Source organism: Arvicola amphibius, chromosome 4, assembly GCF_903992535.2.
Source record: "Arvicola amphibius chromosome 4, mArvAmp1.2, whole genome shotgun sequence".
NCBI classification, from domain to species: Eukaryota; Metazoa; Chordata; class Mammalia; order Rodentia; family Cricetidae; genus Arvicola; species Arvicola amphibius.
The window spans coordinates 40,470,944-41,005,910 of NC_052050.1; the positions used below are offsets into that span (position 1 = coordinate 40,470,944).

The window sequence follows — 534,967 nt, forward strand, 5'->3', positions numbered from 1 at the left end:
GGGTTCCAATGAGTTCTCAGGTCAGAAAAGTGCCCGCTATCAGAAGGTGGCCTCGGATGCTGGTGATTCCAGCATTCTGGAATCTAAGGCAGGAGAATCACAAATTCAAGGCTGCAATTTCAAAAAACCAACCATAAGAAAGCGCCTCTCATTTTTTCAATATTTGCAAAACAGATTCCAGAAATAAAGGGGCACAAAGATGTCACTGCTGCAAGAGGAAGCACTTTTACTGTAGTGTCAACACAAGTGCCTGACTCTTCTTAAGTGTACACACACACATGCACACGCACACACACACACACACACACACACACACACGCACAGCACCTACAAGATTTCCCAGCTCTCTCCTCCCCTCAGTTCTCACACATTCTGCCATATACCCACATATAAACTTGACTCAATAACCACACATCTGAGGAAAACAGAACAAGTTTACTATTCACCTAGTGGTTGTAAAGGAAAATTGCAGGCACAGTGATAAAAAGGGAAACAATCAACTTCATATCCCTCGGCTTCTAACACAAATGGGAAACAGGAAGACACAGGGTATGGGGGTGGGTGGTGAGGGGGCTCGGATGCTTCAGGGACCAGGTTCTGTACATAAACCAGCCAGGGGAGTTCAAGGATCACCCAAAGAGGTGATCCTAGCCTAGTTCTGATTGTTTTCTAAAACGCAGACCCGAGTTGCCACACCTTGATTTTCAGAAGCCAGGAATTCTAATTTAATGTAAAGCCTCTTGATTCTTAGAGGGCCACTCAGTTTTTTTGGAAACATGAAATGCACTAAACCTAGCAGTTCTAGTGCAGCTTTCCGCATTCTGCTGGCGCGGTCCAAGGCATCTCCCCTAACTGTGGTATTACACTGCCACTCGCCAGCCACCGTCTGCCATTGCAGCGGAGGCATCCAGGCTCTCAGCTTTGCTCTGCACCGGGGGGCTGGATGCCAGAGCCCCAGAGAACAACTCGATCTACAGGAAGTGGAAGGCTCGGCAGAGCCAGGCAGGGGCAGGGACCAGAGCCTTGCAGATTAAATGGCCGACTGTTCCTGCAGGAAACCCTCAGGGTTGGGAAGGCCTTTATCTGGCTCAGAAGCCAGGGCTGCCTCTCGGAGGACTTCCAGGTGCTCCTCAGCAGCAGACAGAGACTGGTCGATCCAATCCAGGCCCCCGGTGAGGTGGCAGGCATTCCTGGTCACTAGCACCAAGTGACTGACGGATAGAAGCAGGGCAGTTGTCCTAGGTTAAAAAGAAAAGAAATTATATGGGTAGTAGAAAAAGACAATGTCTCCTGAGTAAATTGGGAGCATGGGGACCTTGGGAGAGGGTTGAAGGGGAGGGGAGAGGCAGGGAGGGGAGCAGAGAAGAATGTAGAGCTCATTAAAAAAATCAATAAAAAAAAAAAGAAAAAGATCAGGGGGAACTTTGCACAAAAGCCCACATGGGTGCACACTCTATATTAGTGTTCCCCAAACCAGAGATCCCCATCCTGGAAGGTGAGCGGTTATGTAACATAATGGGTCCACACTGAAACATATAGGGGATGGCCGCCTTAAATAAGGTTAACTGTCTTGGAGCCTTTGATGAGTTTGACAAAACTCCAAAGGGAAACCGGAGAGCTGTGTCTGGTAAACATATTTAAGATGGTGGAAGAGGCTTTCAGCAACACAGCCGTTAACAGCTCCCAGAAGGGTGTTTTCTGCACGAGTTTAGATGTGGTCAATTGGATGAGCGGATCTCCAACTGCTGCCCACTTAAAGATGGGCTATACATATCCCTCTTCAGTGAACATCTCTTATTGATCCCAAATCAATAAGTCCAGGGCTGGCTTACTCAATGCTAAGGAAAATATAATTGAAAATCAAATTGAGGAGGAGGGTTTTGTTTGTTGTTGTTATTTCTGAGAGGTTTTTTTTTTGTTTGTTTTGTTTTTTTTTTGGTTTTTCGAGACAGGGTTTCCCTGTAGTTTCTAGAGCCTGTGCTGGAACTATCTCTTGTAGACCAGGCTGGCCTCGAACTCAGAGATCCGCCTGCCTCTGCCTCCCAAAGGCTGGGATTAAAGGCGTGCACCACCACTGCCAGGCTGAGAGGTTTTTTTTTAACTGAAAAATTTACTAGGAAATAATTTTTATATGGTAAGAATGCCAGATGTGTTCAGGACTCCATTATTGATTACTAACCCATGGAGAAAGCTGAGAAGCAATAGGAATTGGGCAAAGAAACCAAAGCAGACATGTCGTGACTTACTGGCCACCTGGCAACCACCACACAACATGTCCATGGGAGTCTCACAAGTCAAACAGAGACGACACGTAGGTATTTAAAGGGTTTACATTTGGTTTTTTTTTTTTTTTTTTTTCGAGACAGGGTTTCCCTGTAGTTTCTAGAGCCTGTCCCGGAACTAGCTCTTGTAGACCAGGCTGGCCTCGAACTCAGAGATCCGCCTGCCTCTGCCTCCCGAGTGCTGGGATTAAAGGCGTGCGCCACCACCGCCCGGCGGGTTTACATTTGGTAGGGCTGAGTACACTCTGCCGTGGAGGAGGGTCCAGAGATCCTGGGATGCCTAATGGGGAGTGAGTTCCACCTGTGGCTGACCTATTACCCGTTCTTGTTGCTGGGCTCACCACAGCCCTACCAGGCAGTGCTTCCAGCAAGGTGTGGCTGTTTTCGAGTCCAAAGATCAGAGGGAGGAATGGGGAGTGAAGGGCAGGGAGGCCCGGGTAGCAGAGCCAGTTAAGATTGCAGAGCCAAGACTGACTCTTAACTTGCTCCCCCCTCCCAGGGAGTCAAGGAAGAAGTCCTTCACTCTTTCACCTGCTAGGCTCAAGCCACTGGTTGGCTCAGTGTTGCCCTGGCAGGGGATGAATCCAGAGCCAGGGGTGGCCTTGGAAATCTGGAACAACATCCTCTTTAAACGGCAGGTGATCAACCTGGCAGGCTTGATATCAGTGACCCTGAAGAGTGATGAGTGGACCCTCCTCCCCTCTCACCGTGCATCCAGGAGTTTGGGGTCCAGTGGCGGGTACATTGACTTCACGACATCGTCCACTCTGAGGGGAGGCAATAGGGACAACTGTCAATATTTCACCTCCTTGTCCCCTTTTCTCCCTCTTTACTTCCCATTCTCATGCCAGACTTCTCTGTTGGTGTTACACACCCACTCTTCGGGGGTCGTTTCTCTCCCTCCTTCCTTCCTTCATCATGCAAGACTTCTCTGTTGGTATTACACACCAACCCTTCAGGGGTCCTTTCTCTAACTACTTTTGCATACCCACACAGAGTCTAGCAGAAAGGCTTCAGGTTCTGCTTGGAAAATATTCTGTTCTCTGCTTTTGCTTTCATTCCAATGGCTAAAATGTGTGAAGTCACACATATGGAGTGATGCTCAGGATTACGACTAAACTGAAAAGGTAATCGGCAAGCAGAAGCATGATGTATTCTCCTGCATACATAATTATAAAAAATAAACCAAGGCTATGAAATGCAAGAGGGAAGGTCTAGAGGAATGCTCACCATTTGATGGTGGCTGTGTCCCTGAATTGGGCAGGGAGGAATCAGGGCACATCCCACTTTTCAGATAATCTATTCCTGAAGTAGATTAACTTTTTTTTTTCTTTTTTTCTTTTTTGGTTTTTAGAGACAGGGAGCATTTTTTTTTTACTTTTGTGTTTTTTAAAAGATGATAAGCTGGGCGGTGGTGGCGCACGCCTTTAATCCCAGCACTCGGGAGGCAGAGGCAGGCGGATCTCTGTGAGTTTGAGGCCAGCCTGGTCTACAAGAGCTAGTTCCAGGACAGGCTCTAAAAAAAAGCTGCAGAGAAACCCTGTCTTGAAAAAAAAAAAAAAAAAAAAAACAAAACAAAAAAACAAAAAAACAAAAAAAAAAAAGATGATAATACAGTGATATAGAGCACTTAAAAAAAAAGTCACAGCCTAAATTGGGTTCAAACTGCTCTGCTGCATGTCTTTTCCCTAATGCATAGTCCATGACTAATATTTAAGTTAAATTTCCACCTGTCCTGATTTGTGGGATGCGAGATTTTGCGCCCATGGATCACTTGGTAAAAAGAAAAGAATGAAAGCTGTGTTGTTAGAAGCGCTAAGAAAAACGCCACCCTCATTCTCCCTCAGGCTTGAGGAGCTGGCAGGCAAGCAGGTGAGAGGCATGGTGGGCCTCAGCATCTACCCCAGCTAGCTCCTTCCCTCTCTGCAGAGCCCAAGGCAGAAGCCGCTCTCCCTGGACTAATAAATCATCAGCGTGGCAGGTGGAGAAAACAAAACTGGGAGGACATGGGAGCTAACATCAGCCAGAGGGAGAACTCGTGAGGGCAAATAAAGAAAACAAGAGAATTCGGGCAAGAAACATGAAGGAGGTTGTGGCAGGGACTCGGCAGAGAGCTCTACCCTCCTGGCAATGCCACACTCTCACCATGGCACACTGTTAACTATGTCCCCTCTGAGAAATCGCAGCACCCTAACACCCTGTTGACAACCTGCACCTCCGAGCCTCTCTGGCCAGGCCCTGTGAATGGGTCATAGAAGTGAGAAGAAGCACAAGGAAGGGTCCAGCAGATGCAAGCATTGCACAGTCTAAAACTGTCTGGCACAAGTTGGAGCCTGGGCAGGGGTGTCTCGTGCAGGGCCTGGTGCAAACCAGGTAGTAGCACCCATGGGGCATCTCCAGAGCCAGGAGCTATTCTGGCCTGCATTCTCCCTCTCCCTTTCTCTACTTCACTGAACTACCTAGACAGAGTTCAAGTACACCAAGTCTTGTTTTTCTCAGAGGATCTTACAGGCTGCTCCTTCTGAGCTTTACGAGCTTATTCGAGACCAAAAAAAAAGGGGGGGGGGTTGGTTGCTTGTGATTTAACCCAGGCACCAGGAATGCACAGAGGAGGCCATTCAAGGCATAGAGGTCAGGTGACTGATAAGAACACTTTCCTGGAGTGGGTCATTTGACAGCAAATCCACATACCAGCCACCAGGTGGCAGCACATATTTAGAGCCGCCTTTGGCTCCAAAAAAAAAAAAAAAAAAAAGGCCTTATTTTTCTTTGCAAAATCCAGTCCAGCTGAGGGGGTGTAGTTGTTGACTGGGGCTCTGCTGGGTGCCTCCCACAAGGGATTTTGCAGACAGCCTGGAATTCAGGAGGTCTGAATGCTCTGTGGCTTTACCTCCTACCCAGGGCTAGGCTGAGGACTGAGCAGCAACTGAGAGCCACCAGGAAAGGAAGGGAATCCTCAAACTAGTTCCCAGGACAGCTAACTGGGCTGGACCTAAGGGCATGGCTGGGAAGTCACTGGAAACAGTATCATAGGAGCCTGTGGGAAATGGACCTGCTGGGTGCCACAGTGTAGCGAGGGAAGGGAGGCTGGCCTGGTAAGAGCCAGAGTGGTCACTGTGCAGCTGCAGGCTGGCAGCACAGTCATCCTGGAGCTGTTAAAGGACTTGTGCTGGTAATGGGGGATGGCGGGTGACCTCCTCAGCTTAGGAATGCCCGTACTAGGCTGTCTGTATACACCAGCATCCTGATAACTGAGGCCTGCTGTTTTACAGCATTGCTTAGCCTCGCTGGCTCCCTTAGCTTCCCCTGTGGAGTGTGGGACCACTGACCACTCACCTGGGGCTAATCCGCTTGGCCACCACAATGATGTCACTGACACTTGCTGAAGTCTTCATCTTGGCCCCAGAACCCATTGTCATGGCAACAAGTTTTTCTGTCAGAGTGTGACAAATCTAATACAACAAGAGGGAAAGAGGTAATGAGGGGGTGGCCTGGCTCCCCACTCCACACTGAGGACTCTACCACCCTGACAAAGACAAGTCTGGCCCCACCCTGGGTACTGCGACTAAGCTGGCTCCTACCCTAATGAGGAGAGGAAATGGAGTGGAAAGGGGCAAAAGCCAAGAGCCTGGGTGATAGTTGAGGTCATGGGGGGCACTCAGATCAAGGGCAGAACTTCAGCTCAATGAGGACTAAGCTGGAATAATCCACCTAAGGAAAATCATGCGCTCTAATTTCACCATCTTGGTAGGGAGTGTTTTCTATCCCCTCCTCTCACAGCTTAGACTTCCAAATGGATAGTATCTCCAGTGGGGAGCCCGTAGAAATGGGGCTGAATGACGGGCAACCGTTCTCTTCAGGCACAGTTTTTGAGGGTCATATACTAGGAGCACGTTTGTCCAGGTGGTAATGAAACGGCCCTGGAAAACGCAGGGCAAAGGCAAAATGACAACACCAGCACTGCTGGCCACCTCCGAGGCTCACTGCTTCTTTCTGTATCCCTCATGCTGAAAGCAAGCATGCCTCTGTCCCTGCAAAGAAGTATCCGCTGTACTGGAAAACAAAAGCAGGAAGAAGCCCAGGAGGCCACCAGGGAAGAAGGAACCGTGCTCCCCTTCTTACTCTGGAGAGATGATGGAGCAAAGGCATTCTGGGCTCTCAAGAGGAAGCTCAGAAGCCCTTTTCTTTATTCATGCTCCCCAATCCAAGAACTAGGGCCCTCCCCCTCTGATGGAGAAGGACAGAAGGAAAAAAAAAAAAGCAAGGTCCAGGACACATCATGGCTGGGCAAAGGGAAATGTAAGATGGTTTATTGTTCCAGTCAGTGTAGCTAGCTATCTGTGTCTACAATATCTGTATTTGTAGCCATATTTATAAACCCAAGGAGCTTCTGGATTCCCAGGCAACAATTTCTTATATAGGTAGCCAAGGGAGCAGCAGATAAAGGACTTTTTAATATCCTGTGCTGAGTGACCCTAGAGAGGAGCCCAAGTTGTCTCTTGGAATCTTGAATAATTAGTAGACAAAGAGACAGGGTCACTGACATGCAGAAACCTACGTTTGCATTTTGTTAAATATTTGCATGTTATTCTTATCCTATTGGGAAGGATAATATCAGGCAAGAGCTGAGAAATGGATGTTGGAACTATGAAGATGGCTAACACGCAGTTTGGATGTAATTTTCCAAAGGCTTCAGGCCTTCAAAGACCAAAGTCTGCCTCCAAGTGGAAGAACTTGCCCTTTGGGTTTTTGTCTTTTTAACTCTGGTTATCCCTTTTGTCTGACTACAGACACCAAAGAAGCCAGGGAAGACTTTCTAGCAACTGAAACCCAAATCCAGAATGCATTCCATGGACTGAGCTGGGTGTAAATAAACAAAGGATCCCAGGGAGGCCAGAGCCTCATTTTCTTCAGCAACTCCAAGGCCTCAGACATCCAGTTTTCCCCGAGGTTTGTAAAATTATTACCCCCCCCAAGCTGTCCTTTCCACGGGTCACTGTGTTGAGAGGACCAGATGTGATAGAACCTAGAGAGAACTTTAAGAATGCTGAAGTAAAACAGACCCACTAGGGAAAGACGGAAGCAGACTGTAGAAATACAGCATGAGGCTGACTGGGGCTGCCTGCCAGGTCAACTCCGTGTACACACGGGGTGCTCCAGCAACGCCCTTGGCCTCACAGGGAAACCAGAGTATTACCTTCAAGATAGCGATGCAGTGGGACATGAGGCCCCTGAGGAGACAAGAGGGAAGTGTTAGTGCCGCTCTAAAGAGCCCGGCTCCTTCTGGATACCCCACACCGCTCTTCAGCCAGCACCAGGAGCTCTGTAGGAAACCGTCTCCAAGCGGAATCCCCCAGCGCTATAGTGTACACACCCACCCACCTCCCCAGTCGGCTCTGTCCCACCTGCCAAGTCCAACATTTTATATCGCTGTGTACTCAATGCGCCCTTTCCCCTAGATTCAGTGAGTTCCTCTTTCAGTAAACCCAATCAAAAGGCACCCATTCAAGGGAGGGGCTTATGAGGCCCTACCCTCCATAAGGGCTCATAGGCAGTTAATGGTTCTTGGGTAAAGGAAAAGGAGAAACATTTTCTTTCATTAGTGCTGTAGACACTTTGGGATGGCCATACTCCTACAAATAATTCCTGTAAGCAGCCCCAGTTAAAGTAAATGGGGGGGGGGGCACACACACACGTATATGGGCACGCGCATGCACAAACATGCACACACAGAAAAGACATGAAAGAAGAAGGTGTAAGTGGCACTACTCAGGAAGAGAAGGGTATCATAGAGGTAGGAGGGGAACAAGAAATGTAATGGATGAATATATTAAAATACATGGTATACAGGTATGAAAATGTCAACGTGAAACTCATTAAGTACAATATAAAATGTTTTTCAAAAGGCACCCCTCTGGGACAGGCTTCATCAAAGCTCCCTTGATCTCCTTACCCCAGACAGACCTGGACACCTTCTCACTCCCCGTACCACTCCTCATGCGCAGAGACCCCCTAGTCTCTCTATGACACTGGCTTTGGTGCAGTTCCAGCTCTCTGTCACTCTGACATCCACAGGGCCCGGTATACAGTGCCCTATAAACGTATGTCAGTAGACAGAAAGATAAAGGAGTAATGAGAGGAAGCAGCATGCACTTCTGTGGGACAGACAGCCCTCTGTGGGACACTGATAGCAAAGGCCACCTGGAGCTGACTCAAAATCCCTGGACAGTCCAAGAATAACCCGACCACGCTGGGGGACTTTATAATGATGCCTGCCACACAGCGAACTGCCCGGGCATTCAAGTCTACAAAGTAAGGGGAATGAGACAAGAACAAACACTGTCATGCCCTATGCTGACATCACTCACGACAAGGACAGGGAAGAGCTCTGAGTGCACAGCGCAGTGTTCTGGTAAAGGAACCCAGAAGCCCCTTTGCCATCCCTAAGGGCTAGAAAGCCAAAGTTCCCCTGAGGCCTTACGAGGCATCTTCAATCCAGTCTTCATTCTCCAGAATGGCCTCGATGTGGGGGTTGGTAATGACAACATCATCCAGCTCTAGCTCGGAGGGCTCAGACTGGGTCTCCATCGCACCAATGAGGTCCACAATGGGCCTAGAAGGAATGCCACTATTAGGATTTCATGACAAGTGACTGTGGCTGACCCTCTTCTCATCATAGCCACTGCTATAGTTTAGGTGTTGAATGTCCCCCAAAGGCCTGAGTGTTAAAGGCTTGGTCCCCAGGATGGCACTCTTGGGAGGTGGGTCCTTTAAGAGTGGAGCCTAGTGGGAGGGCTTTAAGTCTTTGAGGCTGGACCCTAAAGGGGATGATAAGACATTGGCTTTCTCCTTTTCTTCTTTTTCTGCATTCTGACCATGAGGTGAGCAGTTTGCCTCCCCACAAACTCCCATCTGGCATCCGATGTCTAGAGCGACGAGCCTACCTGATTGTGAATCAGAACCATTAAACCCATGAATCCAAAAGAAACCTTTTCTCTTTACACTAAGTTATCACGTGCATTTTGTTATGGTGACAAAGGCGTAGAGAATTCAGAGGCGAGGCCACTTGTCTGGGTAGAGACCTAACTATAATGGGCTCATAGCACAAGACAAGGCACACGGCTATACCCTGAGACAAGAAGGCAGACCGAAATGCAAGCGAGACAGGATGAGGTGAATGGCTGGAGAAAGGGCAGCGCTAGCATGATTGCAGAGATGTCCTAGACAGGACTGGCAATCTTCCTTTCTTTCCTTTCAAGCCTATGTTAGTACGGGTATGTTGTCATTCTGATCAGCCCTGTGTCCCTAACTGGTATACAGAATCACTCTTGGGAACCACTCCTCCCCTCTGAATAAAACTACCTCCTCCTTCATGGCAGGGTTTGGCAGAACCTAACTACAGAGACATTCCTTGCAAAGCAGAGCCTTCCTGGGGGCGGTGGAAACATCTAAGTGGGCATTTACAGGTTGTTAACCACTCAGCGGAGACGCTAACCTAGTTAAGATCAAGAAACATCAGAAGCCTAAGGTTGGTTGCTAATATCCTTTATGGTTCTCTCCACTCAAAATCCCTAAAATGACCTTGCTTGCAAAATCAATCTCACACAACAATGCATGATGAAGGAGACAGGCATCCATATGCCAGGACTGCAAGATTTGGAACATCTGCTGCTTAGGTGTGTGCCTCAGTGTGGGGATCAGATTGCCGTTTCCAGAGTTTTAGCTGGAAAGGAATTTGGCTCATCTCCTGCCAAATGAGGTGGCCGACATCACAAAGATGGGGCTTTCATGTCAGGCAAACACATTCAGTGACTTCTCTGTAACTGAAGGAACGGAAAAAGTAGTGTCCCAGGATGCTGGTGGGCTTAAGCAAGGTTGTTTTGGTTTTCGTTTGTTTGATTTTTTTGAGACAGAGTTTCTCTGTGTAACAGCTCTGACTGTCCTAGAACTCACTCTGTAGACCAAGTTGGACTTCAACTCAGAGATCCACCTACCTCTGCCTCCCAAGTACTGGGATTAAGTTGTGCACCACCCAGAGGAATCTCCCAGGAGTCTACAGGGAGGACCCCAACTTAGACTCCCAGTCATAGCGGATAAGTAGTCTGAACTGACCAAATTGGTGCCTGGCCCAACTGTCATCAGGGAGGTGCCACCCAGCAACTGATGGAAGCAGATGCAGACCCACAGTCAAACATCAGGCAGAGCTCAGGAATGCAACAGAGGAGGAGGAGAAAGGCGTGTAGAAGCCAGAGGGGTCAAGGACACCACAGGAAGGCTCACACAATTATTTAACCTGGGCTCATAGGGGTTGGCAGAGACTGACAGACAACAGGGAGCCTGCATGGGACTGACAAAGGCCCTCTGAATATATGTTACAGCAGTGTAGCTTGGTCCTCTTGTGTGACTCCTAACAGTGGGAACAGGGGCTGTTTCTAACTCTTTTACTGGCTTTTGGGACCCTACTCCTCTTACTGGGTCGCCTTGCCCAGTGTCAATACATGGAGAAGTGTTTAGTCTTATTGCAATTCATTATGCCATGTTTTACTGATACTCTAGAGACCTGCCCTTTCCTGGATGGGCATTGTGGTGTTGGAGCAGAGAGGCGGGGACTGGAAGGGGAGGATGGGAGAGGCTGTGGCCAAGATGAAATAGATGAATAAAAAAATTTAGAAAGGTATGCGCCACCACTGCATGGCTTAAGGAACGCTCTTAAGCTCTGAAGTCTTTATAGAGAAGTGTGACCTGCAGGAACCATTTAAGAGAGAATAGGTTGAACTGAAGTGGCCCAGCACCAAATTGCTCTGTCCCTCTCTTTTTCTGCTGCCTGGGCTCTCCTCCCTCCGCACCTCAGCCCACTCACTTGGAATCATAGCGCTGTAGCAGGTCTCGGGGCCGGCAGTAGCGCTGCCTACACACCACCACCAAGGCAGCAAACGAGGCCAGGAAGATGGTAGCCAGCACACCTATGGCGACGATCACCACCGTCTCCATGCTTCCAGGGGCTCCCGAATACAGTCCACTCACATCCTCTGAGCAGGTGGAAGCTGGGGGGACCAAAACATAAAGCCGATGTGTAAAGACAAGGCAAAGAAGGGAGGGACGGCTGGGTCTTCCCTGCCAGAAACGGCAAATGAGGATGGAATGGGTAGCATGGCACCCTCAAGTCTCCTGCAAACCCAAGGGACCTTAATGCAAAGCCCAAATTTCCCTTCTCCTTTATGATAAGTGGTTATTCTCTAGTTAGACTGAGATAGCTTGGGACACATTTGCACCGGCATTGGTGATTTCCCATTGCAAAACACGTGAGTGAAAGAAAAACCAAGACAGCGTGAGCAGAAGGGAGGCGTGTACCTGGTGAGGAGCCCCTCCGGATCAGACACCCTGTGTGTGTTAACTTGTCTACCAACAGCCATCCGAGGCAGGTATTGACATCTCTACTTTATGATTAAGAAACTGAGGGTCCAGGAGGGTGAGGAAGTTGTCCAAGTCTACATAGCTGGCCTGCCTAATCTGAAATCGGCAGTCACCTTCCTTCCCCTTCCTAAGGAAGATTGAAGTCTCCGCAGTGGGTTCTGGTGGCCACTTCCAGTGTTGGAAACGTACAAGCAGAGCGGAGTGTTCCTTGCCTCTCACCGTGCGGGAGGTTCTTTCACATCAGCAGTCAGGTATGATTTAACGACATGCTTTTGTTCTGAGAAATGTATCACCAGGTGTCGTGGTCACGGTCAAATGCCCAGATCGAACTTACACAAGCCAATACATGATGCAATTCTATAGGACCACCATTCTGTATGTGAGTCACCACTCACTGATATGTGATGTGGCCTGTCGGTGTATGTTAAACTCAAGTCAGGGCACCTTACCCTTTGCAGCATCCTTTCAGGCCTCCCATCTGCATCCCTCTGAGCAATCTCCTCCCCTCCCTGGGTTTAGTTTATTCGCCTACAAAAAGGAGGGCTCTGCCTTAGCAATCCCTATGACCCCGGGATGGTCCATCACTTCCATTTGCTGTGTCTCCGGGATTTCAAACTCTGATGGTCACTTGATCATGCAACAAACACTGAATTCCGAAGACTAAAGAGAAGAAGGTGCGGACCCCTCCCCCACCGCCACCATGTTAACTAGTGGGGAAGAAGGATTCTGCTCTCTGTAAATGGGCTGGGTGCAGACTTGGACAGTAAAGAGATTACATTTGTATGATACTTTCTAGAAAAGCCCTCTTCACAGGCCTGGGTATGCTTGAAGTGGGTTTTGAGGGATGGGCAAGAGTTCCAGGTAGACAGAATGGGGGGTTTACTGGCTTAAATTGTCAAGGAAGCCTCCTCAGAGTTCTCCAGGGCTGCTCTCTCCGAAAGATTTTTTTTAACATCTTGTACCTCTGTTGGGAAACTAGGAAGAGAGAGGTACAAGGGTCTAGAGACACTCTTTATAGTCCTTCCTTGTCTACCCATGTTAACCCTTTTCCTTCCTCCCTATTCTTGTCTTCCTTTCTAGACTTTTTCCTCCGGTATCCCATTCTCCGGGCTTCCCACATCCTCTCTCCCATGTCCCCATTCCTCCCCACTGCCTTCCTCTTCTCTCTTAGTTTCCAGCGTTTCTCTGAGCGTCTGTGCTCTCTTGAACTTTCCCTCCGCCTTCCTTTGCGATCCCTCTGTGTGGGCGTTCCTTTGTGCGCTTTTCTTTCTTTGTGTGTTTTCTGTTATCTCGGTGACTTTTCCTCTCTCCTAGATCTCTCTTTCTCGCTCCATCCCCTTCTCTCCTTCCCCCTCCATTTAGTTCTAAACCCATCAGGATTAAATTCCATGACCTTCTTTCCCTTCCTTGGCCCTGCCAGCCGCCACTTGGGAAGGCTGCCACTGCTCTAAGCGCGCGCTCAAGTTTGGTCCCCAACTTGTGAGCTGCCCCGCATCCGCCGCCCAGCAAAACAAAGCAGGGTCCGGGCAGCCCGCAGGGAGCCCTCCCGCCTTCCGGTCCGCGTGCTCACCCACCTCAACTGGGGCTCCGTTCCGGAGCGTGCCGGCTCCCCGCGGTCCCCCAAGGCCAAGTCCGAGTGCTGCCCGCAGCGGCCAGCAGCGGGGCATGCCGGGAGCGCGGGCGGGCCGAAGACCCAGATCCACCCCCGGTGGGGCGGCCCAGCCAGCGCACCCAAATCCCCCGCTGCCAGGCGCCGCCGTCCCCGCCAGGCCCCTGGCCGCCCGGGGATTGGCTTCGCGGGAGGCCAGGGCAGCTGGGAGACAGTCACTGGCGACCCGAAAACCCCTCCACGTGCGCCCACGGAGGCCAGGGCAGAAGGGTGGCGCGAGGGCCGTGCGCTCACACCCGCTGTGCTCCAGCTGGCCCACCAGGGAGGGGGTAGAAGCCTCCGTAGCTGTACAGTGTTGGGTCGTTGCCCCAGCCTGCTGTCTACAGATTGATTGTAGCTACTAGCTGTGAGCAATTCGATCTCCATTCTCTGTGCCTTGGTGCCCTCCTCTGTAAGGATCCTGGGAATTGGTGTCAGGGTCAATGACATAAAGCATGCATTTTCTTGGGAAGAGCCGAGCCCAGGGCTAACAGCCTGGCATAAGACTCTTGCTGATCATGCTAATCACTATCTAGCCAGGACCCTGGCAGGCAATCGTGCCCATGATCCCATCTTTGATATCCCACTGCAAAGAGGCCACACCTCACTGGTCAGGAAACAGTCCAGTCACCAGTTAGGCTGCCCTTCAGGCCTAAAGATCCTAGCTGATGGCAACTGCTTAGGATCCCAGAGGTCCCCACAGGCCTAGGAAACAGACTGAGGACTATTTGGGCAGGGATGCCAAGGTCGAGAGCAGTGGTTCTCAACCTGTGGGTAGCAGGACCGTTTCACAGGGGTCACCTAAGACTGTCAGAAAACACAGATACTTACATTATGATTCATAACAATAGCAACATTACAGTTATGAAGTAGCAATGTAAATAATTTATGCTGAGGGTCACCATAACACGAGGAACTGTACTAAAGGGCTGCAGTCGTTAGGAAAAGTTGAGAATCACTGCTCTAGTGTATCAAGACCATGTTTTACAAGGGAAAATGAATGGACTCCAGCTGATCACATCCTTGGTCTGTCCTGAGGAAAAGGGCAGAGCCTGAGTGGGCCGAGCGAAACATGGGTGTTGTTCAGCTCTAAAATAAGACTACTTACAAGGGCCCAAGATGACAAGGAACACAGGCTATAGATTAGGTCTCCATCAATATGATACAGTGTCTGCAACCAGAGCCTGTAGGCTCATCCAGACCCCAGGGGTTTTGTTTATTTTGGTTTGTCTGTGCTCCTGCTTTGCTTTGTTTTGTTCTGCTAGCGGTTGAACATAGGGCTTCCTATATTCATGTGGTAAGCATGTTCCACCTACTGTAAGGGGTGCCACTGGACCTGAGTTGTATAAGAAAGCAGACTGAAGCCGGGCGGTGGTGGCGCACGCCTTTAATCCCAGCACTCGGGAGGCAGAGGTAGGCGGATCTCTGTGAGTTCGAGACCAGCCTGGTCTACAAGAGCTAGTTCCAGGACAGGCTCCAAAGCTACAGAGAAACCCTGTCTCGAAAAACAAAAAAAAAAAAAAAAAAAAAAAAAAAAGAAAGCAGACTGAGCAATCCATGAAGAGCAAGCCAGTAAGCAACACGCCTCTGAGGTCTCTGCTTCAGTTCCTGCCTCCAGGTTCCTTCCCTGACTTCCTTTCACGAAGGACTGCAGCCTGTAAGGTGGAATGAACCCTGTGTCCCTCAAGTTGCTTTGGGTCACGGTACTCACAGCAATAGAAACCTAACTACTACAAGAAGACACAACCAGCTTTCACGGGCACAGCCTAGTGGTAGAGTGAAGCCAGCCGGCGAGCACAAAGCCCTGAGTTTGATCCCTAGCACTGGGAGGAAGGAGAAGCATGAGCTTTGCTTCTAATTCTAGGTGTCTTCTCTAGAAGAGAAGGCTGTGGAGTGGTTGTAGCACCCTCTGAAGTGCTTTCATGAAGACTTTTGGAGCACTATGGCTGTGCAGGAAAGTTCATAGCTCAGCAGCAAGTATCAGAAAGGGGCATGAGGGGCAGTGTTTTCATTGCCTGGAGATTCTCCAAGATGAATTGTTTCTGTTTGTCTTGGTTGGATGATGCAGTTAAAATATATGATCCTTGTGGCCAGCTCTGAGATGTTATGGCCACACAAGAAATGAAATAACCTTGAAGCATTCATTAAACAGATGAACATTTTCCAAAAAAGAAAGTAAACATATAAACAGCCACCTGGAGCTGATGGTATGAACTCACCCCAGCGAACCTCATGTTACCCATTCATCAGGCAGACAAGGGGCTCTAGATGCTGCAAATCTTTCCCAGCCAACTGGTCTAGAACTTCTGACATCCCAACACCCCTGAAGCATCTCTAGATGCATCAGAGAAGACTGTGTCTGGCATTCAGCATTCTCCCTTGACAATAACAGAACCCGGTACAGTGTCCCACATGGAAGTGGGACCTGTGGAAAGGACATCGGTGCCCAGAGTATCATCAGGAGAGTAAGGATCCATGTTAGGAAGTGGGCAGGCTCTAGGGACTGTACACCTGAACCCGCAAAGGTTCTGACCATTCCTTACAACTTTGTCCTTTGAGCCCAAGTGCTGGGTAGGGCCTAGGAAGCAGAAAGAGAAGGGGTGGGGCAGGAAATGACAGAGAAAGAAGAGAGAGCAAGGGACACAGTAATCTTCAAGCACATGCCCCCAGTGACCTACTTCTTTAACTAGGCTCCACATCCTAAAGTTTCCATATCCTCCCTATAGACCAATAAGCTATGAATCTACTGATGAATTAGCCCATTGTAGAAGTCAGAGTCCTCATGATCTAATACACTCCCAAAGGCTTCACCTCTCAACATTGTTGTACTGGGGACCAGTCCTTCAACATCTGAGCCTTGGAGGGACATTTCTTATCTATCATGGTTGGTTTTAATGTCAACTTGCCACAAATCAGAATCACCTGAGGAGGGAGAGAACCCCAAGTGAAGAACTGTCCTGATTGATTTGATTGATGTGGTAAGACTTGCCCCGACTGTGTGTGGCACCTTCTGGTAGCTGCACAAATTCAGAAAAGGAGAGGACACATCAGGGAGCTGGAGATATGCTGAGCAGTGAAAATCATTGACTGCTCTTCCAGAGGACCTAGGTTCAGTTCCCACCACCAAGGTGGCTCACAGACATCTACAAACTCCAGTTATAGGGGATCTGATGCCAACTTCTGACCCTTTCTGGCACTAGGCTTGTGTGTGTGTGTGTGTGTAGGCAAAGACAGACATATGTATAAAATTTAAAGTCTAAATAAACACATTTTCAGTTTTTAAAAAGGGTATGTTAGAAGGAAGATCATCTTTCATTTGGCCTTCCCTCTTGCCTCAGACTTATTTGTCCTCCTCCTTCTACTGCTGCTGCTGCTGCTGCTGCTGCTGCTGATGATGATGATGATGATGATGATGGTGATGATGGTGGTGATGGTGATGATGGTGGTGATGATGGTGATAACGATGATGGTGATGATGATGGTGGTGATGATAGTTATGATGATGCTGGCTGTGGTGATGATAATGGTGATGATGGTGGTGGTGGTGGTGATTCTGGTGATGATGATGGTAGTGATGATGATGATGGTGATGATGATGGTGGTGATGATGATGGTGGTGGTGGTGGTGATTCTGGTGATGATGATGGTGGTGGTGATGGTGATGATGATGATAGTGGTGATGATGATGATGGTGGTGGTGGTGGTGGTGGTGATGGTGATGATGATGGTAGTGATGATGATGATGGTGGTGGTGGTGGTGATGATAGTGATGATGATGGTGATGATGATGGTGGTGGTGGTGGTGGTGATGGTGATGATGATGATGGTATGATGATTCCTGCACTAATAGCAGAACTGTTTCCAAGATTTTTCTCAAGACTAGGGATCAGCAGCTCTTAGCTTTCCAGGAAACTTCTGGGCTTCCAGTGCCCGATTGGAATTACTGAGGCATCCCATCTTGTGGACTGAATAATTATCAGTTCTCAAACTCAATGAGATAGCTGTTATGGGACTACTCTGACTGTTAAGGCATTCAGCCTCCAGGGCCATGTAGCTATGGGGTTCTCAGCTTCTCGGGTATAATTTGGCTCTTGTTACTACTTTAAAGCTAACTTAATAAATTCTGATATGTGTGTGTGTGTGCATATATATTTTTTCTTCTCCTTGGTTCTGTCCCTCTAGAGAACCCTTACTAAAACAATATCCAAAGCATAACAGTGTTCATTACATAAAAAGTAAAATAATAGTAGCCACTGGGGTGAGGGAGAGGCATAACTCCACACTACAGCTCTCACAACCTGAGAAGTATTCTTAATCTTCTAGGAATCTCAATTCAAGTAAATGGGATTCTTGACTTCAGCACAGAAAAAAAAAAAAGTGGGGCAAGACAGTATGAAGCGGAGTTGGAGTTTATTAAAAATAGAGAGGGCTGGGGAGATGGCTCAGTCAATGAAGAGTCTGCTGTAAAAGCGTGAGGGCCTGAGTTTGGATTCTTAGCAGCCAGGTAAAGGCTAAGCATGGTGGCTGCGCCTCATTTCTGGAGATGCAAAGACAGAAGAACCCCAGAAGTTCATTGTCCAGCAAGCCTAGTCAAGCTGAGGAGCTCTTGGTTCACAGAGACCTTGTCTTTTAAATAAGGTGAACAGGGGGCAGGAGAGACAGTCAAGTGGTTAAGAGTACTGGCAGCTCTTCCAGAGGCCCAGGATTCAATTGCCAGCATCCAGATGGTGGCTCACAACCATCTGTAACGCCTCCCAGGGAGTTCAACACCCTTTTGTGCCGTCCTTAGGCATCAGGCACACATGTAGTCCACATACATTCATTCATGTAGGCAAAACAGTCCCACACATAAAAAGTTTAAAATAAAGGAAAAATAAGGTGGACAGCAATAAAGGGAGATACACAACGTTGACCTCTAGACTTCACATATACACACATATGCACACAAACACATGCAAACACCGAGAGATACACAACATTGACCTCTAGACTTCACATATACACACATATGCACACAAACACATGCAAACACCGAGAGAGATACACAATGTTGACCTCTAGACTTCACATATACACACATATGCTCACAAACACATGCAAACACCGAGAGATACACAACATTGACCTCTAGACTTCACATATACACACATATGCACACAAACACATGCAAACACCGAGAGATACACAACGTTGACCTCTAGACTTCACATATACACACATATGCACACAAGCACATGCAAACACCGAGAGATACACAACATTCCTCTAGACTTTACATATACACACATATGCACACAAACACATGCAAACACCGAGAGATACACAACATTGACCTCTAGACTTCATATATACACACATATGCACACAAACACGTGCAAACACCGAGAGAGAGAGAGAGAGAGAGAGAGAGAGAGAGAGAGAGAGAGAGAGAGAGAGAGAGAGAGAGAGAGAGAGAAGTGTTCGGGAAAAGCCTAAGGCATACCCGAGAGCATGGGTATTGGCTTCTCAAAGACAGTCACACTTAAGTGTCCAGCAGTAGTCACATATGACATCGTGGTGTCTCTACAACTCAAATAACTGCAAAAAATTAGTTTTACATTCATTTTGTGTGTGTGTGTGTGTGTGTGTGTGTGTGTGTGTGTGTGCTGACTGTTGACACACATGTGCCATGACATATAGGTAGCGGTCAGGGAACAACTTGCAGGAGTTGGCCCTCTTTTCTGGGCATCAAACTCAGCTCATCAGGAATGGTGGCAAGTATCCTTACCCCCTCACACTCCTTCATACTCCAGGAATTCCTTTCTATCTTCTTTGATATATGTGATTATAAAATGGCTCCAGAGGTGCCTTGGGTGGAATTGCAATGTGACAAGATAAAATCAGGAGCCACTGGGTTTAGGCTGTGTCCTTTCACTGTTAAAGGGGTTTTCTGGTGAGATCCCTAAAATATTGCAGGTTTTCAGCTAAGAAAAGGAAAGGGTCTTAAGCAAATGTTAATTATGTTGGAATTCTTGATTTTCAGCTGGCTAGAGGCTTCAGCCAGACTCTGGAGGTTCCTTCCCCTGCCATGCCTCATAGTTTTCTGTCTTTCTATCTTGCCTTAGGAAGACTTATTGTGGAATGGATCCAGAGGTTTGGTTTAAGAAAAGGAAAAGAAAAAAGAAAGTCCTGGGGATGGATTGTGGCGGTGTCTATACAAAACACAAATGCCTAGAGAAACCGTCTCCAAAAAATAAAAAAACAACCAACAAACAAGAAGTAAAATGCAAATGCCTTAAGGGTAGTGAGTTGTGTATTTAAAAGTGGTGTAAGTGGTCGACGTTTGTATTTTTTTTTTCAAAATTAAATAAGTGCTCCTCATAGGATAGCATAGAAAAAAGGGTCAAACATCAAGTTCACCTAATGTCAGGCCTTGGTATTCCCTATCTGGAACAGTCACTCCATTATCCCAGTGGCTTCCCCCTCCCTCTGCTTAGGTGTCTACTCATGCCTCCCCTGAGAAGCCCACCTGGGTCATCCTCCCATCATTCCTGTTCCCCGCCCTAGACATGTGTTTTTAATGGAGCATCTCACTGCTGATTCTACTGTTCACAATGTCTCCCTTTTCAGGATGTAATGTCTGCAAGGGCTGGGACTTCACTTTCCTGTTCTCTGCTGACCACTGGCATCTAGCATAGTACCTGGCACTTAGTTGGTACTTAGTTGTGCAAAGAACGAATGGGAAGGTGAGCCACTGTCACAGTCCAGAGGGAGATGGGACTTAAGACCCACATCCAGTCTAGAAGGCCTGCCAGACTGTGTGTGAGCCCCAGGGGTGGAGTGGGGGCAGAAGAAATAAGTACCCAGGAAACTCTTGGGAACACTGAGGAACTAGGACTAAACAGAGCAAGAAGGCCAGTCTGAATTAAAGGGGCACAACTTGAAAACCCTGTTTGGACTCTCAGTCCATTTGTTTTCTGTGTCTGGGCCCTTTTCCGGACTTGGCTTTCCAAGGAGAACCGCATCAATCAGGGAGGGGCTTGTGTACACACACAGATCAGACCTTCTCTGAGACCTTGCAGGAGCAAAGCCAGCAAGCAGAACCTCTCAGGCAAACAACTGCTAGAGCTGGCCAGAGCGCAGTGGGTAGGACCAGGAAGCAAACAATACCGGAAAAGCTGGTAGGAAGGCAAAGCACTAACAGGGCAGGCTACCCAGGGTCCCCACTGGGCTACAGGTCAAGTGTGCATTTCCTCTCAGTTAATGTGACTGGACCAAAAGTCATAGAGACCCTCTTCAGGGATTTCCCCTGAAGTCATTAGGTCGTACGTACTACAGCAACTGGGAGGGTGGAAAGATAGACTCTTGGCAAAGATTCTTAAAACTTTCAAAAGACTGCTGGAAGCACTCTGCAGACAGATTGCACAGCCGTCCTCTCTTGCCTCTTCTAGATTTGTGCCGCATCCCACTCCAGAGCAAATGGAAACCTCTCTTGCTTTAAATATCTAGAGAGTGACAGTTAGGTGTGTATAAGGGGAAATAGCATCCCGTATTTTATTTAATGCGCATGAAGTTGGCTTAAAGATGGATTGGATGCTTTAATTAAGTCATTTGCTTCTCTGGTTCTATTTGATGCACCAACATGGTAATAACTGTAATTGCTGCCACTTCTGGGTGTGGTTTGTAGGTTTGTGTGAGTTCAGAGTCTCTACCTCAAAGGGGCCCTTCTTTATGTGCCCAAAGAAGCCCTCCAAATTCTGACCTTGCCATTTCCATCTCGAGTACTGAGATTACAGGCAGGAGTCACCACACCCAATTTATGCAGGCCTGGGTATCAAAGCCAGGGTTTCACACAAGTTAAGCTCTACCAACTGAACCAGCCCTGGGGTTGTAAGTATTTCACATTAAGTTCTAGATAACATTATAATTCAAGTCCCAGTGTGTAACACTTACTAGCTGTGAAATAACTTCTCGGGTCCTAGTTTCCTATGTCAAGTTATGAAGAATAATGGTCTATTTTAAGGGATTGTTATACTAATCATGGAATTTCTACAAAGTCCCTATCATAGCAGCTGCCTGGCTCATAATCAATTTCCCTGACATCATTTTGCATGACCCCAATCGGTGAATTTCCAGGATAGCATTTACTGAGTGCCTACTCTGTTCCTGGTGCTCCATACATGAAACCTGACCTGTCTCAATAGCTCTGGGAGGAAAGGATTAATGCCTTGTAGACCCTCACTGAGTGTCTGAGAGGGCCAGGGCATGCTGCAAGAGTGACAGCTAGTAACTGGGAGCTGGGGTGTAAAGGCAATTCGGCCTGTCTCAAGACTTGTGTGTTTCTCCTGTACCCACCTCTCTGTGTGTTCTCCCGGTCTTAGGAGACACCAGCTGTCACTTTGTCACTACAGTCACACTGCTATGGAGTTTCTCTTTCTCCTTCAATCTTGCGACATATGTGTGGTATAAATACCTGATAGTGCAGCCTTAAGTATTTACGTCAGAACAGCAAAAAAAAAAGTGTGGGGCCTAAAAGGTGTTGCAAAAGGAACTCCCCTATGTTGATCCTCTGTACTTTGCCCTTGGGTAGAAGGAGCTCAGACGGGGGCTGGGGAGAGCTCAGTGACTAAGACATTTGTTTTTTGCAGAGGACCTGGCACCCACATGGTAGTTCACAATCCTCTATAACGCCAGTCCCAGGATGCACACAATATACAGACATAGGTGAGAAAAACACCCATACGCATAAAGTAAAATAAATCTAAGCAAAAACTAAAAACTAAAAAGAGCCTGTATTGCTCTTGCAGAAGACTCAGTTTAGCTCCCATCACCCACATCGGTCAGCAGCTCCAGATCCTGGCACTTGCACTCATGTATGTATGTGCACGCACATTACGCGCATTCCCCCCTCTCCCTCCCTCCCTCTCTCTCTCTCTCTCTCTCTCTCTCTCTCTCTCTCTCTCTCTCTCTCACTCACACACACACACATACACACACACAATTAAAAATAGTAAGATAAATAATTTTAAAAAGATGCATTTTATTTTATGTGTTTTGCCTGCTTATATGTAAGTGTGCCACATTCCTGCCTGGTGCCCACAGAGGTCAGAAGAGGGCATTGGGTCCTTCTGAACTGGAGTCACAGATGGTTGTGAAGCCACCATGTAGGTGCTGGGATCTGGACCTGAGTCCTCTGCAAGAGCAGCAAGTCCTCGTAACTGCTAAGCTATCTCTTCGGCCCCAAATCTTTTTATCCCTATTTCCTAAAGACTAGCCTCTAATTAAGGGATATCCAGCTCCTTAGCCTGCAAGTCCAACCCAGGACTTGTGACAGGTATCAAATGGATACAGACTTGTAGAGGGACCTATGAATCTCTAGATAAAGCAGATCTTAGTGCAGGGGACAAACAGAGCCGAGGACAGTATGATGTCTTAAGCCCAGAAGGAAGAGCACTCTTTGGAGGTGATGGAGAAGGGGACAGTCCTCACTCAGCTCTTGCATCAGCCAAGAGGTAAATACCCCAGGATTGCTGTGAAAGAGAAGAGTCTATGCGCTGCCCAGCATTTGTTTGAACCTGGACAGGGCTTTAGAATGTCCCAGCATTCAGGAATCAGGGACCTAGAGGAGAAGTGGATGTCTGGGCTCTGGAGCTAACAGCCCCAGATTATTTTGGGTGTCTTTGCACTCCCCTCCAAGCTATCCCACCACACAACACTTCACCACCTTGGGAATGCTAGGGTGCAGGCACAGAATCCTGCAAGAGATAGCTGGGAGTGTGCAAAGCGTTTCTGAGTAGAGCAAAAAGAGAACAGCCTCCTGGAGATCTGCTCCCAGCCCACACCCAACAAGGTGCACTTCGAGGAGCCGTCACTGGGTGTCACCACTGCATCTCAGGTATGTGTTCTTCCCCAGCTGTTAGCTTACATGCCAGAGCTCACGCAACAAGAAAAGTTCTCCATGGAGGCCCAGATGAAAGGATTGTGGCTCCTGTACTTCCCATGAGCTCTGTGGCATTCCTACGCCCCTCATACCCTGGCTCTTCTGGAAGGCCTGGGCTAAATAGTCCAACAGCGAGTTAATCCTCTTTTGTCACTTGGCAGAGCCTTAAATCTATCTCTTCCAACTGACACCATGTATTGCAGTAGAGATCTGCAATCACACAGATCTGGCTTCAATTTCAATTTATGATCACAAATCTCAGCCAGGTACTCGTGGCTGGGTAGCCATCTGTTCATGTATGTCCAGGTCTCACTGCCTAACAGTTCAGTTTTACTTGATGGTGGTGGTGGTAATGGTGGTGGTGGTAATGGTGGTGGTGGTGGTGATGGTGATGGTGGTGGTGATGGTGGTGGCGGTGATGATGGTGGTGGTGGTGATGGTGGTGGTGATGGTGGTGGTGGCAGTGATGGTAGTGGTGGTAATGGTGTCAGTGATGGTGATGGTGGTGGTGGTTGTCGTGTTGGTGGTGATGGTGGTAGTGGTGGCGATGGTGGCAGTGATGGTGGTGGTGGTGATGGTGGCAGCAGTGATGGTGGTGGTAATGGTGGTAACAGTGATGGATAGGGGTCTCACAGCATATGTGTGGAAGCCAAAGGACAACTTTCAGGAACTGGTTCTTTCCTTCCACCTTGCTGAGGGTGCGCTACTACCACCTGGCTAAAACCACAAAAACAATAATAATAGTGATAATGATAATAATTTTTATTATTATTTTATGCCAAGTGGCTCTCTAGTTACCTGCCTTGCCTATATATCTTCAGTCCCTTTTAGTACTGGGTGCCTATCTCCTTTCATCTTAAAAAAAATTAACATTTGCCTAATTATTGTGTGTATGTGTGTGTGCCTGAGTGTGTGTCTGAGAATGTGTCCACACTCATGTGCAAGAGTATATGTATGACAAGACATGTGTGAAAATGAGGGGACAATTTGGGAGAGTCAGTTCTCTCCTTCCACCACCTTATGGGTGCCAGGGCTAGAACTCAAGTCCTCAGGATTGGTGGAAAGCTCCTTGACCCACGGAGCCATCATGCTGGCTCTCTCCTTTTATCTCAGCACAACCAAAGCGTGCTTCTCTACTAACACCTATTCTCTTCAACTTGCTCCTCTGTTCCACACTAGCCCTACTCACCTTGCCCCACCAAGGTGACTTTTTAAGGTTGCCATGACCTTTAAATCACCAGATGCAATGAGATGACTTTTCAAGGTCACCATGACTTCCGAATCACCAGTCGCAGCAGATACAAATATTCTCTTTTGGCATTTTCCTCACATACCTTGATTGTGCACACCAGACGGAAACATATTCTTCTTTTATGCTTCCCTATTCTTGGTGCACACCAGATGGGATTTATATATATGCCCTTCTATTCTTGGATTTTTTTTCACCTTGGTTAAGTTTGAATCTAAAATGTTCCCCATAGGCTCATGGTTTGAATGCTTGTTCCCCAGATGGTGGTGGTGTTTGGAGAAGCTGTAGAAGCAGTAGTTGGTTGGGACTTGGCTGGCAGAGGTAGGTCCGTCCCCAGGGGCAGGAAGTCTATCTGGTCCCTGGGTCTGGGCATGTTCTCTGTTTCTTGCCTCCCACAGGTTCCAACTCCACTATACCTTCTCCACAATGATGGACTGTACTTTCTGCGACCATGGGCACAAATAAACCATATTTCTGACATGTATTTTGCTTGCAACAACGAAAAGACTTCTTTTGTCGGTATCTCCGCCCTGATTATAAATACTTATAACTTCTGTTCCAATCCTGGCTTGTTTCTGCATTTCCGCACTACCTCACTTTACTAGACAATGCCATCCACGGGACAGATTTCCATATCTAAGCAGCCACTTCTCAACTGTGGATCTTTGACCCACGCCTATCTAGTTGCCATCCCTACCTGTATCTAACGGGCCCAGAATGGAATGATCCATTCTTCCCTCTCTTGGAAAGCCAGTTCTTCATTTCACTTGTTCCATCTCTACAGAGGGGACCACGGCCAGCCACACTGCTCACACTCTGCAGCTCGGGATCTGTACCTGTCTTCACCCCTCCCATGCACGCCGAGAGTAAGTCTAATTACTTTTATCTCTAGCATTGGTTTCTCTTTTCCCACTGACCTCTGTCCCTACTGAGATTCTGCTCAGGTACAGGCCAGGACCTCCACTCAACCAAAGAGATGCGAAACATTTCAAACTCCCCTTCCTTCCCCCACACACACTCCATCTACTCTCAACACCCCAGCAACAAAGAGCCTGAGAAACTAAGCCTGGGATGGACACCTTCTGTCTCTTAGTCTGAGTATTCACGCATAGAACTCTAAGGAGGGTTGACTATCTATGCACTTTACCACAGGTGTTGATTCAACTAAAGCACAAAATCAAACCACAAAGCCAAAGGTGTCCATTCCCTGGGTAAAATTCCTCAGCAGCGCCTTTCTGAATTCAGGTAAAAGACCACTCCCTGCAGGCTCAGCCCCCAGTGGGTCTTCTTCTCCAGTCTGCCTCCCACGGCACTTCCTCTCACTAGTAGAGCAGCTGCTCTGGCTTCACTTGGTTTCTTCAAGAGGCCCAAAGCCATCTGCCTGCTGGGGAGCCTTTGCTCAAGAACTTCCCTCCATCCTTTCCAGTCCCAGCACCTTCTCCTTCCTCTCACCCAGCTAGGCTTTCTCAGAATTCCATGTGGTCCCATGTAGTCTTTGTGTGACATACTCATTGCCTTGTTATTATATTGTTTTGCTTTTTCCACAGTTTGGAGCGGCTTTGGCTTTGGCCCACATTTAATTCGTACATTTCTGTCCCGTGTAAGTGCAGCCTAGACAACCAATACCACGAGTCTGTGAGCAAAATGCCCTCTCCCTTTCTAAAGCCCTCTGTGTCATGGCAGAGGTGCTTAAATACCTATCCTTCCCCTCCCCCAGGAGTCCAAATGGGTCCCTTTAGGCACTCCTAAGTGCTCTAGCAATTTATCTGCTGAGCTGCAGTAAAAGGGAAGAGTGTGACCAAAGACATAGGTGGGGGAGGGATTCTGGTAGACTAGGCCACAAGCAGAGACAGCCATAGTCTGGTAGACTACGCCACACTGCAAGCCTGGCGATGCTGTTTCCTTTCCAGTGACCCCATGCCTGGATTCAACTCACTGAAGCCCTTCTCCCCACACCCCCACCAGTCATCTCCACTGAGACAGGGCGCTAGTTTCCACCCCCAAGTCTAGAGAGAGGTGGTGGGGCCCCATGTTATCAGCTGAACTGTATCCTCCAAAAACACAGTAGGACACCTCAAAGCAGGGGAGAAACAAGGAAGTTAAAAAGCCACAGATGAACACAACACAACACACACACACACACACACACACACACACACTATACATGGGTGGGTCTAAATGATTTCACAATAGAAGTTAAAGGCTAGGCACAGGTACCTGAGGCCGGGCAAGCAGCAGTAAACTCCCAATACTGCAGGTGATTTTTCAGACACTTGTCCTTCAGAGCAGCCCTCTGACATAGCTGAGTTTTTGTCATTGTTATTGTTTTGTTTTGTTTTGCTTGACAAGTGTAGTCATTTCAACTCCAGGGCCATTCAGGGCAGCCTCATTTACTCAAAAGCTCTTCTGAGAGGCTCCAAATGATTGCTACAAGGACATCTCTGTGGATGACAGATCTTCTGAAGTTGTTCAAAGATGGTCTCAATGCCTTCAGGCTCCCCTGATCCAGGTGCCAATCATCCAGACAGCCCAGTATGTCCAAGATATTAGGAGCATTCACTGAAGCTGGGTGACTTTGGGAGAGAAATGGCATGGGGTGAGACAGACATTTTCACAGTGAACAGCTCAGGGTATACCTCAACACCCAGCCCTCAGCGTTACTGTGGATTCCAGCATACACAGAACAACTCAAACCATCCAGAAGGACAGCGGCGGGGACATGATAAAGAGACTAGACAGTTGCACTTATCAGACTCTTGTAAAAAGGAAGAGAGGAAGAGAAAGGAGAGCGTGCAACTGGTGAGAAAGATAGCCCTTGTTATGAAGAAACAGACCAACTCCAGCTACATCAACTTTCATCCTGGATTTTTTCCAAATAGAAGCAGAGCGAATATCTAATACTCCCAAAGACGGAGGACACTCTTTTTGTTTAGAAAGCACTTTGCACTTTGTGTTTGTGGGCATTTTCCTTTAAGGTTTCTCAGTTGCCTGCCAGCTTTCCTTCCCACCACTTCCTTGTGAGATTTGATTTGGAGCCAAGTGGGAAACCCTGCTCTTCCTCTGCTGGGTCCTGTGCTTCACATCCCTACCACACCAGTGCCCAGCTCCACCTTTCAAATCCTGCCCTTTCTTTAGCACTCAAGTGCCACCTCTGGTTGATTTGTGTCTCCTTCCACTGAGGGTCATGGCACTCTGTTTCTGGGGCCTGTATGATTTGTGTTGTGAGTATATGACTTACATCCTCTTACCCGCAGTTTGTTTGTTTGTTTCTTTTTCTTTCTTTCCTTCTTTCCTTCATTCCTTCTTCCTTTCCTTTCCTTTTCATTTTTCGTGAAAGGAAAGACTGGAGGTAGGAGTCAGAGTGTCCCTCATGCTAATCTTTTAGAAATACTTCTCAACCCTCCTTCATACTGGCAGATACAGAACCCATTTGCAATAGAAATGTCGTTTCTCATTTTCTTTTTTTAGTTGTACAGATCTTTAAATTTTAATTTTCTTTAAAATTTTTAAAGATTTATGTATTTATTATATATGTTACCCACCCCACGCATGTGTGTGTGTGTGTGTGTGTGTGTGTGTATGTGTATTCCTTTGTGAGTTTATATGTACCACATGTATTCACAAGTCCTCAGAGGTCATCAGAACCCAAGAACTGTCATTACAGGTGATTATGAGCCACCATATGGTTCTCTCCTTCCACCATGTGGGTCCTGGGATTTGAACTCAGGTCTTCAGTCTTGGCAGGAAGTGCCTTTACCCACTGAGCCATCTTACCAGCCCAGTTTCTTATTTTCAACTTGACTGACTGCATTTAGAATCCCAATGCAAACATACCAACGAGTAGGTCTAGAAAGGTGCCTTTAAAAGGTACCCTATTTAACTAAGGGAAGACCAATCCTGACCATTCATAGGGCTGGGCTGAATGAAAAGGAGGAAAACAAGCGGAAGCATCTTCCTTTGTTTCCTGACTATAGACACAATGCAGCTAGCTGCCTCAAGCTCCTGCCACCACAGTTAGAGGCACTGGTACCACCATGTCCTGCCTAGACATGATGGCCCGTACCATTATCCATGACCCAAAACAAACCCTCCCTAATATAGCTCCATCTGAGTTCCCACAGCAGACTTGGGAGCCACAATGATACTCAGTACATCAGTACATCCAATATCTTTTTTAATCCTCATCCCACCATGAGAAGCTGGCCTCAGGTTCAGACTCAAGCCTTTAGAAGTCTGAGGCATGCCGGGCCCACATTCGTGACAAGCGGACCAAGACTCCTTATCGTATGGAAGAGTGTTGAAAATGCCCAGAGGACTTAGTCTGAGTCCTCACACAGACAGCCTTTTCAGCCTCATGCAGCCCTGCAAGCCAGGATTCATATTTGAAGACAATCTTGCCCTCTGAGAAATACTTGGCAATGTCTGGGACCATTTTCAGTTGTCATTCTGGGAGAGATGAGGCTACTGGTATCTAGTGGGTAGAGGGTACAGATACTTCTTAATACCGTACAGTGTACAGGACCATCCCACACAACAAAAAGCTGCCTCGCCCTAAGATGTCCACAGTGCTGTGAAAGACACACCTTGCTCAGTATAAGGTGTTAAGCACCTAACACATAGCCTGCGACATAGTTTAGGGCCTATAAACCTCAAGAACAGTGCCGTCGGCCTGTTATTATCTGTTAGTCCCGCCATCGTGACTTTGATCGGGACCAGTGGCCGGGAAAAGAACGTTGTAGTTTCCTTGATCTTTTCTTTGGACACCTCCTTTCTTTAAAATTCTCTTACAGATCGGTTGGTTTATGTCATACCAGTCGCTTCCTTGTAGCTGGTAGACATACCTTGCTCAGTATATCATATGCTTTCTCTCCTCCTACCCTCCATTTTATTCTCTTCTTCTATAAGGAACATACTCCAAATGACATTACCGGACTCTGAGTCAGACAGAACATTTAGGTTTTTTATTTTTGTTTGTTTGTCACTTTTTTTTGGTCCTGGGGAAACACAGCAAGTACTATACCACTAAGCTACATTCCCAACCCTTCAATACCGGACCATTCTATGATGATACAAGAAAGTATCCAACTTTACTGGCCATAATGAAGCAAAATTCAAAAATCAAACTCTAGCTCATCTTTCATTGAACTTCTTTACATTTTTGGAAGTTCCCCATCACTTGAAGGGGAAGGAGCACCCAAGAGCTCTTTGCTGCGGGAGATGGTTCTGAGCACAGTGGGATGTTGGGCAACATCCATTCCCTCCACCCAGCAGTAGATGCCAGTAACTTCATCCCTCCCAGAATGACAGTCAAGAATGTCCCCAGGCATAGCCAAGTCACTCTTGGAGGGCAAAATTGCCCCCAGTTGTCAACCACTGCTACCAGGCCAGCCCTATTTTCTTTTCCACAGTGGGTGTGCCCTGGGGTGAGATTGAGTGGGCAGGAGGAAGAAATGAAAACACCTGCTACCCAGCTAAGGAATGTTCCAGCATCATTTGATGAAAGCCTGGGACACCCAACTCTTCGAACCTCCAGCTCACACTAGACTGCAGGCAAAGGAGACAGCATTTAAGAATCAGCTTACAGACTGTCGATTAAGGGAAGAGAGAGATGCTAGAGACTCAGGTGTTTGCTGCCAACAGAGAGAAAGCCGAGTGGGAGAGATAGCGGCCATCAGTGGATCCAGTTCACAGAAACTGTCTGCTAATAACTTCTAAGGAGTACGGTGTGTGAAGGGCACTCATATCAGAGGAGTCAAAGTCAAGAACACGCCAGGGCCTCCAACATGATACCTCTCTTGGCCATTCTCAGCTTGCACAGAGAGGCCAGCTCACAGCTGTGGAATTCCGAAACTAACAAGGACAGGCTTTCTCCCTCCTCTTGTCTCTCTTCTCCCCAGTGGTTGAGTTAGGCCACTCACTCCTACTTCTTTCTGACTGGGATATAAACTTTAATTTGTTTCCTCAGGGAACTAGCAGATACGAAAGGGTGTGCTGTCTCTCTCTCTCTCTCTCTCTCTCTCTCTCTCTCTCTCTCTCTCTCTCTCTCTGTATTCCAGGCTGGCCTTAAACTCACTATGTAGCCATGAATGACCTTGAATTTCTGACTCTACTGTCTGTACCTAGAAAACTATGGGATTACAAGTGTGCACCACCATGCCCCGCCCATTCTGTGGTGCTGGGGATTGAACTCGGGGCTTTACGTGTGCTGACATCGAGCTACTTAGTACAATGGTGATCAGTTTATCAGGCAACACTCAGCCAGAAGTTGCTCTTTTCATGTGCCTGACTCCGTGTGTTTTCATTCCAGTAGTTCTTAGCCACTAAAAATCTCAATTCAAAATCACTGGAGCTGTAATTTGCTAAAACAAATTGAATGACCAGCCAGATTCGGAATTCACTCCCCCGAGAAACCTTTCTAGAACAGCTTTGTAAATCTGAGGGTGGGAAGAAAAGGGTAGCCGTTTACAGGGGCTGCACTCACACCCTGGGCCTCCATATTTGCCTGGGAGAAAAACAAATACCTCATGAGAGGCAAGGGTGCCTGGTTATGCAACAGCACTGGCAGCTCAGGTGACAAAACCTGACTAGAAAAGCAGGAAGTCACTGTACCTTTAAGACTGAAACATTGAGAAACTGTAGCTGGAGAGGCAGTGAATTCCCTGCAATTAGTGTAACACCCCAGCTACAAGGAAGTGACTGGTGTGACATAAACCAACTGATTAAGAGAATTTTAAAGAAAGAAGGTGTCCAATGAAAAGATCAAGGAAACTAGAATGTTGTTTTCCCAGGTCACTGGTCCCCATCAAAGCCACGAGGGTGGGGCTGGCAATGATCACAGGACTGACAGCCCTGTTCTTGGGGTTTATCGACCCTAAACTGTGTCCCAGGCTATGTGTTAAGTGCTTTATATTTTATCTGCTTTAATTGTGATAGCAACCACTAGAAGTGAGGAATCAGAACTATTCTCACTTTACAGAGGAGGAACTAGGCTTTCAGGGCTGAAGTGACTTGCCCAGGGTCACATAGAGCATTTATGTGACAGAGCTAGCCCCACAATTTTTGCTTCTAGCTCTATGCTCTACTGCCTTTAAACTCCAAATGCCACAGACCACATCCATAGATCCTCGTTTTCTGTGGGTTCTGAATGCATGGATTTAGCCAATCACACATTGAAAGTATTTGGAAAAATGATTGTATCTATGCAGAAAACATGGGCATCCTATTATTAGTCTCTAGATAACAGAAGGTAGCAACTGATTTTGTATCACTTGTGCTGTATGAGGTCCTATAAACAACCTTGAGATGTCTTAACCTGGAGAGGTGGCTCAGCATTAACAAGACTTGTTACCCTTTCAAAGGACCCGGACTCAGTTCTCAACACCCACATAGAGGCTCATAACTATCCATAACTCCAATTCCAGGGGATCCAATGTCTCTTTTGACCTCTAAGGACTCCTACACACATGTGTACATTCATACAATCAAGCTCACACATGTACACTTACAATTAATAAAAACTTTTTCAAAATGTTAAGCAGATAGGAGGGTGTGTTCGATTATATGCAATCAGAAAGTCATGTTATATAAAGGATTTGAACACCCATAGAGCTAGTATCTACACAAATCCTTCTCTCCCCACAGTTGCCAAGAGACAGCTGCAGGGCTTGGGATGTAGTTCAGTTGGTACATCCTTGCTTAACATGTACAGAGCCCGGGGTTACAGAGTCTCAGGAGTGTTGTTCACAGAATCCAGCACAGGGAGTTCCTCAACTACCTAGAAAGTTCACGGCCAATCTGAGATATATGAGAACACCCTCCCCCCCTTTTTTGAGAAGGGTTTCTCTGTAGCTTTGGAGCCCATCCTGGAACTAGCTCTTGTAGACCAGGCTGGCCTCGAGCTCACAGAGATCTGCCTCCCAAACGCTGGGATTAAAGGCTTACGCAACCAATGCCCAGCAAGACTGCTACTTAAGAGAGAATCAACAACCCATGTGTGCTCTGAATAGCTGATACATATACTTATTCATTGATGAGAATGTCAGATGAAACCTATCCACATTTCAGGATCAGTTCTTCTTAACTACTGCTTGGCTGCTCTTTTAAGAGTCCTGAAGTAAAATAAATAGAAATCTCAAAGAACATCTAAATTAACAATAACAGCAAAAACTGAACACTTATGCAAGGCAAAAAGGAGTCTCTATTGACTGTTTGACAAAGCTACGGCTCCCACCTTCTATCCAACCCTTACTCTCGTGCCATCAGCCTCATTGCTACGAGGCATGTATTTGTGTGGGTGTGTATGAGTATGTGTTTGCCTGTGTATGTTTATATGGAAGCCAGAGATTGATGCTGGGGATTTATTTATTTATTTATTTATTTAGACAGAGTCTTTTACTAAACCTGGAGCCTGCTCTCTCAACTGAACCAGCTTGCCAGTAAGTCTCTGGGATCTGCGAGTCTCTGTCCCCCCACTATTGTGCCCAGCTGGATCCCCAGCTGCTGGGGATTCGAACTCAGGTATAACAAGCACCTCACCAAAAGAGCTGTCTTCTCAAGCTATGAACACATGCTATACTAGAATCTGAGGCTCTAACGCTCTGTGGGATTGCAATCTTCACACTGAATGGGGAAATGAGAAGGGCTGGGAAGGTAGGAAATTGATTGTTAGTGTATGGCAAAAGGATACTGGAGAACATGTGGGAAGGGAAGAAAGACAGATTTGATGTTGCAGGGGTGGGAGATGGGTAACATAAAGGACCCAGCCAGATGGCCTTCAGCCATAAAAAAAATATTTAGTAGATTTTTATTACCTGCTGATTTCAAAGTTCATCATGGCTTTGCATGGGCATGACAATAAACTATCCCTAAGAACCAAGAGTCACATAGGGAAAAATAAGACTCACAGGCAGCAGAGAGCCCAACCTGCTCAAAAAGATATGCAGAGAGAAGATGGTTCTGAAGTTAAGAGCACTAGCTAGACCCCCCCTCCCCCATGTCCTATTCTGGCCTCTGTGGGTACCAAACACTCATACAATGTTCATACGTACATAAAAGTATGCAAAAACTCATACACATAAAATGAGACATTTTTCTTTTTAGTTTTAAAGGACATGCAATAAATTATTGTCATCGAAGAGCATTCATGTTCTGGAGAGAAAGGAAGAAACACACTTATAGCAACGCTAGCTTGTGTTTAACTAGCATTTGCCACCTGCCTGGAATTAAATGAAGCGTCTTATAGATGTCCCTTTGTTTTGTGGTTCTAACACACTGAGATGGATTTTTATCATCTGTTTATTCAAAATGAAGGCACTGGGGCTTATAAAAATGAGCTAATAAGCCTGAGGCAGTATAACTAGTAGGTGGCAAAGTTCAAATTTGTACTCCCAAATAAACACTCCTCCACAGCATGCCTCTGGTCACGTGCGGCAGAATCTCCTGGGGTGCTATTAAAGTTCAGGCTTAACGTCCTACCCTACACTGGTGGTACAGGCGCTTAATGCGTAAATACCACCTTCACGAGAATGAATAGCATGCTAGTCTGCCAAATTCCAAGCAATACAGGGGACTAAGGGTACTAGATAGACTAGAAATACTCCATACTAGAGAATGAGGTAGGAAGGGAACCTTAGGAGAACGTGTCTGCGACATTATTAAGAGACAAGCAAGGTCAGACTGAGACATTGAGAAAGTGGCTCAGGGGGGAAAGAAGAGGAATGATGCCGAACCTGCAAACCCAGCACGTGGAAAGTAGAGGCAGAAAGATCAAGAGTTCAAAATCATATTTAGCCGTAGTGCAAGTTCAAGGCCAGCCTGGGCTACTTTAAATCCTGTCTCAAGAATAGTATAGCAAAGGAAAAGAAATCAGTGAAGACAGAGCCAGAATCCTTTGGATAAAAGGGCCAAAAGGGAGGTCTACTTGAGAAAAACAGGTTTTTTGGCCCTGACCTTGACTCCCCAACCTGATTATCCCTCACTGCCACCTGGTCTTATCTCGATGGCATATCAGATCTAAAGGACAAACTAAGCTCATAAACAGAAGTCAATAAGTAACAAGATGAGAGGATAGGACAGTTGAGAGCTGGTTTGCATATGGGCAGGGGTGGGCGTGCGGAGTAATGATGGCGTGAGGGTGTGTCCATGTGAAGACATTTGCTGGGCACGGGGGAAGCCTGAGTGGCACAGAGAGGCCTAGAGAGAACGGTGGATTAGACAAGGGATTCAGGTGCTGGAGGGGATATTGGGTTACATGACCTCTGAGGTTTCCTAGGTTTTGCTGATCCAGCCTTTAAATAATTGAAACTTTCCCTTGTCTCTGTTCTTTCGGGTTCAGTTGTCAGAATTTAGATACAACTATGGCTTGTATTGTGTCTACCTCCCGAGAGTGTGAAGTGTGGAACCGGAAAAAGCCCAAGAGTCACACTTCAGTTGAACGTCATCTCATTTCATGATCTTGTGTGTGTACACATATGTGTGCGGTCGCATGTATTTATGCAGGTGTACATACACCTGTGTGCGTGTCTGTGTTAAGGACAGATGTTGACATCAGGTGTCTTCCTCAATCATTCACTGCCATATTTTTGTTTTTGAAGAAGAAGAATCTCTTGCTGAACCTAAAGCCGCCAACTCAGCTAGAGCAGCCGGTCAACAAGACTTCTCCTGTCCATACCTCTCCTGAGCAGGGACTCTTGATGTGGACTTGCCTTCTGGATGCTATGAATAGGTTTTATTAACATTGGTTATTAAAGAAGCTGTTGCGGCCAGTGGCTTAGTAGACTAAAACCAGGTAGGAAATCTGAACAGAGATATAGAGAGAAAGGAGGCAAAGTCAAGGAGATGCCATGTAGTTGCCGAAGGAGAAAGATGCCAGCCGCCAGCCAGAACCTTAATGGTAGGTCACATCCTTGTGGCAATACACAGATTAATAGAAATGGGTTAATTTAAGATGTAAGAGTTAGTTAAATATAAGCCTAAGGTGATGTAGGTGTGTCTTCTATCTATCTGATGATTTCATTGGATAATTAATAAAGAAACTGCCTGGCCCATCTGATAGACCGGCCCTTAGGTGGGTGGAGTAGACAGAACAGGAAGAAGGAAGTGAGGTAGATGGCTCAGTCAGATGCCACGCCTCTCTTAAGTTAGGCAGACCGCCGTGCCTCTCCTCAGAGAGATGCCAGATGCGATGAAGCTCCAGCCCAAGATGGACACACGCTAGAATCTACCTGGTAAGGCACCACTTTGTGGTGCTACACAGATTATTAGATATGGGCTAGTCAAGATGTGAATAAGAGCCTGAAAATAATGGGCCAGGCAGTATTTAAAAGAATACAGTTTCCGTGTAATTATTTCAGGTATAAAGCTAACCATGCAGGAGGCAGGCGGCCAGGAGTGGGGCAGCGGGATCTGCCCACAGCTCCTCACTACACTAAGGTATTGGCCTAACAGTGTTGTAATTGATACAGTTTTTGTATTATGATTCAGTCTGGGTGGCTGGGAAATGAACAGTCTCTGCTTACAGACTATAGTGTGTCTATTGCTCCACTGTCTTCTCACATGGGTGGAGGAGGTAGAGCTCAGGTCCTCTTTGCACTGCAAGGGCTTTACCAGCTCAGCCATCTCCCCGGCCTCATTTCATGATCTAAACTCTAGGTGATGGGTACCACTTTAGCTCATTAGTCGAAAAACAGGGATTATAGATGTAGTCAGGAAGAAAGGAATCTGGGGGAGACTAGATGTCATGGTACATTTGTCCCAAAACATTGATTTTGAAGCTATTCTGATACTAATAGAAGAATCCAGACTCAGTTTCTTTTATTCTACAGTCACATCACAGATTATTTCTGGCAGCAGAGACTGCCTCCCCACTACCACAAGCAGTTCTGCAGCAATGGATACCTGATGGGTCCGATTCTAACACTTACTTACCTGTCAGAGTGTAAGAGAGACTTATCCTCATGATCACCTCCACTGAGATGCCAACCAGAAGCCCCAAGCTTCTTTACCAATGGTTCCAAATGAACGCTATCAACCAAAGTCACCTCGGTGCTTTTCTTGGGTTTCATTTGCTAGATTATCTCCTAGAACTCATGGAAACACATTTGCTAGATATATACATAACACACATGCAGAGAGAGAGAGAGAGAGAGAGAGAGAGAGAACTACAAAAGGGTACAGATGCAAAGACTGAAGGGCTACGCATGTGGGAGGAGCATAAATTCCTTTGTGTGCCACCCTCCAGGACTTGCCATGTGTTGTAGAATATTATTTTAAAATGTGTTGCATTTGTTTATGCTCTGAAACATTTGTTTTTGTGATGCAAGGATGTGTTCCATTCTTTTATGCTGCATTTGTTTAACTCTGTGAAGCTGTGTTACTTTGCCTGTCTAAAACACCCATTGGTCTAAGAGTAAAAGTAAGATTACAGAAATAAGAAAAGGAAAATGTCCAGGGGCAAAAGGTAGAAGGGTTAATTTAAGCTAAGAAAAGCTGGCTAGAAACCAACCAAGACTGGGCATTCATAAGTAAGGAAAAAAAGATGCCTTGTGCAATTTATTCGGGATCTGGGTTGTGGAATCAACTACCCCCACCCCAGACCAAAGAACAAAAGAGAGAAAAAAAAAAGGTAAAAAACAACCAACAACATTTTGGCATTCCAACGTGGGGCTAGAGTAAAAGAAAATCTAACAACTGCCATGCGTTCAGCTAACCAGAAGATCCCTGAAACCTATTTGGGTTTTCATAGAGAGCTTGTTGCACAGATGGATTGGATTGAAGCATGGAGACAATCTTGTAGAAACATAGCTGGACAGAAAGGGCACGACTCATGTTAGTAGGCTGGAGGAGACACCCAGCAAGGCCCGGCGTGTCCACAGTTTTCCTGTACCACACGTCAGGGTAGGACCTTCGAAGAGGGTCTGTGTCTTAGCATATACTATCAGGTAGGGTCCGTGTCTTAGTGTATACTATCGGATAGGAAGTCACAAGAGGTATTCTTTTTCTCCAAGACAGACAAGTGGAAGACTGGTGTTTCTCTGACTCACCTAGGGGAAGAGGAATTCTATTTTCTAAGCCTCAGGGAGGGAGTTGGGAGTCAGGAGTCATGGACATCACAAAAATATACAAGTGACTAAATTAGAACTGCTTGCTGTTTTGTCAGAGGGAAGAAAGGGGTTGGGATGTTTTTTTTTTTCCTTCCTTAAAAAAAAAAAAAAAGCCTCCCATGTAAACTGCCCTCTGAAAGAAGGAAGTAAAGGAAGGCAACAGCTTCCCATTCCAGAGTGGGTTAGAAACAGGTCGCCAAGAGATCTAGTCTGCTGTTCTTCCTTGATGGTCTTCGCTTTTCCTCTCACATTTTTTTTATCATCAACAACAATCTCTTCATGAGATGTCTATGTTAGGTTTGTAAAAGAAGCTATCCATGTAGTTCATGCATGTAACCTCAGCACTCAGGAGGCGGAGACAAAAGGGTTGCCACGTGTCCCAGGCCAAATAGGACAATACAGTGAGGCCCTGCTGAAGCCAAGTAAGAAAATAAAAAAATCAATTGGTTCTAGATTTCCCAATCACAGTCTGTATTTTGACCAGGTCACTAAATGACTCTCACATGCTCTAAACTGGAGACATCTTACCAAAAGGCACTGTCAACTCATGAATGGATTGGAAAATTATTCTCCCTCTCATATCGTCGGATCTACTGGTTCTAGGAATAGTTCCAAAGGTCAGAAGAGCTAGAGACTTAGTAATCGCCTGGCTGGATGCTTAGAGAAAAGGCCTTGTGATAGAATGCATTCACACAAATCTGTTTGTTAGTTAATTACCTTGATAATTAATGTACCTACTGAGCACCAGACAAAGTTTGAGGATCATGTGCCCTTTCTAGCTAGCTTAGGGGACATGCTTAAATAGTCAACTCCAACCCAGTGCAATAAATACTTGGCAGCTAAGAAAGGTGTGGGCTGGGGAATGTAGCTCAGTGGTAGAGTACTCTCCTCGCGTATGCAAGGCCCAACATCTGGTCCCTGGAATGGGGGTGGGGGGTGGGGGTGGGGGGTGGGTAGAGTTTAGGGTCAGGGAGGATATACTCCTTGAGATTCTGGATGTTTCTCTTCGGATATATCACAAGCAGAAACAGTTCTAGAGGCAATTCTAGGCTATGTTCACATCCTCTATGTGACTCTGTCTTGCCTGTGGCCTGAAATCTGTGCAGGCAAATTGTTGGGACAGTCCCTTTTTGGTGACTCACAGGACCCTGATGGTAATTTCCCTACACTCTTCTTCCTTCTCCGGTGGTGAGGACTTATAGTGAGAGCTTCCCCTTAGCGCAAGGCTTCCCAATTTGGAGTCCACAAAGAGATCACCTCGAGGAGCAGAAGAGAGGAGGCAGTCTGCACAGAAAACCATTTCATGTATGTGTTTTATACAGTCACCTCAGGAAACAAAGTCCACAAGTTTTTAGTAAAGCATGATGTCTTAGTTAGGAACTCTATTGCTGTGCAGAAACACCATGACCATAACAACTCTTAAAAAGGAAAAGATTGAATTGGAGCTGGCTTACAGTTCAGAGGTTTAGTCCATTATCATCATGGTAGGAAGCATGATGACATGTAGGCACACATGGTGCTGGAGAGGGAACAGGGGGTTCTACATTGGGATTGGCAGCTAGCTTATAAGGTAAGTATAAAATGTCCTTTAAGTATTCTTCATGGCTGGTTTTTTGTTTTTTTTTAAATTGATTCTGTTTTGTTAGACTCATGATGGAAAAAAAAAACCTTGTCTTGCTGGGATGCAGAGCCCTGGCAGAAGGAGATAAAAGTAGGGTGGGTGCTAGCGAAACTGAAAGAGAGCAAACATTCAAAGCAGATCACCCAGACTTGATTTTCATTGATAACCCAGTAGCCCTTGAGTTGGGGCTAGTTATTACAGAGAGCCTGACAGGGCCTGCACACTGTGTGTTTACACTGACCAAAAGTGGGCATTCTGAAAGTCCTTTGTACCAAGCAGTTTGAGATACCATACCTTTTATAAGCAAAGACTTTAACAGATGTCTGCTTAGAACAAGATGCTCTCTTATGAAGCCTCAGCATAGCAATTGAATTTACGAACATTAATTAACATTGACACCTTCTAACATATAGTCAATTGCATCCATTTTTCCAACAGCTCTCTCACCTTCTCCTGGTTTGAGGATCACACATTGTCTTCAGTTGTGATGTTGTGGAATATTATTTTAAGATGTGTTATATTCATTTATGCTTTGGAATACTTGTTTAATGATGCAAAGATGTGTTGCGCTGTTTTATGTTGCATTTATTTAACTCTGTGAAGCTGTGTCACTTTGCCTGCCTAAAACACCTGATTGGTCTAATAAAGAACTGAATGGCCAATAGTTAGGCAGGAGAGGGACAGGCGGGGCTGCCAGGCAGAAAGTATAAAGAGAAAAGAGAAGAAGCAGGAAGGAGGAGTGAGAAAAGGAGGAGAGGAGGATGCCAGGGGCCAGTCACCCAGTCAGCCACCCAGACACGGAATAAGAAGGGAAAAAAAAGATATACAAAAGTAGAGAAAGGTAAAAATCTAGAGGCAAAAGGTAGATGGGATAATTTAAAATAAAGCTAGCTAGAAACAAGCCAAGCTAACGCCAGGCGTTCCTAAGTAAAAATAAGTCTCATGTATTGATTTGGGAACTGGGTGGTGGGCTCCCAACGAGCCAACAAGTAAAAACAAACAAACAAACAAAAACAAACAACAAACCCTACAAACTGATCTTGGCCAGTGTCTTGGCATCTTTGTCTTTCACACCATCGGTATTTTCCATGGGTGCTGATCTGTTGTTTCACAGGATGCTCCTTGCTCTGGGTTTGCTTCATGTTTCTCTTCCCAACCACAGTCAGCTTGTGGGTTTCCAGCATAGTTCCAGGGTAGCCAGGACTATTACACAGAGAAACTCTGTCTCATAAACAAACAAACAAAAAACAAAATCTCAAAACCAAAAGCAACAACAAAAAGCATATAACAAAAGGTACAGATTCAAATGTGTCTCTATTCTCTTTTTATCATGAAGGAGACTCGTAATGAGCTAAACTGCTCTGGTTTAGCGTACATGAATACAGTTCTTGACACTTAGTCTTCCTTGTTGTTTCTGCCTTGTGGGATCACTGATTCATAAGGATGCAGCTGGCCACTAGAAGGCCGGCTATAAAACTGTACAGAGGGGGCTGGAGAGATGGCTCAGCGGTTAAGAGCACTGACTGCTCTTCCAGAGGACCCGGGTTCAATTCCCAGCACCCACATGGCAGCTCACAACTGTCTGAAAATGCAGTTCCACGAGATCTGACACCTTCACACCAATGTACATAAAATTAAATAAATCATTTAAAAAAAAAAACTGTACAGAGGCCGGATGGTGGTGGTGCACACATTCAATTCCAGCACCCGTGAAGCAGAGACAGGTGGATCTCTGTGATTTTGAGGTCAGCCTGGTCTACAGAGGGAGTTCCAGGATAGGCTCCAAAAGCTACAGAGAAACTCTGTCTAGAGAAACCTAAAAAACAAAACAAAACAAACTATACAAGTAACAAATTACCACTGAATACATAAATCAGAATTCTCTTTATATTTGAATAACTCAACCACCTAAAAAAGTTAGGCCAGAATCTAGAAGCTGATTTAAGTTGGTTAACAGTGGGCCTTACTTGATAGCTCTGAGTTCACCAAAAGAAACTCATTGGTCACAGTGCCTGACTTTATACTAACCTGGACTCATACAAGAATTTACAGAATATCTTTGCACAGATTATATATACATTTTAGACCTGAGGCTCCTGTTCAAGACAATGACTATAATAAAGTTCTCCAAATTAGCCATTTGAAAACCACATAGCACCCTGCTATAGCTCCCAGTCCCTGCGTATTCTTGTATTCTGCTGGTTTTCGTGTCTCTTTTCCTGGTTCCTAGAATTTTACCCTGATCCTCAATAACTGCAGGACTCAGGGAACACACACACACATGCACGGGGCATACACACATATCCACTTACTGCTATGACTTGGGGTCTGTTTCCAAGGGCACAGACTCTGAGATCTGTCTCTTTCCATTTACAAATTCAGTCCTGCTTGCATTGAAGTACGCTGATATGAACAGTGTCGGGATACAGAGTCATTCTAATCCTAGACAATCTGTCTAAGGGTCTCCTCAGCCACTCGTCCACTCTCACAAATGACCCAAGCCTAGGACAGTCCTACCTTGGAAGTATTATCCCAGCGTTCTTCCTCTACAAACAAGCACAACGAGATCCAAACATCTTGTGAAGAAAGCAAGCTTCACACAGTAACCACACTGCAGCCCAGCTAGCTCCACTGTGCCAGGGATCGGGGTGGCTTTCTGACGGCTGAGGTGCTCCATGAAAATGATCAAGGCACCGTCCCCTCTCTTGGCAAGTGTGGGTTGTTGGCAGCTGAAGCATGCCAAGGTCCTTCAGTCTTATTTACTCATCTCAAATTCAGCCACAGAGCTGAAGCCCAGCCAGGTCCTGGAGGCCTCTAGATTTCCTAATAGATTCTGTACTGAAGATGGCCCTAAAAGGGACACAGACCTGTAGAGGTGCAGGTGCTGGCGATGCCCCTTATAATGTATTTCCATCAGGAAAATATAGTCTATGTTTGAAAAAAAAAAACATTTGAAGATCACCCAGGGTGTCTTTAAGTTGGAGATCACACATACAACTCATAACAACTCGTGGAACTAATTTCATGGTTATATTATATATAATACAACCCCATACAATAGCTACTTGGAAGGTATGGGGTGTGTGGGGAGATATCAAGAAGTTCAGGACACGGTCTTCTGTCCTAAAAGCCTGCAATCATCCTGAGGAGACGATTCAAACATATATTAAAAACTTGCTAGAACAAGGTAAAGTCTGATGGTATGCTCTGATGAATGGAAGAAAAAAAAAGGACCACTGCGAACGGAGGAACAGTATATCACGTGGCTGAATGCTGGGGTTCATAAATCAAATGACCTCCATGAAGCCGCAGCTTTTCCACTTCCTAGCAGTGTGACAAGTTACTTAAGTTTGCTAAAGCACTTAGGTCAACTCTGAGCATTTTGGTGACCTGGAAGTGATCGCTATTGTTGCCATCTCTATTCAGTCACCACTTCAAGGGTGGGTAGTACATGAGCCCAGGAGAGTGTGCCAGAATCATAATGGATAATTCGCTCCAAAGCTGCTCAAGTTACGTTTGTAACTTTGTTGGTATCTACTAGGCAGGGGTTGAAGAAGACAGCAAGGCCTATTTCACGCAGAGTCTGCACACAGCACCCTTCCACGCGAGATGCTCGTGCCTGTCTTTAGGGGGCGCTGAGGCTCAGCCGCCGCGGCTGGCCCAGAGCGCGTCCCCGCCCCGCGCGTGCGCGACGCCCAGGTGAGGAGGCGGCTGGGCCGCGGCTGGGCGGGATCCTCCGGGGGGGGCGGAGCCTGAGCGGCCAGGGCGGGGCCCAGCCGGACCCAGGCTAGAGGCGGGACCAGCCGCCGCCGTCTCCGTCTCGCCACCACGGCCCCCACACACCCCGCAGTCACCGCGGGAGGAGCGGAAGCCGCCGGCCTCGCCCGTCCAGAGCCGAGCCGTCCCGAGCACTGACGAGCGCCCGCCGCCTCTCTCCGGCCCGACCCCTCCCGATCGTGCGGTTCGCCCCAGCCCCGGCCCGAGCGCGCCCACCTGAGGCCGCGCGCCCACCTGAGCGAGCACCATGGCGGAGCAAGAGAGCCTGGAATTCGGCAAGGCGGACTTCGTGCTGATGGACACCGTCTCCATGCCCGAGTTCATGGCCAACCTTAGGCTCAGGTGAGCGCGTCGCGGCTGCCATGCTGGGGTTTCCCTGGAGGGGGCGCTGCTGAGGTGCCTCGGGATTCGGGGTGCACCGAGCAAGCAGTGCCCGCGAAGGAGTGCGCCGGGGTGACAAGGGGTCCGCGGCGCGGGGTGGTCACGCCTCCCCGAGAGAGGACGCCTCCGTGGTGCGGCCTTGGGACTCCAGGGTGTGACGAGGTCTCGGGCTGCAGTTTTAGGGGTCTGGGGTCGTCCCTGAGTGGTGTCCGGATTGGGGGCGATAGAGGCAGGCTGAGCTTGAGCTCGCCTGGGGCAGCACCAGCCTGCCCTGCGCCAGGTAAGTGATGTGGGCGGTACCGGATGACTTAATGGAACAAAAATAAAGAAAAAGGAAAACTTTCAGGAGCGGTGTAGTGGCCCTGGCGGCCCTAGGAAAACGGGAGGGCTGTTTTAAAAAGAGACTGGCATCTCTTCCCGTTTTCAAACTTGCTTTTCTTTTCCTTTCTTCTTCTCCCCTTCTCCTCCCCTGGCGTGGTTCTATCCTGCCATTCAGGATGCTATGGAGTGAACCCTGAGCTGTCTGTTCCGGGACACGGGCTATTTTTTTAGTTACTCGTTCGACGTAATTAGACACGTTTCCAGACATCGAAGAGACTGCTGTACTTGCCAGTGCCAAGATAAACTGTCTGAATTTGACAAGGCGTCCATGGTTTCAGTTTTTTCAAGGAGTTATGGATGGAGCCCTTGTATTACTGACATCTTTGAGAATTTAGTCACAACTCAATGCCCCAAAATGGGCTTCCAAAAGAACTTATTTTAAAGTCTTCTATTTGAGATTATTTCATTTTCGATAGAGCAATATGTAAGCTGAGCATTAAAGCAGTTTGACTTTTAAAAAGTGAAACCAAGTTTCTAAATAGCTTAAAGTGTGTGTGTGTTCGTTCGTTCGTTCCCAGAAGCTTTGCTTTGTCTATTGCTTATAAACTTTATAGCCAAATATCACTTCGTAAACTTAAAACCTGAAGATCGTAATTAGATTTCGATGTTTAACTAACTTCATTTTTCACTATCAACCTTAATTTCACAATTTAAAAAACCCTGTTTACTCTTTGAACCTACAAAACAGTTTCATCCATTCTTTTCTGCCGTGCCTCTTAGGGTAACCTTGAACTTTTGATCCTCCTACCTCTACTTCCTGTGTACTGGGCATGCAGAACGTACACTACCACACCTGATATATGTAGAGCTGGGACTCAAACCCAGAGCTTGGTACATTAGGCAGGAGTCACTCCAGCAACAGACAAACGGGCTACATCGTCAGCCCTCATTTGTTCTGTACCAGGCTTCCTAATGGCTGGAGCAAGAGTGCGGAGTAGGAGCACCAGCCTGAATGCTACACCTTCCTACCATAAACTGTGGGCCTCCGTTTCTTAGTTATAAAGTAACAAGGATCTCCAGGAGTTTTCAGCAGTTACATTCTCCACCTCCCCAAGTTTCCTAGGGTAGTAGTCTCAAAGGACACAACGTATTCTAAATAGAGTGTTACATAGACTATGTAGTTCCTTAGTGTCCTCAGAAAGGCCATTTCAAGAGTCTCTAGGGATTCTAAAATTTGAGGATGCTTACCTACAGTCCCAACTACTTTAGAGGGCAGTGCTGGAGAATGTTCATTTGAGGCCAGTCTGGACAATTTATCAAGACTGCATTAAACATTATGATTAGAGGATGCCTGAATCCTTAGTGTAAACTGACAAAAGTAGCTTCTTCGTGTCTGTGGGACATGTATTACAAGAAACCCCCTGGTGGATAAGCCCTATTTACTGTTTTCTCATATAACTACAAGCCTATGATCAACTTTATAAATTCAACACAGTAAGAGATTTTTAAAAAAAATACTGATATAAAACAGAACTATTACAGCAATGTACTATAATAAAAGTTAGGTCGAGTTTCTTGTGGTTTCTCATTCAAAAGATGGTTTTATGTCATATTCACCCTCACTGATAGCATATAGCTGAATGCATAAAATGAAGTTTTGGATAAGGGAGTTCTGTTTGTATAGCCTCTATTACACATATCTTCCTGTATTTTCTTCTTTGCAGTCCCAAGGATTGAACTCAGGGCCTTGTGTGCACTTGGCAAGTGCTTTACCCCCGAGCTGCACATCTAGTCCCTCCTGTGTTCCTTAAATCATATCTAGGTTGCTTATAATACCTAACACAGTGTAATGCTCTGTAAATAGTTATATTATATTATATTATTAGGGGATAATGACAAGAAAAGTCTGAACTTGATCAGCGCTGATACCGTGATACAATGTTTTCTCCAAGTCTTTTCAGTTCTCAGTTGATTGAGAATATAGAACCAGCAATTATAGAAAGCCAACTATAGATTGTATTCATAGTACTAGAATAGCTTGTTGCACTTTTTTTGTTGTTTGGTTGTTGTTTTTATTTTACTTATTTATTTATTAATAGTCTCCCTATGTGTAGCCTCAGACTTAAAGCAATCCTCTTTAGTCTCCTGAGTCTCATTTGACACCATGTTTTATATGTTAATTTTAAGCCAAAATTTAGATGCCCAACCTTTTTTTTTCCTTTTGCCTTTTTGAGACAGAGTTTCTCTGTGTAGCTTTGGCACCTGTCCTGCAACTCGCTCTGTAGACCAGGCTGGTCTCTACCTCCCAAGTGCTGGGATTAAAGGCATGTGCTACCACCACCCGCCTAGATGCCCAACTTTTATATAAATGGCATCAAATGTCATCTTAATCAAAATGATATAATTACAGTTATAAGCAGTACTATGGTGGTTCAGAGTCAATGGCCAAGATTCAGGTTCTCATTTTACTACTTTCTTGCTATGGTCTAAAGATTTCTTATTTAAACATCTCTGTATCCTTATCATTTTTTAAAAATAGGTCATCTTTAGGTTAAATTCTTTAATATATATAATTCCAAAGCTACTTCCTGGCAAATATTTATTAGCAATACTGTTCAAAGTTTTCTCAGATATACATAGCATAGAGAGTTATGTAAAATAATAATTTCACCAATTAAACTTGTTCAAAATTATTTGAGATGCTACCCTTTCCCCATGATGGAGCTGTGTGCTTTGAGAAGTCTTTTTATAATTAAGCTGCTGTCAATTACTAATCATTTCAGTTTATCAGACATCAAGTACATCTGCTAAGTATATACTACACACAAGACACAATTGTAACACTTGAATATGGTGTCTTATTTTAAGTTCCATACAGCATATGTACGACACACATGGCATGATATTAGCCAGAACTTTGAGGAATTTTCTGAGTTTGAAGTTGAAGGTTTAGAGTCTGAGTTAAACTAGTTTTTAAAACTTCCTTTTTGCCAGATATGGTAGCTGACTCCTGTAATCCTAGCACTCAGAAGGTTGAGGCAGGAAGCTTGCAAATTCAAGTTTAACATGGGGTACATAGTGAAATCCTGTCTTACAAACTTCCCCCATTCCAACAGACAAGAAAGGCAAAGCAAAGAAAGACACCTCCCCATCCCTCTATAATAGAGTTAAGTGGTTGTGGCTTTTAAAAATTAGCACCATCTTTATTCCTATTGTCAGTGTTGTGTGTCTGACCAGGCTTTTGCATGCCTAGGAAGTATTCTACTATGAGTTTGACCTGCAGCCTTTTTTAAAAAAAGTAAATTGAAGGACAGTATTTAGAATTTGTTTCAAAGACTTTCACATTCATTGGTTGCAAGCTTTCAGAGGTTTGAATTAGTAGATCTTTAGGGAGAACCTGACGTCTGTGTGCACAGAAGAGAATGGTATAATTGAACTTTGCTTAAGGTACTCTGGAGGATGAGATGGGTGGATGCAAAGAATTATGAGTGTGATCTGTTCCTTATCTTTAAGAGGCGCTATGTCAGTGAATGCCAGGAGATAGGTGACAATTGCTATTAATTTAGAAAACAGAAAAACAGATAAGCTTTATAGAGCTAAGGTGGCTGGCTATTTGCCAAGTAATTCTATGAACTTAATTGTTCTAGAAGTTTGAAAGAGGGACAAACCCCACAGGTTGACTCAGAAACACCCTGAAGAGAAGTTGAGCTAAGCTCCAGAGAATGAGTAATGCTCATCTAGGTGGACCTGTGGGTGGAGAACATTCCAGGTGGATACAGTGGCATGAATGAGTAGGGAGGGTGGCAAGAAAGCCAGCTGTGTATTTAGATGATAGTGAATGAGCTGTGCTGTCTGCAGAGGAGTTGGTATTGGGGATCTGTGGGAGGAATCATGAGCTCTTGTTAGCAGGATTCCTGACTGGTGCTCAGATTTCCAGTCTGCCTTTTCCCTGCCAGTCAGAATCCTGGATGGTTAGATACCTATATGTGTTTGGGTGGTTGGGACTCACTACATCACCAAGGCTGACCTCCAACTCATAATCCTCCTGTTTCTTCTTCCACGTGCTAGGATGATAGGTGTGTGTCACCACAGCCAGCATTTGTGTGTGTGTGTGTAACTCTGACAGTTGGCTGTAATTCTCACTACACAGACCATCGGCTCCTCAGTTGTTAATTCCCTGAAGCCTTAAACATAGTGTCAGCGAAGGGTGGCCCCATACCTTCTTTTAGAGCTATAAATCCCAACCCAGATTTATAACCACCCTCTCTGATAGTTTAAACTTCCGGTCATAGTGACATTCCCCCTCCCTGACTGTATTTAGCTGTGAGTTCCTGGAATTTGTTGCTGTGTCCTTTGGTTTTTCAATTCACTTTATTTAGAGATGACCAAGAATCTCCATGGCAGACCAAATACTAACATGAGATGTTAATAAGTTTTCAGTGTGAGTGCCTTGGGCTACAGCAGGTATATTCCTTTGGCTGTCAGCAGGTGAAATGGGAGGTGTCTGTTTGAGGCGTGGATGCAGGGATGCAAATGAAATTCCTGAAGATGTTCCTATTACTCCTGCCCTCCTCATGCTGGCTCCAGTTTGTGATCCTTATTCTGGAATGTCTGGCCCTGTGATTTCTGCCTGGTTTTTCCGCATGGACCGCTTCCGTCCTTTTTAGGATCTGTAACATACATGAAGTATCTAAGGCTGCAGTTACTTCAGGGGTCTGTGACATCAAAACTTGATTTTAATTTTCTCAACAGTGGAAATTTTCCATCACCGTGCTGGGCACACAGTACATTCCTTTGGGATAACAGTTTCCGTATTGTGGATAGAGAAGAAAGGAAGTTTTCAGTTACTTTCAGTAAAACTTTTATGGCCTTGGGTGTGGAGGTGCACACCTGTCAATCCCAGCACCTAGGAGTCCAAGTGAGGAGAATTTTGAGTTCAAGCCAGCTTGGACTACATAATAAGACTTTGCCTAAATAGTCAATCAAATACATAATTTAGAAACTTTAAAAATATCGTTTTCAGTTTGGAACTGTCTTTTCAGAGCTAGTGTTGTAGGTCTTCAGTGTGATCACCTAGCATTTGCAAGGCCCTGGCTTTCCTCCCTAGCACCATCTAAAGGAAAAGACAGTAACAACAATTGGACTGTTCGCTGCTTTTCCTCTGTTGGAACTAAAGCTTGATTTTTGAACATTTACTCCAATCACTGTAACTTCACTCTGTTTATACTACCTGTGCGTGCATGCATGTGTGTATGTGTGTATGCGTGCATGCATGTGTGTATGCGTGTTTGTGTGTGTGTGTGTGTGTGTGTGTGTGTGTGTGTGTGTGTGTGTGTGTTTGTGTGTGTGTAAGGCCAACTCCCGGTGCTATTTTAAAAATTTTTTGAGACAGGGTCTCTCACTAGCTTGGAGCTCACCAAATAAGCTAGGCCGGTTAACCAGCAAGCCCCAGGGGTCAACTTATGATTGCCTTCCCAGCGCTGGGGTTACAAGTGCCACCACACCTGGGATTTTTACTTGCATTCAGGTTCCAACTTGGAACTTAATTGTAAGGCAAACACTCTACCGACTGAGCTATCTCCTCAGCCCCACATCTACAGGTGAATGTACTTGAGTGTGTGTATGTGGACAGGGTAACGTTAAAGAGCTGGTGCGGATTAATGTGAGTAAGCATATCTGAGAAGATTCCATTTGTATTTCTTGCTCTTGTAACAAAATCTCCCCGGGTCTTGAGGCTCCCTTCCCTTCCTCCCAGAAGTCTCCTGTGAGAGGAAGAGACTTGTTCTGTTATTTCTCTTTAATTTTCCAGTGGAGGTGGTGGTGGCAAGGTGCTTTCTGTTTCTAAAGGATCTGTGCCCAGGAGTAAGATTCCTGTCAACCCTCTTCTGACACTCAGGCCACATTCTGCTTCCCTTTTAGCTACTTGTTTGGGGCAGGGAGCCCTTGCTTCCTCCCTTTTTAGCCTGACCCATTCCTGTTCCTGAGTCTTTCTAGCATCCCAGCAGCTTCTAACCCTATCTGAGTGCACTGTTGGGTGGATAGGGGAACACCTAGCTCTTCTGAGCACACTGTTGGGTGGATGGGGGAACACCTAGCTCTTCTGAGCGCACTGTTGGGTGGATGGGGGAACACCTAGCTCTTTTGAGTGCATTGTTAGGTGGATTGGGGAACACCTTGCTCTTCTGAGCGCACTGTTGGGTGGATGGGGGAACACCTAGCTCTTCTGAGTGCACTGTTAGGTGGATTGGGGAACTAAAGTAGTCAAACATTGAATAATTGGTCTTCAGCAAGAACTCTCAATTCTAAGTGTATATCAGAGCCTGGTGTTGCAGGCCTATAATCCCAGTTACTCGGGAGACTGAAGCAGGGTGATTAAAAGCAAGGTCTGTATGAGCTCAGAGTGAGGTGAAGGACAGACTTGAAATTTATGGAGATTCTATCTCAAATTGCAAAGAAAAAAGAGGGCTGTGGTTAGGCATAGTAGCAATGCCAGCAATCCCAGGATTTGGGAAGCAGAGGCAGGAGGATCAGGAGTTCAGAACCAGTGTTGGCTCATGAGTTTGATGCCAGCCTGGACTATATGGAACCCCCCCACACACATACCCACACCCTTATATACATTTTCTCTCTCTCTCTCTCTCTCTCTCTCTCTCTCTCTCTCTCTCTCTCTCTCTCTCAAACACCCAAGATAAGAGAGAAAGCTAGGGATGTAGCTCAGTAGAGAGTAGAGTACTTGCCTAGCACTCAGAGGCTCCAGATTCAATCTTGAGTACCACCCTCCCCTACAAAGAGGAACAAAAGGCATATAACCTTCTCAGTGTTGTTCTTGATTGTGGACTGGGGAGGAGAGGAGTTATGGATCGAATAGGCAGACAGCAGCTAGGGGCTCATGCTGCCATAGAACTCTGCCCACACCCAGTAAGCCATTGGGTCATCGGAAACTTTGGCAAACAAGGTTTTCCCTTCCTTACCAGACCCTGGGTGGTCTTCACACAACGTAAACCCACCATGGGTTCAGTGCTTCAGTTCAAACTTTTTCTCCTTAGATTTAGAGGAGAGGTGAATGGCACACTAAATCTTTTTGGCTTCCATATAAAATTCTTTGGCAACTGCCTTTGGAAACGGACAGTCTGCTCTGTGCCTGTTTTGCACATTGGCTTCAGATTGGAACAAAAATGGGAACTTGGGTTTTGGAGCTGCCATTTGGAGTGAATCACCCCCACCGCCTTGTTTCCTCTCCTCTGTGACAGACTTCCAAGACTATTTTTATTCAGGGTCATTTCTTGACCCTGTAGACTTCTGCTGAGTTTAGCTCCCAAATACAGCCAGATGTGGATGGAATCAAACACTCAGAAGTCACTACTGGTTTCTTTCATTACAGGCTTCTGAAGGGATTGACTCTTGACTTTGATATGGATGGACACGTTTGCACAATGATCTGCATGCACTTCACTTCACTGAGCTAGCCTTATGTGGAGAGCTAGCTGCTCACCAGTGTTCTCACCAAATGTCTGAGTCAATCTAGCAAACAGAACCGTGATCAAACACAAACCCCAGTTTTTTATAATTTCCTAAAGATAGGATTGGGCCATTGTGTCATTGCCCAGCCACTGCCAAGTTGGTTGAGAGGGGAACTCTGGTCCTCAGTGACTCTAGACCTATGGTAGCTTCCCCCATGCATGCAACCACTGACATCACTCAAATGCCAACCCTGTTCATAGAGGTTGGAGTGAGAGGGCAAGCCTCCTTCTAATTGTCTTTTAAATCCCTTGATTGATTTGACAGTTTTATTTCCTGGGGAAACAGGCTTCTTTCATCCAACTGCTCTATAATTATTGGTTAGGGCTCTTGAAAAGATCTATGTTTTCCATACTTTAGTTTGGGGGCATTTGTGTGGTAGAAGAGAAGGGAAAATGTGCTTGCCACAGGCTTTGAGGTCTGCCTGACCCAACTCCCAATCTCATTATGATTTAGGTTCCCTAGACCTCAATGTCATTGTGTGTGGACAGTGATCACCTACGGTTACTGCGATGAAATCATCTGTGTGGAAAAGGTCTGGTCAGAGCTTAGTTTAATTTCCACTTAACTCATGTTGACTCTTCCCTACTCCTTCCCATATTGTCTTCCCTCCCTGTCCTGCCTTACCCCTGTGAGTACTGAAGTAGCTGTGTTCTTCCTCCTCCAGTAAAATGGGGGAGTCAATTGTTTTGTTTTCATCTGGGAAGCAAGGATGAAAAAGGTCCTGGGAGGAATTCTGGTTGCCCGTGGAGAAAGAAAGATGTTTTCCATGTTCTACCTGGTTCCTCGAAGCCTCCCTTGTGGGAATAATGGACTATTGTGAAGTTAATGATAGCATCTGAATAGGTGGCCAGAACACAACAGGTCTTCAGTGAATGCTTAACCTCTGGTCCAGCCCCTTGGACTGAACATTCCCTGGCCATGTTCAGTTCGTTCTGTAACCGCCACCTGAAACAATCACGCAATGTTTACTTCCTGAAAACCATCTCAAACTCTCCATAGCAAGCACTTCTGCTGCCTTTTATTCTGTGTGCCATGTTCTCTGCTCTCCTACGAGTTGGCAGCATTGATCCTCAGATTTAGGCACTGATAGCCATGTGATAAACTTGTAAGCAGAGTCTTTAAAAATAAAACCATTCTGAAACCAAATTTCCTTACCTAGCTGTGGAATGATTTTCTTTCCTTTTTTTTTTTTTTTTTTTTTTTTTTGGTTTTTTGAGACAGGGTTTCCCTGTAGTTTCTAGAGCCTGTCCTGGAACTAGCTCTTGTAGACCAGGCTGGCCTCGAACTCAGAGATCCGCCTGCCTCTGCCTCCCGAGTGCTGGGATTAAAGGCATGCACCACCACCGCCCGGCCTCCATATGATTTTCTTATACTCTCCAGTATCAAGCTGAAGACCACTGTGCTGAGTACTTACTGGGGCTTTCTTGTGGAAGTCACTCTTTGAGAGATAGCTTGCTGGGGTAAAGGATGCATTAATGAATGAATCAACGTGAAATGAAATATGGAGCCGAAGTAAACAGTGCAGATAATTCATCATTCTAAGTACTCCCTAGACAGAAGGAATCAACATACCATATTTTTTAAAAGAACTGATGACAACATAATTAAGATCTGTACATATGAATATATTACAGCCCAGGGGGGATTGAAAAATGAGATTGGAAGTGGCTTGGGCATACTCTCTAGAAGAGGTACAACCTAAGCAGATCCTTGATAGAAAAGAACTGTCTCTCATTTGGAAACTGTTTTTCCTGCTGCCTTCTATCCCTGGATGGCTTTTCTTCTTTTTCTACCTGCTCAGAGTGAGTGGGCTGGCCTTGCTCCTAGCCAGCTTCCATTGCGCAAGGCTGCTCTCCCCCATATGTCTGCACCTTTTTAGTCTTCTCTTATAATGTCTTATAATTAGAGATTAAGTTGAATTGATAAAAATTCTCTTAGACAGTCACTACCACCAGGCGTGATTAAGCTTGTGCTTATAATCCCAGTCCTCAAGACAGTCTGAGGCAGGATAACCCTGAGTTAAAAGCCTCTCTAGGTAGGCCAGCTTAGGATATAGAGTATATTTTATAAAATCAAAAAGAGAACAAGACATTCATATTCATACACACCCCCTTTCTGGAATCACATCCTTCTGAAGCAGCCCAGGCACATTTGTGTCCATTGGCCTAGTCTGGTTACTCTCTTTCGTGCCTCTCTGTGGCCCTTCACTGGAATGAAAGACTGGAGTTTTCGTTTCTGAGAAGTGGTGTTGATGGGACGGATCTGGGATGGAGTGCTAAATGCCACTCTGAAGGATGTGCATGGTAATGTAGTTCAGTTTATTCTTGGGGAGGCAAGTCCTTGTGATGAGGAAGGATGGCCAAGGAAAACTTTACATAATTACGATTGCTGGCTCATCTCTGAGTCTAGAAGAGGATGGGGAACAGGAAATCTCCCCTCCCTTATTCTTATGCTCAATGACTGAACTTCTGAGACTCAGCACCCAGACTGTTGTGTACTGTGATCATGACATTGAGGGTGGGAGGTGTCTGTGAGCCAGCCTGTGAATTAGATCACGGCTTCCAACATTTCCTGATGAAATAGTGGAAAGCAGGGCATTTACAGCAAAAGATTCCAGTAACAGACTTGAATAGCTGGAAAAGTCTATCAAGGCCGTCATCTGACTCCTTGTTCATACTTCGCCTCCCTTCCAGTTCCCCCCATGTCCTAGCTCTATCCTTGTAGGTACCCAAACTTACAGTCCCCACACAACTGCTTCATGGATGTTGCCGTTCTGACTGACTAGGACTCCATCTCCCCCACATTCTACTCGACTCACAACATAGCAGTAGGTTCACTTTAGTGTGACTGAAGCTTTAACTCTAACATGGCTGTTTTGCTTTACTAGAAAGACTGCTTATTGCTGAGCAAGATTTTTTCCTAGAGGAGCCACAGGCTAGTACAAAGTTCTAATATGTCCTTTTGGAATGATTGGAAGGCATTCGAAGGAGCAAACAAAACACAGCTTCCTTTTAATTTCTTCTTTCCATATCTCTCCCATGATTATATTACTGTCTTGATTTAAAAAAAATTATTTGCCATTTATTTATAGAAGGTTCACATAAACAATAGAAGCAATTGAATTGGTCCCAAAAAAATAGTTTCACCTAAAACAATGAAGCAAACACCAAGAGAAACTCAAACAATTTTTCTTTCTGTGACCACAAAGTCGGCTTTGAGGACTTATACAATGGAGAATCGTCTGGAGCAACTGTCTGAGACTGCTGGCCTATCTCAGTCCACCGCTTTGTATGTAGCATCAAGTCAGGAAAAAAAGCCGTAGTCAATTTTCAAAAAGGTCAAACACTGTTGAAAACACTTAGACTTATTTAGAATGATTCTACTGTTAGTCTTGTTTTGGTTCTGACTTACATAGATATCTGGATCATTTTGAGTTTTTTATAGGAAGAGTTGTTAATAATATCAGGTTGAGTTATCAGATTCTGTTATCTTTCTCTAAATTCTTGTGATTAATAAGAGAAGCTTTTAACAAAACAGAGGGTTCAAAGTCAAGCCTGGGCTACGTGAGACCCTATCCCCAAATCCCAAACAAACAAAAATCTCTAGGCTAGTTTAAATGTAAGTTACAACTACGAGAACTTGTAATCATATTCAGCTAGTTTTTCTGTCAGTTTGTGTTTGTGTCTTAGCCTCTGTGTCCTGAGGGCCATGCAAAGGCTAATCTCTAAAGGCCTATTTGCATTAAGGGCAAAGATGATTTTACATGCATATATGAATGAATAAATAAATTCACAGTATTTAAGCATCTTTGTTTCCTTGTTAAACTATGCATTTTTGTTTTCTAAAAGATATGAATTTAGCCCTAGCTGGCATGGAACTTACTATTGTAGACAAAGCAGTCCTTGAACTTGTGATGATCCTTCTACCTCTGCCTCTAGAGTGCTGGGATTTCAGGCCTGTGTCACTGGGCCCTGCTTCATTTACTGTGTTTAATGTATGCCTTTTACTTCTTGTGTTTTGTGTATCATGACTTTTCTGTTGTAACTTCAGTCTTTGGGAATATAGGAAAATAAAATGACCATTACTCTCAGAGTATGAGGTTCTGCAATATATCTGGGACTCTCTGGAAAGTGGTGACGACCTCCTTTTCTTTCCAAGTTTGTAAAGGGGCTGGAATTTTTTTTTTTTTTTTTTTTTTTTTTTTTTTTTTTTTTTTTTTTTTTTTTTTTTTTTTTTTGTAAACGGCTCAGGAATTAAGAGCTCTTGCAACTCTTCTAGAGGACCTGAGTTTGGATCCCAGCACGCACATTGGACAGCTTTACAACCACCTGTAACTCTAGCTCTGAGAGGATTCCACATCATCCTCTGGCTTCCCTAGACACTATATACATGTGGCGTGTTCTCTCTCTCTCTCTCTCTCTCTCTCTCTCTCTCTCTCTCTCTCTCTCTCTCTCTCTCTCTCTCTTTCTCTCTCTCTCTGAAGTAAGTCTTAGGAAAGAGTTGTAGAACTCAGGATGTGATGCCTGAGCCATAAGATAAAGTGGACACCATGGCCAAGGGTCACTGTCGCCCCCTTTAGCCAGTTAACTGTGTTTCCACCACGCTCCCCAGGCTTTCACAGCACCGTGATGCCTTCATTCAGTTTCTATCAGTTGTCGAATGTCCACAAGGCGGACACTTCAGTATAGCAAGTCCAGTGATGCTGATTCTGGTGGTGTCTGTATTATTCCTTACCAAGGAGGAGCCTAAGGAGCAGCCTGGGATTCCAAGTGGGGTCCAATAGGGCTTTAGGCCACCTGCCTTTCTGTGGCTCTCAACAGAGCAGCTTCACTATGGACTGGGGTTCCAGGGAATTAATTCTCCATTTGGAAAAGCACCAGCCAGTGAGAAATCAGCTTATAAACTACTGCTTCGGGTTTAGAGCTTTAGCCTCAGAAACATGTGCACCCTCAAAATTAGAGGTACTCCCAACAAAAAGCAAAAGTGGAGTGCCATATAAAACAAACCCAGGAGACAGTGAGTTCTGTAGTTACACATGGCTGCACCACTTGGTGTTTTGGTTCTCAGGTTAGCCTGTATGGCCTAACCTTAAAGTGTGAATGATTCTCACATTATAAGGCTGTTACCAAGTGAGATGTGTGTTGTTTGTTTTGAGACAGGGTCTCACTATGTAGGCCTGGCTGTCCTAGAATTCCTATGTGGAAGCTCTTGACTCTCCCTCCTGAGTGCTGGGATTAAAGGCCTGAACCACCATGCCCAGCTGGAGTGTTTAATTCTTAACATGTTGCAAATGCTCAGGTGTAAATATTTCCTCAGTTTTGCTTCTTTGAAGAAAATATGAAGTTGGGCATGGTGACACATGTATAATCCCAGATCTTTGGAGGCAGAGGCAGGTGAATCTCTGAGTTTGAGGCCAACCTGGTCAACAGAGTGAGTTCCAGAACAGCCAGGGCTACACAGAGAAACCCTATTTCAAAAAAAAAAAACAAAAAACAAAAAACAAAAAAACTATTCTTTTGGGCTGGAGACACAACAAGAAGAGATTGCCCAGTGGTTAAGAGCACTGGCTGTTCTTCCAGGGGACCTAGGTTCAGTTCCCAGCACCCACATGGCAACTCACAACTGTCTGTAACTCCAGTTCCAGGGGATCCGACACCCTCATACAGACTTACATGCAGGCAAAACATCAATGCACATTAAAAAGAGAAGAAAATGTAAATATATGATTTCACTTTTTCTTCAGTAACTCATCATCGTGGCCATAATTTTGAATAGTTTTTTCAAGCCATTGTTGTATGTAATCCTTTCCTCCCCAAATTAATGTAAATAATTTAACCTTTAGAGTATATTGTTGTTGGAGGCCGCTTGTTCATTCACTGATGCTCAGACCCAAAATAACCACACAGAATCTGTATTAATTAAATCACTGCTTGGCCTATTAGCTCTAGTTTCTTATTGGCTATCTCTTACGTCTTAAATTAACCCATTTCTATTAATCTGTGCATTGCCATGCGACTGTGGCTTACCGGCAAGGTTCCAGTGTCTCTGTCTCCTGCGAGTGGCTACATGGTGTCTTCTGATTCTGGCTTCTTTCTCCCAGCATTCAGTTTACTTTTCCTGCCTAGCTTTACTCTGTTAAGCCATTGGCTGAAAGTAGGTTCTTTATTAACCAATAGCAATAAAACATATTCACAATATGCAGAGGGAAATCCCACATCAGTATATGGTTAAGTCTACACGATTTATTTCAGTTTGCCTCCCTGTAAATCTTCTCTGCCCTCTTAATGTACAAATCTAATCAGTTCTGGGTTCGGCAGTCAGATAAGCTCATTAGGAGGAGTATGTTCTGATTAGACAGATCTTGTGTGTCAGTTGTGTGACATCAGTTTTAAGAAGCCTGTGTCTTGTCTTTGCAGCTGAGGGCCCTTTTTCTATTGCTTTGGTATGTTGGTTTAGGAAGCTGAGTTCTAGGTAGGTGCCATGCCACTTGAAACTTATTCCTGTCCTTGGCATTTGAATTTATGTGTGTGGTTGAACAAACTTGGCTTATGAGTGGAATTTTCCATCCTGTGAGCATTTTGATTGCTTGCTGACTTGTGGCAAGTAGCTGCCATGTGTCTATTTGCATCTCTGACCTCTTAGGCTCCTGTTTTAATCTGAAACCTTTAATGAAGAAGAACTTCTTTAATGTTGTCTTAGTTTGTCCTAGACAGGTGTTGCACATAACCTGAATTGTGTCAGAAGTGCCCAGCTTTAGAGAGACTTCCTGGGCTCCATTTCCTGGAGACTGCTTTCCTGAGTCTCATGATGCCCAGGTGATTCTTGTGTACAGCCAGGTCAGTAACCACTATCCAGGCAACTGTGCTTTCAGCCCAGGGTTGTGCTTTGATGAAGCAGAATTGGGCATGACTGTGATATGAGCTGACTGGCATATTAGCATATATAACAGCCAAATAGTCATGGTTGCTATTTGTTGCAGTTTAGTTGTTTAATAGTCGTGTACTATTCTCTATCTTTGCGTTACGTTTTCATCCTATGAACAGGCCTCTCTTCCACTTTTGCTATGCTGTATGTTGTTTTACTTTCTGCGTCCAGGTAGTTGTTGTTTTGGTTTCTTGTGACAGGCTTTCTCTGTGTAACCCTGACAGTCTTGAAACTCACTTTGTAAACTAGGCTGGCCTTGAACTCCTGCCTCTCCCTCCTGAGTGCTGGGATTTAAGGCATAGACCACCATGCCCAGTCTGTGTCTAGGTTCTTAAATAAAAAAAAAAATCTGGAGGAGGTAGATGACTCAGTGGGTAAAATGCCTGCTTCACAAGCACAAAGACCTGAGTGGATCCCAGTGGTGCCTAACACTGGAGGGATGGGGAGAGAAGAGTGCAGAGATAGGCAGATCCCTGGAACTCACTGGTTAGCCAGTCCAGCCAATCAGATGAGTTCTGGAGTCACTGAGACTATCTAAAACAATAAGATGGGACATAGAGGAAGACATCTGCCCACTGACCTCTGATTTCCACCTGCATGTTGTATGTGCCCATCCATAAATGTGTGTATATACCTATAATGTAACATCTGACACATTCCCTTTGTAATGTATATATTGTTTTAAATATCTATATTTGTAAATGTATATATACTGTTTTAAAATTTGGAACCCTCAGTTTTCCTTAAGAGTATGGCCCTTGGCAGGTTAAGCATGTGCCAGTGGATGACCCCATACCCTTGAGTATATTAGCAGTACAAATAAAGGGAAGATACGTAGTTGGGAAGGGGTGGAGTGGAACTGGGAAGAGTTAGGGGAGAAGCAGGGGATGAATATAATCAAAATACATTGTATGCGTGTGTGAAATTTTCAAAGAATAAAAATATTTAAAATTTTGGACTCTTTTTACTTACTCAATGTGTAGTTTTGTAAACTGCTTTCTTATTTAGCATAGTATCATTTGTGCTTTCCCATGGCATTAGGGGTCTTTGGAAGAATGATGACCATCATGTGTTCTCTATTCTTTCTGTGTAAGAGTGACTGGGGATACTATGACTCCTGCGCTTATGAAGCTGATCAGCCAGCAGGGAGACATACTAATTTGGTAAACAATGAGAAAGGTTGAAGGAATCATTCAGGGTTTCCTCGTCAGGGAGGTGTAACATATGTGCAAGTGTAAGAGTGTGCCACAGAAAAGGCCCTGCGTGGGGAAGTTGTCTTTAGCTGAGATCAGAAGGATGAGGAATCTGTGTGTGTCAGAGGGTGGGAGGGAGGGAAAGAATCAGATGGGGAGGGGTCCAGGCCAGGCAGAATTAGTCACATGTGCATAGTAGAGAGAAAGAAATCAGTTAAGACAAGCAGACTCTGCACATGTTTTCAAAACTGCAAAGTGTCCAGTGATACTAGAATCTGGTGGGATGAAGCAAGCGAAGTGGGGACAGGTGACAGTGGGGGACTAAGAAGCCACACTCGTGAAGGCCTTGAGAAGTGATGGCTCAGACTTTCAGTGCAGTGGAAGCTATCAACTACATCTTGTAACAAGATGGCAGTATCGGGTGAAAGCGTACTTTTACACATGCTTGCTTTAGTTTTACTGCCAAAACCCCCCAGGTCTCCTAGCTGTTCCGAATGTTTGTTTTCATCAAGACGGTGAATTGAGCACAGATTTGGCAGTTGCTTTCTCCATGTTTCCTCTAGTGTGATCGTAAACATAAATAAGCGCCTAGGTGTGCTCTCTAGGGCAACAAAGCTGTTCTTGACTTGAAGTGAATCTTGATAATGCATAATTGGGATTTTTTTTTCTGCTTCAATTGAGAGAGTATTTCTGAGCCATGAATTCTCTGAGAAGTCTCTGAGTCAAAATTTAACACCAGAAGAGGGTACTCCAGATTTTTCACTCCTGTACAAACACACAAAATGAGAAACAGCATGCAGTGGTAACATGGTCCACAAGTAAAGTACCAACTCTGTATTCATTTTTCTGCTCCTCCTCTTTTCCTATCGCAGATTGTAATCTAGTAACTCTTCAACTTCCTTTGTTATTATTTAAAAGAAATATTCCTAATAAAGATCTGAACACTTGTAACAATGGAAAGGAAACAATGTGAGTGAAAAGTAACCAGTAGTTCTTTAGTGACTACTAATTGAACAATACAAACAGAAAGTAACCTTTAGAGGGGAGCCGATGAGGGGTTCAGTAGACTATACTATGTATCAACATTGTTCCTGGCCCTATCCACCTCACCTGGAGGGAAGAGTAGTCCCACGCTCATCCTGTGTCAGTTTGAATGCAGTTGACTGCAGGTGAAAAGAAGTCCTGACCACAGTGGCTTAAATCAAAAGGAAACACAAAAACTAAACCAAGCAGTCTGGAGATGAGAGGCTTTGGCCATGTCCTGAGGGCCCAGCCTGTGACTCCCTTGGTCCTGTCCTTCTGGTGCTTCTCATTCTCTTCCTGGTGCAGATCATTGCTGTAATTCTGTGCATCCCACTTGGACACAGTCACCTCCAAAGGAAAGAGAGGGACTACCTGATGTCTTATCTTCCAGCTCTGCCCTCAGTAGACCTCTTCATACATGTAATTTGTCAATATTTTGTTGCATGCCCATTATAAAACCTGCCAGAGAGGCGCATGAATATCAAGGTTAGTTTAGAATCCTTGGGAACTGAGGACACAATTTGCTTCTGTTTAACTTGGCTGTGTAGACGGGACTCTGTATCTGAACAGCCAGGTTCTTTTAGAAAAGAAAGAACTGAATGGGTGGAATAGTGTTAGGAGGTGACCAAGAGTATCTCCTCTATGTACTTTCATAAGCTATGCATACAGGACAGAGTTTGTTCAGAAAAGAATGCTTCCTGTGTAGGCATACTTGAAATTAAATCATGTAAGGAGTGACTGAAGAAAAGGAGATATAGATCATGATTTAAAAAACAAACTACAATATTTGAGTAGGAACTGGTTGTGTTATTTTGGATGATTCCAGAAGATAGAATCTGTACTTGTAGGTAAAAGTGCTTCTCCTGAAGGCAGAGTGATGTAAGTATCTATGTCAAGGGTAGGGGAGCCACAGGGCCCAACATTAGGGTTTGGAGCCCAAGCTGAATGAAGGGGGTTCATACCTGAGGAGCTGGTGTGGGGAAGAGAGCCTCTGAGCAGACAGGGTCCTGGGGACAGCAGTTAGCTTAATTCTTAGACTGATACTGTCACAGTGCTTATGTTCAAGTAGCCCTCAGAATGGCATGTGATTTAAGATTTACAAATTGTGTATTTCTGGAATTTTCCATTCAGTATTTTTGGGTTATAAGTTGACCACCGGTAATTGGAACCACCGAAAAGGAAACCGCAGAAGGGGGGAAGCTACTGTAGTTTGGGAAGCAGGACCAGCTTCTGTGAAAGGGAAAGTAGGAATCAATTATTTACCGAGATAACTGCTAGGTATCTGGAACTAAATTTGAAGGGTTTTTTTTTATTCCTTATCTCTTTTAATCTGCTCAGCTTTACACAATAGGCTTTATATAGATGTGAAACCCACAGTGAATTAGAGGCAGTTGGTAATTTGAAACCAAATTGGCTTGAGTTCAAACCCATGACCTATCAACTACTGACCAGCGCTGCTTCCTAATATGATAAGGGCTGCAGACGGCTGTAAGATACTGAGCACTCAAGTTGATATGGAGGGGATCATAGAACACACATATTAGACCAAAAAAAGCAATAAATGCGAGCAAATGGCCAGTGGATGAACCTTTAGAAACATATTTATTTGCTTGTGTGTAGGGGCTTTGAGGATTACACTCAAGTCATCAGGCTTGGGTGACTAGTATTTTTAGATGCCTTGGTTCAAGAAGCATATATCCTATACAGAACTGTCAGTAATAATGACCTTAAGAGGAATCAGAAGAGGAGTGTCCAGGGAGATTGGAAGAAAGCCAGCAAGTGTGGTGGTATAGGATTCAAGAGAAGAACAGAATGGTTGACAAAGGTGGACACCCCAGAAATGTCTAGGGAGAGATACACAATGACTACCCATTAGATACAGTCTTAAGGAGAGCCTTGGTGCCATCAGAGAATGGCTTCAGTAGAGGTAGAAAGTAATCTGTAGTGGTTGAACAGTGAGTGCTGATAAGGCCTTCTAAAAGACTGCTGTGCAGGGAGAGCAAGATGTCACCAATGTCACCATGGGAGCCTGAATATGGGTTGAATTGGGGTTATATTTTAAGCCTAAGGAGTTGAGCGTAGATAATGGTATAACAGAGCGGGAGGGAAAGAGTGTGGAGGGAGGGGAGAGAAGTTAAGAGACTGAGATTAAAAGAAAAGAGAGGTATAAGATGGGTCTAAATGTGTTCTTTGCCCAAATTGTCCATTTCTCTCCACCATAAAGCAGAAACCTTGCTGTGTGAGGAAGGGTGTTCGCCGTCTAGCTGCGGTGTGCTCTACAAAACTGTTCCCAAAAATAGTAAGCCAAGACGTGTCTTAGTTAGGGTTTCTGTTGCTGTGAAGAGACACCATGACTATGGCCACTCTTATAAAGGAAAACATTTCATTGGAGCTGGCTTACAGTTCAGAGGTTTAGTCCATTATCATCATGGCAGGAAACATGGCAGCATGAAGGCAGACACAGTGCTGGAGAGGGGCTGAGCGTTCTACATCTAGAACTGCAGACAGCAGGAAATGACAGTGACACATTGGCCAGGCTCGAGCTTCTGGTACCTTAAAGCCCACCTGCTTAGTGTCACACCTTCTCCAACAAAGCCACACCTACTCCAGTAAGGCCACACCTCCTAATAGTGCCACTCCTTATAGGCCTATGGGGGCCATCTTTATTCAGAGCACCACAGCATGTATTTATATGCATATTCTGAGTGGAGGCAGCTACGATATTTTCCTTATAAAGCTGTTCAATTCCGTACCGTTTTCCTGGTGTGATCTCATCAGAAATGCCTTCTTACAAGGAAGAGGAGAACAGGCATTAAAAGTGAATACACTCTTAGCCAATAAAAGCTAGCCCTAAAGACTACTGTCCTATAACCAAAGAAAGTCAGTGCTTCAGACCCATTCATCCAAAGAACTCTCTCCCACGTTTTTCGGGGCTGAGTATGTTTTGCAACATGCATTGTTTACTCTGTCATGGTCACACTCCCTGCCATTTAGCTTGGTTCTGAAGAACTGTTTTGATCTGTATGTTGAGAAGGTCTTAGAGGTGTGCTAAAGCAATGTGATATAGTGGGGGAAATGGAAGTATTAGGTTTAGTGTTAAAGTGTAATACGGAATAAGTCAAAACCTGGCAAGCACACAAGTGTCTGTCAGCTTGGGATGGGAAAGTGAGTTTTGGTATTGAAAGAATACTACATAGCAGCAACAGCAATGAACTATAGCTATACAACGCAGCATGAATCACTTCACAACACTGAGCAAATGAAGCTGGGCACCAAGCAGTACCTATCCCACACCTCCCTTGCCAAGTTCAGAAACAAGCAGCACGGATTGGTAGTATTGGAGTTATGACGATGGCTCTTTTTGAGAGGGGAAAGAAAGCAATAGTGGAGAAGGCAACTGAAGGCTTCCAGAGTGCTGTGAGTTTGTTCCCCACACATATGGAGTGTGCTCATCAAATCTACACTTTGGATCTTTGCCTTCTTGTAATTTTATACTTCAATACAAATGTACATAAAGGAAGACTGACAACAGGGGCCTTCTGGGAGGTGGTAAGGAAACTACAAAACTTGGACAGTAATTGAAAATAGGTAGAAGGCCTTTCATCTTATACGATGAATCCCCTCCAGCTAATAAAGATTAGCCTACACTCTTTTAATGTTAGTTGGCGGTATGTCATGGCTTTAGTGAATTTACATTGACTGGATGAGGTATGTATGTCCACAGTTCCCCAGAAATGAATGTATATTTGTGTACCATACATCGGTGTTTCCATAGCAACTATACCAGCACTGCCTCTGCATTAGAGTGTATTCAGGTAGTGCACCCATCCAAGGGAGTGTCTCAGCTCTAACCTCCAGTTCATGTGTGTTCCATTGCTATGGTTACAATCTGTTTATCCTGCATTCATTGCTTCTCATGTTTCTCTCTAGTTTCATACTGAATTAGATGCCTTTCAGAAATTGCGTACTTATGGGGTTCTTCCTCATGGGCTATGTTGAACTCAGTTGGGCAGTATACAGGAAGTACAAACTATCTGACATTATTATTTCTTTGTCAAATAAAATGTCATTTGCCATCCTGAACAAACTGTATACTGTGCTGCAAGGTTAAGCAATAATCACTTTGGATTATTTGTTTGCTATTGGCTTCCTTTGTGATTCTTCTTTTTACCCAGCAGACACTGCAGCTGGTTTCCATAGATGTGCAGACTTCACATCCAGGTTTATTTCAGGTGGAACCTTAAGCTTTTCTTGGCAGGAGGTGACTTGCCCGTGGGGAATCTTGAATGCTTAAATAAGGAAGAGATCTGTTTTTCAGAGTTTCATAACTTTTTACTAGTCACTACTTTGCCAAGATGCATTTTATTCCTTTAAAAACCCCCTGTGAGTTTGAGCTTCCTGATAATTTTTTTTTTTTTTTTTTTTTGGTTTTTCAAGACAGGGTTTCTCTGCAGCTTTAGAGCCTGTCCTGGAGCTAGCTCTTGTAGACCAGTAAAGTTTAGCAAGGCACGTGTGTGTTTGAAATGAAAAGTAACTTTCCCTGAGATGAAAAGAGATTTTATTTTTCTTTGGCTTGTACTAATTCCAGTATGGTGAAGTTGTTGAATTGCTAATAAAGAGAATATTTGTTATTTTTCTGTTTTTAGAAAACTAAGGTAATTTTCGCCTATTTTTGAAACCAGTAGCTATAAAAGGTGCCTTTCAGGCTTTTTCTTTAGAAGAAGGAAAAGGGCATTGTGGGAAGGTTTTCATGAACCTACTTAAGATCTTGCATGCTGTTAGCACAGTGGTTCTCAACCTTCCTAACGCTGCAGTCCTTTAATACAGTTCCTCATGTTGTGGTGACCCCCAACCATAATTTTTTTCTTGCTACTTCATAACTGTAATTTTGCTACTGTTATGAATCTTAATGCAAATTTCTATGTTTTCTGGTAGTCTTAGTCAACTCCTGTAAAAAGGGTCTTTGACCCTCCAAAGGGGTCATAACCTACAGGTTGAGAATCACTGATCCTACCCTGTGCCTGTAAGCCAAACTATTCATTAAAGTATTTGTACATTTGATTATCTGTCGGCTATAAGCTATGTGTTAGAGGCACAAAGATGAACAAACTCTGTATTTAGGAAAAAACAGACAAAAATGTAGTTCTAGGAACATGAGTCATAATGTGGTAGGAGTGAAGATGGCAGGCTGTGGGAACTCGGAGGAGGACACCCCTGCTTTGGAAGGGCAAAGTGGAGTTTTCCAGAGGAGATATTTGAACTAAGGGGTGAGTAGGAGGCTTCCAGTGGACACCGAATAATAAGTTCATTAAGCCCCATGCTAAGAACTTTTTATTTTATTGCATGGTGATGGGTTGCCATTGAAGAAGTTTTTAAGCAGGGGAATAACTTGATCCAATTTACACATCAGAAAAATGACTGTGTTGTTAATGAAGAGGATAATTGTGTGCCTAAGGCTAGAGGTAAAGACAGCATTTAGGAAACTACTGTTTAAACAGTTCAGGCGAAGTTTTGAGGATATAGTTCAGTGGTTTAGTGCTTGGTTAGCATATGTTAAACTCTGGATTTGATACCTAGCACCACCTTCAAACCCTGTAACCCCCAAAATAAAAAAAGTTTAGGTGAGACTTGTGAGGAAGTAGGAAGAGAAAAGGAAGTGTATTCCGGAGATAGACTGGATTGGCCTTGTTATGAGTCTTTGATTGGATGTTGATGGAGTCTTGTATGATTCATCTACTTGCCCAGAATAGAAATTTCAGGAAGGCAGAGCTGTCTATAAAGGAGTGGAGATTTGGGATGTTAGTTAAGAGCAAGACAGCAAGTTGAAGTTGTTACTCATTGGGTCTTCACATGGAACATCTAGTGGACAGGTGGCAGTGGCATTCTGAAGCTGAGGAGGGAGTGTGTGCTGGTGATATGGTTTGAGAACCTTCTGTAATGGCACTGAGACTTCAGAAGTGTGTGAAATGACCTTTTGGAAAATGTATTGAGTAAGAAGTGAAGGTGAATACCACTTTTCCAAACAAGAGTTTGACCCTCAGTTTCTTTTTTAAAATGTTCGTTTTTTCCTTCATAATAGGTAAATGATATACATGATCCTTATGGACAGCTTGGAAATTCACAAGAAAATCACTTCTAGTATTTTAATATTTTCTTTCAGACCTTTTCCCCTATGTATTTTCCATGCAATTTAACTAAAACTAAACAGCATCATAGTTTTGGTATGTAGCATTACTGTAAGTCCAAACATAGCACCATCTTTTATCATAAGTAACCTACTATTAAATGCTTCTGTGCAAGGATTACTTCTACTATTGATGATCACAATTGTTTTAACTCGGGTTCTGTTGTTGTGATGAAATACCATGACCAAAAATCAAGTTGGGGAAGAAATGGTTTATTTGGCTTACACTTCCACACAGCATTCCATCACTGAAGGAAGCAGGGCTGGAATTCAAAGCAGGAGCCCGGAGACAGGAGCTGATGTAGAGGCCATGGAGGTATGCTGCTTAATGGCTTGCAACTCATTGCTTGCTCAGCCTGCTTTCTTAGAGAGCCAGGACCACTTGCCCAAGGGTGGCCCCACCCACAATGGGTTGGGCCTTCCCCCATCAATCAGTAATTATGAAAATGCCTCAAGTTAGCAGTGGTGGTGCACTGCCTTTAATTCCACCACTCAGGAGGCAGAAGCAGGAGGATCTCTGTGAGTTCAAAGTCAGCCTGGTCTACAGAGTGAGTTTCAGGACAGCCAGGGCTATAAAGAGAAACACTGTCTCTAAAATGGGTGTGTGTGGGGGGGTAGGAATGAATGCTTCATAGGTTTGCTTATGGAGGCATTTCTCAATTGAGGCTCCTTCTTCTCTGATGACTCTACCTTGTGTCAAGTGACATAAAACTAGCCAGGACAGCAATGTTATCTTATATGAATTTCTATAAGTGACATAATTTGATTAAAGGTGTGACCCATTGGGAAATATTTTATCTAATCAATAATTTTTCCACGTAGTTGTATAAATGTATACTACTAACAATAAGTCCTAACATTTCATGGTTTTATGGAAGGAAAACTCCATACAAGAAATAAGTTGAACCAGAAAATAATGGTATGAAAAGAAACCAGTGGATCTATGAGGATTTCTAGATCAAAGCATCAGTAGTAGAAGATGCTGAAGAGAGGTCACATTTTTTTAAAGTATATGGATTCATTGGATTTGGTGATGAGAGATGCCAGTATAGTGGTAAAGAGTTAGCTAGGTTACAGTGAGCTGAGGCATACTTGAAATGGATAGTTTATTGCAGATATTTACTTTAAAGAGACAAGGTGGGGAAGGGGAAGAGTTCTTAAGTAGAGGGACAACAGACTTGATGGAAGATATTGTGGTAGTTGTAATATGAGTGAGTTTTAAGCACATTTGTGGGACTAGGAGTTGGTAATGGGTAGAACAAGGCATGGGAAGTGAGTCGATGTGGGGTCTAAGCTCTGAGTAGGACAATGGATGGTTAATGTGCAAGTAAATGATGTATTAAGTGGCTGGAGGGGATTGGAGGAGTTTCTAATAGATCTCATTTTGATCTAATAGATGAGATATTTTTTTTCCCAGTGAGGAATGGTAGAAACATCAGCTTTTGAAGTAAGAGCAAATGGGTTTATCTTCTGATGTGGGTAGCAGTCAAGTACATACCTCATCAAGCTGTGCCAAGCTATATCAAGCCTTTCTGCCATTGAAAACCACAGATTGATCATAGAGCTTCCAACTTGCCAATCGGGTAGGTGGTTTGTTATCTGCCCGCCCCCCCCCCCCCCAAGAACTTAGCAGTCCAGGTTAAGGGGAAAGACAAGGTAACCAACCAATGTGCCTCTATGAACTGTGTGGGCTGTTTGCTTGGTTGTTTTAACACATTCACTTATCTAACCATAAAGTAGGTATAGGAAGATTTGATGGTCTGGTAAATTAGATAAACAGATTGACTCACATGATATATTAGTTACTTTGCTCATCCCTGCAACCAAATACCTGACAAATGCAGTTTCTTGACTTTCAGTTGGAGGGTACAGTTCATCCAGGGAGAGAACAAGAGGCTGCTGGTCATACTGTGTCCACACTCAGCACGCAGAGAGATGAACGCTAGCGCTCAGCTGGCGATCTCCTTTTACCCTTTTTATTCTGTGACCCTAGCCCAGGGATGCTGCTGCCTGTATTCAGGGTGGGTCTTACCTGCTCAGGTAAACCTCTCTAGAAAGACCTGAGGTGTGTTTTCTGGGTGGTCCCAGATCAGACAGGTCAACAGTGCAATTTAAGCAGCACACAGAGCAAGCTGGTTTACCAAGCTCTAACCAAGCCTTGGCAAGACCCTTTTCCTCAAATTCACTATGCTGTAATTAAGCTTTAGAAACATTTGTATATCCTTGTTATTACTGAGCTTAAACTAACAAAGAAAAGCTAGGATGTGTATCATATTGAGTAGAAAGGAATAAAAGCATTTCCAGGTTATTTCTTTTTAGAGAGTTTATGTGTTGTGAGAAGCGCAAATGTGGAGAGCCAGTTGAGAAGGCAGCGAATGAAACACCCACAAAGCCCTCTCATTTTTATATTTCTCAGACATTTTTATGTAAAGAGTTTTTTACTTTTAGAAAAATTATATGAGACACAATGTTTTGTTTTTTGAGGCAGGGTTTCACTTTGTAGTTCTGGCTATCCTGGAACTCACTCTGTAGACCAGGCTGCCCTCAAACTCATGGAGATCCATCTGCCTCTGCCTCCAAAGTGCCGGGATTAAAGGTGTGCACCACCATTGCCCAGAGAAACACAATTTTGTATCAAAGTAAGGTGTCTGCCTTCTTCGGTATATGTAACTGGGAAAAGCATGGCAGTATCAGGAGGCCTAGTTGGTTATTGTTGGAAGAAGGACAATATGTACTTAACCTTAGTGGATTCATTTAAGAGAAAAGTCCACATGGTTTGGTTCTCCTACTGTGTTGTGAAGGAGTCATATTTTCTTTATCAGGCTTGCTCTCACTGTGTCTCTTACAGGACTTTAGTGACATCAGTGCTCAGTGGACATAAACAACATCCCCCAAGAACAGTAACTATTAAAGTAGATTTGAAAACCTCTTGACAATGATGAAAAAAAGAGTTACTTCCCAGAGGATTATTCAAAGACTGATGCTTCTTGTGCCAGCAAAGGGCCAGTTTTTAACCACAAAAATTTCCCTGTAACCTTTCATGATTGAAAACATATTACTTGCTATTCAAAAACACAGGCAAATTAGTGAGGAGTGTTTCTAAAATAAGCTCCAGGGTTAGACATATAATTTGTGGATGACAACTCATGACACAAAGTGTGTCTCCTTCTGTGTTTTGTTTTAAATCGTAGGGGCACATGAGACCCAACAAACCAGACTTAAGATATGTTTTCACAGCTGTAGAATGAGTGTGCTTAATTTTTGAAGGGACTTCTGTTCCAAGTCTTACATGTCTTATTCCATGTTGATTTCTGACAGTTTGTGTTCTCTTACAGTGTATGTTTATGTAACTTTGCATGGTAATAAGGTTGTTAGGGGGCTTGGCATGGTCATCCAGGAGCCTCTCTATTGTGGGGTCTATTTTCATAAAGCGTATACTCTCGAGAACAAGTATGAGACGTAGGACAACTGTGTGGAACGAGCCAGCTCCCTGTCGTGACTATACGGACGTGACACAGCACAGACTGTGGTGAGATGGTGACAGTCAGCGGTTCCAGCTCAAGTCACCAGGCGATCCCACGCTTGACAAGAATGTACTCTGCTCTGAGGAGTGGGTCAGCTCTAGAGCTCGGGTACTGTGGGAGAGCTAATAGCAATACTGTGCTTCCTCAGTAACATCCAAATGTTGTTTTCTGGATCATTCTCAGATGCCCACAGAACTACTGTCTTCTTAAGGAAACATGAGCAGAAGGATGAATTAGCTTTTGGAGTGACTCTTTATTTTGACGTAGCAGAAAACCTCACAGAAGTTACAAGACTCCCTTATTCTTTTCATTCAGCTATTCCACTTGTTTATCACCCCCACCCTCTGTTTAAGAGAAAGTCACAACATTATACCTCCACACCCCAAGTACCTCAAAGGGTGTTCCCTCAGAACGAGTGGCATCTTAATGTGCCCACAGCCCAGCAGTATAAAGCAGGGCATCCTCGGCTGCGTTGTGCGATAGCATCATATCCAGGTCCTTGTCTAGACTTTACTAACTGTTCCTAATGACATCGACTTTAATGGTATACTTTTCTGTTACAAGCTTCATTTGCTACCTCTTAACTCTTTTCATCTTAAATGAATTAACTCTTAAGTGGAAGGGAGAGGGGCCTAGTTTGCAGAGCAGGCGTCGCATGTGTAGCCACGGCAGCATCTTCTGTGAAGCATCACGGACGGAAATTTTTCTTAGCAGATATCTTGTAAGAAACACTCGTGCTCTGGCCCATCAGTTAGGACACTTTTTTTTTTTTTCTGTTGAAAGGCTATCTTCCGTTTCACATGGTTGGATTTTAACACACTAAGCACAAAGTTTTGTTTTTCTCCCAGGAAACATGGGTACTCAGTTGTGGATACTCCATTAGTAAACCTCATGATATGCTTTGTTCATACCACTGCAGTAGTGCTGATCAGGTTACCTACATGACTGATAGATTTGTGGGCACTCATGGTAGCCCCCACTTTGGGTATTCCCCAGGATGATACTCATGTGAGAACTGTCTTCTGCTCTCTGCCCAGCCACACAAGGGTGTATCTCCAGCAGCTAGCTTCCCATCCTGTCTCAAGTCTAAATTGCATTGTAGGCCTTTCTGAACTCTGAGGCAAAATCCTAGTTCATTTAGATGGAAGAAGAGGGTAAACAGATTCTAGGCAGGCCACCTACAGAGTACACTGTCCCCTGCTTCAGGGTCTACTCCTAACCCGTTGCTCAGTGCTTTCTACACCGGTCACCTTTGACACTTGAGTTCAACCGTTTCCCCTGCAGTATTTCAGAAGTCATGTCATGTGGAATAAGTTGACCATATAATATTTTCCTCGTTTTGAGGAAGGCAAAGCAAGGGTGTGGAAAGCCATCACATGAGAGGAAAATGCTACTGGAGCAGAAATCACACTGCTTCTGTTATGATGGAAAGTTTCCTTGTCTGGACTACCCAGAATATTCACCATTGGCCACATGTGGTCATTGAATCCTTGAAATGTGACTTGTGCAATTACAGAATACAGTTGAGGTATTTAACTTAAATAGTTCAATGTGTTCAGTGCTGCCACAGTGGACTGTACAGGCTCACACTGTCATTTAGCAGTGTGAGACCCTGGACTTATCCCTCTACCTTCTCTGATTCAAGCACTTTCTCTTTAAAGTGAGGACCACACCTCCCTGCCTTCTGCACAGCCTTTCAGAACTGAACACAGTTACACGTGCAAAATCTTTCTTAAAATCGTAAGTTGAAATATAAAGTGGCATTATCAAAATTAGGACACCCCTGTGCTTTATCATAGTAAAACTGAAAACACTCACATTTTGCTGATAGGGTCAGTCCTGTTACCTCTCTTGTTTGAATGCTGGGCATTTTTTTTTTTAAGGCAGATTTAAACCTAGAGTCTATTGAGCAGATAAAGGAAGCAAACTTGATCATTATTTTGGAGGTTGGTTCTTATATGTTCTCAAAAATTTTCTAATTAGAAATTGAAATGGAGTTTTAAAATGAGGACATTATAAAATACGATATGGAGTTCATGGCTTTTGGAAAGTGATGTCAAGGTGGTAGTGGTAGTAATGTCACACTGATGTGGCTGAGGCAAGAGGCCAGCCTGAATTACATCTGAGACTCTGTCTCAACACCCTCACCAAGAAAAAGTTTTTAAAAACGGAACAAGATAGCAAGTGCCAAGGAGCACTCGTGACCTCACTACCCCAGCCGGCTGTTGTCAGTGCTTTGGTGTAGCTTTCCAGAGTTTTTGTTTTTGTGTCTGTATAGAAATGTAGGCCAGGTATGATAGCACACACCTGTAAACCTAGTGCTTAGCGATGGAAGAGAGGCAGGAGGATTGAGAGTCTGAGACCAGCTTGGGTTTGTAACAAGACTTCTGTCTCTAACAGCCTCACATACGTACAGAAATAGAAATATGTAACTTTTGCTTATATAATTAAATTTTTAAATGTATTGGCATTTTTGCATGTCAGTAGGCAAGATTTACTTTAAATATCTGTAGACTTTCTAATTACAAACCGTTCTAGTTTGGTTTCTATTGCTGTGGTAAACACTATGACCAAAAACCAATTTAGGGAGGAAAGAGTTTATTTCAACGTACACTTTATAGCCCATCACTGAAGGAAGCCAGGGTAGGAGCTCAAGGCAGGAACCTGGAAGCAGGACCTAAAGTAGAGACCATGGAGGAGCACTGTTTACTGCTTGCTTCTTATGGCACAATCAGCTTGCTCTTTTATACACCCCAAGACCACCTCCCAGGTTAGCATCACCTACAGTGGGACAGTAAGCTAAGTCCTCTCACATTAATCATTAATTTAAAAAAGTGCCCCCCAGACTTGCTAACAGGCCAGTCTGATGGAGGCATTTTCTCAATTGAGGTTTCTCTTCCTATATGACTCTAGCTTGTGTTAAGCTGACATAAAACCAACCAGCACACGAATATAACATAAATTTGTACAAGATCAGACAAAATATAAGATATATAAACAAAAACTTCCATATGTATGTATGTGTAGATATATAAAAGTATGTGTCAATATATCATTTTAAAACTTATTTTTATAAAACTAGATTACGTTTATAAATACTGTCTGTAAATTTGCATTTTTTCCACTTGGCATGTTTTCATTTATCTTACACATTTATCTCACATATTCTTTATTATATTCTGTATGCTAAAATATTTAGTTAATTGGATGGTGAGCTGATTATAGTTACCTTATGATGGAGGATTCCCATTGGCTAATAAAGAAACTGCCTGGCCCATTTGATTGGCCAGCTCTTAGGTGGGCGGAGTAGACAGAACAGGAAGAAGGAAGTGAGGTAGATGGCTCAGTCAGATGCCACGCCTCTCCTAAGTTAGTCAGACTGCCATGCCTGTCCTGAGAGAGATGCCAGACGCGATGAAGCTCCAGCCCAAGATGGACGTACGCTAGAATCTACCTGGTAAGGCACCACTTTGTGGTGCTACACAGATTATTAGATATGGGTTAGTCAAGATGTGAGTAAGAGGCTGAAAATAATGGGCCAGGCAGTATTGAAAAGAATACAGTTTCCACGTAATTATTTCGGGTGTAAAACTAGCCGGTGGCCGGGAGCTGGGGTGGCGGGAAGGCGGCCCGCAGCTCCACACTACAACCTTACTAATAAAATTGTTTTGAAGGGATGAAGAGATGGCTCAGCAGTTAAGATTGCTTGGTGTTGGTGCTAGAGAGATAGCTCAGTGGTTAGGAGCACTTACTGTTTTTGGAGAACAATGGGGACCATTTCCCATTACCCACCTGGGGCTCACAAACCACATATAATTCCAGTAGGGGACCCAGCGCCCTCTTCTAACCTCCACAGACTCCTGCACATATATGATGCACATACATTTACTTAGACACATGCGCCTACATATAAAATAATGAATAATCATTTTTAAAGAATGTTTACTGGTCTTCCCAAAGGACCTGAGGTTGTTTCTCAGCACCCATATCAGGCTACTCATAACTGCCTGTAATTCAGTACTGGGAAATCTGACATTCTCCTCTGGTTTCTGTGGGCACCACACTAACGTGTAGTATACATTTAAACAGACACATACTTAAAAATAAAAAATAAATTTTTTTGCCCTTTCTGTTTAATAAATTCTCAGATGTAAAATAAGGGATAAGAATGTCTGGACATTAAACATTTATTTCTCACTGGATTGCTCTCAGAGACGAATGGTATTAAATCAGCCAAGAACAAAGCAAGAGTATTTCCAAAAGGAATATTATCATATTTACTTGAAGCTGGAGAGCATTTGTCATTATCAGGCTTTTCTTCATGCTAATCTTAAATTGAAATGTGACTAGATGAATTCGTGTGTGTCCATAGAAAGTTGCAGCCCTGGCCTTCTACCTTCACTGTCTTGATGAGAACCGTTGCCTTCCCTTTGACCCTGATTCTGGATTGTGACTCCTTCCTCTTCCATCTCTATCTTTTCCATCCCCTAAATGCTAGAGGAGAAAAAAACTTGGTGACTTTGGATTTCCTCTGCATACCACAGAGAGAGCATGATTTAGTGACTGGGAAACTTGAGGCTAGTTAGTGGTCAGTAGTATGTGTTCCATGTGACTCATTCAGCATTCTGTTACTAATTGTATACATTATTTTTATAGCTTTAGATGCACTCTGTATAGATATGTTCTCTATTTTCTCATTAGCCCTAGGAGTGGGTTCTGTGATGACATGCAGTGTGCCCTATGAGCTTTAGTGTTAAGATGCTTAGTCTTTTAACTGAGTATTTTGTCAAGAGTATTTCTTAGCTACACACACATACACACACACACACACACACACACACACACACACACACTGGCTAAAAAGTTGCAGTTAACAGTTTTTTGTATTTTATTTTATTTTGTTTCATTTGGACCTTGCTTTGGAGCACAGCTGGCCTAGTACCGGGGGTAATCTTCCTGCCTCAGCCATCCAAGAGTGAAGGATATGGGTGAGAGCCATCCCACAGAACTTAAAAGAAAAACAGAAATGAAATAGTTGACGGTCTAGTGACATGGGATTAAAAACATTTTGTTTTAGTTTGCTTTTTGTTGATGTGATAAAGCACTGACTAAAACCAACTTGGAGAGGAGATGGTGTATTTCGTCTTATAGGTTTCAGGATATCATCGAGAGAAGCCAAGCTGAGAACTGAACCAGAAGATGGAGGAGGAAGCCTGCTATGACTACTGAAGCTTTCTTTTAGACAGCTTAGGCACACCTGCCTATGGATGGCTCTAACTGCAGTAGGCTGGGCCCTCCTGCATCAATTAGCAATTAAGAAAATGACTCAAAGACTTGGCCACAGGCCAGTCTGGTGGAGGCAGTTCCTCAATTGAGATTCCTTTTTCCCCAATAGATCTACGTTTGTGTCAAATTGACAAAAAATCACCAGCACACCTGTGTATTGAAAGAAATAGTGGATTTGGAGATTCTTAGAGAGCTACTAGAGGCAGCAGATTCTTAATATGATTTTGAAGTGGGCTTCTGAAGTCTGGCTCTATAGAATAGGCAAGGCTATTGTGAATGAAAGTGGGGAAGAGGGATGTAAGACACCAGGGGTGGGAATTAGGGTACCAACGGCATCTCAGAAGTGGCATGCAGCTTTGTGTGGTGGGGATAGGTCACCTGGTCAGTAGTTCCTGAAGGAAGAGAGAAGAAGACTGGACAGGGAGGCTTTGAAAGCATGTATATGCTCTAAGACTATGAGGAATAACTAAAAGTTCTCATGAAGATCCAGTGTGCAGCTATCTCCTAAGAGAACCCCTTGTTCGTTGGGTCACTGCTGGGGTCAGCTGTCTCAGAAACCTTGCAGCCGTTCCCCACCCCCACTTCCCATTCCCTGCGTTTCCTCTCAGATGCCAGCTGTCCTGTTCTCACACTGCGTCCCGCATCCTCCGTCTAACCCAGCTGTCACCCCATTCTCATCATGTCTTTTCTCACCCTTGCAGTGCACTGGCCCCTGTTCTTTAGCCCTGAACTCTCAAGCTGCTCCTTTAAGTTGGCCTTCAGAATTCCAATATCTGGTCTTCTGGGATTTGCTGGCAAAAAATGATGCTACTGTCATTTGCTAACCTTAGTCAGATCTTAAAATTGCCCGGTATTCCTATGTGTCTCCCTGACCTGCCTGCCCTCTCTTCGTTGTACTTTGTTTTGTTTGAGTTGGGGTATTATTGTATATCCCTGACTGGCCTACAACTAACCCTATAGATCAGACTAGCCTTGAACTCACGGGAATCCACCTGCCCCTGTCTCCCAGGGCTGAAGTTAAAAGCATATGCCACCACACGCAGCTTGCCCCCTCTTTGCTTAACATCTCTTAGGTGGTCTTCCACTACTAATCTTTTATTTCCGTCCTCTTGCCTCTCTCCTGCATCAGATTCTACTTCTCAGAGCAATGTCTTTGTTGGTTCAAACTTCTGCTTTCTTTGGGCCATGTCTTCACCAACTCTCTCTTCTTCCCTTCCTACAACAGGATATACAATTTAAAATGCAAAATAATCCTACCTTTTAGCCTTGGTCAGTTCAGATGTGGACACCTAACCCAAGCTAGACCACTCAAAGTTCTTCACCAGAATTTTATATCTAAAATGAAATCATCTTTCTCTCTTGGTGTAAAGAAATCAGAATACATTTAATATTAATTTTATTTAATAATTGCTGGTAATCAAATTCTATATAAAAATTAAAGATTAAAGGGGGGAGTAATGAGATAATGAGGAATGGGAAGAAGAAATTGTATAAATTAATTATTGCTGAAAGGCCAATATCATTTCCTATATTTTTTTTGCAAGTAGTGAATCCCACTCTTTCAAGTCATGACCCACATGAAGTGGTTTAAATTCTTCCCCTGAGGAAAAGGGGTGAAACTATGTTTCTGACTGGTGGGTGCACCTGTAATCTGAGCACAGGTTGAGAAATGGTTCTACAATGCCTGGCTTCAGTTCTTCACCTGGTCCCAGTGTGGGTCCCATGAGCTGTCATCCACCGTGCCTTCATCAGAGATGTCAGTTCCTCCACTGCCGTCCTGAACTCCCTAGTTGCTGCTCCTGTTTGCTCCACTAATATTCCAGCCCCTATTCTGCAATTATCTAATTATCTGCCTGTGCACTTTGGTACATGCAAAAGCCCCAGGAGGATGGAAAGTACATCTGTCTTTTCATCTTTATAGCTCCAGTGCCTCCAGTGGGATAAACATCTCCTGAAAGAAGGAATTATGCTCTCTCTGCCCACATAAAAAGAGTAACAAGGAAACTGTAATTGAAACAAGATCTCGTGTGTGAGTGTTCTTTCTAAAGAAGAAGACAGCGTTGAAAAGGAGCCCTGGATAAGAAAGTGCAGAACTGTGGAGTTTTGGCATCATCTACCTCGTAATGTTGTCAGATTATCAAATCTTCCAGGCTCGAAAGAGATGATGGCTTGGTACTCCTGCTAGAAGATAAGACTCAACTCATTTTCAGAGTAGCAAATTTCCTGTGGGAACAGATGCATTAAAATCCCTGAGACTGAATATTGTGCTAACAGAATGGATAGGTTTTCACCTTTGTCTTCTCTGTCCAGCACTCTCTCCAGACTTGAGAGTAGGAAAAGAATTAAACACCTCCCTTATAGGATGAGGCTCCTTCCCAGCCTTCCGTTAGTGCTCTTCTCTTGGAGGCGTTCTCTCCTCCATGTGATAGTTCCTGCCACACAGTTTAACCTCCCTCGTAAAGAACTTAAGCTATGACTTGGTGAAGCCACAAAGTTGCTAGTTTTAAGCAGTTAAAATCTCCGCAAGTGTCTCCCAGCTCTTGTGGTGCTCAGGTCCCCTCGCTGTGGCTCCCTGCTGTTTTTCTAACACCCCAGCCTTTCGGGATTTTGGGTTGTAATAGTTTGGTTTTGCTTTTTAAAGTAACTTTTCAGACTTTTTTAAAATCTGAAGTTTTTCTTTGTTGGTGCTCAGGTATACTTCCTTCTAATGGTTAGTTTGGAAGGCTGTTGGTGCTGTCTGCAGGGGCTCAGCCTCCTTCCTTAGCATACATTTATTCCCTTCTGCTTTTGTCCCCCTTGGTTATCGACATTTTCTACACTTTTAGTCAGACTGTCAAGACTCCCTTGTCCTGCCTTTTTCTTCCTTCTGGTTCTACTAATAGCTATATAATCTTTACAAAAACATATGATGTAAGATGTGTCCTTTCTTTAATGGCTTAGCGCCAATTCTCCAGAAACCTGAGGAGAAATGGTATATAATCAAGTTGTAATTGTTCATAAATTAAATATTTAATGTTGTGCCAAATAAATTAGACTAGGGTGAAATTAGGTGTTTCAGAGGGAACTCGTTTAAATAATACCAGAGTTAATTTGTAAAAGCACGTGGTGATGGTTACAGTAACTCCCTAGGAACCCGGAGAGGAGCATCAGTGAGGCCTTACTCTTCCTCGTGCTCCTTTGAACAGGTTCATTGGCTGCACTTGACTTCCTTTAGTAAATCATTCTTCATCTTATGGTCCTCCTAAAAATGCATATCTGAACACTTTGCTCCCTGATTACAGGGTGTCCTGACTTGCCCCGCCCTCAGGACAAAGTACAGAGTCATTTTTAAGGTCCATAAGATCTATTCAGCCCCACCCTTCCAGGGCCTGAGCGCTTGCCACATGCAGCTTCCTATTTCTCCTGCTGCAGCCAGGATTCCAGTTCTCAAACTCTCCTGGTACCCTTTTGCTCTTTCGTTTCGAGATCTTTCTTCACCTTAATGTTTCTTTGGGTAGGCCAGGCATCACATCCCCAGGAACTTTTCCTTCATTAGCCACGTTTGTTAGGGAGTCCCTTTATGCACTGCCTTGGTCTCCCATACTTTTGGTGTACTGTGGCATTTCAGTCTGGGTCTCATCTCCACACCCACACTACAGAAACCAGAAATGTCTCTTGCTGTTTTTATCTCTGAGAGCTAATGTAATGCATCTACTCAACAAACACCAATCAAATGGGGTCGATGGTGACAGTGACGTAGAAAGCGTGATGATGATGTAAAAATAGGCATTCATAGAACTAAAAAGATAGTCCCAAAGCAATTATAAAAACTGAATGAGTTGTATAATATGCATCATAAACCCCAAGCAGGAAGGAATATGTATTTGATGTTATTGCCACCATTGGTTACTAATTTGAATAAAGAAAACCTAGACATAAGTCTAATATAGTACCCCCAACAAAGGTTGCTAAGGAAATAAAGGGTCAAATAAATCTTAAGACGATTAATATGAATATTCACGGAGAAATATTCATATTAACAATGGATACTTTATAAGGAATGTTCTAGGGAAGAGCCTTTCCTAAGCTTGTGTGTAAGCACAGGCTCACCTACATTAAACTTTTAAAAGCACACTAGATTTTAGGAAATAGTTGCTGTAAATATAGAAGTACATAAAACACAATAAAATATTATATTAAAAAGCTGACTAGCTTGATTAAATGTGAAGACCCTGTGACAAATGCTCATATGCACATGAACAAAATATTTATCATAGCAAATGTGAATGGCTGGTTTCACTTTTACTAGATTCATAGAACTAAGTAGTTTTTTTTTTCCTTTATTAGATTGGTAAAGAAGTGTTTGTTTGTTTTTAAAGCCAGAGTTGTAAGAACATGGCAAGCAGGTGAGGAATACTTTCTCAGGCATTGTTGGACACTAATGTCAAATGATACGATTTTTGAAGCAGCGAAGCTTGGTCTGTAACAGTCTCAAGAAGTCACATAACTTCTATGACTCTACCCATCTATGGATCTAGATGAAGGAAACAAGTTAATATAGGGAAAACTTTAGATTTTGGTAAAAAAAAAAGTGTTAAATTATAGCCAAAATTTAGAAACTGTCTGTATGTGTAATTATAAGAGCATGACAAAGCAGTAGAATATGCCTAAGTGATGAACCATATTCTGAAAAAAAATTGCATGCGTGTATATGTGTATTGGACAAAAGACTATCAAATAAAATTAAAAGCAAAATTTCAAGCACTCTGAAACAAAGGTAACAAATAATCTGTTACCAGAAGCGAGCCCACAGTGTCTCTTGTACAGTTGTACAGTGATAAAAGGAATCTGTGTGAACATGTTTTCAATGTTGTGATGGAAACAGACCAAATGTTATAGGTGCACAGAGGAGGAAGTGTGTGCTTGTGCAGGGAATTGGGAGCTCCACAGGGGAGGTCGCATTTTAGTGGAGTACTGAAAGATGCACTAATGTATATTCTCTAAGCAGCTGGGCAGGGATTGGCATGCGGGGAGGATGGAGCTATGTTTGATGTACCTGTCAGAGTATGTTTGGTACCACCCTGTGCTTTTGACAAAATTAAAGGAAGGGAATAGCATCTGCTTTGGAGAAGAGGTAACTCTAGCCCCAGAGTGTTAAGAGAAACTAAAGAAGGACATGGTGGTAGGGTGTAGTTAGGAGAATAGTGTAGCTCTTAGGTGGTAGTTGATGAAAGCTGAACACTGGAGTGATACCGCAGTTAGAGTTGGACTCAAGAAGGTGTCAGATTGGTTGCTTAGTTCAGGAAAAATAATTGGTGATAATTACCAGGATGCTGCCTTGGAGAGTAGGCTCTGCTGATCTTGGCTTTACCTATGGCCACCATGTGATTTTGGCAGGGGTGGGGTCAGGAAGTAGGACATCTCTGCTTAATGAGTACTGTGTCTACTTGCCCAGAACTATTTCCTAGTGACAGGAGTAATGTATGATTGGACAGTCTGCCATCTCTCTTGAAGTCCCTATTAATTGCAATTCCTGGACTTCTGTCTGCTGCTTACTATTTATCAAACTCAGCATGATATCAATATTGTTAAATTTTTGAGACGTTTATTCATTTATTTATTCATTCAGCAAACATCAGGTTTCACCACTGTGCCAGGCTGGATCATCGGGAGTGAGGAGGGAGTATATTGACATCAGGAAAGCTGAAAGGAAGGTTTGGAGTTTTCTGTGCTAGAGAGTTTGAGCAGAGGTGTAGTATGATGTGATTTATATGTGAATGGAATCCCTCTGGCTGCCCTTCTGACAATATACTGACAGGGCGGAAGGGAAATGGTGTAAGAAGCTGTGTAGTAATATGATCATCATCAAAATGTAAGACTGGGGAGATGGCTCATTGAAGAGCTTGTTATGCAAGCATGAAGACCTGAGCACACATAAGAAAATACTGGGTGTAGTGTGCTATTCCTGTAATCCCATTGCTGGGGAGAGAGAGAAATAAGAAGATTCCTGGGACTCACTGGCCATCTAGCCTATTTAATCACTGAGCTCCAGGTTCAATAAGAGACTGTCTCAAAACATGAACAGAGTGGTGATTTCCATACAAACTCTTGCACACACAGGTACATGCAGCACCCACATGCAAGCATATCCCACACATGAACATGTACTTACCACGTATAAATATATGAAAAATAATCCAAATGAGGTGGCGATAAGAGGCAGTGAGAAATCCAGTTCTGGGTGTATTTTGAAGATAGTTATTGTTGGCAAAAATCAGAGCTGGAGACTAGAGGTCAAGAATAGTTAAACTGGGTGGTGGTGGCACACGCCTTTAATCCTAGCACTCCTGAGGCAGAGGCAAGCAGATCTCCGAGTTCGAGGCCAGCCTGGTCTACAAGTTCCAGGACAGCTAGGGCTATACAGAGAGACCCTGTGAATAGTTCTGAGGCAAGCTGAGGAACTCAGTTTGAATACTAGTGCAGTAATTGGGTTTATGACTGTGAGGTTCAAGGTGAAAGTCCATGCCAGAAATACAAACCTAATTCTGAGTGTACTTGTTACTTTTTTATGGTTTATAATTTAAACACCCAAGACTCGGGGGACTGTCATAAATACACCCCTTTACATTTCTGTAATGATCCCACAAGGCAAATTGCAGATTGTTTTGCAGGCACAGAAACCCTTTATAGATCATATACATTAAGCTGCTAAGAGCTACATGTGTTTTAAAGGGTTCCTAAACTGTGTACAGTGTAAGTTCTTTCCATTCAAGTTTTCCTTTTAGTTTAAAAAGCTTCTTTTTCAATTCAGTAAAAATGGTGAATTCGACTTCTTTAATACAGCTACCTTTACTCAGAATATCCATTCACTTATTCTTCACTTAGCTTGATTTTCTCCCTCATTGCCATATATTCAGACTGTATGCTAGATTTTTAGTCACTAGGGCAGATAGAACAATAGAGAGAGGAAAGGTGCAGTTGGCTCACAGCTTCAGAGGTCTCAGCACTTGGTGAGCTTGCCAGTGGGAATGTTCCGGGGAGCAGGGAGTGGTAGGTACTGAGTCCACAAGGCTTTCTTCTCCTCCCGCCTTTGTTTCAGCCATGGTTGGACAGTGCCAGACATACTCAGCACAGATCTTTTCAGCTAGGTTGGGTCCCACATGCCCATCATCTCTAGAAGTGTTCTTATAGCCTTACCCAGAAGTATGCTTTTACTAATCCTAGCTGTCTCTCAGTTCAAAAAAGTGGCAATGATTTACTAGTACAGATTTGAGCTTTAACAAATACAAACTACACAGTTAGCAAGTAACACTAAATATCAGACAATTTTGACTAATAGTTATAAAGAATATTGGGAGTCGTAATTTGGCTACTTTTTATTGCCAAACACTTCAGAACCATAGGTTCTGTCCTTCTGTTTAATAGACTATTACTTTGAAAACTCTGGATATTATTGACTTTGATAAAAAGTTTAGTAAAACACCTATTGCGATTATAAAGATATGCAATGAGGATTTATTTCTTAGTTACTAAATCTTTTGTCCTTATTTTACTATTTAGCCTTGCACACACGTTTTATCGCCATTTACTAGTGTGTATTGAGAAGTGCGTTCGACTATGGCAGCACCTGAGGCCGTTGCTGTTGAACTGTGGAAACACTTTCCTGCCAGGCTGAGCTGAATGTCTGACTGTGCTCCTTCAGTGAATCCTTGAGCTGCACAGGCGACTTCGTGTACTCTTCATACCCAAGGCTGCAGATGCCTGGAGAGATGACCGTGGAAACACAACTCGCCATGGCTGAGCTACATGATTCCAGTGCCAATGCCATTACACCAACTCACCTGGGAAAGGTTAGGAGGGAGAAAGTGTAAGGCACCTACCTCTGTGTGTATCAATGGCATCCTGGTTACCGGAAGAGGCCATTCAAATTCCAGGAAGAGGAACCAGCAGGTCCCCAGGGAACTTTAAATATTTGCTTGAGAGTAGGTACATAAGCCCAGGTACGAATAAGCCACGTCAGTTATTTTGAGGCATATAGGAAGCAATACAGTGCCATGAGGAAATAAGGGTTAGTAAATACAGATTTTCACCGCTGTTTTCCTCGTTGTATTTGATGTCACATCATACTTACATTTTGTTTGTTTTTTATTTTTATTTTGTGTGCATTGGTGTTTTGCCATGAGTGTCGGGTCTTCTGGAACTGGAATTACAGACAGTTGTGAACTGCTGTGTAGGTACTGGGACTTGAACCCGGTCCTCTGGAAGAGCAGCCAGTGCTCTCAACCACTGAGCCGTCTCTCCAGCCCCCATACTTGTATTTTTTTAAACCTCATTTATTATTTAGATTGAGTTTATATTACCCTTGTCAACAATCGCACACTCTCATCCTAGAACCAAGTTAGTGACAGCAACACAACCACATTCCTCTTTGAACAGAAACTGGAATTGGACTAGGAGGTGTTTGGTTTCCCCAGTGTGTGGACTGCTCTAGCTGCTTCTGGGCTAAGCGTTACTAAGAACAAACGTGAGTGAGTGCTGTCTGAGATGACAACAACCTAGGTGGCAGCAGAGCTTTCCTTCGGTAAAAGAAATAACTTTTCTGTTTCTTTCAAGTGTATGTAATATGCTTCAAAATGTTATTCTGTTCCTCAGAAGAATTTAAAAAGTATTTTCTGATTAGCACTCTCATCAAATTGTTGCTTACTAATGTGCTGAATTCTATTTTCTTTTTTCTTTTGACACATTTTCTTAGATCATTTGGTCACAAGTCACTAATATACTTATAAAAACTTCATCTTTCCTTAGTGCATATGTTATTTTGTTGTCACAACGAAATACCTGACACAAGCAACATAAGGAAAGGTGTTTTCTTGTCTCACAATTGAAAGGTACAGCCGTGATGCTGGGAAGTCATTCTGGCAGAAGGTCACGCTGCATCTACAGTTAAGCAGAGCATATGGCTCTGGAAGGATGGCTCAGTGGTTAAAGCACTGACTGTTCTTCCAGAGGACCCAGGTTCAATGTTCAACACCCATATGGCAGTTCATAATTCCCAATTCCAGAGGATCTGACACCCTCTTGTGGCTTCTACAGGCACCAGGCACACGTGTGGTGCACAGGCATACATGCAGGTAAAACACTCATACACATAAAACAGTTTTTAAAAAGAAACCAAGAAACTGGGCACGGTGGTGCACACCTTTAATCCCAGCATTCAGAAGGCAAAGTCAGGCTGTGAGTTGGAGGCCAGCTTGGTCTACAGACAGAGTTCCAGTACAGCCAAGGTTACACAGAGAAACCCTGTTTTCTAAAAACAAACAAACAAACAAACAAAAAACAAAACAAAAAAAAAAAACCCGAGTGATGAACACTTGTGCTCGGCTTGTTTTCTCCCTTATTTTTTATTTGTGTGTGTATGTATCTCCATTATTCAGAGCACAGCAGTGTTAGGGTGAAATTTGTTTCAGAAAAGCTAAAACAGATATTAATAATTCACTTTACTCATAGGAGACTGTCTGGACCTTGAGTTTTCCTGACTTATTTTGGTGATATATTAATTAAAATAACTCTAAACTCATTGAATCAACCTTTTTCTTCTGAGTTTTTTTTTTTATTAATGCTGTTTGTTGTTTTGAGACAAAGCCTCCATATGTAGCCCAAGCTGACTTTGTGTTTGAGATCCTCTTGTCTCAGCCTGCCAAGTGCTAGATTCGCTGGCTAGAATTATCCTTTCTGCTGTATAAATATCCCACAAAATGAGTGTTCCGTGGTCTTGGCCTCTCTTCACTTCTCATGTGTTGTGAGAACAGGGGAGTCTGATTCCATCTCCTAGACTGCACCAGCACCGAGACATAGCCTTGTGACTGACTACACAGCCCCCAGGTTATCACAGACCTCTGTGAGTATAACTCAAAGTGGAAGAAATGGCTTTTGAGTTGAGCCCACAGTTTTTTTTACATCCATTTGTGGATGAAGTATCTGATGGTCTAACCAGAATCTGGTGGAAGAGGAGCATTGAAAGCAGCAGTCATGGACAGAAATGGTCCTTTGCTGTCTGCTTCCCTGCTGCATGCCTGTCCAGCCCCTCCCTGTTAGGCCACTGGTTTTTGCTACTATTTCAAGATCTCATCAAAAAAGTAAATGTTTGTAGTTTATTTTGGCACACGCTGTAGCATATTTTCTTTCCATCACTTCCATTTTTGTTCCCAGCTTATTTTCTCCCATCAGTGTGCATTTGTGGCGGTGCAGCCCGGGTACTAAGCTTCCAGCACAGGAGTCAGACCCAAGTTTTGCCTCCAGACTATCATTTACTAATAGTGTGATTTTAGGGAAATGTACCCAACTTGTGTGTGCCTCAGTTTCCATAGCAGCCAAATAGAAATGCAGTAACACAGAACCAGCAAAACCTATTAGGTCTCAGAAATCCAGGACAAATAACTGAGGTGCCTATTACCATATCAAAGCTGGCACTGACCAGCTCCCCGAGGCTCAGTCAGTACCTGTGTGTCCTTCCAGGGCTTCTCCCACCCCTACACTAAACCTCTCCCTCCCAGGAGCGGGGCTTTGCCTTCCCTTCCTCCAGGCTGACAGTCCATCAGCTATTGAGTGTCTCTTAGTCAATCTCTCCTTACTTGCTTCCCCTCCCCCCCGTCTCCTCTCATGGTCTGCTTTAGCCTGCTGGCCACGTTCAGCCTGGACTCTTCCTCCGCCTGATTTCTCCCTTTTATCTACAATAAAATCGTCTCTGACATTAGGAGTTGTCACGCCCTCCTTTCATTTCATTTTTCACTCACCTATAAAGCAGAATAAATGAGGAAATGCACGTAGGGTCGCTTTGCCCCCAGCACAAAGCAAAACTCAGTAGCTTAGCTTTTCTACCCCTCAGGACTCCTTTAAACAGTAAGAAAAGTCGATTACGACTGCTGTCCCTTTTTCTCTTTCACATGCATCTTCCCCACCCTTCATGTGAACACAGAATTAAAGAGAATGGAACATGGCTCAGCACTGCCAAGTGCCTCCTCATTCATTGCTTGGTATGTCCCTGCCTGCTAACTCCAAAGAATAGAATAAAAAGAATCCAATTTACTTACTCGGGCAACTACCTCTTACCCAGGACCTTTCTGGAAAATGGTGCCTGCTGTCGTTTGCTGACTCCCACGCTGACTGTCCACTCCAACACTGACTCAGACTTCAAGTGTTTTTCATCTTGCTTAGAGCCACTCCCATACTTAGGGTCTTGGTCTTTGCCCAGTATAGTGGTTTGGGATTCTGCACTTTTGCTGACACTATGGCTCTAACTCAGAAAAAGTTTATTTTCTTTTTGTTAAATATTGCTTTTTTTTAAATTTCACATAGAAGTTGGAGACAAAGACCACAGAGTACTGTTAATACCTCCCACCTACTGCTGCTCAAAAGACATCCCAGCCCTGTTGGGAAACAACAGAACACAGCAATGTACTGTCATGCAGGTGGAGCTGGGGAACAGCAAAACAAGACAGAAACACAAGACACAACATCTCTGCACACATATCTAAGACTGGTCATGACCTCGAAGGAAAGCAGTCATGGTCAAGTCATTGTTGATGCTGCCAACCAAGGGCACTGGGCTCAGGACAGCTGTCTCATTGGCCATGGCTTCTGGGATCTTCTGCAGGAATTGGAGCTGCTTGTTTGAAAGTTAGATGAATCACAATGTTATTGTTTTATCCTTAGTTAAAATACAGTTGATAAGTAAGGGCAGACATTTTACCTGTAGGACGGTTTTCCAAAAAGCTTTGTGTACTTAGTTCTTTTCTTTTAAATTTCTATTTTGAGATTTTACTTTACGTGTGTGATGCTTGCCTGGATGTGTGTCAGTACAGCATGTGTGTGCAAGGTCTCTAGAGCCAAGAAGTGAGTATTGGGTATCCTGGGACTGGAGTTACAGTTGTGAGCTGCCATGTGGGTGCTGAGAATTGAACCTGAGTCCTCTGCAAGAGCAGTCCATGCTTCTAACCACTAATCTCTCTAGCCCTAAAAGTTGTTTTCTTAAGTTTCATTTCCATAGTGATTTGGAATAGAAACTATTCCTTCTGTATATGGTCACAGATGATCTGTCTTGTGGACTGTAAATTCTACTTTGTCTTTAAATTTAGTAAGTTTATTTCCCTCCCTATGGTCTCCTGAGCCCAGGCTGGCCTGAAACTTACTGTGTAGACAAGAATGGATGACCTTGAATTTCTGATTCTCTTGTCTCTGAATGCTAGTGTTACACATATGCACCATCATCACACTTGTTTATATGGTGTTAAGAATCAAACTTGAGGCTTCATGTGTGCCAGGCCGGTAATCTTCCAACTGAGCCACATCTCTAGCCTCCCCATTCTTTCTTTCTTTCTTTCTTTTTTTTTTTTTTTTTTGAAAACAAAACAACAAAAAACACAGGGTTTTATTTCCATCCCATTGGGCAGGGCTCGGCAGGGCAGGGAGCAGGCTCTCATGGAAGAAAGAGGCCTCTACTCTACTTGCCGGCGATGAGCGGGTTCCGTAGCACCATGATGACTAAGTCCCCGCGCAGGAACATCTTGGAGATGTAGCAGTCCTTGTTGACAGGCTTGGACTTCTTCTTGCCCTTGCCGCTCTTGGGGACCTCAGTCCACATCTCCTTCACATTCTCTAGCACCATGTTGCAGTGCCTGTCAAAGGCCTTCACCCGCCCCAGGAGCTTCTTGTTGTTGCGACAGTTAAGAGCACTTAGGTGTTGTTCTTGACTGACTGCGTGAGCACCAAGAGGGGGCCTGTGTTGAATTCCTCCTCCTCCCTCTTCTGCAGCTCCTCTAGGGTCATCTCACTCTTGGGTTTATTGAGGAGACTCATGGTGGAGGTTTCGCTTGCAGATCACTCCCTCCGCCAGCGCGTTGCTCAGGTCTCTGCCTCCCCATTCTTTCTTATGCCGATTGGACAGATTGGAGATTTAAAAATATACTTAATTTGTTTTTGATTTTGATTACATAAATCCTATTTATATTAAGAGAAAATTGTGGCTTTTGGAATATTTCATAAGTTAAAATATAATTACACACTTTCCCCTTTCCCTCTACTCCCTTCAATTCCTCCCATGCCTCCAACTCCCTTTCAAATTCCTGACCCCTTTTAATTGGTATTGTTACATACATATATAAAGCACAAATACATACATACATACTTATGTAAGTATGAGTCTTCTGAGTCTGTTTTTAAAGTGCTTCCTATTAGCTCTTCTCTTCTTGTAAACTATACATAAAATGTAACGCATACAAAGTATAGTACAGTTTAGTACTTAGCAGCACTTAGTACTTCTACGTTTTTGTGCAGCCATAACCACTATCCATCTCCAAACTGCATGCTTGTCTGTCACACTCCATTTCTTCCCTCCTTCCCTCCAGCCCTAGTAATCACCCTTCTTTCTGTCCTTATGAATTTGACCATTCTAGGTTCATGTAAGTGGAATGATACAACTTATGTGCTTTTGTGTCTGGCCTGTTTCACTTAGCATGTTTTTTTTTAAAATTTATTATGTATACAGTATTATTCTGTGTGTATGCCTGAAGGCCAGAAGAGGGCACCAGACCCCATTACAGATGGCTGTGAGCCACCATGTGGTCGCTGGGAATTGAACTCAGGACCTTTGGAAGAGCAGGCAATGCTCTTAACCTCTGAGCCGTCTCTCCAGCCCAGCATAATGTTTCTGAGTTCATTCGTTTATAGCATGTTTCAGGATCACATTCATGATGGCTAAGTAATATGCCATTATGTGCATATCTCTGTCTCTCCATTTATTGCTCTTTCACTGTGTGAGTTGTCTCCATTGTTCAGATACTGCAAACAATACTGCTGTGAATGTTGATGTGCAAATACCTGCCCACATCCCCAGGGCCGTTAGTTCTTTGGGGTATGTAGCGCCAGTCACCAGCTACTGGCTCATATGGTAATTTTATATTTATAATTTTGAGTCACTAACATACTGTCTTCTACAGCTGGTCTTGCTACCTTATATTCCCAAGGTTCCTAATACATGGTTATATCAGAATTTAGCAAAAAAAAAAAATATGAAGCAGTGTGAGAAATGCACAAGGCAACACTGTACTTTACCATGCTGTCCCAAGATAATCTGATGTTGTCAGCCTAGTTTACAGATGCTACGAGTTGACTTCTGTTTAAATGGAAGTCTTTAACCCCAGCACTCTGAGTCAGGAGTGTCACTAACTCAAGACCAACCTGGACTACACAGTCAGACCCTGTCTCAAAAAAGAAAAAAAATAATTATATTGTCATGAGAATGTGGGCAGTCTAGTATATGCTGTGCAATTTACTTGGTTGTTCAGTTTTACTGAAAGGATATGCATTTTTAACAATATAATTTATCAAGCTAAGAGATACACTGAATTGAGACTCCGTCTTCAGGCTCCTGTTCCTAAGGTAGTAACTGGCTACTGCTGTAGTTGTGTGTTCCTGTACGTTTCTCCGCATATCTTAAAAGCATTTATTCATTCATGTCAACAAATTTCTATTGGCTTTCTGCCCTGGCTCTTTACTTAGGAAAGATGGGTATTGCTGATTGCAGACAAGTGAAACGGGCAAGTCCTGTTGAGTCTGGCTAAGGTCCGTGAAAGCGGAAGTGCAGAGAGCTTGGGAGTAGATGGCAGTGTTGGTGGTTGTTTTTCTCTTTACTATTTGCTCTTTGGGGGCTCACCACCCAGCACCAAATAAATCACACGGAGGCTTATTACTTATAAGTCCCTGGCCTTAGCTTGGCTTGTTTCTTGCCATCTTATTAACTTAAATTATCCCATCTATCTTTTGCCTCTGGGCTTTTACCTTTCTCTATTTCTGTATACCTGTTTTTTACTTCTTATTCCATGGTTTGCTGTGTAGCTGAGTAGCTGGCCGCTCCTGGAACCTTCTTCCCAGATTTCTCCTCTTTATTCTCTTTGCCTGCCAGCCCCACCTACCCTTTCTGCTGGCCAGCTACTGGCCATCCACTCTTTATTAGACAAGCTAAGTGTGACACAGCTTCACAGAGCTAAACAAATGCAGCACTTCAAAGAATGCAACACATCTTTGTATCATTGAGTAAATATTCCACAGCATAAATGAATGTAACAAATACATCTTAAATTAGTATTCCACAATATAGGAGAGGCAAGCTATCCTGGTGTACCGGCGTGTACCGGCGGTCGGAGGGGTTTGGAAATAACCAAAATAGTCCTTTTATAATAAATCAGTTTTAATAAAAGGAGAAAATAAGGGAACTTACAGAACCGAGGGTCCAGCGAAGTAGAAGGTAACGCGGGGGACAGGAACAGGGGCTCCTTCCGGGGCCGGTTCTTTTTAAGGGTACCCTACTCCCCTGGGGCAGCCACGCCCCTGAACGCAGGGATTGGGCCAGCTGCCCCAACATCCTGGGTTTGTCAGAAAGAAAGTGTCTCAGGTAGATCTAAAGTACCTCCAAATCTTCCTCAGGCAGCTGGCTCCAGGAATAGAGAAATGACTGACACTCCCTTAGCACTTAACACCCTCTCTCACCTGTCAGTGTTGTGTTAAAGAAGCAGCCGTTAACTTCCATCTGCCTAGGAAATTAAAAATACCAGTGGTTTTAAAACTCTATGCATATCATGCAAGATCAGGTGATCTTGCTTTAAGCTTTATTCAAAAACAAGAAATACCCAGAGTTATTAATATATTATGAACATTTTTTTTCTTGAATACTGGTTAATTTGGGTCTGAAATTTTTCTGTATAAAGGCTAACAAGTTCAATAGCTTTTTTGTTTGTTTTTTTTCTAGATGAGGTTTCTCTGTAGCTTTGGTGCCCAGCTCTTGCAGAGCAGGCTGGCCTCAAACTCAGAGATCTGCCTGCCTTTGCCTCCCGAGTGCTGTGCACTGCGGGACCCCGTCTGCGCTCTATGAGCTAGAACCCAGTTTGCGAGCCTCGGGCAAGGGGCTGGAGATTGAGGAAACACACGTAGAGTCAGACCAACACACAGACCTCCAATCACTGGTACCAAAAGCCCTTCTTTAATAGCACCATAGAGGCTTAAATACCCTGAAGTCAATGGCCAACAGGTGAAAATCCCATCCTCTGATCCTCTAGGCAAAGCACAGCTTTTAGTCACTTCAATTAGAAGACTCTAGACAGGGAAGAGCAGCTGAAGGCCAGGACTCAATTAGTCCCAACATCTCCCCCCTAAATTTTTTATAAAACAGAAGACCCTCCTGTCTTAGGTCATTTCAGAAGAGTAAACCCTTACCCGTCTTTGGGAGGCCCCTTCCCTGCCTTAGGCGGGCCATCTTTTGTAGAAGTTGCCCGTCTATGGAGGAATCTTCATTGTTGGTGCAGGATTTGCAACCAAACCTGGAGTACATTCGTGTTACTGGCCAACAGGCTCAGAAGGACTTGCTAAGTGACCACATGCTGCATTCTCATGGGTTGTCTGATCTTACCCAGGATTCAGAGATAAATGCCCATGGCAACAGGTGTTAAAATTGCCAGCAGTAGGGTCCCCAGTTACCACTAGACCCAGCCTCCCATTTGGGCTATGATATTCTACCAACCCTTTGGCTAAACAGGGCACACAGGTATCAACAATCTGGTGAACTAACTGTAACATTTCGAGGGCTATTCAAGTAGCCATTAAGTTGTTTCACCACATAAGAGGCATTAGCAATATTAACAGATGTCATACAAATGGAATGATAGAAGTGTGAACAAGACATTTGTTGTACTAGCCATAAGTCCACCTGCTCCTACAATAGGGCAGTCTGTTGATTTAAATTTAATGTGGACACTCAGGGCATTCCGAGTCTGGAGAGCATCGCTGACTTGTCTCACCAGTTTATCCACGGTGTCCGACACCAAGGATGTTTGTGCCATTGTCAGTCCTGCAACCAGACACCACCATGACAGCAACCACTGCAGCTGTCTCTCCAGAATCTCGTTTCTCTCGATACAGGGTCATCTCAGTCTGCTTAGTCTTTTTGGTAATTGGCCGTGGTATGATGGCTGGTACCCGAACCAACAAGGCAGCACTGGAGTGGTCATCCCAGCAGTCGTTCAGGCCACAGTTTCTGAAAGAACAACCAAGAATATCTTTTCCCCCAAAGGTGCTATTCCATACTACAAAAAGGAAAAGAAAAAAAGAAAACTAAAACACGGGATTTATTTATTTATTTATTTATTTATTTATTTTTTTTTGGTTTTTCGAGACAGGGTTTCTCTGTGGCTTTGGAGCCTGTCCTGGAACTAGCTCTTGTAGACCAGGCTGGTCTCGAACTCACAGAGATCCGCCTGCCTCTGCCTCCCGAGTGCTGGGATTAAAGGCGTGCGCCACCACCGCCCGGCTAAAACACGGGATTTAATAGTGCCTGGGCTCTCAGAGAAATATTCCAAAAAAAGAAAGATAGGAACTACACTCACTTGTATAGGATTCCTTTAAAGTAATATTCATAGCCCAAAATATGTAACAAAGCATAAAGCATTCACAAAAGAAAAGGTCTGATTAATAGAAGCCTGTTCTATTGCTTAAAGCAGTTCCAGCAGTATAGTTTGAGGAATAGAAAGATGAATACAAAGAACTAGCTTGACTCACTGGTCAATACAAGGGGGTTCCTTACCAGGCTTCACACAGTGCTTTCCACTTGATTGGCACTCACCAGGAGGCTCATCAAGAGAATGACAAGTGTCCTTCTCAGGCTCATCACAGGATCCTTTCTCATCATTTTCCACAGCCAGAACATATCGCTCTGGTACCCAAATGGGCTTGTCCGTTCCCGGAGGAAAAACACAAACAGCTCCTCTCACCCTAGCCAACAGGGGCGTGGGCTCCTTCCATTGTCCTGTAATAAGGTCTTTGGAACTGGACACAGCCACTGCTAGGGTACCATCCCTGCGGTCCCGCGGTCATTGCTCCATACCCTGAGGTTTGGGGGCCCTGGAGCAGGGCCCTCTGCCAGTTTCCTGTTTTGCTGTTGATTAATGGTACGTGGCAGAGGTTTCCCATCTATATCTGTTTTGGAAAGGGAATTTTTAGCCCAATGTGCTCCTCTTCTGCATCTAGGGCACATGCCAGGTCTCCTCCTTCCCTTCATTATCAGCTGTGGGCATTTCTTTCTAAAATGACCAGGAGTTCCGCAGTTAAAACAATTATGGCCTCCGGCCCTCTCTCCCAGTCCTCTTATGTTTCTCCGAGATTGAATAGCTGCCGCTATAACCTGGCCTTGAATGAAATTCCCATCTATATCTCTGCATATCCTGATATACTCATTTAAACTACTTTGTTTTTTGTTCAGTGCCAGAGCCCCCACCTAACTGAGACTACCAACCTTCATCATAAGCCGGTGGGGCCAAGGGAGTTGGGTCTCTTTTTACTTTGTTCTCTCAGTTTTCTAAAGAGATTTCTTATTTCCTTACGTATGATCTCTTCTTCTGATGAATCCTCACTATCCTCCACAAACTCTAAATCATCAAACTCCTCCCTATCGACTGACTCTTTTCTGAACAAAGAAGAAAAGATACCTCCCATCTTAACTCCTCAATATGTCCCCTTCGGCCGGAACGAGCCTTCCGCTTACCTCTTCAGGATTAACACATACCCCAATCCACCCTCACCTTCCGAGGGCGACCTCTCAGCGTTCCCTAGTTCCCATCCGGAGCCCCCATCTGTGCTCTATGCGCTAGAACCCAGTTCGCGAGCCTCGGGCAAGGGGCTGGAGATTGAGGAAACACACGCAGAGTCAGACCAACACACAGACCTCCAATTGCTGGTACAAAAGCCCCTCTTTAATAGCACCATGGAGGCTTAAATACCCTGCAGTCAATGGCCAACGGGTGAAAATCCCATCCTCTGATCCTCTAGGCAAAGCACAGCTTCTAGTAACTTCAATTAGAAGGCTCTAGACAGGGAAGAGCAGCTGAAGGCCAGGACTCATCAGTCCCAACACCCGAGTGCTGGGATTAAAAGCATGCTCCACCACCGCCCGGCTGAACAGCTTATTTTTGATACCATAGTTTTCTTTCTTGATGGGGTCCCTGCAGGTGTCACAGAGGGAAACAAATACAATGCAGATTGTCTTCATCAACCTGGATCAGACTTCCGGGAGTCTAATGCCAGGTGGTTCATTATCAGCATGTTTGAAACAAAGTACAATTTGGGGAAAGATTTCCAGGCAACAGTCAGCCCAATTCCAGGTGCACAACAAAGCTTAAGGTGTGACTACATAGAAAGTCCTTTACAAAGCACATGTGACCACGAGGGTGGGTTCTACAGTCAAAAGGCCTTGTATCTAGTGTGGTCTCTGACCAATAGCATACATAGAGGTCAACAGGCCATAAAAAGTACTTGTGACATCTACCCTAACGATGGGTAAAAGTATAGGGAGGAAAGAGTCTAGAATAAGTATTCTGGGAAATTAGGATGAGGTCTGTTCCTTCAGATAGCAAAAAGGTCACCAGGTTGTTAGCAACCTCCACTCTCAGCTTTTTGGCTAGGATGCAGGTATTTGGTTTGTATCACCTCCACTGAGGAGACACCCTGTGTGCTTAACATTCCTGGGTTCTCTTGGTGCTTCTCTGTGAGGACAAGCACCTTTATGCCCACTACACTTTCTTTTTTATTAAAGATTTTAAGTAAGTGTGTATGGGTGTGCACGCCAGAGTGTGGTTTGTACACGTGAATGCAGGTGCCTGCAGAAGCCAGAAGAGGAAGTCAGATTTTGGGAGCTGGAGTAACGCAGCAGGTGATTATGAGCCACTTAATGTGGGTGCTGGGAACAAAACTCAGGTCCTCTGGAAGAGCAGCGAGAGTTTTCTAAGCGCCGATTACCTATCCAGCCCCACAACTTTCACATAAGCCACAGCAGCTGTAACAGAGGTTTGCTATTTTTTTAGATAAAACATTTTAGTTAACCCTTTTTCCATTTAGTTTTAAATTGATTTATTACCTTTATTTTTCATAATTATGAAGGAAAGTGCCAATAACAATCAGTAATCAGAAGTGATATGAAACATGAAATATGCTCCCACCCTTTTCTTTCCCTAACCTTACTCCACTAGAGTAAGCACTGGATATTTGGTGTCTGTCTAACCAGAGCATGCAGCCATAATGATCTACCAAGCACTGGTGTGTATATGTAGGAGGGAGAAGAAGGTGAAAGGGGAAAGCTAAAGGATAAGAGATTATTCCAAATAACATCTGTAGTGTGGTTTCATTTTCCATTTACTGCAATATAGCCCTTTCTTCCATGTATGTATACTGGATTCTGCCCCATCTCTCCAGTGGCTGAATGTTTTCCAGTTTGAATGTAATTGTTCTCCTGTTCAGGAATATTGTTAACATTTATGAGAATTTGTTGTTAAATGCTGCAGCAAATGGCTTTGCATGTGTGCCTTTGCATACGTGGTCAGTATTCCTGTAGTGTAGTATTCCTACAGTGGAGTCTTGTCACATGATGTCTCTTTGAGAGTGGGTACCAAATGGCTCTCTGAGGGACTTGCATTGGATAATCTCTTAATCATTTAATCATAGCCGTATCACCTCACCTATTACCCTTATGCCCTCGATCCTAGAGCAGGTGGTTGTAAGCATTATTCTGATCTAGTAGGTGAAGAATACAATGCCATTATTTTATTGTACAGTTCTGAGCTGTTCCCCCTTTCCAAGATGCATTAGCTATTTAGATTCTCAGATTTTCCTCTTCTTAGCCATTTTATTAGAGGACTTGTTATATTCTTGTCAATTTCTAATAACCTTTTATAAGCAATCCCTTGCTGTATAGATAGGAAATATTTTTATATTTTTCTCTTCCAAGTTTGTTTATGGTGATTTTTGCCAAATATGAATTTAAATTTGTTAAAATAGGCAATTATTTTCAGCTTTCCCTTTATTGGTTTTTGGTTTGGTATCATGATTATAAAAGAAAATGAAATTATTATGAAAATATTCACCTAAAACATTTTTGTTCTATTATTTCCATAGGCTTGTTTGCAAATTTAAATTGCTGATGTGGTTAGAATTTGTTTTTGTGTAGCCTATGGTGTTGAAAGATTTAGTTTTAGTAGAACAGTCCATCCTTTAGGCATTGTTTAGAAGTATGGTCTTCATCACCTGCTTCCCAAGTTTTATATGTTAGTTTATTGACATGACAGATATATTTGCTTAAGTTCTGTCTTAATTTTTGTGAATTTTTCACCTTACTGTCTTTGAAGTGATTTTGCACTTGTTTAATGTGTTAGCTCTCTGCGTCGAGCTTTTCTTATCGTTTGGGGATGTACAGTTAGTTTGGAGTGCTCCCCTCGGGTAAATTGACTTCATACTTGCAGCTTTATATCCCTTCTCTTCCTTCCTCACCCAGGCTTTGGTAACTAGGTTACTATTACTAGTCTCCCTAGTTATGGTTCAGTAATACTGTGTTTGGTATTTGAGGAGAGAAGTAGTATCAATTTAATCAAATGGAGGCTTATTTTTCCCATTAAATGAACAGCACAGAGCTCAACAGTTGGCCTGGTTCTACAGCAGTGTCTTTACTGTCCTTGACTTAAGGTACCCTCTCAGAAGCTGTTCTTGGTTTGTGATTTCTTTATTCCTACTTACTTCATGATCATGTGGTGGTTGCCTCATATCCAACTGCCCCAACTGCTCATCTTTGTTCTAAACAAGAAGGCGAAAAAAAGGAAAAGGAAAACAGGTGCCTTCATTGGAGACGCAAAACTTTCTTAGAAACCCGAATTCATGGATCATTGAGCAGAACTGTCACAAGACTCCCTTTGCTGGTGTCACCCTAGCTGTGAGTTTTGTTAGTGAGATAGGAAACAAAGGGCTATGGGCCGGGCAGTCGTCTCTGAGTCGTGTGTTTGCTTTTATACCTTCAGTTGGTAACACAGGCTTCTTAAGACCATGAGCTCTTAACTATACCCTGTGACCCTATTTGGGAAGAAAAGAAGTTGGAACACTTAAATGATCTTTTACCTTTTCTTCTTCCTTCTCTTGTTGATTTGTTACTCTTGTTACTTTGGACATATACTACCGCTTCCCCACAGCACCATGTTCTCTCCTTCAGCCTCCAGTCTTTGTGCTTCAGCTTCTGCCTTCATCCCTTCATTGTTTTGACTCACCCCTAAGCTTTTCAGGATGGCCTCATGTAAAGTATTTTGTTTCCATCCTTGCATGGTGTCAAGTCACTGCCTGATGTCTTCATCCCATAATGATAGTTTGGGTACAAAATTCACCACTGTAACTTGCTTTTTCTTCTTAGTAGAGTTGTCATGATGTTTTCTGCTGGTGGATTTTCATGATGTCTAGAGGGAACCTGATTCTTCTTGCATAGGTAGCCTGAGCTACTTATTTTTAGCTTAGCTTTCAAGAAATAAGTTTGGTGTTCTGTTTTTTCCCTCAAAGGTCAGTTACCTTCCTAGCACAGGGATTGGTGTTAATTAGTGTCTATTGGTTCACCCAAGGACTTCTTTGAACAGAACATTGATGATGGTTTTTGCATATCTTGAATTGTGTCTTGGAATGTTTTTGCCTATGTGCTTTTCCCCCCAGAATTGTCAGTCAGAGCTACATTGTGTCTCTATCCCTTGTATTATTATTTTCTCTTCCATTCATCTTTTTTGCATTTTATTTTTCTCAAGCACAACTCAGTTCTAGAGGTGTTGCAGCAGGTTCTGTTCCTTTTGGTAGCTTCTGGGGTGGCCTCTTCTCAAAGTGAGCTTTGATCCTACTCTCCTAGGTCCTGTCATTGCTTCCCGCTGCTGTTGTGATAGATTTCTACAAGTCCAGTGGCTTAATCCGAGTTGTTCTTTAGCAGTTAAGGTAGGAAGTCACTGAATATGAATGTTGACAGGGCTGCTTCCTTTCTGAGGGTTCTAAGGCAGACTGTCTCACCTTTTCCAAGGTCTAGAGCTTGCTGACATTCCTTGGTTCAGGCCTCCTTAGCCATCTCCAAAGATACCTTGTTGGTCAGGTCTTTGTCTCTGACCATCCTAATGGTATCTTCTGGGAATTGTGAATTGTCTTGTGCCTCCATTTCCAGTTTTAATGACCTTTGTGGTTATATTATATCCACCAGGCAATCCAGGATCCTCTTCTTTGAAAATGAGTTGATTAGTTAGTTCCCTCAGCAGCTTGACTTGATCCCTTTGCCAGGTAAAGGACATACAGACTCCGGGGGTTGGGGTGTTGCCATCCCAGCATAGGGAGCAGAATTCTGCCTACCACAGTATTTAAGTTAGTGGTTTCATCATGATTTTGCTACTTTTTTTGGTTTTTTTGAGTCAGGGTTTCCCTGTAGTTTCTAGAGCCTGTCCTGGAACTAGCTCTTGTAGACCAGGCTGGCCTCGAACTCAGAGATCTGCCTGCCTCTGCCTCCCGAGTGCTGGCGTGCGCCACCACCGCCCGGCGATTTAGCTACTTTTAACATATTTATCCTCCCTCGCTCTTATTAACTCCCCTCCCCTTCTCTTTTCCATCTCCTTCTTTCTCCCTCTCTCTTTCACTCCTTCCCTCTCGCCTTAGTTTTGAACAAAATTCCTATTCTCATAAGAAAAAGAGTTTTTATATGTGTGGTATTATTGTGGGCTTTGGGTTGGGGGAAATAAGGTCCCCAACCTTATTTTGTTTTGTTTGAACAAAGATGTTGAAGTTAGATCTGCCTGTGATGATTTAGTTCTGGGCCCAAACTAGATCTTCTGGGAACTTCAGGAGAGCCCAGGCAGGAGTCTGAATATACATGTGTCTTTGCATGTGTGCATGCATGTATGTGGAAGTATGGGGATGACTTAGTCTTGACTTTGTCTTGTTCCTTCTTCTTCAGCAGAAGTGGCACTTTAGTGACTCCTTGTGAAAATAAATTTCAAGTGTATTTCTCTACCATTTTCTTTCTTACATGTTTCTCTTGTAATTCTTCAAACTGTTTTATGTGTCTTTTTTTTTTAAAAAAAAAAAAGCAGGTTTTTATGTGTGAATCTATGCACCCATTTATGAATTTAGCTTGCTCGTATTGGAATAGTTCTAGAATTTAAACACTAGAAGTGTTGTTTGTACTAGACTTGTGATAGTGCTTGCCCACTGGCTAGATCATTTCCTTCCAGTTTTATTGAGGCACAGTATTTGTCAAAAATACCATTTTTTAAAATTATACCTGTTGTGCTTTGATATTCATATTGTATGAAATGATCACCACTGTCAGACTAATTAGCATATTCATCACTTCGCTTACCATTGTGTATGATGAGAAATCTCAAGATTTACTCTTAGCAAATTTCAAATATATAATGCATTGTTACTGGCCAGGTGGTGGTAGTACACACCTTTAATCCCAGCAAAGACAGGCAGATCTCTGAGTTCAAGGCCAGCCAGGTCTACTGAGTGAGTTCCAGGACAGCCAGGGATACACAGAGAAAAAAAATTTTATATATATATATATATATAAAATTATATATATATATGTAATTTTATATATATATAGCTATTAAGTATTATAAATGTGCCACACATTAGGTCTCTAGAACTTCTTGATCCAGACCTTCCCTTCCCCAATCCCAGGGCCATCATGGCTACCATTGTCCTGTGTCTATAAACTGGACTTAAAGACTCCACTTTGTGTGTGTGTTTGTGTGTGAGAGAGAGAGAAAGAAAGAGAGAGAGAGAGAGAGAGAGAGAGAGAGAGAGAGAGAGAGAGAGAGAGATTATTTTTAATCTACACATTAACCAACAGGCACCGGTTGTTTTCACAGTTGGTTATTGACATAATGAACACAGGAATGCAGCTGTTTTTTCCGAGTAGTGATTTAATTTCCTTAGGATATATACCCAGAAGTGGAACTGCCAGATCATACAATAGAGCAAAGTTTGAGGAAACTCCAGGCTGTTTTTCCATAATGGCTGCCGCAGTTTAGTCTCAGAACAGTATGTGCAAGGGCTCCCTCTTAAAGAGAGACCACTTTACTGGTCTTGCTCAGCAGGAAGTGTAGTGGGATTCACCTGCTCCCCTGATTGCTCAGCCTCCCCACCCCCATCTGGAAGAGGACTTGGTTCTGAGATAGCCAGTGTAGGGGCATCACAGCTACAAATGCCTGACTCAGAAGGAGTTCCGCACGGTCCTTTGAAGCAGTAGGCGTACGTCTAGGTTCAGCCACTTAACAGGTTTCCATTATGAGCAGATTACTCAGGAGCCATTGTGCCTCAATTTCTTCTCTGTAAATTTTGAGATTCTATATAATGTTCTTTTAAGATTAAAGATAGTGCAGCTAATCCCTTTTAAGTCCTCAGAACAGTGACTCATACACAGTCACAGCTCCATTCGTGCTTTGTTGTTATTCTGCTGAAAATGTGGACTTGGGAACTGGACAACTTCAAGACTTGCTGGCAAAAGTTAGCAACAGAATGCCAATTGGAACAGTGAATCTGTATGTGGATATGAGCAGGTAGCTTCTGAGGAAGTTCAAAGGCAATATGGTGAAGAAAGATTTTTGTTATTGTTTTTAAGATAATATTCTATTTTTCTTTTCATAAAATCTTAACTAGTAATGTAAACATTTAAAATATTCAGTTAACAGATTGCTTCAGCTTACGTGGCTAGGTCATATGGTTCAGCATATACTCTAGGATTCAAAATAAAAAACTATAATCAGAAACAGTATATTTCTTCCTTTGGGGTCGTTGGACTCTTGACAGATTTAAAGAGAGCTTGGCCATGTGGAATAGTATACATGGTCACACAAACACACATGCATTCAAGATTGATTGTCCTTTGTTTAGAGAGCAATGGAAAGGGCTATGCTAAGTCAAATATACCTGCCATTCCAATATGTAAAGAAGTGGAAATTGCTATCAAAGCAGAGGGAACTATTTTATAAGGGAATAATAGAATTAGAAAAGAGAAATGAAAAAAATCTGTGACATGGCCTGTCACCTCTAGGTCTGGCAGTTTCTCCCCAGGATTCCTGAGAGATCCTGTGTGTCTCTTTACAGCAAATATTCGAAGTCAGCGTAGCCTCCTGTTTCGTTAGCAAACCAGCCTGACCAAATAAAGACGGAACTGACTTCTGTGTGATGAAGAATTATTGCCCTGTCATTTCAGGTCACTTTAGCCAGCACTGTGACAAACATCTTCACAAGGAGTGGATAGCTGACTGCTGGTACTGTTCAGCCACCTCTGACTTTTCTCTGTGTAGGTTGAATATTCTCCAAGCATATCGTTTTAAAAAAACAAAACAAAATAGTCAAGGAAGAGGTGACATCAACTTCTCTGGTAGAATTTTGGTTTGGCTTACTTTAAAAAAATTTTGAAACTGAAAATGCGCCAGAACTTCCTAAGATTTTAACCGGAAAGAATTTGAAAGTTTTTCTAGTCCACTGCTCTCAGACACGGAGAGCTGGTTACCCACTCAGTCTCATTTAGTGATCACAACATGCTTATAAGTATGCTGTCCTCACTGCCAGGAAATGTGCTACCGAAGACCAAAGATGCAGCCGTGCTGGACCAGGTCCTCTGACTGCACAGCGTGCGTTAAAGTGCTTCTTTTGACTGGGATGCTGGTTTATCTTCTTTGTCTTTCTTTTAGTATCTGTTCTAAAAAGAAGGCTAGAAACTCAAGTCTCACGTTTCGATCTTTGAACTGGATAAGGTTTTCCTTGTCTTCCACGGCGCTGTAATCTTAACCGAGTCGTCTTCCCACTGAATTGCTGTGGCTAGTGGTCACCTACTTAGCCAGCCCTCCTCCCATGAAGAGGCATTGAGTCCCACCCAACTTGGTGGTGCTGGGAAGAGGGCCAGGGGCTCCAGGACAGTGAGCTGCATATGTGAGTGTTAGCAGAGTTCCCTCGTGCTTGCAGAGGCTCTGCAGGGCAAGGTGGAGGGAAGTTAAGAGCACTGGCTCCAGAAGTAGAGAGGCGGTTTCCACTCTTCCTCCCACATGCTTGAAGGACCTCAGGTGAGGACCTACACCTCTTGAAACCGGACATGTTTTATTAAGAAGTATGTTGTGAGGACCCAGGTGATAACAGATGGAAGCCACTTAACACAATTCCCAACATGGTAACGCTGCATGCGTGCTGGCTGCTAGGCTAGTATTTGAACACAGTTTAGAGGAGAGGCTACTGGGGTAATGCTCCCCACTAAAATTCTTTCATCTTGGCTATTCTTTGTAAGTTTTCAAATTGAAAATAAGGTGTGATTTGCCAGCTTTTTATCTCTGAGACTCGCAGATTACTTTCCTCACAAGGGTGAGCTCTTCCTTCTATTTAGCTGACAAACCAGTTCTTAAACTTGTGTCATTTTCTCAGTGTAAAAGTAGTTTTGATGCCTAAAATGTAGGGATTGCCCTCTGTTGAGCCATTGTTTTCCTGAGTCCCAGCAGAATTACCAGTCCTCAGATCTTTTAGGATCAAAAAAATTTCAGGATTAAAACTGTATTTTTCTTCCATAAAATAGCTAGCAGATAAAATACTAGTTTTGCTGACCATAGTATATCTTAGTACCTCATTAAGTAGAAAATTAAGTCATAGTTACTTGCTTATGGTATATAGATGAATTATGAAAATTTTATCTAACCAGAAAGTTTTATTATATATGTCTGTTTTTCTTTTTTAGCTTTCTTTCTTTTCTTTAGTTTTAGTCTTTAAAAGAATTATATTATACTTCAAGGAAAAAGACAAAATTCTATTTTTTGTGTTGAAAATGAATTAGGATTTTGAATTTTAAGCTCCTACTTGATGTTATGTTTAGGAATGACCTCTAATGTCTCCAGTGACAGTGTTTGCTATATTGTGACTACTTCAACATGAATACCATGGAATTCATTACTCACTAATTATAAATACATAGTTTGGTATTTTGAAAGAAAAAATTGTTAATTTTTTCACACATACTCACACCCTAGCATTTTATTCTATTGGGTTATAAAGAAAAGAGGCTTATTTTTGCTCATAATTCTGGTTTAAGGTTGACAATGAACTTCTTGATGTCAGAGTCCTGAAATGGCTCAGAGGATCTGGTGTGTTTATGTCTTCTGGCTTCTTACCCTCCTCTTTTTTTTTTTTTTTTTTTTTTTTTTTTTTTTTTTTTTTTTTTTTTACCTTGTTTATTTGCTTGCTTTTTTAGTTCTGGGTTTGAACCCAGGTTTTTGAGCATGCTAGGCACCCTTGAATAATTTTTTGAAATCTCTGTGTATATATGTGTTACTTGTTCATGTGTATGTCACAGTGCATATGTAAAGAAGTCAGAAGTCAACCTCAGGTGTCAGTCCTCAGCTTCCACTTGTCTGGAACAGTCTCTTGTCCATTGCTATATATGGCAAGCCAACTGACTGGTGAGCTTGGAGACTTCTCCTGTCTCCACCATCCACTGTGTTGTAGGAGTGGTGGGATTACAGGCATGTTTGGCTTTTTGTGGGTGCTGGGGATCTGAGCCCAGGTCTTCATACTTGCAAATCAAGGACTTTACTTACTGAGTCGTTTGCCCAGTCCCTCTTATAAAACGACCAGGCTTCAGTCACAGGTATTTGCCTTGATGACCTAATCAAAATGGCTAAACACCATAGCCGGACTAAGTTTCCATCTTCTCAGTACCTCACAGTGGAGATTAAACACCAACATGGGTTTTAGGGTGGGCATATCATAGTACCTCATATTTAAAAGTAATACATAAGAATTTCAGTCTGTTGTAAACTTTGTTTAACTTTGGTTTTAATAGTCCTACAGCAATCAGGCATGGAGAAACTGAAAGAATTAGTAAGATGATTTCAAAGTTCAAGGGCAAGAATAATTATTAATACCAAAGTTCCCAGTTTTTGCCTCTGAAGCCTGTATTAGTTCTTACCATTGAAGCCTGTATTATTCCCATGGTCAGGAACATTCTTAGCCTCCTGCTTCTCTGTCTAACCCTACCTTGTCTTTCCTTTTGTCTCTGTGCAATCTTCCCTGTACTAGTTAGGTCTTTAACACTGCTAGCAGTCGGCTTTGTCGGATATCTTGCCCTCAGAGTTTACTGTCTGTACAACTTGTTAGAGAAGGGAGCTGCTTGTTCGTCCCAGCCGCCCAGAATGGAAATAATCACACAGAAACTGTATTAATTAAATCACTGCTTGGCCCATTAGCTCTAGCTTCTTATTGGGCTAATCTCTTAACATCTTAATTTAACCCATCTCCATTAATCTGTGCATCACCATGAGGTCGTGGCCTACCAGCAAAGTTTCAGCACATCTGTCTCTGGCAGGAGATCCATGGCGTCTCTCTGACTCTGCCCTTCTTCCTCTCAGCATTCAGTTTAGTTACCCCCGCCCCCGCCGCCTACCTAAGTTCTGCCCTATCAACAGGCCAAGGCAGTTTCTTTATTCATTAACCAATAAAAGCAACACATAGACAAAAGGAACTCCCACACCACTAACTAGATTATCCAAGTGTGTTTCATGTTCTTCCTGGACACACCTCCCTTGCAGCCTATGCCTGATTTCCCCATTCTCTGACCCTTTCTGCTGAATGGACATTGATACCCTAGAGAAAAACACGTGTTGGATGTGGCAGAGTAAGTGTCAGGCAAGTCGCCAAATGGTTGCATGATACAGAGGTCCAATCTTTTGTCCCAGAAGCATTTATATTGGCATACTTTGGGATTATGAATGAACTTCTTATGTTAAGCTAATACAAAGCTTGGGATTTATTTGTTATTGCAATTAACATTACACCAAGGCGACTTTTAATAGGCAATACAGCAATCCCAAAGTATTTAATTTCTAAGAGCGATTCATTACTCTTAATTTGTAATGCATCCCACTTGAAAGAAACACGGCTTTATTTTAACGAGTCTGCTAATTCTTAGTCTGCTTTCATTATTCCAAATTACTTGACTCTTCTTTTAGCAGCACACTAATAGTTACTCTGATTAAGTAGGCCCTGTGTGTAGCCTCCTTCCTCCCACACCATTTTGTAAGGTAGCATTTCTGTGTTTACAAATCCAGAGAGTATTTGCTGTTATTTATAAATGCAGGAGGACTAAAATGAGAAGTAAATTTAAATTGTCAGCTCCAAAGTATTGTTTATACTTCTGACTTGAATTGTGGCAATTACTTTACCAAAAGGTGTTACTGTTTCAGGAAATTTATCTGCATTTAAAAAAAAAAAAACAAAAAACTATTGCCTAAAACTACTATCTTCTACCTAATCAAAGCCAGAAATGCAGTCATTCTTCGTGCCCACATCTCCACTCTGTAACTCACAGATGAACACATATCTGCCTAAACTCACAAAGCTCTAAATCTGATTACGCAGTAATCAGTCTCAGTGAAGTCCCATGGGTGGAACCATCTCTCAATAAGTCTCATTGGCTTCAAGCTCAATATGTTTATGCTGACGCCAGAATTAGCTTTCCAAAGTGCTGAACCTACACCTCAAAATCCTTCAGTGTCTGGACCTTCCTTTGGGGCTAGAACTTATTTTTGTAGCAGTGCAGGGATTGATTCCTTCACATGCTGGGCAGCCGCCCTGCCCTCCCCAGTGCTGGGATTCCTGATTTACATCAGCCCACCGAACTCTAAAGCTATGCTTTTAAATGGAGCTTAGAAGACCCATCCGTTTCGCCTGTCATGTCTCTTGCTGCCTTCCCGCACCTTTCTCCGTGCTGTCTTTTCTGCATACTGTGCTCCAGTCTTACTGGAATCGGTCTATTCTTTAAAGACACCTGAATCGTTCTCAGACCCTCATGCCATTGACCTGCTGTAATCTGTGTTGAGCTCTGTTCTTCCCACCATACTTTCCCCACCACCCTCCTTTGGTAATTCCCATCTATCCTTTCTTCTCAGCTTAGATGTTATTTCTGGAATTGCTTTTCAGAGCCTTGATGTCTAGACACAACACCTTTCCTTTGTGGACTGACGTCACCTGGCATTTTCTCTTCTTCCCCACTTCTTTCTCTTTGTTTTCCTTTCACTGACTTCTCTCCTCTCCTAGGCTGGATGGTGACAGCCGTGATTACACTGATCACTATTATGTCTAACACCTGACATGTTGCCTAACACAGTAAATATTTGTAACATAAATGAGTAATAGGATCTGTTAGAACCCAGGCCTGTGCAGACTTATCTATGGGGTGATATTGGAAGATACACTAAAAGAGAGACAGTGCCCGAATCTTTCCAAGTATTGAGAAATCCCCGGTGCTAATGACCTTTACCTAGTATTTGACATTTTGTAGTTACCTGAAAAATATTCTTTTTCCTCGTTTGTAACTTAGTGTCAAGTTGCGGCTAGAGAGCAGAATATGTTGCACATAGAATTATCCCTAAGCAAAACTTCTGCACAGGATCATTAGGCAGTCTTGGGCAGCTTCTCCCCTTGAACTGGTGTTCTAGGTGGCTCTCGAGCTTCCTGGCTTAGAGAAATCTTTACTTTAGGATGACACCCGTTGAAGCTGCTTTTCTTGGTTGTCTACTTCTTTGCTGCTATGTTAGTTAGACTGCTTTTTCCCCTTGCTATAACTAGTACAGGGAGTCTAATACAAAGCCTTAAGTGCAGGTAAACTGGGGCAAGGTTTTTAGGCTTCGCTTGCTCTCATTTTTCTCACATGTGAAATGGGAGTAGAAACTCTTAAGATTGTGAGCACTGCATAGTGGTTAGCTGTCATGAGTCACTGTTGTACCTGATAACCACAACCACTTTTGTGGATCTCTTATCACTTGTACACCAATTATCAAGTCTTGGTATTCCCCTTTTATCACACATCCTTTGATCTCATTTCCACCAAAAAGTCCCACAGGAAGTTCAAACTCAAAAATCAAAGCCAAATTTATCAACCTGCCTGGTAGTCAAACGTCTATAACCAGAAGTCCAGAGGCAGGATGGATTCAACACTGGTGGGTGTGGCTTCTTGGCTTCATGTTCTCATGACTTTGGTCTTTGCCATGGTCTCAGTATTTTCACTTATTCTTTTTGTCTTCCTCTTGCTCCTCACAGTATATTCCTGTTTTTACACGTATATAATCCTTTTTAACAGATAATATCTGCCTTTGAGAACACTGAAAAGTCCCCCTTGTCTTTACTCAGATCCTCATAGAATTACTAGCAAGAGGACTGGGATTCCGACTTGTAGCTGACTTGGACAAAGTCTATGCCTCCATAGACAGTATTCTATAGTGGGGCAATGCAGGACTCAAGAACAGAGTCAAAGCTCTAGGCAAATGAGGAAGGCTGATAAGAGTGTGGGTAGAAATCTATATTGTCTACTGTACTACTGTACTGTATTGTCTAATGTACAAAACATTTCATAATTGGAAGAAAACAAATCCAATGATGTAGTAAAATAGAGTCAGGGAAGCTAATGGTATTGTCAGGTCAGGCTGAGTGTGAAGCAAGAGCAGAGGGGAAAGGAATGAGAGGCATAGGTGGCATCTTGGGGTATGGCGGGGTAGAAAAGAAGAACCTCCTTTGGCTTCCTGGTCCTAGTTGGCCAAGTAGACAGTCATGAGCAATAATAAGAGTGCATACTGGGTGGATTGAATCATTTCATTCTGTAGGGGTTCGTTGAATTTTAAACTTTCAGCATGTGAAGAGCCATGCGAGGCATGCCAATGGCAATGTTCCCACAGCCATGGAAGTGTCTGAACTGCAAGTGTCACTTTCAGAACGCTGTTTCCCTGTGTTTAGAGTCTCTGCTTCAACCCTTTCCCCATGGTTTCTAGTGCTACTTCATTCTCCCTCTTAACCTTCCTATTTCTTCACTGCTTTTTGACGGCCATAATCTCTTCCTTTCCTTCTGAAGGAGTGTACTTCCCTTTGGTGAACCAATTCCTTTACTCATGGTGCACCAGTTGCCCAAGTCAATGTCATGGTGAGTCAGGAAGCCACCCTGGTTAGAATTAAATGAACATTGAAAACTTACTTAGTCGATCTACTTTGTAAAAGGCCTATAAATCATTAAATTATAAAAACAACTTCTGAACCAAAGTAAGTGGTAAGAAGACAGAATTATTTAAAAACATATCAAATGTTACAGATTTCTTTTATGATCATCTTTACCTAAAAGTACAGAAGTGGGCTACATGACTGGCAAGAGTAAACAGCAAGGCAAAGCCAGAGTGTTGGTGTGCAGGAGGGTACAAGAGACACCAGCAGGAAGCCGCTGGCAGAGTAACACAGCTGGAAGGTGTATTCAACTCTTAAGACGTGTGGAAGGATGAGAGGTGGCCTGACCCAGGAGCCTGTGACAATGGGTTGTGGACAAAGCTGTGGAGAAAAGTGCCCAGACAGACAAAAACATGAAGGAAGGAAGGAAGGAAGGGTGGGAAGCAGTTGGCAGGAGAAACAGAAGGGCAAACACACAGAGTTCTAAAGGAGACCCTGAAGTCAGACTGAGGAGGAATGTAGACATTGGAGGGCCCACATCAAGATATGCTGGCTGGTTTCGCAAAGTTTAAATGGATTGAAAATGAATATTGTTGATTGTTTAGTAGTTATAGTTTTGGGGAATTATAAATTCTGGAGTTTGTAGGGTAAGATGTGACATCTCTTCTCCACCCTATGCATTCCTTTTATACTTTTGATTTGGTGATTATCATATAAATATATATATATATATATATATATATATATATATATATATATGTACTCATTTGGTGTTCTGGGGGGACAGGATGGCATGTAACACAGATGCCCTCAAACTTATTATGTATCTGATCATGATCTTGAACTCCTGATTCTCCTGCTTTCCAAGTGCTGAGATTACCACACCTACCGTAATTTTCTTTTAAATTTACTATTCTATGATCTATCAGTTTTACTTCAAGGAATTTACAGTACAGAAATATTTATATATGTTAGCAAAACTGTAGACCAAAGGACATTAATAATGACATTATTTGTAGAAATAATAACAAAACAGTCTAATCAGAAGGGCCAATACATCAGTTATCTGTGCTGTTGTGAAGAAAAAAGAGAATATGCAAATATGCTAATATTGTCAGGGTTGTTGTAACTACACACTACTCTGAAGGTGTAGGCCTTCATGCACCAAAGGCAGTTTTCTCACTTACCTGTGGTCTTCTGTGGATCTGGGAGCCTCCCCAGGCTGTGACTAAGCATGTACACTTCGGTCTTGTTGCTGACTCTGCATCTTAAACACAGCTTCTGTAATCACCAAAGCGTGTGAACACCAGCTTCTTTATGCCTTGGCCAGGCCTCTGTGTTCCACAGTGGCCTATTATCCGGAAATGATGCATGGCCCTGCATAACTGCAAGAGGAGAGGGGGAATACAGCTACCTTTGCCATAGTGCTTAAGGCATAGCAGTTGAAAAGAACAGCATACAGATGTAATTATCGTGTACTTCTATTTATACAGTGAAACATGTTATATGATATGCATTATATGATGTATCTTTTAAAACTAAGTATAGTAATTATAGGCACATGAAGTTTCTGGAGTGATATGCAAGGCATTATGAACTAGTATTTTAATAGAATTATATTAATTTTATATTATAAAAATTTTATATTATATATAAGCTTTTTCCCATCTGATTTGAACTGACTGTAAAATTTTCCTCAAATGAAATTAGTCTATATCATATCTAATTATATCTATAATCCTACAGTGTGAGTATGTGTGTAACATACAGGGAGAACTATAAAATCTACATACGTTTATCCTTCCTCATGTTAGCTAAGGCTTATTGTTACCAGATTTACAAAATAGGAAATGCCATTCACCATTTACTCTGCACCACCCCTTTCCTGAATACACTGAAACTAAAGGGCGGGCAAAGTAATAAGTAATCCATTCATAGTGAGCAAGTAAGGAGCTGACTAACGTCGCCATAGAAAGCCACGCCGTTGGCACTGTGAAAATACTCTAACAGATGATGTAATCTTTGCTCCCAAGAGAAACGTTTTTGAAATACATTCATCTCTTGGGGCTGGAGAGATGGCTCAGAGGTAAGGTGTTTGCTGTGCAGACATAAGAACCCGAGTTCAGATCCCAGCAACCATAGAAAAGCTAGGTGTGGCAGCGTTTGGTGGAGTGTGCAGAGGCGGGCAGATCCCAGAGGCTAACCGACTAGCCAGGCTTGCTAAAACAGGAACTCCAGTCTCAAAAATAAGGTGGGGGAGCTGGGGAAATGACTTGGTGGATAGAGGTCCTAGCTGCACAAGCCTGACAACTTGGTTGGATTATCAGAACCCACATAAGAAGTGGGGCACAGTGGCATACATCTCTGCTCCTAGCACAGCTACAGCGAGGTGAGATGAGGAGACAGAGTTGCCCAGAACCCTAGGGAGGAGGATGCAGCACAGCAGCAGAAACAAGACAGCCCCCATCTCAGCCATGTGGAAGGCCAGGTCCAGCTCTGAAACGTTCTCCTCTGATGTCCTCATGTGCACTGTGGCATCTGTGCACACTGCAAACAAATAATAGCTAGATGAAGAGCAACAGGAAAAGACTCCGGGTGTTGACCTGTAGCTTCCACACGTGTGTGCAGAGGTAAGCACACCCGCAAAATATGCAGGCACACACCTATGTTAATCTCTTTGAGCATTCAAAATATGAAGGATCAGCCGGGCGGTGGTGGCGCACGCCTTTAATCCCAGCACTCGGGAGGCAGAGGCAGGTGGATCTCTGAGTTCGAGGCCAGCCTGGTCTACAAGAGCTAGTTCCAGGACAGGCTCTAGAAACTACTAGGAAACCCTGTCTCGAAAAACCAAAAAAAAAAAAAAAAATATGAAGGATCACTTTTTACAGATACAGCCAGACATTCTGAGAGTAAATGCCCTAGATGTATAAAAGAGTACATTTGGCTTAAATTATAGAAAATAGCAAGGCACTGTAGGCATTAATTATAAAATTATAATTAATAATTATAAAATATTAATTATAAAATTATAAATTAATTATAAAATTAATTTATAATCATGAATTTTTACCTCTCATTAAACTCCAGAAAGTAATGTTGTTGGAGAGGGTGCTGGGGGAAGGCTAGGTGTTGAACTGAGGCTCTCATACACACTAAAGAAATGCCCTATAGTTTTAATCCTGGTATTTTCTATAGCTTTAGTACATGCTCATGTAATGGAGTCCCCAGGAATGTGGTTGGAACTCCTGTGTCCATCAGTTTCTGGGATACCTGCAAAGAACACAGACCCTTATAGCAACTCTTTTAGAAATGTGTCCTTGGCTAGTGCTACTAGCCCCATTCCAAGCCTAATGTCCCTGCAAGCTGTGCTTAAAAACAGACCCAATGTATGAGGAATTGTGGCTTGTATTTGGTCATCGTTTCTCTGGACCGACTTCCATCGTCTTCATTTACTTTGCTGTGACCACACATTCAAAACGGCTGTTTTTTCCTGAAGAGTCTAGGAAGCATGTTTTGCAAAGGGTTAAGCATGAGATTAGGATTAAAAATAAATAATACATTTTACTTCCTTAATATCTTTCTCTACTTGAGATACTACAACATAATACCCTAAATTGTTAGGTTTTGTTGTTGTTTGGAGTTTGTTTGTTTGTTTGCTTGTTGTTTTGTTTTTGTTGGGTTTTTCAAGATAGGGTTTCTCTGTGTAGCAGCCCTGGCTATCCTGGAACTCACTCTAGACCAGGCTGGCCTCAAACTCACAGAGATCTTCCTGTCTCTGGCTCCCAAGTGCTGGGGTTAAAGGTGAGCACCACCACCGTCTAGCTAAACTGGATATTTTGTAAATAACTAAAATTTACCCTTCAGGATTCTGGAGGTGATAAGGTTCAAGACCTCCACAGGCTCCGCACCCCATAAAGACCTGTCCTTCACATGGGCCTCACTTCCTCAGGGCTCTTTTCCTGTTTCCCAGTGGAACACTCATAGCCTACTGACCTCCCAAGGTGTAATGTCTCTGCACTGCAGATTGTGTTTTGATATTTGAATTTAGGGATGTACATTCAGTACAGGACATCTAATCTAGCTAGTAATATTACATTAAATTGCAGAAACAGCCTGATTAACAAAGTGGCTATAAACATAACAAGCAGCGAACTACAAGTAGAATGCTTATGTTTTGTCTGATCTGTATATCTCTTTGAGTCAGAGTTACTACAGTGTCCTTAAATATTATTCTTTGTAACCTGGTGCCTGTCTGTGGCTAACTGCTGGGTCCACGCCACTTCCTCACGCAACCTCAGCTTGTGTTTGAGAGAATACAAACTGATCTGCACTTTGCTGGACAATGTAAGACCACTAAATCTCACTCTAGGCTTTCATGGTAATGTCAAATTGCCTAAAATTTTATAACCGCTGTCTTTCCCTAACATAGACCAAGCAACATCATTTTAATTAATATTCATTTTAAGAACGAATGTGGAACATACTGTAAACATGTAGAAATACGTACGAGCTTAAAAGAGCAATGGAAGAGTTCCCTGAGACCACAGCAATTAATTGACAGATAAGTTAGAGGTAGTAATTGTCCGGAAAGCCCAGTGGGAGGAGGGAAGTGACTCAAGGATAGCAGAAGCTAGAAAAGCCTTGTGGAAAAGACTTTAAAGTGTTATGGTATAAAATGTTTAAAAATTTTGCAGGGCGGTGGTGGCGCACATCTTTAATCCCAGCACTTGGGAGGCAGAAGCAGGTAGATTTCTATGATTTCAGCCTGATCTATAGAGTGACTTCCAGAACAGACTCCAAAGCTACACAGATAAACCCTGTGTCTAGAGGAGAAAAATAAATAAATAAATTGCACACACAATACATATTCAATTGTATTTTTTGTAAACTGAAAAGTAGTCATAGTATGTAGTTGCTGCTATTACTACATAAGTCTTACAGTTAGCCTTTGAATGCAAAGAAAATCCCTTTGCCTTCTGTTTTTAGATTTACTTTAATCTTAATTATATGCCTGTGTGTTGGGTTGGGATGGGTATGTGCGCATGAGAGTGCAGGTGCCTTCAGAGTCCAGAATAGGGTCCCCTGGACCTATTCTGTAGAAGGTTATGAGACCCAACATGGGTGCTGAGAACTGAACTCAGGTCCTCTGCAAAAGCACAAAGTGCCCTTGCTCAGCTGAGCCATCTCTCCAGCTCTTTATTTGTGTTATCTTAAAAAAAAAAAAATGGAACCAAAAGTCTTTGTTCTTTTGACTCATCACAAGCTTCTTAGTAATTACTGTAAAGCAGATCCTTAAGTGGGACTACTCTGGACGGCTCCTTTAAGAGCTCTGTTTTGCAGATGTTGTTTTGTAATGTGGACTCAGTCCCTGCCAGCAGTGTAGCTGGTGTTGCATCACTTCCCTTGCTGGAGAATTGACTCCAGAATCCTTGGGGCAGGGTCATTTTCTCATTGTTTTGCACACTGTGTATCACCTATTTACGTTAGAACTCTGGTGAGTCACAGCCACAAATTAAATGGGGACTGTTATTACACCTGTTAGCTGATGATATGATAGGTCTTATGCAAGCTGTCGTTTCTTTTTCTTTTTCCTCCCCCCTCAAACCAGTTTTATATTCTTTAAACTTTAGCTTCAATTTCAGACAGAATACTATCCCTTTTTAAAAATCCATGTTTTCAGCTTCCCTGAAAAATCAGAAGTTCTGACACACCTCCTCTACATTTTCAGAATGGGTGCCGTCTGCCAGTAAATCTTGCTGCTTCCTTCCTACAGGGAGCACACTGGTCTAGCTCGCCACCATTTCCCACCTGGCATACTTCCTGTCTGTCGCTTACCTGTCTGGCTCCCTGGTTTCTTCCTTAGATTTCTGACTCTTCCTGGTGTCTCTGCTTGATTATTAGATTAAAATGTAATCATGTGATATACATAACAATTGAAAAGCAAGACAAAATTTGGCTTTTACAATATCTGTTATCTTTTGAAACTTGAACTCTGCATCATTTAAAGAATATAATTATATATAAATTCTATGGTTGAAATCAATTGGTTAATCTTAGTAAGGGATTATGATAATATAATTTTATGTGTGCTTGTACACACTTGGGTGTGTACACAAATATATATAAACAATGTTTATAGAAATACAAAGGGCAGGATCATTTGAGGGAAAAATACGTGGGAGTTTATTTCTTTTTTTTTTTTATTTATTTATTTATTTATTTATTTATTTATTTATTTATTTATTTAGTGTACAGCATTCCTTCCATGTGTGCCCGCAATTCAGAAGGGGGCACCAGGTCTCATTATAGATGGCTGTGAGCCACCATGTGGTTGCTGGGAATTGAACTCAGGACCTTTGGAAGAGCAGTCAGTGCTCTTAACCACTGAGCCATCTCTCCAGCCCGGGAGTTTATTTCTTAATGTTTTCCTTACAAATTTTAAGTTTGAGATTTCATAAATGTGAAAGTTGTTTTTTTTAAAACTCAGAGCTAACTCCCAACATTGATCCAACAATGAGAAAATTTTTTTCTTCTCAAAAAGATCTTTTTATATTTTAATTTGCAGAAAGGAAAAACTTAATGTCTATCTACTTGATTAGCATGTTCTTCCCCAGGGAGAAAAAAGAATATTTTTATAGCTTATACTAAGAATAAAATTTAGGGACAGAGGATGAAGGAAGGGACCACAGCCCCCAAAATGCAGGCAACCTTTAGGAGTTAGGAAAAGCAGGAATGGATTCTCTTCTGAAGCCCCAACAAGGAATACAAACACTGCAGACACCTTGTTTTTGAACATTGACCCCCCGTACTATAAGAATAAATTTGTATTACTTGGCCAAAATATTCTTTTAGAACTATATTTGTATGAATTAACAACTGCCTCCAGTTATTAGTGTACTGTTCTAGTAAGGTGCTGGACATACACAACCAAAGAAGGACTTTATTAGCAGAATCCATAGGGGCTCATGCAAAGGTACCGACATGTTAGATATTTTAGCAAGTGACCACACTGTCCTCGGGGCATAAATTCTTTCTTTGTGTGTGGTGATCCATGTTGCAAGTTCATTCCTATTTAGTCTATCTCCCTTGTAGTCAATGGTTATGTGTGTCCTTGAAGGCTAGTCAGGATAAAAGCTATAGATCACGCTGCCAAGAGTAGAGCAAAAATTAATAGGGCTGTGCATGGGTAGCTGAGTGGGAATGAGGATCTGATTGGCAGATGTGGTTGTTCCTGGCATGTCACTACCCTTAGGCTCCTTAGCAAACAGAGCTGGAACATGGGCAGGGTGCATTCATGCATGGTCAGTTCCTGTGTCTGTGGGTTCCTCATCCACAGATTCGACCAACTGCAGTTGAAAAATAAGATGGTTCAGAAAGCTCTAAAAGCAAAACTCGAATTTACAGTGTATTCCACTGAATCTATGCAACGGAAGTAGTATCTAGGCATTATATTAGGTTTTTATAAGTAATATAGAGATGATTTAAGGTATATGTAAAAATATATGCATTGGTTATGTAAACATATACCATTTTATATAAGGGGCGTGAGCATCTTTGAATTTGGACATCCACAGTATCTTTGAGGGTCCTCTGAATATCATGAGATGTTTCTCTATGTTAAACATGAACTGATATTAGTATCTCACACTTCATAGACTCATATGAATCTTTTCCTCTTCCATATCTATAATTTCCTTCTGCAGTATGGAGAAACCTGGCTTCCATTATTCTCAGCATATTCTTTGCTTAGTCCTCCTATAGATAACTAATTTCCCCAGCATGCATACAAACAGACCACAGCCTAGACCCTGGCCCTGCTGGACACCCCAGTGCACTGATAGAATCCTTACTCTGGCCCCACCACACATGCAGTGAGCCAGCTGAATTCTTAGCCTGGCTCTGCCAGATATACTGGCCAAACCCTTGTTTTTAAACTTAGAGGGATTATATAAGCAAAAACTTAAGACAGACTATTTTCTGAAATTTAAAAATAAGGATGCTAAAACTTTAGTTATTCAGTCATTGCCTAGTTTCAATTACTATTCACAGAGGCTGGTGGGATTTGTTTGAGTGAAGATTTGGAACTAATGCTATTTATAAGTAGTCTTAGCTTTTCCTTTGTGTAATGTCATGTTAATAGGCATTTAAAGAAACTGGTCATGGCCTCAATGAGCAAGGTTGGGCTTGCCTCTCAGCCTAGAAAGCTCCCATGGGGTGGCACTTCAACCAAATGCAAATGTTACATAGTATTTGTCTTCAGCCGGCAGCTGATCACCTACATAAATTCCTTTCTTAATTTGATTGAACAATAAAAAAAATTGATTTCTGCTAGAAGAGCAGAAGGGGAAGAGCTAAGAGAAAAAGTAGGAGAAATTATTATTTGTTTTTTCCATTTCCTGGTGTATTTGATCTGTTTTTAGTTTGACTTTCCTTTGCCACCACATTCTTACTCCCTTAGTTTGCTTCCTGATGTCTGCTATTCCTGAGTGTAGCTATCTCTTGGTTATTTTCACAAGTGGAGATGGACCAGCTGCTAAAGCAGAGTACTAGATGGTCCAAATCATGTTTGTCTTTGTGCTGAGTTTGATAGTCTGACTGCAAGTCCATTTAATATGTAGAGAATGTGATAACGAGTCTCTCCATGGCTCCGGGTCTCTGCCTCTGTGAAAACTCCCTTGACTCCCAGTCCAGTGCACTAGGAAAAGTAACAACAACCTATCTGGCGCTCCCTGGCTCTAAGGAAAGGTTCTGACATAGGAGCAAAGCTGTATCATCTATTTCAAATAACATTTAAAGATGAAAACTCTGCACAATGGTAATGGTAATATCTCTTATCTTTTACATATTCTTTAGTCTTCTGTAAATTTAGCTCCCTTCTCCTTACCCACAAAACTTTGTTCCCAAATGCCCAGCCATTATGCAGAGGCCCCCAAGGAGCAGCTATTACTGTTTCCCCTGGGGGCACTACCTGACATTCTGATTCCCAAGGGTTGCTGGCATCAAAGGAGTTGCATTGGCATGCAGTTAAGCACTGTGGGAGTTCATGTATCCCATGGATACTCCCAGCATGGGAGCAGTGTGTGTGCTTCAGCCTAACCTACCTCCTTCAACCGAGGCTTACATCTGCAGCCCCAAAGCAGAAATCTTGTAAATGATAGCCAACACTGAGGATGACCTCCAAGTCTGTTGTTGTTAATTTTTTTAAATTCTTTGACAGTTTCATGCATGCATATAATGAATTTTAGTTCCTTTCAACCCATTACCCTGCCTCATTATCTCCTGCTGAAATCTTTCTTCCCAACAAGCCCCGCCACACACACACACACACACACACACACACACACACACACACACACACACACACACACACTTTCGTGCCTTTTGGTGCATATGACCCACGGAGTTTAATCAGTGAGAGATTGTTCGCTGGAGTGTGGGCAACTTATCAATGACTATACCACTGAAGAAAGTGCCACCCATTCTGCAGCTACTGTCAGTAGTCATTTAGGGATAGAGCCTTACAGGCCCCCTATTGATGAGAAGATGTTGAAAAGCCTGATTGTGAGTAGGTCTTATGTGGGTAACTACAGCTGCCGTGAGTTTGTATGTGTGAGCTATGTCATACCCAGAAGACACTGCTTCACGTTGCTCCTCCCCAGCCTCTGCTCTTCATTCTTCCCCTCATTTCAGTGTTCTCCGAGTCTGGGGTGATGTGTAATATAGACTCTGGTTTAAGGTGGAGCATTCCACAGTTGCTTATTCTCTGAAGTTTTAACCGGTTCCACCTTGATTTGTCAGACAGTTTGCACTGACTGGTTGGCTAGGCTGGCTGGCCGGCTGGCCAGTAAAACCTCTGCCCCAAGTTCTGGGATTACATGCAGCTACCACCACACTCTGCTTTTATGTTGATGCTAAGGATCTGAACACGGGTCTTTTCTAACAAGCGCTTTGCTGCTGAGCCGTCTCCCCAGCCCCATAGCCACCTCTTAAAATGTGTCTTTTCCTCTACTGTATATCCCTAAGTCTGCTCAGTTGCTCCTGTGAGTAACCCTAACACCTCCACCTCCTTTCCTTTTGCAAACAGTAAGTTATCCTGTTTGAGCAGTTCTGTCTTAAATCCCACTGTCTGAAGCTCCTTCGTTCCTGAGACTATTTATTGCAGTAGCCTCCTAGTGGTCAGTCAGCAGGCACTTGGGCCCTTGTACCAAGGGAGATAGGATCCACCACACACACACTCCTGCTACAGATCCATTCCAGACCCCTCGTCTGTGTCAGTCCCTCCTTTCCCAGCATCCTCCCTTGTTCGCTCTTCTGGGACATGGTCATCACCTGTTCCACTCTGGATTCTTCAGAAACTTGGTCCCTCCTCTTACCAGCACAGTATACATTGGGTTGCCTCTTCTGGAGCCCCTATTTAGTGTCTGTTATAATTCTTGCAGTAAGGAGAAAATGGGTCAGCTGTCTATTACTCATAGCTCAGAAACCTTGGAACATGAATGCTGACCAATAGTAAGCTGGATGGACAAACACATGAATACAAATAAATGCAAAGACAGTAATAAGAATATTTAAAAGACAGGAATGCTGCTGATAAGAATAGTACTTAGTTAATTATGCTCTTAGTTTGCACCAGTAGTGTGTTGAGGACTTCGTGTGGGCATCTCATTTATTGTAACAGTCTCATGAGTGGTTATATGCTGTAGTTTAGATGGGGTTTTGTCATTGCTTTTTAGGCAGGAGTCTCTCTATAGCCAGCAGGATTAACCTTGTGCTTGCTCTGTATAGCCCATGCTGATCTCAAACTTTTGATCTTTCTGCTTCAGCCTCCTGTGTGCTGGGATTACAGGTAAATACAGTGCCATGCCCAGCTAGTTTGTTTGTAAAATGTCCCCAAAGGTCCTTGTGATAAAACTAGGGCCCCTCCCTTATTGGAAGGTGGTAGAAGCTTTAAGATCTGGAATGTAATCTTTAGTGATCTTTAGATCATTGAAGCATAATTTAGGTTATTATGCCCTTGAGATTATGGAACGCCCAACTCTAAAAGATGGTAAGGGCCATCTTTTGCTCCCTGGCCCTTGAGATGTCAGGTTTTGCTCTGCCACATATCCCCACCATTGTATGCTTCTCATCAAGGGCCTGAGGCAATAAGGGCTACCAGTCTGAAAGCTCCAAAGTCTAAAGCCAAAATCACCTTTTATTTCTACTTAGAAATCATCGCTACATTTGTTAGAGCAATGGAGACCCACCTAACCCAGCACTATTACTGTCCTGCTTGGCACAGAAGTGTGGTAACTTAGCCATAATCACTGATCTAGTCAGTGCTAACCAGTGACTACGTACAAAGGGCACTTATGCCAGTGCCACTTTCCTGTGCTATCGACGGCCCAGCAACATCCATGTGTTACACAGGTGACTGTGCTTAGCAAGGGTTCTCATACATGTTGTGAACTGCAAGCCTCTGTGTCAGTAAAAGACAAATATAAAACCTTCCAGTTCAAAGTGATTTTAAGACAGTTGAAATCAAGAAGTGCTTGGAACTGCCTGTGTAGCAGCTGTATTACAAATAACTCAAATGTCAGGCACCATGAGCCTTAGGGACTTCTTTGAGCTCCCGCTCTTAAAGCTGGGCTAGGTCTCCTTCTCTAAACTGTGGCATTCTTTCTATTTCTATTGGAAATTTCTGAAACCACGGGATTGAGGATGTGTGGAGAGGAGAGTAAGAACAAAAGAATAGTTTTTAAAATAGCTAATTTTTAAACCCAATTATTGTGCTTACTATGTGACATTATCAGTTTATATAAAGCATGGACAGTGTAATATAGTTCTTTGTTTCCTCTCAACTCAGGCTCCTGTGCACTTACTGACCACTCAGATATATGTGAATGCATATAGTTAGTAATTAGGATTCAAGCCTCAGGCCCCAGGGCTGTGTGACTTGAAAATCCCTTCTCTTTCCAACACATAGTCCTTGCTCATAGTCCTACAAAGTAGATAAACTAAATGATTCAAACCTCTCTAAAGTTGGCAGTCACCCCAGTGAGCAGTGCATGAGCAGGCAAACAAAGGTGTAAAGTTTTGTGTACTTTGCAGTATAGGATCTCCTTTCAAAACAGTCCAGGATCAGTGGTTAAAAAGCCCACAGCCAGAACCAGAAACCGTCACATATTGTAAATACAGTTATAAACCATATTATCTCACTGGAGAAGAATTTTGCAATAATTCAAAAATTTAAATTGCATATAGCCTTTAAAATTTTTTAGATGTATTTAGTTTTAATATTGTATGAACATTTTGCCTGCACGTATGTATATGTACCATGTGCATGTCTAGTATCTATGGTGGTCAAAAGAAGGCATGGGATCACCTGGAACTGGAGTTAAAAAGAGTCATGAGCCAACATGTAGGTGCTGAGAACCGAACCCAGATCCTTTGTAAGAATAGCAAGCCATCTTTCCAGCTCCTGCAAGTAGACTTTAAAACAGCACTTGTCATCACAGAAGTGTGTTCTACAGGTGCACAAGCATATATGCCCAGAGGAAGATAAACAGCGTATGTTTACACTTGCTTTATCCACAGTAACAAGTATTGATCAACAATGTGAGTGTGCAGTGGGAAGAACCCAATACTGTGCAGGCTAGTAGGCATGAGACTTATCTATCTGCTTATGTGAGGTTTTTGCCAAAATAAACATTTTGATTAGGAAAAAATGTGTTTATGTTAATAAAAAAAAACATCAAAAAGTTATTACCAGGTGGTGAACTAGCTCAACAGATAAAAGCACCAGCAGCCTGCTGCTCAAGCCTCACCCTTGAGTTCAATCCCAGAACCTATGAAAGGTAGCAGGAAAGAACTGTTGGCATGTGTGCTGTGGCAGGCATGCACCCACATGTCATACGTTTACACACGCATTAATAATAGTTATAGACACACTTGTATATACGTAAGAAGAGTATGTTCCAGAAGAATTCACAGGAAAGCTGCCGCAGTGGTTCCCTCCAGGAGGGAAAGTTGTGGGAAATCTTTTGTATCCTCCGAGTCTTCTGCTAGCTTGTATCACCTTGTCACAGCTAATAGAGCAATAGATATTTAAACTTGCTATGTAAAGAGGCTTGGAATTAAACTTTTAATTTTCATCCTTTAATTTCATATTCATGGAAGACATAGTATAAAAAATACCTTTTATTCCCCACCAGTTTTTGTATTTTGCTCTGTATTCTGATCTTCTCTCTTTATATTTTTATGTATGCATATAATTACTTTTACTTTTAGAGAGTATATTGGAGACATCATGATCCATTGAATAATTCAAGGCATGTTTCCCGAAAAACAAGAATGTTCCCTTCAGCACAGCACAGTGATGAAAATCAGGAAGTGTGATTTTGTCACAGTTCAGTGTCTGACTCTCAGCTGGTGTTCTTACTTCATCCGTCGTTCCAGTGATATCCTGAAAGCAATTTTCCCTACTCTTGATCCAAACTAGGAGTGCACCATGCGTTTACTTGTCATGTCTCCTTAATGCCCGACTGTCTGGAACGTGCGCCTCGGCCTTGCTTTATTTTCCTGAGCAGGCCGTTTGCAGTTATTTTTGTAGACTGTCTTCTGGTTTCAGCCTTCATTGCTCTGGATGAGGTTCAGGCTCTAAGCTTGGGCTGCTGCACTCATTGCTGTGCCTTCCTCCCTGCGTCTTAGCAGGAGGCCCTGCTGGCCTCTGAGTTCTCAGTCTTGGGGCCGCTCAGTGTCTCCTTCAGGCCATGTGTGCTGCTCTTTAGTTCAACTGAGACCCCCTAAGCTCACCCTTTTCTCTCACTGCCTTGCCCAGCAATGTTAGAATCCACCAGCTAATGTCACATTTTCTGGATTTCTCAAAACATTCAGTGCCAAACACAAAGACTTCCAGTTGCCTGCTTCTTATAAATGGCCGACAAAGTATGTGATGGAGTTTCACCTATCTTCCTGATAGACCATGAACTCTGTCTTTACCATCTCCAGCAGAGCCTTCAATCAGGTTAGAAGACCTATTCTAGAAACTTCCCGGCAGTTCAGAAAACTCTGACATTCTAGATTACCCTCCAAAACTGCTCTTGTTTCCCAAGTCTGTATTAACCTAGATTCTCTGGTGAAAGAGAGCGTATCAGCTATGAAAGAGAGATTTACTGTAAGGCATCTGTCTGCTTAAGCAGTTAGAGAGGCTGGGAAGTCTGTGGTCTGCAGCTAGCAGACAGGAGACCTGGGAAAGACAGCGAGCGGCCCAGTTTTCAGTTTGAGTCCAAGGACTAAGAGAGCTGATGGTATGAAGTCCATTCTAAACCCAAAGACAGTAAATTTGGTGTCCCACCTCAAAGACAGACAAGAGAAAAAACCATGATTTTTGTTGTTTTGAATTGTGTTTTATTTTCTTCATATCTTTAACGGGAAGCAGAGAGAAAATGCTTTAAGCAATTTACTAATTAGAAGGTTAATTTCACCTGGAAATGCCCCATGCAGACATACCCAAAATATGCTTCTAGTTAAGCCTTTGGGTACCCTGTGGCCCAGTCACAAGTTGATAGTGAAGTTAACCGTCACAAGCGTGTATCAGTTTGCTCTAGTACTGGTGATTCTAGTTTTAATGACTTGATTTTAGTGTTCATAAACTTCCTCTGCTGTAAAGTTATTATCTTTCCCTTTAAAAGTAAGAATCAGCTTGTGGGGAGGTACTCTGAGGCTATGTAAATATCCTGTCCCTTATATTGTAACTACTGATAACATTCTAACGTCATCCCTATGTGTATGCCTTCATATTGTCCTGAAAGGAGAAGCACCTTCTGTCTTGTAGGTCTTTAGTTGTATCATGTTGGGTGTTTACTGTGTTCCATGAATCAAAATCTGTCACTGGCTTCATTTCTTTTTGTGCCAGCTTCTCAGGTGGTCCCAGAGGGCCCATTCAGGCTGTCATTCTTTGAGCATTTCTCTACTTTCTGGTTCTACAAGAAACTCTGGATTCATCTTGTGGGTTCTTTTAGTCTGTGCAGACTTCAGTTCATCTCCATGGATCCTATCAGGTAATAATGGTATTTGCACACCTACACCTGGGTGCTATTCCTCCTTGGCATCTTGAGTGTACAGTTAGGAAATGCACACGCATACTGTTACTTCCTCTCTCTTCTCTCTACTCCATAGTCCGTTATTCCTCCAATTCAAGTTCCAACCTACTGTGTTTCCCTATGTCTCGTGCATTTTTCATAATATCAAATATGACCCACCTTTAAAATCCCCCAAACCTTAAAAAATCATAATGCTTTAAAAGTTACAAGTCTGTTAACTGTAAGCACATATAAATATCAAAACCAAGTTACATCTGTTCAATATACTATCGTACCAAGTAGAGATTCTTATTCCACAGGAGAAAAGTCAAGACTATAGCAATGAACAGTCAGACCGAAACAAAATCAAACCCAGCGTTGCAGCTCTGGTGTCTAAGACTTGAACTGCATCCTTCTGGGCTCCTAAAAGCTTTGGCAGCAAAGACCTCTTAGTAATGTTTAATCTTGGAATGTCCCTTAGCTTAAATATCACGATAAAGTTTTACCACACTTAACTTCTAATATGGTATCAATCAGTGTTACATAATAAAACATTCTATTTAGTGATAAATTGAAAAAAGCCACAAATTCCTATTTAATATGTGAGCAAGAATATTCTTAACAAATAGAACAGAAACAGTCATGTCTATTATAACCCTTCTTTCTGCTACTGATCACATGATCTGAAACTGGTATTTATAACCGCCTTCTTCTACCCCTTCTGCATTTCCTCTACTCTCATCAAATGTTTCAGTGAGTCTTGGTTCTTCATCTGGAGGAGTGACCTTTGCTTTCATTCCTGAAGGGACTGAGCTCTTTATCACCCTGCCTGGATTGGGTTGTTGTAACTTCTTGTTAACTTTAGTCTTGGTAACAAGGTATGCAAAAAAATCTTCCAGTTTCCCTTTGTTAGACTGGGTTAGTCACACCTCACCCATTGCTGTTACTTCTTTCCTAGCCAGTTGACCCAAAGCCATTAGGAGCCCAAAATGTCAGGAAAAGTCAATGGGGTGTTTGTTGTGCCTCCTGACAGAAGCATTCTTCATGCTGGAACCAAAACTTTTAGGCCTGTTGAACATAAGATTCCAGAAACAGGAAGAAAAAGTGTCTCTAGTGAGTCACTAGGGTTGACAGTGATCTAGAGAGTCACTAGGGATAATAGTGAGTGATCCAGTGGGTCACTAGGAGTGACACTGAGTGGAACAATTTTTATTTTCACCTCTCAATTTCTAGATCTGTGAATGCTGGTTATAAGAGGAAGAGTACCTTATACTGGACTCTGATTTAAAGCTTTTACAGCCTTCTGGAGAACCCTACCCCAGACCTTAAGGCTATTGCCACCCAACTAGAACTCTAACTGGATCTTAATTTGTATTCTTTACTTTCTATTCTTATTTAATATATTTTAATTAAAATACAATTATATCAGTTCCCCTTTCCTCCTTCCAAACCCTCCCATATATCTCCCTCCCCTGCCCCATTCTCATCTCAAGTTAATAGCCTTTTTTATTATTGTGACAGATAAATGGACACACAAATATATAAACACAATCTGCTGAGTCTATTTTTGTTGTTTGTGTGTATACAACAACTCCTGCACCTCAGGATCAGGACCATTCCAGAAGAGGGGATGGGAGATGGTAAGAGCCAGAGGACCAGTAAGTCCTCTGTGAGACCGGAAATGGCTGCCTGAACCAGACCTCACAATGATAATATTAGTAGACATGCTAATGGAGAAAGCATGGAGGGAGATTTCACAGAGTCCCGCCCCTCAACAAAGAACTGCAGGCTACAGATGATTACTGAGAGAGAAAAAATTAGTCTCCTTCAGGGACAAGCCCCTAATTGTTTGCTCAGTCCCACTTGTTTTATAACCATGTTCTCCAGCAGTGAAAATGGTATATCAGATTTGAGTTGGAGTAAGTACCTCTTTTATTGTTCTGGCTGTGAAGTTGCTCACATAAAAAGAGAAACCGATTATTTCCTGTGGGGACATGAATATATGGCCCATCTCTTAAATATTAGATGACATTTTGTTGTATTTTCTCCCTCCTGTTGTAAATTTGGCACGCCTGCCAACCTGTCAAGGCAGAGGTGACTGCAGCTTTTGCCATCGCCGCTACCAGGTGCTGTGCATTTGCATCACTGCAAGTTCTATGGAGCTGTGCATGGACAGGAGCACCACTAAAGGCCCCGGCCACCCCAGATCGTTCTATCTTGTTACTTCTCTCTGCCTCTCTCTCTCTCTCTCTCTCTCTCTCTCTCTCTCTCTCTCTCTCTCTCTCTCTCTCTCTCTTTCTCTCTCTCTCTCTATTCCCACTCTGAGACGTCCTTTTGCTCTCTCCTCCCTACCCCAATACACCTTTTACATTAGATACATTGCATGGCATGATCTCGATCTCTTAGCAGCTCACCTTGGCCTGGCCTGCCAAAGGTACCTTTTCTGCCTCTTTATCATTACATCGCCTCTTCACTTTTGAAACTTATAAGCTAACATCCAGCAGAAGCTAGGATTAACCATATGAACAGGGGGAAATGATGTTAGACAATTTAAGGCTTTTCATATCATACCTGATAACCTGAATTTTGTCCATAAGCCTGGTACAAGACAATTCCTGAAAGAGATGTGCTAGAGATTTATCCACTCACTATTGATTTTATTCATATAATGTCTAACCATTCCTTGCTAATACAGACTGTATTACATGTATTACATGCTGAAGGTAAAGCAGTAAGCAGGGTGGTTATAGTCTCTGTTCCCCTAAAAGCTATATATCACCACTACTATGAGGGAAACAAATAGGTGTGAGCTTCGAGATGGAGAAAGAATTGGGTGTTCCAGGCCAGACCATACAATCATGGGGTACTGGTGTGACACGGACCACTGTCTGGCTGTCACATTGGCAAGATTGTGACTTCCCACTGAAATGATTGAAGACCAGGCCTTTCTAATAGCTGTGTATTTTCAGGTCCTATTTAGTGGTATGTAGAGAGCAGATCAGAAGGGGTGACAGTGGTCACATCACGACCGTGCCTATGACAGGGATAGGCAATGCCCCGGACTTCAAGTTCTTATTAATACACGGTAGTTCACTGCCAAGTCCCTTGATCATAGAAGAAAAGGTATATCCTACTGATGTGATTTGAATTTCTTTTTTTAAGGAAGCTGAGACACATTTTCATGGAATTTATTATGATAAAACTTATTTCTAGGGTTGCTATGTAATTTATTGTCCACAGTCCTAAGACAAAAAGGCCAAAATCAAAGTGTGAGCAGAACCAAACTCTGAACAGCCCTTTCTGGTCTCTTCTGGCTTCTGGTACGGGTAGATAGATTGTGGGGGCTAGATGGTATTTTTTCCTTGACCTGTGCTGCCTCACATGGCTCTATCTGTGTCCATGTGTGACATTTCCCCTTTTTTAAAGTCCACCCTAATGAGCTCATCTTGATTACTTCTGCAGACGGCCTGTTTCCAAATATGGTCTTATCACAGGACGGGTAGGACTTCCTAGTATATTGTTTGGGGAACACAGTTCAATTCCCCACACTAATGCCTTGTGATTTTTTTTCATTTGTTTGTTTTTCCAAAGCTGCTATCTATTCTTCTAACAGTTACTGATTTTTTTTTTCATTTTCAAATGCACAGTTTATTGTTTACACATAAAAAGTGGGGAAACAGCTTATGGAAAAGGAATCTAACAATTGAACAATCCAGCTCTAAGTAGTGCCACCAATGTCCAAAGGCAGAGTTCACTCACAGTGGGCGAAGGGACAGCGAGTGGATGCCAGCTCTGCAGCAGATGCTCCTCCTGGAGATGTACAGAGGCCTACTGGCCACGCCTCGGTTGTGCTTAGCCAGGTCAACCAGGATGCTGGACACTCAACAGTTGCCTGAGTCAGAGCTAGCCAGAGACAGATCTTGGTAGATGTGGTCATTGGAAAACTCCCTTGTTGCTAGAGTACCTAGTTCATGTGCCTTGAGATAACTTTAGAGAGCAGTGTCTGCAGTTACTGGGTTTTTGTTTTTTGTAGCATACTTATTGTTTTTAAATGTTACTGTTATCAATGGTGTCTGGGACACCAAAATGTGATGCAGTTATATTCTAGTGCCATAATTTTCTTTATCATGCTTTCATTTTGTCTTTCTGGTTTGTTTTGCTATTGTTGTTGTTGGGGTTTTGTTTGCTTGTTTGTTTTTTGAGGCAGGGTTTCTCTGTGTAGACCTGGCTGTCCTGGAACTTACTCTATAGACCAAGCCGGGTTTGAATTCAGAGCTCCAACTACTTCTGCCTCTGCGGAAGTTAAAGGTGTACACCGCCACTGCCTGTCTCCATTTCATTTATTTTATCTCAAATCTTTTTTTCCTTATCCCTGTCTATTTGCCCAGTATTCATTCTCCCTTTTGTTCATTTTTAATAATTTTTTTCTCGATTTGGCCATTTCATATATGTATATAATGAATTCCTAGTCATTTTCTCTTCCCATTACCTGATTTCATTCCCCCTTGTCTTTTTAAAAGCTACATACCTACTTTATTTCTTTTAGAAAAAGATAGCTGTACAAAATTTTGGCCTAATTTATTCTTTACTTCTACCATTCAACTAAAAACAGTTTTTATTATGTTCATTTAGCCCTTCCTTACAGCTGCTCAGAAGCATTATGTCATTAATGGGACTGATTTTGTTCTGAAGCCACCTGCATATTGTGACCTTACCATTCTTAGCGAGAGATTGTTGTTGTTGTTGTTGTTGTTTAGCTATTCAGGAGCAGCAGCAGCCTCCCTTTGGAGAATGTTTTCCCATCTTGAGACAGCAGCAGAAGCTGCCACTCTCTCTTAGCATCCTCTTCTGCTGGGTCTGTTGTTCAGATCATTGTAGAACCTTATTCTTTTAAATTTTTGCTGGGGTGCTCTGTCTCACTGTGTAGCCCTGACTGATCTGAAAACCACTAGGTAGACAAGACTGGCAGTCCTCCTGCCTTGGCCCCTCAAGTGTTGACATTACCACTTCTGGCAGCTACAACCTTTCTTCATATATAGTGGCTCAGAGTTGCGGCCTGTGTTTTATTTCATAATAGTTAATACTTTCTCTTCTGGTTTTGTCTTGTTCTTATTGATGATTTTAGAGAGCCAAGGTGTAGGAATACTGTCCTCTTTATATAGGAGTGCTTTGCTTGATATTTGAAGTTGGTCCCAGACTCAGTCCCAGAGAACTTATTTTAGAGATAAATAGAAAAAGAGAAGGCAGCCAAGGAGTCTGAGAAAGAAAACCAGAGAAATAGAAGAAAACCCAGCAAATATAGGCTCACAGAAGCCAAGGTGATATGGTGCTGGGGCAAGGGGACTCTGTCAGATGCTGGGAGAAACGGATAAAGGTGCTCAGTGATATCAGAGTTCATGGGGAAGTGACTTCAGAAAGTCGGATAACGCATTGAGATACAGAAGTGGTACCCAGATTGGAGTTGGCTGAGGATATAAGAATGGAATATATATGCATATATCTCAGGAGACTACTGCAGATTACCACAGGTTTGAGGCCTGCCTGGGTTACTAGTGAGTTCTAAGCTAGCTTGGGCTACAGAGTAAGTATGTCTGAAAAGTCAAGGAGAAGGAAAGGAGTTAGGGAGTATGTGACCTGAAGTAACTCCTTTTTTGTCTTATATTTAAAGTTAAATAATTTTTAAAAATATTCTTTACATTTGGTAAGTTTTCATATTCTGTTAAAATAATTGAGATTTCTCTATTCCTAAATTAGAAATTCTATTGCCACACCCTTCTATAAGCATCTTATTGGTCTCTTTGACTATAAAACATGTTGCTCATTGCTGGCATCCAGAGACATCAAAGTTAAACTTACTCCATCCACAGGCTGCCAGAGACTCCGCGGGCACGTGTATGCCTGTCACACCTCGTCTGTAGGCTCTGTACATACATGCTCTGCTGTGGCTGGTCTGAAGGGGCTGCTGCATCCTGGCTGCTGCAGATGGTCCTGTGTGCGAGTGATGGAGGGAGTGAGTGAGGAGTGAGTGAGTTGGAATACTTTTAACAACATGATGTTTCAGAGCTCATGGATATTTTATGTGTCTTCCAACAGTATTGTCTTTATATCTTCTCTCTCAATTGCTACACATTAATTAAAAATGTTTTAAAAACATTTGATTCATTTAGAAGCCAATAAAAATATCTAGTTGTTTCAATAACTATTTTTATTTAAGTTTTTTAAATATTTATTTATTTATTATGTATACAATATTCTGTCTGTGTGTATGCCTGAAGGCCAGAAGAGGGCACCAGACCTCATTACAGATGGTTGTGAGCCACCATGTGGTTGCTGGGGATTGAACTCAGGACCTTTGGAAGAGCAGGCAATGCTCTTAACCTCTGAGCCATCTCTCCAGCCCCCTTTTATTTAAGTTTTAAATACCATAACAGTTAAGCTAGTTTTGGTTGGTTGGTTTTGTTATTTAATTTTTGATATATAATTTCATGTAACCCAGGCTGCCCTCAAACTCACTATGACCAGGAACTCCAGATATTCCTGTTTCAACTTTCCAAGACCTGGGCTTACAGGGCTATGCCTTGTCCAGCTAATTTTAATTTAAGTATGTATGTATGTATGTATGTAAGTATGTATGTATGAATAACTGGTGTATAATCCAGGATGGCCTCACACTCCCAACAGTATTCCTGTCTCGGCCTCCTGAATGCTGGGATTAAAGGCATGTGCTGCCTTGCCCTGTTTTATTAAGCTGTTTTAATGATTAGTAGAGTTCTGGAGGGAAGAGAAATGTTAGCAAAGATCATAATACTGGTGTGGAGACTGTGTATCAAGTAGGACTCCACAGAGAAACCGGTTCTCAGACTTTTGAAAAATGAGGGGAAATTTGTTGAGTGTGGGGCAGGAAGGGGACCAGGATTAAGGGATTCCAGGCAGTGAAACTCAGGGGGAAAACCATGAAGGCAAAGACCTGGAGTGGTGATGGGAGAGGTGCTCATGAACAGAAGTGGTGTTGGTTGTTAGGAGTCAAGTAAAGGGGGCCAGACCTTGTGTGCCTAGGAATAGAGTTTGTCTGTGACTTTATAGTTCCTCGATGGAAGGAATTTTTTGTAATAATCTTTGCTACTATAGCACATAATTCTTTTATCTTTCCTATTATACTCTGTCGTTATGATTTATTTACAGTATTTTCTTGATTTTGCCTCTTTTAATTTCCAGGGTTAGACCCCTTGTAGTATACAAAGTGGACACTTGATCATAACAGTTTACACACAAAGATCATAGGAATACTTTCACTATACTTTTAGAGCAGGGTGTCACGGGGTTTCTAGTGTAATTACTACAGATCCTCCCCAGGGGAGTCCTGAAAGGACCTACTTCATCGCTTTTCTGTTGACCTCCACCCTCGGGAGCCAAAGCCTTGTGGAATTCCAAGTTGGTTTTAGAGTGTAGAGTGGCGCCACCTAGTGGTGATTTTTGAGATCTAACCAAGTTTAAAGTCTTGATAACCAGTTTAGAATTTCAAAAGTAACTTTCTATCATTGCTGCAAATTGCTGAAGCGTTTGCTTAATATTATATTTTGTTGAGCCTCTAAAACAGTTTTAAGTCAACAGGGTAAATATTGTGACTTATAAATAACATGATTTATAAACAAATGATTTATGCATTTTATGCCTTTTGAAACAAGCTGCCCTTGATCTCTTCTTGCTCTCCTGCCTATGCCTCCCAAATACTGGGGCCGTCAGTGTAAGCCCCCACACCTGCTACTGTGCATTTATTCTAATTTATCTTGAAAATATGATGCTTAGAGATTTAAGCAAACAAAATATTTAATTTAAACTAATACAGAATTTCAGAGACATTTGTGACCCTAAGAACTATTCAGTGAGAAAATGCCTTATTAAACACACTGGGGATGGGGCAACACTCTGTCACATACAGCGTTGCTTATGCCTCTGAGTCAGAGTATCAAGTTTGTGAAGTAACTTTTTCCCTACCAGCCTGTTGTTCCTTTTCATTTTTTTTTTCAATTTGGACAGTTTTGAAAACTAAACAACCCTGTCCTTCCTTGGTGATGCCTGCTAAGCATGTCTTGAATATTTCCAGATCCAACCAGAGAGACTTGAGTGCTGAATCCTACCTTTTATTTCTTTGTGGTTTTTCTAAATGTATGTTCTTGTGGGGAGGGTTTGTGCCGTTGCTCTTGGAGACCAAAGGGAAGGATATCCTTGAATTGCGAGTCACAGTCACTTGTGAGCCACTTGTCATGGGTGCTGGAAACTGAACTCTGATCCTTTGCAAAAATTGTACACAATCTTAACCACTGAGCCCATCTCCACAGCTTCATGTTTGTGGGTCTTTTTGTTTTGTTTGTCTTGTTTTGTCGACCAGGCTGACCTTGAACTCACAGAGATCCGCCTGTCTCTGCCCCGGAATGATTAAAGGCATGCACCACCACCTCCCGGCAACATTTGTGGGTCTTTAAATGTAAGCTGTATAGGTAGATATCTTGTTGGTGACTTGCAGTTGATTGACAAATAATGACATTTTGATCATTTAGTCTATTCCTCATCTATAGAGGCTATTGAGTAGGGGCAATGTTAATAAAAACATTTGGTAAAGAATCTATACTCACCTGCAATCCCAGTACCACTCAGAAGCAGGAGTATCAGGAATTGAAGGCCAACATTGGCAACATAGTTCAAGACCAGCCTGGGCTGCCAGAGACCCTGTCTTAAGACATGCAAGCAAATATCACTTTCACACATAACATAATAGAGTATAAAATTAATTGCCACTTTTTGAAAAAAGGGAAAAGCATTTGTTCACTGCCACAGGGATAGAGGGGTCTAATTATTACCGTTGAACAGCTGGAGAGGCTGAAGCATGGGGAAGGGTAAACAGGTTTTACAAAGTCTCACGACTGTTAAGTTAGTAATGTGAGCATTCAGGCCCAGATGTGAAGGACCCCAGAGTCAGTGCTTTTACCGTCAGTGGGAAACCCACAATAGAAAAATGCACTTAAAACCTCACTGGTTGATAACTCTTATTTAAATACCTGCCGACTACTTTGGTAAAAATCTTGTTCTAACTTATTGTTCACAACATCTGTACTTATTTGTTTCCACTCTTAATTATAGCTGATAACTTCTATGTTAAAGGAGGTTTTAAAAACTTGCTTTTCAGGCCCAAACACTTAATTCTCCTTATCCATTGGCTATAAGCAGCAGGGTACCAAGAGACAAGCTACCTATGGACCAGCATCTTGTCTGTGTGAGAACTTTTCATTCAGCTTGGAAGTGAGACACCATCTTCCCCCCATATTCACAGATGTGGTATCCTTACAACCAGCCAACTGCAGATTTAAAACGTAAGGGCTATTTAGATAGCACATAACTTGTATGGAGAATTATTATAGCCTATAGATTATTTAAAATATGGAGAAGGCTATACATAGACTTTACACAAATCTCGGACATTTTGCATAAGGTACTCAAGCATCCATGAATTTTGTTATTTGTGAGGACTCCTGGAACCAATATCTAATGGATGCTGGAAGGTAATTGTATTTGCCTGTGCCTCTAGCAGATGGAGTGTATTGGTAACAATCACTTGAGCAGTAACAGTTAAGCTCTGGTTTGTACACACTTATAGGTATGGGTTATTGTGTGAACAGTATATGTGGGGTTTCTGTGTTTTTTAACGTTTTTATTTGATTTTTTTAAAAAAGAAAATAAATTATATTTTTTCATCTTACATACCAATCCCAGTTCCCACTCCCTCCCCTCCTCTCATTCCCTCCACCCTTCCGCATCCCTCCCTCATCCACTCCTCAGAGAGGGCAAGGCACTTTGCTCTGAGGAAGGACCAAGGCCCTCCCCCACTATATCCAGGTGGTTTCTATGTTTTTATATTAAATTTTTGTGCAGATTTTTCATCCCTATTTACAATTTCAATCATGGGGCTTTTGCTAATTTTACTTTGTTCCCATGACTTCTCCTGACCTGCCTCCTCATTCCCCATCCATATCGCCCCCCTGTATGTATATAAAGGACAAGCATGCCATGTGTTGTATAATACCTTGCTGTGCATACATATACTCATTTATCGAGTGTACATATAGACAGACAGACATACATAAATGTGTTCCCATACAAAAATGGGATCCTATTACATATACCTTAAAAACATAGATACTTTCAACCAGCTGTCCCATTCCTGAGAGTCCTTCCCACTAATTTGTAAGCCATGTGTCAGCGTGTTTTCTGCGGTGTTCCTCATGGCAGCAGGAGGGAAGGCAGATCACTGAATAAATCGTGCTGTATCTACACCGCAGGATTCTAGGCAGTCGCTACAAAAACCAATTTGATTTAGACCAGAGGTGTCTCCTCTACCATTCTCTGTTGGGGATTTTACTGTGTTTATTTCTTTACTGAGACTTCTAGAGAGAGATGAAGTAGATGTGAACAGGCCTCTTTGTAACTGAAAACACAGTGAAGTAAATTCGAAGACCTGATTTAGCTTCTATTTCTTTTCTTACTAGAGCTGTGAGGGTTTCTCCAACATTTTCCCTCCTCTTACTTGACCTTCTGTATGGAAACAGGAAATCCACAGCCTAGTTCTTCTTGCCTGAATTTTAAACCCTTGGCCTTTTTCACTAGTGGCATCCAAAGGGTACCACATCAAGATACGGTCTCCACTGTTAGTTGGATGGGTTTTGTTTTTGGTTTTTGTTTGTTTTGTTTTTTAACTTCACCACAAAGCTTAGGCTGGCCTCCAACTCACAGCAGTCCTCCTGCCTCAGCTTTAAGTGAGCTGAGTATAAATGTAGGCTATCATACCTGACTCAAACATAGTCTTTGGGGTTTTGTGTGTTTATTTTTAAGACAGAGTCTCACTCTGTAGCCTAAGCTGTTCTGGAACTCACTGGCTTTGAAATCACAGCAATTTTCCTGCCTCAGCCTCTTAGGAAATGGGATTACAGACACAAGGCACCATACCCAGCTGTAATGTGGTCTTTGGCAGTAAACTGAGAACTGATGAATTATCAGTTCAGAAACAGTTCCTGGGACATTTGGGCCTATTTGGTAATAAATTAAGAGGAAACAATTCACCCCAGCTTCCTTTTGTTCTTGCTTCTGTGCAGATTTGAGAAAGGACGCATCTACACATTCATTGGAGAAGTGATCGTTTCTGTGAACCCCTACAAGGCGCTGAACATCTATGGGAGGGACACAATTGAGCAGTATAAAGGTCGTGAGCTGTATGAGAGACCTCCTCATCTTTTTGCTATTGCTGATGCTGCTTACAAGGCTATGAAGAGGCGATCAAAAGACACCTGTATTATGATATCAGGTATTTGGAGGGGGCCCTGGTTCCAATGTCTAAAGGTATTTAACTTTTTTTGTACTCAAGAATTCACTTAATTGATGAGTTGGTTTTTGTTTTTGTGTTGGTTTTTGTTTTTGTTTTTTAAAGCTTAGAAACCTAAGGTATTTTATAGGGCCCAGAAAAGTACTGTACACTTAAGTACCAAAGTATTTCTACCCTGTTTGATCATCCTCTAGTCTTGTTTTTAGAGGCTTAGGCAAGAGAGGATTGCTTGAACTCTCGGGAGTTTAAGACCACCCAGAACAACATAACAAGACCTCATCTCATAAAAAGAGATTATACTTGCATGCCTTTTGGTCATCTGTAGACTGAGCCAGCGTGGAATATGATTCCTCTTACCTGAAGCACACAAAAAAAAAATACCAAATAAAATATAACAAAGGTAGTTCAGATATTAACAGAATGAAACAAAGGAAACGATGTACTTCCATGCCAAATGTGGAGGGCAAGCCTGGAGTTTGGAAGTTGGCGCTGTGGCGCAGAGGTGGGAATGGGCTTCCCAAGCTTGGACCTGAGCCTTCTGGAGGAGAGGAGGCGCCGCAGCCCACATGCTCAGAAGGCGAGCCTAGCCACACACACAGTGCCGAGTACTTTGTAGCCTCTCCCCTGGGAAAACGAGGACAAGGAAAATACCTTTTCCCTGGCCCAGAATATATCCTCTCAACTATGGGAATCTCTCTTGGTGCTAATAACACTGCCCCTTTACTCTAGTGGCTTTGTGCTTTTCAAAATATTTTTAGATCATTATTTTATTTTGGTTATCAAAATAACTTTAAGTGGTATGTAGCATAGTTGTTTTTCTACTTTACAGATAAGAATGTTAAGGGTCAGAAGATTAAATAACTTAGTGTTGGAATTAGAGAATTATAGCCCAGGACTAAACTGTTTTTTGTTTTTTTTTTTTAATAACGGAAACATTTTAAAAATTTAAAAAGTTAACCCGTTACGCAAATTTATGAATGAAAAAAAGTGCTTTACTCTTTTCTCATACGGTGTATTTTTATCATTCATCAGTGTGTTTTATTATTTGTTACCCCAAGTCCCTCCCTTCCAGTTCTTCTCACCACCACCATTTTCTCCGAGCTTCATGTCTTCTTTTTGTTTATAACCCACCCACATCTAGTTGATTAGACACCATTATACACATGTGTGTAGGGCCATCCCCTGGAGGATTCCAGTCAGCCTAGCAGGATCAGACCCCCTGAAAAAGCTGAAGCTCTTTCCCCCAAGCAGCTATCAACTAGGAATGGGCCTTGGGAGCTCCTTTCCCATCCGTACTAGGTTGGCAGGCATGAATCTCATGCAGGGTCTGGTGCGGGCAGCCACAGCTACTTACTGTGAGTTATGAGTATGGGGCCCGGGCATGTTTTAAAGACACAGTTTCACAGCAATCATCCCCAGCTTCTGGCTCTTAAACTCTTCCAGCCGTTCTTCTGCGTGCCCCTTGAGCTTTGTGATGCAGATACACTATTTATGGCTAAGCCCTGCACAGACCCTTATCCTCCACACTTGGCCAGTTGTGAGTCTCTGTTTTAACCACCGTCACTGCAGAAAGGATTTTCTCTGGTGAGAACTGAGAGCTACATTAATCTAGGGTATAAAGATAAGTCTTTAGGAGGCAGTTTGAGACTTTGCCCCTTTATAAAAGTAATACTAGCAGATTCCCCTAAGGCTGTGACCTCCCCAGATACAGGTTCTTGGCTAAGTTTACAGTACCAGGCATGAGTTTCCTCTGGTGTGGGCCTTAAGTCCAATCAGATAGTAGCTCTTTACCCCCATAACATTGTGCCTTTATTGTAGCTCACAGACTAAGAGTGTTGATGGCCAAGTATCCGCAGCCTACATAGCACCTTCTGGGTGCTCTGAAAGCAAGCAAGCAAGCAGAGAGAAAGCTTCCAGGTCAACACCAGCTTGATTTCTACATCTCCAGTGACCGAAGTATATAGTATCTTCAGCAGTAGAATCTTACTAACAAGTCTTAGTGAGCAACCATGAACAATGGCAAGAGCTGTATTTTTTTGTCAGGAGAGGTTCCTCTGGGACCCATCTGACAACATCTTGTGCCCCAACATTCTAGAAGTAGCAGATGGTTAGTGTTTGTCCTTTTGCATATATTCTTTCTACATGAAGGTATATAGAGTCATACATGTATAAATAAGTAAAAATACAGAATTGTAAACATCTACTGCTATTACAAAGTTAGTTTTTCCCACTTGGCAGTGTATAGTGGACATATTTTCATTAGAGTTTCTATAGAACTAGCACATTCTCTTTAGCAATCCCATTATGTAATTGACTATTTTATCCAATTCTTTATCAATCTATTAGCCCAATTTTAGCCATAACACAGAGTATAGTCTATAAAAAGATAGTTTTAAACCCTTGGAAGATTGATACATTTGGTTATACTACATTTAAAAATATTCCCTTGGAAGAAAGTTAAGTTAGTGAAGTTTGGTGTTTGAATGAGTAGATGGAACTTCTAAATCTGTTCCTTCCATTACTACCACTTATACTTATTATTGCACTTTCCCGTGATGCCTTGTGTCTCAGATTTCTTTTTTTCACTAAAGTTATTGTAATTTTTTAATTTAAGATGTTAGTTTTTCTTTCCTTTTTTTATACAAGAGGCTGGATCTAACTGATTTTAGAAATCCCTGTATTCAAGCTACCTTTCTCAGCCTTTTGAGTCTCTGGACCTGTGAGCACCTGACTGTACTTTTCATAACCAATTGTTTTATTCCCATTAAATCTAAAATAAGTTTTCTGTAGAAAATAAGGTTATATGAATGTAGCTGTAGCTACTGTTTGGATCAGCACCTTAGTTAGTTTCAGCTATACTTAGGAGTAATTGCTTAGTCTAAGGAGCTAGTTTACCATAATTTACTCCTTGATATATTTCTCCCTAATTAAATATTGATTTGTAATTTATAATTTTGCTTCTGTCATTTTTTAAGACATGTTCATACCTATTAGAAGGGCTGAGGACAAAATAACTTAATAAGAAAGCGGGAAGGGTGGGGAGGGGGAGGATGGGAGAAAATGCAACACGTGGAATTTTAAATGAATAACCATCAAAGGCTTACATTTTTCTGTTAACAATGAGCTTACCTTATGGTGTTAAGCCCTTCATAATTCTTTCCTCTAGGGGAAAGTGGAGCCGGTAAAACAGAAGCCAGTAAGTACATCATGCAGTATATAGCTGCCATCACCAACCCCAGCCAGAGGGCAGAGATAGAAAGGTAAGAGCTCAGGAGCACAGGCCGGCTGGGCTGGGCTTCGTGTAGTGTGCAGACTGGGCTGGGCCTAAACTGGCAGTCATCAAACATTTTCTTGATGTGTATACTGCTTCGATTTTCACACTGCATATTGTCTTTCTGCCTTTACTTCTATTACTATGTCAATTTCCAGCTTTACCAAGTTGAAAAAACTTAAAACTACTTTGAAATAGTTGAAAGTGGCTTGGTTTTCAACCTCAGCAGCAGAGCTGCTGGAATTTGCACAGCTTGGCTTTATTGTTCAAGCCTCTGCAGGTTCCTTGCTCTGTGTTTTTAAAAATTGTACTGAGTGAAATGAGGGCCTGGAAAGTAGACCCACAACTTTCCATTGCTATCACAGCCGTAACCCACTGGTGCTGGGAGCCAAAGTGAGGTCCGTGTGTTAAAGGGCCTCATACTGCACTGCGCTGGGCTCACAGTCAGATGAGTAGCATAGCTGTTCTGTGCTGTGTGGGGCACCTGTGTTTAGAACAGTGCCTGGCATACAGGGTTTGCTTAATAAATATGTAAGGAGTAAATGGGTGGTTATTTTGTTTGTTTTTTAATGAAGTGGTATGTGTAGCTTTCTTATGTGCTGAAGCCTTTTCTAAGAGGGAAAAGGGTACTTTCCTGGTTGCTGGCTGTGAAGCTGAGGAGTAGTTGACTGAACAGTCAACAGCTCATCTATACACCACAGGTAGCTCGACAGGCTGGAATCCAGGGTGCTGCATGATGTCAAGGGAGAGGATTTAGATTTGATGGTACTGTGTGGACTTTGCATTTTTACCATAACTGGATTACCCAGTCAAAAGAAGCCTTTTAAAAATGTGTGACATATTCCCACTTCTGGTTTTTCACTTCGCAGTCTAATTTGAAGTGAACATTTGATCAAATTTTTGTAATTTCTTTTGGATCCCAGGAGAATAGCTAGCTGAGAACTAAATTACTTTCATTTCTGTATGGCAGATAAGGCTTATGTAAATTTACTATCTCTCTGGAGCATATCAGGCCGTCATCTTATGGTTCCTACACACATGCCTTTGTAAAGCACACAGTCATTTATGGGCAGCAGTTTGAAGGGTCCGTTGCAGGATTCGTGGGAGGGGCAGTGGTCCACTAATGAGGTCGTGTCAGAGGCCGGTTATTCCTACAGGTGGGACTGTGTAAGAAGAGTCTTGTCAGCAGAAATAAACAACGAGACATGACTAGAATGGAGTTAAGGCTTATCCAGTTTCAGTGTCTTCATCTCTGAAATCTTTTACAATAACTTTGGTATATTTTTGTTAGAGTGAAGAATATGTTGCTGAAGTCAAACTGTGTTTTGGAAGCTTTTGGAAATGCCAAAACCAACCGTAATGACAATTCAAGCAGGTTTGGGAAATACATGGATATCAACTTTGACTTCAAGGGAGACCCCATTGGGGGGCATATCAATAACTACTTGCTGGAAAAGGTAAGTGTGCTAGATTTCTAGGGTGATGCTTGTGATAACTGAATGTTTAAAAATGATATGTGTGAAATTTCATTTATTGTTTTAAAGTAGTATTTAATCCTATTATGCCTCTTCAAGTTTGCCTTCCATGGTTAAAATTGTCCTCTTTGTTCTCTTATGAACACTTAGGCCCGTACTTCTCAACCTTCCTAATGCTACAACACTTTAATATAGTTCCTCATGTTATGGTGACCCCTCCAACCATAAAATTATTTTATTACTACTTGACAACTGTAATTTGCTACTGTTGTGAATCATAATGTAAGTATCTGATACACAGAACATCTGGTATGCCACCCCTGTGATAGGGTTGTTCAACCCTCAAAAGGGTCGTGACCCACAGGTTGAGAACCATGACTTGTTCTATCGACTTAGAAAATGTTAGATGTTGTTGATATGGAATTGGTTCTGTATGGGACAAGAAGAATGTGTGACAACTTCTGAGTAAGATTTAATGCAAACCAATCAAATCTCTCTCCCTTCAACCCTCCTTTCCCCCATGGAGCTAAGACTGACCCACCATACTTACACCTCAGCTTTCTAAGAGTTGAGCTTACAGGACTGTGTGCCATCATGCCCAGCTTCCAGACCTAGACTTTTTACGTTACCATCCTCCATCAAGTTTGCTTTTAACTAAATTGAAATTTTCCTTCCTTTAGTTTCTGTTTGCTCACTGCTGTATAATATATATAACTGGCTACAGCTGGATGCAGACGTTCTTTCTCCCGATCCAGTGAAGCCATGCTGCGCAGCCACCTCCACCTTGAATTGTGCTCTGATGCTTCTCACTCAAGGGCTCCCTCTTCCAGTGACCCCGCAGCATCTTATGGCACTATTATCTATTATCTGTGCTATCGAGGCTGACTGTTGAGAAAATAAGTGCTCTAGCAGAGTCAGCTAAAAAGACACAGGAAATATCAAGTATTACCTATCTTTCCTCCACAATGTTTTGTGATTCCACTGTGTGTATGTATTAAATAAAAAAGAATACTTTGAATGAACACACATGCTGAGCAGTCTTTTTGGAGAGTCTAAGCAGCGTCCCGAGGGCCTGATCATGTTGACTGACTTTATTATAGGATATGAGGCATTGCTCTTTGAAATGCCAGCAGACTCTGGACAAGGGAATGTTGAGAATGTTCCTCCCTAGCATTCCTTCCCATTCCCCCCCCTCAGATTCCTACCACTTGCACATACTATCTTTAGACTCCAGGTTGCAAAAACATGGCTTCATTCCTCATAAATGTTAAGACACCCCCATTTTAAGCAGTATAAAGAATTACCAAAATACTGCCAGGAAAACCATAGCGAGCACCCGTCTCTGATGAGCTTTGGCCACAGATTTTTTAAAATGCACTGTGAATATCAGATTCTCTTAGAATGTTGGTTCTGTTTCATTTATACCTATATTTTCAGATTAACCATTTTTTAAAAATATTTTTTTCTTAGTCTCGTGTGATTGTGCAACAGCCAGGAGAACGCAGCTTCCATTCTTTCTATCAGGTTAGTAATCAGTCTTATGCAGAGAATGTCATTTGCCTAGTCGTGCTGAGAGTCTTTCTGCTGCACTGTCGTCTGTCCTGCACCTCTCTGACTTTCCTTGTCTCCACTCCACCACAGATCACATTACATACAGGCATGGACACATCCTACCCCACCTAAGAGACCATGAGTACTGTGAGCACTGGGCGAGCTGGTAGGTGGTCAGCCAACTGAAAGTTCCCAAAGGAGAGGGAGCCGTGTAATGGCCATGGAAGCTATGGCACCTTCTAGATGTGTTCATTTCATTTTCTTTTGAACTGAGTTGCTACTCCTGTACTTGAGAGTTCCTGAAATGGGAATGTAAATTTGGTTTGTGTTGCTCTTGATGGGTGTAGGGCAATATGATTACTTTAAAAACAAAAGCAGGATTTATAAATTCAACAGAGAAGTATCTTCTATGCTGTCAACACTCAGGAAAAAAAATAAATCATCTTTTTGGGAATGTTATTAGAGCTTGAAACAAACTCTTAAATAGTCCTCCTTGGCACATCTGCTCTCACAGAGCAAGGTGATGTTAATATGATCTTTGAAACTCTAAGTGATATAAACCAAGACCACTATTAAAAGCTGTTGACCTAATTAAATAATATTTGGGGTTTTAAAGACCAGATGGTAAAATGCTTGCTGAACCTGTGGTTGGGAAAAAAGAAAAAACGGAAAGCAGGATTGGTGGTTTCAGTATACAGCCTAATGCTGAGTAGGTAGAAACAGTCCTGGGGATTGCTGGCTCTAGGCCAATTTAAAAAAAAAAAAAAAAAAAAAAAAAACCAGAGTGAATGGAACCCAAGGAATGACACATGCCCAAAGCTGACCTCTGTGCACAAACCAACAGGAGCACACATGCAATCGCACATTTAAAACTATAAGTTAAAAAGATTGGTTTCTGTGTGTCTTTGAAGGAGGTTAACAGTGACAGTACAGTCGAATACAACATTGTTTGATTAAGTAACTGCTTTCGTCAATGCCATTCAAGTTCTGGTATGTTTGGTTTAAAAAAGAAGGATCATCCTTTAAGGTCTGATAACTGCACATTTGAAGTAAGCCAAAACTTACTGTTCAGTGCAGCGCCCTCCTGGAGGCCTGCTCTATAGCACGAAAGGGTAACTAGCTTTGTTTTGCGTTTCTCTTAACAGTTTGCTAGATTTCAGATAAACTGCTTCTTTATAAAATATAAGAGCTGTTTATTTCAAGAACTTCCAGCTTTTGCCCGTGTTTTTCCCAGTTGGGTGAAGTTATTGAGAAGTATCATGACTCTGGGAGAGTCCCGGCCATCAGTCACACTCCTTTCTGACTGACAGTTGAGGAAAAGCTGTTCAGCACGTGGAACTCCATGTGTCGGCTAATGGCTCTTCCCCAGCATTGCTGACTTCTCAGTTCGGCAGAGTAACACTGCTAAGCAGCCAGCACCTCAGTCAGGGACCCGTCTTACAGATGATGACATTCTAAGCAAGGACCTTTTAGACCAATTCATTGTGAATGAGCTGAGACATTTTCATATTCCTCGTGACTGTATAACATTCTGTCTATCTTAATAAATAGAAGCCATTGACCTATAAGTAGTAACAACAGCAACAAAACAAAACAAAATCCAAACATTTCCTCAAAGCATGTAACAGAAGAACCTAAATGTGTAAAGCCCAGAAAATGAGTAGGAACTAGATCACCACTAGGTTAGAATGTCTGACATTTAGGAGATCAGTATTTGCTTTGACAGTTGAATTAGTCAGGAGGAACCCTAGAGAGACAGAACCAAAAGAATGAATATTTGCTAAAACAGTATTTTTTAGATTGGCTCACATGATACTATCTGGATAGTCCAGCAATTCATGCTGGAGCCTGGAGAGGCTGAGAACCCAGTAGCTGCTCAGCCCCTGAAGCTGGGTGCCTCAGCAGTCCTGGTCTGGTGCTGCAGGCTTGAAAATTCCTGGAACTGCTGGTCTTCCTTGGAAGCTTGAAGAAACTGAGTTCTAGTGACAGCAAAGGAATGTAGCAGTGGTTGTAGCTGCAGCAGCAACAAAGTGGCTGAGTTGACCCGCAAGATACAAATATGGAAGGCAAAGCTTTACCCTTGGACCTCCTTTTATCTAGACTGCCACTGAAAGGTCCTGCCCACATTTGGGGTGGTCTTTTCAGTTCAAATAGCCAGATCAAGAAGATCTCTCACACGGGTACCCAGCGGCTTATCTTTTAGTTGATTCCAGATGCAGTCAAGTTGACAACTCCTATTAGCCATCACAGCAATTTAATTTAAATTGAATATTTTCCAGCTGCTCCAGGGAGGTTCTGAGCAGATGCTGCACTCTCTACACCTGCAGAAATCCCTTTCATCCTACAACTACATCCGCGTGGGGGCACAGCTGAAGGTAAGTTTCTTCTTTGAGAGTGGAGAGGCAGCAGAAGGAACACAAGCTGTTCACCCAGTCCCTCTGTTGCCCTCAGGCAGATGAATGTCCTCTGTTCTGCTTTTAAAAATCTTGGTCCGAAATTTATTTAAATTTAAGGTTTATTTGAACTTAAATTTAAAAACACCACTGAAACTGATCATCTGGCTCAATAACCTTGCATGGCTGTATTGTCCTCTTCTAACAGAAAAGTTCCTCTCCCTCTGTTCAGGGTTTTCTCTTGATATTTAATCTGACTTAATTTATCTGAAACCATGAGAACACTGAGGACAAGGAAGCCTTGGTATGATGTGGCCAAAGGCTTGTTGCTATGGCAAAACAAAATTACAAAGCATTTTGATTTTTCGCCCCACTTTTCTTTCTTTATTTTTTATTTATTTATTTATTTATTTATTTATTTATTTATTTATTTATTTATTTATTTGGGTTTTTCAAGCCAGGGTTTCTCTGTGTAGCTCTGGCTGTCCTGAAATTCACTCTGTAGACCAGGCTGGCCTCCACCTCAGAGATCCACAGGTCTCTGCCTCCCTAATGTTGTGATTAACGGCATTATGCCACCCTCACCCAGATTCTCACTTTTTTAAAATATTGCTTGCGATTATCCTAGAAATAGTTCTGTGGCCCTCAGGTTTCCTTTGTATTTATCTTTCAAAAGGACCCATGTTTTCCCTTGCCTTGTGTGCAAGCTCTTGCATACACATCTGCAGGCCCTTTCTGGCTCCTGTTTAGTTTTTCCTAGTCTGACAGTCAGGTTAGCAATGTGCTGGCTGATGAGAGTGCATAAAGAAGTAAACGTGGGGTTGTCCTAGTTCCTGGGAAGCGAGGTGCAGAAATGCAGAAGCTGTGCAAGGCTTGGGCTGCACTTTTAACTGTTGCTTCCAGAGGGGTAAAGTATACATGTCTGGACCCCACATTTCTGTGTTTTTAACTTTTCTGTAGTAAAAAGTGCACTGCTAGCAGGGTACAGTGGCACATGCATGTAAACCTCAGTACCCAAAGGGCTGAGACAAGAAGATGCTGAATCCACCTGGGCCACACAGCCAGACCCAGCTCAAACAAGAGAAAGCACTTTTGATTTTCTCTGGGTGAAGCATAAAAAGATCTCAGTCAGAAAAGGATGTGGGAGGTATTTTTATTTAAATTATTATTCCACTTAAGCTAGTTATACCCTTATTACTGGCTTAGCAATATTTTTATTGCTGTCCCTAGAAATAAATGATACTTAGGTTTTGTAGTTAATTTCCTATTATTTGGCATTTAGGTTATGCCGCCTTTTTACATGTTTCTAATAGCGGAAATGTTTGACTGGAAATGAATTGAAAATAAAACAGTAAAAGGCAATGGTCCAACCTTCTCAGCATTGCCAGAAGTACTATATAGAGAGAATTGTGAAGTCAACACTTACAGACAGTAGCTGAGCTATTTCTTTGCAATCAGACCATCGTCTTATTACCAAAATTACTTCGGTCTAGATCATGTATCTTAATATTAAGTACTAAGTTAATGTTTTAACTTCTTTCTAAATAAAATTCATCTTTGGTACTGTTTTTATCGGTTTTCCATTTGGACTTTTTTCCTCTTCTTTTCTGACAAAAACAAAGAATATGTACTCTTAGTCAGAACCTAAGAAAGAGCTGGCTCAGTGGCTGGAGAGTGACTCAGCAGTTAGGAGCACTGCAGAGTCTTACAGAGAACCCTCATTTGATTCCCAGCACCTACATGGTAGATCAAAAACATCTATAACTCCAGCTCCAGGAGATCCTATGTTCTTTTCTGGCCTCCATGGACACTACGCACACACATGGTACACAGACATGCATGAAGGCAAAACACCCATACACTTAATTCAAAACAAAACAAAACAAAAAAGCACCAAAAAACCCTAAGATACATGCTTCAATTCTACTATGTAGAGATGATAGTTAGTAATTAATGGCTTGTATGTATATTCATTAGCAAAATCATTAACAACAAACCCTGCTTAAACCTATGTTTATTATATTACAACATAATCACTTCCCTCATACAAATATAAATTGATTTTAATGTTCATAAACTGTTACATGTATTTTAATTAATCATGTACAGTTAATTTCTGTTGGTCACAGGTAAGAGAAAATCCAGACAAGAGTTTCCTAAAATAGTAAGGCCTCCGCTAGGTGTGTATGGCAGCAAGTGCTGGAATGTTCATAGCCAGGGCCTCAGCAACATTGTTAGAGACCCAGGTGGGGTTTGTGGTTTTCAGACTTACAGCTCTGCTTCCCTCAGTAAACTGGCTTGGCCTTCTGGTCTGTTTTTGTTGTGGTTGCAAAATGTCATCAGCAATCCCAGTATTCACTGGCAAAAGAAATGCCGTCTTTGCCACTTTACATGCATATGTCTCCCTAGGGCCCCTCCCCTTACACAGACCCTCCTATGCCTTTCCTCACGCCTCCTTGATCACAGTAGCATCACATGCCTGTGGCTGACCACTCACTCAGTAAGGGGAAGAAAATGTGTGTCTTGGGGTTTCTGCTGCTGAGATACACCATGACCAAAAGCAACTTGAGGAGGTAAAGGGTTTATTTCATCTTCTGGCTTGTATTCCATCACCCAGGAAAGTCAGAGTAGAAACTCAAGGCAGTGCGAATGCCATGGAGGAGTGCTGCCTACATACCTGCTCTCCATGGCTTGCTCAGCCTGTTCTCTCAGATACCTCAGGATCACCTGGCCAGAGGTGGTGCCACCACAATGGTCTTTGCCTCCAAATCAAACACTTGTTAAGAAAATGCCCCGCAGGCTCGCCTGCAGGTCATTGCTTCTCAACTGCAGTTCCCTTTTCTCAGGTAACTCTAGTTTGTGTCAAGTTGACCATAAACTATCCAGGATAATGGCCATGATCAGTTTAGAACTGTGAAGCCTCCAGAGGCTGGGAGCAAGCCAATCAGGGATGAGCTGGAGAGGACTAAACAAATCTTATGTTGGCAATAATGAAGTAGTAGAGGAATGGCTGTCAGGGAAACAGCCAGCAATTTCCTTTTATGAGACAGAACTACAATCTCAACATGTAATTTATAATGGCAGTATCTGATATTTTAGTATTTTTGGTATGGTATAGATGAGAAATCAATCTATAAGAAATGTGTTACTTGGGAAGTAGAAAAAGACAAGATCTCCTGAGTAAATTGGGAGCATAGGGACCTTGGGAGAGGATTGAAGGGGAGGGGAGAGGCAAGAAAGGGAGCAGAGAAAAATGTAGAGCTCAATAAAAATCAATAAAAAAAAATCATAAAAAAGAAATGTGTTACTCTGTGTGTGTGTGTGATTTATGAGGAAATTGAGGCTCATCTCCTGGTGAGAAAACACTGACAGAGAGAGGAGCTTGCCTGGTTGTGCCTAGGACACGAGCTTGTGCTCCTCAAGGTTTGCTTTGTGTGTCCTTCTTTAGGAAGCGAGCATCAGGTGAGGGCACCATCCTGCAAGAGGAGCAGCTTGTTGAGAAAAGAGTTAGTCCAGAGCTGCTTCCAGGAAGACGTATAATGTAGACAGTTGCCACTCTTTACTGTGGAATCTGTTGGCACACTGGTATATCCAGTCTGGTGGTCATGTCTCCCAGGGCTGCAGATTCATCATTGAGCTCCTCCGCTCTGGTTATAAACTGCAGCTTACCAGACTCTTCTGATGTGAGAAACAATAAAGAGAATAGTCCTAGGCTATTTAACCGCTTGCTACGTGGCTGCAGCTGGTGGCTTTGCTCTGGGTGCTACTTTTCCTCACCCAGGAAACAAGAAGCCTGATTATACAGTGTGAGAACTGTTGCCAGCCTACACAAGGGGAAGGAGCTGTGGGAGAGCTGCAAATGCAGTGACCAACCATGCACTTTACGGTTCCCACATGCAGCATTTTTATGTGTGACTTCAGTCCCGTGCCATTGCCCCCGTGGCACATAGAGCTGTGGTGTTCTGTGAGCCAACTCAGGACAGACGCTTCCAGAAAAGTGCATGGTGCTTATTTAAGTGACAGCTCTCAAACACAAATAAGCCTCATACATCTAAACAATGTTCCTACCACAAATTAATTTTGATACTTACTTCCCTCAAAGTGACTTACTACAAAGGCATCATGACTTTGGCTGAACACTTCTGTTTTATAATCAGTGCTCGTATGTAATGTCTGTGACCTAAGATTTTGATGTTCATGTCTAGTCCTCCATCAATGATGCTGCAGAGTTCAAAGTCGTAGCCGATGCCATGAAAGTAATTGGATTCAAACCTGAGGAGATTCAAACAGTGTATAAAATTCTGGCTGCTATTCTTCACTTGGTGAGTAAGGACTCTCAAAGTACATTGTATCCCTGTGGATACAGGGTACTCTTCCAGAAGATTTTGTTCCTTGTCAAAAGTAATTTATGTTGTGAAAATTTTGCTTGTGTTCTGAAAAACATACTCTGATTTTCTTCATTGTTTTATATTTTGAGAAGTTTTCTAAGCCACTGTAGAGGCTATGCTTGTTTCCTTGTGCTGTGATATTCTCAGACCTTGACTTCAGCGCCAAGCCTAAGGGTGATGGCCCCTGAAACAGATGGCTGCAAGTGACCTCCAAGGTCCAGCCAGCCCATCTGAGGCCAGCACATAGACCAGAATGGCAAAAGGTATTTGTAAATATGACTACTTAAAAATATAGACCCTCTATCAAAAATGTATGCTAATATGAAAGAATAGGCATGTGTATGGAAAAGAGAATGCTAGGCTTTCACATATGAATGTATGTTTAGGAAGGTAGGTACAAGCAAGGTCACTGTAATTCATATGTCAGAAGCTCACTGGAAATGGTGTCTTTTGTTTTTATTTTGATATAGGGAAATGTAAAATTTATAGTAGATGGTGACACACCACTCATTGAGAATGGCACGACTGTGTCTGTCCTAGCAGAATTGCTCTCTACTAAGACAGACATGGTGGAGAAAGCCCTTCTTTACCGGACGGTGGCCACAGGCCGTGACATCATCGACAAACAGCACACGGAACAGGAAGCTAGCTACGGCAGAGACGCCTTTGCCAAGGTGAGACAACTCTGTCTGTGGGTTGCAGTCTAAGTGAAATCCTGTGAGGATGTGTTCAGACAAACCAAACAGTGGGCTAAGGGTTTTTAGAGACTGAGACTTTCTAGCCATCAATGTCTCAGTTAAGTTCCTGGCTGTGAGGATCACTGCTGGAAAAGGAAATAGACCAACTATGGGCGCGAGGGGGTCGACATTGCTACCTCAGCAAGGTCCGGCACCACTTTGCCTCCCCTGCCTCATTTTCTGCTATCTTCAGCCACTTTTATTTATTCCAGCATGCTCATCTTTTCTTAAGCCTCCTAAGTTCTTCTCCCCTTTCTGCTTTAACCACAGGGGCTGCACACCGTTGCCTGAACACAGAATGAAGTCACTTCAGGGGGCTGGAGGGATAGTTCTTCAGTTAAGCACACATACTGCTCATGCATAGGACCCAAGTTCAGTTCCCACCACCCATCTGGACAGCTTAACAAACTGCCTGTAATTCCAGCATCAGGAAAACCAACACCTTGAAGAGCACCTACGTGCACCCACATACAGACACACATAGTAATTTTTAAAAATCACCTCAGACAGTGTACATGTGTTCCTTCACCCTAACCCTCCACTCCTCGGAGACTATGACTTTCTGTGGACTTAGTGCTATGTTTCGAACAAACTGTGTGTCTAAGTGCTCAGCAAATATTTGGTGAATGAACAGATAAATTCCTAAGTACCCAAGGCCATTTGCACATAGCTCAGAGTTGGTAGAACCATTTCCAGGGGTGAGAAGAGCAGATGTGTCACTGACGTAGAAAGGCGTGGATACACATGCCAGGAAAATAGTCTTTTTTGAGACAGGGTTTCTCTAGCTTTGGAGTTTGTCCTGGAAATAGCTCTTAGACCAGGCTGGCCTCGAACTCACAGAGATCCACCTGCCTCTGCCTCCTGAGTGCTGGGATTAAAGGCGTGTGCCACCACCACCCAGCTGAGAATAGTCTTAAAATATAAACAGTAGCCAATAACCTGTAAAAATCCTGATTGCTTGCTTCAGTTTGGTGTGCATTGTGTAGCTGTTTCTGTAATAAGGGATACACATTTCTCATTGTTCCACTTAGGTGATAATACGTATGCTGAAGAGTAAGAAGAAGGGATCGAAGACGTCCCGAGTCCATTGGAGGGACTCATTCCCAAACAGACAAGAATTTATGGTGTCCTTTCTCTCACAGGCAATATACGAACGCCTTTTTTGTTGGATTGTAACTCGCATCAATGACATCATCGAGGTCAAGAACTATGACACCACGATCCATGGGAAAAACACTGTTATTGGTGTACTGGATATCTATGGCTTTGAAATCTTTGACAACAACAGGTAAACTGGGTAAGATACTTAAAACCCCATTGCATACTTCTTCGGTACTTAAGCCTAACATGTTCCGTCTCATGTAGCTTCGAACAGTTCTGCATTAACTACTGCAATGAGAAGCTGCAGCAGCTGTTTATTCAGCTGGTTCTGAAGCAGGAGCAAGAAGAGTACCAGCGGGAAGGCATCCCTTGGAAACACGTGAGTGCCCTCATGGGGACTGTCTCCCTGGGCTGCCCACCTTGATTCCTCCTGACCTTCTTGGGTTCTTGAATCCCCTGGGCCCTAGCCTTCCTCCTTGAGATATGCTAATCCAGTCATGCTCCTCCGGTGGGTGTGATTCCTCTAATCTGAGAGCCTGCCATGTTGGTGTTCAGTACAGCTGATGCCACATGACTTCCTGGTTGCTTTTTGTTTGTTAGAGTCTAGCGCCACTCAGAGCTCACTCTTTCCACTTAGATTTAGATGAATTTACTCCCATACCTCCCGTTGTTTTCTCCTCTGCTCTGTGGGCTAAGTGGCAGTGGACCGCTCTCAGCTGTTGACGTTCCTGTTCTCGGAAGCCTGGGCGTTGGAATGCTGGAACACTTGTACTCCTGTCCAGTTCCACATTCTTCCTTTTGCTGTCACCTCTCTTCTCGTGGCTCTTTGTGAATGTTTGTAATGTTCAGAGGCAAACTGTACCAGTGAGACATTGATAGAAGTGACACTGGTCCGTGCAGGGCTCACGGCTGAAACACTGGCTCCCGGGGCTTCCTCTGCTCTGCCATTGGACCCCCTGCTCCTGACAGAAGTGAGGCTTAGTTATTCTTCTGGGACATCCGTATTTTTAAAACAATTTTGGGAGTAAGCTTTTAAAAACTGGCTTTCTGTAACTTTCTGGTATTTTCTTATAGTTGTTTATTTTTGTGAGATTTTTGTAATTTGTTTGTTTTGGGTTTTTTTGAGGCATAGTCTGATATTTCCCAAACCTGCTGTGAAACCAAGGATGATCTTGTACTCCTAATTCTACCTCCATCTTATGAGTACTGGGATTACAGGTTTCACCGCCATGGCTGGTTGCTGAGTTTAAAAACTGTTTGTATTCTCATCGAACAATAAAATCAAGGCAATATTTGTGATTTGATATCAAACAGAGTAACAATAAAAAGCTATTTGAATGTCATATTAAAGTTATTTTCATATCCATACCTTCCTAATTTTTATTTCTATGTATTCATTTTAAAAGAGAGAGTGGTATAATAAATTACATATTTGTCTTCCATCATGTGTTAAATATTAGAATGCCATAAAATTTTATTTAGTGTGGGGCTGGAGAGATGGTTCAGTGGTTAAGAGCATTGACTGCTCTTCCAGAGGACCCGGGTTCAATTCCCAGCACCCACATGGCAGCTCACAACTGTCTGAAAATGCAGTTCCATGAGATCTGAAACCTTCACACCAAGGTACATAAAATAAAGTTAAATAAATCATTTAAAAAATTATTTATTGTATTAGCTTAAATTTTAAATATTTAAAATAAACCAGAGTTGTCTGTTGATTGATTTAAGCAGCGACCTCTCATAACTTTTTAAAGTGTAACTCAAGTCAAGCCAGGCAGTAGTAGCGCACAACTTTAATCTGGGGAGACAGAGGCATGCAGATCTCTGAGTTTGAGGCCAGCTGGTCTACAGAGAAAATTCCAGGACAACCAGAGATACACAGAGAATAAATGATAGATGATAGACAGACAGACAGACAGACAGACAGACAGACAGACAGATAGATAGATAGATAATATAACTCAAAGTTATGTGAAGTTTTTTAAGAAAACCTGTTGTTTAATATACAATATAACTGAAGGTGAGGGCTTTTTTTTTACTATGAATCTCATCATAAAGCCTGTCATTCAGATGTGATTTGGAGATACTTATCCAAAATATCCTTTGAAGCTGATTGTGGTGGCACATGTGTAATTTCATGTGTAATTTCAGCACTTCAGAGGCTGAGATATAAAGATCCCAAGTTTGAGACCTGTTAAAGCTATGTAGTAAGACCCTATCTTTAAGACAAAATCAAATCAAACAATCAAAATACAATCAGAATACCTCTAGCAATCAGAATACCAAGCTCCACAGGCTTAGTTGACGGGGGACAAGTAACAGCTTCAGTAGTGTCTAATTCAGACAGCTTGGAAAGCTCAGTAACCCTGGAGATGATGGTTTGGAAGAACTGAAACAAACCGTACCATGAAGGGAACAGAAGCCAGCTCCCGGGTGACAGAAGCAGCATGTTGATGTGCACCAGCATTGCAACCTGTTTCCCTCGGATCCCCAGACTTCTAAGCATTGTGATTCATCACTGTAGAACATTTCAAAGGTGTAGGAGGGAAACATAAACTATGTGCACCATAAACCCAGTCTTGGCATTTCTGTTGCGTTGCCCTCCTCCTGCCACTGTGCCTTCCTCGCCTGTGCCAGGTCATCTTGAGTTACTCAGATGTCACGTTACTTCATCTCTGATTTCCAGTGTATCTCTCTAAGAAATAAAGACTCCTACAGTGGCTGTAACCATAGTTCTGTGATCCCACCCCAAAAATTAATAACAATTTCTTTAATATCACCTCCTATTTCTTAAGCTATTATGTTGTTGTTGATGGTAACCGATTGCTTGATTGGATCCTGATAAGGATTTTGCATTAAGATTGATTGATTGATTGATTGATTGATTGACAGGTTTCTCACATAGGTCTGGGCTCATTCATTCTCTCCCCATCCCTTTGTAATCTTTTCTTGAAAAGGGGGAGCACTTTGGCTGTAGTGAGCATCTTTTCTGGAAGGTTTCCCAGGGCAGATTATGCTAATCCAGTTCCTCAAGTGTTATTAACACATGTCTGTGCACCTGTGTGTTCCGTGTACTGGAGAGTAGATCTAGCGTGATGTTAGTTTTTCTCCACAACCTGTTTCATGGTCTGTGTGTGAATGCCTATCAGGAGCTCATAAAATCTAATTATCCCTCTGATTCATTTTCTTCTAAAAGTTTACGATTTTTTTTAATTTCTATTTTTATTTATGCATATGTGCACCATATGGTTACAGGTGCCATGGAGGCCAAAAGACAAAAGAGGGCATTCAAACCCCTGGAACTGTAGTTATATGTGGTTGTGAGCCATCTGGTGTGGGTGCTGGAACTAAATCAGGTATCTCTGCAAGAGCAGTAAGTGCTCTTGAGCACTGAGCCATCTCTGGAGCCCCCACAAATCATTTTAACTATTGAAAACTTGACATTCTAGTGAACTCTCATAAAGTTAAAATGCAATTCAATTGTTTATGTGACACTTTCTAAAAATGTATTGTATACATTATATGTCTTATGTAGACATAATATAGCTGAAATTTATATTTTATAACAAATTTAATTATAAAGTTTGTTGTTCAGATTCCACAGGCATAGGCAAGAAATCTGCTATTAGAAGTGTCTGTGTTTGGAATGAGGATGTGACACAGGATCTCTATTCCCATAAGCCACCCTGTCACGTCTCTCCTATCTCCTTGTATGCCTTATAAAAAAAACTCATGGGCATTCTGGGTTACCAGAAGAGCCTGATTTTGGAAAGCATGCTTTAAGCACTGTTAAATTTAAAATCAAAAGTTACTAGAATCTTCAGCAAAAATCAGTGGCTTCTAGGAATACAGTTGGAATTTTACTCCATTAGAACTTACTTTTATACTCCTAATGTCTGAAATGTCAGCTGGTGATAGATTCCTGCATTTGTGTATTTTAGGATGTTTTCCTAAAGGTGGAACTAACTTTTCTCCCCAGCTGAAAACACAATAACTCCGCACAATCGGTATCACTATTTAAAAGCAGATCTCTCCACCCAGTTGAAGTTATGGGCTAGGTAATTTTTGCAGTAAGGCATCCTACGCATTGGAGGGTTTAGCAGCATCACGTGACAACTGTAGCATTCCCCAGGATGACAATCAAAACTGCCTTCTGACATTATTAAATGTTCATACAGACAAAAGTAACCTCAGTTGAGAATCAATGATTCAGACAAACCAGAAAAGTATTTAAAAAAAAAAAAAAAAGCTGGGAGGTGGGAATGGGAATGACACTTAGTTTTCAGGCTTTTATCCCAAAGAACAGAAAAGACTAGAAATGGAGCTGAAAGCCACAGCAAATAAGTGGCATAGGCCTGTAGATATAGAAATCCTGAAGCTGGAGTCCAGTTCTGCCGTGAGTCTGTAGAGCTTTCAAGAGGTAATGGAGACGATACTTAGTTAGGTTCCTCTGACAGGAGATGGGACATATCAGCACACAGTACTGAAATGTTTGCACATAAGTGGCTCGCCTCCTTGACATAGAGCTTGCCTGAGATAGATTTGTTAAGGCAGTTTCTGTACAGTCCATCAGAGCAGGAAGGTGGTAGCAGATTTCTGTCTACACCTTGTATACGCTGAAGTTGCTAAAAAAAAAAAAAAGCCCAAAGTTCTTAACATCATTTGCTTCGTGGAAGCAAGTGAAAAGCTTATTTTTATCTTTTACATGTAATTATGTCTTAATTAAGTTTTTAAAATTATTATTCCCAGAAAAGTTTCAAAAGTGTTAGGTTCCTACGCTTTCTAACTTTGGGAAACCTAGAGGAAATTCTCTTTTGGATTTTTGTCAGTGCATGTCACGTGAGCAGAACTGCAGATTCTGTGGAGTACTTTAACTTCATTGTCAGAAGAACACCAAATGATATTGTCAGGTCATCTGCTGGCACTTAGTGGAAACTGTTTCATGATTAGTGGCAAACAGGTTGGGGGCTTGCAGAATGAAGGAGTGGGATTGGGTGTAGGACTGGGAGACAGGAAGGAGCAGGAGAAGAACTAATCACATTTGCCTTCGTCCACAGTCATCCCTGGTGTTTCCTTCATGTCTTAAGGACAGTGGGTCAGAAACCTCTGTTAACGTGTGTGCTCATTTTAGTGCTTGGCCTCACTAGGACTGTCTGCCTTTTTGACACTGGAACGTTGGACAAGTCTGTGAAACGAAAGGAGACACCTGTGTGTCTTGCCCATTGGGGTTCCCATTCTCTTGGACATTGCTTTCTTGTTGTCCTGCAGATTGATTACTTCAACAACCAGATCATTGTGGACCTTGTGGAGCAGCAGCACAAAGGCATCATTGCAATCCTGGATGACGCCTGTATGAATGTTGGCAAAGTCACCGACGGAATGTTCCTTGAGGCTCTCAACAGTAAATTGGGCAAACATGGTCATTTCTCCAGCCGAAAGGTAATAATGAGCTATAAAACCTTTGCTCATTGTTTGACAGGGCAACACTGCTTTACATTAAGTTAAAAGAATGTACACCCAAATAAGGGGGAAAGGCATGAATGTCTGGTAAATGTTGTATCGCTATGGTTGAGTTCTGCTTCTCTGATACAACAATGAGACTGAAAGAAATCATAGCATCCAGGAGAGGGAGCTAAAAGACTGTGAATTTGCTAGATGCAGGGAAAATGAACACGATTCTTTAGAAAGCATGATGTCATTTATAACCAATAGGTGCTGAGTCCTTGTTCATGTGCTAGAATTTTATGCCTGCATCTGATGATTCTGGCATAAGAAATTGCTTTTGTCCTTGACTTTTCACCATAATCCTCATTTACAAAATACGGAGTGTGCTCTGCATTCTTTAGACCCCATGACTTCACTAAAAGTGAGACATTTTAGCTGCGTTCCCTCTGATTATGGAGAAATGCATTCTTTCAGTGTATTGGTTATGCTTCCAACTCTCCATTTTTACAATCTAAACGTGTCACAAATAAATCACATTTGTATAATAATTGGTGGCAGTTGTGGTTATCAGATTTTTATTCTAAACCTATGTGGAGTATGCTTGTGATTCGTGTTTGTATCATCACCCCAGTCTTCCCCACAAATGCAAACTTGTCTAGTTACCAGACACTGCCAGGAAAGCAGGCCCTGTTCCTTCACATCCTGAGAGGAATGGGCAGGCATTTCTGTTCCTCTGTAAATCTGTGGCACATTGCCACTGTCTCATGAATAAATCTACTTCCTAACTACGTCCCCTTTAGAGTTATGTAAGCCGAACAGAGAAATTCCACAATTAACTAGAGAAGGTGTAAATCATCTTAAATTGTTTCTTGACTGACACTTGTCTCCGGCCAGTTATTTGTGACTACGACTTGGTCTTCAGCTCCTGCTGAAGGGTTCCACAGTCCCTTCAGCCAGGTCTCACTTATACCCAAAGGGCTAATTAAATGCCTCTTGTTTGGCAGGTCTAGTCCTTGGTGCTGGCACAAAACTGCACAAAGTAAAAAGAAACCTACGTCACAGGGAGATGTTTCAAGGGCACCTTTATCCAGGAAAATTTCTGTCTGTGAGGGAGTTTAGAGATGCCCATTGTCATTACACCTCTGAGTTGAGTTCTGGAGACTCATCTACTCCTGTACCCTCTAGATGCTAGACAGTCAGTGTTAGTGAAATTACATTGAACTGGTCACAATCATACTAAATAAATCTTACTTAAATTGTTTTTATTTAAATGGTGTCTGTAAGTCTCAAAAATGACACCCCAAATCATTATTCTTTTTTTTTCACCCTGGCTATTTATATAACTGAATTAAGTAAGTTGGTCAGGCAAAATAAATGCTTCTCTGTGAGCATGTGTAGGTCAGAAGTCAATGCCCTATATCTTCTCTATTACTTTACAACTTTAAAAAAATTACCTTTATTTATTTATGTCTTCATATGTGTGCATGTACAGGCATGCCTTGGCACACATGTGGAAGTCAGAGGACAACCTGCAGGAGTTGGTTCTCTCCCCCATGTAGCCTTCAAGAATCAAACTCAGACATTGTGTCAAGCACCTTTACCCACTGAGCCATCCCACTGCCTTCTAGTTTATGTTTGAGACCAGGTCTTTCACTGAGCCTGGACTCCCCTTACTGAGTTATACTGGCTGACCAGCAAGCTTCAGGTACTTTCTGTCTCTGCCCTACCAGCAGTGGGGTTACAGACACCACTGTACCCAACTTTATGTGATCGTTGGGGATGCAAATCAAGTCCTCATGTTCCTGTGACAAGCAATTGAGTCATCTCCACAGCTCCATCTTTTGAGGATTTTTGCCTAATAAAGGAAAGAAATTACACAGCCAAGCTGTCAGGATATCTAAGTCACTGCACACCTTTCTGTTAGATAATGTTATTGGAGTATATGGTGAGTCAGGTATCATTTGCTACTGCTAACTGATCAAGTAGACTTACTGTCTTATTAAATAAAAGATTGCTGGTGGGCTGGAGAGATGGCTCAGTGGTTAAGAGCACTGACTGCTCTTCCAGAGATCCTGAGTTCAATTCCCAGTAACCACATGGTTACTCACCACCACCTGTAATGAGACCTGGTGCTCTCTTCTGGCCTTCAGGCATACATGCAGACAGAACACTGTATACATAATTTAAAAAAAAAAAAGATTATTTGGGGGATAAAAAACTTCCTTTTGCATTAAAGGTATCATGGAGAGGCAGTCACATGATCCAAACAATCGTAAAATATTTTCAAATAATAACTATATAGCAAAATATAATTTTTGTGTGTTGAGGAAAATCACAATTTTGCAGATTATCCAAATATAAGAATGGCCTGTGATTTGAGTCTTTTTCCTTCAAGAATTTTGCAAATTAAAGGATTTTTCAAAAGGGTGGTAAGGGAACAGGCTAGAGAGAGGACTCCGCGGTTAAGAGTGTGTACTGGCCTTGCAGAGAAGCAGAGTTCCGTTCTTAACACCCATGCCAGGCAGCTCACGACTGCCTTAACTCCAGATCCAGACGGCTGAAGCCCTCTTTGGGCCTCTAATGGCACCCATACTCACAGAGCACAACCCTTGTGCTCGCAGTTGAAAATAAAACACGTCTGCCAGAGAGCAGGGCGTGATCTATTTTGGCAAGTCCTCTCTAGTAAATGCTTTGGTCTCATGCATAGTTCATTTAACTCTCCACTTTTTCAGATGAGTAATTATTAAAAGACGCAGAGTAAACCCCCAATTTCCTGTAATTCTTTATTCATGAAACTCCTGGACATGGTTCCTCTAGTATCTGAAGCCTGTTGTCCTGGATGGATTGTGTGCTGTATGACATGTGGATTGTGTGCTATACCACATACTAAATGGGATTTTTACTCGTCTACCTGTCTGGGTGCTAGTGTAGCAAAGAAAATTAGAGGAAGTCATGAAGAAATCCAAGGCCATATAAAAACCTGCATTTCTTAGAGTATTCCCCTTCAGAAAGAAAGATATTAGAGTTTACTCTTCTATGAAGAACACCTAAACTGGAGTCCAGCTCAACAGGCAGATGCGCCAAGCCACTGTGTGCATGAAGACATGTGCCTTTCTGTGTCCTGGGGCCTTTCCAGGACTACCACTTACTAGCTACGTCATGTGCCGACTGCCTACCTCACTGAGTCAGTCTCCATGGATGTGAGGAAGACATTTTGTTCTTTAACAGTAGATTGTGAGGGCTGTGAGTTGTATGTGCCTTACAGATAGGAAGCCCTCGGTGTGGTCCTCCCAAGTGGAGCACGGAGAAGAGGGATTTAAGTGTCAGAAGACTTTGCACGTCTGTTTCTCAGGGTACCATACTTCTTCCGTTGTCTGGTTGCCGCACCTACTAGGGGCCATCGTTTATATCCAGCTAAATGAAGGGCACCATTCGTCAGCCTCTGACCACACTGGGCATGGAATAGCCGCATTTCCACATCCATTGTCCAGACCTGGCCTCTTAGCCATGTGTACTGCTAGAGCAGCCAGCAAATGGAGGCCATCTGTGTGCTATGTGCTGCGTGGGTTTCTGTCAGAAGCCTTTACCTTGTCAGCCATGTATTTAAACAGACCTGAATCAAGGGACTGTGATTTCATCTAGATATCATGATTCGTGATGCTTGGTCATATTAATTTGGAATGTGTTTTTTAGGCATGGAAAATGTCATTTTTTTCAAGTTTATGTCATTTTTATCTCTTAGACCTGTGCCTCAGACAAAAGCCTGGAGTTTGACCGGGACTTCCGAATCCGGCACTACGCAGGTGATGTGGTGTGAGTATCTTACTCTGGCGCCTAGCCCAGCATGATGATTTGCATGCAGCCTTACTTCGGAAAACGGGGTTAAGACACCGCTGGTTGTTTTCCTTTTCATGTGTGTGGGGATTTTTTTGGAGGGGTCATTGTGGGGATCAGTATAATTTAGCCTCTTGATTTGAAGAAGTGCATAGCTTCATTTCTTCCTTGTTTCTCAGACATTTGGTTTGAGCATATGTTGTGTAACCAGGTGTACTTCCCCGTGTGGTTGGAACCAGTGTATCAATAAACCTTGGAACCATGTTAGAGTCTAGGGTAGGCATGTGGATAAGATGGATTCTGCCCAATAGATAATATACTTTAAGCATATTCCCCCTGATCCCTGTACCTCTACTCACTTGCTCTTCTATCTTCCTGTTAGCTCCCTTTGTTCCCCCTGGACACTCCCACCTCTACTTTCATGCCATCTGTACATGAAATCTGGGTCCCACAAATAATGGAAAACATGATATTTGTCTTTCTAAGACTGGTATAATTCACTCAATATGGTTATCTCCAGTTGTATTCATTTTCTTGCATATGACAAAATTTCATTCCTCTTTATGACTGAAAAAAATCCATCACATGCACAAACCATATTTTCTGTATTCATTCTTCTGCTGATGGGCTGGTTCTATAACTTAGCTAGTGTGAACAGTTCTGCAACAAATACTGATATTTATCTCTATGAAAAGAAGGAAAGATGGGTTCTGCCCATAAGAAGTCAGCAGGTTAGTGAATATGAGTAGATACATCTAAGTCACAGGAAGGGAGGAGGAAAGGACTCAGACGGGGAGGCACACAGCATTATGGAAACAATGAGGAGTCTGGAGAAATCTTGCTGGAGGAAGAAGTGTGCAAGCAGGTTCAGCACCATAAATGAAAGCCTGGAGACAAGAGAGGGGAGAGAATATGGAGAGGGAACTGCAGGGCACCGGTGTGTGCAGGACTACAGGGAGCAACACAAGCAAAAGAAGCTTTACTATATTATTGTCAAAGAGTGTTTGAGAAATAGAATTCCTACAAGCTGCATTTTTTATTGCCTTACAATAAAAATAGCAGTTGACATGAAAATACCAGTGTGAAAACTACCTTGGTATGTTAGGTACCAGCTATCACAAACCAGTGACTTAATACAACAGCCGCACTGGGGGTGCTAGTGCACATCTTTAGTCCCAGCACTTGGGAGGCAGAGGCAGATGGAGCTCTGTGAGCTCCTGGACCAGCCTGGTCTACAGCGCTCGTTCAGGACAGCTAGGGCTGTTACACAAGGAAACCCTGTATCAAAACAAATAAACAAACAAACAAATAAAAAACAGCTTCATGGGCTAGGGGTGTAGCTTAGGTAAAATGCTCACCTGGCATAGGTCAGGCTACCAGCACCACAGAAACAAATACAGAAACAAAAGTTTGTGCTTTCAGTAGTATCATAATTTGGGAAGCAGGAAGTTCAAAATCAGGTGATGGCAGGGCTTTTCTTGAGGCTTCCCTCAGGGAGAATCTGCCCTTTTTTCGCCTTTTGATGCTATGGGCATTCCTTGGATTGTGGCCGCCTCCTTGGTACATCGCTCCATCCTGAGGGTTAACCCCCTGCCACTGTGTTAAAAGAATCTGGTCTCTTTTCTGCCCACCCCCACCCAGTCTTCTATTGGATTATTTCCTTCTTTCAAGATCCTTAGCATAATCACATCCCTGTACCACAGAAGACAGCGTCCCCGAGTTCCAAGAAGGCTGATGTGATTGTCATTCGTTGTGGGTCATTTTTCAGCTGCACTGTTGTTATGCATTCACTCCTCATTAAGCCCCATTCCTTGTCTTATTGTTTAAAGAACGCTACCTTTTTCTTTATTTATTATGCTAGGAATTCTTCCCACGTAAACCATTGCAAGAAGAGATTAATCAACACAAAAGCAAATGATTATCTTTATAAATGCTGAAAAGACATTTAAAGAAGCTTTAATGTCTATTTCTGGCTAAATTAAAATTCTAGAATCTTAAAATAATGTGGCTCAAAATTATTACCTTCTGTCAAACTAGCCATCATTGCAAGATGTCACAGCTTCCCACCACTCCAGTCCTGGTCTAGAGTACTCAGTAGAAAAGACAAGTACCACTCAGATGCCTCCTCTAAAATAAGCCCAAGCCATACTTACAGACTGCTGTCTGGCAATCAGGGTGGTGTGAATGCAGAGCTGGGCAGAGGCCTGTGCCCCCAGGTCCACCTGTTTTACAGAGGACTCAGCATCTACAGAGTAAGTAGACATCTGACCCAAAGTCTCATACCATGTGTATGGAAGAACTGAGGCAGCAGCTAGGCTTCCAGGCTCCTGGTCCAGAGTTCCAACTGCACTCACTGCCTCAGGCTCCTCCTTTAGCCTTCAGTCCTCTTCAGGGTTTTGAATAGGTTATTTTCTATATGCACAATACTTTACAGGGCATGGTATCTGACCATAAGGAGCTTTCCATACAAGATACACACAGATACACACAGATACACAGATACACACAGATACATACACACACACACACACACACACACACACACATGTGGTTAAATGTTGTTTAAACATATATATAAACACATGTACATATACATATGTGTGCATAAGAAAAGATGGCTATAATAATCACCATATGAGTCATAGCAAGTGTTGTGACAAACTCTGAATAAGAAAACACTATAATATTTTTAGGTGTTGTGGTAAGCCCCAGGAGGCTGATGCTGCTAGGCTCGGGTGCTAGGAATTATTTTTATAGAAAGAAGTGGGAAGAGTGGTGAAAAAATATTCAGGAAGTAGCAGGGGTGTATCCTTTCTATGGTACAGATTAGAAACGCCTGGAAAAATAGACAGATCAAATCACAGTGAGACTTGAACACTATTCTGTAGTCTTTGAAATTCAGTCTGTGTGGGTTTCACAATAGATTAAGAGTAGGGTGGTTTCAAATGTTCAGTTAAAAATGACAGGATAGGATTGTGAAGACCTGGATTAGGCAGGCAAGAGAATAATTTTGGATGTGGTAACCTTAAAGTCCCTGTGGGCAGCACATCTGAAATATTTTATTTTTTTGTTTTGCCAAATTAAATGTGTAAAGTAAAAGGTTAGGGTTAGAAGCCCGAGAGGTGTTGATGTGATTGTCAAAAAGAAAATATAGACAAGAACGCAGAGCTGCTAAGGAGAAGCTGCATTCAGTTACTGTTTGCATAGTCACTCAGCCTAACCCTTGTTTACTCTTTTACCCCAACACAGGGTGGCTTCCCCTAGAGGCCTCTCTAGTCACTGCAGCAGTATAATTCCCCTGCCTTGTGCCCTCCTCACCAGCTGCCATCTTAGCTGGAGTTTCAGAGCCTTATTTTCTGCCTTCCTCCAGACTCTGAAGAGTGGGCTCCTTTCCCTGTGATGCTCCTGCATGTGCCTGCTTCCAGCCCTTCATTCTGCCTGTTGCCCCACGCGATCTGCCAGTCCTTTTCTCCTCTGCTTATCCAATTCTTACCATCCTTTGCAGTTCTCCTTGGACTCTTTCATACCCTGCACACTGAGTGGTACTTAGACAAGCCACTTGACCTCCCCACGGATGAGACAATTAGTTCCCGTATGGTGCTGGTTTGGTTTTATCTTAGGCATGCTGGATGATAAATACAACTATCTATTTTGAAGTCATCTTCTTGAGGTAAGCAATAGCCAGTAGAAAATGATGCTTTTACTCAGAATTATGGACACCAGTCCACTTTCCTTCTGAAGGAGAGAAACAGAGTCCCTTTTATTTAGCGTGCGAAGTCTATGACCTTTACTTCAGAGCTAAGTAGACCAGCTTTTAGAAGTTCGATTGCAAAACTGATAGCAGAAAGGCCTGTGCACTTCTAGAAAAGCTCAAACGTGGCTTACATGGTGATGATACATGTGTTCTGTTTTTTCTCTAGTTATTCTGCCATTGGTTTTATTGACAAAAATAAAGATACTTTATTTCAAGATTTCAAACGTCTCCTGTATAACAGGTATGATTGTTTATTACCTTTACCTTAAATTTTTAACATAGATTGCATAGTATATGAATATAACATGATTACTTTTGTGTGGCAATTCTAAGAGTTTTTTAGCAGACTTTTCTTCTTTGTTATGCTTAATGAATGAAAGTGTGTGTGACCTTGGGAGTATAAAATCTGTAGACTTGGGGTAGGGGCTACTTTTACCAGTAAAATTTGCCTTAATTCTCCTTAGGTTGCCTCTATTTCTCTGTTCACTGACACCATCCTTCTGGTATCCTGTACCAATATACTCAGTGGTCCCCAAGCAGGCCAGAGGTAACAAGTATCAAGTAGCCTCTGGTCCACCTAAAACTATTACATACACAGATTCCCACCTCAGGATCTCTTCCCCCAGGTATGAGACACTCTGTTGTTAGACTGGCGCCAGGCATCAATGAGCCCCAGTCCTCACTGAACTGGAGAATTTTCTCACAAACCACCTAAAGACAAAGCTATACAGAACAAAAATAGGCAAGGGATGAAACTTCAAACCCAGTATGGAGAGAAGGGTCAGGAAGAGAGAAGAAGCTTCTTGGCCATCATTCACTTGTTCACGCATTTAGGTCTAAGTAGTTCCTCAGTAGATTACAAATGTGTATTTTATACTCTTGAGCCACGTATCCTTCTGTGCTCTGAGATACAACTGAGAAAACAGTTTAGAAACTGCTTTTTCTCATAATCAATAAACAGTTGACTTTCAGAGAAAGTAGGTGAGAGGTTCAGAGTAGAAGTGCGAGGGAGGCATTAAAAGCAGGGTGGCCAGAAAAGAACCCATGCTAGAGGCGGCATCCAAGAGATGCCTATATAAGGTAAGGGAGGGAGCCACATTGCTGTCTGGAGGAAGAGCAGTTCAGGCAGAGAGAACAGCTGGTCCAGGGCTCCAAGGGAGGAATCAGCTTGAGAGCATTGACAGCAGGAGGAACAGCAAGAAATTTGTATGCTAAGAACAGAGGGAGATGGGGAGAATGCTGAGGAGCGGATTTAGAGAGGTGGCCAGGATCAGAACCATGGTCTGTGAGCCAGCATGAGAACCGAAGCATGAAGAGAGGAAACCATTGATCCGGTGTGATTTGTACTAAGGACATCACTAGTGCCACTGTATTAAAAATAAAATAGTCATGAGCAAGAGTGAAACTAGGAAGATCAATTGTGGCTGGCTAGCAGTGGAGGGTTAAAGGGCTCACACCAGGTAATATTGAGAAAGGAGAGTTAAGATATGAGTTGAGCCAGGCAATGGTGGTGCACGCCTTTAATCCCAGCACATGGGAGGCAGAGGCAGGCAGATCTCTGTGAGTTCGAGGCCAGCCTGATTTACAAAGCGAGTTCCAGGACAGGCTTCAAAGCTACTCAGAGAAACCCTGTCTTGAGAAAATAAAACAAACAAACAAAAGACATCAACTGATAGACAGCCAAAACCCAGATATGATGCTGGAGCCTTATGTGGGAAGACAAGGTATGTTTTGAATGTTGTAGGCTGGAGTACAAACTGCACCCAAATGAAAATTCCAAATAGGCTATTGCACAATTGCAATTGTGTCTCCAGACAAATGGGACTAGGGGTACCTATTTATAATGTCAGTGTGTTGATTGTATATTAGACCGTGAGACCAGAAGAGTTATCCAAGAAGTGAGTAGAGTTAAAAAAAAAAAAATAACAGTAATGGAAAGAACAGGATAATTGATCTCTAAATGGCCCAGCTTTTAGTTAAAACAGAACCTAGTAAAGAAATACTAAGAGCACCATATGAGATAGAAGGAAAGCAAGAAATCCAGTGTCACAGAGACCCAACCAGGAGAGGTGGGTACTTTAAGGTTAAAAAAAAAAAAAAGCAGGGCTTAAGAGACAGCTCAGCAGTTAAAGAGTACTTGCTGCTCTTACAGAGAACTCACATCAGGCAGCTCATAACTGCTTGTAACTCTAATTCCAAGGGATCCCTCTCTGTACCTACACAAGCACGAATGCATTAGATGTACATACATTCAGGCATATACATATGAAATAAATCTTTTTTAAAAAAAAAAACAGAAGAAAACAGTGATAAACTATATCAAATAAAAAACAGGAATGGTGCCAAGACTGACCAATCCTTTTTGCTCAGGGATAATTCATGGGACTCTTGAAAATACTAATTTCTGGGCAGTGAGCAAGACAAAGTCTGATTGACATAGGCTTGAGACAGAAGAAAAGAAAAAAAAGATGGATCCAAAATAATTCTGTCAAGATCTTTTGCTCTAAAATGGCTTGTCTATTGGATGCTGAAGCCACCAAGAATGAGGACAGAACTGTCAGCACTAGAAAGTTATAGAGACATCAAAACAGAAAAGGAAATCCATGCAAGAGCTGGGGCATGGGAGAAAGTGGCTTTCAGAAAAGATTCAGTGTTCAGTTTATCGGATAATACATACCCATTTTAAGAACAATTGGCAGAGTCTAACATTTTCACTCTTTGTAAAAATGTTAAACGGGAAAAAGTAACCACATTTGACCAGTGGTGATGTCACAGTGTGTTGTCAAACTTGTGCCCCAAAATGAACACAATGTAGTATTTGTTACCTTTGTGCATTTATCATGGCCCAGAGAATCAGTTGACGGAGCACTACCTCTCAGAAGTAGACTAATGTAGGCTAGGAGCATGGGACCAGGTAGAAATGGAGTTAAGACATAGAGTGCACTACTTGCATTGGTATGACAGGCTGTTTTCTCTATTGGAAAAGCCTGCTTTAGAAGGCAAAAAGCAGCGGAAACTTGCTTACTAATTGACAATGAAAAATATTACCCATAGAAGCCAGTGCCCTTGGTGCTTGGTAAGCGCAGTGCTAGAACAAAGGAATTTAGATAAAACTAACAGTTAATGGTACTGGGCTGGGGCAAGGTGAATCCATTTTATCATTTCCAAAGCAGTAGAAAGATTAAATGTCTGCTCACTATTGCTTATTCTCATATCTTTGTAATGGGAAAGACCTTCCAGAGAGATGGCATTTAGGCGAGATACCTTAACTAATGAACACTTTTTGATGTTTCTGTGGCTGACCATCCTCCCAAAGCCTAAATGCCTCCTTTCTTTGTATAGGTTAATGTGACTCTTGACGTCTAGTTCTTTAGAGCATGCACACAGTAGTAATGTGTATGTTCACTTACTGCAGACTATCTGTAAATGGAAGAATGGGGCAGGTGGGTGGCCTGCCAAGTGTGTGAACTTTTATTCATTCTCTTGTTGCTCAGCCAAGGTCTGCCTTACCTTTTATAGATGCTGGGCCTCTGGTTTTGTTTCTCTTTTAAAGAAAAATTAGATTCTAGGGGCTGGAGAGCTGGCTGCTCTTCCAGAGGACTCAAGTTCAGTTCCCAGCAGCCATATCAGGTAGCACATAGCTGCCTGTAACTCCAGTCCCAGAGGATCTCACACCCTCTACTGACATACGTCTGCACACATGTTCTCACACAGACACATGCATAGTCACATGAATAAAAGCAAATCTAAAAGAGAAATGAAGACTATCCAGGTGTTTAAGATCTCTAAAAAGAGGTTTTGATATTGTATTATGACTTTCTGGCCTGAAAATTCTCTCTTAAAATGACTCTGGATTCTTTTAATATCAATTCTAATGTGATATATAATCATATTTTTAGTCTCCCTCCTTCCCTCCACTTACAACATGAGAGTAGTTTCCAGTTACTGTCATCAGTAAACAGGATAGAGGAAGTCAATTTGGGTTAGGAACTGCACAGATACAAGCGACAGTGATCCTCATCCTTCTGGCACACGTAAGAGTTCTCAGAGTGCACACAGCACAGCTTCTACCTCTGGAAATTCTGTTCAGTAGATGTTTGAAAGGCATTGTAGGAACCCTGTGCACCAGAAGTGAAGGACCATCACTTGAATTACTTCTTTGCTGAAAGAAAGGAGAAACAGTGTGCTTTTATGTGGTCATTTTTATAAGTGTGTGACTGGAAATGATGGAATATAATTGTACAGTGGCCAAACTGTCCATGAGCTAAAGAGCCTCATTTTTTTTGGGTCTTTTGATGGTGGTCAGTACTGCACTGTGGTGATGATTAGAAGTGTTGCCCTGGCGCCGGGCGGTGGTGGCGCACGCCTTTAATCCCAGCACTCGGGAGGCAGAGGCAGGCGGATCTCTGTGAGTTCGAGACCAGCCTGGTCTACAAGAGCTAGTTCCAGGACAGGCTCTAAAGCTGCAGAGAAACCCTGTCTCGAAAAAACCAAACAAAAAAAAAAAAAAAAAGTGTTGCCCTGTCTGGGTTCAAAGACCCATCTCGCCACCCCACACCCTCTGGCAGCATCCCTTCCTCCACTTCACAGTGGTTGTGTTGAGCAAATGTGAAACAGAAAGTCACTGCATGCTTCAGGGAACCAGCTCAGTTATCCACAAGGGAAAGGAAGGTGGGCATAGTAATGGTGGAGGGATAAGCACAGTTAGCAATGAATTCCTGTGTTGGTTATTGTCATTTTCTAACCCCAAATTTGTAAGAGAAAATTCTGACAAGAGAAAAGTTCCGCCAATGAAGCAGCATGTCCAGTCCCAGCTACGCTAAAGTGCAGAGCACCCAAATGGAACAGGAAGAAAATCACAGCCAAGGCACTACACACTTCTTTATGAGAAAAGAATCTCTGCAGAGGCAAATAACAAATCTACAGTTTGAACATGGAATTGGCCTGAAGTGCATTTTTGGAATTGGATCATGGGCCCTAGTGTGATGTCAGTATAGTGCTGGAACCACTAGCACTACCTGCGAATGTGTTCATAAATCCAGCTCTAGGAGACAGCTCCGCTAGGGGACTAACAGAACAGTTACGTTTATGTCCCTAGCTGTGTATTTCCCACCTATTAGAAGATGTTTTCACTTTCCTGTTATGTGCCATGACACCAAGAACTGTTTTCCTGATAGTGATTTGTCTTCACATTTTAGCCATATAAAATCTGCATTTTACAGACTTATATGTATGTATTTATATAAAATAATATATATGTGCGTGTGTGTATATTGTAAGAGCCACATTAACTATGCAAGAGATCTACATGGATGTCACTTTAAAGAAGTCCTTTTTTTTTTGATTTTCAAGACAGTTTCTCTGTATAGTTCCAGCTGTCCTGGAACTCTCTCTGTAGACCAGGCTGGCCTCAAACTCACAGAGATCCACCTGCCTCTGCCCCCCTGAGTGCTGGGATTGAAGGCATGCTCCACCCCCATCTGGTTTAAACAAATTTTTAAAGTGCTACAGTTTGGAAGTGTTCTGTGGTGCACTATTGGTCATTATATAATCATAGTTTCTGGATGAAACGATTTTTTCCAGTTAGGCTTCATGAATTCCATCTGCAGTGCAGCGATTCCCAGGACATAGCTTGGCAGGACTAATTGGCCCTTTTCTTTCCACCTTAATTTAATGCAAGCTTTGAATTATTCTTTCTGTGTTTCTCAGTTCAAATCCTGTGCTGAAGAATATGTGGCCCGAAGGCAAGCTGAGCATTACAGAGGTGACCAAGCGACCTCTGACCGCTGCTACCTTGTTTAAGAATTCTATGATTGCTTTAGTAGACAACCTTGCTTCGAAGGTAATTATTTCATTTTCTAAATGTCCTTTATAATTCATAGATTCTCTCTTGACATACATTGTGGAGAACGCATCTGTGACTTACTTTTTAGGTAATTATTCTTAATTAAGTTGAACAGTATATATTCAAATTGAACAATAGAATTTTTGTTCCTGCTTTGAAAAAAAAGAGTAAAATAATTATTTGTATCCCAGATGAGTTCCTTTCTTAAATTTGAACTTTTTATTCTACCGTTAAGGTCAAAGGGGAGACTGCCAAGGGTTTCAACTGTATGTGTGGTATATCGTGCTTAGAAAATAAACTGAATCCTGTGCCAGAAGGCAGGGCATGGCCAGAGCGGGGAGGGAATGGAGTCAGAAACAGCTGAATGGAGCTATAGTCATACACCATCCGTCCATGTGTTATGTTCGAATAGCAAATGGCCAGAAGGAGTCTAAACAAGAGTTTAGCTTAAATTTTATCTTTACGTTGCTTTAAATGGTTGGACTACACAAATAACGACAGTTGATTCCGAACTTTTGCTGTTGCTTTGATTCTAATGTTGTCTGATAACTTGAATCTGGCTATTTTTCCATTTTATTTTTAAGTATGGGTTTTGTTTTCCTCCCCTTAAAGAACAGATTTCTGCTCCTAACTGCTCTGTTGACAGGTTTGATAAATGAGCAGCATTCTGGGGCTGGCTTGTTATTTTTAGCTCTTTTCTTTATATCTTCCTCTTCTGGTAATTTTATTGTATGTTTTCTTCTCTGTTATTAGCTTTTTAAAAAAATCTATTTTCCTTCTAAAAGAATTAATTTGCATCTGTACTTCACCATGGTTACAGTAGGCTGCAAGCACACGTCTATTCAATAGCTTTCTGTCTCATCCCGTCATCGTTCCTTAGCCTCAGCTGGCAGCATGTAAGCATGGTCCATCCTCTTGCATAATTGCGTTTCCAGAAACATGAACTAGCAGCTAGGATACCGTTAGCAGCCCTGGCTCTCTCATCTCTGCTTCTTTCCTTATGTCATCCCTGATCCAGTAGAAAGAGAGTGAACCTAGGAGGAAGGCATGTGACACAGGAAAGAGCTGACTGACGGTGGAGGCTCTTTCTTCAGTTAACTAGTGAAAGAATCGTTGTTTTCAAAAACTGATAACTATATATCTGTAGTCTCAGGGGGACTGCTACTGTGAGGTGAGGCCTGCTGAGAATCCACAGCTGGTTCCAGGTCAGACTTGACTACAGAGAGAAACCATGCCTCAAAACCAGGAACTGTGAAAACCAAATCCCAACCTTTTCTAATACATCAAAACAATTCTGTACCCAAGGAACAGGAAATATCTAATCCTTTCAAGTGTAAGGACTGACCACATGCTAGGTCATAATGATGTGACTACAGACACATCCCCCATCCTCAAAGCAAGTCATTTTAATATGCTTGGAAACCCTAAAACTAAAATGCTCTCCTAAATAAGTCACCGATTTAAGAGGATATCACAGTGAAAATTATAAAATATCTGGGACTGCTTGACAAAGAATTTGTCAACAATAGGATGCTATTTGTTACACCTTTATAAAACAACAAAGTTGACTAAAAGTCGGTAAGTTCAACTCAAAGAGCCCAGAAGAGAAACTCAAAAAACCTAAAGAGAGAAGAAAATAATATAATAGCAGAAATTAACCATAAGAGAGAAACAAAAAAAAACCTAGTAAATAGACAAAGCTTCTAATAAAACTGATTTTAAAAAAAAAAACAGAATGATGAATGAAAGGTCATTATATATGACCTCTACTTCTAGAGGTCAGTGTGCTATAAATAACTGGCTGCTAGCACATTTTAAAATTTAGTTTGCTAGGAACACATTAAAATTGATTCAAGGTGAAATAGAAAGTAATTTTTTAGTTTTTTTAAATCAGTTCTCTGAATGCAAGAGAAACTAGTGACATTTAGAAATGTCTAAGCCAGAGACTGTGTAAATCAACTGAGTGGAAGCGCAGCCTTAAAACTAATTTTTCAACTGGTAAGTTTGTTGAAATATCTGGTTAGTGGGCTTTCTTGTCTGAGTCCTTGAACTGAAATCTTTGGCTTACCCAAAGTAGAGTAATAATCTATAACACACACACACACACACACACACACACACACACACGCTCCCCTTACATCCCCAAAAGACCAGATCTAGATCTAGAATGAACCCTCTATTGTCTGTTAGGAAACTTTAACACTTAGCCAAAGGATATCAAGTATCGGAAGGCAGTGAATCTTTCTTGAGAATATGTAATTATAAGCTTTGATGAGGTTTGCAGCCCACATTCATACTGCCTAAGTGGACTGAAAAAGCTTCAATCCAGCAGTTAAGGTAGTCCAGGTCTTGTGTTGCCCCAAACTTCTGAAAGAAGCAAATACAATTCTTTCCTTGAGGATATCACATTGATATCAGACCTTAAAGACTTTCCATTAAAAATATTTTTTCAATGAAAATAGGAGCTGCAGGGGCAGGGGAGTCATCTGGAAAGATGGTCCAATGATTTAGAGCATTTGTTGCTCTTCTAAAGGACCCGGGTTCAATTCTCAGCATCCACATGGTGACTTATAACCATGGGTAATTCCAGTTTCAGAGAATCTGACTCTCTTTTCTGACCCCTGTGAACAGCAGGCACACATGTACACATACATACATTCAGGCAAAACACTCATATTACATAAAATAAAATAATCTTTTAAAAAATAAAAAATAATGAAGTTTTTTTAGGTGACTTCAAGATGTCATATGCTAGAGTGAGTTTAAACAACAGGTTCAGATGAAATTTTCTGATACTAGAACAATCACAAATAGAACCCGCAGCCTGGGAGATGGCTCACTAGAGTCAAGCATGAGGATCTGAGTTCAGAACCCAACACCCACATAAAAGCTGAGTATGGTGGAGCATCTTTGTATCCCAGTGATGGAGGGCAGAGACAGACAGGTCCCAGGGGCTCATTGGCCAACCATTCTTACTGAAACAATAAAATCCAAGCTCAGTGAAAGATGCTCTCACAAAAGAGCATGGAGAAGTTAATGAGGAAGATACCCTATGGCAATCTTTACATGCCTATTTGCATGTGTGTGTGCATGCATGCACATGGGCACACATGCACACATATACAAAATACAAAATGTTTAACATACCTCGTGAAGGGTCTTGAAATATTAGAAAGAACAAGTAACTAGACAAGCTACAGAAATAAAGCTGAACAAAAAATAGTAATGAAAATAATTTTTTTAAATATCTAGAATTACACTTAGAGCTACAAAAGATTAAGGTAAATAGAGATAATGAAAACACCTAGCATGCATGTACTCAGGTGTCCTGGAGAGGACTACCAGAGCAACACTGGAAGAAATTTGCCCAAGATTCTAAGACTGTTGTAAGACACTACAGGCCAGGCAATCCGGAAGCCGAGCAGACCCCAAGCTGGGAAAATGAAAGGACATCTGATGTGACACCCAGTGACAGAACGTCAAAGAGAAAGCATCTTTGTGCTTGGTTTTGTTGGTTGGATGACAGGATCTTACTATGCAGCCTGGGCTGTCCTGGCGCTCTTGACAGCTGAGAATAATGTGGGACCCCAGGTTTTCCTGTCACCAGCTCCCAAGTGCAGGGATTACATATGAGGACCACCATACCTGGTTCAAGACAAGTCCCTAAAAAAGCAGCCAGAGAAAAGATAGATTAGCTTCCAAGAGTGAAAATGACACAACCAAAATTCAGTAGCCAGAGAATGTCTCTTCTGAGAACGTAGGCATGTTAAAGACTTTCTAAAAAAGAGAAGCTGGGCGTTTATGGCCTTTCAGAGCTCACTAACAGCAACTGAAGGTCTGCACCAGGATCCAGAAGCAGGCCTGCAGCTGCACTCACTTAGGCTGATGTCTTCTGATCTTGGCCACCAGAGGTCTTTCCCCGTATTTTCTCTAGCATCGTCTTGCAGATCTCATCAAGGAGGCTAGGCTGATGAGTACTACCTAGGCATTTCCCAGAAGTGGAACTCCATGGGACATGACTCCACAGTGTTTCAGGTGTGCTATCTTCTCTCTTCACCTGGTGTTTCTTTGAAATACAGAGTCTAGGTCCTACTTTCTGTACTTCTTGATAGCTCTGTAAAGTGCTACTAGATAATGGTCAGTAAGTTATTAAATGAATTTGAATATGCCTTGACTGTTAGTGTGCAAAACAGATCAAATAGATGTATACTTAAATGCATTACCTTCTGGCTAATGTGTGCACCATTTGGCATACTTCTACAATTTTTTTTTCATAAAACCTAAGGAAACAGGTTAAGAGAATGAGATCACTATGAACTCTGGCAGTTTAGCCTTTATACAACACCGAATTTGTCAAATTTAGGATTGCTTAGGCTGAGTCAGTCTCGGTATTTATAAGCGAGAGAGGAGGTGGCATTTATAAACTGAGACAGAACGCTGATTAAATATAGAGAAAGTATTTCCACTAGATTCCTTATTCAATGACTTACATCACCAAGCGTGCTGAAAGGGCTTTCCCACTTGCTGCTTGGTAGTTAGTGTCTCATGGTGTTTCTGCTTCCTGCGTGCAGTTGCTCAGTGCTGGTGGAATTCCACTTAAGTGTGCAGTACCGGCTCAGGCGCTGCCTCAGGCATTGCCTTGCACGGACTGCTGTGTCATGTCACTGCAGGGGTATGCACTTCAAAGTACTTCCTAATTCACCGCGTAACTCTGACCTCTGAGTCACCCTGAAGTATGTTTCTCAATTTTCAATCATGAAGGTTTCCTAGTTGCTCTTGATGTATAACTTCAGCATTTCACCGGAGAACATCCTCAGTGTGATGCTGATTCTTAGAAATTTGTTAAATTTACCTCACATGTATGTTTTGCTTGTATTAAAGACAGTTCATATTCAGTATTCTGTGCAAGATCAAGTTTGACCTCCATATTGTCCATCTTTACAGCATCCTTACTAATAATTTCTTTGTTGGTTGAAAGGTGAATTCGAAACCATCTTGACTCTAACCTTATCTACCTCTCCTCATGTACCTCATGCACTTTTAGTCTTTGCTTTAAATGTTTTGGGAATTTATTCATTCATGTTAGAACTATCACATCTTTCTCTTATTTTTGAAACACCCCTTTCTTTCCTCATTGTTTTTATCTTTAAGTCAGCTTTGCATGATAATACAACTTTGCAGACTTCTCCTTTAACTAACGTTTGTATGGTTTCTTTTTAGTTCTTGAATATTTATTTTTTTATTTCATTGTCTGTATGTACCTGAACATATATGTGTGTGAATATATATACATACTTGTATGGATATATAACGTGTGTGTATATGTGTGTGTGTGTGTGTGTGTGTGTGTGTGAACTATTTATTATGCAGTACCAAGCCTTCCCCACCAAGATGGACTAAATCTTCAAAATCAATGAGCCCAAATAAATCTTGTTTGGACAATATGGAAGCCAAACTTGACTTGCTTGACTTGCCTTCTTAGTGCTGGGATTAAAGTTATGTGCCACCATGCCTGTCATAGTTCTCTCTCTTTTTTTTTTTCATTTTTGGTTTTCCAAGACAGGGTTTCTTTGTGTAGCCTTGGCTGTCCTAGAACCTGCTCTGTAGACCTTGTTGGCCTCAAACTCACAAAGATCCACCTGCCTCTGCCTCCCAAGTGCTGGGATTAAAGGTGTGCACCACCACCTCCTGGTCATCGGTTATCTCTTGATACATAACAAATTACTCTGAAATATAGTGCTGAAAAAAACCACAGCTTATTATTCCTCATGATTCAGTGAGTTGGCTGGACAATTCTCCTGGGCCCAACAAGCAGAGATCAGTAAGCCAGGGCTAGGCAGTCTGAGATGATCTCACTTAAATGACATAGCTAGATGGTTGGATATCTCTACTCATTGTAGTGTTTGGCTTGTTTTCATGCTAAAGAGGCAATGTGTCTCATGGATACTTCTCCAGATGTCACTTAGTGTTATTTCTGCGGTCTTGTATTGCTAAAGCAAGTCAGCCCTGATTCAGACACTCCTACCTCTTAGTGGCATTTGCTACAAATATCATGATCATGTGTTTTTTTTACTCTCCCATAGATAGCAAGATTAAAATAAAGACAGGCATGCTAGACAGAATAATGGCCCTACCTGGTAGCACCAACCCCGATACCTACTAGGCCTCTTGTAATTAAATTCCCTTCTGACACTACTAGCCAAAGTGGTAATCATGAAGTTAAAAGGCAAAGTTGCTAGTAAGACTGATTTTTATTTCAAATGCCATCTTTAAGTGAAGTCTCTGGGACACATTTCTATATGACATGAATACAGTTTTTGGAGTTCCCTTAGCCCTTATTTACATTTAATAATTTGTTAGAATGAGTCACTGAACTTAGAAACGCTATCCTATGGTAAAAGTTTTATTATGAAGGATACAAGCAGCCAGATGAAAAGATAAATAGGCTGGCAAAGGCTGGAAGTAAGGTCCAAGCACAGTGGCTTTCTGTCCTCAAGGGGAAGGCTGTACCATTCACCCAATACATCAATACATCCTCCAAGCCCAACTGTTGTGAGTTTTTAATTAGGATTTCACTGATTTAATCATTGGCTGCATAATTTACTCCCCATGCATTTTATTATGTGATATTTGCCTTATTTTTGTTATTCCATGGATTTCCCCCGCAGGGTGTCCATGGCCTAACATAGGAACCCATGTGACTGTGTTACACAGAAAAGGTGAAATTAAGGTCTTATTAGCAGTCCTTAAAGTTAAGGATTATCCAAGAACATCCAAGTGGGCTCAGTATATAACCACTGAGCCCTCTGGTAGGGAAAAGGGAGGCAAAAGAGTGAGAAGCAGAGAGCTGACATAAGAAGATTCAGCGACCCATTGCTGTCCCGGAGAAGGAGGGGAGGCCCGGCAGGTGGGCCTCTAAGAGCTGGATGTGTTAGTCAGCTCTCGTTGTGACAGGGTAACCCACTAAACAACATGAAAAGAGGCAAGCTTTGTTTTGGCTCTTGGTTTTCAGTCCATTATGATCAGAAGGGCATGGTAGACAGAGCAGCTCACGTCACAGCAGCCGGGAAGTAGAGTGCTGTAGGTGGTCAGCTTTCCCTTGATTCTAGTCAAGCCCCCTCTGAACACCGCACAGACAGTGAAGAAACGAGCTCTATAGTCTCCTACATCTCAGTCAAATCAAGTTAACAGTCAAGATTTACCATCACACCAGAAAAGATGAGCAAGCTATCTCCAAGGTCTCTGAAACTAGTAACTCCATAATACCCTCATGTTAGCCCATTGAAACCCATTTTAGACTTCTGACCTCCACAGCTGTGAGGTGATAAAATTATATTATTTAAACCACTAAATTTGACATAATCTGCTATAACAATAGGAAGCAAATACAGCAGAATTTGTAAAAAGAAAGAAAACTACTTTATTTTTGAGGTATAGAAAACATGATAAACATATAATTATAGCTTTCTATTGAAAACTTATTTAAGTCCGAATCAATTCACATCAAACTTTCCTACGTCTTAAACCATTTGCTACCCTTTGCCATCTCAAGCCCTCCCACAGTGCTCAAAACTTCCTGATGTAGCTATGTAGAACTCCCTTAATTAAGGTGCATCTGTGTGTCTGATGGATCGTGGATTCAGAGAAGAGAAAGACACTTGCTATTCTTACAGGTGGGATATATTTGACCTCTTCGATTCATCCAGTGATAATTTATTCATTATCCTCGGTGTACCAGGATCTGTGCCAAGCATGGCTTTATATTTAACAGGAGTTGTAATCTAACGCCTAGTATAAAATGTAATTGGCATCGAAGGGAGAATTTCTAGTGGGGCTCTTTCATAGATTCACTGATAACCTATAGATGGTTTTATAAAATTTCTATACCCATGAAGTTTAATCTCTTTCAGAGGCACAAATAATGCAATAGCAGCAATGATAATAATGATATAAGGGTAATGACTGACACTTAGGGTGCATTTGCACACTCAGATCCCGACCTTAATTCACCGGGTTCTCTGTCACAGCTGATCTCCACCACAGCTACTGCTTTTTTCTTTTGAGTTATTCCTTCAGTTATTTGTAAATACACAAAACTCAGAGTTTATACATCTTAATAATTTACTCCTTAGTTTAACCCCTTTCTGCTATTTCTGATGAGTCTTAAACAGTAAAATAGGGACTGGTGATTACATGAGAACTACTTTGAGTTGGGGCAGAATGGAAGACTGCTTCATTCACAGGTATACCCAGGTGATCCAAGGCACTGATCTTAATTTGATACAGTGGACGCTGATGACGTGCTAGCATCCCTTGCCTAGGTCTACAGTGAATTCTGCCATTGCGTATTTATTCCTTTAGGAGCCATACTATGTGCGTTGCATCAAACCCAATGACAAGAAGTCCCCACAGATATTTGATGATGAGCGCTGCCGTCATCAGGTGGAATACCTTGGATTGCTGGAGAACGTGAGAGTGCGCCGGGCAGGCTTTGCCTTCCGCCAGGCCTATGAGAAGTTTCTTCACAGGTAAGGATAGAGCGCCCTCAGAATTATGATGATGCAGCAGCCATGTTAGGAGGAAGTGTGTCACTAGGGCTGGTCTTTGAGGTTTCAGAAGCTTGTGCCAGGCCCCGTGTCATTCTCTCTTTGTGGAGTCCTTGGATCTAGTTGTAGAAGTCTCAGTTACTCCTTCAGCACCATGTTCACCTGTGTGCAAGCCCCAACTAAATGATCTTTTTTATTTCTAAGAGTTGCTGTGGTCATCATGTCTCTTTTCTACAATAGAGTACCGACTAAGACAGTGGGATAGCACCCAACCTCCTGTAACTCCAGCTCCAGGGGACCCGACAGCTTCACACAGACATGAGTACAGACAAAACACCGATGCACATAAAATAAAAATAAATTATTAAGAAAAGAAAAGAAGGGCTGGAGAGAAGGCTCAGTGGTTAAGAACACTGACTGGTCTTCCAGAGGTCATGAATTCAATTCCCAGAAACCACATGGTGGCTCACAACCATCTGTAATAAGATCTGGTGCCCTCTTCTGGCATTCAGACATAGATGCATGCAGAACACTGTATGCATAATAAATAAATAAATCTTAATAAAAAAAAGAAAGAACAGAAAAGAAAAACACGAGGTGGAGAGAGATTGAAGAAGACACTTGATGACCAGTTCCCACACATACCTGCTCACCACGTACGTGTACATCTGCACACAACACACATACACACTTACATATGAATATGTATCACATGTAACCACAGGGAAACAAGTTTTAAGACTAAAGCACAGAACAAGGCAACAAAAGAAATCAAGTTTATTTGCTTGGGCTGGGTGAAAAGTTGGTAAAGTGCTTGCAAGGAGGGCCTGAGTTTGATCTCCAGAAGCACATCAAAAAGCCATGCGTGGTGGAGCATGCTTGTAATCCCAGTGCTAGAAAGGCACACGCAGGCAGATTTTTGAGCTCATTGGCCTGCCAGGCTAGCCTATGTGGCAAGTGCCAAGCAAGAAAGAGACCTGTGTCAGAATAAAGTAGACAACATTGCTGACGAATGATACCCAAGATTATCCTCTAGCCTCTACACGTACACACATATGTAACCTCACACCTCCATATACATGCATCAGCATACGTAAACATACAGAGAGATTATTTTCTTGCTATATTAACTTTGAAATGTCTTCTAAACACATAAGTGGAAACATTAAGTTCTTGGGTATGCATATCTGGAGCTCTGGAAGGAAGCTAGACTGCAGATAAGAGAGATTGGAGTCTTTGGGATGCAGATAACATAAAGCCCCAGGACTGGGGAGAGGAGAGAGGGAGGTCTGTAGTAGTACTTCAACTTGTGGTCTAGCAGGAAGGAACCAACAAAGAGAAGAAAAGGAGCAACTCCTGAGGCAGAAGGAAAACTAGAAAGTGGTTGTGTTACAGAGGCCCACCTACCAGCATATAAAATGCTGTTATGCAACAACTAAAAAAAAACAGAAGTGGGGCTGGAGAGATGGCCTAGCGGTTAAGAGCACTGGCTGTTCTTCCAGAGGACCTGGGTTCGATTCTCAGCACCCATATGGCAGCTCACAACTGTCTGTAACTCCAGTTCCATATACCCTCATACAGACATATATGCAGGCAAAAAAACAATGCAAATTAAATAAAGATAAATAAGTATTTTTTAAAAAAACAGCTTAGCAATAAGATTTACCAACACAAAAGTCAAAGAAGCAAGTGGTCATAGCCTGATTTGAACAGGATAGAAAAGGAAGTTGAGTCAGGCGTGTTCCTCTAACAGTTCAGGAGTGTTTGCTGTACATAGAGACAGAGGAAAATGGACAACAGCAGCTGCAAAAGGATATGTGGTCTCCTGAGACAGGATAAAGTGCACGGGTAGGGGTAACTAAGAACAGGGGAAATCCCATGGCACATGAGAGAGCGATATAAAAGTAGCAAAAGCATCCTTGAAGTGGCAAGGCAGGATAGAATCCCAAACTCAAGTGGAAGGTCTGTCAGCTCAAGATGGGAGCAGAAGCATTTTGCCTGTCACAATGGGACACAGTCAGAAGATAATGGAATATCAGGTTCAGGAAGGCTTGACGCTTCACTGGTAGCAAAATGCAGTTGTTCCTGTCTACTTCTGTGAGGCACAATCTTGAGTAAGAAAAAGTGATAGAGGAGGGTAGAGGGGAAGTTTTTAGATCAGTGGGGTCTCAACCTTCCTAATGCTACAACCCATTAATGCAGTTCCTCATATTGTGGTGACCCCAACCATAACATTATTTAATTGCCCCTTCATAACTGTAATTTTGCTACTGTTATGAACCATAATGTAAATACCTGATATGCAGAAGATCTGAGGTGGGGACTCTAGGGGGCTCAACCCAGAGGTTGAGAACCACTGTTTTAGATGGTGAAAACAAGTGGGTTTGTTCCATAGATTTGTCATTAGAAAGGAAAGAGGGCCTGTTGGAGATATGAGATTATAAACAGAAGAAACCTAGTGTTGATGAGTTTTCTCCACGGCACTAGTATTCAGCCATGTGTGTGCAAGGGAGATCACACTGAAGAGATGTTTTTTTTTTTTTTTTTTTTTTTTTTTGGCTGGAATGATTAAATCTTTATAGAATAATAGCCTGGAAAACTGGATTCAATTTTATAGTAATCAGAAAGTTATGCTTAAAACTGATCCACTGTTCCTGTTGAAATCACACCAATCTATAGGCTGCATGGCAGAAGTATTTTCAAGAGTGGACGTGTGTTCATTCTGAGTCTTGATTTCAGTGTCTAGTTCTTTCATTAGATAGTTATAATCCTTCTTCATTACACAGAAAATTTTAACAATTTATCAGTTCCTGTGTTGTCATGTGCAGAAAGTCAGCAGAAGTTAAGTATCAGAGTGAGCATCTTGAGAACAGTAGCTGTCAAAGGGTCCTGTGCTCGGAGTGTGCTCTCTTGAGATACAGTGGAAGCCATGAGAGTGCTTGGAGTAACCAAGCAGTAAGCAAGCTTGCTAAGGGGAAAAGGCATACTGTGAGCTGGGACCTTTACCTACCCTTTGTCTCCTTTTGGACTTTTTACCTTTCAGCTCAGAAGATGTTTATGTGTTCATTTGAGGCATAGAAAAAAATGCCAAGCATTAGAATACAATTTCTAATACTCATATAAAAACAGAAAAATTAAAAAGATTAAAAGGGGCTGAGGAGGTAGATGAGGCATAAAGTGTTTGCCATGCAAATGTGAGGCCCTGAGTTCAGATCCCTTGCACCTGTGCAAAAGTGGGTACAGTGCATACATCTTTATCCCCAGTACTGAGTAAAGGGTCAAAGGTAGATCCCAGGGGCTCAATGGCCAGACAGTTTAGATAATCTAGATTGTCTAGGCAAGCCCCAGATTCAATAAAAGAGATCCTGTCTCATAAAATTAGCGAGGGATAAAGGATGACATTCAGTCACCCCTTGACCTACATGCACATACACACTTGCATATGCATACACACTACTACTCCACCCCTCATAAAAGTATAAATTTCCATTACAATAATCTCAGTGGCTCAAGATTAAACACCACATTCTTACCCCAAACATCCTTAAATAGTGCAAAAACATATATATGTATGTGCTGGTTGATTTTCATGTCAACTTGCTACAACCTAGAGTTACCTGGCAAGAAGGACCTTCGGTTAAGGAATTGTCAGATCAGATTGGCCAGTTGCCACATCTATGGGAGATGATTCCTTCATAGCTCTTCTTTCCAGGTTCCTGCCTTGAGTCCTTGCCTGGGAGAATAAACAGAAATAAATCTTTTTCTATGCTAAATTGCTTTCATCCACAATCTTTATCACAGCAATAGAAAGCAAACTAAACAATTTTAAAATAGCAAATGCACAGCCAAGATAGAGAATCAAAAAGAAAAAGAAAGCTACTCAGTGAACCTTGACGATGTGTCTTACACATAATCATGATATGAAGATGCAGAGGCAATCTAGTGAGGCTTGAGCTGCCTTTTAAGAAGCCATCCCAGGCTAGATGTGGAGATACATATATTTGCTATCCCAGCATTGGGAGGCTGAGGCATCAGGAATGTCTATGCCTAGCCTATATAGTGAGTTAGAGACCACTCTGAGCTACATAGGAGGCCTAGAGTGAATGAGAAGAATGAATTCCAACTGGGTAGGCGTAGCTTCACGGTTAGGAGATTGGCATAATGACCAATACAAGGAGCCACATCTCCAGCTGCTGTGAGGAAAACAAGGCCCATCTAAGGTCAGTCCAAGAAGAAAAGACAGAATAGAGAAGCATTGTTCAAACAAACTGAAGAAATGGCCAAATGTCGAGGAGATTTTAGGGTATTTAAACTTTTCAAAAGAACTATAACAATGGTTAATGGCTTTTTAAAATGCTTATTCTGTATATCAGGTCCATTTTTTAATCATTTTTTATGTTTGTTTTAAGTTACTGAAACTGGCAGCCGCAGAAAACAGTGTCTTACCTCATTGTGTGCAGCTGAGGAGACAAAGGGGCCGCAAACATTGTCTTAATTAACAAATGGTGCTGGGGAAACTGGATATCCACTTGTAGGAGACTGCCTCCATCCTATACAAATCAATTCAAAGTGGATCAAAGACCTTCAAATAAGAGCCAAATCTTTGAAATTAGGCAACATCTACAAGGTCTGAGGCTAAGGAGATAGTTCACTGGCAACGCAAAGACAGAGCACCAACGTAAGGCTGATTGTGGCTGCGCTCATCTGTAATCCCAATGCTTCCAGTCCAAGGATCCTGGGAGTTGGCTGGAGAGCCATTCTGGATAGAATAGCAAACTCCAGTTTTATAAACTTCATTTTATTATCTTATAAAAATTTAGATTTATTTTTATTATTCTTAATTGTGTATGTATGTTTCTGTATATGAATCTGTGTGCCTAAATGCAGGTGCTTGAGGAGGCTCGAGGCATCAGATCCCCTAGAACTGGAGTTACAGATAGTTGTGAGCAACAATATGGGTGCTAGGTATTGAGCTCTGGTTCTCTGGAAGAATAGTGCATACTTTTAACTACTGGTCCATCTCTCCAACCCTTGATAATGTTTTACTGTATATATGCGGATGTTTTGTCCACTGGTATATCTGTGCGTCACTTGCATACCTGCTCCCCATGATGAGCAGGTGAGGGCATTGAATTGCCTAAAACTGAAGTTGCAAATGGTCGTGAGCTTCCGTGTGGGGACTGGAAATTGACTCTGGACCCTCTAGAAGAGGAGCGTGTGCTCTTACCCACTAAGCCATCTCTCTAGTCCCCAAGATACCTTAATTTTAAAAATAAAAATATCATAGAAAGCAATAAAAGAAGATACCCAACTTCAACCCCTGACGTCCACATAAACACACACTGGCGTGTGCACACACCTCAGAAAAGGAAAACACTTACGACATAGTCACAGGCAATGATGTTCTAAGCATGAATCTAATAGTAGCCTTAGGAAAAATTGACAAAGAATAAGACATAAAACTAAAAAGATTATATGAAGCAAAAGAAGCAGCAGAGAAGAGATAGCCTATAGAATGAAAGAAAATATTTGCTAACTATTCATCAGACAGATCAATATACAAAAACCAAACCATCTAAACAATACAGAAATCACTCCATCCCACCCCAGTCTGATAGCTATCCTCAAGAAAAGAAATGACGAATAGTGAGGTTGTGGAAGAGGGGGAGAACCCAGACATTGTGGCGGGAGTATAAATTAGTACCAATGCTAGGGGATCGGAAAGGACTTTTCTCAAGAAACAAAATACGTATGATTCAACTACATAGTTGGGCCATGTAGCAGCAATATTCACAGAGAAAAGGGCTAGAGAATCAGCCTAGGTGCCCATCAGCAGGTGAACACATACAGATCTGGGTTAGTATTCACCAGCAAAGAAGAGCCACGCCTTGTCGTTTTGGGGAAATTGGATGGAACTGTAGATAATGCTGTTGAGTAAAATAACCCAGACTCATAAAGAGAAGTGTTTCCTGTCTCACTCCTCTGTGGAGTCTTAGGATGAGGAAAGCAAAGGGAAAACTAGAAGGAGATGAGGAAGGGGCTTAAGGAAAGCAATGGTTGGGTGAACCGAGCAAAGTATGCTGTATGCAATATGAAAGCTTCTCAGTGAACCCTTTCTTTTATACTACTAATATATATTAATTTAAATGTTTGAAAATAAGAAAATGTGATTGCTAAAGGGAGCATCAGTCAATAACTCTGTAACCTGAATGAGAAGAAAATCTCAAATTACTATAAAATTCAGGTTCAGTATCAGAGGAAAAAATCAATTAATTTAGCTCCATGTTAGTGCTGCCTAGGATATGGGGGGAATCCCTGTGGTGAACAGGATTTTTAGATGCTCTACTTCCTGCCTCTTGGTATTCATGCCCTGTGTGGTCCCTTAAATGTCTGCTGAAGCTCTTACTGCTTCCAACAAAGCAGACTGTGGTAGAAGTGGTGGAATGTCACTTTGAGGTTGTGACATGAGACTTTTGTCTTATACTTGCGTAAGGAGTTGCTCCGTGACAGACTCAAATGGCAAGGAGCTGTTTAGACGTAGAAATGCAAAGTCATTCTCGTGTGTTGACCTAACACTGCTTAATTTTCTCCTAGTTTTAAGGGTTCGTCCACAGATCCATTTGACTTCCTTTGAAGATAGTCATATTATTCATAAGCATTGTCAGTTTTGTTCTTCCTCACTGTGCTAATTGGACCCCCAGAGCAGTGTGCTGAGAACCCGTGCTGGAAGCATCCTCGTGCATGTAAAGAGGATGCTTCCAGGGTCACCTGCTTGCAGATGATAATTACCATTAAATTTTTGGTGAGTAGCTTTCCAAAGATGAAGGCAGTCCCTTTTATTCCCAGTTTAGCAAAAATTATTATCATGAAGGAATGTTTTAGTAAAGAGATTCTCTTCTCATCTCATCAGGCTAAAGAAATTTGCTTCTCTTAACAGTTAGCTAAGGTTTCAGTGAGAAGTTTTCTGTTAAGATGACCGTACAGTTTTTCCCTCCTTTGATTTTTACCCTGTTCTTCCTTCATCTAGGTACAAAATGATTTCTGAATTCACCTGGCCTAGCCATGACCTTCCTTCAGACAAAGAGGCCGTCAAGAAGCTCATAGAACAATGTGGCTTTCAGGATGATGTAGCTTATGGGAAGACCAAAATTTTCATTCGAACACCCCGTACATTGTTTACCTTGGAAGAACTCCGTGCCAAGATGCTTGTGAGGATTGTCCTCTTTCTACAAAAGGTAGCTTCGTGTTTTATGTGCAAGAGGCCTTCGCTAAATGTTTTTCTTAATTCAAGAAATGTATGGAGATGGTCTAGTTTGTGGATCTCCACACACCTCACATTGCTCCTTCCACACATGCAGAACGTATTCGGCCATGCAACTTCAGAACTCAAAAAACATGTTGTCTTCTGGTGTTTAAAGTGAGGCCTCTAATCGGTCCACTTTTGTAATTAAACATTTTTTTTCTCTCAGCCTAAATGCTTAAAGGACCTTTCAAAAATCTGGATTTTACCCCTTTGGCAGAGACCTTGGTGGTGGTGGTGGTGGTAGTGGTGGTGGTGGTGTTCTTAGTCGGGCAGAGCAGATGGCAGTCCTTTGTTCATCCTAGCTTGATGCCTGGCTTGGTGGCCAAAGCTGTTTCATGCCTAGGGCACATGAAAAATCCTACATTTCAAAATTGTGCCAATATGTTTGTGGCCATGCCATAAGCAATCCTTACACTACACTACCTCAGATGTGGATTCCTACTCCCTCCTCATTGACTGTAGCTCCCATCATTGATCTGCTCAGGGCGACCTTCTCATTGCCTGCATGTGTTCAGTCTTCTACTCCAGCCTTTTCATCGTGGCCTCCACTTAAAAAAAAGTTATATGTGTGAGCAACGTGTAATGACTCACACTTGTAATCTTAGCACTCAGGAAACTGAGGCAAGAGGATCACAAGTTTGAAACGAGCCTAGACTACTTAGACTACATGGTGAGTTCTAGGTCAGCCTGAGCCGCAAAAAAAGTCCTTGTCTCAAAAATAAAAAATAATAAAGTGTATGTGTATATATATATGTATATATACATATGTATATAATGTGTATATGTTTTTTAATCACATTCTTCTAGAAGAATCGGGGCCATAGCATATCTCTCTATGTAATTAATATAAGTACTGTCGGGTTCCTATTCAGAGCAGCTACCAATTTGTACAACCACTACCAGTTGGTTATCTCTGTGAGGGTGACCATGTGCCTATACAAGTATTATATTGCTCCCTACGTTTTATCAGACTACTGTTGAACTTGAGCATTTCAGTAATTGGTTAATTGATTGGGGTCCTGTAAATTGCCTATTTATATCTTTTGTAATATTTTTATTCTTTGAGAATTTCATACAATGCATTTTCAATAAGTACATTCTTCTCCTCCTCCTCCTCCTCCTCCTCATTCTCCTCCATCCTTCTTGTTTTTTCCTTCCTTATTCCTTCTTCCTTCTTCTTCACCACCTTTTCTACCCCCCTTTCCTTTGACCTTCCCCTATTGAGTTCAGTTTGTGTTGCCTAGGGAGTCTTAGCCTACACTGGTGTGTGGTCAGTCTGCTAGGTCACATCATTGAAGGAAACTGACTCTCCTTTTTCTGCTAGCTACCAAATGCAATAGCTCTTCAGCTAGTGGTAAGACTGTATCTCCCTTCCTTCCTTGGTGCTAAAATTTTGTTTGCATGGAGCTTGCAGAGGTCTTCTGCATGCTGTCACATCTTCTAAGTTCGTATGTACATCTACCCTGTTTGATCTAGAAAACACTATTTCCTTGATATTATCAACAACTTTTGGCTCTCACAGTCTTTCGGTCACTTCTTTCTACAAAGATCCTGAGCTTTGGTGGGAGTGGTCTGATTTAGAGTTAAGTACTCCACAGTCTTTTGGTTTTTGTATGTTAACCAGTTAAGAGACATCTACTGCAAGGAGCTTTTCTGATGAGGGTTGAGAGATACTCTGTGTATGCGTATAACAATAAGTCATGTTAGGGATCAATTTAATACTGTATCTGTTTAGCAGAATAATAGTATGGGGTTTTCACCTAAGGCCTGTGATATGATCTATCCACAGGTTCTTGGTCCCTTAATAGAGCCAAATACAAGTTCCATCTCATAGAAGAAGGCCTTTGATCCAATCAGAAAGTTGTTGATTACCTCCATAACATTCATAACTATTGCACCAGTGGGCCTATACTGACAGGCCAGGAATTATTATGACTTGCAGGGTTCACACCTTGGTGAGATTGATGCTTACTCTTCTCTGGCATCGTGCAAGCACCTTACAGCACTGTGAACACTAACCTGCAAAGATGAAGCTTCTAAGTTAGTACCAGCGTGATGTCTCCTTGTTCTGTGACTCAGTATGTAGTGTGTTCCGCAATCGGGTCTTCCAGGTCAGTTCTGGCGGATAACTAGGAGTACTGGCAATAGGGTCTTACAGTTCAGTTCTGGCGGATAACTAGGAGTACTGGCAATAGCTTGTAATGCTTGGGGAGTTTTTGTGACCCCAATGGCAAACTCAAAAAGAGTTAGCTTGTTCCTGGTACTGAGATTTTTATTTGCTAGCATAAGATGTCTGTTTGGAGCGTTATCCCCCTATTGTGGGGTAATTCCAATAAACCTCTTTATATATGTATAAGTATACATCTTATAAAGTGTCTATTGTAGGTCTTTTGTTCATTTTCTCCAAGTTGGTGTCTTCTTGATAATAAGAATTCCTTGAATATTCATATTACCTTATCATTATAAATATATCCTCCTACTTTATAGACACTCAAATAAAATGTATCCATAATGTGCTTTGCTGAACAAAATCAACTTGACACAATCAGATTCTTCAGTTTTGCTTTATACTGTGGGCTTTTAAATTTCATTTGACAAGAATTCCTTTGTTTCTAGGTCACGAAAATATTATATTTTCTCTCAAGAATTAGATGGATTTTTTTCTTACATTTAGGTCTTTATTCCTTTTGGAATCTATCTAGAAAGTGGTTTCATATAGGAATCAGTTTGGTTTTCTTTCATATGACTAGCCAGTCTTCTTGTTGTGAGGTCAGCCCACCAGAGACCACCGCACAGACACTCTAGTCTTTGTTGCTGGCTGGTGGCTATCTGGACACCTTGCCCACATCATAATGAATCCGAGGTGTTCGAGGCAGGGCTCACCCATGTTACATTGTGCACTTTACTGCAGCCTTGATTCTGACACATGACACATCCACCTTGTACTGTACAAGCCATCACAGCACCAACCAATGCTGCCTGAAACACCTTTGATTTGAGTCACTGTATGCTATAAATTGCAGTGTTAAAGTTATTGCAAGTTTGCTGCTCTTACAGAAACACAGTTGAATTACAGAAAACAAAGAATTTTTTTCATACTTTCACTCTTCAGCATGCATCAAATTAAAGTATCCTTAAATTGTATTATGTTAAAATGTTTGATCTTAAAAATTGCTCTTTGAATGGTTGACTTGAGTTTCCTTTAAAAAAAGGCACATGCCTTTAATCCCAGCACTCAGGAGGCAGGGGCAAGGGGATCTCTTAAGCTCCAGAATAGCCAAGGCTACACACAGAAACCTTGTCTCAAAAAAAAAAAAAATTTGATAAATGAACTTTTGACTCCTATGTCCATTTCATTGGTATACAAATTTCCTTTTATCTTTAATAAATGATAAAACTGTTCTTATTCCGGGGCTGGAGAGATGGCTCAGAGGATAAGAGCACTAGCTGCTCTTCCAGAGGTCATGAGTTCAATTCCCAGCAACCACATGGTGGCTCACAACCATCTGTAATGAGATCTGGTGCCCTTTTCTGGTGAGTAGGCATACATGGAGGCAGAATGGTGCATAAATAAATAAATGAACATATAAATAAATAAATCCTTTAGAAATTTTTAAAAACTGTACTTATTCCAAAGGATTGTTTTAAAAGAAATTTCTTCATGGTTTATTATTATTAAATGTTTGATTTGTAAACCTATTTTACATGTATACCTAAGAGTTATCTAAAACTTTCTCAGGTGAGCAGCAGGAAATGTTGAAGAAACCCTGTCTGGGTACACAATAGATAATCTCACCTTCTGTGCTTTTCTTTCCTAAGATGGAAAGGACCACATATAGACCTTTATCCCACAATATAAATTTTGATATGTGTAATAGGGTCATTATACACAACAGTAATTTTTATTAGGATTGCATTGAATTTACAGAATCATTTAAAGGGATTAACAATTGTGCAGTATGAAATCACCTCATTATGAGTACAAAGTATGTTTATTTAAGTCATCTTCTCTGACCTTTAGACCAAAAGAGGACTTAGTATCAATGATTAATTCATATATACTTTACTATTTTTGTTGCTAGTATGGGTTTCTTATATTTTCTACATAATAATGTTGGTGTAGAGAATAATACTGGCTATGTTGGTTTTTCTGCATCCAGAGTGAAACATTTCTTAATTCATATTTGTTGACTAGTTTTCCTGGGTAAATGATTGCATCATATGCAGACATAAAAGTTATCTCTTCCCTTACAGTTGCCAAGGTGTTTCTAAGTGTTGGTCTCCATTTATTTTGCCTGGGATGGAAAATAACTTTTAAACTAGACTACAAATTTCTGTTTAATCCTCAAGCACTTTCCTTGTACCTGTTGCATTTTATCGTCTTGGTCTACTTCTGTTTTCTTTCTTAAGAATGTTTGTGAGCTTGGGATTTTTTTTTCTGAAACACTGACTATTTTCATACAGCTGTCACGGGTCTTTATGTCGTTTCCCTTGATCCTTGATGCTCATCTTTGATGGAGTTTGTGGTGGTTGGGCTGATTGGTTGGTTGTCTTGTTGGTTGGTATCTTTGGATCAGGACTTGACTGTGTAGCTCAGGCTTGACTTTGTGGTCAATTCTGCTTCAGTCTTCCTAATGCTGGGGAAAGTGTATACCCACGCCCAGTTATCTCTTATGACTTTGCTGTTAATTTTTTGTTGTATTATTTTAGATCTAATACTGTTTTTGCTTGGTCTTTTGAAACAGGCTAACTGGCATTGAAGGTAGTCTGTTCAGATCCACTTTCTTAGGAAGCCATCTGGAAGGGGCATTTGTGTGAACATAACAATTTTGTTGAAGCTTTGTGTTTTCTTTTGTTTATTTTTGTGTCTGTGTTTTTCTTGAGACGAGTTTAGTATGTAGTCCAAACTAACCTGATACTCAGTTTTGCAGTGTATTGGGATTATAAACATGTGTCACCTTGGCAGCTAGCTTTTCTTGTGTTCTTTATGATGATTTGTTTTTATTTCGTGTCTGTTATAGAATCAGTCTCAATAGGTTTTTCCCTAGAAAATCACCCAGGTTCTGCAATCATTCCCTCTTATGCTCATTTTCTTTTTCATTGTCAGCTTTAGTGATGCATTTTATTATGTTTCCCCATAATAATGTGTCTCCAGTTTATTTATGCTATAATTTTCTTACTTTTAATTTACTAATTTTATGTATGTCAAAATAATGAAGAACAGAAGTGAGATTATCTTCTCCCAATTTCTTTCATGTGTGTTAATGACAGACAATGGAATTTGTTCTGGGATTTGCTTTTGGTATATATGGGACTAGCTACTCTCACATTTAATTAAGTCTGTGTGTGTGTGTGTGTGTGTGTGTGTGTGCATGTGTGTGTTAGATTCCTTTTGTCTCCAGTAGGTTTTTTTGTTTTGTTTTTCAAGATAATCATTTCAGCATGGGAGCATATAGTTGTAATCTCAGCACTTAGAAGACAGAGGCAGAAGGATCACAAGTTTGAGGCAAGTGGGCTACATAATGAGTTTCAGGCAAACCTGAGCTATGTAAGAAGACCCATGTCAAAAAACCAAGAACTAGGAATGTAGCTCAGTCCTTACCTTGTCTGTACAGGCTCTAGATTCAACCTCCAACACACACACAAAAACCAAGAACTAGGAATTTGCTCAGTCCTTACCTTGTCTGTACAAGGCTCTAGATTCAACCCCCAACATACACACAAAAAAACTGGGGGCCAGTGAAATGGCCCATGATATTGAGCTTGACTATCTGAGTTCAAACCAGGGGTTCACATAATAGAAAAAGATAAACAATTTCTACGGATTATCCTCTGACCTCCACTCATGTGCCATAGTATGTGCATCCACACACGTGTACAAACACAACAAAACATGTAATCTTGTTTGTTTGTTTGTCTTTTGTTTTTTTGAGACAGGGTTTCTCTGTAGCTTTGGAACCTGTCCTGGAACTCACTCTGTAGACCAGGCTGGCTTTGAAATCATTTTTTAATTTTTAAAATCAATTCCAGTCAATGCATGTTTTAGGTATATGTTATTTCACCTTCTGCTGTTGTGATTTTTACTTCTGTTGCTCAAGATCACACTAAGGATTTGATGGCATTTATCATATTAAATTAACAATGGTTGTCATCATCTGACGCTTGGTCTGCTCGCCATCTCTAGTTGGCTGAAACACGTGACTTTACAGATGGTAGAGACAGCCTAAACCTGCTGAGAGCAGAGCACGCCACTGCACATCGAAGCACAGTCCACACACATACCGTGGGCCACAGTTCCTGGCAGCCTGTCACGAACCCTGCTGTCAGTTTAGAACTGTGCTCAAGTATATTTTAAAAACTTGATATAATGTATTGATTATAAGTGTTTTTACAGAATAGTTTCAAAGATGGCCCGTGTATCACAAGGACTGCCCCTGTTAGTTTGTCTTGGTGAGCAATTTAACTTTATCTGTACGTTTTTGCATTTATGTGTTAATTTGTGTTGTGTTTTGCATTTTTCCAGTTAGGTTATATAATAAAGCCCCCATCACAAGAACAATCTTGCGAAGAGTTAAGGGTGGCTCATTAACACTTAAGCTTACAATGAAGATTGTAAATTCAGGAACTGAGAACAACATGCTGTTAGTTATAAGTGATTTCCAAGATTTGTATACAGAACTGAGCAAAATAACCACAAGACAGACTGAACAGAATCATTTTCTAAGCGGGACTTTGCTGGTCCTGCAGTCCATTTGCCCTCTCCTCACAGGAATTTTCTGTGAGGTGAATACCTCTGCGACGCTTTGCCAGGTGAGAGAGGACGCCACGTGGAGTTTACGGGCTTCTAAACAAAGCCTTCTCCCTTCTATGTGAAACCAACCACATGCTTTGTTATTTCTCAGACTAAAAGCAAAATCATTATTTCTCTTTTAAAAAATTACTTTTTCCCTTAAAGAAACAAACCAAAAAGCTTCCTAAAATGGTATCTGACTGACGGCTGCTCTTCCGGTTACTTTACATAATGCCTACGTCTTTTGAGGACCTTTTAGACAAGTCCATTTGGTAACTAAGGAAACTCAGACCACGGAGGGGCTAAGTACTAGACTGAGTCACACAGACGATGAATGCTGGGACTGGAATTTGAACCCAATAGCCTGTCTCCCACCCACACGCTGCACTTGCCCAATAGTGATGTCGTTCAGGATTGCCTGCTGCGAGGAAAAACAGGTGCGACTCACACGCTTTTTGTGAAACTAGCCACAAAGGTGATGATGAGAGAGCCAGTAAAAGTCGGCGGAGTTCCTTGTTCAATAGCTTGCGTAGACAGCTAGCAATGTCTGAATCACTCACTGTAAAACATGCGGGCCGAGGTGTGCTTTTAGTACAAGGGGAAGAAAATGCTGATGTTGGGACCCTGCGTCAGCTCCTGACACGACAGTAATGAAACATGATCAGTGAGTGCTGTTTCCTGATAGGTTCTCCGGAAGGAGAGATCTGGGAGCCCTGGGTGGGATAGGAAAGATGTGGCTGCTGACAGAGCAGAAGCGGGTGCATTACTGTGCAGCCCTGTTGCCTGTCTACTCTGCTGTGTTCACAAAGTACATGCTCACAAACATGTGCTCGCCCTTGCCTGAACGTTGACAGAGCACAGTGTACCTTTGACTGGATGGTAGCTTCTAGCTCTATCTTTGCAGTATTTTTAATGAGCAATAAACATGTATTTGTTCATTATTTCTGAATGGGGAAACAAGAAGCCCAACATAAAAGAGATGTGTTAGCACTCAGACCAGTAATATAGAGAAACTGTGATGCTCTGGAATAGGTAGTGACTGCCAGAGGGACTCAGGAAAGGATCCTGGCTAAGCTGAGGAAAAAGGCTTGGGTGGGAGAACCAAAAGTTTGCCAAAATCTTAGCTTTTCTAGGTCTGTGGTTTACATGAAACTATATTTCTACTAATATAGTAGAAAAGAGACCATGGGAAGGGAGGAATAGATCTTAAGGAAGCCAGGGGATGCAGGCAACATGAAAGCAGGGGGACGATTATCTCGGAAGAGGAAGGGAAAAGCAAGAAGGGGATGGGAGAGGTTAAGAAAAGGGAGGGGTTAATAAGAACAAAGTGTATACAATGCCATATATGAACAAAAATGCCATAGTAAAACCTGTCGCTTTATTGGGGAGGGGGTTTCATTTGTTTAAGACAGGCATCTTGTATAGCCAAGACCGGCCTCAAACTCACTAGGATTGTTCTGAACTGCTGATCCTTCTGCCTGCACCTCCTGAGTTCTGGAATTATAGGCATGCATCATAACACCCAGAAAAATCCATTATTTTGTTTGCTAACTGTCTCAGTTACTTTTCTATTGCTATGAAGAGACACCATGACCAATTCAACATATAAAAGAAAGCATTTGATTTAGGGACTCGCGATTCCAGAGGGTTAGAGTTCATGATCATCGTGGGGGCAGAGGGAGCACAGCAGCAGGCAGGCATAGTGCTGGAGGGCCACCTGAGAGTTTATCTCCTGATCCATAGGCATGAGGCAGAGATGGGGAGAGGGTATCTGAGTATGGTGTGGGCTTTGAAAGCTCAAAGCACAATGACACATTTCCTATGGCAAGACCATAGTTCTTTCCAAACAGTTCCACCAACTGGGTACTAAGTATTCAAATATATGAGCCTATAGGGGTCATTATCATTCAAAACACCACAGTAACCTTTTTTTTAAAAAAAAATAGTCTTTTTAAAAAAGAGATACATTTATAGTAAGGACAGATCTTAATCTCTAGTAGACTGACAATTTGTGTAGTTGAAATTTATTAGAGCTGGATTATTGATACTAAAGCAAATTAACTGACTATAAGGTTCATGGGTAAAATAAACTTCTTATGACAAATATAGATACAAGGTCTTGTACAAAAATATTCAAATTTGTTTTTCTTATAACAAATACAGACTAGCTCTTAGAATGGCTGAAATAGCCCTCCCCAGGTTGCAAGAAATCTCTTGCCCTTCATTCAGATATCCAGTTGTGTAACTAGTTAGCACAGCAGCCAGGTGGACATGGCCTTTCCCTCAGCCTTACAGCCGGCATGCAAGTGTTGACTAACAAGGTATCTAGAGCTGACTCAGGACTTTCTTCTCAAAGCACCTGAACCCAGCAGACTCCCATCCTGCCAAGGTTGCTCATTAATAAGTGCTAGTTGTGGCTGGCAGCCTGATTGGCACAGTTTGGGAAGTTGAGGGGATTTGCTTTGCTTTGTTTTGTTTTTGTCATGGCTTAAAACATTGGTTTCTAACATTCTCCTGTGCATAGTTTCCAGCTCTTGATTTGATTTTGGGTGTTTTGTTTGACTTTGTTTGGGAAGTAGCTTTGGTTTTCTACCTAGCATAATCACATTATGTTCTTTTGGTTTTGATGGGGGTTTGGGGGGGGGCTGCTGTTTTTGTTTTTGTTTTATTTGTTTTTTTGGGTTTTTTTTGTTGTTGTTGTTTTTGTTTTTCGAGACAGGGTTTCTCTGCAGCTTTTTTAGAGCCTGTCCTGGAACTAGCTCTTGTAGACCAGGCTGGCCTCGAACTCATTGTTTTTGTTTTAAAAGACAGTAGTACTATGTAGCCCAGGCACCTGTTCTCATAATCGTCCTGCATTATTTCCCTGGGGCGGGGATTGTAGACATGCACCATTCTGCTGCCTTAGCATGTCATTTTAAGATTTTTCTTCAGGGTAGTACAGTGGCTATTTACTTAGCCTGCATACTTCTTACATTTTTATTATTTAAAAGTTTCCATATAGCTGGGAATGGTGGCACACACCTTTAATCCCCAGCACTCAGGAGGCGGAGACAGATGGATCTCTATGAATCTTCATGTAACCAGCCAGGGCTACCTAGAGAGACCCTGTCTGAAAAACAGTTTTAGTTCACATGCTTACTTTAAGAACGGTCAGTTTGGTTTTCAGTTTCTCATCATTTCACAAAAAGGCTGCAGTTGACATTCGTGCATGCTCCCTCGCCTGCAGGTAAGCCTGCTCTGGGAAGAAGCTGCTCACTGAGGACTCCATGAACCACCGTCCCATACCTCTGCTCACACTAATAGTGTCCATCTGGCTGGTACTGGTACTGCAAGGTACCAGGTGGGTCCGTGTTTTCTTCTTGGAGCCCATTGTGGATAGCCCCAGACGTGCATGTAGGTCTCCTTGTCCCCTTCAGGTCACCCTGGTGGTGTGCTGGGCCATGCATCCTCATCACAGATAGATCATGATAGTGCCCACCTGCCTGTGGCATCTGGCAGTCCCTTGTTTGGTGTGTTTAGCGGCATGGTGCGGGATGGGGGGTTTCTCTGGAGTCTGATCAGGGACCATGGGGTTAGAATTCCCCTGGCCAGTGGAGAAGCATGCACATTTTTAAGTACATTGAAAATTACTCAGTTGCTTTTCTTTGTTGTTTTCTGCTGCATATGTCCGGCTAGTGGGCGGGGCCATGAGCTTCTGGGAATGCTTCTGCCTTCACCTCCCATTGCTTTCTTGCAAGCTCAACTGTAGCTGTTAAATGTTTATGTATCAGTACAGCTATCAGCTAGTGCCTTGCCATATTCCATGGAAATAGTAAGAGGAAAGTGCTGTGGTCAGTTTGGGGGCTTTAAATAGATCTGTATTAAAAGGGAAACAGAGTAGCCAATTAAAGCCTGTTGCTATACTCTGGATAAAACTAATGAGGTCCTCAGTCACATTAGTGGTAGCCGAGATGAGAGGAAATAACCAGACCATGAGAGTTGTTGGGATGGGAAGCTGATATGAGGCAGAAATGAGGGTTTCCTATTCTTCCAGGTTGGAGTCCTAGATAACTAATATCATGGATTACTAAGATAGAGAATGTGTAGCCACTGGCATATATTTTCAGGATATTAGTAGCGTGGGCATGATGTGTTTTAGGTATGTATAAGACATTCGGTTGGAAATGACTGGCAAGCAGGTAGGAGTGGAAGGGAAGAAAGGAAATACATAGTTTTAAATATGAAGTGACCAGTGTGTTCAAGTAAACTGGGATAAGCACAGGATACAGAATAAAATCCAAGGAGCAGAGGCCTTCAGCAAGAACGTGGACTGGACATCTGTTAATAATCCTTGCAAGCAAAAACAGTCTGGGAAGGGATGTGTGTTCTTAGTGAAGAAACCAAGATGTGTTTCTCTTCCGTAACAGACTTCAGTTACTGAATTTGAAACCTTATCTTGCATATTCCTAAACAGTGCTATTAATATTACTATGTACAAGTCATTGATCTTACTCTTCTCAAAATTTATGATACTTACGATATAATCCAACAACTGATTCAATTAAATATGTGTCCACATCTGCACCTTGACAAATGACAGCCTTTTAGAAAAATAAAAATGCTTCAGCAAACATTTAACACCGAAACCGCAAGGCATTCTTCCCTGCCGCTCTCGGCACTCTTCTCCCACCCAGCCGACGAATAAAATGATAAAGCTTATTTGAAAAATAACGATGACTTGTCAAAATCAATTTGTCCCTTACTTATCTTCTCCTAGACACGGCAAGTATCTTCTACTGCCCTTCCCCGGCCCACTCCCCCACTACCAGTGAGTGTCCTCGGCCTCCCTTCCCCAGCCCATTCCCTCACATTGGATGCTGATGATTTGCTCTTCAGAAAGAGCAGCAAACCCGTTGCCTGGGTGATAGCTCATTACTACGGCAACCAATTTGGTGCATCAGTATGAATCCCAATTTTAAAATGTAATTATGCCAAGATGTGTACATATGCTTCAGATTTACTTAAAAGAAATCTGTTCCCCGTTGGAAAGAAAATGTTTCCTGTGTTAGATGAAAGGGGGGGGGGGACTTCATTTTCTTCTCTCTTAGACTAAATACACCTTTCGATTAAATCTCCACTGTGCCAGGAAAACAGCTTGCTTCGGTTTTTCCCTCACCACTTTTGTTTTAACTTGAGATGTTCCCTCTCTCAGACACTTCTCTCTTGAGACCTGTCTCTCATAGCCCAGCAGATGTTGTCTCCATGACAACGCTGTCTGGCCCCTATAGGTGGTATCAGGGAAAAGGGAGAGGGGGTGGAAACATGGCTACATTTTCATTGCTTTTTTTTCTTTTTTAATTGCTACAAGCTTGAGAGATTGACTCTTTGTAAAGCATTCATTAGTAAAAGGAAAGGGATTTAGTGAATAGATGTTTATACTAAATCACAATATTCGTGCTACCCCATACTCAGAGGAGCAGGCTCATGAATAAGAAACATACAATCACAAGTGTAGCTGGAGATGTGCACAGACACGCCAAACAAAAGCCATCGAGTTGCTGCTGAGCAATTCATTTTTGCTCTTTCCCTAACAGAAACGATTGTTTAAAGATACAAAGGGCATATCTGAGTACAAGGAGTATTTATTTTAGTTACCTGTCTTATTACACATAACTAATAAATCACGTAATCCTTGCAACTCATTAAGTTTCCCCTTTATTGAAACTGCCAGGAAGCACAGGGCTTTATACTCACCGCCAGAAGCCATCTTCGGTTTGGGCTTTCTAACATACTTGTTTGCTTCTCCTACCCACACCTCTGTCCCACTGCTTGGCTGGCCTTTTCTGATTTTTGTGAAGATCCAAATATTTTATTGTAATGGCTATTCACCACTTAGTAAAAAATAGCTGCCATTTAAAGTATAGAATTTTTAGTTTGGGGGTTTTGTTTGTTTTGTTTTATTGTTTGGGGGGGGGGGTTTCTGTGTGTGGTGTGCTGGGGATGGACCTATGACCTCAACATCATTGAACCATATCCCTAGCACAAATTAAAAAAAAAAATACTCTCTAGCATACATGATTTTTTTCACATATTTCATTAACCTAAGAAAATCTGACTGTTTAGCAAAGTGAGTATATAATAAGATATATGTAGTTTAAGTATGAGCACTATAGTGTTGATGTCGTTTTTCTTCCTCTTGCTTAGCAAATATATGAGACTACTACCAGGTGACATATGAGAGTCAGAAATTGCCAGTGTAGCTGAATTGATGAGCTCCGGGTTCAGTTACACTCTCAAAAAAAAGAAAAAGGCAGAAAGCTATAGACGGCTGCCAGTGTCAGCCGCTAGCCTTCACGTGTGTGAGCACACCTATGCTTGCCCACTTACAGGCATGTACACATGTACACATGCATACATCATACACCTGTTAAGTGGTGAGAACTTTCCATGGGGTAATTTAGCAGTATTTTAAAAAAAATCTCAAAATGTGTTTGCCTCTATTCTAGCTGCTATACTCATAATAATTAATATTAAAAATTATTTTAAATGTATATAAAATTTATTTGTAAGAAATTATAACATTTCTTATGAAAGTGGAAAACAATGGAATATCTTAAATGTTGGCATTAATTATATATCTATGCAACAGAAATCTATGCAACTATTAACAGTAACTACGTAAAAAAAATAACATCAAAACGTTCATGATCAATGGTAAATAAAAACAAATACTGTACATTAAGATGTTAAGTATGATGTCCTCTTAACCATGCAGTTCATTCTGGAACTGTCTGCTCACATGCTCATCAGGAAGTGAAGCTGATGACTCATTTGGGGGCAGGGCTTTGTTCATAAAGAAAGAAAATTTAGGACATTTTATTCAGTAGTTTTGTTGAAATATCTTAATGTTGCCAAACATTATGGTCTATTCAATGGTAATGAGAGTCTGTATTTTTTTAAGAAAATCTAATTACTTTGGATATGATGGTGTATGCCTTTACTCCCAAAACTTAGTGGGCAGAAGCAGGTACATCTCTGTAATTTTAAAACTAGCCAGGTCTCTATAGTAAGTTCCAGGCCAACCAGGGCTACATGGTGAGATTTTTGTCTCAAAAATAGAGAGAGAGAGAGAGGGGGGGGGGGCCTACTTAGGATATTTTATTTAAATTAGGATATTAAATATAGAGTTGTAAACTAATATATCAACTTGGATAGTTAACTATCTTAAATGGTTTTTATTTTATATTTGTATGGATAGGAAATGAACCAGTTTTAGAAAATAAGTTGATGGTGAATAACTTGGAGAACTAAGATACAATCAAGCATTTATCATTTAATTTGCTCTTACAGGCTAAGTACTTTCTGAGTTTATTGGGCTTTAAATGAATAGGTTATAAATGGCAACAACATATAGCTATAATCTCATTATTTCAACCTATTTTTTTCTTTTTTGTTTTTTTTTTTTTTTTGAGATAGGGTTTCTCTGTATCTTTGGGGCCTGTTCTGGAACTCACTCTATAGATCAGGCTGGCCTTGAACTCACAAATCCACCTGTCTCTGCCTCCCAAGTGCTGGGATTAAAAGTGTGCGCCACCACTGCCCAGCTGAACCTAAATTTTTAATTTATGATTTCTCTCATTTGAACTAGTGGAAGGTTCTTGACTTTGCATTTGGAAACATCCAGTGAAAATAGAAACAGGGTAGGGGTGCAGAAGCCATCAGGTCTTCAAACTTTCTTCCCAACTGATTCTCGGGCTTCCGCGATTGAAAAGAAGACATCTTTTAGAATCCATTACTTAGCCTACCGCACTACCTAGAACTTAGTGAACGGAGTAGCATGTGTGTCTTACTTGTTTCTGGAGTGGCCATTCTTACCTACGTATAGGTTGGTGCCATATGTGGCTCATTTTTCTGACATAGGGTCATATTCTTTACATAGAGAAGACGAAGCTAACGTAAGCTTATTTCCAGCTCTTTGGGTCATGTCCATGCACATCCCATTGGCCAAAAGCAGGTCACATCAATAGGGTCATCTGTGAAGAACAGGAAGGAAGGTCAGTGCTGAAGGTCAGTGCTTGTTGGGCCATAACATAACCAATCACATAAGTCTAAGTCAGCAACAGACATATATGGGAAAATAAATTCTTTAGTGAAAGTATAGTTTTCTCTGGCTCTTATTAGGTGGTTAAGGAGCTGTATTTCTCATGGTCCTAGTCTAACCAAATAAATATATTCCCAAGTGAAAAGAACCTTGAAAACACTGTGCCATGATTTTTAAAGTTTAGAGATTAAATCTCCACAAGCATGGAAACTCTTAAGATTCCCTGGGCCACCTGTTTCTGCAATGTTGTGACTCTCAAGATTCCATAGCCTGCTGGGTCAACTCTCCAGAGGAAATTCCCAAGAAGCTGTAGTGAAGCCACGGCTTTGCTCATGGCTGTGTCTTCTCCTGACCTCTGCCTAAAGTGCTGGGGAGCTAGCTAACCTGGCCTAGCATGAAGATGCCTTCTCTTTGGGGATGAGAATTTTAAAATAAGTATAATTTCATGTTATTTTTTTGATATTTTAAAGAGACTAAAATTTTAATGTGCTTGAGTTTATAAAGACTTCAGGATTTATAAAATTATTTATGATCTCAGCGTGAGATCTTGGGAATAAATAAGAAAGGAAGGGTTCTCTATTGTGGAAATGTACCACATTTTCCTTATCCATTCTTCAGTTCAAGGGGCATTAAGGCTATTTCCAACAATACCAATTTTGGGTATATACCCAAAGGATGCTCATTTGTACCACAAGGGCATAAGCTAAACTGTGTTCATAGCAGCATTGTTCGTCATTGCCAGAACCTGGAAATTTCATGTCATTTTTTAATTTTATAAACTTTATTTTTAAAAACTTGGAAATAAAAAACCATACAGTCCTTACTATAGAAGTTCATTGAGTCATATAAACTTTAGGTCAATAATTTTGATATATGATATGATGTTTTGTTTATTGATTTTTGTTAATTTCAGAACCAGTATAGAACTAGTCAATAATTTTGTTTATTTTGGATTTTATAGAATTCTCAGTCTTCCCTCCCCCTCTTTCAAGTATTAAAAGGAATTGTTTTCTCACTGGCCAGTGAAGATAGGAGCAATACTCAGTAGAGCTCATGGGCTTCTCCTCGGTCATTTCACTTCCAAAGAAAAAATAGCGGTGTGCATCGTCCTTAGTCACTTGATGAATGGCTCTTGGGTGTTGAATTTTGTCAAAAATAACAAAAAAAGAACTTTTCATTAGAATCCTAAAAGTGAACTGAACAGGGAAGTAGGCACTTAATCTATAATGTCTGCGTTTTATACTAGGACCCAGCTTAAGATGGAGATGTTGCAGTTTTAATGAAATCCTTTGCTATGAAAGGGATGCTCCCCGAGACGCAGACTTTTCCATTTGTCAGCTCTCGCCGTGGCCAGTTGTCTTTCATGTCAATGTTTACTCATGCTAGACTGCTCTAGAGCCATGCCCATCAACATGGCTCTTGAAGTCCTCTACTTACGAAGAACATCCCTACAGCAGAACATGACCGCTGCCAAGTCTCTACTGTCATGGATATTTCAGAGTGGCTTGGCCCTTCCTCATGGATGTGTGCTAGGATGAAATCTTCCTCCCAAGCTCTGCTAACCCCTCAGTTACCGATCCCTACTTGAAGGTCAAACTCCCATATGACCTTCTCTAAGACACTCAACTCCCGTGCATAATAAATACGCTTGGTTTATCCAGGTCAATAATGATTAATTTAACACATGTATTTACCTCCAGGCACTCACTGGAAATATAGTCCTGAGTGAGAATAGGCCTTGTCTTTGTGGAGCACACGTTCTAGTCAAGGAGTAAAACAAAACATGTGAACTAAGAAATAACTACAAAGTGTGTAATCGTGTGGAGGAAGGTCCCTCAGGACCAGGCTGCACGCCGCCAGGTTGGTCTGTGAAGACCTCTCTCAGGAGGCTTAAAGAATGGCAAGATCTGGCCTAAGGATTAGATCAAAGAAAAAGAGGACTAAAGCCAGAGAAATACACAGGCAAGGATCCTGCAAAGAAAAGGCTTGATCGTTTGAAGGCCTTTGCTGCAGCACCCTGGCTGTGCCTGCGCTCCCACCACCTCACACATATCTGTTTCTTCAAGGCTCAGTGCAGCAGGGTTTATCTCTGGGCAAGGTGTCAGCTGGAGCTTGGGTTCGGATTTAGTTTTCTGTAAGGACACCTGAGGGCAGCTATGGGAGAGGAGAGTTCCATGAAATATTCATCACAAGCAGTCAAGAGGGGGAAAAAAAGACCAAAAAGAAAGGTAGATTTTGATGATCCTAAAATAATTCCTTGGATCACATACAGAAATAACTATAGGCAATTCAGTGCTGGTGCTTATTGGAAAGGCTGTCTGAAGTTGAGGTAGGTGTTCCTGACTTTTCACGAAACTACTGGCTTAACTGGTGTTTTTTTTTTTTTTTCTGTGTGCAACTTTTAAAAACAAATCATTAAGTTGAAATATTCAATCTGCACAGTGCTGTCCCTTCACAGAAGGCAAGAAACTGCCGGAGCATCGTGTCAGAGGCCGGCCTCGGTGCTGTAGGCTGTGAAAATGGGCCTCCTTCAGGGTCTGATTGATATGGAAGTAAGGGCCTTGGCACAGTGCAGACTGCTCGGGCAGCACTGGCTCGGGGGTGCTGGGGCAGGATCCAGGGATGATCTGGCTCAAGCTGCTCTCTGGCCCACTGGCCCTGTCCGGGCTGTTGATGCTGCTGTTGCTGCTGCTCCCACAGCTGTCGCTGCTCGAAGACTCTGTGTCCCAGGAGTCCTGAAAGATGGGGTTCCTACTGCTTCTTTTGGTCTGGGGTGGGAGGTAGCTGTCATCATCATTGCCATTTTGTCTCCTTTTCCTGGGGCAGAGGCGCTCGCTCATGGCCGCTGGTGAATGCTAGCGACGCGGCGCCACCCCGCGCCGCCGACTGCGAACCGACGGACGGGGTTGCGGTCCGGTGACCGCCACGCCCACCCCCACGGGCCTGGGCTCTGGCCGCCGCGCAGGTAGAGGCTGCGGGCACTGAGTACCCTTCAGGCCGACCTGTTCCACCGCGACTTCTTAACTGGTGTGTTAACTGTGGTTGACTCTCTACTATAATCAAATAATTGTATTGTGTGGGTACACACAGCTGTGTGTCTGTCTGTATCTGCTCATCTCCCCAGCTTATTTCCCAGTGACTTTTTTTTCTCTATGACTTTTTGCACCTTTTCAGAGACATTTCTCATGAAGATTTGGTATTAACCCTTCTTAGTGCCTGGCCAGAAGGGAACTGGTTAACACCCTGCCCACTCACAAAGAAGTGGGTCCCACCATTGTTATGGCTGTCAGTCGTACTTGGCAACTAATGCACGTTCCAAAGAATCTAGAGCTCTTATGGGCATTCCACGTTTTTAAATTATGGGCGGCCATTAGAATGTACACTACCAACTGCCATCCGTGGGATGATTGTGAGATAAAAGCCAAACTGGGTAGTGATATTTCATACCTTTAATTCCAGCACTTGGGAGGCAGGTGGATCTCTGTGAATTCAAGGCCAACCTGGTCTACAGAGTAAGTTCTAGGACAGGCTCCAAAAGCTACAGAGAAACCCTGTCTCGAAAAACCCAGAGAGAGAGAGAGAGACAGAAAGAGACAGAGACAAAGAGAAGTCCTGGCCATGAGTCCTCCCATCCCTATGTAGCTTACATCTTAAGAAAAGCATAAAAGCATAAAATCATTTTATGGTCTCATACTTGATTTTAGATGAGGGACAGCATTTCTAAACATAGCAGCAACCAAAGAATTGAGAAAGCCAGATGTTGACAGCTGTTCCTGCCCAGACACTTACAGCTCTTAATTCTCAAAGCATATCACTACACCATTCCGGTTGAATTGCAGAAAGAGAAAATTGCTGCCCAGACTGGCATAGGAAATACCACCTTCTTGCTTGATCTTACTCCCCCTTGTGGTTGCAAGATGTATGTAGTTAGTAATTTCAGCAACCCAGCTGAGGGGCACTACTAAATCCCTGGACAGTTTCAGAAGACATGGAGTAGTGGAACTTTTGTTTTGTTTTGATTTTTCCGAGAAACACTGAGTAAAATCCTTGTCCTGTTTTATTGTCACGAACTAATAATTATATCAAATATGTGGTAAAGGCAACTGCAGTTCTAGTAAATATAAAAGAAGGCCAGCTTACTTCACATACAAAAAGTCTTACAGTTGCTATATAACATTGTAAGCATGCAATGATTTTAAAAAAAAAATGAGGAAACCGTTTTCAAAAGAAAAATTTCAAGTCAGGCATGGTGGTGCAAACCTGTAATACCAGTCCTCTAGAAACTGAGGCAGGATGATCCTGAGCTTGAAGCCAGCCTGGATTACACAGTGAGACCCTGCCTAAAAATATTTGGGGGAAAAGGGTAAATAGGGAGATTGCTTAGTGGTTAAAGTGCTTTGTAAGGACCAGAGCTTGGATCTCCAGAACCCGTGTAAAATGCTAGATGGCTGTGGTGGTCCACCTATAATTCCAGCATTTACATACACAGAGACAAGAGCTCCCAAGAGCAAGCTCACAAGGGAGACTAGCCATATCAATAAGCTCTTGGTTTTATTAAGAGACTTTGCTTCAATGAATTAAGTTGAAGAGCAGTTAAGGATGATTTCCTGCATGAACTGGGCATCTACACGCACGTATCCCCTCTTGCACGTATACATATATACATATCTGAAAATGGTTAAAAGATATTTTTCAAATGAATAGTGAGATTTTTAATTGAATAATGCTATATTAAAGTAGTTTAATCATTGTACTAATATCAGTTTAACTGGTTCTCTGTAACTGTTTATTGGCAGAACACTATTACTCAAGCTAAGCATTCGTGATAGAGATGTATTGATGCATGCCTTAAACATACCCCACATATATCTCCTGCTTTTTTATTTGGAAATGAGTACTGCTGAAAACTCAATTCCAGTTCTAGAAACCTTGTTATGAACCATTTGTGTGCACAAATTTATATATGAGAACTGTGCTATTTATAACTGAAAGAAAGAAAATACCAGTAATAGCTCAAAACAGGATGTTGGTTAGGTATTCCATTGGACCATCCAGAGCCACATTATTAGATCACATGGACAAGCAAAAACCATTACAGACCATATGAAAATTGTTATATGACCTCATTTTTATATGAAATTATATAAATTTAAAAGAAAAACAAATACACTTGACTTTGTTTCTTAAAATGTAATGACTTTCATAAGGCAGCATAACATAAATAGTCCCATAGTATTTACTGGAAAAATACTTAAAACATGACTAACAGGAATATGATCTTCATTTGTAAAGACCCTACACAAATGAAGAAGTAATTGAGAGCTAAGAGAAACTGATGTGGAAAGCCCTTCTGTTTTATGTCTTGCTTATTGCAGTGCAGAATAGGGCAAAGCAGGCGAGAAACATGTGGGGAGGGTGTTATTCTGCTAAGCATGGACTTGGACCCACGTTGAGTGCCAGATTAAGAGGAAACATATCAAATGGGGGAACACAAATTTAAAAAATCCCACACTAGCTCCTAATATGGTTTAATAAGGGGCTCTTTATTTAAAAAAAAAACTCACAAATCACAACAAAAAAAAAACAAAAACAAAATTTGGGTGTGACAAGGGAGGAGCAAGAAGCTAGTGGGTGATCCTTTGGGCTTTTTGGTACCCAAAGCCACAACCTGGTCCAGCCTCTCAGAGGCCATTGGTTAAAGGAGGTTCCCCCACCAAGAAACAAATAAAAGAAATGCACAGATTAAAAAAATTGCAAATGATGGATGAAATATGAGTTTATGTGTAAAGTGATAAATGGCAACAGTAATAGAAGTTGGTTGAAAAATCAATCATTCTTGTTAGCATTATTTTATGTTCTTAATAAATGGGAAACCTTAAATTTCAAAAATACATTTCTTTGGAAAGAAATAGATAATAGGATTTTTCAAAATTATAAGTATAAGGTCATATTTTCAGTAGAATTTTCTGTATTTTGTTTTATTTTCCTTTGCATTTTGTTTTCGTTTTGAGATGGAGTCTAATGTAGCCCAGGATGGCCTCCAACTCACAAGGTTAAAAAAAAAAGATGACCTTGAACTTCTGATCATGCTGCCTCTACTCCCACCCCCATACACACACATAAACACACAGAGCTGAGAATACAGGCATACATACATACACATGGAGCTGAGAATAAAGGCATACACACACACAGAGCTGAGAATACAGGCATATAAACACACACACACACACACACACACATGTACACATATGGAGCTGAGTGCAGGCACACAGTACCAGGTATGTTTTATGCAGGGTTAGAGATCAAACCCAGGGACCTCATGTATGCTGGACAAGCACTCTATCAGCTGGGCTACTTCCTTAGCCCAGGATTTTCATTAATAAAGACAGTTAACATCTTTGTGCAGATATAACACTTGGATATCACTGAGCAAGTTCAGTATTTCCCCTTAACTGTATTTTTCAAGTATAGTGGCATTTCTTTGTAGCAGCACGGTGGTCTAGCATGAAGTGCTTGATGCGGCTGTGTGATAGTCCATGTGCCCAGACAGCCCAGTGGTAGTCCCAGAGCAGGATCTTGTTGTTGTTATTTACTGGTTACTAGTATCAGTCCTCTTATTTTGGCCTTTTTGTGTTCAACTTGTTTGTATGTGCTTGCACTGTCGAAAGGTTCCTGTCCATAATGAGTTCTTTTACCTGCCATTCCTCCCTTAACATCAGTTACAATCTAAGAAAGGAGGTAATAAAGACAAAGCGTATTTAACTTCTAGCTTACGTAAATAAGAGGTCATTCCCTTTCCTCGGGATCTGGAATCCTCTCTCAAGAAGTGTATTCATCCAGCTTCATTATCATAGTGGTTATTGGCGCTATGTTGGGATGCCAAACAATGTTCAGGAACTCTGGTTTCTCAACAAACAACCTTCTGGCACAGTTGCCTACTCCAGAGCCAAGCTACTAGCCAGAGCTGTGAATATCATTTGAACTTCTCTGCAGAATCTTGGTTCATAGGGCTGAAATATGTTCCCAAACCAAGCATTTAAGAAGGGAAGTGTATTAATGTATGTCTAGAATTATCCAAAGTTTATTTCCTACTTTTTATGATGAATTATTAATAAGAGAAACGAAACAGCACATTTACAATCAGGCCAAGATAAGTCTTCTTAAAATCCCTGTCCTTAACTTGTCAGATGCCTAGCACAAGAGGAGTGCTAGTGCACTGTGTTCCCTCACCCCTGGGCCATGGCAGAAGAGACCTTTGAGGAGGCACGTACTATGATCAGGAGCTGAATGTCAGTGGGAAATTCCCTTTTTAACCATCCTGTGTAAGGTGGTCAGTTTACAAGGGTAAAACCAGCCAGGGAGCTGTCCACCTGAGCAGTGCTGGACTTCCGAGCAGCGATCTTGCTCTGAGGTACTGAACACTATATCTCTGGAGCCTTTTACAGCGTTTTTGTTTTGTTTTTTATCTCAATTTTTTAATTTAAATTTTTAATTTTTTTTTCATTTTACATACCATCTCCTTCTCCCATTCCTCTACCTCCCCCCCATCCCTACCCCCTATCCACTCCTCAGAGTTGGTAAGGCCTCCCTTGGGGAGTCAACAAAGTCTGGCATACCAAGTTGAGGCAGGATCAAGCCCCTCTCCCCCTGAGCTGATCAAGATATCCCACCATAGCAAATGAGCTCCAAAAAGCCAGCTCATGTACCCAGGATAAATCCTGGACCCACTGCCCGTGTCTCCCCCACAACAGATCAAGCCACATAACTGTCACCCACATTCAGAGGGTCTAGTTCCATCCCATTCAGGTTCCCCAGCTGTCAGTCCAGAGTCCATGAGCTCCCACTAACTTGGTTCAGCTGTCTCTGTGGTTTTCCCCATTATGATCTTGATCCCCCACCCCTTGCTCATGTGATCACTCTTTACTCTCCTCGGCTGAACTCCAGGAGCTCAGCCCAGTCACTGCATCTGCTTCCATCAGTTACTGGATGTAGGTTCTATGATGACAATTAGGGTAGTCATTAATCTGATTATAGGGGAAGGTCTGTTCAGGCACCCTCTCCACTATCCAGAGCCTTAGAGAAGCTAGGTAGAAAGGAGGACCCTAAGAGGGACACCACACATGGAGGGTCCCAGGGAGGTGAAATAGTTAAGATCTCCTGGGTAAACTGGGAGGTGGGGGTAGAAGGGAGGCAATGGGGGATGGGAACGTGAGGACTTGAGAAGGTCAAATTGGGTGAGGGACAGAGGGGGAGACCAATGAAAGAGGTATCTTGATAGAGGGAGCCATTATGAGGTTAGGGAGAAATTCCCAGGAATCCACAAGGATGACCCAGTTAAAGAGGTTTTTTTAAGAAAAAGTAATAATAATTGCAATACTCAGAAGGCAGAGGCAAGCAGACTCTGAGTTCTAGGGCGACCAGAGCTACATAGTGAGACTGTCTTGAAAAAGAGGTAGAGTTGGGAAGTGGGCTTCTAATAACAGTTAATCAAATGTATCATGTGTTTGGCCACACTCACCATTTCCCCCTCCTATCCTCCTCCCTACTAGTTTTCCTCTTCTTCTCAAATAGACCCCTTCTACCTTCATTGTGTGTGTGTGTGTGAGAGAGAGAGAGAGAGAGAGAGAGAGAGGAAAGGAGGGAGGGAGGGAGAGAGAGAGGATCCTCATATAAGAAAGACATGGTATTATTTCATTTAGCGTGTGATCGATCACCAGTTCCATCAGCTTTCCTACCAATGAGATCGTCTCATTCTCCATGACTGAAGAAAATTCCATGGTGTGTATACACTGCATTTTCTGTGGATGTTCCTCTGTTATAGACACTGGCCTGATTTTATGTCCCTATTACTGAGAATAATGTCTTACTTAGTAAACATGACCAGGCACTGCTGTGGCCTGCTGGCTTAGATCTTACTTTTTTTAAGGAGTCGGTTATTTCTAGTATCCTCAGGAATACAGGAATACACAGGTGTCTCATCTTCCCTTTCTGCTCCCTCAAGAAGTCACCTGTATCACAGGCATTTGACAATGGCTTATAGAATGAAAAAGACATCCATAGGTTTTAGGTACATCTCTAGCTACCATAATTATTTTACAAGTCAAAAAAAAAAATGAAGGAGGAAATAATCTAAATGCTAGTGTTTTATAATGATACAAAGGATTTTCCAACTAATACAGCAATAGAAATATAACTGATATTTAGATATGAAAACTTAAGTTGCCTGAAAGATAATTAGTATTATTGCTGGAGTCTAACACTCATGCCTTTAGGCATATAGTAAAATGTTGTTTGTTCTTTTTCCCATTAAAAATGAATTATTGTTGATGAATATTTAGTATCTCAATTGGACCGATATGCTAAGAAGTAAAATAATTACTAATTTCAAATACCATGTTTTCCCCCATGATGTTCATGGTTAATTTTTAGTTAACTTTTTTTTATGAGTGCTAAGTGAAAATAGCTTAGCTATCATTTAGTCTACTCTCTTTATATTGCCAAAATTTAAATCATATATTTTCATCCATCAGAGCCATTTGCCAAAGAGCAGTTTCGCTCTCTTATGGAAGCCCTGACTCTAATTCCTCACAGTCCATCAGAGCACAGTGGAGAGAGCCATAAGTCACAACATTTCCCTTCATAGCCATGAGCTAAGCCAAGACTCTTGAGGTATATAGCTTGTCCACAACCTTGCTCTACCTTTTGGTAAGTGCCTTAGCTGCGGTGTGTAGATTCCTTTCCATCTCTCTTTACTACAACCCTGTACCTCTGCTCATGAAAGCTGCACCACGAAAGTTCTGTTTGTGCTGTAGAAAGACTTTGGATTTGGGGATTGTCTGCCTTCACCGGAAGAATGTAGATTGGGCTGTATTTGATTGTTACAGAAAGCTCAGAGCTCCTTCTCAGAGAGAAAATGAAGTGATACGCACTGCTCTACGTACATTGCTTCCAGTGTGGCTCCTTCAGGAGACGCTATGATACAGTTTCAGGATTTGCTGTGAGATCTGGTGCACATCACTCAAAACATCTGTCTATTTAGACCACTAAGAGAATTAAACGAGATAGCCTGTGTAAATCACCTTATATAGCATTCAGCACATGCCTGGCACTCTCCCCTTCCCCCAGTCTGCCAGCTGATGAACCCAGTTAGTTGTTATATAAAGGACTCTGGTTCGATGAGTAAGATGCTCCACTGATATAAAATTTAAGGTCACTCTCTTCCCCCTGCTCTTCGGAAGAGGCAAGCAGGTTTTTGCCTCCCCCCCCCTCTCTCTCTCTGTGTGTGTGTGTGTGTGTGTTTGTGTGTGTAACATACACACATGTAAAGACCATTTTCACTTATGGAAATTTTGTTATAATATATCCTATTTCTCCTCTGTCACTTAATAATCTTAATTTGTTTTATTTTGAGGTGATTATAGATTTATAGAAAACTTACAGGGTTAATATAAAGAATTCCTGTGCATATACCTTTTAGCTAGCTGCCCCAAATGTTAAAAAAGTTTTTATATTTACATTGTCATGCTTGTTCTTATTTGTTCTCTTTGTGCATATCTATGAAGCATGCTCACAGAGGCATAGCTAGATTCAGATTTTTTTGTGTATATACACACTTGGCTATTTAAGGGGAATCCCACGTATTATGTGTTATTGCCTTAATACTTCATCATGTTTCCTAAAAACAAAGACATTCTCTTCCATAGCTATAATACAGCTATAAAAATTGGAAAATGTTGGTATAGTTTTTTTAAGCATTTATTCAATTAGAGAAAGTGTGTCTTTTTTAGTATGCTTGATCCATTTTCTGGTATAACTAGTCTTTATTTCATTATTTGAATAATTGTCTTTGTTTTAATTCAGTGTTTTCTGAAAAGGTAAACAAATAAAATATATGATCCTTTGGAAATTGTAAAGGAGGGATAACTTTTCCCCTCCACCCATCGTAGTCTAGCAGCTAGGGCCTGTAAGATCAATGAGTAAATCAGCAGAAGAAAAACACACAATTTTTAGAGATACTAATATTTTATATGCACAGGAGCTTCATAGAAAGAAAGTGGTGAAAACCCTAAATTGAGAAGTGATTCGATGCGGAGGTGGCACCGCCTCAGCAAAGGGCGATACAGTGTGCACTAGGCAAGAGAAGGGGGCCTTGGGGTCACAGGGCAGTGCCTGGGCAGGCAGTGGAGCAGTGAGAGCTAGAGGAGGGAGCGAATGGAAGATAAGAAGTCCTGATGTAAGCCAAGCCCTTCTGAGTAGAGAACCTTCCTTGCTGAGCCGAGTATTCCTGTCTTCCTGGAAGAAGGAGGGTCTCTTTCTCATTGGAAAAACTTAGGACCTACTTTCAAGCAGGTGGTGGAGGGCAAAGAGCCTTCCTGAATTTGCTTTTCTTAGTTTCTTTCCCCGTGCCAAAGTACCATGTTTTAGAGAGGTGCATCCTGATTGTGTTAAAAATGAGGTGTCTATATATACAGAAATGTCTTTAGTCAATATATGTTAAAAATATAAACGTTATATAATGTCTGTGAGAGGCTTATGTATCTAGAACATCTCAGGGCATCGAATATGCTAATGTGAGTTGTAAATTTGCAAAAAAAGGAGTTCCGGTATCCAGCTTTTCCAAACTTAATGAATATTAAACCTTGTTTTAAAGGAACATTGCAAAGAGCCTGTTTTAGAATTTCTTATGGGGGCTCTACAAAAGATAGACGTACCTTTGGCTGGTCCTGGGTTTTTAGTATCTAGGGAATGATTCAAAACTGAGAACATTTGTAAGGATCTGAAGCAAAGGTGTACTAGGTAGTTTTTTTTTTTTTTAAGGAAGACAAAATTGAAACATCCCACAACAGCACTTTGAATAATCTCGGATTCATAAGACTTTACGGAAACACCAGAGTAGAGGAAGTCTTGATTGTAAAGGTGAGCTATCAGTTTTGTACTTTAGCTTTAAAGAAGCTAAACCAAACAAAAGCAAGCAGTCACTTCAATACAACTCCACAGAGCATTTCCTTTTGAACAAGATTGAGGCCTGATATCAGTTCCTCAGAATTACTAAGCCTGTTAACTGAGGCAATTTTGTTCTCTTTTGTCTGCATAATGACCGCAGTTTAGGTTTAATGGGGCTAATGTTGAGATATACCCCTAGTAGTAATTGACCAAAAGGTCAGTGCTTCTTCAGGGTAGAATTGCGAGGAGATTTTCAGGTCCTGTCATTCCCAGGCTGGAGTCATCAGTGAGCAGCCATGGTCTGCACACAAGTGTCAGCTAAGAGATCTGAGCAAGGCTATACTTGAAATATACAAGTTCAAAACAAAGGTTCCTGCCTCAGATAATGTTCCAGACTCAGTTACAGTGACTCAAGGACAGACTTTTTTTTTAAAAATCTCTACCAGTGTGTGTGTGTGTGTGTGTGTGTGTGTGTGTGTGTGTGTGTGTGTTGGTGCAGATACCATACTACATATGTGGAAGTCATGGAATAACCTCCTCTTTGCCTTTCACCTTGTTTGAAAAAGGGTTTCTCTCTTTCTCTCTCTCTCTCTCTCTCTCTCTCTCTCTCTCTCTCTCTCTCTCTCTCTCTCTCTCTCTCTCTCTCTCCTCTGTACCAAGCTAGCTAGCTTGCAAATGCCCAGGATTCCCCTGTGTCTGTCTTCCATCTCTGTAGGAGCACTGGTGTTTCAGATGTCTCTGCTTCTGGCTTCACGTGGGTTGCAGGGATTCACACTTGGCTCCTCATGCTTGAATGTCACTTAACCCACTGAGCCATCTCTATCTCCGGCCCAAGATGGTTGTTTCTTTTTTTAAAAAAAATTACCTCTTTTTATTTCACATGTATTGGTGTTTTGCCTGCATGTATTATGTCTGGAGTTAAAGACAGCTGTGATCTGCCATGTGGGTGCTGGGAATTGAACCCAGGTCCTCTGGAAGAACAGCCCATGCTCTTAACTGTTGAGCTCCAGTCATTTCTAAATTATGTTCTACCAGGCAGACCTCCCACCCCTCCCTACCCCGTGACAAGAGTTTGGTACATCAGGACAACTTATAATGATAGCCATTCACTCACATGTGCTTCTTTCTCTGTGTCCTTTTTTAAAATTGTTTTATGTTTGTTTATTGACTGAAGATCTAGTTAACTCATTGCTCTTTAGACTTTTCATCAGTCATCTTGGAATATTATTAGTTTATATATAATGTTGAGGGACTTTGTTTCAGGAATTATACTAAAAACATAAATTATACCCACTAGACTTTATTTTGATACATACTAACCTGCCAATCTGATAAAAAAAAAAATGTCTTAAAATAGCACACTGGGTCTTTATTAATTTTGTTCCTCAAAGAGATATTTTAGGAAAGGGGGAATATTTTTCTGACTTTGAGCCTTGCTTTAAAATAACTCCTGGGAGAACAATAGCATATATGTGACATGAAAGCAGGAAAGGGGTCTACCAAGGGGAGGAGGGGATCTATGAAGGAGCTAGAGGAAGGAAGTGGAGGAGGGGCAGGAACGAGGCATAACTCTGTTATGTGTGTGAAAATACCACTGCGAAACCCACTTCCTCCTGTGACAACCAGAACGTAAAGTCCTTCCTAGGGCTGGAGAGGTGGCTTGGAGGAGCATTGGCTGCCCTTCCAGATGTCCTAAATTCAATTCCCAGTAAACACTTGGTGACTCACAACCATCTGAAATGAGATCTGGTGCCCTCTTCTGGCATGCAGGTATATGCAGACAGAACAGTGTATACATAATAAATAAAATAAGTCTCTTTTTTTTAAAAAAAAAATCCCTTCTAAATAGCTTAGAAGAGGCCAAATTGGATACAACTGTCAAACTCTGAGTTGGGTGGAGTATATGAGTATCAGCGATGAATTATATGTATTTTACAGTTTGCTCAAATTCACCCTGGTACTTAAATACACCCTCTTCACCACTACCAATACCGTTCTTTAACAGATATAACCTGTCAAAGGAACTAGGTGGGCATTTGAGTTTAGAAATGGAAAGGGGCCCTCTAAAAATTGTCCCTAAGTATGGATGGCCTAGGAAGCTTAATTTTGAAGAATTCTAGTTGTGGAAACCAAGCGAATACCCACTTCAGAGAACACTAGAAAGGTCTGAGTGGTGATTTGTACTAACCATAAGACAGAAAGGCCCAGTGCCCATGACAGCTAAAATAAAAATCAAAACAGAACACATGAGGAAAGCTGGCCTCTTTTGAAACTAAAGCAAAGGTTCATAATTGACTTGTAATGAGTGCCAGATGTTGCTTTGAAATGCCTGACTACTGAGGAAGTGTGAGCCAAAGGAAAATGCAGAATCCAGATGGTGCTGCGAAACCCCTGGCTAAAGGTAGAGATCGCACGTATATCTGCTGTCCACTCCCCTGAAACGGCAGGGTAGTTCCGAACCTTAAATAAAGCGACGGGGACAAGCAGAACCATAGTGCCCATGACAGCAGACAAGAGACAGGAACAGCTTTGGAAGTGAACAAGTGGTAACTCTTCCAAGAAGATAAAGAAACTCAAGAGTCTGCAGATGACAAAAGCTGCCATTTCATCTCCCGGAGCTGTGGGAGGGACCAGGCGTCTTCTCTACAAAAGGGTGAGAGAGACAACTGAAGAGAAAGACTAGAAAAAAGCTGAATAAAGAAAGGACCACCAGGGCTCCTTTCAGACACCAAAACACTGGTGACTCCCTCAATCTCATCTCACAGATAGCACCAAGTTTACTGTCTGAAGACAGCGACTCAGACATGTCCTGGGCTTGGGGACACAGACTCAGGAGAAAGATACAATACTGCATTCAAGGGTATTGAATGAACGGGTAGACAGTGAAGACAAACACATACCTTCCCTAGCTCTCCCTCACTCAGGGAAACCTAGTAGCAAAGAGAAAAGCGATTTGCCATATTTACATTCCAGAATCTCTCACACATGGCTAGTCCTCAGCCACTGTAAGGAAGTTCACCATCCACAAAGCTCATGAACACAACTTCCAATTGGGCTGTCTTTGGTATAGATAGCCAAAATTCCCAAACACCCAGTGAATGCTCTGGCACCAAACAAGAAAATGGAAGAAAGAGTATACATATAAACGTAATAGGTGCAATTTAGGAGCAGGGTGAATAATAACCCTGAAAGTCATATGGTAAAGTGAGATGCTGTGTGTGAAATAGGAACAATGTGCCTTCAATAGAATCTTCTACAAGCAAGGATGAGCGTTTTCCTGAGTGACTGCAACATCCTTGGAATTGTCGTGGCAGTGAGAGACAACCACAAACAAAGACAAAGATCTCTTGCCTGGTAGAGCCTTCTTCTTCTAGAGCCTGAGCAGCGCTCCAGCACGTCAGTGGTACAGTGTGCTGGACAGTGTTGAGAGAGGAGAAGAAACTGAAGGCAGGAAGAAAGGAATCAAGTACCAGGAGAGGAGACTGGGGACAAGTCGAACTCGTCGGCAGGATGGCGACATCTGAACAAATACACAGGGTAAAAAGTCACCCATATGGCATCTGAGAGATCATATCAGACAGGAAATAGCTAGCATGAAGGGCCTGGAGTGGGGATGGGGGTGTCCCTGGATAGTTCAGTTTGCAGCCCAGAAACTAGCGTGGCTAGGACAAGCCAGGGAGAAGGAGGACAGCAGGAGATGGGGACAGGCAGGGAGCAGTGCCAGGTAGGCCATTGAAGGGCTGTGGCTCTTGTCATAAGGGACATGAAGAGGCACATCTTGAGGCAAAGATGTGATGCCATCTGGCAGATTTTAAAGGATCGCTGGCTGCTGTGTGGAGATTTAGCACCTGACTAGGTAGGGTGTGCACGGTACTGTCCTGGGCATCCCTGTGGGATACTCCTGCTTCCCTCCACATTCTTCCTTCTACTTAACCAGGACATGTCCTCTAGTATCCAACTAGTCCTACTTGGATCTTTCTATGCACTCCTCTTCTGATGACCCAGCCTGACTCCATCTTACAGCCAATTGTCATTTCTGTTACAAGTTCAAAATAAGTTCATTTCTGATTTTTGTTTTTGTTTTGTTTTTGGTTTTTGGTGTTTTTGTTTGTTTGTTTGTTTGTTTGTTTGTTTTGAGACAGGGTTTCCCTGTAGTTTCTAGAGTCTGTCCTGGAACTAGCTCTTATAGACCAGGCTGGCCTTGAACTCAAGGAAATCCGCCTGCCTCTGCCTCCCAGAGTGCTGGGATTAAAGGCGTGAGCCACCACCACCCGGCCAAAATAAGTTAATTTCTATGTACTATAAAACTTGCATTTAGCTGTGCCTTGGCCCATTTTCTGGAACTTGACATGTTCCGTACATGATACCCTGACCATCACTCTGCTACGATGTTCTGCCAAGTTCCTGCGTAACCAAAATTCTCTTGGAAATCCCCTAGTCTTGCAGTTTGGGGACTATAAAAACCCCACTTCTCCTATGTTCAGGGCTGACCTCTCAAATCCCACATTTAGGTAGAGTCAGTTGTCTGACCAGCTATATTGTGCACATATAATAAAGCTTGCTATAAATTTAGCTAATTTGGGTGATGCTCTTTATTCTATTTCCATGGGATTAAAACTTCCTTCCAAAATTTCTTGGGTTTTTTTTTTCTTTTTGTTTCTTTGTTTTGTTTTGAGGCAGGATCTCATTTTTAAAATATTAACATGCAGCTGGGCATAGCACCTGTTAAAATGCTTTTAACTGGGCATGTAGTAGTCCATATCTGTAATCCCAGTGCTTGGAAGGTAGAAGCCCATCCTTGGTTGCTTAGGGGGTTGAGACCAGCCTGAGACCAGCCTGGACTACATGAGACCCCATCAAAAGGATAAACAAAGATTGCTTTCAGTAGGGTTCCCTTTTGGTTCCCTTGTAGTTTGAACCTTTCAGGCATGTGCAAACAAGTAGTAAGCATTTGATTGTGGAATTTAACATTTAATCTTCTGCTTTCTAAATTCTGTCATCAAGCAAAGTCCTCTACAGAGATAAACTTCATTTGACGCTTAAACAAACCAACAGTAGAGCTGGAGAAGTGGCTCAGCAGTAAAGAACACTTCTTGCTCTTGCAGAGGACCCAGGTTCAATTCCCAGCACCCACATGGTGGTTTGCAACATCTGTCACTCCAGGTCTTGGGTACCTGACACCCTCTTCTGACCTCCAAGGGCACCAAGCACACATGTAGTGTACACACATGAAGACCAAATGCAGGCAAACTCATAAAATGAATAAATCTAATTTTTTTCTAAAATTAATTTTAAAAGTTTGTGCAGTTTTAAACAGAGATGAAAAATGGAAAACTATTATACGTTAATCTTCTTTTTTTGTCTTTTTGGTTTTTTGTTTGTTATTTGTTTGTTTTGATATGGGATTTCTCTTTGTAACCCTGACTGTCCTGGAACTTATTCTGTAGAGCACCTCAAAAGCAGAGATTCGCCTGCCTCTGCCTCTAAAGGTGATGAGAATAAAGGTCTGCACCACCACACCACACCTGGCCTACACCATAGTTTTCATACTGCTAACCCTTGGAGGGAAAGTCAGCAGCAGCTCCTCCACACAAACACATGAGCGTTCATGAAACAGTCTTTTTTCTCCCATGGGACAGTCTTAATGAGATGTTGTGTTTGCAAAGCAGGAACAATATACTTTCCAAGTAAATGTCATACTATAATTATGAGGAAAAATGCATGAGCTACTTTCTCCAAGGAGTCCTAAAGAATGTGTCCTCAACTCTGAAGCCAAACAGGTACAACTTCATATTATAAACTTACAGAAGTGTCATCCAAAAAGAAAAATTAGACCCAACTGGAAAAGGGCGCCAAAAAAATCAATATATTCTTCAAAAAAAATGGAGCATGGAGAAGTGCAGGGGGCATTCTGAAAAGTCATGGCTGCTTTCAAAGGGTCAGCATTCACTATTAAAACAGAGCCAAGGAGAGCTTAGAACACCCAGCCCTCTGCTGAGAGCCTTTCTTCCCCAGTCGAGATGAGTTGGCAGGGCTTTCTGTCTTCCCTGCCTCTGGTATATCCAGAAGTGGGATCTACTAGCAGTTATTGTTACTGAACCAAGAAATGCTCTCTAGATATGGAAAATGAATATCAAGTCACGAGCCACATATCTCCCGACTTAGTAAAGTGTTTATTTCTGAAAAGTTACGAAAGACTATACCAACAGTGACCCAAAACCAAGACTCCCTTCCTGTCCTTGCTGGGTAGCTAGAAGACTGGGTACAGAATGCAAACTCTGGGCGCAGTCCATCTTGTAAATAGTGGCATGAAGTAACACCCAATAGAGCAGCACTATTTGAGTGTGAACATTGACATGTGACAGAAGCAAAAACATCTGCATTTTCAGGGGGGAAGAAGTCCTGCAGCCCACCAGTGACAGAACAGACTTTGAAGCAGTCTTAGCAGCTGTGCTCAGCAAGCTCCCACAGTGACCAGGCACTGTCTCCCTGTCTCTCTTCACCCTCACAGCACTGAGGAGGTCAACACCATTGCCACCCAGTCTTACAGATAAGAAGTGTACGGTGCAGAAGAGACTTGCCCATGTCTGCTCAGCTGTTGTGAGTGCCCAGGCTTTGGACATGGTCAGTCTGTGCCCAGAGTGCACTGCCAGCTACTCTGCCCCTGCACCCCAAGAAGTAGACATCTTAAGCAACTGCTTTATACTTCCAAAGATAATAAAATACAGCCATGTGGAAACTACTACAGAGAAGGGAGCCAAGACAGAGAAAGACAGAAGCTCAAGCATCAGTAAGCCAGTATGAAGAGTGGTTTGTAAAGCCTCAGGACCGGAGCTGTGCAACAGCCAAAGGAGTGGGTCACAGGGAATACCCCAAGAAAAAGATTCTGTGGATGAGCCTACCAGTCGGAAAAGACCATCGCTGGTCACTTGATGGGCCTGTGATAGCATTTGGTAAAAGTTAACACAAGATGTACTAAAAAGTTAAATCAGAGGTTTTAGAAATTTTACCCATAGTTCTAAACTATGAGTAAAAGCAAATTTATGAGTTAATGGGAGAATAGCCATACTCCCTTGTCTATTTTATAAGTCCATTTTATATGTCATACATAATATAATGCAATACATGTGTGTGAATTTTTCAGTGGGTGGTATATGTAGAAAACACTGATATGACAGCTGTTGAGATGCCAGAGTATGAGTGGTGCCGAGAGAGTTCTCACAACTGGAACAGGACAGTATGTGTATGTGATCTGCAGATATGACAATGGGTCCCAGAAGCAGCAGTTAAAATAGTTTATGGAGAATGAGCATGCAAGGTAGAGAAGTCAGGGCAGGTGTCAGGGAAAGGGCTACTGTCTTTTATTCTAAGCGTTTTTATACTATTTTTTTTTTTCGACAATCCAAACCCTAGACAAACCAACAACACAAATAACCTTAAAGACTGTCCTTAAAAAGAGCACCCCTGGAATGTTTTTTAAAGAACCTAACCAAAACTGTTTAATAAAAAGCTTTATAAAATGCTTCTTGGAAATTAAAAGATTGACTTTGTATGGAGAATGGGCACCAGAGAACATTAACTTCTCCCCTCTGAAAAGCAAAGCCACAAACAGTATGAAACTTTAGTTTTGTCTAAGAAATTGAATCACACACTTCCACCCTCTAATTGTGTTCCTTTGGTTTCTCAAGATACCAAAGAAGGGGCCTTTATTTTAGCACTTGGGTGGGGGCGTAGCACAGCCATCTGCACAGCACTTTGAGCTACAGGAAGGAGCCGCAGAGACTAAAAAGGGCTGCTGTGCCGACGCCACGTGAGAGAATGGGATGGTTTTCATCACCTCGTTGTCTTCCAGTGCTGTTGATACGTGAACTCTAGATTCCCATCACACGTTGCTCACACACCATGTTTCCCTTATGTATTGCGGTTTTTCTTGACCCATCAGGCTCCTTTGATAACCTCCTCCCATGTGGTAATGCAAACGAATCTGCGTGCGCACACAGTGCCACGGGCTGCAGAGGGAGAACGCTACCAGCACGCGGTGAACACTGAGTCTGCAGGAAGACGGACTCAAAACAACTGAACAAAAGAACCAGTGCAAAGGTGTCTTAGGAGAATTTGGGGAGCACAGGTGGGGATTCAAGAAGAAATACAGGAAACCTGAGAGAGACTGGAGAACACACACTTGTAGGTTTTGGATTCAGGGTTGAAGCCATTGTCCCTTTCAGGTCAGGGACAAGAAGCCCAAGGACAGGACTGGGTGATAAAGCAGAACAGTGACCAGCAAGGGAGCTCCGGGGGTAGCGTGTAGCAGAAAAAGTGGGTAGTCATTTGAGATCACAAAGACTCTATAGCAGACAAGAACAGAAAAGGGAAACAGTAGGGAAGAAAGCAGATTTGGGGGTTGAGAGACTGTATAAGGGAAAAGCCCTTGATCAAAGATTACATCAAATTCAGCTTTGCTCAAGAGATTATATTTGCTCAAGACAAAATAGGAGTACCTGGATACAGGATCTTAGAGCATCTCTGATTTGATGCTTGGGCTTTTATATATTGCCTGATTAATTTCCGAGTTGCTGAAATACACAAGAAAACTTCATATGATATTGATGATCTCTCTGGCCCTTTCCCCCTGGAATATATTAAATTCTCAGTACTTTATCTCATGCCTAGAGAGGGTGGGAGCGTAGGCTTTGCCTAAGTAAATCCGGTTGCAAACCCAAAGTGGCGTTCCACTTAGCACCGGTGAGTGTGATCTGTGTAAAGCTCCGTTTCCTGAAGCACTGGAGATGCGTGTGGCGCTTGGCTCTGACTCATCTTACTTGACTTCAGCTTTCCCAAAATATTTATCTATCTACAGATACTTGCATTTTGGTTTTCTTCATTTCGTGACAATAAAGTTAAAACTGCCTTAAATACCACACGCACTTCTCTGTAGAATTATGAGCTGCTAGGTCCTGGTTGGGGGAGAGGCGGGTAGTTGGACCATGATTCCCAGCGCCATCTATTGGCGGTAGGTGGAATCAACAGACTTTGTCTTTTGTTTCATTCACCAAGCAGGTTGCCAGCCCAGCTGGTTAAGCAGAGGAACCATCTGTAATGCCAAAGTCACCTACTACTCTACTCAGTCAGCCAGCAACATTTTCGGTTTTCTTTCTCTTGTCTTGAAGGTGTGGCGTGGCACCCTGGCCCGAATGCGGTACAAGAGGACCAAGGCAGCTCTGACAATAATCAGGTACTACCGGCGCTATAAAGTGAAGTCGTACATCGACGAGGTATCCAGACGCTTCCATGGGGTCAAGAACATGAGAGACTACGGGAAGCATGTGAAGTGGCCAACCCCACCGAAAGTCCTGCGCCGTTTCGAGGAGGCCCTGCAGTCGATTTTCAATAGGTAAAAACTTGGCAAGTGCCACATTCCTGTACAATGGCACACTCCCAAATCCTCGCCCATGGCACTGGCTCAGCTCTTTGCTGTTGTGACATTTACCTCTCCTTCTATCTTGTGTTGGATCGATTTTGTTTTCAAAGGGCATCTGCTTACCTCTCAAAGTAGTGGAACTGTCAATGTGTTTTTCCTGTAGCGCTTGACAGCAGCATGCCACAACTCCTGGATCTAAGCCACATGTAAGATAAACTACCAGCATGCTGTCCCCCACTTCCTGTCATTAGCAAAAAAACATAAATAACTTTCTTAAAATCAACACACATACCTCAAACTAGCAAGTCACATTGATCCGATCAGAGCCGCAGCTCAGTCCAGCTGCGCCTTAGACTCAGGAGCTCCTGAAGCCCTGATGCCGTAGGTCCACTCTTTGATGGAGCTGAGCATGGGGCCCAGGCCTTTAACAGTTCCCCGGTGGCTCTAAAGTGCAGCCAAGGGAGAAAACAACTATTTTAAGCCATGCTTCTTTTTTTTTTTCTTAAACAAATACCCATGGAAAAATTTGGACCTTCTCAACTGATTTTTTTATGACCTACCCTGAATCTAAGATTGTCTTTGCCTAAGCCCTTCCTCCTCATTTTGAGCTTATTTGTTGACAGCATGCATGCAGTGTCTTCAGAGAATTCTCCAGGCCCCCTATAGACACTAGATTCTCAAGCTTCTAACATAGGATGCTGTTGTACTTTCTTTCTTTTCCTTTTTTTTTTTTTTTTGAGATAGGCTGTCTCTGTTATGTAATTCTGACTGTCCTGTATTTTCCTATATAAACCAGGCTGACTTCAAGCTCACAGACATTCACCTGCTCCTGCCTCCCAAGTGCTGGGCTTAAAGGCGTGTGACACCATGCCTATCCATGATGTAGCACCTTAGTAGAATCTGTATTCCTTAAACCATGTCTGCACTTCTATACATAATACAACCTAATTATTCTGCATATGGTTGTTATTGCTGTATGGTTTAGGGAATGATAAGACAGAAAATCTCTACCGGTGTTCATCAGAGTTGCAGCCATTGTTGACACAACTCTACTAGCCATCTGCGGCCAGTTGAGCTCAAGGATACAGATATGAAGTACCGCTGATATCTAGTGCTATCTTAACCATGATCATCTGGGGCCATTAGCCAAACTAACAGATCCCAAATGTAGTCATGTGATATAACTGCTTTTAAAATACACTACTTGATATTCTGAATGTAGAACTTCTTTTAATTGTATGCTGAATCAGACTTTCATCTTCATTAATAGACTGTATCAAAAGATAGAGAAGTCACATGACAGGAAACTCATGAATATGCATCTTATTTATACTTTATAAAAAACCATAAAAATGCAGAACTGTTGGTGCAGGCCCACAGCCGTAACTACTTAGGAGGTTGGAGTAGGAGGATCTCAAGTTCTTGGGTAAGTTAGACCCTGCCTGGAAAGATAAAAGGAGAATTCAGGACATGGTTAGATGGTAGAGTGCTTGCCTAGCATGCACAAGGCCTAAATTCAGGAATTAAATCCTCAGTGCCGCAAAGGGAGGATATAAAGAGGGTAAACAATATAAATGAAAGTAAAGGAAACAACTCTCAGTTGTCAGATACAAGTAACTTTGGGGGAAAAATTAGTTAACGTGTGTGTGTGTGTGTGTGTGTGTGTGAGAGAGAGAGAGAGAGAGAGAGAGAGAGAGAGAGAATACCTCATATGTCACAGGCTAGCCTTTAACTTGCTATATAGTCAAGACTGACCTTTAACATCTGCTCTTCCTGCCTCCCATTTCCAAGTGATGGGTTTACAGGGGTGTGTCATGATTTATGTGTTTCAGCCATCAACTGCCAATAGCTCCTTACCTAAGGGTAGGGCCTCATGACCCCTCCCTCATCCACGATGGAATTTTGACTGGCTTGATCCTGTGCAGATTCAAGTTCATAAATACAATGGCCCTCTCATGTCCAGAACACAACATGTCACAACACTCCTCCTCATCCTTCAGCTCCTACGTTCTTTCCACCCCTTCTTCCATAGTGTTCCCTGAGCCTTGTGGGGAGGGAGTAGAGTAGATGTCCTACTTAGGCTAAGCATTCAGTGTCACTTATTTTTATACCTTGGCCAGTTATAAATATCTGCATTAGCCACTGCCCGCTGCAAAAAGAAACTTCTCTGACCGAAGTTGAAAGCAGCACAAATCTATAAGTATAAACGTATATTTGGAAAGCAATTTGACAGCATGACCATTTAGAGAAACAACAATAGTCAGTTCCCCTCCGGGGCCTATTACCTCCCCAGCCACAGGCTTTTGACCAACTTTACAGTGGTACTCATAAACTCTCTCCTGTGGAGACTGCCTCAAATCTAGTCAGAAAGGGATTGGTTGCCTCCATGGTAATCAATGCCAGTGGTTTAGTGGGCACATCTTGCCTGGCGGATAGTATTGTAGCATGGAGGTTCCCACACGGGGTAAGACCGCTGATGTCTTTTCTCCCCACCGTGGCCTGCATAGCATCTTCTAGCACTACAAAGGCTAGCCACCAGGGAGGAAGTTGCCCAGTCAGTTCCAAGCTCATTTCTCTATGTTCTGCAACCAATGTATGCAGGGTCTTCAGCAGCAGGGTCACCAACTACTTATGGTGGGCAACCTTGAGAAACAGCAATAGCCTATGTTATTGGTGGGGAGGGCTGGGACCTCCTTGATGGAGAACTCATGGGGAGGTATCCCATACCTGGCACTGAAGTGCCACTTACTAATGCATGCCCTCTGTGCATAGCATTTCTACACCTACAGGGTACTTTCATCCAAACTCCCTTTTATTGTGGTTTTTTAAATCATCTTACAAACTAGTACATTCCCATTACTCTTTTTTATGCAGCCTTAGTTTTTGTTGGCCCAGTCCACCCTCCCATCCCCCATTTAAACCTTTTTTTTTTTTTTTTTTTGGTTTTTCGAGACAAGCTTTCTCTGTGGCTTTGGAGCCTGTCCTGGAACTAGCTCTTGTAGACCAGGCTGGTCTCGAACTCACAGAGATCCGCCTGCCTCTGCCTCCCGAGTGCTGGGATTAAAGGCGTGCACCACCACCGCCCGGCTCCCCCATTTAAACCTTTTGCCCCCAGTGGGCCCCTCTTCTTTCTTGTCTTATGGATTCTCCTACTCCCCTTTCCCCAGTAAAGTCTCCCCACCATAGTCTTTTCTGGCTTCCTGACCTCTACAGACATGCCTTGTTAAATATATAAATCTAAGAATTTGAAATTAGGATCCAGATATGAAAAAGAACATGGACGTTTGCCTTTCTGAGTCTGTGTTCTCTCACTTGGTGTAATATTTTCCAGTTCCATCCATTTTCTTACAGATTTCATAATTTCATTTTTCTTTATAGTTGAATAAAATTTGATGTGTGGTGTGTGTGTGTGTGTGTGTGTGTGGTGTGTGTGTATACATGCTACATCTTCAGTATCCGTGAGTTGTTGGGCACCTAGGTAGATTCCATTTCCTGGCTGTTGTAAGCACTGAACGTGGATATGCAAGTATCTCTGTAATAAGATGTGGAGTCCTTTGGGTGTATGCCCAGGAGTGATGCAGCTAGTTCATCTGGTAGTTCTGTTTTGGAAAACTTCCACACTGATTTCCATAGTAGCCACACCAGTTTTATACCCCCTGTTTAATATTTGTGATGACTGCAAATGATAGTGATTAATTTCACATTGTACCCTGGCCTAAGAAGGCCTCTTTTTTAGATTTTGATGTTTTACTTTAAGTCTAGAACTGATTAATTTGTATATATTTAAATTTGCTCATCCAGCAAATATTTACTGAACACCTGGTGTTTTGCAGATACTAACCAGGCTTCCAGGGACACAGTGACAATTGGGAAAAATGGGAATGACAGTCCCAGCCTCCTCACAAGGGTCATAGTTGATGAATACATAAAAATACTGTTTTTTCTCTCCCCCCTCCCCCTTCCGAATGAATCTTGCCATTTGTATTCTTCTAGTCAGGCAAACCTTTTCTGTAAAGGGCCTGTAGTATTTTAGGCTATGCAGGCTACATATGGTCTCTCACATAGTCTCTGTTTTGTTAAATGTGTAAAAATGTAAAGACTTCTCTGAGCTCACAAGCAGAATAAAAACAGACCTTGAGCCAGATTTGAAACAAGCTGTAGTTTATGAACCCCTGATCTTGAATGTTTTGTTATGTGGGATTCTGTGAGATATGTGTTAAGGGATTCCAGTATTATTGTTGGGCTTGTTTTTTAATTTCTAGAATCTCCATGTGTGCTAATTGTATTACTTTGTTTTCGGTGCTTTGTTTATTTTTTTGTTTGTTTTGAGATAGGGTCTCATGTAACCTGAACTATCCTTAAACTCCATTATATAGCGAAGGATGACCGTGATCTTCTGATCCTCCTGCCTCTGCCTCCTAAGTACTGAACTGTGGGCATGTGCCGTCAAGCCTCCTTCCTTCTAGTTGTGTTAGGATCATTCCTTTCCTCACAGTGACTTTTTGTGGCTGAGCCTGCTTTGTGCCCAGTTTTGTCCTTTTCCTGTCATTAGGCAAGTGGTCTTTATGGATGCCTACCTGAAGTTATGTATTGTGGCTTGTATGATAAGAATAATAAGCCAGATGACTCTCACCATGGCTGAACAGGTCAAATGCCTGAAACTCAAGTGTGCTTCTGTGCTGAGGGTCTCTAGTCAGGTGTGAGCCTTGTCTTGGGCCACTGTGGGAAGTAAAGCAGAGACAGGGTGGCCAGACACATGGTAAGAAAGAGAGCAGCAGTCTGATTAAAGCCCCTCCCACCAGCAGTGTTATCTGTAGCTCTCTGGCCCACTGGGGCCCTTGTTCAGCAATCCACTTAGTGCTGGAGGGTCTGCCTGTTGCCTGGCACCCTTGTTTTTAACTTTGACCACTATTACTCTTCTAGCCTCTTGGCAAAGACCTCAGAGCAGTCTGTCTCATATGAGCGCTGGCAGGCCATAAGTGCCCAAGTAGGGGCGGGAGGTAGTGGGACACAGGGCACGACTCTCACTGTAGGGCTCAGCCTTTATGTTTTCTTAGTGTTTTGTGATCTACCATGGTTGGCTGACTCCAACAGCCACGAACTCACTACAACCATCACCTCCTGCCTTCGCTCCCAGTCCTGCCACTCAGGTCTCAATGTCTTCTCGGTCTTGCCATAAAACCTATCCCTGCAAATTCATCTCCCCTTATTGCGCACAGTGGTCCACATGGAGCCGAACCTGCTTTATGTCTGCCCATCTTCACGGCCAGTGTGTTGACGTTTCCTGTTCTCATAGCTGTATAGGTTTTCTCTTATTCTTTTATTAGTCGCTTATTTAAGTGTACATTTTTATTTTAGTTGCAGCTTAGTCTAGTATTCCATAGGAACATAGTTTAAGAATCATTGACCTTGACTATTCATTCAATTAAAGACCATTCAATGTGCATTTAGCCTCCTTGACTGACACTACCATGGCAGAAAAAGAACAGATGTGTCATGTGAGACAGAGTTGCTGCTAAGAGCATAAAATTCCTTCTATTATTCTTCTCAACCAGGAATATTCTTGGTTTATGTTTGCAGATGCTGATGCCCAAAACAAAAACACTGGAGTCATCCTTAAACTTCCTCTGTCCCAACAATCTAATCCATCCACAAATACCATTGGCCTTCCACCAGAATGCATCTAGATAAACCTTTGTCTTCGCCTCCATCCCCAGCTCCCTGACCTGAGTAACATCCCTCTGCTGTGTGTTTTATCAAAGTAACCTCCTAACAGATCCTCTGGACCCTAGCCTTCAGCAATGACAACGATCCTATATGTGTCAAGTCATCCGGTCTCTGTGCAGAACCCTTCAGGGGTGCCGCACCTCATGTAGAGTAGAGATCAGAGTCCTGATAATGCCCTCATGACTCTGTGGGTTCATTTAGCCCTAGCTCACCCTCTAACATTTCTCTTTCTTTCCCTACCCATGCTGCTTCAGCTTCTCAGGATCCCAGAGTTCCCCCATAACTCACCAAGCAGGCCCTGTTTCAGAGCCCTTCCACTACTGTGGTCCCTGCTGGGTATGCTCCTGCTCAACTGTCCATATGTCTGGCATCTTCCTGAGTGCTTCTATTCATCTATCCTTGCCAAAAGACTCTCCGTAACCACCCATGTAAACACCACCATACCCATGCCTTCCTTCCGAGGCCCTCTCTGCCCTCTTTCCGTATTCCCTTCCATAGTAGGTCTCCAATCCCCCTCACATACCCATATGTATTTTTTATTGTCTGTTACTCCTTAAAGCACCTGGAAGAAAGTTCCTTGAACTGATTTGCTTTTCAGTGCGTCCCCTACATAGAGCAGGACCTGGACTTTCTTGGTGCCTAGAGTACAGTTACATGAATGATGAATCCACATTTCTGTGACTTACAATTGACAGAGGTTGAGTGTCCTGTCTTGAAAATACTTGGGACCAGAAGTGTGATTTTTAGACTGTTGAGGCCTTCAGTTTTACGCAGATCTTGTTGCTTGAGTGGTACTCGGGAAGTTTGGGACTTGAAGGTATTTAGGATATCTGGTTGTTTTGTGCCCAACTAGCCAGAAGCCACTGAGTTCTAGTCACTTCAGAGCACACAGACAATAATGTTGTTACAAAATTTCTATCTACAGAAAACAGTTTTGTCAACTTCTGTATATATTTTGTAATCATTTTTACATTTTTTAGCATAATGTACAGTTATTTCATGCTTCTTAATGACAGCTTGAACTCTTTGGGGAGTGAATGAGTGTCTAAGGCCTCTGAATCTTGTTTCTTTGCTTATAGATGGAGAGCTTCCCAACTCATCAAGACGATACCTGCTTCAGACCTTTCCCAAGTCAGGGCAAAGGTTGCAGCCATGGAAATGTTGAAAGGTCAAAGGGCAGACCTTGGGCTCCAGAGGGCCTGGGAAGGCAACTATCTTGCTTCGGTAAGTCCAGGTGAATAATGTGAATTCATGCAACTCTGCAAAGAATGTTTCCCTAAGAATCTACAGAAAGGAGGCTGGATGCTCGAGGCCTGGGTTCCAGCCCCAGCACTGTAAAACAAAATCAATACTTTACAGAGAGATGTTTCAAGAAACTAAATAGTTTCTCTGAGAGGTGTTAAATTAAAAAGATTTTGTTACTTTTAAATGTATAATACTTATCATCTGCTTAAAAGAGGGTTATAGCCACATATATTAGCATAGTCTATAACCTGACCCTTGACCTCCTCAACCTTCCCTTGAATTATTCAGCAGCCATTTTTTTAAGACATGGTCTCTCTACATAGCTCTGACTGTCCTGTAATTCACTATGTATACACAGAGATCCGCCTGCCTCTGCCTCCTGAGTGCTAAGATTAAAAGTGTGTGTCACAATACCCGGCTTCAGCAGCCAGTTTTAATTACGTCCTCTATATCACTTCCAACGCTCCATTTCATCCTCTCTCTTGTTGCCTGTTTGAAGTTTTTAATGGGACCTCCACTATGGTGACACCTTTGTGAGTCTAACGTCTGGGTGAGAGGGTAAAGGAGTGCTGTGGAACTCCGGGTGTAGTTCTGGCGCCATGTGCTGAGCCGTTGCCTTAGCACTACAGTGAAGAACTCTCCTGCCCTTTGTTCTTTCAGAAGCCAGATACACCCCAGACCTCAGGCACGTTCGTGCCAGTCGCTAATGAGCTGAAACGCAAGGACAAATATATGAACATCCTCTTCTCCTGTCATGTCCGGAAGGTAAGATGTTCTTGAAAGTCTGTCTCAGAGGGAGAGGACTGACTGAGAGGAAACCCACGTATGGGCCGCAGTGAAAACTTGTGTTCTCATGTAGCTGGGTGTAGCCCAGTGAGCTCTGCCCACCTGTGCTGGCTACGTTGAAAAGACTGACATGACCATCTTGGAGTTAGGCTAATGAAGCCTTCCTGGGGGAAAGGTGTAGTCTTGCATAACTACTTTTTATTTTTGAGAGATCTTATATAGCCAAGGCTGGCCTCAGAATCACTATGTAGGCAAGGGTAGGCTTGAACTCCTTCCTAATCTCCCTGCCTCTGCCTCTCCAGTTCTGTTTTCAGATGTGTGCCACCATGCCCAGCTTGATCAGCATTTCTTTTTTAAACAAGTTGTGTGCTTCGTTGAGGTCAGGGATTTGTACTTTACTATATGTGTGTCCTTCACAGCAACTACCTGTAAGCAGAGACTGTTCTTTTGTGTCCTGGCTGCCCAGACCCAAATAATCACATAGAAACTTTATTAATTATAATAATTAACACTATTTGGCTGATGGCTCAAGCATATTTCTAGCTAGCTCTTACATCTTAAATTAACCCATTTCTATTAATCTATGTATCGCCACAAGGCTGTGGCTTACTAGTAAGGTTCTGGCATATTTCTCCTTCAGCAGCTACATGGCATCTCTTTGACTTCGCCTACTCTCTCTACATACATATATATATATATGTACATGTGTGTGTGTGTGTTCAGATTTCCAACCTGGGCTTATTTTGCCCTGCTATAGGCCAAAGAAGCTTCTATATTAGACAATAGTAATAAAACATATTCACAGCATACAGAGGGGAATCCCACATCAACTACCAATCTGCTCTTTATTATTTACTACCTTTTACACAAGTGTCGTTGCTACTTTAAAAACTAGATATGGAGGGGATGGAGAGATGACTCAGCAGTTTAAGCATTTGCTTTTCTTCCAGATAACCTCAGCACCTATGTTAGGCAGCTCACCATCACCTGTGATTCCAACTTCAGAGACATCTGATGCCACTGGCCTTCATGGGCTCCTGCACTCAGACACATACCATACGTGGTCACACTTGCAGACACATATTTTTTTAATTTTAAAATAAAAGAAATTAGAGTAATTTTAAAGAAGTTTGTAAAGTAATCCCAATACTGTTCCATATATTAATGAAGCCATTCATTAGCTTAACAAAAGATACTATTGTAAATAATGGCACCATACAAAGAAGAAATTTTAAAAGTTAGCAAAGCTCTCAGAACAAACACTTTGTTTCAAATCTTAAGAAAAATATTTAGTTCCAGTATATAATTTATATCAGAGAAATAAAATATGGCTTTCCAGCTCTAAGTCTGGCACTTTGACATATTGATAGTAAGGAGTATTTGCAGGGATTTAAGGGAACATTTAAGCCTGGAGTATGAGATAGTTTTGAGTGGCAATTGGACAGAGCTATCAAAATGTTAAATGTTCACACCTGATTACTCCAAAACTCGACAGCTCAGATTTACCTTTCAAGTATATTTCCACAGATATGAGTTTTAGTAGAGGCTGATAAAAGTTGGTTTAGTAAATTGTGACCGTACACAGTAAGACTACCGTGTGGCCGTTTTAAATAAACAGAGTGAGGATACACGTGGGAAGAGAAGGGACAAGAAGTATCAGATGACAGTGTTTAAGATAGTGCATATCAGTAAGGGAAAAGCAAAGATCCCTGAAATACAAGAAGTGAGATGAGCTGAGATGTAGCAGTGGCAGAGGCTAGCCCAAGTGTGCAGGGCTACATTCCATCCCCCACACCACAGAAGAAATGGGGCAAAGTAAAGAGAGTGGCCCCATTAGAGAGCCAGTGTCCCAGGACAGTCCATGGATGAGAGTTGGGAAGGACTGAGACAGACCTCCGGAGGACAGAGTAGAAGAAAAGAGAAGGCTGCATGAAAAGAATTCCTGGGATCTTTGGAGGGTCTGGTTCAGACACAGGTATACTGCTCAGACGTGTACAGAAGGAAAGCCACTATAGGTTGGGTAAGAACTACCACCCCCAAAGGGGAGGAGGTTACAGTGCTGGTGCTCAGTTAGGTCCCACAGAGCCTGAACTCTGCATCCAGACTAGAGACCTCAGGAACACCAGAGAGAGCACTGACAAGGACCCACAGCAGTACGGAAAACGATTAGCCCTTCTTGTCCTCTAGAGCAAACCCGAAAAGCACTTCTGGAAAGGGTCAAAGGTCTCTAAGTAGCCTAATACCACACAAGAAAAAGTTCAAAAGCTTTTATATAATATCCAGCATTCAGAGGTAAAAATCAGAGTGCATGACATACATCAGCAAGCTTACAAACAAGACCTTGAATTCATAAAGAAATGAAAACTCAGTCATCCAAAAAGACACAGACCAGATCATTAAGGCAATTATTGACATTTTATTTTATATATTCCAAAAACTAGAGGAAAGATTGGACATGTTTAATAAATACCTTGAAGACTTTTAAATGACTTACAGTTGAACTTACAAACATAAAAAGAAAGAGAGAAAAATGCAGTCAATCGAATTAACAGTAGATTAGACCCTGAAGAAGAAAAATTAGTGGGTTTGGACTGAAGTGGCTCAGCTGGGAAAGGTGTTTGCTGCCTAGTCCTGGTGTGAAAGGAGATAAAGAATGCCACAGAGATGTCCTCCAACGCACACATGTGCACCTTTGGCACAGGCACACATGATAAAAATAGACTGACAGTTTCTTTAAAAGAAAACTCAGTGAATTTGAAGAGGTAGCAATAAAACTACCCAAAACTAAACACGCATAAAACAGCAAGATGTAATTCAAATAAAGCATTAAAAAAAAAAAAAGATCATACAGCTATCTGTCTTTGTGTGGCACCCATGTAAATAGACTTGAAGACCCTGGTGCTGTCTTTAAAGAGGGGGGGAAGGGAGAGAGGGTGGATATAGAAAGAGGAAGGGAGGGGGTCTGAAGTATTGAGGTAAGAGCAGTTAACCTAGAATTGAATGCCCAGTAAATATATCACCAAGAACTATAGTACAAAGACTTTTCCAGGAACAGCTGAAGGTGAGTGCTGAGGAAGAGTAAGAAGCAGGAAGGAGAAAAGAAAATGTATAAGGTTTTGTGCTCTACATAGAGTGTAGTGAGGGCTTTGGGCAGGCCTGCTTTTCGCCCTGCCCTGCTCCTGGCTGCCGGCTAGCTTGTGCCCCAAAATAACAACACACAAATTGTTTTCTTTTAAACACTGCCTGGCCTATTACTCACATCTTGACTAACCCATATCTAATAATCTGTGCAGCACCACAAAGTGGTGTCTTACCAGGGAAGGATTCTAGTGTACGTCCATCTTGGGCTGGAGCTTCATGGCATCTCTCTCTCTGAGCAGAGGCATGGCAGTCTGTCTAACTTAGGAGAGGCGTAGCATCTGACTGAGATCTACCTCACTTCCTTCTTCCTGTTCTGTCTACTCTGCCCACCTAAAGGCTGGCCAATCAAATGGGCCAGGCAGTTTCTTTATTAGCCAATGGGAGTCCTCCATCAATAGAGTAGAATAGTATCAGTAGAAAATCATGGGGCTGGAGAGATGGCTCAGTGGTTAAGAGCACCGGCTTCTCTTCCAGAGGTCCTGAGTTCAATTCCCAGTACCCACATGGCAGTTCATAACTGTCTATAAATGTAGTTCCTTGCAAGCCAATGGCCTCTTCTGGCATGTAGACATACATGCAGAAAAATGTCATGTACATAAATATATAAATAAATCTATTTAGAAAAAAGAAAGAAAGAGAGAGAGAAAGAAAGAAAGAAAGAAAATCACACATTGTAACTGTGTTGTATAAATCCTGGTAAAACCAAAAGAGAAACAAAGCTAGTTGTTGCTAAGAAGTAAAGAAAGATACAGGGGCTGGAGAGATGGCTCCGTGGTTAAGAGCACTGCTGCCCCTCCAGGACCAGAGTTCATTCCCAGCACCCACATGGTGGTGGCTTACAACTGCCTGGAAGTCCAGTTCCAGGGTAACCAGAGCCCTCTTCTGACCTCCATGGACACCAGACATATATTGGATGCACATACAGGCATGCAGGCAAAACACACATATGCATAAAATAAATCTTAGAAAAGAAAGAAATTGAGAGGTGAGAATGTGGGGCTTGGTGGTAGGAAAAATGGAGAATTGTGGGACTGGAAGCAAAGGATAAACAGGACAAATAAATAAGCTGAAAGATGGTAAATTTAGACCTAGCCCTATTGACCATCATATTAAATGTCAACGGTCTGGCTACCACAATTAAAAGGAAATGTTGTGCCCTCTTGCCTCATGGAAGCTTTCACCATCTGGGAAGCTCTCCAAACCTCCAAGATTCATGGAGGTTCCATAATGAAGGCAGAACTGTTTAAATCACGGTTGGCTGGTTATTAGTTTAGTCCCTAGCCTTAGCCTTTCTCTTCTCTCCGACATGGTTGGGGAAGAGAGCTACTGAATAGAAGTTCAGCCTTCTAATCGTGCCTTGACCTCCATGATTCCTATTCAAGGGCTTTGTGAACTCTGTATTGGGAGCCAGGAACAACAATACAAGTTGAACATTCAGAACCTGAAATGTTGTGAAGTCTGAACATCTTGAGTTCTGACATGACATTCAGAATGTTTCAGGTTTTGCAATGTCATGGTCAGCATTTTAACATTCTATGAACAACAGGACAGCAGACTTAGAAAGTTTGCAATATCATCAGCTGGTCTCTACACTCCAGACTCTAGTTCTGAACTCTGAAATTCAGGAACTCTGTTTTATTAAATACACCTAGGGCTAATGACACAATCAGAAGAAGACTTGCTATCCAGATGTACACACACAAAAAGTTTCAGTCATATTTCCTGTTTGTGGATACAACACAGGAATGTACCTGTACCCACTACCTAGGGAGTGAGGTTATACCCACTCCCATTTCTGATAGCGTGGTATCTGGCAGTCAAAGTAGTTAAAGAGAGTCAGGTGGTTCTGAGAATTTGGTGATCTGTAGAAAAACCTGGTGCGATGCCTCTCATTCCAGGGAGGACAGTTTAATGCCTGACATTTTCACCCTGGTACTAATGAATAAAAACTGAAGAATTCTTACTGATGGTCCTGTATTTCTAAGTTTAATATAAAATACCCTTCTTCATGCTTGCTCAGATAATGTCCTCTGTAGAATCTTTCAGTCCCAATGGTACACCAAGGCGAACTTGACACCCTTCCAAAAGGCCCTCCTCTTCATGCTTTGATTAATTGAACAGCTGCTTTCCAATAACGGCAGTTATTATAACGTGTTCTTTAAGGTGAGGGCCTACTGCATAGAGCCCCTCTCGCCACTCTGCTTGCTCTGCTCTGCCTCCTGAGCAGCTCATCTCCGACCCCCTGTGGAAACAACTGAGCCTGTGAGCAGCTGCCTTAAAGTGCTTCTGGAAAGCAGAAGGCTAGGGGTTTTTTTCCTGGGGTGAGGATTTAACTTTGGGTCCAAGAAATAAGGTGAAGTCTTATCTAATTCTGAGTCTGCGATCCAGCTTTGCTATTCCTTTGAGAAAATAAATATGAAATAAAAATAGCATTCCCATTCTGTAATGGTGTTAAGCAGGAACTCACCTATGTATGATGAATGTTTTCCTTTCTGTGTCGATAGAGCCACGTTAAGCAATCTACAGCTTTTTTTGCTGTTAGACATGATTTCTTTCTCACTTACCTGATCCAAGTTTTAAGATGATTTGAGTTGCTGAAACAGAAGGTAAATATTTGTTAGTCTCTGTAGAAGCTGCGTTTTGTTCATATAAAATATTTCTGAACAGCTTCAGTACAATTTCTGCTTTGAGGGTTTCTTTCCTTCTTTTTAGATTAACTCATATAGCATCAGAAGAACATGTGGCCTTTTTGTCTCAACAAGATCGAATGATCTTGTCAGATTCGGTAACAGGGTTTTAAATTTATATTCTTTTGTACCTCATTTGTTTGTTCCTCCATATGATTCCATAAAGATGAGGGTTTTGTTTCTACCTTTTATTCAGGTTCTATGCTAGATGTTCTCTGTTCTGCATAGTACAAGGTTGATGAAAATGATGATGAATGTTCTCCAAGCTGGCTTCCATAGAACCAGTGTTTGTTGAATATTAATAGGTATTTGTTTTAAAAAAGGATTACATAGGCTAAATGTACTGTGGCAATGCTGGGCTAAGCATACTGTTTAAATGCAAAAGTCTCAGAACCTCTAATAACTTTCTAGGCTGTGGATCTCCTAGTGGGAGCTGTCATTTGCAGTGTTTATCCAGCCAGCCAGACCATGAAACCCTTTCTTCACAAAGTTCTGCATAAAGCCAGTGCTGTGCAGAACAGCTAGGTGGATCTTCACACTCGGTGCTTCAGATCCTCTCAGAAGTGCCAGTGTCTGTACCGGCAAAAGCAGATGTTATGCAAAGTTGTCCTCCGAGAACACAAACTATACGCTTATCACGTAGATTCTATTTTAATATAGGCACAACTTTCTGTCATGTTGAAGACTGAAAAATATGCTTTTATTATATAATAAATGTTTAGAGAATTGACTAATGGCTAAAACCAAGGCAAAGGGGATAAGGTAAATTTCCATGTCAAGCTTGACTTTTACTTTGCTACTTTTTCTGTCTGTAGTGCCCTGCCCTGCCCTGCCTGAGTGCAGCTATCTGAATATCCTACCAAAGCAGTGTTTTCAGTTAACCCCTCACTTCTTTGTCAATATCTTAGAAGTAAGAATTGGGGGTGTGTGCAAAGAATGTAGCGAATCTGTGTGAATACCATGATGACGTGGTGTATCACAGTATGCCTTCCGTCGGGGTAGAGGCTTCTTGTGCTTGCTTTGTTTTGTCTACTTGCCTTTCTCAGCCAGTGAGAAACTTGACATTGTAGAGGTTTAGAAAAACGTTGGAGCTGGAGAGATAGCTCAGAGATTAAGAGCATATACTGATGTTGAAAAGGATCCAGGCTCAGTTCCTAACACCCTTATCATTCAGCTCACAGCTGCCTGTACCTCCAATTCCAGATCAACACTCCCTGACCTTCAAGGGCACTTGCATCCACATGGTGCACATAAACTCATAGAGACACACATGCATACATTAAATAAATGAATAAATAAATAAATCTGGTTTTAAATGTTAATCCAGGTACCTAGATTAAAATATTATTTGAACTATCCTAACAAATAACTAGCCACAATTTGTACAATGTGCCATGGTTAATTTTATCTCTTGGGGATACAAAGTATCTGCAAATTAGGGCATTCTCTGACCCTCTGTCTAGTAAAGTAGCGCTCAGCAGAAACGTGTATATATTTTCATAATGTCATTTCTGTTTTCTTTGTATTTTTATTTTCAATTATTGCTTATTGCTCTCATCCCCAAATACTAATCTTAGGTTCTTATGATAGCCCAGGGTTTCAGGCATAAATGGTATCAAATGGATTATTTGTTAATTACTGAGTTAAACTAGTTCTTTATTTGTTCTAGATAAAAGTCCCTTATCAGACAGTTGATTCCCAGAACCTTTTCTCCCTGTCTGTGGGTAGCTGTATTCACTTCCTTGAAGGGGTCTGCAGTTCCTATTTCTAGTCCCCAAATTCTACATTTGCTGTGTTTTCCCTGTTAAGCATTGTATTGCCAAACTCTACACACCTGGGAACTACTATTCCTTCGAAAGAGAGCCATCCATGGTGACCTAGTGAGACTGCATCTCCATGCTCAGCCACCTCTGAACCTAGGTATTTCCAAACACGACATTTTTATGAGCTACTATGGCTTATTGGTTTGTTTTCTTACAGGTGAATCGATTTAGTAAGGTAGAAGACAGAGCAATTTTTGTCACTGACCGTCACCTGTATAAAATGGACCCCACTAAGCAGTACAAAGTGATGAAGACTATCCCTCTGTATAATGTAAGTATGCGTCAAATAAAGGACTCCTATTTCGTAGACAGAGGTTGATGGGCTAAACATTGCAACCTCTGTGGCTTTGGGGACCCCATGTCTTCCTGGAATTTTACACCAATTTTGTGTTGTACCAAAGCACAGTTTTCTATAAAAGGATTCAAAGTTTCTGATAAAGTAACTAAAGATTTTTTAAGGCTAAATGCAATGGTTCTGCGCTAAACATGGTAGCACAAGCCTTTAATCCCAACACTCTGGAGGCAGAAGCAGACGAATATCTGTGAGTTCAAGGCCAGTCAGGTCTACAAAGTGAGTTCCAGTACAGCCATAGCTGTTACACAGAGAAACCCTGCCTCAAAAACCACACACACATACACACAGAGAAGTTGTTCTGGGTTCAGAGTTTCCGAGAGAGTAACTAAAGCATTTTTTTAACAGCGGTTCTCTGTGACGTCTATTCCTACTGTAACATATTGTTCAAATATTCTTGTCCTTATACATGATGCATTTTCTTATTTGCTTTCATAATGATGTGTGTCCGTGTGGATGCACATGTGGGCAAGGGTGCATGTGGAAGTCAGGTGTCGTTCCTCAGGATCCATAGAGAGTCTCACTGATCTAGAGCTCACCAACTAGGCTAGGCTGGCTGACCAGTGAACCCCCGGGATCCTCCTGTCTCCACTTCCCCAGTGCTGGGATTATAAATGCTCACCACTGTGCCCAGCTTCTTTATGTGGGCTCTGGAGCTTGAACCCAGGTCTATATGTTTGTGTGGCAGGCACTGTACTGACTGAGCTAGCTCCAGCTCTACTTTTATAAAATTTTTATGGATATGGAGTCAAGTAAAAAAATTAGTAGAAAATTACTTTGTGGAAACATTGCTACTTTTACTTATTCTCTCTCTCTCTCTTTCTCTCTCTCTCTCTCTCTCTCTCTCTCTCTCTCTCTCTCTCTCTCTCTCTCTCTTAACTACTAAGCCCTCTCCCCAGCCCCAACTACTACTATTTTAAATATGAGATTTGTGTAGCTCCTAAAAGTCAGTTTTTACCAATATATTTTACAACATTAATTTATTGGTTGCATAATTTCTGATCTGAGTCCACTCTGTAGCTCACCGTTATACCTGGGCTTTCAAATCTATAATCACTTTGTTCTGAAACGTGAAAGTTGTTGGTTATCTTCCTGAATCTCAATATGAAATTTCCTTTTGTTGTTGTTGTTGTTTTTGAGACAGGGTCTTGCTTGTCTCAAACTTGTGAGTTGTTATGATCCTTCAGATTGTACACCACCACATCTGGCTCAGATTTTTTTTTCCTGTTTAACAGTGTTAGTTTTACATGTGTCTGTTCTGATTCTGTAGAAAGCTTTTACTAGACTACTGGGTCTTCTCTTCTGTGGGGAGATTTTTCTGTCCACTAGTTCTTAAATAGGGAGTCTGCGTTTACATAGTGCTAGGGTCTGTAAGGAGTATTACTAAGGATTATTTTAAGTCCCTTTGGTCCCTGGAAAAAGAAATAGGAAGCATATTGTTTCGTGGCTTCATTTTGTGACTTCTGAGCTCCTTTGGTAAGGGACAAAAGGGACCAAGCATTCCTGGCTGTGCTGAATGACTCCTGCATTAATGAATAGCCTGTCATCGGGGTTGGGATGTGACTTACTGTGGTGCCCTTCCATCTCACCCCCACCCTGCCACACACATACACCTCATTTCTTTTCAATAGAAAGGCCAATGGATTGAAGCTAAGAAAAGACTTTAGATGGTATATTACCTTCTTAGCCAAGACCTGCAATCTTATATATCAGCCACAATTTAAGCCTAACAGCTTGCAGACTTAGAGTAGGAGGGAGAGGAGGGCAGACGAGGGAGAAAATTATACTTTGTCAAAGTCTAAGGAAGTATGAAGCCAAACAAAAATAAATCATGGTATGGGATTTATTTCTTTGCCTTTGTTCCTGTTAAAGGGAACCCATCAAGGTCATGATATAAATTCAAAAAATAGTTAAACAACTCTTTAAACTGAAATGTCTTTTTTATTTTTAGAGTTTTTTATGTATTCATATACATGTGTATCTTTGTATGAATGTGTGCATATGCATACCTGGTGTCCACAGAGTCCAGAGGGGGAGTTGTGTGCCCCCCGATGTGAATGTTCAGATCTTTAAGAGCAGTATGTGCTCTTAACCACTGAGCTGTCTCTCTAGCCCCCATCTTCCTTTTTGCATTGACTATAAATAAAAACTGTAAAACAAATTTACATTTATAGTCATTTCCCATAAACATTGTCAATGGAACTAACAACATAATATCATAAAGCTGATGACATTTAACTACTCTAGGAAGGTAGAGCTCTGAGGGATGGATCCCCAGTGCTGTGGATGTTCTCAGGGGTCCACCCATGTCACTTTGTATCCCCATGCCATTTTTGCGCATGCCATCCTAATTTCCCGCAGCCTTCATCTTTCTCAAGACTCTGCCTCAGCTGGAGCCCCTGCTCCCTCACATAGATGGAGATGCAGTGAGCAATGGGCGTGGGGGTGTCCTACCCCAGCTCCATTTCTAATTACCAAAATCATCTCCCAGAGCTTCCCTACAGAGCCAACTGCAGTTGCCCACAGGAGTAGCTGCCTCTCTTCTGACCCAGGTCCCTCTTCCTTGCCATTGTCTGTGGCCTCCCAGATCAACCTTGCTTGCTCATCAGTCTTTGCTTCTGAGAGGAACTAACTTCAGAACGATGGAATGGCTACCTCCTCCAGAGCTGGGTACAAAGGGGGGACCTCCAGAGGTAGCATCAAGTTTTGTTTTATTTTTGGTCTTGAAGTAAATAGGACAAAATGTTAAGCCTGAGTAGTTTATTGTCTTTAGGTTGTTCACGTCCTAGCTCTCTTAGATATGGGGCCTTTAACTGCTTCAGTTTTAAAATATTTTTAAATGCCTTTGGGGCTATATATGTTCCTATTTAAGAATGGTTTGGGCTGAGTTTTACTTTTTATGTGATACTAGCCTTGTTTTCATTTCTGCCGTGAGGTTCTCTTACAGCCATATGCGTTTTGTGGTGTTGTTCACAGATGGTGATTTATGGTGTTTGAGTGTGTGTGTTCCATGGGGAAGAGATTTCATCTCCCCATTGCTCGTTAGTGTCACACCTACCGTACATTCAGTGCTCCACGTGTCCTTTTCTGGTTTCTGTACCATGGTCCTATCAGTCTACTGGTTATCCTTGTACCAATTACTATTCTTACTACAGTTGGGCACAGTTTTATGAATTCTAAGATTGCAGTAATTTCCCAGGTCTCTTCCTTTCAAGTTCATACCATCTGGCTGGGGCTGTGTCTCAATAGTAAAGTCCTTGATATGCATGTGAGAGGCCTAGATTAATCCACGGCACTGCAGATCAATACAGAATTCTCCCCATTCCAACCTAACTCTCGTTCACCACACCACAGGAAGAGAGAGGAGTTGAGGCTGGTGACACAGGGAAGCCTGTCAGGAGGGACACAGACATTCACATGCAGTCTCAGACATAGCCTGTTGATTCTCCTCTATTCCTTGGGAACCACTGACCGTTATTCTGTCTCCCCAGTTGGACCTTCTCTAGAATGTCATGTGTTAGCACCATGTAGTACGTAGACTTTTCAGATTGGCTTCTTTCACTTGGCAATAAGCATTTAAGGCTCCCTGTGTCTTTCTGTGGCCGGTGGCTCCTATTTTTTCATTATTGTCTTAGGTAGGGTTTTCTATTGCTGTGAAGAGACACCATGACCATGGCAACTCTTATAAAGAAAGCTTTTAATTGGAGTGACTCGCTTACAGTTCCAGAGGTTCAGTCCATTATCGTCATGATGGGAAGCATGGCGGCGTGCAGACAGACATTGTGCTGGAGCCGAGAGTGCTACGTCTTGCAGGCAACAGGAAGTCAACTGACAGTCACACTGGGCAGTATCCTGAGTATAGGAAGCCTCAGAGTCCATCCCCTCAGGGACACGCTTCCTCCAACAAGGCCACACCCACTCCAGCAAAGCCACATCTCCTAATAGTTCCACTCCCTTTGGGGGCCATTTCCTTTCTAACCACCACACGTATATTCTATTATTTGGAGATCCCACAATGTGTTTTTGTATTTACTATTGGAGAACATTTTGATTGCCTCTGGTTTAGAGCAATCATGAATAAATCTATAAATATCTGCATGCAAGTTTCTTGTGGGGACATGAGTTCTTGACACAGCTGAATAAATACCTAGGAGTGCACTTGTTCAGTCACAGATAGGACTCAGTTTAGCATTGTAAGAACTGCCAGTTTTCTTCCAACATGGCTGTGCCGTTTTGTATTCTAAGCAGAATGAGGGTGCCTATTTCTTCACGTTCTCACTGTTTGATATTGTCCAATTGTATTTCACCCATTCTAATATGTGTATAGCTATATAATGTATTTTTATTACCCTAAAATATATAACTCCGTATTCACTGAGTCTCTATCTTTAACCACTAGAACGACTCTCTGTTGGTTTATATTAAGGTGGTAAAGACTTTTTTATATATAAACCTAAGCAAATTCATTTAAAGATACGTTTGGCACCTTTCCCCCCTCTGACTGGCAAGGACTGTACACCTATTTGTCATTTAACAGTGGTTCTGGTCAATCATCCCAGGAAAGATAAAAATAGGGCATCATGGCAGATCCTCTAGAATATTTTCAGCAAACACTGTCCCTGCAATGACATAGTCACATAATAGTAAAAGTGATCTGAGAGAGAAGCATTTAAGTTGCAGGTGACTCCTTTCGTAGCTAAATGGCTTTGTATGAACAAACACTGCAGGCATGGGTTAGCGTTTCAGCCAGCTGCAATCTGTGCTGCTATCAAATCAGTGTCTTCCCTCACAGGCACTTTCCTGTGCCATATTTGCATATTGTGCTTTCAAATTAGAGCGCTAGTTCCAATGCATTTGTCCAAAAAGGTTCAGATTTTTGCAAGGGACAGTACAGTCAGGATTTGAGGATTTTGTGAATCTGAGAGGCTTGTGGTTGCTGCTATTTGATAGGAGAACAAAGGAAAGATATTACATTACCTGCATAATTAGCGATGCTGCGTCCAATGCTTTGATCACCACCTCTGCCTCTGAGAATTATCCTGGGAAATCATGGTTAAGTTGATGGGAAAGATTGCTCTCCGTGGCTATGGCGTGTTGTTTAAGTAAATAAATAAATGCTTCTGCCATTCAGGTTCATGTGGACACTGGTGCACCCAGACCAGCGCTCGGGAAGGAGGTTGCCTAGACTAAGCGTAATTTACATAAGCATTAAATCTACTTGCTGCTTTTGAATAAGCTGAAACCCTTAGCCTGAATGCACTGAAATTCTTCCGCCTTCCTTTTGTTAGTGAATGTTAGTTTTGCCTGGTGAATTAGTCTGAAAATGTTTGAATCTGCCCATTAATGTTGTTTTGATATAGACCCTTTTATCAGTATAGGCTTGAGGGTTAAGGAAGTAGCCAATTAATTATGCTCATCCCTCCTTTGATTCTGTGTGAAATACAAAACAAACAGGGAAGAGGAAAGAGACAATTATCTGAACTGATGTGCAGGTTCCGTAGAGCTCAATGGGCTGTAATTACGCCGGGCCCCCTGCTTTATTACTCTGTTTGACGCGGCTTGCTAGAAAGATTTCCTTCTGTTTGGGAGATTGATTGTCCTTTTAACGTGTACAGGAGGTGAGCCCTGTTGAAATCCATCCACCAGCCTGCTCTGCTCCCCACCACCATTTCTAAAGCACCCTCTCCTCCTGGCAGTGTCCCAAGGGAAGGCGTTTCCATAGTAACCCCAACAGAGGCAATCAGCTGCTGTCTGGCACTGCCTGAGCTGGCGTGTGCTAGCCTTCTCCCTTCTAGATCCCCCTCAAGCCTTTAAAACACCAATATTTATTAGTCCTCTTTAATGGAAGTGTATAATCCCTTAATGTCACACTCTGAGTAGCACTCGGGTTTATTTATTTATTTAGGTAATAAATCTACCTCCCTAATTAATTCCCTGCAAGCCCTGAGAGCTCCATTATTTTGAACATCTTGTGCAAATGTTTATATTTCTGCCTGTTGTAACAAAGAAACTGCTTAGCAAAATTAGATAATTCGGAAATTTCTGTCTATGTTGGAAATAAATTTGGAGAAATATAGGTGCTAAGGTTTCAAATGAGTTTTTCAGGATTTTTTTTCTTATTATCACGCTAGTGACAAAGCCGTCTTTCTGCTATTGTAGCTTCAGCACTCCGTGATTCTATTGCTGAATTCAGGCCGCAGGCATTTAAAAATCTTCCTCGAAATGTCGTATCTGAGACATGTTCTCTCTCAGTTTTTATTGATGGGGACGGGGGGGGGGGGGCACGTATGCAGAGCTTCTCTGCCGATTGTTTTCCTGGCGTGTGCAGAAGTACACGCCTTTTGTTACGTTAGTTAGCCACCACAACTTATGCAAAACAGTAGGAAGCAAATCAAGCAATAGTCTCTTTCAGAAACCAGGAAGAGTCCATCTTCATCTGTCCTAGACCTGGAAAGCCAATTTCAGATTTCAAAGATATCTCAATGCAGTATCTGAAAGCAAAAATCATTCAGGCAAGATTCCTATTTAAAAAAAAAAAAAAAAAAAAGCCATCTTGTTAAAGAAATGTAAAGCCTTTTAAGAGCTAAAGTATAAGAAAGTAAGCACACCACCACTTATTTTTCCAGAGGCCAGATTGCTGAAAGCCAGATCCTCTCAAAACAAAGCCCTAAATAAAGACATACATATATATATATATATATATATATATATATATATATAAACAGATTTCTGCATTTGTGAAGTAGACTTACCGTACTGAGGCAGTTATAGGCTTACTTTATACAACTGTCTTCTCAGGGACTGAGGATGTAGCTCGATGGTAAGGCACTGGCCTGGCATATATGAAGCCCTGGGTTCGATCCCCAGCACCATCAAAAGAAATAAGCAACTATCTCATCAGAGCTTTCTTCTATGCATTAAACCTTTTTGTGCAGCTTCTCTATGGCATGCATTTACCAACACTAACAATGCAAGAGTGCTCCATGCGTGGACTCCTCACATATTTCCTCAAAAGGGGTACCCCAAAATGATGCCTTCGGCTCCATGCTCTCCCTCTCTGTGCCTTTTCTATTATTCTATTCTTCACTTCCACCTGGCATGTGATACGGTTGTCTCAAATATGTCTCCCCACTAGAACACGGACTTTAACTTCCCTCCATACAGTAAGTGTTCCATAAATGGTTGCTGATGAGGGAACTGGACAAGTTAAAACTGGAGGCAGGAAAAGCAGTTAAAAGGCTGTTGCTGTGGCATGCTGAGAAATTATGAGAGCCTGAACCCAGACAAGGATGAGTAAGGGAAGCAGGCGATGGGCTCAAGAGCTACTCAGAGGGTTACCAAGATGGCTCAGTGATTGAGAACACTTGCTTCTCTCCCAGAGAACCTGAGTGTGGTTCCCAGCACACGTGTTTGGTGACTCACAACCACCTGTAACTCCAACTTCAGAGGATTGTATGCGCTCTTCTGGCCTGTGTAGGCAACTGAACACACATGGCATACACACAGAGGGCGGGGAGAGGAATGAAAATAATCTTTAGAAGGAAAAAGCACTAATCAGGTGCAGAAACAACAGGCTGTGGGCATTGAGAAAAGAGTCACAGGTCAGAAGTTTCTTTCTGGGTGCCTGGGTAAATAGCAGGCCTGATTTCTCACCAAGATGGGACACATAGGGAAAGAAGGAGAGGTGCGGGAAAGACTATTCCTGAAACAGGCTGCATCTGAGGTGTCTCAGGAATGTGAAATGAGAAGCCCAATAGACAGCCGTCTGTCTGGAGAGCCATCTAGTGTGGAGTCTGTCTGTCTGCTTTAGTGGGCGCAGTTGCTATACCAAGACACCAGAGCTGAGTGGCTAAGCCACAGGGATCCATTCCTTGCAGCCCTGGGGGCTGGCTACATCACCACACTGCAGCACTAAATGCCAAAACCATGATGCTCAGGAAGAACTGACTGTCCAAGGGCACAGAGAAGGAGTAGGAATAGCTTTGGGGGTGAGGAAGTGTTTCAGGGGTCCATAGGTATATGCCAGCTCTTGTGCATTTTCTATGATAGGAAATATTTATTTCCCCTTTTTTACACTTCTTAAATTTTTATTCGTGAATACCAGGACAGCCGAACTGTTACACAGAGAAACCCTGTCTCAAAAAAAACAAAAAGAGTTGCTGTAGTGGTCATGGTCTCTTCACAGCAATAGAAACCTAACTAAGACACCTTGGTTCTCAACCTTCTTAATGCTGCAACCTTTTAATGCAGTTCCTCATGTGTGGTGACCCATAAAATTATTCTGTTGCTGCTTCATAACTGTAATTTTGCTTGCTATGAATTATAAATATCTGATATTCAGGATATCTGATATGTAACTCCCAAAGGGGTCACTACCCACAGATTGAGAACATCTTAAAGGCTTGCATGATGATTTTAAGCGGTGTGTTCTGGGCTGAAATGGGGAGAAGTGGGAAGCCTTTCCAGGGACTCTAGGAATTGTCTCTGTGGATGCTGTAGCACAGGAAATGAGAGAAGACATAAGACACAAGAGATTCCTGAGCCATGCTTCATTCAAAATAACAGTTTAAAGAGTATTTTCTGTGTGTACTAATTCAATATTCTCCACGTAGAAGTTTCAATAATTTTGTTATCCTTTCTATGAGGCAGTATTAAGACCTCATTTTCATGTAAAAAAAAAAAAGGCACAGAGCATTGATAGGACTTCCCCAGCATGTACACATGTGTGTGGCTTGCATATGTGTTATTTGCTGCCTCCTGTATGTTCTGGATTAGATTCCCTTCGGCTCCTACAGATTGCAAAGTAGTCTTCAGGATCCCCACCAAGGTGTGGTTGATAGAGGCCAAGTACAATCCCATGTCATAGCAATCTGGCCAAAATGATCAGAGTACAATTGAAATCACTCGTCATTCCTGAAATAGAGAGAAACTGATGTATATAAATTCAGCTTGTTGGTGACAGTGTACCTAAAATGATGCATGCATAATCTTTTTACACCAAGAGGATCATTAATTGGTAAGATAAAGAATTTCAATTAAAAGACCAATAAGGAAAGCAACTTAATTAAGTTGGTATTTTAAGAAAAGGAAAAAATAAATTAAAAATAGATTTCTTAAAGAACTAGATTCAATTAGTAAAACAATTATCTTTATAAAATAATAATTTGACCATCTAAGACCCAATTATTTAGTAGCTTCACCTAAATCAATGGTTTTATACAATTAGAATCACCCGGGAAGCTTCCCAAATGAAACAAATCAGAATATCCCCAACGCTCCTAATGTGCAGCCACAACTGGGAACCACTGGCTCAAATGAGCCGCAGTCAGAATATAAGTTTGAATAGTCGAAACAAATGGGACAGGGCTTAGCACTTAACTTTGCATGCTGTTCTAAAGGAGCGCCCTCCCGGGCAATTCGTCTTGCTTCATGTACCCTTGTGGCGAATTTGATTATATGGTTCCTAAACCCACAACAATAAATCTGAGGCAGTAATTAAAAGAGAGCCCATCTGCCATAGGCAAGCATGTTGATAGATGCAATATATGAAAGCCAAAAGTATAGGAACACTCAGAGGAGATACAGTTGACTTCCACTAGATGGCTTGGTCTTTCAAATCTCATTGAAGTGCTTTCTGGAGCTATTTCCCCAGAGCAACCTTTTTGAAATTAAAAATTCAGTTTTTTATAGGACTGTTTTTGCTAAATTCCGGTTACAAGATAAACTCCAGTACTCAAAGTGCCAGGTGTTCTTAGGGCAGAGACCGCCAATGCCCTATGTGAGGATTTCAACAAAACAATTACCCATGAACCACTAGATTCTAACTACCTTCCCAGTAAGGAATTTGACATTCAAGCCAAACATGGAACGAGCCTAATGTGGTTCCTATAAATAAGGCCCTCCCCACTTCAGGATAAAGGATCCAAGGACTAACAGAGGAGGCAATGGCGGGCCAGCTCACCCTAGATGAATTTATATTTAATTTTCTAAAGTGTGCTGTTCATTTGCAATGAGAATAATGTATAGGCTGTAAACATTCTTCTTGATGGTGCTCTTGATCCCTGTCAGGATGTGTGGAATATTTGGAAGAATCAAGACAGGGAGATGTTTTTATTCAATGCAGTGAGATAGATTGGGATTGGAAACTTACTAAACAGTGTTATGGAGAGGCTTACATCAAAGTATTATTGGGAATCTACCCAAGAGATGCCCAATCATACAACAAAAGCATATGCTCATCTATGTTCATAGCAGCATTATTTGTAATAGCCAGATCCTGGAGACAGCCTAGATGCCCTTCAGTGGAAGAATGGATGAAGAAACTGTGGAATATATACATGCTAGAATACTACTCAGCGGTAAAAAACAATGACATCTTGAATTTTGCAGGCAAATGGATGGAAATAGAAAACACTATTCTGAGTGAGGTAACCCAGACCCATAAAGATGAACATGGGATGTACTCACTCATATTCGGTTTCTAGCCATGATTAAAGGACATCGAGCCTATAAGTTTGGGATCCTTGAGAAGATAATAAGAAGAACCTCCACCTGACGATAGATGAAGAAAATGACAGAGCCCCACCTTGGAGCACCGGACTGAGCTCCCAAGGTCCTGATGAGGAGCAGAAGGAGAGAGAACATGAGAAAGAAAGTCAGGACCGTGAGGGAACCTCCAGCTGGCGACAGATGGAGAAGGTGACTGAGCCCCACATTGGAGCACTGGACTGAGCTCCCAAGGTCCCGATGAGGAGCAGAAGGAGCAAGAACATGAGAGAGAAAGTCAGGAACGAGAGGGGTGCGTTCACTCATGGAGACGGTGGGACAGAACTAATGGGAGATCACCAACTCCAGTTGGAATGGGACTGATGGATCATGCGACCAAACCCGTCTCTCTGAGTGTGGCCAACAGCGCGGGCTGACTGAGAAGCAAAGGACAATGGCTCTGGGCTCTGATTGTTCTTCATGGACGGGCTCTGTGGGAGCCTTCTCAGCTTGGTCGATCACCTTCCTGGACCTGGGGGGAGTTGGGAGGACCTTGGTCTTAGCATAGAGTGGGGAACCCTGATGGCTCCTTGGCCTTGAGAGGGAGGGAGGGGAGGTATGGGTGGAGGGGAGGGGAGGGAAGGGGGAGAAGGAGGGGAGAGAAGGGGGAGAAGGAGGGGAGGGAGGGGGGAGGAGGAGGGAAGGAGATGGAAATTTTTAAATATAAAAAAAAATAAACCATGAGAGAAAAAAAAAAAAAAAAAAAAAAGAGTTGAAAGACCTTGCCAGTCAATGATGTAAACTTAGCCCTTTAATCAGCTGATTATAATTAGTCTTATTGATCAGTACTACAAGGCTCATAACAGCACTTTTGCATAAAATAAGTTCTACTGGTTTTGAAACTATTTTTAATTGTCCAAGACCCCTATTTTGTATAGTAGGTTTTGTTTCATCATTAAAACTCCAAGTGATATTTGGAGTACATTGTCCAGGAGTGTGGTCCTGGGGACCTCAGCATCCCTGAGGAAGCATCTGTTTTAAAACACACTAATTAATCTTCACCACCACAATGCTGAATCCTTAAGAGAATTAAATAACTAAGTATTTGGTTCTATTTAATTCAGGTGAAAATATTTCCAAAATAGAGCCTTTTTTCTTTTTGAAATACATATTCCATCTTTATGTGGCTTTTTAAAATTGTTTTTATTGAGCTATATATTTTTCTCCTCTCCCCCCGCATCCTCTCCCATGATCCCCATGCTCCCAGTTTACTCAGATCTTGTCTTTTTCTACTTCCCATGTAGATTAGATCCATGTATGTCTCTCTTAGGGTCCTATTTGCTGTCTAGGTTCTCTGGGATTGTGAATTATAGACTGGTTTTTCTTTGATTTATGCCTAAAACCACTTATGAGGGGCTGGAGAGATGGCTCAGTGGTTAAGAACATTGCCTGCTATTCCAAAGGTCCTGAGTTTAATTCCTGGCAACCACATGGTGGCTCACAACCATCTGTAATGAGGTCTGGTGCCCTCTTCTGGCCTGCAGACATACACACAGACAGAATATTGTATACATACATACATACATACATACATACATACATATTTTTCAAAACCACTTATGAGTAAATACATATTATATTTTTCTTTCTGGGTCTTGGTTACCTCACTCAATATGATGTTTTCTAGATCCATCCATTTGCCCGCAAATTTCAAGATGTCATTTTTTTTTCTGCTGTGTAGTACTTTATTGTGTAAATGTACCACATTCTCCTTATCCATTCTTCAGTCAAGGAGCATTTAGGTTGTTTCCAGATTCTGGCTATGACAAATAATGCTGCTATGAACATAGTTGAGCACATGTCCTTGTGGTATGATTGAGCATCCTTTGGATGTATACCCAAAACTGGTATAGCTGAGTCTTGAGGTAGGTTTTTTCCTAATTTTCTGAGAAATCACCATACTGATATCCAAAGGGGTTGTACCAGCTTGCACTTCCACCAGCAATGCAGAAGTGTTCCCTGTACTCCACAACCTCTCTAGCATAAGTCATCATCAGTGTTTTGATCTTGGCCATTCTTACAGGTGTAAGATAGAATCTCAGAGCTGTTTTGATTTGCATTTCTCTGATGGCTAAGGATGTTGAACATTTCCTTAAGTGTCTTCCAGCCATTTTAGATTCCTCTGTTGAGAGTTTTCTGTTTAGGTCTGTACCCCATTTTTTATTGGATTATTTGTTCTTTTGATGACCAGTTTCTTGAGTTCTTTGTAATTTTAGAGATCAGACCTCTGTCTGATGTGGGGTTAGTGAAGATCTTTTCCCATTCTGTAGGCTGTCGTTTTGTCTTGTTGATGGTGTCCTTTGCTTTACAGAAGCTTCTCTGTTTCAGGAGGTCCCATTTATTGATTGTTTCTCACATTGTCTGTGCTACTGGGGTTATATTTAGGAAAGGATCTCCTGTGCCAATACATTCAAGTGTACTTCCCACTTTCTCTTCTATGAGGTTCAGTGTGGTTGGTCTTATGTTGAGGTCTTTTATCCATTTGGACTTGAGTTTTGTGCATGGTGATAGATATGGGTCTATTTTCATTCTTCTACATGTTGATATCCAGTTATGCCAGCACCATTTGTTGAATATGCTTTCTTTTTCCATTTTATATGTTTTGCTTCTTTGTCAAAAATCAGGTGTTTGTAGGTGTGTGAGTTGATATCTGGGTCTTCGATTAAGTTCTATAGGTCCTCCTGTCTGTTTTTATGCCAATACCAGGCTGTTTTCAGTACTATATATAGCTCTGTAGTAGAGTTTGGAATCAGGAATGGTGATGCCTCCAGAAGTTTCTTTATTGTACAGGATTGTTTTGGCTATCCTAGATTTTTTTGGTTGGTTGGTTGGTTTGTGTTGGTTTTTTTGTTTTGTTTTGTTTTGCTTTTCCAGTTTTTCCATGTGAAGTTGAGTATTGTTCTTTCGAGGTCTGTGAAGAATTTTGCTGGGATTTTGATGGGGCATTGCATTGAATCTGTAGATTACTTTTGGTAAGACTGCCATTTTTACTATGTTAATTCTACCTACCCAAGAGCATGGGAGATCTTTCCATTTTCTGGTGTCTTCAATTTCTTTCTTCAAAGATTTAAAGTTCTTGTCATACAGGTCTTCCACTTATTTGGTTAGAGTTACTCCAAGATATTTTTTGTTTGTTTTTGGTTTTTTGAGACAGGGTTTCTCTATAGCTTTGGAGCCTGTCCTGGAACTAGCTCTTGTAGACCAAGCTGAACTCAAACTCACAGAGATCCACCCACCTCTGCCTCCCGAGTGCTGGGATTAAAGGCGTACGCCACCACCGCTCAGCTACTCCAAGATATTTTATATAGAACATGTACTTAACAAGTTCCTGGATTCAATTCTAAACACATTCCTCCCACCCTCCAAAAAAAAGTTTCCATATTTTGATCACAATTGCTGAATAATAAACTATCCCAAGCTGGTGAGATGGCTCAGCAGGTAAAACTGCCAGCTACCAAAATAGCCTGAGTTCACTTCTCAGAACCCAAGTGGTAGAAGGTTGTCCCCTGACCTGCACACACACACACACACACACACACACACAGAGAGAGAGAGAGAGAGAGAGAGGGGGGAGAGGGAGGGAGAGAGAGAGGGAGAGAGAGAGAGAGAGAGAGTTAAATAAAATGCAATGCATTTTAGAACTGTTTAATTTCATTACTCAGGAGGCAGAGGTGAGTTGAACCATTTGAGTTAAAGGCCTGCCTTGTTTACATAATGAGTTCCACATCACCTGAGGCTACGACTGTTGAGATGGTCTTTAAAGGTTTTTTTTAGCTACCCCAAACTTACAAACAGGACATTTTATGGTCCTCAATTCTTGTGTCAGGAATCTAAAAGACAAAGCAGATGGTGTGTCTCTGTTCCTCAGTGTCTGAAGCCTCAGCAAGGTATGAGACCTGGAGTGTCTCAGAGGTTAGGGAGTCAAGTCATTGGGAGGCTACTTATTCTACTGGTCAACACTTGCTGGGAAGGTGTGAAGGTGGCAACTGGAACCCATCCAAAGTCTAGAGAGAGACTGAGCTTCAAGCATAAAGTTTGTGGGTTCCCTTTTTCTTTTTCCTTTATTTCTCACAACCTTAGTCTCCTGACTTCTTGGATTACAGACCTGTGCTACCTACCACTCCTGGCAGTGGACTTCAGACAACCATTTATGGACTGCTATTAAAAGCCACTCAACCTCACTTTGACACATTTTACTGAGTAAAGGCAACTCATACCATAGACCTGATACAAAAGGAAGAGTAATTCAGTGGGTAGAGTGGTAAAGAGTTTGTGATCATGTTTGAAGTTCTCCACAAGCTACCTTCTGCTTTAAAAAAAAAAAATCAAATTTCTGTTTAGAGTTTTGCTGGCAGTGGTGGCATACACCTTTAATCTCAGCTCTTGAAGGCAGAGGCAGATGGATCTCTGAGTTTGAGGCCAGCCTTGTCTACTACAGCTAGGGCTGTTACACAGAGAAACCCTGTCTCAAAAACACAAAAACTAACAAGCACACAACACACACAAAAAAAACCAGAAAATCATTTCCCTGGGTTGAATGCCCAGCACTCAATTTTTTAAATTTTTTATTTCTTTTATTAAAAATTTCCATCTCCTCCCCTCCTCCTCCCTCTTCCCTCCCCTCCCTTCCACCCATACCCCCACTCCCTTCCTCTCCAGGCCAAAGAGCCATCAGGGTTCCCTTCACTATGTTAAGTCCAAGGTCCTCCCAACTCCCCCCAGGTCCAGGAAGGTCAATTTTTAAAGTATAAGGTTGGTGCTGCAGTTACAGAAACACAGCATTTGCTTGGTATACATATGACTCAATATCCAGAACCAAATATGTGTAAGAATGTGAGAAAGAGGGTATGTGTGTATAAATAAATTTAAAATGTTTTCTTTTCCTCCCAAGATTGCCCCAAGGTTTTGTACCCTGATAGTATAAGGTTTCAAGGTTAAAACTAAGATCTTATTAATTCAATCCAGCTTCCACTCCTAAGTAACATGCCTTTCTATATTAAGATTGGTGAGCTAAACAGAAATTGTCCCATGGACTGGGATGGTTACCCTCCATGGTTCCCCACTCATAGAGGAAGTGTTGGAAGGCTCATCAAGGCTGGCCATCCATGTTTGCAGCTTGCCTTTATAACTCACTACTTCCCCACAGAAACTAGGGGTTCAGAAGCGTCTGCATTGTGACTTCTGTTCCTTCAGTGTCGTCTGTAATCCATGTCCACTCCTGTGAACCGTGATGAAGCCACCATACGTCTCGATATATGATCTGCTCTGTTAGAGGGAAAGGAATCTGCAAAACTGTGTGCTCTGTGTTTGCGCTTCTTGTGCTGCTGTGAAGAAGGTCCTAGAGACTCTTGGAGCACTGGTGTGGATGGAGAAAATTCACAGGACATGCCCTGAAGATCTTTGCAGCGCCTTTCATCTGGAAGATTCTTTGAAGCAATGCTTTAGATGTTTCTGGGGTTGCGACAACAGATCTTACAATCCTGATCTGGACCTGATCCATCGCCCTGAAACCATTTCTTAATTTGAGAATCATTTGCCATCTGGAGAAGCTGAGAGTAAAGAACAGTCGCATTTTGAAGCCCAGCAGTTGCGGGCTTCTTTATATTTCCTCTGAGTTCTGCATAAAAGATGAACAGTTCCTTATTAGAATCTTCTCTTTCCTTTCACATTTTTTTTTTCATAGCAGGAAGCCAGACAGGATTTCCTTTACTCTGTCTAGAAGCCTCCTTATCTGGATCACCACACTTTCCAGGTGCTCTTTCTGTACCTACCTCCTCAGCACCAGTACTGTTGCCTCCTTCACAGGCAGAATGCCTTTCCTTCTGGGCTGAGGTCTTGTTTCCCTTCCCTTTCTTGCAGCCTTCACTTCAAACCTCCTAGAAACCCATCAGCGTCCCCCAGGAGGCTCCTCTTCCACCTCCTACCCATTTACCAAAGCCTGTGGCAACTCTGTTAGGGCTGTTACAGTGGCATTCCCTCCTCTCTCTGTGTTTTTATTCCAGTGACTGTTGCTAGGTAACAAAGTATCCCAGACCCAGGAGAAATAAATAATTAAATCACCATCTTATCATGCTCAGAGATTCTGTGGGCTGTTTAGAAAAGGTCAGTGAGGCCAGGCCAGTTCACCTCTGCTCCACAGTACCTTGGGCTTCAACTAGGAGGATGCTAAGGCTGCTTCTCAGCAACTTCAGTGCCCTGAAACCCATTTACCTCCTGTGAGATCCACATGGGAACTGATCCCAGTTATAGCTATCTAAATGGATGGAAATTTAATCAGAGCATGTGGCTGGAGGTGGGGCCTTTGGGAAGTGATTATGACTAGATAAGGTCCTGAGTATAGCCCTTGCTGAAGACTGGTGACTATATTGGAAGAAAGAGAGACCTAAGAGACTCACACATAGAACAAGAGATATCCTGTGCCATGTCTGGATTTTGCTAGCAAGAAGGATGTCTCCAAATGTGTCTCCTCGACCACAGACCAGAGCTATGTGCCAGAGTAAACCTCGTTTCCTCATTACTTGCCTTGTTTGTGATACTGTGATATCATGCTATTACAGTAGCAGAAGATTAAGATAAACAACGAGCCGTGAAAACACTGAAGCCCTCATGCTTGCCTGGCCAGAGTTGGAACTGCTTGAGTCAGTACTGCTAACCCAGAATTTCTGTGCTCTGTAAGGCTTGGCTTCCTCTCAGCATGGTCTCCCGAGGGCAGTCAGCTTGCTCATGTAGTGGCTTGGGGCACAAGTATTTAGTTGTTTAAGCAATGTTTGTTTACAGGGAGATAGGCTCTCAGTTATCCCAAACAGTGTGATAATTCCATGATAAAACACTACCGTTGGCTTCGGGAGCCACCTTTTACCGTCCAGCCATGGCCAAAGTCCAAGAACCACACCACACACAACCAGTCCCGGAAATGGCACAGAAATGGCATCAAGAAACCCCGGTCACAAAGATACGAATCTCTCAAGGGGGTCGACCCCAAGTTCCTGAGGAACATGCGTTTTGCCAAGAAGCACAACAAGAAAGACCTGAAGAAGACGCAGGCAAATAATACAAAGGCCATGAGCGCACGTGCGGAGGCCATCAAGGCCCTGGTGAAGCCCCAGGTGGTGAAGCCCAAGGTGCCAAAGGGCCCTAGCCGCAAACTCACCTGTCTCGCTTTCATCGCTCACCCCAAGCTTGGGAAGCGGATTAGAAGCTACATGGCCAGGGGGCGTAGGCTCCAAAAAACAAAGCCCAAGGTTCAAGCCAAGGCAGAGGCCTCAGCTGCAGCTCAGGCTCCCAAAGGTGCCCAGGCCCCTGTGAAGGCCCCATAAGAAAGGTCTCAGTCTGCCAGTGTGAAGAGATGGACTGGTGTGGATATCTACACAGTGTCTGCAGATGGTCAGGACCTTGTGCTGTTTTTACAAATAAACTTGAGGCAAGTTCAAAAAAACAAAAACAAAAAAAAACACTACCATTAAGATTTGGGATTTAGATCTTATTGAGACAAGAAGGCAGGAACAAGAGAAGCGAGAGAGTGGTGAAAAGGAGGGAAGAGTGGGGAGAGAGAGAGAGAGAGAGAGAGAGAGAGAGAGAGAGAGAGAGAGAGAGAGAGAGAGAGAGAGAGAGAGAGGTTCCAAGGTATCCTGTAAAGGTCAGCCCAGCTGTCTTCCAAGTGTTGGGAGGGAAAACAGAATGAACAGAGTGTTCTCCATTGAGAAGTGGCCCAAGTCAATTTGTTAATTGAGATCAAAAAAGCATAATTGTGATAGCCCTGCACCCAAACTGAAGAAATGAAGTCGAGAATAGTAAGTTCAAAGATCCAGTGTATATATCAGAATACAAGCAGAACCTGGAGAAATTTCATGACTACTTTGATTTCATCAACACCCACATCTCTCTGGGAGGCAGAAATTACAGTTACTATGGTCCTCTGAGATGTGTGTTCAGAGGGCTGTAGCCAGCTGAGAGAAGAGGTCCTCCTGCAGGGAGAACCACAGAGTAAATCTAGAACAATCGCCCCCTCATCCTGCCAAGGGAGTCAAGACACAGTGGTCTCCTCCCAGGAAGTTCTCAGTGGTCCTTAAGGAGTGAGCTCTTTAATCCGGCACAGGCTATTCTGTTACTGGTCTTTTGTCATGGAGCACCCAAGCCTTTGCCTGCAATTCCTATGCTTCAGAAATGAGCTCATTTTTACGATTCTGGGATTTACAGCTGTTATTTTCAGGACACACAGTTTCCTCTGTTCAAGTTGTATAGGAGTGGGAGTTATATGTTTTAATTTCCAGTTAATTATTTCTTTTATTCTTTTATAAATATGACGTAGGTGGCATATGTCTATCAGTTAAAAATCACATTACAAGGTTAAGAGTGCACTCTGCTCTATCAGAGGAGCCAAGTTGTGTTCTCTGCTCCCATACTAGGCAACTCATGACTGCTCATGCTCCAAAAGAGTCTCCTCTCACCTGCTCAGCACCTTTGTGTATGTGTGCATGCCTGCATGTGTGTACACCCACATGCACACACGTATAAAAGCTTTTTATTTTAGTTACATTAAAAGATCCAAGCGGAGTTCTCTGTGATCAGCCAGTTCCAAGGAGGAATTTGTTTCCTCCTCTATCTCCAGCACTTTACTGCCACAGATTAACAAGTAGTTATAAAATGATATAACGAATAAGAATGATGAAATAGTAATAAATACACATGAGCCCTTGCCACTTGCTGTAGAAAGGGGTATTGTTTGTATACTTGAGGCATTACAAAGTAAAATTATGTATATTCAGAACTGTATGCTTGCCTTAAAGAATTGAAGGCTGCCAAGTCTGACCTCAAGGACAGACAGCAGGAAGATGTGGCCTTCTAATCAGCTAAGTTTTACTAATGTTTTTCCTGATGCAAGCCATCCATTCACCTACAAATTCAGCTTGTTGGTTATTTTGGATTTTCCCATCTGTACTTATGATACTCACTTCTGATTGTTGGGAGGTGGGAGACTCACATAAGACCTTGAGAGTGGGGGAAACGTTTATGCTTTGTCAAATCTTGCGACCAGAATTAAATATAATAATCAGGATGGCTTCCACATTTTCCTGTGTAATAGAACATTCGGAATAATGTGAGAATTGTCATCTAAACCTGACAGTGCTTGTAATTCCAGCACTTGGAAGGCTCTGAGGTAGAAGGATCAGGAAAGGTTCCATGCCATGGGCCAGAGAGATGGCCAAAGAAAAGGGTGAGCCCCCAGGAAATTGAACGGGGATCTGAGATCACGTGACTGAAGTGGGTTGGACAGGCAGGACTCCCTCAGCCCCACAGTCCTCCTACTCACCATGCAACCTCCCAGAGCAGAAAGAGACTGGTTGGTGTTTGTTTGCCTCCAGACAGGAAGCCTTAATCTTTCCTTGTGTGGTGGAACAAGCTAAGTGCTCCTTGCTCTCTTTCTTCCAGTGCTTGACACACCCTAAGACCTAAGTACACAAAGAACTAATTCCTACCTGCAGCAGATAAAGCTATGCCCTTCCACAGGGAAAGGGCAGGAAAGGGGGAGCTCTGATGGACTAGGCCAAGGAAGGGCATTCTGGGAAGTGGTCCTCTGTGTGTGCACAGGAGTGGGGGTCACAGCAGCGTGATGCCTCCAGCTGCTCTCCCCAGCTCCGGAAGCTAACCCTCCTGGGGAGCACTGCAGCTAACTGCTACTCTAATTCTCATTTTATTAGGCTTTAATCAAGCTTTCCTGTGAAGTGCTGCATAAATTCAATTTTGGATTTCACAAATAAAGTAATCAAATGACAGTGAAGCATCATAGGCACAAAATGTTTTCAGATGAAAATGATATTTTTAATTTAATCATACAAAAATCATCTGGATGCAATATGTCTGAGTGGCAAAGAAACTGCTGTATTATTGTCTTACCACTAGACTCAGACAGCCATTTGTGGAAAGGTTAGTGAGCGATTTCCAATTATTTAACTGTTTCCCATGCTCTCCATGAAACACTGACCTGACATTCGTTAAGACGCACCACAGCCAGGGGATGATGGAATGACTCCGTGGGCAAAGGCTGGTGACCTGAGTTCCACCCTGGGATGCACATGGTGGAAGGAACCGACTCTCACCGGTTGTCTTCGGACATACATACATGTGCTTTGTGGCCTGTGGGTGCCCACACACACAATAAAAGCAAATCCACCGGAGAACTCCACTTCTGAAAATATTTTCATAGGAATACTGACTCAAGAATCTTCTGTTCATTTATGTGTGGTATTTGGAAAAGCTTCATGATAGGGCCGGGGGTGTAGATCAGGGTTAAAGTACTTGCTGGCATGCTCGAGGCTCTGAGCTAGATCCCCAGCACTAGAAAAAAAACAAAAAGAAATTAACTAGATATGATTTTCTTAAAAAAAAAAAAAAATGAGTGAGAGTCAATCCATAGCCTGATTTCTAGTTTCTGGGTCAACACATGAGCGGAGCATCTTGAACCCTGCTTTTCTTGTCTGTGAAATGTATGGCTCTCCCTGGCCTTCCAGGTCGGCAACTAGAAAGTTAGCTCCTGTGCTTAGATATTCTCCAGAATCCAACAGCATTGACTCACCGGAGAATGAGGTTTCTATCCTTGCTAGATCCAGGCTAGGTACCCTGACCTACAGCCGCCTGGTCCCCGCTCACGACGCCAGTGGCAGTCAGGAGGGAGCACATCGGTATTGCCTGCTATGGGAGAGCAAACGCCCAAGCTGAGAGATCACTCCAGTGTCTGCTTTGCTGTCCAAACAACCAGGGATAAAGTTGGCTTTCGTGTGTGAGACTGGAATAGGGGTCTATGAGTCTTACGATGCTGTAGTAAGCACTGCTCTGGTCAGGACACAAAGTGGCCCCATCATACTGGAAAACTCATAATTAGAGTCATACATGTGTAACCTTTGGAGACTGAGTGCATTCACTCAACACCCCTGATGTTTATGCTTGTTGTAGAATAGTCTGCATCATCAGTTTGCTCCTTCTCATTGCTGAGTGTTGTTTATAGATGCCGCTCAGTTTGTTTATCCATTCATCTATTGATAGGCATTCGATTGCATTCCTTTGGGGTCATTATAGAGCTGTTAGAAGCAACCATATATAATTCTTTAGTTAACAGAGATTTGAGGTTTTCATTATTTGGGGTGTGTGTATGTGTGTGTACACACTCTCAAATGTGTTCTGGTTCATTTATTTTGTCCTTAGTCATTCAGGCAGGTTTGCGGTAGTATCTCATTATAATTTTTATTTGCCATCTCCTGAATTGCTAAAAATGTTAAACATCTTTTCATGTCCATTTGCTATTTGCCTTCTTTGGTGAAGTAATTTCCAATCATTACTTTTTTTCTAGAAGTTTTATAGTTAACATTTTATGTTTTGTTTAAACTTATGGTCCAATTTGAATTGAATTGTGAGGGGTGTGATTTGAATAAACATTTATTTCTGTTGGAATGTAGATTTCCAAATATCCCAAGTTGTCTATTTTCTGCTGAGTCACCTTTGCACATTGTGGGCAATGCATATGTCATAGTTCTGTGACTGTAGTCCTGATCTTAGTTTTCATTTCTTTGCAAATTACATTGTCTTGATGACTTCAGCTTTATAGCTATTATTAAAATCAGCAATGTGAGTCTTCCAACCTTGCTTTTCTTTTTCAAAATTTCTGTGGCTGTTCAAGTTCCCTTGAATTTCCATGAACTCTTCAGAATCAGCTTTTTAATATTTAACCAAAACATTTTGTCTGGGATTGTATTACATACAGAGATCAATTTGTAGAAAATTGGCATCTAAATAGTATCAGATTTTCCAGTCTCTAAATGTAATTTTATCCTTTGTTTAGGGTCTTTTTCTTTCATCTGTATTGTAACCTGACTTTATCAGCATTTAATAGTTTTCAATATTATGTAGATCCTACACACACACACACTTTGTTAGATTTCTAAGTATTTCTAAGTAAAATCTAAAGATTTGAATTTTTAAAATGCCTTTGTAAGATCAGGCATTTTGCTTGTTAGGTTTGGTTTGTTTTGTTTTTGTTTCATTGTGTATCTTTCAAATATGTTATTGGATTCAGTTTGGTAATGGTTTTATATCCAAGTTCATAGATGTTATCAGTTTATTATTTTCTTATACTACTTTTATGATGATTGTTAAAATGTGTTAGATGTGTTCCCTTCTGTTTTCTAGAAGAAATATGGAGAACTGATGGTATTTCTTTAGATGTGTGGTACAATTCACTGATGAAATCATCTGGGCCTGGAATTTCTCTTGACATATTTCTATTAAGTTAAAAGTTTAATTTTTTCAATAGATACAGATCAGTCAGGCTATTTGGAAGAGGGGGAGGTTTAGTAGTTTGTACTTTCAAACAATTGTTTGGTTTAGGTTGTTGAATACACTGTTAAACCTAGAGTCATAAAAATATCCCTTTTCGCTGGGCGGTGGTGGTGCACGCCTTTAATCCCAGCACTCGGGAGGCAGAGGCAGGCGGATCTCTGTGAGTTCGAGACCAGCCTGGTCTACAAGAGCTAGTTCCAGGACAGGCTCCAAAGCCACAGAGAAACCCTGTCTGTCTCGAAAAACCAAAAAAAAAAAAAAAATCCCTTTTTATATGTGATATCTTTGTGCTCTGTGGTGATAGCCCCTGAATTCCTACGCCTGGTAATAATGCCTCTCCATTTTTATCTCTTTTCATTTATTTTATATCCTATCTGCAGTTTTCCCTCCCTCTTCTTCTCCCAGTTCCTCCACCCTCCACTCCCCCCTCTGTTCCCAACTGTCCCCCCAATCCACTCCTCCTCCTCTTCTGTTTAGGAAAGAGCAGGTCTCCCGTGAGTATCGACAAAGCATGGCATATCAAGTTGCAGACAGACTAATCACCTCCCCATGTATTAAGGCTGGGCAAGGTGACCTAGTATGAGGAGTAGGGTCCCAAAAGCCAGTAAAAGTCAGAGACAGCCCTTGTTCCCCCTGTTAGGAGTCCCACAGGGGACCAAGCTACACAACTGTCACATATGTTCAGAGGGCCTAGGTCACTCCCGTGCAGGCTCCCTGGTTTTCAGTTCAGTCTCTGTGAGCCCCCATGAGCCCAGGTTAGTTGATTCTGTGAGTTTTCTTGTGTTCTTGCCCCTTCTGGCTCCTGCAATCCTTTCTCCCCCTCTTCTGCAGGATTCCCTGAACTCTTCCTAATGTTTGGTTGTAGGTATACATCCATTTGCATCAGTTGCTGGATGAAGCTTTTCTGATGACAGTTGGGCTAGGCACCAATCTGGTCACAGAAGATGGCTGCTTCTGGCTATGTAGGAGTCTTATCTGGGGTCATCCTTGTAGATGCCTGTGGGAGAAAACCTGACCCCAAATTCCCCCTCTTCCCAGTAGTCTCAGTACTCTCCTTTTCCATTCCCCTCCCCAACCTGATCCCTTAAGTTCTCATCCCCACCCACACCCAGTTCACCCAGGAGATCTCCTCTGCTTCCCCTTTCCATGTAGATCCACGCATCCCATCCCCTCCACTCCCACGCCCCACCCCAGCTTGGTCCCTCCTTGTTACCTAGTCTCTCTGAGTCTGGATTGTAGCGTGGTTATCCTTTACTTTACAGTTAATATCTACTTATGAATAAGTATATGCCATATTTATCTTTCTTGGCCTGGGTTACCTCACTCAGGATGATTTTTTTTCTAGTTCCATCCATTTGCCTTCAAATTTCCCAGTGTTCTTGTTTTTAATAAATGAGTAATACTCAGTTGTGTAGATATACCACATTTTCTTTATCCATTCCTCAGCTGAGGGACATCTAGGCTGTTTCTATATTCTGGCTATTACAAATAAAACTGCTGTGAACATAGTTAAGCAAGTGTCCTTATAGTATGCTTGAATGTCCTTTGAGTATATGCCCAAGAATGGTAATGCTGGGTCTTGAGGTAGAATGATTCCCAATATTCTGAGAAACCACCACACTGACTTCCAAAGTACCTGTACAAGTATACACTCCCGCTGGGCGGTGGTGGCGCACGCCTTTAATCCCAGCACTCGGGAGGCAGAGGCAGGCGGATCTCTGTGAGTTCGAGACCAGCCTGATCTACAAGAGCTAGTTCCAGGACAGGCTCCAAAGCCACAGAGAAACCCTGTCTCGAAAAACCAAAAAAAAAAAAAAAAAAAAAAAAAAAAAAAAAAAAAAAAAACCAAGTATACACTCCCACCAGCAGTGGAGGAGTGTTCCCTTTGTTCTACATTCTCTCCAGCAGAGCTGCCATTTGTGGTTTTGATCTTAGCCTTTCTAACAGGTGTAAGATGAAATCCCAGAGCCATTTTGATTTGCATTCCTCAATGGCTAAGGATATTGAACATCTCCTTAAGTGTTTCTTGGCCTTTTGAGATTCTTCTGTTGAAAAATTTGTTTAGATCTGCACCTATTTTTAAGTTGGATTATTTGGTTTGTTGATATCCAGTCTCTTGAGTTCTTTATGTATTTTGGAAATCAGCCATTTTCCCATTCTGCAGTCTGCCATGTTGTCTATTGACAGTGTCCTTTGCCTTACGGAAGCTTCTCAGATTATTTTTATAAATAGGTAACAGTCGAGAGAAACAGAATATAGTTCTCTTGCATATGTGTGCTAAAAGCTTGTCGATTTTATTCATTTTCTGAAAGAATCATTTTTTTGTTTCCTTGATTTCCAATCATGTTCATTTCTTACCTTTATCATTTTCTTAAATCCACTTATTTATTCCATGGAACTTGATAAAGGCAGAAGCCATCACCATCATTGTTATCACCTGATCTAATTCGGTCCTCTCAGAAATATCTTAATAGTTTTCTGTATGTTATCTCCTTGCAGCTGACTGGGCTGAGTGTCTCCAATGGAAAAGACCAGCTTGTAGTGTTCCATACAAAAGACAACAAAGACCTCATTGTCTGCCTCTTCAGCAAACAGCCAACCCATGAGAGTCGAATTGGAGAACTTGTTGGAGTCCTGGCGAATCATTTCAAGAGGTAAAATTTTATTTTTGTAACTAAAAGGCGAGTTTTGAATACACAAAATGTTTAATCATACTTCTCACTGAGCTTGTTTTGTTCCAGTGTGAATATATTATTATTTTCCTTCACAAGGTCAAATTAAAACATCCATTTCATAGAAGGTGAAATTAGCACCCATCCTTAGCTTCAAGTTTAGGAATGATCCTCTACTTTTTCAGTATCTAGTTTCGCCAACAATGAGAGATTCCCCCTTGGTTATTTCATTGCTGCCAATCCAAATCTAATGCAATTCAGTCCAAACAACGGAAGAGGTTACTTTATATTCTTATTGCTACTGCTTTGCGTTTATTCCAAACATAATCAGTTAGTGTGTCTGTCATACTATAAACAAATTAGAAAGCAGATTTAAGATAACATGTATCCATAAAGGTTGAAGAAATTCTTAGGACAGGCAGAAATTTTAATAGAAACAATTATGACAGAAAACAGCATATTCTGAGAAAATTACTGTAAAACAGGATGGTATCTTGGCAGAGGGGATGGGGGGAGTGTTCGAACAATAATATGAGAAAAATAAGTTGAAAACATGAGTCAGCTGTTAAGATTATTTGCTACTTTCCCAGAGGACCCAGGTTCAGTTCCCAGCGCCCACAGAGGCTCACAACCATCTGTAACTCCAGTTCTAGGGATCTGATGCCTTCTTCTGGTCTCTGTGGGCACTGCACACATATGGTATACAGACATATATGCAGGCAAAATACCCATACACATAAAAATAATAAATGTTTTTAAAAGAAATATGGACCATAGATTCCCTGGGGTGATGGAGACTAGTCAGTCAATAATCCTAGGCAGAGGAGGTTTGTCGGGTTATTTGTTGAGATGTTGGAGTGGCCGTGGAGTCCTGGGACAGTGCTGTCTCCCAGCTCGTGTTCTTACTGCGGTGTGCTGTCTGCCCCTTACCCCATCTTGGCGTGAGAACAAGATCACACAACAAAAATCAGTGGCAAACGGTACAGGGCCAGTTTCTTTTCTTCCTGAAAGGCATTCCCACGTTCTCAGACATGCTCAGAGCTCCCTGCTAGTGTCCCACCTGTGCCTACAAGTTCTACTATCTTTATTTTTGCTGGTAAATGTATACAGTGTAATGTAAGCAGTATTTATTTGTTTGGACAAGATCTCTACGTAGACCAGGCTGACTTCAAACTCACAGAGATCTACCTGCCCCGCCTCCTAAGTACACTATTCTTTGTTATTAAACCTTGCATTCTAAGAGAAAATGGATTTTTAAGTATTTTGCATTTAAATATTTATATATCTTATTAGTTATGTTTAGTGGTCATCTCGTAGAAAAGACAATTTAGAGAATTGATAAAAAATTATCATTAAATATGTGGGCTTTTGTGATGGTTCATTCATATTGTCAGCTTGACTGGACTGAGAGATGCCTAATACCTCAATAAAGCACACTGCTGGATGTCTGTGAGAGCATTCCCAGAGACAGTTAACATGTGGGGCAGTAGCTGAGAAGGAAGAACCTGGCTCTGAGTGTGGCCAACACCATCCAGTAGGCTGGGGGCCCAGATGAACTCCCTGCATCAGCCAAAGAACTGTAAAGCTAGGAAACATACCAAAGAGGTTAGAATGGAAGGTTGTGATGGCAGCCTCTGCAGTAAATGTCTCTAATTTGCACAAGCAGGCTTGTTTTCCTGTCAATATTTAGCCATGGCAAAGCATGAATAGAAGAAGTCAGAACTCGTTGTTTTTACTTGAAGACGTGTACTAATGAGTACAGTCGGTTTTGCCTGAGGAACTGGAGTAGTCTTGTCTTGGTCTGAGTTCTTGTTTAGTAAATTCTAACTCGGATTGAATGTCTTCTCCCCATGATGTGGCTGGCTGTGGCTCTCCTCTAGCAGGCAGACGCATTCCTAGGTGTGTGCCTCCTAATGGAACCTAAGAGAGAATTTGTGATTCCTTCAAAATTCCTAGGTGTAAGGAGAAGAAAGCTGGCAAAGTTGTAGGGCTTTTCTCCAGTTTATTCTTTGTTTCTCTGTCTCATGAGCTTGGAGATGGATTAATAATAAAGTATTACTCTATCTTTCCTAAAATCAGAAGAAATTTCAACTTACAGTTATGATCAACACCCTTATTTGATGAAGAAAAAAATTTTTTTCTAGCCATTGTCCTGTCTCTTAACATTGTTGAGATCATACAGTTCACAGTGTGTTGCACACGCATAGTGGTGTGGCTCGTAATCTTATTTGTACCTGCATTCATGATGGAAATCAGAGGGCAGAGGCATTGGGTTCTTGACAACTCTTTATTTTCTAGATTTTTCCCTAAAGCATATTCTGAGAAATTCTCTTCAGAGGGAAAGCAGCTCAAAACTGCACAACATGTAAGTCCATAGACCAGTGTGACTGTAACCTTAGAACGCAGTCCGTCTGAAAGCCTGCTCTACCCATATTCACCAGATTGAAGGAGAAAAGAGTTGCACCTTCCCAACAGAAAACAAAAGTACTATTTCGTAAAAGGCAGTACTCCCCACAAATGAATAATATCCAAAGTGAGGAAGCACAGGAATAGGCAAAAGGGAAAAACAAAAAGAAAAAGCAGATTGAACCAAGCAGTGGTTACGCACACCTTTAATCCCAGTACTAAGGAGGCAAAAGCAGGCAGATCTCTGTGAGTTCGAGGCCAGCCTGGTCTAAAAGAAAAAAGAAAAAAAAAAAAGCATATTGTTAGCTGCAGATCAAAGCCAGCTGAACAGAAGTGATCACGTGGCCACCACTCAGCAGGGCTATGACCTAGGGCAGTTCCTTGTCACCCTGACCCCTATGACAAAGAACATAGACAAGTTTGGGGAAGCATGGCCTGAGCAGAGGACATGGCAAAGGCTGATGTGAGGCCCCAACCCCAATTGAAACTACAGCACAACCTAGCTGAATAATTTTTTTCCTCAAGCGCTACACTTCAGCAATGAGCTTCCCCATGAAAAACAAGTAATTGAAGGAAGCAGCAAGAAAACTGCAAAGAAAATAAGCAGAGGCGGAGAGAGAAAGGGGGAAATACAGACATAGCTTTATGCGGATAGAAAAAGCTGAAACACTGGGTGTGCCAGCACTTTCCTGTCGTCTTAGCATTCAGAACACCCAGAACAGAGGCAGAGGCAGGCAGACTGCTGTGATTTCAGTGCTAACCTGGTGAACACAGCAAGTTCTTGACCAGCCAGAGCGACAGAAACCCTGTCTCCAAAAAAAAAAAAAACAAAAAAAAAAATGAAAAGAAAAGGAAGAAACAGTGACACAAGACAGGGCCAGGGCAGAGTGTCGGGGACTAGGACTAGACCTCTACATCCCTACCTGAAACCACGAAGCCACAACCAAAAATAAATATAATACATGGGGAAAAAAAACGTTTTCAAGACCTGGGGCATCAGGCAAGGACAGGCAGTGCTTGCTGAGAGCTGAAAACAAGGTGAGTCCTGCTACTGGGCAGAGCCACAGAGAACCGACGTAGAACGCAGTGTGCTGCTTGAGCAGTCTAGGCCACCAAATCCGAAGATCAAAGTGCCAGAGAGAAGAGGCATACAGAGACCCCTAGAGATCTCATAAGACCCCCCCCCAAGAACTCCTAAACAGCTAATGTGGATGTGAGGAGGGAAACCCCACAGCTAGGGAATGGGAAGCAGGTGTGTGCCAGGGACAACAAAGGTCTCTCAAGGCAAACTGGACACCCCATCACTCACAGGCATTTGTATGAGGATTCAGGAAGATTTTTGCCTCAGGAGAAGAAATAATAATTGGCCTTAGGATCAGTGCCTTTATAACAAATATTGTCTAGTAAATCTTAAGTCCATCTGCTTCCATAGAACATATCCTGGGGCAGATCTCATGAGGTTTATTTTGGTTTGTTTTGTTAGGGGGTTGGTGTTTTGTTGTTGTTGTTGTTTTGTTTTGTTTTTTGACACAGGGTTTCTCTGTTGTCTGTCCTGGAACTCGCTCTGTAGCCCAGGCTGGCTCGAACTCATGGAGATCTGCCTGCCTCTGCCTCCCCAGTGCTGGGATTAAAGGCTTCTGACACTATGTCCCTGCATAAGTATATATAAGAACACAAAAATTTTCACAACCAGTAAGGTAGAATTCACGATGTCTGACATCCAATCAAGATTGTCAGGCATTCAAATGGCAAGAATACACAACCCATTATTTCAGACAGTTATGAGTTAACTTGAGGCAGAAGGCATAAAGACAAGAGCTAAGTCAGTTCAGTAAACTGATCTTCATCACCATCTTCCTGGGTGAGCTGAAGCCAGACAGTCCCTGGCACTTTCTTCCTTGAAGGCCCTTAAACTAATCACATCTCAGTATAGATAAACCTTTCTTCTTACCTCCACATTGCTCAGTCTACCTATACCTGTAATTCCTTCCTCACCAAGCATCTGAAGACAGTGAGTGAAGGGGGCTGGGTCGTGGACTCACACCTGCTAAGTATGTGCTCTCCCTTGCCCAGAAGACAGTCTTTATTAATAAAGTGTTTTCTAAAAGGTAACGCTCATATTATTCAGGGCTAAGGATGTAGTTCAGGACCTCAGATTCGATTCCCAGAACACACATGTGCACAAAAAGACTAATAGATAACCAGTATGTCTCAAGGATAAACCATTAAGACAGACACTACCCAGAAACACCTGGCAGAACCATGCCAGCTAGTCCCGGCTGTGATGATGTCTAGGTGAGAGAGCTCACCTAGATCGACAAAGACCTAATGGCATATGTGTTTGGGATATGCCAGTGAAGTTACCAGGTTTGCCTCCTGCAGCACTTCTCAGTGCCCTTATTTTCACATGGAGCCAGGGGACTGCAAGAGCTCCCTCTATTAGCACGAAGCTGTTTCTAAAGTAGGGGGCAAGGCAATGGCCAAATGGTATATGTGGCCAGCCACCGTTTGTGTAAGCACAGATACCTCCTTATATAGACAAACTCCACATCTATGTTATAATCAGCAATGGAAGCTGGACGTGGTACCTCGGGCCTGTTATCCCAGAATGTGGGGCACCCCTCCTCCTCCTAAATATGTGTGTTATAGGTACCTCTTGTTCCCATGTTTGTACTTCAGTGGTGGTGCACATGTTGATGCCCCTTGCCTTTTCTCCTCCTAAGCCGACATATAGAGCTACAGGTATAGGTAGACGCATGCACACATAACTGGATCCCAAAAGCTAACCAGGAGGGCTGGAGAGATGGCTCAGCGGTTAAGAGGACTGACTCTTCTTCCAGAGGTCCTGAGTTCAATTCCCAGCAACCACATGGTGGCTCACAACCATCTATAATGAGATCTGGTGCCCTCTTCAGGGGTGCAGGTACACATGCAGGCAGAGTATTGTATTCATAATAATAAATAAATAAATCTTTTTAAAAAAAAAAAAAAAAGCTAACCAGGAGATAGGCGACTCCCCCTGAGAAGGAGTACCTCAACCCTAGCAGAAAAGTGGCATTGAGACTGCTTGCTCACTTGCCAATTTGGCAGAAAATACGCTGTCGGACGTTTTTCACTTTAATACATTGAAGCTTGTTTTAGTACTCACAGACGCTCTGGATTCCCCCTCAAATGGCCTTTTCCTGATCAGAAAAGTAGAACAGAAGAACTCTCCATGCTAATGATATGCCTTGTGGCATTTCTGTATCCTGATCCTCCTGGGACACGTGAAGGCTGTGCTTTCCGAGGCTGTGGAGGCAAGGTTAGCTGCACCAGTCTGTTCACAGGCCGTAGGAAGGGTGGACTTGCCTCTTGCTTGGCATTGCACTCAGCAGTGACTACCTGCTGATAGTGAGGGTTCTGCTCATCAGTAAACAGATGGCGTCATGTTGGCCTTTCTAACACAGGAGTCACCAAAAACTGCAATATTAAGCTGTCAAAGGACCCATCTGCCCTAAGCAGCTGGCCAGGCATTTGCCTGTCTGGGTGCTGGAAACCTCAGTTTAGCCCCAGTCTCAGGCATGGAAAATTCCTTTTTCCTGTTCTGTGTCTACAGTGAAAGCAGAAGTCAATGCCATCTGCTACCTTTTTCTCATAAGCAGTGTGAAACAGTGTAATATCAACTTCAATAAAGGGGCACTGTTGCTAAATTTATCTGGACATTTGACCTGCTTCTCAGATGGAGTTCTCTTTTTTTCTTTCTTTCTTTTTTTCCCCTTGAACTCTCCATCAAAACTATAAGCATAACCAGCAGTGGTGGCGCACGCCTTTAATCCCAGCACTCAGGAGGCAAAGGCAGGTGGATCTCTGTGAGTTTGAGGCCAGCCTCGTCTACAGAGCAAGTTCCAGGACAGTCAGGGCTACACAGAGAAACCCATCTTGAAAAAACAAACAAAACAAAACAAAAAAAAAACATAAGCAGATTGTCACTTTCCAGTGACAGACAGATAAGTGGCCAGGAGAGAATTAACCTTATAACCATGGTGAGGAAACAAAGAAAAAAGTCACATCCCAAAGGTCTCAGCTACTGACCCTCACTCCCTCTACCACCCTATCCTTGCCCAGTCCCTCCTGCTGTGCCCTATGCCTCTCCTCTCCATGGGAAACATTTTCATGTCCTTGATAGGCATTTTTAAAGTGCTTTCCCCAAATACCTGGATGCTTAGCAATATAATTTATATTCCAACTAAAATCCTACAAGTAAAATAAACACAGTTGAAAATAACCAGATTGCCAACCATAGAGGATCTATTTTTTGCTGTTTGTTGTTTTTTCAAGACAGGGTCTCACTATGTAGCTCTAACTGTCCTGTAACTCACTCTGTATACCAGGCTGGCCTTGAACTCACAGAGATCCGCCTCCTTCTACCTCAAAGTGCTAGGATTCAAAGCATGCCCACTATGCCCATCTTTTTGTTCATTAACTTTGACCTGTCTCAGTGAAGCATGTGATTACTTCCTTCCACCTCCAGGCTCTCGCCGTGTAGCCCAGGTTGACCTCCAATTCAGTCTTCCTCCTCAGCTGTTAGAATTACAGCAATGTGTCACCATGCTCATCTTGGACTATTAAAAAATTATAACTGTTGAAGTAATCCAGGTTAAAAGTGAGTGATCATGACTCACCTTCCTTGCTTCCAGTGGAGATGTATATCCATGGAAACAAGGAAGGAGTGAAACTTTCCACAGTGAAGAAATTGGAAATGCTGCTTAAACATTGGCCCAGTGACAGAGATGGCCTTCCGTTCTCCTCCTGTGTTATCCCATAGGCCTTCCCTGGTTGCCCTATAGGGAACAGCCCTTCGCTGGTCCTACAGTCTTCTCCCCTACCTTGCTTGAGTTCTCCCCCCAGATACACACTTTCATCTTCCTCTGACCTGACATACCTTGTCTGTGTGTGTTTATTTCACGCACTCTGGCTGACATATGAATCCATGGAACCTCAGAGACTCTGTTTCCACTCTTAACAGCAGTCCCCATGTTCTAAGCAGAGCCTGGCATGTGGAAGGTTTCTGTTAATACTAGTTGAGTACTGGTAAGTAGGTAACTGCCCCGGATGAGGGCCAGCTGGCAGTAGGATGCCTCTGGCCCTTTCTCACAGACCTGTGTACCTTGCCTACCAAAAGATGGTAACCCAGTCTTCTTCTTATGTGAAAGACAGGAAGAATCCTTTCACAATGCCCTTCCCTTTGTGAATACCGCTTCTCTTATACTATCCATAATATAGCTCTAAGCAATGCACTGTATCCGGGGACTGAGTGATTAGGTATTTCAGATATACAGTCAGCAACTAAAAAGTTTATGAGCTGGAAAAGCCATGGGTGTGCGATGTGCTGAGGGTTGCAGCTTCTTGTTCACTTTTCTTTAACAACTAAACAACTAGAAATAATTCCAGACTCTCCTTGTCAGTGAGCTGACGAGGAGGCAGGATGTAGAGATTCCTGCTCAGATCAGCAGTTTCTTAATAAGTAAAAGACTTTGAAACCACAACTGGCGGCTGTGCACATAAACCAGCTCCCCAGCTTAAAAGCTAAGCCAGGGATTCTAACTACAAACAGGTGGACTGGAAGAAAGAACCCGGGAGGCTCCATGTGACCCCTTTCATGTGAGGACCCCAGGGCTGAAAGATGGCTTCTTAGTTGGGAGCCTTTAAGGACAGATACTAACAGCAGGAGAGATGCAAATAAGAGCTAAAAGCAAAGCCTACTTCTGAAAAGAATTAGAACACGAAATTTATATTATAGAAACTGTCTGCTTCAAGAAAATATAGGACATATGGAGGTGAATGAAAGAAAACACTGCATGATAAACAGCTAAAGGTGTTCAGGTGTTCAAGTCAAGCCAAAGATTTTAAAGACATTAAGTCATCATTAAAGTATGTGAAAATAGTAGTTGACGTCGCAGAAAATAGATCCGGAAAATAATGATAAAGCAGTTTACGGAAGAGAACGATGATTTAAGGCTTTGTTTTGTTTAATGTGTGTCTGTGGGGTGGGAGGAGGGATGCACACGTGGGTTGCAGGTGCCAGAGGAAGCCAGAGGCACCAGATGCCCTGGATCTGGCATTACAGGCAACTCTGAGCCACCTGATGGGAGTGTTGGGAACAGAGCTTGAGTCCCCTTCAAAAGCAGAAAGTGCTTTTAACCACTATGATGTCTCTCCAGCCCCAAGAACAATGATTTAGAAAATGTCAGAGAGTTGAGAACAAAAGCCCACATTCAAATGACAGGTGCTCTTGAAAAGGACACAGCTGAGCAAAAGTGATTCTGGATTCTCCCACTATATGTTTTTAATTTTGACATCTCTGAAATTTAGATGGGACTTAAAACGGACATATTGTCATAGCTACAACAGGCAATATTTTAGCAACAAAAGAAAAAAAGATGCATCTTATAGGGAGGATCTTATATTCTGTAAATCATGGTCATCTAAACTTTAAATTTTCTGTACTGCAAGTATTTTACATGGAGATCTAGTGAGTGGCTATGTGTTCACATGATGATGCTTTGAATTTAAGGATTAACCGTGTGTGTGTGTGTGTGTGTGTGTGTGTGTGTGTGTGTGTGTGTATACAACCTAGGATGAGGAGAGATTCCCTTACAAAGAATAAAAATATAGGATTGCTTTCACAGAAGCAATAAATATCTCAATCCCCTGAAGCAACATCTTCAGTCTTTTGAGAGGGAGAGATTAGGGCTCAAAAATTACATGTGCAACCAAGTTGTCATTTGTGTTTAGCGGTCAAATACCTCACGAAGTATGTCCCCTCCTGGCACTCCTTGGCAGTGGGACAGCTATGATGAGGAATTTAAGGCCTGTCATAATCTCCATCTTTTAGCTTCTGTTTCCCATCTTTACTCCCCAAGTAGTTCCTTCTGTGTGACTGGAAATGTCTGCAAATAATTCTCAGGGGAAAGTAGGTCATAATCTCAGGGATATTGTCTAAGAATCCCAGGGAGTTATTCCCACTAGCCCAGTGACTGTAGCCAGAGCAGTGAGATTGTCATAGCATGGGTGGGACACCTACCTAAGCCAGTCACTTTGACCAGTGAAATGGGTGTTTTCAGAATATCATAGTCTCCAATGTAGGGGTGGGAGAATGAGCAGTTTTGGGGGGAGGATGAGGTTGCATCTAGATAGGATTCTTGGATGTGATGGATGTAAAGCTGGTCCTTCCTACAAAAAGCGGAAATAATGGCCTGGGAAGATGGCTCACTGGATAAAGTGTCTGCTGTGCAAGCATGAGACCCTGACTTCTCATCCCCTCAGAGCCGGGCACTGACGTGTGCTGGAGGGTGGAGATGGGCAGATCCCCATGACTTGCTGGCCAGCGAGTCTAGCCCAAATAGGCAACTCCAGGTTCGTTGAGAAGTCCTGTCTTGGAAAATGAAACAGATGAAAAGCCTAATGCCAGCCTCTAGCCTCCAAATGTGGACATACATGCATACACACACATTACCACACAGACACATACAAAGTAAAATTGATCCTAGCCAGGAAAGACAAAATGGGATAGCATTTTTAAAATTTATGAATACACTGAAACTGTAAGAAAGTCTATCAAGATAAACATGATTAGGTAGATGCTGGTATTTCCGTGCAGTTAAATAAGCATGAACCCATTATGAGAAAGCAATGACAAGCTTCCTCTGTGTGTCAAGGGACTCCCTAAATTCCTCTGAATTGGCACTGCCTGAGGGTACTTACTCAAAAGGCAAGTTGAAGGCCTCACCCCAGACTGCTAAAGCATCTCCTCCAGAAATCCAAGTTTACACACAACAAAATGTGTGCAATGCTGCCTTCTTAGCTGACAGGAAGGTATCTAGCTGAACAATCAGATTTTAATATGACCAATTTGCTGAAGCCATTGTGACAAAAATAGATTTGGGGGGGGTGGGAGGTTTGTTTTGGTTGTTATTTTTGTTGTCTTATTTTGTTTGTTAGTTTGTTGTTGTTGTTTTGGTTAGAGGGATTTTTGTTTTGTTGGTTTTGTTTTGTTTGAAGACAGGGTCTCTCTGTGTCTTCCTGACTGTCCTGGAACTTGTTATGTAGACCTAGAACTCACAGAAATCTTCTTGCCTCTGCCTCTTGAGTGCTGGGATTAAAGGAGTATATGCCACCATGCCCAGCTAAAAGTAGGGTTGTTGTTTTTTTTTTAGTGAAACCACTAAATTCTCAAGTTTTAAGTTATTTCCAAGTAATATGCAAAATAAATGTCCCCTTATCTCCTGTAAGGAGAGGCCAGGAGAAGGGAAGGTTTGGAGGGGCAGGGTAATGGAGGTCAGAAATGCTACTAAGCAGAGGGATCACACAAACCAGGCTTTGCCTGTGACATCTGCTTGTCCCATAAGGAGGTGTCAATCATCCTAAATAATGGCTTTTAGTTGCTCTAAGAAGTTTGCAGTGGGGCCCCACCTGCCTCTTCCCAGATAGAAAACCCCATGTGCAAATAGCAGCTTCCACATAACAAACTCAAGCTATTTATACATATGTTCAGAGCCATCTGTGGTAACAAGAGCACAGAGAGAAGTTTTAAAGGTTTTCTGTGTGACTAAGCCAGGGCCCAAATCAAACAGTTGTGATTGCCGTCTCCTGTGAGCGCTGAACCAGATACTTTTCCCACTCTGCACTGTGCCCGTGGAGCCTGAGCCACCACCTTCTGGAACAGAGCTCCCTCTAGGGTGCAGGGTACACAGGCTTCCTCCTTTGTACCTGCCTTTATGTTGGAGGCTTTCTAAGGGAATTTTTGTGCAGATCAAAGCTATTTATTTGCTTTGTGACGTGTCCATTATCACCTTTCATGTTGAAAGAACAAATCCCAAAGTACATCTTTTCAGCCTCTCCACAGGTAGATAATGTACATTTAGAATAGTCATATTAGTTTTTGAAAGGCCATAGCACTGAACTTTACAATGTAGGTCAAAATGGAGATACTGGGGTATTCCCAAATTCACCAGATAATTAGTGGATAATACCCTGGGTTGTGCTATCTGTTTGATTTTTTTTTCTAACGTGAATGTCAGCTATAACTCTAATGGGATTTTTAAAAGCTTTCTTAATGTGTTGATTTCGGGTCCTATGAGCTCTGTTGGGATGAGGATTTTGTGTAACCAGGTGTGTTATCTGCAGTAAAGACTGTTCCATTTCCATGCCGCCATTCAACATGCACTCACAGAACACCTACCGCCCGACCTCGGCTGTGCAAGGGAGCGGGCACACATAAAGACGGGCTGCTCAAGTCCATTTTCTTTAAACAGCTCTTAATCTTAAAACAAAAGACTTCAGCGAAGTGGCCAGTTACAGGGTGGGTCAAGATTTTCCCCCAGAGAAGGGAGCAGAGTGCACCATCTTGGTGAAGGTTCAAGTCCTAGTACATTTGGAGAACTGAGTGATTACAAAGAGTCAAAGAAATAAGATTAGAAGAGATGAGCCAGGGCTCATTAAATCCCGCATCTATGCATTTGAACTTTCTCATATAAATAATGGTGAGATGGTACATATAGCAACATAAAGCTGGAGGCTGGAGAGATGGGTCAGCAGTTAAGAGCATTTGTTGCTCTTGCAAAGAAGAGGGCTTGGGTTTAATTCTCAGTACCCACATGGTGGCTAGCAACCATCTGTAGCTCTAGGTTCGGGGGTTCAGACACCATCCTCTGGCCTCTGCAGTCACTATACACATGTGATACACAGGCATACATGCAAGGAAAATATCCATGCATATACAATAAATATAAGCACGCCTTTAATTCACACACACACACACACACACTATATGTATATAATGTGACAAAGCCTAATAACACAGATATTATCCCAATGTACTGCTTAAGAATCAAAGTGTTGGGGCTGGAAAGATGGCTCAGCAGTTAAGAGCATTGCCTGCTCTTCTAAAGGTCCTGAGTTCAATTCCCAGCAACCACATGGTGGCTCACAACCATCTGTACTAAGATCTAGCACCCTCTTCTGGCGTGCGGGCATACATCGAGGCAGAATGTTGTATACATAATAAATAAATAAATCTAAAAAAAAATCAAAGTGCTGACTTCCTGAGCCCAGGTCTGCATACATGCAGAGGATGCAGGAGGGGAAATCACGTTGCAGTCTTTGAAGTGGGTGCTGTGCTTGATTTAGGAACTGTACAATCTGAAGTGGGCTATTTGTGAGAAACACAATTCACTAATATGCCTTGTGCACAGTTGACATTGTACTGTATACCTGAAAATTGACAGAGGTTAAATTCATACATATTTCCCCCTAACAGATTTTTAAGGAATGTTCAAGTTGGGGAAAACTAAGGCTTTTTAGTTAATTTAGTCTTGTAAGAAATTATAGCAGAAAATATATTATACTCAGACTTGTGTCTCTCTTTTATTTATAATGATCAGGAAAGGGCATCCTTCTGTGAGGTGCCGTGCTCTCGAGGCACAGAAATCCATATAACCGTCTCCAAAGAACAGTAGCAGACACGGGTATGATTACCAAAAGTATTGACTTACATTCTAGGTCATGTAGATCCCCAGCCTAGAAACCAGCAATTTATGCTTTCCAAACCAGATCTGAAATTATAAAACAGATGGGAAAGTCCACAGGTTTTCATGTTCTCTGTGGGAATTTTAGTCTAGCTGAATTTGAAGGTCTTTTAGTCATTACTTATTTGATATTTGGTATTCTATCAAATCTACCCAATAAGTACCTCATCTAACTTACCAGATGTACCTATTTGCCTCCAAAAAAACCTCTTTTGATAGGTTGCAGCTATTTAATTTGAAAAAGTGGCAGCTGATAACTTTGGGGTATTTATTTATTTATTTATTTATTTGGTTTTTGAGGCAGAATCTCTCCTGGGTGTCCTGGAGCTCAATATATAAACCAGGCTGGCCTTGAACTCACAAGAGATTCACCTGCCTCTTCCTTCTCAAATTAGGGTGGTTAAAGGCATTTGCCTCCACACCCAGATGGGAGATTTCTACAGAGCTCTACATGACCAATTTTCATTTGTTCTCATAACAATAGTTTAAAACAGCCTATTCCAGGCTATGATGCTCTGACAGGAAGTAGGAGACAAGGGAAGAAAAAACAGTCTGTGTACCAGCTGCCAAGTACACTAGGGTGGGAACCTGAGGGTCAGCAGGAGCCAGAGACCAAGAAAAACTGGGCTGACGGTGAGCAAGAGTCTGGAGGCACCCAGCTCTGATGGTACACCCAACAAAAACCATTTTGATAAGTATCTGGTAAATTTGGCGAACTTGGTCATTCAACAAATTGAAATTTTGATGAATTTGTCACTTGACAAGTTTCTTTTTATTTATGAATGGGTTTCTGGCACCTAGATCCAAGAAAATCCTAAACTAATGAGTCTTGGGAAAATAACAGAAGCGAGGAAAGCAGTGTTGTTTGTGGAATGGGGACAGGAAGACGTCATTGTTCAGAGCAAATGGTGTCATACCATGGTGTCATCTTATCCACCAAGAGATGTTTAAAGCTGAACAGAAGCACTAAGGGGAATGTAGAGCCCAGCTAAGAAAAACAAGGACAGCTGGGTGCTTTATTAGTTCAGACCTCCAGGCCGGATGACTCACATCAGAAAACACAGGGAGGCACGGCCAACTGAACCTCCACCTTCAGAAGCTGATCAGCTGTGCAGACAGACGAGGCCCAGGTAATGAACACAGCTGAAGATGTGCCTAGCTTTGCTAATGTGAAGAAAGATCCCAAAATGACAAGTATATTAGCTGGGTATGGTAGCACACACTTGTAAGCCTGGCATTTGGAAGGCTGAGGCAGGAGGATAAGTTAGAAGTCAGGCTATATTACGTAACAAGTTTCAGGAAATCCTATGTAGCTATGTAGCAAGACCCTATCTCAAAATATCTAGACTAGGGTATACAGATCAGTGGCAGAACACTTGGCTGGCGTGCCAAAAGCCCTGGGTCTGCAATCCAAGTTCCATTCTTTAAATTACAGTTGTTGAACCTAATATAAAATTTCCACATATTTTTAAAATAGCCATAATCTTCAAGTTTTAGGGGAAGAAAGGATATAAAAATCGGTCTAAGCATGGTGAGAATCAACTGAAAAAGGCCCACATGACACTCTTCAGAAACTTGAATATAGTACTACTCACTGAATTTGCCAAGGACACAAGCCCCGGAAGAATGGCTTACACTGTGGATGGCAGAGTCCAAATCCAGAACATCTTGTCAGGCTAGAACAATTTGAAGAGAAAAATTACAGCAAAGTAAATGTGAGGTTCTGCCTTTAGGCACAGCATGTCATGTGCACGTGTGGTATAGGAAAGCCTGTGGGGTCATGTGTGTCCCCAAGACTCCAGTGCTTGTGACTCTGAGTCACACACCGCTCTGGATACAGATAGGAAACCACTAGAGGCAAGAGCGAAAGACATACCAACTTTTCTCGCTGAATTTTCATAGCAGAAAGGTGTAGACATGGTTAGAGCACTGATACGGGCTCCCTTGTCCCCACATGCTGTGCACTTCTGCCCTCGTTCTCTGTAGGCCCCAGCTTTCCTGTGTAGTCCCGTGCCTGTCTTTGTAAGATAACAGCGCTTCTTCACTAGAGCTTCTCTTTGACACGTTATTCCAACTTCCCTTTCTGTGGTGTCCGAAACCAAAAGAACTGACGGGAAAATGTTTTTTGCGTTTGATTTTCTTAAAATTTGTGTATTTTATTTGTATGAGTGTCTTGCCTACAGGTATGCTGTGCATTGTATATGTGCCTGGTACCCTCACAGGTCAGAAGAGAACATCAGATTCCCCTGGAACTGTAGTTAGACAGTTGTGACCAGCTGTGTGGGTGCTGGGAATCCAACATAGGTCCTCTTGAACAGCAGCCAGTCATCCTAATCACTGAGCCATCTCTCCAGCCTTACATTTAGTATTCTTTATCTTGAGTCTTCTTTTAAACTTAGGTCCTAAGAAAGGAATGTCAATTTTTCTAAAATTGGCATGCATTTTTTAATAATGGGAAAATTATTCAATTGTTGCAAGATTATTTTAGATTTGATTATTTCTTCCAAAAACAAAGCAACTAGTTAACCAATAAATTCACAAAGTTTTCATAATGGAAAAAAACAGCCTAATTTATGGTAAGACAGAATTATTGGAAAATGAAGCAAAGTGTTAGATCTGGTCTCAGGGGATAAGATGTGATATCTAGAATGTCCTGAAAAATGCAAAGATGAAGCTGGGCATGGTGGTACGCGCCTTTCATCCCAGCACTCGGGAGGCAGAGGCAGGTGAATCTCTTGTGAGTTTAAGGCAAGTCTGGTTTACAGAGAGAGTCCCAGGACAGCCAGGGATGTTACACAGAGGAGGGAGAGAGAGAAAGAGAGAGAGAGAGAGAGAGAGAGAGAGAGAGAGAGAGAGAGAGAGAGAGAGAGAGAGAGAGAGAGAGAGAGAGAGAGAATCTGCCTGGGTATAAGGAGAAAGAACTGTGTGAATGGAAGGACTGCAGGTACACAGCACTGCATGACTCACAGGTCCTTGTCAGGAGGAATATCAGAAACAACTTGCTGAAAGATATATGATATTACTTGCTAACCAAGACAAATGAAAAACCCAAGCCCAGCTTCACTAAATTATGTCATTCAAATTTAGGAACTGTTCATATTCGAGCCTTCTTTGACTCTTGGCAATTCTCTGCCTTCTCTGTTTACCAAATGCATTAAATTACAGGTGGTTATGAGCCACCATCTGAGTGCTGATACCTGAACCCTGGGCCTCTGGAAAAGGTACCAATACTCTTAACCAATGAGCCATCTCTCCATCCCCTGTTCTTTCATTTTAAAAATGCATGCATTTCTATTTGCAGTATGAAAAATATTGGAAATGGGTTTTACAAAATGTGAATATACTTTTTTTTAAAAAATGTATGTATGGGTGTTTTTCCTGCGTGTGTGTCTGTACACCATGTGGATGTAATGTCCTCAGAAGTCAGAAGATAGCATTGGGTCCCCTGGGACTGCAGTTACAGACAGTTCTGAGCTACCATATGGGTGCTGGCAATCAAACTTGGCTTCTCTGAAAGAGCAGCCAGTGCTGTTAACCACTAAGCCATTTCTACAGCCCCCATGAATATACTTGATACTGCTGAAATGTACAGTTTTTTAGTGATTTAGATGAAAAAAGGTAACACGCAAGTTGGTGCTAGTTAGTTAGCACCATAGAAACAAGAAAAATTTATATATATTTACATGTATTTATATTTATTTCTTCAGCTCAGTCACATCTCAGACATCGTGTCATATGTGGGAATTTTTAAAAAAAAAAAAAAACTGCTTTATCCATCTAGCATGGCCTACCAAGGGGAAAATGTATAATTCATAACAGGTTTGTAGGAGAATAAAGAAATTAGTTTAAAGCATAAAGATCAAGCTGTGGTGGTGGTGTCACATGCCTTTAATCCCAGCGCTCAGGAGGCAGAGGCAGGCGGATCTCTGAGTTCAAGGACAGCCAGAGATACATAGAAAAACCCTGTCTTGAAAAACCAAAAAAGGAAAACGAAAATGTACTATTGAGTTGGAGAGATGGCTCAATGGTTAGGAACACTGGCTTCTCTTCCAGAGAACCCAGGTTCAAAACCCAGCACCCACATGGCAGCTCACAACTGTAACTCCAGTTCCAGGGGACCTGACATCCTCACACAGACACACATGCAAGCAAAACACCAGTGCACATAAAATTATATAAATAAATTATTAGGGGAAAAAAACACAAATGTCAGAGCACAACTTTAGTCAGGCCTGAGAGAACTGAGGAAAACTCATTGAAAAGGTCATCAAAGAGAATTTTGTTTGTACATGTTCCTAAAAATAAACTCTAAAGCATAGGCTTCTAGAAATCCAGGGAGAGTTGCTAGAGAACGATTTCTGTTTACCCTCCTTCCTAAACAACTGAAAACAAGTATATGAAGCAATGACTGTAACGGCTAGATATCAGGAAGTGAAGGGCAGTGGTCCCTGAACACAGAAAATGCGAGTGGATCTGCAGCTGCCCCAGCTTCCCGCTGTGAGAGGGTAGCCAGGCTGTGGCTCAGGGAGGGGATGTTAGCAGAGCCTGTGAGCGGGACTCTGACAGACAGAAGGAGAGATGCCCAGAGGAAGAACTGCAAGGGTTCCTCGTGGCTATGGACTGCTCAGCATAGGTGGATAACAGAAGTACCCAAAGATGAAGAAAGGACAGTCCCGAAGATGTGAGGTGTCCATACCCAGTACTCTCAGACTGTGAAAAGCAGTGCCTGCCCCAACAGTGAGACTGGGACTCCTGTAACAACCAGTGGGGTATTGAGTGTTAGTCACAAAGGGGTTTTCCTTTAGCAGTAGAAACTAATGGACTCTGGACCAAATACAACTGTGATCTCCTCTAACAAATAGTAACACAAACACCCAAAAGAGCTAAATTATTTACAAATAACCTAACCCATAAAAAGCCCCCCAAAAACATATGAAATATAAAACTTCCTAGCAGCAAGTTCACAATTTCTGCATTATGAATCCAACCAAAAAGTCTTAGGCTTGCAAAGAGAGAGAGGGGGGAGAGAGTACAACTTGTTATGAGAAGGAACAGCAAAGGAATTGACCTAAGATACCATATACTTTAGACACCGCCATCAAAGACATAGAAGGGATTACTATGATCATGTTTAACGAAAAGGTAAAAAATTGGGCCAGGCAGTGGTGGCGCATGCCTTTAATCCCAGCACTCAGGAGGCAGAGGCAGGCGGATCTCTGTGAGTTCGAGGCCAGCCTGGTCTACAAGAGCTAGTTCCAGGACAAGCTCCAAAGCAACAGAGAAACCCTGTCTCAAAAAACAAAGCAAAAAAAAAAAAAAAGGTAAAATCGGAAAATACCAAGAGCAAAGAAGCAATGGGTGTGTTAAGAATGCACTCAGAAATGAAACACAATGAATCTGAAGACCTAACAGTAGAAACTGTCCAAAGTGAAGCACGGTGATAAAGTGGGATCTTTAAAACAAATGGATCACCAAGTGTGAAATGACTCCAAATGACCTAACAGCATGCAAATAAAGCTGCCAGTGGACCAGGAAGAACAGAAAGATAAGTGAGTAAATAATGGCAAAAATTTCCCAACTTTAGTGAAAACTTTATAAATCACAGATTCTAGACATTCAGTGGAACTCAGACACAAAAATAATAGTGAAAAGTATGTCACAGCAAGGTTTCTCAAAATCAGTTATTTAAAGTAGTCTTAAAAGGAATCAGATGCAGACACATTGCACACAGAGGGATAAAGATAAAGATACTGACAAGCATCATTGGAAACACTGTAGGCAAGAAAGTAGAGTAACAGAGTTAAAGCACTTCCATAATAAGCAAAATAACGCTAGTGTTGCAAGGAAAGGTTTGTTTTTCCCAGCTGCCTGGTTAGCTTACACCCAAAATAACCACACAGAAACTGTATTAATTAAAACACTGCTTGGCCATTAGCTCTAACTTCTTACTGGCTAACTCTTACATATTAGTTTAACCCATTTCTATCAATCTGTGTATCACTACAAGGTCGTGACCTACCAGAAAAGTTTCAGCACATCTACCTCCGGCTGCGGATCCATGGCATGGCGTCTCTCTGACTCTGCTTTCTTCCTCCCAGAATTCAGTTCTGTCTTCTCTGCCGATCTAAGTTCTGCCCTATCAGCTAGGCCAAGGCAGTTTCTTTATTCACTAACCAATGAAAACAACACACAAACAGAAGGAACTCCTATACCATGCTAGCATGTTTTATAAAACACCCTACCTGACATCAGAATGCACTTGTTTATTTGCTAACATAGACCATAGTGCTGTGTCATGGTTATAAAGATTATCAAAGATTTCTAGGTCCCTATCCTCGTAAAATGAAGTTAGAAATCAGAAATCAGTAATGAAGAGATCTTTGAAAAGCCCACTTTTTAAAAATGGAAGTTCGGCTAAAGATGACTCAGTGGGAAAAGCCTTTGTTATGCAGCAATGAAGACCAGAGTTCAAATACGCAGGACCTCATGCATGGGGGTAGGAGTGTCAGATGATGACTCGGCCCTGGAGTGCTTTCAGCCAGTCTGCATTCAATCTCTGAAGCCACGTGGTGGAGAAGATTGACTCTGCAAGTTATCCTCTAACCTCCAGGTGTGTGCCATAGCTTGGGCACACATACATACACATACACACAATAAATAAGTAAATATCAAAAAAAATTAAGCTGGATACAGTGGTGCTAATCTCTGATCAGTACACCTACAAGCAAATCTGGAGGTAGAGGCAGGAGAAAACCTGGAAGGTCACCAGCCAGTGAGGCTGATGTGTGCAACAGTGAACAAGAGACTCTGTCACAAACAAAGTGGAGGACAAGGACCTGTGCTGAGGTTGCCCACACTGACTACACGAATATGCACAAACATTTACACATAGTAAATATACATCATGCACACACATTTAAAAAAAGGAACTGGAGCAGTGGTTCTCAGCCTTCCTAATTCTGCAAGCCTTTAATACAGTTCTCATGCTGTGGGGACCCCAACCATAAAACTGTTTTCATTGCTACTTCAAACCTAAATTTGCTACTGTTACTCCAACTCTAAGGGATACAATGCCCTATTGTGACCTCCATAGGCACCTATACACGTGCACATACCCACACACAGACAATTAAAAATAAAATAAATCATAGAAACAAAATAAATAGCATTTTTAAACAAAAGACAAATGACATTCTCCAAATTAATCCATGAGTCAAGGAGGAAATTAAATTAAAGTTAGTATTTTGAACTACATGAAAATGAAAAACATTTTTTTCTTTTTTTTTAGTTTTTTGGGGGTTTTGTTTTTGTTTTTTGTTTGTTTGTTTGTTTGTTTGTTTTGTTTTTCAAGACAGTGTTTCTCTGTGTAACAGTCCTAGCTGTCCTGGAACTCGCTCTGTAGACCAGGCTGGCCTCAAACTCACAGAGATCCGCCTGCCTCTGCCTCCTGAGCGCTGGGATTAAAGGCGTGTGCCACCACCACCTGGCAACGTTTCACTTTCATGTAATGCTGCTAAAGCAATACTTAGGTGGAAATGTATATCACTAAATGCCTAGATAAGGGAAAAGAAAGAAAAAAATCTCAATGACCTCAGTTTCTGCTTTAAAAACTTAGAAAATCCAAATAAACCAAAGAAAATAAAAGAAAAGAAACAAAAGCCAGAGCAGGAATCAGTGACAATAGAAATCAGAAAACGTAGCAAAAAATAGAGCCATGTAGTCAGACTGGTGACAGGAATCAGAAAGCAAACTCCCAGGGGGCACGATAGCGCATACCTTAAATCTCAGCACTCAGGAGGCAGAGGCTGGTGGATCTTTGTGAGTTCAAGGTCAGCCTGGTCTACATAGCGAATTCCAGGACAGTAAGGACTTTGGAGAGAAATCCTGTTTCAATAAAAAAGAAAAAAAGGAAAAGAAAGCAAACTCCCAGTGTCTGGTATCCCAGTAGCCGATATAAGTGCTGCGCTTTCAAGCACTTGGGAGGCAGAGGCAAAAAGATCTCTATGAATTTGGGACCAACCTGGTCTACAGTCAGGACTACACAGTGAGAGCCTGTCTTTAAAAAAGAAACAAAAGCAAAAAGCCACATACTGTATAATATATCTGTCTATTCATTTATCATTTACAGTTAAAACACTCAAACTCCTATCTTCTTAAAATGTGTTGTATATTACCATAGTCTGCATTTACCCTAGTGTATGTATTCATCATAGTGTATGGTAACATACCAAAACCTCTTATCCATACCTCACTCTTTTTTTAAATATTTATTTATTTATTTATTTATTATGTATACAATATTCTGTCTACATAGATGCCTGCAGGCCAGAAGGGGGCACCAGACCTCATTACAGATGGTTGTGAGCCACCATGTGGTTGCTGGGAATTGAACTCAGGACCTTTGGAAGAACAGGCAATGCTCTTAACGGCTGAGCCATCTCTCCAGCCCCCTACCTCACTCTTTAATGACACAGATTAGCTTGGGCATGGCAGATGTTTTTGAGAGAGATGATAGTTTTATGAGTATCTGCACATCTCAAAATGTATCAAATAGTAGAGTTTAGAACTTTGGAATTTAGCTTCAATAAAGCCATAAATAGAAGCTTCTGGGATCGTGGGTAGAGGGAGGTCTACCCAGGTGGGACAGGACAGTGCGTTGTGGTGGAAGGAAACAGCATGACGAAAACAGAAAGAATATATTTAGAAATAGCCTGGCTGTGTTCTGAAAGCCGTGAGTCATCCTTGGTGGCAAGATCAGAGGTTATAGGAAGGAACGTGGCCAGAAACACTAGAAAGACATCTAGGCTTAGCCAGGCAGTCAAGGAACTTGGAGGTAATGTAGATGAGCTTGAATTTATGCCAGAATCACCAAGGAGAGAAAATACAGAGAAAGAAGAAACTGAGATAGAACCGTAGGCAACACTTAGAGACGATCAGAAAGGGAAGTAATATCTCAAAAGAGGAGGACATGCCCAGCCTGGGAGAGGGACAGACACACACACGGAATAACATAACAGATAATGGATAGGCAATATAGAACTGTGGTGTATGTGACTTGTTAAATTAACTAAATCTACTTGAGTGATTGAAATTGATTTGAAAGAACGGAAGAAGAGGGAGAGAAAGGGAGAAGAACAGGTATTAGCCTCTCTGTTCTGAATTATGTGGTGCAGACTCGCAAGTTTAATTTTTATATTGTGCAGATTCAGGAAAATCGGCTCTAGGTGTGTGATCTGTAGGCGAGAAGCTGCAAATGAGGTGGGAGCAGTGTTCTAAATACGGCCAGCTGATGCTAGCTAGGTTCCAAATAATCAAGGCTCTCTTCCACGTTAAGGGGAAACAGGCATTCCATAGCTGAACAGTGGCAAAGCCCAAGAAGAGGCAGCAACATTTTCAGGCCTTACAACACATGTAGGGAGTCTTATGGGTTTTTAAAAAGAAAAAAGGAAAATTGCCAAATAACGTGTGTGTGTGTGTGTGTGTGTGTGTGTGTGTGTGTGTGTGTGTGTGTGTGTATGAGATTCCAAGGCCATATCCTGATATCTTTATAAGTCCATGCTCTCTGATGGCTACCTCTAGGGTCTCTTTGAAGCCTGTTTCTGAATTTTGAAAGTTTCATCTATTGAATTCTTCCTTACACTTTTCAACTCTCACTAGTGGAAAGTAAATCTAAGGCATCATTGTGTGTGATTGTCCCCAGAGTCCTTGATAAATAGATATATCATTGTTAAAAAAATAGTTGTGTATTCAAAAGAGAAGAATCCAAACCAGAAGTACAACTTCAGCAAAAAGAAACGATTAAAAATCAATTTCTGGGCCCTGACAAATCTAGATGAGTTGCTAGATATTAATAACCGATTATCTCACTCTGAGTCACGTAGCCTTTCTGAAAGAGAGGTAGCAGGAAATAAAAGCTGATATTAGACTAAGAAACTATAATGGGGGGCTGGAGAGATGGCTCAGAGGTTAAGAGCATTGCCTGCTCTTCCAAAGCTCCTGAGTTCAATTCCCAGCAACCACATGGTGGCTCACAACCATCTGTAATAGGGTCTGGTGCCCTCTTCTGGCCTGCAGGTATGCACACAGACAGAATATTGTATTCATAATTAATAAACAAACAAACAAATAAATAAAAATATTTTTAAAAAGAAACTATAATGGCCGTGCGGCGGTGGCACACACCTTTAATCCCAACACTGGGGAGGCAGAAACAGGTGGATCTTTATGAGTTTGAGGCCAGCCTGGTCTACAGAATGAGTTCCAGGACAGCCAGGGCTACACAGAGAAACCGTGTCTTGAAAAAACAAAAAAGAAGGAAGGAAGGAAAGAAGGAGGGAGGGAGGGAGGGAGGGAGGATAATGTTGAGCATTGTTGAGAATTATACCTGTAATTCCAGTAATCAGGAGGTTGAGGCAGAAGGATCACAAATTTGAGGTCACTCTGGGCCACAGAACAATTAGAGTTAGAAAGTCACAGTTGTCATCCTCAGACAGGCCTGGCCGGTGTCTGTATCGCAGATTCCTAACGTGCCATCTTTTGTTGCACCCTCTCTACACAGAGGAACGAGAATGTCTGGAGGCCCAGGTGCCTTTAAACATGTAGCCTTGTGGTTTAAACACACTTGCCCTCAGTCATCCTGCTTAGTACCTGAGCAGCAAACAGCCCGGGAGAGCTGCTGGCGAGTGCTACAGTATGCTTAGGGAAGACAGCTACTTTGACAGCTTCCTCTTCCTTCTCCCTGACTCACCCTGATCTACCTAAAAAGGGCGCGTTTTATTGCGGTTTTATCCCCAGGTTCTATTAGTGGCTTCTCTACAGTAGGTAGTAAAAAGGAAACCCGGGGAAGGCTGGTAGTGGCTTTCAGCTTTCTGAAGACCTTGGTTTTACAAAAGTTCACTGTCTTCACATCTCACGTCTCTCACGCGAGAGCTTTAGTGGATTGCAACCCCAGATCACAAGGTACTGCAGGTGATATGCAGCGTACAGACCCCATCACCATGGTGATGCTAACGCCATGGACAGATGCCGCTAGAGAGTCATCCTGGGAATTCTGGGGACTGCATGATGAGTTTATTCCTAACCCCCTCAGCCTAGCAGTCATTTCTCTGATGAGCAGGATCCAGGCAAACTCCAAAGAAGAAACAGGAATCCTCAAGGAAAACAATCAGGAGAAGCTGACCCCACCAGAAATGATGGAAGAAGGCTTTGGGGTTTACCCACTAAAGTGGAAAGATGGCACCCACTTACCAGAGAGGCTCTCTTGTCCCTGATAGATTATAATAGCAAGGTTAGTTTTCATTAAGTCCTCCCGAGAGTATTCCTTTCCTTGTTGTGTGTTATTATTCTACATGTATACTCCATTTAACTTACTTGAACAAAGCTTAATATAAATCAAAGGACTTATAATAAAACACCCTTAATTTCTATTGGATAAGAGAAAGGATATAAAACAGGTCTGGGGATATAGATCAGATGGTAGAATGATGGCCTGGCATACATAAAGCCCTACGTTTGATCCCCAGTACTACCCAAACCTGGCATGGTGATACACCTATAAACCTGGAATTCAGGAGGTAGAGGTAGGGTGATCTGAAGTTTAAGGTCATCCTCAACTACATAGTGAATTTGAGGCCAGCTGGGATATATGTGTCAAATAAAAGGGCTAATGACAGCTAGATGGTTCAGCAGGTAAATGTGCTTGCCACTAAGTCTGAAAATCTGAATTCAGTCTCCACAATGAGTCTGCTTGTTCATTTCCCGGCCGCCCAGACTGGAAATAATCACACAGAAACTATATTAATTGCAACAGTGTTTGGCCAGTAGCTTAAGCGTCTTTCTCCTCCAGCAACTACATGACTTCTCCCTGACTCTGCCTTCTTTCCTCCTCTATCTGCTTGGAATTCTTGCCGTACTCAATTCTGTTCGCAGCATACAAAGGGGAATCCTGCATCAATGAGTGAGATAGAGAACAATCAAGGAAGACTCTTGATATCAACCTCAGGCACTTACACATGCACCCATACATATACATGTGTTTATAATACATGTGAATCTGAATACATATATGCACATAAGCACACCATACATACATACACATGGTGCAGAGAAAAACAAAATAAATAAGATGTAAAAATTTATAACTCCAGGTGCCTGCCTCATGAATTTTTAATTTTAAAAAATCGAACTACATGGACAAGGTCAGTTAAGAGTACTGCGATTGGAGCTACTAGAATGGCATTTGACCTGTACCAAAAGGAGCCTTGGATTTAGATACGTGCCCAGTACATGTGATAGAAAGTGAGCCTTGGGATCAGGAAGTGCTGGAAGTGGGCTTAAGATACAGGTTAGTGGTAACATGCATAAGATCACTCGCCTAGTATGCCCACGACCCTAGAATCTATCCCCAGCACCACCACAAAGAAACGAAAAAAAGTCTGGAGGGAAAGAGGGAATGCTTTTAAATGTCCTCAGTTATGAAAATGGAGAATGAAAAAATCAGTTTCTTACAGTCTCTTGTTGATGGAGCAAAACTTTAGAATGTTATTTGATATCAAGATAACAAAACCAGACTGTGGTGGTACACTCCTCTGCAGAGGCAGACAGATCTCTGAGTTCAAGTTCAAGACCAGCCTGGTCTCCAGAGAGAGTTCCAGGACAGCCAGAGGTACACAGAGAAATCCTGTCTTTTAAAAAAAAAAAAGGAGGGAGATGGGGTGGATACATTGGTTAAGATGTAGGTGAGGTGGTTATTAATAATAGAAGCCTGTCTGTCGTCAAAGGAACTCACTGGGTGATAGACAACGTTGACAGATAAAGAGCAGCATACTGAGTGGAGTTAACCATGAGAAGGATTAAAATAGAGACGGCTTAAAGCAAGTAGGAGAGAATGTAGCAATGGGTCAGGGGACTTCTTTTCATCTGCTTCCACACCCTGCGTGGGTTCCATTGCTAAGCTAGTAAGGTAATGGTTTTAATTGCCTCAGCAAAGTCACATGTACTGGATATCAAGAGGAAGTGCTTTCTTATAACCCAAAATTAATTCAATAGGGGGGAAAGAGGATTGAAAGTATTACTTCTTCACAAGGTCATAAAGAAATTTCATTGAAAAAATATTCTAGAAGGTGCTAGTTGATATGTTACTTGTAGTGGGAAGCTGCGGGGCTGCGTCCCGCCACCCGCCACCCGGCCGCCGGCTAGCTTTACACCCGAAATAATTACACGGAAACTGTATTCTTTTAAACACTGCCTGGCCCATAGTTTCAGCCTCTTATTGGCTAATTCTCACATCTTCCTTTAACCCATATTTAGTAATCTGTGTAGCACCACGAGGTGTGGCTTACCAGGAGAGATCTTAACCTGCGTCCATCTCGGAGAGGAGCAGCATGGAGACTCCCTATGGAGACTGCCTGAAGCGTCTCCCCAACTCTAGTTCCTTGTTCCCACAATTCTGTTCTGTCTACTCCACCTACCTAATTTTCTGTCTCTTAAAGGGCCAAGGCAGTTTTCTTTATTAATTAAGGAATGAAAGAAACATAGACAGATAACTCTCCTCCATCAGTTACTGATGTAGAAGAAAGGGCTAATTCCTTTCTTGACCTAAGGACATTTCAATATTTCTAATTCAAACCCTATTCTTTGTCCTACCATCTTCTAGAGGAGAGAGGATTACCCATCCGAGACTCCCAGAGTTTACAGTTTTCTGGGGCATTTGGCAAACCTAATGGAATCAAGAGTTCCTGGGAAGGGGAAAGGCTTGGAACAGGAAGCAGTTAATCAGGAACATTAAGAAAGTCCCCGCAAGGGCTAGGCCATAGGGAAGGTTGCAAGTATTGATTTAGCTAAAGCTTTGTGATCTATTTATTGACTGCCTTTTTTTCCCATGTGTTCTTTCCCCACCTATCCTAACCCTACCCCCTTCCCTCCTGATGCTTCTCTCCAGCCCAGCCGGCCCTTGAACACGTCAACCTCTCTCTAACTTTTGCAAGCATGGGTGGTAGACAAACCCCACAGAGCCAAGCAGAGTGGCATACTCGTGTAACCCCTACATGCAGGAACTAAGGCGGGGGGAGGGGGCGACTTTGTGCTTTTAAAAAATCCCTTTCGGGTCTTTTCTAAGCACTTTTTCAAGTCCCATTTCATCAGGAGCTGTTCTCAACATGGGGTTTTCTTTCCTTCTCTTTCTGCCTTCTCCACCTTACTGTCTCTGACCGTGGTCTCTGCTTCTCCTTTTGCTCAAGCTTCTCCTCCCCCTTTAGCCAGCCTGCCTTTTCCAGCCTCAGTTATCCCCTTCTCCTCTCCCCTACCTTACTCCTTAACAGCAGGCGTGGGTACTGGATGACTTCATGGAAGAGTATACACAGTATTAATAGACATGTGTATGTATGTGCATGTACGTGTACATATATGTGTGCGTGTATGAGTGTATGTGCAGGTGTACATGTGTGCGTGCGCTTGTGCATTGTGTGTACATGCATACATGTGTTCATGTGTACATGTGTGTTCGTCTGTTTTTAAGTTTTAGAAACAGTATTACGTTAAAAATACACCTAAGTGCCATTCTAACTCTCCCGGAGTTAACTTGATACCAGATATCCTAAACTCTGGCATTACAGAATCCATCCAAACACAGAGACTCATGTCACAGTGTGACTTCATACCACTGTAGATTTCCTTGAATTTGACAGTGGTGGCTTTGAAAGCAGGATGTGTTAGAGGAGCCTTAGAATGTATGGTGGTATGGCTTTACAGTGTTAAGAGGATTAGAAGGAGGAAGTGGCCTTGCTCCGCATTTTATAACCAAGGAAGCTTAATTAGATGAGCAAAGACTGATTAAAGGATAGAGTGCTTCTGATCTGTTGTTCATCCTTAGCAATACCATAAAAATAAAAAATAAAAGGTGACAGGAAGGGGACAGAAAACTCCTTGGGGGCCACCAAGTTCTGGGTGCTGGTAACTGCAGTGGCATTGGGGTGAGGGATTCTGGCTTGTTCAGGATTGGTCAGAGGTAAGTGGAACTCATCTCTGGCTGCTTAATTGCAGCTGTGTGCTTAAAGACCTTCAGAGGAAGATAGTCTACATTCCCTCGATGATCTGTTTAATGTCTTTATTATCCCAGGGAGCTGGGGAACTCTGGTCCTATTTCAACCCAAAATTCCCCTACTCTGCTTTAGTCTGGTTCTCAGGGACTGTGGGAATAGCTGTCCCACCTAGTGACTCACCCTATACTCTCACTTTTCTCCCCTTCGTTCTTGGACTTTGTCTTCCGGCTCCCTACTAAATTCAGATCATGCATACTCCAGATCTCCAGCGGTGAGAAGCCTTGAGAGGTGACTACAGAACTGCATTTCCTCCTGGGCCTGTAAGGAACTGGAAATGCAGACCTAGCCAGATAGGAAGAGTTCTCAGCTCTAGCCCACCCCTGCAGAATTAATGCTTGGGGAGAGGAAAACCCTGAGAAAAGGAGTTGAGCTTCCTAGAAAGACCTTGCTCACACACTGGGAGCTCAGCTTCCTGGGAGGGCATTTCTCATACAGGGGAAGCTCTCTTCCAGGGAGGGCAGCTTTGCCAGTGGGAGGTAACATTCTCAGGCAAGAGGCTGAGAGTGGCCTTTCACTCCCTTGGGAGGTCACCACCTTAAGCAGTAGGTTAGATGGGGGAAGGGCTACCCAGGACAATCAGATGTGTGTCTTTTGTGCCGGGTGCTAAGACAGAATTGGTCATGCTGGTCTGAGAGCACCACACTGGAGTAAGATATGGGAGCCTGTGGCCCAGTACAATTCAGAACACTTCTGAGATTAGTCACTGCTCAGCAGGTTTTGGCCTAAAGCAACGCTGTCCCTAGCGAACAATGGAAGTGTATTATGGTTGTCTGCCCGATGTCTTCACCCCTGAGAGAACAGACTGCTCACAGAATGTTGTGTCTTCTGCACATACTCATATGTGGAAATGAGTAGATGTTTCTGTGATACCAGGGCGGTGAGAGGCTCTGTCATAAACACTTGCTTACAACACACACCTGGCTTTGCTTTTTGTGTCAGCTAGCCATAGTTGTTTTACCGTCAGCTGACATTCGCCAAGCAATAGAACCAAAAGTACCCTTCTACAAACTGGGGAGAGTCAGGGGTGACTTAAAGCCTCTAACCTTTAAGAGCTCACATGTAGAAAGGGTACCCTGCATAAAAGCATCTAGGGTTCAGGAGCAGAGGACCAGGCCCTCAGCTCTGCCTTGGGACTGCTCGGAAGGTGGGTAAATCATCCACATCACACAGGGAACTAAGGAAAGGTGGGGCCTGGCCCACACTCATCTGGGTGGCAAGAGTCAAAGCAGGAAAGTTCAGTACAAATGCCGGGCACCTTCTACATGAGTGACTGCAAGGGACAACCCAACACAATTAATAAAACTATCTCCTTTAGTGACGGTGTCCAGACACGACAAAGGCCATGGCAAACTAACTTGTACACTGCACTAACCCGATTTGTCTTCTAGAAAGAGAACTCTCTCAGCCATGAGGAAGACAGTTTGCAAAGGGGTGAGGCTAGAGACAGGATATCTCTAGAATAGTGTAGAGTTAAATAGTACTTGTTTTAAAAACTAAAATATTCTCAATTCAAACTTGCCTAAATATCGGTTAGAAGAATGTCTGTGTTTCCAATTAGAATTGTTTTGACCTGCACCAAGTCGCCTAGGTTTCTGAACATGTCTTAGCCTTTTATTGTTACTATTAGTGTGTATGTATGTTGTGTGTATGTGCAGGTGCGCGCACACTTATGCCCATCGTGGTGAGCACGTGGGTAATCAGGACAACTCTTGGGAGTTGGTTCTCTCCTGCCATTCTGTCTGATTGAATTCAGGCCTGTTCACAGGTGTCTACAATCACTAAACCATGGCCTGTATCTTAGCTTTTTGGAGTTTTTAAAGTAATTTTCAAAAATACTGGCTGCCTGCTACCTGTCTATCAATTGGTCTTCAGGGAAGTAGAGACTAGTTGGAGTTTGTGGGGCTGTTCATTTGATATCTCAAAGAGTTCTAACAGGTACTTAGGGGAAACTTCAAGGCTTTCTTGAGGAAAGAACAATGCCAACCATCTCCGATCACCCAGATTTAGGTTGGAATTTGCATGATCATCATCTAGGAAGCTGTTAGTGTCCATCACTGTGACACACCCATCACTGTGACACACCCATCACTGTGACATGCCTTTTGAATTGTTTGGTTAGCTCTGCAAACAGGTTTTACCAAGCCACCCACACTTCTCTTTGGAGCCTGTGAAACTACTGAGTGCATCTCTGAGATGGAATGACGTAGATAGGGGTGTAGTCTCTGAAGCCCAAAGCTGAGGTTCTCAGACACGGCAATGGAACCAGACGTGGCCTTGGTTACGCAAGGCGTATTTAGTAGAACACACACATAAGGTGTCCTGTATCTCCATCCCTGGTGCACATGCCTCTTTATCGGGCTGTATGTTACCTGATAACTAACAGCAAAGTCAGAGAAAGGACCCCACAGTGGCCAAGGCATCTCGAAGGTACTAGCTCTTCTGAAGCCAAACCAGTGGCATGGTCTTGCCGAAAAGACAGTGTGACGTGTCAGAGGCTGAGGTGGCCTTCATCTGTCTGTCCCTGTCCTTAATGAACAGGAGCCCTTGGATCTTCTGAATAGCCCTTTTGTGCTGTTCCCTTTTGATAAACTGAGGATAGCTGTTGCTTTTATGTGTTTCCTGGATTTCAGCTGAGTACTAAGGTGGCATGCTGTAGGTGCTCTACTAATGCATTTATCATGGCTACCACAGAGCAGGCTCTGTCTAGGCCCCTGCATTCACTCACTCCCTCACTGAGCATACTCTCTGAGCAAAGGTCCTTTGCTGAACAGTGCTCTCTGCTCTGAGGTAACAACCAGGAACAAAATGGCTAGATTGCCGTCTAAGGATGCCAAGACAAAGCACTCTAAGCCTTCTTCTTTTTCCTCTTCTCCTGTTAACTTCGGACCACCTCCACCTTGTGTTCCTTCCCAGGAGCCCCTTACCCTCAACCAGAAGTTACTATTTCCCTGACAGTTGTACCTGAGAGCTCAGCATAGGCTGTGGTTACATCTACCCCAGGCCCTGGAAAGGGGACCAAGTACAGGCTTGGAAATGCACCGCCCTCCAGCACAGCTCTGCTGTTCCCCACCTCAGACTCGGAACCACATAGCCCTTGACTGGAGTTGTAGAAATATCAGACAGATGTGTCTTGAGAGTCTGCTGGAGCACACATCTATGTTGGTTAACAAGTTTTAAAGGAGAAAAACGAAGAATAATACCACTTTTTTTTTTTCTTTTTGAGGCTGGCCCATGATCCTCCTGCCTCCATCTTCCAAATACTGAGATTACAGATATGTGCTGCCACACCTGGCCCACATACTGTCATTAAATTCCTTTTTAGAAATTTATATTTGAGGTTCCAAATGAATAATTAGTTTATTAGAAATGCTGTCTGTCATTGAGGTGGCAACCACAGCTACAGCTTTATTATTTTGACCCTACTCAACTTTGTTTCCAAATAAATGGGTCAAAACGTATTTGCCTAACAGGTTGGGCTCAATTAAAATTCCAGCTAAATCACTCCTCTGTGTCAGGTTCTTTTTTGAAAGAAAAATTGTTTTGTTACACTTGTTTGTGTGTTCATGTGTGTTGTGTGTTCATGAACCCCCGCCCCCCCGCACTTCAGCGACTCTGAAGGTCTGATCTGAAGTCTTTCCACAAGCTCCACAGTGCAGCCCAGCCTGCTCTCCTTGCCCTGTGGAGCTCCCCCTATTCCCCAGTCTCGGGGTAAAGGCTGAAATAGAACTGCCCCACAGGCCCCAGGTCTCCACGGTTCTTCATTACAGCTTGTGATCACTGTTATGTCTCCTCCGGTTTATAATCTTCTTTAACTTGTCATCTCCCCATAAATGAACCACAAGTTCATGGAGACCAGGGAGCGTCTCACTTTCATTTGACTCACCCATGGAACCTAGCACAGGGCAGCTGCCTCCCGCCCAAAGCTGGGAGGACTTGGAATGCACCTGGCCAAGCCCAGCACACCAGCAGTAAACTACTAAGCACCGGGTGTCAGCTAGAGAGGAAAGAACACGACGGGGTTCTGACTCACATTTCCCAAAGTGATACTGGGCAGAAAGCTCATAGAGCCCTGTCTCCAAAATGCAGTGAGTAACTAGAAACTTCTGCTGACACCCCCCCCCCCCCCCCGCTCAGCCTATTCTGACTGACTAGCAAATGGAACAAGGTGAGAGGCAAGAGGAATCACACCGTGTGTCACCCAGCTCAATTCAAGCCTCCTATGAGTGAGCTCCAGGGCCTGTGGCAACTTACGCCATGGGAAGCCAGAGTTGCAACATAGTGAGTTCTTCTCCGTGTCATCTCCAGATGGCCAGTGGGCAGGTTGGAGGCAATACACTGACCTCCAGATCCTTCAGGAGAAGTTAAAGCAGATTTTATTCAACTGCTGCCACACGTTGGTCTCTCAGTACTTTTGTGTTCCCGTGGATCATTTAGCCAGCAAGAATCATAGGTAACTCGAGCATACTTAACCCAAAAAGGACCAAAACACTGAGCACACTAAACTGACAAGTAGTAGTTGGAGGTGGTATTGAACGTCAGATGTACAGTGAGCACCCAAATGTTCTGTCCCTCACAGCTCTTCCTTAGTGAAGCAGACCTCTAATCTGTGAGTTACGACTCTGTAAAATGGCTCCTGCTAGTGGTCAGGTGCACATGCTGAGGGAGGATACAAAAGCTCATGCAGCCCATGCTGGCCTCGAACTTGCACTGTTGCCAAGGACAACTAACTTCTGCTTCCCCTGACTCCACCTCCCTGAGATTACAGACATGTACCACCATCCTTGGCTGGTCCTACCTTATTAAACAGTAGGGTCTCAAAAACCTTGATAACAGGCACTGGAGAAATGCTTCAGAAGTTAAGAGCACTTGCTGGTCTTGCAGAGGAACCAGGTTCAATTACCAGAACCCACATAGTGGCTCACAGCTGTCTGTAACTGTGGTTCTAGGAAATCTGAGACTCTTCTAGCTTCTGAGGACACCAGGCACATACACAGCATATATACATGTAAGTAAAATACTCATATATATAAACTTAAATAACTCAAACTAATTTTTTTAAGTCCTGGCAGCTGGGTAGTGGTTGTGCACATCTTTAATCCCAGCACTTCAGAGGCAAAGGCAGGTGGATCTCTGAGTTCAAGGCCAGCCTGATCTACAGAGTGAGTTTCAGGACAGCCAAAAGAAACAGAGAAATCTTGTCTCAACAAACAAACAAAAAGTCTTGGCAGCACTAAATGATTTCTGAACACACAGCAGCCCAAAACACACTCAAATTCAAATGTGTAGTGAATCCAAGGTGTTTCTGGCTGTGCTTACCTGAGGAGCATCATGCTGCTGTTGGTTCTGTGCTGTGTGCATGTACACTTTGCAGGCTGCATGCTATCACAGTATACAATGCCAATGAACGCTGTCTGAAATTCTCTGCCTCAGACTCAAGACTTGGGGATAATGAATTGCAGTGTTTCTACTTTACATGCAAAGTTTCTGCTCTTTGAGAAACATGATAGAGCTGGGTGGCGGTAGCACACACCTTTAATCCCAGCAATTGGGAGGCAGAGGCAGGTAGATTTCTGTGAGTTTGAGGAGAGCTGTCTTGAAAAACCAAAGGGAGGAGGTAGGAAGCATAATAATTTACTTATAAGAGACAGAAACTTTTAATATTTTTTTACCTTTATTTCCCAGTATGTGAGTATCAAATTAGTATTTTTTAATTCTATTGCATTAAAATTTTGATTTTTTTTTAAAAAAAAATGCTATTAAAATTTATTACTTGAGGAGTTGAAAAGAGAGATGACTCAGCAGCTAAGAGTATTTACTGTTCTTGGAGAGGATATGAGTTATGTTTCCAGCACACACATCAGATAGCTCACAATCTCCCATAACTCTGGTTCCAGAGGATCTGATGCCCTCTTCTGGCCTAGGTGAGCACTGCACTCATTGACAGACACGTAAACAGATACACATACATGCATAGTATATCTGTGTCTGTATGTGGGGGCAGGGGGTGCCTGTGATGGCCAGAGATAGAAAATGAGAAAGGCAGGAGTGCTAGGCTTGGAAATGAGCTCTGTATGTAAGTGCAAGTGCCTGTGGAGTCCAGAAGTAGGCAGCAGATGGCAGATTCCCTAGAGCTAGAGTTACAGGCAGTTTTGTTATTAGTTATCCAGTGTGGGGGCTAAATCAAACTTGGGTCTTCTGCAAGAACAATACACGCTCTTAACCCCTGAGCCATCTCTCTAGCCCCAACGCTCATTTTGTTCATCCTAGTCTGTTCGTGGGAATGCAGTAAAAAGGGAATGCCTGACCAGCCTGAAGGTCACATTTAAATGCTTGTGGAGGTGCACACTCAACACACAAACGCATTCTGTGTGTGGAGCACTTGGAAAGCATGTATAGATGATAGTGGCTAGTACTGTGTTTGCTTCAGCCATGCGTGCACTAAAACTGGCGCAAGACAGAGCAAGGTCCCTGCCAAGATCGAATCAGAACAGTGCACCTATCTTAATTCACCTAAACCCGCAGGCCTAGGAGGTGAATCTTATCTGAGGCAGAGAGAATTCAAATCACTTGTTCAAGGTCAGCTAATCAGGAGAGACAAGAACTCAGTAGATCTGGCTAGCATTCCAAGCCTGCCGTCCTGTGCCAAAGATGCACACAGTCTCTGGGCTGTGGACTGCTCATTATTAAAAGCACAAGTAAGCTATGTAGAACAGAAGTGCATTTTAAAATAAAAATGAGGAAGGCGGGAGTGGAAGGAAGGAAGGAAGGAAGGAAGGTAGGAAGGAAGGAAGGAAGGAAGGAAGGAAGGAAGGAAGGAAGCTTGGAAATGGCCTGTTTCCTTTGGTCTCTTTGGGAAATCATCCTGTAGCAAAGCAAGCGAGAACCCTGGAGGAGCCTTTCCCTCGTAAAGGAAGTAGTAGGCTTTGGGCTCCTTGCTTTTGGCAGTCCTGTTACTGACAGTGAGTCCTCAGATGGCGGGCAGTTTGTTTGCTGTGTCCAAACCGCAGGTGTGGACATGTGATGATAGCTACTACACCTTGCTTATTCTCTGTTCCCTCAGTGGAAAAGCACGAATAAAATGTGCTCCCACCGTGGGAAAGAAAACACTTAATCAGACTTGGAGGGACCCTCTTTGCTCCTAAGAGCTGCTGCAGCATCAGTTGGCTATTGACTACCTAACGCCCATGGTTCTCTCCAGTCTGGTCATTTCCAGGGCTTGAGGCACTCAGGGCTGGAGTTTACTCTTGGTGTCAGGAAAAGCCTTGCCTCCCAGACTGCTCCTGTTGGCTGTCCCATCCAGATAAGTTGTGTTAAGCCACCTTGACCCACAGACCAAATTTAATTCCCAAAGAGGGTAGTTTGTCATTTTTAAAAATGTGTTGAGAGGAGCTGGAGAGATGGCTCAACAATTGAAAGCACTGGTTGCTCTTCCAGAGGACCTGGGTTCGATTCCCAGTACCCACATGGCAGCTCACACCTGCCTGTAACTCCATTTCCATGGGACCTGACACCCTCACACAGACACACATGCAGGCGAAACACCAATGAATATAAAATGAAAATAAACACTGAAAAAAATTAATGTGTTGAGATAAAAATATCAAAATAAAGCAGGGTGGTGGTGGTGAACATCTTTAATTCCAGCAGTCCAGAGGCAGAAGCAGGAGGATCTCTGTGAATCTGAGACTAATGGTCTACAGAGGGAGTTCTAGGACAGCTAGGGCTACACAAAGAAACCTTGTATTGGAAAAAAAATCAAAATAATATTTTTAGATACCTGAAAATTGCATAGCATTCAAGTCCAGTGCCAGAGGTAAATACTTTGGGGAGACAGTCAGGCCCCACTGTGACTAACCCAGAACTAAACCAGCAGAGCCTCTCAGGCCCTGCCCAGGTTCCATCCACCTTCACCAAAGGTAAGGATAGTAAGTGAGGGGCTCACATTATTTAACTGAGCAGTGACCACAGTGCTGAAAGCCCAGGTTGGCCATCTTGTTCTGTAGGTCGTTTATCATTCCTACATCAGTCTTCAGCTGCCTTAATTGGAGTGACTCCTGCATTGTTTCTGTGGAAACTATTTGAAGTCTCTGTGAGCACCAAACCATAATGGAAAAGAAACATCATCAAGATAGTGACTCCACAAGGAACCTACAAATGCCTTAATGTAAACAATAGGTTCATTTTCCTTTTGAATGTGTGTGTATCTGTATGTGGAAATGGTAGATATGTACCTCTGAGTGTAGGTACCCACAGAGTCCAGAAGAGGGCGTCAGATCCCCTGAAGCTACAGGAGGTTGAAAGCTGTCCGACTTGATTACTGGGAACTAAACTTGGGTCCTGGGCAAGAGCAGTATACATACTTTAAAAAAAAAAAAAAAGATGTATGTCTGTGCACCCTGCGTGTGCCTGTTGCCTGCAGAGGCCAGAAGAAGGTGTTGGATCCCATGAAACTGGAATTACAGATGGTTTGGAAGAGCACCCAGGACTCCCTGGTGCTCTAAACCTCTGAGCCATTTCTCCAGCCCCACCCACGCTGATTGTGATATATAGCCACCTGCCCTGTATCTGCATGTTCTGTGACAGACTTTAGTAACTAAAACAGAACTTATAGGCAGATTTTCATCATCTCAGTGACCATAGCAAGTGCTTGGGCCCAGAACACTGTAGTTGCTGTTTCACCTAACAATACAAAGAAAGATTTGAGAAAATGTTTTCCCATCCCACTACTGGCTCTTCCTGCAGATGTTTACAATGCGTTATTTAACCAGCCTCTATCACGGAGCATCCAGAATACTCCCAGCAGTGCTGTGAATTAGTCTCAGATATGTGTATTCCTATTATAATTGTTTACTAAAAAAAAAATCCTAGAAAGAGAATTGTGAGGTTAAAAGTATGTGTTTTTCAAGGCCTTTGATCCACATTCTTGATCTGCCCCATAAAGCTGTGTGTGCTGAGCCTCCACCAGCTAGGAGCAGGCCCCAGATAGCACTCAGATGGGAGGAAACAGTCCCCCCCATTGTCTAGTCCACATTCGTATTCTTATTATTCATATTCTTTGTCTCTTACATGTGTATCGTCATTTGATACTAGTGTTTCTGTGTTGGTAGGAATCTATTTTTTTTAAGATTTATTTCTGTATTGTATGTATATGGGTGTTTTGTCTGAATGTACATCTGCACAACAGAGGAGAGCCTTGGACCCCTCTCCTCTGGCACTACCGTTACAGACAGTTGTGAGCCAACATGTGGGTCCTGGGAATTGAACCCAGAACCTCTGGAGAACAGTGATCTTAACTGCTTAGCTATCTCTCCAGCCCTTGGTCTTCATGTACTACTTCATGTAGCTGTCAAACATGTTGAAATCATTCTCTTTGTCTTTTCAAATTGCACTATCTTTTCTATGGAAGTTTTATATTTTATGTGGTCAAATCTGTCTTTTCCTTTATCTTTTGCATGAAAACTTTTTTTTAAAAAAAGTCCAAGCATGGTGGTTTACACCTTTAATCACAGCACTCAGGAGTTCGAGGCCAGCCTCGTCTACAGAGTCAGTTTCAGGACAGCCAGGGACACACAGAGAAGCCCTATGTCAAAGAAAGAAGGAAGAGACGGGAGGAAGGAAGGGAGGGAGGGAAGGAGGGAAGGAGGGAGGGAGGGATAAGAAAAAAGAAGAAAGAGAAAAAAAAATTTTCCCCACCCAATGATCTGACAAATATCTGCTTTTTCACTTCTGTAAATCCCATTTTTGTCTGTGTTTCTGTATGGTGGCTCGAAACCAGTGTGTCACAAATGCTAGGCAGTCGTTGGCTCTACCACTGAACTACATTGCCTGCTTTTGTTTTGTAAATTTCAATACTGTGTTGGCTTTAGTCAGACCTCCTTCTTAATAGACATTTAAAGAACTGTGGAGCACATTTTGGGGAGCAGGAACTGGCAGCAGGGAAACCAGCTAACTGGTTATTGCAGTTGGACAGGAGGGCCCTGGCGTGCCTGTGATTCTGACCTGTCTTCTGGTGTCCCACAGCTTATAATACAGCAACCACCCAACAGTAATTTCTATGCTGGTTCCAGTGATTCTGAGCCTAAGGGAGGGGCAAGAGAAGGAACTCCCTGTCAGTTGAGAACCCCAAGGGGAGCTTTCAGGAAGGAGCATATTTAACAGATTCAGGAGGCTTACTGCAGGGCTGGTGGTGAGTGGCTGCAGGTGATGAGCAAGCGTCTCATTTGGGTGCCAGAGCAGATCATCTAGCCTGTAAAGATGGGGGTGGGGAGCCTTGAGCAGAGAGAAGCACGGAGACTAAGAATTCAGTAAGGGGGTTAGTAAGCTTGCACTGAGAATCTAAGCAATGGGCTGCAGGAATCTTGACCTTGGGAACTACATGAATTAGAGAGGTTAATAGAGTAGATCCCAACACTGAACAGGAATCAGAAGGAGTAGGAGTGACTGATAAAAGACAAATGCTGAGATTTAAAAACCCATGGCCAAGAAGGAACTCAGGGATACTTCAGTTCAAAAGGAGGATGGGACCTGGAGAAGGAGGAATCAATCAACAAAGCAAAGAGTTTACCAAATGTGTAAGAGTACTCGGAATGACAGTGAAGCCTAGAGGAAGAAGTGTCAAGGCCAGGGGATGCTGTGCATCACTGGAACATTGTAGCACCCCAACTGCTTCCTGTTTCAGCTACTGCAGGACTGTACTCGTGGATCAGGTCCATTCTCAGCTCTTTGTAGTTAAATATACCACTTCCTGTACTGCTGCCAAATGGCTCTCCATATGGTGAGCCACTTCTCTTTCAGTAAGTGCCTCAGATGTTGTCCCCTCTCTAAAAGCAATCCTGCCCATCACTCCCCAGAACTGGACTCATCCCTGGCATTCCTACTTCCAGTCTAATATACTGAATTATGTTCGTCACATAGTTACCAATGCTTTTGATAACTTTTCTAAGAAAGGTTCCCCCAACAACAGAGAACTTAGATTAACATTTCCTAGGGTCATGTCCCAAACAGCCTACAGCATGCTTGTTTTTATTTTTTTTTATATTTTAATATAAAATTATTTAAATAAAAATATATTTTAAATAATGCTTATTTAATGTGTATAGTCATTTTGCTTGCATGTATGTCTGTGTACTTCATGCATGCCTAGTGCCCATGGAGACCAGACGAGGGTGTCAGATCTTCCTAGGACTAGAGTTACGGATGATTATGAGCCATGTGGGTACTGGGAGTCGAACCTGGGTCCTCTGGAAGAACAGTCAGTGATCTTAATTGCTGAGCCATTTCTCCAGCCCAGCATGCTTATTTTTAAAGTCTTACGTTGTCGTTGTTTAGTAGTTAATGCTGTTCCAAATATTGGGTTTGGTTTGATTTTTAGATGTTTCCTATTACTTCTTTGGTGTAAAGTTGATTTCCTAGCAGAAGTCTCTTTATTCCACAGCTTTTCTTACTCTAGTACATTGCTTAGCATCAAAGGGAACCTAGGCCCCAGAAGATTAAGTTTCCATATATGTCTGTATCTTCCACTAAATCAAGAGCTCCATTGTGGAGACTTTTCTTCAACACCACCTTGTCCCAGCATAGTGCCTTGGACAGAGTAGGTGTTTGTGTAATGAAAGAACGAATGAAGGAAGGAGGAGGAAGGGAAGAACATGTGAATCGAAATAAGAAAAGAGGAAAGGGCAAGTGTTTACATGGATGCTCTTAAGAGCGTTGCTTGTAAAGCATGGGTTAGACAAGGCGGTGGTTTAATTTGAGGGCATTTGATGATAGGAGGGAGGTACAGAAGGATATGTGGATTGTTTGTTTATTTGGTGGAAGAAATTTGAGCATGCTGACAGGCTCAGGGGAAGGCAGACAGAGACTAAAAAATACTTGTTTGATTCACTCAGTAAGTATTTATTGAGTAATAATGTACCAGACACTCAACCAGGAGGGGTGGGCAAGATGGGCTGAGTTTCAGTGCCTTGGATCTTCTATTCCAGCGCAAAATGATGGCATGCAATTGGGCATTGAGCTGCCATCCAGGATGCTAGTGCCACCTCAGGAAGAGCAAAACAGTGTCATCTTAAGCCAGGTCTCACATACTTATGGCAGGCAAATGGCTAAAGAAAAGTCACTTCCCAATGCCTGAATATCATGTCTGCGTGTCTTGTCTGCATGTGAGGGGCGTGGAGAATGAGCAGAGGCAGAATGGGGTGGGCAGCTGTGTTTCTCTCTGGTGATTCAGCCAAAGTGGTGCTGTCAGGAGTCACAAGTGAAACAGACAGAAAAGGATGGGGCTGAGCCTCCGTCTAGTCAGCTAGCCTAAGCCTCTGGTCTTCTGGTCTTCCTAAGTGACTCATTTCCCTTTGAGGTGGTTTTCCAATCATACCACGCATAAGACTGGCTGTTACATCCAAAAGGAATTAAGAATAAACAATAAATAAATGACTTGGAAAGTGCATAAAAAAAAGGATTAAGTGAGCTGGAGAGATGGCTCAGTGGTTAAGAACACTGCCTGCTCTTCCAAAGGTCCTGAGTTCAATTCCCAGCAACCACATGGTGGCTCGCAGCCATCTGTAATGAGGTCTGGTGCCCTCTTCTGGCCTGCAGGCATACATGCAGACAGAATACTGAGAATACTGTATACATTAAAAAAAAAGTTTAAATAAAAAAATATATTTAAAAAAGGATTAAGTATAAGATCTGACTATATATGACCTGCAACTTTACGTAATTTACTTCTGAACGTCATACCATAGCTCCGTGCTTCATGATGTTTTGTTACAACTACACAGATAACCTGTAACTCTAGATCCATTCTGTTCTACAGATAATATTAATGAATGGTAGCAGATTGGATAAAGAGATTATTTTTAGCTGGGTGGTAGTGGTGCACAACTTTAGTCCCAGTACTCAGGAGGCAAAGGCACGTGGAGCTTTGAGTTCAAGGCCAGCCTGGTCTATAGAGTAAGTTCCAGGACAACTAGAGCTACACAGAGAAACATTGTCTAGAAAAAATAATATTTAAAAAAGATTATTTTTAAATTTATTCACTTATCTCTATTCTTCTAATAACTTCCTAAAACTTTTGAAAATAGCAATGATGGAAATATATTTTAATACCTAAAAAAACAAACCTACATTGGATGTTGGTTTATGATATACACCTTTTAAACTGTGTTATAGAGGCCTTCCTAATCCTCTGTGACTCACTATGGAAATTTTGCTTTAATCTTTCTGAAACAGTAAATACAAACAACAAAACTATAACCCTATAATACTGAAAAGTTAATATACATAGTGCTTAAGATAGGATTCTCTGCTTAAAGATGGAAAATCATTTATTTCATAATAGTACTTATCATGAAATATATTTGCCTGACATACTACTAATACTGAACTTTTTATCACTTATACTTAAGAATTCACTGCCCAGAACTTTGGGTTGGGCACAGGCTTGTCCCTCTTCACAGTCCGGCCTGTATCTAACATAAGAAGTTAGCTAATGTGACCTTTACTTGACACCAAAGGGAAAGGGGGTGCTTGGATTGTAGTGTTATACAAGTCGTCGACACCATGTGTGTCACAAACCCCAACATCAAGGGATGAACTCACTTATGACTCAGGGATTGGTGCTGACCTTTCATGTCTAAAGTATATATTTGTTTTTAAGTCATGCAATTAGTGTTATATATGTACACATTCACACACATACATCTGTGTGTGTGCGTGTGTGTGTGTGCGTGTGTGTGTGTGTGTGTGTGTGTGTGTGTGTGTGTGTGTGTGTGTGTGATGATACCAAATAAAAACTCAGGGGCTTACTGCCCTGGAGTCTCATATGCAGCAGAGGTCAAGACTGGTCTGCTGAGAGCCTCCCGAGGAACTCAAGTGGGTTCTAACCTCAGTCTGCCCTCCGCACACCTCACCACTTCCTTCCCATTCCCTTTTCTTTCTCTGGTTGTTGTTTTGTTTTGTTTGAGGCAGGGCCTCACATAGCACAGGCTGGCTTTGAATCCCTGACCCTCCCCCTCCCTAGTGCAGGGATTGCTGGTGTGTGCTAGCGCACTTAGCTGGCCTTTTTTTTTTTCTTTTTTCTTTTTTTTTTTTTTTTTTAAGATAAACTTTCACTGCAGCCATTTTTGTGGACCATAAACCCAGAAAGGCAGGTTTAGGGGCTTTGTAGCAACTGTGTCCACATTAGAAGCAATCCAAGGAGCTATAAACCAGCCTGCCCAAACTCAGAATGCTCTGCAGTGTAAGCTCCATGCCTACAGGTACCTAACCCAAGGCCTGCCAGTCCCTTTGGACTATGCTAGTTGGCGAGCCACGATAATGGTGAAGGACCTTTTCCAGTCTACATAACTGTGATTCTAAGAATCACTGGCTGTGACTTCACAGAAGTCACCTTCGTGTCTGAGGACACAGCCCACATGATATGTTAACAGCTAGGCAGGATGGAAAAGCATGACTTTTATTCCAGTTCCCTGACCACTTGGTCACATTCCTTATCTGTAAAATTGGGGTGAAAAATACCTGCCTTATGGGGTTTTCACAGAGATTAATCTAAATCAGGAAACAATGTAAACTGCCGGGTGCCATCCGTCAGGTACTCAGTGACTGACGTTGTGTTTGATGTATATTGTATGCTGTAAATACACAAGGGAGACCTGGCTGCTGCACAGAGCAAGACAAATGCTCCTTTTTCTTTAGTGTAGTCAGCCTTCAGCCATAGAGCAAATCAGCAAAACCTCCAGCCAACCCACGCAGAACACGTAGCCAGCTGCCCTCAGCTGTCACGGTTGCATCCCTGAATAAGTCATTGGACCTTGGTTTGTCCATATGACCCCAGGTGTTGTGGGTTGTGAGCTGGCAGTGTTGGAATACCTTCCTCGGGTCTCTCCTATGGGCACGCGAACTCGTTTTCCATATTTAGAAGCATAAATTTAGGGAAGCAGCAGATTCTTTTTAAGTGATTATCTCTAAACCAGGTGGTGGTGGCGCACGCCTTTAATCCCAGCACTCAGGAGGCAGAGGCAGGCGGATCTCTGTGAGTTCGAGGCCAGCCTGGTCTACAAGAGCTAGTTCCAGGACAGGCTCCAAAGCTACAGAGAAACCCTGTCTCGAAAAACCTAAAAAAAAAAAAAAAAAAAAGATTCTCTCTAGCAGCTGTGTACCCCGCCCCCAGCTCCTTTGTCTGCTTTCTCTAGGAAGGGTGCTGGGAAGGAGCCAGCATGCAGGAATTTAAAAGACAACTGCTACAGAACAGAAATGTGTGCTAAAAATACTAAAACCAACAAGGATTCATCATCTGAGAGCAGAATAGACTGCGTGTGCCCTGCTTCTGGACCTGCTCACTCCGTGATGGCTCTGTGCTATTCGGGGGTGACAGTAATTATGGAGCTGGAGTGCTCCTTGGCAGAGACAGACAGAGCTTGGAGCAGAGGGATGGTTTCCATGGCAATGGCATCAGCATCTGAATGACTTCCTGTCACAACAAGTTGGTGATTTAATGAGTTCATCACCAAATTCCAAAGGAAAGCCAGAGAGTGGATGAGCTACTGTTGAGACCTTGGAGTGGCTCATCCCACAGTGTGTGTGTTAGTGGGGGATGGGATGGAGCCTTCCATCCTGTGCAGCATGGGAAGGGACCAGGTGCTCTGTGTGGCACTAGGAGCCTGGGAGCCCTGTGGCAGTATACCAAGAGGAGGGAGTCTAGACAGAATCTGCTCTGGGAGGGCTGCTTTGCTGTTATTCTTAGAGTGTGAAAGAATCACAAGTCCTCATGAGAAACTTGTTCTGGTTCAAACCTCAGGAAGTGAATGGTCACAGGAGCTCAGCTCAGGCTTTGAGCACCACAGGTCCATCAGAAAGTAAACACCCCAAGAGAAAGACCTTTGGTTCTAGTAATGTGCAAACAGAAGCAAGAGGGGAAAGTAGGGACCTAGTCTTACTTTTCATCAAAGGACAGGGAGAAGTGCTTAATATGGAGCAGAAGTCAATCGCTGGGATCGCGTCCAGAATTAAAGTCTCATCTCTGCTCAGGGGCATATAAAATTTGAACTGAGGGACCAGGGGCATAGCTCAAGAAGTGAAGTACTTGCCTTCCAGGCAAGCATGAGGTCCTAAATTTCGTCCCCAGCACCTACAAAAGAAGCCATGTGTGGTGGCACATACTTGTGTCCCCAGCACTGGGAAGGTAGAAATAGGCAGATCCTTGAAGCTTACTGAGCAGTCAACCTAGCCCAACCCATGGTGAGCTCCAAGGTTGACATCTGACTTCCATACAACCCTGCATACACGCGTGCGCGCACACGCACACGCACACACACACACACACACACACACACACGCACACACACACACACACATATTTGAGCCAAGGCGTAAGAGTGCATTAAAATGAACTGCCTATACTTCACCACCCTCACTAATGAGTCACCATTGGGCTGGCAGAATGTCACATTAGCCTAGTCAGTTACCTCGGGTTGGATGAGGGCAGAAGGTGCTGGTACCCAGCCAGGAGTCCTATTTGTAGGAAGTGGGATAGCATGCCATCCCTCTTATGTGCCTTTCCCTATGGGATCCTCAAGGTGTTTACAAACTAAGGATAGAACAGTTTAGCTACTTTCTGGGGACTATCCCAGAGGCAGAGGCTGTACAAACATCTTTCTCATGTTGCCTGGTGTAGCCCTAGGGATAAATATTGCCTTTCTTTCTTTTTTTTTTTTTTTCCAAGATGTGGTCTCACTATGGCTGACCTGGAACTCACTATGTAGATCAGTCTGGCTTTGGACTTACAGAGATCCACCTGCCTCTGCCTATTCATTTCCCTTATACGGAAAAGTAAACTCAGCCTTGGAGAGATTGTCACTGGGTATGGGCGCCAACAGCTAGTAGATAGCAGGGTCAAGATTTCAGTCATTTCTCCCCATCTCAGCTGGTCTTCTTCACCATGCAGCCTTCCAGACAACTACAGATGGGGGCATGGGCATGCAGGAGGCAAGTTCTGCCTCGTAGACTCTTGGAAGGTGGCAGATTCCTCCCCCACTGCCTTCTTTCTGCCTACACAAGGCAAGGAAGGACTGCAGACTGGTATTGCAAGGCAAGTGGGCCAGGTCTGTGCTTGGTTGCAAAGCACAGAGAAGCACTTAGAGCAAGAAAAACAGCAAAGCACCAAAAACATCCAGGCAAGATCTATCAAATATGATACCAGATGATTAACCTGTAAGGCGGTGCAGTCTTATTTGGTCTCACAATACAGTTTTTATGCTTAAACAGCATACAGAGAATGTTGAAAATAAGTCTGTGTGTGTGTCTGTGTGTGTGTGTGTGTGTGTGTGTGTGTGTGTATGTGTGCGCGCATGCACGCACATGTAACTCACTAGACAGAGATGGTCCTTTTCTGTATTACTAGATAAAAAGGGAAACAACCACCTGATGATACTCACCTATCTATAGGCAAACATACTGACTTCAAAAATGATATTTTCCAGGAATTCTTGACATTATTAGCCTGTTCTTATTTTTCCATCCCTAACCAATCAAATGCAATAGACTAGAGAAGACTGGTAGTGTTTTGTAAGTATCTTGCTCAGGACATGGTCTGTGTTAACGCCAGAATTTCAGAAGCTGTACCAGCCCAATCCTCCCCATGTTCAGCTCATTTAAAACAGTGGTTCTCAACCTGTTGGGTCCTGACTCCTTTGGTGGTCAAATGACCCTTTCACAGGGGTCACCTAAGACCCTCCAAAAACACAGATATTTACATTACAATCACAGTAGTAGCAAAATTGCAGATATGAAGTAGCAATGAAAATAATTTTAGAGTTGGCAGTCACCACTACATGAGAAACTGTATTAAAGGATTACAGCATTAGGAAGGTTGTGAACCACCAATTTAAAACATATATGAATTTTGTCCTGCTGTTCATACAGTTTTGGCAGTGTTTTTGTTTTTGTTTGTTTGTCTATTTTAAATAACACCAGCATAAAATATGAATGCGCAAGCCCTGTGTGCTTTAATACGCATGGGATTATCTTCAGCAGGCTGCCCCTCCTGCCCACGCAGTCTGCTGCAGCACCTACACTGCCTCTCCCCTGCACAGCTCCAGGCTTGAGCAGCCTGCCAGCCCTTTCTGCTCTCATCGAATAATCGACGAAATTCTTTGTAATCACCCATCCCCAGATCAGAACAGGAGCTCGGGATCCTAGTCTGTTTTTTCTCTTGCTGTGCCCACCAGCTAGCCCCGCCCACCAGCTAGCCCCGCCCCTGCTTCCGCACTCTGGGAGTTTGCCTCCCAGGTGTTAGAGAAGGCAGTTCACACAGGCCCACTTGGATTTACCACTAAACTGTGAACATATGAGCGGCAGTCTGTATAAAGTAGTCACTGCTTTTGGTCCCCACACTGCTGGCTTCCTTTGAGCATTGCCTCCCACTGAGTTTGCAAAGGCATTTTCCATAAGCTGCAGGTTGTAAACATCACAGTTTTTGCTCATTAGATGTGCCTTCCCATTAGGCCTGTGTCTGGACATGCACATCAATAGAGTGTTAATAACTGACAGGGCCACAGCTGAAATAGGTCTCACCTGGTGTCACCAGACAGGCAGTGTGCCTCACCTCCCTGTCACCCTGTGGGAAGCAGACAGTGGGCAGGTCTGCACATGTGTGTGTCTGAGACTTGGACCAGCAGCGGCTATCCAAGCAGTAGAGCAGGCAGGCCTTTAGTCTGGTAATGAAGGGAAATGGTTGATTCTGGGCCCTGGAAGAGACTTCCCAGTGTAGCTGGTGCTTCAGGGATTCTCTGAAGGCCCATTTCGTCTTTCCAGTCTCCAAGACAGACCAGGGCCACCGGAGGTAGCGAGCGGGTGCTGTAACGGGTGTACTTTCTAGCTCTGTGGCTCCTGGAAGACCCTGAGCTGACCTGCTAGGAGGAGAGGACAGTCCTCAGAGCCCTCAGCAAGTAGGGGCATTCTGTTAACACAGGAGAGCGGAGGCTGAGTTAACCTGCCTGTGGGAGTCCCTGGAGGGAGTCGGGGGACCAGAGGCCCCACTGCTTGGTGAATACTCACAATGTGCACGTGTTGAGTGCCTGCTCTGCAGGAACTGAACAGGCTTCACAAGCATCCCCAGGAGCAGCCCGGAAGTTCTCTCAACACCTCTAGTGGAAAGCTTTTGACAGTCACTCCCATTGGCTCTCAGAGAATCATTTCTTTTCTTTCCCTAGATTTACCTAGTCTGGATATTTCATATAAATGGAGTCATACAATATATGATTCCTTTCCTTCACTTAGCACAATACTTTCAAAGTTTATCCATGTGGTGCTAACGGTATACATAAAAAATTAGCTGGGAGGTTGTGGTGCACTCCTTTAATCCCAGCACTTGGGAGGCTGAAGCAGGCGGAGTGAGTCTGAGGCCAGCCTGGTCTACAGAGTGAATTCCAGGACAGCCAGGACTGTTACACAAAGAAACCCTGTCTCAAAATAAAATAAAAAAAAAAAAAAAAAAAAAAAAACCAAAAAACCACCTTAAGAAAAAACAACAACAACAACAAAACCTACAAAAGAATATATAACAAAACTTTATTATTTTTGATATGCCCGGCTGTCAGTCCAAACTAGTCATTTCATAGTTGCATCTTCTGCTTGTTTCCCTGCTTGGTTGGTGTTTTGAGATGGGATCTTGCTAAGGAGCCCATATTGGCCTAAAATGAAACTGGCGAGTGAGCCTCCTGCTGAGGCATCTCTGAGTCACCAGGCCCAGATTAATATTCCTATTTTTAAAGACCATTTATGTAATCCCTCCATTTATCTTCTGGATCTGAGATCAACATTTTTTTTTTCTGTGAAGAGTCAGGTAATGAATGATTTATGTTCTACAAGCCGTGTCCTCTTTGCCACAGTATTGTTTGCTCATGGTGACACAAAGGAACTACAGACAGCACATAAACACCCGGACATGGCCGTCCTTCCACAGACCTTATTCACAAAGCATGAGGCTGCTGTCAGCCCCACGACTAAAGCATAAAGATGTCTACGGCTGGAGAGGTGACTCAGGGGTTAGGAACACCAGCTGCTCTTCCAGAGGACCCGGGTTTAATTCCCAGCACCCACATGCAGCTCACAAGTGTCTGTAACTCCAGTTCCAGGAGACACCCTCACACAGAATATATACAGGCAAAACACCAGTGCACATTTAATAAAAACAAATAACTCTTCAAATAAAAAGAATAAATGATATCATTCATTTCTACAAAGACTATAACAGTTCTAAAAGAAAGGTTATTCTGAATTGATTACTAATTAATTGGCAAGCAAAATAAATAGCCGGAGGTATAAAATTGTAGAGACATTGTTAATATGGGTCATCTGAGAGCCCTGGGAGGAAACATGCCTGCCAAAGCTGTACCCTACCCTACACACATCTCCATTCCTTGGACAAATCAAGAGAGACAGAGCTGAAGAAATGGCTTTTATCCAACCACACATTTCTGGGTCAAAGGTGGCCTTTCAACTCCAGAAATAGAATTTATCCCCAAAATCTCCTTCCTGCTGACAAGAAGTGTGAACCGTTGTGTCTGTAACTGTGAAAGGGTGCAGTTCATGGGACTTTTTCCCAGTGCATTAGGATGAAATCCTGAACAGTACACTTTTAAAAGACCGTTGCTAACAATTGCTGGAGCCCCGCCAGTTCCTGAGGGCATCAAACAGAAAAGTACAGCTTGCTACCCACTCAGATCCCAGGAGACAAGACAAGCTAATGCAAAATACATACTACATAGCATCTCCTCATTCACAACCACCCCCACCCCGCTCCAGCCTAACACAAGAAACTAACCACGTGGAGTTATCTACTGGACAATCTAGTAAGTAAAGACAACACCTGAGAGTCATCATTCTTGTTACCCAAAAAGTCATAGGTTTGATTCACTGATTACAATTTTCAAAATCAGTTTGAGGTTCAAAATGGCTCCAAAACAAGGCTGGAGAGATACTTCAGCCGCTAAAGGCTGAAGCTCACAACCAAAATGACAAAACCCCCTGGCACGATAGGCTCTCCTTTTCCTGTCTTGGGATTCACCTTTGTTTCCTTCTTTCTGGACCTGCATAACTCTAGTCTCCATGGCAGCCCCCTGCCCAACTGTGCTGCCAGAAATAGAGTCCAGTGGGAAAAAGCAACTGGCCTTTCTTCCTCAGGATACACAGTCCTACTCCTTCATGGAAAACACTCAGAGGGCTCTTAAAATTGGGTGCATACTAGGGACTGGAGAGACGGCTCAGTGGCTAGGAGATCACTCCAGTCTTGTAGAGGACCTGAGTTCAGTTCCAAGCACCCACACGCAGAGCACAGCCACTTCTGGACTCTCAGGGCATCTACATGCGTGCACATACCCACACACAGAAACAAATATACATATAATTAAGATAAATATTATACAGATGTCATTAAGTTTATATATAAGTATTAAACAAGTGCAATTAATTTGGTTTGTTCCTAGTCAGTGAAGTTGAAGTCTGTTTCAAAGAGTATGCCTTTGGCGGTTTTTGTTTTTCTCAAAGAATATACTTTAAAAGTTACGTAGTTGGTACTCTTCGCAACAAGCAGGAACTTGGTGACCATGCTGCAGTGAGAGGTATTGGGCTCACCTGTGTGCTTTAACAACATTGTCACAGAGACTAAAGGTTATTCTGATTTTCCCAAAGTATATGACTTACTTGGAAATTCAGATGGATTTAAAATCCTGATGCAATTAGCACCCCAGAGAACAGCCTGTAACAGAAATAGCCTCATCCTTGGTTCCCTAAAAAACTCATTCTCAGGGCTCCCTAAGTATCTTGTGTTACATTGCAAAGGCCACCGGGTGCAGCTGAATGGACTTAGCCGAACGATTTCAATTTTTCTAGAGAACAAAACTTATGTGTGTTCACTTCCCATTCTGCTCGTACTTGTGCTGCTGGCCGAGGCCACACCTGCTGGCCCCCTGACGAAAGCACAGCAGCTGTAAGGTCTTGAGGTTGCTTATTTCTTGTGGCTGTCCAACCGATACCAAAGCAGAAGCCCATCTCTACAGGGGAGGGGGGGGTGAGTAGGGAGGGCCCTCGGAAGGGAAACCCATCCTAGCCCCAAAGTGAGGCGTTAATATTAGCCCTAGCATTTGTGAGGAGCATCAGTAGAACCGACCCCACCCTCCTCAGCTGCTTCTGTGCTTCACCCTCTGTGGCACGTGATTATAGTCCTCACTCTGTACATCATGCCCATTGTGGATCTAACCTTCATCTGAAGCTTCCCTCCCTGAGGGATGGACCAGGGCCATCCCTTGAGAATATGCCAGTCTGACCGCACAAAGGATGAGATGCTACTGGGTAGTGATGCTATGCAGCAGATGATACTGTAGAGATGAAAAATGAGCATAAATGGGAGTAGGGAGACCGTGCAGTTGATAAAGAGCCTGCCATATAAGCATAGGCCCATGATTATTTAAAAAAAAAATGTGATTGTAATCCCAATGCTGGGGAACCAGAGACAGGCAGACCCCTGGGGCTTGGTAGTCAGCAAGAGATCCTATTTTAAAAGTCAAGGAGGATGGCTGCAGAGGAATGACACTCAAAGTTGACCTCTGGCCCCATACTCAGGCTCACCCACATGTACATATACAGACACACATAAATAAATACATAAAAAGAGAGATTCTGTGATTCTGAGAGTAATGTTGAGGCACGAGCTGTTCCTGCTCAGTAAACAAGCAATGCAATGCTCTAGAAGCTTGCACACTGTCTCAGCTGCCTTTCCCCGCGTGTCAGCAGCCATGCCTCTTGTATTCTGATTGCTTTTCCCCTGTGCTGATGCTCGTCAGGTGTTTGGATGATGTAGCCCACACTCATGGATGCTTCTCTGGCACTCATCAGGATATGTGCACATGGTTATTTGTGTGTACTCTACAAGGCTTTGAGCCTCGGTAGGAAGGGGATTAACATATTTAAACCCTGGACTGATGCCATTTACTTTAAAAGAAAAAAAAGTGACCTTTAGAGAACCATTTTCCAACAACATTCTTATTTCTCCTCCATCGAGTTGTGTTGGGTGCTGCAGAGCAAGCTCAGTTTGTAGAACAGATGAAGTGGAGAGCAGCCTGGGAATCCCAGCACTTAGGAAGTGGAGGCAGGAGGGTCAGGATACAGAGTCATCTATCAGTGGATATATCGTGATTTTGAGACCAGCCAGGTTTGAGACCCTGTCTCAAACTTACACACACACGCACACACGCACACACGCACACACGCACACACACACGTGTATGTCCTGGAAGGAGCTCACAGATTGTAGAGCCCTATGGACTATAAAGCCCAAGAACAAGGAATTGGGAACATGGAGACACTTTTGCTTCCTCTTTCCTCCCTATCTCTTTTCCTCTACTCTCTATCTCTGTGTATTATGTGTTTCTGCACAGGGAAAGCCTGGGCATACTTACTTTCAGTCAGATTAACAGCCTTTAAAAAGGGGGAAACTTTTCTACTTCAAAATATATGAACCCCTTAGCCAGGCAGTAGTGGCACACACCTTTAATCCCAGCACTTGGGAGGCAGAGGCAGACAGATCTCTGTGAGTTTGAGGTTAGTCTAGTCTACAAGAGCTAGTTCTAGGACAGGCTCCAAAGCTACACAGAAACCCTATCTCAAAAAAAAAAAACAAAACAAACAGGAAGGAAGGAAGGGAGGGAGGGAGGGAGGGAGGAAGGAAGGAAGGAAGGAAGGAAGGAAGGAAGGAAGGAAGGAAGGGAAAAGAAGGAAGGAAGGAAGGAAGGAAGGAAGGAAGGAAGGAAGGAAGGAAGGAAGGAAGGGAAAGGAAGGAAGGAAGGAAGGAAGGAAGGAGGGAGGGAGGGAGGGAGGGAGGGAGGGAGGAAGGAAGGAAGGAAGGAAGGAAGGGAGGGAGGAAGGAAGGAAGGGAGGAAGGGAAAGGAAAGGAAAGGAAGGAAGGAAGGAAGGAAGGAAGGAAGGAAGGAAGGAAGGAAGGAAAAGAAAATATATGAACCTCAAGCAAAGTCTCAGATTGGCCCAAAGTAGACCACATTCTTTCTTCCAGGCTCATGTATGTGAGGGTGCAGACCAGAGTCCTGCAAGTGGGAACACAGTCCTGAGATAGGAGGTTCCCCCCGTGGCTGAAAGGGGAGGATCAGTTCTCCACAGAGAATGAAGGAAGATAGAAAACTGCCAAGAAGAGCCAGGGGAGACATGGTAGCAGCAGGCACAGCCTCCAGTGCCCTGAGGTTTCCCTTTTTAACGTGGAGACGTATATCTTACACCACATACTGTGATGGCCGAGGGCTGGAAAGAGACTTCAGCATAAGCGAGCGCTGTGTATGAAGCCAGTGTCTCCACTGGCTCCTGTCTGGCAGGGTGGAGGCTGGACAGAGGAGGAGGAACACCTCTGAGAATATGTGTAACTGTGAATTTCCTCACTGCCCCTAGGAGGGGTTCTTGTGAAAGGCAGCTGAGAGAAGCTCCAGAAGGTTAATGGGAAAGTTCTCCTGTCGGACAAACTCCTTGTCAGGAATGCCTTGGCACAGGGGTTCAGGCTTCCCAGCCCACAGAAAAGCTAGGAGGCTAGTGACAAGGGCCCAGCTAGCCAGCCCAGCTCTTCTCTGTTTACCTGTGTGTGTATCTTTAGTGCAAATGTGTCTGAGAGTCTACAGTCACACAGTTCTTCACTGAAGCTCTTTTTCTGATTAGGAATTTGGCAAAGGGCTTGGTTTGAATAGACACTGAAACCAATTAAAATAGGAGCTGAAAGGCAATTGAAGAACAGAGGATTTGGAGCTGGAGATGTAGCCCTGACAGAACGGCTGTGAGTTCCAGCCCCAGCACTGCGGGGAGGGGAAGCACTTGATGTTGTCTAAAATATATCTATGGAGGATTCTTGGTGAGTCCCAACATCATCAACCAGCTATCTTTGAGCCTACTATGTGCTGAACCAAGAGTTTAGACTTATGAAGAAAATAGATGCCTAAAAATGATGTTACATACAGCCCTAGGGGGATGTGGCTAAGGGTCAAGTGACCCTGCCATGGGAACAGGAAAAGGCCCCCCCAAATAACAACTAGATGCAGGTCTAAACACCACATGGACTGGAAACAGTCTTTGCAGAAGCCTAAAGGCAAAAGCATCACGGCAGACAGCTTAGCTGTATGCTGTAGCTGAACATCTTCAAGAAAAGCAGAAGCAAAGGCATCCAAGAGAGCAGAGGGATGTGATTTGGTCCAGTTCTCCTGTGCCTGCCTCTTTAGCTGCTGGTTCTGAAGGGAGCTCCAGGCAGGCTTGCGAGCTGCCTCATTCATTCTCCCTGCTTTCCTTTGTGGCATCAGAGCCTCCAGGAGGACAGAAGCTCCCTGAAGCTCATCTTAGAAAATTGGGGAGATGGCCTCTTCCCCAGACCTGGTGTTCATGGGTCAGAAACATTTGGATCCTAACATTTGAAATCTTCCTTTCCAGTGGAATTCTGAATATGTCCCCAACCGGAACAGGTGATTGGATGCACAAATCCAATGTCATCCCCTGGGGGAAAAAAGCTTGTGAGATACCTGAAGAAGGGGATTTTAGAACTCACTTGAGGAGGAATGTCAAATAGCAGAGACTGGAAATCAACCCGCTCGTGGCAGCTGCTTCCCACAGCTGCGCGCCATACAGCAGCCTCTCTCAGCAGTTAATGGGGCTAAAAATAACCAGAAACTAACACTAGGAAGCCGCAGAAATGCACGTGGGGAAGGAGATTGGAGGTGGGTGTCCTAGGGCCTCTGAATGAGTGACAAAGGGACACCAGGTGGCCCAGGTCGCATCAGAGGCCTTCAGAGCCCATATGTCTGGAGGATTTCACAAATGGTGGCCAAGAGTATTGACTGCCGACTTCTTCCAGTTTCTGATCTCAGCTGTAATCCCAGCTGAGTTGACTGCCTAAGGGAAACAAAAGTAATCAAACAGGAACAGCTTCCTGGTTTCCAGCCTAAGCCTGAAGCTAGTGACAGAGTGGCTCGGAAGGGGCCTGGGCTGCCATACAGAGAAGTGACTCTTTTTTTTAATAGTGAAACCAAGCCGGGGCTTTCTCACCAGCAAAGGAAAAAAGTGAGGTGACCTCAGAAGGAAATACGGTCCATCAAAGACAAAAAAGGGATGTTTGTTATATTGTGGGAAACTTCAAAGATAAATACGCTCATTTAACACCAGAGGAAATAGATCTGCTTTCCTTGAGCATATGAAAGCAATGACTTTTCTCTTTTTGTAAGAAAGGTGGATTGTCTAGAGCTGTCCCAGCTGTGTGCTGTGTGGTCCTCGTGAGAACGCTCACAGTGAGTGCTTGTGAGGTTCTTGTGGCACTCCAGGCATGAGAGCACTCTCTGTGCTGGGTCCTTCATTTGGCATCTCCACAAGATTCCGGTTTACGGCCCAGGACACGGAGGCAGGCAGAGGTTAAGACATTTGCTCTGCTGACCCCTGCCTGTCCAGAGCCCGTCACGACTGGCCCCCAGCCGTTCTCCCTCCAGCGGTACGGCCCTGGAGGTATTGCTGGTCTTGGAGACGGACAGGAATTTCCTGTGGAGTTTTTTCTGTTGTGGATCTCGTCGTGTGCTTTCGTTATGGGTGCTGTTTTGTACTTCTTCCCTTTCTCATATGAGAGAAGTGAGTGGGTGAATGAGTGAGTGGGTGGGAATCTTGGGTGCTGTGAAAGTGTTGTTCTGACACTAACCACCTATGTGGTTTGAAGGCATTTTGTTGGCTTGATTGGTTGGTTGGTTGGTTGGTTGGTTGGTTGGTTGATTGCTTTTTGGTTTTTTGTTTTATTTTGTTTTCCTTTTCCTGCTTTATTTTGAGACAGGATCTTGCTCTGTAACCTAAGCTGACACTGAACTCTTGATCCTGCCTGCCTCAGCTTCCCTTGTGCTGAGATCCAGGCAAGTACGCCTACAACCAGCTCAAGACATGGTTCTCTGTGAAGTAAAGCTGTTGTATTATAACCAAGGCCACTCCTGTGAGAAGTACACTCCTTTCCTTTTCTTCCTCCGTGGCCCTTCCTGGTCCTTCATTGTGTACAGTGGGCATGCAGAGGCCGTGCTAAGTGGCTGAGGACACAAGACCAACAACCAGTGGGATGTGTACATGGAACACAGGCCAGTCTGGCACATCCCTAGCCCTATTCTTGTCTGCTGTGTCCTCCTTACCATCCTCGCACCGCTCCAGTGCTTCAGACTCCACTTGCACCAAGCCATGCTGACCTCCTCCTCCCTGCTCCTCTCGCCGTCTCTTCCCTCTGTCCTGCATCCCGTTCCTTCCGCTCTCTGCTGGCTCTTCAGGAGGCAGTGGATCTGGTCTGCCAAATGTGTTGACCAGGTATCTTTTCTGAGCACTGTAATCATTTAACTCATTTAAGACAACATCCAACATTTAAGAAGGTCCTCAATGCAGAGGACCCTGGTTTGATTCCTAGCACCCACAGGATAGTCAGTCATAGCCATCTTTAACTCCAGTTCCAGGGTAACCTATGCCCACTTCTGACCTCCACAGGCCCCAGGTATGAATACCACATGCAGGCAAACACTCATATACGCAAAAAATGAAAATGAAGTAAAGGGTACTAATTGATCTTTCTTAGTAACTCATTGCTTTGAATCTCTATACTGTGGATTTTTCATTACTCATTTTTAAAGAGTCATCAATATAAAATTATTATATAAGTAATTCTTAAACAATATGTCACATTGATTCATTTTTGGAAGGTATGTTGTGTTCATTTTAGTAGTTTTATCTAAAGAAAGAGAAAAAAAGACTTTCAAGATATTACAGTTGTTGAGAGTAAAATTGTCTCATTCTAGCCACTGCTAAGGGCTCTCTTCGGGTCAAAAGGCTTTCTAACTTAAGAATGGTGGTTCCTGCTCAGCCTTAGGAGCCAATATCAGGCTGGAAGTGTGCAACAGGAGTAAGGAGAGTGGATGGGGTGGTGATCCATGCAGAGTTTGTATTTTTATTATTTTTAGGGAATTCTTCTTTAATCATGGAACATAAAATTCTTTGGTCCTGGGGAATGTATGATTGTTTAGGTTTTGTTGTTATTGTTGTTGTTGTTGGCTTTGGTTTTTGGTTTTTTTGAGACAGAGGGTTTCTCTTTGTAGCCTTGGCTGTCCTGGAACTCACTCTATAGACCAGGCTGACCTTGAACTCAGAGATTTGTCTGCCTCCTGAGTGCTGGGATTAAAGGTGTCCTGCCACCACTACTTGGCAGAACATCTGGATTTTACTAGACTGTAATATTTCAGGCATGTGAGGAGAGCTGAGACGTGTGGGATCTAAGCTAACCAGGTACGTTTGTTTAAACCCAGAAGTGACCATAAGCAAGCCAACATTCCCCGTGCCATGGTCACTTATGAACTTAACTGATATTTATATTGAAGTGTTCCCTAATCTGCTGCTGCCAAACGTGGGAGGAATTTATATGAAGAACTGAAATTCTCTTCCTTTTTAATGACAGGGTGTCCCAGTGGGCACAGGCTGGCCTTGAAGTGTTCAGCGTCTTGAGTGGAATTACAGATGTGAGCAGCCACAGCTGGCTCAGCATACTCTTCACTTCCTCCTCTGGGTTCTCTTCAGTTTTCCACAGTTCTGTGGGACTTTGTGGGCCTTTGTCCCTACAGGAAGAGTACTCCACTGTCCCAGCACGTGGTTAGGCACAGGATCAATGTCATTGCTTGGGCCTTGTCCCTATTTTAGGTGTGTTTCTAAGGAGTAGGCTGGTTGTCATGGTTTACAAAGGCCTTCTTCGCTGTCAGGATGCAAGAATACTGCAGTAGGCAGCAAGGGAGGCACGGGCCATCTGTCCCCCCAGGGAAGTGTCTAAAGGAAATAAATAGCCTTCTAGCCACAACGCTTTGCGTGTGTCCCTGCTCAAAGATGAACTCATGGTTTTGGCCTAGGGTGCTAAGCTTCCACACTGAGGTTTGGTCTTTAAGGGAGCCCCCTGAAAAGTGGCTGTGGTGTTTTTCCATATCGTATTCATTCTCTGCCTGCTGTCATTCCAAACTGTCCTCACATCCCCACCCCCGCTGCCAGGAAGATGAGCTTTGCCTTTCCTCTGGGGATGGGAAGACTGAGCTCTGGGATGCTGGACTCACAGCAGTCCACGTGTGTTATTTGTAGTTTTCCTCCACGGCTGAGTGAAGGCTAAGGAGAGAAGGATGCTCCACCCTGGGTGACTGTGAAATCCTTAGGGCTGCTGCAGTGGACACAGCTTCCGTCTAAATAGACCAGTAGTGTGGACCCCTGCCCTCTGACTCCCGGGACTCCCACAGCAGTTGAGAGGAGAGCCGTTGGGAGTTGGCTCCCAGCCCACAGCCATGTGTCACACACCTGTTATTCATCGGCACACCTCTTCGTCATCCGACAAAGCAGGATGCTGCAGACCCGGGAGAGGTGTGTCATAAGGGAGAGGGCACCTGTAGGGAAAGGCAGACACATTACCCCACAGTGTGCTGAGCTTTCAAAAACTCCCCGATTGTATCCCCTAACACTGTGACTTCATAGCAAGGAACTGGTGTCACCAGGGCGTTTCCGGGCCTCATTGCAGTGGGAAGCCTACCCTGGGAACCCCAGTCTTCTGTGGTCTCCACCTGTGAGTTGCAGGGCCAGTCACCCGCATCTGTGTGTGGCAGGTTCCACCATGGGCTGAGCAGTTACAGGAAGGAGCGAGCTCAGCTGTGCCATCTGAATAGCTTGGCAAGCTTTTCCCATTGGTGCTGGAACAGTTTGAGAGATAACACCATGAGGCTGGGCTCTGAGTCCGGAAGGAAGACAAAAAGGGATACACATTGATTTTCTTCTTCTGGAGGAGGAGTCTGAGCAGAATTTCATGTGGAATCCCTGCTGCAGGACGGCTCCTGGGGCCTTCAGGGTGTCCTCATCTGCTTGCAGCTGTCTGGGGGGCACCTTTTTTGCTGCCTTGCCTTTTAACTCTTTCTGCCTAACACTTGTCTCTTTGTGTGTGTGTTTGTTTTTATCCTAAGGCTCATTTTCCTTTTGCTTTATACTTTTCTCATCCACTAATCATATGCCCTTGTCTTAACAAACCCCTAAACCCCTTCCCTTTGGACACCCCAGTGAGCTCATCAGTATGCAAGCAAATGATCCACACCCCAAATCATCACCTCAAGAAAGACAAAGCAACCATCTGAACAGGGGCAGACTTGGGGGGGGGGCACTATAAATGATGCAGAGTCTGAAGTAAGCCGCACCGGCCTTCTCGGTGGGCGTGCGGGTGTGTGTTTGAGCACATTTCCCACCCACAGCTTCAGCACCCGCTCCCTCGGCCGGCAGCAGCATTTTAATGTCAGATGGAAGCACCGGGTCTGTGTTACCATAGCAACCACAGAGTGGCAGAGCTAAAAGCAGCAGCCTTGGCCACGCCACCTCCCTGCAGCCCACCCTCCTCGGAGGCGCAGATTCCCTTTGTCTAGCTCAGGCTCCCTTTGCCATCCTCTCCCTGCCCCCTTCCCTTTGTGGCCCCCACATTACTAAGCTCTGCTGCCCTGCACCTGCAGCACCCAGGCTGAGGCCAAGCACAAAGCCTGTGGGAGTAAGGGAGGGAGAAAGCCCCGCTGCCAGCCCAAGCTTGGGGACTTAATGCCTCATTGAGACCAGCCTTTTCGAGAAGGGTTAGAGCCTGGCAGGAACACTCTCCTTTTTACCAGTTATCCATCTCTGGGCACCATGTCTGGCTCATTTGGCCATGGCTCTGCTGGCCTAAAGGGATGGGCATGCTGCCTGCCTGTCCCCTGCCTGGGCTCTTCCCATGCTCAAGCAGTTGGAAGTGGAGCTAGACGTGGTCACAACTGCTCATAAAAGCTCCAGAGAGATTGCCTTCAGCTCTCCAGGTCCCTTTTGATTTGGTGAGCGGTAGCTGAAGAAGGGGATAACTGTGAATAGGTGGTCTTCTGCAGATCCAGGGGCCCTGGCAGCAGCTCCCTCCTACCCCTGGCTTGCAGGAGCAAAGTCACTCATCCTGTCTCTGAGAACTGTATAAAGTAGAAGTGTAAATTGTAAAGCACTTCCATGGCCTCTGGAGTGTGAACTCTTGGTTGAAAGGGGAATTGTTTGGAGAGAGTGTGCTAGGTGGTTAGCTTAGCATCAGCTTGGAAGGTGGACCACAGGAATGACCCCAGCCTCTAACACTTCTTCACTTTGACCTGGGCAACACTGCAGTTCCAATGCATTGCTTTTGGTTTTGTGTTGTTGTTGTTGTTTTAGTGTTTGTTTGGTTTTGGAACCTGTCCTGGAACTAGCTCTGTAGACCAGGCTGGCCTCGAACTCACAGAGATCTGCCTGCCTCTGCCTCCTGAGTGCTGGGATTAAAGGTGTGCACCACCACCACCCAGGCAATGCATTGCTTTTATTCAGCTGCTCTGATACTCAGGAGGCTGAGGCAGGAGAGTCACTTGAGCATGGGAATTCCAGGCTAGCAAGATCTCAAAAGGGGAAGGGTTATAGCTCCACAAAATATGCTATGACCTAATAAAAGTTTTAAAATTTGCAGGATACTAACTATATCCACCACACAAATAAGTGTTTGTTTTGTTGTTGTGGTTTATGATACAGTCTCACTCACTCAGGCTGGCCTCCAGTTCACTATGTAACTAAAGATGACCTCGAATTTCTAATCTTCCTGCCTCTCCCTAACTGCTGAGTTTACAGGTATGCCCACCATCCCGGGTTGATGCAGTTTTGGGGATCAGAACTAGGACTCCGTATGTGTAAGCAAGCACGGTATTGGCTAACCTGCATTCCCAGCCCTCGGCATTTGGATAATGGTATTTTTAGTGTTTTCCCTCACAAATTATTCTAGTTACTGGGTTTTTTTTTTTAACATGTGTTTATTTGTGTATTTATGCATGTGCAAATGCATCCTTCAGCATAAGTGTAGAAGTCAGAGGACAGTCTATATGGGTCCTAGGGCCAGCACTCAGGTCATTTTAGTGGCAAGCACCTCTACTGTTTGAACTGTCTTGCTGGCCCTAGGTTTTTATTTTGGTTTTTAGTTTTTTGTTTTGGTTTCAATTTTTCCAGACAAGTTTCCTTGTGTATCTACCCACGTTAGAAATAAACATAAAGACTGAAGGCTGGAGTTTTAGCTTCACACCATACACACACACACACACACACACACACACACACACACACACACTGGCGCTAGTGAACATTATACTTGTGTATATAATATTCTTGCTTGGGTTCTTTTGCCAGAGGTGGGGTTGGGGTTATTATACTTGTGTATATAATATTCTTGCTTGGGTTCTTTTGCCAGAGGTGGGGTTGGGGTTAGATAGCCCTCTTCTATTCCAGGCTAGAACTAGCTCTGTAGGAATGACGATGACCTTGACCTCCTGACCCTCTTGTCCCTACTCCCAAATGCTGGGATTATAGGTATGCCACCACCCCAGCCCCCAGCTGCTTTCTTCTTCTTCTTCTTCTTCTTCTTCTTCTTCTTCTTCTTCTTCTTCTTCTTCTTCTTCTTCTTCTTCTTCTTCTTCTTCTTCTTCTTTTTTTATTTATTTATTATGGATACAATATTCTGTCTGTGTGTATGCCTGCTGGCCAGAAGAGGGCACCAGACCTCATTACAGATGGTTGTGAGCCACCATGTGGTTGCTGGGAATTGAACTCAGGACCTTTGGAAGAGCAGGCAATGCTTGAACTCTGAGCCATTTCTCCAGAACCCACCCCCTTCTTATTATGCGGAGGAGTGCGGCTGCGTCGGAGGAGGCGTCTTCGGCGGAGTATGTATGCGGAATGGGCGGCGATGTTCGGTTGGTTTGATTCTCTATCATCCTACTCCCTCCCCTCCCCCCCCCTCCCTTCTCCTTTCTCTTCTCCTTCTCCTTCTCCTTAAAGTAAAATGTTTGTTGGGTTTCCGTGTCATGTTGGTTTTGAGACATTTCTCTGTAGCTTTGGAGCCTGTCCTGGAACTAGCTCTTGTAGACCAGGCTGGTCTTGAACTCACAGAAATCCACCTGTCTCTCCTTCCCATGTGCTAGGGTTAAAGGCATGTGTCACCACCACCTGACAAGTAAAATGTTTTTTACTATCATTTCTTCACTGGGCATTGGTGCTACACGCCTTTAATCTCAGCTCTCAGAAGGCAGAGGAAAGCAGATCTTTGTGAGTTTGAGGCCAGCCTGGTCTACAGAGTGAATTCCAGGACAGGTTCCAAAGTTACAGAGAAACCCTGTCTCAAAAAAACAAAAAAAAATTCTTCAAGGAAGAGTGTACAAGACTAGATTTAGATCCCTCATTTCAAGATCCCATCACATTTTGTTTCCCACATAGCTCTTCACAGAATTCCATACAAAAACAGTGCTGTTCTTGGTTCATGGTTATTTCTAAACTAAACTACAAGCTCTAGAAGCAGGGTGGGTCTCTTCCCGAACCCTCTATCTAACTTTTAGCAAGACTTGGTAACTTGAATGAGGAGATGAAAAGTAACCAAACATAGGGTGATAGCAAAATGGTGGGTAGGCCCAGGATTCAGAGGTGATAGAGCCACTCATCCCCAAAGGCCCCTGAGCTCGGAGACTCTCCTTCAGGAAACACTCTAACGGGACTCTATATGATGTGTGTACTTCTAGTTTACCTCTGAAATTTGCCAGAATAAAGTTTGATTAATTAAGCTAACTATAGAGTAGCCACGGTTACCATCTGTTACACAAGGTCATCTGCAGTCTAAACTGTTGACGAGAAGCTGGAGCCTCAGCTGGTAGACTTCATGCTCTAACATACGCAAAGTCCTGGGTTCCAGAATCACATAAAACTGAGTGTGGGGCACACATCTGAAATCCTAGCACTTGGGAGATGGGAACAGAAGGAGTAGACATTGGAGGCCAGCCTGGATAGCATGAGATATGCCTCAAAAAAATTTAATTAAATAAAAAAAACTTCAGAAATAAGCATTCTACATGTTTGTTGTTGTTTGACATTGTTAAATTGTATTTATCTATGTATTTGATAGGGGTATGTTCCACAGAGCATAGGTAGGGGACAGAGGACAGTTTGTGGGAGTCGGTTCTCCTCTTCCACTCTGTGGGTCCCTGAATCACACTTAGATCTTGGCTTGGCACCATCTAACCCCTGAGCCATCTCTCCTGCCCAGGGCTTCTTGGTTTTGACATTAAGATTCTCCAGCAATGTGTTTCTTTCTTTGTCTTTGTGGGGGGGGGGGGAGGCAAGGTGCATGAATACACGTGTTGGATATGGGTGTCCTCTCTATCACTGTCTGCTGTATCCCCTGAACAGCCTCTTACTGAACCTGGAACCATCTGGCTGGCAACGCGCCCCAGCGATCCTGTCCCTATCCCCAACCCCAGCTCTGAGGTTACAAGAACACATGACCACACCAATTTTTATGTGGGATCTGGAGATTTGAACCTAGGACCTTATGTTCTGCAGCGAGATTCTTACCTTCCGAGCCATCTTCCTACCACTGCATAAATTATAAACAACTTTTATTCCAACATTCTGTTTATTTCTAAGTATTGTATTTTGTTGCTGTTACTCTCTACTGTGACTAATTTATAAAGCAAATTTGATTACAAGTATATATGTGTAGGAAAATGCCTCTCCGTGATTTGAGACCTTTGAGGGTCTTGTACTGTGTCCCCAGTAGACAAGAGGAGATGGGTACAGGAGCCTTGTCATCTGCTAAGCTGTTTCTCAAGATGGTAACTGGGGCATTTATCAGAGGCAAAGCCAGACTAGCTCCTCTTCCATCATTCCCAGGGAAGTGATCACATGGGGAACCCTGCCGGTTCCACTCACCACAGTGAGGGAAGCAGCCTTTGGGGGAAGGACCCAACCACTCTCAGGGCTACTGCTTTTCAGCATCTAAGGTGTAATCAAGGTAGAGTGTTGCTGTGCACTCTCCCAGAAATGGGAATGTACTCAGCAGACCCAGAGCTTTGATTTTAGTTGCTGCTAGTGATGTAGGCGGGATACAGTGAGCTACCATAATCTGCAGTACTTCACACCATCTCCAGACTGCTCACAGAGCCTCTTTCCCTCCGAAGCTTCCAGGTCCCCTCCTGGGACAGCCATTTAACACAGACATGCAACTGTCTAATCAGGACATGCACCATTTTCCAGACTTGCCCAGGCAGCAGTGACCTAAATATTACTCTGGGTGTCTAACATCTAGCCCTAGAGGAAGAGTGCCTTTGGTTTGATTGTTTTCATGCTAATGAAGTTGGGCCAGTAATTCCAAGTCTCCTTCTAGATGGCTGAGTCACTTGAGGCTATGAGTTAGTTCTTTAGAAAGCACTGGTATGGTGTCTTTATTAAGTTATTCACTTTTCAATAGAATCACTTGCACACCTACTTAGTCTCATTTGTTGTGCCATTTTTAATTGATATATAAGATAAATGAGTAGGAATAGAGGGATTGGTGGAAATGGACCCACCCACTTATGCCAGCCAGATGGTCAGTCTTGAGAAAGGTGACTGACTAAGCCACTTCCAAGCAAGGGATGTGGCAAATGCAGTGGCAGATTGTTCATCTCTTCCCCCATCCCCCACCCCCCAGGTGACCCTGCAGGCAATAAATAAGATCTGCATTTAAGTCACTAAAGCCATAAACACACACAGTAGGGAAGTCCATCTGAATGGCCCACCTAGGTGTTAGCTGCAATTGGCCTTCTACAGAAACTTCTCTGCTCTGGAGGTCACACCAAATTTGGCAAGAAGCCCTGTGAGGACACTTCCTGTTGAAATCTCTTAGGATAGTAGGGGCAGGCAAGGGAAAGCTTCTCCTGGGTCCTTAAATCAAATTAGTGATCACTGAGAAAATGAGACGTCTTCGTGGCACACAGGAAAAGTACACATGTGGCTTGAGAAAACCCACATTCCGGCCAGCAGGCTCCAGTTTGTATCTAAACAGCCATTTCGGAAACTTAAAAAAAAAATAGAAAAAGAAAGGGCACACACACAAGGGAGAGTAGTGAGATGGGCTCGAGTTCCTGAGGGCCTGTGATGTGTCCACCCTGGGCAGCATGGCCAGTGGCTTCTGTGATGTGGGATTCCTGAATAAGAAGGACTGGACCTCGGCCACTGGCCCCCCTCTCATTATTGTGCCAGAAATAAATGCCCTGTCCCAGGAAACAGGAAGTGAGGCCTCATGGAACGCGTCCTCTGTGGGAATACCGTTCTGCTTGCCTGCCGTCGTCACCGTGCCCTCATTCTGTAGCACAGGCGTTAAGTAAGAACCTGAAGATTGATGCATTATGTACTCGCCTAAAATAGCAAAGGCAGAATAGAAAAGGCAGAGCCGGTAGGCAGCATGCAGAACATATTGACAGGAGGCCTGCCTAGCCTCTGTTCATAACAGCGTGAAAGCATGTGCTGGAGGGGGGGGGGGATTTTCCATGAATAGCGCTCCCGAGGTAGAGGCTCCCTGACCACAGGAGAGCAGGTACGTGTTTAGCAGACATCGCAGAGTGCAAATCCTTCCGTTCTCAAACAGGTGGTAGAGAGTGGGCAGTCGTTCTTTTTCCTCTTAGTGTCCTGGGGTTGCTTTATGACTTACTCAGTTTTAACCTCTTTGAATTCCCCCTTAGTACAAAAATCCCCAGTTACTTGCTCCTAATGAGGTTACCCATGGGTTACACTGCCTAGGTGGGCAGCAACATTTAGTGACAGTGGAGTGGAAATTTTATAAAAAGTACCAGACTATCAATGCTGAGAAGAAAGCGCCGCTCTTTGTCAGCGTGTATGGAATTTTAAAATACCCAAGAACAGGTTAAAAGCACCTTATGGAACCCACAAGCTTTCTCACCAAAGCAGCACGATGCTGAGCTGTTTCTCAGGAGGCCAGAGGTGGTCAGGGAGAGGCCTGCGATTGGAGCCCAAAGGCCCTCTCAGCCTTTCTACTGAGGGTGGAACCCACGGCCTTGTGTGTGCGGCAACCACTGAGCCACATCACCAACTCCAGCCTCAGAACATTTGACCAGCACTCCCTTCCTGGCTACATCCCTCCTAAAAGTCTGCCCCGCTAGCAGCCAGAAATGGAACACTTGTTCATGCTGTATTGCACTAGCTACCCCGCACATAGTTTCCCCTTTAAATCTCGCCAGGACCTTTGTAAGACAGGTGCGTCTGTAGCCTTCACAGAGTGCCCAGAGACCATCAGCTGGAAGGGAAGTCCTGGATTAGCCAGCGTTTCTCTGGGTAGCCCTGGCTCTCCTAAAACTCACTATATATAGATCAGGCTGGCCTCAAACTCAGAGAGCTGCCTGCCTCTGCTTCCCTAGTGCGGGAATTAAAGGCACACGCCACCGCCACCATCTCATTGTTTGTTTGTTTGTTCTTTCCTTGGGACTGGGTGTTAAGTAGCCCTGGCTACTTTGAACTTACTGTGTAGCTATGAACGACCTTAAATTCCTGATTCTCCTGCCTCCACCTCCAGAGCGTTAGAATGACCAGTGTGCACCACCACACCCAGCCCTCCCTTTCGTACACCGCACAGACCACTATAATCTTACAGTTTTTCTGATGAATTGCTTGTAACACAGGTCCTGGGAGGCCGTCCACCTTCCTGAGTCACACCTCTTCCTGAGACGGAGAAAGGTGTGGGTTTTGTGTAGTCCTGGGTCTGCATGATGCATAGTGAAACTCTGGATTTTCCAGAGCTGTCACTCTCCCAAGGCTATCTGCTTTCTCTCTGGCTCCTTCACCGCCACCCAAGCTGAAAGCTGTGGAGCCATGATCAACTTTACATTCCGTCAGCTGCCAACATTCCGTCAGCTGCCAGGTTCTCCCTTTTGGGCATTTTTCTACTGACTGCCTTGCCCTTTTAATGACCTTTCTTCCCAACTTAAGTTTTCTCAGTTCATCTTCCCCCCTCAAAACGCCCCATTTATCTATTTTGTGCATTGTCTGTCTCATCTCTATCAGCTCCCTGGACTGGAGATTCTACTGAGTACTAACTATATGCCAGGCATCCTTTTGGCACAAGGTCCCCTTCTCCCATAAAAATTTCTTTGGAAGGGGATGGAGACAGTGACAGACATCAGCCAGCCAAGAATTGAGACAGTGGTGAGCACACGGAAGGAGATAGGCATCTGGCCTTCTCTCCTCAAATCCTTAAGGGTTCTCACTGCCCACAGATTCAGTGTGGACTTCTCCCCTCTCAGCTGCCTGCCAACCTGGCTGGGCTCATCCTACCACATTCTCCCAAACCTGTGTGAGTCCTGGACTCACCTTCTAAATCTCCTTTCTCCTCCTACGGGCAGAGGTGGTCCAGCCAGGCTCTAGGGGAGAGAGGGAGCTGGAACTTGAGGGATGGTATTAGTGACTAGCAAGTGAGTCACCGCCAGTCCTGGCACACCTGGTGCTCAGTGTGTCTGGCACCCAGTTCCATAGCTGCATCCTGATCTATGTCCACAGAGATCAGCTACAGGACAGGTGCTGCTCTCCCCTTCGCCAGCGCTGGAGCCTAAGTTCCCAGGAAAGCGCATCCGCCCACAAAGCCATAGGATCCTTAGCACAATTCCTAGACCTCCCATGGCTCCAGCAGGCTTGCACCCTCCATGACAGTGATCTGTTGCCCCGCTGCCTCCCTTCCCAAATGGTGAGCACAAAGCCTGTTTCACTGCTGTCTTGTAACCCAGAGCTCTCATCTCACTGTGTAGAGCAGGTTGTTAAGGCCATGCTCAGCCAGCGCCAGGGTGTCTGAATCCAGGGGATTAAGAGGTTGAAGTCAGCCTGGGCTGCATAGTGAGAACTTGTCTCACAATAGAGAAGCTAAACAGAAGAGACAGCCAGAGACTCCTGAGTTCCTAGCAAACTTGTTTTGTTCCTAGTTCCCAAAATTGTTCAAAAGTGCAATCCTTTAATCTGTGCCCAGTGAAGTCTTATCCATTTGTTCTTTAGGCAAGTCTTTTCAATATCGCTGTCCCTGGTGTATTTATATGTGGACTGTTTTAAATGCTCTCAGGTGGCAGGGACTGGAACTCACCCGGCTTCCTGTGAAGTTAGGCGACTCTGGCCACTGGTGAACATAACTCACGGTTTTGAAGAGCGTGAGTGTGAATAAGCACAGATGTGCTACTGAGTTGTGTGCCCAGAGGAAATCATGGGTGCTGGTCAGGTTCCTTCCAGTCTTATTTAGCACCTTCATTAACGATGTGAGCAGAAAATAAACACCAGTGTGCACAGATGGTGCTAACCATAGAGGTGCTGTGTGCAGAAGTGTTGAGAAAGAGAACCGTAAGCAGGAAGCAGCCAAGATGTAAAAATAAATAAATAAAAAAGCCTCAGTACAGCAAAGGAGAAAAAAAAAAATCTCGAACAGACACAGAATAAATTCCTCAGGACCCTGCAGCAAAAGCATAAAGAGATGTGGGCGTTAAAGGAGAGAATGACTGCTGCCCGTGGACCCGGAGCTTCTCGGGAGAGGACGGGCTGCAGCCCCGCGCGCCAGTGAAGCCTCGCTACTGCTCACTGCAATGAGCTCTGCTAGGCTGCTGTCCCTGAACTCTGTTGCAGTAAAGGTTTTGTTTGCTGATGACTTGTTGCTTCTGGGCTTTGTTGTCGTTTGTATTTGAGAGAGCTGTGGCCACAACTAAATCTTTGTAGTTTGGCTTTGGAAGGCTACATTATCCCTAATGTACAGCGTTAAGTTGGACAGTTTGGGAGAGACAGAGGAACGAGCTCTGAGAGAGTAATATACTATGGAGTTAAAATGGGGCATTCTCATAGCTGCAGCTCTAATTGGGGCAGGGATAAACCATCGCCCCTGCCCTCGCAGGGTGAGTGCAACCTCCAGCACGTCTTTCTTTACCCACCTTGCCAGCGGAGGCCTGCTGGGGTACACACAGAACAGGAACCTTTTACCTTTTAGTTGACAGAAATAGCACCTGGGAATAGCCACAAAACAATGATCCTCCCCGCAAAATGTGTCCTGAGGGACTGGATGTGAAGCTTGGTGGAGTTTGCCTAGCCTACAAGGGCCTGGGCTCAGTCTGAGCACTGAAAAGGGAGGAAAGGTACCCCCAGGAAATCAGAAACGTACACAGGCTCTCCAGACACTGGGAGAGTACGCCCCTGACAGCATCACTCGGGTCTGGAAGCGTCTGTCTTCTGGCCTGGTTGAGCTGAGGCATGGGAAGAGCAATACCCAACAAGATTAAGGCAGGAGAGGTAAGCAGGCCACTACAGGGTCATGGCTGCAAGTCGGCCTCTACCTCCAGTGAGCCAGTGGTGAGGGTGTGGCTGGGAGTCAGCGTCTAATCCCAGGGAGAGCAGGTATGGGGGTGTGGCCATGGGTCATTGTCCAACCCCAGAGAGGGGTGGTGGTGCTGTCCTGGCTACAGGTCAGTGTCCAGCCACAGCAACAGATACGACGCTTTTTCCTGTGACACCTAGGGCTGGTGAATTCCATGCTGCAGAGGCCATGATCCCCACAAGGCTAAGACAGCAGCTGAGTAGGGAGCAACGGGACGGAAGCTGAAGGTATCTCTGGAGAGGCACTCTGGGTGTGCCATTCCCAGCTTTGAGAAGTCACTTGACATAAGCTTCTGCTTCCTCCTCTATGAAGGGAAGGGAATGGCAGTCCTCCCTGTGGCAGCTTTGGGAGGGATTAAATGAGATGATGGCATGTACAGCATTTAGTGCAGCACCCGCTACAGGATAAATAGTAGAAATAAATCCTCAATAAATGGATGATTTCCAATCCCAGCCCCAGCCCAAGACCTCTAACAGTTAGTCCAAGGCTGCTGCGGAGCACCCATAGCCATCAGGCAGCCTGGTGATCACTGGAAATACAACCCTTGGATACACTAAGAAATATGCAAAGAGCCAGGGTCCACCCATCTCCGTCAACCCTCAGGACGTAAGCACAGCATGATCATCAATGTCATGTTCCAAACCCCATCAGTCCTGCTGTGTAAAGTGACCAGCAGCAGGGTATCTGTTAGTCCAGCATCTATGAGACCCTGACTCAACCCCTGCTGCTGGGAAAACAATATAATGTACCCATTCGCATATTCTCCATCCTCCCAAATATTTTTATCTCTCTTAGAATCTCATTTTAGAAACGAGGCATTTCCTGGGCATTAAGGTTACAAGGCAAGTAGATAAGACTGTTCAGAAGGGCCCTCCAGATCTCAAAAGGCATCCCATGAACAATGAGTGTTCCTTGTGCCTCTTCATCACACTACATACAAATGTTCCCTTGCACAGAGCAAGGTGCCAGAAGTGTGCATGTACCTCCCCTAGTCACCTCTGGATCTGATGGCTCCCTCACCACATCTGCCCAATCAACAACCCCATTTGAAAGTTGCATAGGTGCTGGGCACATCGTCTGGGTAGTGTCTCATAGTTCAGTTAACCCCAACTGCTTGCTTGCTTATCCATCCTTCCTTCCTTTCTTCCTTACTTTCTTCTTTTTTTGGTTTTTCAAAGCAGGATTTCTTTGTGTAACAACCCTGGCTGTCCTAGAACTCTGTAGACCAGGCTGGCCTCGAACTCACAGAGATCCTCCTGTCTCTGCCTTCCGAGCGCTGGAATTAAAGGCATGAGCCACCACTGCCTGGCAATCCAACTGTTTTCTTAATCATATCATTATAAAAAGCAAATCATCCACAGACAATGGTGTGCTCCCAGTCTGTGTCAGACCCTATAGCAGGCACTCTTGATAGGGTGTGGACAGTACCCAGTGTCCACTGCTCAGGAGCACAGACAATGATGACATCATATTCTGAGCTTAAGACTCCAGCTGCATAACTAGGTTTGAGTCCTACCTCTGCTCTGTGACTCCACGCAGGTTCTAAATCTCCATCTGAAAGTGGAACTTGCCTCCTGTCGTGAGACTGTCAAGAACTGATGTTTCTGACGCTCCTGTGTTCTCTGCTGCTCTTCGTCTGATGGACTGAGTACCAAACAACAGAAGCGTGTTCTCCCAGCTCCCAGCTCCCCAGTGTCCAGCCCAGAGTCAGCACGGTTAGGGTCTGCTGAGGGCTGCCTTCTCATCATGTCCCGACACAAAGGGAGGCAGAGAGCAAGCTGTGTGTCTCTCAGACCAAGACCCCACTTTTGGCTGGGGGTACAGTGTAGCGGTAGAATAAGCGCTTATCTCTGAACGCGTGTTTAGAGTCAAAATGACAGTGTTCATCTGGTGCAGTCCATAGCATCATTACTTTATTTGACTTTCTCACATTTTTAAATTGTAGATTTCTTTTATTATGTGTATGAGTGTTTTGCCTGTATTGTATGCATGTGCCCGGTGTCTACAAAGACCAGAAGAAAGCACTGGAGCCTCTGGATCTGGGAACCAAACGTGGGTCCCGTAGAAAAGCAGCAGCGCTCCTACCTACTAAGCTCTCTCCAGTCCAATCGTTGTGACTTAGGTGTCTCTTTAAGTAGCTTACAGTTGCATATTTTAGGTCAACCTGTTTTAAACAATGTATCCATTTTGTACAGCTTATTGCATTTATATATTCAAGCTTATCTATGGATATTCTATGTGGTTGTGCATTCTTTTTTAATTTTCCATGTATTTGTATGTTTTATACACGTATATGCATGTTAAAGAGTTCTCTCCTTCTACCATGTGGATTCTGGGAACTGAACTCAGGTTGTCAAACATGGTAGCAACCACCTTGTTGACCCAGTTTTAAACTAATATATACATATTATTCATGTGTATCTTGTTAGGGTTGCTGTGAAGAGACACCATGCCCATGACAACTTTTATAAAGGAAAACATTTTAATTGAGATGGCAGCTTACAGTTTCAGAGGTTTCGTTTATTATTGTCATGGCGGGAAGCATGGTAGCATGCAGACAGACATGGTACTAGAGCTGAGAGCCCTTACATCTTGATCCAAAGGCAACGGGAAGTGAAGTGTGATACTGGGTGTAACAAGCATAAATGGGATGTCAAAGCCCAGCTCCACAGTGACACACTTCCTCCAACAAGGCCACACCCACTCCAACAAGGCCACACCTCCTAATGGTGTCATGCACTTTAGGGGCCATTTTTTTTTAAATCACTACAATATGTTTTTTTTTGAGATTATAATTACACCACTTCTTCCTTTTCTTCCCTCCAAACCTCCAATATGCCTCTCCCCATGTTCCTTCAAATTCAAGGCCTCTTTTTTCATTGTTATTATATGCATATATGTATATTTGTATATACATATATACTTCTAAATTTAACCTGTTGGGTCTGTATAATGTTACATGCATTTACAGGGCTGACCCTTAGGCCCTGGACAACCAGGTGGTGTGCTTTTCCCATGCCCAGCTGCCTGTAGTTCTTTGTGTTGAGTCGAGGCCTTGCAGGCTTTCCCCATGCCGCTGACACGGTGCCGTCCTTGTGCAGCTCATGTCTGAGTGGTCCTGCTCGTGAGACTTTGTTCTTCTCATGTTTCTCAGGCTCTTTTGGTCCCTGTACTTTCCCCTGGATAGGCCAAGTTTGCATCTTCCTTTTTCTTGGAGAGTTACCATTAGAGCCTCTGTTCTTGCTTCATTTCATCTTTTCCTTACCTGTGTTCTTGTGAAAGAAGCCCAAAGACCACCCTCTTTCTCCCCATCCTCCCAAATAAGAGGAGCTGGAATGTTCACAGCAACACTTCACTGTCTTCCATGTTGCTGACATCCAAGATTTTAGCTCAACATTGTCTTGTTTCTGTGCTGGGGATCAAACCCAGAGCCTTGTGAATTTTACTTCTCAGTCCTTCAACACAGTCTTTGTTTGTTTGGTTGGTTGGTTTTGTTTGGTTGGGTTTTTTTGTTTTTGTTTTTCAAGACAGGGTTTCTCTGTAGCTTTAGAGCCTGTTATGGGTAGACCAAGCTGGCCTCAAACTCACAGAGATCCACCTGCCTCTGCCTCCTGAGTGCTGGGATTAAAAGCGTGTGCCACCACCGCCCGGCTCAACACAGTCTTAAGCCATCAGGTACTTACGTTTACTATGGTCCTGAAAAGAGCCACACGCCCCGTGAACTGTATGGTCTGAGTTTTCCTGTTCACCAGCCCTGCTGCCCTGGGCCCTCTAGACTCGTATTGCCTGCTGTGTCCTGCAGAGATCACGACGGCTGAGCATGGCAATGTTTTGTGGTCTCTGCCTAGGTGATGAGGCCACTAGTCCTCTGTGAGCAGCCTTCTTGTCTTCTTGCCTCTGGTGGCCTATAGTGGGTTTACTCTTCAGAGACACAGAGGGCTGGAGCCCTGTCTTTTCCTGACTCTTTATTCTCCACCTGGTGCTTCTCTGCCACTCTGAAAGGCAAGCTGCTTCTGTGTTCCTCACACAGACTGGTCAGCCTACAGGGGGCTCCTTGCTCCTCGGTCGTGGTGTTGGCCATGATTCTGCTCAAGGCAGAACTTTGGGGCCCCAGACCAGCCGTCCACTCTTGTCGCATTCCCCTGCCACCTGGAGGCTGTCTTTTTGTTCCTTTAACGTCCACGGTGGCTCCCATGCTCTCTGTAGAGCCCTACAGTGCTGAGCTGCATGCAGGAGCTCCACTTGCCAGGCCTGTCCTTTCCAGGGCTGAGCACAAGAGAGCTCTACACTCCAGGCCTGTGACCTGGCTGGAGAGCTTGCAGGAATGAGGCCGATGGAGAGTGAATGGCAGCAGGGAGTTGGCGGGCCCCCGGCTGCCTGTTCCAGACTCTGCTCATGGCATGGAGGAAATGTGGGATGTGTGTGAAGCAAGCAGGGCGTGGGGCCCAAAAGACAGAACCAGTTGGGCGACAGTGGTCACCAGGAGAGGCTGAGACGGTAGTCTGGAGAACTGGCTCTGGGCTGCGTGGGCAGTAGAGGTGAAGGGAGCCGAGCTGACTCCCAGCTACTGGCCTCTGTGAGGAGGGTGTCTAGGCTGGGCTCTTGACAGGTTTGACGGGGATGAGGCCAAAAGGGTGTGCTCAGTGTGGCTCGTGGGAAGACTCGGCTGCCTGTGGAGTGTTGAGGGGTCTCTCAGGAGAGACCAAGAGTGTGCTGGAACCTCATGCTTGAATGCAGACAATGATTAGATCATTATCTGTCATGAAAACCACACAATGGTAACATAAAATCTAGTGAATGTACAGAAATAACTGAGAACAAGAGGATGAAGCCAGGGAGGCCCCTGCAAGAGCCCTATTGTCCTTGAAACTCAGCCCAGATACCACCTCCTTGGGGAGATTCACCTCAGCCACCATTACCAGTTGCTTCTTCTGTGTGGCCCACACCCCAGCTCAGAAGTTAATTCACTACCTCCTGTCAGGTGCAAGATTGGCTCTCTAGATCCGTTGATGGACGAGTGGTTCTCCACCTGCGGGTCATGAGCTCTTTGGTAAAAGTCTAGCTACCTGATTATTTACATTATGATTCAAAACAGTAGCAAAATTACAGTTATGAAGTAGCAACAAAAATAATTTTTTGGCTGGGATCACAACATGAAGAACTGTATTAAAGGGTCTCAGCAGTAAAAGGTTCAGAAGCGCTTGTAGGCGGGGAAGAGAAGGGACTTAGAAGCACTTTATTTTCTTTTAGATTTATTTATTTATTATGTATACAGTGTTATAGATGGTTGTGAGCCACCATGTGGTTGCTGGGAATTGAACTCAGGACCTCTGGAAGAGCAGCCAGTGCTCTTAACCTCTAAGCCATCTCTCCAGCCCTTAGAAGCACTTTAAAGAGGACACGACGAGGCTGGAGTGGGTTCCCTGCCTGGGTCTGGACACCAAAACAGCTCAGGATAGGGCAGAGGCAGCCCCTGGGCGTGGGTGAAGCTCTCAGGTGTCCAGCTGTTTCACGACTGCTGTGTGGTTTCACCTCGTCCCTTACCGGCCACAGATACAGAAAGGGCTGCAGAGACAGGAAGTGCAGCAACCGCCGCCCCCGGCCTCTTGGCTCCTCTCGAGCAGCTGTGGTGCAACCCCAAGCAGAGCAGAAGTAGTGTTTCCCCAGCAGGGTTTTGAAAGAGCTGCCCTCTGAGGCTCAGCACCAGCAGGGGGCCGTGCTCCTGAGGCAAAGAGCAGTTCTCAGTGGGAGCCAGAGTGTGTACCGCATGTCCCAGGGACATCAGTGAGGTAGAACCCTGGGGTTGGCTGCCCAGCACGGGAGGCTTTTCATCTCATTGTGACCGCATCTCTGGTCCACAGCTTGGGACCAGACAGCAGAGTACAGCCCCTGCTTCACAGGGCACTCTTGTTCCTCCCGTGAAGTCCAAGCCAGGCACCCTGCCGGATTGCCTGCAACCTCATGGGCCACTTTCTTGGGTTGGCTTCGGTCTGGAGACTGCATTTCCCATCTGACCAGGGGCCTGGATGAGGAGGGACATTCTGCTCAGCTGATTCAGCTCCTGGACACACGTGGTTGTCCCCTTTGTACATGGCCTGTGGGTGCACAGCCAGCCCTGGAGCCATGTCGGCTTGTCCCTTCTTACCCACAGCTGCTCTAATGAGAAGACGAAGTCTAAAGTGAAAAAGGAAAGAGAGTCACTCGACAAGGGCCATTTGCCTGCAATGACGGCTGAGAACAGATGACATGAGATGAAAGTCCCCAAATACCACATTTTGCTGAGCCACTAAATCCTGTAACAGAAGCTGGGGAGGAAAGGCCCTTCCCCCATAGGCAGGCTCCCTCAGCAGCTGTCGTTTGGCTCGGCACACCATCAGAGGGAGATACCCTATCTCCCTCTCCATTCTCTGTGAAGATGAGGAAAGACCCCAGTGTGTGCTGGGGCTCAGGCCAGAGCCAAGGCACTGCTCCCACGGCAGCACCCACTCTCCTGTGCCTGCTGAGACCTCACCAGCTCCACAGCCACACAAAACCTCTTGCTGGTTTGGTTGTCTCGCTCTGTAATCCAGACTGGCCTCAAACTCACAGCAGTCCCCCTGCCTCAGCCTCCTGAATGCTGTGATTAAAGGTGTGAGCCACTGTGTTCAGTCTAACTGTACTTCAGTCATTCGGTTAACTTAAAATAAGGACTTCCTCTAAAACTGGTCAGTCCTGGCCTTTAATCCCAGCACTCAGGAGGCAGAGGCAGGTGGATCTCTGAGTTCAAGGCCAGCCTGGTCTACAGAGCAAGTTCTAGGACAGGCTCCAAAGCTACACAGAAAAACCCTGTTTTGAAACCCCTTCCCCCCCAAAAAAAACAAAACAAAACGAAACATGTTTTATGCTTTTTGTCCTCTAAATCCTATTGGCAGAAAAACTCACACATTGAACATGGACTACTATGGACTCAGTGTTAGACAGCTGTTAGCTCTGTCTACTTCTAGACTATTCTACTACCCCCAAAGGAAATCTCCTTAGCAGCCCTGCCACCCCCGCCCCTCCCTGATGCCCCTTGCAACAACTAGGCTACCCTGTCTCTGGCAGTGTGTCTAGTGGGGTATTTCCCATAATGGGGTCTTACAGTGTGTGTCCTGTGGTAGCTGGCTTCTTTCGAAGCTCATTGCTGTATTGATATTTTACTCCTTTCATTGCTGAATAATATTCCACTGGACATACTATCCTAGTGAATGGATGTAGCGCACTTTGGCCATCCGTTCAACCACTGATGGGCTGTCTTTTGTAAATACTTCTGCTGTAAGAACTGATATCCAAAGAAGTTGTCTGAACACCCATTCTCATTTCTCTTTGGCACGCACCTGGGAGGGAGCTGCTAGACCGTGTGATTGGTGTTTAGTTTTCTCTCTGGCAGTGATTGGTGTTTAGTGTGCTAAGGAACTGGGAGCTGCAGCCGGGTTTTCCTTTGTGCACGCCATGTGTGGATGGCAGCAGAACCCTCCCAAGCTGCTCCTCTCTGCCCCTCATTCTATTGTGAACTCAACCCCTCTTCCTCTGAACCCTGCAGCAGCCTCACAAAGATGGCCGGGCACCGGGTCAGACAGGGATACGCCAAGGAGAAGAGCAGGAGCCTGGGGCCATCCCATTTCTCAGTGACCACCCCGAGTGCTTGTTTTTCTGAGGGCTGCCTGCCTCCTGGGACTCTCCCATTCCACAGACCATCTGGCCATCTTGCCTACGAAATGAGCTTCTTGAGTGGGTGTTTCGGGTCTAGGTAGGACCGTGGCCAGTTGAGCACACTGCCCGTCCCCATTGTGAGGCTGGAATAGCAGAAAAAAGTGCTGGGAGTGGGCTGTCTGCAGTGCACCACGGCCCGGGATGGTGTGCTAACCCGGCAAGCCCAGAGCCAACGGCCTAGCTGGGATTGCCCATTAGTACTGGGAGCCCTCCTGGACCTTCAGGCATGGGTTCTGGTCCCTCTGAGACCCCTCCCCCTCCAGGACCCTGTATCCATATGTGGAATGTCAAGCCATGCATGAGGCATAAGGGCCCCCACACCTGTCAGGCAGAAACACAATCTGAGAATGCCCAGGATACACAGCGCCAGACAGGGGCTGCTCAAACAGAGCAGCCGTGTGGCTATGAGCTCCAAGAACATGTGCGGAGAGCATCAGCCCAGTCTGTCACGGTGGCTCTTCTGAGCCAGCGCTGCTGGGGGTCCTTAGCCCTCGACTGAAGGAGCGCAGCTCCCCTGGGTAGTGCCCATTCCCACAGACAGAGCTCATCTCTTACAGCATGGCCTCTGTGCTTTGATCACAGCCTGCAGATCCCAGGAGGGCGAGCAGCCTCCCAGGGCACAGGAAAAGACCCCGTCTCTAAGGTTACACTTACTTTCTGTATTCCTGGGGCTCAGCACCTTGAGGTAAAGACTGGGTAAAAGCTGGAGAGCAGAGGTGGGGTGATGGTGATGGTGATGATGATGAAGAAACAACCTTCACCTGTCACCACCAGCGCATAGGTGAAGAAGAGAATCTCACGTGCGCCTGATGGCTGTAAGAGACTCACAGGGACTTGGGCAAGCCCTGGAGCCAGTAGAACTGGAAGCCAGGCCTCCAGCCCAGCCTTGTACTTAAAAATCCCAGATGATCAGAAGCAATCTTGTGCATAGCACACTACCCAGAAATCTAGGGTGGAGAGTTGGGTGCAGTGGCTCATGCCTGTAACCCCGGCACCAGGAGGCTGAGGCAGGAGGAGTGACCATGAGTTCAAGGCCAGCCTGACCTATATATAGTGAGATCTCATCTCAAAAGAAAAGGGGAAGAGGAGACAAGGGAGGGATGTGGAGGCATGGCGTGCATTCTTTCCTGATATGTCCTAATTGATTCTTGCCCCATGGAGGGTGGGGCTGGAAATTGGGAGTTTGATGTTTGAAGCAGAATATGTGGTTAGGAGTAGGGGTGGCAGGCACAGAAACATGTCTCTACTTGGGCTGTTCTCTGACTACCTTCCATGTCCTCAGAGGACCAGGACATGGCCACTCCAGCAAGCTCCCTGGGGCAGGCTGAGGGTCAGCTCTGGCTGTGGGAGGGAAAGAATAACCCTGCTTTCCTGGGTCAAGGAAGAGCTCCTCCTTGGGAGGTAGGGAGCCACCACAGGCTGGCACAGGATGGTAGCCTGCCAGAGAAATGGGGGCCCAGATCTGTCCGCATCACCATGCAGAAGAATCCAGTTCCTGGCTCCTGCCTTCCTCCTCACAGAGGTCCCTTCTCCAGCAGCAGTGCCCTCTGGAAGGGAGGGAAGCCAACCTCAGTGCTGTGTGCTGGAGCCTCCCAGGTATGGGTCTGCTCAGCTCTCAGTTCCAAGTTCCCTGAGAAAGAGGATGTCCCCCTCCTCCCCTCTGTCTGCTTCCTGTCCCGGCTAGTGTTTACTCTCCACTGCCTTGGACTGACTGGCCGACTAGGACTAGATGGTAAAGGGGAAAGAGCCTGCGGCCTCTGAACCCAGTCACACACCGAAGCTCTCCCCACCCACGCCCACACCAAAACTAGAGCTGTCCCCAAACACCCAAAGAAGAAGAAGGACGGAGACCATGGCCACCCTGCTGGTAACACTCTGGCCAAGGGACTAGGCTGAAAAAAAAGCTCCTATTGGGAGGGCCCACTGCACCTCAGGAGCATGGCCGGCATGCTGGTGATTCTCCACATGTCAGCTTCTCAAGCTGACATAGAATTGTCCCCCTAGAGCCCGCTCCCAGAGAATCTGAGAGAACCCAGAGTCATACTGCTCTCCTGGCCCCACTAGGAAGAGGAGAGCAGGATGGTGACCCCTAAGGAACAGAGGAGAACCATGGTGGCTGACAAAGCTTGGGGACTATCTTGTTCGGAGGCAGCCTCAGAGCTGGCACTCTGCCTGCTGGGGGCCTGTATGAGGCCACAGGGGACCCATGCACACCTACTGCAGCCAAGGGCCCTGTAGCTAACCTGCAGAGCCCCCTGGTTCCCAAGGGAGTGGAAAAGAACCTGAGTCACTGCCTCTGATGGGCTCTGCTATTTTTATGTCCAACTCTGGTTAAAAATATCTAAGCCCAGGTTCTAGCTGGGGCTGACAGGACATTAAGTATTTGATACTTAGTGCCCATGTCTCCCTGGTCCCATTCACTGCCTCTGCATCATGGCTCATGAAGCAAGTAGGTAACAGACCTCAACAACCAACCCTGGGCCTTCTGTGGTAGGTGCCACCAAGTGTCCCTGGACACCATGCCCTGGGGCCAGTGCTGCAGAAGCACCTATGCTCAGAACACTGATCCTTGTGAGCAGTAACACGGCATGCAGCCTGACCAGCATCCGAGCAACTGGGACTATTGGACCAGCCAGTGCTTGGGAAACAGTGGGAAAGCTTGTGCAGAGGCTGGCCTCAACCCTGGCTTCCTTCTGCATGGTGGACATGGCCACTCAGTGCTCATCATTCAGTGCTGGGAGCTCCCTTAACCCCAGGAGACCAGGATATTCAGAAGACCCAGCCTGTTCACCTTTGACATGGAGCCTCGGCAGCCACAGCAAAGGAATCCCTAGGGAGGCAGAGAAAGCCTAGCTGGCCGGGCAGCACGCGGGAGGTAGAGACAGGTGAATCTCTGTGAGTTCAAGGCCAATCTGGTCTATGAGAGCTAGTTCCAGGACATCTAGGGCTGTTGCACAGAGAAACCCTGTCTTAATAAAAAAGAAAAAGGAAAAAGAAAAAAAAGGAAAGGAAAAGAAAGGAAAGGAAAGGATGCAGCAGAAGCGGGGTGCAGCGTGTACACACGGCTGGCATGTGTGTACACACGTTAGGTGCTGGCCTCCTCATAAGGTCCTCAGCTTTTAAAATAAGCTGCAGCTGGAGTACATTCAGCACAGTGTGCGTTATTAGAGGCAAGGGCTTCCACTTCCACAGCCGGGAGAGCACAGCAGGCCACCCCTGAGTGAGTCTCCACTCAGTGAGGAAGCCCTGGCTGTGGCTCCCAGGCTGACCCTGCTCAGCGTCCTGGTGGATAGGAAGTGAGATAGCATCCACCTACCCATTCTGGAGCAGTCAGGCAGTGGGGACTATCTGCAGGGCTGTCTGCGCTCTGTGGCAAAGCCTAGTTCCCCTTGCTCCAAAGTAAGAACAGCCTTCACAGGAGGGTCACCAACTCAGACCCGCTTTGATTTGGTTGGTTTGAGTGGCACTGGGGACTGAACCCAGGTCCTCACACACGCTAGGCAAATGCTCTACCACTGAGTTGTCTCCATGTCCAGGACTTTCCAATTCCTTATTTCCACACAGGGTGTCAGAAAGTTGCCCAGGCTAGCTGTAAACTCACTCTCTAGCCCAGGTTGGCCTTGAGCTTACTGTCCTCCTGACTCAACCACCCAGGTAATTGGGATTTCAGATCTACTGTACCCCAAGGCTCAGCCTCAGACCCACTTTTGACGGGCAGACTCCATGACAGCCAGCTAGATTCAAGGCAGACATTCCTTGAGGGGCTGGGGCAATTCTAGTCTCCCTTATGGCAATCAGAGACGACTGTCATGAGTCAGAGCCCTGACACCCTTTTTCCTGAACACCCAAGTGACTCAGCCCAGCCCTGGCAACGGCGCAGCCACATCTGCCTCCCTGGTTCGGCAGCACACAGGGTTCCCTGGATGAGCACTCAGTCCTTCTGCCTTTCCAGCAGCTGCTGGCCGTAGCACACACCTCAGTGCCTCTGTCTCCTTCCCGCCTCTTCTGGGCCCCTGCAAGCCTCTGTGGGCACCTGGGAAGAAAGCAGGTTGAACCCTGAAACTGCCACCCCACAGGATCCTGGCAAATGGCAGGGCCCTGGGGGTTGCTAAGGAAACCACACGATTCTCTGTCTGCCCACTCACTGCCTGCCTGGCCTATCTTTTCCCTTCTTACAGTGAGAAGCGCCATCTTCAAGTGAACGTCACCAACCCAGTGCAGTGCAGCCTGCATGGGAAGAAATGCACCGTCTCTGTGGAGACGCGGCTTAATCAGCCGCAGCCCGACTTCACCAAGAACCGTTCTGGCTTCATCCTCAGTGTGCCAGGGAACTAACTGCTGCACGTCGGAGGCCTGGCCCGGGGAGCAAGAGCTTGAGCCTGGCACAAGGCTGGCCGGGCCCTTAGCCTCTCCATCCCTACACACGTTCCACCTTGCTCAGCATCCCAGGAGTCCACTAATTGCTGTATGCCCTCTAATACCACTAGAAATCAGCATGCAAGGGCCTCCCTGGGCAGGGCTCCTCTGCCTTCTCCGAGGCCCTGCTCATGAAGTGTCCTGTCTGACTTTCTGCCCCTGCCCCTGCCCCTGCCTCTGATCTCTGAACTCTGCATAGTCCCTGCTCAGGAAACCAAAGACCCTTTGCAACCTCCTGGGCTGACAGCTAGACCACTTCTCACCCTACAAGCAACTGGATAGTACCTGTAGTTGGCAAAGGGCCAGTGACCACTGCTGACCCAGCAGAGGGATGGGTGGCCCAGAGCACAGGACAGTTTCTCTAGCCAGAGACATTCTCTTAGAGGTTTGGATCTAGTGTCCGTGTGCAGAGGACTAGCCCTGCTGTGACCCCCACACCTGATGCCTTCCTTCCCCCACATGATTGCAGCCCTTGGGACCTAGCTCAGAGCCCCTTAGCACAAGCCTTACCGCTAGCAGCCAGCCAAAGGCAGCAGGTAAACAGGTTTGCCTGTGAAGCCCATCCCTCAGCCACGTTCAGTCAGAGGCCCCTCCTTCCAGAGCTGACCCTGGAAAATCTTTTGCCACCAAGGTTGCAGGACCTGGACTTTCTGACCACTTCTCCCATAGACACCCTGCTGCTACTCAAGGACCAGTTATCATAACCCTTCTCTTTGCAGACTGCCAGGTTTGTAACCAGATGTCCCCTGCTGTAATCACACTGTCAGTACCTAGTAGGGAGCAAGGAGAGCCCTTCCCCCGACTCCTCCAGCTGAGCCTCCTCCCTGGAGAACTGGGACTCATGGGGAGCCAATGCACACAGCTGTGAGAGCTGGGTCAAAGCTGCAGCAAAGAGCGTGGAGTCCTGGCACTGCCGGCCAGGCCAGGGTGCCCACCTATGCCACATACCTGCCTGCTGGAGCCTGGCCCCTGAGCCCGCTGACGGGAAAGAGCTGACAGTGTCTGCCAAGCAAAAAGCTTGCCTGTTTCAGAGCCTTCCTGAGACCCCTGCCCCTGTCTCAGCTGCTGAGGATAAGGCCACCTGTGGGCAGCGCAGGCTGCTGTGAGCACCTACCACGGAAGGGAAAGGCTGTGAGCAGACATCAGCAGGCCCAGCAGGACTTACAGAGCCAGGAGCACATTTTCTTCACTTTCCCCAGATTCTGCCCCCTAATCCTCATCTTGCCACTCTAACCCACCAAGTGCCTGTGTGCCACCTCCTGTGCCTTGCCCAGGGCCTGAGGGAGTCACCTGGCTGACTGACCAAGGTGGTTCCAGCCACCTGGTCTCTTACCCCCTTTTGCAGAGCTGTGGGGCCTTTTACACTGCAGGCCGTTTGCAACAGAGAGCCCTGCTGCGCCATCTGCCCTCGGGAGCCTTTCTCATCCTCCAGGCTCGGTCAGCTGCCCGTGCAGAGCGGAGGTGCCAATCGCCAGCGGACACTGACGGACCCATCTGACTGGAACTTCACCTTCCCTTCCCACCGCCCGCCCCAGCGAGTTGCTCTACACTAGACAAGCTCCAGTGAGTTCATACACACCAAAGCAGGTCATGCCAAACAAGTCACAGATCGGAGGCTGGGCATGGGGGCTCTTCTCTCACCCTGACGTAGCCTGGGACCCCTGACCCAGGCCAGAACCTCCCACCAAGGAACTGCCCTGCCCACAAGCACTTTATGATCAGTGTGCGGCCACTGAAGGACCTGGAATTTCGGGTGTGAATGACAACAGTAAGAAGGGACAGGACACAGTGATTGTGTGCACGGAGTGGGGTCTCTCAATGATATGAAATGCAGTCTATGGTTTGGTGCGTATATTCCTATTTTCCATTAAATTAACTTTATTTCTAAAGCATATTTTGATTTATCATAAAGAGCAATAAAGCATTAAATCTTATTTTTAAAGGCATTCTGATTATCATTTAAAAATAGTGAAATTTTAGATTATATAGTCAACTGCCATCCCAGAAGGTAGAATCAAGCACAAATTATGTAAAATGGGGGATAATTTGCCCAAGGCTTTTGAACAGAAAATTTAGAGAGTGAGAAGCAAGCCGTGTGAGGGAAGAGGCAAGAGGCAACCTTGGAATTCAGTCCAGGCACACTCTTCCGCCATTCTGAAGCTGCGGTCTAGAATCCTAAGGGAGCATGTTTCTGAAATAAACGCATGTCCACACAAAAGATGGCACGAACTCCTGCTGCAGCTCACAGGAACAGGAGCCTCGGGTAAGGTGGAGACCCCAGGAGCTCGGCCCTGCAGGGTCTTGCAGTCACTGGCAGACTGCCAGGGCCGTAGGCTCCAAGCAGTGGGTGCAGGAGCAGTGGGTGCAGGGACGGCAGAGAACAGGCCCTCGTTGCCCTCTTCCTGAGGCTGACAGGCAGACGGGACACAGAAGCTGAGGTAGTGGCACAACTGGGAGACCCAGGACCAGATTCTTCTGAAGCTAAACTGTTGGGTCACCAGGAGTCCTGTCCACCCCTGCTGACTTCTGGGCAGTGGACACTGAGCAAGGCAGGCCCAGGGGGAAGATGACAGCAGCAGCCTTGGCGCCGAGACTCAACATACAGTCTAAGTCCAGATGCCTAAGCAGGACTGAGGTGGCCAACGCTGACTGGGCCATGCCTAAGCGTGGCTGGCCCTCTGTGGCTTGAGCTGCCTGCCATGTGACCCCACAAAGGAATCCCCTGGGAAGAACCTGCCCAGCACCTAAGCCAATGCTGGCTTGCCCCGTGCTGCTTTCTAAATCGCTCCCTCCCTCTCCCTAACTGCCCCCCTCTGCCTGCACAAACCTATACATACACAAATCATGCACTAAAGGTGCCCCTAAACATGCTCCCAAATGGCGGGTCCACAAAGAGATTGATGTAATGGATGGTCAGTGCATTTTATTGAATCAGCACAGTACAAAAATAAATAAAAATAAGGGAAGGGGAATTAAATTACAGCCAAACTGAGCTTCATGACTCTTGTCAGATTATAAACCACACATACTCAAACACGCTACACATACATACAGATGAGACAAATATAAATTAACAGTGTCCACAGTTTGGTCAAAAAAATAGCTACAGAGAAATTTCACTAAAAAAACAAACCATACATCACATGTGTGTAATTAGCAGTATCAGATGTACAGCTATGGATAATTCTAGAACGGGATGGCACGTTTTCTTTTCATTGCAAGTTCAACACTGCTGGAAGAAAACTAAATTCTAATAACTGCATGGAAAGAATATATCAGCCCTGCAGGGCTGTAAGGAAAAGAGAAGAATCCAGTCCTGAACTCAGCTTCTGTGGCTTGTCCTCGGCACGGCGTGATTCCCACCGCCATCTGTTCTAAGGTTATTTTTCTTAAGACACAGAACGCTCCTGGTCTGCATGCACGGAACCACTGTAAAAGCGACGAAGAATAAAGGGAGTTTTTGTAGATTTTTTTTCACATTTTCCTTTTTTTTTTCTTTTCTATTTTGCGTGTGTTTGTTCTAAAAGTGTCTTCATAGCAGCATGTCAGATGGGTTCATTGCTCGAACACTCAAGTCTGTCAGTTGTTCCTTCCCACAGTACTGATGGCTACTGTAAGGGGAACACACGGGCTCCACAATCAGCTAGGGAGTTCTCTCCTTAGTTGCCAACCACTCCTGAAATATGCACCTCCTCAAAAATTAAAAAAAAAAACAAAACATTTTAAAGTACAAAGAGAAGGAAACAGTCGATAGAGCTGGAATCCTGTAATTGCAGCTCAGTGAACAGCTCCAGACCGGCTTCAGCAGTTGGGCGGGCTACAAACACGCACCCCCTCCTCCTTGGACTGGACACCTGAAGCTCCTCTTCCACTACACCAGGGGCCAATTGCCCCATGGGGCTCCCGGCACAGGTCACCGTCGCAGCGGAATCTGAAGAAAGATCCTGCGTGAAGTCAGACCAGAGAGGCTGCAGCTAGGCCCACGCTCAGCAAGCCCTGCAGGGCTCCCCAGCTCCGTGGCAGATCATAAGGGCCCAGGATTCGCTCTCTAGGAATCTGGCTGAGGGACTGGGAAGAGGCTCTCTAGTCCCAGCGGGTCAGGTCTTCTTCCCCACTTCTGCGAATTGGTTGGCTGAAAGGCTCTGCTCCAGGCCTCTTCAGGGGAGACCTCAGTTTCACAGCTTTCTCTATGTGACTTTTCAGTAGCGCTTGTGTGGAAGATCACCTCTGCCTTCCCCCACTGTAGCCCCCATGCCCATTCCTGGGGAGCAGGACAGGAAGAGGAGACTCCCCGGTAGCATATTCACATTGCTCTTTGTTCCCCAAAGCTGGAGAGAGGGCCATGCAGGAAGGCTCGCTCCCTTCTCTTGGAACGCTTCCAAACCCCCAAGCCACCAGTCTGGTAAAATTAGAAAGAAAAACCAGTAAAGTCCACAGAGTGTGTTTTGCAGCTGCCAGGGATAGGTGGGCACCACACCCAAGCAGCTGGAAGTGTTCAGCTGGACAGTCACCAAGCTTCCTGAGCAGTCAGGAGTCACAGGCGAATCTTGCAATTGTCTCCAGGACGCAGCTGTCTCACTAGGTTGCACAGAGCGAAGCTTCATCTCTGGGAGAAACCGAACTGCCTGGAGACAGCTTTAAGCTACCAAGGGATAGGGGTGGGAGACATCATTGCCACGGTAACCCCTGCCAACTGATCTCACCTTCCCCCAGCTTTGTAGGACAAATATGTTCACCAGCAAGAGGCCGTGGCACTTAAGTGGGCAGGCACCAACTTGATCTCAGGCATGGATACCCACCTGCCCAGAAGGCAACGTTGCTCCTGAGTACCTGCCACTGTCCTGGCTTTCGTAAAGAGTGACTGAGCTGTGTTGGTCAAATGAAAAACTCACTCAGGAAAGGGGCTGCCCCTAGCTTCACCTCACCCCCTTAGCTGGGACCCAAAATGAGAGAGGAATCTACTAAGCAAACCACCTCATTAACCGACACTAAGGTGAGAGCCGGGAGCATAGACAAAAGGACAGGGCGGGGAGCTCCATCCATCCAGCCAGGAAAGAAAAGCCCTTCGCCCAAAAGCAAAGCAGCAAAACAGGGCCGTGCACGGTCGACAGTCATGGACAATCTTTGCAACAGACCCACTTCCAGGCTCCTGTGCTGATGGCCCAGGGCAGTGGAGAGCTCGCCTCACTGAGAACCCCCTGGAACCTGAGTCAGGACAGCTGGCTCCAGGAGCCTTTGGGAGAATCAAACAGTCGCCAGAAAAGGGTCACTTCCTCCTGGGCCACAGCTCCCATCACGGGACAGTGGGAAAGCCTCATCTACTCTGGACCCTGCACGGGTACAGGCGACACGGGCAAGTCAGTCCCTTGAGCCCCCAGAGTGAGAGCTCAGCAGCCTAGGTGGCTTTAAATGCATCTTCTGGGTTTGCACAAGGTTCATGAGTTCGAAAGTCCCCAGAATTCTCGAAAGGTCTGGGGAAGAAAAGAAAAAAGGAAAAAAAAAAAAAAGACCCAAGGAGAGAATACGGGAAGAGGCCCTTGGTGGCTTTGCTAGACACATACTGTACACAAATTGATTCGTTTAGTAATAAATTTTTAAAAACGAATGGAATCCTTGAGCCGGGATACCGGCCACAGGGGCTCACCGATCGAGCCCCAGGAGGAGCCGCTTCTTGTCCTCCTGGCCGCTCTCATTCTTCAAGTCGGAGAACACCTGTGTGAAGTAGTGTGGGTCGGCATTGATCTGCAGCATCTTGGAGCTCATGAGGTTGATAACTGAGAGGCAACGGTCCCAAAAGGCTTCCTTGCAGCTCTCCACTAGGAAGGGCTTGAGCGGGTAGGAGATTTCATTGCCCATGTAGGAATAGGAGAGGTACAGGCAGGTCAGCAGGACAGCCTGGAGCTCGTGGTCCGAGCCCACCTCGGAGGAGATAACATCCCTGCAGAGCATGTAGAGGAAGACCACGTTGGCCGGGGTGATGAAACCCTGGTCCTGCCAGCCCTGCAGAAGCAGCGAGCGGTCCACGCTGCGCAGCCAGAGCACGGGGTCCGTGGGGGACAAGTGCTTCAGGCGGTAGCACCGGCGGCAGAGAAACTCGCCCAGGCAGCGTAGCAGCTCACTAGTGGAGGCCTGGACGATGACCCGTTTGGGTGTCCCTGCAGAGGTGATGGCAGGGTGCGGGGCCTTCTTGACGGAAGAGGAGACCCCAGTCTGGGAGCCCGAAAGCTGGCTGGCTGGGGGTGCGGGCGGCTGGGCCGGCGGGGGCTGGGCGAATGTGGACAGGTTGGCGCACGACAGCGACTTCTTCAGGTTCTCATTGTTGAGGTGCGCGATGTTGCTCTGGTAGCTGCTGTTGGGCTGCGCCTTCTTGGAGTTCTTCTTCTTGGCTGACACTGCCACGATCCTCTTCCAAGGCAGCACCGAGATGATGGAGTGCCGCTTCAGGTTCTTGTCCTTGGCGTTCTTGCTGTTCTGCACGGCCGTGTAGTGGCCCACCGTGGCCGCGCCATCCTCAAACAGCGTGGCCTTCCGATAGCTGGGGGACAGGGACAGCACTGTGCCCATGGTGCCACTGCGCGCCCGGCGGGGGCCGGCGCCCCTGCGCGCCCAGCCTGCCGGCCTGAGGAAAGGGACGCCTTACCGAGCCTGAAGCGGCCGCAGGGAGAAAGGAGGCGCTCCCGGGACGCGACGCGTGTAGCCCTGCGGATCTGCGTGGAAAACAAGATGGTTCTCAGCCCCGGGCGGGGCTCCGCGCCGCGCCCCTCCGCCCGCACCTCCGAGGCCCAAATCCCCGGGCCGCGGCCCCACCGAGCCCCAGACCGCGCTTCCACTGCGGCACCGGCCGAGCGCCGCAGCGGCCACCGCCGCAGGACTCCGACCCGGCCGCGCGCACGGCCCCGGTCCGCGCAGGCTTACCCGCAGGCAGGCTCCCGCGGCAAGCGCAGTCGCTGCGTCCCAGGCCCTCCGCAATGCGCGCCGCGGCCCCGGGGCTCGGCGCGGCTCGGCGCGGCGGCTGCTCGCAGCTTCTGTCCAAGGTTCTGCAGACGCCGCGGCCCCGCCCCCGCCCGGCCCCCGCCCGCGTCTCCGCCGCGCGCTCGCCCGCCCCGCCCCGCCCTGGCGCGCGCCTCGCAGGCTGCCTCTCCGGGTCGCGCGCGCCGCCGCACTCCCGTTCGGTCTCGCCGCCGGGTCGCGGCCACTCGCGTCCTCGGCTCGAGCGGGGCACGGTGGCGCCTCTAGTGGGCGCGCTCCATGCGGGCGGCGGGAACGCGCGGCGCCGGGTCCCCGCTTCGAAGCCGCCCGCGCCGCTTAGCGCAGCCCGGCTTCGTAAGTCCAGGCGCCGCGCAGCGGAGCTCGCCGGGCGGACGGGCGGGCGGGGCGAAGGGCGGACCCCGCCCAGACACGTGCTGCCTTTGTTCCCGCCGCGGCCCCCGCAGCTGAGGCCGCGGGCCTAGTGAAGAGTGGTCCCGCGCCGGGCAAGGGAGAGCCGCAAGCATCCCCATATCGGCGTAAAAGCCCGTTGTCCCCTAAGGCTCAGAACCTCGGGCCAGCCTCTGATTTGCCCGTTTTGAAACTTGATGGCAGTAAAATTGCGGAATATTCTGGTTGTGATCATCGACGCACAGCTCCCAAACACTCCATATCCTTCACAAAGGCGACTGCCGGTTTACTAGCCATTCATTTTGGACTGATTCTGGAGACTCAAACAGCAAAGAAAGCCACAAACCGTATCTTAACTCGGACCTAGAGAATTCCTGACAACACTTGCAACAGTTGAGCCAACTACCCAAAACAGGAATCTTGTTGAGTCATTAGGCACAGTACTTCCAGGTTAGAAAGTGCCAGTTTCTTTATGTACCCAGAGATTTCTCTGCCAACAGGAACGGAAAAGTTTGGGGGCCTTGGCGACCAGAATAGAAAATGCACTGCGCTGTACCAAAAAAAAAAAAAAAAAAAAATGTTTTCCAGGACCTGTCAAACACCCAGGAAGGCTAGCTTAGCTTGTGTGCCCTTCATCACAACGTTCCTCGATGAGCAGAATCGTAGCCGGTTTTCTATTGCTAGAACACAACACCCAACACTGGATAATCTATAATGTGTTGCGAGGCGGTGGTGGCGCTCGCCTTTAATCCCAGCACACAGGAGACAGAGACAGGAGGATCTCTGTGAGTTTGAGGCCAGCCTGGTATACTGAGCGAGTTACAGGTCAGGCTCCAAAACTACAGAGAAACCCTGTCTTGAAAAACAAAAGCAAAACAAAATGATGTATTAGCTCACAATTCTGGAGTCTGGTCCAGAACCAGTGGTAGAACTTTCCCTGATGAGAGCTTTGAGGCTTCGACTCACATGGGGAAGGTGGAGAGCTAACAAGTACTTGTGGGATTGACGGCAGGTGCCAAGTTGGTTATCTAACAACTCACACTAGCAGGAGCTTACTTAACCCTTTCATGCATCGAAGCAACTCTGACTTAAAACCTTTCCTTGTAGCACAAGCCAGCCAGCCAGAGACTGGCAGTCTTCCTGCTTGTGTCAACTGCTGGAACTGAGACATGAGCCACCACACCAGCTCTGACGACCGTTCAACACTGACACCCAGATCAAGCCTCATGGCTCAGGCTGTCAACAATCCTAACTGCTCTTGAAAATCAGGAGTTGCCCTGGCCCTTCACTGGCACAGTGGGCTCCAAGTCATCTGCCCATGGTCTTTCAGCCCCCTTGACCCAAAGCCTCTTCCTGGAAAGGAAACCCTGAAAGTCAGCCTCTGTTCCTCCAGCCCCAGGGGGAAAGACCCAGCTTCTCAGCTGGCTTCAATGTTTATGTTCTTTCAAATTATAGGATTGAGCAAAAGTTAAATGTGTTCTACTTCCCTAAATAGACACACATCTCTGAAGGCTGCAATCCACTCATCAGAAAAACCTGGGCCTGCTGTTGCCTGCAACTGAATTCCAACTCTTATAATTGATCCTGGAGTTCATGGGCCTTTTCCAGCATGGCTGTACACATGTTCTCTTTTGTCTTCTGTCCAGCCAGTCCTTCAAACCCTCTGTGTGAACTACTCCAGCCTCCTCACATTGCCAGGGGCAAAGTCATGTTTGTAGCAGAACAGAATAGGACAATTCTATCAACCTCCATGCTGAGGGACAAGGTTGTTAGGCGCCCTACCACCTAGGTGATACCTGAGAAGCTCACTTCAAAGTCTATCAGTCAGGGTTCTGGAGGGTAACAGAACTCCCAGCAATGGCCAGCTATTGGACAGAAAAATCCAAGAATCCAGAAGCTGCTTAGTTCAAGAGGCTGGATGTCTCAGCTGGTCTTCAGCAGAGGCAGGAATCCTGAAGTAGGCCCTAATGCCAGTGAAGGAATGGCCTTGCTAGCAAGGACAGAGCAAGCAGGCAAAAAGCAAAAGCTTCCTTCTTCCACTCCAGCAGTAGGTGTGGCCCAGATAGGCGTGTCCCTCCTCCTGAGACCCAGATTAAAGGCGTGTATCTTCTCACCTGAAGATCCAGATAAAAAGTGGATCTTCCAACATCAAATTAAGCAAAATCCCTCACTGGTGTGCACTCCAGATTTGGATTTTCGTTAAATCCAGATGCAGTCAACCTTGAAAAGCACCAATCAAGCCCACCTCTGCCTTCCCCCACCCAGCTCCCTTACTGTTCCAACAGGGAAGCAAGGAAGAAAGGGCAACAATCTGCCCAACATGGTAGAATCTAGAGCCCAGCAGGCAGAGCCAGCTGAGCGCTGCAGGATGTTTTCCTCCCAGTATTCAGATAGCTCAGGGAAGATGTCTAGTTTTCACTATCAACCAGCCTACTTTCCCCAAAGCCTATCTAGCTACCTTGCAGGGTGGGATGCCCATGCAATAGCTCTGTAGAGATCTGCTGTACACTTACCACTTCCCATACTGGCCCAAGAACAGAAGGCCAAAGGAGCAACTAGCTACATGGTACAGAAAGGACTCCAACCAAGAGCTTCAGAATGCTGGTTCTTGAGGAAGTCTTCCTATGAGGGCATAGAGCAGCATCTAGTGGCTCTTCTGAGCAATACAGATTATGTAACAAGCACACAGCCGCCCTCTTGGCTGTTATAGTCAAAGCAGTCTCATTAATGCACAACAAAGTCCCAATACATCGAAGGCGAATGCCTAAAAGGAGCCCTCAGCTAGACAGCCCAGAACCAGGCCAACCAATGGCCAGACCTTGGGAGTGGGGAGGAAGCTAGACTAGCTATGTGAGACCCGGAAGGAGAAATCGTGGCACATCCCATGACGGTCTAGTGCAGCACAGTCCAACAGAGGTTACCTGAGAGCCATATTGACCAGCCACATGGGTAATGCACTATTTTCTAGGAACTACATTAATAAAGAACAGTTGGGTGGTGGTGGTGCACACCTTCAATCCCAGGAGGCAGAGGCAGATGGATCTAAGTTCGAAGTCAGCCTGGTCTACAGAGCTAGTTCCAGAATAGTTAGAGAAACCCTATCTTGAAAAACCAAAACCAAAAAAACAAAAACAAAAACAAAAAACCGGGAATTTTAATAACATATTTTATTTAACCCAATATGCCCCAAATATTCCAGTGCATACATAAAAATTAGTAAGCTACTTAACACTTCTTTCACACCAAGCCTGTAAAGGATGGTCTATGGTTAGTCTGAACTAGCCTCACATCAAGGCCTGATGTCGCCACGCGGCTAGCGGCTCTACCTGACTGTATACTTCGTGCATCATCACACTAAGGGCTGCTGCTCTGAGCTGCTTAGGGTTTACCTCCTTACCCTGCTCCAGCTCCACATCACATCCCTATGCAGAGTCTTAAAGTCCTTTATAGAAGCTAAACTTTCTAGAAGTAAAATTATACAAAGAAACACATCTATACCTGAGAACTGAGAAACTGGAAGGGGTTTGTCAGTCCCCCATGGGCCCCAGGCCCTCAGTATCCCCCAACTCTTGGGGTCTGCAGGCAGTATGAAAATAGTTGCTATTTAAGATTCCAAAGTTGGGGGCTGGAGAGATGGTTCAGAGGCTAAGAGCACACTGGCTGTTCTTCCAGAGGTCCTGAGTCCAATTCCCAGCAACCATTTGGTGGCTCATAACAATCTGTAATGAGATCTGGTGCCCTCTTCTGGTGTGCAGGCAAACATGCAGATAGAACACTGTATACATAATAAATAAATCTTAAAAAAAAAAAAAAATTCCAAAGTCACTAGAGTGAGACTGGCCATGGAGACACTGGCTTCTGCACTACTTCATTAGAACCAAGCATCCTACTGCCTCCCACAGACAAGGAGAAAAGGAGCCAGGCTTGGTGACTACTGCCCAAGCCCACATGTCCTCGCTGGCCCTCCTGCCCCAAAAATACACCTGAGCTCCACTTCTGACTTCACTCCTTACAGGTCAGCTTTCCTGCCAAGGTCTCCAAATATGGACTCACAGCATGGCTAGAAGACTCCCATTAAGCAATGAAGTGACAGAGCTCTGGCCAAGCCAGAAGGAGCTACATGGAACACTTGAACTTTCTTGGAAACCCGCCAGCACTCAAGAAAAGACACCTTTTGAAAAAAAAATTATTTTATTGGAACTCATCTGAACATCAGATATACCTGGTGTTGGTTAGCAAGAACCGTTTGTACATTTGATATTGATGGTGCCAAAACCAAAACAGTGACTGGACATGATGGGGAGAAGGTGGGTGAGAACAAAAACCTGATTTTGAGAGGAAAATGAAAGCCAGTCAGATTTAGTGGAGATGCAAAACCTGGTACAACAAAACCCTTTTACAAAATAGAAATCTATTACCAAAACCTGGAAGGACAATCTGAGAAAAGGAGGCCAGCAGGAAGGAGTCAGGGGAGGAGGGAAGAGAGAAAAGACAGAGTGGATGAGAGGACACAGCACAGTGGGGACAGCAAAGGTGCAGGCATTCACCTGCCCAAATGGCATCAAAGCCTGCTAAGGAACTGCATCGGAAACAAAGCATGCTAAAACAGCGCCACCCTGTCGGCTCACACTCTTAAGAGGCAGAGACAGTCCGGGAAGGGGGCATGAGGGTGCTTCAAACCCAAGTTTTGGCTTGGTTTTGTTTTTTTGTTTTTGTTTTTTTTATATAATTTAAATTAAAACCACCCAGCCTCATTCCCGATGTTACTGTTTTGAAAAGGGATAGATCCATCTGACAGCAGGAGAGAAGGGTAGAGAGGGAAAGCAGCAGATGGAGTTCAGACAGCCCAACTCCTCTAGAAGGGAAAGAGAAAGGATATGGTCTCCCGGCTGAAAGGAAATAGAGGAGAGGAAAGCAAAGAGGGGAGGAGGGGGTGGTTAAAACATTGCCGTCTAATCTAGTTACTGTGTTAAAGAAAGCCATGTGCACAGCAGGCACCCTGAGGGCTGAGGCCCACACTGCGCCCGCCCATGTGGCCGTAGTGGACACTAGCTCCTGGACTTGTTCCCATTCTTTCACAGGTCAGAGCAGAGCCGTACTGCAGTGGCTCCACAGCCGGCCTTTCAGGTAGTCTGCTGGAGCCAAAGTCAGAGAGGGAAGGGTGGACAGGCCAGATGGCAGGGAGAGCACACCAACGCCTCGTTTCAAATAAAAAAGAAAACAGCAGTCTATACACAGTTGTTTGTTTTGGTTCAGTACAAACAGAATAAAAAGTCGTTGCTTTTGATGGTCAGCAAACACCCAATTCTGAAGAGGAGGAGAGGTGGCGCCCAGCAGGTGGATGAGGATCCCCAGTGGTTGGCGGGGTGCCTGGCTTTGCGGCCCTCTCCCAGGAGGCAGAGAGCACAGCTTTAGGTAGTGTAAGCCTTTTTCCTTTTATTTAGAATCTTTTTTTTTCTTTTTTCTTTTTTTTTAAGCAATTTCCCCACTCCCATGTTGGCCAGTGCTGATTACATGAGAACTGGCCGCCTATCGCTGGATACAGATGCACCAATGAGGGTTAAAAACTTTCCGAGCGAAAAGTAGAACAGAAAGAAAAGAATCTCCTAGCATTTCCCCAAGGGTTCACTCTCCCGCCACACACACTCTCCAAAGAACCGCTACAGATCCAACTCTGCAAGAGAAGACAGAGCAGTGTCAATCGGGGAAGCCGTGAGGACCAGAAGGTGTTCAGTGTCGCAGGCAGAAGATAGCGCTGCCCGGCCCTGGGTCCCGGGGCAGGCACTCACCTATGTCAGCTTCTTGGCTTTGTTGTAGAGGGAGTCCACTACTTTACTCATATTTTGAATTGTTTCCAGAGCAGCTTCGTAAGTTTTATCTACTGGGGGTTCATCAAAAATGATCAGGACGCCCTCCCCCTGGTCCAAAATCCCTGCAAGAAACACAGCAATAAACCAATTAAAAGGAAATATTAGACAATAAAAAAGGACCCACTCTGTCCCATCACTTTATCCCAATTTCTCCCAGCATGTCTGCTATATACTCTCACTTCTTTTATTAAAAAACTCTGAGTGTTTTATTTATATATATGTGAGCCTGTGTGAGTGCACACAGCACATGTGCATGCAGGAGCCCTGAGGCCAGAAGAGGGCGTCAGATCCTGAAACTAGAGTTACAGGCAGTTGTGAGCCGCCATGTGGGTGTTGAGAACTGAACCCAGGTCCCTAACTATCTTAACTGCTGAATCCTCTCTCCGTCCCCTTACACATTGTTCAGAGTCAGGGCTCCAAGGAAAGTCACGAGAGAAACTCAGCCCCTATTTTAAAGATACACCCTGTAAATTCTAACCAGGCCCTGGCCTGTGTGACGCTTACTCACCATGAAACTTCTTGTCAAGAATCATCTGTGATAATTTTCTTTCCACGTCGGCCTAAAATCAAAGTACATGATTAAAGGGACCAATATCCATTAATTAGAGATCAGTCTGACATGAAAGTTTCACAAGAAAGAGTCTTACAAAAAAAAAAAAAAAGGATTGGAGCAAAATAGCAATGAAATACTCTCCAACTCTGAGCCCACATTCAGTTCCTCACAGACAACCCCTCCATATCTTTCCCCCATTCCCACCACCTAACAGGCCTGAGAACTTACCTTGGAGAGTTTGATGAGACTAGATATGTGTTCAATCTAAAAGGAAAAGCAGACAGCAACATTGAAAGTTTGAATTTATCTTCAATATAAAACAGAAGGACAAAGAACTGGTGTCTCTTGAGCTGCTGAATCTAGAGAGTGGAAATTCTCCCTGGCCACACTAGTGTCCTGCCCTTCACTATACAGAATACACTCCTGTTCCATGTACCAAATTCAGAAAACATTGACTACATGAACAATGACTACAAGAACGGGATAATCAACACAGGGAAGGGCCAGCTCATAGCTACCTACCCCACCAGCATCTTCTTTGATTCATTTCCTATCCAGACAAGTTCAAGCCCTTCGTGGCTTCTTACCAACAGACATACCCTTGAAAGTGAGTTCCTATTCTGAACAAATACGGAAAAGGAGGTGGCTACCGCTATACCATCTAACCCAAACTGTTAAGAAAGTTCCCAGGAAGATTCTTACCTGTACTCGGGAAAAAGGTTCAATGACCCGGATCAGATTCTGTTCCAGTAAGTTATCATACAACTTGGCCAAATGTGTGCTGATGATTGGGTCATCCCGGAGCTCTGCCCGGTAGTCTGTCAGGGCCTGCCAAACAAAGCTCATACCAGAGACTGGCACAACACATTAAAGTCACTACTCCTAGCCTCCTGAAGTCTTCTGGCCCTGGTGATGATACACACACACACACACACACACACACACACACACACAATCTGAAGAATATGAAGAACTAAAGCATGAAGCCACCACCTTTCCTGTCCTAAAATTTAATCCTGCAAGCCTAGACACTCTACTTAGAGGTCAAGTAAACTGTACACATATTTTTCAGTATATATTTCAAAGAACTCTGAGATTAAATAATGAAAAATTACTACACAACTAGCTCCTAGGAGCTTTGTGAGTACAATATGGATCTGCAGGCAAAGAAAGCAAAATGCTTTTCTAATTCTACTTTGCCTTAATGTTTTCTAAGTATCTGATCACAGAAGAACCATGAGTAAAAGTGTTCCATCAAATTTTATGGTAAATGTATAGGCTGTTTTACTGTAACTGATCCATTTATCTTTAGTAATGGGTTCAGTGTCCAGCCTCACATTACTCTGCTCTAAGGTACTATAAAGGAAGTAGACAATCATACTAACTAGGAATAGGTAGACAATCATACTAACTAGGGATAGGTAAACAATCATACTAACTAGGGATAGGTAGACAATCATACTAACTAGGGATAGGTAGACAATCATACTAACTAGGAATAGGTAGACAATCATACTAACTAGGGATAGGTAGACAATCATACTAACTAGGAATAGGTAGACAATCATACTAACTAGGGATAGGTAGACAATCATACTAACTAGGGATAGGTAGGCGACTACAAAGTAATGACTGACATGGAAGGTCTAAGCCATGTGGCCCTTATCTTCAAACACATTTTTAGGTTTTGTTTCCATTTGGTGGAATGATTTTTGAGACAATATGCAGTCATGGCTGGTTGGGAACTCTGTGTAAAGCAAGCTGACCTCAAACTCAAAGAGTACCACCTGCCTCTGATTACCAAGTACTGGGAATAAAGGCGTGCTCTACCACCAGCCAGCCTAGGTCTGGTTTTTAAGTTGATTACTAAACTCAGACCAAGAACACCAGTTTAGAAAATAGACAAGACTCATCCTAAAGCTAAAAATGTGTTTCTCCCATTTTTAATCTTCTCAATGAGCAAAAGAAAGCTTGTGGTATCATCACAAAGAAGGGTCTTATCTCTCTTAGAGCTAGGCAAACTAGATCACACTTGTAGTCCCACTACTTGGGACAGGAGTTCAAGGTCAGTGTGGGCTACATAGCAAGACCCTATCTCAAAAAATAAACCAAGTACAAAGCATACTGCCTTCAATCCAAGCATTCAAGAGGCAGAGGGAAGCGGATCTCTATGAGTTCAAGGCCAGCCTAATCTACAAAGTGAGTTCCGTTCCGGGACACCAGGGCTGTTACAGAGAAACTGACCCACCAACAAACAAACAAAAACCAGAAACGAATGAATGAATAGAGGGAGGGAAGGAGAAAGGGAGGGAGGAAAGGAAAGGAAAAAAATGAAAGAAAGGAAGAAAGGAAGGATAAATGAGTGAATAAGAAAATAAGTGAAATAAGCACAAATGAAAATAAGAGAAGTAAATAAACAAAATCATCTTTTTTGCTCACAGAGTACAAAGCAGGTCTGGGCTACCCACAGCTGTTCTGTGAGGAAGAATGAGACCTAGAGTTAAGCCACAAGACATGATTGTTGTGTGGTTTGGGCATCCCCCCGATTACCATGTAACTAAAGAGTAGAGGTAAAGAACTTTACTGTGCAAAATGGCAACTTTTTAAAACATGCATGCATATGTGCGTGCATGTGTGTGTGTGTATGCATGAAAGCAAGCATGCATGTACACTTGCAGGTGTGTGTACATGAGTGCAGATGCCTGTAGAATCCAAAGGGTTAGGATGTCCCTGGGGCTGGAGTGACAAGAGGCATGTGCTACCCAATGTGAGTTCTCTCTAAGAACAGGATGTGCTCTTAACTAGTGAACCATTTCTCCGGCTCCAAATGATACCTTTTGAAACTAAAAAGTACACAAATGAATTTAATATAGCTCAACACGCTACTCACTATACAAAACTATTTCCTGGTTTTGATATGATTCTGGGGAAAGAAGACATGGGATCAACATGTACTATCTTTGCAACTTAGAAACTTTTTGAAGGTTTTGTTTGTTTTTGAGTCAGGGTTTCTCTGTGTAGCCCTGGCTGTCCTGGAACTCCTTCTGCAGACCAGGATGGCCTCGAACTCACAGAAAAATCTGCTTGCTTCTGCCTCCCATGTGCTGGAGTGATACCACTGCCCAATTGAAGCTGTACTTCAATGGCCCTCATCTCCACCCATTCCCCATCAATTCAATACCACACTCACCTTTTCAAAATCTGCCAGTGATCTGTTTTTGCTAGCTTGAGCCACACATTTCAATGCTTCTGTCTGAGAATTTAAATTAAAAAAAAAAATCATGAAAGCAATCTGTCCTGAATGCTCACATATACCCAAGGTCTCATAAGTACCTGCTATAAAAACAGTAACTTATCCCCCATCACTCTTTTTTAAGAGGTCTTGGAAGAAAAGCCAGAAGTATTGAATATCATTGTATGCCAACCAGTTTCCCTTTGAAATGTGAAGTGACTTAAATAGAAGTTTCCCAAAAGGATAGATCCGGACAAGGATTCTCTAGAGAAACTAAGCTTAAAGAGAAAATAACAAGAGAATTATGATTTCTTTCTCCGTACTCCAAGATTTATCCCCACACCTACCCATTTCTTTCTGCCCTCAAACCTGATAATTCCTGGGCTTTGTCAAGGGTCACTGTGCTAGCTTTGATACAAGACATTGATTGAGTGAGGTCTGCATTGGGGTTCAGGCATTAGTAATAGTCCACATATTACAACTGAATATTAAAACCCTACATCGTGCCAAAACTGAATGTACAATGACCACAAGAAACATCTACCTTGGTTATAAAAGGGTACCTGGCAAACTCTCACGTCTCCACTCAGTGCCTATCTTTCTAGATCAGCCTGACTTCTTGTGAGAGCTGTCACGGAGGAACAAAGGAACAGAGGAAGCTACTATGTGTCAGTCTACACGCTTAAAAACACTAAGTCTATATTGCAGACTAAATGGCACAAGACTGTGAGGAGCATAGTTTGTCTCTAGCATCTGCCCTACAGCCAGAAAAAAATGTCATAATGAGGACACTCTGGAGCTCAGAGTCAGATAACCAAAGTTCAAATCTATGCCCACCACTCTCAGCTACCTGTCCTTGTTCTGGACATTTGCAGGTCCTGTCTTGACTCTACAATTCCAGGCTTGGTTTTCGTTTCTGTTTCTTGGTTTTTTTGGTTTTGTTTTGAGGCAGGGTCTTCTCTGTAGCCCTGGCTGGCCTGGAACTAACTCTGCCTCCCTAATGCTGGGATTAAAGGTGTGTGCCACCACATCTGGCTTCAGGCTTCACCTCCAGTTTTTTCTTTTGTTTTGTTCGCATTTTTTTTTGTTTGTTTGTTTGTTTGTTTTTCGAGACAAGGTTTCCCTGTGTAGTCCTGGCTGTCTTGGAGCTCGCTTTGTAGACCAGGCTGGCCTCGAACTCACTGAGATCTACCTGTCTCTGCCTCCCAAGTGCTATACCACCACCCAGCTCAACTCCAGTTCTCATGAGAAAAGGCTTTACAATAAAAGCCAGTGTTCCTGAAGTCAAAACTACAACTGACTTGAACCTTTTACTGAAGAAAAAACCAATTAGGACCACTTACAGAGAAAAAGGAAATCAGTTTTTGTACGCCACAAATTTAGGGAGATAGCTAATCTGTTCATTGTTTAGAGACAACTCTACCTGAAATTCAGAATGACTGCTTTTATTTAACTACAACAAACTGCAGATAGGACAAATACCTAATATCTCAGACATCATCCTGACAACTGTGTGCTCTAAAAAGCCATTCACATCTACTCAATATAAAAGGATGATCAACCATCAATGGCCTCTTTTTAAACTATACTCAGACTCACAGTATGAACGGAAAGATGAGCTAAGAAACATTCAAACTCTAGTTCTTACACAAGTAATCTGGCCTCCCTGCAAACATGCATGAACCAGATCTCACCAGGTTCCTGACTCAGAGAATCAAGATGTGAGATTCACTGGTTCTACTTGCAAGCGAGATTCACAACAGAAAGATATGACCAAAGATAAATTGTAACCTATCAGCAAATGCTACAATATACTTCTATAAGCCCCTCAAATTACCTGTAGCAGAGTCCAACACTTACTTTCTAGGCCAAAAATTTAACAGTAAAGAAAGCCTAAAGACTGAGCTTAAGGGAAGAAAACAATGGGTGAGGAAGGTAAGATGGAGACCTGAGGAACACTGGTCCCATCACACATTATGAATCTGACAATCAGCTGGTTTCAGAGCAGACTGCAGTCACGGTATTCCCTACCTGCCTCCCTGCATACCGAAGTGCAAGCTTTCCGCTCACCAAAGCCTGGACATCTTCAGGGCTACAAAAAAAAAAAAAAAAAAAAAAAAAAAAAAAAAAAAAAAAAGACATACTTGGTCAACTGCTCCAGGACATTGCAATTCTAATCATAGATAGGTGAATTATTTACCAGAATTCCATTGTGAAGATTCATCCACACTGAAAAATCAACTAAACTCATATGTCCCAACACTGCAGCAGTCAGGTTTTCTTCACTCTTGGCCAAAGCTAGCAGTGAAAAGTAAAAACCTCCCAACATTAAAGAGAGGGACAGCTGAGTGTGGTAGCACATACCTTATGGAGGCACAGGCAGACAGATCTCTATGAGTTCAAAGTCAGCCTGGTCAACGTAGTAAGATCTTGGAAGGGCGGGAAAGAGGAAGAAAGGGAGAGAGGGAGAAAGGGAGGGAGAAAGGGAGGGAGAGAGGGAGGGAGGAAGGAAGAGAGAAAGAGAAAGACAGAGCAAGAGAGAGAAAGAAAAAGAAAGATAGACAGACAGCCCGCCCACCCAACTGAACCCCACCCCTAAATCAACAGGCAGAATAATAAGTTTGAGTCAAATCTCAGCATAGTGAGTCTTGCTAAAATATGGCCCTGGGGCGGGGGATGCAGCTCAGTTGGTAGAATGTTTCCTGGCGTACATTAAGCCCTGGATTTATTTCCCAGTACTGGTAGCTCATGTCTGCAATTCCAACATTCAGGACAGCAGAAGTGTGCCGCCAACATCATTCTTATCTACATAAAAAGTTGAGATCAGGGCTAGAGAAATGGTTTTGGTTGTTAAGAGTACTTGTTACTCTTGTAAGGACCTGGGTTCAATTCCCAGCACCTACATGGATGCTCACAGATGTCTGTAACTCCAATTCCAGGAGTTCTGATGCCTTCTTCTGGCCTTCTGGACACCAGACATGCAAGTGGTGCACACACATATAATCAGGAGAAACACATGTACATATACAATAAAAACAAATTTCAAAAATATATTTTCAAAAGGTTAGGGCCAGTGGGAGGTGATAGCATAAGCCTTTAATCCCTGCACTTGGGAGGCAGAGGCAGGCAGATTTCTCTGAGTTCCAGGCCAATGGAAGGAAAGAAAAAAAAAAGAGATAATGCCAGCCTGGACAACATGAGATCCTACGTCCCCTGGTGTATCCCCTCAAATAATAATAATAATAATAATAATAATAATAATAATAATAATAATAATAATAATAATAATAATAATAAATCCTGCGTCCCCTGGTGTATCCTCTCAAATAATAATAATAATAATAACACCAACAGCAATCATAAAAAATATACAATTACATGATTTTTAAAATCACGACCCTAGGTTAGGGACAGTATTTATCTAGCATGCATGAGGCACTGGGTTCAGTTCCTACCACCACTTAATTATCATGCCTTTTATAGTTCAGTTTTTCAAATATTTCCTGGGCTCCATGCTCCCCATTCAGGTTGGCCTGTTGACTAACACTGGCCTATCAGTTATTTCCTGAGCTCTGTCCTGTGCTCAATACCTATGAGGACAAAATATTTGAAAAATGAGAAATTCTCCAAGAAAATTTTTCACTTAAGTAATTTCTAAAATTTTGTCTCCCCAAATCTGAAAGACTGGGCAAGCAAAAGAGATGTGGTGCACCTCTGACCAGTCACTCTACGTCAACCAGCCCCACAGCTTGCAGCTAACTTTGCAATTATGAGTGGCCAAACTCCCTCCCAAGCCACCTTTGCTATAGCACAAACTTGGTTGAAAGACTGGAGTTCTTATATCCTACAGTTAATGTACACTTACGTGTTGAGCATGATTTTGCACAATAACATGTACTTCAGAGATGTGATGGCCTTCGGGCTATCAATGGAGTCATAGCCTTCAAATGCCTCATAGAAGTATGAGTAAGCAGTTTTCCAGTCCTTCTCCTCTGCTGCATGAATAATACCTGGAGAGTGAAAAGAAAGAAGAAAAAAACAAAACAGTAGAACTAGAAGAGACCTGTAAATTCCTTAGAAACTGACTCCAACAGGATCAAGTTACTAATGACCTCAAGTGAAGACAAAGGAACTGCCCCAGGTCATAGCCAACAGAGCTGACATTAGAGCCCCAGATCTCTGGCCTCTGATCAGCACCCACCTTTTTAAATTACCAAAGGAGTAAGAGACCCAATTAAAAAGGAACCCTAAAGCCCTCACACTGTATCATTATCTTTCCCATGCTACTTCCCACCTATTCCTACCAGCACTGGAGCAAACGTTAAGTCTCCGTCGTATCACCTGTACAGGCCAGTGCACACACATGCCCAGACCACATGAACGACCTCAATAGCACCAACTCTGGGCTGGGATGTAAAATGCTTGACTAGTACATGCAAAGTCCTGCATTCAAGCCCAGCACTGAATAAACTGGACATGATGTCAAACATCTGTAATCTTAGCACTTGGAGATAGAAACAGGAAGACCACAGTTCAAGATCATCCTCAGCTACACACCAATTTTAAGGTCATCCTGGGATTTATGAGATTGTATCTCAAAAGCAAAGCAACAAAATTAAAATTAAAAAAGATCATGCCCGGCGGTGGTGACACAAGCCTTTACTCCCAGCAATCAAGAGGCAGAGGCAGGTGGATTTCAGAGTCCAAAAGTGAGCCTGGTCTACTACTGAGTAAGTTCCAGGACAGCCAGGGCTACATAGAGCTCAAAAATACAAAACAAAACAAAAAGAACTACTAGCTCTTTCTATGCTGAGTTTGTTGTGGTTGTTGTTAGATTTTTGATTTGAGACATTGTCTTACTATGTAGCTCTGGCAGTCCTGGATCACCATGTAGATCAGGTTGGCTTCCTCTACCTCCAAATGCTGGGACTAAAGGTAAGTCCTACGCCTAGCTAAATTTAGAATTTTCATACTGAAACAGTTTTCCTGATTGGTAGGTAATATCCCCCAATATATTATTACTTTCATTTCAAATATACCTCATTTTGGATGTGATTTTGCCCATAGGAAAATATACATCTCTCTACAGCCAAGGAAAACTCCCTCAAGACTGGAGACAGCTCAGAAGTTAAAAGCGCTGACTGCTCTTCCAGAGGACAAGTCCAATTCCCTGAATCCATATGGTAGCTCACAACCATCTGTAACTCCAGTTCCAGAGGATTCAACACCCTCTTCTGGCCTCAGTGGCCACCAGACATGCATGTGGTGCATAGACTATACATGAAGGCAAAAGACTCCCACACACAAAATAGAATTAAATAAATCATTTGTTTGTTTTTGTTTTTTGAGACAGGGCTTCTCTCTCTTTTTTTTTTTTTGGTTTTTTTTTCGAGACAGGATTTCCCTGTAGTTTCTAGAGCCTATCCTGAAACTAGCTCTTGTAGACCAGGTTGGCCTCGAACTCAGAGATCCGCCTGCCTCTGCCTCCCGAGTGCTGGAATTAAAGGTATGTGTCACCACTGCCCGGCAGGGCTTCTCTTTTTAATAGCCCTACCTGTCCAGAAACTCACTTTGTAGACTACGCTAGCCTTGAACACACAGAAAATTGCCTACCTCTGCCTCTCCGATGCTATTATTAAAGGCATGTGCCACCACTGCCCAGCTCTAAATAATCTTGGAAGACATAACAAACTGCTAAAGTTGCCAAGCTTAATGAATATCAAAATTTCCCCCATATCCTCCCAGGATATCAATAGAGCAGAACAAGTCAGTCCAATAAGTCTGGCTGGAGGAAAAAAGTGAGCCAAGCACTATAGGGTTATATGCTCATAACCACAGCACTCATCAACACTCAGGAGGCTGAGGAAGGAGAATTCTAAGTTCAAAGCCAGCAGAGACTATAATGTAGGACATTATCTTTAAAAAGAAAAGAAAGAAGAAAGGGTTGGAGGAGGGAGAGAGGGAGGGAGGGAAAGGGAGAGAAGGGAGAGAGGAGGGGGAAGAGAAGGGGAGAGAGAGAACGAACAAGGCCTCAAAGACAAATACGCTGTTTTCTTGAAAACATTAACAAGAAAAGTCACATCAGCAGTATTACAATTTGCTTATGTTTACTTTTTAAAGACTTTTTTTCATTTTTTATTGTTTTTATTAAGCTATACATTTTCTCCTCTCTTCCTCCCCTCTCCCCTCCTCCATGACCCCCATGCTTCCAATTTACTCAGGAGACCTTGCCTTTTTCTCCTTCTTACATAGAACCAACAATGTATGTCTCTCTTAAATTAGGATCCTCTTTGTTTTTCATTTATTTTTGTATCTGAGTGTTTGTACAGATGCCCAGAAAGGCCAAAAGATGGCACCAAATTCCCTAGAGCTAGAATTACGGGCTGCCCAATACATTTATAACTGCTTAGCCATCTCTCCAGCCTGAATATGTTTACTTTTAAAAGCAAAATCCCACAGTCATTCAACACAAACATTAAAGGGAGTCTTCCACGTGCCAAGCAGAAAATACAGAAACAAGGCTTCTAACAAACTTAGTACGATAGTGTGTACAAAAGAATAAATTTTGGGGAACTGTAAAGAACACCTGTTCTGGCAGAAAACTTGGATTCAGCGCCCAACACCCAAATGGTAGCTCACAACCATCTGTAACTCCAGTTCCAGGAAAGCCAATGCCCTCTTCTGGCCTCTTTGGGCACCAGGCAGACATAAAGTACACATACATGCAGGTAAAACACCATTCATATGAAATAAAAATCAATCTTAAATTTTTTTTTAAAAATATATTTTAGTAAGTTAGCTCAAAAGCAAAAAAAGGAAGCCAACAAAGGCGAATCTGTGAGTTGAGGGCCACCCTTGTTCTAGAGCTACATAATGAGATTCTGTGTAAAAACCAAGAAAGAATGAACAAAGGAAGTTTGCAAAGAGACATACATAGGCATTTGCACATAGGGTTCAAGTGTAAAGGCAGGACATCTGAAATCAGGATTATCTTCCAACAGTCCTGACATGAAGTCCGTTCAAAAAAAAAAATCCTACAAGTTTCCAAAAGTCTCTAAGAGACTAATAAATTTGGTTAACACACATAAGGTAGGCCAGTCTGGAAAAGAAATGCTACCATTCTTCGTAAGTGACTAACAGATAAATTAAGTGAGAACCCTAACGTATGGCTGACAGTCAGGTTGCCTAGACAAGCACTGATAACTATGGTTTTTTTTTTTTTTTTTTTGGTTGGTTTTTCGAGACAGGGTTTCTCTGTAGCTTTGGAGCCTGTCCTGGAATTCACTCTGTAGACCAGGTTGGCTTCGAACTTAGATTCACCTGTCTCTGGGATTAAAGGTGTGTGCCACCACTGCCCAACTGATAAGTATGTTCTTAATTATTTTAGGCAGCTAATAGGAAGAAGCTGGCTTGAAAGGCAGCCTTCTCATTTGTTTCTTTTTTTTTTTTAAATGATTTATTTAACTTTTATTTTTATGTGCATTGGTGTGAAGGTATCAGATCTCGTGGAACTGCATTTTCAGACAGTTGTGAGCTGCCATGTGGGTACTGGGAATTGAACCCAGGTCCTCTGGAAGAGCAATCAGTGCTCTTAACCGCTGAGCCATCTCTCCAGCCCCCCTCATTTGTTTCTTAAATCAGTCAATTATTTTCCAGCTTCAGCCCCATCCCCATTCCTTTCACCCATAAGATAAGGACGTGCATCTTATGCACTGCTGGGCCACTTACCTGATTGCATATCCAAAGTGGCCTGCAATTTAGGGGGGCAGTAGATGGCATTGGCTGTGGTTCGAGCGGAGGTTAAGGCAGCTCGGGCTTTCGGCAGATTACTCAAAGCATGGTATGTTTTACTTTCTAAAAGCTGTACTTCCACCAAAAGGGCTTTATCATCCATCTTTTTCAATTCCCGCAGCAGCTGAGAACCTAGAAGAGGAGAAAATATGCATGTATCTGTTAGTCTCATTACCACCATCATCCTTTTTTCCTAGCACTCGGGAGGCAGAGGAAGGTGGATCTGTGAGTTTGAGGCCAGCCTGGTCTATAAAGTGAGTTCCAGGACAGCCAGGACACAGAAAAACCCTGTCTTGAAAAACAAAAATAAACAAGCAAATATAGAGACTTACAATACAGCTCTGGATGGCCTGGAATTCACCATGAAAACCAAGCTGGTAGCCAGGCGGTGGTGGCGCACGCCTTTAATCCCAGCACTCGGGAGGCAGAGGCAGGCGAATCTCTGTGAGTTCGAGGCCAGCCTGGTCTACAAGAGCTAGTTCCAGGACAGGCTCTAAAAAAGCTGCAGAGAAACCCTGTCTCGAAAAACCAAAAAAAAAAAAAAAAAGAAAGAAAAAAGAAAACCAAGCTGGTCTAAAGTAGTCTAAACTGCCACACCAGCCTCTTTTTCCCTTAAACAAAGATTTGTTTAGGGCTGGAGAGATGGTTCAGGTTAAGACCAGGACCCCTTGGTGGTTCACAACCATCTATTGCTCCAGTTACAGGGGATCCAATGTCTCCCTTTGGACTCTTTGGGCACCTGGCACACACACGGTACATAAACACACACACGCACGCGCGCAGAAAAATACTCATACATATAATCTTATAAAAAAAAGAACGGTTTGTTTTAAATTTGTGATTATTGCCTTTGTAAATATATATGCACATGTATGTACAGGTAGATCTCTGTGCAGAGACCAAAAGAGGACATCGACTATCCTCCATCACTTTCTGTATATTTCTTTGAGGCAAGGTCTCTTCCTGAACCTAAAGCTCCCCTTTTCTCACCTAAGCTAGAAGTTAACAAGCCCCAGGGTCCTTCTGTAACCACATGCCTTGGAGCTGGCATTTTGTCTAGATTCCCTTGTTAGTCTTAATCTTAACATTGTAATACCATAAAATCTTACTCTCTACTCATAATGGCAATAATAAAGAAAACCTCCAAAACTCATACAAGTTACCTTCACAGCCCATGAAATAATTAAATTTTCCTCTAATGTGCTTTCAAAAGAAAACTACATTATCTCTGAAGTTTTTATTCTAAACACAACACTGGAGCTAAGAGTTCTATACACTCACACCTAAGATTTACAGTGACAGTCTTCCCCATGCAGCAATCAAAGGGCTGTAACTTTTTGAAAAACATGAGAAGCAGGCATGGTAAAGGCATGGCTGCAATCTCAGAACTTGGAGAGTTGTGACAGAATGATAACAAGTGATTGGGCTACACGGTGAGAAACTGCCTTAACCAGCTAAAAAAAAAGAAATCTGGGTACAAGACCTCATGGGGAACTAATATGTCAATATTCTTCAATTACACCTTATTTCTCCATCTCAGAAGAGAATAACAGATCATTTATACCATGTCAAAAATTAACTTCAGATGGATAAAAGGCATAAATAGAAGAACTAAAACTTTGGTGCACGCCTGTCACTGTTAACACTTAGGAGGCTAAATCAGGAGTATGATCATGAAGCCAGACTAGGCTATATAATTAATTCCAGACCAACATGGGCTACAGAGATAGACAGAGACAGACAGACAGAAAGAGAGACAAGAGAAAGAGAGAGATAAAAGAGAAGGAAGATAGACAGGAAGGAAGGAAGGAAGGAAGGAAGGAAGGAAGGAAGGAAGGAAGGAAGGAAGGAAGGAAGGAAGAAAGGAAGATCAACTATAAATCATCTAAAACAGAGCCAGGTGTGGTGGTGCACAACTTTAATCCCAGCACTTGGAAAGCAGAAACAAAAGAAAATGAAATAGATCAATAGGATGTTATTATAATTTAAGGACACTTTATTTGCTGTGCACACATGCACAGGCCTAAGCCCAGAAGTGGCACAGCAAGCATGTGGAAGTCAGAAGACAACTCCTGGGAGTCAGTTCTCACCTGCCACCGCATGGTCCTCAGGCCTGCATGCAAGCACCTCTACCTGCTGAGCCATTTGCTGGCACAGAACTTACTTTTAAAAAAATACCATCAATAGCCGGGCAGTGGTGGCGCACACCTTTAATCCCAGCACTCGGGAGGCAGAGGCAGGCGGATCTCTTTGAGTTCGAGACCAGCCTGGTCTACAAGAGCTAGTTCCAGGACAGGCTCCAAAGCTACAGAAAAACCCTGTCTCGAACCCCCTCCCCCCCCCAAAAAAAATACCATCAATAAAATGAAAAAACTCATCAGGCATGTCAGCTCACATCTATAATCACGGGACTCAGTGGGCAGAGACAGGGAGTTCCCAAAGCAATGCGTCCCCTCATTGTTTACTCGTAAGTTTTCACATTTACTTAATGGTTTATCTATGTGAGTGAGTGAGTGAGTGAGTGAGTGTACGGCATCTGTGTGAGCTACAGAGAAACCCTGTCTCGAGAAACCAAAACAAAAAACAGACAAACAAACAAACAAAAACACACATAAGGAAATCCTACTTTATATATATTAAGAAAACTATAAGGGCTGGAGAGATGGCCTCAAAGCCATCTTATAAGGCTGTTTTTCCAGAGGACCCAGATTCCATTCCCAGTACCCACATGGTGGCTCACAATATCTGTGTAACTTCAACTCCAGGAGATCCAATACCCTTACACAGACATACATGCAGGCAAATTACTAATACTCATAAAATAAAAGTAAATTATTTAAAAACAGAAAACTATAGTAAAAGACAGTATTGATGAGGATGTTTCTGCCACATGGGAAACAGTTTGGTTGCTCTTCAAAAAACTATTGCTAGCCGGGCGATGGTGGCGCACGCCTTTAATCCCAGCACTCGGGAGGCAGAGGCAGGCGGATCTCTGTGAGTTCGAGACCAGCCTGGTCTACAAGAGCTAGTTCCAGGACAGGCTCTAAAGCCACAGAGAAACCCTATCTCGAAAAACCAAAAAAAAAAAAAAAAAAAAAAAAAAAACTATTGCTATCACTTGACGCAGTAACCCCACTTGTAGGCCAGAATTCGAAATAAAAACAGATTCTAGTAACAAAACAGTATTCTAGAAACAAAAAGGGAAAGAATACAAGTCTGTCAAGCAATGAATAAGCTACAGCCATGGGCTGGGGAGACTGCTCAGTTGGTGAAGTGCTTCTACACAAACATGAGTTTGGAGCTCCAGCACCCAAGTACACAGGAAAGAGGTAAAAGGACCCCTGTAAATCAGTGGCCCTCAAGTCTAGCTACTCCACCCAATACCATATTCAGTGAAAGACCCTTAGTCTCAAAACTAAGACAGACAATGAATGATTGAGGAAGACACCCAGCATCAATCACTGGCCTCCACACATATGCATATACACTCATGTGAACACGTGCGTGCGCACACACACTACATCCAAAGGACAACTTATTACTTAGCAACTTGATGGAGGAGAGTTATCTGTCTATGTTTTTTTTATTGGTTAATTAATAAAGAAAACTGCCTTGGCCCTTTAAGAGACAGAAAATTAGGTAGGTGGAGTAGACAGAACAGAATTGTGGGAACAAGGAAGTAGAGTTGGGGAGACGCTTCAGGCAGTCTCCATAGGGAGTCTCCATGTTGCTCCTCTCCGAGATAGACGCAGGTTAAGATCTCTCCTGGTAAGCCACACCTCGTGGTGCTACCCAGATTACTAAATATGGGTTAAAGGAAGATGTGAGAATTAACCAATAAGAGGCTGAAACTATGGGCCAGGCAGTGTTTTAAAAGAATACAGTTTCCGTGTAATTATTTCGGGTGTAAAGCTAGCCGGCGGCTGGGCGGCGGGACACAGCCCGCCGCTTCACACTACAGCAACTGACACATGTGACAACATGGGTGAATACTTTTGCTAAGCAAAAGATGACCACATATTATATGACTCCATTCATATGAACTGCCCTAAACAGGAAGATATGTACAGAAAGCAAACAGTAGTGTCTATGGCTTGGGAAATGGGGTGAGGAATGAAGAATTCATGAATAGTGACAGCTGATGGCTTCTTTCTAAGTGATGGAAATGTTCTGAAATTAGAGGTGGTCACTGTACAACTTAATGAAAACATTTCTAGGAAAAAAATTACTAAAGTATACATATAATTTGGAAGGTGAATTTGGGGGGTTGGAGAGCTAACTCAGTCCATAAATTGTTTGCCACACAAACTTGAGAGCCTGAGTTCAACCCGTAGAGTCCAGAACAATGTAAAATTCGAGACATGGTGACCCACACTTCTAATCCCAGTGCTGGGGAGGCAGAGAAAGAAGCACCCCAGGGGCTCGCCTACCAGCCAGTCTATCATAATCAAGGAGACACAAGTCCTTTCTCAAGCCAGGTATGGCACCACACATTTTTAGTTCTAGCACTCAGGAGGCAGAGACAGAGACACGGGTGGATCTTCTGAGTTGAGGCCAACAAATCTGTTCCACATAGGAAGTTTTTAGGCCAGCTAGAACTCCATAAGACCTTGATGGTGAGGATGGGGCAGTGAACACTCCTAAAGAACACCACCCAAGATTGACTTTTGACTTATGCTTTCTTACACATGCTTACACAAACACAAAAATGATTATGAATCTGAATTATGTCTCAATAAAGCTAGCTTTTTTTAAAAAAAAAAAAAAACTACTATCTCCTTAAACCTATGAAACTGTTTGCCAGACATGGTGGCACACACCTTTAATCCCAGTGCTTGAGAGGCAGAGGCAGGTGGAGTTCAAAGCCAGCCTACTGCAGGATATTTGATCGTACTGTTAACCCCAAGATTGCATTATTTACTGGAAAAACCTGTTTCTAGTTGTAGTGTAGCTCAGCCCTAGCACAACTTTAATCCTTTAATCTAAGAGCTTTCTGCTTATTGTAAACAGGATTAAATAAAGTCAGCCATAGCTCAAGAAAGGGAGTAAGCAATCATTTGACAGGAAGTGAACATAGGATTATTAAGAAAAAAAAACATAGAGAGTAAGAGGGAGTCAGGACAAAAGGAGAAAGAGATACAGGAAGAAGAGAGGGACATTCTTGTGGTCTCTTTCTGGGAGAACAGCAGAAGAGGAAGGTGAGCTGGGTGCTTTCCTGCTGCACTGAACTAACAGGCTTTCACCCCAAGATCTGACTCCCGAGTCTTTACTGGGAAAAATCAAACAATTGAGATTTTGTTAAAAAATAACACCAGCTTGGTCTACAGAGCAAGTTCCAAGATACTGAGGACACACAGAGAAACTCTGCCTCAAAAGCTACAGAGAAACCCTGTCTCGAACCCCCCCCCGCCAAAAAATTAATTAATTAATTTAAAAAAGAAAAACCAAATAAATTAAAATGTAGTAATCACAAAAAATTAAATCTGAAATTTAGTAAGGTATTTTATATAAAATAAAGAGACAAAAAAGAAATCTCAGCTACTATTTCAGTGATAAGGCTCTTACTGCTCTAAATTTAAAGCTTAAAACTGATGTCTGTTCTGTAAAATCAAGATTAACCCCAGCTGGCTTCCCAGAACTTTATGCCCAGAGCTGCTCTAGCACCGAGCTAACTTCCACCCCAGTTTTTCTGATTTTTTTTTTTTGCGGGGGGGGGGGGGGAGGTGAGGGGGGAGTTGGCTGGTTGGGTTTTTTGTTTGTTTGTTTTCAAGACTAGGTGTCTCTGTGTAACAGTTCTGGCTTCCTAGAACTTTCTTTGTAGACCAGGCTGGCCTCGAACTCACAGAGATCCACCTGCCTTTGCCTCCTGAGTGCTGGAATTAAAAGCATGGCTAGTTTTTCAGAACTTTGAAACAGAACTTTACTGTGACAGATTTTATGAATGTTAACTACTTGAAATGCTTCTTAGACACAAGTAAAATATGATTATTAACAATAATAACCGAGTTTGGAATAGACTTATCTTAAATTAGATGTCTTATTAATTTCTACCAATTTACTTACCCAAATGCAATGCTTCCTGGTACCTCTTAGTATCAAAATACAAAGACACCAACCTTGCCTAGGAAAGAGAAAAGGCACTGACTGAAGAAATAAGGGGGGAACTCCACAGAAAGGTCACTGTTGAATATACATGTTCTGATAACAAGGTTAGACATAACAAGCAGATTACATCCCAGACCTATTTCTTACTGTGGCCAAATGACCATTAACTATACTATACCATACTGCGGCTTATTTTCTACACTCAAATAGCCAAAGTGCCTCAAAAGTTCAAGAAGAAATAAAAATAGTTTAAAAGAAAAATTTAGCCAGGTGTGTTGGTACAAAGACAGACAGATCTCTGAGTTCTTGGCCAGACAGGTCTACAGAGCAAATTCCAGGACAGACAGGGCTACACAGAGAAACCCTGTCTCAAAGGGGGAAAAAAGAAAAATTTAGATTCAGGCACAGTGGCTAACACCTATAATCCCAGAATTTAGGAAACTGAGACAAGAAGTTTGCCAAAAGTCTGAAGCCATGCTGAGCTCTAGAATAAGATGATGTCATGTTTTAATAGTACATGTTTTAATAAATACTTCTACCAGGGACATTTCCGTAACTAGAAGCACTATCAACAATATTCAGGTGACAGGGTGATAAAGAGCTACTCAAGATGCTGTCAGGGTGGTACTTATACTCACAGCCTAGCTATCTAAAGCTGCATATCTGAAGTCAATGCTAAGGTAGGCACCTACCTCCAATGCTTGGCGTAAGAAAGTTCTTTTCTCTGATTTGGCCCATTCGATGCACTCTAAACATAGCTCGACCTGGAAGAAAGACAATACATGTAACATGATGTCCTCGCCTTCTTCCAAATACATGTAACATGATATCCTTACCTCCTTCCAACTAACTACATTGGAAGTACCAAGCCTTTAGCTCCCTCCTTTCTTATTCCACATTTTGCTCTATTTAGCATGTATAGTATGCTGGCCTACCATACTTCAACATGGTTTTTACAACAATTATTTGTTTGTTTTTGTGTGCTCTATCTGTATGAATGCCTTTATGCGAGGAGAGGGTATCAGACCCCCACTAAAGACGGTTGTGAAAACTGAACTCAGGACCTCTGGAAGAGCAGCCAGTGAGCCATCTCTATAGCCACGTATTTTTTTTAAGAGCTGGTCTGTAGTATACTTGCTCACCACATCTCAACATTTAATGGTTATACTATGATGAAGAATCAACTTGGCTCTTAAAAATTATATCCTTTGGCCCAGCATGGTGGTGCATGCACACCTTTAGTCCCAACACTTGGGAGGAAGAGGCAGGCAGATCCCCTATGAGTTCCAGGCCAGCCAGCTTAGTGAGTTCCATGACAGCCAGGGATATGTAGAGAGACCCTGCCTTTAAATGAATGAATGAATGAATGAATGAATGAATGAATAAATAAATAAGTAAGTAAGTAAATAAGTAAATAAATAGGTTTTCTTTGGAAAAAGCTTTCTCTTCTACCTTCCTAGTATATTCAGAATTCCTCAATACATATAGCCCTCGAATGCCTTTTTTTTTTTTTTTTTTGACATCATAGGTATCTTTAAAGTACAAATCTCTTCCTGAATAGTTGAAAAGAGTAAAATAAAATACTATGACTATGCTAGGAAAAAGAGGTGAAATTCCAAGCACAAAAAAGCCTTGTTCCTGCCAGGCAGTAGTACTGCACACCTTTAATCTCAGTACTCGGAAGAAAGGGGCAGGAGAATCTCTGGTCTACAAACAGAGTTCCAGGACAGCCAGAATTGTTATACTGAGAAGCCCTGTCTGGAAAACAACAACAAAAAGTCTTGTTCCTAAAAGTTAATGGTAAGGCTCAAAACATCTAGCTTGCTCTTTATCATTAAGCACAACTAGCCAATTTATTATCATTCATACAGGAAAAATAGATACTGTAAAAGGGAAGAGCATAGAATTGCCTAACACATTTAAAAAAGCTCTGAATCCCCAGATGTCTGACACCCAAACAGTAGTAAGATATACAAAGTAACAAAATGTAGCATTCTATGTGAGACAGTACATGCCTTTGGTACCCAAAACATCCTAGCTTTGACAGAATGCACATGAAGTACTGTAGCTTTTCTATGGCTTCCAGGAGTTAAGTTTTTGTTTTTGTTTTTATTAAGGTTGCTGCTATTCAGAATTAAAGACCACAAGGCAATGAAATGAAAGCTGAACTTTTCTGGAGAACTGCTAATGCAATGGATTCTTATATAAATGCAAAGTTCTCCTGAGACATCCTGTAAGGGAAGAAAACTGAAGGAAATAATCTAACATGAAAGGATTGACAAGCTCATTAAGCAAACAAAAATAACATTAAAACAATTCACTACGATGAGATCAATGAAATCTTCCTAACTCCTCAATGAAGCCCCCTGGTGGTTATCTAATTTCTAATACTAAGCACAACAGACTTCAAACAATGGTAAAACGGAAGAAAAATTAAACTAAAAGCAAATCAAATCACAACCTTAGAGTTTGTGTTGTGTTCTGAAAAGCCAAACAAAATATATTCATGATATGGGTGAACTGAAGACAGACAGACAGACAGACAGACAGACAGACAGACAGACAGACAGACAGACAGGATATGGGTCTGTATATATGTATGTACATAGTGTATAGTATGTATAGTGTGTAGTGTATATATAATGTTATATGTAGTTACGATATAAGTAATATATACATGGTGTGTGTGTGTTTGTATGTGTAATTTTGGGTTTTGTTTTTTTTTTTAGACAGGGTTTCTTATAAAGAAACCTGGCTTTGCTGGAACTCACCAGCAAACTGAAAATATTTTGTTGAATATTTTTAACAAGGAAAATATAATAATTTTAAGTCATATGTGACTTGTGAGGCTAAGAAATATCCATCAGTTTTACCTGGAATACTTTTTCAGATTCACAAAATGAATGCTGAGAAACTGGTACATTCCTCGATAAATGCAGTACTGCAATAAATATCTGAGGGGCTAGAGATGACTCAGTGGTTGAAAGCACTGGCTGCTCTTCCAGATGTCCTAGGTTCAATTCCCAGCACCCACAAAGCACCTCAAAACTACATGTGACTCCAGTTCCAAGGGATCTGACACTCTCACACAGGCAGACATACATAAAGGCAAAACACAAATGCACATAAATTAAAACAGTAAATAAACCATGAGAAAAAAAAATTAAAACAGTAATAATAATAATAAACAAAATACCACTAAAAGAGACAAGTGATTTTCACAAGATCATGTATCAACTACTAGGACCAGAATTTTCCCTACCTCCAGAGTTCTTTCTGCCTTAACCAAAATTTCAGTTAAGGTCACTACTGACACTCCGCTAGAACAAGAATGTTTCTTTGCTTTTACAAATGAATTTGAAATCTATTTTCTTTTTCTTGTTAATTTGTTTTGTCTTGGGTTTTTTTTTTGTTTTGTTTGATTTTGGTTTTGGTTTCTTGAGACAGGGTTTTTCTGTGTTAAGTCCTGGCTGTCCTGGAACTCACTCTATAGATCAGGATGGCCTCAAATTCACAGAGCTCCATCCGCCTCTACCTCCCAAGTGTTGGGATTAAAGGCTTGTGCCACCACCACCTCTCCTTGAAATCTATTTTCAATTAGAACATATGGTTTGCTTTATCTATAATGATAATTATAAAACCAGAGCTAGTCCCAGGCAAAAATTTAAAAGGTCTTGGAGCTTGCTACATAGTTATTTTGTCTGAGTAATTTAGTGTTTCCATCCACCACGTAGATACCGAGGATCAAGCTCAGGTCATTAAGCTTGGCAGCAAACATCTTCACCCAGTGAGCCATCTTGTCACCCTTCCCTCATATTCTTGATGAAAAGCTCTTTAACAAGTCTAGCTCTCTTAGCAATAGTTTTAAACTCCAACTTTGCCTCAGGCCTCAATACTATTACAGCTGTTGCCATGCATGGTGGCAACATAGGAGGCAGAGGCAGGCCAGCCTGGTCTACAGAGTGAGTTCCAAGAGAGCCAGAGCTATTCCGAGAAACCCTGTCTCAAGAAGAAGAAGAAAAAAAAAGACTACTATAACTATGACCCATCTATGCCTGCCTTCTCCATCTTTTCACATCACTCAGAAAACTTCAAAAAGGCAAGAATAAACACTGCATCAATTTCCCCACAACAAAAACTTTTCAGTCACCCAGACAAAAGGAAAAGTGAGATATGCTCATATATCCTTTAAATCTAGGGGCTAGAGAGATGGCTCAGCGATAAAGAGCACTGTCTGTTCTAGAGGACCCAGGTTCAATCTCCAGTACCCACATGGGACTCACAACTGTCTAACTCTATCTAGTCCCCACGGATCTGACCTCTTCTGGCTTCTGAGGGTACTGCACCTGGTGCACAGATACACAAAACATCCATACATATAAAATCAATGGGTTAAAAAAAGAAACAACACAGATCTTAATTCAAGAAAGTACTTTCTGAGCACCCAAGACCTGACTGTATACTCCTTCAAGTACTAAATATGTAATTCCTTTAAGACAAACTACTCCAGGTGCTAGAGAGACAGCTCAGCTATTAAGAGCACTGGCAGCTCTTGCAGAGAACATGGGTTCGGTTCCAAGCACCTACATGGGAGCTCACAATGTCCTCTAATCTCCAGTTCCAGTGATCCAATATTCTTTTCTGACTTCTTCTGGCACTGGACACACAGACATCTATACACATAAAATAAATCTAAAAAAAATTGTTTTTAAGTGTTCAAAATATACTGGTAATGAAAAAAGCCTTGAGTTACCACAAGATATAGAATAATTCCCCTGACCGAGACTGTATTAAAGATGATAAGGCAAATGCATAATTGTCATATAAGATAAAATAATAATAAATATAACACATAAAAATATAATGTGGGTCACTGAAAAAGTTAAGATCACATCAGTATTAACAGGAAAAAATGTTCAAGAAAGTGAACTTGAGATGGATTACAGAAGGAAAATGCATAGCATGAGGAGTAGACAATCTCAGAAAACCAAGCACTCAACAGCATTCAGAACAGGGAAGATAAAGCTGCTGTAGTATACTGTACTCCAGAAAACCATGAATTACCTACAGCTGACAGTGGAGAGCAACTGAAGGATCAAGCAGAGGCAGAAGAGATACAAAATTCTCAGAATACTATTTGGTAAAATACCTTTGAAAATAGCCAGATAGTAGTGGTATTGCAAACCTTTAATCTCAGCACATGGATCTCTGAGTTCAAGGCTAGCCAGTCTATTTACAGTAAGACAGTATAAAAAAAAATCCAAAAAACAAACTAGATTAAAAAAAAATTTAAGTAGCTAAAAAGAAAAACTAATATAAAGCCAGGTGGTAGTGGTACACACCTTTGATCCCAGCACTAGGCAGAAGCAGATGGCTCTGAGTTCAAAGCCAGTCTGGTCTACACATCCAGGACAAACTCTATGTCTCAAAAAACAAAGGGTGGGCAGGAATCAATGTTTCAGAATGTTTGTTTACACTGTGAAGATATATCTTTGCCAAGGTGCCTTCTGATTGGTTTAATAAAGAGCTGAATGGCCAATAGCTAGGCAGGAAGAGGTTAGACAGAACTAAGAGAATTTATATAGACAGAAGGTATGAAGTCAGGTGTGGTGGTACATGCCTGTAACCCAGGCAAGTGTCTTCTGACACACACACATGCATCACAGGCCATAGGTACACATACATATACACACACAAAGTGGAATTTTATTAATAGCAAATAACCTATAACCCATAAAAACTATCAAAAAAACTCCAATCAATGGAATGAGACTTGGGGTTTTTTTGATAAAAGCTAAATTGCTAATTGTCAAAAAAAAAACCTTTATTAAACATTAAAGTTACACACATATGAAAAAGACATGCAGTCAGACATGGTAGTGCACACCTGCAATCCCAAAACTTAGAAAGCTACAAAAGGATTTCAAGTTTCAAGTTCCAAACCAGCTTGAGCTATGAGATCCTGACTCAAAAGACAAATGAGCCAAATGTACAAGGAGTGCACCTTAATTCTAGCACTTGGAAAGCAGACACAGGAGGATCTCTATGGTTGTAAGACCAGGCTGGTCTACATAGCAAGTTCCAGACGAGCCAGGCTACAGTGAGACATCTTTAAGAAAGGACAAATTAATTATTTAACTAATTTTCTAAAAGAACAACTTGTCTGAGAACTTCCTTTTACTCTAAGAAAAGGAAAAACGGTCATTAGTTGGAGAAAACAAACAATTACAATGTATAAACACAGTTAAGAGAGAGTCTAACCAGACATGGAGCCATATAACAAAAGTCCCACTGATCAAATAAAAAAGGGCACCAAATTAAATTATAAGCTGAGACTTCCACAAAGGCCTGAGGATTAAGGGCACTTTGGTAAGCACCTTTGATCCTAGCACTCCAGAGGCAGGGGCAGGCAGATCTCTCTGAATTCCAAACCAATATGGCAGTCTGCACAGTCAGCTCCAGGCTGACGAAGGCTACATAAGTGAGACTGTCTCAAAAAAAAAAATGAAGAAGAAAAGGAGTAAAAGAGTGAACTAAACCGGTTCTACCCAGTCAACTCTGTTAAAGGGAGGAACAAATCTAATGACCTCAGTGAGCAAAGAAATGGTCTAAATAATTTTTAATATGAAAAGTTCAAAGTAGCATTTATTAGTTGGAAGCCAACACTGATTGGTCAACCTGTTTTTAAGGCTTTCTAATTCAAACAAAAGAATTCATGAATACAAAGAACAGTTTAGAAAACAATTGAGGGCTTGATAATAAGATCAACATTTCTAAAAAGTATGTTTTCTTTCATTCACCAAAATAACTATAATACTTTGATTCAAAAATTATCTAAATTCTAAAAATTATCAATTTTGACCTACTGTCATAAACCAGAAACAAGTAAATTTAAAGACTGCTCTGCAAATGAAGCTTATAGCTTGGCTTCAAAGAGTCATCAGAGTGGGGCTGAAGAGATGGCTCAGTGGTTAAGAGCACTCACTGTTCTTCAAGAGGACCTGAGTTCAGTTCCCAGCACTCACATGGTGGTTTACTACCATCCAAAACACTAGTTCCAGGGTATCCAATGCCCTCTTCTATCCCTCCTAGGGTATCAGATACACACGTGGTATGCAAACGCACATGCAGACAAAATACTGATGCACATAAAATAAATAAAGAGCATCATCAAAGCAAAAAACCAGAATTAACAAAATATAATTCCAAAGTGGGATCCATGTGTCCTTAATTTCCGAAATCCCTCACTCCAACCAATATACTAATTTGAACTTTTGTCTTTACCTGCCTGCCCACCTAAGATACAGGAGAAAATTAGACACACAACTGGCAATTCCAGTCCCTGACTTTATATATTACCATACACATTATATATTATCTACCTCCCCTTTTAAAATACTTCTAATGAAAGTATTAATGCATTTTTCCAACTGTACCCCCATTGGCTACAATATTACTATAAACACTAGAGTTCCAGAAAAGATTTTGAACAGCTCAAAGTCCAATTTAAACCTGTAAGTAACATGTATAGAAACATCAGTCACTTTCCAACACATGAAACACAACAGATGGATGGTCACCCTTAATAAAGGCACATAAGCCACACAAAACATAACAAGAAAGAATGCCACAAGGCTTAATTGGTGCTCATAAGAAACTTTGTGACACAAGATGAAAAGTACCACAGACACAGAAAACATTACAAAGGTGTGGCAATACAATACCTCAAAGACAAGAATCAGTTTGTGACCCTGATGTAATGAGGATTCCAGGGACCACTGACAATCTCCACTTACAAAGCAAAGCATGGAACAGACTCAAAGTATCAAATGCCCTGTAACAAAGAGAAACTGACATGATAAGTCCTGAGCGTCCTCCCAGCTATCCCTTCCACACAGAACCACAGTGAAGTAGGCATCTTTCACTGAAACACACTTTTATCATATTATCTACTTCCTGTCATTATTATAACTTACCTCCTGCCCTGTAGCTGCTTCCATATCAAGAAACAAATCAAGAAGAGACCGGACAAGACGAGCGGCTTTAGCCTTGCTGATGGAGTTCAAGAAAGGCCGCACATACTTCAGCAGTCCGCCAAGCTCTGTGTGGGCAGCAATTCGGAACATATAATGAAAATTTTAAAATTAGAAACAAAATGGGCATTTAAAACAACTAAGCCTGGGGTGAAGGTACTTGTCAAGTTTGATGGCCCACTGGAACCAAATGTCTGTTAAGTTCCACACAAGAACATGGCATGCATATACCCTCCAACATATAGACAAATACATTATATAAACAAATGTTTGAAAAAAAACTCTTATTAAAAAAAAAACTGAGCCACTGTAATAAAAAAAAAAATTCCTGGTTTCAGTCTAATGAAACCCATTACAAGTCTTAACAATTTCCCAGCAAAGCCAGATGTGGTGGATCACATCCACAGTCCTAGCAGTTGTTGAGGCAGATGAATTACCTGGACTCTAAGGTCAGCCTCATAATAAGTTCAAAGTCAACCTGGGCTACAGTGTGAGACCATGTCTTAAAAAAAAATTTAAGTCAGGCGGTATAATGGCAAACACTTTTAATCCCAGTATTTGGGAGGCAGAGGTAGGCAGATCTCTGTGAATTCCAGAACACCCAACGCTACACCACTACACAGAGACCCTATATCTCAAAAAAAAAAAAAAAAAAAAAAAAAAAAAGGGCAACTTTTAAATCACAGCAGTAACAGAATACCAAAGTTGTATTCACTGGATCATTCATGGGAAACTCCCATCTATGTCTCATTTAATCAAAGACACAAAGCGAAGCACTTCTGTTCTCACAGAACAGTTTACAGAACATAAGATACGCTGTGCAACTACCACCATGACAAAAATCACCTGCTCAAACCAGCAAATATAAAGTCAAGTCACAAGGGTAATGTTTTTATCTCCCAATCCATGCTCTGGCAGCTTCCCTAAGACAGAGGTTTCCAGCTCCAGGCCCCTCTCCCTTTTAAAGTTTCCCTGTGTAGCATTTCAGCACTAACACTTCCTTGGCACAGTGAGGTCAGGTGTCTTGTCCTTAAAAGTTTCACTATACACTTTAAAAATTCCTTATTAGGGGCTGGAGAAATGGCTCAGTGGTTAAAAATACTGACTGTTCTTCCAGAAGTCCTGAGCTTAATTTCCAGCAACCACATGGTGGCTCTCAACCATCCATGAGATCTGGCGCCCTCTTCTGGCCTGCAGGTAGAACAATGTATTATTTACATAATAAATAAATTATTTGCTCTGCTCCTCCCTGTTCTAGAGACAGCTGCTTCTTTTCATGCAGTGCCAGCCTAGTTCCAGAGACACAATGGTGAAGGTCGGAGTGAACGGATTTGGCCGTATTGGACGCCTGGTTACCAGGATTGCCTTCACGTCTGGCAAAGTGGACATTGTTGCCATCAATGACCCTTTCATCGACCTCAACTACGTGGTCTACATGTCCCAGTATGACTCTACCCACGGCAAGTTCAAAGGCACAGTCAAGGCTGAGAACAGAACGGGAAGCTCGTCATCAACGGGAAGGCCATCACCATCTTCTAGGAGCAAGATCCTGCCAACATCAAATGGGGTGATGCCGGCGCTGAGTATGTTGTGGAGTCGACCGGTGTCTTCACCACCATGGAGAAGGCTGGGGCCCACTTGAAGGGTGGGGCCAAAAGGGTCATCATCTCCGCCCCTTCTGCGGATGCCCCCATGTTTGTGATGGGTGTGAACCATGACAAGTATGACAATTCCCTCAAGATTGTCAGCAATGCTTCCTGCACCACCAACTGCTTGCCCCCCTTGGCCAAGGTCATCCATGACAACTTTGGCATTGTAGAAGGGCTCATGACCACAGTCCATGCCATCATGGCCACCCAGAGACTGTGGATGGCCCCTCTGGGAAGCTGTGGCAAGACGGCCGTGGCACTGCCCAGAACATCATCCCTGCATCCACTGGCACTGCCAAGGCTGTGGGCAAAGTCATCCCAGAGCTGAACGGGAAGCTCACGGGCATGGCCTTCCGTGTTCCTACCCCCAATGTGTCCGTCGTGGATCTGACATGCCGCCTGGAGAAAGCCGCCAAGTATGATGACATTAAGAAGGTGGTGAAGCAGGCATCTGAGGGCCCACTAAAGGGCATCCTGGGCTACACTGAGGACCAGGTTGTCTCCTGTGACTTTAACAGTGACTCCCACTCCTCCACCTTCGATGCTGGGGCTGGCATTGCTCTCAATGACAACTTTGTGAAGCTCATTTCCTGGTACGACAATGAATTTGGCTACAGCAACAGAGTGGTGGACCTCATGGCCTACATGGCCTCCAAGGAGTAAGAAGCCTGCCTGCCCTGACCACCCATCCCAGCAAGGACACAGCAAGAGAGAGGCCCTCGGCTGCTGAGCAGTCCCTGTCCTAACTCAACCCTTGACACTGAGCATCTCCCTCACAGTTTCCATCCCAGACCCCCACAATAGCAGGAGGGGCTTAGGGAGCCCTACTCTCTTGAATACCATCAATAAAGTTCATTGCACCCCCCCCAAAAAATAAACAAACAAACAAACAAATAATTTATTTGTTTGTTTGGTTTGGTTTTTCAAGACAGGGTTTCTCTGTAGCTTTGGGGCATATCCTGTAACTAGTTCTTGTAGACCAGGCTGGCCTCAAACTCACAGAGATCCACCTGCCTCTGCCTCCTGAGTGCGCCACCACCGCCCGGCCATAAATAAATCTTTAAAAAAAAAATATTCTTCATTAATTTCCAAAGTCTGTCTTAAGCAATGACTTAAAAAGCAGTCCATCATAAAGTTTTCTTCTCCTTTTACAAGAGGGCAGTTCAAGAAATCTAAGGAAGTGACTTTAGTAGCAGTAGAGAAGGACTTGTTAAGTCTTAAAAATTAGACAGTGCTTTTTTTTAAAAAGATTTGGTTGTTTATCTTTTTCCCTTTTTTTTTTTTTTTTTTTTTGGGGGGGGGGGGGTTGAGACAGGGTTTCTCTGTGTAACAGTCCTGGCTGGCTGTCCTGATCCTCCTCCTCTGCCTCCCAAGTACTGGGACTAAAGGCCTTAGCTGTCTTGGAACTCAATTTGTGTAGCAGTTTGGCCTTGAACACACAGAGAGCCACCTGCCTGTGCTTCCTGAGTGCTGGGATTAAAGGCGGTGCTACCATGCCCAGTTTAAATATTTATCTTTATTGTTTTTAATTATGCTTTCGTGCAACTGCATAAGCACAAATATCCTTGAAGGTCAAAGATCAGAGGACTCAAGATGCTCCTAGAGCTAGAGTTACAAGGAATTGTAAGTGTCTCAATATGGGTGTTGGGAATCAAACCTGGGTCTTCTGCAAGAGTAACAAGTATTCTTTCCTGAGCCCTCTTTCCAAACCTAGTCAATGCTTTAACTAAACAAGAAGTATTTTGGGAATGTAGGCTGAAGTTACCTTAGTGCCAGCATCTCTTTAATATCCTCTAATTGTACACTCATTCTCCTGAGAACTCTAATTCAGGGCAAGCAAACTTTGGCCTCCTGAGAACTCAAATTCAGCGTCCTTGAAACCCTCATCTACCTGAATTCAGAGGGTGCACCAAACTACAGAATGTGCTAAGGGTAAGCTACACAGAACAATAAAGTTCACTCCTCACTCTCCAGGACTGAGCTTTGACTTCCAATGTCTGAAACTTCTTTCCATTCCACTCTTGTTTATGCTCATACACTCATTATATGCCTGCTTTCAAGCTGCCTTCATGCCAGAAGCTCATCTGAGATGTCTCTCTAATCTACCTAAATTCTATGTAGCCTTTGGAGTACCAGCTAAGGAACTATTGAGTCTTCCATACTAACTCCAGTTGACACTAATTTTTCTCTCATCAAATTTCTTCTTATAGCCAGGCGTTGATGGTTCACCTTTAATCCCAGCACTTTGAGGCAGAGGCAGGAGGATCTCTGTGAGTTCTAGGCCAGCCTGGTTACAAGAGCTAGTTCCAGGACAGGCTCCAAAGCTACAGAGAAACCTGTCTCAGAAGAAAAAAGGAAAAAAAAAAAAAAAAAAAACCAACTCCTTATGCCCTTTCTCTCTGCTTCCAGTCCACCACGAGCTGAACAGTTCTGTTGCACCCTGTACCCTCCCACGACAATAAGTGAAAGCTCTGGAACCACTGGCAAAATAAATCCTTTTTTTTTGTTTTTGTTTTTCGAGACAGGGTTTCTCTGCAGCTTTAGAGCCTGTCATGGAGCTAGCTCTTGTAGCCCAGGCTGGTCTTGAACTCACAGAGATCCGCCTGCCTCTGCCTCCCGAGTGCTGGGATTAAAGGTGTGCGCCACCACCACCCGGCTAATACTTCTTGTCTTTAAAAAAAAAAAGCTAGCCTGGCATGGGGCATGGTATGCTATAACCCAAGGATTCAGGATTCACAAGACTAAGGCAGTAGAATCACAATGAGTGAGTTCAAGATCTACACAGTGACTTTGACATAGCCTAGACTACAGAGATACTGTCTCAAAAGAATAAAACAGACACGAAAAAGAACAAGATAGACAAACATACACAAAACCTTATTTTTTTTCTTTTTTCTTTTTTGTTTTTGTTGTTGTTTGCTCAAGGCATGGTTTCTCTGCGTACAATCCTGGCTGCTGGCTATCCTGGAACTGGCTCTGTAGACCAGGCTGGCCTCAAACTCAGAGATCCTCCTGCCTCTGCCTCCTGAGTGCTAGGACTAAAGATGTGCACAACCACTGCCCTGCTTACTTTTTTAAATTTATGCAAATTATAATTATTCTATACAAGCATGACTTGTGTATATGCATGTAGAGGTTGAGGTGAGCACCTGGCTGGCAAGTTTTCCACTACAAACTACATTTGTAGTTTGTGAGAGTTTATTATAAGTAGTCTGATACAATATTCTTTCTTTTATATTTCAGTAACTAATATATTCAGAAAGCAGCTTATTCCAATCTTTTTTTGGGGGGTGGTATTTTCAAGACAAGGCTTCTCTCCATAACAACCTTGGCTGTCCTGGAACTTGATCTTCTGTAGACCAAGCTGGCCTCAAATTCAGAGAGATTCACCTGCCTGGCATATGCCACCATCACCCAACAGTTTGGAATAGTTTAATCTAGCCTTCTCATTACCTTTCTGAAAAATGGAATAATATTTGCCTCCTCTCAGTGTGCATATACTTCGTCCTCATGACTTCTCTGCACGTCTATCTGCTAGTACTCCTTTGATGCCAACATACAAAAACTGTCAGAGCCAAGAGAAAGGAACTTATAAAGACCATGTGTTCTCTCTTCTCTCACCTACCTTATCTTTAATTCTCTGATGTTATTTTATCTTTTCTGTTTGAAAACCATTTTCCTTCCTAGAAAAGGCAGAAGTGAGACATGAGCTAAGGTGTCTGCCTTTATCTCTAGCATCTGCTAGCATTATTTTCTCTAAATACTATTCTTACCTCAACAGAGGAACACATGATCTGAACTATGTTTTTAATCTCATTTTCTATTTTAGTCTATTACTATTGAGTGTTAATTCTTATACACATTCAGTTTCTTTCCATGTTTGTATATTCCTTTAATTTCATAAAAATCATACTCCCAGTATCATGGGAATTATGATCAGAATCTCCTTCTTAGAACCTAACAGACTCAGCAGATCTTTTTATCAAGTCCTGGGAGAAAATTTCCACAGACCCTGAACTTAGGCATCGTGTTTGTTAATGCTCAGAATTACTTTCAATTACTACTATAAATCAGACCTTATCTTATTCATTGGCCTCCAAGTACTATTTTCCACCAGAAATCCTATCTTAAACTTTTTAGGTAGGGTACTTCACATAGTGCCAAGTAATTATCAAATGCACAATAAAACAAAACTGAACATTAAGGGGAAAGACATATTTTCAAAGCTAATAGTCAATAGAAGTCTTATCATATAGTTAATTGCACAGATAGGTAAATTAATACAAGAGACTCCAAGACCTTAAGATTTCTGCTCTGTGAATACCGACCCATAAAGATCAAACTGTCTTAGGAAACAGTAAGTGGACAGAAGAGCTTTTGAAGACATTACATCACATTAGAGAGGGAAGACTGAAGAAGAGAAGCAGGAAATGGGGTTTCAGAAACCTCACTAGAGAGAAATTATTGAGAAACATTCACTGTATATACTAGATACAAGGTTGGTTTTGTTAGGGTTTGATTTCTTTTCTTTTCTTTCTTTTTTTTTTTTTTTTGAGACAGGATTTCACTATATAGTCCTGATTGTCCTAGAACTCACTACGTAGACTGAGTTGATCTCAAACTCACAGAAATTAACTGCCTCTTCTCCAAAGTGTTAAGATAACAGGTATGCATCATTCACATCTTTTCTTAACTTTTTACTTATTGAGCCAGTAATTAGAAAGACAAATTATCATTAATTACAGATCTTTATTTACAAGCTCAAGAAATTTTATTATACTATCTGGATACACCACTCTCTGAGTTTACTACATAAACTGAAAGAAAGTAACACATGAAGTGACTTCCCAGAACTCACTTCATTCTAATCAAGTAATTCTAAATTCAACTTAACTTCTTTTATGATTTATACTATGCATATGAATGTACATCTGTGTACCATGAGCATGCCTGGTGCCCTCAGAGGTCAGACAAGGGCATCAGATCCCCTAAGACAGTAGTTATAGATAATTATGAGATGCCATGTGGGTGCTGGTCCAGATCCTCTACAAGAGCAATAAATACTCACAACTCCTGAGCCATCTCTCCAGACCCTCTAAGTCCACTTTAAAGAGACAAAAATTACTCACTTAAGTTTAAGCACACATAATATTATTACCATTTTACAGATCACAGGTCCTTTCTAGTCAACAGAACTATCACCTTTAAGTCCAGCCAGTACCACTAGCACACCTGAATAACAAAGTGCAAAAGTCCCCAGCACCAAAGAAGTCTTAGGAAGGCACTACTTTATGTCTTACTCACTCTGCATCAGAAAAAGTGAGTCACTTAGATACAATCCATAGCCCTATTTTCAAATAAAGAACCTAAAGTCACTCTCTTTAAATATACCAGAGCTAGTCAATGAAATTGCTGAAGACTGCTCCTGCCCATACGTAAGGAAATACAATAATTCAAAAATAAGAAACAAATCACAGATCACTACATTCCAACAAAAACAGAACTTTCCCTCACATGTAGAACAAATTCTACACTTTTCTGTTACAAAATTGAAGAACAACAGTTGTTAGGAAAATAAATGAACTGGGTGTTAGGTACAGTCTGGTGTTCTAAGGGAAACGCCCCCTGATGTTTCAGACAAAAGCATTATAGGTACAATCTGTTTGTAAGACTTACCAGCAGCTTGTCCAGTCTTCGCCAGGAGAGACCCCAGTTCAAGGATGCTCTGCTCTTTAACCTGGACTGCCTCCTCATCATTTTCTTGAATGTCACGTTTCACTGAAAAAAGAAAATAAACTCTTAAAATATGATTTTTTTAAAAAAAAAAAATGACACAAGGGGAAAGTTCATCCTTAAAAGACCTATTATGAACTCTACCGTATTTCCCAAATGAAACTACCAAAGCTACGACTCAGTGGTTAAAAGCACTGACTGTTCTTCCAGAGGACCAGGGTTCAAATCCCAGCACCCATATGGTGGGTCACAACCATCTGTAACTCCAGTTCTAGGGGATCTGATGGCCTTTTCTGACCCCTAGAAGCACCAGGCATGCACATGATATGGAGACAAAATATGCATACATCTCAAATGAAACCATCAAAGAAATACGGGCTTAAAAAGGTAAAATGCCCAAGTATCTATAGAACATGCCTCATAAGAATAAAAAAATACTCTGCTCGGCAGTGGTGGCGCATGCCTTTAATCCCAGCACTCAGGAAGTAGAGACAAGAGGATCTCTGTGAGTTCAAGGCCAGCCTGGTCTATAAGAGCTAGTTTCAGGACTGTCTCCAAAGTTACAGCAAAACCTCATCTCAGGAAAAAAATAAAAAATAAAAATCTTCTCTTTAAGTGGGTCTTTTTTATCAATCCCTTAGAATTCATCTCACCCAGATACTGAAATTTCTGCTGCTGTACTTGTTAAAAGTAAAACTAAAGCAAATTCTTCCCAATTATGGTAATGACCCCCATGCTAGACACTATGTTGTATGAAGATATTTTTAGGAAAATGCCTGTGCATTTACCTATGATAAACTAAAATCAAATTATAAAGTTATTGATGACTATAACCAAGTCTTTCAACAAACTTTTAAGTCTATAAAAGCTTCAACTAAAGAATGTTATTAGGAATAAACAATCCTATAAAGCAATTCTAGACAATTCCCTACCAAGCTTTGATGTGACGCTCAGTAGTTACACTTAGGCGAGACTGCCACCTCATAATGGATTGAGGTCCTGTTAAAATAACTTTCTGTCTGTCCCACTTTCAACTGTTAATAATTATTCAGCCACCTGAACCTCAAACAGCCTCTCCACAGCCTGCAGTGCTTATTCTGGTGACCATGGCTAGTAACCACTGCTCTTATAAACCATCATGACTTGACAAAAACCAAGACTTTGATACTTCATGATGGAGTTGGGAAAAGTAAGGCTGTCACCCATCATGACTCAAGCCTGCTCTAACAGGGAAGCCTGCTGGGGACTCTCCTTTAGTGAAGTGAACAACCAAGAAATGCTCTAATGGAACGTTTATCAGTAATTTCTACTTTCTGAAAGGCAAGCGAATTAAGCACTAAGCACAAAAAAAGTTCAAACTCACGCTCCTCAGATCAGTTCTAAATATGAACTGTGTTCACAGAAAAACACCTATGAAGCAATAGTCGGATGACTCTGGCACTCTGTTCTAAGGCTGACTCGGGATCAGAACTTCGAAAGGCACGCGATCATTATTCCTTCAAAATGCACTGTGATCACCATTTCCGCTCCTTTTCTAGTACCCCGAAGATAAAGACATCAAGCTCTTGTCCTTTCTCTGTGCAAGTCTTGATAACTGAAACTCAGCAGACTAAGTCAACACCGGCATCAAGATCATGGGAGTACTACATCCACCTGCACGCACTACTTGTTGAGCTAATCCCAATCTTCCCGGGCTACACAGCAACGATCACATTAGCACAAGGAGTTCATGCCCTACCCGAACTCTCCAGGACTGAGTAAAAAGTAAAAAGCCTTCTCTGCCATGGTCCATTTATTTCTGTTCACACCCGAATCCCAGTAGAGAGCGAGCGGCCGAAGGCTCCTATTTCAACTTTCCTGTTGCCCTCAGTTGACAATCACACTACGATGTTAAAATTTTCTTTTCCTCCAGCAATGTGCGGCCGGCCGGTTCCAAAGAGTTCCCTGAACAACAGACAGCTAACTCTGAACTAACTTCAACCCCTACTGGGGAGAATTAGTCACCTCCTCTGTCCCGGCGGTCCCACCCCGACACTTCATCTCTTCACAGTCTACACCGGACAGAGGACCGTCTTGGCCACCTCCCCCAAATGCCAGTCTGAGGTGTGTGGCACCCCTCAACTTCCCACCCCCAGGAGAGGCCCTCCTTTGCTGCTGCCGGGGAACGGGGGTGAGCAGCAGCGCCCAGCGTCCCGCGGAAGAAAACTCCAAGAGAGGCGCTCGCGTTCCCACCCGGAGCAACCTGTGCTGATAACAACGGCGGGAAATGCCAGTCCTGCGCGGCTGTCGCCCAGGTCACTCAAGAACACACTCTGCGACCCGTGTGTAACCAGCAGCGGCTCTCAGCCGCGGGCCAGCTCGTGCGGGCCACATCCCGGGACCCTAAGGGGTAGTGATCCCGGCCCGGCCCTCACGCTGCGCTGCGCCCACCGTGAGTCAGCAGCCAGCAGGTGGACGCGCGGGCTGCCTCGGGGCTTCCCGCCCGACTGGAAGCCATGGAGCTTCCGGGGACCCCGAGCGGCCTGCGCCCCCGGCCCGGCCCCCCTCACACACAGTGAGTCAGCAGCACCATAGCCGGCTAACCCGGTCCCTCGCTGCCGCCTCCGACCGACACAGGCCGTGCCGGGCCGGCGGGACCGCGGGGACGGCGTGAGGACCTTTACCGATGGAGTGGAGGATGTCGATGGAGGCCTCCCGGTCGGTGCTGAGTAGGGACTGAGCTCTCTGGAACTCCACCACCGCTGCGGCCGCCATCTTACCGCTCTCACACCGTCCCCGGCCGCCGCCACCGACGCCGGAAACACACACCCGGAAGGTCCGCCCTCGCGTCCCTCCCGCGGGGCCCCCCGCCTCCCTTCCCAGGGCACCCCGGGAGTTGTAGTCTCTGCCGGTCGGGTGAACCAGGAGCGTCCCGTCCTTGGCATGCGAGCTCCCCAGCACCATCTTGCGGCCAACTCTGAGAAGACAAGACCGAAGTTAGTCCCTACCTGCCTAGGTGGTCAAGGGAAGCAGGTTGGCTATTTTTATAGTATCCACATTCGACCAGTCATTCATAGCGACAGATGACCTTTCAAATTGCCTGTTGAATGGCAGGAAATAGCACCGTTCGGGTTCATTCAAATGTCTTGCAGAAAGGACACACACACACACACTCCCTTCCTGTGCTAATGAAATCACCAGCGACATAGTACACTATCTTTCCCAAATACCCATTCCATCTTCGGACAGAGCTTCACATACTGAATTGAAAATCATCTTTGACCCACTCATTCAATCTAAACAGTTCTTGAGATTCACACAGATGACTCACCCCAGCTTCCCAGCCCAACAATAGAACAAATTTTTCCTATAAATTCCTTCATCTGTAATCAGATATCTGTGAAAATATCAAGGAAAGAAAAAAAGCACACTTTATGTGACCACTAAGATTTAACCTAGGAATGTTGCTTAAACAATGCCACCGAGACATGACAATCCAGCCATGAAATAGCTGTGCTATGGAAGAAACTGTAAATAAGACCAATTGCACTCCTGTGGGACTGGACTCATCAATTTTCTTTTTTGTTTTAAAGATTGATATATTTAGGGGCTGGAGAGACGGCTCAGCGGTTAAGAGCACTGGCGGTTCCTCCAGAGGACCTGGATTCACTTCCCAGCACCCACATGGCAGCTTACAACTGCTGATAATTCTACCTCCAGGGGACCTGACACCTCGCAAAATACCAATGCACAAAAAGTAAAAAATAAATAAATAAATAATTTTAAAAATATATATATATATATATTTTTTTTTGGTTTTTTGAGACAGGGTTTCCCTGTAGTTTCTAGAGCCTGTCCTGGAACTAGCTCTTGTAGACCAGGCTGGCCTCGAACTCAGCGATCCGCCTGCCTCTGCCTCCCGAGTGCTGGGATTAAAGGCGTGCGCCACCACCGCCCGGCAATAAATATTTTTTAAGAAAGATTGATTTCTTTATTATGTATACAGTCTTCTGTCTGCATGTACTCCTGCAGGCCAGAAGAGGGCACCAGATCCCATTATAGATGGCTGTGAGATGCTGGGAATTGACTTCAGGACTTCTGGAAGAGCAACCAGTGCTCTTAACCTCTGAGGCATCTCTCCAGCCCCTGGATTAAACAGTTTTCATATCTGTCTCATTTTATCTGTTAATGCTTTGTGAAGAAGATATTTAACTCTTTACTAACTAAGGAAACTGAAGGGAATAGGTGATTTGGTGATGTCCTAATCTGGCAGCTGAGAATGGGTAGGGAATATATCCCTAACCCCAGTAGGTTTTCCTTTTTTTTTAAAAGGTTTAGTTATTATGTATACAGTGTTCTGCCTGCATGTACCCCGAAGGCCAGAAGAAGGCACCAGATCTTATTACAGATGGCTGTGAGCCACCATGTGGTTGCTGGGAACTGAACTGAAAGCCTCTGGAAAAGCAGTCAGTGTTCTTACCCTCTGAGCCGTCTCTCCAGCCTGCCCCCTAGTAACGAACACTGGATAACATCTCATCGAGCTGGTGACAGGATTCCTAACTTTACTGTGTCACGTGAACTGGCTTCTAAATTCTCTGAACCTTGAAATTCTTCCTACCTCAGTGGAATACTCTGACCTTGTTTTCCCCTCAAAGGAGGCTTTCCTTTCTCAACCTGATGGAGAGCTAATGATATTATACTGGATTAATTTGCTGCTGCAGTTTTTAAATCTTTTAATCATATTTACTTCCGTCTGTATGTGGGAGCTCACATGCCATGGCTTGCATGTGGAAATCAGAGGACACTTGCAGAAGTCAGTAACCTCCATCACAGAAATTGAACTCAGGTACTCATGCTGGCAACAAGCATCCTTACCTGCTGTGTCATCTTGATGACTGTGTATTACTTCTTTTTTCTTTTTAAAGATTTATTTATTTATTATGTACACAACATTCCTTCCATGTATGCTTGCATGCCAGAAGAGGGCTGCAGATCTCATTATAGATGGCTGTGAGCCACCATGTGGTTGCTGGGAATTGAACTCAGGACCTCTGGAAGAGCAGTCAGTGTTCTTAACCTCTGAGCCATCTCTCCAGCCCCCTGTGTATTATTTCTTTAAATTGGTTTTTCAAGACAAGGTTTCTCTGTGTGGCCCTGGCTGTCTGGGAACTCACTCTGTAGACCAGGCTGGCCGTAAACATGGAGATCAGTCCACCATGGAGATCAGTGCTGGGACTCTTTAGTGTGCCACTATTACCGGGTTCCATATGTTTTCTTGGCCATTTCAATTTAATAACCATTCAGAAAATGCAATGAAAGAACCATAGGCTTTGGAAATAACATATTTGGTGTAAACCATAAGCTGACTACTAGTAGATGCTGACTTCTAAGGGATCTTCATCGTTTTCATCTTGAGCTTTCCTATCTAGAAGACAGGGGTAATAAAACCCAGCTCACCAGGTTGCTGTAAGAACATGAGATAATATGGGAATCTTATGACAAATGTTTTCTTCCGACCTAACGTCTTCCTTACATAAAACTATGGAGCAGTGGCTATTGCAAGGAACACTATCTGCTCGTCAGTGGTCAGCTACTGGCTACACTGACAGCCACGTCTCTAAACTTAAGTAGACTACAAATATAGTAATTTTCAGAAGTGTTAAGTTCTGGGCATGACAAAAAGCTCACACCCACCTTCTTGCAGTTGTCCTGGCCTCTGTTCTCCTGACTTTGAGACTCTTCCTACTGGCTTTGCCTGTAGCTAGCCCCAGAGGCTTGGCAGAGTCTGGTGAGGTCTCCCCCACGCCACAAAACACTGCAAACTCTGTTCCTACATTCCACTTCTCCATCTGCTCAGTTGGCTTTTTTTTGTCTCGTCTTCTTTCTTCTACTTTCATCTCCCATCACTCTCACCTTTTGCCTTTATGTCCCTTAGATTTCAACTCAGAACATCCAGCCACGAGGCTTTCTGGCCGGGCTGTGGTGGCACAACCCTTGAAAGGCAGAGGCAGGCAGATCTGTGAGAGTTTGAGGGCAGCCTGGTCTGCAGAGTGACCAGGGTAGTTACAAACCCGTCTCACAAAACCAAATCCAATAATAATAATAATAATAATAACAATAATATAAGGCTTTCTGCACCATTCCGTTAAAAGTGATGTCATAATACTGCAGTTCACCAAGCATCACCTCAGTCCGTCTACTTCCTCCCTCCAGAAGGTACCTTCTCATGCTGACAGCTGGCATTCTAACTCCTACAACAGTGTCTTACACATGACAGCCCAAAATGCATGGTAGATTAGTGCCTGAAAGAATCTCCTGTCTCAGGCTGCAGAGATAGCTCAGGGGTTAAGAGCAATAACTGCACTTCCAGTGGTCCTGAGTTCAATTCCCAGTAACCACATGGCAGCTCATTAACCATCTGTAATGAGGTCTGGTGCCAAGGTATATATACACAGACAAAACACTGTATACATAATAAATAAATATTTTTTTAAAAAAAGAATCTTCTGTCTCGGCTGGGTGGTGACTTCACACACTTTTAATCTCAGAACTCGGGAGGCAGAGACAGGTGGATCTCTGTGAGCTAGAGGTCAGCCTGGTCTACAGAGTGAGTTCCAGGACAGGCTCCAAAGCTACAGAGAAACCCTGTCTCAGAAAAAAAAAAACCCAACTCCTGTCTTTGCCTTTGGCTGCTCTAAATGTCCACGTCTTACACCATGTGACTCTGGTGACTCTGCTTACCTTAGCCACTGCTGAATGGATTGAAGTAGCATAGGGAGCTGTCACAGATTAGCCAGTGACCTAAGTGTTATGGATCCTGATTTAAGGAAATTAGGTTGACTGCAGCATGTAATGACACACAATTTCAGTCCCAGCACTTGTAAGGCAGAGGTGGGCAGAACTCTCTGAGTTTAAGGACAACCTAGTCCACATAAAGTGTTCCAGGCCAACCTGGGCTAATTGTGAGGAAAAGACAGAGGGGGGGTAGGGGAGGGGAGGGGAGGAGAGAAGAGGAAGAGAAGAGGAAGGAAGGAAGGAAGGAAGGAAGGAAGGAAGGAAGGAAGGAAGGAAGGAAGGGGAAAAAGAAATTAGGTAGGCCAGCTCAGGGACTGAGAAACCAACTCAGCTGGCCAAAAGAATTAAAATGCAAATCTGTCACTTGGAATCAGCAAAGCCAAGCTAATATAAAACTCAGCTGACAAATGGGAAGGAGAATATTAGACTAGGAAATACAAATGCCTCCAGCACAGGCTGTCTTTGTTCCTAATAATGTCTCCCTCCTGGCTTTATTCCCATGAGACTCACCTACCCCAAAGTCTTGGAACAGTACCCTTTCCAAGTACCTTTTTCTAACAGTTGCTGTATTTCTTGTGTGTATATGTGTGTGTTTTTGTCTGGTTGGTTGGTTTTTCAAAACAGGGTTTCTCTGTATAGCTCTGGCTGTCCTAGAACTCACTTTGGAGTCCAGGCTAGCCTCAAATTCAGAGATTCACCTATCTCTGCCTCCCAAAGTGCTGGGATTAAAGGCATTCTCCACCATGCCCAGGTGTGTGTGTGTGTGTGTGTGTGTGTGTTTATATGATGTGTTCATGAGTACGGGTACTTGTGCAGGCTAGGAGAGGGAGCTAGACCCTCTGGAGTTGGAGTTATAGGTGGTGAACTGAAGACATGAAATCTGGGAACCAAACTCAGATACTCTGAGAAAACAGAGCCATCTCCTCAGACACCAAATATCTTCTAATTTTTCCTAGCTATCAGGGTAACACGCTGTAGTGTAATAATGTCTACAATGGCTTCCTCCCCCAAAACACCTACTTCAAATACATTCTTTTTTTTTAATATTTATTTATTTATTATGTATACAATATTCTGTCTGTGTGTATGCCTGCAGGACAGAAGAGGCACCAGATCTCATTACAGATAGCTGTGAGCCACCATGTGGTCACTGGGAATTGAACTCAGGACCTTTGGAAGAGCAGGCAATGCTTTTAACCTCTGAGCCATCTCTCCAGCCCTTCAAATACATTCTTAAGTTTAAAAAGAAGAAGTAGAGGGGCTGGAGAGATGGCTCAGAGGTTAAGAGCACTGCCTGCTCTTCCAAAGGTCCTGAGTTTGATTCCTAGCAACCACATGGTGGCTCACAGCCATCTGTAATGGGGTCTGGTGCCTCTTCTGGCCTGCAGGCATACATGCAGACAGAATACTGAGAATACTGTACACATAATAAATAAATAAATCTTTTTTTTTAAAAAAAGTAGAGGAGAGGGGCTTGAGAGATGGCTCAGAGGTTAAGAGCATTGTCTGCTCTTCCAAAGCTCCTGAGTTCAATTCCCAGCAACCACATGGTGGCTCACAACCATCTGTAATGAGGTCTGGTGCCCCCTTCTGGCCTGCAGGCAGAATATTGTATACATAATAAATAAATATTTAAAAGAAAAAAGTAGAGGAGGAAGAAGAGGAGGAGTAGAGAAGAATGGGGCTCGAGAAATGGGTCAGAAGTTAAGAGCACTGGCTGCTCTTCCAGAGGTCCTGAGTTCAATTCCCAGCAACCACATGGTGGCTCACAACCACCTGTAATGAGATCTGGTGCCCTCTTCTGGCCTGCAGGGATAAGTACAGGCAGAACACTGTGTACTTGTTAAATAAATAAATTAAAAAAAAGAACAACAGTGTAGTGAAGCCCAGTACAGGGAGGGCTTCCCAGACACCGCCCCAGGCCACCCAGGATCTCGAGGTAGTTACGGTTGCTTTGAGAAAGAGATGATCCAGACCCATGTCCTGGAAACAAACCTAATGAAACCCACATAACATAAAATCTGCTCTTAGATTTTTGTTGGTTGGTAGTTTGGGTTTGGAGGTTCGTTTAGTTTGGTCTCAGGGACTGGGTTTCTTTGTAGAGAATAGCTCTGTAGACCATGCTGGCCTTGAACTCTGAGATATGCCTGCCTGTGCCTCACAAGTCACCACTCCTCTAAAAAATGTTTGATTTTTTCTTTTTTGTTAGTTTTGTTTTTGTTTTTTGTTGGTTTTTTTTTTTTTTTTGACAAGGTTTCTCTGTGTAGCTTTGGAACATGTCCTGAAACTAGCTCTTGTAAACCAGGCTGGCCTTGAACTCACAGAGATCTGTCCGCCTCTGCCTGCCAAGTGCTAAGATTAAGAAAATTCTTAATATGTTTTTAAGTGTACACTAATATACGGTTGGCCATTTTCGTCTTCTATGGTAGGGATTTCCGACCCATTAAACAGAAAACTCGCATTGCTCCATTGCCGCAGTCCCTGGCAAGTCTGTCCTCCCTTGTGTTTCTGAGCTTGGTTGGCCACGAGGTACCTTGCCTTTGTGGGATTTATAATTCTAGTTTTTTTTGTAGCTACCTAACTTTCCTTAATATAATGTCCTCCAGATTTGCCTACAAATCAATCAGTATCAATAAATATCCAAACATGAAGCTCTTGTATTAATTGATACGTTTTAAAACTAGTTTTTAAGTTAGCATACAAACTAATTTGTTTAATTATAACAATTTCATAAGTATATCATTGTACTTGCCATGTTTAACACCCCAAGTATCCTTCCTCGTCCCTTCTTCTCCTGGTTTCCTTCCCTCCCTCATACAGTCCTTCCTTCTATCATGTCCTTTGAGTGTGTGTGTTTAAATATAGATTCTACACATGAGAGAAAACATGCAACCTTTATCCTTTTTTTTTTCACTCAACATTGTCATCTCCAGACTCATCAACTTTCTGCAAATGACATAATTTCATTTTCTTTAGACTGAAATGGTATATACATCTTAGCATATTTTCTTAAAGTCTATCTGCAGTTGCTAACATCTGGCAAAGGGAAACCTGTTTTCTCCTGTGGAGCCTGACTGGGTATATCTACTACACCCCAGGGCCGTCTCCATGCCTAGGAGTAGCTGGCCAACACAAGGCAAACTCAGTGGGTATTTTTACAAACATTTTGTTTTGCTTTGGGCATTTCTTTTTCTGTTGGCCTTTTGTTTCCCCCCCCCCCCGTTTTTATGAGGTGTCTCTGTTGTCCGGGGGTGTTTTGTTTTGTTTTGAAAGAGAGGGACAAGCCGGGCGGTGGTGGCACACGCCTTTAATCCCAGCACTCGGGAGGCAGAGGCAAACGGATCTCTGTGAGTTTGAGGCCAGCCTGGTCTACAAGAGCTAGTTCCAGGACAGACTCCAAAGCCACAGAGAAACTCTGTCTCGAAAAACAAAAAACAAACAAACAAACAAAAGAAATAGAGGGACAGAAAAAAAGCCAGGTATGGTGGAGCACACCTAAAATCCCAGCACTCACTCAGGAGGCAGACCAGCAACAGTTTGGTCTATAGAGTGAGTCCTAGGACAGCTAGAACTACACAGAGAAAACCTGCTTTGGGGGAAAAACAAAAAATAACAAACAAAACCTAAAGTAAGCCAGGCATTGATTGTCATTGTGGCACACACCTTTAGTCCCAGAACTCTGGAAGCAGAGGCCAGCAGAAAGCAGACCTCTGAGTTCTGAGTTCTGTGGTCTACATAGCAAGTTCCAGGACAGGTAGGGCTACCTAACGAGATCTCTCTCAACATAAATAAAATTATACTTAAGCTATAAAAAAAATAGATCCATCATAGATACTCAGGGATGAATAGCCCTTGCTTTCTTCTCTAAAATTCACTTTTAATCCTTTTGTGTGTGTCTGTGTGTGTGTGGTTTTTCAAGATGGGTTTTCTCTGTGTAGCCCTGGCTGGCCTCAAATTCAGAGATCCACCTGCTTCTGCATCCAACGTGCAGGGATTAAAGGCATGTACCACAACACCTGGCTTTATTTATTTACTTTTGCTTTTTTGAGACAGGGTTTCTCTGTGTAACAGTCCTGTCTGTCCAGGAACTAGCTCTTCTGGCTTTATTTTAGTACTTTTCAATATTTGTGTGTGTGTGTGTGTGTGTGTGTGTGTTGGGGGGATATATGCACATGAGGCAGGTACCCACAAAAAAACAAAGTTATTGTACCCCCTGGAGTTATAGGCATTTGTGAGCTACGCTACATAGGTGCTGGGAACTGAACTCGGGCCCTATGGCACATTAAGTGCTCTAACCTGCTGCACCCCCTATCCAGTCCTGCTTGGGTTTTTTTTTGTTTGTTTGTTTGTTTTTTTTGATGCAGTACAGTCTTAAAAACTTGGGGAGTCACAGATTTAAAATCTCCACCACCATCACAACATTCCTAGTGATAAGTTCTCTCTTCTAATCTCATCAAATTTAATTCTAGCATACAGCATATTCACTGTAAGATACACATTAGACTATTTCTCACCAGTAGAAATGGCTGAATGCTAGAGGAGGAGCCTGTTTGCAGCAGATGTCCAGATTGCTATCAATGAGGGACAGAGATCTGAGTATTTACAAGCCATTTCATCAGATCAGGAGAATACTGAATACTGTTGTGGAAATTTTGAGATCAAGCATGTGTTGAATGGGTAGATGGCTGGTCCAGGTTTGGAAATTTTTTAAAGCCATTTTAGCACTGCAAATTGAATAAAAGGAAGTACATGTCAAGAATGCTTTAAGCCAGGCATAGTTTTATCCCAACACTTGGGAGGCAGATACAGGCAGATCTCTGTGAGTTGGAAGCCAGCCTGGTCTACATAATGAGTTCCAGGACAGCCAGCATTGTTACACGGAGAAATCCTGTTTTCAAAAGACAACCCCTGCCGCCACCCCCCAAAAAACCCTACCACTAATAAAAATCCATTGAATCCAATTTGTGTTGCCCAAACACTCTTAGGTGTGGGTGATCCCGCGCAGATTTATTTTGAAGCAGTGTTTCTCTGTGTAGGTCTAGCTGTACTGGAGCTCTATACCTAGACCAAGCTTACATGGAACTCCCAGATAGGTAAATGCTGGAAATGAAAGGTGTATACCACTATGCCCATACTCTTTTCTTAAAAAAATATTATGTATACAATATTCTGTCTACACATATGCCTGCAGGCCAGAAGAGGGTACCAGACCTCATTACAGGTGGTTGTGAGCCACCATGTGGTTGCTAGGAATTGAACTCAGGACCTTTTGAAGAGCAGGCAATGTTCTTAACCGCTGAGCCATCTCTCAAGCCCTATGCCCATACTCTTAAACTTGTTTCTTGTTTTTTGAGATAAGGTTTCTCCGTCTATCTTTGGCTCTCCTGAAACTTGCTCTGTAGGCCATACTGGCTTCAAACTCAGAGAATCACCTGCTTCTGCCTCCAGAGTGCTGGGATTAAAGTCATGTGCCACCCCTCCTGACTACTTTTCTTTTTTTTTTTAAAAGATTTTATTTATTTATTATGTATACAGTATTCTCAGTGCTCTGCCTGCAGGCTAGAAGAGGGCACCAGATCTCATTACAGATGGTTGTAAGCCACCATGTGGTTGCTGGGAATTGAACTCAGGACCTTTGGAAGAGCAGGCGGTGCTCTTAACCACTGAGCCATCTCTCCAGCCCTCCTGACTACTTTTCAACCCAATTGATTTTTTTAAGTATCTATTTATTTATTATGTATACAATATTCTGTCTGTGTGTCTGCCTGCAGGCTAGAAGAGGGCATCAGCTTGTAAGCCACCATGTGGTTGCTGGGAATTGAACTCAGGACCTTTGGAAGAGCAGGCAATGCTCTTAACCACTGAGCCATCTCTCCAGCCCCCCCCCCCCCCAATTGATTTTTAGACGTTTGTTTCTGTATCTGCATGAATAGGTAAACACTTGTGTGTGATTATGGGCAAGTGCATGGGAAGTCAGAGGTTTAAATTTGGCACCTTCTACTATTGTTCACTACCTTGAACCTGAACTCACCAATTGGATGGACTGGATAGCCAGAAAGACCCCAAATTCCACCTGCCTCTGGCGCTGACCCTGAAACTGGAGCCGAGTTTGGCTTTTCTCCCTGGGTTCTGGATAGATGAATTTAGATACTTATGTTTACAGATCCCCAGGATTTAGCCATCTCTCCACCTGTTTTGTTTGAGAAAAGGTTTCTCTGTAGCCTTGGAGTCTGCTGTGGAACTCGCTCTGTAAACCAGGCTGGCCTCGAACTCAGAGATCAACCTGTTTAATCCCAAATGCTGGGATTAAAGACATGCACTGCAGCTGCCCAGCCACTTTTTTTTTTTTGACACCTCTTTGTTCCCAATTGCCATTTTTCTACAGGGCCCATCTTCAAACAAAATCAAACTCACAAGCAGTGTACCTTCTAGATGCACCGTGAGATAGGGCAAAGCAATATTCATTCTAGATAAAATTGAACCTAGCTCTAGCTTTCAGATAGTCTAACTAAAATAGCTAAGATTAATTTTGAAGGAAGTCATATTTTCTGAGATTTTGGCTGCCTCTATTAATACTTTGTCTCCAAAAATGACTTCAGCGTTGGCTATAGAATGAGTTCCAGACCAACCAAGGCAACACAGAAAAACCTTCCCTCAAAATATCAAATAGAAAAGCAACCTTTTTACTCAGAGATCTTGTTGACGCAAGATACTGTCTACACAGTACGCGGATAAACTGCAACTTGCCATTCTCTTCTCTAACAAGATAAACATTCACAAGACAGCAAAAAAGCCTTGCATGGAGAAAAAGGATTAATTTAAAATGTTTGATTTTTTATCATACTACTGGCCTCCTGTTGTCTTCTTGCCAGAAATACCTTGCAATATCAATTTTTTAAAGATTTATTAATTATGTATACAGTATTCTCAGAATTCTGCCTGCATGTATGTCTGCAAGCCAGAAGAGGGCACCAGATCTTATTACAGATGGTTGTGAGCCACCATGTGGTTGCTGGGAATTGAACTCAGGACCTTTGGAAGAGCAAGCAGTGCTCTTAACCACTGAGCTATCTCTCCACCCCCCTGCAATATCAATTTTTACAAAATTTTCTTTAAAAAAAAAAACAAACCTGTGCTTATCATGGGGCTGGAGAGATGACTCTGCAGCACTGGCTGCTCTTCCAGAGGACACAGGTTCAGTTCCTAGCACCCACATGGTGGCTAACAACTCCATATCCAAAGGACCTGAAAATGAAAATCTCTTCTGGTCTCTTTGGACAATGTGTGTATGGGGAGCAAGATATTCGTAAACACCCACATACATAAAATCTAACAAAAAAATTACAAGGGAGGTAGTAAATAAAAAGAATTTACTCGTGTTTCTATGGGTGTATGTGCCTGGAAGGCATTCAGATATGAGATCACTTGGAACTACATTTAGACTAGAGGTTTGTGGGACCACTCATATCTCTTGTTATAGGTGCTGGGGTCTGAACTTGTCCTCATAATTAGTGCAGTAAGAAGGGGCCTCTCTCTCCAGACATGAAACTTCCAGGTTGTTATCCTACTGAAAGAACTGACAAAGTGCACACACACTGAGAAGTGGAAAGTAAACTTTATTCAGAAGCAAAGTGACATTACAGATCAGAAAAGCTGCAAGCCAGCAGCACTCTATTGCATTAGAGTACCCAAGGGAATGGTTTCTTGTCTGTGTTCTCATTTTATGAGGTCAAGGAAGAGGAACTGGCTGTTAAGTGGGTGGTTTTCTGTTTCGAGTAACAGGCTTGAATTATGTAAACCTTTCCGTGATGTATTTGACTTTAATCATATGCACACAATTATGCATATGCATAAAATGACAAGTTTCCCATAAAAGTTCAACCAGAGAATATAGTTTGTTAATAGAGTATGTACTCAAAACTAGTTCAAGGTGTATTGGCCCTGTCTTTTTACCCAGAGATATTCTAAGATGTTTCAGTGGGAACTGACCAAAAAAGGTGAATTACTGAGCCAGATTTGGTAGTGCACTCCTTTAATCCCAGTACTCAGGAGGCAAAGATGAATTTCTGTAAATTCAAAGTCAGCCTGACACACAAAGCAAATTCCGGGACCAAGACAGCTGGGAAGCAAATCCAAGTCCAATGCAAGAGCAGCAAATGCTATTAAATACTATCAACTGAGCCCTGCCCTCAGTTACACACACATTTATTTACTATGTCTGAGCACACACGCCAAAGTGCGCATGTGATTATCAGAGAAGTTCATCTCCCCCCTCCCCACAAACATACCCGACAGTGTTTCTTAGTACTATGGAGCCAGTACTGGAACTCACTTTTGAGCAGGATTGAGCTGCCTGCCTCTGCCTCCCAAATCCTGGAATTAAAGGCTTTCACCACCACAGCCCAGTTTTTGAAGTAGTTTCTTCAAATAGTACTGGCTATTCATTAGCTCATGGCAATCTCATGATGTATCCCTGGTTGGTTCAAAACTTTCGATGTAGACCAGGATAACTGACAGAGTTGTACCTGTCTTTGTCTCTCCAATGTTGAGATTAAAAGGCATATAACCATGCCTAGAGTTGTGTCCTGGAACTCTTATAGACCAAGCTGAACTCAGAGATCACCTGTCTCTGCCTCCTGAGTGCTGGAATTAATGGCGCATCACCACTGCTGGCTCCAGCTTTTTTTTTTTTTTTTTTTTTTTTTTTTTTTTTTTTTTTTTTTTTTTGGTTTTTCGAGACAGGGTTTCCCTATAGTTTCTAGAGCCTGTCCTGGATCTAGCTCTTGTAAACCAGGCTGGCCTCGAACTCAGAGATCCGCCTGCCTCTGCCTCCCGAGTGCTGGGATTAAAGGCGTGCGCCACCACCGCCCGGCTGGCTCCAGCTTTTTTAAGTTGAAAATTTTACTATTTGAGTGTATGTGTTGAGTGCCATAGGACACATGTGGAAGTCAGGGTACAACATAGGGGTGTCATTTCTCTCCTCATACCACAGAAATCCCAAGGGCCTCAGGCTTAATGGCCATCATGAATTGCCAGCTAAAATAATTCATATCTCAAACAGTAATGCTTTTTAAATCAAGTTGTGACAGCAAGGAAGTAGGTACACACCTGCTATTCCTGCACTTGATCTAGATTGGTTTCCCACATTATAATCATCTGTAATTCCAGTTGCAGAGAATCCAATATCCTCTATCCTCAGCAGTAACTTGGACATATGGTACATAAAGCAACACATGCACATTCATACACTAAGTACAATAAATTTAATGGTTTTAGGTGACCCTTGACTATAACAGGGCTTAAAGATTGTTGCAATTGAGACCATGTCTGAAAAAAGAAATTGAGAACAAAATTAGTAATTGTTACGAAACAGATCCTGCCAGGTGGTGGTGGCGCATGCCTTTAATCCCAGGATTCAGGAGGCAGAGGCAGGCTTATCTCTACGAGTTCGAGGCCAGCCTGGTCTACAAACACAAAAAACCTTATGCCTCAACCTTGACTATGTATGCATACAATCTAAGAAGTGACAGGTGAATAGCGGTGGCATCTTCACCAATGAGTTTGCAGTCCTTTCAACTGAGTTTTTTGTTTTTTTCAAGACAGGGTTTCTCTGTAGCTTTGAAGCCTGTCCTGGAAACCAGATGCCTGAGGAGTGCTGGGATTGAAGATGTGCGCCATCACCGCCCGGCTTTTTTTTTTTTTTTTTTAGTTTTTCGAGACAGGGTTTCTGTAACAGTTCTTGTAGATCTGGCTGGCCCCAAAGTCAGAGATAGACCTGCTGCCTCCCAAGAAATGGGATTAGAGGTGTGCACTACCATTACCCAGTGACATCCTCTATTATTGAAACAAACGATAACAAAAAGAAATCATACAATCACCAAGAGGTAAAGTATAAGAGATGGAATAAAGAAATCTTTAAAGCCGGGCGGTGGTGGCGCACGCCTTTAATCCCAGCACTCGGGAGGCAGAGGCAGGCGGATCTCTGTGAGTTGGAGACCAGCCTGGTCTACAAGAGCTAGTTCCAGGACAGGCTCCAAAACCACAGAGAAACCCTGTCTCGAAAAACAAAACAAAACAAAACAAAACAAAAAAAAAAAAAAAAGAAATCTTTAAGCAAAATAAAAATAAATAGTATTTATTATGTTAAGTATTCAAAGAAACCTCAACAGTTAAGAGTCATTCTTAGGTTTTGTGGCCAGGAATGAAGCATTCCTGTGTTTTAGCCACAGTAAAGTTCCCAAAGTGTGGAGGGCTGTGGGAGTCCATGCCTTTACCCCTAGGACTCAGAAGGCACAGGCAGGGAGGTCTTGCGTTTGAGGCAGGCTCAGTCTACAGATCGGCCGCAGGACAACCACAATCCAAATATCAAAAAAAAAAAAAAAATTAGTGAAGCAGAGGCCAGCATGTGGCCCAAGAATTTTCTTAATGAGATCTGTATTTGACCTTTTGATCCCTAATAGTACTTTTTTTAAAGTTTCATGTTAGTACATTTTAATCCTATCCCACAAGCTTATCTTACTTTGTAATCACCACCCAAACTACATCTTGCATGCCCCCCCCCCCCCGCCCGTTCTACCACACAAAGGTTTTTGGTATTGTTTCAAGGCACTCTTGTATTGTCTAAGCTGAAAATACTATCAGTTTAAAAAAATGGCCCATTGAACTGCATGTACAGTTAAGTGCCTTTGTATGTCATACAGGTATCACAAATGTAAGGCCTGGTAGCAAAGGTTTGTGTTCTAGGGGAAGGGGCGCTGAACAAGTATAATTCTAAGTTTAGAACACTATGGACCATTTAAAATTTGATCTCAGCGCTGTTAAAATGGTTAACATAGTTTAATCTCAAAAAGGACAAGCTGGCGTTCAATTTCTAGGACCCACGTGGTAGCTCACAAAAATCTGTAATTCCAGCCAGGGGTCTGGCACCCTCTTCTGTGGCACACACATACATAGGAAAAAGCATGTTTTTTTAGCATATAAGTAACTTATTTAGATCATACATATAAAATTCTCCTTGCATGTATGCCTGCAATGCAGACTAAAGGGTGACCCCAGAATGCATTATAGTGGTGAGCAACTATGTGGTTGCTGTGAATTGAGCAGTCAGTGCTCAGAGCCATCTCTCCTGCCCCTAATTTAGGTAGAGACAGGGTTTCCAAATAGCCCTAAACTCCATTCCAACTCCCACCTGCCTGCCTCTGCTGCCTATGTGCTGGGATTAAAGGTGTGAAGCATGGGCTCCTGTCAGGTTTAAGTGGTTCCTTTATTAGGCTAGTGGTTAAGACCACTGAGTTTTGGTTCTGAACACCATACCTGTTAGCTCACAACCACCTCACCTCTTCTGTCATTCTGTCAAACCGCACCACAAATAACTCAACCTTTAAAGCTGGCTCATGATCAGCCTGTTCTATACAGGGAGTTCCAGAGCATTCAGGGGTTGGGATGGGGGTTAATTGGTGTGTAGGCAGTGCTAGAAGCAGGCACACATTATCTAGAGGCCGTAGAAACATAAAACAATGATTAAGTAACCACGGTAATCAAATTAATCATTGCTGAAGCTTAGGGATCTACCCAGTTTGTCATCTAAAACATGGCACATGTGGGAAGAGAAAGAATGAAATTTATGCTCATTTGGTAGTGCACAACTTACAAGTAAAATTCAACTGCAATGGTTTTGTTGTTGTTGTCTTATTTTTCCAAGACAGGATTTCTCTGTAACTTTGTAGACTGTTCTAGAATTGTGCTGTATACCAGGATGGTTGGCCTCAAATTCAGAGATTGCCTGTCTCTGCCTCCCCAGGGCTTGGGATAAAAGTATGCACAACCATGACCTGATGCTCAACTACAAAATTTTAAGTATAAGTCCAACAGTCTCGTGTGTGTGTGTAGATACATACATACTAGGGCTGGGGAAGAAAACACTGTATAAACTAATGCTCCTCCCTCCAGGAGACAAAGTATCACATACACTATTATTTGTGTGGGAAATTTTTATTTTATCACAAACTTCCAGTGTTAGTGACTTAAAGGCTAGCATATAATTACCTTTAGTGAATTTATATTAAAAAATGACATAGGTCAAGATTTCTGTTCATGCACCATTTACTCATACACCAACTAGCAAATTTATTTTTCCTCTAGGTACTTTCCTTAAGATCCTCCACACAATCATATCCTCCAAATGATTTTGCTCTTTATTTTCTCTAAGCACAACTGACACCTGTCACTGACACTGGAGACAGGCAGACCCATTTCTTTTCAGAAAATGATGTAAAGAAGTAATTATCATTTCCATTGTATTATACTATACACTTTTCACTTTAGCCGGTTAACCTTCTTTACTAACACATTCCCAGAGGAGTGGTCAGAATCCACATAGGAACACAAACTCCAAGTTGTCCTCTGACCCCGAGACAGCTCTTACAATAACGGGGGTGGGGGGGTGTCGTCTACATATCCACATAAAAAGAACAGGAAATCCAGGGCTGGAGAGATAGCTCAGCGGTTAAGAGCATTCCCTGCTCTTCCAAAGGGCCTGAGTTCAATTCCCAGCAACCACATGGTGGCTCACAACCATCTGTAATGGGGTCTGGTGCCCTCTTCTGGCCTGCAGGCATACACACACACCGAATACTGTATTCATAATAAAGTGGTTCTTTCCCTTTGCCACCGTATTTTATTTTTAATATAAGTGAAAAAAAATAACACAGAGGCTTTAAGAAAACTCCAAATCAACATTGGATTGCTAGAATACATTTAAGTAAGTTTTCAATAAGGTAACTTCAATAGTAAATACTCAAGGAAAGTTTTAAACAGAAAATTAGCATCCCTTAAATGACCATACCCATTACAAAAACAAACAAAACCCACCAAACAAAAAATAAAAAAACAAATCAGACAAAGAGTAAAGTACATTTTAATTTAATCATTTTGAGTACACATTTTTGGAGAAAATGTTAGATATACATATCAAGTTCCTAGAAGGATTCAGGAATCTCACTTCACTTCTAATTGTCTTTGAATAGTTTGGCAACTCACCCTTACCACTACATGCATTTGAAGTTACATACTTACCGTCAGTCTGCTTATCCATGCTAGGAAAGGACAGAGTTCCTTAGAAATTTATTTCACTTTAAATCTTAAAGACACAAATTCAGACTCAAGATTTGTTGAGCGCTTATCTAGAATACATTACCATACACACTCAGATTATGAATTCCAGATTCTAGAAAAATAGTGTTGTTTATACTAAAAGCAACAGAATTGACTTTATTGATTCACAAAGGTCATAGCAGAAGTGGAATGTAGATACGAAAATACTATTATCCAGAATGAGGGAAAGAAATCCTTATGTCACAGGCTAATGACTGAACTAGACAGTAATAAATGCATCGTGGGCTAATTTTCACAAAGATACTAGCAAGCAGTATTTGTAACACAAGTTTTCCATGCATGGAACAGAATACACCTCCATTATTTCATTTACCTATGCAGTGAGAAAAAAAAGATCACTGAACAAATTTTATGTCAATTTAAAAGAGGTTAGGGAATCTTTATTTAAAGCTGTATTTCTTATTCATATGAATGTGTATGTGCACACGAGCACATTATGTCCAAGATCCTCATGGACATAGGTGGTTGTTAGTCATCCGAGATGGATAATGGAAACCAAACATAGGTCCACTCGCAGCATGTTGTGGTTTTCTTCTTTTTTCTTTTTGAGACAAGGTTTTCCTACATAGCCCTTGCTATCCTTGAACTCACTATGTAGACCATGCTTCCTGGAACTCCCAGAAAACCACTTGCCTGTCCCTCTTGAGTGCTAGGATTAAGGGCATACACCACACCTGAAGTTATGACATGTTTTTTTTTTTAATATTTATTTATTATGTGTACAATATTCCGTCTGTGTGGATGCCTGCAGGTCAGAAGAGGGCACCAGACCTCATTACAGATGGTTGGGAGCCACCATGTGGTTGCTGGGAATTGAACTCAGGACCTTTGGAAGAGCAGGCAATGCTCTTAACCGCTGAGCCATCTCTCCAGCCCCCATGACATGGTCTTAATTGTTGAAACATCTTTCCTGTCCCTAGATTTTCAAATTAGTAATTACAAATAAAACACTCATTTCTTCTCACCAAAAGAATGTTTTCAACTTTTTCGTGCATATGGTCCTTTAGGAAAAGGTGTTTGAGAGAGAACCCATATCAAGAAGTAACAGTCTAAAGATCTAATTACTACCCAAGCTGTGAAAATTCTGGCTTCTCACCTCTTTGATCACTGCCACGTTACAGCTAAGCTAAAAAAATAAAACCATGATATGAAAATTATAAAGCAGTACTCACCAGAAAGGCAGCTCTAAACAGATACGGAAAACCATTTCCATTGTATCTACGCCATTCTTAGATTAAACTGTGAAAGGCAATCAAACTTAAGCCCTCAGGCAATTTTACAATCAAAAGACAAAATGGGAAAAAATTTACAATATATTTTTATTACTGGCTGCTAGCTAGATGTTTATATTTAAAATTTTAAACAAATCGTACTGTCCCCAAATAAAATAATATTCCAACTGAAGGATCGCTAATCACCATTCAACTCACTTTTTCTACTTTCACTCTTCAAATGTCAAATATATGACTTCCTCATTAAACTCCAAAATTACATAAGAATGTGACTTTTATTTAAGCCAGGGAATCATCACACAGCCCAGCCTGGCCCTAAAATGAAGCCATTTCTACCTCCGCCTGCAGTGTTCTGGATTAAAAGTGTGCAAAGCTATGCAGATTTGAGTGAGTATTCATGTCAGTGATGAACCCAGTGGCATGTTAATGTAATTTATAGCTTACAGAGACAAATTATTTACAAGTATTACTACATTTGAAGCAGTGTACTTTGTAGAGTAAATACAAAGTAAATAATTTAAGTAAAACTTATGATTGTACACCATTTTTTTTCACTGCTAGAATTGAGGGACTCTGTCTTTTCTTAAGTTAATTCATTGTAGAATGTAAAGGGTGACTGAAAAACACCACGGAGTAGTGTAATTAAGGATAATGGACCTGAAGCCATGGACTACATGGACTAAGTATTTCCCCTCTTCCTTTTATCTAAAAGGCATCTCCATAGGTTCAGGAACAACCAGGTAATTGAAGAGAAGCACTGCGCCTTTATTACACCTAAGGTCAGTAACCCTAGAGCTACTCACTCTGGTCCAAGTGTTTGAGAATGTCCAGTGGATCTATTATTTATACTCACATTTAAATAACTGCACAGCAGCTTTCTTCTTTATGTGTGGAAAATGGGTATGTTGGGGTGGGGATTAAAAAAAAAAAGGAACATCAGGTACTTACAGAATAAACTAACCTGTACTGGCAGGGCTGTGGGATTTTTCTTCTCTACCAGTAAGTAGCAAATGCTGAAATTCTGCTGCTAGTTAACAAAAACACAAATTGTATTAAACTGAGGAGTTCAACCCATACTATAAAAAGTCAATGTGCATTTAATTTCCTCAGAGCCTGATACTAGTTTGACTAAATCTAACAAAATTTGCTTTACACTGGCTACTGCAATTGAGTGATAATTAGCTAGGACACTTAAGTACCTCTTAGATGCTTTAATGTCCAATCAATAATGCATTCAATGTGTAAAGTGTGCTGGAAATTTTGGTTGCCCTAAAAAGGGGTTTATGTATTTAAATGTGATAACCTTTACATCTCAATTACTATATAGACAAACCTTACAGGCAATTTTAACTTTTAATTAAATTCTCATGAAATTTTTATCTCATTTTTGTTTTAAAAAATGGGCTATAAATTTTGCTACTTCTCCACAAATATTAAACAGCTAGCAAGTAAGGGAAATTAACTCTAAATAGATACCCTATTTCTGATTTGAATTGTAAGAACTGTAATAACTCTCTTGGCCAGCTTAGGCAATTCAACAACCCTAGAAAAGATAGTAGAAATGATATTTTCACACAAGATTAGCAGACTGATTATCTTAATAAAATATCAATCTTCACCAAAATAAAAGGGTAAAACCTCAAAGGAACAAAAAGAAGCAACAATAGTTAATTTCCTAACATTTAAGGTTATTAAATCTAAACCCACCATAAAACAATTTCTTTCCCACATAGTCAGCACCCGTTAATATATAATATTGGGGAAATAGATCTTCATTCTTCTTTTTCTTTTCCTTTTGGTGATGGGGATTAAATTCAGGGCTTCATGCATGCTTAACATGCACTCTGCCACTGGGCTACCTCCAGCTTCTCAATCTTCATTTTTTTTTTTTTTGGTTTTTCGAGACAGGTTTTCTCTGTGGCTTTTTGGAGCCTGTCCTGGAACTAGCTCTTGTAGACCAGGCTGGTCTCCAACTCACAGAGATCCGCCTGCCTCTGCCTCCCGAGTGCTGGGATTAAAGGCGTGCGCCACCACCGCCCGGCTTCAATCTTCATTTTTATTCAAGCAGGTTAATCAACAAATTTCATTACTAAATCCCTCAAATGGTGAAGACATAAGATTTAAAAAAAAAAAAAAACAAACCTAAGCCCAAAAAAAATTGCACACACATTAAGTTTCCAGATACTGTAACAATGTCAAAGGGCCACATAATAATAAGTTACTAAAACTACCCTACAACTTAAAAAAAACATACCAGCATTGAAATGACTGGTGTCCAATTAATCCTTTAAGGCAATATAATATATACACATTTAATCTCTCTGCAGTCTCTTTCAGAATGAAAACACACAAAAAAAGTCATATTCAGCCTCAAGATACTAATCAAATTTAACACCCAAGGAGTCCATTTAGTTATTTGGTATTCAATATATTTAACTTAATAGAAGTAGTTGAAATTGGCTTTAACGAACACTAAATCATAGGCTGTGTATCTCTACTTCAGTAGTTTACACTTACTAGAAAGACTTTCCCTTGGAAATGAAAACTGAGCAGACTTACGAGAAAATTAATTCAAATCAAACTAATTTAATTTTCAATTGTTCAGACTGGAGTTAACTATCTTTTCAGCAGAGCAGTAGTGGTGCACACCTTTAATCCCAGCACTTGGGAGGCAGAGGCAAGCCACCGTCATCTACAAAGCAAGTTCCAGGCCATCCAGAGCTACCTAGTGAGACCCAGACTCAAAAACACAGAGAAACAGAGAAATCCTGTCTTGAAAATAAGAAAAAAATAAAGAAAAATTTCTTTTAAATTGCAAATATTAAAGTGATAATGTACAGCATTTAGGAGAAAAAATAGTGCAAGAATTTGCGTGACATGGTCTTACTCTAACCCTGACTGGCCTTCAATTTGCAGAAATACCCTGGTCTCATCTCCTCATCCAGAATGCTGGAATTATACATGTGCTACCTGTGCCCTTAAAATAAAAATTTAAGAGTCCATGTACTGTGGTGGTGCATGCCTTTAGTCCCAGCGTGCAGGAGGCAGAGACAGGTGGATCTCTGTGAGTTCAAGGCCGGCCAGCCTGGTCTACAAAGTGAGCTCCTTTGACAGCCAGGACTGTTTTTTACAGAGAAACTGTCTCAGAAAAAAAGGGAGTGGGTGGGGGAAGAGCAGATTACTGTTCACTTGGTAGAATGTTGCCTAAACAAAAACAAAACGAACGAAGGGTACATACTTGGTAAATTCTAACCAATACAAATGTCGTACACATCCCACATTCAGTAGATTACTCAAACTGTACTTCACTAAAGTGAAGTCAATATTATTCAAGTTTACCAGTGGGCCTCAGAGAGACCCAAAATTCTACATAATTCTCAACTGGGGTGCTCTTGGTCACAAAACTACAAGGAGACACCAGAGGACATAACAACCCAATCAGGACAGGGTCTATACTCTGTAGCCCAAGGTGACCTCACACAATCTTCCTACCTCAAATTTCCAACTGTTAGGAATACAACTGTGAACTACTATGCCAAACTCAAAGTACATCTTAGATTAGGTATCTATTAAATCTTTCCACCAACCTTATTATTCATGTAAGTAACATAATTAATTGGGTTAGGTAGTTTCAAGAGATTTCAATATACTCAATAGTGGATATAAGAAAAAAAATGTATCCAATCAGTTGCTAAGTGGTAGTGGGAATGAAATCAGGGCCTTGAACATATTAATTAAATAAGTATTATATGACTGAATGATAGAAGTCCCTCTAATTAATCTAAGTCTGTAATTTTACTAAAGTTATAAAGCATTTCCGTGGAACATTGTCATGGAAACAAACAGTAGTTCTTAAAAGAACTAAAATCTATCAGATGTTCAAGTCTTTAGTCCCAGCATGCGGGAGGCAGAGGCTTACAGATCGTTGAGTTTGAGACCAGCCTGGTAAACAGCAGAATTCCAGACAGCCAGGGCGGACAGCCAGGGAGAAAACCATTCTCCCCATACCAAAAACAAAATAACCACAAAACAACAACAAAAAAAGATAAAAACTGTTTCTAGTCTAATGTAGGAAACAAGCAGGTTAGAAGTTACATTCTGCCACTTCCCCCCATTTCTCAACATACAAGTTTTGAACCCAATAATCAAAGCAAAATCTAATAGAAAACAAATGTGGATATACTACTGGTGTGTGCTCAGTAAAAGTTGAAAACTTCAAAAAAAAATTCCAAGCCCACTTAATACTCATCACATGACCCAATCTCAATTTGGCTACCGGAAAATTAGTTATCTATCCACTGAGACATAAAATCCCCAAATCCTTTTATTATACCACACCTGTAGTCTACACCCATACATACCACACAAACACAGACAAATCACCTTCCCACTCGTTACAGGGCTCTACATTAACATTTGCTCTAGTGTGGTGAGATTTGAGAAAAGATCATAAGCATTTCCACATGACCTTACCACCCTGATATAAGCTCGGGATTTAAAACAAACGTCAATATCCTGTGTCATTTCAAATATTAAGCTTATCCTTGAGGTTTAATTTAAGTTTGAACAGAAAACCACCAGCATTTTCCTATTGGTCAAAGTAAAAATTTGAATTAAACATTTCATGCCTCCAAATCAATTTATGAAGGGTAATAAAGCTTTAGATAATACGTAACAATACTTATTTATGCTTAGTAACACCACAGTCAAACGTGAATATTAATATAGAGCCTTCTCTGCCAAAGGAATATAAAAATCCTAAATTTAATTAAATTTAGGGGCCTTCACCAAACTTGCTGCAAGTTTGGGGACATAAATATCCAACAGCCATAAAGCTGTGAAAGCCCCTGTAAGTAATAAAATAAATCCCACTTGCCTCAGACTGAACAGGGCAACACTGAGACTCAGCCTCAGCCTGTCCTATGGCAGGGCTATAGGAAGAAGAAAATTTTAATTTTAGAAAAACATCACCCAATTAATTAAAAAGACATGCATCAAAATTTAAGTCCCAATGATCAAGCAAGCAACAGAAAAATAGTATCTCTGTGTCTAAAATTGCATCCTGAGCCCAAACTTATTTCTTGGAGATTTCCATAAGTAATTCATTAAACTGAGTTTAATATGTAACCTGATCAATAAAATAGGTACTCTCGCCTAAGAAATTGTGAGATCGCTACAATAGTAATGAGTCAAATTAAGTTATAACTCCAGCAGTCACTGAAAACTGAGCCCTCAGCTGTTAGTATTTCCTACACTATCAGTGGCAAAACAGAATAGAAACTAGTGCCAGACAATTTTCTTTTTTAAAATGATCCCATGAATTAAAGGTAGAGCCAAAGCTGACAGGTGCATTGATCTTACAGCTAACCAGTGTTCACAGAAACATACCAAATAACTAAAAGCAGCCCTTTTATGAGAAAAGGCTAAAATTCACTTTTAATAACATTGCTTACTTAAAGTGTAAATCGTTTCAAATTTGTCACGCTTGTGATTTAACAGTACTATGGACCCCAGAAGCAATTAGGCAAAAGGTATTTTCTAGAAGCTTAATTATTCTTGATGCATGCAAAAATTAAATTTCAACAACATCCTGAACAGATACCACTCCTGCGCCATACAGTTACAAAACACAGGAGAGATTATATGTAACTAAATGTTATGTATTACATATAACACTTGAATTTTTTATTAGTATTCTTTTACTTACTAAGTTGTAGACTCCATAATAAACCCTGCTGTATTTGAACAAAATGCAAGAGTAAAACCTTGTATCCTTTTTGAAGTTCTTCAGTTTTCTGACAATCCAGTACATGAAATTCTTCTGAGATGTTGTTTTATAAGAAAGCATTTCTTATTTAATCTAATCTTAACCTTGTCTTTTTTGAAAAACCTTCATATTTCTCTTTTTGTTTTAAGATTTATTTATTATGTATACAGTGTTCTGCCTGCATGTATGCCTGCACACCAGAAGAGGGCACCAGATTTCATCAGAGATGGTTGTGAGCTACCATGTGGTTGCTGGGAATTGAACTCAGGACCTCTGTAAAAGTAGCCAGTGCTCTTTACCTCTGAGCCATCTCTCCAGCCCCTCCAGTATAAATTTCTTAAGTGCTGCCAGACTTAAGAAATATATAAGGGGTTCTAAAGCTTTAGAAGATAGATATTTACGCAAAGATATATGTAACTTAGCCGCTGGTGGAACCACGCATCTCTAGTAATATATTATCATAAACTGTAACTTTTGCACATTAACAGTAACTACATCAGAGGCATAAAATAAATCAGTACAGAAATACGAGCTTGAAAATGGCATTTAACTTTCAATTATTTGTCACAATGCATTCCATAGGCTTTTACCTGTTAACTTTCTTCTGTAATAAGTCAAACATTTTCAATATATTTCTACGAAATAAACACCATTTTTGGTGTTGCCATATTTATTTAATACTTTCATAGAAATTAATAAAAACTTAAGAATTTTCAGCATAATCCAAATCAACTTGTATTCGTTTTTTAGATAATTACTCTGTAAAGATCAAAAAAATTAAATAGATAAAAGGAAAAAGCCAAAAGAATTATTAAGAGCTACTACCATGAGACTTACAACAGAAAATCCACAACAGCAGTCATCCCTAAAGTAAGATTACCTATAGGAACACAGAAACATTCCACATTTCCAAGGGTCAGGATTAACTGCCTGGTTTTAACAGAGGGCACGAATCCAATCTCGGGTAACATAACCTCTAAGAAGCATGATACAAATCTGCTAATCATCTGTTTATCATCCTAACACCTTAATAGAGGCACATTTAAATTAACATGTATCAAACCATTAACAAAGATGCATACAGCTAAGCTTCTAGACGTTTCCACCTTGAAAGCTTCTGAGGTCCATAAGCACTCACATGACTTTTAAAATTCAAGAAAATAAATGGGTCTGGCACTAGGCTCTAAACTTCCTTATCAAGAAGTTTTGAATTTTACATTTTAAATTTCTGTGACATCTGATACCAAATGATGTGAAACAAGGAAACAAAGACTTCATACCCATTATGTAGTGATTCATGTGTCTTAAGAGTTTGACAACAGAAACATTAGCAAGAACAATTCTATATATATACTGTTAAAACATGCAGCTAAGTAAGAAAAAACCTACAACTTAAAGAACCCAATCATTTATCAATCTGTATTGGTAACTGAATTTTATTATGTGGACATCTACTGTGGCATGCATCTGTACAAACCTTTCAGTCAGTGGTCCACAGTTGGGTTATGAATAAAAAGGCATAAATTTTTCTCTCATTTTATTACAATGAAGTTTTGAAGTACAGAAAAGTCACATGACCTCAATGGGCCAGATTTCTTAAACCCTGCAACACGAGGAACTCTCTAAATACATTAAATATTGTTACACATTCAGACTTCCAATGTACAAGTACTTGGAAAGAGTTACAGCCCTCACCAAGCTAGGTTGGGGACATGAAGTCCAACAGCATTTGAAATGCTGTGAAGGCATAACTTTACAAATAGCAATGTAAGCTTACAGAACTTGCCTTTATTTAAGATGGTATGTTCATGTAATTCCAGCGCCTTCACAATTTAACGAACCAAATTTACTATACTTCACTTCTAAAAACCTAGATGAAACATGAAAAAGAAGCCATACAGTATAAATTGCAACTTCAGGAAAACTTCCTGTTTTATTATTCCAAATAATTTCTCCCATTTCAAATAAATGTCCAATAGTTCCTGGGATGTGGGAAGATAATGTTTGTTAAAGTCACAATGAAGCCTTATAGACGGAAGCTTGTCTATATAAACAGCACAAGTTGAGAAAAGGTTTAATCTCCAAACCTATTAGACTTGGTGAAGTAAGATCAGTAACGGCCACCTTGCGACATAACAGGAGGTCTCATTCCCATTGGAGGTCGAGGAGGCCCACCTTGGTAAGGGGGCACCATTGGTGGTCCCTGTCCATAAGGTGGCATAGCGCCAGGGAGATAACCTGGCATGCCTTGATGATGACCACCATACTGACCTACAAAAAAACCAAAAATATAAAGTTGGTTTGTGTGTACAATACTTTTAAACCAGTCTACTTTACAGATAGTTAACCTTTTCATATATACTTAAAATTCATGAAAAATAAAAGATTACCATGAGGTGGCATTGGAGGTCGCATTCCTTGCTGCTGTGGGATGCCTGGCTGCGGTGGCATCATACCCCCAATTGGTCCAACTGGTGGATTACCAATTGGAGTCTGTCCTGGTCGCGGAAGATTACGCTGATATTTAGGTAACTGTGCCCTTCTTTCTTCCTGTGAATAAAAATAATGTATAATGTATGATGTAAGAATGCAGGAAGGTTCCTCAAGTAGAAAGACAATTATCCAAAATCCTGGTCATTTTAAATGTACAAGTACTCCCACTTTTGCTCCCACAAATCAGTGCTACTACTTAATCTAAAGGCCTTCCAAGTCTGTTTTAAGCTACAGTTAGGTTAGAACATGGCTACCTAATTTCATGTATTAGCTTTCTGTCAAATGAAATTAACTTGTATAGGCTTCAATGAGTCCATGGACTGACAGGAAACTTTTGTCAATACAAGCAAATTTATGTCTAAAGATTTTTAAAGTACTGAGCTTACTGTCTTCTCTTTAAGAAATAGAAGGGTAGGAACATCTGAGATCAAATATGAATTATTCTTCAGTTTTTTGTTGTTGTTTTTGCTTTGAATCCGGGAACCACAACTACCTAGCTCTATTTTATGTTTTTTTTTTTTGTTTGTTTTTTTGGTTTTTCGAGACAGGGTTTCTCTGTGGCTTTCTATGTTTTTTTAAGACACAAATAAATAAAAACCATTTGGTTAAGTCCATATAAATACGAATTAAAATCTCCGCAATACACAGGTTGCTATAATGATAACTTGAATAAGCAATACTATTAAAAAACCTATAAACAACTTACCAGTGATATATCCTCATCTGGATGGATCAACTTACTGGTTGCACTGGTGGTTGTAAGCGTAGCAGGCTTACTTGTAATTGAAGCTGCTGGTTTTGCTGCAGTACTGTTTGTTGTACTAGTGGTTGAAGCTGTTGACTGTGTATAAGCTGGGAATGTAGGCTTTGGGGGTTCTGTAGTTGTAGCAGGAGTACTGTTTAAGGGCTTAAAATCTGTACCAACAGGTCCTTGGACAGCTGCCTGAGCCTGTAAAATAATGAACCTTTATCAATACATGTCAATATCCAAAGTTGAAAAAAAATTTACTTAAAAAAAGTAACAGAAAATTTACTTAAAAAAAGACAGCAATATCAAATAGAGCAAACTTCATATGAAATAAAAAACAAGTAAGCATATGACAAATGTTTCACAAAGTTCAAACCATAAGAATATCAAAAGATACTGGGTTGACATTACTATCCTTCTCAGTTCTGTCTTATACCTTCTCTCCATAAACTTAATATACAATGCTTTGCATTCATTCTACTTTGCCATAGAATAATGAAATAGTATTTAATGCAACTATTTTTACTCTCCTAAATTCTTTGTTTAAAGCAATTCATCTTTTAAGCAACTCAAAAAATAGAAACTACAGACTACATGGGTCTAGACAACCCATTAGAGTAAGCATAAAAAAAATAATCAATGGTGACTCAATGTTATCACCTATGCAAGTATCTATAGATAGCAACACACTACCCTCCAAATTAGTATTTGCTAGATTAATTACAGTATAGACAAAAAGGGTTAATGGCGCAGACTCTAAAGTTAACATGAATACACATTACTTTCATAATACAAATGTTTTAAATGTCTAGGTCAACTTTAGAACCAAATAGAGCGCTAATTTCCTTAAAGAAGTGATGCATTAAACAGCATAAATTAAAAGTAGCTTAACCATGCATCAGGATAACCATTGGCCACTAAAGTTCATTACTGCTCACATGCTTATTTTAACCCTTTAGAACCACATAAGTTTAGAGTATTTTGTGAAAGTCTTAAGTATGAATTCAAATTTTCAAACACCATCTAAATTTTAGTATTTGTTTTACTTCTAAAAACTAAGTTTTTGTAAGATTTAGCTTTTATAAAGGGTCCAAAGGGTTAAGTTGTAAAGCATTTTTAAAATTTTTAAACTGCAACTTCCTGCGTACTTGTGCTGTGCTAGGAAACAGAGCTTTAGAAGATGCAGACAGACTTTCTGAATTGGATGAAGCTGTACTTGAGCTTGTTACAGGTGTCCCCATCTGTAGCATAAAAGAAAGGAAACAATGAACCGTCTCCGAACAAATGGGTCAAAATATGCCATGTGGCAACTTTTTAGTATAGATTGCATTTTTTTTGGTAAAGATTGTAATGCAATCAAATGTCATACACAAAGAGGCAGAGTTAATGCATTTTCAATAAACAGTAAAAGTACATGCCTCAGAAATTATACCAATACAATTAAAAATCTTTTCTAAACTGTAAATAATGAAGCACCCAGTTCTCTATGCAGAAGCTCTATACTATGAGTCTACAGATTAAGATAAAACATTTCCATAAATAAAATATATACCACAAAATGTAAATTAATATGCTCTAAAGGAACTTGAAATTTAGCACCCAGAAACAGTGGGAAATTGAGGAAACATCTGAGAAATAATCTTTAAAAAACACAAACTTGATCCTTCTATTTAATTAATTCTAAGTGAAAAGCACAAAAAAAAAAAAATCTGACCATTATGCATTTAGCCTACTCGTCTTCTGGAAAAGTTTTGATGGAAGCATGGCTAAGAAATGTGACTAAATTAAAAGCCATTAAATGATGTGCTTCCAAGACAAGAGCAGCACTGCAATTTACCATGGTTCTTTTTAAATGAGCAGAAACACCCAATCAAATTACAATTTTCTTTCAGAGTTTTTCTGTGCAGCCCTGACTGTCCTTGAACTTGCTGTGTAAACAAGGCCAGCCTTGCACTCAAAGATCTCCTTGCCTCTGTTGCCTGCCTATACCTCCAAGTGCACTAGGATTAAAGATGTGCTCTACCACTGCTAGGCCTTCTCATTTCTTTAAGAGATTTCATCACTGGCTCTGACCAAATTTTACTCCCTTCAACAAGGCAAAGGAGGACCTGGAAAGATCATTTAAGTCCTCAGAAATTTCTTTTAGCCATAGCTAAGAATAAAGAATATACAAATGTGAAAAATTAACAACCTATTCCTTTCTGCTGTGAACAGAAATCAACATAATGATAGCCATTTTAGTGTGTGACACATTTAAGAAATCCATCTGTGACAACTTTACAGATACCAGTAAACAAGTCCACTTTATCTTTAAACATAAATGCGCTCCTTTTTAAGAATTTCACCTTACCTGTCCTGCACTGGGGAAAAGAGGCTTAGTAACTGGAGGCTGTGGAGCAGGTACTGCTGCTGTTGGTGCAGGTGGTCTATTAAGAATACCTGGTGCTGAAACAGCCTGTGCTTGAGTCATTGGAGGAATTCCAGGACGTGGAACAGGAGGGGGCATACCTGCAACATAAAAAAGTTTGTAAGTAATTGTAAGTAAGTTAATGAAATGATCCAAACAAAGACAAACATACTCCTCACACCAATCATACCTCTTGTCTCTTTAGATCAACCATAAGCTTTACTGGTATCACTGTTCTAGCCAACCATTCATTCATTCATTCATTTATTTGGTTTTTCAGGACAGTTTCTCTATATTGTCCAAGTTGTTCTAGAGCTAAGTCTGCAGACCAGGCTGGTATCACTGTTTTAGTCAACCTTTTTATTTATCTATTTATCCATTTATTTATTGATTGATTGATTTGGTTTTTAAGCCAGCTTCTTTATATTGTCCAAGTTGTCCTAGATCTCAGTATGTAGACCATGCTGGCCTATACACCCTGAATGCTAGGATCAAAAGTGAGCACTACCACCACTACCCCAGCTGACCTGGTGTAACTATGTATATGCTGGTCTGCAACTCAAGAAATCTGCCAATGTCTGGTAGGATTAAAATGACAGGGTTCAGGCTGTATGTAATCACAACCACGCCACTTAGCAAACTTCTTTCAACATGTAAGAAAATTAGAAGCCTATAGGAATAATGCTACCAGACACATTACAAAGGAAATTCTAACATTTCATACCTGGTGGCATACCAGGCATCAGAGGTGGAATTCCAGGTCCAGGTGGCATCATTCCACCCATTGGCATCATTCTATTAAAAGGAAACAATTAAAGAAAAAATAAAATAAAAACAAAAAAACCATTAACAGAATAAACCACAAGTTTGGTAATTACAAAATATTAAATAAAACGAGTTATCTCAAGTACTGAAGTCAATCAAGCCTCAAGCCTCTACCATATACAATAATCCTATCGTAATAAACATTCTAAAAACCAGCAAACTCTTCAGTTTACCCATAAAAGAGGATTAAAAAAAAAAAGACACTGGCCAAACAAGGTCTCTTGAGATTCTCAAGAATATATACAGGAGGCCCCATGTAACAAATGTGTTAACTGAAAAGCTTTTGTTGCACTTGAAAAATATGCAAACAGAACATAGAGACATTTCTATTGAGTTGTCCACTGTGGAGGAAAAACTTGTGACTGGGAGGGACAAGGAAAAATCATAACCAATATTAACCTATAGAAACTCAGATTATATAAAATTTTTCTTCCTAACACTAAACCATGACTGAAAAATATAACCCATACTTATAGTTTCCCCCTTTAAAAAACAAAACAAAGCTCACCTTTCAAGATCAATCAGTGTCCATTTACTTCAAAACATTATATTACAAGAATATGTACTTGATTTGTGGTCTGTTTTGATTTTTTGGTGTTGGGGATAAAACCCAGTACCTTGTGCATGTTACACTAAGCTATGCTTTTTAATCAGAAATTTAACTTCTATATATAAATTCTAATTAACTGAAAATCTGATTACCTTCTACAATAAAGCATGATGGCAAACTATAGATTTCTATAGTATTACCTCCTATATTAGGCCTTACTACCTAGTAACACCTAGAGAAAGCATCTGCACATTTGGAAAGGAATGTTTTTCCTTTTCTGAGACACAATTTAGTAGCCAAGGCTAGCCACTATGTGGCCCAGGCTGGTCTAATACTCAAATTTGGGATATGCCTGCCTCTGCCTCCCAAGTTTTTTTTTAATATTTTATTTATTTATTATGTATACAACATTCCTTCCATGTATGCTTGCATGCCAGAAGAGGGCACCAGATCTCATTAAAGATGACTGTGAGCCACCATGTGGTTGCTGGGAATTGAACTCAGGACCTCTGGAAGAACAGTCAGTGCTCTTAACCTCTGAGCCATCTCTCCAGCCCCTGCCTCCCAAGTTTTGAGATTAATGCACGTCTGGGGCAAAAATTATTTTAATGTGTCTATTTGTTCTGAAATGTTTCAGTTTTCTACTTTAAAGAGATGTGTCAATTAGCTGACAAACTTAAACAGTTTTAGTGAGATTAGAAAATTTCTTAAGTCAACTGAATAGATATCAAACACACACACAAATGACATTATGATATTATACCTCCTGAATGACATTATGAATGAGATGCTTACATGTTTTCACCGCAAAATGACTGCGTGTATTTTCTCTGATGCTGCAATCTGTGAAAATGTATGACAAAATCAACATCTACCTGTGATTCCAGAGCACAGCGGGGAGGTGTATTGCACACCTCACATCCAACTTTAAGTAAAAGTGATGGGCAACACAAACTTCAACTTACTTTAGTTTCTGATGCTTTTGTAAATCATTTACAGTTTCCTTCTCACCACTACAGAGCATCCTTGATAGTTCCAAAACTAAGACACTCAAATCTATACAACTTTAACTACAGAAAATGCAACTGAAGCAGATGGTATCCTGTATTCATGCTCAAACCCAAAAATCTAATTTCAGAGACAAACGTATGTCTCATACTTACTGACCCATTATTAGAAAAAGTTTAAAATTTAGAACCCATTTCTTAAAAAAAAAAAACCCAAAACTGAAAAGTAACATTTAATTTATAATATTCAAGTCAAAAATGGAAGAGGCCCACAAACCAACAGGAAGTCTGCTTACCCAGGTGGCATGCCTGGCATAACTGGAGGCATGCCTGGCATCAGGGGAGGAACACCTGGCATCAACGGAGGTATGCCTACAAAGTGTTTCAGCAACAAAATTAGTATTGGATATTAAACAAGAGTAATTACACTTGCTTCATACCAATTAGGTCCTCATTATGAATTTTCAAGGAACCTATTACCTGGAGGCATTCCTGGTGCCCCTGGAACTGGTGGAAGTCCTGGCTGGGCCATTGGTGGGATATAACCTTGCTGAGGTTGAACAGGCTGTGGCTGAAAGGAAGTTGAGGCTGCAGATTCGTCATCATCATATTCATCAGAATCATCTTGTTGCTTTTTTTTTTGACTCTCTGCCAAGAAAAGGTTTTAATTCATTTCACTCATAAAAGAGAAAAAAATAACCTCAACAACTCAGAAAATTTTTAAAGTAATATTATGACTTTAATCCCAGCACTCTGGCAGCAGAGGATCTGGGAACCAATTCCAGTTTCAGAGGATACAATACCCTCTTTCTGACCCTCTTAAGCACTGGGTAACCAAATGATACAGACAAACACGCAGACAAAACATTCATTCATGCACATAAAGTAACTTAAAATCTTCAAAAATGGGGGTGGGAGAAGGCTGGAAAGATAACTCAGAGGCCAAGAGCACTGATTGCTCTGCCAAAGGTTCTGAGTTCAATTCCCAGCAACCACATGATGGCTCACAACCATCTATAAGGCGATCTGGAGTCTGCTTCTGGCATGCAGGCAAAACACCGTAACCATAATAAATCTTCAATAAAACTTAAAAATTTCAAAATCAGATTGGTAACATTTTCTATCATGTGCACAATACATAGCTTGAAATTCCAAGACAAATGACACTAATAAACATAGAGCACAAAAGGAAGCATCACTAAAGATTAGAATTGGAGGGCTCAGGTTCAATTCCCAGCATACAAGCAAGGCAGCTCAGTCATATGTAACTCCCATTTCTGGGGATCAGACACCCTCTTGTGGCCTTCGTCAGCACCAAACACAATGGAACACAGATATATGTGCAGGTAAAGCACCCAAATACATAAAAAATATTAGAATTAGGAGCTGAGTGCAGTGGGGCACAGCTGTTATCATATCTACTCAGTGAACTAATAGCTAGTGTTCATGGCTCAGAAAAAACTGCACAAATTGCCCTCTTATCTTCCACACATGTGCCATAACATACAATCCAACATACACAATAATGAAATGTAAATAAAAATAAATAATTAACTGTAAGTTTAAATAAAATATAAACTTATGGTTGAAAGTAGCCATACTCTCAATATGAAGCTATATTTTAACACACTGAAATCTTTACCCTGTGTTTTCTGTTCAAGAAGCCGCCGCCTTTCATCCATATCTTTCTCTGGAATACCTTCCATGCCGTATATTTCCAACTCTATATCTGTTCTCCCAGGTATTGCATTTGGTACAGCATCTATGGTTTCTTTATGCACCTGAAACAACAAAAACAAACTTTTCTCTAAAAGTAATTCACAAAAGTCTTTTTCTCAACTAGAAATTACTCAAAAGGGGCTGGAGAGATGGCTCAGAGGTTAAGAGCATTGCCTGCTCTTCCAAAGGTCCTGAGTTCAATTCCCAGCAACCATATGGTGGCTCACAACCATCTGTAATGGGGTCTGGTGCCCTCTTCTGGCCTGCAGACATACATGGAAGAAATGCTGTATACATAATAAATAAATATTAAAAAAAAAAAAGAAATTACTCAAAAGACCACTTAGTAAAAACTAATAGATCTAATTTAAGACTTCCTATATTCAAGTCCTTTTACCACCCATGGCTTTCAATGGCGTTAAAACACCTGTCACTTGACTTCTAAGCCTGAATTTACATCATCTATAGTAAGTAACTTCTAGCTTTAAAAAAATTGTCTTCCTTTTTATTATTTTTTTATTTTGGGAGATATGCAACAACATGTCATACATGTGAATGTTAGAGTACAACTTTTGTGAATTGATTCTTTCCTACCACGTGAGTATGGGGAATCACATTCAGGTTTCAGTACAGAATGCAAGCACCATTACCCACTAATCCATACCAGACTCCCTGAAGCAATTTTTCTCGCTTTTTCTTAGACTTCACATCAAGCCACCAGCAAAGTCTGTTCTGCAGCCCTGACTCTTTCCTTTACCCTCTAAGAATTGGTCTCCCTGTACTCCAGTCTATTTTCAACTCTCCTGGCAGAATGGCCAAATCTGTTGCTCAGTAGTGGTAGAACATGTGAAAAGGAAACCTAGGATTTAAAGGCTCGGGGGCTGAAGGCCATTATAGTGCTACAGGTGCATACAAACCTCAAAAGGGTGCTTTCATATTTAAATCCCTTTCACTCAGAAATAACATACTAATGCCCTTTCAACTCAATATAGGAAAATTCTCCAACATAGGTCTCTCATTTGCTATTTCTTCTTGGAAATTATTTACTTCTCAGACTTCTCATTGGACAGCTTCCAATTCTTATTTCCTTTTCATTTTCTCTGTAATTTATCGTGAGACAAACTACTTTGTTATGTTTTTCCACAATGTAAACCTAAGCTCTATGGGTGCTGTGTCTATTACAATGATGTTCCACAGTAATTTTCTGTGCCTAATGGAAATGTTCTCCCTACCCCTCCCCAACCCCAACAATAGTCACCCATGCTACATTTAGCAACAGAGCAGAGAAAATACGGCTATAACATATGTGGACAACTATTCTTTAATTTAATCATCATTAAACATCTATGTGACACTAGAACCTATTACAATTCTAAAGGATAGGAGGCTCTAAAGTGATGGTCTTTGTTTTTGGCTTTTGAAACAAAGTTTCACTTTAGCCCAGCTCTGAAATTCAAGAGCCATTTCCTTAAGATTCTAAAAGTACTATTAATTACAAGAATATAATAGCAAAGCATTCTCATATATTTTAAGAACAAATATGGGCCAGGGACATGGCTCCACAGATAAAGGTGTTTGACAATCTGAGTTCAATCCCTGGAACCTACATGGTTTAAGAGTCAAACGCCTAAGCCAGGTGGTAGTGGTGCAAGCCTTTAAACCCAGCACTCCAGAACAGCCAGTGATGTTACAGAGAAACGCTGTCTCAAAGAAGCAAAGGGTCAGACTCCTAGTCATTCCACAAACTCCAAGTGAACAAACACACAAAATTAATGAATGAGGCTTGAACTGGTCCAGTGGTTAAGGATATATACTTTCTTGTATAGGACAAGACACTGGTGTTTGCAGTACCTACTTCTAAAGGCTCACCAATATCTGTTAACTCTACATCTAGGGGGATGACACCCTCTTCTGTTCCAAGGCCAACTGTACTGACAGTACCTCTCTCTCACACACAAAATATCAAAAATTGTCTTTAAATAAATTAAGCATAAAAATGATTATTTAAATGGTTACTGCAATAATGCACAAAGAAAAAAGTATTGTCTTGGTTTTTCTGTTTTGTTTGGCTTTCAAGACAGGGTTTCTCTGAAGCTTGAGTCTGTCCTGGAAATGGCTTTTTTTTTTTTTCCGAGACAGGGTTTCTCTGTAGTTTTTGGTGCCTGTCCTGGAGCTAGCTTGTGGACCAGGCTGGCGTTTTACTACCTCCCAAATGCTGGATAAACAGTGTGCGCCACCACCAAACTGCTTAAAAAAAAAAAAGGCTCTTTTTGTAGCATCCAGGGTTTCAAGTATACTAGGAAAAAGACCTACCATTAAACTACAACTCCAGTCTTTATATAAACTTAAAAATTCCAAAGTTTTCATTATTCCATAGTGAAATAACTCAAGAGAAGCTTGAGAACTCAGAATTAGCAGTGCTTGCTGACCCTCTAGAAGACTCAATTTCAATTTTTGGCATCTAAATAGTAGCTCACAGCTGCCTGAAAAGCCAGCTCTAGGGAACATCTCCTAGCTTTTTCAAGTACACTAAGAACACAAGTCCAGACTTAATAAAACATAACAAAAAAACTCACTCATGAAATCTGGATATTACACAAAACCAAGCTTCCAAGTAGAATGTAATGGTTTATTTTAGATAGTCCAAGAACTTAACATTGCAAAAAAATAGTAAATAGTAAATTCTAATTATCAGCTGGGCAGTGGTGGTGTACACCTTTAAACCCAGGCAGAGGCAAGATGAAGTGGATTTCTGCTAGTTCGAGGCCAGCCTGGCCTACAGCCTGAGTTCCAGGACAGCTAACAGCCAGGGCTGTCCCACAGATAAACAAATAAATCCTATCTGGAAAAAAAAAATCTAGTTATCTTAATGGTCAAATAACAGGTAGGTAGTTAAAATGACCTAGCTTTGCACTTAGTACATGAAATCTATTACCATCAGCGAAAAAAAAAAAAAAAGATTTGGCTAAAACTTATTTAGTGTGATAAATGATAAAGATACAGTTTCCGCAGACAAATTCAAGAATCTTCCTCATGTGGTTACAAATCACAAGGTAACAAAAACTAAACCCAGAAGAAATTCTTACCTGCATGCAATGAATAGCTAATCCAGGTCCTGTGTACAATTTCTTATGGCATATATGACATTTAAAATGCTTTGCTTTTTGGTGCTGTATAAGGATCTTCTCATCATCAAAATCTCTGTTACAATACCTAGTCAACATTAAGGTACAAAACACGGCACAAAAAAAAATGACCCTGACGCCAAGAAAAACATGTCAAGCCTGTGGCAGTTGTGTGGATCCCACCCACTTCGAAGCTACAGCAACGGGAAACGAGCATAGGAGAGTGGAGCAACCTATGAATGAATATTCCAGCTAATAAATTTCAAAACAAAAACAGAAAGCCAGAAATGATAATACATGTCTTTAATACCAACACTCAAGGAAGCAGAGGCAGACAAACTCTCTGAATTTGAGGTCAGCCTACTATACAATAGTTTCCAGACCAGCCAGGGGCTACATAGTAAGAGCCTATGGAATCAATAAAAAAAAATTTTTTTAAAAGGAAGCCTTTTATATACCTTGAGAATAAGGGCAACTTTAAAATGAAGACTCCAAAGCCAGGTGGCAGCGACACACACCTTTAATCCCAGCACTTGGGAGAGGCCGGTTGATTCTGTGAGTTCAAGGCCAGCCTTGTCTACACAGAGGGCCAGTGCCTTGAAACACCAAGATAAATAAAATAAACCCAGCACCCAAGAAGCAGAGTTAGGCTAAGCTACATTGAGTTTGAGGCAGAGGGGCAGCCCGGTCTACAGAGTAAGTTCCAGAACAGCCAAAAAAATCCCTTCCCCCAGAAAAGGAAAAGGGGAGCAATTTCACGAGAATTCATTAGATGTACAGAAGAACCAAAATTGGGAATTCATCAATATTTATATGGTAAGATCAACTTCACGGCGAAGGTCACATTCAACTAACAATCCATAAAATGCCTTCCAATTACATATTAAGTGATGCCATCAGGGATCGTTAACTCACATATTTAATCCACAATACTAGGAGTTCAGCAAGATTTTTCATATGAGCGTTATTACAAAGTTCGTGACTGGTTTTTACTTAGTGGCTGACTATTTTGGTAACAGAAGATCTTGAGACAGATTATTTACACGAAGTAGATAATAAAAATCTATTATAATGTAAACGACGTTAACGCTTTCAGAAAATGTTGAGAAAAATATCTTCCTTTTCCAACAGCTTCCCCCCCCCCCAGATACCAGAAAACTCCACCCAGTTAAGCGAACGTTTCCTGAAGATTAAGGCGCCAGAGAGAGACGGGGAAACCAGCCCTCCGCCGTGGGGGGGGAGGAGGGGGGGCGGCTCGGGACGTTCACAAACTAATTTTCCAAGGACTCAATTACCGTAACTATCCCAAACTCAAGTCCCTTTATGGGATCCTCCAGTCAACAGCGGAGACGCGAGTCCCTAGGGGCGCCTGCACTTGGGGAGAGACTCCAGGCCTAACGCACCCCGAACAAGCTGCTCCTTAGTCACCGAGCCTAGCGCCACCGCCCGCCGGGCCTCCCCGCCGTGGAAACCCCCCCTACTCCAAGAAACCATCCCGAATCCCAACCCAGCCACCAAAGCACGCGGGCCCGGCCGGGCCGCGTCCCAGGCCCAAGCCAGGCCTCTCGGCCGGAGGTCTCAACAAGCGACACCCACGCTCGGCCTTCCCGGCAAAGCCACAAAGGATACCAGCACCACGGCTTCAGCTGCTTCTTCTTTTTGCGACCCATCGCTGCGCTCTACAGAACAGCTAGAAAGGAGACGAGAAGAAGCTGAGGGGGAAAAAAAAAACCAGAAGAAAAAAATCACCGACTTCTCGGAACCAACCGCCACCTCCACGTCCCGCAGGAAACAGACACAAAATGGCCGACAACCTCGTTCTCTCTCTCCACCTCCCGTCAGCCACCGCGCCGGGAGCTGGGCGTGTCACGTGACGCGGGGCTCGGCCTTCGGTGGGTGGGGATGAGCCGCCGCCATTTTATGGGATTAAATGGTGCGGCCTCTCGGGCTGTCTACGCTTAACCCTTCGTGTTTACGTCCGCGTGTAGCTCGGCCCACACGTAAGCAAATTGAAGGGAAGCAAAGATTACCATATTTAAAAAGATTACCTTAATTATACAACCTTTTGTATAAGTAAGGGTAAATTACAAATAAAAAAGTTACAATAAAGAATATTTTTTTTTTGGTAGGGGGGTTCAAGACAGGGTTTCTAGCTGGGCAGTGGTAGCCTATGCCTTTAATTCCAGCTCTCAGGAGACAGAGGCTTTTTGTGAGTTCAAGGCCAGTCTGGTCTACAGTGCGAGTTTCAGGACAGGCTCCAAAGCTACACAGAGAAACCCTGTCTCGAAAAAACAAACAAACAAACAAAAACAGGGTTCCTCTGCTTAGCCTGTGCTGTTGAACTCACAGAGACCAGCCTGCCTCGTGCCTTCCGAGTGCTGGCATTAAACAATTTGTTTTTGTTGCTGTTGTTTGTATTTTAGAGACAGTCTCTCTACATAGCCCTGCCTATCAAGGAACTCACTTTGTATAACAGACAAGCCTCTAAATTACAGAGATGCCTCTGCCTCTGTGAGCCAGGATTAAAGGCCTGTGCCCAAACCGTGTGGTGGTGGCACACACATTTAATCCCGTCACTCAGGATGCAAGGTGGGTGAATCTCTGGGTTTGAGGCCAGCCTGGTCTACAGAGCAAGATCCAGGACAGGCTTCAAAACTACAGAAAAGCCCTGTCTCAAAAAAACCAACCAAACAAAAAAGGCATGTGCCCATTTCTGACCTGACCAGTCTGTAAATTTTGTTCCAGGTACCCGATTGATCCTTTTGGTAGCAGGTCTTATATCTTCTATGGGTTTCTATGGTCAGAGAAGTCATCAAGCCTTCATTCTGGTGACAGTCATGGAGGTAGTATGGATCAGTGTGGCCACAGTGATGAGGGAAAGGCAAAGTGCAGAGAACCTCAGAGGAAGGCAATCCTAAACAGTGCTGACGATCATAGGAATGTCAGAAAGATCCAAGAAGGCTCAGTGTGAACAAGTAAGATAGCGACATCTCATTAATATGGGGCCTTGCATCTATTGTCCCAGCACTCAGAAGACTGAGGTAGAAGACCCTATGAGTCCAAGAACTGGGGCAAAGCCTCGTGTTGTCTCTAGATTTTTTTTTAAATAAACAGAGTGAACCAAGCATGGTGGTATGCACTGTTAATCCCAGTACTTTGGAGGCAGAGACAGGCAGATCTCTGAGTTCCTGGCCTGCCTGGTCTACAGAGGGAGTTTCAGGACAACCAGGGCTATGTAGACAGAAAACTGCAGTGTCTGAGACTTTGAACCTGAAAGTAATAGGACAGGTGTGAGACCCCAGGTTTAATTAAGCCTTAACTTTACAAGGATTGCATTTTCCCTAAAGGCCACCTGGTAAATAACAGAGCCTTGACCACGGCTCCAGAATTGTGCAGCAATAGCCTACTTTGAACAGATCCCCTAAAAATAGGAATAATCCCCTAATTAAGGAGATAGGGAGCAGGGCCATAAAATTTAACAAGGTCCAGATGTTCTTGGGAGGCCTCCTGTCCTTAAAGATATTAATGTTATTAATGGCTCTTTATTAGGGTTTTCGCGCCCCAAAACTGACCAATGGTTTCAGAAACTACTTTACCCTATGCCCTCCTTACCCAATCCCAAAATGACAAGACATGAACTCCCCTGACTACGGCGTTTCACTTTTAAAAGTTCTACCTTCCCAGGGTTCCCTGCCACACTTTCCTAACCCCCAATGCTTGGGTGCTGGAAAGGTGTTGATCCAAACGTGAGTTTGTATATTAAAATCCTCATGTAATTTGCATTGGAAATCCAGCTCCGTGAACTCATTTGAGGACCAGAAACTTGGGCTTAACACAGGAAAAGTGCTTACCAGCTAAAGATAATCCTGGCAAGATTGGCGAAAGTGAGTGGTAGAGATAGCTAGGAAGAATACGAGAAGTAGAATGTTGTGAAGTCTCTGGAAACCACAAAAGATTCGAAGACAAAGAATGATGATGGGCACGCGGTAATCTGGGAATTTCAGGAGACTAAGGCTGGAGGATCAGAGGTAATGGCCAGCCTCAATCACCTAGTGACTTAGAAACCACCTAGGCTACATGAAATTTTTCATTAAAAAGTAATAACATGGGGCTGGAGAGGTGGCTCAGAGGTTAAGAGCACTGTTTTCTCTTTCCAGAGGTCTTGAGTTCAATTCCCAGCAACCACATGGTAGTTCACAACTACCTGTAATGAGATCTGGTACCCTCTGCTGGCATTCAGACAGAACACTGCTTACATAATAAATAAATCTTTTTTTAAAAAAAAAGTGTGGGGCGGTGGTGGCGCACGCCTTTAATCCCAGCACTTGGGAGGCAGAGGCAGGCGGATCTCTGTGGGTACGAGGCCAGCCTGATCTACAAGAGCTAGTTCCAGGACAGGTTGCAAAGCTACAGAGAAACCCTGTCTCGAGAAACAAAACAAAAGTAAATAAGTAAATATAAATAAATAAATAAACAAATAAAGTTGTTCTCTGATCTCCAGATGTATACCAACCTGGCCAACGTAGTATGTCTCTATCCGGCAGGGATACACAATGAGACCTTGTCTCAAAAATGTGTATATACACACATACACACAAACATAGTTTTATATATATATATAATTACATATATAATTAATATAATTATATATATGATTTTTTTAGAGATATACAAATAACAAAAATAACCTAAAACTTAACTGGGTGTATTTGGGGAAGACATTTGAGAAAGAAGAGATTGTTGTCTGTAGTACCATGGTGGCACATGCCTTTAATCCCAGCACTCTGGAGGCACAGGCAGGTGGATTTCTGTGAGTTCAAGGCCAGCTGGGCTACATACTAAGACCTTGATTCATCGAAAAAGGTGGGCAAGGGAGAGGGACTTGTGGGGAGCACACTGTCCTTTGAAGAGCACACAGATTTAAATAGAAACTCTACTCTCAAGGAGAACACACATCACCAAGGCTGAACTGTGGACACAATCACCTCAAATGGGGAAATGATTCAAATAAGATAGTAAGTTAAAGGAAGGAGGAAAAAGTAACAACAATAAAGAAACTGTACTTCCGCCAGGAGAACAAAGTCACTAAGGTTCTGAGGATATGTAATCCTTGACATTGCAGAAAGCTTGGTGTGTGCCAGTTGTGGTCCAAAACCCACCCCCTGAGATAAACAGTAGCCATGATAGTGGGGCAAGATATGGAGGCACACACCTGCACCCCAGGACTCAGGATGCTGAGGCAGGAAGAAGGAAAACAATCAACCAATGGAGGGAATTCTGCCAAACAGTTGACTAGTATTTGTGACATCTGGCAAGGTTCTGAAAAGAAGCCGTGTGGTGGTGGCACATGCCTTTAATCTCAGCACTTGGGAGGCAGAGACAGGCAGATCTCTGTGAGTTCCAAGACAGCCTACTCACTCTACAAAGTGACTTCCAGGACAGGCTCCAAAGCTACAAAGAAATCCTATCTCAAAAGACAAAAACCAAAACAAACAAATGAACAAACAAACCCCAAATACAAAACAACAATGAAAAGAAGTTTCAAGAGATGGCCGGAGATGTAACTGTATATTACAGGAAAAGTAAAGAATTGGATTGAAGTGTGGATTTTATTTTATTTTTTTTAAATATTTATTTATTTATTATGTATACAATATTCTGTCTACATGTATGCCTGCAGGCCAGAAGAGGGCACCAGACCTTATTACAGATGGTTGTGAGCCACCATGTGGTTGCTGGGAATTGAACTCAGGACCTTTGGAAGAGCAGGCAGTGCTCTTAACCGCTGAGCCATCTCTCCAGCCCTGAAGTGTGGATTTTAGTTGTTATCAACAGAGGTTCAGGGATCGTAACAAACATATCTTAATAATGTGTTATTATTAGATGAGGCGCTATATAGAAACTATATGATATTCTTAATTCTTCAGGACACCTAAAATTGTTCTTAAAAGGCTGGAGAGATGGGTCAATGGTTAAGAACACCTGTTGCACTTCTAGAGGACCTAGGTTCCATTCTCAGTATTCACAATGTGGTTCACAACCATCTTCAGTTCTGGAAAATCCAAATGACTTTCTTTTTCTTTTTTCTTTTTTTCCTTTTTGAGACAGGGTTTCTCTGTAGCTTTGGAGCCTGTCCTGGAACTAGCTCTTGTAGACCAGGCTGGCCTTGAACTCAGAGATCTGCCTGCCTTGGATTTGGCCAGTTGGTGGTGGCTCACACCTTTAATCCCAGCACTTGGGAGGCAGAGGCAGGCAACCAAATGGTGGCTCACAACCATCTGTAATGAGATCTGGTGCCCTCTTCTGGCGTGTGGGCATACATGGAGGCAGAATGATGTATACATAATAGAAAAATAAATCTAAAATAAATAAGTAAATGGAATTATATCTATTTTTAAAATGTTTATTAATTTATGTGTATGAGGTTTTTTGTTTTGTTTTTTTTGCCTGTATGTATGTATGTGTACTACATAAGCACCTGGAGCCACCATTTGGTTGCTGAGAATTGAACTCAGGACCTCTGGAAGAGCAGCCAGTGCTCTTAACCACTGAGCCATCTCTCCAGCGCACACACACACACACACACACGCACACACACACACATATGCTAGTTTTGTTTTTCAAAATAGAATATCATGTACCCCAGGTTGGCCCTTGAACTTACTATGTAACCAGTGAGGACCTGGAATGCCTGATCTTCCTGCTTCCACTTCCAAATGCTGAGATTACAGGTATAAACCATGCTCAATGTTTGTGTGTGAGTATGTATGTGAGTGTGTATTTATTGTTGTTTTGTTTTGTTTGAAGAAGGGTCTCACTGTGTAAGTGAGTGCCAAGACAGGCTCCAGCCAGGTGGTGGTGGTGCATGCCTTTAATCCCAGCACTCAGGAAGCAGAAGCAGGCAGATCTCTGTGAGTTTGATCTACAAAGTGAGTTCTAGGATAGCCAGAGCTAAACAGTGAAATCCTGCCTCAAAAAACAAAACAAAACACTTTGTGAATTCGAGGCCAGCCTGGTCTACAAGAGCTAGTTCCAGGACAGGCTCCAAAGCTACAGAGAAACCCTGTCTCGAAAAACAAAACAAAACAAACAAACAAAAAAAGATTGACCTTGGCTGAGTGTAGGGAGCCCTATAATCTTAAATAGATAGGGTGTGGCAGATACAGAAGCCAAAATTATCTTGGCCCATCTTTTAGCCCCTTTAGTAGCCATTTACTGTCAACCTCTATGAGCTAGCATCTTGTGAATACCAGCAAAACTCTTGGAATCTAAAAGATTTGCAGACCCAGACTCCTCCCTATCTCAAAGCCAATAATGATAACAATGAAATATTTTTTTAAATATTTATTTTATTTTATTATGTATACAATACTCTGTGGTGTGTATGTCTACAGGCCAGAAGAGGGCACCAGACCTCATTACAGATGGTTGTGAGCCACCATGTGGTTACCGGGAATTGAACTCAGGACCTTTGGAAGAGCAGGCAATGCTCTTAACCACTGAGCCATCTCTCCAGCCCGATAACAATGAAATATTGTAAAACATTTCATTTCCTGGTAAAAGAGAACATCTTTGTCACCTTTGTCCTGTAGAAGAGCTTCCCTTATTTGATGGTTTGACCTATCTTCTTTTGGGAGTATAAAAGTTTGTGCAGCCTCTTTCGTGGGAAAACTATGTAATTCTGGGTAATTAATTTGAGCTTGTGGCAGGGTCACTCATCTTGGCTCAAAGTAAATTTAAAATTTGTAGACTACTTTCCCTTCAAGCCACACAGGAGAAAAAGGGCCAACCAAAGAAACACACCTTGACCAGAGCCAATGAAACACACTTTGTCCCCTGTAACCAGAGCCAAAGAAATGCACCCTGACCCTGCAACCAGAGCCAAAGAAACACACGTTGGCCCTAGAATCAAAGAAAGAAATAGGCCCTGACCTTGAAATTAGAGCCAAAGGCTAAAAAGGGCCAGAAAGAAATACAGTTTGGCCCTGAAACCAGAGCCAAAACTGTCCCTGGCCAACTAAGCAGAAAAACAGCCAATCCCTGTGCAGGGAAATGAACCAATCCCTGATCAGAAAACCAAGTAATCCCTGAGTATGAGATCTAGCCTATCTGGGCTCAAGGGACTGAAACCTGACCATTTCCCACCCTAAGAAACCCTAATAAGCCCTGCACCTGTTGATCAGTTTGCTGCTGTGATCTTCCACCCTGGCAGAGGGAGCCACTCTCCTGGATTCTTCCCTCCCAATAAATCTCTTGAATGAGGTTTGTGTGAGACCTTCCTTCGTCTGAATGGAGCGGAGAACAGAAGTAACAACTTTTCTCAAGAGCAGAGCACGGTTATAACACTTTCCCTGGGGAAACCTTCCCCTTAGCAGAACCGAGTTGTTAGGCAGCCTGTAGTGTCACACACCTTTAATCCCAGCACTCAGGAGGCAGAGGCGGGCAGATCTCTGTGAGCTCGAGGCCAGCCTGGTCTACAAGAACTAGTTCCAGGACAGGCTCCAATGCTGCAGAGAAACCCTGTCTCAGGAAGGAAAAAAAAAAAAAAAAAAGAACAGAGTTGTTACACTCCAGGGACAGGAGTTGAACTGTAACAACTTGGAAATCCTCTATAGTCAGAACAGAGCTCTTACATTGGAGAAACCTTTCCCTAGACCACGGCTGTAAACTGCTAGGCTTACTGTGACCTGTGGTACTCCTTAGCTCCTGACTGCCAGAATACTTTTCCATCGGAGCTGTAACACTCTGTTAGTTCTCCTTGGCTCCAGACTGCCAGGATCCCTTTCCATCCAAGCTGCAATGCACCAACACCACCCAGCTAAATTCAAGAATTTAATACTCTCTCACACTCCATTTTAAATTTATGTCTCATTATTATTAAATTTGTGTATTATTATTATTATTATATTGTTATTTTGAGACAGGGTTTCTCTGGCTGTCCTGGGACTCACTCTGCAGATATGGTTGACCTCGAATTCAGAGATCTGCTTGCCTCTGTTTTCAGGGTGCTACAACTAAAGGCATCTTTTCTTTATTAAATTTTATTTTTGAGGCAAGGTCTCACCGTGTAGCACTGGCTGGTTTGGAACGCGGTATGTAAACCAGAGAGGCCTCGAGCTCACAGAGATCCTCCTGCCTCTGCCTCTAGAGTGCTAGTGTTAAAGGGGTGCTCCACCAGGAATGGCTAAATTTGTGTATTTGATCAAACTGTTATAACAGCATGTTTTTTTTTTGTTTTTTTTTGTTTTTTTTTTTTGTTTTTTTTTTTTTTTGCTCACAGAAAGAAGGCAGGAGAGCAGCTGTACCATCTTCAATACACACTGTCTTCTTGATACGTCAAGGAGGAAAGTCGGTTAAAAAGAAATAGTAAAGGGTTCTCAGAAAGCGCCCCTGAGAAATTCCACTCTCTCCAACTGAGCTTTCTTGCCCGGGACTCGGAAAGCCAGCGGAACTCAGGTGTGCGAGGGCGGGAAGGAGGTCGAGCCGGCGTACAGAGGACCGCCTAGCTGCGGGGGAACGATTTGACGGGGACACAGGGCCGCGAGGAGGCTGCCACGATGCTCCCGTCTTTGCAGGAATCGCTGGATGGGGATGAAAAGGAGCTGGAGAGCAGCGAGGAGGGTGGCTGTGCGGAGGAGCGGAGACTCGAGCCACCACCCAGCAGACACTATTGCCTGTACAGCTACCGCGGAAGCAGGTGCCCGCGTCCTGCCCGCTGTGCCCGCGGCCCCGCCGCCCGGCCTTGCACCCCGAAGCCCCCACTCGCCATCTCCTCTCCCAGCCAAGGTCTCTGACCCGATGGGTCCTCCTGGCCTCCGTCGGTTCTTCATGGCCCGTCTGGACTTTTAAGCCCTACTCTCCCAAGCCCTCGGCCCTCTTTTAGACCCTGTCACCGCAGCCCGACATCTATTCAGCGCAGTCCTCCAGTGTCTGTTCCCTGCCCTCAGTGGCTGTCCCCAATTGCGTTTATTTCTACGACACACTTTCATCCCCGCCCCTAGTTTCCTTGATTCTTGCTGCCTTTCTCTCCCCTCGGTAACCCCTATCCACCGCAGCTGACTTCCTAGGAGCCCTTCTGGCCCAAAATTTTTTTAAGATGTGTTTTACATTTTTTATTTTTAATTATGTGTCTCTGTGTCTCTGTGTGGGTATTCGTACATGCATGCAGGTACCCACTGAGACCAGAGGCATCAGACACACATAGAACTTGCGTTGATTGTGAGGTGCCCTAATTGTGTATTGTGTATTGAGAACTAAATTTGGATCCATCCCCAAGAACATTGAGCGCCCTTAACCGCTGAGATATCGCTCCGGGCCTTGTTTGTTTTTTATATTAATTTTTTTCTTATTAAAAGTTATGTGCGTTGGTCTTTTGCCTGTATGTATGTCTGTGTGAGGGTGTTTAAACCTTTCAACAAGGCTTACAGACAATTGTTAGCTGCCATATGGGTTCTAGGAATTGAATCCAAGTCCTCTGGAAGAGCAGCCAATGCTCTTAACCGCTAAGCCATCTCTCCAGTCCTTAATTTATTTTTAAATAGGAGTTCCTTCAAGCTTTTGGAATATTAGGTCTTTTCTCTACTTATTAAGTGCCCTGATGAGTAAGAGGGCTCTTGTCAGCATTTTTTATGGGGTTTCTTTGCCCTTGCAGCATTTTCATTGATTCCTTGTTTTTACCCGACTTGCAAAGACTGGATACTCTACTTGATTTACAGCCCAGAACTGATAGTACTGATTGTTGGATTGCGTCTTGCAGATTGACACAGCATCGAGGGGATAGTGATGATGGACATTCAAGTGGAACAAATTCAGAAACGCCATCTGGTGATGATTTCAGGTAAAAACAGTTAAGTATAATTCACTCATGTGCTTTCATGATCTGTGCATATCTGTAAGTATCAATGGATGGCCTGCTCTTACTGAATTTTCTCTGAGTCAACCATCAGCTCCTCTTAGGAATCCCTCCTTGGCTCTTTCACTCAAGGTAGGGGTAGATACAAATACTGATAACTCCCCTGTGGTTAGCCACATAGAATTCTTTTGAGTTTCTTGACTAGATAGAACGCCAGTAAAAATTCAAGTTAATATTTCTGTCAAGATGTATATTTAAAAATAAAGCGGGAGGGGTGTCTCATGCCTTTGATCCCAGCACTTAGGAGGCAGAGGCAAACAGATCTCTGAGTTTGAGGCCATTCTGATCTATAGAACAAGTTTCAGAATAGTCAAAACTACACAGAGTAACCAAAACAAAACAAAGCTGGGTGGCAACGGCGCACACGTCTTTAATCCCAGCACTCGGGAGGCAGAGGCAGGTGGATCTCTGAATTTGAGGCCAACCTGGTCTACAAAGCAAGTTCCAGGACAGCCAGGACTCTTATACAGAGAAACCCTGTCTCAAAAAATCAAAACAACAAAACAAAAACACAAATAAATAAAAACAGCAGCCAAACATGGTGGCATTTACCTGTAATCCCAGCACTTGGGAGGTGGAATGCTGGAAGATTAGAAGCTCAGGGTCAGGCTGGGGAGACAGTTCAGTCTGTAAAGTGTATAAAGACCCGACTTCAATTCCCAGAATCCAGGTAAAAGCTCAATAGAGTGGTGTACTTGTAATCCCAGCCCAGGGTAGGCAGAGAGGAGGATCCCTGGATCTTGTTCACCAGCCAGCTTAGCCTAATCCATAAGCCCCAGGTCCCAAGGAGACCCTACCTCAAAAAAGTAAGGTGGACAGCATCTGAGGAACAGGTTAACTTCTACCCTCTATAAGTATGTGCGCATGCACACACAAATGTCCCTACACACACATGAATATGCATATTCATGTACACACACAGAAGCAGTTGAAGATCATCCTCAGTTACACTGTGAGTTTGAAGCAGACTGAGCTACATGAGACTCTAGTCTTTAAAAAAAAAACCATTGAGGCTGGAGAAATGACTCAGTGGTTAAGGGCACTGACTGCTCTTCCAGCACCCACATGGTGGCTCACAACCATAAGTAACTAGTTCCAGGAAGCTGATGTCCTCTTCTGGCCTCCACAGACACTAGACACATGTTTGGAACACAAACATGCAGACAAGACACCCCTACACATAAAATAATAAAACTGAAAAATAGAAAGGAAGAGGCTAGAGGCATGGTTCAGTGGCTAAGAGCACATATACTTTTCAGAGGACCCAAGTTCAGTTCCCAGCACCCATGTCAGGTGGCTCACAACCACCTCTAACTCCAGATCCAGATTGTCTGAAACTCTCTTCTGGACTCAGAGGACACCCAGACACATGTGGCATGCACCCATACAGATACACAGATAGGCATACACATTATTTAAATAGAAATAACAGTAAATCTTTTTTTAAAATTATAAAACATCAACAATAAACAAAACCCCACCAAAATAGGTCCAGTGAAATGGTACAGAAGGTAAAGGCACTTGCTGCCAAGCCTGATAGATGAGTTTAGTTTGATATGCAGAATTCATAAGATGGGAGGAGAAAACTCACATGGATCACCTGCCTCTGCCTCTCAGTTTGCTGGACTAAAGACTTGTGCCGCTACTCTGGGGAAGAAAATCATCTTTAAGGGGAAAGTTTCAGAAGTTTTAGTCCATGGTTTCTTGACCCCACTGTCTGTGGCAATACAGGAGTTCATGTCAGAAACATGGAGCAGAAGAGCCTGTTAACTTCACGGCAGTAGGGAGAAAGGGATAAAGGGAGGGAGGCAGGCAGGCTTCCAGCCAGCTGGCCAAGCACTTTGGTTCTGATACGCCAGTGACTTAACTTCCTGCCATCTCCTAAAGGTTCTAATATTTCCAATAGCACCATGGGCTGGGAGCCAAACCCGCCTTTGGGGGCATTCCAAATCCAAACAGTAACACTCACCAACAGGGGTCATCAAGCAGACAGCATTCCTAAGAGAGACCCTAAAATTGTTATGGCAATACACAGCTGTGATCCCAGCACTTGAGAGCGTTCGGCTAGTTTGAGGTTAATCTAGGATATGTAGTTATTAGTTCAAGACCAGCCTGGGCTACATAGAGACCTTGTTGAGAAAGAGACTGAGGCCCTGGCTTTGGTGCAGTATATGTGATTTATGGGTGTGCATGTACTACTGGTAAGAACGTGTGTCTTCCACTTGTCCAGCCTCTCCTTGGTGGATACTAATCTTCCATCTGAAGTGGAGCCAGAGCTGCGCAGTTTCATTGCTAAGCGTCTTTCCAAAGGAGCATTCTTTGAAGGGCTGGGTAATGTTGCATCTGTAGAGCTGAGGTAAGTATAAAATATGCTGTCTCCTGTGTTTTTTTATTTCTGAGCCAAACATGAGATGTGTGGAGAAACTTGAAAAGATGTAGACCTGCAGAAAACATCTTTGCTTTCTGTTTTCCAGCACTTCCTCCTCTCATGCTCCCAGCCAGAATGATGACTCTCACACATAAACATGGCGAAATTAGATTGAGTGAGATTCTGGCACCTCGAATTACTTTAGTCTTGTTTTATATTTAGACAACAGATTCTAGGGCTGGAGATGTAGCCCTGATGTAGAGCACTTGCCTAGCATGTACAGCTCTCTGTCCCTTAGTGTCTTTTTTTTTTAATAATTTATTTTTATTTTATGTACATGGTGCATTGCCTGCATGTGTGTCTGTATGAGTGTATTGGATCCCTTGGAACTGGAGTTTACAGACAGTTGTGAGCTGCCATGTGGGTGCTGGGAATTGAACCTCGGTCCTCTGGAAGAGCAACTAGTGTTCCCAACCGCTGAGCCATCTCTCCAGCCCCCGCTTGGTATGATTTTAAAAAGTTAATTGCCAATATAGAAATTGTATGCCTATAGTTTGTAACATACTTTCACAAATGCTGATGTAGTTCTTACAAAGGGAAATAGAGCAGTGATCTTATTTTCCAGTGAGCAAGTAAACACAGAGAACCAAAATTGGAAGGCCGAGGTCAGGTCACTGGGAGGTCAGGTCACAGGCACCCTGAGCCTGACCCCAGCTGTCCTGTCATCACACTCCTTCAGACCGCGCGTATTTTAAACCTGGGTCCTCATACCGGTGGTCCAAGGTAAAGCTACTAGAAAAGCCAGGCGCATCAGCATAGAACATCCATGACATGTGAAGGTTTAAAGGACGGAGAACATACTAATTTTATGTAAACATGAGTATTCTGTGAACAAAGTTGAACTTTGTATGAATTTTTCTTTAAACACTTTTTAAATTATTTTATTTTCTGTGTATTGTTGGTGGATCTACCTGCATAAGTGTCTGTGTACAAGGTGTGTGCCTGGTGCCTGCAGAGCCCAAAAGAGGGTGTTGGTTCCCCTGGAGCTAGATATGTTTGTGAACCACTATGTGCTGGAAATTGAACCTGGGTCTTTTACAAGAGTAGCCAATGATCTTTTAACTGCTTAGCCATCTCTCCAGCTCCTAGGTTTTTCACATAAGACTGCAGAACTCAATGAACCTCTATGAGAGGCTGGTTTGTTAAAGTCTCACCATGTAACCTGACTGGTCTGGGGCTCACCATGTAGACCAGGTTGTTTTTGAACTCACAGAGCTCTGCCTGTCTCTTCCTCCTGGTGCAGGGTCGTCGTGCATCACCACACCCAGTCTCTAGGCTGTTTAATAAAGCTCACTGGTATGCAGTCATGCTCCTCTGCTGAGACAGGGAAACAAGGCTGGGACTCTCTGCATGAGTGGGATCTCAGAGTGTTACCTGTCAAGACCCGGGTTCAGAGTTGTCACAGAGGGAGGAGCATGAGTACCAGATATGCCACTTTACCCTTCTCTTTCTTTTCTAGAATTCCGGGTTACCGGGTTGGTTGTTACTACTGCCTTTTCCAACAGGAAAAACTGCTTCCTGAAATAGCAGTGGAACCGGAACTTAACCCTTCTGAGTATGTGGTCTGCTTCTTAGGAGGGTCTGAAAAAGGATTGGAGCTATATCCTTTCTTTGGTATTTGAGAGTATCAGGAGGGAAAACATCGGGGGACGGGACTAGTAGCTATCTCCCTGCTCCCACCTTCCCCACCCTTAAGGGTGTGTCTGAATGTCATTTATGGCCATTTGCCCAGGCTTGTTTTTAATCCAGTTTGTAGTATTTAAGAGACCTTCTCTCTCTCTTTCTCTTTCTCTTTCTCTTTGAGACAAGCACTCACTTTGTAGTCTTGTAGTCCTGACTGGCATGGAGCTCACTATGTAGGCCATTCTAGTCTCAAACTTAAAGAGATCCACCTGCTTCTGACACTGAGTGCTGGAATTAAAAGCTTGTGCCACCATGCCCAGCTGAGACTTTCTTTCTTTCTATTTTTTTTCTTTCTTTTGACACAGGGTTTTTCTGTAGCTTTGGAGCCTGTCCTGGAACTTGCTCTGTGGACCAGGCTGGCACTGAACTCACAGAGATCTGACTGCCTCTGCCTTCCTAGTGCTGGGATTAAAGGTGTGTGCTACCACCGCCCGGCTCTTTTCTTTTCATGATTTTATTTACTATGTATACAGTGTTCTGCCTGCATCAGAAGAGGACAGCAGATATCATTATAGATGGTTGTGAGCCACCATGTGGTTGCTGGGAATCGAATTTAGGACCTGGAAGAACAGTCTGTGCTCTATACCTCTGAGCCATCTCTCCAGCCCTTTTTTTTTTTTTTTTTTTTTTTTTTTTTTTTTTTTTTTTTTTTTTTTTTTTTGACACAGGGTTCCTCTGTGTATCCCTGCCTGTCCTGAAACTTGCTCTGTAGACCAGGCTGGCCTTGAACTAAGAGATCTGCTTGTCTTTGACTCCCAAGTGATGGTATTAAAGGCCTGTGCCACCAATGCCCAGCAACCTTGTATTTCTTGCTGATCATTCTATATCACTTCCTTAAGAACAAACTTTCAGGCTTGAATTGGACAAGTATATTCAAGGGCTGAAAAATAACATGAACTGCAAGGTAAGACGGCTGACTGGAGCACCGAAGACTAAAGTGACGAACACACCAGGACTGCCGTGCTTGTCGGGTCACTCGGTAGCTCACCCTGTGGGCACAGGCAGGGATGCGGCTGTGCCATAGGTGCTGAAGGCTCCAGGATTCTGTTTTTGATGTGTTGTGTTGATGAAAACATCAATGTGAGTCTTATTGTGGGAGTCCACCCCTGTCATCTCAGCACTTGGGAGGCAGAGTGTGAGACAAGCCTAGTTTACATAGTGAGTTCCAAGCCAGCCAGAGCTACATAGTGGACCCTCTCAGAAGGAAAACAAGAAACTGAAAGAATGGCTCAGTGGTTAAAACACTGTTTACTATTCCAGAGGACCCATGTTCAATTCCCAGTACCCTCATGGTGGCTCACAACCATCTGTAGCTCTAGTTCCAGGGAATCAGGCACTGTCCTTTGGCCCCTGCAGTCACTATGCACATGTGATACGCAGGCATACATGCCAGCAAAACCCCCATACTCCTAAAATAAAGTAAATTTAAAAATCAAGCACAGCTGGTGAGGTGGTTCAAAGGTAGATGTGCCTGCCACCAAGTCTGACTATCTGAGTTTGTTACCCAGGACTCACACTGAGGAAAGAGAACTGACTTACATGTATTGTTCTCTGACCTCCACTTGTGTATGGCACATGCATGCATATACACACAGAAATGTAAAAACAAAGACAAATCTGTGCACAGTTCAGTGGCAGTGAATAGCACCTGATGGGGAAGAAGAGGCCTTGTCTCTCATTTCTAGGCACACGGTTCTGTATTTTGGTTAGCAGTTTATGGCATCACACATTACTCTTTCATGAATTAGACATGCCTATATTGACTCATTTATCCAAACCTGTCAAAACTACCTTCAGGCCAGGTGGTGGTGGCGCACGCCTTTAATCCCAGCACTCAGGAGGCAGAAAAAGGCGGATCTCTTTGAGTTTGAGGCCAGCCTGGTCTGCAGAGCTAGTTCCAGAACAGGCTTCAAAGCTACAGAGAAACGCTGTCTTGAAAACAAACAAACAAAACTGCTTTCAGGAAGTTTAAGGCCAGCCACAGCAACAGACTTTGACACTCACCAAATTTCTGTGAGATTCTGTCTGTATAAAACTACACCCTTAGTGACAGCAGCTTTTAGTGAAGACTCTCATATGATATGTAGTAATAGTTCTGGTACTCAAAAGCTACTGCAAGAGGAGAGGAAAGGACAGCAGAGCTGTGAGCCAGGGATTTGAAACTGAGGTCCCGGACTCTCCCAGGTAGGAGCTCTTTCTGTATGACACTTGTCCCCAGAGAACAGCAGTCTAGAGTATCAGATGTGCTCATGGGCCATGTCTGTACTTCAGTAGTGTCTTATATCCTCTTTATTCACATTGTGAGTATGAACAAATTGTCTACATTAATTAGTTCAAGCAAAGTCAAGATGGAGAAATGGCCAGGCAGTGGTGGCGCATGCCTTTAATCCCAGCACTTCAGAGGCAGAAGCAGGCGGATCTCTGTGAGTTCGAGACCAGCCTGGTCTACAAGAGCTAGTTCCAGGACAGGCTCCAAAGCTACAGAAAAACCCTGTCTCACAAAAACAAAACAAAAAGATGGAGAAATGGGATATTTAGAGCAGTGGTTCTCAACTCGTGGGTCATGACCCACTTAACAAACCTCTGTATCCAAAAATATTTGCATTATGATTCATAACAGTAGCAAAATTACAGTTATGAAGTAACAGCAAAAATAATTTCATGGTGGGGGGGTCACCACAACATGAGAAACTGTATTAAAGGGTCGCAGTGTTAGGAAGGTTGAGAACCACTGTCATAAAGCATCTCTCCAGTGAGGATGACATGCAGGAAAGAGTTGCCTAGAACCCTGTTCTTCAGTCAGATCATCCAGAAAAACAATGTCATAATTCCTTTTTTTTTGAGATAGGGTTTTGTTCTGTAGTCTGTCTCACAAACTCCCTTTGTAGTCTAGGGCAGCTATGAACTTAAGATACTCCTGTCTCAGTCTTCCAAGTGTCGAAACTGCAGGTCTGCACCAAGGTGCTTGTTCACAATTTATTTCATTGTGTAGGTTTGAGGGGGGGAAAAAAGGAATGGCCAGGCAGTGGTGGTGCACACCTTTAATCCCTGCACTGAGTAGATAGGCAGGAGGATCTTTAGATTTCCAGGCCAGAAAAGGCTCCACTCATTGGTTTTTGTCTTGAAAAACCAAAATCAAAAAACAAAAACAAAAAAACCAAACCAAACCAAAACAACAACAACAAAACACAACAGCAACAATAACAACAAAAAAACACACAGGAAAGAATGGCCAGGGGCTGGAGAGATGGCTCAGTGGTTAAGAGCACTGACTGTTCTTCCAGAGGTCCTGAGTTCAATTCCCAGCAACCACATGATGGCTCAAAACCATCTGTAATGAGATCTGGTGCCCTCTTCTGGCGTGTGGGCATACATGGAGGCAGAATGTTGTATACATAATAAATAAATAAATCTAAAAAATAAAGAATGGCCGGCTTGTTGGCACATACCTATAATCTAAGTTCAAGGCTGGCCTGAATTACATGGCTGCACCATATCTCAAAAACAAACAAACGGAAAAGGTACCTAACCTAGCTCTTGTTGTCCAGCCATTAGGAGCATATTGAAGGGGGGCTGGAGAGATGGCTCAACAGTTAAAAGCACTGGCCGCTCCTCCAGCGAGCCAGAGTGCAGCTCTCAGCCAAAAGTCCTGCTCCTCATCACCGCCTGTCACTCCAGTTCCGGAGGATGCAGCGCCCTTTCTGGACTCTGGAGGCTTCTACAAGAACACACATACACACATACAGACTAAAATAGAATTTAAAAATTGTACTGAAGAAAGCTAAGAAGGTGGCTTTGAGGACCTGAGTTTGGAACCCCCAGTGCCCACAGAAAAATCTGGGTGTGGTGCCATGCCTCTAACCACAGTGCTGAAGTGGTAGAGGACAGGCAGATCCCTGTACCTCATTAGCCAGCCATCCCAGCCAAATCAGTGAGCTCCAGGTTCAGTGAAAGACCCTGGCTAAAGAAAATAAGACGGAGAAGTTGGAGAGTGGTACCTGCCAAGACTGCTGACCTGAGTTTATCTCCAGCACCCGAGGGTTGAAGGCCAGAGCTGACTTCTACAAGTTGTCCTGTGATCTAAACAGACACCGTGGCACACTTGTGTCCACTGCCATCAGCCCACCTCCAAAAATGTAGTTGAAAATATTAAGGTGGCAAGCAATTGAGGAAGACACCTGATGTCAACTCTGAGCGTTCACAGGCACGCAAATACATATATCATGCATACAGAGAAAGAGTATATAGAGCTGGGTGATGGTGGCTCGTGCCTTTAATTCCAACACTCGGGAGGCAGAGGCAGGTGGATCTCTAAGAGCTAGTCCCAGAACAGCTAGGATTGTTACACTGAGAAACCCTGTCTCAAAAAAAACAAAAACAAACAAAAAAAGAGTATATTGAAGACAAAAGTCCACTAAGCTAAAGATTTTTATGATATTAAAGCAAACAACATTCTCTCTTGACCTAGGAAAGCAGCCTGGGATGTGATGTCAGTTCCTATCTGAACAGCTGGTATGAGGATGTGGTGTGTCCGATCCAAAGGGTGGTTCTTCTCTTTCAGGAAAAGCTGTCCTTTCTGCTACATGCTGTAAGTATTGCACACCAAAGACCATTGCCGGTTAGAATCTCCTCAGCAGACCTGGATCATTTAGAAACATACTCATTTTCTCTAAACATAACTTTTCCCTGCCTGAATATTTCTTCAGACAATGCTTGCTGTTTAGACCACATCTTACTGACTCCCGTCTAGAAAGTTTTATTACTAAGATGGGGTTGAAAGTCAGCTGGATCTCTCCATTAAAAACTGCTTTCACACGAGGTGTGCCAGTGCATGTCTATTCACCCAGCACTAGGGATAGAAGCAAGAGAAGGAGGTTAAGGTCAGTCTCAGCTACACAGAGAGTTTGACACACACCTGATTTATGGGAGACCCTGTCCCGTTAAAAATGTCAGCTGGGCCTTCACATTAAAAAAAGCAATAATCTTTTCTTCTTAGCCACTTTTTAAAAATAGGGCCTCACCGGGCAGTGGTGGCGCACACCTTTAATCCCAGCACTTGGGAGGCAGAGGCAGGCGGATCTCTAAATTCAAGGCCAGCCAAGGATATGCAGGAGAACAATGTCTCAAAAATAAAAAAATAAAATAAATTAATTAATTAATAAAAAGCAAAAAAAGATAGGACTTAACTGTTCAGCCCAAGATAACTTTTTTTTATAATTTTTTAAAAATATTTATTATGTATACAACATTCTGCCTTAATGTATGTCCGCACACCAGAGGAGGGCGCCAGATCTCAGTACAGATGGTTGTGAGCCATCATGTGGTTGCTGGGAATTGAACTCAGGACCTCTGGAAGAGCATCTCTCCAGCCCCTTAACTTTTTTTTTTTTTTTTTTTTTAGAAAAGACTTAAATGATTTTGTGTGTGTGTGTAGAGACAGAGGACAGTTTCTGTGAGCTCTCATCTTCAGCCTAGTTTCTGTGTGGCATACTAGCAGGCTGGCCCTCGAGCTTTCTGCTGATCATCTTGTATCTGCCTCCCATGTCACCGTGGGAGTGCTGGGACGTGCACGCCCCAGATCCGGCTCTTGTGGGTTCTGAGGGTTGCACTCAGGCTGTCTGGCTGCAACAGCTAGCACTTTACTCAGCTGAGTCACTTCTAGCCCTGACTCCAACTCTTCAATCTTACCTGCCTCAGCTTCTTGAGATTATGGACCTGCCCAACCACATCTGTTTGAAATAATTACTGTTTGAAATGCTGGGAAACAGCCATTTTCAGAATATCTGACAATGAAAGCAAGATGCAAAGTAATTTTAACTATATGAAAGTGTTTGGGCCCTGCACAAGCATGGTGACCTGCGTTCAGTCCCCAGATTCCACAAGATGGCAGGAGAGAACCAAATCCCAGAACTGTCCTGGCTTACACATGCACTCCTTGACACTTTTTTTTTAAAGGTTTATTTATTATGTATACAACATTCTGCCTCTGTGTATGCCCACACGCCAGAGGAGGGCGCCAGATCTCATTGCAGATGGTTGTGAGCATGTGGTTGCTGGGAATTGAACTCAGTACCTCTGGAAGAGCAGCCAGTGCTCTTAACCTCTGAGCCATCTCTCCAGCCCTCCTTGACACTTTTATACACACGAACACACATGTATACACACACACACACACTAAATAGATAGATAGATTTGGGGGCCAGTGTAATAGTTAAGGGCATTTGCTGCCAAACCTGACAATCTGAGTTCAATCCCTGGAACCTTCAGGAGAGTACTGATACCTGCAGATTGACCACTGACCTCCACATGAGTGCCATGGCATGCGTGTAGCCCCCATTGAGATAAATAAGTGAGTAAATAAATGCTGGAAAATGTTAAAGTGGTGACACATGTTGTAATTTTAACAATGCCATGAAGAAGTCACGCCATGCAACAAGGCTCACATCCAAGGCACATAGGAGGTGTATTGGAAGAGGAGAGAAGGGAGGGGCAGAGACAAGTCCCCCAGGGACGAGTGGTGGAAAAGAGAGAAAGAGAGGGAGGGAGAGACACGGGAGATGGGCAGGCCCACCTTTTAAAAGGGAACGCAGTGAATGTGCACAGAAGGTGCTCTTAGTGGCTGCAGCTGAGGACGTATCCTGTCAGGACCCCAAGGGCAGGCCAGTGCAGATGCCTGAATTCTAACACTAACACTAGAGAAACTGAGGTTGGAGGATCAGGAGGTGCAGGCTAGCTATGCTGCATAGCAAGACTATCTTAAAATAAACCACACTAATAAATAAAAATTAAAACAAACAAACAAAACAAGCCAGGCTATGGTATTGCACGCCTCTAATTTCAGCACTTGGGGGGATCTCCGTGAGTTGGAGGCCAGCCTGGTCTACAGAGTGAGTTCCAGGACAGTTCCAGTGCTACCCAGAGAAACCCTGTCTCAAAGTCAAATCAGACAAAGAAATAAGTCAAACATTACTGAGCAGGGCTTTATCTTAGAGCACTTGTGTAGGGTGTATGAGGTCCTGGGCTTAATCTGCAGCAGGGGAAAACCTTTCCTTCCAATGTTCCAGGCAGCCGCTGAGCACAAGGTGTGATGGGCAGTGTTCATTAATAACCATGGCAGACGGTGCGTTTGGATGGGAGTGGTCGGTCAGTGAGGATCAGAGAAGGCATTTATTAAACTGGCTCCCTCTCTCTCTCATAGGCTCTAAGTTATACTCCTGTTGAGCTTAAAGAATCAGATGAAAAAACAAAGAGAGACATCAACAGGTAAAGAACATAATTTCTGAAGAAATTCCACCCTCCCCCAGCCAAACGGCTACATTTTTACCTCCCACCCCTAGTATAGAATGCATGTGTTTTCTCCTGTTCTGCAATACTGTTGGTGGAAAAGGACTTGTATTTATGACAGGTTTCTGAGTGTGGCCAGTCTCCAAGGACTCATTCATGAAGGCACCATGACCTCTTTGTGCATGGCCATGACAGAGGAGCCGCATAAGTCTGTGATCATCGACTGTAGTGGGCCCCAGCCTCAGTTCTACAATGCAGGTGAGTCAGAAACCTAGAGGCAGTGTCTGTGGGACTCTGCACTGAAAACACGTGACACAAACATGTCCTTCTTGTGCTGAAACCTGACTGATCCTAGAGACATGGGATTCAGTTCATGCCTGGTAGTCCACTCTGCATATAAAAAACTCACGTGTGTACATGTGTGTATATAAGAAAACTCATATCTGTGTACACAAGAACAAATCCAAAAATGTTCAGAAAGGCATATTTACATTTTTTCACTTTGAAATAGGTTCTCACTGTATAGTCCAGGTTGGCCTTGGGCTGACAATCCCCCTGCCTGGCTCTCCTAGGATTACAGTTGTGCTTTATATAAAGACTGTTTTTTGGTTGGTTGGTTGACTGCTTTTGAGAAAGGGTCTCATGTACTGGCCTTAAACTTCTAAACTTTCTACCTCCACCTCTCAAATGCTGAGATTATAGATGTGCATTACCATCCCTAGTTTGCAGACATTTTCTTGTTTTTGGAATTTTTTTTCCAAGACAGTTTCTCTGTGTAGTCCTGACTGTCCTGGGAATCACTATGTAGACTAGGCTGGCCTCGAACTCAGAGATCTACCTACCTCTGCCTCCTCAGTGCTAGGATTAAAGCCATGCGCCACCACTGCCTGGCATTAAAGACATTTTCTTTCTTTTTTCTTTTCTTTTTTTTTTTTTTTTGGTTTTTCAAGACAGGGTTTCTCTGCAGCTTTAGAGCCTGTCCTGGAGCTAGCTCTTGTAGACCAGGCTGATCTCAAACTCACAGAGATCCGCCTGCCTCTGCCTCCTGAGTGCAGGCATTTTCTTAAAAATCTTTTTGTTTTGTTTTTTTTTTAGACAGGGTTTTTCTATGTAACAGCTCTGGTTGTCCTGGAAATTGTTTTGTAGAGGAGACTGGCCCCAACTCGGAAATGCACCTGCCTCTGCCTCCCAAGTACTGAGATTAAAGCCATGTGCCACCGTACCTGGCCAAGAAAATCTTTTGAGTGTGTCTGTGTGAGTGCAGGTACGCGTGTGCCCCAGCACACATATGGGAGTCACAGGACAACACTGGGTGTCAGTCTTCACCAAAGGAGGTAGTTTTTTCTCCTTTCTTTGTGTGTGTGTGTGTGTGTGTGTGTGTGTGGTTTTTGTTTTGTTTTTGAGACAGGGTTTCCCTGTAGCTTTGGAGCCTGTCCTGGAATTTACTTTGTAGACAGGGCTGGCTGGTCTCGAACTCAGAGATCCGCCTGCCTTTACCTCCTGAGTACAGGGATTAAAGGTGTGCACCACCACTGCCTGACAGGAGGTAGTTTTTTGTTGCCTCCTCTATATGTCAGTCTAGCTGATCCTCAAGGGTCCAGGGGTTTTCCTGTCTCCATCTCAACATAGGAACAATGGGACTTCAGATATACCCTTCGGATCTGGCTTCACGTGGGTGCTGAGAGGGTCTCAGGGCCTCATGCTTGCATGTCCAAGTGCTTTATCCACCAAGCCACCTCCCCATCCCTGAAGACATTTTAAAACATTTATTTATTTATTTATTTATTTATTTATTTATTTATTTATTTATTTTCAAGACAGGGTTTCACTGTATAGCCCCAGCTGTGTTAGAACTTGCTCTGTAGACCATGCTTGCCTCAAATTCATAGAGATCCACCTGCCTCTGCCTCCTGAGTGCTGGTATTAAAGGTGTGTGCCAACACACCTGGCTTCTAAAGACATTTTTTGATATAACAAATTGGAAGCAACTTAAATGTTTAACAAAAAGAAATCAGTAAATTGCTAATTCACAGATTGGAATTTAGAGAGTCTAAAATCAAACTTGAGATACATGTTAATGTCTCTGAATCATACTGTTCAGTGAAACAGCCACTAAGAAAAACACACAGAGTCAACATATAGAAAGCAATACATATACAAGGTAAAGGTGGCTAGCCAAAGCTTCAAGTGTATGTTAGGAATGAGAGTTCTTTCTGGTGGGAATAGAGGCAAGTGTGATGATGGGGCTTTGGCTGCTTGGGTATTTCCTACCGTGGTATTTTTCACAAGAGAAGTTTTAAATAATTATAAATGGCTTTTATAAAGAAATTCATGTGCCAGGCATTGGTGGTTCATGCCTTTAATCCAGAACTGGGGAGACAGAGACAGGTGGATCTGTGTGAGTTCAAGGTCAGCCTGGTCTACAAAATGAATTTCAGGACAGCCAAGGCTGTTACATAGAGAAACGTTGCCAAATAAATAAATGAATGAATGAATGAATAAATAAATAAATAAATGGAAGAAAAAAAGAAAAGAAAAAAGAGAGGAAAGAAAAGAAATTCATTTACTAGAACTGGATAGATGGCTCTGGTTAATAGCAGGTGCTACTCTTTCAGAGAACGTGTTAGGTTCCCAGCACCCGTGTTGGAGGACCCAACACTTTAGGTCTCCTAGGGCACCTGTATTCATATGCACACACACACGCACACACACACGCGCACACACACACACACACACACACACACAATTGAAAATAATAAAAGTAAAATCTTTAAAACTGACACACGTGAGCTTTGTGTTATTTAATTTTATTTCCTGTTGTTTAGGAAGCAACCGTTTTTGTGAGGACTGGATGCAGGCTTTCTTACATGGTGCTGAAGCGGGGAACCCTTTTCTTTTCAGACAAGTCCTGGAGAACTTTAAACTAAAGGTAATGAACTGGCTGTGTGCCAGTGGCCACGCACAGTGTTTGGTTCTGCATCTGATTACTGCAGGAGGCAGTAGTGGTGTTGGCTTCGTAGTCACAATGCTCTTTAGATGGGGCATCCTCAGAACTCGCCTCAGAAGGCACTGCTGTCCAGCAGCATTGTGTGCATGCGATTTCATTTCCCAATACTTTGTGGTGAATTGCTTGCTTATAGTTAGGGGACATTAAGCTGATATTTTGTGATGCATATACATTGCAATACACAGAAACAAATGATTTTAAATTATGGTCGGTGAGTACTGTCACCTCAGGAGATTTTTAAAGTTTTAATTTTTGTTTTGTTTTGTTTTGTTTTTCAAGACAGGGTTTCTCTGTGTCACAGTCCTGGCTGTCCTCGACCTCATTCTGTAGACCAGGCTGGCCTTGAACTCACAGAGATCACCTACCTCTGCTCTCAAGTGCTGGGATTAAAGGTATGTGCCACCACAGTTTGACAGAAGACTTTTAAAAAGTCTTTTTAAATGTGTGATTCTATTACACTAAAGGCAGAGCACACTAGCAATAGAGATAATGGGTGTTCTTATAAAAAGCTCAACATTAGCTGGGTGTGGTGGTGCATACCTTTAATCCCAGCATTGAGGGGCAGAGGCACATAGACTTGTGAGTTTGAGGCCAGCCTGGTCTACAAAGTGAGACCTTGTCTCAAAAAAACAAAACAAAACCAAAAAAATGCCACCATTGTCAACATACCCTGATGTTCACCTTGAGAGCGGGCATCCTTCAAGGTTCATCATGACCTCACTAAACAGATTTAACCGGGTCATCTTTTCCTAGGCCATACAAGACACAAACAATTTGAAGAGATTTATCCGACAGGCAGAGATGAATCACTATGCTTTGTTTAAATGTTACATGTTCCTTAAGAACTGCGGCAGTGGAGATATTCTTTTGAAGATTGTTAAAGTGGAGCATGAAGAAATGCCCGAAGCCAAGAGTGTGGTGGCGGCCCTGGAAGAGTTCATGCGAGAAGCACTCGATTGAGTGTGCACAACGCGGGTTAGGCTGCACGTGCGGAGCTGCAGATGTCATTGTTCACAGGCTCGCACTGCTCCGAAGATGACGGGGACACGCAGGCTCTTTCTGCCCTTTGTACTTTGTTTAACTTAATTAAACACAGAAATCCGAGGATCATCTTCACAGAGTCCTAGGCAGATAATGTGTATTACAATTGTGGAATTTTGCTACTTTGTTAGTCTCATAAATTTTAAGCTTAATATGCTGCCTAAAAAGCTTTGGAGGTGATTTTTGGCTTCTCAGAAGCTTACTGTAGTATTTAGCAGGTTTTCCTCTTCCTCCTCAAGACGGAAAAAAAAAAAGTTCTTCTTTCTCGATAGACAGGTGATCCTAGTGAGATGTGACGACACATGCCTGTAATCTGGCTACTCGGGAGGTGGAGTCAGTTTTCAAGTTCCAGGCCAGTCTGTGTCGAGTGTGGACTATACAGCACTCATCATAATACTGATCCAGTGCCACCACCTGTTCCAAGACAGACCTGCTCACCCTGTGGTTGCCTGGTGCACACCAATGGTTGGCATGAATGATGAAGCCACCTTATTTAAAGCCAATATGCAAATAAATCATGAGTGTATAAGAATTTAAAAGTGAGTGGCTGGAGAGATGGCTCAGTGGTTAAGAGCACTGGCTGCTCTTCCAGAGGTCCTGAGTTCAATTCCCAGCAACCACATGGTGGCTCACAGCCATCTGTAATGAGATCTGGCGTCCTCCTCTGGCGTGCATGCACACATGGAGGCAGAACATTGTATACATAATAAATAAATAAATCTTAAAAAAAAAAAGAATTTAAAAGGAGCCGGCAGTGGTGGCACATACATGCCTTTAATCCCAGTACTTGGGAGGCAGAAACAGGTGGATCTCAGTAGTTCAAGGCTAGCGTGGTCTACAAAGTGAGTGCCAGCACTATTACACAGAGAACCCCTATTTAAGAAAATAAAAATAAAGGAATTTAAAAGTGAGCTGGGGGTGATGGTGATATGTCTTTAGTCCTAGCACTTGGGAGGCAGGGGAGGCAGGCAGATCTCTGTGTGTTTGAGGTCAGCAAGTTCCAGGGTAGCTGGGAATACACAGAAAAACCCTGTCTTAAAAAACCAAACCAAAACAAAAGTTTAAAAATGAGCTTTATATTATATAATACAAACTTTTGGGCTGAGAAGATGGCTCAGAAGGCAAAGACGCCACCCGATCTGACACCCTATGTTCAATCCTTAGGACCCACACAATAGGAGAGGATCAACTCCAACAAGTTCCCTCTGACTCCTCCTCTCCCCCACATGTACATACAATAAATATAATAAATTGGGGACTGTTGCTTTGGAAAAGACCCAGATTTGATTCCCAGCACCTGCATGGTGGCTTACAACCATCTGTAGCTTCAATTCCAGGGGATTTGATAGCATGTTCTGACTTCCTTAGGCATCAGACACATGTATAACACATGTGTAATATACAGACCTACATGCAGGTAAAATACTTAAAAACATAAAATAATTAATCTAAAACCAGAAAAATAAAAGAAATGGATGTACTAGCTTCAATATGAAGCGTTCTCTCATATGAAAAGCTATTGCAGAAGTGTCTACATCATTGACAGGTAGTTATTTGCCAGGAGCCTGTATTTTCTTCCTTTTTTTTTTTATGTGAAAATGCTGGGGGTTTTAAACAGTTTTAAGGAAAAAAATAGTAAACACAGTAAATATCCTTTACAAGCAAATATAAGAATGCAAACTGAAAGCCAGGTGTGGTGATGTATGCCTTTGAATGCAGCACTCCACAAGCCAGAGGTAGTTGGAGCTCTGTGAGTTCAGGGCCAGCCTGATTTACTGATTTACATAGCAAAGTTTCAGGTCAGCTGGGTCTATATAAATATAGTGAGACCTTGTCTCAATAAATAAGTAAATAAAGAATATTTTAAAAATTTGAAAATGCAAACAAATTCTTCCTATCACAATTGCTTATTGATCTTAGTTTGATCCTGTGTCACAAGCCTTGGATTGTTTTACTCTGGAACAGTGCCCTAGGGTGGCCATTTCTGAATCCCCATGGATGCCAGCTGCAGCCACACACAGAGTTGTTCTGCATAGCTCTTTAGTAAGTCCATTTGATCATGATTTTGGTTTTGGAAATCAGAAGCCCTGTGTTCTCACTGCCTTCAGGATGCTCAGAGGAGCAGAAGCCTGTAAAACTGAGGAACTCTTAACCGCTCGTAAACCCCTGTGAAGAGCAGAGTTCTAACTTTCAAAGTGATCGACAGTGGCCTTCTGCCTTCTCCTCTCCATAAGTCAGTCTAGGGATATGACACACCACACCCTTCTTTTCCTTTAATGAGAAATACAATGCAGGATCTTCAAAAATGCTTTCATATGGCTTTAAAGTTTAATAACTTGGATTATAGGCAGTATAGAAAAGAATCTAAGTAGCATTTTTATAGCTGTCTGACGACTGGGATAGTCAGTAGCCCTGCAGCACTGTTCTGGACTCTTCCTAATGCACTTAAGTTGGCCACTTGGACATCATTTTGTAAAAATGAGCAACAGTAGGACATCAATATCTTGAGTCTGTAAAACAAAAATCTTCATTTTCAAACTCACAATCAAGAGTCTGACAAATGGCATTTACGAAATAAATGTAGGGGCTAGGGAAATAGCTCTGTGTAAAGTACTTACCATACAAACATGAGGACCGGAGTTCGATCCTCAGAGCCCATATACAAAAGTCAAGTGTGGTAGCATGTGCTTGTAACCCTAGCACTGATGAGGCAGGAGAGTCCTACTGGCCAGCCGAGCCGAGCTGGAGAGAAACTCAGTGGATAAAGGCCCTTGCCACCAAGTCTGATGGCCTGAGAGCTATCTCCAGAATCCATATAAAGGTGGAAGGAGAGAGCCGGGTGATGGTGGTGTCCTTTAATCCCAGTACTTGGGAGGCAGAGGCAAGTAGATCTCTGTGAGTTCGAGGCAGGCCTGGTGTACACAGGGAGTTCCAGGACGGGCTGTTACACAGAGAAACCCTGTTTGGAGGGTTGCGGGAAGGTGGAAGGAGAGAACCCACTCCTGCAAACTGCTCTCTGACCTCTACACATGCATCCCTCAGAATTAATCAGTTAACAAATAGGAAAACAAAAGGGTAGATGGCTCCTGATGGTTGATATCCCAGGGTTGGCCTCTGGCCTCCATGTTTGTACACACAAACATATACACCAAAAATAATAAAAATAAAAGCAAATGCATCAAATCACTTGTGGATATAGGCAAAGTATAACTGTTTATTTGTAGGTACTTCCTTTGCAATGTAGGCTCACTACATTACACAATTGTATATAGTAGTCTTATGTTTAAAAGGAAGACTGTGATAAATTCTGTATCGCTATTAAAGGAGAAAAATGTCATGGAATTATCTTGTTGGTCCTGAGAAGAAACCACTCATGGCCAGAAAGCTGTACTGTATCCAAATTTTAATAAGTGAATGTATTAAATTGTTAAGGTTTAAAAAGTGATGTTCAGACATGGAATAAACTTGTAATTGTGTGCAACACACAGGAAATATGTTTGCCTTGTATCAAAAATGTAACTAATTTGTAATAATAAAACACAGCTTCTAATCAAGGCAGATATTTATGCCTAATTGAACTCAGTTCACACCTTTAATAATTTCCAATAAGTTTATGGGGAAATTATACTTTTTTATACACATACATCATACCTACACACATATACATATACTAAGGCATGTACATATACCTGTCACCTGTTGGAATGCACAAGAAAGGGGGAAACAGTTTCTATCACAATGTTTTATTTGTTGTCTAAAACGGTTTCACCTGTAGGACACAGGTCCTTTCCTCTCTCACACACATAGGGGGTGATAGGACTAGACTCTGGAACTGAGAAATGACAGACAGACAAAGTGGGGGGTCTGTGAAGAAAAGACTCAGCAAAGACTCCAAAGTTACTCACCGCTCCTGAGTGACCTCGAGCTGATGAAATGAGATAGGTTCTTTGTAAATGTGCGTATATATTGTATATGTGTGTTTTCATGTGTATGTGGAGACCAGAGGACCTTGTATATGTGGCCTGGGACTTGCCACGTAGGCTAGGCTGGCAGGCCAGCGAGTCCCAGAGATTTGCCTCCCCCGCACTGGGATGACAAGCGTGCACTGTATCTGGATTCTACATGGGTACTTGGGACTGAGCTCAAGTCCTCATGGTTGCACGGCCACACTGGCCAGAAATTGGCCTTTTTTTTTTTTTTTTTTTTGAGATAAGGGCTCTATTTTGTAGCTCTGGCTGTCCTAGAGTCCTAGAACTCCATAAGTAGGCCAGGCTGACCTTGAACTCACAGAGATCTACCTGCACGCATCAGTACAGCCAGCCAGAGACTGCCTCCTAACACATGTATGAATTTGATTCCCTTTAAGTCCCATGCAAATATCCAGGGATCAAGAATATTAACTGTTGCCAGCAGTGGTGGTGCACGCCTTTACTCTCAGTACTCTGGAGACAGAGGCAGGTGGATCTCTGTAAATTCAAGGCCAGCCAGCCTGGTCTACAGAGTGAGTTCCAGGACAGCCAGGGCTATAACACAGAGAAAACCTGTCTCAAACAAACAAACAAAACCCCACAAAACAAAACAAAAACAACCCCCTACCCACTCTCAATATATATAATGAACTTTTTTTTTCCCTCTTTGAGGCAGGGTTTCTCTGTGTAGCTCTAGCTGTCCTGGAACTCGCTCTGTAGACCAGGCTGGTCTCAAACTCACACAGCTCCATCTGCTTCTGTCTCCCAAGCTCTGGGATTAAAGGCATGTGCCACCACTGTCAGGTTTATATAAATTGGAACCAGATGGCCTAAGTGTGGATCCAGCTATCCTATTTACTGCCACAAGTCGCTAAACTGTAAGTCTTCCACTGTTGTACAGATATGGGATTGTTTATCAGCATCTCACATCGCAGCTATGAGGGCGTCCAAGTGTGATGGTGCTCTCCTTTACTCCCGAAGCAGGTGGATCTCTGTGTGTTTAAAACCAGCCAGGCAAGCCAGAGGTACATAGTGAGACCCTGTCGCAAAGGCAAAACAAGTGGTAGGGGTGGGGGTGGCGCTCGCCTTTAATCCTAGCACTTGGGAGGCAGAGGCAAAAGATCTCTGTAAATTCAAGGCCAGCCTGTTCTACAGAGAGGTTTCTGGACAGCCAAGGCTATCCAGAGAAACCTTGTTTTAAAAAACCAAAACAAAACATTAGCTATGAAAATGTCTGCCTCACTATCCAGCATAAGTAGAGATTTAGTAAATTGTACCCCTCCCCCCAGGTAGGATTTCTCTGTGTAGCCCTGGCTGTCTGGAATTCATTCTGTAGACCAGGCTGGCTTCAAACTCAGAGAACCTCCTGCCTCTGCCTCCTGAGAGATTGGATTCAAGTTGTGCACCACTACTGCCGTTTTTCTTCTCTCTCTCTCTCTCTCTCTGAGACAGGAGTTTCTCTGTGTAGGGTTTTTTTTTTTTTTTTTTTTTGGTTTTTCGAGACAAGGTTTCTCTGTAGTTTTTAGAGCCTGTCCTGGAACTAGCTCTTGTAGATCAGGCTGGCCTCGAACTCACAGAGATCCGCCTGCCTCTGCCTCCCAAATGCTGGGATTAAAGTGTGTGCCACCACTACCTGGCTGTTGTTTTCAATTTTTTAAATTATCATTGGTAAACATTTTAGTAAATTATTTAATGAATGAGAATCTGCCAGAAAGTAAGAAACAGGAAAGTAAAGGGAAATGGGAGGAGGCCAAAGGCAAATCTAATTAAACAGCTTTTCTTCCCCAAGGTGCTGCCTTGATGCCTTGAGTAACTGGAGCACAGGAGGCCCCAGTGCAAAGTGTTTGCAGAGAACTCAGCTCTGCACTTTCTAAGTAGCAGCGGGTGCTTAGTTAGCCTGCGCTTACTGTGCTCTTGGTTTTATTTTGGGATGGCTCCTACACTGTTTGTTCAGTAATACACAGGAAATTGATGGGAAGGGCAACGACCCCCGTTCTACACTTAGCAGGGCAATTCAATCCGTAAGCATTCCGTAGTTGTTAACTGGGAAGCTACAGAGGCCAATGCTGATCTGGAGAAGGTGGGCACACAGTTGGCTTTTCAGGCCTCATTCATGCAAAGTAACTCAGTTGTTAAACTTCTGAAGTCCCAGGCTTCGCCTTGAGCATATATGCTGCCTTCATTTCTCCTCTGGATATGAACTTGACCATGCCCTGTCCTTCAAGATTAAGTTGTTGATGGCCCCGAGGAGGACCTCAAGACTAGGCTTGTTGAGACAGAGAAAGAGGTCTCCAGTCCTGAGTGAATGCATATTGTTGGCATAGACAAGGCTATGGCAAGGACCCCAGCGTGTCAGTCTCGGGATAGCAGTGTGCGGATGTAGACAGAGTGTGTGGAGAATGTCCACAGCTTTTGCCCACCACGTGTTTACGGCCTGTGAAGACCGCCCCTATCTGTGCCTCCTCGTTCAGTTGAATGCAATAACCTCATTTCCCTGTTCAACAGTATATAACGAACACTCTGAGCTTATGGGGCGGGGCTGTGGCTTCTCCATCCATGACCATGCCATCCCAGCTTTTCTGTCCTTGAGTTCATGTGTGTGCGGTTTCTTCATTCCCTTGGCAACTGTCAATCCCTAAAGCAGTGCCGAGTGAGGCACGTAGGAGAGCTGGGCGAGTGGACGAGAAGACAAGCCTGACCTGAGGGGTCATTGGCACTGAGACTGTGTTCCCTAACTAGTGGCAACTACCTCCAGAACTGTCCAGGACGCCTCCTTCATGTTACGTTATGAGAAGAACAATCAGTTTTCACCAGCCACTCAGGAAAGGTTAAGGAAGACAGTGCCAATCACCAGCACCAAAACCCATCAACCCACCACCACCAGTTCTTTCTTTCTCCCACCAGACCCAGACAAAACAGTTCCATGGCAGCTCTTGTAGTCACTTCCTGAATAACCAATGGCTTTAAAAAAATCTTTAATGGAATCTGTGCTCAAATCATATGTTACAACAAAAATATACAGAATGTACACAATACAAAAATATTTAGAAACCAACATTGCGGCTAGTGGATTGGTTTTCACTTACGTAGTCCTTGGAGGGCAGCTCACTGTCGGGCACGGTTTTTAAGGCAGAGGAGAGTCAACGCTTTGCAGCCAGCCCTGGGAAGCACACAGCACTGGGTAATCCTCATTATCTGCAAACTGAATTGGACACTCGAGGAAGATCTGGGTTCGGTGAGCAATACCTCCGCTGATGCTCTAGGCAAGAATGGTTCGCTTGGAAACCGAGCGTCAAAAGAGGCCCATTAGGGAGCTTTTCCTAATTAAAAAATGAGTGATGAATGGTGCCATTAAAGTGAAATTTCTCTTCTTTGAAGGCCTGGTTTCCCTTCCCTGGCTTCCATGACTCCTCCCCTTTAAAAGCAAGCGAGTCTACATAGTTGTTGTCTGGGGATTCCCCAGCCTTTGAGGCCAACCTACAGCCACCATGAAGAGTGACGGTGCCCTGAGTCCCAGCTCTGCTGGCAGCCACACTGGAGGGGTCGGGGTGAGGGACTCGGGAGAATGGAGACCAGCTGGGGAAAGTTGCTGGAATGGTGAGGGGACCCAGGAGCAGTTCCCATCCTCCTGACCTTGCTCCTGCATGTCCTGCCCCTCACTTCCCAGGTCTGTGGTTCCTCAGCCTGGACTCCCAGGAGCTGATATAAAGGTCATTTGTCTCACAGTCTCCACTTAGGGCTTCCAGCAGCTCCTAGTGCCAGCCTGAGCAGACTGTCTTGGAGGGGCAGAGGCACTGCGCGTCTTGCCAAACTCCTGAGGCTGCTGGGATGTGGGCAGCACAAAGCCTTTGCCTCAATCTCACGTCCAACTTCCCTCCAGATGTGACCGTCTAAGTCTACAGCTGCTCTCAGCCCTGGCACTCACCCAGGCTCCCGGCAGCTCTTCTCTGGGGCAAAGTTTTCACCAAAGTATCTTTTACTGTAGCTTCCCTGGAGAGATGGTCATGGTATCACTGTCCTAGGTTTTCTTTCATTCCAAAGACTTTCTTCTACAGGAGGCAGAACAGACATGAAGCTACCCCAGAGGGAACCAGAACACAGCTGGCATTTCCTCCCAGAGGTCCTGGTGGGGCTCTGGTCTTCCCTCTAGCACGGACAATTTTTCCACTGGTCAGTGATGCTTAGGGGGTGTTTGGGAGGGCCAGATGGGAAAGAGGGGCATGAATTATGCAAAAAGCAAGGCCACAGAGCAAGCACACTGAGCATGCCCATTCCAGCAATCTCTTACAGACATCCTTGTGTACATTGTCCTCTACTTCCTCCCTCTGCAGGTTCTGACTTGCCTCACATTGCACACGCACTTGTGTACACACACACACACACACACACACACACCCTATCTCCACACCCAAAAGAGAGGCACAAAGTAGGGCAAGGGCAGTAGAGAGGAAGACCCCAAAGTCCAGATGGGGCACGGATGCAGGATGATGGGGCACGGATGCAGGATGATGGTGCGAGATGCCAGCATTCACTAATACAGGCAGGAAGAGGGAAAATTGGTCCTGGGCCTTTCCAAGAGGAACCAGGGATGAACTTCAGGGTCCCAGGCATGGGCCCTCTCACAGATCCCCAGGAAAAGAATATAGCATCTCCCCGTCCTAGGGGCCATGCTATTGCACCCACTGACAGGATCTGAGCCTGGGGTGCTCTGGGCTCTCCCAGATCAAAGCGTCTACTGCCAGAACACCAGACCATGAGCTGCAGGGAGGACATGACCTAGCCTCAGTACCTCCTGGCTGAGGAAGGCATGCCTGGCTGCGGCTGCCCTCAGAACTTCTGTGTCCCAGTGTCTCTCCAGGTGAAAGACCAGGAAGAAGGCTACTTGTGGCAGTGAGAGGGGAGCTCATGGATCAGCTACTCTCATCCTACCCCAGACTTTCCCCCCACCCCAGATCAGCTTAGGAAAACAGCAGCAGCATCCATTCCCCCCCCCATCCTTCAACATTGAAACACATACATCCCAGCCCCGAGAGTCTCCTGCTCCCCAAGTCTTGCCGAACTGGTGACGAAAAACAGATGCAGGTACTTCCTCTGGATGCTTCTGCTTCTTCCCTTCCCTGCCTTGGTCCTCCAGTCTCTTACGGGGGCGGTGGCAGCTTCAAGTCCAGTAGTGTATAGGCAAAGATGTTCCAGAAGACAGCAAACAGCACGAAGATGGTATACATGGTCACAAAAATCCACCACAGCGATTGGTCCTGCAGTCTCTGCTCATAGTTCCTTAGGACCACCACACCCAGGGTGATGCCCACGGCCACACCACCCAAGTGCGCCACGAAGCTTGGGTGGGGGCATGGGGGATAAGCCGATGGGTGGAAGCGGAGCCACACAGCCCTCCCGAACTCCATACTCACTGCAAGGGGAGGAGACAGAGAGACATCACAGCAGGGTCCTGGACAGGAGCTGAGGAGAGGCCAGGCACACTGGCCACCCAGGCACCCATTCACTCACTCACTGTCATGAGACCAAATGCAGTAATCAAGGAGACAAGACTATCCCAAGAGCCTACAGGGCTTGGCAATAAATCAACGATCAATTACATTCGCAAGACAATTTCATTAAGAGCTACAGACATGAGGCAAAAAGAGACAATATAAAATCCATGCTGGGCACAAGATGGGGCATTTTTGGGGGAGTTAGACAGGGCTTCTCAAGAGAAAATGTTTGAACCGTTCTCTGAACGTTGAGAGGGCCTTTGCTAGAAGACCCTAAGGAAGGCATATCTCTGTGGCTACGTTGCACTCTGGGGACATTTCTTCATCTGTCCACTGGTATAAAGGCTTCAAGAGTAGAACATGGCCAACAATTCCCGCACGCTCTGTAAACCCCACAGAGTGTTTCCATGTGCTACCTAGAAATCCCCAGAAACCACGAGAGCCGGTGCCTCTCAGGAGAAAGAGATGGAGAGGGAGCGAGGGTAAAGGAGGAATTAAACTAAAAGTCTGAATCCACTTTCACCAACACATCTTAGGATGTCTCCCTTAACCAGTTCCTGCTGTCACCAACTATGGCTCAGTCCTTCCCTTTGTGGACTTGCTAAGTCAGCCAGTCAAAAAGGGATGTTGTATCTTGCAAAGGAAAAGGGCTGGGCAATAGTTCCACCCCATTTCCCAATACCCAAGGGGCAGGGAAAGGACTTTCATTCTCCCTCCTACCTTCCCTCCCTTCCTGCTTTCCTTTCTCTTTTCGACACAAGGCCTCACAATGAAGTCTGGGATATCCTGAAACTCACTGTGGACAAGGATGTCTTGAATTCACAGAGCTCTGTCCCCCTGAGCGCTGGGATTAAAGGTGTGCACCATCGAGTCTGGTTGGAAGCAGGTATTCTTTTTTTGTTTCAATTTTTTTGTTTTCTTGAGACAGGGTTTCTCTGTGTAGCCCTGGCTGTCTTGGAACTCACTCTGTAGAACAGGCTGGTCTCACACTTAGAAATCTGCCTGCCTTTGCCTCCCAAATGCTGAGATTAAATGCATGTACCCATATATATATTTCATTGGTGTTTTGCCCACAAGTATGTCTATGTGAGGGTGCCAGATCCCCTGGATCAAGAGTTACAGACAGTTGTGAACTGTCATGTGGGTGTTGGGAATTGAACTCAGGACCTCTGGAAGAGCAGCAAGCACTCTTAACCACTGAGCCATCTCTTCAGACCCTGACAGAATAGGAATTCTTAGCCTTATTTTCCAGACTGGGAGGGAAAGCAAAGCAAAGCTGACAGATTAAAAGACAGCTCTCTGAGGGGACTCTTTCACCACGTATTTCATCAATGTGTCTCCCAGGAGCCCAGGAACCTCCTTCCCTTTAGGGACTGACAGCTAGATGTCTTCAGAGGGCCCTGCAACTCCACAGCCAGCCCGCAGAGGGTGGAAAAGGAGCAGTAGGACCATGCTCTAGAGACACCCCAACCGGGTGGCGCTTCCCCGACGTTGTTTACTGGGTCCTGGGGCCAATAAAGGAAAAGGCTGTAAAAGTCGATGGTTCCTCTCCCACCTCTTTATCACCTTTTAGGAATTTTTTAAAGCTTTCCTTATGTATTTTGGTATATGGGTACTTTGTCTACATGTACTGAAAGACGGCACCAGACGTTTGTGAGCTGCCATGTGGGTGCTAGGAATTGAACTCAGGACCTTTGAAAGAGCAGTGAGTACTCTTAACCACTGAACCATCTCTCCAGCCCCAGCATTTATAATGTTTACAATGGGTTTTATTTAAAAACAAACAAACAAAAAAGATAAGACCAAGAAGAAGGCTCCTGGTGGGTGGGGCTGACTTGACTTTCCAAAGGCCTAATGTAAGAGGTGGGGACTGTGGAGGTGCAATTAAGGTGAGCCTTCACAGGTCTGACTCCATCAGGGTTTGCTCTGCTTATGTCTTCCTCTTACCATACAGCAGCTATGGCCCAGGCTGAGAAACCCTTAGTGGCCCCTGTCCAGCTTGGCTAAACTGTGGAGCATTAGTAATGGCGTATTTCAATATTCTGGGTATACTTCCTTTGAGCTGGTGATCTTAGCATTCTCTGAAGCTCAAGTTTACACTTATGAATTAAACCTAACCCTATGCTCCCCATACATATGTTTTAGAAAGTAAAGGAGAAGGTGTTCCTTCCCCCTCTTACTCTTTACATTAAAGTGTGAGCCCTGAGGCTTCAGGTCTCATTAGCCTTCCTGTGTGTGTGTGTGTGTGTGTGTCCATGTGCGCACGCGCACGCCCTATGCATGCACATATGGAGGACAGAAGACATTACATGTCCTCCTCTATTGTTCTCCACCTTACTTTTAAAAACTTATGTATGAATGTTTTGCCTACATGTGTACATGTGTACATGTGCTTGCCTGGTACCTGTGGATGCCAGAAGAGGGTGTCATATCCCTGGAACTAGAGTTACAGTTGTGAGCCTGGCGGGTGCTTGAAACTAAACCCAGGTCCTCTGCAAGAGTAGCAAGTGCTGTTAACCCTGAGCCATCTCCAGTCATTCCATCCTGTATTTTAAAGATGGGGGTCTCTGAACCAGAAGCTTGCAGCTCACTGGTTAGGATGAGCTGGCCAGTCAGTGAGCTCCTGGGAGCTTCCTCTGTCTAACCCCAATGCTAGGGTTACAGGCATGTGTACCATGCTTGGCTTTTTTGTGTGGGTGAACTCAGAGCCACATGCTGTTATAGCAAGGGCTTCTAATCACCAAGCCATCTCTCCAACCCCTCAATCTATTTTTCTCCATCATAATGCACCTAATTTTCTATCTGGAACATCCTTGAGCATCTCTCCTCTTGTAAGCCTGCAGTGGCCTTCCAGTATATGTAAGATGATGTATGTTTCTGCCTTTGCCTAAGCCAGCATCATCTAACTCTTAATTCTTTTTTCTTTCTTTTCTTTTCTTTTTTTTTTAATGGTTTTTCAAGACATGGTTTCTCTGTGGACCAAACTGGCCTTGAACTCACAGAGATCCACCTGCCTCTGCCCCCAAGTGCTGGGATTAAAGGTGTGTGCCATCACCACCCGGCATTCATCATCTAACTCTTGAGATTTAGATTGGCTTTATTTCTTGTCACAACTATCTGCAGTCCCAAGCTCCAATTTTCCCTGCCAACATCTTTTGCCTACCACGTCCTTTATTCCTATGGCACCTCTGCCAGACATACCACTCCCCACTTTTTGGGACAGAGTCTCACTGTATGCGGTTGGCCTGGAATTGGTCATGTAGACCATGCTGGCCTTGAACCCACAGAATTCCTCTTGTCTCAGCCTACCAAGTGCTAGGTTAAAGATGTGCACCATCGAGTTTAAGGTACACTCTCCTGTGTTTGATCAGCTGCTGATCCCTACTTGTCTCTATGCCCAGGCCTCTCAGTCAGTAGAATGGACCTGTCCTGACTAGGGTCCCAGCACCAACTGAGCAAAGGAGCCACTACAGTTTGTAACTCTACTAAAAGTGCAAGGTTTGCTTGTATGTGTGGAGGTGGGGGCAGCCTGAGACATTTTACTATGTAGTCCAGGTTGGCTTCAAAATTCATTTCTCTTGGGGCTGGAGAGTTAGCTTAGCAGTTAAAAGCAACGGCTGCTCTTCATAGGACCTAGGTCTGATTCCAAGCACCCACATGGTGGCTCACAACTGTCTCTAAGTTGTTCCAGGGAGCTGATGCTCTCTTCTGGCCTCCCTGGACAGTGCATACAGATGGTACACAGACAACGATGCAGGCAAAACACCCATGCACATGAAGATGAATAAATAAAATATTTAAAAAATCCAACCCTCTTGCCCTAGCTTCCCAAAGTGCTAGGATTATAGACATGTGTCACATCACTGAGCAAGACTACAAGTTTTTTGTTTTTAATTTTATTTATTTATTATGTATATAGTATTCTCAGTATTCTGTCTGAATGTATGCCTACAGGCCAGAAGAGGGCACCAGATCTCATTACAGATGGTTGTGAGCAACCATGTGATTGCTGGGAATTGAACTCAGGACCTTTGGAAGAGCAGGCAGTGCTCTTAACCACTGAGCCATCTCTCCAGCCCCCCCCTTTTTTTTTTTTAAAGAAGCTTCTTTGTTCTTACTTTATGTGTATGGGGGTTTTGTTTGCATGTATGTTTACGCACCAAGCATGTGCAATGCCCACAGGGACAAAAAAGGGCTTTGGATTCCCTGGAACTGGAGTTACAAACAGTTGTGAAGTGCTGTGTGTTGGTGCTGGGAGCCAAACATAGCAGTAAGTGGTCTTTTTTTTTTTAAGATCCATTTATTTATTATGTATACCAGTGTTTTTCCTGCATGCCTGCAGGCCAGAAGAGAGCACCAGATCTCATTTTAGATGGTTGTGAGCCACCACGTGGTAGAACTCAGGACCTCTGGAAGAGCAGCCATTGCTCCTAACCTCTGAGCCATCTCTCCAGCCATCTCTACATCTCTACCTGCAGGTTTAACTGTGCATGCACACACACTAGACACATATCCTAAAAGGTCAAGTTCACAACCCAAAAAGTCATGCAGCTATTTCTCTTGATCCCACTGGTCTCTGGGTACTCTTCTGTTTGCATACTTTATGTCTATAAAAGCTTTAAGAAGTGGGGTTGGAGAGATGAGATGGCTCATTGGTACTTGTGTTGGACCATGGTGGTGCAAGCCTTTAATTTCAGCACTAGGGAGGCAGAAGTTAGCCTGGTTTACAGAGCGAATTCCAGGAGAGCCAGGGCTACAGAGCTACAGAGAAACCCTGTCTCGGGGGTGGGGGGTGGGGAACCACCAAAACAAGACAAAAAGGGTCTGGGTGATGTGGTTCAGTTGGTACAGTGCTTGCCCAACATGCACAGAGTCTAGCTCCACATAAAAATCAGTGTGGTGCCAGGCAGTGGTAGTGCACACCTTTAATCCCAGCATTCGAGAGAGGGAGAAGCAGGCAGATCTCTGTAAGTTTGAGTTCAGCCTGGTCTATAAAGTGAGATCCAGGACAGGCTCCAAAGGTACACAGAGAAACCCTGTCTTGAAAAACCAAAAACAAACCCAAAAACCAAAAACAAATCAAACAAACAAAAAAACTGTGGTGACACGCGTGTCTTCATCCCAGAAAGCAGATAAAAAATTCAGTCATCCTTGACCATTTAGCGAGTTCAAGGCCAACATGGGCTACACAAGACACTGTCTCAAAAAGCAAAACAACAAAAGATCGGGAAGGATCAAGCAGGGTAAAGAGAAAGACTTTCTTGGGGTGTCCCTGCTTTGGACACAGGACTGACATGCCCCCACCTTTTTTGGTTTATCACAGGCTCCTGGAAGGCAAGGGCAGGGGCTTCTCTGTGGTCCTGCGCACCCTCCCCATCTCCCCTCCCCGGCCCATCTCCCCACACGGCAGTACTCACTACAGATCAAGGCCACAGCCATCCGCAGCAGCTTGAACTGGCACTTCATGCCTGACCAGTTCTAAAGGAGAGGGAGAGACTTCTGTCAGTTTGGGATCAGGCACCTCTCCTGCAGGTACACAAAAAGCCACTTGGTGAAGTACTGAGTGAGGGCTGGGGCTTAGCATGGCTTAGGGATTTCCGACAATGGAGAGTTTATCCTCGTCATGAAAGGTCTTGAGCCACACAGGGCAGAGCATGTAGAGCCAGCAAGGGAGAATCTCTCTCCCACCTCAGACAGTGAACTCTTTGACAGCGTGATTCTTGGCTGTCCCCACAGGTGACAAGAAATGTGGAGCAGGACGCCCACCAAAGTCAAAGTGGAACCATCGGGGTAAGAAATCGTGCCCAGGAAGAATGAAGAAGGACCCTCAAACTCAGGGGTCAAGTGCCCTGTTGTCTCTCAGCTGAGCCCTTCAGCTCGCTCTCTCTCGCCAGCATACAATCACTGTTCTTGTTCAAGACAGGTTTTCATCTCTCATACGAACAAAATGTAATGACCTGTTGTGTGGATCATGAGTTTCCTGTTACCGAGATTCCTAATGGGGCTTCAGCACTTGAGGAGTGAGCGTTAGGAGGGGAGTGGGCCAGATGGCCTTCAAACAAGTCTCTCTCCTGAGAGCCTCCCAAGTAGATAAATGGAATACAATTATTCATCTGACAAAGGATTTTCACTTTACAAAAGACTCCTCTGCGGGGTTCCTTTGAGGGGCTCCCCTGCAGGGCCTTCAGAACACAGTTCCACTTACACAGATGCACGCACATGCACACAGACACGCCTGGGATCTTCCTGGAGCACACTGGCCCTGGCTAAGGTGGCAACTGGGCACAGCCGAGACTTCTGTTCCCTCCCATCTACTCCATCCGTCCCAGTGGTCCAGGCCCTGCTCCATGCTCTCATGCTCCTCTGAGGCTGCAGTAACGTGAGTTAAACTTTACAGGGGCCCCAAATAGTGGTGACGGTGGAAGAACCAGGGCTTGGGAAACTTCAGAGAAAACACTCTTTTTTTGATTTTTTCAAGACAGGGTTTCTCTGTAGCTTTGGAGCCTGTCCTGGAACTAGCTCTTGTAGACCAGGCTGGTCTCGAACTCACTCTCGGCCTGCCTCTGCCTCCCGAGTGCTGGGATTAAAGGCGTGCGCTACCACTGCCCGGCATAACACTCTTTTCTTACAAAGAGGATTTGCTTGAAGTATTCTAATGTTCTAATGTTTTAACATTGGGAACAAGTTTTAACTTGTAGGAGTTTCACTTTTCTTTCTTTTTTCTTTTTTGAGACAGGGTTTCTCTGTAGCTTTGGAGCCTGTCCTAGAACTTGTTCTGTAGACCAGGTCGGCCTCAAACTCACCAGATCTGCCTGCCTCTGCCTCCCAAGTGATGGGATTAAAGGCATGTGCCAACAGCACCCAAACTCACCAGATCTGCCTGCCTCTGCCTCCCAAGTGATGGGATTAAAGGCATGTGCCAACAGCACCCAGCTGGCAATAAGGAGTATTTTAAAATGTACTATTTAAACAATACCCCTTTGGTAGATTATTTTGCTAATTGCTTTGTAAACCACAAGTGTTTTGTATTCAACGAACTTACATCCTTTCCAATTAGAAGAGCAGGAGGAGGAGGAGCTAGTACTTGGAAGACTGGAGGCAGGTTCCAGGGCAGCGTGGGAAACATGCTGAGCCCCTGTTACAACAAGCCCTTCTTCATTAGCGCAGTGGGCAGCACACGGCCCCTCTTAAACCAGAATGTCTAACATCTGCTTGCTGAATGTGTTCTATTTAGAAGCAGATGGCAGGGTAACACTGGGACTTCTAGTGTCTCTCAGCACCTTACCGAAGAGACGGGACAAAACTGGGGTCAGTGATTCCATGGAGCCAGAGATCCAATCCCTGAAGTGAGCCTCCTGCAACAGGAAGGTAGTGGGCCACATGGCCTTACCAAGAAAAAAAAAAAAGTTTGGTAGATAGGATGGTGCTGGCTGCTGCCCGGAAGTATGAGTGCACCTGGTGCCACTGGACTGCACAGTACTGGTTACGATGGGGTGAGAAGGAGGCAGCATAGCAGGAGAGCCTCCTTGGCAAGTATAAGACCCTGGGTTCTATTCCTGGGAGAAACGAGAAAGAGGGAAGCAGGGAAGGAAGAAGAAAAAAGGAAGAAAGGAAAACTTATAAAGAAGTAAATGTTGAACATGTAGTGGTAGTGCATGCATTTAATCTCAGCACTCAGGAGGCAGATGCAGGTGGCCAGCCTCGTCTGCAGAGTGAGTTCCCGGACAGCCAGGGCTACACAGAGAAATCCTGTCTCAAAACAAACAAACAAACAAATAAACAAAATAAATCTAGAGTCCAGGTGACCTTGGAAAGTCAGAAGCTCTGCCTTTACTCTAGCGCTATTAGAGGCCAGATTCACAAGTTTGTTTCCCAGGCTGGCCTCAAACTCACTCTGTAGCCACAAGATGCCCTCAACTCTATAACCTTCCTGGGAATATAGGTGTGGCTTCCAGCCCTTTCATTAGCTTCCTGAGTATGCAAATCTGCCTGGCCCCAGCTGCAAGTTAATGCTGAAGACTGCCAGGCTGATCCATCCAACCCCATGCATGCACTTTAGGGAAGAAGGCGAGGATCCCGGATAGCCACTTCAAGATGACAGGAGGTTAACAAGCAGATGGTCCTCCCAGTCCACAGCTCTGCCAACCACCCTCTAAGAGATGGCGAGAAACATTTTGTCTGCCTTTGTTGTCTACCCAGCTGCTCCCAGAGCTGAGGGAATCCCAGTGGACTGTAATCTCCCAGCAGTGAAGGGGTTAAACTAGAAGGTCTTCCAAGGCCATCTCACGACCCATTATTCCCTCAATAACACCGAGAGCAGTGAAACACCAGGAGAGCAAAGGCGCCTCACACAGCAGGCCCTGCTGCGGCTGCGGCTGGAAACGTGGAGAGCCCAGTCCCCAGGGAGCCGGGCCTTTCCAAGGCCCTTTAATTTAATTCTCTCCCACAGCATCGCTGAGTGAGGTGGTGGCAGGGTGAGACAGTGACTCAGCCACTGAGAACAAGCAGGTAACCAGTCGCCTTGATATCAAGTTCACCCAACCAATTAAGGGCACTTTCCTAGCATGTGTGTGGCTCTGGAGTCATTGCTCAGTAACACACACACACACACACACACACACACACCAGGAAATGAAAGCATGACATATAAATCACTCCTGGTCTAACTATCCTACAGAGGCTGTTCATTTAATTACATAAACCTTATGGCAGAGGGTTTTTTGTTTTGGTTTTAGCGGTTATCTTTCTCGAGCTTTAACAACGAAATTCAATTTGCAAATATTTGGCTCTCAAATATTTTATGAAAACATCTAACATACAGCAAAAGTGTAAGTAAATATCTTGCATATTTAAAAATGGAACTCTGGCTTATGGGCCCCAGCAGCAGGCAATTAATAAATTATTCAATCAGGTAGATCTTTCTGTTTCCAGTGCTTAAAATAAGAAGTCTTGATTGAAAGTCTTTTGGGGAGCCAAATCTTTGGTTGAGACATTTTCTGACTTTAATTATTTGGTGTAAACTGGAATTTATAAAACATTAAAATATAATGCCCCAGCCTTCCAAATGCTAGGATTACAGGTGCGTATTACCACAACCTTACAAGACACACTTTTATATAAAGCAAAATCTCTAATTAACAGCTAGCCCTGAGAACATAAGCGTTCCACATTTTCCTGGGATATCCCAGAAGTTTTAAGAACACATTTTCTAGGGCTGAAGAGACAGCTCAGTGGGTAAGAGCACTGGCTGCTCTTTCAGAGGACCTGTGTTCAAGTCCTAGCACCCGCATGGCAGCTCACAACTGTCTGTTACTCCAGTTCCAGGGGATCTGACACTCATACAGACATGCATGCAGGTAAAATATCAACTCACAAAAAACTTTTTTTGATTTCTCTATGAAACATAATTCATACATTTAAAATAATCACACAGAAGGCAGCCAAGATGCCTCAGTAGATAAAGGTGTCAGCGGCCAAGCCTGAGATCAGTCCTGGGGAAGGACGAGGTGGACATAGTGGACTCCCAAAAGTTATCCTTCGATGTCTACACTTGCACTGCAGCACACACACGCCCCACTCCACCCCCACACAAAATAAAACATAAATGTAATGGTTACACACACAAATGTGCACGCGTATGTACACACAGGCGCTCCCTGCTGGGTGGTGGCTTACCATGTGGGAAGCATATTCCATTTGTCCCCATCTTCATAACAACCACCTTATGAAAGCAACTGGAGCCCCAAAGATTCACAGACTCAGTCATCAGATGACATCTCAAATCTAAATCTCCTGACTGTCAAATCCATGGTTTTTCTGCCTTTTACTTTAGTGAGATACTGTCTGATGAATAGAGTCCACTCTCATTTTGGAAGCAAAGCAATAGCATATCTCTTAGGTTGAAGTATATGTGCTTGCTAATGGTTAACCACGCCCCAACCACAAATGTGGTACTTTAAAAAAAAAAAAAAAAAAAAGGATTCTCTGTGTAGCCCTGCCTGTCATGGAGCTCTCTCTATAGACCAGGCTGGCCTTGAACTCACAGAGATCTAGCTGCCTCTGTCTCCCCAAGGCTGGAATTAAAGGAGCATACTATTTCAAAGGGGTTGATCTGATACGTCTCAGCATGGAGCTCATTTGGGCAAAGGCAGTCCCCTGATGAGGAGAAACTGACCTTCAGAGTTAAGAAGCACAACTCTCTAGAGTGGACTGTTACTGAAAACTCCCAGGCCTCTCAGCTCCCAGGAGGCAGGCAGGGAGCTGCTTTCTCTGGGAAGGCCTATGGTCTGAAATGGGACTGCTCATCTCCATGGCCATGGGCTGCTCACCAGGCAGAAGTGTAAGCTGAACCAAACCCTTTGGCAGGTCCCCGGGTGCCTGTGGCCAGTCCTTCAGTGTTCTTCAGTGCTGAGTGGCCTCTTCTCCCCATGGGAACTTCTGGGGTACCGCGGTTGCACCTCATGAGCTGAGGAGTAGGCAGATCTTAACGTCCTGCCTTTTTTTCCTCCTTCCCTGTGCTCTCCTTCCATTGTGCCTGCTCAGCCCCCACCCCCTATCCCTGTCCCCATCCCTAGCTTGCAGGAATGGGAGGGAGGAGGTCAGTACTTTCTTCACCAACTGAGAGGAATTGGGGCAGGGGGAGGGTGGAGGAGGCAGGATTCAGAGGAATAGCTGTGTCTGAGGAAAGAGAATGACCCATTTAAGAGGGCCATGTGAGGCAGCCCTGTGCACAGAGACCCTTAGCGGTTGTGTGCATGAACAGGAACACACCCCGAACCCTGACACTCAGATATGATTTCCCACACCCACCTCCAACCTCTCTACTAACACATACTGGAAGTTGCCAGAATTTAGCTCAGTAGCAAATGTAGTCACTCGGTATCTCCCCCCACACACATACACATACTCTTACAACTCCCAAAGGCGGGGTATGTGTATATGTGTGGTGGCGAATAGAAGAGGATGGTGTTCAGAGTGAGATGGGAATTCCAGTCAGGTGTGCTAGGCTGCAATACTCAAGAGGCTGAGGCAGGCGATTGCCACAAGCTTGAGGTCAGCCTGGACTACGCAGGGAGTTTCAGGTCAATTTGGGATAGCCCTACCCCCACACCCACCTACCCCCAAAAAAAGAAGGGAGGGAGGGGGGAAGGAAAGGAGGGAGGTAGGAAGGGAAGGAGGGAGGGGGAGAGGGGGGAGCAGGAGAAAAGACAGACTCAGACTCTGCACTTGGAAGGCTGAGGTAGGATTGAGCTCCAGGACATCCTAGGCTGGGTCAACAACCTGCTCAACCGGAAAACACAACCCAGATGAAACCATGGGAGAATGTAGAGACTCCAAAAACCTGCTACCACCAAGCATCACAATTGCCACATGGGGGAAAAAAGTGACAGCAAGCAGAGCAGGATCAGGAGGGGTTCATGGAGAAGCTGTAATCTTTCTGGACTCTCCCCGCCTCCCAAATCTATAGGCATCGTGAGTATGTCAGGCAGAGCGGTATATAGATGTGTAACATAGAGAGGCTCCTAGGCCAGTTGGGGCGTGCGTGAGGTAGGACAGCTACCACAGTAGAGATAACTCTATCTCCCTCTAAACTAGACAAGCTTCCTGCTGTGGGGCTTCAACACGCTGATTTGAAGACACTGTTTAATCTGAGTCTACCTAGGTTCTTTGGTAAGGAATGAGGAGTTAAGGTAATATTTGTTTTAAGTGTTGATTTTCAGTTTTGCTCATTTATTGCATATCACCCCACTTCGGAGGTGTAGAACCCAAGGTAAGAAGCAGCATTTAGCCTGGCCCGGGTCACCTTTCAGGAGTGGGCAGCAAGGATTCGGACCGGACTAGATTGCCTGTTTCCTTGGGTCGTGCTCAGACCCTTACCATTGTATTGAAAGAGAATGGAAGGAAAGACAAGGGGACCCTGACAATGTGAGGGGCTAAGGCAGGGCACGACACCTGGATGGCTGGCAGAAGGTAATCACTCCCACAAGGTCTCCTTTTCTACTTGAGAAGTCTGATGACATGACCATGGTGACTTTCTTACCTAGGAGTGCCTGTGTTAGTGTGTGGTGCGTGTGGAGGGGTTAAACCTGGCGTCCACTGTTTTGGCTAGGATGGATCACAAGGGCAAACTCTAGGTGTCTGCCTTCCCAGCACTGGGGTTACAGGAGTGCATTATGGCCATGCCCAGCTTCTTATATGACTGCTAGGATCCATACTAGGGTCCTCACGCTTGTGTACAAAGCATTTTACGGACTGCTATGCACAATCTATGACAGAGAATTCTAAAGACCATGTATACTAGTTGTACTGTATAGTTCTATAGCAACTTGACACAAGCTAAAGTCATTTGAGTGGAGGGAACCTCAATTAAGAAAATGCCTCCATAAGATTGGGTGTAAGTGGGGCTGGAGAGATGGCTCAGAGGTTAAGAGCATTGCCTGCTCTTCCAAAGGTCATGAGTTCAATTCCCAGCAACCACATGGTGGCTCACAACCATCTGTAATGAGGTCTGGTGCCCTCTTCTGGCCTGCAGGCATACACAGATAGAATATTGTGTACATAATAAATAAATATTAAAAAAAAAGATTGGGTGGAGGTTAGCCAGTGGTGGTGGTGCACACCTTTAATCCCAGCACTCAGGAAGCAGTGGTAGGTGGATCTCTGAGTTCAAGGCTAACCTGGTCTATAGAGCCAGTTCCAGGACAGCCAGGGCTACACAAACAAACTTGTCTTAAATTACCCCCCTAAATGGATGTAGGCAAGACTGTGGGGGCATTTTATTAACTAGTGATTGATGGGGGAGGGCCCAGCCTATTGTGGGTGGTGCCATCCCTGGGCTGGCACTCCTGGGTTCTATAAGAAAGCAGACTGAGCAAGTCATAGTGAGCAAGCCAGTAAGGATCACTCCTCCATGGCTCCTGCATCAACTCCTGCCTTCAGGTTTCTGCCCTACTTGAGTTCCTGTGCTAACTTCCTTCAGTGATAAACAGTAACATGGAAATGGAAGCCAAACAAACCCTTTCCTTCCCAAGTTGCTTTTGGTCATGGTGTTTCATCTCAGCAATGGTGACCCTAGCTAAGACACTAATGGTCTGATTTGAACCATTTTTTAAAAAATATTTATTTATTTATTATGTATACAATATTCTGTCTGTGTGTATGTCTGCAGGCCAGAAGAAGGCGCCGGACCTCATTACAGATGGTTGTGAGCCACCATGTGGTTGCTGGGGATTGAACTCAGGACCTTTGGAAGAGCAGGCAATGTTCCCAGCCACTGAGCCATCTCTCCAGCCCCCGATTTGAACCATTTTTGAGGGAACAGGCAGAGTAGGGAGACGGGTCCACCTGCGGGCTAAGCCCGGCTGGAGGAAACAGGAACCCATCTGGGAAAGACACGGCTGAAAGGGGTCTGCAGAGAAAGATGCAGCTATGGACCATGCTCCAGCCAGGCAGGGGGCACCTGACAGTTCCCGGGCTGAGGGAGCGATGGGGACTAACGTCCAAGCCCAGTGATGGTAGAGGAGAGACCGGGCAGATCCACAGGGAAAAGGGGCTGCTCACCATGACAATGTTGGCTAAATGGGCCGAGACGAGCGCATAGACTCCTCCGGAAGAGCCCACAACGGGTGCAGTCATGTCAGCCACAGACACAGCCAAGGAGCCTGGCACAGAGAGAGCGAAAACATCAAGAGTGTTGGACTCAACTGTGCAGCCCAGCCCTGGCCCTTGCCTTCCACCACTAGAGCAGAACTACTCCACAGCAGGCTCCCTCTCCTCCCGTTTTGATGCCAGGCTGCCTCATGTATGGTAGAAGGAATCCCTCCCTCCGTTCAGCTTTCTCATTCTACTGATGAGAAACCAAGATTCAAAGGAGAAGTCTGACTGGCCCCAAGTAGGACTGATTCTAAAGCCGCCACAGGGGACGGAAGGCATCCACTCGGGTCAGCCGGGTACACACATTTCTCCCTCCCTCCCTCAAGTTCATCTCCATCCTGAAGGCCAACCTTTGAGGCAGGTGCTACCAGACTCCCCACAGACACAAGGAGAGCTCTCACCCCAGCACTGGAATCAGGATTTATTTCAAACCTGTTCTGCCTGACATAAAAATTCTTCTCCTTCTCCCCCAGTGCCAGGAATTAAACCTAGGGCATTACATAAGTTGGGCAAGCACTCTGTCACAGAGCAATTCCCCAGCCTGAAAGTCATGCTGATCAAAACCCATGCTCTTGGCCTCAGTAGCAACCACTTCCCACATTAGTTCAGAGGTGGCCTCTGCCTCCTTCCGCTTCTCTTTACTCAGCTGAATCTATAAACTTGCTTAAGCATCGCCTCCCACACCTCCTGCCCAGCCACGCTAAAGCACAAAAGGTTCACAGGATCTTCCAAGTGGGGCCTCTCTGGAGGGAGAATGTCCTTGAAAAGTCCAGAGAATGATGACATCACACTCTGGGGAGAGGATGGTTCTGTGGCTGTTGGTATGTGCCGCTGACAAACTTTGGTCCTGGGAGGGAAGCCGGGCAGTGAGGAGATGGGAGATTTATTGTTCTGGTCGCATTTAAGTGTGATCAATGCTTTGGCTTCCAGGGAAGGACACAGGAGACTAAAAATAACTAGGAGGTAGACCCCGGGGCACAGAGGGTGAGTAGCAGCTAGCCTGGGTGAGCAAGCAGAAACCTTGGTTGGAAAACGCCTGCAGGCTCAGGAGTCAATTAGCCGCTGGAGAGAGGGCTGGAGACAGGAGGAAGAGGCTGAGAGCCCAAACCTGCAAGTTCTACAAAGGTGGGGGCCCACATCTTAGGAGGGAGTTCCTGAACCAGGACCCAAGACCATCTGGATGGAGACATGGAGAGAGATCCCCATGGGAGCACCATTGACCACCTGCCTCTTGGCACCCCCTTTCCAGGTCCCTGTGACCAATTCTGGCTATGTAATGTCTAAGAAAAAAATTAAACAAGACAAATGTCAAGCTGCCATGACCGGAGGACTCACAAGCCCTTCTCCCAGCCCATGCGACTGGAAATCTTCCTTTCCTTTGTCAGGTCTTTTTCCAGCTTTTATTTGGTTTCTAACTACTGTCAGATAACTTTCTCCTTTTATTGGCCTACATACAGGGTTCAGCCATAAATATCCCAAAGCAGGGGGTCTTGGGATAGGGTGGGGAATCCCAGGGTAGCGACAAACAGGCAGCAAGATCTGCATGACAAAAGATTCCCACGCTCTCCTGGCTGCTTGTGAGGGCTGCATTGCAGGATAGCAGCGAGGCCAGCTGCCCGAGCCAGCTCCTTGTTAATTACTGTTTGCACGGAGCAAGCCCAGCCTTACCCAGCTGGTCCCTTTCCTCTCTCGCCAGACCCATTTAACTTGGCCACTTCTCTATGCCCTGGAGCCCTTCACCAGGGCCAGTGATGCATCAGGACAGCCTCCGGGGACAGAAGGGACCTGGGGGGGGGGGCAAGCCTACATAGCCCTGACCTTTCCCTCACCCTCCCCGTGGTTAGAGTCTTGACCCTGGGGCCTGGGGCCAGCCAGGAATACTGGCAGGAGCGTGGAATGGGAGAAATGACAGCAGTTGTGTGACCTTAGGCACTGCTCCTAAATTCTTTTGGCTTCAGTATTCACATGTATGAGATGAGGAAGTCTACAACTTCCAACATTCTGAGGAGTGAAACCCCTTTTTCTTGGGCTCCTCCCTAATTCAGTGAACCCTCTGACTGTGAAGGGTGTGGTCTGGGGAGCTCCACAGTTCTTCACAGACCAGGAATTCAATAATCCCTGGTTTGGATTCGATTTTTGGATTGAGATATATGTATCTTTTAAAGACAAGCCTTAATTTCTTTATTTTTATTTACATGTAGATCTGTGTGAGGGTGTCAGATCCCTTAGAACCTGAGTTATAGACAGTTGTGAGCCGCCATGTGGGTGCTGGGAATTGAACCCAGGGCCTTTGGAAGAGCAGAGCAGTCAGTGCTCTCAGCCTCTGAGCCATCTCTTCAGCACCCTAAAGACAAGTCTTACGTAGAGCAGGTTGACCTCGTTCTTGCTGAGATCTTCCCACTCTGCCTCCTGCACGCTGAGATAACAAGTACGCACCGCTCCGGTCTCTTTTTATAATCTTATTAACCTTCCAAGACTTTCCTAAGGTCCATGCATCGGCTGGGGCCTGGAGGGACTGGCTAGGACCAAAGGACACAAGATCTAAGCATACAGAGTAGTAAAGGACATCAAGGGAGATTGTGGGCCAGGCAGGATCCCTTCGTAACCTGTTATGAAGCTCATGGGTGACAGGTCCATAAGGTCAGGGCAAATCCCGTGAAGGTGGTAGGGATAGAAGCCAGGAGGACAAAGGCAAGCTGGACCACCACACCTCACCACTGCACAGCACAGACCAAGGGGCTGGTTCCCAAAACATATTCTGGGTCCATGCCATCGTGCAGGTGAATTGGTGGCCTTGCCATTAAGGCACACGACTGCAGTGATTTTAGTCTGAAAAGTTTGAAGGCGGGTGTTCTCCAACAGCTCCTTGGCCATTAGGAAAAACTCAAATTAACACTGGCAGAACATTTACCTCTAAGCGATGTTACTTTATTTATTCATGTATTCTTTCAACTACTCTACAAATATTTATTACCTAACAGGTGCTGAGCTCTAGGGCTGCATATTGGCTTCTATAAACTCGGCAATAAGAGGCTGCTGATATACTCAGGTGCTGTGTTTCTTTGTATTTGACGTAGCTCAGGGTGGTCTCAAAATCACCATATCGTCGAGGATGACCTTGATCTCCTCATCCTCCTGTCTCTACCTCCCAAGTGTTGAGATTACAGGTATGTGACCACATGCCCTGGCTTTCAAAGGTTGCTAGTGTTATGATCTTCAGGGCTGGTGATCAGAGCTGTTGCGGTACGCAGAGCTCTACCCTAATTTGATTAATTAGAAGAGTTTATTTCACCTGTCTGAATGGCCTATTCAATGAGAGTGACGGTGAACACCTTATGGACCTTATAAAATGGTGACGTGTATTGGAGATGACACACAAGCCTGAACTCTTATCTCTGTGCTGTGGCAGTTAGCCATCACTCAATAAAACAGGTCGGCCTTGGGTTTGGAATAGTTTCACCGGGCAGAGATTAAAGCAGGGTCAGATACTGATCAAGGCCTCCCTTGGTTTCCGACAGATTTTCTGCACAAGAGCAAAGGCCTGCCTTTTGATTCTTAGGTGTTTACAGGGCAATCTCTGGGATCACAGAACCTCTGTGGGACCCCATCTCTACCACTTAAAAGCTGTGTCTTCTTGGGCAAGTCACTTGTTCCTCTAAACCCTGGCTTCTGCTTTTTGTTTTGTTGTTGCTCTTTTACTGTGTGGCCTAAACTGGTCTTGAACTTTTGATCCACTTGTATTAGTCTCCGAAGCACGGGCACTACAGGAATGTGCCACCACACCTCAGCCTCAGGCTCTGTACCCACTCCAGGCCGCGTGGCTTGGAGGTGAGGACACCAGACACTGGTCGTGGATAAGGACTGGTTCTCTGTCAAGGTCTAACTATAAGGGCTTCCCTCTGAGGACAGATACAGAGGGGAAGCAGTGTAGGGAGATCAATCCACTCAATCGTGGAGATCAATGACATGATTTGTAGTGACCAGATAGCCCTCTGGCCTGAATCAATGGCTCAGGCAGAGCACTGTGTGCCCTTGGCTCCACGCTGCAGGCTCCCAGCCTCATATCCTGGTGCTGTGCCTTGCTTCTGTCTGCACTGACATCACTGGGGAGGATGCTTGCACTGCCCCCCCCTCCCCGCGCGCCCCGTGTCATCTGTTCTGGGTGAGTGCTGAGAGTCATTTTGAATCTCGCTTCTGTCTTCCAAGTTATTGTCATTGTCGTCCCCCCCCCGTCCCCCCCCCCCGCTTCCCCCGAGTCTAATTGACTACTAACTGCAAGTGTTACAAGCTCCTTCTCGTTCCTCGCCATTTAACATCTGGGACTCTGGGAATCTAGGTGGGGAACGCACATCTATAAATCCCCAGGTGGCATGACTGACTGAGAGGTGTGTGGGTGGTTGAGAGTCTGGAACCTGGAGGTGCTCACTAAACCTCTGTTAAGGACACAGTCGGTGCAGGATTCAGGGAAAGACTTGTGAGGGTCTAAGGTGCAAGGATCTGGGCACACACAGAAGTGTCAGAGACAGCACTGGGAGGGAGGGTCTCCCAGGCACAGGGCCTACACATGAGCAGGTTTAGCCCCCTGGAGGTAGAGTGGGATCCTTCTTGCTTGGAAGTCACTTCATTACTGCCTGCCTGTTGTTTACGAGGTCAAGGCTGCCCAGCTCTCCTGATGACAACTTTAATGCCATTCAGAAAGGATTAAGGTCTTAATTAAGGTCTTAGTCTCTCTCTCTCTCTCTCTCTCTCTCTCTCTCTCTCTCTCTCTCTCTCTCTCTCTCTCTCTCTCTCTCTCTCTCTCTCTCTCTCTCTCTCTCTCTCTTCTCCCTTTGAGCCCAGCTGTCAGGCTGAAGAGCTGAAGAGGCAAAGCTCCAACAGGCAGCAGTAAAGTCAGAGGTATCATGCAGGAGAGAGCACTCAGAGGCTGGGCAGCAGCTACCTTCCCTGGAGAACTCTCCCCTCTGTTCATCTCATTCGTCCCATCTCCCCACAACAGACTTCTCCCAACAGGAGTATCCACAACCTCCTAGGCCAAACTGTCCTGTCCTCAGAGGGCCAATCAAGGGATCCATGATTGCTCTGTGTAAAAAAAGAAAAAAGAAAAAAAAAAAAGAAAAAAGAAAATTCCCTATGGGCTCAGATATGGCTTGGCCAGAGCTGCCTGGCTTCATCCAGACCACGGGTGTCCCTTTGCACGGTAGAAGGAAGCTGTTGTCTCATGTGTGGCTCCATCAAAAGCAGGCAACTCGCAATAGCTCTGTCTACAAGCTTGATGGGATCATAAGAACCAAGGAATTTCCCTAGGCTCACAAGGCTAGAGCACGGTAATTCGACGGCAGGAATTCTCTCAGTAGTCCTATTCCGAATCACGCGCTCTGCTCCAGAATACACCTCCCTGTCTGGGTGGCCGTGGAAAATCTGCCTGGAGGACATTCCAGAACCAGGAGCCTTGAAGATGCCCAGGAAGCCAGGGCTTGTACCAGCCACGGGATCTCCTCTGACCTGCCTCAGGAGGCTCACCATAGGGTCCACCAGCCTACCTGCCACAACGCCAGCCGCATAGACAAGCCCGATTCGGGTGGCTCCATGCACCATCTCCAGCGGCACCCCCACCAGCAGCTGCAGCACCACATTGAGTCCTAGGTGCTCTACCCTGTGACAGACACATTCGTTAACTCACCTGACAAATGCTGTGGGCCAAGATACTGGGAGGCCGGGAGGGTGCAAGACACCTTCTCCGCCTTTGAGCAGTTCAGGGGCTGGGGAGATGATTGTCATGGGAAGAATTCCGTCCAGCTGAGACAGAACGCACATAAGGGATCTGGTGGTGACAGGTATGGTCTATCTCTGCAGTAGTGACAAGGACTAGCCATGCCCAGGACCTTGCAGCTCTAGGGGTTAACATGGATGATGCCAAGGCTCAGAGAGTGACGGTGAGTGGCTTAAAGTCACAGCCCAGGTGTCTGGCCAGCTTGAGATGTGACATTCAACTCTTCTTCCTGGTGCGAGAAAGGACCCACCCACTCTGCTCACTCCAAACTTTCAGGGCTGGGAGAGGGACAGACTGCGATGGGAAATAAGAAGCTCTAATAAATTAGAGCTTTACTTGGCTTGTGGGAGCAACCACACACACAAATTATGAACAACTCTTGTGGCTAGTTGGCTGGCCACATGACCCTTTTTGCTCTGGGCTCTAGGAAGCATAGAACATTTCAACCTACCCCTGGGAAGCACACAGACCCATACTGTGAAATGTGTGTGCCAATCACATTGGTGGCTTTAGCAGCCTCCTTTGCTTCTCCTTTCCACACACAGCAACTGACAGTATGTTTGGTATTGGGTGACTTTCAAGAGGCTATCTCAAATCTGCATCCAAGTCAATAAAAATAAACCAAAAACTTAGTTCCAGAGTTTAGGGCTCAGTTTTAGGGCACATGCTTAGTATTCCAAAGACCCTAAGTCTAATCCCCAACACTGTAAATAAAAAATATGCTTATGTAAATGTATATATAAAATGTGTTTTTATATATAATATGTAATAATTCCATCCCAGGTAATCAGGCCGCTAACTCTTCTGCAGGTTCTGTGGGAAGACATACTCACCCTGCATGCATAAAGATGTATGTCACATAGCGCCAAGCCTGTGCACGGAGCTGCGGGTGGTAAACCAGCGAGTTCTTCAGGTACCGAGGGTGCGTCACCTGCAGCACAAACTGATCCAGTAGAACGCCATTGTACAGAAAAAGGGCAACCTAGACGAAGCATAGAGCGGAGGCCAGTTACGAGGCACAAGACTGCTCAGGACGGTGTTCCTGACAGGCACTGGGGATAAGACAGGTGGCTGTCACCCCACCTGAATGAAAGGTGTCCATAGCTAGGACCCATTTATCAGAAAGCATCCTTCACTGTTTCTGAGATACTCTCGTGTAACGGGGTCATGTGATCTCTGTCTATGCTTCCCTGGTGGGCATGATTTTAAACCATAATTCTAGTAAACCCTCATTCTCCTACTTCATACAGGTTGATTTCTTAAAAACAAAACTAAAATATAAAACAAAAAAAATACTATGGTAGAATTAGAATAGACATAAAATTTAGTGCCTCTAAATTTTTGTTTTTATTTTTTTCAGACAAGGTTTTTCTGTAGCTCTGGCTGTCCTAAAACTCGCTCTGTAGACCAGGCTGGCCTCAGACTCAGAGATCTGCCCGCCTCTGCCTCCTGTGTGCTGGAATTAGGGGTGTGTGCCACCACTGCCTGGCTGAGTTTTTTATACTTTATTTATTTAGTGTGTGTGTCTGTCTGTCTGTCTGTCTGTCTGTGTGTGCGTGCATCGTGGTACCCACGGAATCAGAGAATGACTTGCAGGATTTCAGGCTTTCCTTCTACCACATGAGTTTCAGGGTCTGAACGCAGATATTGCCAGGCCTGGCAGCAAGTGCCTTCACCAGCCTGCACCCACGAACAAGAACTCTTTGCTGCCCCTCCTGCAGCTCCTCCAACCACTGCCTAGCCTGGTGCTTCACGCAGCTGGGCTTGCAGAGCATGCGGCCGGATTGCACGGTGCTCCTCCAGCGACTGAGGTTAAAGTGTACGTTCTCAAGGACGGCCTGCATCACATCACCAGTTTCCTTTCCTTTCCTTTCCTTTCCTTTCCTTTCCTTTCCTTTCCTTTCCTTTCCTTTCCTTTCCAGTTTTTGTTTCTTTGTTTTTCGAGACAGGGTTTCTCTGTTCTAGCTGTCCTGGAACTCGCTCTGTAGCCCAGGCTGGCTTCAAACTCACAGAGATCACCTGCCTCTGCCTCCCGAGTGCTGGGATTGAAGACACGCGCCACCACCGCCTGGCTTTCCTTTTCTTTTTATGACACAAGGTTAGTCTAGAGTCACTCTACAGTCCATACTGCCTGCTAATTCACAATCCTCCTGCCTCAACACCTCAAGAGCTAGAATCACAGAAACACCCTACACTGCTGAGCAGAACTAGGCAGTTCCATTCTATATATCGGCCTCTCTTTGACCACACATTGTTCTGTCCGTGGGAACTTGGATTGCTGCCATCTTTTTGCTATTGCAAATATCTCTAAGAACAAGGTGGACAAGGAGCTCCTCTGTTCACCACTTTTATTTACTTATTTATTTGGCTTGAGACAGGGTTTCTTTGTGTAACAGTCCTGGCTGTTCTAGAACTCGCTTTCTACATCAGGCTGGCCTAGAACTCACTGAGATCCTCCCGCCTCTGCCTCCCAAGTGCTGCTGGGATTAAAGGTGAGCGCCACCACCGCCTGGTTTAGTACATGGTAATCTTTTTTTTTCTTTTTTCTTTTTTTGGTTTTTCGAGACAGGGTTTCTCTGCAACTTTTTTAGAGCCTGTCCTGGAACTAGCTCTTGTAGACCACCTCACAGAGATCCGCCTGCCTCTGCCTCCCGAGTGCTGGGATTAAAGGCGTGCGCCACCACCGCCCGGCTAGTACATGGTAATCTTAAAGTTAAAAATGTAAAGGAATTATTATCTGACACTGGACAAGGTGGCACATGCCTTTAGTCCCAGCACTTGAGAAACAGAGGCAGGTGGATCTCTGTGAGTTTCAGGCCAACCTGGTCTACAGTGTAAGTTTCAGGACAGCCAGGGTTACATAGAGAAGGCATCTCAAAACAAAACAAGTTATTATTTTATGTGTATTGGTGTTTTGGTTGCATTCATGTCTGTGCACCACGTGTGTGCCTGGTGCTCAAGGAGGCCAGAAGAAGGTATCAGATACCTCAGAGCTGGAGTAAACAGATAGTTGTGAGCCACCATGTGGCTTCTGGGAATCAAAGGTCAAGCAGCCAGTGCTCTTAACCACTGAGCTGACTCTCCTGCCCCATGCTTCATCTTCTGAAGAGGACCAGTTTTCCTAATGGTTGGACTATTCCACACTCCCATCAACATCTGTGGTTTCTTCTTATCTCCACCTATATACCAAGTATGTTGATTTTTTTCAGATAACTATGTGTATCTATTCAAGGCCTAGCAGGGTATTTGCTTTGCTGATCTCTTTGGAACTCAATGTAAAATGAATCTTTATGCCCCTGTGCTCCTTTCAAATCAGAGCATGTGCAAAGCTATTTAAGAATGTGTGAGGGTGCCGGGCAATGGTGGCACATGCCTTTAATCCCAGCACTCAGAGACACGTGGATCTCTGTGAGTTCGAGGCCAGCCTAGTCTACAAAGTGAGTTCCAGGACAGCCAGGGCTGTTACACAGCCCTGTCTCAAAAAATAAAAAACAAAACAAAACAAAAAAAAGTTTGGGGTTCTAGGCTGGGCTACTACAGTGTAGAAATCCAGGAGGGTAGGGTTTTCTCTTCCATACACAATGGCCCTGAATCTGCTCTTTGGTTTCTTCTTTCCCACCAGCTATGGTTTCTGTAGTGTTGCTGGTGTTAGACGTGGCTGGCAGCTCCATGTTCCTTCATTTTCTATCTGTTATGGAATCAAAGACTCCAAATACTAGAGCTCTATGGGAAACAGAAGCCCTGGGCTCCAAGAGAGTTAAATCAACTGTTTGAGTATCTTCCTTTCTTTCCCATATTGATGGCTCAAATTTATACAGCTGTAGAATTTTAAAATCTGAGACAATCTGGACACAAACACTGGCTCTTTTGGATCACCTTAGGCAAATTATTAGAATTCTCTAGCCCTTGGTTTCCACATCTGAAAATGGGTAATAATTATATAATAATTATACTGCACAGGGGTCACAAGTTTAAAAGTGGTACTGTAGTTGAGAGCGGTGGCTTTCAGCTGTCATCCTAGCAGAGACAGGGGGATTATAGTTCTGAGGGTAGTGGAATAAAGAGTGAGACCCTTTCTTTTCTTTTTTTCCTCCTTCCCTCCCTCTCTCCCTCTCTCCCTCCCTCCCTCCGTTCTTGCATTTCTGTTTTCTGAGGCAGGGTTTCTCTGTGTTGCCCTGGCTGTCCTGGAACTCGCTCTGTAGACCAGGCTGGCCTCGGACTCAGAAAACCGTCTGCCTCTGCATCGAGTGCAGAGATTCAAGGTATGCACGACTATGCCCTACAAGAAAGAGACCCTTTCTTAAAAGAACAACAAAATAGGCTGCAAGTACTTATACACTCAGGCACACACACTCACAAAAACCAAAATAAATTAATTAAACACAATCAGGGGCTGGAAAGATGCCTCTACAATTGACAGCACTTGTTGCTCTTGCAAGGGTCTCAGGCTCAGACCCTAACACCCACACAGCAGCTTACCACCATCTGTAGCTACAGCTCCAGGGGATGGAAAACCCTCCTCTGACCTCTGTGGACATTGCATGCATGTGGTGCAGACATACTCATTCACATAAAGTAAATACATCTAATAAAAAAATATTCAGCCAGGCATGGTGGCATATACCTTTAATCCGAGCACGTGGGAGGCAGAGGCAGGCGGACCTCTGTGAGCTTGAGGACAACATGGACTACAGAGCAAGTTCTAGGACATCCAGGGTTTCACAGAGAAACTCTGTCTCAAATAATTAAAAAAGATATTTTTAAAAATGTGGGGGCGGGGGCACAGATGGTCCAGTGGGTAAGGGTACTTGCTGACAAGCCTGACAACCTGAGCTCAGCCCTAGAGTCTAGACGGTTGGAGGAGAACGGACTTCTGTAAATTGTCTTCTCACCTACACACGGAGACCACACACACACTCTCCTCACACACGAAGCAAGTAAACAATAAATAAATGTAATCTAAAACTTTAAAATGACAAAATAACAACAATAGCAAACACTCAAGTGTAACATAAAGGAAAAGCTCAAGGCCCAGCACGCAATCAGGGAAGGAAGCAATAATTAAGATCAGACTGGGCATTCTGGACCGCACCTGGACCCAGCTTAAGCTATCAAAGGAATCGGCAGCTGGGAATAGAAGCCAGAGACAGTGTGCTTGTCTAACATGCATGAAGCCTAGGTCTCTCTCTCTCTCTCTGTCTCACACACACACACACACACACACACACACACACACGCACGCACGCACGCACGCACGCACGCACGCACGCACGGCTCTTCTTCCTACATAACACCATGCAGGTGTCCTGGCAACAGGCAGAGCTTCCAAGGTATCTCATTATTGTTGGTCCTCAAATAGAAGTTAATAAATAGCCCTACTCAGTGAGCACTGGAAGGACACATCGGAGAAAATCTCAGAAAAACACCACCGCAACATGTACTTGGGCAAAACCATAACAACAAACAGATCTCTATGTGCAGAACAGGGAGGGGTAGATTTTTGCTTGCTTTGTTTTGTTTTTTAGAGTTTCTTAGAAATATTTTATCTTTTTTTGGCGGGGGGGAGGGTTGAGACAGGATCTCTCTCTATATATATAGCCCTGATTGTCCAGGAACTCGCTCTGTAGACCAGGCTGGCCTCAAATTCACAGAGATCCACCTGCCCCTACCTTCTGAGTCCTGGGATTAAAGGTGTGTGCCACCACGCCTGGCTAAAATATTTTTCTTTATTATCTTTTATTATTTCTGTGGATGTTTTGCCTGCGTGCATATTTGTGTACCACGTGCATGCCTGATGCCATCCAGAGGCTTGAAGAGGATGCTGGGTCCCCTGGAACTGGAGGTACAGACAGCTGTGAGCTGCCATCTGGCTGCTGGGAATCAAACTCTGGTCTCTGGAAGAGCAGCCAATGCTCTCACCCACCAAGCCATCTCCATTACTGTTTTTTGAACCAAATCTGCTTCTGTAGCGCAGCCTGGTCTTGAATTCATGGTGACCCTTTGTGGGATTGCAAGTATGAGTAACCGAGCCCAGACAGACCAATTATTTCTGATTTAGGAAAAAAAAAAAAAAAAAAAAAGATGCCATGAAACTGAATTATCAGGGCAGCTGAGGAAGCAGGAGTATCACAAGACCTCCTGCAGAGGCAGTAATCAGTACATAGCCTTGGAGGAGAAGCAGCCAGAGACTGGAAACGCAAAAGGGAAGCCAGGCATCCCTACAGGAGCCAGAGGTGGGGTGCGCTATTGGGGTTCCTGCTGAACTGAGGACTGAGTTCCACCACACAGGACAAAACACGAAAGGAGCTCCTGGGGAGTCCCTTGTCTGTGCAGGGCTCATTTCTGCACAATAGTAAGTGTGACTAGGAGGGCTGCTTTTCCAGAAAACCCAGTTCAATCCCCAGTACCCACATTAGAGATTCACAACTGCCAACAAGATCCAGGGAATCTGAGGCTTTCTTCTCACTTACAAGCTCACACACAGGTATGCACACAGACACACTCACAAGCTCACACACAGTTATGCACACACACACATGCACATTCAGAAGCTCACACACAGGTATGCACACAGACACAAACACACACTCACAAGCTCACACACAGGCATACACATAGACACAGACACACACACAAACAAGTTCACACACAGGCATACACATAGACACAGACACACACACAAACAAGCTCACACACAGGCATGCACATAGACACAGACACACACACAAACAAGTTCACACACAGGCATACACATAGACACAGACACACACACAAACAAGCTCACACACAGGCATGCACACAGACACACACACAAACAAGCTCACACACAGGCTTGCACATAGACACACACACTCACACACAGACACACACACTCACAAGCTCACACACATGCACACACACAGACACACACAAATAATAAAATGAAAAAAATATAAAGGAATGGCTCTTGGTTGAAATTTGTTTTTAAGAAGCACTAGCCTGTGAACTTTTTAAACAATGTATGGCAGATTCCCTAAAGAGAGAATGTTCTATAAAAACTTCATTTTCTTGTTCACAAACACTCCCTCCCAGAGGTAAGCATGTGCTTCTGTGTTAAGGAAGCACCCCAGCCATCCTCTTCCTCCTCTGTGGAGGTGTCCTCCCCCAGGCATGGGGAAGCTCTGGTGACCCCTGCATTACAGTCTGCAAATGAAGTCTCAAGGGGCTAACCACTGTTGTTCTAGCCTTCCAGGAGAGGAATTTACATAAATTGGCTTTATTGAGTTTGCCTGGCTAAATCCCCAAATCCTTGAGTTTGTCACATTGTTTTGCTGTTTTGAAGGGGGAAGAAATATGGAGATTTTGCTGCAGGTTGCCTCAAGTAATCTTCGCCTGGAGTGCTCACTAATAGCACTTCAGCTAGGCAACCGGGTTCCCTAGCAAGGCTCTGACTTGCAGAACGACGTCTATTTGATCTGCAGCTCCCCCTCGAACCTCCGACCTCCTCTCCCCAAGCGACCCCAGGTTTAGAAAGCCCTCCCCCCGCCAGCTCCACCCTGGTCCTTGCCTCCAGCAGGGTGACTGTGATCATGAGCCAGGGCGGGGGGCAGCAGGTATAGCTGTCGTAGTACCACTTGCGGTCAATCTCTCGGGGCAGGGTCTCGTAGGCCACGTGGCGGATGAGCCGCTGGGACAGGCTCAACCCCTTCTCCTCCAGCAGGGCCTTGCTGCTCAGCCTGCGGTTGCCCTGAAGGATGGCCTGGCGGAAGCTGTTGGAACGCTTGTTGCTCATCTGCACAGGAAACGGGGTGAGGAGAGGGTCAGAGTCGGGGCCTCAGGGAGCACTGCACCTACACCTCAGCCTGCACGCGCTGGCAGGAGCAATTCTTCTCTGAGCTCTGGGCAGCATTCCAGGAATGCCACCGTGTTGACCTTTGACCTCACAGCTCATCTCCATTAGAAAAGAACTCTGAACATTCCTTCTGCCAGATAGGAAACTGAGGTACAGAGAGTACCTAAGAAGACACAGGTTCAAACCCAGGCCTGAATTTATACAGTCCTCTCACCCACTCATCCCTGATCCTCAGGACCAGGAAATCAGCAGTCACACTTCAGAGCGACAGCGGCCGTGAGAACACACAGGATCCAGGCTAGTGTGTCTCCAGGTGGTCAGCAAGGGCTTTCCTGAAGGAGGTGATGGCCAGGTGAGGGAGGGCCGGGGTGAGGGAGCATCCCAGGCACACCAGCTTGGGAAGGTGCAAGCAGGTCTTTGTCAGCCAGCTGTCAGGAGTTGTCAGGATCAGAACCCAATGTCATGGAAGCCATGACACCCGAATGTTTCCTGGCAGGTATGATACTCAGTGAGCCCAGGGCCTCACCCAAGACCAGGTCCTGCCCTCAGCAATCCAGGCCTGGTCCCCATAGATCTGCTTCATCCAGCAGTTAGCCTGACTTCCAGCCTCTGGAAGCTTCTGCCACCCTTGATTTTTTTTCCCGGATCATACTGTAAACTATTCCAAGGGAGAGTAGGCCAAAAGACCCAAGGGCCCATAGCTACTGCATGTTTCATAGCTATTGGCATGTAGTCACTGATGTACTTCTCAGACCAGAGGCCCTGAAGGAGATAATCCAGCCAGACCCAAACAAGATCCAGTCGGGACTAGCAAGGCGAATGAAGCCAGAGCAGGGCACAGGAGTCTGAGCCTCTTTCTGAAGGGCACCTGGAAGAATCCAGGATCAGACAAGGCCACTTAGTGGGAGCCTCCCCTGCAGAGTCATCTCCTAACCTTGAGTCCTGCTTCTCCCGGTTCCCCGTGTGGCTTTAAGCCAGCCTCCCCTGGCTGGTTGGTCTCAGTGAAGCCCCTCTAGCCATTGCCACCCCCAGATGAGGGTAATTTGTTTTGCGTGGGTTGGTAAGTTATGCAGCGAGGTTTCCCAGCAGAAGAACATTAGGAGACAACAGAAACTTGCAAATACAGTCCTTTATCCTATTTGGTCCTGGTGAAAACCCTATATGAACCATTAGATTCATTTTACAAATGGACAAAGAGAGGCCTAGAGTGGCCAGCAAAGGCAGAGCGAGGGCCCAGGCTCTCGGCGCCCTCTTTACATAAATGCAGGCTGTGAGTGACTGCTCCAGCTCAGAGTCTGAGCAGAAAAATGTGACAACCACATGACAATATTATGTCATGAACTCACACAGAGGGTTCCACTGGAATGGAACCTGACAGGAGAGAAATACCTTGCTTGGGCCTTGAGATTGGGCAGGCACCTGGTGCATATGGGCTGGGCTGGGCACAAGTCTGGGCCAGGCTTCCCGGGCGTCTGCTTCCCGATGAGGCTGATGATGACACTTCTGAGACCCTGACACTTCTGAGGCGAGGCCCAGTCTGAGCTCACCTTGGCCCAGGCTTCCAGGTCCGCTCCCTGGGTCTACTAGAAGAGTGGATACTATTCTACCCCCGAATGTCTATAGCAGTTCCTTGTCAACCCACACGTCCACAGACAGGGGCAACCTGCAGCTGAGAGGCCTCGGACGCTGCTATTGTCTGGGCAGTCACATCACAGAGAGTTAAGATGGGACGGTGACAGCAGGCTTCCCTGGCCCTGCCTGAGGCCTTTGGTATCTACAATACAGGGAACTTCGCTGAGTTCTTTCTCCTCCATGGGGGGCATGAAGAGATAGGAAGGCCTCATTGATGGGGAAACAAGCAGACATCCAGCCTCGCAGTCACCTTAGTCGTTCATGTAACTTCTACTGATGTCCCATTCATGGGGGTGGAGAAATGCAGCTTGCTTCAGCCACCCAAAGCCCAGTGTAACCACCCGTGGCAGCCTCTGAAAGAAGAGCGTCAATCCCCAGGGAGGAGAGGAGGGCATCCCTACCAAAGACAACCGGTAGGACTCATGAATCGTGGTCCAGCCCACAAACAGGGACAGTAACCTTCAGTTCTAAGAGCTCGGGCCTCCAGCTGTGCTTTAACTAACAGACAACCACGTTTTGGAATTTATTTTATTTTATTTTTTTTTATTTTTGATTTGAGACAGGGTCTCACTGTGTATCTCTGGCTGTCCTGTAACTCACTACGTAGACCAGGCTGGCCTCAAACTCACAGAGATCTGTCTGCCCTTGTCTGCCTCTGCTGGGGTTAAAGGTGTGCGCCACCACATCCAGCCTTTTGGAATTTATTAACTTGGAAGGACCACGAGCTTCCATCAACCCAAAGGCTAAGAGTCATTGGACAACATCTGAGGTTTGTGTTGGTATGTTCATGTATGTGCGTGCGTGTGTGCATGTGTGTGCATGCGTGCATGCATGTGTTTGTATATGTGTGAGAGAGAGCGTGCATCTGAAGCCTATAAAAAAGAGACCACCATCTTGCTTATCCCATTTTTCTGAAGTTTTCAGTTAATGAGTTTCTAAAAATGCCTTGATTTATAATTTTTCGTTCTATTATTACTATAAAAACCTCCATGTAACTGCACCCTTGAAACATGATATTTGAGGAGACCTAATGTATGTTTCAAGGCACGGTCACTCACACTGCCCCAGAACAAAGCATATCTACTCTGTGGAGGCGAGAGCGGTTTCCCTCCGGGGCTGTGGTGTCTTCTCACCTGTTGAAGCTGTGGTGTTCAAATGCTGTCAGCCGAGACACCCCTTGGCCTAAAACTACTTCCAGTGTCTAAGGCCCTCCCCTTCCAGAATGCTCACCAGGTTGACAAAGTCCTGGTAGCAGATCTGCCCGTCTGCATGGCTGTCAGCAAGAGCTAGCAGCACCTCCTTTTTGTGTGGGTCCAGCTTAGAGCTGTGGCTCTCCAGGAGGCTCCGGAATTTTCCTGTGCTGATATAGCCGGTGCTCCCGGGGTCAAACTGAGGGTGAAGCACAGAAAGCAGCGGAGTCAGTGAGTACCACCCCTCCAGGGCAGATGTGGAGCCCAGACTTCCCGCCCTCCCACACTACCCTCTTCCCACAGGGGCTGTGGGGACATTTCTAAGGACACAGTCAGGATGACCCAGTCCAACTGCCTTCTGAAGAGAAGCAACCTGAGACAGGAAGAAAGCCCCTCTCCTGAACTCTCTTGTCTTTTATTTTGTTTCTTTGAGACAGTTCAAGCTCAGCTGGAGCTGAACGTAACCTCCCTGGGAGGCATGTGTACTATGTCCAGCGGATGACGATTTTAGTTTTTCGAGACAGGGTTTCTCTGTGTAGCCCTGGCTGTCCTGGAACTCACAGAGACCCATCTGCCTCTGCCTCCTGAGTGCTGGGATTAAAGGTGTGCGTCACCATCGCCAGCTGGTACCCTTTTCAAGGGTACTGGTGCTCTGCCACCCAGCTACAGCTCTTCCCAGGTCTCCCCTTCCACTTCCTCCTAACTGTGGGAAGGAAAGCAGGAATGGAGATCTGTAAGTGGAGGAGACAAAGGACTTCAGGGACAGGGGAAGAAAGACCTGAGCATCCCCAGCACAGGAGGTACACCGGACTTCCTCATGGCGGTCCTAGGGTCCTACTCACAGTCCCAGGATCCTTCCTACTCACCCCCCATGAGTGGTCAATTTACCAAAGACAAGCTCTCTGTTGTTTTGTTTTGGGGGTGGAGGTGTGCTTCTGCATTTGTGTGGGCACATGTGCACTTTACACCATTCTCTTTAACCCCCTGAAGCTTCCTGCGCCCTGGACAGCAGCCAGGCTTCCCGCCCAACCTGTCTTAGCTACTTCTGCTTCATCCCAGGGCTGTAACTCCTCCAAGGCCAGTGCCTCCTGTCAGGATCTGTCTTACAGGCCTTCAATTGAGATTTGCTGGATGAATAAATGAGATGTTCAGATGAACAGACAGGTACTAATTTTCCATGAGAAGCCTCTTCGGATTAGTGAGAAAAGGCCTTTATCCCTTTTTGTTCCTTCCTGACAGGGCTCACCCTGCCAGAAAATGACACCCCATCTCTTGTGGTACCAAATGCACTCTGGTCAAAGGGGCTCCTGACCCCGGACTCTGGTGTGTACCTGGAAATGCTGCCATGGGTTGCGTAGGGGAAAGACAATGGGATGCAGGGGATACAGCTATGGTGCTAAAGAATCCCTGCGTCTGGTACTCAGTCTGAGATGGGAGGCACTAAATGGCAATGGGCCCTGAGAATGGGCAGAGTTGGAAGGCCAAACCCATGCTGCCCCTTTCTCTGGATAAGGTTAACAAAGGCTGTTTGGAAAACACTATGTATAGCGTTTCTAGAAAATCTGAGACTGACGGCCACAAGTCACGGTCACTTCAGCTCTCCAAGAACCGTTTAAGAGAAAGCTCTGAGGAGGTCCATGCTCAGGTCGGACCCTCCACCCCAGCAGCAGGTGGGCATGACACCCATTTGCTTATCATCAAGGATTCCAGGAAACTCAAAAGGATCACCATGACAACAAAAGGGCTCAGTAGTTAAGAGTCCTTGCCAACAGCAAGCCTGACAACCCGAGTTCCATCCCTGGAGGGAGGAGTGAACTGGTACCAAGCTCACAGAGATCCACCTACCTCTGCCTCCCAAGCGCTGGGACTAAAGGTGTGTGATACCACACCTCCCTCATAATAGATTAAAAAATAATAATAAGGGCCAAGATGCTGGCTCATCAGGTAAAGGCACTTGCAGTTAAGCCCGATGACCTGAGTTCAATCCCCAGGACACAATAGCAGAATTAACTTCCGTAGGTTGTCCTTGAACCTGCACACTTGTGTTGTGGCACACAGACAGAGAAACATTAGACCCACATCCACACTCTAAATGTAATTTTTTTTTTTTTTTTTTTTTTTTTTTTTTTTTTTTGGTTTTTCGAGACAGGGTTTCCCTGTAGTTTCTAGAGCCTGCCCTGGAACTAGCTCTTGTAGACCAGGCTGGACTTGAACTCACAGATCTGCCTGTCTCTGCCTACCAAGTGCTGGGATTAAAGGTGTGTGCCACCAGTGCCCGGTGCAACAAGTGCTCTTAACCAAGGAGAAGCAGGACTCCAGGAACCCATGGTTCTCCCCAAACAGCTTTTTTTTTTTTTTTTTTTTACAGTAGGAAAGGGGCCTAAATAGAGCTAATCTGGCCTCCTTGCTGCTCAGATGTGGAAACTGAGCAGAGAGAGGGGAGAGGAGGGAGAACAGAGGGAAGGTTGAAATGCTAATGGCCAGCAGGGCTTTGGTGCACAAGAGACCACTATCCTAATCCACATGGGGACCCTTTAGCCCGGCTCTGACTGTGTTCATGCCATGTTGACTTCAGGACTGGGTTGTAGGTCCTGGGAAGATGTCTGCTGGGTCCTGTGGGGTCATGGTTTCCCTGCATATCAAGGGACCTCCTCAGCTTCATGAGGGGAGGAAGGAGGAAGCCCAGTGGCTTTGCCCATGCTGGGAGCACAGCCCACAATCCCTTCCCAGGGGCCTCCTCAGGGCTGCCTATAGAAGAAGATGAAGTAGGGGGCTGGGATCAGGCCCCAGACAAAGAGCCACCTGCTCTCCTCCTCCCCTTACCCCTGCAGGGCTCCCTGCTGTTGTCCTAGTGACAAGGGGCTGCCCTGTGGCTCCCCAGGCCTCCTAGCCCCAAACACATTACAGGCTCTATCTATACTGCAGAGAACACGCTGGAATCCGGCCGAGCCTCCATTCTCTGCCAAAACTCTACCTTTCATGCCAGGGCTAGATAGGCCAGACAATGGGGGGGTCACCACTACCCTAATAATGAGGCCTCGGAGACTCAGGATGAGTGGGGGTGGGGGAGAGCCAGAGCCAGGCTGGCTGCTGAGGGCATGGGCAGAGCTGGCAGTGGGCATAGGGCACCCAGTGGGGTGAAGGTTAAAAGAGACAGGAGGAGGTAGAAGGAAGGGGGGAGATATCACATCCAGAAATCAGAAGAGGAAGGTCCCACCCTTTAGAAGGAAGCTGAGGACTTCTGACTTAAGACTGTGTCCCTCTGTTCGAGGCCAGCCTGGTCTACAAGAGCTAGTTCCAGGATAGGCTCTAGAAACTACAGGGAAACCCTGTCCCGAAAAACCAAAAAAAAAAAAAAAAAAAAAAAAAAAAAAAGACTGTGTCCCTCAAGCAAGATGGCAGGGAGCAAGGCCAAAATCACACTCCTGTCAACTCGCCTTTCCCATCTATTGAGTGGGCTGATGTCAACCTGGGGCAGCCGCTAGCTAGCCAGGGGCTATTCCCATCACTTTATTCAAATGGGGGTCTGTCTCCTTGGTCTGTCTACCTGCCAGCTGCCCTCAGGCTTATAGTGGGTGAGGTCACACTAAGAGTGTGGTACTACTTTGGTGGGGAGTGAGGGGGGTGGGCAGGCAGAACAAATCCTCCAAACACAACTTCCTTTTTAAGAACATGCTAGAGCCCCTGAAGCTGCCCCTCCAAGATCCTGGCCCTGGAATCTCTGGGGCAGCAGGCTGCTTGCAGGATGAGCTGGGGGGTGGCATGGGCTGGAAGCAGCCTGCCAGGGCTAGTCTAGAATGGTCAGTCAGTGCAGCTGGAGGAATGAATATATCAATGAGGCCGAAGCCTGGAAAGAAGCAGTAACCAAAGTGGGCCCTGACCTGCAGGAGAGAGTCCAGTGCTGGACAGGGCCGCACTGGAGAGGGACGACCCACCGAGGAGGCCAGAGAGCCCTCCCACAATCCTGCCCTCCCTCCTCGGCCTTGAAAAGAGCTTCTAGAGGCTCCAAGGAGGCTTTTAATCCCACCAGTGCCCTGCTCATAGGTTGCTAATACACACACACACACACACACACACACACACACAGAGGCACACAAGCACACATTCTCTCTTTCTTTCATCTTTCACCTCCCTCCCCATGCTTGTTCCTGGGCCACTTAGCCCATTTAGTCTGGGGAAATGACCGGCCAAATTCTCCATGTGTTTAGGTAGGAGCTCACCCCAGCTGCTGTGCTGGGGGGGGGGGGGTACAATTCATCAACTACAGAGCCTCAGTTTCCTCATCAAAGAATGAGTAGGAGGAGCTCTGCCTACTTGTGGGGATGGAAGGGGCCATATCCATCCATGGATATAGAAGCAGGGATGGGCTAGAGAAAGTCATAGCCCATTAAGTCTCTGGGGGAGTGGACCTTCCAGTCCCAGTACCATTGAAGAGTAAATGAGAAGCGAGGTGGGACTGGAACCATTTAGCAAGTTAAAAGGTTAGGAGCTCATAAATCTGGGTTCAAACAGCTGGAAAGGAAGCCAGGTACAATGGTGAGGCCCTCTGATAGTGGCACTTGGGAGGCAGGAAGAGCAGAAGTTCAGGGTCATCCTCTGCTCTTATGTATCAGATTGTCAGATCGAGTTACGGGAGGCCACAGCCCCCCGAAAAACCTCAAAACAAGAACAAAACCCCCAAGGTTCTGGAAGGAACCTCGGAGGTTTGCAAAGGGCATTGCAGAATGCTAGGGGCTTTGAGGCCTGTGAACTCAGAGGCCCCCTTCCTGTGCTAAGCAGCTCTACTCTGAGCCTGTTTATGTACTAGCATCCTGGGTCCTTCCCAGTTGAAGAACACAACAAAATGCACTGATGTACGAGGGATGTTTGGAAATGTCAGGTACTAACTCCACTGAACCCTCAGCTCCCCCTCCACATTGGCTTCTCTGAGGCCAAACCGGTTCACACCTGTTCTCCAAACACGACTCCCCATGCCTCCTATACTCTAAGTGTCTCGGCTTGGGTGAAAAATTACATGGCCTTCCCTCCTTCTACTCTTACGAGAATCTACAAGGCATTTACTATCATGAAAGCTACTTCTCAGGGGCAGGGTTAGGGTGGGAAGTCAAGGCACTAAGGGCTAAGCTGCTCAGAGTTTGAACAGATGGTAATTTGTTTAGATAAATTCATACCCAGGCAGAACAGAGAGCCTGAGCTCCCTCCAACCACTGGGATACTATGGCTAAAGCATTCAAAAGACTGGCCAGTCCTTCTATCCATCCATCCACCCATCCACCTCACACATTTTCTAAGGATCCACTGTGGCCCAGACAACATACTCATTATATGGACCGGTAAGAGTGTAGAGGCTAAAAATAGCAAGAGAGACTATCTCAAGGTTAAAGAGTGAACAAGGGCCAATAGGGAAATAATCTGAGGTTCCTCCACGGGGCTCACAGCCCCAGTCTTGCCTTCTCTTGCTTTCCTCAGCCCTGCACAATTGAACAAAAGATACCTCCTGGTTCAGGCTCTTTCCAGTATGTGCTTCATGAGACCCTGGGCCCAAAGTCCATGAGGGTACAGTGGGCTCTGAGTAGGAACAGCAATCCCTTCTCAGAAATGGAAGGCTGTGGAAGGGGCTGGTGATGGGGGTGGAGGGGAAAGGCACAGGTGGAAACCTGGCATTAAACAAAACTCCACTTTCTTTCCCATAGTCAGGAAGCCCTCATAGAAGGGTATGACACAAGCACCCACAGAAAGGGTTCTGCCAGACCCAGTAGTGGGAAAGCCTGTTTGATTTGATCCAGCCCCTCATTTTCCTAACTCTTCCTTATTCGACCACAGCATTTATTATTTATTTATATGTTTGCTTGTTTGTTTGTTTTTTTAAAATATTTATTTATTTATTATGTATACAATATTCTGTCTGTGTGTATGTCTGCAGGCCAGAAGAGGACACCAGACCTCATTACAGATGGTTGTGAGCCACCATGTGGTTGCTGGGAATTGAACTCAGGACCTTTGGAAGAGCAGGCAATGCTCTTAACCTCTGAGCCATCTCTTCAGCCCCCGCTTGTTTATTTTTTTGAGACAGGGTTTATCTGTGGCTTTGGAGCCTGTCCTGGAACTAGCTCTTGTAGACCAGGCTGGCCTTGAACTCACAGAAATCCGCCTGCCTCTGCCTTCTGAGTGCTGGGATTAAAGGCATGAGTCACCACCGCCCAGCTACACATTTTTGACACTGTGTAAAACCTTTAGGGACAATCACAAGCCTACAGTACAATCATGCTTCCCTTCATAAAACCCAGGCAGCTCCTCTGCCTCCAGCTCTTGAGTGTCCCAGGCTCTCAGGCAGCTGATATTAGAAGTCTCTGGGATCCGGTCCCAGATAGAAGGTTGACTGGGGATACCAGGTCCCAAGAGAGGCTGAGAAATCAGCAATTGGCCTCATGGGGCCACCGAGCTGAGCTCTCAGGGACAAACCCTGCCAGAGCGAGGGGTTTGCCTGCTCAGCACCCAGGACAGCAGCCCAGCTTTCCCTAGAGGCCAGAAAACCGCCCCAGGCTTCACAATGTCCCCAGCAGGAGAGGAGATAGGAACAATTTGTGACGTGCACGGACTGCATTTCTGGGACAATCACGAGTCTGGCTCCTGGGAAGACCCTCTCCTCCAGGAACAGAAGCTGTGAGTACTCAAAATGATCCCAAAGGCGACACCTGGAGCCGACAAGCTGGCTGCCATCCTGTGTACCTCTTGGGTCTGGAACATGGAGCCTGGGTCTGGGTGAGGTCCCATCTCATCCCCAGTGTCTCCTGTCGGTCCAGAAGGAAATGGCCACAGGGCATGTGTACTGGGATAGGGTAAGATGCAGGCAGCTGCCCCTTGGTGGGGGGGGGAGGTTGTCTCCCATCTGTCAGCTCCTTGTTTCATTCCCAGGCCCCTAAGCAGAGCAAATTAATGAGGCTATTGGGGAGTTTCTGGCTCAACAGAGCTGTCCCCACCCAGCATGCCACAAGCCCACCAGGGAACTCTGGCCCATTCATGGATATTTACAGCCCCATAAATTAAAAAGTTCAGGCTGCAGCTGGCAAGGTCAGGAGGCTGGTGATGGGAGGGTGGGGGCTTTCTCTTCCACTTTTTCCTTGCAAATGAGGAGGCTAATCCAGTGGGAGGTTGTGGGGGGGGGGATGACCCAACCCTCGTCCTTCACATGACCTTCTCCCTCTAATTTTTCAAAACACCAACTTTCAGAACACAATTAAGTGTGACCTGAAGCCCTCAGAGACGTCCCACCTGACCTGAGCCAGGGTATAAGCAAAGGGTGCTTCTTCCCAGACCTCAAGCTTCAGTTCAAGTGGAAGGGAAATGGCTGGTCCTAAGAACAGGTTCTGATCCCTCCTGCCCTCCAGCCTGTCCTCTTAGAGCCATGAGGAGCCCCAGTGCTCTCCGCTCTCAGCTGCCACTACAGGAGCAGGGGAGGCAGCTCAGGCCTCACCAGGCACCAATCCAGACAGCCAGCTCTTGAACACCCCTCCTCTCACTTCCCAGGGTCGCAGAGCCAAGTCGCAGTGGCTGAGGCTAGCAGGCTGGCCAGGGAGGCGGAGGAGGGAAGAGACCTGCCTGCCCCAGGTTGGGGGACAGTGTGACTGACCCATGAGACCAGTCTCCTTCTACCAGACTCTGGCACTCTCCCCTGGTCAGCCTGCCCCAGAACCCCCTCCCCCGAAGACCCCATCCCCCAGTTCTTCAGCACCCCCTCAAAGCTTCCCAAGGCTCATTGACAGCTCTCCCGCCTCTTGCTTGGCCAAGTCACAGGCTGAGGGGAGAATGGGAGCTCTGACTCAGAAGTAACACTCTAGGGGATCGGGAATAGATGAAGTACCTGGACTGACTCATCTGGCCCAGCTTGTCAGGGACACCCAGGGACCAAAGCAAGTCGTAGTCATAAATCCAGAAGCCTCCAGGGAGCATCAGGCAGGAGTGGCAGGAGGAGGTGAGATCAGGAGGGGTCCTGACGTCTGCCCTGCCCTTTCTCCTCTGCCCAAATCCTGCTCCCTGCCACCTTCCCTAGAAACCCCCAAAATCCATCTAGTCCCCAGAACAGAGAGAGCTGAACAGTCCAGGAGACGGAGGGAGGTAGGAGGAAGAAGAGAAGCAAGCAGTTGGGATGAAGGAGCCTGGAACAGTCCCTTCACCTCCTGTCGGGTTGCAGAAGCCACCCAGAAGCCTTGAGGACAAACAGACCCTCTGCAGAGGCTCCCAATTTGTTCCCTATCTATGGGGAAGACCTGTCCCCTCCATCCGTAGTAAAGAGGACATGGAGTCAGGCATGGCGGCACACACCTTTAATCCCAGCCCTTGGGAGGGAGAAGTGGTGGCAGGTGGATCGTTGTGAGTTTGAGGTCAGCCTGGTCTATCGAGAGAGTTTCAGGCCAGTCAAGACTATACATATACTGTGAGACATTGTCTCAAAACAATCAACAAAAACCACAACAGCCTCACCTCTCAGTTTGCTGAGAATGTAAGGAGACGAGAGGACAGGTATATACACACACAGTAGACACTTGTGTTTGTTTTCTCAAAGGAATTTTACCAATATAGACCTTTCGAATCCGGGCACTCAGGAGGCTGAAGCACATTAAGTTTGAGGCTAGCAGGAGCTACATAGCAAGACCTCATCTCAAAAGGGGTAGGGGTGAGCCATATAGAGACTAAGTTTCAAACAAAAATCTCCAAAAGGGGCTTGGGATTATGTCTGTTTATAGCTCAAGACATATTGACTCCATTCTATAACAAGACAGTACCCTGGGCCCAATGTCACTACACAACCAATGAAAGGGCCAGTAAGAACTACCAAAGAGAGAGAGAGGAGGCTTGGCCCAGCCCACATAGTGGCTAGACATCTTGTTCTAAGCTTCTATCTTTCACCCTGTAGCACAGACAAGCCAGGTGAGCAGACAGCGCTTGGGCATCAACATGTACCAGACAGCCTTGTCTGAAGACTCTTTCTGAAAAGTTCAGCAGGGGATGTGGTATCCAGCTTCCGTCCTAGGGAGGCAGCCTAGATGGACTAGGAATCCAGACACTGATTCAGGCCCTGGATGTAATACATGTCCATACCCATCTAGGAAACAGGACTCACTTCATTATATTCCAGTAACAAACAGTATTTACCTGGTGCTTCCTACCAGCTATGCCAAGAGCTATGCACACTCCACCCAACCTCCCAACAGTTCTGGGTCAGCTATTATTCTATGGTTTCCATGAAAAGTCTGTGGCTTGGAGACGTTGCCTGGCTTGCCCACTGTTGCCAAGCTACCGGGGTGCCATCTCTCCACCTGTCTCCATCACTATGCTTGGCACCAATCAAGCAAAGGAGTTTGCAGTACTGGTGGGAAGCACACAGGAACTCAGACACCATCATAACAATACTTTCCTCAACTGCAGAATGAACAGACTGAACAAGACACTTCCATCGACTGTCCAATAACCTAGGGCCCCTGATGGGGCAGGAGCTACCCAGTGGTGGGAATGAGGGTGGGACACCATCATGGAACCCCATGGTCAAGGGATGCTCCTGGAGGAGAAACCTTAGCCTCAAATAATATACACGGATTACAGTTCTGCTTTGCTTTTTTAAGATTCATAGCAACTAAGCCATCTTTCTAACCACCATGGTTTAGTTTGACCTGCCATTCATTCAAACCTCTGTGGGTCTATCACACACGAGGCCGTACGCGAGCTCGGATCTCTTGGCACTGCTGAATGTATTTTTGTGAATGGCCAGGGATCAAAGAGTTAATAGAAACATGATCTACCTGGTCACTAGAGTAGGAGAGGGTAGGGATGTGGTACTGGAAGCTACTTGATAAGGAACTGAGATGCAGAGGCCAAGGGTGGGCTCCAAACCATGGCTTTGTTGTTCTGAGACCCCTACTCTGCTGGCTCATGTGTGCCAGGGCCACGAACAATGGGACTGTCTCTGGGGAAGGCACTTTTTTTCTGTGGCGTATCTGTAATCCACTCAGCGGTTTCATCTCATCTGAACTTCCTTTCAGCTACCAATGCACCATGACCACCCCCACACCTGCATCCAGCAAGCAGGAAAACTACAAATGAGGTCAGAACCTGGGTCACACAGGCTCGGGGGACACTGGGAGTAAAAGCAGAGAACGTTTGGGGGGGGGGTACCTAGAGGGTCAGTTGTTAAAAGCACTTGCTGCCAAGTCTAACAAATTGAGTTCAATCCCCAGAACCCAACAAAAGGAAAATCAACTCCTACAAGATGTCTTCTGACCTCCACAAGGACACTGTGGTATGTGCATGCCCACACAGGTCAGAACTGGAGGGACAGAGAAGCTTTCAAAAGACCAGGGTCACCTGATCTTCTCACCACCAATCCTCAGAAGGCATCTTGGCCATTTACTTGAAGGGTAGCCACAGGTTAACATGGTGGCTTCTCACGCTGGGGGTCCAGTCAGCTTCAAGCTGGGTAAGGTTTCCCTGCATATTAAAGAACCACATGGCATGGAAAGTTGAGCGAATTCCACCTCTAATACCTGGGAAACAGATAACCACCTGTGTCCCCCTGACCCAGGAAGGGAAAGGAAGACATGCCTTGCCCCAGTGGCTCCAGGCTCTAATACTTCTGACTTTTGTAACCGTCCTGGCAGGAATGAAGCTATTCTAAAGAGAACTTTGTAGCCCTTCCTTTGGATATCTACTGAAACAATTGTTCTTGTGCTGGCTACTTTTATATCAACTTGACACACAGGCTAGAGTTATCAGAGGAGGGAGCCTCAATTGAGAAAATGCCTCCAAAAGATTGGGCGGTGAACAGCCTGTAGGGCATTTTCTTAATTAATGATTCATGGGGGAAGGCCCAGTCTATTGTGGGTGGCGTTACCCATGGAAAGGTGGTTCTGAGTTAAAAAAAAAAAAAAAAAAAAGCAGGTTGAGCAAGCCATGGGGAGCAAGGCAGTAAGCAGCACTCCTCCATGGCCTCAGCGTCAGCTCCTGCCTGCAGGTTCCAGCCCTGCTTGAGTTCTTGTCCTGACTTCCTTCAGTGATGAACAGTGCTGTGGAAAAGTCAAATAAGCCTGTCTTCCCTGGGTTGTTTTTGGTCATGGTGTTTCATCACAGCAATAGTAACCCTAACTAGGTCAGTTCCCTTCAGATGCCTTATATGGGATGGACAGAAGGAACCAGGTATGGAGCTGGAAAGATGGAACTAGCTGCTCTTCCAGAGGACCTGGGTTCAATTCCCAGCACCCACATGGCTGCTCACAACCTGTAGTGATATTTCATTTGTAATTTAATAAATAAAGCTTGCCTGAAGATCAAAGAGTAAAACAGCCTCCCTGGTCAGCCCTACAGACCAGGCAGTGGTGACACACACCTTTAATCCCAGTAGCCATACTAGTTTGCCATAGAAACAGGGAGGTAATGGTGTAATCATGCCTTTAATCCCAGCACTAAAGAGGAATGTAGCCGGGCGGTGGTGGTGCATGCCTTTAATCCCAGCTCTCAGGAGGCAGAGGCAGGTGTATCTCTGTGAGTTCGAGTCCAGCCTGGTCTACAAAAGCTAGTTCCAAGACAGGAACCAAAGCTTCAGAGAAACCCTGTCTCAAAATACAGAGAGAGGAGAGGGGGAATGTAAAACAGAAGGAGTCAGCTCTCAGTCAGTCTCATTCTGAGGATTCCTGGAGGCAGGATTGCCGTCTCAAACTGAGTTAAAGGTAAGAGCCAGTGGCTGGCTGTTTTGTTTTTCTGACCTTCAGGTTGAACCCCAACTTCTGTCTCTGGGTTTCTATTAATTGTGCTACAACCATCTGTAACTCCAGGTCCAGGGGATCCAACACCCTCTTCTGGACTCTATGGGCACTGCACACACATGGTGCAAAGACATACACGTAGGCAAAACAACCACGTATACAAAATAAAATAAATCTTAAGAAAAAAAAGAGAAGTGCTTTACAAAGTGAGTTCCAGGACAGGCAGAAAAACCCTGTCTCAAAAAACAACAACAACCAAACACACACACACACACACACACACACAGAGAGCAGAGAGAGAGCAGAGAGAGAGAGAGAGAGAGAGAGAGAGAGAGAGAGAGAGAGAGAGAGAGAGAGAGAGAGATAAAGGGAAGGAGGGAGGGAGGGAGGGAGGGAGGGAGGGAGGGAGGGAGGGAGGGAGGGAGGAAGAAAAGTAAAGGAAAAGAAATCAGACAGACTTATTGTAAGAGAAAAATGGTTCAGAGTAAGACCTTGTGGCTGCTTTTCCTAGAATTCATTTTGTCTGTCAGAATGATTGATTGGTTTTCCTTTTATTTATTTATTTTTGTTTCTGCAATGCTGAGAATTTAGCCCAGGGCCTTGTGCGTGCTAGGCAAGCATTCTCCCACTGAGCTACCTCTCCAGCCCAGGAGGGTTCCTGAATGGGCCTCTCCAGAAGCAGGGTGCTCTATCTCTATGAGATGCCCAGGTCTTGCCTCCCATTGGATTGCACAGACTGAGGGCTGATACTGAGTGCCACATGCCCTCTGCTTGGAACTGCTCTCCAGCTGTGAGTGCCTCCCTCTGGAAGCTCTATTTCATTCACCCAAATGGTTTGTTTTAAAATATAAACACACACACACACACATAGAAACTGGCAAGAGAAAATTAGTCAAATGTGAAAGACGGAGGGAAGAAGCCTGATACACTTTGTTCTAGGTTCTTCGTCTAAATCTGCCAGGAGGTGTGAAGGGCTGGCAGCCTGGGGGAAGAGGAGCAGTGGCAGCACCATGGTTCCTCCCGACTCGAGATGTCAGGCCAGCAACTGGGATATTCCTAGGGACCAGAGGGAGAGTAGGTGGCCCTCGTGATGGGAGCCAGGCATCAAGAATTATATCCCCCAAGATCCTCACCCAGGCTCTTTCCCCCGTAAGCCCACATGCTCAGTCCCATGGGGTAATTGCATTTGGCTGGGTCCCCACATTAAACTTGCCTATAACTAAAGCTGTTGTTTTTTTGCCAACCCCAACCCCCACTTTTTCCTTTCCCCTTAAATTCAGAGTCTCAGTTGGGGATGTGGTTCCCCTCAGCTACTCAGGTCTATTAATATCTTCCTGTTCGCCTATCACCGTATCGCTCCTTTCCAACCTCATTGTCACCTTCAAAGTGACATGTATTAAAGGTTTGATCTCTAGCTTGGAGCTGTTGGGTCTAGTAAGAAGCTTTTGGGTGACTGGGGATGTTTGGAAGGGGGCCGTGGGATTCCAGTCTCTTCTTCTCTTTGCTCCATGGCCACGAGGCCAGTGGCGTTCACCCCACTACATACTTCTGTTTTGGCCTGCTTCCTTGCAGGGGCCATCTAGTTAAGGGTAAGAATATCCAAAACCACCTGGGCAGTGGCCCACACCTTTAATCCCAGCACTCAAGAGGCAGGCAGATCTCTAAGTTCAAGGCCAGACTGGTCTACAAGAGGATTCTAGGATAGCCAGGGCTATACAGAGAAATCCTGTCTCCTGTCATGAAAAATAAACAAATACCCCTTACCCCCTCAAAATAATATCCAAAACCATAGCCAAATAGATCTCCTCTCTTCATATACTGACAGTGGAAAACTGGCTAACACGAGCTGCCTGTTGCTTCAGCAGGACCCAGGTTCAGTTTCCAACACGGCCATGGTAGTTCACAAACATCAGTAGCTCCAGTCCCAGAGGATCCTGGCCTTGGAAGGCACTGCACATACAATCGAAACACCCATTCACAAACAGCAGCTTTTGAAAACTATTCCGCCTACAAGAAAGGTCTGGACCAAGATCCCTTTTCATACCTCCCTCCCTACTCACAAACCAAGGCTAGCCACAAAGTAGCCCTATAGCCAAGGATGACCTCAAACTCCTGGCTGACCAGCCTCTATCTCCCAAATGAAGGCATCAGAGGTATGTGCCACCATGCCTGGCTTAAACAAGCAGCTCGCTCTCTCTCTCTCTCTCTCTCTCTCTCTCTCTCTCTCTCTCTCTCTCTCTCTCTCTCTCTCTCTCTCTCTCTCTCGGTTTTTCAAGACAGGGTTTCTCTGTTGCTTTGGAACCTGTCCTGGAACTCGCTCTTGTAGACCAGGCTGACCTCGAACTCAGAGTTCCTCCCGAGAGCTGGGATTAAAGGCATGTGCCACCACCACCTGGCACAAGCAGATCTCTTAAAGCTGCACAAACTTCATGGCACAGCTACTCTCAGCTGTGACTGAAGTGTTCAGTATCCACCCACACTGGAACACCTTCCCATCTTTTCTCCTGCACTACGGTACAAACACGGGAAGGAAATACCCAATAGTATCCAAGTACAAAGCAAAAATAGAACTATTTCCCCGATGAAGGTCAAAAGTCCATCTCCAGATTCAAACCCGACTCCTCATTTGGTACTTCCAACCCCACTCCTCACCCCTATATTCCAGGTACTGCAAACAATCACATATTGCTTTTCATTTGTAAACATTCCGGCATTGGCCGATCCCCACTGCAGAAGGAGACACAAGATGGGCCTCCCAAAGAGCCCATTTTGTGAACAAATCTTCTTCCCCAAAGATGACAGAGATTTTATGTTACAGGGTCCAAGCATTTTTCATAATAGCAGCAGAAAGGGAATTGGAAGATTCTTTTAAGTCCCTCCCCCACCTCCCCAGCCTCCTACTGCAATACACTTGCATATAGGAAGCTTTGATACATGTTGGCCAATTCCTAAGAGGTGTAAGCCCAGACATGGTGCAAGGAGAATTTGGAGGGACGAAAGGATTCTCTCTAGGGAGCCTACTGCTGTCTCTGATACCAGAGCACAGTGTGGCTCCGCCCCAGATCTACTAAGCCACGCCTCCATAGTACGTCACCATCTCAGGAGCACCGAACTAGGGAAGCCCACGCAAGAAGGCAGGGAGACTGAGACAGGCTTCAGGCAGGCAGGGCTGAAAGGAACGGAGGGATTTAACTGCTCACATACCTTTTCAAACAGGACTTTCCAGTGCTGGTAGAGTGGGAGGCCATGCAGGAGAGGAAGAGAAAGAAAGGCACTTATCACCAAGGTTTCTGCAGACCCCTGAGATTTCCAGCATCACCTCCCAGCTGCTGCCCAGTCAGAATCAGGCTCAGGGGCTCACCAGAAGAACTCCGAAAATTCCCCAGAGGAGCAAAGGCAGAAAGGCACAGTACGGGGTAGAAATGGAATGTTTCTGGGGTGCTACAGTCAGATGCAGGAATGAGAACAGGGACGATCCCCAACCATGTCTCAGGGTTTCTGATAACTTCTGCTACCTAAAGCTCATGTTCACGTACACACTCGGAGTCCAAGCGTACTCAGGCCTTGGCAGTTGGAGGACTCTACTCAGGAGGCTTACCCCTGCTTGAGCACTAGTTTTGCCTGCTTGTGTGTGTGTGTGTGTGTGTTTGTGTGTGTGTTCGTGTTCCCCAATATGCTTCCAAGATTGAGTGTAAGTACTGAGTACATAAGACTCACTCTCTCTGGAGGAGGGCCAGGAGAAAGTGACAGGCTTGACCACGCAAGCGGGAGAGATGTTAGACTCCCGATCCATTCAGATTTGCTGGCTGTGGTTTCGTAGGTTGGGGTTCCCGGCTTAATTTCACCCCGAGGGAGGGACAGGTCCAAAGCAGGGTGCTGGGAGGGAGTAGCTTTAACAACTCAAGTGCCCAGGGCTTCCCACTGTCAGACCCTACTTCCCAGGACTTAGGGACAAGAGATTTGAGCAGCAGATGGCAGGGAAACCCTCTGGGGTAGCCCCTCCCTAGCCTGCCCCAGGGGACTAGCCTGGCACCGACGTGGTCCAGGACTCCTGAGCCCCCTGCTGGGAGCGTTTCGTCCCAGCTTTCAGGCTGTACTAGCTCTCACAGGGTTCAGGGACTAAGGCCAGTTTGAATTTCAATCAGTGTCGCGACGAGACAGATGCCGGGCAGGAGCTAATCTGGGAGCGGAGAAGGGATCTCCAGACTGGTTTGCGCTGTCCAGAGACTGGGAAGCCAGTTCCTTCCCCAGGCTTGCGGAGTCCGCAGGTCGCCGAGGGGAGGGGAGGGGGAGTCACTACAGTGACGCGGCCGCCTCTGCAGGAAAACGCCGTGTCCCGGGCACTGCACCAGCAGCGGGGAGGGGGCTCCGCGGCCGACAGGTTCCCGGCGCAGCAACCGGGGCTGTGTCCCGCAGGAAAGCCGCGGGAACCCGAGCGGGGTGGGGTGCGCACCAGTTCATTTGGGGAGATCCATCCCTCCCACGCGCGGGGCCCCCAGCTTATCCCGGACGCTCCAGTGACATAACCTTGAATCCTCCAAGTTCCCCCCAGGGTAGGGAGCTGAGGCCGCGGCGGATCCCCGCGTGGCGCCCCCCAGAAAGTTTGAGGGGCACAGAAGGGGGCACTCACGTCTTCTGGCGCGGCGGGCAGCCGCTCCTCGGCCTCGGGCTCCAGCTCTTCGATGCGCTCCGCCTCGGCGCAAGCGGCCACTGCGGGGCCGGGGCTGGGGTGTTCGCCCATGGCCCAGGCTGCGGCTCTCGTCCCGGGGCGCCGGGCTAACTTTGCGCCGCCTCGGCCGCGTCGCTCCAGGAGCTCGCTGCGCACCTCGCCACCTCCGCGCTCGCCCCCATGGCCCTGCTTGCCGCGGCCCCCGAGACCCCGGGACGCCGGGCCCCGAGGTACCAAACTTCTCCGCCTCGGCCGCGGGCCCGAGGCGAGGGCGCCCTTGGGCCGGCTGGGCCCTACAGCTCCCCGCGCTCCTTCCCGCTCCGCGCAGCCCCCGCTCTGCGCGCCAGCCTCCTCCTCCTCCTCCCCACGGACTCCTCCGGGGCGGCGCGCGGCGGGGGCGGGGCTGCTCGCGGGGCCCCCGCCCCCCCAGGCCGCCCGCCGGGAGGGAGGGAGGGAAGGAAGGAGAGAGGGCGGGCTGCGGCGGGGCGGGCATCGAGTAGCTGCTCTTCGCGCCCAGGGATCGGGACTGCGTTGCCCTCAGCCAGCTCAGCTCGGTACCAGGTTATCCATCACTTGGGGGCGGCAGATTGGCAGATTGTGTGACAGAATCAGAAGCGAGGTTCCCACGAAGTTGGTCACGTCAGGGTTAACCAGGACTGAATTGAGAGTGAGGTGCGAGTTGTGGACCCCACCAGCCACCCTTACATCTTTTATTTACTGCCTCTCGGATTCTGGGAGTTCCGGGAAAGCCTAAGGATGAGGGAAAAGTCAGGGGGTCTGGGACCCCAAATCCTAACCTTTGCCCTACCTCTCCATCCAGAGCTTCTTGACCATGTTAAACCCAGGAAAGCGCCCCGCCAGAGAGAGGGGCGGGGGAGAAAAAACAGAAAACTAAAACTAAAATGCAAGAATGAAGTTAGCAAAGCAGTAACAGATCATTAAAAAAGAAAAGCAGAGGGCAGTTTCCCTGAGGGAAAAGTCTCAGGGAAGACCGTCTTCCCGAATGACTATAATCCGTGTCAGCACCTAGGCTGGGGTAGCTGCTCCCCAAGGAAGGCTTAGGCAGCCCCCACACAGAACCAAGGCTGTGCCCTTTAGCCTCTTCCCATCAGCTTCGCCCTTCTCGACGTCCTGTCAGAAGGAAGCATCTGTTTTATTAGCAGAAGTTGCAATTAACGACTTCATTCTCATAAGACAAATGTAACTGCATCACGCAGCCCCAGGATCCAACCTGTGACCATCTCGCCCAGCACTGACTACTCCCCTTGAACCAGAAGGAAATTAGTTCCATCCTAATTAGGTGAGTTTGCAACAGACACCAATTTTCATCTCGGTTTCAGAAAGTGTGATCATTTCAACTATTTTTGTTTCACACCACCCTCCCCCATCCCTACTCTACTAACAAGTCAAGATCCTGCCAAGATTTCCTTGTAAATAAAACTGTCTGCATGGGGGTGTGATTTTGAAAACAGCCTTCAGGGGACAGAAGAGAGGCTGGATTCTTTGTAAAAAGAAGCCCCTGAGGATAAGCAGCTGCTGGGGCCTGAGGCCAGGGTCCCTACCTCTCTTAGTCCTGTTCCTCTTGACTTAACATGCATGGTGCTGGCTCTGTTACACTCAGACTTTTGCAGCAGAGATAGCTCAGAAAGCCTGGTCACAAGGGAATTGGAAAGAGACAGAGGCAGGTGCATGGAAGAGATGGTCACTCTGCAGAGATGTCCAGCATCCCAGCACCCACTGGCCCCCAGCTGTTCCTCACATACTTCCTCTTCTCTAGCCCTGGAGACAGTTCTTAGCAACACATTTAACTCAGTCATCCCCTCCCAAGGAAGGCACTTTTGCAGGGTCAGTGAAGTCACTAAACAGTTATTGAGTTCTTATAAATACTAGGAGCAATCTTTGAGGATACAGGCGCAAGACACAAATTCTATCCTCCATAAATGGTTTGATTGGGCGAGCATATAGAGGTGGGGCTGGGTGGGGCACAGCCATGTTCAACAAGTCTTGGATTCCATAGAAGCTCAGGGGTCACACAGACTGAAAGGAAGGAGTGGGAGGAGGTCCCTTGTGGATCCAGGAGGTCTTCCCAACGGAAGTGCTTCCATAATTAGGCCGTGTGGAAGGTGACACAGCAATCCAGGCAGAGGGGATGGTATGCAGCACGGGAGGGGAACTGCAAGGGATCTGGCATGGCTGGAAATTAGAGTAAGGCATCGATAGAAGAGGCCAGTTCAAGGGGAGAGGGATATGAGGGCTGCTAGTTTCCTGAGAATGGAGTTTGGAGTCCATCCTAAGGGCAGCATGAAAGAACAGTGAACAAGACAATATACTTGATAAAATTCTTCCTAGTCAGATGCAGTGACAGGAGTCTTCAGACCCAGCTGCTGGGAGGCTAAGGCAGGAGGATTATTTGAGCCCATAAAATGCTGTATATCAGGCCAGGGCACTACAGCGTTCTCTCTCTTCTTCTCCCTTCTTTCTTCCCTTTCTCACTTTGATTTTGAGACTGGGTCTCATCAGGTTGCTAAAGTTGGCCTTGAACTTGTGAATCCTCCTGCCTTAGTCTCCCAAGTAGCTGGGATTGTAGATCTGCACACCAGGCCTGGCTGTAAGACCTCATCTCATTCATACATAGAGGCCGCAGAGAGATGGTTCAGCAGTTAAGAGCACTGGCTGCTCTTCCAGGGGACTCAGGTTTGATTCCCAGCACCTACTTAGTGGCTCACAACTGTAACTCCAGTCCCAGATGATCTGACACCCTCTTCTGGCCTCCGTGGGCTTTGCAACACATGATACATAGACATTACATGCAGACAAAATACCACCCCCTATCCACATACAATAATAAATAAATCCTTCTGCTGTAGTTCAAAGGGAAGTCAACTTGAGGACAGGAGCAGGGGAGGTGCTGTCCATAGAAGAGGTCACACGAGCATCAGCAGTTAAGACAAAGTGGAGAAGGACCTGAGAATACCATCTGCTCCCCTAGGAACAGACGCTCAACCTTGCCAGTGTTCCCCAAACCTCTGTGAAAAGAACCCTGGGGTCTCCCCAGGAATCACCCAAGCAGGAGTCCTCTGCTGGAAGGAGAATGGCTACTGGACTTGGAAGCCATGATGACCATATGTGGCATCCAGTCTGTAAACCAGACTTCACACCCTTGTGTCCTCAGGAATGCCCAGCTCCCTCAGACAACCTGCTCCCTTTCTTAACTCCAGGGGAATCTGCAGCTAGGTACCATGTGTCCCCCAGCAGTCAATGGGACCGGGAGCCTGCAGCCACACCTAGAAACCTTCAAGGGATAGAATAACCTATTTGGTAGCTTTAGTCCCGTTCCAACATAAGACAGCTAGAGCGCTGAACATTCTATAGCCACTTTCACGCTACAGCATGCTGTAGGTTGTAGAAGCACGCTGCATATGAGCCTGCCTCGAGCCCATGCATAGAGTCTAGTGAGAGGTGAGCAAACAAAACTGGTTGGCCGTGTGTGTGTGTGTGTGTGTGTGTGTGTGTGAGAGAGAGAGAGAGAGAGAGAGAGACAGACAGACAGACAGACAGACAGACAGACAGACAGAGACAGAGACTGTGGTCAAACCCTGGACTTCATACATGCTAGGTAAGTCCTCTACTGCTAAGGGGCGGGGGTACCCATAGCTCCATGACCTCTTTTGAAGTTCCCAACAAAACAGACTAAAGTGGGCTAGAGAGATGACTCAGTGGTTAAGAGCACTGGCTGCTCTTCCAGAGGACCTGGGTTTAATTCCCAGCACCCACATGGTGGCTCACAACCATCTGTAATGAGATCTGGTGCCTTCTTCTGGCCTGCAGGAATACATTCAGGCAGAACACTGTGTACATAATAAATAAATAAATCTTTTTTTAAAAAAATATTTATTATGTATACAATATACGCCTAGAGGCCAGAAGAGGGCACCAGACCTCATTACAGATGGTTGTGAGCCACCATGTGGTTGCTGGGAATTGAACTCAGGACCTTTGGAATAGCAGGCTTAACCGCTGAGCCATCTCTCCAGCCCTAACAAGTAAATCTTAAAAAAAAAAAAATACTAAAATAACTTAGGTCTACATAGTAAATTCCAGGCAAGCCACAGCTATACATGGTGAGACTCTCTTCAAAAACGGAGCGGTGAGGGAAGATGTATTCTGGCTGACACTTTTGGAGGTCCATGATTATTGGACTTGTTGCTTTGGGGCTATGGTAAAGGGCAGCATGTTGGGGGGTATGTGGTGTAAAAACTGCACACCTAACCGGGCGGTGGTGGCGCAGGCCTTTAATCCCAGCACTCAGGAGGCAGAGGCAGGCGGATCTCTGAGTTCGAGGCCAGCCTGGTCTACAAGAGCTAGTTCCAGGACAGGCTCTAGAAACTACAGGGAAACCCTGTCTCGAAAAAGCAAAAAAAAAAAAAAAAACAAAAAACAAAACAAAACAAAAAAAAACAAAAAAAAAAACAAAAAAAAAACTGCACACCTAATGGCTGGGAAGCATAAGAAAAGAAGAAAGAGATTGGGAACCCACAACCAAAGAACGAGCCCCAATGACTGACATAACAAACTGCACAGGACCCCATGCCTAAAAGTCCCCAAGAGCTCTAAACTTGGACCAAGCCTTTAATCCATGGACCTTTGGGGAATTTTTATTATCTGAATCCTAGCACTGGGGAAGAGCGGGCGATGGCTGAGAGGAGCTGTGAGAATGGGGCAGCTTTGGGACAGGGTGTGTAAGGCTTCCTGCCTGGAGGGAATGGCTGGGTAAAGACAGGGCAGGCCATGGCAGACCTTGAGGGGGACACAAATAAGGCAAGCCAACGAGAAGGGTCACGTTGAGAACTCCTTCACGCGGTCTGAGGAGGCTGGCTCTTGCCCAGCAGGCAATGGCGAAGCAGTCAGCTTCTAACCCAAGCAGCGTTTTAGGAGGATTAAGCTGGTGGCTGCTGCATAGCTACTTTCAGCGAGCATGTTGTGAGTGTCCATTGTTTGCCAGACCCTGGCCAAGGTGCTGAGACTACAAACTGCTCTAGAAAAGAGCCAAGCCTGCCCTCCTGGAAGAAAATTATACAGCCCTCTAATGACAGCCAGTGACATAATACGGCAGGGAGAATGTCAAGGGGCTGTCTCTCAAACATACCCTCTAAGGGAAGAAAAGCTGGACCTCAGAGCTGGAACAGCTTGGCTGGTATTAAAAAGCCAGAAGGGACTCAGTGTGGCTCATGGGCAGAGTACTGACCTAGCATGCATAAGACCCTGGGCTCCAACCCCTGGACTGAAGGGGCAGGGGGAGCAAGGAGGAACCCCTGGGGGAGGGGGAGGCATGGAAGCAAGTTGTTTGTTTGTGGATACCTAACGCTAATGAGAAGCCAGGGAAGGAACGTTAAGGGTTATAATTAACACACTCAAAGCAAATGGCAGGCAGCACCCAGAAGCAGGATGAAAAGGGCAGCTTCTATCATAACCCCTTACATGTGGGTTTCCTATCATCTTCAGCCAGGACCATACCCCTTCAAGGCTCCTTCTTGCTCCACAGCAAATCTAAATTGACCCTCTCAGTGCACCTGTAGCTCCAGTCTTCTGAGAAGCCGGCCAGTCAGTCCTGGACCGCCGCCTTTGCCTGCCTGAAATGAAGACATGAGTTATTTTTGACTGAGATCCAAGGCTCGGCCCTGAATTCTTTTGTCTTCCAGGAATCCCCGAGTCATGTTTGAAGTCTGCAAGTCCAAACAGCAGACCCAGCTCCAGGAGGAGGCCGTCGCTCAGAATCCAACCACCCTCCATCCCCAGCTCCAGCATTCTTCCGTTATTGCCCGCTGTCTGCGAGATCAAACAGAACAAGGCTGCCAAGCGGAGGTTTTTTCCTCTCCTTTCGTCTCTTCACTCCAGGGCCCTCACTTTTTTGAATAACTTAAATCATTATTGAAAGATGTCTAGGTTCACAGACACCAAACCCTTTCAAAGAGAGGTGTGGGCACCCAATGGTTGAGCTCAAAAAGACACAGAGGAAACTTTGCCAGTCCCAAGACTGATCTAATCACCCACTTGGATACCCTGCCAGCTGCTTTGCCTCAGCTCACCTTCTTTCCCTGCCATCTCCTTGGGGTTTGGCTGGTCCCCAGGGTCCCATTTCTGGGCCTGGAGTTCTTCTATGTGAGAATTGATCATGCAATGGTCGGGTTTTGTCTGTTGGATGAAGGTCCTACCATGTTGCCTAACTCTCTGGTGAGAATCCTGAGGCCCAACAAGTCTTTCCTCAATCTTTCCACCAAGGCGGGCCTTTCCTCCCTGCCTCTGAAGCACTTCCTTCCTTTGACCTTGCATTGCATTAATCTAAGTTTTATCTCCCTGATACAAGCACGGGCATTCTTTGAAGAAGATTATGGCTTATTCAATTTTCACATCCATCACAATGCACAAGGCTACACACGGTAGAAGCCAAACAAATGTCTGTTTAATGAAAAACAGAGCAAGCCTCGCTTGATATGACACAAAGCCTAATTACATAGTTATTACTCTCAGCCTCCAACAAAAGGCAAGTTTTATGTTATGGAGAAAAGATGGTTCTGCATAGTAATAATGATACACTTGTGTGTGTGAGCCTTTATTTCGGCACACTTCCTCGTTTGTCATTTCATATTATCCTCGGAAAGGCACACAGAACATATACAAATGCCTCCACTTTACAAAGGGGACATGAAGACCCTTGGAACTGGAGGAGTTTGAATACACATTCCTCTCACCAAGGTGTTCATTTTAACAGTTAAAGTAGAGGGCTCAGTGGCAGAGCTCTGACCTGACATATAGCTTCCCTAGTGACGGGGGCCATCAGTGCATATCACTGTATACTGGATTGTACTTTGTATATCTCTCTCTCGAAATCTCCCTGTGTAGCCTAGGCTAGCCTTGAGCTCATGATCTTCCTGACTCAGCCTGTCTTACTTCTCTCGGATAATATGTGTGTAATGATTTCTCACTGCACAGAGCCAGGTACCAGTTGCCCAACAGACTGCAGAGGGAAAGAACTGATGGGGATACTGGAGAACCAAAGGCAGTTAGCTACAAGGTCTGTGGTCAACCTTTACACAAGAACGTACTGTTCAGAAGGGCAAGGACGTGGTACTGTTTGTAGTGTCTTTATTAGTCTACGAGAAAGCTGGATGTGGTGGCAGTAACTCCAGCAGTCAGAAGGAAGAAGCAGAATGGCCTCAACTTCAGTGCTAGCCTGGGCTATATAGAGTGAGTTCAAAGCCAGCCTAAGTTATTGTGATACCCTTAGCCGAGGATGTAGCTCAGTGGCAGGGTGCTTGCCCAGCATGCACAAGGTCTTGAGTTCGATTGCCAACATGTGCATGCATGCGCGCGCGCGCACACACATACACACACACACACACACACACTTCTGTACAGTATGTGTTCAACGAATGAGTCCATCTGTTTTCTTCACAGCAGGCTTTGAGACAGCATCTCAGAGTCAGTGTGGCCTAACGGGGACTTCACCAGGCTCCTTTTAGGGAGAATGCCAGTGCAGGTTTCTGTGAAGAATGGCTTGGGGTGCAAAAGGCAGGCTTTATGACAAGGAAGCAGCAGTGGCACCTGAGGAAAAGCACCCTGAACCTTCATGTTTATAACATAAGAAAGAGCCAGCCAGCACCTGGGAGGTGCTGCAGATGGCAATGCCGCAGCAGCAGCTTCCCGAGAGTAGGAGTGAGGCAGTGGACCAGTGGACGTTAACTCTCTCTGCTTCTTCCATGTCTCAACTACCCAGCCCAAGCAAGGCTCTGGGGGAACTCCTCAGTGTGCATTGTAAATACCATCTGTCACTTTGCCTGCCCAGACGTGGCCTTCCTCCCTGGAAGGAGAATGTTCATTATTATTTATACAGAACACACTCTACTTAAGCATGGTGCCACCAAGAGGGAAGAAAAGCCTAGAAGAGCCAAGGACTCCAGAGACCTGCCCCTGGGAGAGCAGCTGGTTGGGAGGGCTAGGTCATCCACCTTTCTGGGATGGGAGGTTAACCCTCAGCTCTCCGGAGTGTAGTTGTTGGGCAAGAGCACAGCCCCAGAGACCAGGAGGCTTGCATCTCCAGTTCAGCTCCATCACCAGCTGGCCATGTGACCTTGGGAGATCTTCATCCGCACCAGCCTCCATTTTCTCCTCTGCAAATGCAGAGGATGGACTAGATGAGCCATGACCTCCCTCCCAGCCAGCTCTGAGATTCACTCACTGTCTCTCTAGCCCTCCTCTCTCCCTCTCTCTCCCTCCCTCCCTCTCTCCCTCCCTCCCTCCCTAGCCCTGAAGCCTGGTCATTACCCATCAGCCTTCTTTCCCAGCCAGAACAGAGAAAATGCAGCTCAGGATATGATTCCTTAGTGCCTGACAGCAGGAAAACAGGTCAGTAGAGCTGTGTTCTTGTTCCAGCTCTGTCATTATTTAGCCCTAGGACTCCAGGGAAGGCACAGTTCTAATCTCATCTTTTGTGGAACAGGGAGAGGACCTGGAGTTTTTGCAGAAGACTGTATCTATGAAAATAAAATCCAAGTGAAAATACACATAGGCTTTAACCTGAGCACTTGGGAAGCAGACTTCTGTGTGTATATTTTTAATTTATTATATCCATGTTTTGCGTGAATGTGTTTATGTGTACTATATGCATACATGCCTTTGGAGGCCAAAGGAGGGCATTGGACTCCCTGGAACTGCAGTTATAAATGGCTGCCAGGCACTATAAGGGATGCTAGAAATTGAACTTAGGTCCTCTGGAAGAGCAGCTAGTACTCTCTACCGCTGAGCTATTACTTTGGCCCTTATTTTTATTTATTTACTTATTTTGAGACATAGTCTAACCATGTAATTCTGTCTAGCCTGGAACTTGCTCTGTAGACTAGGCTGGCTTTGAACTCACAGCCTGTCTTTGCCTTCCAAGTGTTGGTATTAAAATTATGTGTCACCTCGCCTAACACTAAAATAATTTTAAAAGATGTGTTTTTATGTGTATGTGTCTGTGTGATGTATGCCATATGTATATTGATAACCACAGAAGCTAAGGAGGGCACTGGAGCCCCTGGAGCTGTTGCTACAGGTGGTTGTGAACTCTCCAACACATGTGCTAGGAATGAACTTCAGGTTCTCTGGAATGATTAGCCAAGTGCTCTTAGCCACTGAGCCATCTCTGCACCTCCTGGAGGCTTTATCTCTAAATCCTGTTATCTGCAAATGTCCTTCTTCACCTCCAGGCTCTCAGGTAGCCCAGGTCAGCCCCTATTTCACTAAGTAGTTGAGAATGACCCTGAAATTCTGACCCTCTTGGGATTGCTGACATGAGTCACCACAAGTGGTTTATGTGCTGGGACTGGAACCCTGGGTCTCACGCATATTAGAGAGCCATTCTATTGACTGACAGACTGATAGACTGCATAGGCCTTTCCCTTCCAAAGTACTGCTGATAAACATTTTTCATGACTCTGTATCCAGACAGAGGTTAGTGAAGCATGGTTTTGCCTTAGTGTCAGGTGGGTAAGACACTGGCAAAGCCTGAGGTACCAAACAGAGATGAATGCAAACAGTATGTGGTGGTAAAGGGGATCCAAGTAAGTGATTAACGCTAAATCCCAAAGGGTAGACAAGTTGATGGGGCCTGAGGTATTTAAGGCAGAAGGAACTGTGTGTACTGATAGCAGGTGTGAATCTGTATAGCAGCTGCTTGCTGTTGTTGACTGTGACACCGAGTCTAGGCATTGACTGCTTCATCTCTCATCCAGTGATCACATGGTTGTGGATGAGTGGGGCTACAGCTGATAATTCAGTGTGGCCATCCTGTCTGTGAAGGACTCCACCAGTGACTGGCTAAAGAACAAATCTATCCTTTTATCTCTATTCTCTGAATGCAATCAGTGAAACAGGCCGGAAGCAGGAGGCTCGTTCAAATGGCCCCAAAATGACCCTCAACTTTCCAGCCTTGTATAGCATCAAGTCAGGCCAGGGGAGGAAACTGGTTTTGTGTAAAACAAGACCCAGAGGCTGCAGTGGGCAGTTTCTGTTTCCTAGGCATTCATCCCTGTGCAGCAGAAACATAGAACATGTGATCTGTCCTACAGCTGTAGTAGCCTGCTGTGGCTCCTCAGGGAGCTGTCCAAGTCCTCTGCAGAGCTGGAGTTAACCTGTCCCTCCTCCAGGAAGGACGTCCTAGCACGAGAAGCATGTGCTTTGCCCAGCTTCTCCATCTGGTTGCTGTAGCTGTTTTGCAGCTCCTGTCTCTGGCTCTGCACACTCCAAAACACCCAGGAGCAGCAGAGAAGGGAGATGCATGCTTCCAAGAGCTCATTAGCTGTGAGCAGCTCCATAGGCAGTGAGCTATGTGGTTAACTAGGCTAGGGAAAGCCTGGGAAGCTCCAGTAAACATTCAACTGGCTTGCCTTGCTGCAGCAATTTATATCCAAGAAGGGGGAATTACCAGGAACACTGATGGAATGAAGGAAGGAGTGCATTTGCCAGATGGCTCCTGGAGCATAATGGCATTTGCAGAGGGACAGTCTGCAGGGGGAGGTCCTTTCACCAGAGAGCAGACTCCTGTTGAAGACTCATTCATTATCCCAGGGTTATTAGGAAGAGTTTGGCGGCTTGGAACACACCCACACTTGTCCTTGCTTCCCAGAACCTTGCTGCTGTGACTGCCTAAAGCTTAATTTTCAGGACTGGGCTTCTCTAAATGCCTCCTGGCTCTGTTGCTTTTGACAACTGCCACCTGTACCTTCTTTCCTAACTTAAACCAGCAAATCCATCCTCCCCACTGCCCGCTGTCATCTGCTCCTCAATGTAACTGATGCGTTAACCAGCACAGCTCGAGCTCCGATGATAGGCGTCCAGTTGTGTTGCCAGGGCAGGAGATGGGAGTAAGCAGGTTTACAGATGAGTAGCTGCAAAACATTTAAATGCATGTACTGTGTTATCACTGAGCATTCAAGAGTCCACTGGCTTTGCTCAGATCATAAATGTGCCTTTCTTCACTAAACAGGATCTGAGCAGGGACATGGTGGGTCTTGGCAATGTTACTTGTTTCAGGTGTATGAGGAAGGGGTTGTGCCAACATCCCCAAAAGCCTTGGTCCTAGAGAAGGGGAGAGCTGAGTGTATTATCAGCATAAAAGTGTCTGCCTGTGCAGAGCCCCAGTGATGATGTCATGTTTCCAATGATAGGTGCTTCCCTCTGCAGAAACCAGCATCTTAGCTATGGAGAGGGTTTGTGGAGACCAATACATGGGACATCATGATGGGAACACTCCTTAGGACCCCATTATCAGGTTATCTGTTTATTGTCACTTCTGGGTTGTAGGACTATCACAAGACTTCTAAATATCAAGGCATCTTTACAAAGCCCAATATTTTCTACATCCTAGGACCACAGCAGTCACTGTGTCCTGTCAGGTTTGGTAGGAAAAAATTATTCATCTAAATGTCCACCTGTATCTGGTTAGTGGTCAGTCTCAATGAATCTGCTTCCTTGGGTTTATTTTTTCAGTTTGGTGCTTATTGATACGAGGTCTCTTGCTATGGCTCTGATTGGCCTGGACCTCACTACCTAGACCTGGCTGGCCCTGAACTTGCAGTGATCCTCCTGCCTCTGCCTTCCAACTAATGGAATAACAAGTGTGAGCTTATACCTGACAGGTTTTTTATTTTCAGTTTTCAATGTTTTATTTTTGTGGTGCAGGAGACCAAATGCAAGGCCCCACATAAAGTTGGCAGGTGTTCTGCCCCTGCTACTCCCTCAGCCTCATGCTTATTTGGGACTTTTATCTGTTGTTTGTTTTCCAGGACAGGGTCTCTCTGTGTAGCCCTGGCTGTCCTGGTGTCCTGGAACTCACTCTGTAGATCAGGCTGGCCATGAACTCAGAGATCTGCCTGCCTCCTGAATGCTGGGGTTACAGGTTTGCACCACCACGCCTGGTTTTCTTCTTTGGGATTTAAATAAGGCTATGACCATCTATCTTGCTAGGATGCAGGTAAAAATGAGAAAGGGGACAGGGTATGTGGCTCATGTAGCTCTCAGTAAGTGTCAGTTTCCTCCCTTCTCCAACAGACTTGATACATGGTATCAAAATCAGAAATAGATTATTTCAAAGATGAGCACATCTTGGCATCTTACTTGGATGCATTCACATTCTCAAAAGACCATATATGGTGGTTAGAAAAATCTAACCAGGTAACTGAATCTGCAGTTTGTAACAGGAGGCAGCTAAAATAGCTTCCACCAGATGACATAGCTAAAATTTTTTAAAAGGAATACAAAGAAACTATTTCCCAATATGATGTCACAGGACGTTGTGTTTGACCTCTATCTCCATCCTTGACATGGGAAGCACCCAATAGATGCCTGATAATACATAGGCACTAAATAAATACTGCCTCCTAAGAGGCACTGGTGTAGCTGGCTAGGAGCCACATGAAGTCTTGGGGCTACAGTGCCCTCTACTGGAAATAATAGCCATAGCACCTCACAGGGCCAACGAGTCATCAGGGAGCCAGCATAGGCAGACTCCTTAACATCTATCTACACAGTGCAGGCGTCAAGGCAGACTTTAGAAAGTAACAATCAACACACTTTGCAAGAAGTGCTTTCCTAACTGTATTAATGAGAGACAGACAGTTCAGTCACATTTGCTCTTTAAAATTCATTATGAGTTGCTCGGCAGTGGTAGTGCACACTTTTAGTACCAGCACTCAGGAGGCAGAGTAGGTGAAATTTCTGAGTTTGAGACCAGTCTGGTCTACAGAGCGAGTTCTAGAAAATCCAGGGCTACACTGAGAAACCCTGTCTTGATAAAAACAAAAAACAAAACAAAAAACCTTATTTCAGAGGTACACAATGAATTATTTTCAGGTGAAATGTGTTGTCTGGAATATGTTCCAAACAATCCCAGAGTGTGTGGGAGGAGAGGAAACAAGACTACCATGCTGGTTATTGCTGGAGCTTGGTGATGGGCACAGGAGGCTTCATTACACTGCAACATGTAACTAAAATCAGTCCCTGCTAAAAGACATTCTATCTTGACTCTCCATGAAAGGGAACAGCTCCAGTAAAAGGCAGCTGTTGCTCTTGCAGGACAAAGCAAGTGCTGAGTACTGGCAGCATCTGCAGGACGGGATGTTACAGATCGCTTTCATCTGGCACACCCGAGACATGTGGTCAAATGAGCTGAACTGCTCTGCTTAACAACTGTACCATTTGAAAGTGCTTCTGTTCTTTTATTTACCCCTGATAACGGCGTGGGAAGAACTTTCAAGGGGCAGCTTTAACGTCTACTCAGACCTGGGGAGCCAGCTGTTCCTATGCTCTCTGCACACTCCAGATCACTCTCTCCAGCAACAACTCCTGACCTATGACCCGACAGAATGTGCCGACTGACAGAGCCTCGGCAAGCGAAGGTGTGCCAAGCTACTGTTTATCTGTAACCTCGGACTCCCTTCTGCCACCGGCTTACATAAGCACAGCTGTATCAGCAGCCTGCCAGCTGCCAGCTCTCCTGGAAGATATTCGGCACTTTTCCTATCCTGGCTAAAAATAAGCCCTGGGCTCTCCTGGGCATTTGCAGGTGGTGTGCTCACTGCCACGCTGGGCTCTTCTTGGGGTACTGTAATTCAGAAATGTTGAGCTGCTTATACCACATCCATGGGGAGGGCTCTGCATGCTCCCTAGGGAAAGGCTCACAAGCAACGCCAACTGGGAAGAGTTTCTGTCTACTTCCAAAGGCAACGGTGGCATCTGTAAGTACAGGACAAGGGTTAAGCTTGCCCTGTTGCAAGGCTGGGTCTACAGTGCGCTAATCAAACTCATTTAACCTCAGAACCACTGCATTTATAATGGGGGCGGTGATGGTAATAATTATGATTTTTGGTTACTATAAATGACATGTGAGAACTCTAGAAATCACTTTTTATAAAATGTGCTAATTTTTCTTTTCTTTTTTTAAGACAGGGTCTCCTGTAACCATTTGCTATGTAGGCCAAAAGAACCTCCTGCCTCTGGCTTCTGAGTGTTTTAATTACAGGTATATAGCGCCACACTTGGCTGTTTTTTTTACATTTTTATTACACTCAATCTTCCTAAGGCTTCAACCCTTTAATAGGTCATGCTGTGGTGATGCCTCCCAACCATAAAATTATTTCACTGCTACTTCATAGCTATAATTTTGCTAGTTATGAATTTTAATGTAAACTTTTGTATTTTGTGATAGCTGTGAAATGGTTGTTCAACCCACCCCAAGGGGTCCTGACCCACAGGTTGAGAAGCACTGTCTTGAGTCTCTCACTTCATTCAATAAATACCTAAGCATCTGCTATTCCTAATACCACTCTAGAAGTGTGACCAAAACAGAGAAAATTGTGGCCTTAGGAAGTTTACAGTGTCTGGAGATTAAAAAGTAACAAAAGTGATTTATTATATAGAAGAGTATGGCTGGGTGTGGTGGTGTACTACTGTAATCCCAGCACTTAGGAGACAGAGGCAGGTGGGTCTCTGTGAGTTCAAGGCCAGCCTGGTCTACAGAGCTAGTTCTAGGACAGCCAAGGTCTTAGGACACAGAGAAATCCGGTCTCAAAAAAAAAAAAAAAAAAAAAAAAAAAAAAAAAAAAAAAAAGTCTAAAATAACAAGACTGCATTCTGTATCAAAAAGAGCAGGGAGGTGGTATGGGGGGGGGAGAGAGATTATTGGTTAAGATCACTCACTGCTCTTGCAGAAGACCCGAGCTCAATTCCTAGTGTCCATGTTAGGCAGTTCACAACTCCCTGTGAATCCATCCAGCTCCAGGGGGTTCAATGCCTCTGGCCTTGGCAGAGGCTCCTACACACATATAAAACCAAAAGTCTGGGCTGGGGGCTGGAGAGATGGCTCAGAGGTTAAGAGCACTGCCTGCTCTTCCAAAGGTCCTGAGTTCAATTCCCAGCAACCACATGGTGGCTCTCAACCATCTATAATGAGGTCTGGTGCCCTCTGCTGGCCAGCAGGCATACAGACAGAATATTACAATATTACATAATAAATAAATAAAATAAAACCAAAAGTCTGGGCTGGGGGCTGGAGAGATGGCTCAGCAGTTAAGAGCATTGCTTGCTCTTCCAAAGGTCCTAAGTTCAATTCCCAGCAATCACATGGTGGCTCACAACCATCTGTAATGAGGTCCTTTGCCCTCTTCTGGCCTGCAGGCATACATGTACACAGAATATTATATACATAATAAGTAAATAAATATTTTAAAAAACAAAACCATAAGTCTTTAAAAAAGACTTTAGTGTTTAAAATGGTGATAAGCACTATGTACAAAAATGAAGTATTCAAGATAGGAAGTGCCTGTATAATGGAGGAGTAAATTTTAAGCATGCAGACTGAAAAGACCTTATTTAAGATGATACCTGAATACACCCTGGAGACGGTCAAACATGCTATGTGGATAAATGGGAGATGAGCATGTCAGTCAGACTGGCAACCAAGTGCGGAGGCCCTGGAGTAGACACTAACCATGTACGGTTTATGAGTCAGGTGAAGTTGTGCTGAGAGGCCTTATTGGCTATATCTTAAAAAAAGCTAAAAAAACATGCTTTTATAATCCCAGCACTCAGGGAAGCAGAGGTAGGTGGATCTCTGCGAGTTCAAGGCCTGCCTGGTCTACAAAGCTAGTTCCAGGGCAGGCTCCAAAGCCACACAGAGAAACCCTATTTTTGAAAAAACAAAAACAAAACAAAACAAGCCATGTCTTTTTATCTAAGGTGAGAAGCCACTGGAAAGATCAGGGCCTGTGCTATATCATTCTGTTGTTGCATGTTTGAGATAGAGTATTACTATGTAGCCCAGGCTGGCCTCAAGAGTGCATGGTTGCACTGCAGGCACTGCAGGTGCTGCAGGCGAGAGACACCAGTGCAGTCCTCTCATGTCGAATCTCAGAAGGAACACTCCTGTTGCCCTGTGGAGAGAAGTCTGAAGGTTGACAAAAGTGGAAATAGAGGTTTAGAGACAACAAACAATATCCCAACTGGATTTTAGACATATACAATACAATGTCTAAAACAGAAAGACACTGGAAAGCATACGGGGGCGGGGGAAAAGCCAGCCAGCTTGCTGACAGTACTATGTAAAATATGAACTCTGTAAAATAAAACAGGAAACATAAATAAATCAAGAGTATCACTGAGCACTAGAACACCAAGCAGCTGTGCACAAGCTGTGCACATCAATCCTGTGGGGAGGGAGCCAGAGAGATGGCTAGCTGGTTAAGAGTACCTACTGCTCTAGCAGAGGACCAGAGTTTGGTTCCTCAAACACACACACAGGTAACTCTACCTCCAGGAGACCCAGTGTCCTCTTCTGGACTCTCTTGTGTTCTGAACATACTCACACATATGTGCATAATTTAAGACAAATTATTGGGGGCTGGAGAGATGGCTCAGCAGTTAGAACACTGAGATCCTCTGCTCTTGGAGATGATGATACTGGTTCAATTCCCAGCACCCACATGGTAACTCACAAAACACAGAACACATAAAAAGAAACCCTAAGTCACTGGATCATCCTTAGCAACTCCAGACCATTCCCCTCAGTTCAGCTCAGGAAAAGGGATCATACCCAATGTTCACAATCCAAAACCTCTACTCTCTTTTTCTTTCTTCAAGACAGGGTTTCTCTGTGTTCCCCTGGCTGTCCTAGAACTTGCTCTGTAGATCAGAGTGGCCTCAGACTCAGAAATCTGCCTGCCCGTACCTCCCAAGTGCTGGGATTAAAGTGCCACTAGGCTGGGTGAGAGGGTCAGAACCTTTACTTTTTTTTTTTCCTTTTTCTTTTCTTTCTTTCCTTTTTGGTTTTTTTTTGGGGCGGGAGGGTGAGGGTTGAGACAGGGTTTCTCTGTATAACAGTCCTAGCTGTCTTGGAACTAGCTCTTGTAGACCAGGCAGGCTTTGAACTCACAGAGATCCGCCTGCCTCTGCCTCCTGGGTGCTGGGATTAAAGATGTGTGCCACCACTGCCAAGCTAATAAATAAATCTTTAAATAAATTAAATAGGCCAGGTGGTGGTGGCGCATGCCTTTAATCCCAACACTTGGGAGGTAGAGACAGGCAGATCTTTGTGTGAACAGGCTCCAAAGCTACAGAGAAACCCTGTGTGGGGGAGGACGCATCTCATTTCCTCCATCATTCAATTTCACTACATAAGACCCTTCGCCAGCCATAAAGTAGGTCATCAATAGGAAGTATGATGCTACCATATTTCATTTTCCCTCTCCACCTCTCTAATAGTGATCAGCACACATATCTGAACATGCACAAACCTGTTTCTCTGCTGCTAACCAGTGTGGCACATGTGGGTCTTTGAACCGAGCCTGTGTCGGCCTGTATCATCTGTATCATATGTACCTTATTTCCTTGTGCACGTCCACCAGGAGTTCTTGGAATCAGTATCAGAGATGTATAACACTGAATATTTGAAATCTCTTTACTCTGTTTCAGTTAGCTAAGAAACCAGTCTGGATCTCTGGGATTTTCTGTTTCTGGTTTGAGCAGGCCTTACTGCAGCATGAGATAGACCAGTCAGCTGTACTCTTGAGAAGATTTGGGGTGGGGGGAGCAGCTCGTCTTTTCCCTGGAGTGGGAGGGCAGCTGAGAGCATTCAGATATTTTGAGATGAAGCCGTTACCATGGGAATGTTTCCCTATCTCTTCCCTTAATGATGGGTAGAAACAATGAACAGTACAGCTCTCAGAATTCTAGAAATGGGGAGAATAAGAAAAGGAAAAGGAAAGCTGAAGAACGAATCCCTAAGAAAGGATTGCCTGGTTCAATCAAAATGGCACTGGCTGCGTTCTAGGAAATTGCTCACAGGCCAGCAATTTCCCTAAGGTCAAGTTTTCCACAAGGCTATCATTTGTCGGGTCCTGAAAGGGTGGGTAGTGACTCATTTTATTAAAAAGTAGAGTTGGTCTTCCTTTGCAGAGGGCTGAGGTGGGGGAATGGGGACAGAAACCTAGAAACAATAAATTCATCAGATGCTTCTAAATCCTCTCCATCTTGCCTAGGACCTCAGACTGCCACAGACAAGGCTGGTGCACATTCTTGTCTTACAAAGTCAGAGCATCCTAAGTTGCATCTTCCAACAAAGGCTAAGAGCCTGTCCCCTCCACCCACTGCTTGACACACTGCAGAGGTCCTTCCTGGAAACTGTCAGCTGAACTCCTATTTCTCTAGGACACAGGACTTCAAATATCTATCTGCAAAATTAATGATCTTTAGTTGATATTTTACCTGTCTGCCATAATCCCATACCCTCTTTCTTTCTTTTCACATTCTTTGTTTTTTTTGAGAGTGTTTTATTATGTAGCCCTGGTTGGTCTGGCATATGTAGATCAGGAAGGCTTTGAATTGATAGGGATCTACCTGCCTCTGAAAGGGTCTCTCTATATTTATATATATAATATATAAACACATATTTCGAGGCAGGGTCTTATCATGCAGCTCTGACTGGCTAGCCTGCAACCTCTATAAGCCAGTTATCTCTTACTTCTTTCTCCATGATTGCTAGCCACACAGAGCTTCTCAGTGGGCCTGGACATAGTCATTCTCTTTTCCAAAGTGAATCCTAAATGTGGCTGAACTCTGATGGCAATGAGAGGTGATCTATACCTGGCTGGCAATGGAGTTGTGCTCTGGTGTATTTCAGCTGCCACGTATAGCTAACAGCTGAGCACTGTTCCCATGCTGTTTGAAATGAACAACTATCCTGTTCCAAGCACATTATTACACAGTGTACTTTCCAAATTCAGCTGCTGCTTTGACAGATTTTATAGAAGTATGAATTTCAATTCTTATACAAGCCAAGTTGGGGGCAGTTCTTTCAGTGAAATAGCAACTGACCTCTAACCCCAGCAAGAGGCACATAAACTTCCCAACTCAGTGAGACAGACAACTTTTTGCGTTGTTTTTGTTTTTGCAGACCAGGCTGGCCTCTGCCTCCCAAGTGATGGGATTAAAGGTTTGCATCACCACCTCCCAGCTGACATACAACTCTTTTTAAGTGTGAATTATTTCAGGTCTAAGTTGAACACCACCTTCTGCAGAACTTTCTGGAAACTCAACTGAAGAAAAATCTCTGGTGATTGAGCTTAGCCATTACTGCTCTTATAAGATCTCTACTTGTACTTACTATGACCTCTCCCCATGGGAGTGGAAGACCAAGACAAGCACCACCGGGCACCACCACGCCAGATTATTTCATACACACCCTGGCACTTAGTTCAGAACCTATACAAAGGAGGCTCTGAATACAAAGACACGTCCTCCACCTCCAATCTTCGTTTCCACACAAACATGACCAGTGTCTTTATATTCTAAGTGTTATGCATTCCAATTCCATGGTGATGTAATGACTAACAACTGCTCAATTAAATCAGTTTCTGTACATCTAAGAATGAACTCTATAGATTTTTAATGGTCAAGTAAACCCAAGGGAGTCAGGTGTGGTGGCTCAAAACTTTAATCCCAGCACTTGGGAGGCAGAGGCAGGCGGATCTCTGTGAGTTCGAGGCCAGCCTGGTCTACAAGAGCTAGTTCCAGGACAGGCTCCAAAGCCACAGAGAAACTCTGTCTCAAAAAACCAAAAAACAAACAAAAAATAAAAAATAAAAAAATAAAGTGAAAAGCAATTAAGGAAGACACATGAAATCAACCTTAGGGTTTCTTATACACGCACACACACATATACACACACACTAATATATTTAGATGAAGTCAACCTTAGGGTTTCTTATACATGCACACACACACACACACACACACACACTAATATATTTAGATGAAGTCAACCTTAGGGTTTCTTATACATGCACACACACACATACACACACACTAATATATTTAGATGAAGTCAACCTTAGGGTTTCTTATACATGCACACACACACACACACACACACTAATATATTTAGATGAAGTCAACCTTAGGATTTCTTATACACACACACACACACACACTAATATATTTAGATGAAGTCAACCTTAGGGTTTCTTATACATGCACACACACACATACACACACACTAATATATTTAGATGATGTCAACCTTAGGGTTTCTTATACACACACACACACACTAATATATTTAGATGAAGTCAACCTTAGGGTTTCTTATACACACACACACACACTAATATACATGCACACACACACATACACACACACTAATATATTTAGATGAAGTCAACCTTAGGGTTTCTTATACACACACACACTAATATATTTAGATGAAGTCAACCTTAGGGTTTCTTATACATGCACACACACACATACACACACACTAATATATTTAGATGAAGTCAACCTTAGGGTTTCTTATACATGCACACACACACATACACAGACACTAATATATTTAGATGAAGTCAACCTTAGGGTTTCTTATACATGCACACACACACACACACACACACACACACACTCTAATATATTTAGATGCACTCACACATGAGAAAAAACAAAACCAAAAAACTGATCACCAAAGAAAAATCCAGAAAGGCTATTCTGTGGCATGTAAAGGTTATATGAAATTCTAATTTCAGCATACATGAAGTCTTACTGGAATGCAGTCACATCTATTTGCTTACCTTGTGTCTACAGGGATCTTCATTCTACACAGGGTTCTGTAGGGGAAGTCTGATGCTTATTGCTTGTACCTTTTATAGAAAGAGTTTGCAACCTGTAAATTAAACTACTACAGGCACATTAATATCACTCTGGTAACAAGCTCTGGGTTATTCAATTATAAAACACAAATAAACTATAGATAGGAAAATGGTCAAAGAGAAAGTTTGTTCTTGCAGAATTTGGATTTTTCAATGTATAAAGATAATTCGGACAATGCTGCTTTGTTTATATACAGCTGACATTCACCTTTCAAACCCAGGGAACAACTTAGGGTTGGAGCACTACAACTGTATGCTAAAGGAAAGGAAAAAAACAAAACAAACAAAAAACCTACAGTGCAAATGCTCCCCTAGAAAGCATGGCCAATAAGCAGAGTGGCTCTGTGAGGTCAGGCCGTAGTCCTAAAAGTGGCAAAATCTCTACATCCAGTACAGTGGCTAAACTTTATGAACCCTGAAACTGAGATAAGCAGACTGGGGAGTCTGAGTATGTCATAGGGGAAGGGGACTGGTTTCTGAAATTTGTATACACTAGAACAATCTCAGATATACCAATGTGATATCCACAATAGATGAGACTTTCAGATCTAAGGGCCAAACAGGTTAACAGACATTTATTTGTTCTTGCTGAGAGGGTATTTTAACAGAGTTAATAACACAAGAAAGAAGCTGGGTAGTGGTAGTGCATGCCTTTAGTCCCGGCACTTGGGAGGTAGAGGCAGGCCGGATCGCTATGAGTTTAAGGCCAGCCTAGTCTACAGATCGAGTTCCAAGAAAGCCAAGGCTACACAGAAAAACCCTGTCTCAAGATTACCCCCCTCAAATTAAAACGTTACGAATAAGCATGCTAATAAGACTAGGCTATCTATTGGTCTGTCTGTCTGTCTGTCCTGGAGACGAAGCTCAGGGACTCACAAATGCTAAGCACATGCTCTACCGCTGAGCTATACATCCACTGACACAGGTTTCTAAGATCTACATAACACCTCTGTGAGTTCTCTCTCTGCAGATTTGGTCAAGCCTGTATTAAAGATATTTTTTCAAAAAATAGCAAAAAATTATAACTTGAATTTGTAAGCTGCCAAGTATGACAGGGAGCCCATGAAGGTAGAGTAATGTGTAGGTATATCCTGATGCAGCCTCCAGTCCTTCACAGGGCCTGTGCTGTCCGACACATCTCATCCTTGTGCTGTCTAGTTTAGTTAGTACAGCTGCATTTGCTCCAGAACAGACATTTTTCCTTATCATCACTCCCTATGCTATATATTATAACTATTTATATGGTCTTTATACTGTAAAATATATTGTAAGCACTAAATAGTTAGATATTGTAAGTAAACTAGGAGGATGTGCATAGGTTATATACATTATTATAATGTTATATATATTATTTATATTATTTACACGCACACATACTTTCGAGCATCTGAGGGCTGGTATTCATGAAGCTCTTGGAAGCAACCCTCCAAAGATACAAACAGCTGGGTAGTGGTGGCGCACACCTTTAATTCCAGCACTCAGTGCAGAGGCAGGTGGATCCCTGAGTTTGAGGTCAGCCTGATCTACAGAGTGAGTTCCAGGACAACCAGGGATACACTGAGAAACTTGTTAGGTTTAGGGCTAGACCCTTTCTTGAAAACAAACAGACAAAGAAGATAAAAACAACTGTACATTTTTTTTTTTTTTTTTTTTTTGGTTTTTCGAGACAGAGTTTCTCTGTGGCTTTGGAGCCTGTCCTGGAACTAGCTCTTGTAGACCAGGCTGGCCTCGAACTCACAGAGATCCACCTGCCTCTGCCTCCCGAGTGCTGGGATTAAAGGTGTGCGCCAACAACTGTACATTTTAAAGAGGCCTTTATACTGACTTATACTAATACAATCCAGGCAAAGTGGGGGCATCAAAGCTAATCTTACTTGCATTCCAAGGGCCTTTTAGGAAACCACAGGGATTGCGTACTTACCTCTGTTTCTTCCCTGCTGCTCATTATTCCACCATCTTTCTGCAGGTCAGGATGGTTATCCTTTCAAGATTGGCTCAGTCTACTCTCCTGTGATGCCTTCTACGTGGCTGATGTGCAAATACGCACAAAACAAGATGCCCACTGTTCTCTACTTTCATTTTGTAGGTCAATTCAGATGGTTATGTGCTCCCCAAATGTATACCATCACAGCCCACACTTACTCTGGTATTTATTACTACAAACAATATGGGAGCTTTTTTGGTCAAATGTACATAAGAATGATAGCACAAAGCTAAGACACCTGAGGCATGAAGGGAGAGTATGTTATGGTGAGTAAGCCATAGGACAACAAGCCTTCAAAGTGACCGTTCTTTTTAAAATGTCTTATTACTCAGTAAGACTTTTTTTGTTGTTGTTTTTTGTTTTTGTTGTTGTTGTTTTTGGTTTTTCGAGACAGGGTTTCTCTGTAGTTTTGGAGCCTGTCCTGGAACTAGCTCTTATAGACCAGGCAGGCTTCGAACTCACAGAGATCCACCTGCCTCTGTCTCCCGACTGCTGGGATAAAAGGAGTGTGCCACCACCACCTGGCTCAAAACTGGTAAACACTTGGAGTGTTTAACTTATAAGATAGAAAAGACAGCCGGGCTCCAAAGCTACAGAGAACCCCTGTCTCAAAAAACCAAAAAATAAAATAAAACAACAACAACAACAACAAAACATTTTAACAAGTGGTCTCAGAATTGCTAGTTTACAAGACAATGCAGCTGGCATTAGGTGAAAATTTTTCTTTTAATCCTTTAGTCCCCAATTCCTTCTTCTTCTTTTTTTTTTTTTTTTTGTATTCTTACAGCTTGCATTTTTGGAGCAAACTGTCCAAGTCAGAAGAAGCCTCTTACTGTGTTTTCCCACATTAACTAGTTCCTAAAATGGATGTAAAACAAAGGAACATACCTACACGCCTGCTTACCACACCACCTCAGCTGACAGACAGAAGAGGGTAACCAGGCTGTACAATGTGGGTCATCCACCAACAAAGACAATTGGGGCATCTCTTCTCTTGATGTTTTGTGAATCAAGGACAAAATGACAAGATTAGCCAGGCATAGTGGCACATTCTGTTAGCCTTTAATCCCGGCACTTAGGAGGTAGATCTATAGACCTATAGATTTATAGGTCAATAAAGGCAGTTCCAGGACACCCAAAGTATTTAGATAAGACCTAGTCACAAAAAACACAAACAAACAAAACCCTCAAAAACAAACAAACAAACAAACAAACAAATAAATAAATAAAAGAGTGAGAAAAAAGTTTAGATATATAAACCCAGCACTTTCCACACACACACACCAATCCACCTGGAGACAGGGTTTCTCTATGAAGTGACAACTTTTGTGGCACTCACTCTGTAGACCAGGCTGGCTTCGAACTCAGAGACCCACCCTGTACCTGAGGCCTGACTCCTCTGATTTGTTGTCTTCTGACCACACACATGCTACGGCACACACGGGCCCATACACACACATACACAAATAAATACAGTC

General features: G+C 43.8%; 8 protein-coding genes and 3 pseudogenes across 15 annotated transcripts; 4 read left to right on the top strand and 7 right to left on the bottom strand.

The window, feature by feature from the left end:
* Positions 1-416: 416 nt before the first annotated feature.
* Positions 417-41,940, bottom strand: Tmem98 (transmembrane protein 98). Of its 3 annotated transcripts, none has more exons than XM_038325736.1 (8): positions 41,751-41,940; positions 26,730-27,085; positions 11,143-11,326; positions 8,764-8,895; positions 7,480-7,513; positions 5,619-5,734; positions 2,990-3,049; positions 417-1,238 (listed from the first exon to the last, which is right to left on the bottom strand). In XM_038325736.1, exons 2-8 carry the CDS (start codon positions 26,827-26,829, stop codon positions 1,031-1,033), a joined length of 834 nt encoding a protein of 277 aa, XP_038181664.1. In that variant the 5' UTR covers positions 26,830-27,085; positions 41,751-41,940; the 3' UTR covers positions 417-1,030. The 3 variants fall into 3 exon arrangements, with proteins under 3 accessions (XP_038181664.1, XP_038181665.1, XP_038181666.1); XM_038325737.1 differs by lacking the exon at positions 41,751-41,940 and adding an exon at positions 36,438-36,610; XM_038325738.1 differs by lacking the exons at positions 26,730-27,085; positions 41,751-41,940 and adding an exon at positions 13,271-13,383.
* A 1,085-nt stretch (positions 41,941-43,025) lies between these two features.
* Myo1d (myosin ID) lies at positions 43,026-344,237 on the top strand. Its single transcript, XM_038326939.2, has 22 exons — positions 43,026-43,352; positions 134,400-134,608; positions 137,793-137,886; positions 139,189-139,354; positions 140,843-140,896; positions 143,203-143,298; positions 147,522-147,638; positions 148,175-148,378; positions 149,584-149,729; positions 149,807-149,921; positions 154,811-154,981; positions 158,730-158,800; positions 162,742-162,816; positions 168,285-168,417; positions 176,782-176,948; positions 183,994-184,201; positions 220,253-220,476; positions 227,310-227,454; positions 228,136-228,240; positions 236,070-236,183; positions 261,639-261,793; positions 342,066-344,237. The coding sequence occupies exons 1-22, from the start codon at positions 43,258-43,260 to the stop codon at positions 342,220-342,222; spliced, it is 3,021 nt and encodes a 1,006-aa protein (XP_038182867.1). The 5' UTR covers positions 43,026-43,257; the 3' UTR covers positions 342,223-344,237.
* On the bottom strand, positions 87,846-88,201 carry LOC119812343 (annotated as a pseudogene).
* Positions 201,540-208,196, bottom strand: LOC119813516 (annotated as a pseudogene).
* Positions 253,628-254,238, top strand: LOC119813522 (60S ribosomal protein L29-like). The gene has a single exon (XM_038328874.1). The coding sequence runs from the start codon at positions 253,628-253,630 to the stop codon at positions 254,123-254,125; it is 498 nt and encodes a 165-aa protein (XP_038184802.1). The 3' UTR covers positions 254,126-254,238.
* A 3,706-nt stretch (positions 344,238-347,943) lies between the features above and the next one.
* Cdk5r1 (cyclin dependent kinase 5 regulatory subunit 1) lies at positions 347,944-348,867 on the bottom strand. Its single transcript, XM_038329033.1, has one exon. It carries the CDS (start codon positions 348,865-348,867, stop codon positions 347,944-347,946), a length of 924 nt encoding a protein of 307 aa, XP_038184961.1.
* Positions 348,868-355,096: 6,229 nt separating this feature from the next.
* On the bottom strand, positions 355,097-391,442 carry Psmd11 (proteasome 26S subunit, non-ATPase 11). Its single transcript, XM_038326407.2, has 14 exons — positions 391,310-391,442; positions 388,590-388,691; positions 381,208-381,332; positions 373,924-373,995; positions 373,190-373,247; positions 367,064-367,258; positions 363,201-363,345; positions 361,367-361,427; positions 359,294-359,356; positions 356,806-356,931; positions 356,332-356,367; positions 356,059-356,110; positions 355,470-355,612; positions 355,097-355,354 (listed from the first exon to the last, which is right to left on the bottom strand). The coding sequence occupies exons 1-13, from the start codon at positions 391,398-391,400 to the stop codon at positions 355,470-355,472; spliced, it is 1,269 nt and encodes a 422-aa protein (XP_038182335.1). The 5' UTR covers positions 391,401-391,442; the 3' UTR covers positions 355,097-355,354.
* Positions 382,571-383,576, top strand: LOC119812064 (annotated as a pseudogene).
* Positions 391,443-417,112: 25,670 nt separating the features above from the next.
* On the bottom strand, positions 417,113-430,232 carry Znf207 (zinc finger protein 207). 4 transcript variants are annotated; one of them, XM_038324964.1, is made up of 12 exons: positions 430,096-430,232; positions 428,428-428,554; positions 425,265-425,403; positions 424,103-424,270; positions 423,919-423,994; positions 423,411-423,458; positions 421,965-422,035; positions 421,184-421,341; positions 419,982-420,074; positions 418,792-419,034; positions 417,983-418,142; positions 417,113-417,863 (listed from the first exon to the last, which is right to left on the bottom strand). In XM_038324964.1, exons 1-12 carry the CDS (start codon positions 430,134-430,136, stop codon positions 417,703-417,705), a joined length of 1,485 nt encoding a protein of 494 aa, XP_038180892.1. In that variant the 5' UTR covers positions 430,137-430,232; the 3' UTR covers positions 417,113-417,702. The 4 variants fall into 4 exon arrangements, with proteins under 4 accessions (XP_038180892.1, XP_038180893.1, XP_038180890.1 ...); XM_038324965.1 differs by lacking the exon at positions 423,411-423,458; XM_038324962.1 differs by lacking the exon at positions 419,982-420,074.
* A 7,762-nt stretch (positions 430,233-437,994) lies between these two features.
* C4H17orf75 (chromosome 4 C17orf75 homolog) lies at positions 437,995-455,178 on the top strand. Of its 2 annotated transcripts, none has more exons than XM_038326558.1 (10): positions 437,995-438,163; positions 439,223-439,303; positions 441,609-441,734; positions 443,266-443,406; positions 444,336-444,393; positions 447,958-448,077; positions 450,688-450,752; positions 450,895-451,031; positions 453,599-453,702; positions 454,534-455,178. In XM_038326558.1, the coding sequence occupies exons 1-10, from the start codon at positions 438,024-438,026 to the stop codon at positions 454,738-454,740; spliced, it is 1,179 nt and encodes a 392-aa protein (XP_038182486.1). In that variant the 5' UTR covers positions 437,995-438,023; the 3' UTR covers positions 454,741-455,178. The 2 variants fall into 2 exon arrangements, with proteins under 2 accessions (XP_038182486.1, XP_038182487.1); XM_038326559.1 differs by having other exon boundaries at positions 454,624-455,178.
* A 6,525-nt stretch (positions 455,179-461,703) lies between these two features.
* Positions 461,704-511,002, bottom strand: Rhbdl3 (rhomboid like 3). 2 transcript variants are annotated; one of them, XM_038328644.1, is made up of 9 exons: positions 510,741-511,002; positions 509,315-509,338; positions 494,398-494,556; positions 491,251-491,475; positions 484,538-484,686; positions 483,475-483,587; positions 477,842-477,942; positions 469,699-469,759; positions 461,704-464,199 (listed from the first exon to the last, which is right to left on the bottom strand). In XM_038328644.1, exons 1-9 carry the CDS (start codon positions 510,849-510,851, stop codon positions 463,928-463,930), a joined length of 1,215 nt encoding a protein of 404 aa, XP_038184572.1. In that variant the 5' UTR covers positions 510,852-511,002; the 3' UTR covers positions 461,704-463,927. The 2 variants fall into 2 exon arrangements, with proteins under 2 accessions (XP_038184572.1, XP_038184573.1); XM_038328645.1 differs by lacking the exon at positions 509,315-509,338.
* Positions 511,003-534,967: the final 23,965 nt, after the last annotated feature.

Excerpts from the sequence above, each read along its gene's own strand:
- Tmem98 (XM_038325736.1), bottom strand. The coding sequence starts at position 26,829 with ATGACAAAAACTCAGCTATGTCAGAGGGCTGCTCTGAAGGACAAGTGT. Across the intron at positions 11,327-26,729 it reads TGCTGCTTGCCCGGCCTCAG|CTTCCACCTGCTCAGAGGAT; the intron begins GTACCTGTGCCT and ends TGGTCCCCCCAG. Across the intron at positions 7,514-8,763 it reads GACTGGATTGAAGATGCCTC|GGGCCTCATGTCCCACTGCA; the intron begins GTAAGGCCTCAG and ends TTGTCTCCTCAG.
- Myo1d (XM_038326939.2), top strand. The coding sequence starts at position 43,258 with ATGGCGGAGCAAGAGAGCCTGGAATTCGGCAAGGCGGACTTCGTGCTG. Across the intron at positions 43,353-134,399 it reads ATGGCCAACCTTAGGCTCAG|ATTTGAGAAAGGACGCATCT; the intron begins GTGAGCGCGTCG and ends GCTTCTGTGCAG. Across the intron at positions 140,897-143,202 it reads GCTTCCATTCTTTCTATCAG|CTGCTCCAGGGAGGTTCTGA; the intron begins GTTAGTAATCAG and ends AATATTTTCCAG.
- LOC119813522 (XM_038328874.1), top strand. The coding sequence starts at position 253,628 with ATGATAAAACACTACCGTTGGCTTCGGGAGCCACCTTTTACCGTCCAG.
- Cdk5r1 (XM_038329033.1), bottom strand. The coding sequence starts at position 348,867 with ATGGGCACAGTGCTGTCCCTGTCCCCCAGCTATCGGAAGGCCACGCTG.
- Psmd11 (XM_038326407.2), bottom strand. The coding sequence starts at position 391,400 with ATGGCGGCCGCAGCGGTGGTGGAGTTCCAGAGAGCTCAGTCCCTACTC. Across the intron at positions 373,248-373,923 it reads TCTTACGCCAAGCATTGGAG|GCAAGGTTGGTGTCTTTGTA; the intron begins GTAGGTGCCTAC and ends TCTCTTTCCTAG. Across the intron at positions 356,368-356,805 it reads AACCTTTTTCCCGAGTACAG|ATTGAACACATATCTAGTCT; the intron begins GTAAGAATCTTC and ends TTTTCCTTTTAG.
- Znf207 (XM_038324964.1), bottom strand. The coding sequence starts at position 430,136 with ATGGGTCGCAAAAAGAAGAAGCAGCTGAAGCCGTGGTGCTG. Across the intron at positions 425,404-428,427 it reads TAGCTATTCATTGCATGCAG|GTGCATAAAGAAACCATAGA; the intron begins GTAAGAATTTCT and ends TTGTTGTTTCAG. Across the intron at positions 417,864-417,982 it reads ACCTCCAATGCCACCTCATG|GTCAGTATGGTGGTCATCAT; the intron begins GTAATCTTTTAT and ends GTTTTTTTGTAG.
- C4H17orf75 (XM_038326558.1), top strand. The coding sequence starts at position 438,024 with ATGCTCCCGTCTTTGCAGGAATCGCTGGATGGGGATGAAAAGGAGCTG. Across the intron at positions 448,078-450,687 it reads TGTCCTTTCTGCTACATGCT|GCTCTAAGTTATACTCCTGT; the intron begins GTAAGTATTGCA and ends TCTCTCTCATAG. Across the intron at positions 453,703-454,533 it reads TGGAGAACTTTAAACTAAAG|GCCATACAAGACACAAACAA; the intron begins GTAATGAACTGG and ends ATCTTTTCCTAG.
- Rhbdl3 (XM_038328644.1), bottom strand. The coding sequence starts at position 510,851 with ATGGGCGAACACCCCAGCCCCGGCCCCGCAGTGGCCGCTTGCGCCGAG. Across the intron at positions 509,339-510,740 it reads TGCCCGCCGCGCCAGAAGAC|CACTGGAAAGTCCTGTTTGA; the intron begins GTGAGTGCCCCC and ends CCACTCTACCAG. Across the intron at positions 477,943-483,474 it reads TGCGGCTGGCGTTGTGGCAG|GCTCCTTGGCTGTGTCTGTG; the intron begins GTAGGCTGGTGG and ends TCTCTGTGCCAG.